Here is a 472,044-nt window from a genome sequence, read left to right as displayed (position 1 = left end):
TGCACTCATCTGACTGCAGTGATGCATCGCCATGTCCAGCCCTGGAATTGAGGGTAGAGTCACACCCTCTAAACTAGTGCTTCTCAAACTATCTGTGGTAAAGGACCATTCTTTTTCTTTTTAATTTCCAAATACAGCCTGATTATCTGACTGTCCTCTGTCCAACAAGATGAGTCCACTGATCATGCTGTTGATTGTTGTGGCTAAAATTGTAGAAAACTTTCTAAACGCTTATCTGAATGTTGTCTGGGATTGGTAGCCAGCACAGTGGACTGTCACCAGGAGACCACATTTTAATAAGTACTTCTCTAAACCACGTGTGCCAAGAAAGAGACGGTTGTTGCTTCCCTGGAGAAAATCCGGGGAAAGTATTACCAGAAGAGGGGCCAGAGAAGGCTGTGTCCCAGAAGGATGCCCAACACTGGTTAATTCTGTAAATCTTTCTTGTGTAAAGACCTCATCTCAGTGTTTAGGAAGTCATTGTGTTCTGGATTGTCGAAATGGCGTAGGATGGGCAAGTGGGATAGGAATTTTCTCCACCCTCCTTTTTATCTTAAGGACTGAAGATTCTTCAGCCTTTTGCTTAGCAGCTGTCCTTGTCCCTTTTTTTTTTTCTAGCCAGACTTGAGTTAGTAAGGACGTCTCAGCCTTCTTAGCTAGCTGTTTACTAGAGAGGCAGAAGCTCATCCAAGGAGACGCAACAGCCAAGGGCTGCAAATGGCACTCAGCAAAGGGAAGTCTGGAAATGATGGTGGGGATGAAAGGAATTCTTCTACTGTGTTTTTAGATACCACTCAGGGCAGGTCTGACATAACACGCTGTCTCTGCAGGCCAACTTTCTGTACTGGCAAAGGCACTTGAGCACATTGGCCATTCAGAACTAGGTGTTTTAAACTGGGTCCAGGGAGACCAGTTCATTGTGAAGGAGATGAGAACACGTTGCCCTACATCACAGCAAGATAGCCAAGGATTTAAACTTCGAGTTCTACCCCCAGGCCACATTGCTCAGAGGTTATTCTGACACAGTCAACAAACAATTCATTTTGCCAGGAAGGCAACTTGGTAGCCTATTCTGTGTGGATGGACAGGCCCACCAGAGAGGGAAAACCAACCGTGTCGTCGGCTGGACTTCAGGACACTGGGATTAGTGAAGCACAGAAACTTAAATGATAGCCATCTGGATGGGTGTTTGTTGTGGTTACTGCCAGGCTCCCGCCATGCAGTGTGCCAGTCAGAGAAACAAGTGTTTATGCTATAATCTCTCATAACTTGAGCAGAAAATATACAACTTAATCTTGCCGGGCCGTCCAGCACTTCCCTCCTCCCTAGAAGTGTGTCATAGCTCGTGTATGTTCTATGGTTAAGAATTTGGTGATGTTACAGTGAATGAAACATGTAAAAACCTCCACCCAAGTGTAAGTTCTTCAGCTGAGCTTTACACCAGTTCATTACGACTGCAGGGTGGGCGTGGGCAGCGTTTGCCTTTCCACTCCCTACACTGCTTTCTCAACCCCCGTGGATGCTGGCGGCAGTTTGTTTTGTGCCTGGCGACCTGCACTGTTGTACTAAATGCAGGTCCTTTGTCCCGTAGGAGAAAAAAACCTGTGCACGACAAGCCCGTTTCCTAGTGAGGGCTGTGATCTGGGAGGTGAGACGAGGTCACTTTGGAGGAACGCAGGTCTTCTGAAGATGTGGCCAGGGCAGGTTATAAAGAAACCAACGCTGTCTGCTGCCCCCTGGGTGTAAAAAGCCCTCCAGGGAGCGTGTAAGACGTCTCGTACAGTAGGGGCCCGTCCTAACGATTGTGTCTTCCTGCAGGATGCCCGTCTGGGGAGGTGGCAACAAGTGCGGGGCATGTGGGAGGACCGTGTACCACGCCGAGGAGGTGCAGTGCGATGGCCGGAGCTTCCACCGCTGCTGCTTCCTGTGCAGTGAGTCTCCCCCGCGCTCGCGTGGACAGAACTCGTGTGTCAGGAGCTTCAGCTCACCGATTTCAGGAAGAAACTGTGGTCTTGTTAACAAAGATGATTTTAGCAGCCCCAGTGGTTTCTGTCTGTCTGTCCCCATGGACAGTGCAAGCGCTCAGCCTCACAGCAAGGACAGCAGGGGCGACCCAGACCCTCGGCCTCTGGGCCCCTGTAGCGCTTCGCCTCCACTTGGCACCCCCTGTACTTCATCTGTTGTCACGTCTGTCTCCCCCGCTTCACCGAGACCTCGGGGTTGTTTATAGTCTGGCACCCAGCACAGTTCCTGGCACATCCCAGGGGCTTGGCTCCGACTCCTGAACGAACGGCTCACTCCCCATCCGCGCCAGCTTTCTCGTTCTGGCGGGGCTCCTTCTCTTTGAAACCTAACTGGCTGGTTTCTCGCCACACTGTTAGTTGAAATTCACATGTCTAGAAGCTCAAATTCTGTCTTCTCTGGTAGTGAATATTCAGAGTTATTTCTTGTTATTGATGTCCTAAATTTGAGGGAAAGGAACGTAGGATATGAAAATCCCATAGAAGTAGATGGGGAATTACTGCTGTTTATAGAGAGAGATATTACCATTGTGGCTGGTACAGACAGGAGGTAGACCACGAACCAGCACGTGGGCGTCTGCTCCAACGATGGTCAGTACCTGATAATGAGAGAAAGGGAACAGGAGAGAAGCCCCCTCTCCCTGGCAGATTCCTTCTCAGGGCAACCAAGTCTTCAGTCTTAAAACAGGAGAGTAGCCGCTTCAGGAAGCTCAACATTAATCATCTTCTGATTCAAATGACAAAATTTTCTCGAACAAAGGATTTGTTATGTGAGGAACCCACCCATCCGTGCAGCTCTCCGCTATATCTAGAGTACTGTGCAGTGAAAATTACTGTTAGAAACTGCCTATGTTAAAAAGAAATCTGGTTACACTAAGGAATAATCTTCAGAAAGAGTTTCCCTCACAAATTTTAGTTGTCCTTCTCCTTCTAGGCACCAGCATTTAAGGCGTCTGGACCTTTTTATACAGCAACTGCTTTGCAGACGACCAGAAACAGACAACAGAGAGTTGCAGTTACGAAGAATACAAATACAACATATGAATGTTTGCTATGTACGCCTCCATAATAGCTAGCATTTCTCAGATTTGGTTTAACCATTTCTTCTCTTAGAAGTTAATTTTTTTTAAAGGAATCCGTATTTTTCAGCAGCTTTGTAACCAAGAGAGTATGTGAACAAAGAGGAAATGTAAATACTTGAGAAATTGTTCTTAGTTTCCTCCTGTAGGTTAAGCCATGATGTCTACACCGTAATCAAGTCAGTGTTTATTAAATGTCAAGGTCTTTACTGGTCCTCTTTATTACTCCTTCCTAATATGTGCCTCTGCTGACTAAAGCCTTTTAAGGAAATAATTCAGAGTAGTTTGCAGACCTTAGGAGAATTTACTGCAGAGAATACGGATAAGGCCTAGGGGGAAAGGGGTGGTTCTCTAGTAAAAATTTCATATATTTAAACTTGCTCTGGTTAATAAACATGTGTTTAAAACCAGTTTTTCTATTTATTCTGTCTGTTAAGGGTGTCTGTTCTTCAGCAGTGTATGATTTTAGGTTAACTCTGTCTTTAAGCAGATATATTTCAGTACTTGAACCTCAACAGCAAGGTTCAAAGTAGATGATGTCATTTCTGTTCTACCAGAGAAAACTTCAGTCTAAGATAATAGAAACTTCATCATTTAACTCTACTCTGAAGCAGCCAGCTAGTCGCCTTTCCCGGCCCTTCTTTCTGTCCTTCCTCTTTTTGCTTCTCCCTCTCTTTTAAATAAGGGGTGGGAGGAATCCCCTTTTCTACTGCACTGATCTCGGGTTTCCTGCTGCCCGACTGTGCTTCCAGTGAGCTCTCTCACAAGTCTTTTTTTTCTCAAGCTTAATTGAAGTCTTAGAAAGTGAAATAACGTCTGGATAAAACATGATGACATTTGGCAGTTTTATGAAGTGGGATACGTGGAAATGTGGTAAGAAATCCATCAAGAAAGAATGTGTGCTCCTTTGGGACTGAAGGGAAAACAAATGCAGACTTTAAACCACTTGACGATTTTCAGACATACTTATCACTGCTGGAGAAGCCGGTGGTGAGATGAAAGAAGACTGCTTTTTCCCTTCTAAACTAGTGATGAAAACTAGAATTCTGGATTTAAAACCGTTTTTATCCCTGGGGGTGCTTTTGGGGGAGGAGGGGCTGCAGAGGCAGCTCGCTCAAGGTGCTCCTACCCTTTTGTTCTTTAATACTTGGATGAAGGGGACGAAAAGATTGAGTGTTGAAGGTTGGGAGCAAGGGTCTTGGGCGCAAAGTGCTAGTTTTGTTCCTTTTGTTCGTGTAATTATAGACATCTTGGAAACTTCTCTCCCCCTTGCCTGGGAGGCAGATCCTACTAAACAGTTTGAGGCTTCAGGATGTTAAAATTCGAATGTATTTCTGAAATGACCATCATATCCATGGAGGAACGCAAATTGTCCTCACACGTAGCGAGCCGTCCAGGTGCTCTCCAGTGGCTTTTGGGAACCAGAGAATAAACTAGGAATGTGAGAGAGCCTCTGCCTTTACCTTTTCTAGGCCCTGTGTCAGCGCCACCATTGTTCTAAGGAAAAAGGCAATCTTTGGCATATTTTTAAAGTCTAACTTTTTCCCCCTCAGTGGTTTGCAGGAAAAATTTAGATAGTACAACAGTGGCAATTCACGATGACGAGATCTACTGCAAATCCTGCTATGGAAAGAAGTATGGGCCGAAAGGCTACGGGTACGGCCAGGGCGCGGGCACACTCAACATGGACCGGGGTGAGAGGCTGGGCATCAAGCCCGAGAGGTGAGTCAAGACCACGTGACCTTCAGGAAGGCATGGTGGCAATTCATGTTGCTTGGTGAACGGGAATCTGGGAGTTTCCAGATTTTTAGCTTGAAAGAATCAAAGACAATGACTCAGATTTTCTAGTATAAACTAATGACTGTTCTTTAAGCTTGAAATAATGGACAGTTTTGGACCTGGCAAAGTTCTTATTGATTATTCCAGTGATTTCCAGCCCCGGTTTATAGCATTATGAGGTGTATCAAGGACTTGTGATGTTCTCAAAAGCAAGTGGTTTAAATTTACTTCCGTTTCACAGCACTTCAAAGACCAGACATCATGAAATCAAATGATGGAGAAATGTAGTATCGGAATCATGAGATGCATTTCTCATGTGCAATTAAGCAGTCAATGAAAATTCCTCAGTCAGTCCTTCCATGTAAGAATGTTTCCTCACCAAGAAATTACTTTTCTCTAGCTTACAATTCTTACTTAAAAATGGAAATTATTTCCTGTATTTGATTCTATGAGAGGTTAGTGTTACTAAATTTTAAAGGTTTCGGTACCAAAGTAAGCAAAGTGCTAAATCTGCTAAACTTCACTTAGTAATTCACGCTGAGACATAATTTCTTCATGTGGAATTTAATCCCTATTCTTGACTCACTAATTCCCTCATTTGAACTTCACATTTTTCACATCCATTTTATACTGAAGAGGCCAAAATTGTGTAATACGCCAGTAAGATGGCCTTTCCTTGGACAAGGCCATTAATTGTGCCCTTATTGTAGACTGGACACCATGCAATAATATATGGTAACTCATGTAATCCTCACAACCCTATAAGGTAGGGTTTCCTATCTTAATCAAGAACAAAGTGAGACAGTGAGAATTAAGTGATTTGCCTTAAGTCACACTGCTAGTTAATTGTAGAGCCTGAAACTTAACCCAGTGTAACTCCAAAGCTTATGATCTTAAGCACAGCGCATTATGGTATGCCTGAAATAACGTCTGCTGAACATTTATGTTCATTCTATATAATCTTCACAGTAACTGAGTTGAGTTACTTTGTCCCTATCTTATAGATAGGACACTAAGGCTCAGCTCACACAGGTAAGTGGCAGAGCCAGGATTTGAACTTTTGTCCTTTTGGCCCGCATACTTGTGCGCTGTCCTGCATCGAGGTCCACCTCTCTGTTGTCCTGTTTCTTCCACACTCACTTTCTGAGCCGTGGTGCCTTGCTGGGCATCGGTTGTATGAGAGCTGACTCATTCATTGCTGCATGCCGTCACTTGCAGGACCCCAGCTTACCTCTTTGTTAAAGTTCATCGTTCTTGTTCTGCTCTCCCTTTCCAACTTGTTAAAAATCTATTCTTGTTTCCCAAGATTTTATTTCAAACACATAAACCTGTACACGTTCCCCCCAAACAAAACTCATCCATGACCCCAAAAGTGAATCAGTAATTGTGGCCATAGTGTTAAAGTCACAAAGACCAGTGGCCCCTCCTCTTTATCTACTCCTGCTTCTCCATATTCCCCAATAATTAGCCAACGTTCTATGCTGGCCTGTGTTGATCTGTGTCCTTGCCTCTTCCCCTTCTTAGCCTGGCCACATGTTACTCATCCTGCAGGACCAGGTGTAGGGATTTCCTTTTCCAGAAGCCCCTCTTAATGACTGTACTCTGGGAGCACCTGCAGTCTTGGCTGCCCTTTTGGCACATGGTCATTGTGAAAGTTATGGGGACCAAACAGCTTCGGGGGGATCTCTTGAAGAGGCAGCACTGAGTGGGCAGAAACATCTTCATTGAGGCAGACCTGCATTTTTTAGTTCAGGCTCACCAATTTACTAATTCTCTAGCCCTTCAGCAAGTTATTTAAATGTAAGCCCCTATTTCCTCATCTGCCATATGAGGTAGCAATTAACCATGGCTTCTGAGGTTGTTGGAAGGGAGGTGGGAGATAATCCATATAAAGTTCTTATTAATATGATTGGCAGATTTGGAAATTTTTCTTAGAAAACTCCTAACTGCAAGTGTTGGATATCATTGTGAATAGCTTTTAAAGATCACTTTTAAAAGTAAGTACAGGTGTCCCTTGGTATCCATAGGGGATTGGTTCCAGGACCCCCACGGACACAAAATCTGAGCATGCAAGTGCTATGTAAATAGTTGCTGGCATGTGGCAAATGCAGGTTTTGCTCTTTGGAACTTTCCAGAATTTTTTTCTCGAATATTTTTGATCCAAGGTTGGGTGAATCTGTGGATGCACAACTTGTGGATAAAGAGGGCTGACTGTATATATACAGTGGGTTGTGGAGATTTTTTAAAAAATATGCCCATATTAGGGACAATGGAAAGTTCAGTCCTGTGAATTAGTACTGGGAATTGGTATTTGTTGCTTAGAATAAGATTTCCAGTGGCCACATCAAACATGATTCAAGAAATGCTGTATATTAAACAACTTAGGTGGAAGTGTAGAAAACCATTAAATGACTAAAAAATGGATATAGTGGAGATGAAGATATTAAAGATACATGTAAAGTTTGAATAAACTTTTATGAAAAGGCAGTATTCCTAAATTAACACTTTATTTTAAATATGTATGTAACCTATTTAATAAAATATAACTAGGATGAAATTGTTCTCCTAGTAGGAAAAATTGACACTTAGCTACCCTTTGCTGAGTGCTAACTCTTGTTGTCACATCTTATCTGCTCAACCTACTTGTAAGGCTTTAGGAAAGCCTTTAAATCTTTTCAGAGCCTAGAATGGTGTTCTGCATGGTAGGTACATCTACATATTGAATGGAAAAAAATTACAGAAAGTGAGAGGAAAACAAGGTTTACCTAGTGACCTGTAAATAGTGACAAAAACAGTACGCTATACAGAGAAAAAGATAAACAGATCACAGAGTAATAGGCAAACTTTCTAAAATATTTTCCCATGAAAAATGTAATTTACTCATACTTTCCCCTAATATATTGGGGAATTAAGTAATCTGTAAAACATACTTAATTTTCCTAGTTACTGCCTAAGTCAGCTGACCTATGTGCAGAACTTAACTGCTTAAGTTACTACTGATTTTTTCTATCTTCTGTGAAGTAAAAAGCTAGCTGATTCCAGTGGTAATATAAATAATAATAATAATGATATGAATGTGGGGTGAAAATATGTGCTATGGTAGGTTTTCATAAAACACAGCATAATTGTTTAGTGGAGAGGTTAGCACTGGAGATTCAATGAATTCTGATGAGTTTAGACTCAGAGGGACAGACATTTAAGTTTGGAGCCTTGTCTGTCTTTTTGTAACAATAATGAGCCCATAAATAGGTCAAAATAATAACTGGCCCGCTCCTGATATTTATTTCTTCTTTCTTCTTTCCCCTGTACTGGCCTGTGGAGGCCTCCAGCCAAGGGACAGTATAGCAATTAAGTCCCAGAGTTCTATTGTGTCTGCCTTGTAAGGCTTATAAGGGCCCTTTGGAAAATCTTGCCTAATTCCTTTTCTCCCCTTTCCACAAGCGTTCAACCTCACAGGCCTACGACAAATCCAAACACTTCTAAATTTGCTCAGAAATACGGAGGTGCTGAGAAGTGTTCCAGATGTGGGGATTCTGTGTACGCTGCCGAGAAGATCATTGGAGCTGGAAAGGTAAAGTGCCGTCTTGAGTTAATAGCAGCGGATGACTACTCTCCACTACCTTTCTCCCCCAGGCCCCTCCGCAGCCCACTCAGGCGTTCTGCCTTATAAATAAATGCCTTGAATTAAACTTTTTCTTAATCGAATTTCCATCTGAATCATTAATTTTTTGAAGTGATGCCCTTATTTGACAAATCACATCTGTGTTTAAAAGAACCTTGTTTTCATAGGGGGCGCTCCTGAAGGTGTTAACTGACAAGGCCAGGCTTAACAAACCTGGACTCTGCAGGTTCTTCAGTGTAGTGAAAGGGAAAAAAACAAAAACAAAAAAGCAGTGACTTAGGGCACCTGATGCTAATTTGGTTTGGAGCAGTCGCTTAACCGCTTCACCTCTTTGAGCTGCAGTGTTCTCAACCGTAAAGGAGGTGGTCTTCAAAGGAGCACACAGGGCTTGCGGCGAGGTTTCAGACAGCTCTCAGGGAAATGGCCCTTCCGTGGCACAGCTCCAGGTCCAGGTCTTCTGTGGATGAAGTCTGAACTCAGCCCTTTTGCAGGCAACCAAGCATGTAGAGGGTCCAGTTTCAGCCTTCTGGTTGGGGCTGCCCCACAGTAGTCAGGAGCCTGTTTTGGGCTGATCTTCCTGAGCCACTGTGCCAGCATCTAAACTTACTCATTCCTCTCTTCCAGCCCTGGCACAAAAACTGCTTCCGATGTGCCAAGTGTGGGAAGAGTCTTGAGTCAACAACTCTGACTGAGAAAGAAGGTGAAATCTATTGTAAAGGTAAAATTAACTTCAGTTATTGGTGTCCATATGGGTATCTCACACTGGCTGTTAGTGAAGGAAATGTCACTAGCAGGGGGAAAAAAAAAAAAAAAGGACAAAAAGCACTCTGAAAATGGGAAAGAGGTGGGATAGTGCCACTGGGTATTTGAAAATAAAAGATCTAGAGATGCTTACAGATGACAGAAAAACCACAGAACATTTTTGATGATACAGTAAGTTAAGTTCCTGGTCATTTAAAACTCGCCTACAAATAAAAACAAACAATAGTCTTCTTTCAGCTTAATGTTTTAAGCAAAGCATATGGATATATGAAGGTAATAGACAAATATAGAACTTGTCTGGCCCGATGTGCATACTTGTAACTCAGTTGGGACCATGAGCTGAACACCAGGGAACCAGAAGACTCGGACTTACCTTTGCAGCTTTAACATAGTTACTACGTGGCACATTCTACACCTTAAATAAGTTGAACTCTTCTTGGCATAGCCAACAGCTTTTTCAATTTACGGATGTTTGTTGATACATCAGTCTTAAGCAATGCTAGCAAAGCTTAATGGACTTGCACTAACTCTTCCCTTTTCTTTTGTAGGATGCTACGCGAAAAACTTTGGGCCCAAGGGATTTGGCTATGGCCAAGGAGCAGGAGCCCTTGTTCATGCTCAGTAGAGGTGCAAACCCAGAACCAAGATCACACACTGAGAAGCTCTACATAATCTAGGCACAGATAATCTAACACTAAACTACTGTGAAATTCTACCAGTACTTAAGTACTGTATGTTGCCCTGTACTTGGATAGGCCAGCTGGCTAGTAGGAAGAGAGCACTATATCTTTTCGCTTTATTCATCAGCATTTCAAGAACCATTTCTTTTACATTTTAAATAAAACTTCAGCTTAATTTAGTGTTCAGTGTCTTTCAATTAACCTTTTGGAGGAGTGCTGTGATGTCGGTTAGTGGTAAATCATCTGGGTCCCCACCTTCATTTTTATTGGTTAAAGAGAGTCCACCCCATTATGCGGTTGACTCACCAGGTTAATGTTTGCATTACAGCTGTTGGAAAAGATGGCTCTCTCTAAGCTGGCAAGTGTGCCTCAAGAGTGAGCGTTGCTAGGCAACAGGCCCCACCATTCCAGCTCTTCAGAGCTGGCAATTAATTCAGCAGTGCAGAACTCCTGCCTGCCTGCCCCACTCTAGCTCAGTGGTTGCTCTTCTCTTGTTGGGAGCAGTTTCCTAAAGCATGGCTCCTGGACAACCTGCACTGGAGTCACCCGGGAGTATTGCAAGGCAGATTCCTAGGCCCCAGAGAAGCAGAATCTCTATGGGTGGAGCCATAGAAGCCCTCCTAACAAGCTTCTCAGAAAGGTATGCTGACCCAGGGTAGGCACACTGTTAAAACACTTAAAAATTCTTTTGATTTATCTCGATCTAAAGATCATTATAAACAGCTACCTACAGACAACTATAGAATCTGAGGCTCAGTGTGACTTTTTAAAGACTCCCCACTCTCATCTGATAGTGAATTACTAATCCTGGAAACTGGGTTGAGGATTTGTGTTTTTCTCACAAATCTCAATTCTGCAAAATTAGCAAAGAACGCTGCATTGTCCTGGCACATTCAGCTGGCTCAGGGAGAAAAGGAGTATCAGACTATATAAGGTATATTTTCATTATTTCTCCAGAAACTTTTAGTTCATTACCAGACTCAATCCAACCCTTTATTTTTCAGTGGCAGGGTGTGATATTAGTCTGTAATGTGTATTTGTTAAATTGAACCAGCCTAATCTGTGAATACATCTTAATCTTATATGACCTCAAAAGAAAAAAAAAAAAAAGCAGAAACATGGTGGGAAAAGGTCAGTTGAGGGTGTACCAGGTGAAAGAATTCATGGTTATTTATATCATAGCCTTGAGTACGTCACATGTTCCGTAAGGCAAGTTTCACTGTGGGAGAGGGGAGGGTCTTTTTGGTAAGCAGGCTGGGGAAGTTAACAATAAAGGAACTGGGCTGAACTGAAGAAGATTTATGGAGTAACTTCTGATTCATTCTGTGGTCATTTTAAACACATGCACAAATTCTTTGACATTCCAACAAAAGATGGAGTCTAATTCCCCTTTCTCTGAATAAGGGTCAACCTTAGTGACTCAGTTTTAACTAACAGAGTATAATGGACCAGGCTAGGTTACAAAAGACAACACAGCTCTTGCCTGCCTCTTTCTCTTGAGATGCTTACTCTTGGAACTCAGCCACCATGTTTTGAGGAAGCCCAGACTACATGGGGAGGCCACATGTAAGTATGAGAGCCATAACCTCAGCTAAGATCTTCCCCATCAGCCAGTATCAACTAACAGACATGTGAGTGAGTAAGCTTTCAGGCTATTCCAGTCCCCAGTTTTTGAACCATCCCAGCTGACACCCAGTGGAGCAAAGTGAGTTATGTTGAGTCCTAAATTGCAAATCTGTGAACAAAAATGCCTTTTTAACCACTAAATTATTCAGTGCTGTAGATAACCAGACTGTTGTAACTGTTCCCACACAGAGCCAACATTTCCCATCCTACCATGTTTCCCAAATTGTACTGGAGATGCTAATAGATATCCGATAGGAAAATACTCTACATGAAGTTGCCAGGTATCCGGTAATTTGAAATTTCTGCCTGATAAAGTTTAGACCCCCCTTTCAGAATTAAATTTATTCTTAAATTGGGAGCCATGGCAAAACAGCTAGTCCAAAACCATAAAATTAGCTTCCAGTGGTTCTAGGAGTGAAAAAGGGAATTTGGCCTTGGGCAGGCTCTGTTCTGGGAGGAATCACTTTCATCCTTTGGAGGTAAGTCAACAGAGTAGCCCCAAAGTAATCCAAATGTGATATTAAAGTGCTGCATGGTAAAGAAGTATTTTTGTTTTAAAAATGACCCGCGGGCTTCCCTGGTGGCGCAGTGGTTGAGAGTCTGCCTGCCAATGCAGGGGACACGGGTTCGTGCCCTGGTCTGGGAAGATCCCACATGCCGCGGAGCAACTAGACCCGTGAGCCACAACTACTGAGCCTGCGCGTCTGGAGCCTGTGCTCCGCAACAAGAGAGGCCGCGATAGTGAGGCCCGTGCACCGCGATGAAGAGTGGCCCCCGCTTGCCGCAACTAGAGAAAGCCTTAGCACAGAAACGAAGACCCAACATAGCAATCAAGCAATCAATCAATCAATAAATAAAACTTTAAAAAAAAAAAAAAAGACCCGCTTGGGATATTTTCGGCCCCTTGTGGTGGTCTGGTATATTTAGGGAGGACTGCTGGCAACTGTAGTTCTAAAAAGTCTTCATGATCAGTTAAGTTCAGGGAGCGTTACAGCTGTCTATCTATGTTCGTGCAGATTCACACTGCATGCTAGCTGATTGAAGGCCTTGAGATCTTGTAGTTGAGGCATCTGTTTTAACTTGAAGAAAGCCTTGCACTGAATTAGTTGTCCATGGAGCCACGAACAACTCAAGGAGCACTGGGAAATGACGGCCTGGACCACTGGTTCTCAAACTTTTTGATCTTGGGAACTCTTTACATTCTTCAAATTACTGAGGACCCCCAAAAAGCTTTTGTTCATGACAGTTACATCTATCATTACTTTCTATATATTAAACAAAATTTTTAAAAAATGTATTAACTCAGACTTCCACTTATAGTCAAGTTGAAATAACAGGAACCAAATTTACCCTCTCACTTGAAACAAGCAAAAACACAGACTAATTACATGAAAAAATATGGTTTTGAGAACTACTGACAATAGGCAACAAAGGAGAGTTACGGAGAAAATGAGGTCAGTCTTGGGATTTTGAGAGTTTCCAGGCTATAGTCTAAGGAGGGAGAATACAGAGGGAGCTGGAAGGCACCCCAAGTTGAGGAGACAGAGCTGAGGGTCCAGAGAAACCAGGGCAGCTAGCGTTGGAGGGACTGGAGAGAGCTGCACAGAGAAAGAACCCCAGGAATTTGTAGAGCACCGGCCAACCGCCCCCACACCTTGCAAGTCTTCAGCTGTGCTCTGATTGCACATGCATGCCGGGTAACTACCCAAGATTACGGAAAAAAACACCTGAAAGATGTAGAGAGAATGGTGTCTGGTGCTCATATGGAGCTGGGGATAGTGCCTATTCTCACCAGTGAGATTGAGAAGTGTGACTCATGGAGCTTTGGATGGAGACCTCAGTACATTACTGAGGTCTTGCCTCAGTAATGGGGAATAATTAACTCTGAACTGAACACTGCTCTGGTCCTGCCTAACAAATCTTGCTTAACAGCAAAACCTGAAAGGATCAAAGTTTCCAAATAATTGCATCCCAGAACAAAGCTCTGGAATTTTTATAAGAATAAAAAAATACCCAGCACTCAATTCATAGTGTCTGGCATCTAATCAAAAATTACCAGGCATGGGGCTTCCCTGGTGGCGCAGTGGTTGAGAATCTGCCTGCCAATGCAGGGGACACGGGTTTGGGCCCTGGTCTGGGAAGATCCCACATGCCGCGGAGCAACTGGGCCCGTGAGCCACAAGTACTGAGCCTGCGCGTCTGGAGCTTGCGCTCTGCAACAAGAGAGGCCGCGACAGTTGAGAGGCCCGCGCACAGCGATGAAGAGCGGCCCCCGCTCGCCGCAACTAGAGAAAGCCCTCGCACAGAAACGAAGACCCAACACAGCCAAAAATAAATAAATAAATAAAAATTTAAAAAAAAATTACCAGGCATGCAAAGAAGCAGGAAAATACAGTCCATAATGATGAAGAAAAATCTATCAAAACCAACCCAGACCTGACATACATATGAAAATTAACAGGTAAGAATATTAAAACAGTTAATTATAACTGTACTCTATTTTCAGAGAGTTAAGTAGCAATACAGAAGATGTAAAAATGGTTCAAATAAAACATTGTAGGTGAAAACTATAATGTGGCAGATAAAAAATACACTGAAGGGCTTCCCTGGTGGCGCAGTGGTTGAGAATCTGCCTGGACACGGGTTCGAGCCCTGGTCTGGGAAGATCCCACATGCCGCGGAGCAACTAGGCCTGTGAGCCACAATTACTGAGCCTGCGCATCTGGAGCCTGTGCTCTGCAACAAGAGAGGCCACGATACCGCAATGAAGAGTGGCCCCCACTTGCCACAACTAGAGAAAGCCCTCGCACAGAAATGAAGACCCAACACTGCCATAAATAAATAATTAAAAAAAAAATACACTGAATAGGGGCTTCCCTGGTGGCGCAGTGGTTGAGAATCTGCCTGCTAATGCAGGGGACACGGGTTCGAGCCCTGGTCTGGGAAGATCCCACATGCCGCGGAGCAACTGGGCCCGTGAGCCACAACTACTGAGCCTGCGCATCTGGAGCTTGTGCTCCGCAACAAGAGAGGCCCGCGCACAGCGATGAAGAGTGGCCCCCGCTCGCCGCAACTAGAGAAAGCCCTCACACAGAAACGAAGACCCAGCACAACCAAAAATAAATTAAAAAAAAAAAAAACACTGGATAGTACTGATGACAGCCTAGACAGTGCAGAAAAAAATTTAATTGAACTTAAAGACATTAAAAACTATCCAAGATAAACACTGGGGAAAAAAAGAGAATTTTAAAAACTGAATTATCACTGAGCTATAGGACAATCTCAAGTGGCCTAATATACGTGTAACTGGAGTTTGCTGAAAGGAGGGAAGAAATATATTTGAAGAAATAATGACTGAAAAATTTCCAAATTTGATGACAACTGTAAACCTACAGATCCAAGAAACAGCAGCAGCAGCAATGAGGCTTTCTAATGCTTTGGATGGAAATAATCCCTCTTTCTTACTTAGTACTAGAAACACTGCTATTACAAAGTATTTTCCAATCCAAGTAAATATCTGATGACAGAGATATTCTGGTAAAATTTATCTGAGCAAAACATTCATACTCCAATTCAAAGGTAAAAAGAGTTTTCTAAGAGGCACATTTGGTATCCTTGAGTTTATGACTTAGCTGACCTAGATCAAGGGACATTCTGAAGTTTCCACTTGGAATTACAGATTTTTCTATTTTAATAGTCACATAAAGATATTTAATAGAAAACTCTAATACCAAGAACTTTATGAAATTGAAGGTTTACTTTCTGACCTGAAGCTAAGATTTCTTGTCCTGGTATGTACCACTTGTTTCCAATTATCTCTATAAACTCTTAGAACCAGACATCTACATCATAGGTACAATCTACCAATCTGGGAAGGACTGGGGAATCCAGACAAGAAGATAAAGAGGAGAAAAGTACCTAACTGGAATGAAAAGGGAGGGCTTACAGTAGAATTTCCTTTATTATTTATATTTGTTCAAAATATTGTTACTTGAGTTCTACACAGCTCTGGAGACATTACTTTCAATACAGTAAAATAATTATGAAATGAAAATTAGTCCAATCTGAAAATATTTGTTTAATACCACTGGGTTCTCAATTAAACCATAAACAATCATGTGAACAACAGGAAAGGGCTCCTCCATAATTTTTGCTTTTTGAAGTCCCAAATAAAGCTTTCTTAGTCATGCAGAGTTTCTCAAGTAACTGAGATCAATGCTTGGTAGGCTTCCTTTTCCACTATTTTACTACAGAGTCTTTAGACATACTTACATTTAAATCTTGGAGATTCATACAGTCCTTGAGGATACTAATTAACTCCATGGAATACAAAATTCTTAAAAAAAAACATATTCTCTTATTTAAAAAAAATTCATTACAAACACAAACATACACACACAGAATTAGAGGTTGCTGGTTTTTGTTTTTTTTTTAAAGAATACTACCACCACCTTCTACTTTTGCCAATTTCTAGTCTTGCCACCTGATTCCTAGTTGACCCAGATATAAACATATAGAATAATCTTTTCATATCACAGGTACCACTACCCGTGTTTCATCAATTTCTTGAAGAGAACGGAGCAAAAAACCAAACACACATTTAAGAGTCAATATTTATTCTGATTAATATTTTACAAAATTTTGACAGATTTAATTTATGTAAGGAGAGCTAATTTATTAAACACTTTACAGGTTTTTCTTTCCACAGAGTAACACGTTAAGTAGCAAAATAATACTTGGCACAGTTATAAATAAAGAAAATATAAAATAAAAATATCCATAGCTTAAGTATAATAATGATGCTGTTTTATGCCTATTAATATTTCAAATAAATTCCTGGGAACAACAAAATAAGGAAAAAATTCCAAAGAAGTAATTCATGTTTAGAGCTGAGAAATAAGTTCCTATTTGCTAAAAGTATGCAATGAAGCTGATATGAACTATTCCCCAAAGGGTCACCTTCATACACAACTTTAGAACGGGGTTAAAGTGGTTCCACACACAAGACCTACAAAATAATTAGATGGTACACACAGGCATGGTTGGCTCCTGACCATCAGACCATTTCTGAGTTATAAATTTCACTGGTACTATGAGATGGCTAGTACTAAAGCATTAACATTGCTAATATTTTCCATGTATACATCTAGAGTTTTGTTTTTTTCTATTTAACTGAAAGACATCTCCTTTGCACTGGAAAGAATATTGTACCATAAAGAAAGAACATGGTAACAACACTCTCATACAAACTCTGAGAAAACCACCATTGTATTTGACTGTTAATAAAAATGTATTCGATAAAAACTGCAACTGAGTCTTCACGTGAAGTGGCTCAAAATACAAAAAATTAAAATGAATTCTAGCCTTTTATAAATAACTTTGAATTTAAAAATTATCTAAAATTTCCCCCAATTAGTAGTCAAAACTAGCAGAGACATTTGTAAAGTTAACCAATTTTGTACATTCTATGACAAAATGGCACAATGCTATTGCCACCCCACACCCATCTCTTCCCTTTTCAAAAATAAAGTACGTATGCCAATTTTCTAATATTAAAACACTCAAGTACACTAAGAGTAATTTTTTTGATGTATGACTTATGCTCAAAGAAACTACTATATAAAAATGGTACTTGGAAATACTGAACATCAACTATATACATTTTCACTGCTCCTCTTACTAAGGCAAGGGGCGGGTATACCACTAGATTGCTTTAATACCTGTAATCTGCATTTTACAGAGAATACTAATTTTACCAAGCATCAGACATGCAGTGAACTTGCAGGGTATAATGCTTATTAACAGCGATATTGAACATCACTAGAAGCTCATTAATTATCTCCCTTTTCTTTTTGGTTGGATAAAATGAAATGAGCAGCTTTAAATACACTAACACATAGAGACACAAAGAGAAAACTATCTGATAAATTATTTATATGCAGATACGCAATCTTTACACTGGTCTAGGATCTGTCATTGGTCTGACTACCCTTTTCCCACCCTCCCCCAGCCCATTCCCTCTCACAGGTTTCCCACAGGTTGCTCGAACCACAGTTTGCTACAGCGCCTAAGAGGACTAAACCTGTAAACAATAGTTATGGAAGCAGTAACCAACAGTTCACCATGAGAATATGGAAATGTTGCAACAAAAATTGATCAGTGCATCATTTTTGACAATTAGAAAATCTTTCTGAAATTGTTTCAGACAGCATTAACAAATTTCAAAACATTCAATATTGGGAAAATTGAAACAATCTTAGAGATAAAATTCTTTCTGATAGGTCATTTTTTAAAAACCAGAATATACTATTAGCTTTTCTTTTATTCACATGTGCTATATGTACAGAGATCATGCTCCATCTTTAGCTAGACTCCATTATTTTGTCTACACTTTATTTTGCAGTATAGCCATTTATCTCTATTACTGAGAATTTTGCATTAACTTATTTGTTCTGCCTTTTCTTGAAAATAGCTCAACTCTTAAAAAATTGGACTATGTGCACATCAAATTAAATTCTAATTTATGCTTTACGGGATAGTGTGTGCCAGTATACATTCTATGAGGTGTATCATGCACTTAGTAGGGCTTTTAAGTTGAACAAAATAACATGACTTACTATACTCATGCAAGTGCTTTATTATCAGACCATAAAACCTTAGAGCAAGGTTACTAAAAAGTATTTCACTGAACTAGAAATATATCAGCATTGCCAACAGCTGATAGCAATAAAATATTGTTAGCACATTTTTTGGTGAACATTATTTTCTTGTGTCTTTGAAGACATATTACAGTAGATCCCTAATAAAACCATATGATTTTCATCACAGTATTTACATGTACATTCTAACACGTACATAATACTAGTCTGAATCAATTTAAGACAACTTTCTTGGAATTAAATGCAATACTAATAGTAGATTGCATCATAAAATTTAGCTGTATACCATAAATTTAGTTTTAGCTAGAATCAAGTATTTCTGATCAGTATACCATGTCTGTCAACAGAATAAGTTCACTCTTTTTTCATGAAAAATGTTATGAGAACAAAACCAAAAAGTTGAGTATTTTGTGAATTCCCACATTAAGAACCATTAACATTCTTTTTAAGACCTTTATTCTTCCCAGAAGTGGCAGTGTGTTCTGTCCATGTTTACCTTTGTTAATAAAAGTGTTGGAAAAAAAGACTGTAAAATTCACTGTTAGCCCTACATATAGCATGCTATTTGTTCAAAGGATGTGGATTCGAGTGTGAGAGAGACACGGACAGACACAATTTTCAGGCACCACTCAGCAATATGCTTCATAGGATAAAGATGCTGCTACACGAGCTGGTACCCAGATCCTGATATTTGGTCATATTCTATGGTATACTGCCTGGTCCAGTCCACAATAACAGGACGAAAGAGGCCACAGCATCGAAATTCAAAGAAGTCTATAATATTCCTTACACATCCATGGCTAAACACCACCCCCACCAAAAAAGAAAAAGGAAAAGAAAAAGAAAAAGAAAAAAGTCTATTAGTACAATAATTTAATATGAGTTTAATATCATTTTAATGTTAAATAAATTTTTTCAAAACTTAAAATCTCAGGTTTCCTGCCAGAAAGAACCTGCTTATAACTCTACAAAATATGTATGCATTCATGTTTCTTCACGGGTCTGATTTTTCTCTTTTGCTAATACAATGGGTTACACAATTATATTTTAAAGTTATTCAAATTTGCATTTCTTTCATTCCTATGTAATACGCAATTTTTGATAAAACCTTTCCTTGACTGGTGGCTCTTTGGCAAGGAGACAAACTATATCCAAAATTGAGAGAGTAAAAGACAAAATAATATCAATAGCATAAACTTGACAGTGTACCTAAGAATAGTAATTTAAAAAAAGAAATATCAAGGAAAGTTCCCAAATTTTAGAACTTCAAGAATACCTTTGGAAAAGCAGTCAGTTTTACACCTTATATAATTATTGTGCCTATGGGAGAATTCTCAAAACTACTCAATCGACTCTATTATTCTTGCTTTTATTTAAAGGTTTACATGCTTTCCACAAACATGCAACAATTAATAGCACCACAAAAGCTTGATGGCAGTAGACAAGCAGCTTGAGTAAAATTCAAAGTTTTAAATATTTCTATTATTAGGAAACTACTGTTTCTTAACTTTGAATTGAATGCAAATTAAAAAATATATATATAAATAAAAGAACAGGACAGTCTCTTCAATAAATGGTGTTGGGAAAACTGGACAGCCGCATGCGAAAGCATTAAACTGGACCACTATCTTACACCATACACGAAAATTAACTCAAAATGGATTAGACTTGAATGTAAGAACTGAAACCAGAAAACACAAGTGGTAAGCTCCTTGACATCAGTCTTGGTGATGAATTTGTGAATCTGACACCAAAAGCAAAGGCAACAAAAGCAAAAATAAATAAATGAGACTACATTAGACTAAAAAGGTTCTGAACAGCAAAGGAAACCATCAACAAAATGAAAAGGCAACCTACTGAATGGGAGAAAATATTTGCAAATCATACATCTGATAAGGGGTTAATATCCAAAATCTATAAAGAACTCACACAACTCAACAGCAAAAAAGCAAACAATCCAACTAAAAAATAGGCAGATGATCTGAATAGACATTTTTCTAAGGAAGCCATACAGATGGCCAACAGACATGAGAAGATGCTCAACATCACTAATTTTTAGGGAAATGCAAATCAAAACCACAATGAGATATCACCTCATACCTATTTGAATGGCTATTATCAAAAAGACAAGAAAAGCAAGTGTTGGTGAGGATGTATAGAAAAGGGAATTCTTGTGCACTGTTGGTGGGAATGTAAATTGGTGCAGCCACTGTGGAAAACAGTATGGAGGTTCCTCAAAAAATTAAAAACAGAACTACCATATGATCCAGCAATTCCACTTCTTGGTATTTATCCAAAGAAAATGAGAACGCTAACTTGAAAAGATATCTGCACCCCATGTTCATTGCAGCGTTATTTACAACAGGCAAGATACGGAAACAACCTAAGTGTCCATCGACAGATGAATAGATTGAAAAAATGCGACACACACACACACACATACACAATGAAATAAAATTCAGCCATTGTAAAGAAGAAGGAAATATAGCCACTTGCGATAACATGGATGGACCGTGAGGGCATTATAAGTGAAATAAGTCAGACAAAGAAAGACAAATACCACATAATATCACTTACATGGAATCTGAACAACCAAACTCGAGCTCACGGATACAGAGAACAGACTGGTGGAGGGCAGAGGCTGGGGGTGGGGCTGGGCGAAATAGGCGAAGGGGGTTCAAAACGTACAAACTTCCAGTTCTAAAATAAGTAAGCCCTGGGGATGCAGTGTACAGCATGGTGACTATAGTTTATATTGTATCACATATTTGAAAATGGCAAAGAGAATAGATCTTAAAAGTTCTCATGACAAGAAAAAAAATTTTGCAACTAAGTATGGTGATAGACGTTAACTAGATTTTAGCGGTGATCATTTTGCAGTGTATACAAGTATCAAACCATTATGCTGTATACCTGAAACTAATATAATGTCATATGTCAATTATACTTCAACTAAAAAAAAAAAAGAAAAGAAAACTAGGTGTGTGGAAATTTTTGTGTCATTCAGAGGGCAAATAAAGTAAGTAATTTGCACCAAAAAGTAGCTGCCCTAGAGTCTGGGAAATTTCCCTAAATAATAAATTTTAATCAACTGTATTTTTTAAAATCTTATTTCAATTTTCTGGATACATTCATTTTTGAATGAAAATTTATAAATTGATGGAAAGGTTAAAGAACAAATACTAAACGTTAGTAGGTCAATAAAGTTTGAATTGTATAATCAAGGAAAAAAACAAATATCACAAATTTATATACAGTTAATGTGATAAATACTAAAGTTATGGTGAACTAACCAATGTTTCATCTGGCAGAAATCTTGGTATTTGGTATGTTTTATAAGCTATTTCACACATTGTTAAGTAAAATAAATATTCCCTGTTTCATATATTATTGCCATTCTTAAAGAAAATACTTCTCTTTGACGTACTCACTAGATATTTGCTAAGTTTAGTTAGTAAGGAACTTTATATGTCAAGAGAAAATATTAAATTCATAGATATGTACGTACTTGAATGGGCTTTCAATAGATGTTGTTGTGACTTTAAAGTGCTTGTATCTTCTGGCATTCATTCTTTCATTTGTAGTAATACCTAAACATGATATCTAAGAGGCAAGAGAAAGCAAACCATTAACTCTCTGAATATTTAATATAAAACAAGTTAATTCTCAAGAGGATGAGGATGGGGAGAAAAATGATGAAGTCTGTTTCCGGCTTTCCATCAGGAGATCATCAAGCTGGTTCACACGGTACCATCTGACTCTGTGAGAAGTAGCTGGTTAAACGGGGAAAATATTTAAAAACAGGTCACCTGGCATTGTGTATGTGGAGGCATGGACATTATGTACATACTACCTCTCCATCAGCCCCTTTAAGAAGGAGCTTTTTTAAAAATCCTAATTAAAAAAAACTCTTGAATAAATACTGATATTTGTAGGTAATAAAATATTAAAACACACACAAAATTAATGGAACCATCAGTCTAAACTCACACTTATATCCAACTGGATGTATGTAAACCAGGAAAGAGAAATAAAAAGTTTTGACGACAGTAGTACTGATAGTTAAAAGTTCATAATATAAGAAGAGGGAGGAGAGGTGGAGAGAAAGAGTGAAGAAAGGAACAGCAAATTGAAAATTTTAACTCTTGAAAAACTTTTAATTACTGAAAAGTAGGAATGGTTATAAAGAGAATACATTGTTATCTTTTAAGCAAGGAGTGAATTTTTAAGAGTTCTCAGCACACTAAAGAACAAATAATGCACTTGCACATACCTGATACATCTGACACATGAGTAATACAGCCACCCACATGAAATGAAAAACACTGTTCAGAAACATCCAAAACATCCAGGGTGAACATGTGGCAATTTGAGTAATATATGTCCAAAATCCATCCTTGGTATAACTGGTCTCACAGTGGAGTCCCCAGTCTAAAATCAGAGCAGAAGAACTCAAATTTACTCAATAATCATCCAAGCACCTCGTGCGGACATTTGTGGTAGGCACCACTTAGAAAACACGATCCAAGAATTTAACCGATGACTTTCAATGCAAGTATTTTTATACTCTTAAATAATCCCCTTGTATATTAGTGAAAAAAGTATCAAAAGCAGAAATAGAAAAAGCAGCAGGCAATCCTAAAAACAAACAAACCTGTACTGTAACGATATACAGTTTTTATTTGATTGGTATTGCATACATATAATACGTAAAAAAACAATTCCTTTATACAAAGATAAGATGATACAGATATGTGAGACTTCTTTGGAGGGGAGGAACATAACACAAGATGACCTTGGTGAGGGGGGCTTTTTCCAAAACAAAATCTACTCTTTGAGAGCTGCTGCCGTAAAGAACTGATGTTATGAGCAGGACTATGCTCTCTCTCAGGTGTCTTGGGCTGCCAGAAATCAGGTAAAGATCTCTGACCAAATCGTTCTCTCTGTTAATCCCTATTTGAGGAAGTAACCTCCTTTTTCATTAGGGCAATAACAGAGATTATTCTTAATATCTGTGGGAGTAGGAGGACTAGGAAATCATCCGAGACTTATTTTTAAGTCAGCATCTAATACATCTTTGTGCTAAATACCACCAAGCCCTGAAGGACAGTAACTAATATTTTCATTTAAATTCTTTCCAAATTATGTTCTCAGTGCAATAAAACTCCATCATTTCTTCTAAGATACTATACCCATATGATCACTGAATGACAACTTATTCTTAACCTTTTAAACATTCTCTAATAGGCAATAATTATACCTTACTCTTCAAAACATTTCAAGTTCTGTGCAAACTTAACTGTATTTTCCCAGCTGTTTGGTAAGAAAGAGCAACTAGCACAATCACAAAATCTATAAACTACTAGAGTAAAGCAAGCATGTGATGTGAAAAATGTTGGTGTTTTTTACCCAGAAGCTTTTCAAAGCCTATTAAAAAGATAATTAACTGATAATTCTGTTTCTTATACTCTATGTTGAACATGTTTGACAGTTCTATATCTATTTTTTCTTTATGCTTCATTGTAGTGAGGTGCCCCAAACCATAATTTTTAGTTAAAAGACATTTGACATTATCGTATTTTTTGTTAATATGGTAAAGCATGAGTATGCAAACACGTGTTTTAAGAAGATAAAAAACTAACTGTACTCACAAGAAATACAACCATAAATCATCCAGCAGATCATAAAAAGCAAGAAGAATAGGTAGCCCATAAAGTATCTATGGTTGCCTGCACCTAAAGAACAAAACAGAAGCAATTTTTTTTAGCTAAGAAAAAACAACTGGAAATACACCTAGGGGTGAGGTAGGGGTGGGGAAATTCCATGAAAAGTGAGGTACACCTTGGACAATAATCACATACATTATTTATTTTACAAAATGTTCTTCAAGAAAATAAATGTTTTAATAAAATTGTTAAAATTAAAATGCTTATAATGACACACAAAGATGTAGTGACTGCAATGATATTCATTCAAAAGAGTCTTAAGGAACCAAATAAATCACAATTTTGAGCTTTAATTCCATTTGCCTTGAGGTTTAAATAACCCTATTTTATCTTTAGTTTTATAAACTTTAAAATCCTACTTTTTAAAGGCTTCTCCCCAACACAGTCATACAATATTTGTAATGTTTCCCTGCTGTCCTCTCATAAAATCTCCAGGGCCACGTCTCAGACCACTTAGTTCATTTCCTCAGACTATGCCATTCTTGAACACTGAGATATGTAGAGTTCTTATCTGTCATTCTTCTCTGCCTCTGTACATAACAACCTTTAAATATTTTTTATTGCCTTACTTTCTTTAGTTTAACTAAAAAACAACACAATCTGCCTCTTTATTGATTTCACTGTTATCCAATGGATAAAATAGGAAAGAGTAGGCACCAGAGAGAATTGATAGAGAAATTATATCAATCTTTTCTAGACACTGATTTTATGATGGCTTTTTCCCTCTCTCTTACAACTGAGTTGATGTTTTGCCACTCAGAAAATAACTGGGGGAACGAGGGGCATTGTAGGGTGCTAGAATGAACCTTCTACACCTACTTTAATATTGTACTTCATTAGTTACCTAGAGTAATTTAAATGAACAATATATTTAGAAATTACTAATAAAACTTACCTACACAGTTGCCCACCCATGGGCAATGATGGTCGAATTTTGCTATACAGCGGTTGCACACACCACAATGTTTGGACCTCACTGGTTTCCGTATCTGTTAACAGGCATGTTAAAAGATTATGAAAGGCACTATACCTAAGAGAGGAAAGCCGAACATTTTATTTTCTCAAAATACAATATGAAAAAAACCCGGTATATTTTGAAAAGGATTATACCAAGGTTTCCAAAGGAATAGAACCAAACAAAAATCACTTTTGTTTAATAAAATTTCAACTGCAACAACAAAGATGAAGAGGATAAGTCTACTCTAAAATATAAATTCCTAAGATGGGGCAGAACCATCAATTCACAAAAATAATTAAGAATCAAAGACCAATTTGCTGTTGCAATGAATGGTACTCTATTTAATTCACAGCCCTCAAATTCCTCAAATATCACTCTTGAGGCTTCTTAATGAAAATGTATTGCAATTAATGGTCATAATACTGGTTGTTGCTTAATAAAATGAAATTGGTTCCTTAGTAAAAGGAAGGTCAATTTAGAAGTGAATAAAAAAGAGCTTTTAAAATTCCCATCACTAATAAAATGTCTTCCCAAAGTTTACAAATCTAGCAAAAAATCCCAGTACGTGTACACGTCTTTCTTTCAGTGAAAGAAATCTGAGATCTCAGATTAAGGTACAGCACTTCCTCTGCTGAACCGCACGACCTTATCTAAGAAAGTACAACATGCTTAAGAAGTTTAGGCAGTCCCTGTTTGTTTCAAAAAACATAAAATACATTCTTCAGGTCTTCACAGGCAATAAAAAACTCATGTTTATGATGTTTTAAGTGTTGTGAAATGTTTTTCTCTACAGTACTCTAAGGCAACCAAGTGAATACAAGAACTCACTAGTGACCTTCAAAGAGCTGCTCGCCCCAATGCTGGACACATGACAAGAGCGAGAGTTATTAACCCTTGCTGGAAACAAATTTTATAATATCCTTTATCGGTGTTTCAATAAAAGCACTAACATTTCCCCAACAGTTTGCATAAATTACACACTATTCTGAGGTACTAAGAAAAAGGCATAGGTGCACTATGCAGTTCTTACATGTATTAAAAAAATCTGTGGACCCAAGAAAAGGTTAAGTTATTCTTCACCACAGATATGAGACTAAATCTATTAGCAGAAAGAAGTAGGATATAGCAAACAAATTTTACCCTTACTTCCAACTCTCAGCTAAGTCTCCCCTTTGGGCAACAGCTGTCAATGAATTCCGCACAAAAACTGACACAGGGCTCCTGAACACAACAGTTGCCTTAGTTCACTTACAGAGCAATTCATTTTTAGAAAATTCTGATCTACATGTGTCTTGTGTATTTTTCAAAGTAAAGGATACCCATATAATGACAAATACCTCTGTCAATTTGAATCATTTTATAATAGGACAAGCTCTTGATTTTACAATAACAAATTATCTATCCAGAATTACGCAGCTTACGATAACATAATATATAATAAAATGTTTATATAATAAAATGTTTATGCTATGATGAGAGAAAGTCTTGTTCTTACCATCAGATATTTACTTAACAATGAAACTGTATTGAGCAACTCTATATAAAGAACCTGTTTGCTGACTGCAAGACTGATGCTCTCACAATGAAAAAAGAAATGGTGGGCTTCCCTGGTGGCGCAGTGGTTGAGAATCTGCCTGCCAATGCATGGGACACGGGTTCGAGCCCTGGTCTGGGAAGATCCCACATGCCGCGGAGCAACTAGGCCTGTGAGCCACAACTACTGAGCCTGAGCGTCTGGAGCCTGTGCTCCGCAACAAGAGAGGCCGTGATAATGAGAGGCCCGTGCACCGCAATGAAGAGTGGCCCCCACTTGCCACAGCTAGAGAAAGCCCTCGCACAGAAACGAAGACCCAACACAGCTATTAATAAATAAATTAAAAAAAAAAAAAAAAAAAAAGAAATAGTTAGAAAATGTGTTTTCCACTTGGGATATTCTTTCTACAATCATAATTTGGCTATATTTGATAAAAATGAGGGTACTTTTAGAGAGAAAAGGTTATGTTTCAATAGATGTTAAATTCTAGTTTTGTTAATTGAGGTCAGTATTTACCGTCTAAAACTCTCTTCCCAAATAGCTCTTTGTTACTATGTTATGTTATTGTAAAGTTTAACTGAGTTATTAAGAAGATATCCTAAGCTTGTTTCTGAAGCTGATCACTGTAATCTATCTTTGGATGAAGATCAGGTGCCCCATGATCTATAACCAAGGGGTTATGCATACTGGAAAAAGCATCATTTAAAGGACTGCCTCCAACCTAGATGAAAGGCTTCTTATCAGGTATTCTCAAGTACCTCATGCACAAGGAAACTGAAGGCAATCAACTCTTAAATTCATATTTCCCAATTAAGAAGGGCCTCTGCATTGAACTGTCTACAGAAAAGACTGCTGACCCCAAATGACAACCACACCAGGATAAGAAGACAACAGCAGTGGTAGGCAGCTGACCCAAGAATCTGTATCAGCCCTGAAGAACCATCCAACTAATTTAATTGAACTGTTTATCAATTATTTGTCTTCCTATCAAAATGGAAAGTTATTGTTTTACTTCTGACCATACTTTTAACCCCAATGTTCAGGATGGAAAGAAAATTCTCTAGTGAAGTTGTCTAACTATTCATGACATGTATCACTGCTTGTTTTGAGTGTACTGCTAAAGGCACATATACAATGTTTGAATGACAATTTGGTATAATTGATTAAATGCATAGCCTATAAAGTGTTAAAAAAAAAAGAACCTGTTTGCTATATGGCAAGGATATCAGCAATGTATACCTGACTTTGCGGAACAGAATAATATTTTCACAGAATAGTAGAGTATAAAAATGTTCTAAATGTTAAGAATACAATTCTGTAAATTATCTATTGTAAAGCACAGAAACAAAAGCCTTTTTAAAGCATGCTTGAAAACACAAAAGAATCAGTCTAAAGTTGTTACCAAGAGTAAAGCAGTATATATTTTGAACATCCAAAATCATAACTGTTAGGTCAAAGAAACAAACAACCAAACAACTGTTTGGTTAAGTGAAACAACGTAAAAGAATCTGTAGAAGTAGAGCTTAGTTTCAAAAACTCATTCCAGAATCCTAAACTAAGTCAATTATTTTTATTATTATTCAACTGTTAAGATATTAGTTCAGTTGTAGTGTATAACTTAAAGGTATAAAAGAGCATTTAGTTTCAAGCATGATTTGGGGATATTTCCATTTCCATGTAGAGAAATATGGTTTAACCACTGCGGCAGTCCATATATTTTCCACAAGAACTAATTATAAAAATTAAGCAGAAAACCATTAAAACACAAAACAGTATTATTCTATAGAAATTAGATGTCTATAGTAATAAAACAATGTCAATATCACTATATCTGATTCCATAAGTAAATGCCATTTAATTTCATATATAGCTTTATCTATGACCTGGTTGAATATGACATTTAATATCAATGATAAAATAGTGCTCTAAGTTGAATAAACACTCTAATACAGATGGATAACTGCTCTAATTGAACCAGTTTAGAGGCCATGTTGTCTTAAAAGTTATGTAATAATTTCCCACTGTGACCTTTAAATATAAGAATAAATTTTCTTAAAATGTAATTAGGATAACAGTGTATTAGGGAATCATAGTAAACTTTTGATTTTATATACTTTTATTAGTTAGCTTTTTATTTGCTGAATTACATTTTAAGAGAGAAAAAGAGAATAAGAATGAATATAAATGAATGGCACCACTGAATCAGAAGTGTAGTTAAGGTCTACCATCGGGGGAATAAGCACATTGGAAAGGAGACATCTTTTCACCATCTTTCCTCTCGTACCATGATCTAAAAGGCATTTTGCGGGGGTGGGTCAAGGAATGTGCTCAGTGAAAGAAACTGTCCTGGTTTCCCAAACTCTCTACACTATGCCACTGGTAGGGGAAGAGGAGAGAGGGAAGAATAAAGAAAAAAATATTACCAAACAGGTACTGCAGAATATACTGAGGTCCAGACTTCCTGTCTCTGCAAGTTCAACTATTGTCTGTGAATTAAAAAAGAAAAAATTATTCAAAACAGAACAATACCAACTATTGTGCCATCAATATGAGTATCAATACACACTACTAAATATAAAATAAATAACCAACAAGGACCTACTGCATAGCACAGGGAACTATACTCAATATTTTGTAATAACCTATAAGGGAAAAGAATATGAAAAAGAAAAAATAGATATATGTATAACTGAATCACTGTGCGGTATACCTGAAACTAACACGACACTGAAAGTCAACTATACTTCAATAAAAATAAATATATGAGTATCAGCAAACGCAATGCTCATTTTTAATTAACCAATGTTTTCAGCTGAAGATAATAAAATCTCTTTGCTTACTTCTGCTATTTCATTATAATATGAATATTGGAATTTTATTTCTTGGATATATGAAAAAGCAACCCTAAATTTAGTTATGGGAATATTTCTCTGAGAATAAAACTAAATGACCTATCCTAAGAACTAGTCTGTATAAAGTTTTGATGATTAAGGGATGAATGTAAACCTACGTCCAGTAAAGAACTGAATCTTCAGAACTGGATTATGACTAAGAAAACCTGGCAAATCAATAACCAGTAATGTCTAAAGAATACTGTTACATAAGGGTAGCACTCTTTATGCAGCCTAGAAAGGGGAAGATTAGACCGTAAGAACCTACTAGTATTTTAATCCATTGTGGATAGGAAATAATTCATCAGGATTTGTTCTGTTTTCAGAGACTGGATTAAACAGCTCTTAAAAATGATCTAATTGCCTCTAATCCAATTCTCTACTTACCGTGACATCTTTGGATTATAAATTCAGTTTCCTACATACCTCAGCTATAGATGAGGGGTGCCCTGGATCATATATACAAACATTTCAGTTATTAGAACAATATATCTACACTATCAACCAGTTTAGTGGCCTTCTAATTTACAGTCATTTAACAAACATTTACTGAATGCATATTTATTTGCTGAAGGTTTACAGAGATGTGTAAACTACTGTATTTGTCCCTCAAAACAATCATAATCCTTATAAAGGAGAGAAACATGAAATTTTAAAATGTCATGGAAGTGTAAGGACGGACATCACAAGAACACCAAAGGTGAGCACCAACTACACAAAATCTCAGTTTGGTTTGAAATCTCTAGTTTCCTTTTTTGTACTCTATTATAATCTGCTAAAAATACTGACAATCTGGCAATAAAACACATGTGACTAGTTAGATTGCATCTTGCTACCTTTTTCTTTTGTTCCTCTGTAGCTTTAATAATCCCTGGATCTGATTTCCAAGATTTTCCAAAATTGTAGAAAAGTGCAATACTATTGACAAGGAATGGAAGATGGATAAATAAAAAGTTGAGATGTACCTAAAGTTAAGGAATCTAAAGAAGCAATGAAAACTAGTTATTATTATAGGTAAACCTATAATCTGTAAAATTTTATCACACACACACACAAAAACCTACAAAAAAATACAAGATGGTTTGTTTATTGCATCAAAATAGATTACATCTATACATGCTAGTCTATCTATTACATCAAAATAAATACATTTCCCATTCTGCTCATAAGTAAGTATAAACAATAAAAATGTGAATTGCTTATAAACTTTAAATCATGTAGGGTTATCTGATACTTTTTAAGTCAGTGAATACATTATTTTTAAATGATCATTATTTCTTTTGACAAAAATGAAGGGACTTCTCATGTTCAAAGTAATTAGCATATTATCAATATTTTATCTATATGCATTAAAATCTACCACTTAGATATCATACCCATCTATTTAAAAGATTGTTTTTACATTCTCTCCATTGCCATTTTTGCCCACATTCAAGGTGACCTTCATTTTAGAAAAGGTACTTATAAACTTGCTTAAAACAGAAATAGTTTCTATGTTCACATTTTTCTACCTAATGAAAATATAAGAAATGTACTAGGCACTTATAAGTGAAGAATCAAAGACTATTTTCAATAACACTGGGAGAAATAAAGCAATGTTGCTAGAGCAACACATTTTTGGGACACAAAACATACCATTTTCAAGATTTTACGTAGGGACAAAAGCTGTCCACAAAATTTCCCACGAGAATGGTGCCTTCCCTGTACCACAGAAGAAAGGAAAGGCCTCATCACCAAAGTGTGGGAAGGACACTGACAGACAGGGACCTGTGTTCACACACTGACTGCACTAACCCTTCTCTTCCACTAGTCTCCCCACACAGTTCCTAGTCACATCCCCATAACTGACTGCCCCTAGCTCAAACCCTTTGTCTTGTCATTTCTTCACAAATGTATCGTTTCTTTGCTAAAAGGCATAAAGATTCCTACTCTGGTCACTTCTTCAGGTCTTCATTATTTATGAAGGCCCCCATGTACATGTAAAAAAACAAAAAACCAAAAGATTTAATAAAATGTTATGCTGGGAATTCCCTGGTGGTCCAGCGGTTAGGACTCCTCACTCTCACTGCCGAGGGCCTGGGTTCGATCCCTGGTCAGGAAACTAAGATCCCACAAGCCACAGAGTGCGGCACCACCCCCCAAAAAAAGATTTTATGTAGTACAAGTATCATACAAACATTCTGTAAGACTTTTGGACATTATCATGTATACACACTCTTTACATTTCTTATGAAGCACAGGTAAGAAAGAACAGCTTCATGAATGAAACAATCTTATATTTGTTTGGTAAATATGAAAACACTAAACCACCACTTAAAATACAAGAGGAAAAAAAGGGAGAAGAAAGAGTAGTTAATATCACCTGCCATATATAAAAGTGATTTCTCTTTCTCCAGTTCCCTATTTACTCCCAACTTTCACCATCCTTATTCCCCAAAATCCATGGGTACAACCAGCAGAGAATAAACAGAAAGTCAAATTTTCAGCTCTTCCAACAGGCAAAATTCGCTTAAGAATAAAGCTGGATAAATGTATGTGCAACGAATGCTGAACCATGGCATTTTTCAGGGTAGTATCTTACTACAACAGTTTCAAAAAGTGCTAACATATAAATATATAGGTCAGGTTCTTACAGCCTGGATTAAATTTGCAGGGAGCTAACTAGCAGCTCAGTAAATGACTACAGATTTGAAAGGGATATTCAGGAATTAAATATCAGATGACCTTAAAGAATTTCTTTGTTTTTTTAAAGGTAAAGAGATTAGGTATCTTCAAATGGTAGTTTAAACTTAGCTTTAGCAATAGATCAGTGCAGTTAATTTAAAGCATTTAACAGAAATTATTTTTTGGTATGGCTGTTTTTTGTAAACCTTTTTTCCTAATGAAAGTTAGAAAACACTAAAAAGCATAAAGACAAAAACAATAACTCCACAACCCAGAGATAACTCCTTTTATTTTTGGTATTCTGCACTTTTAATCATAATTGAGATCGTTGTGTATTTATTAACATTAATAAAATAACACTTATTTATCACTGACTACAAGCCATTTAGGCTGCACAAAAACCCTATGATAAAGCCTGCTGCTATCCCCACGACAAAACTGAGGCAGAGGTTAATTAAGCAGTCTAAGATTAAAGAATGGATTAGAGGTGGAGCTGGTATTACAAGCTAGGCTCTTACTACCTATGCTATTCTGCCTCGCCAAAGTGCTCTGCAGTATATCCTGGGTCATTAAGTACTATGGGAACAATATCTTTGGGTATGAACATTTTTATAGCTTGATATATATTTTTCTACCATCAGATTATTTCCAGAAAGATACACCAATTTATAACCCCACTAGCAATACATATTTGTTGATCACTATGTTTGCATTAGCATTGAGTAAAGGAAAAAAGTTGCGAATTTAGAAGCAAGAGACGCATTATTTTATTCTTAATTTGTATTTGCTTAAACACTCCTCCAATTAGAAATAAAACAAATATTTGTCATCAACGTTTTCATTTAAATGTTTATGGAATCTTCTTTTTCCATTTAACTCTTTAATCTACTTGGATGTTATTTTGATGCCTGCTGTGAACTGCAGCTCTAACTTACCATAATACCCCCAAAATGAACCAAAAACAGTAAATCAAACCAACCAACTGACCCGCAAAATGCCAGCAACAACTTTGGAAAGAGGACAACCACACTATACCATGAAGTTCAAACTGGAGGTCAAGGAAAGAAGATGATTCTGGTGAGACAGGCCGCCTGGGGTACTTCTTAATCCCACCTCCATCTGTATTAGTAGTATGGGAAATGTGGATGAAAAGACAAAGTCAGAATTCTTATCAATCCCACTCTGGACTTCTGCTATGGACTGAATCATGTCTCCCCTCTTCCAAATTCGTATGTTGAAGCCCTAACTTATAATGTGACTGTACCTGGAGATAGGCTCTTTAGGAGATAATTAGGTTAAATGAGGTCATAAGGGTGGGGCCCTAACCCAACAGGACTGTGGCTGTATAAGAAGAGGAAAGGAGAGAGCTCTCTCACTCTCTTCCTGCCATGTGAGGACACAGGGAGAAGGTGACTGTCTGTAAGCTGGGAAGAGAGCCCTCACCTGAACACAACCATGTGGGCATCCTGATCCAGAACTGTGAGAAAATTAATTTTTGTTGTTTAAGCCACACACTCTAGGATATTCTGAAATAGCAAAGATCTAAATATCAGAAAGAAGTCATTTTTCTCTAAATTATTCTATAGCTTAAACAAAATTTCAATCAAAATTGCATTAGGCTTCCCATGGAACTTAAGGAGCTGATTTTTAAAAATTTAAGTAGAAGTGCGAAGGGCTAAAAAGAGGTAAGATACTCCTGAGAAACAAAAAAGTTGGGAAACTTGGCCTACCAGATATCATGAGTTAAGAATAAAGCTACAGTAATATGATAATACAGTACTGGTAAGGCACACAGATCAATAAACCGAATAGACTACAGGAAACTTGATAAACATCGAGGTTGATACTGCAACTGAGTGAGGAAAGAGTGTGTTGGGGCAATGAGTTCTCTAATGAGCAAAAAGGAAGACACTGACCTCTCCCGTCACATCATTCGTTATACACAGTAGTCAAACACATGTGAACTAAGAACTTTTGTAAGAGTATCTTTAATGACTTCACAGAAACCTGCACATGTGCACAAAAAAAGATATACAAGAATATTTATAGCAGTATTGTTGGAATTCATAGGTGATGACTGGATACCTAAAGATAGGGATTAAAAAGCTTAGAAAATATAAGAAGAAAACTAGCAGAGATACATGTAAAACTGAAGAAGCCCTAAGAGTAAACTATAGGAAAAAATGCTCAAGAGGAAAATGCATAGGAAAGAATGGCAAAAATGATAATTCTGCACTGTTTTCATTTTTACATATGTAATGATCCAGGTTCCAGAAGTTCCTCACATCCACCTTTGGTTTAAGAAGCTTAAGATCTGACTGAAAAATAATTATTTTTAGATACAAAATTCCTAATAAGTTATTTCAAAAGTGTTGCCAACACAATAAACAGTAGACTCTACTGTTTATGACAGTGAATTTTAGAGTTGTCTGATTATTATAAAAGAAGTATGGTCAATGAACAAAATTTTCAAATAAATAAAAGCACAAGAAAATCACTCACATATCTCACACCCAGAAATAACCACAGCTAAAATTACATGTACTCACTTCTGGCTCTTATCATTCACACGTTTTAAAATTAGAATCTCTCTGTAAATACAATTTAGTATTTTTTGATTTGTTATATTCTAAGTATGAGCCCATATCACTAAGTCTTAGAAAAGCATTTTAATGGCTATTTTATACTGTACCATATGTCACATAACTGAAAAATCTTTCCTCCTATTCAGGTTGGACATTTAGGTTATTTCCATTTTTTCCCTATTATATTGTAAATGGTACTATGATAAACATCCTTGTAAATAAATCTTTGATCTTATCTCTTATTATTTACTTATGAATAATTAAGAGATCAAAGGCCCTTTCTACAGGTTGCTAAATTGCTTTCTAAGAAGGTTTAGGAACTTATGTTCAGAGTAGAATATAGGGCATTTGAAGACACACTGTATCAGGTCAAAGAACTGGGTTCTATATCAGACTCTCGATAATTACCTAGCTATGTAACTCTGAGCAAGACATACAACTTCTCTGAACCTCAATTTTTCCATCAGTTAGAAAATAGCATTACAATTTGTGTGGTTTATTTTTTTAATCTCAAAGAATTGTTCTGAGAACCAAGTAAAACAACATATCTGAAAGAACTATAAACCAGAAAATCACTAAACAAATATAACGTGTATATGGGGTAATACTTATCTAATGAATAGTAAAAAAGAACAAGAATTTATTATAACAAATGGTTTACATCAATATAATACTCATTACCACCACAAAAACACTTAAGTTGGGTAACATATTATGAGAACTAAAATAACTCTTACACAGTTGATCCTCATGCCTACTAGCTAGAATTTATTTGTAACTCCAAAATCAATATTGACAGTGCTTTTGCAGTCATTTGTATGTGCAAAGCAGCAAGAAATATGACTTGCCCCATGCACACATTCCCCGCTGAGTTACATGAGGCAATACTCTGCCTTCTTGTTTAGCATTTGTGTGTTTTTGGTGATTTTGCTGTTTAAAATGGTCTCCAAGTATAGTGCTTAAGTGCCATCTGATGTTCCTAGGCACAAGTCTTTATACACAGACTATATAAAACTCTCTGGCATAAAGTTTTCATTATTTGCTACTTTACTAATTATCCTGTTTTTCTCTACTTACATCCAAACAGATTAATAAGAGTACAGCAACAGTCTAAAATTATTTTGAGATATGAATCTGACTTTTTTTCTTGAACATAAAATTTACTGTCCAATTTAGGAAGCAAAGTTAGAAAATATGTCTGGAATACTAAAGTCACTTCAGAGGTCAGTGCTTTTTATAAATTTAAAATAGATGAGGTACTGAAAATGAGCAGATATGTTTTACTCATTAAATGTTCCAATAAGACAGTTCTAATGCTTAATAAATCCCTGAAGAACAATTTTTATATCAAAGTGTAATACCAGCCCAGAATGAGCTAGTGAAAACTGCCACATGGAAAAATTTCAGTAGACACTATGCTAAGAAAGTATTTAAAAAGTACTATACTTTCTAAAAGTAATCCTACAATGTTGTGAAAATATAAGAATCAGAAGTGTAGTTACAATTCTGAGGCTCCATTTCACAAAGAAAATTAGCATATTTTGTTTTTGTCTAATACACAAGACAACTTAAAAAGAATGCAATATTAAAACATGTAACACTGTGAAGTAAAACCAGCTATTAATTAATATTGTTCAGAACAGTTAAAAGTCACTGAATAATGCATACCATTTAAAATCTTATATACTTTTTATAGTAATGTTTTGAAAAATGATTAAGACATTTATGAAACATGTACCTTTATTATAATAAAATAGACTGTCTTACTGGTTGATTTTTTTCTATTAAAAATATCAAAAATTGACATTGTCCTTATTTCTTGACATGTGAATCTGACTTCTTGAGATGTGAGATCTGAATCTCACACATACACACACATTTACAACTTCAAATTATATTACTTTTTAAAAGTATAGTGCACATTGAAATAATATGCTGAAGTTAGCAACATTTGAACATACAGCATTACATGCTTTTCATGAAGCAAAAGAGAAAATTAACTGTTACCTATCACAGTAAAATAGTACGTTGTGATAATAAGAAAATATTTAGAGAAAATAATTTGATACTAAAACATGGAAATCACAGTTCAGTAGAAAGGTTCAGAATAAGTGTTATAGAATAAGACAAATATGTGTTTCTACCCTGCTTTATTAGAGACTAAGCTGTGTGACCTTGGGCAAGAATAACAGCTTAACCTATTTAAGCCTAAATTTTCTCATCTATAAAATGGAGATGACAGTACTACTGTATAGGATGTAGACTAAATGGAGCACAAAGTATTTAAGAAAATGCCCTTTAAAAAATCAATAAATGGTCACTATTATTATTATTACTGATGTTGTTATTAAACGCAGCTTTGAAAAGCAATTTATTAAATATGAAACATTTAAAAACAATACATTAGTTCATACTTATTTTTCTAGGAATACTGTTTTACTGTAGCACGTCGTGAGTAGTTCAGCTCTGTTAAATTATTATTAAACATTTGTTTAAATAACAAACAAAAATTCCTTTAGATAAGACCTTTATAACCAAAGGATATCGTTCCAAAACCAGAAGAACCACGTCACATACATCCAGAATTTGGTTGCCAAATATATTCCAAGGGGCAATGCACTATGCATTGAATGATCAAAAAAGGATCTGTAAAACACAAGAAGTTTTATAGAACTTGAACTCTATATTTCATTGTAAAAAAGAATATTTATTTATTTAAATGAAAATTACATATATTCTGTATAGTATACTCTTAACAAAACCCAGAAATCCAGGATGCTTAAATATCAATACTGTTTTCATGGTACGCAATAAGAAATGAGTGCACAGCTGAATGACCCAACAAGAGTCTGAAGCTACTTTTAATTCATCAGAATTAAAATTATATTCTATGTACTTTTCAACTTTAGAATTTCACTGTATTCCTATTCTCTTAAATCAATAACTCACTTTAGTATATATAGTAACTCTATCACCCAGCATATTACTCACCAAAGACATAATTTTAACAAATGAGCGCAAAGCAATCCCCAAGTTTTTCTCTATGTTTCACCATTATTTCTCCTTACCTACACATTCCCACTAAGCTTTCAGCACATCTTCTCAAAGAAAATGAACTGGCTAACTTGGAGGAATTAAAGGTCATTATTTACAGCATTCAGAATTCAGGAAAAATAAATACTGATAAATTTTATTAAACATAAGCAGGATCAACCATCCACGTACACTAAGTAGGGAGTATTGGTGAATTCCTACCTACACTACCCCTTGGAGCGCCTAGAAACACTAAAATGAGATTAATTACCTAGAATTAAGCCTCTTCCTGAGAGTTACCACATTAGTGCATTACCAGTCATTCTCATCTCTCTCTGAATTATTTTCAGAAGTCTCTTTTGAAATTCTGGTGAAAACAAGGTACTAAAGGAATGGAAATTAGGTGGGAAGTTCTGGATCATAAATGCCTGCCTAGTTTGCTGGATGGGCCACCTTAGGGGAATAGGATCTAGGGATAAGAAGAAAAGGGCATGATCACAATGTTTAAATAAAAAAGGAGAAAGAGAAAATTAAAAAACAAAAACAAAAACTGAGCGTTACTTCATATGCTTAGACTTTACCTTGTGCTAAAATCAAACCTCTTTCTTGCACACTGCCTATGATCAAAGAAAATATAATTCCTATGGAAAGGTAAGCTCAAGCATTATAGTTACCCAGAAATAACCAATATATATTACATTTAGAGTTCAACAAACTTGAGTCTACTTCTATTGAAATGTCTTAAAGCTGTATTTTAGCCTTAAAAATTATATGTTAGACTTTGTCACTGAAAGTACCTTTAGAGTCATTTTTAACAACAATGTTAAAAATGTTAAAGATTTCAGATATAAATCTGCCAAAAATTCTTTAACATTAAATTAAGATCAAACATGTTATATAAAGGCAGTGTTCTAAATATACAAAACATTAATTTTATATAGCCAGGTCCAAACTATATTCTTACATGTCCAGTTAAAAATATAGCTAAAAACAACACACTTACTTTGAAAGAAACTGTACTGTAGCCCAAACGCCACCATACATTAGCCCTTTAATGAGCCAAGAATCAATATTTAGGTCTGCTATAAACCCAACCAGCCAAATAACTAGGAAAGGAGTTCCCAGCATTACTTTCTGCCGAAATTCCTGTACAGAAAAAAAAAAGAGAGAAACTTTTGCATGTTTCAAGTAACCTCAATGTGAATCACTGTTACCTTTGTGAAAACATAGAACAGGGGTGAAATTCATTCATTCAAATATATCTACTATGTACAGATACTATTTAAGGTGCTAGTCTCTGTTTTCTAGAAAGAGGTATTAAATAAACAATTTAAAAGTTCTTGGTTAAAACTGTAGAAAATGAGAATAGAAGTTATAGGACTGGGTCTAGATAGTCAGATACAGAAGACAGCAGTACCACCTGCCAACACGTGGACAGGCTAGAAAACAGTTCATGAAAATACCACCCCATTTTAACGAAAGCATTGATAACTAAGGAGACAAGGGCAACCAGAATGACTGAAGTCTAACAGCTATATCAGATAAGGAAACCTGAGTATGCTTAGCCTGGAGAAGATATTTTGAATTTATAATACATATAACAGTATATTATACATATAACATATAACAGTATATTATAATGTTTATAATACATATAAACAGTATATTAAAACCTTAAAGTAAGATTGAGAAGAAAATCAAACAATCTACAGCGTCCCAGAGACCACAGAATGGAGATGATGTGCCTCTGAACACATATCAAAGCAGAGTGCTTAATATTTCAGATGTCGTACCATTTCACTTTTGTACTGGTCTAATTGTTAGAAATACTCATAAGTATAAAACCTGCCTGCTTCCCTGGTATCTTCACAGCAACACAGAGTCTACTGCCGCTCCTACATAACAGCCCTTCACACACTTACAAGCAGCTGTTAAGTCTCTCGAGTTACCTTAAGTGACAAAACTATATAAGATATTCCAGGTGTGATCCAACAAAGTTCAGAGTGTAAATATTACTCTCATCATTGAATATTTACCTTTCTGAAGGCCAAGATTATATTATATTATGCCTCTTTTTGTTTTTTTTTAGCACACCTTTCATACCGTTGGCTTCTAGTGAAATAAATACTTTTTCATATAAATGACCATGTCTTCCCCAATTCAGCCACTGTAATTCATTTTCTGAACTAATTGTGTAATTTTAACTTAGACTTATAATTAAACATATTGACTTGAGAGTTTAATTTTATGCTGTAGTGAAATAACATCCTTCCAGTTTGTTTCTTCATCTCTATATGTGTGAATTTCATATCAAGACATTAGAGAAAGTTTACAACTGGAAGGAGAGAGTGTATGACTAAGGGTGGGTATTGGTGGGAGAGAGGGTGGACATGTGTCATTTGAAAAAGTATTTTCTAAAATTATCTTTAACTTGGCTTGTTTTTAGTCAAGACACTTGTTCTCCCCCAGCAATGGCCACATTTTTTCATTATTAATGGCCACACTTTTTCATTATTAAAAATTAAGACAATTTACATACAGTGAAATTCACCCTTTTTTGTGTACAGTTCTCTGAGTTTTGATGAATATACACAGTTGTGTAACAAGCACGAATATCAAGACACAGAACAGTCCCATCCAGCCCTGAAATACCCTATGCCACCAGGCTCAAGCCCTGGCAACCACTAGTCTGATATCTGTCCTTTTACTTTTTCCTTTGCAGGAATGTCACATAAAAGGAGTCATACTGAATGCAGTCTTTTAAATCTGGCTTCTTTCACTTAGCGAATGCATTTGACATTCATCCATATTGTTACGTGTATTAGTAGTAAGTTCCTTTTTAATGCTGAGTAGTATTCCATTACAGGATGTGTCAAAGTCTGGTTATTCATTCCCCAGCAGAGGGATTAAGCTTGTTGCCAGTTTCTGACTGTAAATAAAGACATCATAAGCATTCACATATAATTTTTTCTGTGAATACAGGCTCATTTCACCTGGTTAAATACCAATGTGTGTGATTTCTGGATTTATTTCAAGCTGTCATTTAATATACACATTATAATATTGTAAAGATGTAATGGTGATGCGCTGCATTTGTAGACATGAAAAATCTATTTTCTCTTATATTTCATTACAGAACGTTTCTAATATATAGTAAATTTAAAAGTATTTTATAGTGAATATCTGTATATCCACCACCCAGATTCTACAATTCAGTAATCTATTTTTTAATTAAACTTTTTATTTTGAAATAATTGTAGATTCACATGCAGTTTTTTAAATCCATTTTTTAAACTGATATACAGTTAATTTACAATGTTGTGCTAGCTTCAGGTGTACAGCAAAGTGACTCAGTCATACATATAAAAGAATATATATATATATTCTTTTACAGATTCTTTTCCATTATAGGTTATTACAAGACATTGAATACAGTTCCCTGTGCTATATAGTAGGTCCTTGTTGTTTACCTATTTTATACATAGTAGTGTGTATATGTTAATCCCAAACTCCTAATTTATCTCCCCCCACGCCCTGTTATCCCTTCTGGTAACCATAAGTTTGTTTTCTATGTCTGTGAGTCTATTTCTGTTTTGTAAATAAGTTCATTTATATCATTTTTTAAGAGCCCACACATAAGTGATATCATATGATATTTGTCTCTGACTTACTTCACTTAATATGATTTCTAGGTCCATCCATGTTGCAGCAAATGGCATTATTTCATTCTTTTTTATGGGTAATATTCCATTGTGTATATATACCACATCTTCTTTAGGTTGCTTCCATGTCTTGGCTATTGTAAACAGTGCTGCTGTGAAAACTGGGGTGCATGTATCTTTTCAGATTAGAGTTTTATCCAGATATATGTCCAGGAGTGGGATTCTTGGATCATATGGTAATTCTATTTTCAGTTTTTTAAGGAACCTCCATACTGTTCTCCACAGTAGTTGCACCAATTTACATTCTTACCAACAGTGTAGGAGGGTTCCTTTTTCTCCATACCCTCTCCAGCATTTATTATTTGTAGACTTTTTATTGATGGCCATTCTGGTGTGACGTGATACCTCATTGTAGTTTTGATTTGCATTTCTCTAATAATTAGCTATGTTGAGCATCTTTTCACGTGCCTGATGGCCATCTGTATGTCTTCTTTGGAGAAATGTCTATTTAGGTCTTCTGCCCATTTTTTGATTGGGTTGTTTGTTTTTCTGATATTAAGCTATATGAGTTGCTTGTATATTTTGGAAATTAATCCCTTGTCGGTAGCATCGTTTGCAAATATTTTCTCCAATTCTGCAAGTTGTCTTTTTGCTTTGTTTATGGTTTCCTTTGCAAAAGCTTTTAAGCTTAATTCGTCTCAATTGTTTATTTTTGTTTTTATTTCCACTACTCTAGGAGACAGAGCCAAAAAAATATTGCTATGATTTATGTCAAAGAGTGTTCGGCTTATGTTTTCCTCTAGGAATACTATAGCATCCAGTTTTACATTTAGGTCTTTAATCCATTTTCAGTTTATTTTTGGATATGGTGTTAGAGAATGTCTGTTCTTTTACCTGTAGGTATCCAGTTTTCCCAGCACCACTTACTGAAGAGACTGTCTTTTCTCCATTGTATATTCTTGCCTCCTTTGTCATAGATTAATTGACCATAAGTGCATGGGTTTATTTCTGAGCTTTCTATCTTGTTCCATTGATCTATACACTCTGCTTTTGTGCCAATACCATACTGTTTTGATTACTGTAGCTGTTTTGTTTTTTTTTATACAGCAGGTTATTAGTTATCCATTTTTACATATTAGTGTATACATGTCAATCCCAATCTCCCAATTCATCACAGCACCACCACCACCCCCCTCCGCCACCTTCCCCCTTGGTGTCCATACCTTTGTTCTCTACATCTGTGTCTCAATTTCTACCCTGCAAACCAGTTCATCTGTACCATTTCTCTAGCTTCCACATATATGCATTAATATGATATTTGTTTTTCTCTTTCTGACTTATTTCACTCTGTAAGACAGTCTCTAGATTCATCCACGTCTCTACAAATGCCCCAATTTCGTTCTTTTTTATGGCTGAGTAATATTCCATTGTATATATGTACCATGTCTTCTTTATCCATTCGTCTGTCGATGGGCATTTAGGTTGCTTCCATGACCTGGCTATTGTAAATAGTGCTGCAATGAACACTGGGGTGCACGTGTCTTTTTGAATTATGGTTTTCTCTGGGTATATGCTCAGTAGTGGGATTGCTGAGTCATATGGTAATTCTATTTTTAGTTTTTAAAGGAACCTCCATACTGTTCTCCACGGTGGCTTATCAATTTACATTCCCACCAACAGTGAAAGAGGGTTCCCTTTTCTCCACACCCTCTCCAGCATTTGTTGTTTGTAGATTTTCTGATGATGCCCATTCCAACTGGGGTGAGGTGATACCTCACTGTACTTTTGATTTGCATTTCTCTAATAATTAGTGATGTTGAGCAGCTTTTCATGTGCTTCTTGGCCATGTGTATGTCTTCTTTGGAGAAATGTCTATTTAGGTCTTCTGCCCTTTTCTGATTGGGCTGTTTTTTTAATATTGAGCTGCATAAGCTGTTTATATATTTTGGAGATGAATCCTTTGTCCGTGGATTTGTTTGCAAATATTTTCTCCCATTCTGAGGGATGTCTTTTCGTCTTGCTTGTAGTCTCCTTTGCTTTGCCAAAGCTTTCAAGTTTCAGTAGGTCCCATTTGTTTATTTTTGTTTTCATTTCCATTACTCTAAGAGGTGGATCAACAAACATCTTGCTGTGATTTATGTCAAAGAGTGTTCTTCCTATGTTTTCCTCTAAGAGTTTTATAGTCTACGGTCTTACATTTAGGTCTCTAATACATTTTGAGTTTATTTTTGTGTATGGTGTTAGGGAGTGTTCTAATTTCATTCTTTTACATGTAGCTGTCCAGTTTTCCAAGCACCACTTATTGAAGAGACTGTCCTCTCTCCATTGTATATCCTTGTCTCCTTTGTCATAGATTAGTTGACCATAGTTGCGTGGGTTTATCTCTGGGCTTTCTATCTTGTTCCATTGATCTATACCTCTGTTTTTGTGCCAGTACCATATTGTCCTGATTACGGTAGCTTTGTAGTATAGTCTGAAGTCAGGGAGTCTGATTCCTCCAGCTCCGTTTTTTTCCCTCAAGACTGCTTTGGCTAATCGGGGTCTCTTGTGTCTCCAAACAAATTTTAAGACTTTTTCTTCTAGTTCTGTAAAAGATGCCATTGGTAATTTGATAGGGATTGCATTGAATCTGTAGATTGCTTTGGGTAATATAGTCATTTTCACAACATTGATTCTTCCAATCCAAGAACATGGTATATCTCTCCATCTGTTGGTATCATCTTTAAATTCTTTCATCAGTGTCTTATGGTTTTCTGCATACAGGTCTTTTGTCTCCCTAGGTAGATTTATTCCTAGGTATTTTATTCTTTTGTTGCAGTGGTAAATGGGAGTGTTTCCATAATTTGTCTTTCACATTTTTCATCATTAGTGTATAGGAATGCAAGAGATTTCTGTGCATTAATTTTGTATCCTGCAACTTTACCAGATTCATTGATTAGCTCTAGTAGTTTTCTGGTGGCATTTTTAGGATTCTCTATGTATAGTATCATGTCATCTGCAAACACTGACAGTTTTACCTCTTCTTTTCCAATCTGGATTCCTTTTATTTCTTTTTCTTCTCTGATTCCCATGGCTAGGACTTCCAAAACTATGTTGGATAATAGTGGTGAGAGTGGACATCCTTGTCTTGTTCCTGATCTCAGAGGAAATGCTTTCAGTTTTTCACCATTGAGACAGATGTTTGCTGTGGGTTTGTCATATATGGCCTTTATTATGTTGAGGTAGGTTCCCTGTATGCCCACTTTCTGGAGAGTTTTTATCATAAATGGGTGTTGAATTTTGTCAAAAGCTTTCTCTGCATCTATTGAGATGATCATATGGTTTTTATTTTTCAATTTGTTAATATGGTGTGTCACACTGATTGATTTGCGCATACTGAAGAATCCTTGCATTCCTGGGATAAACCCCACTTGATCATGGTGTATGATCCTTTTCATGTGTTGTTGGATTCTGTTTGCTAGTATTTTGTTGAGGATTTTTGCATCCATATTCATCAGTGATATTGGTCTGTAATTTTCTTTTTTTGTAGTATCTTTGTCTGGGCTTGGTATCAGGGTGATGGTGGCCTCGTAGAATGAGTTTGGGAATGTTCCTTCCTCTGCAATTTTTTGGAAGAGTTTGGGAAGGATGGGTGTTAGCTCTTCTCTAAATGTTTCATAAAATTCACCTGTGAAGCCATCTGGTCCTGGGCTTTTGTTTGTTGGAAGATTTTTAATCACAGTTTCAATTTCATTACTTGTGATTGGTTTGTTCATATTTTCTATTTCTTCCTAGTTCAGTCTTGGAAGGTTATACCTTTCTAAGAATTTGTCCATTTCTTCCAAGTTGTCCATTTTGTTGGCATAGAGCTGCTTGTAGTAGTCTCTGAGGATGCTTTGTATTTCTGTGGTGTCTGTTGTAACTTCTCCTTTTTCATGTCTAATTTTATTGATTTGAGTCCTCTCCCTCTTTTGCTTGATGAGTCTGGCTAATGGTTTATCAATTTTGCTCATCTTCTCAAAGAACCAGCTTTTAGTTTTATTGATCTTTGCTATTGTTTTCTTTGTTTCTATTCCATTTATTTCTGCTCTGATCTTTATGATTTCTTTCCTTCTACTAACTTTGGGTTTTGTTTGTTCTTCTTTCTCTAGTTCCTTTAGGTGTAAGGTTAGATTGTTTGAGATTTTTCTTGTTTCTTGAGGTAGGCTTGTATTGCTATAAACTTTCCTCTTAGAACTGCTTTTGCTGCATCCCATGGGTTTTGGATCATCGTGTTTTCATTGTCATTTGTCTCTAGGTATTTTTTTGATTTCCTCTTTGATTTCTTCAATGATCTCTTGGTTATTTAGTAATGTATTGTTTAGCCTCCATGTGTTTGTGTTTTTTACGTTTTTTTCCCCTGTAATTGACTTCTAATCTCATAGCACTGTGGTCAGAAAAGATGCTTGATATGATTTCAATTTTCTTAAATTTACTGAGGCTTGATTTGTGACCCAAGATGTGATCTATCCTGGAGAATGTTCCGTGCGCACTTGAGAAGAAAGTGTAATCTGCTGTTTTTGGATGGAATGCCCTATAAATATCAATTAAATCTATCTGGTCTATTGTGTCATTTAAAGCTTGTGTTTCCTTATTAATTTTCTGTTTGGATGATCCGTCCATTGGTGTGAGGTGTTAAAGTTCCCCACTAGTACTGTGTTACTGTCGATTTCCTCTTTTAGAGCTGTTAGCAGTTGCCTTAAGTATTGAGGTGCTCCTATGTTGGATGCATATATATTTATAATTGTTATATCTTCTTCTTGGATTGATCCCTTGATCATTATGTAGTGTCCTTCCTTGTCTCTTGTAACATTCTTTAAAGTCATTTTACCTAATATGAGTATTGCTACTGCAGCTTTCTTTTGATTTCCATTTGCATGGAATATCTTTTTCCATTCCCTCACTTTCAGTCTGTATGTGTCCCTAGGTCTGAAGTGGGTCTCTTGTAGACAGCATATAGATGGGTCTTGTTTTTGTATCCATTCAGTAAGCCTGTGTCTTTTGGTTGGAGCACTTAATCCATTCACGTTAAAGGTAATTATCGATATGTATGTTCCTATGACCATGTTCTTAATTGTTTGGGGTTTCTTTTTGTAGGTCCTTTTCTTCTCTTGTGTTTCCCACTTAGAGAACTTCCTTTAGCATTTGTTGTAGAGCTGGTTTGGTGGTGCTGAATTCTCTTAGCTTGTGCTTGTCTGTAAAGCTTTTGATTTCTCCATCGAATCTGAATGAGATCCTTGCCAGGTAGAGTAATCTCGGTTGTAGGTTCTTCCCTTTCATCACTTTAAATATGTCATGCCACTTCCTTCTGGCTTGTAGAGTTTCTGCTGCGAAATCAGCTGTTAATCTTATGGGAGTTCCCTTGTATGTTATTTGCCATTTTTCCCTTGCTGCTATCGATAATTTTTCTTTGTCTTTAATTTTTGCCAATTTGATTACTATGTGTCTCAGCGTGTTTCTCCTTGGGTTTATCCTGTATGGGACTCTCTGCGCCTCCTGGACCTGGGTGGCTATTTCCTTTCCCATGTCAGGGAAGTTTTCGACTATAATCTCTTCAAACATTTTCTTTGGTCCGTTCTCTCTCTCTTCTCCTTCTGGGACCCCTATAATTCGAATTTGTTACGTTTAATGTTGTCCCAGAGGTCTCTTAGGCTGTCTTCATTTCTTTTCATTCTTTGTTCTTTATTGTCTTCTGCAGCAGTGAATTTCACCATTCTGTCTTCCAGGTCACTTATCTGTTCTTCTGCCTCAGTTATTCTGCTATTGATTCCTTCTAGTGTAGTTTTCATTTCAGTTATTGTATTGTTCATCTGTTTGTTTGTTCTTTAATTCTTCTAGATCTTTGTTAAACATTTCTTGCATCTTCTTGATCTCTGCCTCCATTCTTTTTCCAAGGTCCTGGATCATCTTCACTATCGTTATTCTGAATTCTTTTTCTGGAAGGTTGCCTATCTCCACTTCATTTAGTTGTTTTTCTGGGGTTTTATCTTGTTCCTTCATCTGGTACATAGCCCTCTGCCTTTTCATCTTGTCTATCTTTCTGTGAATGTGGTTTTTGTTCCATGGGCTCCAGGACTGTAGTTCTTCTTGCTTTTGCTGTCTGCCCTCTAAGGCTTCTTGACTGGAATTTTCTTTTGATTGTAATGGTGTAGTCATCAGAGAAAGGCAGAAGGCAGACTGGAACATCTAAGGCAGCAACAATAACATTTTTCTGGACTTTTAAAAGTATTTACAAAGAGGTTTTCAGAAGATGCTTAGAACACATTACTGCAGTGCTGAAAAGATGAAGAAATCGCAAAATTTTCTCTGCTTTTGCATCTCTTTTCTTAACTTCTGGGAATCACGAACGTTTGTCCAGTGTATTTCGGCTGTTATTTACTGAAGTCTCTCACCACAGCAGTGGGTTAACCCCGAACTTTGTCTCAGAAGCTCTCTCTTTTCCCTTGTTGAGGTTCCCAGCTTGGTTGGAATCTCCGATTACTGTAGCTGTGCAGTATAGTCTGAAGTCAGGGAGCATGATTCCTCCAGCTCCGTTTTTCTTTCTTAAGATTGTTTTGGCTATTCTGGGTCTTTCGTGTTTCCATACAAATTTTAAAATCTTTTGTTCTAGTTCTGTGAAAAATGTCATTGGTAATTTGATAGAGATTGTGTTGAAACTGTAGACTGCCTTGGATAGTATGGTCATTTTAACAATATGGATTCTTCCAATCCAAGAACATGGTATACCTTTCCATCTGTTTGTGTCATCTTCAATTTCTTTCATTAGCATCTTGTAGTTTTTAGAGTACAGGTCTTTTGCCTCCTTAGGTAGGTTTACTCCTAGGTATTTTATTCTTTTTTGATGTGATGATAAATGGGATTGTTCCCTTAATTTCTCTTTTTGATATTTTGTTGATAGTGTATAGAAATGAAATAGATTTCTGTATATTAATTTTGTATCCAGGAATCTTATTGAATTCACTGATGAGTGCTAGTAGTTCTCTGCTAGCGTCTTTAGGGTTTTCTATGTATAGCATAATGTCATCTGAAAACAGTGACAATTTTACTTCTTCTTTTCCACTTTGGGTTCATTTTATTTCTTTTTCTTCTCTGATTGCTGTGGCTAGGAATTCCAAAACTATGTTGAATTAAAGTGGCAAGAGTGGGCATCCTTGTCTTGTTCCCTATCTTAGAAGGTATGCTTTCAGCTTTTCACCATTGAGTATGATGTTAGCTGTGGGTCACGCAGTTTTAATGAAAAATGCGGACAGATCCCAAGTACTCGTTACCCAAAGTTCCCAAATGGCTAACATCTTGCAAAAGAGTAGTATAATATCACAACCAGGATATTGACACTGACACAATTAAGATACAGAATATTTCCATCACTACAAGGAATATTTCCATCCTTTTATAGCAACTTCCCTCATACCCTACCCCTCACTGCCATATTAACCTCTGCCAACTACTAATGTGTTCTACATTTCCATAATTTTGTCATTTCAGGAATTTTATATAAATGGAATTATACAGTATGTAACCTTATAGGATTGGCTTTTCACTCATAATAGAATTCTCCAGATATTCATTGGGTTATTGTACATACCATTAGTTCATTCCTCTTTATTGTTGAGGACTACTCCACGGTATGAATGTGTCAGTTTGTTTAATCATTCACCCACTGAAGGACGTTGGAGTAGTTTCCATTTTGGGTTAGTATGAATAAAGCTGCTATAAACATTCACACACAAATTTTTGTGTGAACATAAGGTTTCATTTCTCTGGGATAAATGCTTAAGAGTACAGTTTCTGGGTTGTACGGTATTGCATGTTAAGCTTTTTAAAAGAAAATTCCAAACTGTTCTCCAGGGTGCTGTACTTTTTTACATATCCTTCAGCAACAAATGAGTCTCTCGGCATCCTCATCAGCATTTGGTGTTGTTGCAACTTTTTATTTAGTTATTCTGACAGGTATGTAATAGTAAGTCACTGTGGTTTCAATTTGCATTTCCCTAATGAATAAAATGATGTTGAAGATCTTTTCACGTGCTTATCTGCCATTTTTATATCTTTTTTGGTGAAAATATCTCTTGTATAGCCTATTTTCTAATTGGATTGATTTTGCACTGCTGAGTTTTTAAAGTTCTTAATACATTTTGGAAACTAGTCCTTTGTTGGAAATGTGGCTTGTAAATACTTTCTCCCAGCCTGTAGTATGCCTTTTCATTCTAATCACAGGGTCTTTCATAGAACGAAAGTTTAAAATTTTGATCCAAATCCAAATGATCAATTTTTACCTTTACGGATCATACTTTTTGTGTCAAATCTCTTTGCCTAGCCGTAGATTTTTACAGTTTTACGTTTTACATTTAAGTCTTGAACAATTTTGAGTTAATTTTTTAATACAGTGTGAGGTTAGAGTAGAAGTTTATTTTTTTGCCTATGCATGTCCAAATGCTCCAATATCAATTGGTGAAAAGGCTGTCTTTCCTCCATTGAATTGCTTTTACACATCTGCCAAATGTCATTGGGCATACCTCTGTGGTTCTACTTCTGGGCTCTCTATTCTGTTCCACTGATCACTTTATTCCTCCAGCAATACTACACAGTCTTGATTACTGAAGCTATATAGTAGGTCTTAAAACTGCAGAGAGTGATTCTTCTTTTTCAAAATTGTTTTAGCTATTCTAAGTCTACTGCCTTTCCATATAAATTTTGGAATAATCTTGTTTATACAAATAAAAAATTTTTTGCTGGAATTATTTAATTACATTAAACCTGTATATTAATTTGGGGACATATTTACTAAGTTGAGTCTTCCAATTCATGAACACAGTATGTCTCTCCACTTATTTAGATCATCCTTGATTTCTTTCACTGGCATTTAAAATGTTTCAGCATACAGGTACTTTACAACTATTTACAGAGCAACTCTCTAGGAAAATGACCTGAAGACTAGCAGAAAAGATTTTCCATAACTAAAGAAATAAAGACGGAACCACAATGAGATAGGTAGGAGGGGTGGAGACATGGTATAACCAGGGCTCACACCCCCAGGATCAGTGACCCACAAATGGAAGGAATATCACAATCGTAGAGGCCTTTCCTCTACAAGGGAGAAGGGGTCTGAGCCCCGTGTGGGACTCCTCAGCCAAGGGGTCGTGCACCAGGAAGTAAAGCTCACAAAATTCCTGGCTTTGGAAACCAGCAGGGCCCATGTTCAGGAGAGCTGGAGGGCTATAGGAAACAGAGACTCTGTTCTTAATGGACACTGGCAAAATCTCAGATGCTCCAAGTCCCAGCACAAAGAGACAGCAGTTAGAAGCCTGGAACAGATCCACTTGCTGATCTTGGAGAGTCCTCTGGAGAGGCAGGAGGCAAATGAGAGACCCCTGCTGATACAGAAGCTGATGGCAGCCATTTTCGGGAACTTCTTCTACCCTAATAACACTAGGGTGGGCAAGTATCCTTTTAGAATGCTCCCTCTAGCCTATCAGTACCCAGAAACTGGCCCACCCTCCAGCTGGGTGGCACCAGCTCTGAGCACTGCCCCCACCACCACCTGGGGCCACCCAAACAGCCAATCAATCAGCATGATATACAACATTAACAAACTGAAGAATAAAAACCATATGATTATCTCAGTAGATACATAAAAAGCTTTTGACAAAATTCAACATCCATTTATGATAAAAACTCTCAACAAAGTGGGTATAAAGGGAACATACCTCAACATAAAAAAGGCCATATATGACAAACCCATAGCTAACATCATACTCAGTGGTGAAAAGCTGAAAGCATTTCCTTTAAGATCAGGAACAAGACAAGGATGCGCACTCTTCTACTTTTATTCAACACAGTATTAGAAGTCCTAGCCACAGCAATGAGATAAGAAAAAGAAATAAAGGGAATCCAAATTGGAAAGGAAGAAGTAAAACTGTCACTGTTTGCAGATGGTATGACACTAGATACAGAAAACCCTGAAGACACCACCAAAAAACTATTAGAATAAGTGAATTCAGTACAGTTGCAGGATACAAAATTAATAAACTAAACTCTGTTGTAATAACAAACCATCAGAAAGAGAAATTAAGAAAACAATCCCATTTACAAGTGCATCAAAAAGAATACAATACCTAGGAATAAATCTAACCAAAGAGGTAAAAGATTTGTACTCTGAAAACTATAAGACATAGATGAAAGAAACTGAAGACGACACAACAAATGGTAAAACATACCATTCTCACAGACTGGAAGAATTAATATTGTTAAAATGACCACACTACCCAAGGCAATCTACAGATTCAATGTGGTCCCTATCAAAATACCAACAGCATTTTTCACAGAACTAAAACAAGTAATTCTACAATTTGTATGGAAACACGAAAGACCCTGAATAGCCAAAGCAATCTTGAGAAAGAACAAACCTGAAGTATCACACTCTGATTTCAAACTATACTGCAAAGTTAACAGTAATCAAAACAGTATGGCACTGGCACAAAAACAGACACACAGATCAATGGAACAGAATGGAGAGCCCCAAAATAAACCCATTCTTATATGATCAATTAATCTACAACAAAGGAAGCAAGAATATAAAATGAGGGGAAAAAAACCTTTTCATTAAATGGTGTTGGGAAAACTGGACAGCTACATGTAAAAGAACCACACTGGACTAGTTTCTCACATTACACACAAAAATAAACTCAAAATGGATTAAAGACTTGAACGTAAAACCTGAAACATAAAACTCCTAGAAGAAAACAGGCAACATGCTCTTTGACATCAGTCTTAGCAATATTTTTTTGGCTCTGTCTCTTCAAGCAAGGGAAACAAAACCAAAAGTAAACAAATGGGATGGCATGAAACTAAAAAAGTTTTCCACAGTAAAGGAAACTGACAACAACAACCAAAAAGGGCAGCTCACTGAATGGGAGAAGATAGCTGCATATGATATACCTGATAAGGGGTTAATATCCAAAATATACAAAGAACTCATATAACTCAACATCAAAAAAACAAACAACTCAATTATAAAGTAGGCAGAGGACCTGGAATAGACATTTTTTCAAAGAAGATATACAAATGGCCAACAGACATATGAAAAGATGCTCAACATCACTGATCAGGGAAATGCAAATCAAAACCAAAACAGGATACCACCTCAGACCTGTGGGAATGGCTATCATCAAAAAAGACAAGAAATAACAAATGTTGGCAAGGATGTGGAGAAAAGGGAATCCTTGTGCACTACTGGTAGAATTGTAAATTGGTACAGGCACTCTGGAAAACAGTATGGAGGGTCCTCAAAAAATTAAAAATAGAACTGACACATGACCCAGCAATTTCACTTCTGGGTATTTACCCAAAGAAACAAAAAGACTAATTAGAAAATATATATACACCTCAATGTTCACTGCAGTATCATTTATAATAACCATGATATGGTAGCAACTTAAATGCCCATTGATAGAGATGAATAGATACAGAAAATGTGATTCTATACATACAATGGGATATTACTCAGCCATAAAAAAGAATGAAATCTTGCCATTTGTGACAACATGAATGGATCGAGAGGTATTATGCTAGGAGAAATAAGTCAGAGAAAGACAAATACCATGTGGTCTCACTTATATGGGGAATAAAAAAAACAAACAAACAAACCAAAAACAGACTCAGAGATACAAAGAACAGGTGGTTGCCAGAGGGGAGGGGGTTGGGGGTGAAAGAGATGAAGGGGATTAAGAGGTACAAACCTCCAGTTATAAAATAAATAAGCCATGGGATGTAATATATAGCATAAGGAATATGGTCAATAATATTGTAATAAATTTGCATAGGGACAAATGGTTACTAGACTTAATGTGGTGATCATTTCATAACGTATACAAATGTGAAATCACTATGTAGTACATCTGAAACTGACATAATATTGGACATCAACATTTCAATTTTAAAAAGTTATGTTTACAATATACTGCAGTCTATTAAGCATGAAATAGCATTATGTCTAAAAAAACACTGTACACACTTTAAGTAAAAAATACTTTATTGCTAAAAAATGCTAACCATCATCTGAGCCTTCATCAAGTCATAATCTTTTTGCTAGTGGAGGGTTTGAAATATTGGGAGAATTACCAAAATGTGACATGGAGACACAAAGTAAGCAAATGCTGTTGGAAAGATGGCACCAACAAGACTTACTAGATGCAGATTGCCACAAACCTTCACTTTGCAAAAACAAACAAACAAACAAAAACGAAATATCTGTGAAATGCAATAAAATGAGGTACGCCTATAGTTTTCCTTTCTGTACTGTCTTCGCCTGCTTTTGGTATCATATGTCATTTCCATTCTGCTACTTGCCCATATAAGTAACTTGCCAATATTCTTGTATGTGAAGTGAGTTTCTTACAGACAGCATATAGTTGAGTCACACTTTGTAATCCACACTGCCAATATCTGTCTTTTAATTGGTATATTTAGACCATTTACAGTTACTCTAATTATTGATATGTTAGGGTTTAAATCTATAATTTTATTTTTTGTTTTTTTGTTTGTTCTGTGTCTTTGTTTCTGGTTTCTTTTTCCTAACTTCTTGTGGGTTACTGAAAAGCTTTTTAGAATTTTATTTTATCTATGGTGTTTTTGAGTATATGTCTCTGAATAACTTTTTTAGTGGGTACTCTAAGTATTATATAAATATAACATCACAGTATACTGGTGTCATCATTTTACCAATTCAAGTGAGCTGTGGAACCCTTACCTCCATCAATGTCCCTCTACCCTCCCCTGTTTACATTATAAATAGTCTCAAATATGTTTTCTACATACATTTAGATCCACATCAAACAGTATTATAATTTTGCTTCAACTGTCAAACATAATTTGGAAGACATAGGATAAGAAGGAAAGTCTACTGTATTTACCCATAATTTTGCTTACCATGATCTTATGTTCCAAGATTCTTTCTTTTATCATTTTCCTCCTGTATAAAGAACTTCTCTTAGCCATTTTTTTAGGGCAGGTCTGCTGGCCACAAATTCTCTTAACTTTTCCTTTATCTGAAAATGTGTTGACTTCTCCTTCATTCCTGAAAGATATTTTCACTGGATAAAGGATTCTGGATTGAAAGTTCTTTCCATCCAGCACTTGGAAAATGTGGCAACTCCTTTTGCCTCTACTGTTTCTGATGAGAAATCCAGTGTTCTTGAATAATGTTACCCCTACTGGTAAGGGGACTTCAAGATTTTTATTTCTTAGTCTTTAGTTTCCAGAAGTTTGACTATGATGTGTTTGGTTTGGATTTGAGTTTATTCTGTTTAGGGTTTGCTCCACTTTTAATCTGCAGGTCTGTCTTTTGCCAAATTTGGGGGTTTTTTGGCCATTCTATGTTTGAGTACTTTTTCAGCTCCACCCGCTTTTCTTCTTCTGGTACTCCAATCATATCAGTGTTAGATATTCTGGTATAACCACAGGTCCCTCAAGTTCTGTTCTGTTTTGCTTGTTTTTCTCAGTTTATTTCCTTTTGTTGTTGAAAACAGGTAATTTTTATTGTCTATCTTCAAGGTCATTGATTCTTTCCTCTGTCTCCTCTCTTCTGCTGTTGAGCTCATCCACTGACTCTTTTTTATTTTGGCTATTATAATTTTCCGTTTTAAAATTTCCATTTGGTTCTTCTTTATATTCTATTTCTATAGTTCTATTTCTTCGCTGAGACTCTATTTTTCAGTTGTTTCAAGCATGTTCATAAGTATTCACTAAAGGCTTTTTATGATGATTGTTAAATTCTTCTGTCAGATAATTCCAACATCTCTGTCATCACACTGGCATCTACTGATCGTCTTTTCATTCAGTTAGATCTTCTCGATTCTTGGTTTGATATGTGGTTTTTGTTTGAAACCTAGACATTTTGGGTATTATGAGACACTGGATCTTATTTAAACCTTTTCTTTTATGTGGATTCCTCTGATGTAGGCAGGGGGAGGGAAGTGAGACATCTTCTCATTACTGGCAGGTGAGGTGAAAGTCCAGGATCCCAAGGGGGCCTTCACTGACACCTGAGGAGGGGTTTCCTCATTACGGACAGGCAAAGGTGGGACTTTCAGCTCTCCACTATACCTCTACTGGTATCTCCTTGACTGGGAGGGTTACAAGTGCCTCATTACTGTTTTCTATGTGGTCTCCACTGATAACAGCAGGGGATGGGACCTCATTAACAGCCAGTGGGGATGAAAGTCCCAACTCTCCACTCCACCTTCCCTGACACCACCCCAGTAGAGAAGTTGGGGCACATCATTATAGCCTGGTAAGGGCGGAAGTCTAGGCCTTTGCTGTTGTGAGTCAGGGTGGAGCCATGTTTTTTTCTGTTGTGTTTGGCTGTAGTAGAAAGTTATTTTCTAAAAGTTTCTATCTTGCTAAATAAGCTGCCTCTTTTGTGGTCCTTTGGCTAAAAAGCAGGTTTTTGGGGAGCGTTTTTTGTCTGTACCATTCATGATTCTGGGTTGTTGGCTTTGTCAGTTCCTCTTCTGGGAAATATGAGGCAAAAAAAGAAAACGCAGGGAACTCACCACCATGTCATTCTTTGGATCCTTAGCTCCCTACCTGCTCTGCCACCTTCTCTCCATCTTCAGTCTTCCTATATTTGTTTTGTACATAATGTCCAGGTTTTTTAGTTGTACTTGGCAGGAAGGAATAGGGAAAAAAATACATCTACTCCATCTTCCCACATTTATTCTCACATAATCAATAAACAACATTAAAAAGTAATACCTGTGAGATTTCCACTGTTAACAAAAGGGATCGTGGGTTTTTAAATTCTGAGAGACACTGATTTAGAGATTTCTTTCTAACTCATTAATAAGCAAGTAACACTTATTTAACCATAAATCTGCCTAAAATCTTCTAATCTTAAAAATCAAACAGCTTTTAAAATAGTTTTCTAAAATCAAGACTCCTTTCATATCTGTCTACTATCACTGTCCAAAAATATCTTTTTTTCCCTTTTGGGATGACTTATTTTTAGTAAAAAGCTATTGAGTCCTGGGTGTTTTCTTGTTTAGTTTTAAATACAGAACATACTTCACAGACTAGCAAACCAAGTCATGTTCATAATTTAAATTTTTCTAATGTGAGATGGAAAGAGAACAGTCTACACAAATACTTAATTACACAAAGCCCCAATCCATCATATATTTTTATCTAGTGACCTTTTTAGAATGCATAATATATTTAAAGCTACTAATGCAAAAAAACAAAACCCAAAAAATCAGGAATATGCAATTTCTGAACTGATCACAATAATATACACAAATGTTAATAAAATTGTGCTAAACTTTTAATGAGGCAGCCTTTTAAAAAGAAACCATATCCGAACACATAACCCTGATATAGAGTTCATTACTGCTATAATAAATAACTTTATATATTAATAAACATCTAGAATTTACAAAGTCATTTTCATCTGACAATACATTAAAAAAATACCCTTTAGCATATTTACACTAAGCAAAATGAACATATAAAGACAATGGGGTTTTCCAGAGTAATAAAAGACATTTTTACTAGTAGCCTAGTTATTATGAGAAATTAGCCATTTTTTACTGTGTTGAGCAAAACTGCTCTGAATTCTAGAGGACAGAGCAACATCAAAGTAAATAAATAATTAACTATTTTTAATATCATATCTAATAGTGAAATGAAAAGTTGACATGACATGCAGAAACTGCTCCTTAGTCTCAAATATGGGACTGATAATAGGCAAGTTTATAAACTATAAATCTAATTCTTCTGAAGTCTAAGTAATGGACCAGTGAACTTTTCAGCTCATTAAGGAAGTCTGAACTCCTACAAATAAATGAGGCATGCTCTCAAGTCTACTTCCCTTTACCCAAAACTTATTTTGTTCTAGTAACAGATAGATCAATGTTAACTTTATACAAACAGTATTACCACTAGAGCAGCCTAAATAGGACACATATGATATCCAAGGCTTAATGCCATTCAAGTTGTGATTACTGACAAGTTAGCAAATACCTTGTCAACTATTTTGGTATACAAAAAAACTGTCAGCTAATTTTTCCTTTTACGGAAATAAATTTTTAAGAAATACAGACCTGTCTTTCGGGAAAATGTTCTTAGTTTTGAAATCATACAATTAGGCAACTGAGCCAATAGTCATACAGTTAAAAATTGAAGGTTTTACGGAAGATCTAAAATGAACTTTCTAAAGAGAAGTGAATAATAAGTTTCTCCCTTTCTAATAAAAGTTATGACATATTATAAAAGAATGAAAAGCTTAAATTAACTATAGCTAGAGTTGTGAGTAGTTTTTAAAAAGATATATATATATGACTAAGATTTTTCCCAATTGATTACTACACTAACAAATACACTTAAACAGGAAAAACTTTTATTATCTCTCTATTACTTAACAAAGGCCAGCTGAATTAATGCATTAAAGCTTATGTTAGTAGCCTACGGAAATTTAAACAATTTCACATATACCATCTTTCTTAAACTTTGGTATCTACCTTTATTTACTTGGGTGAAATAAAGTTTTAAAAATTACACTGGCCAATGCCAAGATTAAAGGCTGTAAATGTAAATATTCATGCTAAGAAAATATGCTTATGAATCGTACTTAAAAAGACTACATATTGAAAATCTTCAGTCATGAATTTACCTTATCAGCTTTCAACTTTCTAAGGAAAGATGGATTGTCATATCCCTTTGCTTGCCTTGCCTCTTGCAAATGGTTGATCATCCACACATTTTTTCTCTGCTTTGCCAAATCAAGTGCTGATTCACCCTGATAATATAAGCAGAAGAAATTCACGTTAAAAAAAATGAAAGGAAAAGCAGAATATTTTGTTTACTAACTTTTAAAGCACTTCCACAAAAATAAATTGACTGCAGTATTAGTTCATTAACATTGTTTTTACATTTGGCAAAGTCAATTACTAAAAGACTCTAAATCATATATTACTTATACGTTCCCATTCAAGGTTCAATCAGAAAATGTATTTACACCTCTTATTCTATAGATTCTATATTTGCTTGCATTTTAACTTAGAGAGTAATCAAAAAGTAGGTATTTTAGCACCTGCTGGATCAGAGGCTACCATTAAGTTTATCCAGTTATTTCATATTCTTTAAGGGTTTCATTAGTAATAGTTATTGCTACAAACCATCCTGCTGTAATACCAAACTGCCAGAAACCTCTCAGTTTAATTTCAGTGATGAACAAAGTCTGAAGAAAAGAACAGGGAAGAAAGAGAAAAGTCAACTTCCACTTCTACTGTTATATTGGTATTCTTGATCATGTTAAATTCATTCACCCATCCAGGAATTTCCAAAGAGAACACGGGTAGTAACAAAAAATGGTTAAACTTACATTATAGACTTGTAGCTCCCTTTAACTGCAAGAAAAAGAATTCCAAAGAGTATAACAGAACTAAAATGTTTTAAAGGCAGTAAGAAACAAGAAATGAGTGTCTCCAACTCTAGATCTATGCTTCTTTTTGCCTTTATTAATTTAAAATCTTATTTCTCCTTTTGCAAGTTAGATACCCACATTTTTATTCTATTTAATATTCTCCACTCTTTATCTCCTTCCTTAAACAGAAAAGTAAAATTAATAATTTTGTTCACCAACATTTCAAGAATTCTGGATGAATATTGAAAATTACTTTAAAAAAAGAAAAAACATGTTAAAATTTTATTTTAAAAAACTGGATGAAAATAAAGAAATAAGGAGCCTTGGGTTCCTTACTTATGAGAGATAATTATTAATCAAGTATGGAGTACAGTTTATTTAATTTAAAAAAAAAAACACTGAAAAATAATAAGAACCAAACAACAAAATAAACACACCACTACCACCAAGAGCAACAACAATAACAACACAACAATAAAAACAAAAAGCCTAACCAATTCTTTAATAAAAAGATCAATAGTATTTAATAAGAAATGGGCTAATCTAGGTGAGTCTTCCACAAATAGGGATATTTGTTTTAAAATATCTCCTTACCTATTCCAAAATTCTATGTCACCTAGGTTGTCAGAACCAGCTAATTAATCCAAACTAAAAGATTACCTGAATAAAAGCAATCCCTTGGGTAACAACTCCCAGAGAATATCCTGCAGTTGCCTCGGTCCAGCTGAGCATCCCTTCCACTAGAGGGCCATGTGACACCTAAGGATTGCCTAGATAAAAAGATGGAGGGAGCTTTAAGCAATCTTTCAACTACTCCTCTAGTCATCTGACTACTTTTATACAGTTCTTTTTTTCAGCTGGTAAAATAAACAAGCAATTAATTTAAAGAATTATACTAAAACCAGGGTTCCAAGTCAAGTCTATATTTGAACACTCCATGTGTCGGCCAAAATAGTAAATGATAATAACAACAGCAGTAATAACAAGAATCATGGAGTATTTATAGACTATGTAACTAACTGGTAATAAAAGAAATTCTTCAGGGGTTTTGGTGTGATACACATTATGGAAGGTGGCAGGTGGAAGATCACTTTTTGCCTAAGTGAGGTGGAACTTCATTATTAAAACTAAGGAAAATTCTTCCTTGGAGACCATCTAGGTGGGGTACTTAAGAGGTATTTTCTGAAAATAGTTTCTTACCTCTTTTCAAGAAACCATGTAAGCGTTTTTCAATATATTAATTAACAAAGCTCAGTAATTTTATATTTTGCACAAGCTAAAAATTATGTCCTTTGATAACTTTAGAAAGAAAAATCATAAATGCGTAGGCAGCACTCAGATTAACTGCCCTCCCCAAACTCAATTCATCTAAATTTATCAACCAAAATCATGTGCAAGGGGGTGAAATATTCTTTAAATTCACAAATGAGATGCTACCATGAAAAGGGATTACTGCATAGGTCATTTTTCTTAAAGTCTTAGTGTCCCAAATCACTCCCCCTCCTCACTGTTATTACTTCAGAAGATTTGAATTTATTCTATGTAACCAGTATCTGGGGCCATGGTTTTTGAACTCATTTAAGTCATGTCTGATGAAAAGACATTGACTCTCTCCCCAGAAAAGTGCTGATAGTTTATTTATAACAATTTCAGAAGTCCATGGACCCACCCCTTAACCAAAATCCACTGCTGGGTCCCAGATTGAGAACCTCTAATCAAGGGCTTATGGCCATTCCTAATCCTTCTAAGGATCAAAGTAGTCATTTTAAAGTCACCTATCATTTAATATTTATTGTCTGCAAAATAAGTTCTTATTTTGATAAAAGAATAATTTGTATATTAAAAGAATTGAATCCCTTACTCAAATAACTAATTTACAAGGATATCTAGTTAATATAAAGACAGATTTCTAAGAAACTTAAGCTTAATTTTATTTAGGAAATAGCTATTTTAGAAGAAATAGGGCCAATCAATAAATATTATAACTAAGTATAATTTTTCATATTCTTTGAAGAATGTAACTTTTACTAGCTATTAAAGCCATATCCAGATTTACAGGTTCCATCTTGGTACAATTTATGATTATCAACCAGACTTTCTTTCTCAAGACTTAAAATGAAAAATGGAAAAATACACAGCTATGAATCGACTTTGTCAAATTCTAGGACAAACAATCTAGGTTGGTTTTTTTTTTTATTAATGAATTTTTCACTTTCAAAATTAAGTTTACTTAATTAGCTTGACATTTCACATAGCTAAAACGCACCACCTCAAATTATATATGACTAAAACAGAACCAATTTCTATTGCCTTCATTCCCAAAAAAGTCTGTTTCCTTCTATCTTCACAACTTCAATACATATCACAAGACACTCAGTTATTCAAACCAAAATCTAAGTCATCGATGTTTTTTTCTTTCACCTTCATTTCTAATCTACCTTTTCTTTTCTACTCTAAACTATCATTTCCAAATCCATTCATTTCACTCCATCACTACTTCTACAATCATAGGCTAAACTAACATCATCACTTGCCTGATTTATTATGAAAGCCTAACTGATCTGCATCTATCCCTTCCATTTTCTTAATTCTTCAATACATTCTCCAAATACCAAAGTAATTTTTTAAAAAATATTAAAAACACAAAGATTATATAACCATTCTACATAAATCCTTCCAACTATTTCTCATGACTGAGAATACAATTAAAGTTCCTTATCATGGCCTTGTACCTGTCTCTCTCTCTCAGTGTCTCACTGCTTGGTCAAAGCTGTCATTTCTACACCTCTAACATGGCAAGCTTATTCGTGGCCTTGGGACTTGCATTTGTAGGTTCCTCTACATCAGGGGTCCCCAACTCCCGGGCCAGTACTGGTCTGTGGCCTGTTAGGAACCGGGCCGCACAGCAGGTAGTGAGCGGCTGGCAAGCAAGTGAAGTTTCATCTGTATTTACAGCCGCTCTCCATCGCTTGCATTACCGCCTGAGCTCTGCCTCCTGTCGGCATTATGGTGAATTGTAAAATTATTTCATCATATATTACAATGTAATAATAATAAAAATAAAGTGCACAATAAACGTAATGCACTTGAATTACATTTATTGCCCCCCACCCCAGTCCGTGGAAAAACTGTCTTCCACAAAACTGTTCCCTGGTGCCAAAAAGGTTGGGGACCGCTGTTCTACATGGAAAGGTTTTTCCCATGTATCTTTGCATAACTGATCCCTCATCAGACAAGTCTCAAAGCAAATGTCATCTCAGAGGCATTCACAAATCACTCTCATCTGATGTGACCCCCTTAGCCCTCGTCATGACCACATTTGCCTATGTGTATATGTTTTTAATTTACTTATTGTCCATTTCCTCAATACAGTATAAGTTCTGACAGAATAGGGACTTCATCTATCTTAAACACTGACTCCTCAGCATTAAACAAATATCTGTTGAAAGAATGAATGGTTTCCACTAGAAGGTGATAACTAGACTTCAGTATATTAGGAATCAGCCAGATTCCAGTAGAAAAGGTATTTGATACTTATTTCATCCTTTTAATTACATTAAAAGTACATTTTTAAACAAAAATCTACTTTTTCACCAGTGTGGTTAAAAAAGATTATTTTTACTCTGAAAGTATAAATGTTCCCTGAGCAACTGAAGCAACTCCTTAGACTTTATTTCCTTTAAAAACAATGTCACTCCAAATAAGTCAAACAGAGAAAAACAAATACCATATGATATCACTTATATGTGGAATCTAAACAAAAAAATAAATAACAACAACAACAAAACTCAAGCTCATAAATACAGAGAACAGATTGGTGATTGTCAGAGGTAGGCAGTGCACTGTGGGGGGTGAGGAAGATTAGTGAAGGGGGTCAAAGGTACAAACTTCCAGTTCTAAAAGAAATAAGTCACGAGGATGTAATGTACATAATGGCAACTATAGTTAATAATACTATAGTGCAGGTACTTCCTTGGTGGTCCAGTGGGTAAGACTCCATGCTCCCAATGCAGGGGGCCCCGGTTCGACCCCTGGTCGGGAAACTAGATCCCGCACGCATGCCGTAACTAGGAGTTTGCATGCCACAATTAAGAGTCCGCACACCGCAACTAAGAGTCCATACACCGCAACTAAGAAGCCTGCCTGCCGCAACTAAGAGAGTCCGCATGCCGCAACTAAGAGAGTCCGCGTGCCGCAACAAAGATCCCGCACACTATAAATAAGACCCAGTGCAGCCAAAAAAAAAAAAATTATTAAAAAAAATAATAATAATACTATAGTGCATATTCAGAAGTTGCTAAGAGCAAAGCTTGAGGGTTTGCATCACAAGAAAAAAGAAAATTTTGTGACTGTGTATGGTGATGGATGTTGACTGGACTTGTTGGTCATTTTGCAATGTGTACAGATGTCAAATCATTATGTTGTACACCTGAAAGTTGTATAATGTTATATACCAATTATACCTCATAAAAAGTTAAAAAAAAATGTTACTCCAGAGCTAGCAAGGAATTATATTTAAAATAACTTCTTTTTGTCAATGGCCAACCTTGATGATACAGTCAGATAAAATTAAAACATTAATAAAAAGAAAGTAACCAAAAAAAAAATAGATGTGTTTCAGTAAAAGTTCTACAGGTACAATAAGTAGCTCAATTATTTGACACAATAGACTCTGGAACGTAGTCACATGAACTGTACTAGTTAAGGAAGCTGCATTCCAGTTTATCCCATCTTGGTACCAAATAATTCATGTGCTGAGCCTATAAAACATTAAAAAATACAAGGTTTGAACCATTTAAATCAGTTCAACTATCTCCATTCTTACCATTACCTTTCTGTTGAAATTCATTATAGATTATTTCTTTTACTAAGACTAATCAAAAGTTTATACAATGGTTAATGTGGAGTACAAGTTGAAAAGACATTAAACTTACAAACCACACCTCAAATACTTAAAGTTCATGAATGAAGAGAAGTTATCTAAAATTTTATATGGTAAGAAAAGATATTTTTAAATGTTCTGAAAATATACACTACTAGTTTCAAATTCCAAAACTGTGCAGTAATCTTGTCATAATAATTCTTTGGTACAAATGTAATTTCAATATATTTATATGACTTTTGCGAAGTCTATGGAGACTCACTATTTGCTGTAGTGAAATTGGTTCTATTTTTTCAAAAATATAACACTAAATACTGGAAATGTATTCCTGGGGCATGACTCACTTTAGGAATGGCTATCTAGTAGCTAAGAGATGAAAAAATAACACTCTAAAGCAATTCAGATAATAAAACATAAGGTCATCTCATTAATTTTTTCTCATGGGGATATTGGTCAGGTTTAGTCAAACTCCTCCTTTCTTATACTTTAGGCCATGGGGTCAGCCTAATTTACTAATCACAGTGTTATGAACTTTTCAGAACTTCCTATTTAAAAATGTTTGGAAAAGCAAAAATTTCTCTCTACGATTTCAGAAGTGGCAGAGAGGTATGCTAGCATAGTCATGAAAACTAGCTTAGAGGTAAAGCTCAAGACTACACGGATCTTCAGTCAGTCAACAAATACTTAGAGCGCCCATCACATGTCAGGCACTATGGTAAGTTGACTTTCCTCTTTCCATACATTTACTAGCAGATACTAGACCATTCTGATCACTTTGGGTAAAGACACGAAGACTTGAAATTTAAAAAAAAGAAAAAGAAAATACATGGTTTTCTCAATTTCTTACAGTTTCCAATAAGATATTTGATATTTACTTTTAACTAATTAGACTCATTTCTAAAAATTGGTTATAATCGTAAATAAATTTAAACTATTTTATTTTAGTAGTTTAACCTTCTCTTCTTAGAGTAATCAAATAGAGGAAGAACTATTCATTGCAACATAAAAAGATGCCCTGATCCAGCAGGAGATAACCTACTTTTTGATTGGCATTTTAGATTATTATATGACTCGAACTCCTTTCATATTTAATTAGCACATATTCCTTACAAATTTAAGAAGCATGACTCAGAAAATACTACGGTCTATAGTCAAAATGAAAGAAAATTTGTCAACGGGCACAAAGATATTTATGAATGCACATTATTAAAAGATGATGTTTAAAACTTTTAAGTCATTTCACAGAAAGAGTCTGTTGCTGAAGACATGGTGGATCCTGAAGCTTTAAAAATGAGAATGGTTAACCAAAATTTAAGACTACCAATAGCATTTTCTTGCAGGTATTCATAAAATGTTTATAAATTTCTAAATGCTCAGAGTGTAAATGTTAATTGTGCTTTGCTCTTAGATAATTTTGTATACTTTTTTGGTATACTTTTCCTGGATTAGTCCAGCATTTGGGGGAGAGGAGTTCTCCTATAAACATCATGAAGGTGATTATCAAATTTAAAGGTCTTGACCTTTAAAAAAATGAGACAATCAATGACCAAGTCAAAAAATTACTAAAAGTTATTATGCATACTTGTGATATAAACTTGTGCTTCTCTGCAATGATCTTCTTAAAGAAACCAGAAAACTATTCTACTCAGCTATAAAAACAGATTATGTAATTTAATTTCCAGAAGTCAGTAAGAATTCACTAATGAAAAGGCCACCAAAATCTGAAAATTACTCCAATACTAAAAAGACGAAAGTAAATAAATCAGTCTTTCAAAACAAATTCTTGCATGGAAGCAAAGGGTTGAGCTTAAATGAGAAGTTTCTTCCACCTCTGAAAGTCTGTCAAAAAACCTATGTTTTATTAAGGAATTCCCATCTTGGTAACCACACTTCACAAAGCACAATCAATACAGGCTAGTTTTACCTTGATATTCTGGGCATCGACATTAGCTCCAGCTTCCAGAAGAAGACTAATGACTGTGGTATTCCCTGCTAGTACTGCCCAATGCAGAGCAGTGTTTTTGTGATACTTGTCACCAAGGTTAACTGAAACATTGAATGTTAAAAGCAATCTAGTTGGATCCACACTGAAAAGGAAAAAAAAACACAACAACAACAACAACCCTAATTTCAATTATAGAAATCATTACAGATACTAAACTGATTGTGGCTGCATTCCATCTTGGAACACTTCTATTCTAACCTATTTTCAACAACTTTATAATGAGTAATGAGACAACATTCTTAATATGAAGTATTAAATACATGCAACACCATATAACCTAAACTACTCTGAAGAGAGAGCACACTTCGTCCTGACATTTATTATTTTTCACCTAGGGATTAATGCCATTAATATCTATATAATTAAACAATTAAAAATTTAAATTTAAATCTAGATTGTTCCAAAAATGATTTAAGGCAACTTACTAATTAGTATGTTAAACTTGCCAATATGCAAATCACATAAAAAATGAGTCACTTTTTAAAAAGAAGGTAACATCTTCCATTCTTGGAAATTGTTAAAAGAAGAATACCTTAAGGATACTACAATTACCAACATAAAGGTAAACATAGAAACTCAAAACATCCAAAAAGGTAATTTATGTTATATACTATGTACTCATTATAAGAATTTTAAATATTAGTAAGTATAACATTAATTGCTTTTTCTCATCACTTATTTTACATTTTATTATGCTGAAAATTATCTGAATAAGTATTTTATAAACGGTTACATACCTATGTGTTCTATAAGCTGCCCACATTAAAGGCGTCATCCCATTCTGATCCATCATATCTACATCCTGATATAGTAAAAAGAAAGTCAGACAGTAAAAACTTCTAAGTTCTTACCAAATTTACTGAGAAAAATATAATTTACACATCACAGGAGAAGCCAACATAATAACAGCACTCAATCAAGGGTGATTTATGAAACTTTTTCTTTCTTAACTTTAAAATAAAACTATTATCACTGAATATTTTAATTAATGTGGATATAAGCATCTAATTGACATATATCAAGTATATATTCAATATTTAATTAACTTCTATTTCTCGTTTTCCCTTTTAAGATGCTTCACTCAGCCTTTCAATGTTTTCATTTAAAGATCTTGACATACTCTTGATCTTTCACCCTCAAAGGATCGATTAAATAAATGACTTATGTCTCTGAAAAACTTATTTATACTAATTCATGATAGGAGGGAATAATAATACCCTGTTTATTCCTAGGCATTTTAAAACAAAGAATAAATTCAATAAACTTCAACAGATTCAAAAAAGTTTGTTTGCTTTTTATCACTATGTCACTACACATAAATATTTTTAGAATTAACTAATTCTACAAAGTTTGTGGTGAAAAAGCAAGGTAATAAAGCAATCCTCAGTCTTACTCCCCACCATTTTCACTTTTTTTATTAGCTCATTACTTTGGTCTTTACCTCCACATCTTTAAAATAAGATACCTGAATTGCTACTTTTTGATTTTTCAGCTTTAGGCATTATCCTAAATATGCATATTTTACATATCCTCAATATGTAAAATGGCAAATTCTCTCTTTCTTCTCACTGTCCCATCACAAATATGCACCTTTCCTACTCTTTCCTCTGAAAAGATCTATTGTAATTCTAGTTCTACAAATATTTGATATTTACATTATTATAAATATATATGAATACTATTCCCAACAAGGTATGTAGTAAACCATGATTACTTTCCTCTCCTACCCAACTTTTTTGCTTTCCTTGGTACTGCATTTTTTCTCCCTTTTCCTTAGTTTTCTTTTTCTTTCTTTTTAGCAAATCAGAATTAAAACTACTACCTGTTCAACCAAAACTCTTCTCAAGTTACCTAAATCTCCTTTCAAGACATGCTGATGTATCAGGGATTCTATCAGTTTCACTTTCCTAAAATTCCTTCTCCTGATCCACTCCAATCTGCCTGAGGCACCTGTCTCATTAACTAGAACAGGACTTCTCTGAAGATAGAAATTATTTTAAATTCATCTTTGTATTCTCAGTGCCCAGAAGAGTAGATAATCAAAAAACATTTGTTAAATGAAAAGACATGTTTATCTATCTACTCTTCTAGGCTTGGGAAAGGCATGGGCTTTAGAATAAGACAGACATGATTTTGAATTCCTAGCTCTACCACTTAATAACTATAAAATTGGCAAAAATACTTTAATTCTCTGAACCTCAGCTTTCCCACCTACAAATTTGAATACAAATAATGGCTTCATAAAACCCCTGTGAGGATTAAATGGAATAATATGTGTAAAGCAAACTAATTCCATAGCCTGGAACATAACAGACATTCAATAAATATTAAGTTTCCTCTTCTTCCCTTCCCCATCTCCCATTCCTGGATTACATTAAACCAGCAGATCTTATCCAAATTATGTTATCTAATTTACCAGTCAGTGGAGAGAGGACAGAGTTATAGTGAGTACACTATAAAACACTTCATAACTCTGTGTAGCAGTTCTCTGTAAGCCACTCTTACTGATGGGAGTATGTCTCAAATATCCAAATGTACTGAGGCAGAAAAAATGCTGAGAACCACCACATTGACAAGTGACAACACATATCCTTGGACATCATTAGTTTTAGTCTCTTTCATAAAAACTGTAGTCGAATGTTATGCCTTATCACTACAAATCTATTTCTAAATTTATTTTACGTGTTGTTGGGAACATCTCATGTAACCTCACTCAATATTTACATTATACATGTTGATTTTTTTCCAATAAAAATCTTAAAAAAAAAATCTTCTCTGAAGAAATGACATACTTCCTTATTTCTTATGTGAGAGTTAAGTTCTGTCACTTATTTTACTTCCTTCACTGCCCTAGTTTGAAGAAAGCTCAACTAAATTTGATGTCCAATTAAAACAAACATGTAAATTCTTATGTTTAAGCTTCTTCTTCCTTTTTAGTTGCCTTTTTATATTCTTTTTAAAAAGTGACAGTATTTAAAATATTAATAAGTAAAATAAAAAATGTAAGATTATACCACATCTCTAGAGTACTAAAAGAAAAATGAAATTCAACCTTTTCTTTCTTTGGGTCGGGATTTAAAACTTGGTACTTCTTTTCCAAGTTCAGCCTGGACGTATGAGTATTCTCTATTAGGAAGAATTAACAAGCCCAGATCAAAAGGTTATGGGAATTCCATGATCAACAGGGCTCCATTACTTAGTATTTTCCCCTTTTTTTCCTGAAAACCATCCAAAAGAATTGGTAGTGAGCACTGAATATATTTTACAGTATAACTAACATGAAACAATTGTGAAGAATAGAATGACAAACTGAATGGAAATGTTACAGGCCCTAAGAATGTAAATTTGATAAAATTAACCAAAAATGGGGGGGGGAAATGGAAAAAGGCTGACAAGAAAGTATAATGAGTGCCTAATCTGTAATAGCTATGAGTCAAAGGATATTATTTAAAGCTGAAAAATCAAGTAATAGAAATTTATCAGAACAAGTTAACACTAAGAAAAACAGTATCATTGACTAATGTCAATGTAAGACAGGGAAGAGAACGAAGAAATTAGAAATACACTAATTTTATTACTGCTTATAATTGGGAGCTAATCAGAACTAATAAAAATTGAGCAAACATCTGATTAAAGTGAGAGAGAAAAAGAGAACTGTGTGACTGAGGAAAGAATTACCAAGCAGAAGAAAAGAGCAAGCACAAAGGCCCTAAAACAAAAGCTTACCAGAGCTGTTCAACGAACAGCAAGAAGACGGGTGTGGTTAAAGCAGTAGTGAGGGGGAGATGACAGAAGATGAAATCAGAGGTATCCAGGGCTAGACCACACATGGTTCTATAGGCCAGAGAAGGACTTTGGTATCCATTTCAAGTATAATGTAATGCACATTAGAGTGGTTTTCTTTTACAATATTTTAGCATATAGATTGAAAAAAAGTCTGGAAAAATATATACTAAACTGTTAAAGGAAGTGATCTCAGTGGGGAGAGGAGGTAAAGGAAGAGGTGGGATTTCATTCTCTAAGTCATACTCTTCTATTATGTTTGAATATTTTACAATAAGTATGTGTTACTTTTCTAGGCAGAAAAAAAAAAAAGAAAACTCTTACTCATGAAAAAGAAAACTAATTACTTGTCAGACATTTATTAACCTTATCATGCATTTACTGCACAAAAGGTACTGTGACAAAAATCTCTGCCCTTGAAGAATTTTATAGCCTACATGCTATGCCAGAGTTAAAATGATTACTGAAACATCCAAACTCCAAAATCAATAAGCTAACAAAAATAGTGAAAACTTTACACCACTTTTCCTACCCAGTTAAAAACTGGAAGAAAAAAAGTGAATATGTATTGTAAACTTATATCTGTAATACAGAAGGCCACTGAAGACAATGTCACGTGCAACAGCGCCATCTACTGCTTCAACTGCCAGTCTAGAAGGAACCGTAGGAGAACAAAGATGATCCCCTGTGGTAGCTGGTCTCCAAAGATGGCCCCCAATAAACCTCCCTTCCCAGTATTCACGCCCTTGTGCTCCCTCAATGAACATGCGCTGGCACTGTTACTTGTTTTAACTGACAGAATGGAGCAGAAATGTTGTTATGCCAGTTCAAAACCCTTAGAAAAGTCAGACAGCTTCTGCTCTTGCTCTTTTGGGCGCTCTGAGCCACCATGTAAGAAGTCTGGCTTCCCTGCTAGAGAGACCACATGGAGGGGTATCGTGGAGAAGGAGAAGTTCTAAGACTGCATGGAGAAAAAGAGAGAGGCCTAGCTGTCAACTGAGCCCAGCCTTTTAGCCATTCCTATCAAGATATAAGGTATGCAAGTGAGCCATCCTCCAGCCCAGTTGAGCCCCCAGATGACTGCAGTCCCCTGCCGTTATCACAAGAGGAACCACCCAGCCAAGCCCAGTCAACCCACAGAATTGTGAAATACAATGGTTGGTTGTGTTCTAAAGCCATTATATTTAGGGGGTAGTCTGTTCACACAGTAGTGGATAATAAACTCCTCCTTCCAGCAATTAATTTTACCAGTCTATGCCTCTTCTCCTTAGCAATAGTGTACAACACACAACTGTCACTGACCGGCACTGCCAACAGCAAATACCTTAAAGGATTCATGAAATAAATACTATTCAAATTCTAAATCTAATATTTTAAATTAAAATAACAAATACATGTTAATAGCACTGAATTAAAATCATTTGTCTTTCTCTTATGATAAGATCCTTAGCTATAAAACTAATGTTTAAGTACAACCAGAGAAAACTCATGAAAGAAAAACTGAGTGATATTACTTTTAACAAAAAACATCTGTTATTGAAACAAATGAAAATCATGGTACACAGAAACTGATAATATTTAATATGATTATAGTCACTACATATTCATGAGAAATCAGGAAGAATCACTTAAATCATGAGAATTTTTCTGACATGTAAGAAGCAGTATTTTATATAGCAGAAACAGAGAAAATGACTTAAGGAATCTATCGAGAGGGACTTAATACAGAAAATAACCAGTAATATGTTCAAAAAAGTTTAAATGAATTCAGATGATATATTCAAAAGACGTAATTGAGGGAAAAAAATAGATATTTAAATTTTCTCCCTTACTTTCTGGAATTTATCTCTATCACTACTGGAAATTAAAAAAACCCAACTTAATGGATCATTATCTGGATCATAACTGGTTTTCATATTTTTATGTTAACTACATTAAACAGCTTAATATCAAACTAATTATATATTTATTTATTCTCTTCATCCATCAGAAAGTACTATTTAAATATCACTAGACTGTTATACTTGTTAACACCAATGATATTAGGTATTTAAACCATGAAGAATGTCTCATTAAAATCTACCCCATTGTGACTTTTTTTTACCTGTCCTTTTGCTATGAGATAAGCAACAATTGAGGTATGTCCAAACTGGGCAGCCAAATGAATACAGCTACATCCTTCTCCGTCAATTAACGAAGGATCTGCACCATATTTCATTAGTTGCACGACCATAGATAGATGGCCTTGTCTAAAACGTAAAAGAATAAACACCTAAATATATAAAGTTATTTCAAACAAGAAACTCTGGAAAGATCTTTTTTTAAAAAATAGGGTAATGGTGGAAAAGATTACACAAATCTGATTTTACGTTATTTTAAAATAGGTCTATGTCAAGACACATTTAGGATTTTATGTTCTTAAGTCTTAACTGGTATAAATGGTCTTTGAAAATTTATAGATACTCATAACTTCTTTAAATATGTAATAATTAGTTACTATATTCTATTAATCTTATTCCAATATGTCCTTAATTGTCCCATGAACTAGATACTTCTTTCATTGTAAACATATGTAGGCTGCAAAAGTATTCCAAAGTTTAACTCCATCTTATAATTAACTGGATTAATATCAGCATGGTTAATTCCTTAAGGAGACTTTGGACAATAAACTTTGCTTCCAATGCAGGTAACACTGGACAGCAATACGTTAGCACATTATTGATATTAATTACTGGCATAACAAGTTCTCCCATTCATTTCCGCATATTTTTTTTAAAGTTACTTAGTTATAGAGTGCTAAAGGAACCAAAGGGAAAAAAAAAAAAATCCAGAAGTAAATTTAAACCTTGTGGCCCAGTGCAATGGAGTTGAATTTAGGTCTCCTCCAAGTTGATCCACAATAGCACCTTTCGAAATATAGTATCTATAAGACAAAATTTTAAATAATTAAGACAACTTTCATTTTCAATTTTAAGAAACTGTACAAAAAATAAAGAAATAAATGTTTTTCATTTTAGATCTCATGCTAGTTTATGCCTTTGACAATAAACCATCTTTTGTGAGTTTTTAAAATATATTAGGAGAATTTTACATCAAACTTATCACTCTCTTTTGTTCCAGAAGTAAAAGAAAAGTAATTTTTTAAAATTACAATAAAGAATAGCAAAGCCAAATAACAATCACATAAAAAAGAAGGCAGTCAGAGAACCACAAAGATTTGGATCCCACAGCAGCATCAGGTAGAATTTTGGAATTACAACAGCTGTAGAGCAGGCCAGACACATAGCCTACCATGGGTAGAAGCTCGGCTTTTTAAGCTCAGCTTGACTTTCCTCACAAGATTACTATAGATTAAATCAAACAACATATGTGAAAGAGTTTTATACATTGTAAAGTATAACATAATACCTTATTTGTTATGATGCCTTATTTGTTATGCTTTTAAAGCTGTGTTGCTTTAAAAAGAAAGAGCAACCTCATTTCTTACTATATTAATGTCATAACATCTTGATATTCTCTGAAATGAACAGGACCTAGCTGCTTATATAATGCTTGTTTTGGAACTGATCAATGCAATGAATCTTGAATACAAATGATTTCAAGGCATTTGATGGCAAATGTTTGATATATGTATATATTGAGGTTCTTAAACTGTTCTAAGTGATTACTGCTTTAGATCACTAATGCATTCACTCTTAATGCTCAGAGTTCCAAACATTTAATATATTCAATACTTACAAGCTTGATTCAGATACTTTCTGCTTTATATATTTAAGTTGGTACTTTTAAAGCATTATGCAATGAAGGGCCCAATTCCACTCTATCATACAGCTTGAAGTAACTTAAAATATTTCTAGACTAAAATATTTCCAGTCCAAAATATCAGACAGTCTGAACACAAACATTCAAATGCTCCTAAACTGTTTCTTAAGGTACCCAGTAGACATTAATGCAATAATTGAAAATGATTTTTTGAGCCCAAAGAGAAGTATAGCACAGCCAAAGAACAGCTTTGATAGGAAATATTTTCTTTAAAATTCCAACTAGAAAGTTTTTTTAAGCAATTTTATTACCTTCTCTATAGTTAATATATCTGTGTTCCTGAGACGTATTTTTACTCACATTTCAAATCCTTGCTAGGACTATGGCAATGAGTGATTTCCAAACTAGTTCTAAAGTACAACTTTTTTTTAACAAGGATAGGGGAACTTTTTTTTCTGCATGATAAAGAAGAGTAACTTCTATCACCTTTTCATTGTAAACCTCTGGAAGAAAATTACTATATTTTTATAACATGTTATTTTTTGTAGCTTTAAGACCCTAGTTCAAACTACAAAATTCTGAGAAGATTGTATAATTCTTATTTTTAAACTCAAGCCTCCTTGCAATACTACAAGATGGTTATTATCAAGAAATGTACTTGCGGGTACTAATGATCCCTAGGTTTTGAGAAGAGAATATCAATGAACAAGTGATAGCAACAAATACTTGAAAGATGAAAAGCAAAGAGCTAAAACCCAAATGTCTCCAGAGGAGAACACCAATGAGAAGCAAACCAGAATATATTATAAAACCCTAGAAAGGCTAAGGGATTAAAGGCAATAGTCACCTCAAAAGAAAGTAATAAGAAGCTGGACTGTAAACAGAAACACTGGTTCAAAGTCAATATAAGCTGCTGAAAAACTGTCGTTTTCTAACTTATATTCTCACTGAAAGTGAGTGTTTATTTAGCATCACAATAGGCATTTTAGTGACACGCAAGCAATCAAGCAGCTGACAAAGCTAGACTAGTTTTCTTTGTGCACTGTAATCTTAAAATGTGACTACTCCAAATTTTAATATTATTATAGTGATAATTCAAACTCTTCTATTAAAGTTCAGATTCATTCTAGTGTCTCTAAACTTCTTATGCTCCCGTTGATTTTAACATTCAACCATTCAGTATTTGCCAAAAGGTGTATTCAGTGCATCTTTCCAGAGAAATTTAAGACTCAAGGAATTACATCACAGAAACATATGGGACACTGAAAACGTAGCAATGTAAGTTTACATGCTAAAGGGACATTTGGGAGGTTCCTAAGTCCCACAACTTCCAATCAGCTTTGTTATGTCTCTCCTAAATATGAATGGTCAAACATGACCAGATAGTTGAGGAAAGCTTCAAACATGGAAGGAGACCAAAATAAACAGAAGAAGCCCAAAATAGACAATATATAGAGAAGAACTTAAAAAACTAAAGTTATAATAAATATCCTCCAAAAAATAAGAGAAGATAATATACTCATGACATAAGAACAAAACATTTTTTTTAAGTGGGGTGGGGGGTAGAGATCAAGAGAGAATGCTTCAAATTGAAAATGCCATAGATAAAATTAGAAATTCAAAAGAAGGATTAGAAGATAAATTAAGAACATCTCCCTAAAGTACAACAGCTATAAAAGGACCATATCAATGCACAATAATGTAAACTTTCACAAAGTGGGGAATGAAGAATAAAAACTTATATGTCGCCAGGGAAGAAGAATAAGCCACACACACACTGTGCTCTCAGAAATTATAAGCTACATATTTTTTAACAAAGCTCCATATTCATTAACAACACCTTGACTTGAAATCAAACTGAAATCAGAGACTACAAGCATTATTAGCTGTTGTTAACAAAGAATCTTGAAGTAACAGGAGACTGCTGAAGACCAAAGCCTGCACTAATCCTTTTTATTTCATTATATCAGGGTAAAATCTAAGAAATAGTTAAAAGACTTCCACTTGAAAACACTAGGAATATAAGAAATCCAGGCCAGGTGAAGGTCTCCACTTTTCCAAATTATACTTACTTTACTATCTTACCAGCATGAAAGTGACCCCACTAACTTTGCTTGAAGCAATCTCCTATAATACATCCTGATGGAACATAACTGTTAGAAGAGACACTTCTCCATGGGTCTCTGGTGACTCCCATATGTCTTGCTGAGTATATGAGAAGACTGCGAGGTCCTGACCACTCTTTACACAGGCCATTTCTCAGAGTTCTGTTTGCATCAAGCAACCCTGAGAGATGAGGTAATGTCTCCCTCTGGGACAAAGAGCGACCTTGCTTCCCATGTACTATAAAAGCAATGAATATCCACTGTGTGTGCTGCATCCATCTGGACCATATCAAGCCACTCCCATAGGACCTAGGGAGCTATGCAAATATGATGTTCATGCTATTTGCTGTGCTATGAATAAAAAAGTCCTTGGTCTCTACCTGAGTCATGTATCTTCTGCCAGCATCCATGAAATAGTAATATGCTGTAGCTTCTAAGAAGGGTGTAATTCTAGACTGAAAAGTAAAAAATTAATCTTGAGGCTATAAATACCAGTTACTATAGAAAACTGCATTTACTCACCATTATGTTTGCTTTAGGAAAGTAACTTGCTAAACTATGAATTGCAAGAAATTAAGTTTACCCCCCTGATTGGGAGATTGTGATTGACATATATACACTACTATGTACAAAATAGATAACTAATGAGAACATGCTGTATAGCACAGGGAACTCTACTCAATCCTCTGTGGTGACCTAAATGGGAAGGAAATCCAAAAAAGAGGGGATATATGTATAAATAAGGCTGATTCACTTTGCTGTACTGCAGAAACTAACACAACGTTGTAAAGCAACTATGCCCCAATTAAAAAAAAGAAAGAAATTAAGTTTACCCCTCTGAAGACATAATATACACAGACACTGTTGTTATTAACCCACTCTATAGTTAGTGACTTTATTCTGTAACCTCACTTGCCCATAAGTGGTGGAACAATCCATAAGGCAGGCAACATCAAGACTTTTTGTCTGTATTTCTCATTTTAGAGTTTCTTATTTATTTTTAAACACAAGACAAATGTGAATTTTTTGACCAACAGAATGAGATCAAATATATCTCAACTATAACACTTGAAGCAAAAAAATAATAAAGTAATGCTTTAAAATTCCGAGAAAACTAAGCTTAATCTAGAAGTCTACGCTCAGCCAAACAACCAATAAGGTTTGAGGGCAGAAGAGATAGTAACTTCAAAAGATTTACCTCCCAAGCACTCTCTCTCTCTCAGAAAGTTATCAAAAAACGTGCTCTACTAAAACCAGAGAGTAAACCAACTGAGAGAAAAACCTGAGATCCAGGAAACTGAAACCAACACTGGAGCAAAGGGATTTCCCAGAATGATTGCAAAGGTAAGTCTCAAGACAATTGTTGTGCGTAGCTCTCAAGAGCAAACAGTCTGGGCTGGAACAGAAAGATGGAGAAATTCAGGAATGATTGCATCCTCCCTACTCCACCAAAAAAGGAACCAATAAATTATCTGATACTGTTTGCATACACAGATGGCTTTTACAGTTCTGTCTATGAGTATGGGAACAATTAGTTCCAATATACATAAAGTTAAACAAATGAAAAAAGAAAGCAACTATTACTTCTGACAAAAATAAAAATTCTACAGGAAAAAAACAGATATCATAGAACACTTCTGGGCTTATCAGTGAGAATTTACATACGCACAACGATTTAAACTTTGCATAGTAATTTAACTAAAACTATAATAGAGGACAGAGGAAGAAGTATTAGTGGTGAGGTGTTCTGGGACATCTAGTTATCCCAAAACAGAAAGTCAAAATATAATAACTGATAAATCAAGAAACAGCACAAAAATTGGCAAGATTTATTAAAATTCAAAATTCATCCTCCTTACTTTCCTTCTCCTAAGAATTCTACAGATATATAAGAACAAAAGCAAAATGGTATGTGAACAAGATATTATTTACAACACTGTATAAAATAGTAAAAACACTAGAATCAATCTAAATGTTCACCAATAGGTAAACCATTAAATAAACTAAGTCCATACAATTAAACATTATACAGCTTTTTAAAAAGAGTGATGTAGCTCTAGTTGCACTGATGTGAAAAATTTTGAAGATACATAAATTAAATGAAAAGAGCAGAAAAGCATTTGCTATCATTTGTGTAAAGAAAATAACTTTCTAGATACAAGTAACAACATAAAAATATAATATACAAGAGTAAGTACTGAAAGAAACAGCTAAAGTACTGAAGATAGTTACTTCTGAGGTACAGAACCCAGGGGGTGGGGGGTTACTGCTATTTCCACTGTAAGCCTTTAAGTACTATTTGATTTTTTAAATTGTTTATGTACTATTTTGATTAAAGTAACAGTAATTTAAAAAAATACAGATACTACAGAAGGCTAGATAATTGGAACCAACCCTCCAATTAAAGAAAACTAAAAAAAAGCTCAACAAAATAAAGAAATATTTCCTAAAAGCAAGTATTTCCTAAGAAGATTATGAGCATTTACCTGGCTAAGATTCAGGAGATTAAAACTGGGAGAAATTAGAAAACTGCTTGGGCACCAGCTACCCTGGAGACAATTTGCTGATACAGAAGAGTTGGCCAAGAGGCAAGCTAAGTGGACAAAAGCAAAATAAGGGCTGGGACCCCAAAAAGCTGCACTGTAGGAGTAATTAAGAACCAGAAGTAAACCTGGCTCTAGCATGGTCTTCAGCCACCTGAGTGATCCAGAAAATCTAAAGCCTTAAATCAAAGTTGGGCTTAGCAGAAACAAATGGTATCTTCTCATCTTAGGCCTCAAATTATTCAACAAATAAGTTTTCAAGCATAATGTCTATTATACATTAGAAGATAGTCAGGCACACAAAGGAATAATATAACAGATACAGACCCACACAGACTCCCAATGCTATCTTCTCAGACACAGATTATATAATAACTATATTTTCAAGTATATAAGATGGAAAAGTACAGCAACAAATGAATCAAATAATGCAAGTTTAAAAAAAATTAAAATTCTAGAACTAAAAAGTAAACAAAATTGGAACTCATTGAATAGATTTAACAGCAGATTACACATAGAGAATAAATGAACTGGAAGATAAGTCAGAAGAAGTTTCCAGAATGAAGCAGAGAAAAAAAGGACAGTACACACAGAAGAGAGGGTAAGAGACACAGCATACAATGAAAAGGTCAAACATACATTTAACTGGCGTTCCAGGAGAGCAAAAAGAGAATGGGGCAGAAGCAATGTTTGAAGAAATAATGGCTGAGATTTTCCAGAACTGATGAAAACATTAATCCACAGAATCAAGAATTTCTTGCAATCTTATTCAGGATAAATAAAAGAAATCCACACCTAGAAACATCATCATGAAACTGCAGAAAACTAGAAACAAAGAAAAAAAATCTTAAAAGCAGCCAGAAAAAAGAAAGAAAGAAAAAAAAGCCTTAAGTGTAATACTTAGACTGACTTCTCAATAGTAACAGAAGCGAGAAAACAGTGGGATGATATTCTCAATGGGTAAAAAACAAAAATAAAATTAAAAGAGTGGCCAACCTACATTTCTATACCATGTGAAAATTTCCTTCACAAATGATGATGAAATAAAAACATTTTCTGACAAACAAAAACAGAATTTAGACATCAAGAGACCCATACTGCAGGCAGAGGAAAGGTTAGAAATACAAGAAGGGAAAAATGGAGCAAATAAAATGGAAATACGCTCTCCGGAAGAAAGTGATTCATGGAGTTCAATGCTTTAGTTATTACTTGCTTAATCTTTCTTTAGTACTCTAAGAGCAAATTCTTTTACCTGATATTAACATCCTATTTGTCTCTAGACTCTGTATGCTGTATCTAAAAGGCACACCTGCAAGGAGTTCATTTCAGATTCATGTCTCTATCTAAAAATCTTATATCCAAATTGCCAGAGACTATTTTAGCCAGATTTCCTAAGACTTCCTTACCATCCTGACTCCTGCTTATCTAACCACCTCTTATTATTACTGAACAAGCAGATGAACAGTAAGTAATAAAAATAATCTATACTGAGTATATAAAGTATTCTTCATTTATGCTGGTGTGAAGTTAGTTTATTATTACCTGCTATTATTAACTCCTCTCTTTCCTTTTGTAGCTTTTACCCATAGAATTCACATTTAGAATGTAAGCTACAAGTTAGACTGCCTGAGTTAAGGTCCAGACTCCAACCTTTATCAGTTGTATGTCAATGGTAGCATATTTAACCTCTTTATGCTTCTGTTTCCACATCATTAGGACAGCAGTAAAAATTGTTATTTTTCACACAGGGTTACTTCAAGAATTAAGATTTAAGGAAATATAAATGGAAAAGCACTCAGCATAGTATCTGTCACATAATAAGCATTCGATATATGTTAAAAACAATTTTTTTCAGGGAAAAAGTACACAGAATCTACATTTTAAAAGCTATGAATTTTAGAAATTATATATTTTATAATTATTTCTAATAATTTTATAGTAATAACTAATTACTTAAAAATACAGAAATGCTTACTTGACTAAATCTATTCTGTTATTGATGGCAGCCCAATGCAGGAGTGTAACATTTTCTTTGTCTGGTTGCCGTACATCATAACCTGCTTCCACCAATTCTCGGCAGCGTTCATATATTCCATATCTCGAAAAGAAAGAAAACGTGACATTGTTACCACTATTTGACAAGAAATTTAAAGCTGAAAATAGCATTTCCAGAAGAAACTAATGCTCCATTTTGAAACATGGAAATTAAAATGGATTTCTCAATATAAAATGTTACTTTAAAATATCAATATTCCAACAGCTTTTACTAATCCATTTTATAATTAAAAATTTTTCATCTATAAGTATGCAATAACTCAAAGTGGAAGAGAAAAGGATAACATAAATAAAATGTCTATCAGTTATTTTTCTTAATATCACCACTTATTCTACAAAACACTTAAGGCAGCTTATAAAAATACATACAGCTATGTTAAAAAATATTAAATCATAAAGAAGCAGTAACAAAGAGTTTATCAATGATTTAGAACAGCATCGAGAAAAAAGGATGTCTTACAACCTCAGGATTCTTTATTTACAAATTTAGCCTCAAAATTCCTAAGGCAAATAGAAAAGGAAGTGTGGGGGTGGGAGCAGGGCAGGTGCAGGAGGAGTCCTGTGCGTTCCAGCCAATGAGAATAAGAGAAAGTCTACTGGGAGAATTCGAGGAAAGACATTCACGTTTAATAAAGAAGAAAGGTGCACGCAGAAAGCTTGACCTGTTCCTCCCTTTCTGTTTTTGGTCATTCTGTGGCAGCGTATATATTTTTTAAAACTTTGTATTATGGAAATTTTCAAGCATAAGCAAAAATAAAAAGAACAGTACAACAAACCACCAAAAATCCATCATGGAGCCTCAAAAACCATCAACTTTATCCTAAATAAAATACTTGATCCTTAGAAATATGAGACACAAAAACGAATTAAATGAGCTTTGACTATATTTGTAATTTCTTAATCAAAGTGGTCTCCAAAATGGGGAGGTATACCACAGGGTGAGGTTAGGGGAAAGGTGGCATAACAGAAGAACATTAGAAGCAAATATTAAAACTGTATTCGTGTCTTAGCTAATAGAGAAAGAAATTAAGCTGCATTAATATTTAATACAGCCTTCACTGCTTCAATGCTGCCCTACAATGGCTCTGTACTACATGTGTACACCTACACACACACACACACACACACACACACACACACACACACACGGTAAATCAATCTAAGGGAAGAGCAAGAGTTCCACAATTCACAGGAGATGACAGAAGTTCCTTCAGCTCTTTGTTCTTTTTCAGAAAATTGTTTACATGGGCCCAGTTAAGTGAACTAGGCATATTACCTTAAAGGGCAGAATCTACCTCACACTTTGAATGAGACAAGTGATGATAAAAATCTTTTTAACTATACTGAGAATCGCTGGTTACTTTTCTAACATTTAAAAGTGAGTATGCATTTTCCTTTTAACAAAAAAGACAAGTGTTTCCAATCTGTTGGCTTTTTTGGGGAGCGGGGCACGGGCAGCGATGGCAAAGAACTGTGACTGGTATGCTATCCACCATATACAGTTGACCCTTGGACAACATGGGGGTTACAGGCGCCAACCCTCCCGCAGTCAAAAATCCACATATAACTTTACGGCTGGCCCTCCATATCTGCAGTTCCGCATCTGTGGATTAGACCAACTGCAGACTGTTTAATACTGTAGTATGTATTTGTTGAAAAAAATTCGCATTTAAGTGTATCCAAGCTGTTCAAACTTGTGTTGTTCAGTGGTCCACTGTATTCTTAAGAAAGGTAAAGATAGTGAGTCTGTTCCCCTTCAAGGCAAAGAGGATATTTCAGACACAGTGAGAAACTTAACTACTTTCATTTCAGAAAAACACCTACTATAAAGAGAATATTTTTTAAAAATTGTATGTTTGGAAATGTTTCTATCATTATATAATACAGTTTCTGAAAGGTCTTATACAACAACTGTAAAAACTTTCTTATGTGAGCACACTAAAAAATTTTGAAACAATTTTCTAACATGTGTGAACCCATTTGCTGTAACTACAAAAATGTCAAAACCTGATTAGTTTGCAAGAACCATCATCAGAAAATGTACATTTACAAGGTAAAGTTTAGTAAAATCTTTACTTAGTGAATAGTACTGAAAAGTAATTACTGTAACTTAATAAATGCAGCATATGTTGTAATTATTCCATTAGGGAATCATGTATCTTTGTAAGATTTATCTTTTTTTCAGCCAAAAAATCATGAAAACAAAGTATCTAAATAAAATAAATTTAGGATCAGATTTCCATATCACTGTAACATAAATATTAAACTATCTAAAATAATGAGGAAGCATATTTAATTATACTACTGTCACTGTAAATAAGGTTAATTAATGAAAGACGTTAAAGTAAGACCTAAAGAAATATATACCCCAATTTCCCCCAAAATGATCTGCAAATTTAATGAAATTCTAATTAAAATCCCAAATGAATATCTCATGAATTTCCCAAGTAGAACCCTAAAATTCATTTGTGAGAGTAAAAGACCAAGAATAGCTGAGACAATTTTGAAGACTAAGAAATAATTAAAACAATGTGGTACTATACAAGATTAAACAAATGGAAGAAAACAAGAGTATTTAGAAATGGACCGCAGAGTGACATCAGCATCACGGTGGAAGAAGACATTCATCGTTTTGTCCCCCCTCCAACAATAATAATTCAGCCTCTATCCACGGACCTCTGTGGCCACTATGGGATCCAGCACCATCGGCCAAGAGAGCTGGGAGAGTCTCACCCACCCATGCATTGGGTACCAGGCATACAGACCTATTCCTAGCTGTGGACCCTGCAGCGGCCCACGAACTGGCTCCAGCCCCTCTCAGCCACCATCTGGGAGCCCCAGTCAACACTGTCTTTCACAGTCACCACAGATGACAGAGCCTTTGTGGAAGTGCAGGTTTCCAGAGAAGTTCCAGCACATTGTTACAGGAAAAAAATATGAGTTTGGATACACTGAAGAGGAGTACTGAATCATGAGCTGCATGACTAGGGGTGGGAAGAGGCTGGGAGAGTGGCAGATGGGACTCTTGGAGGACATTAAAGGGACACAGATCTCACTAACTTTTCTGCAGACACCATCAAAATACATAAAGAACTTTTACAAACTAATTATAGAAAGACAAAAGAACTCAAAATAGGTATATTTAAAATGGTTAATTCACGCAGGAAGAAACCCAAATGGCCAATAAACATAGAAAATATATTCAATATCATTCGTAATCAGAGAAAGGCCAATCAAAAGAGAGAAAAACCATTTCACAGCTATCAAACTGACAATGACTAGTAAGTGTGACAAAACTAGAACTGAGCAAAAATGCAGTGGAAAAAGAACTCATTTCCTGCAGATGGGGGTATAAATTGGCACAGCCACTTTGGAAAACCATTTGGCAAGAACTGGTAAAGCTGAAAAAGAACACACTGAACAAGCCAGAAGTTCCACTTGAGTTGTCTACCCTAGAAGAACTTTTGTTTATGTGCGCAGGGGAACAGGTAGTAAGACATTCACTGATGCGATGCTTTGAAATAATGAAACAGTAGAAACGATTTAAAGTATACCTCGATAAGGAATGATAGAATACTACAAAGCAGTTAAACAGGACAGATTAGGCCCTTATTTACCAACACTGATAAATCACAAAAGCTATATCATTTTTTTGTTTGTTTTTAAAAAGCAAACTGCAAAAGGATATATAGAGTAGAATACAACTTATGTCAATTTTAAGCATACATTATAATAGCATATTTTGTTTACAGATGTTTGTAGACATGTACAGGAATGTTCATGAGAATGATTCACAGCAATTTCAGGAGAGGTTTCCTCGAGGAGATAGGAAAAGAGCATACTGAGCAACCTGCAGCAATTACAGCAAAATGTTAGCATCCGCTTAATCTGACAGTTATATTCTTCTCTATACTTATCTGTAGGATTGAAATGTTTTAAAATTTAAATAAATGTTTTAAAAGGTAGAAATTATAGACAGCACACATAGATACTTTTCAAGAAAAAGCGTAGTTAGAAGGGTATTTGAGGAATAAAGAAAGGTGGTTGTTTTTTTTCTTAACATGAAAGATGCTGCAGTGTATTTGCTGATGGAAATCATGCATTAGGGTGAGACAGATTAATGACAAAGGAGAGAAAGAATATAGTAATAGGAACAAAGTCTCAAAAAGAAAAATGAATGTAGAGCAGTATAATTTGTTTGCTAAATACAGCTGGTACAACGTGCTTTGATTTTTGACTACATACAACATTCGGGAAAGTAAGGTGACAGTGGACTAAGGACTTCCAAAAATTTGCCTCTCCACAAAAGTAATGAAAAAACTGGCAGTATCAACTTTTTCAGAACTCTGGAAAAGTTAAGAAAAGGCTTTCAGCAATCCAAGGGATCTTTAGTCAATAAAAACAGCTGTATTTCAGGAAGAACAGAGGACTTTGTGGTGTTTTAAAATACCACAGTCCCATCCTCTGCTCCCCAGCAGCCTTGAAAAATAAGTTGTATTCCTGGTACTGACAGCAGAGTAGGAACAGAGTTCCTTCAAAGCCTCATTCTCAAAGAGGAGTCATTATTTCACCTATATGGTGGTTCCCCTGGAAGAGTCTACTTGAAAGGCTTATCTATTAGACCTCACCCAAACTCATTAAAATCTCCTTTCTGGGATGTTTGTCAAATGTTTTAACATAACAGTTGTTTGAGAGGATGGAAAGCAGTTGGGACAAACAACAGACAAATCAAAAAGCTTAAGCAAAAGCTGAGGAATGAGATATCCACAGGGGCTTGAAAAGCTGAGACATATTCTTGGGAAGCTAGAAGGCCATGCACATGTTCAACAAAGACTGGAGAAGGCCCTAAGCTCTCACTTCTGATTGACCTTGAGGTTCTTTGCAAGCAGAAAGTGAAGGTTAAGGCAGAGCTGTAAGCTGCCTGGCTGAATGCTGAGTGCCCCAACTTGCACTTGCACGAAGAGTTCCTCGACAAAGATCAAGACTTACTGGTTCTAGGGATTTAAGAAGTCTCTGACCACTAACTAACCAAGTAGAGACTTCAGTGGCCACACATGACAAAGATACAGACTTTATAGTATTAGTTCAGAAATGTCACAAACAACAACAAACGCTGGAGAACCTGATACTCAGAACTGCCATGTTACATTATTTGAACAGTCCAGTTTTCAACAAGACATGCAGAAGAGCAAAAAAGTATAACCCATGGGGAGCAGGGGGGAGCAATTAATAGAAACTGTCCCTGAAGAATCCCAGACATTGGACTTACTAGGCAAAGACTTTAAATCAGCTATCTGATTTAAATCTGTACAAAGAACTAAAGGAAAGTATGAAAACAATGTCTCACCAAGTACAGAATTATCAAATAGAGAATATCAAAAAGAGAAAGAAATGTATATTCACTTAAAATACAGATGTCAAAGAAGAAAACAACTGCAACAAAAAACTTACTGTGTAGCCTTAACTATGTCCCACGTGCTGTAATCATCAATATGAGTTTTCCGTCCGAGGGGTTCACCATATCCATGGCTATAATGGCTTTGAGGTTTGATTTCCTGTTGAAGAAAAAAAAATTACACAGAGATAAGAATTGAGAAATGAAGTATGAAAATATTTCAGTATTTTACTATTGCTTTTGTGTTGTGCTGTTTGAAGAATGTTTGTTATTTAAAAGATTAATAAGTTTAACCTTATGCTGAAGTCTGCACTCTTTGGAGAAAAAGCATGTTCAAACAGATCTACCCCTTATACACACTCTCAAAACAGAAAAGCTGCAAAACCGTAAATCAGTGACAAATCAGTAACTGAAATTCATCTTTAGCTCCATAGAACTCTACTTCTTCATCAAATCAACTCTCATTCTCTCAGACCAATTTTTCTACTATTCCAGCATAACTCCCTAGCTCTAACACTCTACTTCAAAACTTTCATCACATGCCAAATAAAAACTAAGGTCCTAAAAAAGGAACCCAGGGATGTTATTCTATTATTTTCAGATATCACCTTTTCTTATACTCCTTCATGCTGAGGGCTTGTTAAGGCATCGACTGTTAGGTGAATAAAGAACAATAGGGCATTCTAATAAAATGTAAATCTGCTTGAGTAGTTCTAAAAATGTCAACACCCTTAAAGAAACTAATTTTTATATAAAAATTTAATCAAACAGCTTTATAGAATATTACATCCATTTAAAACTTATATGCTATGTGCAATTTTCTATTTAAAATACAAACTTTGCTATGCATAGTCAGCTTCCTCAATATGGCACTAAGATACAATTACTTCTTTTATATGAAAACAGAAGAATTGAGCATGTTTGGTTCTACTACCATCCATTCAAATTTCTATGATTCTGATATTTTTCTCTTACAGGCACACACACATAAATGAAAGGATAAGGCGTAACAAGATATTTGGAGAGAATTAAATCCTTAGAACAATTCATTCTCTCTTGGCCACTGATATTTAACAATACAAATTTATGGTATTTCATTGGAGAAAAAAGTCTATTATCTTTAGCTCACTCTAGCCATTTAATCTATGTGGAAAATTCCAATACTGATTTGTTTGAACCATACATTTAGAAGACTATCAACAATATTGCTGAATATTTTCAACAATAGGGAATTTAAAAGTTTCACAAAAGCAAATTCTGCTTAGTATATAACCTTTCCTTATGAAAATGCCACCGCCAATATTAAAATACCACCGTGATAATCATAAATCCACATTTGCAGAAGAAAGAAAATAGACATCAGTCTTAAGCCGAGATTCACAACGTATTACACGTACTGCATATAATTTGCTAAGTGATTTTTTTGAGAGATTGTTCTTGGACTCCATTAAAATAGAACTGGTTAAATATGAACACAAGCAGGTATAGTATTTTGGGTGTACGCAACACTCTGAATAATTGATGAAGCTAACCAATACATAAGACTTACCCAATTTAATTTTTTTAAACTTTTCTATTTAATTTCTCCACTGAATTCCAGTTCTCAACTTCTCTATGCTCTCTATTCAGTGGAGCAAGATAAAAGAAAGACACGTCTCAGATCAGTAGCACTTCCTTTTTTTCTAAATTTTTTCTGATATTATTCTCCCCTACCATAAGGAAAATAACCTTTTAAACTTTCGATTCTGACTTTTTCTATAGGACCATAAGACACCTGAAGGAAAATAAAAACCTGGCCATAGTTTACAAGCAGAATGGAGTAAAATGTCCAACAGAACATGTATTGAAAGTCTGCTATAAACAAAGCCCTCTACAATGTACTGGGACCCCAAGCCAGGACAGCGTAAGGCTAGTGCAAAGTTTAAGAGAGTGCCAAAAAACTCCATAATCAAGTTTTTAAAAATCTTAATGAATTATCTTTTAAAAATCAAAACAAAACAAAACATAAACATAAGCATTTTAAATATAGACAGCACCAGTATTGCTCATTTTTCCTTTTGTGTCAGGCTCCACTGTGGCTTGAAGCAGTACTGCAAACCAATATGCAAATACCAAATATGGTCTCTTGCCCTCAAGGCCGTTACAATCCAAAATGGAAGGACAAAGTAGATAAGAAACGTAAGTCAAAGATTAGAAGCAAGAGCTAAGTTAAAACTTAAATAAAGACAACATAAGGGCCAAAAAGTAAAAATATAACTTTAAAAACTATTTCAATATGAAAATCTGCTAGGGCAAACTGCTATTCTTTTTTACTAAGGACAAATAGGTTGCTTTTACAGGCAAATAACAAACATTCATTAAATAAAAAATAAATCTCTTTTTAAAGCTTACTACTGTAATGCTTTCATGTGATTTTAGTTTCATTTTTATCCCCAGAGACCTGTTATTATATATAATGATTAAATTGTATTCTCAGTTTATCTACCGTCCATTTTGCCCCACTGACAGTGCCAAATGTGATCTTCCAATGTACTAGAAATCAGACTATTTTTCCAGTAACATTTAAAAATTAAATGCATTTGTTTTATCACAATTATATGGTTTTTATTTGTTTACGTCTACTTTTTAGTAAAGGAAATATGATTTTTTTAAAAGATGGTTTTACATATATCCCTAGAGTAATTTTCAAGAGGTAGAGTTATTCCCACTAAAAAGGTAGAGGAAATGGTGTTTAAGCAAATCTCCAACCTGTTGTACTATTTTTTAAAAAATTAATAACACAGAACTTAAATTCTTTTTCTCACTTTTATTCACATTGGAAACTGATTCACCTCTAGAACTAGCACCCTGCCAATCTGACAAATGACAACACTCTCTATCAAGATAACCACCACTATCACTAGGCCTGGGAATAACAGTTGTGATTTTTAAACTTTAAAAACATAAAATAAAAAATACTGTGTTAATGTAAATAAATATATCCTATAAATGTATAGATGATATTAATTTTTTAATTATAAATTTGCTATTATATATAAGATAAATTTTCAACATACAAATATTTAATGACACTAAAATTCTATAATTTTTCCTTGATTTCAATGGTAACCAAGATGCAATTTAATTGATATCTCTGCCAAGGAAAGTAATACTAATTAAAGAATACATATGTAGGTCATTGTAACTTTTAAGAATGCAGTAATTCCATTAGAAGCAGCATGGTATAATAGAAAAAGTCCTTGAATGAGAGGCTACTGAATTGAAAGTCTGCCACTCTCTTACCTAGGCTACAACCCAGCAAGGCAATTAACTATGGTAGGATTCAGGTCCCTTATTTGTAAAAAAGAGGAGGATGAATAAGATCAGCTTAGAGTTCCACCCAGGTGCCTCAAGGACCAACATCAGGGTATCAAAGAGCTTGATGGTTTCAGCTCCACTCAATCCACTCCCTTCTTAAACAAAGCACTTTGTTATTTAGCCTATTTTTTGATACTGGGGCTTTACATAATATTTCTTTAATAAAAAAAAAAAAAAAGATTCAGCTCCTTTTTAAAAGTTTAAAAACCACTAGATTGGAAGTCCTCCAAGATCCCTTCTAAGGCTACCATACAATGATTTTATATATTGGAATAAAGAAATTACAGCCACTAGAAAGATCCTTAAGGTACCTAAATTGACAGCCAAAGGTTTTTATAGCCCTAGGAGTTGCTGAAGAGAACTAGGAGAGAAAGCACCTCCAAAACCTGCTGCTCAAGTAGCAGACAGGAACGAGAAGAGCTGGGACAAGCTCAGCTGCCATACACTGCGGCTAAGAGAAATCAATACGATAAAACTCAAACTTATACAGCAGATACAGGCAAACTCTGGATGGCATATCAAGATGATAGACTCCATAAGACGTGTTTATTCACATGCCTGGAGGGAATTATATAACCAATAAACTAGTTAGCAGGTGTCTGTGTGCTATCTAGTTAACTTTTAAAAAATACTAGACCTATTAATCTTTAGTTTACATTCATTTAAAACAGAGAGGGAGGCAGCACTGATCAAAGAATCCTCTACAGCAGGGGTCCCCAAGCCCCAGGCTGCGGACTGCTACAGAACCGGGCCACACAGGAGGTGGTGAGCCGTGGGCGAGGGAGCGAAGCTTCATCTGCCGCCCCCATCGCTCGCATTACCGCCTGAATCATCCCACCCCACCCCAGGCCATGGAAAAACTGTCTTCCACGAAACCGGTCCCCGGTGCCAAAAAGGTTGGGGACCCCTGCTCTATGGCACAGTACTTTATTACCAACCAAATATAGATGTTTAATAAGTGCTCTATAAGAAAAGGTGCTCCAAGAATCGGTTCTATGGTAGAGTATATCTGAAAGAACAAACATGCAAGAGTAAGTTCAGGAATATTCCGAAAGAAGGGTAAGGGCAGGGACTTGCCCTGCCATTAATTACAATACATCAGACGGCAAACTAAAGAAAAAACAGGAGTACTGCGGTGATAAATAGGGCAGTGGAATAGAGCTTGAAGAATGAGAATTAGAATCAGGAGGGAAAGACATATTATTCAGTAAATGGTATAAATGGACAACTGGCTAGTCATTTGGGATAAAAAAAAAAATTCAACAGGCTCCAACATAGAAGGGTGATGTGCTTGGTAGAAAGACGCTAACAAATACAGCCAAGGATATAGTTTCTTTAATGGCATATGATGCTGAAACTTGTCTGAAAAAGCAGGGCCACACAAAGCAGAATTCAGAGCAGCATGCTCCCAGGTGGAAGCTTCCCAGGTCAGCAACACATCCCATGAGAACATACAGGTAGATGCCTATACCATTCTCCTGGTGAGAGAAGCATGCACCCTCCTGTTCTGGGGAGTCTTTGTGCCACTCTGGACTCTCCTGACTGTTCTGGAGACTCTGACCGTATGTCTGGTGCTCACCAGGTCTAAGTAACTTGTTCAAAACAGCTCTAGGACTTTCCTGAATGTTTAATGAAAGACCAGTTACAGTGCAGATCAATTTCCCAGGCTTCCTAGAGAAGTGACCACCCGGCAGGACCAGGCCTCAGTCAAGGACTCTTCCTATAAGATTCCCATCTCACTCCTTGTATTAGATAACTTCCAGTCAGGTCAAAGATGTAAATATAAGAATATCAGTAATAATAGTCCTAGTGTTTTAAAAAAAAAAAAAGCTCTGAGAAAAGCATGAGTAACAACACATTGTAAAATGGGCAAAGAATATGAAGATAATTCAAAGAGGGCAAAATACAATGGCAAATATAGGCATGAAAAGATGCCGTAATTCTCAATATAAATGCATTTCCAAACAGAGAGAGAGAGAGAGAGCACAAAATCAATTCAATAAAATTCTAGGGCACATACATGTTACCTACAAGACACGTTACCTGCCTGCCTTTGGTGCATTAACCCATAAATATACACAGGTGAATTAGCAAACCAGTAGGGCTTAACCATATGCTTGTAACTTGCACTGTGCAAATGTCTGCTGTCAGGTATCATTCTAACAGGCTGGACTGTGAATCAAGAAGCTAATTGTAGTTAATTATATTAATTTTGAGCTTCTCAAATTTAATTCCATTAAATGTATATGATGAAACTAGAACAATATAAAGCGTTGTTGACAAGAAGAAAGAAAAAAAGTCTCTATACATAATTGATTCATTTTTAAGTCCTAGCCAAAACTGAGGAGCCAAATGTGAGACCTTCTTAAAACCTAGGTAGTAATGAACTAAATTCTAGGAATACCATAAGGATTTTTAAAAAGGAATATATAATGAGAGGACAGCATAAGCATTAAACATATAACCAAATGAACAATGAAAGATAAGGAAAAGCAGTAGCCACTAAAAAATTATAAAATAACTTTCTTTTAAAATGTATTTAATTAATAGTGCCAGCAAATGGCACTACACTCAAGACAGAATTTCTTACTAATCTATTGGATGTACCCTCTTTAAGGGAAGATTGGACAAAAATGATTTGGTAATATAATGGAAAGATTTCAAATCAATTTTTTCAGTAAGTAAGAAGTCTCTGCTATATTATATGCTCTGCTGTGGTCCCCAATCCCTGGCTAACAGTATGTGATTTTTGCTTTTAAAAAAGAGAGGCCAACTTGAGGCATAGGTAGGTTCTCTTTATGCTGTAGGACCACCACTGTCTCAATCCAAACTATCAAATTCACTTTGCTTGCTTCCAACAAATTTTAGACTAGGAAAATGTTCATCACCTTCTAGCTTCACTAAAAACTGGTTTTCACTTCATTTCCTTCTAGTATTAATCTATATGTATATACATACTTGCAAAAATATACATAAATCTGGCACACTTTTTTTTCCTTCCACAAACATTTGAAGAACAAATGCCTATATGTATATTTTTCTCCCTCTCCTTGAAAAAAAAACTTTATTTTTAGGATTATTTTTATTTAGGACAGTTTAAGATTTACAAAACCAGTACACAGTTCCCATATTCCACACACCCAGTTTCCACTATTATTAACATCTAACATTAGTATGGTACATTTGTTGTTATTCAATCAATATTAATACATTACTAACTGAGATCTATACTTTATTCAGATTGCCTTAGTTTTTAGGTAATGTCCTTTTTCTGTTCCAGGATTCCATCCAGGGTATCGCATTACATTTAAGTGGTCATGGCTTCCTAGGCTCTTCTTGGCTATGACAATTCCTCAAACTTTACTTATTTTTGATGACTTTGACAGTTTTGAGAACTAGTCAGGTATTTTGTAGAATGACCTTCAACTGGGATTTGTCAGGGGTTTTTTTTCACTATTAAACGAGAGTATGTGTTTTTAGGAAGAAGTGTTATTTTTTAATTTAACCTAATTTTGCAAATTTCCTTCAATACTGCTATATAATCTTTATTTGCCCAAATATTTATATATGTTTAGTCTGTAATCACAGTATTCATATACTTTATATTCTTCCCTTTTACATTTCCTCTTAGAATGGCTATTATTAAAATGACAAGATATGACAGATGTTGGAGAGGATGTGAAAAAAAGGGAATCCTTGTTCACTCTTGGTGGGACTGTAAATTGGAATAGTCACTATGGAAAATAGTATGCGGATTCCTCAAAAAATTAAGAATAGGACTACCATATGACCTAGCTATTTCACTTCTCGGTATTTATCCAAAGAACACAAAAACACTAATTCAAAAAGATATCTGCACTCTTATGTTCACTGCAGCATTATTTACAATAGCTGAGACATGGAAACAACCTAGGTGTCCATCAATGGATAAAGGGATGAAGAAGATGTGGTATATCCGTACACAATGGAATACTACTCAGCCATAAAAAAAGAATGAAATCCTGACATTTGCGACAACACGGATAGACCTTGAGGGTATTATGCTAAGTAAAATAAGTCAGAAGGAGAAAGACAAATACTGTATGATTTCACTCACATGTGGAATCTAGAAAAATAAAACAAAATAAAACAAAAACAAACTCATAGATACAGAGAACAGATTAGTGTTTATCAGAAGAGAAGGGGATTGCGGGGAGGTGAGCAAGGGGTGAAGGGGGTCAACTGTATGGTGATAGATTATAACTAGACTCCTGGTTTGTAGTGTATACAGATGTTGAATTACAATGCTGTACACCTTAAACTTACATAATAATTTTAAAACACAAACCAAGAAAAAGGATAACTTAAAAAAAAAAAGAATAAATGGATGGATTTTTCCTCACTACAACAAAATACTTCCTTTAACTCATTTAACATTTCTTCTTTTTAACCCATTATTGACCAGGGGATTTTTGTAGAAACTAACGCCTGTGGCCGTAATACATTTCTGGTCAAAAATGTATTAACTGGAGTAAATTCCTAGAGAGAGATTCTTAAAGGGTATGAATATTTTTATGGTTCTTGATACAATATCTAAATTGTTTTTGCAAAGGGATTATATTTATAATCCCATCATCAATATCTGATTAACCATTTCTCCATAAACTCACTGACTCTAGGTGTTATTTTTAAATTATCCCTTAATTTAAATAGAGTAGATAATACTTGAACTCTCAACCTTAAATATATTTTCCTATCCTATATCATCTTTTGAGAATTGCTTGTTCCTATCCTTTGGCCATTTTATGCTATTTCGGTCCTGAAATTTGTTTGTTTAATGTATTTGAATCTGATTTTTATGTATAGAGAAGATTAGATACTAACCTTTTCATACTGATCTAAACACTTCTGTTCCATTTTTAGAGCTGTTATCTACGCTTTTGATATGTTTCAAGGATTATACTTTATAATCACGTACATTTTTTTCCTTGGGCATTTTTGCTCCTGACTTTTATATTTAAATACTACCATAGCACTTGGAGGAAGACAGGGTTACCGCTGCAGCGGAGCCTCGGGCCACCCACTCCTGCTCCTAACTTACCGCTGTTCTCTCTCGCCAAGGAACAAGTCAGTCAGGAAGCCGCACCGCAGCCATGGCTTTTAAAGATAATGGAAAGACTCCCATGGAGCCCGAGGTGGTGATTCACCGCATTAGGATCAGCCTCACCAGCCACAACGTGAAGTCTTTGGAGAAGGTATGTGCTGACCTGATCAGAGGCGTGAAGGAAAAGAATCTCAAAGTGAAAAGGACCAGTTCAGATGCCTACCAAGACTCTGAGAATAACTACAAGGAAAACTCCTTGTGGTGAAGGTTCTAAGACTTGGGATCTTTTCCAGATGAGGATCCACAAGGGACTCATTGACCTGCACAGTCCTGAGATTGTCAAGCAGATCACTTCCATCAGTATTGAGCCAGGAGTCGAGGCTGAAGTCACCAGTGCAGATGCTTAAATCAACATTTTTAATAAATTGATAATCAGTTGTTAAAAAAAAAATACTTCCATAATCATTAGTGCTACCCATCAAATATTTCCAGTTCTTTTCCCAAGCACATGGTAGTTTTGTATGTCCTTGGCCCCTGGAAAATTAAGTAAGCCCAAGTGATTGACTTTTTTCTTTTAACCAAGAGAATATGAATAAAAGAGACATGTTGCTGTCAGAGAATAGGTTTTAAGAGCCAGTATGCAATTCCTCACTCTCACTTCTCGTCGGCCATGGAAACTGGCAATGTTCCAGAGAGCAGATAATCAGTCTGGGTCCCAGAGCAGCCGTAATGCATGTGTAGCAAACTACTGACACGTATGCCACTAAGATTTTAGGGTTGCTACTGCAGCAAAACCTAGCTTATCCTGACTACTATAACTCTGAGAGTTATTCTAGTAAGTAGTATGTAGATGGGTACTTATATAAATCATTTTCATTGCATTTTGGAGCTGGTTATAAGTAGTATATGGGAGTACTACTAATGTACAGATTTACCTTGTATCTAGCCACATTGTTAAAATTATAATCTCTAATTTTTTATGATCTCTTTGAATAGTCTAAGAATACAATCAAATCTGAAAATAAGTGTCGTCTTTCATTTCATGGCATACGGCATTGGCAGAAACATCAAATGCAATTTTAGAAAAAAATAATGACAGTACATCCTTATTTCCTTATTTTTTTTTTCCATTTTAAACAGGCAATGCCCTTACTGTTTCTGCATTATATATAAAGTTGTTAAGTCGTCCTTATTCAAATCCATTCCAGAGAATGAATAACATTGCATTTAGATACAAATGTCTACTTGACCACCTTTTTCTGTCCTTTTCTGTTTTGCCTCTACAATATCCTCTTAAAAGGTCTGTCTACACTGCTGTTCCAATCACTCCCCTGCTTAAAATCCTTAAAATCATGCATATAGAGTAAATGAAGAACATTTCAGCAGTCATACAAAATCCCATGGTCTGGCCCCACCTTACTTTTTCCAGCTTTAATATTCATCATTTCCTTCCAAGCATCATACATGTTTATTTATACCAGCCATTCCAAGAAGTCATGTACTTTAAAAACCTCAGTATCATTTTGCTCATGTTACCTATTCTACTCAGAAGGCACACCCCATCTCAGGTTTGGCAGACTTTTACAAATCCTTCAATTCACACTTCAAAAGTCACCATAGCCTTCCCTGTTTCCTTCAGGCAGAGTCAACTGTCCTGTTATCTGTGTTCTCACTACTACGCAAACAAATTATTATAGTACTGTGTGATGGTATATGTGTCAGTTTCCCATTGATCCTCTAATAGATTTCTACAAGCTTAGTACCTTAAAAGGACACATATTTATTATATTATAGTTCTGGAGATCGGAAGATCAAAATCAAACATCAATATCACAAAGGGTCAGCAGAGCCATGTTCCCTAAAGAGGCTCTAGGGGAGAAGCCATTCTTTGCCTCTTCTAGCTCTGGTGGCTTCTGGCATACCTTGGCTTGTGGTGACATCAGTCCAATATTTGAGGCCAGCATCTTCAAATCTCCCTGGTCTGCTTCATAAGGGCTATTCCTTCTGTATGTGTGTTCAAATCTCTGTCTGCCTCCCTCTTATAAGGATATGTGTAATTGCAATTAGGGTCCACCTGGATATCCAGAATGACCTCCCCCATCACAAGAGCCTTAATTTAATCATCCCTGTAAAGATTCTTTTTCCCTTATAAGGTAACACTTATAGGACAAGTTCCAGGGTTTAAAATTTGATATCTTTGGGAAGCCATTATTCTGCTTACCAGAGATGGGAATAAAGGTGGAAAAGTGAGAAGTAAAGAGGCAGGGCTTCCCTGGTGGCGCAGTGGTTGAGAATCTGCCTGCCAATGCAGGGGACACGGGTTCGAGCCCTGGTCTGGGAGGATCCCACATGCCGCGGAGCAACTGAGCCCGTGAGCCACAATTGCTGAGCCTGCGCGTCTGGAGCCTGTGCTCCGCAACAGGAGAGGCCACGATGGTGAGAGGCCCGCGCACCGCGATGAAGAGTGGCCCCCGCTTGCCACAACTGGAGAAAGCCCTCGCACAGAGACGAAGACCCAACACAGCCAAAAATAAATAAATAAATAAATAAAAACTAGTAAATTGGCCACATAAGATTTAAAAAAAAAAAAAAGAGGCAAAGTTAATATTACATAGGCTAGGTGCTGTTTGTAGTTTTCTCTCAGCTATCAAATATCCTCAGTCATTGGCAGTATCAACTGTTGCCTCTCTCATGTGGGGCATTTTGAGAATTCTGAAATACTCTCTCCTTGACCAAACTGCAGTCAGACTCCTCTGAGCATTCTTCTCAACTAGGCCTTGACCTTGGCTCCCATCCTTACTGGGACTGCATAGTCCAGCTTTAGCAAGAATCCTGCTAAGTCAGTTTAGAGAATTTCCTGTCCTTGCTATCTGATCACCCTGGCTTGCCCTCAGCAAGAATCCTGTTAAGTTGGTTTAGCAAGAATCTCCCTATCCTTGATGTCTCCTCTTAGTATTTTCCCTCCACTGACCACCCCCCCCCTCATTCTGCCTGTTGGCTATAAATCTCCAATTGTCCTTGCTGTATTCAGAACTGAGCCCAGTTTTATACTGAGGGCTCCTTTCCCCCTATTACAATAGTTCCTGGATGAAATCCATTTTTACCATTTTAACTACTGTCAGCTCTGGTTTTCTTTGACAGAACCTCCCTCTGTAACATTCTCTGGTGCAGAAGAGACATTCTTCAGCTTACCTCTAAAATGTCCTCAGCTCCTATGTCACTGGTATAACTTTGGGGTTGCTTCTGCCCAGCAGGCAATTCTCTTTGGTAAGTTTCTTTCAAGATGGCTATAGCCTGTCTAGCCTCTAAAGTGTTTGTTTGGCCCAAAGAAAACACCTTTAATTCAACATCACTGGACACAAAGAGGAAGCTCTCTCTCGTGGCTCTTCCACTGTATGGCTATTTTATATATCGCTTACCTTTACACTTCCCCAGTAAAGCAGCAGCTGCCCCCAGTGTCTGGGCCATCAGTAATTCCAGGGGACCCAAATCACCCTTTTCCAAGAATTCTCTAACACTCCACTCAGACAGCATCCTAGGGAGGCCTAACTATTTTCCACAACCCAGCAGTCATTCAGCCAGAGAAATATTTTTCCTCCTGAAAAGTTCCCCAATCTTTCAGAGGAATTGTTTGCAACCCACATGGAAGACAATATAAACACTACAGCACTCCCTCTTGGGTTGATAATTCTTCCAAGAACCCTTTGCTCCCACTAAAGTCTCTCTTTATCTTGTATAGACTAGAGGTAACAGAGTTCCAGTACAAATCACAGCCACTTTCCAGCAGGTTCAGCACCTCTGTTTATACTGCAGGGCTCCTTTGTCAACTACTGTCCTCAGTTTTGAGCTCCAAGAAAAATGCTTAGATGACAAGAAACAATCCCCCTTTACATCCTATTATACAAAACTATATCTTAAAATACTTAGTATTTCTCACTTAACATTATGTTTTTTGGGATTTACCTGTGCTGAAACATGTAGTTCTGGTTTATTTAATGAAATTATTAGATAGTATTCCATTACATGAATAAACCACATACATTCCCCTATTAAGAGACTTTTTTGCTACTATAAATCATACTGCAATGAACAATCTTATACAGGTCTCATCTGTAAAAGTTTCTCGAGGGTAAGCACCTAGTATTGGAACTTCTGGATTAAGAGATTTTGAGTATCTTCTACTTTACTGTCATTAAAATACTTTCCAAGGTGGCAGTACCAACTTATACTCTCACTAGCAATATATGTGTTTTTCACTATACTTAGATTTACCAGACTTAATTTTGGAGGAATCTGATGGGTCCTAAATTATATCTTGTTTTGACCTGCATTTCCCGGAAGCACATTGAAAAAAGTTAATTTAGGTAGATCAACTATATCAATGCTGCTGAAAAGTCAGCAAGGATGAGGACCACAAGTTAACCACTGGATACAGCAATATAGATTTCGTGTTGCTTTGCCAAGGTAGAAGCACATGCCAGACTAGAACTGATTAAAGAAAAGATGGAATGAAAGAAACTGGGAACAGCAAGTACAGGCAAATCTCTTGAGGAGTTTTGATACAAGGAAGAGCAAAGAAATAGGGCAGTAGGCAGAAAAGAAGTGGAATCAAAGGAAAACATGGTGTGGGTTTTGAGATTTTCTTTTTAGGATGGGAGAAACGATTACTAGTAGAAATGATCTGGTAGAGTCAAAAACTGATGAGGTAGAAGTATGAGTAGAGAACTGCTGGAGAAATGCCTTCAGTGGGCGTGAGAGAATAGAAATTAAGCATAACCAAACATATACAGTATTTTTATGCTAAAAAACACAGAACACTGATGAAAGAAATCAAAGAAGATCTAAATAAATAGACAGACATACCATATTTATGGATTGGAAGACTAAAAATGGTTAAGATGTCAATTCTCCCCACATCGACAGATAAGTTTAATGCAATTCCTATCAAAAGCCCAGCGAGACTTTTTGTGTATATAGACAAGGTTATTCTAAAATACATAATGATCAAGGGATCAATCCAAGAAGAAGATATAACAATGATAAATATTTATGCACCCAACACAGGAGCACCTCAATACATAAAGCAAATGCTAACAACCATAAAAGGGGAAATTGACATTAACATAATAATAGTGGGGGACTTTAACACCCCACTTACACCAATGGACAGATCATCCAAACAGAAAATAAATAAAGAAACACAAGATTTAAATGACACAATAGACCAGATAGATTTGCTTGATATTTATAGGACATTCCACCCGGAAGTGGCAGAATACACTTCCTTCTCAAGTCCACATAGAACATTCTCCAGGATAGATCACATCTGGGGTCACAAATCAAGCCTTGGAAAATTTAAGAAGATTGAAATCATATCAAGCATCTTTTCCGACCACAACGCCATGAGATTAGAAATCAATTACAGGAAAAAAAAAAACTGTAAAAAACACAAATACATTGAGGCTAAACAGGGTGCTACTACATAACCAAGAGATCACTGAAGAAATCAAAGAGGAAATCAAAAAATACATAGAAACAAATGACAAAAAAACAAAATGACCCAAAACCTATCGGATGCAGCAGAAGCAGTTCTAAGAGGGAAGTTTATAGCAATTCAATCTCACCTCAAGAAACAAGAAAAATCTCAAATTAACAATCTAATCTTACACCTAAAGCAACTAGAGAAAGAAGAACAAAGAAAACCCAAAGCCAGTAGTAGGAAAGAAATCATAAAGATCAGAGCAGAAATAAATGAAATAGAAATGAAAAAAACAATAGCAAAGATCAATAAAAGTAAAAGTTGGTTCTTTGAGAAGATAAACAAAATTGATAAACCCTTAGCCAGACTCAACAAGAAAAAAAGAGAGAGGACGCAAATCAATAAATTAGAAATGAAAAAGGAGAGATCACAACTGACACCGCAGAAATACAAAGGATTATAAGAGACTACTACAAGCAACTATATGCCAATAAAATGGACAATCTCAAAGAAATGGGCAAATTCTTGGAAAGGTACAATTTTCCAAGAGTTAGAAAATATAAACAGACCTATCAAAAGGAATGAAATTGAAACCGTGATTAAAAATCTTCCAACAAACAAAAGTCCAGGACCAGATGGCTTCACAGGCAAATTCTATCAAACATTTAGAGAAGAGCTAACACTATCCTCCTCAAACTCTTCCAAAAAATTACAGAGGGAGGAACACTCCCGAATTCATTCTACGAGGTCACCATCACCCTGATACCAAAACCAGACAAAGATATCACAAAAAAAGAAAATTACAGACTAATATCACTGATGAACATAGACGCAAAATTCCTCAACAAAATACTAGCAAACAGAATCCAACAACACATTGAAAAGATCATACACCATGATCAAGTGGGATTTGTCCCAGGAATGGGAGGATTCTTCAATATACACAAATCAATGAATGTGATACACCATGTTAGCAAATTGGAGAATAAAAACCATACGATCATCTCAATAGATGCAGAAAAAGCTTTTGACAAAATTCAACACCCACTTATGATAAAAACTCTCCAGAAAATGAGCACAGAGGAAACCTACCTCAACATAATAAAGGCCATACATGACAAACCCACAGCAAACATCATTCTCAATGGTGAAAAAACTGAAAGCATTTCCTCTAAGATGAGGAACAAGACAAGGATGTCCACTCTCGCCACTCTTATTCAACATAGTTTGGAAGTCCTAGCCATGGCAATCAGAGAAGAAAAAGAAATAAAAGGAATACAAATTGGAAAAGAAGAAGTAAAACTGTCACTGTTTGCAGATGACATGATACTATACACAGAATATCCTAAAGATGCCACCAGAAAACTACTAGAGCTAATCAATGAATTTGGTAAAGTTACAGGATAAAAAATTAATGCACAGAAATCTCCTACATTCCTATACACTAACAATGAAAGATCAGGAAGAGAAATTAAAGAAACAATCCCCTTTACCACTGCAACAAAAAGAGTAAAATACCTAGAATAAGCCTACCTAAGGAGGCAAAAGACCTGTACTCCGAAAACTATAAAACACTGATGAAAGAAATCAGATGACACAAAGAGATGGAGAGATATACCATGTTCTTGGATTGGAAGAATCAATATTGTGAAAATGACTATACTATCCAAAGCAATCTACAGAGTCAATGCAATCCCTATCAAAGCACCAATTGCATTCTTCACAGAATTAGAACAAAAAATTTTACAATTTGTATGGAAACACAAAAGACCCTGAATAGCCAAAGCAATCTTGAGAAAGAAAAACGGAGCTGGAGGAATCAGGCTCCCTGACTTCAAACTATACTAGAAAGCTACAATAATCAAGACAGTATGGTACTGGCACAACAACAGCAATATAGATCAATAGTACAGAATAGAAAGCCCAGAGATAAACCCACGTACACATGGTCACCTAATTTATGACAAAGGAGGCAAGAACATACAATGAAGAAAAGACAGCCTCTTCAATAAGTGGTGCTGGGAAAACTGGACAGCTACATGTGAAAGAATGAAATTAGAACACTCCCTAACACCATACACACAAATAAACTCAAAATGGATTAAAGACCTAAACGTAAGAACGGATACTATAAAACTCTTAGAAGAAGACATAGGAAAAACACTCTCTGACATAAACCACAGCAAGATCTTTTTTGACCCACCTCCTAGAGTAATGAAAATAAAAACAAAAATAAACAAATGGGACCTAATGAAACGTAAAAGCTTTTGCACCGCAAAGGAAACCATAAACAAGATGAAAAGACAGCCCCCAGAATGGGAGAAAATATTTGCAAACGAAGCAACGGACAAAGGATTAATCTCCAAAATATACAAACAGCTCATGGAGCTCAATATCAAAAAAAACAACCCAATCAAAAAAACGGGCGGGGTTTCCCTGGTGGCACAGTGGTTAAGAATACACCTGCCAATGCAGGGGACACAGGTTCAAGCCCTGGTCTGGGAAGATCCCACATGCTGCAGAGCAACTAAGCCCATGTGCCACAACTACTGAGCCTGCGCTGTAGAGCCTGCGAGCCACAACTACTGAGCCTGTTTGCCACAACTACTGAAGCCTGTGCGCCTAGAGCCCGAGCTCCGCAACAAGAGAAGCCATCGCAATGAGAAGCCCGCACACAGCAACGGAGAGTAGCCCCCACTCACCATAACTAGAGAAAGCCCGCGCACAGCAACAAAGACGCAATGCAGCCAAAAATAAATAAATTAAATAAATAAATTTATTTTAAAAAAAAATGGGTGGAAGACCTAAACAGACATCTCTCCAAGGAGGACAGACAAATGGCCAAGGGGCTCATAAAAGGATGCTTAACATCACTAATTATTAGAGAAATGGAAATCAAAACTACCATGAGGTATCACCTCACACCAGTCAGAAGGGCCATCATCATAAGATCTACAAACAATAAATGCTGGTGAGGGTGTGGAGAAAAGAGAACCTTCTTGTACTGTTGGTGGGAATGTAAACTGATATAGCCACTATGGAGAACAGTATGGAGGTTCCTTAAAAAACTAAAAAGAGAACTACCATGTGACCCAGCAATCCCACTCCTGGGCATATACCTTGAGAAAACCATAACTCAAAAGGTCATATGTACCCCAATGTTCACTGCAGCACTATTTACAATAGCCAGGACATGAAAACAACCTAAATGTCCAACGACAGATGAATGGATAAAGAAGATGTGGTACATATATACAACAGAATATTACTCAACCATAAAAAGAAATTAAATTGGGTCATTTGTAGAGATGTGGATGGACCTAGAGTTTGTCATACAGAATGAAGTAAGCCAGAAAGAGAAAAACAAATATCATATATTAACACATATATGTGGACTCTAGAAAAATGGTACAGATGAACCTATTTGCAGGGCAGGAATAGAGACACAGATGTAGAGAACAGACATGTGGACATGGGGAGGAAAGGGAGGGTGGGACGAATTGGGAGATTAGGACTGACATATATACACTACCATGCATAAAACAGATAGCTAGTGGGAACATGCTATAAAGCACAGGAAGCTCAGCTCAGCGCTCTCTGACGACCTAGATGGGTGGGGTGGGGGGTGGGAGGGAGGTCCAAGAGGGAGAGGATATATGTATACATACAGCTGATTCACTTTATTGTACAGCAAAAACTAACACAACATTGTAAAGCAATTATACTCCAATAAAAAAAATTTTTTTAATAAACACTAAAAATAAATAAATAAAATTTATATGCAAAAGCAACTAAAACAGGCAAAATAATTTAAAAAAAAAAGAATTGTAGGAAGAAGGAGTCTACTCAATTTCAAGACCTATTATATAGCTTCAACAATCAAGATTGTGTCATACTGGCTGAGAGATAGACACATAGATCAATGAAACAGAAGACAGAATCCAGAAATAAAAACATACAAACATGCTCACCTGATCTTTGACAACAATGTAAAAGCAATTCAATGGAGGAACGATAAGCTTTTCAACAAGTAGTGCTGGAGTAGTTGGACATTTATAGGGGGAGAAAAAATGAAGCTCAACCTAATTCTCACAATTTATACAAAAAGTAATTCAAAATTGATCCTGAACTTAAATGTTATATGTAAAACCATAAACTGTTTAAAAAAGAAAAAGGCAAAAAACTCTTGGATCTACAGCTAGGCAAAGAGATCTTAAACTTGACATAAAAAGCACAATCCATAAAAGAAAAAATTTATAAACTGAAATTCATCAAAATTTAAATTTATGCTCTGAGAAAGACCCTGTTATGAGGATGAACAGACAAGCTACAGACTGGGAGAAAATATTTGCAACCCACAACAAAAGATTAGTGTCTAGGGTATTAAAAACAAAAATGAAAACACAAACTTCTCAAAACTCAACAGTAAAATAAACAATCAATTTTTTTTTAATTGGCAAAAGATACTGTTATGGGCTGAGTTGTGTCCCCCCAAATCCATCTGTTGAAGCCCTAACTTCTAGTACCTCAGAATGTGAATGTATTTGGAGCGAGGCCCTTTACAGAGGGAATCAAGTTAAAATGAAGTCATCAGGATGGGCCCTAATCCAGTGTGACTGGTGTCCTTAGAGGAAAAGAAAATTTGGACACACAGACACCAGAGATGCATATACACAAAGGAAAAACCATGTTGAGGACACAGCAAGAGAAATGCCATCTGTTAAGCAGAGTAAGACCTCAAAAGACACCAAACCTGCCAACACGTTGTTCTTGGATTCCTAGCCTCCAGAACTGTGAGAAAATAAATTTCCATTATCTAAGCCACTCCATATGTGGTATTTTGTTATGGCAGCCCTGGCAAACTAATACAGACACAAAGAGACATTTAACCCAGGAGGATATATAGATGGCAAATAAACACATGAAAACAAAGTCAGCATCATTAGCCATTAGGGAAATGTAAATTAATAACACAATGACTTATCATCACATACCTATTAAAATGGGCTAAAGAGATGCAGAGAGATCAGATTACTCATATACCGCTGGTTGTAATGTAAAATGTACAGCCACTCCAGAAAACAGCTTGACAGTTTCTTAAAAATATTAACACACAACTATCATATGACCCAGTAATTGCACTCCTGGGCATTTATCCTAGAGAAACGAAAACTTATGTTTACACAAAGACCTTTACACAAATATTTAAAGCAGCTTTATTTATAATAACCAAGAATCGGAAACAACACAGATGTCCATCAATGGGTAAATAGTTAAATAAACTGTGGTACATCCAACATACTACCCAGTAATAAAAAGGAATGAACTACTGATATATGCTAAAACCTGGATGAATCTCCAAAGTATTATGCTGAATGAAAAAAGCCAGTCTCACAGGGATACATACACACAACATGATTCCAGTTAAATAACATTCTTAAAATTACAAAATTATACAAATGGGAGAATAGATTGGTATGGGTATACAAAGGCAATATGAAAGATCTTTGTGGTGACAGAAATATTCTGTACCTTCACTGATTTAATATCAATCTCCTAGATGTGGTATTATAATTTTGCAAGGTGTTACCATTGGGAAAATCTGGGTAAAGGGTACACAGGATCTCTCTGCATTCTTTCTTACAACTACGTGTGAATCTACAATTATCTCCATATAAAAGATTTTAATTCAAAGAAAGTCATCAACTTAAACATTTAAAATATGTGCAACTTATAAATACAATATGCCTCAATAAAAATAGTTATGTAGTAAAAAATATTTTTGAAAGACATAAATTTTTAAAAAACTGTCCAGACCGGTGTTGTCCCACAAAACTTTCTGCAATTACTGATATATTCTATATTTCTGTGCTGTCTAAAACAGTAGTCACTAGCCACACATGGCTAATAAATACTTAAAATGTGACTAATATGACTGAAAAGCTCAATTTTTTATTTTATTCATTTTAATCAATTTAAATTTAAATAGCCACATGTCATTGGTGGCTACCATATTGGACAAGGCAGGTCTAGACATTACAAAGAATGGGAAAGATCATCATACGCTAAGATGAAACTGTGGCCAAAGTGTATGCAGAAAAAATGTAAATTTTATAACATTGTATGATACCATTTATGTAACAAAAACAAGGAAATAAATGTATATAAGCATGTATATGAAATATACATTTATATATGCTTTTATCTTCTATATAGCCTTCTGTACTATTTAAATTTTTTTTGACAATAATCCTGTGCTGCTTTCTTTTAAAAGCCAAAAGCCCATGCTGGAATTTAAATTTCTGATACCTTGAAAATTCATATACTGTTCAACAATACAAAATAAATCCCATGTTAGGATATTTCAGAAAGTTTACGTTTTTATTTGGTCTGCTAGATTCTAGTTTGTCAATTTTTTTCCCCAAGTGTGGCCCTTTTTTGAACTTAGTAACATACAATTACCCACAGGAAAAAGGAGACAAACAAGGAAAAAACCAGTTTAAATAATGGGAAGTTATGAAATCAAGTTAACTAACTTCTTACATAAACAGCTGTAAGATCTGGATATTTATATCAAGTGTTCTATCAGAAAGCAAAATTTCCTTAGAAAATAATGTCTACAGTTTATTCATGATTATAGTTACAGAATTATGAATGAAGATTAATGAGTATTTATAATTACAGTGAAAGGAGATAAAATCTCCAAGGTAAAAACAGATTTAACAATCTGTTACAATTCTCTCTCATAGTCTTGAACGGCAGAAAGAAAGGAAAGATTATAAAACAGATGATAGCTAACTCTATGTGTCAAGTGCCGTTCTAAACTTTATGTAGAGGGAGGATTCCTCAGAATCAAAGATGCTGTTGATTGTAAGATGCACATAGTACTGTAGTAATTACTACTGAAAAAAATCCATGCATAAGTGGATCCACACAGTTCAAACATGCGTTGTTCAAGGATCAACTGTGCATGACATTATGGTAAAGGGAAAACTATGGAGACCGCAAAAAGATCAGTGGTTGCCAGAGTTAGCAGAGAGGGAGGGATGAGTAGGCGGAACACAAAGGATTTTTAGGGTAGTGAAACTATTCTGTATGATACTGTAATAGTGGATACATGTCATTATACATTTGTCAAAACCCATATTAAAACCCAAAAGTGAACCCTAAGGCAAAGTACAGACTTTGGGTGATAATGATGTGTCAACACAGGTTCATCAACTGTAACAAATGTGCCACCTCCAGGGCAAGTTGTTGACACAGGGTACATGGGAATTCTCTGTACTTTCTGCTCAATGTTGCTGTGAACCTCAAACTACTCTAAAAACTAGTCTATTAAAAATAGTTTTTCAAATAAATGAGGACTTTTGTCATCACAGCTAACTATTCAATCAACTCTGTATCATCACTATCACAATACAAAATGGGCAACTGGATTCCAGCAGTTTGAACCTGGATTCTAATTCAGTTCTGCCACTTACCAGCAAGTTACTTACCCTCTCTATGCCTCAATCCTCTCATTTGTAAAAGAGGTATTAAAAAAGGTGTGAGAATTAAACGAATGAATATATAAGCAAAACTGTTTAGGACCGTGGCTAGTTCAGTTATAATTTGGTAACTGTTAGCAATTACCATTGTGATTATCCATCAGATTGAGAAGATAACATGAAAAGCACACAATACAATGCCTCATTCCATAAATGAAAAATTAGATACTTTCCTCCACCTTGTGTAAAAAAAAAAAGTAATAAAACTTTTCCCACACATCAAGTGCATATCAGAGAGGGGAGGATAAAGTATGGGATTATCAGAATCACCTCTGAAAGTTTTTCAAAACGTACATACCACAAACCCAAATACTAAATTAGAAACTGTGAGAGGTGTATATGGAAATATGTGTATTCTAATAAAGTTCTCCATAAGGTTCTAATACACACACACACACACACACACACACACACACACACACACACACATATACATTTTTACTTTACCCAACCCATCTACCAAGCAAATCTAGTTCTGATGAAGTTATTGCACACCAGTGGTTAATGGGATTTAATGCACTGAAATATCATATAGTTTAACATAAATTTCTTGGAGTTCCTATGTATTATCTAGATCAGGGGCTGGCAAATAGAGTCCACAGTTCAAATCTAGCCCAGCACCTGATTTTATATATAAAGTTTTATTGAAACACAGCACACCCATTCATTTCCATATTGTCTACAGCTGCTTTCATACAACCACCACAGAGCTGAGTAGTTGCTACAGAGACTACATGGCCCACAAACTTGAAAATTCTTACTATCTGGCCTTTACAGAGAAAGTTTCCCAACCTTGGTCTAGATTATTCATGCAGCATGCTATTCAGTAGCTCAACTAGAACATTTACTGTTAACAATGAGTGCAGTGTAATTACAGCATCTCTAAGTACGTAAAAAACTAGAAGACTGGAACAAAGCAAACAAACAGTTCTTCACACTAAGAGTACAGAGGACAGAAACAGTTTCCCTGCTAGCATTCCTGCTTTAAGGAAACTGTTCCTCCTCCAACTCCCAGCAAGATAGCTTGGCAAAGTTCAGACCCTCTCCTGTGGTCATATGAGTGGACACACTGCCACTTTCCAATGTGGAATAAGGAAAGACATGCAGTCCCTCTCTAATGGTTAGCTGAGATTTGAGAGATCAACGCTGGCATCCATGTCCCCACTACACAGAATAAAGAAGTTGCTCTGCATTAGGAGAAAATGAAGCTGAAAGGCAGAGATGAGGAGAGAGAGAAGACTGTCTTGGTGACATTCTCAGCTCAGGTTCCAATTATCCTTGAGCCCAACTGCACCCCTGCCATCCTGAGTTTGGGTTATGTGGACCAGTAAATTCCCTTTTTTGCCCAAGTAGATTTTTAAAAGGTTGGTGACATCTGCAATCCAAGAATTCTAACTAACACGACAAGCAACTTCTTCAGCTCACAAAAGGGTTTGTTCATTCGTTCATTTGTTCATTTATTTTAATGAGAATGGAGATAGTTTTGGTCACCAGTTTTGTTCATCCTTCATTAAATCCTTCATAAATTAACAGATATTCATAATACACACACACATACATTTTAAAAAACTGAATGAGGGTACAGTAACATCTCAATCAGTAATTAACAGTATTTTTCACTTGATTTTTCCTAGTATAAAACAACTGATAAAAAACACAAGTTATCTGACATATATACAAAGAAACCCCTTCAGGTACATTTAGCCCTATCACTTCCATCTCCTCAACAATAATTATCAGTAATCAGAAAGATGAGCCTAGGACACTATAATATTCTGATTTATCAAAGAAAGATTCTATCATATTTAGTATGTATTAATCCTAGAAAGTAGAGTAATTCATTTGGTAAATTTTCAACACCAATTGAGACAAAAATGAAAAATATTCTGTTAACCCTCTATAATTCAGGAAGTTAAGTTCTTCATAATATCTCATTTAAAGAAGGCTCAAGTTTCACTCTACTTTCAAATTAGCTACCTGTAGCTCTATTTTAAGGAGAATTTAACAGAAGATATCATCCTACAAATGGATAATTATTGCACTGGGTGAGAATTTTACTTGCATATTTTATAAATATAATATTGCCTTGAATCAACTTTTTAAATTCCAAAGCTTAAACTATTTGATATTTTATTCTTGAATTACCTATCTGTAATAGAATCTAATCATAAAATAATATTAGAAATAGATGATGTTTTGAAAGAGAATTTCACATAACCCTGATATTGAAATAACATCTTTCTGGATTATGTGGCTGTTGGGAGTTCTGTTAAAAGCACACTACATCAAGACACTTTAAATGACTAACCAACCCTAACTACCCTAACACACCCTTAGGATACTCTCTAGAGGAAAGGAGGTCCACAATGCATTTAAAATTTTTAACAAAATACACACACATGCACACACTCACGTTCATCTATCCTGAGGGATCTGAAGGCCTCCAATTCATCTTTTGTTATTTTAAAATGCCTTATTCTGTATTCCTCATTATTCTATGGCCTATCAAAGCATCAAGACCATACTTAGATACTCAATAAACACTCCTCATATCAAAGCACACATCTTTAAGAAAATTAAACAGTGCAAAAAAGGCTTATAATAAAGAGTACTCTGCCTGTCCTCTCCTCAAACCCCAGACAACCAATTTTCGTTATCTTAGCTACCTAGACAGTTGCCTCAATATCTAATATATGTATACTACTATTGCTTGAGATCTTAATAACTAATCATAACATTAATAGCTAACATGTATTGTGTTACTAAGTGCCAGACATAGAACTTTATATACATTCTCTCATTTCATCTTCACGACAGCTTCATGAGGTAGGAGCTATTATATTCCCATTTTAGTCTGGAAAATTGGAACACAGTTCAATAACTTGCCCAGAGTCACAAAGCTAGTAAGTACAAAACTAGGATTTGAACTCAAGCAGCCAAACACCAGCACTCTCACTTTTAACCTACATCCTCTTATATTTACCCACTCCACAGTCCCCTCTTAATAAATACTTTTGGGATAGGTCTCACAAATTAAATAAAAATAGGGATCGAAACAAAACAAAGAGGTCAAAACAGTAAAATGGCATTTCTCTCAATCAAATATAATTTTTTGGTTCTACAGGTCAGTAATTTTCAACTTTGGCTTTGCCACAATCTATGAGGTCACCAATTAGTTGCATTTTCATTTTTATATATTGACTCAGTAATTACTATGCTTAGGGTATAGTATTTTTAAATCTAAATTACAAGTATATGGCCTATAGCATTTTTGCTGAATAAAAAAGGCATCAGATCCTAAAGACTGACAGAAAGACATGTTTTGAAGGGAAAGAGTGTGCCCGCAATCTATCAGAAAAAGAAAAGTAATTTTCAAAGTATCTTTCTATCTACTTTATGAAAACAAATGAGTTTATATATGTGTACACATGTATATCGCTATATGATAGGGCAAAAAAATTTAGTAATGGAAAAAGGCAAAACCACTTTCACTAAAGAAAAGTTTCAAAAAATAGATTTTGTAAAATCTGTAAAGACAGGAGATGTAGTAGTTCTTCAGATTAATATTCTAAACAAAGAAAAAATGAGACATGAATATGGACAAATTTAATGTGAAGCAAAAAAGTTACCATTAAAAAAAAAAAATGAGACACTAGAGAAAAGGCAGTAATAGAAGTTTGAAATTGAGAAAAAAAGGAAGTGAGCAAGAGATGAAAGCCCCAGGTAATCTAGGCAATCCAGTTCAAAGCTCTGAGTCAGATCCTGCTGAGACAGAGAGCCCTTATAATAATACTCTGGCTGAAGGGAGTATTGTGGCCTCACTCTATGAAAGAGCAGAGAAGGCTTACTGAGGACGTACTAGTGAGTGAAACGGAAGGCTGGTGACAGCAAGCCAGCTGGATCTGTAGACCAACATATGGTCTTTATCTCTGCTGAAGTTTTACTTCTAACCATTCTAGATAACAGGAATCCGAACCTACTTACAGCCTACACTTCTCATTTCAGCACTTATTTGTATTCTGATATCTTTCCAACTGGATCATTAACTTCTGGAGAGCATAAGCTATTCTATTTATTCTATTTTCACCCATATAACCTAGTACAGTGTTATGCACCTAGTAGATAGATGCTCAAGCCTATCAATCTTGAAAAATCACAATATACAACAGAGCATTAGAGTCTAAAGAAATCTGAAGAGAGCATCCAGTCTAGCCTCTTTATCTTAAAAGCAAAGAAACTAAGTATAGTTTAAATGTCCACTAGCCTAAAGTGGAAGAGCTGGGATTAGCACCCTAATCCCCTGATAATCAGTTTATCTTTTTCCAAATAGCCTCTAATTTCTTCCGTTAAAATAAAACAATCTTATTTCATCAGAAAACAAAGTCAACAGCATCAGTACTCACTATATGTCAGAGCTCTTTACATTTGCTTGGCAGTCTACATGCCTAGGTCTGTGATGACTGCTTTACAAACATTATTCTAGTTAATACTCACAATGACTCTAAGAGGTACGTACTATTATCCTAATTTCACAAAAATGTAAAATGTAATTTGACCATGATGATAGTAAGTGGCAGAACCTAGATTCTCCATTTGTCACCAGAGTCCTGGCTCTTAACCAGTATCCTATACTGTTTCTCACTGTATTTACCACAAATATACTGAAGTCTCAAGATAAACAAATATTTAAGTGACTGACTAAATGAATGGATTATTTAATTAATTGAAAAGTAAGGTTCTCTCATAGCAAATATCTCTAAAAAGAAGGGTTCGTTGTTAATCTAATTACATAATCCCCTAAGAAAGGTTTTAACAGTGAGCAGTCTGCATACTAACAGGAGATTTAAGGATAGCTAATTTCTTTATCCCACAAATAATTCACCTATTCAACAAATAGTGAGAAACTATTTTTGTGACACAGTGTTAAATTTGAACATAAAAAGTAAAATAAACTTGTTCCTGCAAGATCCTATTCCACTAAATTAAAACCCACACAAACTACAAAGTTACAGTAATCAAGACAGTATGGTACTGGCACAAAAACAGAAATATAGATCAATGGAACAGGATAGAAAGCCCAGAGATAAACCCACGCACATATGGTCACCTTATCTTTGATAAAGGAGGCAAGAATATACAGTGGAGAAAAGACAGCCTCTTCAATAAGTGGTGCTGGGAAAACTGGACAGCTACATGTAAAAGTATGAAATTAGAACACTCCCTAACACCATACACAAAAATAAACTCAAAATGGATTAAAGACCTAAATGTAAGGCCAGACACCATCAAACTCTTAGAGGAAAACATAGGCACAACACTCTATGACATAAATCACAGCAAGATCCTTTTTGACCCACCTCCTAGAGAAATGGAAATAAAAACAAAAAGAAACAAATGGGACCTAATGAAACTTAAAAGCTTTTGCACAGCAAAGGAAACCATAAACAAGACCAAAAGACAACCCTCAGAATGGGAGAAAATATTTGCAAACGAAGCAACTGACAAAGGATTAATCTCCAAAATATACAAGCAACTCATGCAGCTCAATAACAAAAAAACAAACAACCCAATCCAAAAATGGGCAGAAGGCCTAAATAGACATTTCTCCAAAGAAGATATACAGATCGCCAACAAACACATGAAAGAATGTTCAACATCATTAATCATTAGAGAAATGCAAATCAAAACTACAATGAGATATCATCTCACACCGGTCAGAATGGCCATCATCAAAAAATCTAGAAACAATAAATGCTGGAGAGGGTGTGGAGAAAAGGGAACTCTCTTGCACTGTTGGTGGGAATGTAAATTGATACAGCCACTATGGAGAACAGTATGGAGGTTCCTTAAAAAACTAAAAATAGAACTACCATACGACCCAGCAATCCCACTACTGGGCATATACCCTGAGAAAACCATAATTCAAAAAGAGTCATGTACCAAAATGTTCATTGCAGCTCTATTTACAATAGCCAGGCCATGGAAGCAACCTAAGTGTCCATCATCGGATGAATGGATAAAGAAGATGTGGCACATATATACAATGGAATATTACTCAGCCATAAAAAGAAACGAAATGGAGTTATTTGTAGTGAGGTGGATAGAGTTAGAGTCTGTCATACAGAGTGAAGTAAGTCAGAAAGAGAAAAACAAATACAGTATGCTAACACATATATATGGAATCTAAGAAAAAAAAAAAAAAAGGTCATGAAGAACCTAGTGGTAAGATGGGAATAAAGACACAGACCTACTAGAGAATGGACATGAGGATATGAGGAGGGGGAAGTGTAAGCTGTGACAAAGTGAGAGAGTGGCATGGACATATATACACTACCAAACGTAAAATAGATAGCTAGTGGGAAGCAGCTGCATAGCACAGGGAGATCAGCTCGGTGCTTTGTGACCACCTAGAGGGATGGGATAGGGAGGGTGGGAGGGAGGGAGATGCAAGAGGGAAGAGATATGGGAACATATGTATATGTATAACTGATTCACTTTGTTATAGAGCAGAAACTAACACACCATTGTAAAGCAATATACTCCAATAAAGATGTTTAAAAAAAAAAAAAAACCCACACAAGTTTCTACACCAGTCATCAAAATCAAAATAAATGTATAACACCGCCCTCCTTCTGGTGCAGAAAGGAGTAACATTAACTGAGCACCTACAATGTGCCAGTTCTTAAACCTCAACAAAGAGTCTCACCTAATCCCTTAAAGCCAAGTGAACTAGGCAGCATCTCCATTTTCTGATGAACAAACTGAGGCTTTAAGAGATTAAGAACCTGTCTCAGGTTACTTGGCTAATTACTACAAATCCAGAATTGGAACCCAAGTTTGACCAAAAGTCTATGTTCTCTCCAAAAACGACTTAAAGGTACTATTATTTTATTTGCTCACCAAAGCAAAAAAGGTTTGCTAGGTTTCTTTCCAAGGGAGTAGGAAGACACCGCTTACTTTAACAACAAAAAAGAATATATTATCTCACTTAATCCTCAGCTTATTAGTTATTATTATTTCATCCCATTATTATAAATCATGAAGCTAAAACTCAGGGAAGTAGCTTGCCCAAGAATGCACAGCAAGGAAGCAGCAGAACTATACCAGGTCTGTACCAGGTGTGAATGTAAAACTAACCACAGGAAAAATGCAGAAAGACCTTAGGCCTGGTAGGTATGAGCTTAAGACTCAAAACACCTAAACTAAGTGGACCTTGTGTTTGTCAAGCAAAAAGGAATGGTACATATCATCTATTTCAACTTCCACTTCCAATGATGAGGAAGTTGATTTTCTAGTAATAGTCTATTAAATGGCAACTTGAAGACTGGTCTCTAAATTCCAAGCCTACAGGCCATTACATTATACAAAGCAATTTCTGGATTTGTTGCCTGTTGAAATTATTCCTAAAGTACCAAACAATGAACTATTTCACAAAGCAAAGGTTTATGAAGAGAGAAGAGTTATGTTAAAATACATAGAATCAATATTTAAGTATTTAAAATACTTTCACAGGAGTAGATGAATAGAAATATTCCTTAGCAACATTTTCAATGCATCATCTGAAAACTTTGTCTATTTCTTGATATATTTTTAGGGCCTAAAGTGTGAACTAAAAGAGAGATGTCTCCGATGCCAATTCTGAGAATTTTTTTTTACCACTTTGGTCAAAAAAAAAAATGTTTAGTTTTACTGTAGAACTCTGTCAGAAATCCAAAGTAGCCTTTTCATTGAGAGTGGCCCAGGTATATTCCTAAGGAACTGTGCCACTGTTTTTGATAAGTCAAAGTGATGAATGAGGTGATGAGTATTAACATATAACATGGGTAAGTGCTTGTATTTATATTATACTAAGTAATATAAGCATGCTATGATCCCAACTCCAGAAATAAACAGAATCATTCTAATGCAAGATAATCAAGTAGAGACTTCCATGTTTGTTCACCCTACTACAACACAAAGATAGTCTTCATCCCTTAAGCTCATAAAAACTACAGGAGTTCTTCAGGAAGCTTTGCTGCTGCCCTCCGCACAGCACTATGGATTATTAAAAACCGGAATGCATCAAGAATTGCTTCCAGGCCTGAACTAGCACTAGCTCAGCTATAAACTAACAGAATGCTACTGATCTTGGAGAGGGTCACTGTTTACTTACAGGGGAAGATACTCATGTGATGGGAAACGTGTTGCACTGTCCTCCTCTGGCTCCCGCCCCCCCCCCCGAAAAAACACGGTACTGTGACAAGCTAACGTGAGCGTGGGTCTATTCCCAAAAGTTTTGACCTCTCTTTTTAATCGCTTAAGGACAAACGCTCAAAGAAGGACATAAAAGACACAAGGGGCCCCGAGGTGCTGCCTATGGCATCACGGGAAGGACATCACTTTGGCCAAAAAACTGTGTTCGTCCCCTACACTCCCCCACAGTGAGCCAAATGGGAGGAACAGATACCGTCATTCACTCTGGCGAAGGAAAAGAGAAGAAATCAAAACCAGACGCGCTTCCTTCTCGCCCCGAGAGGCTTGGAGCAGGACTAGGGGCTTATCGTGCGGTTCCAAACCAGCACCAGGCCCCCGCCGCCAATGCACCCGCGAGCAGCGCGACGACAGAGTAGAATCTTCAACATCTCCACCTCTGTCCTCCAGGCACAGCCAGGGACGGCGTCCCAGAGACCGCCCCGGCCGGGCCCGCCCCGCTATCTCCTCCCCCGTTATCCGCTCACAGCCGCGCTCGGGCCTGGATTTGCCTCCCCGCCCTCCCCAACTTCCGCGCGTTCCACTACCCCGAACACGCAGGCCACCGCCCCCTACGAGCCCGGGGGAGAAAGGTTGGAGGATCGCAGGGCTAGGAATGCGCTCGGCGCCGTTTCTCACCTCTGGATGGAGAAGGGGCACGCAGCCCGCTTCGGTATCGTACTCATCCGGGCCGTCCGCCATCTTGGTGTTAAATCCCTCCTCCCGCTGCATGCCGGGAGAAAGCGTTTCACCCTCGCGGGGTTCGGGCAAGGCGGAGGGCGAGCGCGAGGGCGAGCTCGAGCCCCGCCGGAGGCAACGCGGCCGCCTCCTCCTCCTCCTCCTTCCCTTCCCCCCGTGACGCCCCCTCTGCCCCCTCCCCCCTCGGGGAGCACTGGTCCCTGCGCGCGTGCGCGCGTGCCGGTCCGGGCCGGTCCGAGCGGGAGCGCGCTCTGCTGCACTGCGCCGGGGCAGGCGGGCGGAAGGCTCTGGGCGTGGGCGCTGCCACTCGCGAGCGGGCCCGCGCCCCAGGCAGCTGTACGCCTCTGGCTACCCTTGGGAGGCGGCTGCTGGGCAACCGAGTAGTTAACGTGGGAAACCAAGAGGCGGCACGGGAACGAAAGCAGGGCTCCGGAGAGGCGCAGCCGAGATTCGGGATCCCCGGCAGTCGGGGCGTCCAAGCCCGCAAACCCCACTGTCCCGATACGATACCCCCGGGACTCCTTCTCAGAGACCCGGAGTGGAACCATCACTTCGCTCCAGGTACTAGGTTTTTGGCTCTCAGGCTTGAATCCAGATGTGCATCGCTCCAGAAGACGAAAGACGCACCCCTTCCTCCGCTTTCAAAAAGGTCATCCCGCAATTTATGCCTCCGGGGGGCGCCCGGTAAAACACGGATAGAGCTTGGGATTTCCTCCTGGAGAAGCCTGTTAAAAATCATCGCAACCTGCCCTCATTGGTCTTGAATTAAGAGTAACCACATTAAGGATGTACGCCCTCAAAGCCCGCACGCCCCCATCTGCTACATTTTAATGTAATCCAGGAATTCAGAACTGAAGTCATTTAAACTAAATTCGCTGAAATGCGAACCAGATAAAATGACTAAAGCCATTATTAAACGGATATTAGGGCTGCATGGGGGGTGGAGGGGATTGCTTTCTAGAAATGTGCTGATGGGACTGTTATAGAAAGCATTTATCTTTGTTTTTAGCTATTAAAAATCGAAAATCCAAACTGCTCAGAGGACGATTTAGCAAAAATCATGGAACATCTAGTAGAGATCCTGATACTAACCTGTCTCGTGTTAAAGCCAAATCGGGAAGAAGCCTGCAATCCGATAACATCAGATTTATTTGTAAATCAAGAGGAAGGGCACTCCAGAGGGAGCTTGGATACCACTGGAAAAGGGAGGAGAAAGCGTCTTTTGTAAAGTTTAGGTTCCCGCCAAAGGAGTCTGTAGGGTCTAGGGAGAGCGGGGATCAGTTCTGGATTGGATGCTGTTTCTGAGGCGGGATTAGGAAAAGAGGATTAACCGGGGATTGGATGCTGTCATGAGGAGAGGGCCCGTTCAGTAACTGGGTAGTCTAGTAATAAACGAAAATAGCAAAGTGGGTCTGGGCATCATTGGCAAGAGAACAGTATCACTCAAAGAGGGGTGGATATGGCATTTGACAGATGCTGCATCGCAGGGGGGGAACAAATAGCTTCCCTGTTAACTTTGTGGCTGGCTATGTCTGTGTCTGTTCCAGCACTGTTGCTTTTTCTCATTTCAGTCTGAGAAAAAGCAACATTTTCATTCTTTTGGTCCTGGCCCAAACCAAGAATTTTGGTTTTGACTCTTCCACTCAGTGTGCAGAACTAGTCAGAATTAGGGTTCTGCCTTTGGAGCTCCAAACTGGTTTTAGACACCTTTTAACATGGACAGAAATAATTTTCACTTCAACAATTCAATCTTCATCTTGCCCCTCCTTACCCTTATGTCACTGGTGTAGATAAAATCAAATTAGAGAATTAAGGGGAATATGTGGAATTTGACATGTGTTTAATTTAGGGATGCGGTGCTGTTACCGACCCGAGTCCTTGGACCCTTTAATCAATAGAAATTGATAAGAGGCCAGATGAGAAATTCAGGTAAGGCTTTACTGGGACTTGTGCTGCAGCACGAGGGAGTGAAACCAAGTAACAGGTGCCCTTGCTTGCTCCAAGGAGGGCAGGCTGGTTCCTTCAATGGGGTGACTGGTAGGGGCCGATTGGTGGGTTGGGCTGGAGGTGGGGTGCTTAGGTGGTCTGCCCAGCCCCTTGGTGCTACTGTGTGCAGGGATTTTGGGAAATACCATGCCTTTGCTCCCCACACCTCCAACATGGCAGCTAGTGTATGACCTTTTTGTATCTTATTGTTGATAATTGCCCTAACTGTGCATGCGTGTAGTTATTTTTAGTCCCTTATAGTTTCTTTGTATTCTGTTGCTTGAGGAGACCTTTGTCCAGGTGCAAATGCAGGCACTCTCATAGGGGATCCCGGTCCCCGCTTATCTCAGTGCTAATAGTGCTCTGATTCACTATTGCTGGACCCCTGCCATGTTCTCTGTTCAGGAGGATATTAAAAGGGTAAACTTATCTGAGGGCTTCATTAGGACAGTATGGATGTATGGTAACTGTTGTAGGCCTAGACTGTTACCAGGCTACTTCCATGATGTTCCCTGGCACTACTGCCCCTGACCTCTTCCCCAAGCTCCTGGTCCGTCATTGGAGGGATATACCCTGATTAGCTTATGTCCCCTAAGGTGTTAGATCAGCAACCAGGGGCTCTTCCCTCATTGGCTTATTTACACCTAAGAATCAAACTGAGAGCTGGAAATCGAACTAAAGTTGGCTCAGCTGCTTTATCCTATTTAAGAAACACTCTTCTATCCACAGTTCCCATGCTAGTCAGACCACCTGGGTTTCAATCCTGTTTCTGTCGTCTTAATTCTATGACCTGAGGAAAGTTGCATCCGTTCTCTGGCTATAGCGTGCTTGCATGGTCGCTGTGCCGTTTCTTCTCCTCTTGCTCAGGCTCCGAAGGCTCTTCAGACATTCCATTTGTTGTGACATGGTGTGGGTAACGTCTTTACTTTCTTTCCTCCGTGTCTGAGTCCAGTTTCATTTCCACTCTTAGTTTCTGTTTGAGGACAGAGTATTTCATCTTCTGTTTACTTTTCCGTTCCTTGAGGAAATGGGGGAGACATAAGCCTTGTTGAGGCGAGATACAGCCTGCATGAGAAAACCTGGGTCATGTTATCTTTAGTGAGTGTTTATTCTAGCTCATATCTCTTAGCTCATTCCCAGAGGGAACTATCCTCAGACATCGGATCATCTCCCCATCTTAGTGAGTAGCCCTGGAGTTTCACTTTCATTGTAAAGGGTCAGCTCCATGGTTCACTTTCTCCACATCACCAGCCTTTCTTGCAGCTATTTCTAATAATGTATAATGAGAAAATGTAAGGAGATGCATTAGTTTTGTTTCTCTGCAAATTTGGGGATATTAGCGTGAATCTCAGATATTTGGTATCTTTATCAGTATAGCTTGAGATGGGTAGGTGGATGAAAGGGCAAAGTTAAGAAGTAAGCTCATTCGTTCTTCTCTGCTCCGTTTCAGAATATTATGTTCCTTTGTGTCCCTGTCTATTTTTTATTTCTCTCTCTCTCTCTCTTTTTCTTTTTTAACTTTGGGATATGACCATTTCATTTTGGGGTTGCTGAATTGGTGGATTTTCTAGACTTTTTTTCATTTTTTAAACAGGTATTAAGGGGGAAAATCTGTGGTGCAGTTTTAGTTGACCACCTGGACATTTCAAAAATCCCCAGCACCTGAGAGTTTTCCTCCATGCCCACTCAGCTTAAAAAATTTTTTTTTGTATGTGTTGGGTCTTCATTTCTGCGCGATGGCTCTCTCCAGTTGCGGCGAGCGGGGGCCACTCTTCATCGCGGTGCGCGGGCCTCTCGCTGTCACGGCCTCTCTTGTTGCGGAGCACAGGCTCCAGACGCGCAGACTCAGTAGTTGTGGCTCACGGGCCCAGTTGCTCCGCGGCATGTGGGATCTTCCCAGACCAGGGCTCGAACCCATGTCCCCTGCATTGGCAGGCAGACTCTCAACCGCTGCACCACCAGGGAAGCCCCCCACTCAGCTTTTAATATGCTGATATACTCAGGTGCTCTAGGGTCTATTCCCAGATTGCTGAACCTGAGAGTCCCCTGGCTCCTCCACCCCTCATTGCTGAGTTTGGGTTCTTTCTATGATTGGTTACCTCATTCATTGCATGATTTTTCCTTATTTCATTCTCTGAGATTAATCTCACTTTCAGCTTTTGGGATACTTGCTGTTAGGTTAGCCCATTATGAGAAAGCACTGGGAGCTACAAATGTCCAACATACATACACACAATTTTGCATAAATATTAGAGGGTCGAGACTTTCTCAGCATAGCCCATGGACCCCAGATGTAAAAAATCCCTGACTGTGATAAATGATGGCTTTAATTCTTGACTAATATCTTTAACCTATAAAGGACTTTGAGAAGTCATCTAGTTTATCCTAGTTGTCTTCAGACCAAATAATTCTCAGTAAGTGTGGTATAGAAGAAGGACTATTATAAGAAACTGAACACTGGTTCCGGCTTTACAGCTGACTAACTGTGTGATCTTTTTCACTTTAATTTCTCAGGCTCAGTTTTGTCATCTGTAAAATGACGGGGCTTGGAATAGGTGCTCTGAAAGTCCCTTTTATCTTTATAATTCTAACTATAATAATACCACCCTAAACAGATGATAATTTCCTTTTAAACTCTCATAATGAAAAATCTGCAATGTCTATAATTAACCTCTGTTCTATCTGTGATAGTTTTTACTGTCAGAAATTTCTTCCTGATTTCTATCCTAAATCCCTCATGCTGTAATTCTTCTTTTATTTTCTTCTCAATTTTCTTAATATTCTTTTATCTTCCTTACCTAAATAATTTCTAGACAGATAGTCTTATTAGTGAAACCGAAGGAAGGATTTCCATTAGTAAGTAGCCTTTTTTCCCACTTCTAAATCATTAATACACATGGTAAATGAGATGAGACACAGTCCTAGCACCCAAAGGCAGTTTATTAGATATTCTGTCTCTCAAATAAAAGGAGCTAAACTGTTGTAGTTGTGATATCTGGTATTCCCTGCTCTTCTGGATTATACCTTCTAGCTTCACTCAGAGAAGATGCCATAGCTAAAGATACCACATTAAGAGAAAAAACTAGAAGTGAAAACATTTATCTGAATCTGGGGCCTCACTCCATTTTAGGCATCAGCATTTAATTACTATGTCTGCTATCCCCAGACTCTTGCAGAATCCTAATGAAAATACCTGCCTATCTAGAAATTAACAATTTTCTCTTTGTTTTTTTAAATAGCTTTTCAATTTTAAAAATAATAATTGTACATCCTTTTAAAAGTTTAAATAATTAGGTAATACCTACAATTAAAATTAAGTCTCTTTTTTTTCTCCCCATTCATCCCAATAAAACTTCACGGAGTTAATCATGGTTAATCATAGTCTTCCCCAAATTTTAAGGTATATACACATATATCCTTAAAAGATGACATCTGAGCTGTACAAATTGTTCTACACTTTGTTTTGTTTTGTTTTGTTCACTTAGGAATTTGTCTTAAAATCCTTTCCATTGCAGCATTTATAATTTTATCTTATTCTATTCAGTGGTTTATGTATTATTCTCCTGGGCCCTTGTATATCAGTTAGAATATTTTGGGGTTTAAGTAACAGAAAACTTGACTAAAAGCGGCTTATATGATAAGAACCCTTACTGTTTCTTTTTTTATACTAAATTAAAACTTTATTGAATAAAGAACACTCTCCAGAACACATGATCAGATGGACTAGGTCTACATTACATGCAATGAAGCTAAACATGACAGTAGTTTAACATGGAATGTCAAACAAATGAGTATTTCTCATTGTACAAAACTGCTTATGTAGTTGACAGGCAAGAAGAAAAGTATGATACTCTGCATTTTTACTAATCATCCATGATGAATTTTAAAAAGGCATTTGCAGAAACTGGTAGATTTCTTTAGGATAGATTTCTAATAAATTAGTTACATGTGTACTACTCAAACCTCTTTCAACCTCTTGCATTCCAAATAAAATCTTAGTGCAAACATCAAAGTTGCTGGTTACTCCAAAAGACTGTCAAACTCATAATACAAGTTCTGAATGTGTATAATGTGTATAAGTAGGACAAAACCAAGAATACCAGTTACTGCAAAATTCATTTAGGCACACTTAATAGTCATTTCTTTTTAAGTCTCTCACATTAATTACTAAAGCCTGTTTACAGTACTAAAATTCTATCATTCAAGCATCAGTGATTATATTTCAGAAAAAGAAAATCATTCATTTCAGCAATAACATTACTGCTATATTCTAAAAAAAGAAAAAAGAAAAAAAATCATAATTAACAAAACCAGTATCCATAATAGGATACTTGGGGAAAAAACATTTTAGGAAAAAAAAAAGTGCTTTACTTGCACAGCAGGAATTATATAATGTAAACACCATGTTGGGCCACACCACAAAATCCATGAGAAAGGTTCAAATATGAACACCATGTGTGCATTATTTTCAAATCTGTGTTTGTGAGTTTATACTGCATCTGCTTGTATGAATACATGACCAATAAAACACACTCTTCCATACACATTCACATACAAGTGATTGTTAAATATTGAGCATGGCTTGCTTCCCTGACTAACTCAAAAAATGTTAAGTGATATCCCAACAGTTTTTAAAATGTTTACAGAAATCATTAAGTGAATGTAAATAGTAGTTATTTCTTACAACAAGTAGTTAGAGTCAGGTTAATTCAACACTTCAAAATTTCGTGAAGATTCAAGTATTTCCCAGGTTAATTCAACACCTCTGAATTGAATATTATGAAGATTCAATCAGATTCTTCTACTCTGCTATTCTCAGTGAAAAGGCAAGAAACCTCATGGTCTCAACATGGCTGCTGCAGCTCACATAGCAATATCTATGGACAATAAAAGGACTGTTCCTTCTCATGTGCCTCTTTTTTAAAAGAAGGAAAGCTTGCAGAATCCCACCCCTCAGGTTGCATTGTTCAGGATTTAACTACCTGTCTATGCTCAAGCTAATCTTTGGCAAAGGAAATGGGACCACCCTGATAAACTTATACAAGGGGTTAAACTATGGCTTATGGGCAAATCTGGCATATGTCCATAAATGGGCATATGTCCTTTTGGAGAACAATTGGGAAAATATGTGGTATATCTACTTGTGCTACATTGCTGGGTCTTTACCCAGCCTCCCATTCAAATGGTGGGCTTTGGGTCAGAGAACTCACTTAGATCTGTAAAGTGAGTTTGAGGGGTTGCAATTTTCCACTGAGACAGCTGTCATCTGCCTTCTTTTAACCAGCTGTTGATTTTTATTTTTTTTTTTTGTGGTTGTACATATAGATCAAGTTAACACCCTGGTGGATGCTCATTTAACTTGCCCTGAGACACACCATGGTCTATTAGTCATTATAACAGAGCCCTGTGGGTGAAGATATTCTGGTTGCCATTCTGGCCTTGCGTTATCACAATTATGTACACTTCCTTCTGTTGGTCAAGTACTACCATCTGGCCTCTGCTATTTTGTGTTCTTATCAATCGAATTAATATTAAGGAGCCCAGTCCCATAGCAGCATCTCTTACTGTCACCTACAGTGGATAACTACCGCTGAGCTTCTCAAAGATGCCAATGGTACCCTTACCACTGTATTTCTTACTGCCTTGGGGATAGGTGTGTCCACTGGGCTCTTAAAAGAAACATAGTCAGATGGTGGGTTCTCAGGTATAATATTATACATTTGTTCTTACATTCTAACCTCCCTGAGCCTTCTGACACCTTCCTCAAGGAAGTCAAGGCACTTCTAGAATCTCTCCTTCATTTGCTATAGGCCTTCATCCTATCTAAGCTTTAAGGAGCCATCCCAGCAATATATTAGAACTAGCTCCATGTGTCCTTGCTATGTCATGAAACTCCAGGTGTTTTTCAATGTCAATTAATTCTCTCCTGTCCACATTTGCCTTCCCTGGTCCAACACTTTCAGGATTCACTCCTCAGTTCCTTCAGATAAATAAATATTAACCAGGTCTTACAGATCTTTGTTTATGTGTCTATTGCTTCATACAGGTTTTTGCAGGGTCTCCAGAAAAGGTAGGCTATTCTTAAGCAAAGCAGAGGAAGCTACTTGTACCAACACAGATTTCAGAAGACATTTTGACATTTCTCAGGCTTGTTCATCTATTTTGTTTGTTTGTTTGGGTTTTTTTGGCTGTGTTGGGTCTTCGTTTCTGTGCAAGGGCTTTCTCTAGTTGCGGCAAGCAGGGGCCACTCTTCATCGCGGTGCGCGGGCCTCTCACTGCCGTGGCCTCTCTTGTTGCGGAGCACAGCCTCCAGACGCGCAGGCTCAGTAATTGTGGCTCACAGGCCCAGTTGCTCCGCAGCATGTGGGATCTTCCCGGACCAAGGCTCGAACCCGTGTCCCCTGCATTGGCAGGCAGACTCTCAACCACTGCGCCACCAGGGAAGGCCCTCAGGCTTGTTCATCTAAATGCTACTGTTGCAAGTCTCAGGTTTCCATTTATTCCCTTTTAGGTCCCTGCCTTTGGCATAGAAGACTTGTCAAGACAGTATTTCAGTCTCCTTTGTAGCTATGCTACCTTACAACTCAATCCTGGGTCCGATTATGAGCACAGTTTGCTCTGTGGATGCAAAAGATAAACATCTCTTTAAATACTGCCTTGGACACTTTCTGGTTTTCACAGCCTGCCTAGAATTGAAAGTTGGTAACTTGAGCCTGTCCCTTCTTTTTTTTTCCTTTCTTTCTTTTTTCTTTTTCTTTTCTTTTTAAGTTTTCATGAGCCCTTAACAAAAATAAGCCAATCCACAGGTCTTATAATTACCATTGCCTTCCAACTGTTCAAGGGCTATCCTTAGTTCATAAGCAAATGCTTGACTTTCTACCTATAATTCATCCCAGTCATCTACCAGTAAAAGTGTTAGTGATGCTAAATCAGGCCAAGGGTTATCACCATCCACACTTTCCACCAAAAGTGCAAGTGTCTGACTGGCGAGGGATTCAGTTCCAGAATCCTTTTCTGGGTGTCTGCTTTCTAGGTCTACTCCTGAGATCAAATGTCTTATCTTGGTTTCCCTCGAAAGGTAGAGTCTGAGACAAGGGTTTAGATGCAGTTGGTTTGCTTTGGAAGTAATTCCAAGAGACAGGAGTGTCAGTATGGAGAAGAATGGTAAATAGAAGGAAAGAAAGCCAATCCAAGCATGCGTTTTTGAGCTGGTCACCACTGTGGGTACCTGGAACTTTGTCCTGATGAGAGCCTTTGAAGAGCTGTGTAAATTGTGCCTCATAATTGTCAGAATTGACTGACACAGAATCAATTGATGCTTGATTCACTGGCTCTACCCCTCAGTGGTTTCTCCGGTGAGTGTCAGCTCCTTCCACTTCCCAGTCTGTGCCTGTGCCAGAATAGCTGGATGGGCTTCTGCAGGCATCCCAGGTGGTGGTGGCAGAGAATTCCTACTGCAAAAGCAGGAGATGCTCCATGCACTTGAGGCAAGGCTGTGGCAGAGCATAGTTGGCTGCAACAGCAATGGCTGGAGCAAAAAAGTAAGCCAAGAAAATATGAAGAATGAATAAAAGATGTCTACGCACATGTACGTCTGACTTGTTGTGATAATCAGACTACATCAAAGTTATTTCTCTGTGTGTCTGTCACCATTCTTAGATGCTAAGTACTTTAAAAATAGGGACATGGAATAAATTGGCATTATGTGCCTCCTGAAATGATGCATTGAGAAGAAGACAATGTCACTTCTGTGATATTCCTACCAAAAGTCATATCCTGAACCTAATTGTGAAGAAACGTCTGACAAACCCAAACTGAGGGACATTCTACAAAATTTATGGCCTGTACTCCTAAAAAAATGCCAATGTCATGAAAGACAAAGGAAGAGTGAGGAATTATTCGAAATTAAATAAAAATTGAATGCAACATATGATCCAGAATTTTGTTTTCCTATAGCAGACACTTATTGGAACAATTGGCAAAATTTGAATACAGTCCATATAGTAGACAATACTTTTGCATCAATGCTAATTTCCTTATTTTAATCATTGTTCTATGGTTATATAAAAGAAAGTTCCTGTTTTTAGGAAATGTATGCTGAAGTATTTAAGGATAATGGAACATCATGGCTGAAAGTCTCCAAGAGAAATGATAATAAAATATAAATATTTGAGGAATCTGAGTGAAGGATATGTAGAAATTCTTTATTCACTTATTGCAACAAAGGTCTGAAATTATGTCAAAATAAAAAATTTTAATTTTAAACAAAATAAATGGATATATATTTATTCACATATATGTATATATGTGTATATATGTGCATGTGTAATTAATTAATTAATTATCAAGCACCTAGCACAATGCCTGCTGTCATATAGTAGGTTTTCAGTAAATGTTGTAGAAATCAGGAGAGGAGTGCTCTGAAACAAACCAAGGACAGGTTTCTAGGTGATCTAGCACTTCCTTTTCCCATGATGATAATTCAAGACACTGTGCTTAGGATTTGAGCTCTTTCACCCTAAGCTATCATAAAATTTCCAAATACAAACTGTACTTTAAAAGTGTACCTTGATCTAACACTTAAGGAGGAAGTTATACTGATTCTCTACAATCTTTTTTAGAGGACAGAATCAGAAAGAATACTTCCTAACTCATTCTAGTGCTAATTCACTAGCATTACTCTAATATCAAAACCAGACAAAAATATTACAAGGAAAGAAAGCTAAAGAGCAATATCTCTCATGAACACAGATGCAAAAATTCTCAATAAAATATTAGCAAATTGAATCCAACAATATATAAAAATAAATATACACTACAACCAAGTGGGACTTATCCCAGCCACACAGGCTGATTCAATGGAAATCAATTAACATAATCCATCACATCAATAGGCTAAAAAAGAAAAATAAAATGATCATATCAATAGATGCAGAAGAAGCATTTGACAAAATCTAATACCCATTCATCATAAAAACTCTCAGTAAATTAGGAATAAATGGGAACATCCTCAACTTGATTTTAAAAACTAAAAAAAATATCTATAGCTAACATCACACTTAATGGTGAGAAACTAGAAGCTTTCCCACTAAAATCAGGCATAAGGCAAGGATATTCCCTCTCATTGCTCCTTTTCAGCACCATACTGGAAGTACTAGCTAATGCCATAAGAGAAGAAAATTTAATAAAAGGTATACAGATTGAGAAGGAAGAAATTAAACTGTCTTTGTTTGCAGATGGTGTGATCATCTATGTAGAAAATCTAAGAGATTTGACAAAAAAAAATCCTGGAGCTAATAATTGATTACAGCAAGTTTGCAGGATACAAGATTAATACACATAAGTCAATTGCTTTCCTGTATACTAGCAGTGAACAAGTGGAATTTGAAATTAAGAACACAATGCAATTTACAAAAATGAAATAACTGGTATAAATCTAACAAAATATGTACAAGATCTGTATAAGGAAAACTGCAAAACTCTTAAGAACCAAATTAAAGAACTAAATAAATGGAGAGGTATTCCGTGTTCATAGATAGGAAGACTCAATATTGTTCTTCCCAGCTTGATATATAAATCCAATGCAATCCCAATCAAAATCCCAGAAAGTTATTTTGTGGATATTGACAAAATGATTCTAAAGTATATATGGAGAGGCAAAAAATAGAATAGTCAACACAATATTGAAAGAAAATAACAAAGGTCAAGGATGACATTACCCAATTTAAGACTAACTATAAAGCTATAGTAATCAAGACAATGTGTTATTGGTGAAAGACTAGACAAATAGATCAATGGAACAAAATAGAAAGCCCAGAAATAGACCCTGATATAGATAGTCAACTTATCTGACAAATGAGATTAAGGCATTATAATAGAGCAAAGATAGTGTTTTCAACAAATGGTGCTGGAACAACTGGACATCCACATGCACAAAAAAAAAAAGTGACTCTAGACATAGACGTTATGCCCTTCACAAAGCTTAACTCAAAATGGATGACAGATCTAAATGCAAACTATAAAAACTTCTAGAAGATACCATAGGAAAAAACCTAGATGACCTTGCTTATGGTGATGACTTTCTAGATACAACACCAAAGGGATGATCCATGAAAGAAATAATGGATAAGCTAGCCTTATTAAAATTTAAAAACTTCTGCTCTGCGAAAAACAATGTCACAAGCATGAGAATACAAGCCACAGACTGGGAGAAAATATTTGCAAAAGACACATCTGTTAAAGGACTGTTATCCAAATTATACAAAGAACGCTTAAAATTCAACAATAAGAATACAAACAACCTGATTAAAAAGAGGCCACAGATCTGAACAGACACATTACCAAAGAAAATATACAGATGACAAATAAGCTTATGAAAAGCTGCTCCACAACATATGTCATCAGGGAAATGCAAATTAAAACAACAATGAGACTCCACTATATACCTACTAAAATGGTCAAAATCTGGAACACTGACAACACCTAATGCTGGCAATGATATGGAGGAGCAGGAACTCTCATGCATTGCTGGTGGGAATGCAAAATGGTACAGCCACTTTGGAAGGCAGTTTGGCAGCTTCTTCCAAAATGAACTATACTCATACCATAAGATCCAGCAATCGTGCTTGTTGGTAGTTACCCAAAGGAGTTGAAAATTTATGTCCACACATAAAAACCTGCACATGGATGTTTATAGAAGCTTTATTCATAACTGCCAAAACTTGGAAGGAACCAAGATGTCCTTCAGTAGGTGAATGGACAAATTGTGGTATATACAGACAATGGAGTATTATTCAGGGTTAAAAAGCAATGAGCCAACAAGCCATTAAATGACATGGAGGAAACTTAAATGCATATTACTCAGTGAAAGAAGCCAGTTTTAGAAGGCTACATATTGGCGACTATACTCCAATAAAAATTAATTTTAAAATAACAAAATAAGATAAAAAATAAAGGCTACATATTGTATGATTCTAAATATATGGCATTCTGGAAAAGGCAAAACTATGGAGACAATAAAAAGATCAGTAGTTGTCCAGGGTTGGGGGGGTGGGTACAGGTGAGGAAAGAGTAGGCAAAGCCCAGGGAATGTTTAGGGCATTGAAAATACTCTATGATACTATAATGGAGGATACATGTCATTAACATTTGTCCAAACCCATAGAATGTACAACATCAAGAATGAACTGTACTGTAAACTATGGACTTTGATTGATAATGATGTGTCAATGTAGGTTCATTAATTGTAACAAATGTACCACTCTAATGGGGAATGTTGGTAATGGGGGAGGCTACGCATGTGTGAAGGCAGGGGGTACATGAGAAATCTGTGTACCTTCCCCTCAATTTTGCTGTGAACCTAAAATTGCTCTTTAAATATGAAAAAAATGTGCATTGAATCAATGAACAATTAGGATTAGGCAGCCATTAATAAAAATATAAAGATTACATTCTTGGGCAAGTACAAATGAAATAAATGAAATGTGAAATGTGACTTTGTGAAAAGGTAAAAAACTACATATATTCTGGAATTTACTGTAGTGGTTATATGTAGAAAGAGAACAAAAATAGTCCAAGAAAAGAAGGAATTAGTTTAAGTAAAGGGGATAAAGATGAATTCTCTGGAAATGACCTTAATAATAAATTTTTATAAAATGAAAAGAATAGGCATGATGTCTTATCCATCTTTATATTCTCAGTACTTTATATTCTCAGCCATCTCTTCTACCTCGTAGGGAGAGCCCGCCTGAGAAGGAGCCCAAGCAGAGAAAAGCAGGCAAGAGCTGGAGGTTAAGGCACAGCCCTTTGGAGTCAGCCGTGAACTCACTGACACTAGAACATTGTTAATCTCTCAACTTTCTTTTACATAAACCGGTGAATTCTCTTTTAGCCTGAACTAGTTTGAGTCAGGCTCTTGCACTTGCAACCAAAAACCACCACCACCAAACAAACTAAAACTAAAGCAGTTCGTTTGTCCTACTCAGGGGCTTCCCTATGTTGGAGATCTACTTACCTTGAATTGAAACAAAGATAAATAGGTACTTTGCTTAATCTTTGTGTGGCAAACAGTATTCGAATTCACACCAGTGCTGGTGATTTTCTCCTTTGCATTTGACTACTGCTCCTGTTTCTTTCCCAGCTGCACTTGAGATCTGGGCCAATCCCAGCTTTTTAATTTCACACATGGCATAATCATGTAGTTTCTTACCTCCTTCTTACATAACCTCTGAAAAGCTGTTTTCTGTGCTATTGGCACTGAGCCAACCCATCCTCTATGACTTTTATATTTTTGAGCCTCATGGTTACAATAAAACATATCATTGTGCAGCTTTTTAAAGAGGATGTGAATGTCTGAGACTATTATTCCCGGGTACGGTGAATGCAAGTAGACACAGATGGACTGGAGAGCTTTTCCCCAAAGCAAAAACCATTATTTCATTATACATGACCCTGGTACCAATATAATTCTAATTTTAATTATAAGCTTTAAAATTTTCAGAGTTTCTTAATATGAAATGCAAAAACATGTACTCTTTCTTGGAAATGATCTGCAATGTAAAATTCCAGTCAAGAAAAGAATATAACTCAGAGAAGAAGAAATACGAATGTTTAATAAATGTATGAGAAGTGTTAGATCTCATCCATGATTAAAGAAATGCATATCAAAATAACAATGCTATATACCATGTTTCACTACCAGATTGGCAAAGATTTAAAACAGACGCTCTCAGACACGTGCTGTTGGTAAGAGCACAGGCTGGCATAACCTTTTTGGATGGCATTTTTGTGGTATCTATGTAAATATCAAGTACATCTAATCTTTGGCCCAGCAATTCCATTTCTAGAAAGTTGCCTTCCAGATACATCACATAAGCATGCAAGAATATACATTACAAAGTAACTTATTGTAACAATGTTTGTAATAGTGAAAATCTAAAATCATTTAAATTGTATTTCAATAGATAAACGGTTAAATGCGTTACAGTACATCTGTACTATGAAATATCTGGATGACATGGACAGATTGTTATGTGGAAAAAGCTAAGTATAAGCGTGTGTGTGCGTGTGTGTGTGTGTGTGTGTGTGTACACAGTCATAAGCTCATTTGTGGGGAACAACTGTACATGCTTAAAAATCTGGAATGACACATATCAAACGGTGTGACTTCTGGGATGTGGAATTTGAGAGCAAAAAATAGGATAATTTCTTTTTATTTCTTAACTCTTTCTATTTGTACAGCAAGCATACACTACTTTTTATAATAAAATATATTCTTAAATCCAGTCACAATTTTGCATTACTACACAATCCAAAAAACAACAAAAAATACAGTTAAACTCTGTTATAAAATTAAACAGTAATTAAAACATGCCTCTGTGCCACTGTCATAGTAGGTGGTATTTTAGGATGATAAGCAATTGAAGTATGAGAGGAAAGTATGTAAAACTGAAATTTAATGGTTAGTCACTTTTTAATCTACATAGATAATATAAGTACTAATACAAATGAACTACTGAATTCAATTTTATGAGAGCAAGTTTATTGCATGGAATTATATTTTCAGCTTGCCCTCAAGTTCATGTGTCCTCCTACTGCCCTGCCATTGCCATCTCTGGTAGGGCAGTAGGAATTATTTTGCAGGATCAGGGTTGTGGAATTTTCCCTACTTCCTATCCCTGCCCTAGAGAAAGCCAAGTGTTTTGGAATTATGGCCAGGGGCTCTGATATTATGGTATGCCTATAGAGGAAGGCACCAAGTGTTATAGTTGGGGGCAGTTGTTCTTCCCCTGCTTTGTAAGCAGAGATGTGAGAAGTTTAGGAGTTGCTAGAATTTGCCTATGACTAGAAGATTGAACTAAGTGTCCCCAGCTACACCCCTGGGAGGGAACTGGGTAGATAACACAGGAAAGAAAAGGCAGGAAACACTGAGATACTGAGACAAGGTTGCTTAGACCAACCATATCATGGCCTTGCTAAATGGGGCTGGATTTAACAATTTTGTATTAAAGTGTTTCCATATCTGTTTTCCTATCAAGCTAAAAGCACCTGGGTACAACTGGAACAATGATTGGCACATAGTAGGTACTTACTAAATATAGATCTGAATAAATAATCAATGAATAAACATCCAAGACAGAAGAAAGACTCATTAGAGAGTGGCTTCATTAGAGAGTGGCTTCATTAGAGAGCTCCCTAAAGGTAAGAGAGGAAAAAACAGGTGACGAATGAGAGGGAATGGCAGATAAGCATGCCAGGAAGAATTAGAAAGGGAATCTTGAGCTCTCTCAATAGTGCAGTATACTTGGGAGGCCTTATTATCCTTGTGTAACCTAAGATAACCCAGAGAAATACACAAGCCAACTTAGATAGCTTAAAGCTAAGATAAAATGCCCAGATTTTCCCCAAATAAGAAGGGTCCCAGTGTTTGCAGTAAAGGAGAACTTTGGAGAGTTCCACCCTTGGTAAAACTCCCTTAGAGTTTGTGTAGAATAGCTCATGTGATTTGTCTGCTCAGATTCTATTATTCCATACCAATTATGGATTCTATATCATCTACTATCCCAAACCACTGAGCCCCACCTCAACTCCAGAGGCAAATCATATCTAGGAAACTTCAGGACATCCAGGCACTTTCTGGCACACCCAGGAGCAGTATTACTGCAGTGCTACTACTACAAATATTAATACTCTTATTACCACCGTACCATCCCCACCATAATCACCATCATTATCTGAGTGAAATCATCCAATAAGAACTCATAACCCTAAAACGTGTCTGGGATCCTGACCAATCAGGGTGGCATCTCTTCCTTTCCTCCTCTAGGTGGGGTACCCAGGAGAGAGGTGGGCAGAGAAAGGCGAAACATTCCCTGTAGTTATATCTCTATCTCTGTAGCTATGTCTGTAAGATAAGAAATATACTAGGAAAACTTTGAGATTTGAGAGAAGACCTTCAGGAACCAGATAGGTTCTGGAGCTTCAGAAATTCAAACTGGGACTCAGTACCTTCAGGATTTTTTTTCTTGTTCACTCTATCTCTCATGTTTACTTACTTCTGCTTGGATTTGTTCTCTCGTTTAACAGATGGGCTATTTCCACTGGCAGAAAAACATGTCTGCCAGCAGTCTTGGGCTAATATCATCCCAGTTATCTTTCCCAGAAGAGGATATATTTTTTCAGCTTCATTTTGAATATTTCCAGGGAAAACTCTGAGTGACTTGAGCCATTTACGTATCCCTGGACCAATCATTTTGGTCAAGAGGACAGTTTACTCTGATTGGTCCTGCCTGTGTTGCATGTACACCTTTAGGCCAGGGAACGGGATCCTGTGATTGGCAGCTTCCCAAAACCATATGGGATACATAGTTGGGGGGTGATGCCTTGTACCTGAAGAAGGGGAAGACGTTATCGAAAGAAGGGAAAAGAGATGCTTCAGAGGTCCACAAAAGATAGATCAAAAATAGCTAGTTAGCTAGATGGGAAACTAGCTAGTTAGATGACTATATAGATGACAGTTACATGTATTAGTGATCATTATAGGATCTAATATTTGTTCTCATTTTTTTCCAAAAGATGTATTTCTTTGCTATTCTCTCCTGTTCAATTATTCAAACGTATTATAAAATCGTTGTCATATACCAAAAAAAGAAAAGAAAAGAAAAACCTGTTGATATCTTAATTAGAACTGATGACACCTAGACATTTTTACATTAGACTTGCCATCCAAGTGTATAGCATAGTCTTCCACTTATTCAATCTTCTAAAAAAAATGTGTAGATCTTTTATGTAATGTAGGTGGGAGATTATTAGCATAATAGCTGACACCAGAACAGTCTTTGATTAGGAAAATACCTTAATAAAGTGAAGGTAGGGCCGCCACGCTGTGTCCCTGAACTGCACATCTCCAGGGAACCCCATTTAAATGAACTACAATGTAAGCAAGGCCCCTGGAGTTATGCAATGAAGCAGATCTGGGATGAATGTGAGAGTGGACAGGAGCCAAAGCAATGAGAAGAGTGGTTAAACTTCTCTGCATGAGAACATTTTGATTTAGCTCAAATTTTGATTGAGAGAGAGAACAGAAAAGAAGAGAAAGAAAGGATGAGAAAGGTGGCAGGACAAAGAGAGAAGCTTATGTGATGGTGGAAGGATGAGTGGTACATGAGTGAGGAAGCCAGTGAGAAAACCTTGACAGCAGGATAAAGAAGGGCCATTTCAGAACAGGAATGGTCTACAAACAATTTTCAGTTGTTTGAAGTGGGATATGCAGGTTTTTATTTATCTTCAGTAAAATTTCTGCTACTTGATACAATCTTTTTCTACAAGATAATTTTGGAATGGGTAAGGGGAACAGAAAGCATGGGTGATGACCCAGCTTGTGTCATTGTCACAGCAGAGATTAAAAAATAGACACAAACATGCAGAGAATAGAGGAATTTAAGGCATGGAAATGGGGGGTTTGAGTAAATCATATCTGGAATTCAGGATTCTAGGGTGAGTGCCCTCCTGCTGACACCTAAATTGCATTCATAATGACTCTGTACCACTCGTTAGCGTTCTCTAAAGTACTCTGTGGTTATTTCTTGCCTTTAGAAATGGGACCCTATATTCCAAAAATATTCCATAATATTTTCTTGCCAGTTTTTGCAGGTTACTATAATCTATCTGTATCTATCTATCTATCTATCTAAGAATATAAGAAATACATGTAACATATATATATATATATATATATATATGAAGTAAAGAAAAATTTTAAAAATATGTTAGGCCTTTCCTGCTAATCTGGCTTTTATCTGATATAATTTCCCTTTAGACCAAAGAATTTCTTTTACAATTTCTTGTAGTTTAGGTCAGCTGTCAACAAATTCTCTCATCTTTTCTCTATCTAAAAATGTCTTTATTTTGTATTTCTTTTTAAGGAATCATTTGGGTATATTGTAGGCTGATTTTTTTCTTCCAGCACTTTAAAGATGTGGTAGTTTGACTATAATATACATATGTGTGTTTTCTTTGTGTTTATCTTGCTTATAGTTTGCTGAGCTTCTTGGTTCTGTGAGTTGATAACTCTAAAAATTTTTGGAAAAGTATTAGAAAATCCCCCACCATCTCATCTCTCCTTCTTGGGCTCCAATTACATGTTTTAGATCATTGGTATTGTTCCAAAGGGCTTGGTTGTTGTAATTTTTTTTTTAACATCTTTATTGGAGTATAATTGCTTTACATTGTTGTGTTAGTGTCTGCTGTATAACAAAGTGAAGCAGCTATGTGCATACATATATCCCCATATCACCTCCCTCTTGTGTCTCCCTCCCACACTCCTTATCCCACCTCTCTAGGTGGTTGTAAAGAACCCAGCTGATCTCCCAGTGCTATGCGGCTGCTTCCCACTAGCTATCTATTTTACATTTGGTACTGTATATATGTCAATGTTACTCTCTCACTTCCTCCCAGCTTACCCCTCCACCTCCCCGTGTCCTCAAGTCCATTCTCTACGTCTGTGTCTTTACTCCTGTCCTGTCCCTAGGTTCATCAGAACCAGAACCATTTTTTTTTTAGATTCCAAATATATGTGTTAGCATACGGTATTTCTTTTTCTTGTTCTGACTTACTTCACTTTGTATGACAGACTCTAGGTCCATACACCTCACTACAAATAACTCAATTTGGTTTCTTTTTATGGCTGAGTAATATCCCATTGTATATATGTGCCACATCGTCTTTATCCATTCATCTGTCAGTGGACACTTAGGTTGCTTCCAAGTCCCGGCTATTGTAAATAGTGCTGCAATGAATATTGTGGTACATGACTCTTTTTGAATTATGGTTTTCTCAGGGTATATGCCCAGGAGTGGGATTGCTAGGTCACATGGTAGTTCTATTTTTAGTTTTTTAAGGAACCTCCATACTGTTCTCCATAGCGGCTGTATCAATTTGCATTCCCACCAACACTGCAAGAGTGTTCCCTTTTCTCCACACCCTCTCCAGCATTTATTGTTTGTGGATTTTTTGATGATGGCCATTCTGACCGGTGTGAGGTGATACCTCATAGTAGTTCTGATTTGCATTTCTCTAATGATTAGTGATGCTGAGCATCTTTTCATATGTTTGTTGGCAATCTGTATATCTCCTTTGGAGAAATGTCTATTTAGGTCTTCTGCCCATTTTTGGATTGGGTTGTTTGTTTTTTTGATATTGAGCTGCATGAGCTGCTTGTATATTTTGGAGATTAATCTTTTGTCAGTTGCTTTGTTTGCAAACATTTTCTCCCATTCTGAGGGTTGTCTGTTCATCTTATTTATGGCTTCCTTTGCTGGGTTAAAGCTTTGAAGTTTCATTAGGTCCCATTTGTTTATTTTTGTTTTTATTTCCATTTCTCTAGGAGGTGGGTCAAAAAGGATCTTGCTGTGATTTATGTCATAGAATGTTCTGCCTGTTTTCCTCTAAGAGTTTTACAGTGTCTGGCCTCACATTTAGGTTTTTAATCCATTTTCAGTTTATTCTTGTGTACGGTGTTAGGAAGCATTCTAAATTCATTCTTTTACATGTAGCTTTCCAGTGTTCCAAGAACCACTTATCGAAGAGGCTGTCTTTTCTCCATTGTGTGTTCTTGCCACCTTTGTCATAGATTAGTTGACCATAGTGTGTGGGTGTATCTCTGGGCTTTCTATCCTGTTCCATTGATCTATATTTCTGTTTTTGTGCCAGTACCATACTGTCTTGATTATTGTAGCTTTGTAGTATAGTCCGAAGTCAGGGAGCCTGATTCCTCCAGCTCCGTTTTTCTTTCTCAAAGTTGTTTTGGCTATTCGGGGTCTTTGTGTTTCCATACAAATTGTAAAATTTTTTGTTCTATTCCTGTTAAAAACGCCATTGGTAGTTTGATAGGGATTGCACTGAATCTGTACATTGCTTTGGGTAGTATAGTCATTTTCTATGATATAGTCAATGTTGATTCTTCCAATCCCAAGAACATGGTATATCTATCCGTCTCTTTGTATCATCTTTAATTTCTTTCATCAGTGTCTTATAGTTTTCTGCATACAGGTCTTTTGTCTCCTTAGGTAGGTTTATTCTTAGGTATTTTATTCTTTTTTTTGCAATGGTAAATGGGAGTGTTTCCTTAATTTCTTTTTCAGATTTTCGTCATTAGTGTATAGGAATGCAAGAGATTTCTGTGCATTAATTTGTATCCTGTTACTTTACCAAACTCATTGATTAGCTCTAGTAGTTTTCTGGTAGCATCTTTAAGATTCTCTATGTATAGTATCATGTTATCTGTAAACAGTGACAGTTTTACTTCTTTTCCGATTTGGATTGCTTTTATTTCTTTTTCTTCTCTGATTGCTGTGCCTAAAACTTCCAAAACTATGTGGAATAATAGTTGTGAGAGTGGGCAACCTTGTCTTGTTCCTGATCTTAGAGGAAATGTTTTCAGTTTTTCAACATTGAGAATGATGTTGGCTGTGGGTTTGTCATACATGGCCTTTATTATGTTGAGGAAGGTTCCCTCTATGCCTATTTTCTGGAGAGTTTTTATCATAAATGGGTGTTGAATATTGTCAGAAGGTTTTTCTGCAGCTATTGAGATTATTGTATGGTTTTTATCCTTCAGTTTGTTAGTACAGTGTATCACATTGATTGATTTGCAAATACTGAAGAATCCTTGCATTCCTGGGATAAACCACACTTGATCATGGTGTGTGACCCTTTTAATGTGCTACTGGATTCTGTTTGCTAGTATTTTGTTGAGGATTTTGCATCTATGTTCATCAGTGATATTGGCCTGTAGTTTTCTTTCTTTGTGACATCTTTGTCTGGTTTTGGTATCAGGGTGATGGTGGCCTCGTACAATGAGTTTGGGAGTGTTCCTCCCTCTGCTATATTCTGGAAGAGTTTGAGAAGGATAGGTTTTAGCTGTTCTCTAAATGTTTGATAGAATTCGCCTGTGAAACCATCTGGTCCTGGGCTTTTGTTTGTTGGAAGATTTTTAATCACAGTCTCAATATCAGTGTTTGTGATTGGTCTGTTTATATTTTCTGTTTCTTCCTGGTTCAGTTTTGGAAGGTTGTGCTTTTCTAAGAATTTGTCCCTTTCTTCCAGGTTGTCCATTTTATTGACATATAGTTGATTTAGTAATCTCCCTTGATCCTTTGTATTTCTGCAGTGCCAGTTGTTACTTCTCCTTTTTCATTTCTAATGCTATTGATTTGAGTCTTCTCCCTTTTTTTCTTGATAAGTCTGTCTAATGGTTTATCAATTTTGTTTATCTTCTCAAAGAACCATCTTTTAGTTTTACTGATCTTTGCTATTGCTTCCTTCATTTCTTTTTCATTTATTTCTGATCTGATCTTTATGATTTCTTTACTTCTGCTAACTTTGGGGGTTTTTTGTTCTTCTTTCTCTAGTTGCTTTAGGTGTAAGGTTAGGTTGTTTATTTGAGATGTTTCTTGTTTCTTGAGGTAGGATTGTATTGCTATAAACTTCCCTCTTAGAACTGCTTTTGCTGCATCCATAGGTTTTGGGTCATCGTGTTTTCATTGTCAGTTGTTTCTATGTATTTTTTGATTTCCTCTTTGATTTCTTCAGTGATCTCTTGGTTATTAAGTAGTGTACTGTTTAGCTTCCATGTGTTTGTATTTTTTACAGTTTTTTTCCTGTAATTGATATCTAGTCTCATGGTGTTGTGGTCGGAAAAGGTACTTGATATGATTTCAATTTTCTTAAATTTACCAAGGCTTGATTTGTGACCCAAGATATGATCTATCCTGGAGAACGTTCCATGAGCACTTGAGAAGAAAGTGTATTCTGTTGTTTTTGGATGGAACGTCCTATAATTATCAGTTAAGTCCATCTTGTTTAATGTGTCATTTAAAGCTTGTGTTTCCTTATTTATTTTCATTTTGGATGATCTGTCCATTAGTGAAAGTGGGGTGTTAAAGTCCCCTACTATGATTGTGTTACTGTCGATTTCCCCTTTTATGGCTGTTAGCATTTGCCTTATGTATTGAGGTGCTCCTATGTTGGGTGCATAAATATTTACAATTGTTATATCTTCTTCTCAGATTGATCCCTTGATCATTATGTAGTGTCCTTCTTTGTCACTTGTAATAGTCTTTATTTTAAAGTCTGTTTTTTCTGATAGGCGAATGGCTACTCCAGCTTTCTTCTGATTTCCATTTGCATGGAATATCTTTTTCCATCCCCTCACTTTCAGTCTGTATGTTTCCCTAGGTCTGAAGTGGGTCCCTTGCAGACAGCATATGTATGGGTCTTGCTTTTGTATCCATTCAGCCAGTCTATTTCTTTTGGTTGGAGCATTTAATCCATTTTCATTTAAGGTAATTATCAATATGTATGTTCCTATTACCATTTTCTTAATTGTTTTGGGTTTGTTTTTGTAGGCCTTTTCCTTCTCTTGTGTTTCCTGCCTAGAGAAGTTCCTTTAGCATTTGTTGTAAAGCTAGTTTGGTGGTGCTGAATTCTCTTAACTTTTGCTTGTCTGTAAAGGTTGTAATTTCTCTGTCAAATCTGAATGAGATCCTTGCTGGGTTGAGTAATCTTGGTTGTAGGTTTTTCTTTTTATCACTTTAAATATGTCCTGCCACTCCCTTCTGGCTTGCAGAGTTTCTGCTGAAAAATCAGCTGTTAACCTATGGGGATTCCTTTGTATGTTATTTATTGCTTTTCCCTTGCTGCTTTTAATATTTTTTCTTTGTCTTTAATTTTTGATAGTTTGATTAATATGTGTCTCTGTGTGTTTCTCTTGGGGTTATCCTGTATAGTACTCTCTGTGCTTCCTGGACTTGATTGACTATTTCCTTTCCCATGTTAGGGAAGTTTTCGACTATAATCTCTTCAAATATTTTCTCAGACCCTTTCTTTTTCTCTTCTTCTTCTGGGACCCCTATAATTTGAATGTTGGTGCATTTAATGTTGTCCCAGAGGTCTCTGAGACTGTCCTCAATTCTTTTCATTCTTTTTTCTTTATTCTGCTCCCTGGCAGTTATTTCCACCATTTTATGTTCCAGCTTACTTATCTGTTGGTCTGCCTCAGTTATTCTGATATTGATTCCTTCTAGAGTATTTTTAATTTCAGTACTTGTGTTGTTCATCACTCTTTGTTTGCACTTTAGTTCTGCTAGATCCTTGTTAAATACTTCTTGTATTTTCTCCATCCTGTTTCCAAGATTTTGGATACCTATACTATCATTACTGTGAATTCTTCTTCAGGTAGGTTGCCTATTTCGTCTTCATTTTTTTTTTTTTTTTTTTGTAGGTTTTTACCTTGCTCCTTTGTCTGTAACATATTTGTTTGTCGTTTTCACCTCTTTGCTGAAATTCTCCTTTTGTTCACACATGCTGTTGACTTTTTCCATTATATATATAATTATGCACACACACTATATGTGTGTGTATAATCTTGTATGTATGTATCTAATCTGTGTGCCAGAGGCCTCTCCTGTTGGCTTATTTTAAGATGACAACCCACTTGCTATCAGGGAGAAAGAATAGCACCTAAGCCTAAAGACATCCAACTGGGTCGCCACATGTCTAGAGAAAGTGCTTCGACTCAAATATGAAGGAAAAATCTTATTTTCAAATAAGAAAAAACAAAGTCTGTTTTCTTTTATTGGTAGATATCACCATGAGATTATAGAGAAGCATTTTGACATAATGTTGTAGAGGAAGAGTTTGAATTCAGGCAAACTGGGGTTAAATTCCTAGCTCTGTTGCTTCTAAGCTCTTCAGTCTTATGCAGGTTAGGATCTCCTCTAAGTCCCCGTTCCTTGTCTGTAAAACGTGGATAATTTAAAAAATTCCTTCTGCATAGAGTTTCTGTGAGGTTTAAATGTGATCAAACATGGACAGTAATCAGTACAGGAGCTAGCACGTAGAGGCCCTCAGTTAACACAGCCATTTTCTTTCCCTTACACATTGCCTCGTCCCCACCTCCTCCCCTCCAGGCTGAAATGCAGAAGAACAGAGAACCAGTTTTGTCCTGGTCATTGATATATCTCTAGCATCCATCCTATCTCCGGCACTCAATAAATATTTGTTGAAAGAACAAATTAATAAAGCTCTTCTCTGAGTTAGGTAATCCAAAACATGGGGCTCACCAGGGATCAGACTTGCCTTAAACAATATTTTCATGAGCCATCCAGAAAAGAGAGTGTTTTGTCAAATCTATTAGGCTTCAGAAGACTCTAAAAATGGTAGTGAAATTCCTGGCTCATACATAGGTGCTTCAGAGAAAATTTTCAAGGCTATTATGGGGGCAAAGGAGTGGCAAAGTAACATTATTGACCCATAGAAGCGGTATTTTTTGAACATTTTCTTCATTCCATGAATGAGGACCGAGAATCACTAAGTTCTTGCTTAAAGATATGAGATCAATGTACTGCTTTAGCCAAAAATGGAAATGAAAATGTCATCAGGAAAATCAACAAAGTGTACATTAGTTTATCTCTGTGCATAGCAAGGTTCATCCTTGTCTGAAAAGCAAGTCTAATTCTGCGATAACAAACGCTAAAGAATCAGGGAGACACTATTTCTTGAAACTAACCCACCAACGTAGAATAATTAGAAGTAAGTCTCTGTTTCATAAGGGTTTCTAGGAAGCATTTGAAGGAATGTAGAGCATATGCTCACTGGTAAAGGAGGAGTTAGTCATTTTATAAAATGCTTAAAAATCACTTTATTTTTAGAATGTTCCCTTTTGTCACTGACATCTTAATGTACTGTAATTTGAAATGTTTGCACGTCGAGTGAGCAGAGCACAAGCACTTCACAGCAGTGAGAATAATTGCTACTTAAATGTGCTATAAATCAATATATAATGCAAGGATGCACAATAATGGCTCACACCATTTACTGTACTTTAAAGGTAATAAAATACAGTTTAAAAAACACTAGAGGTGCTGAATGGAATACTCATTTTAAGTATATTCTCTAGTTCTTGTGTTCATTAATTATTTGCTAATGAATTAACTAATTTTTTAACTCACACCAGTGAAATTCATGATTTTAAAGATGTATATGTATAAACATCACACTTTTTAGAGAATCTCAGGGAGAATATAATTTGCTCTGTAGAAATATGAATCAAAATTTGTGATCAAAAAGGATCAAAAGAAAGACTGAACCATATTGTTTCTAAATTTAAACATCTCTGTATATCTTTAAAAACAACAATTTTACACACAGTTGAAATCTTTCTAATACAATGATCAAGTACAAAAATTCTACAAGTAAAAGAGTTTCTTTAATATCTGAGACCTGATCAGAACAAGAAAGTTCCAAAATTGGAGGAGAAAAGAAGACAGAATGTTAGGTGAGGTGATTTTTCTTGATTTCTAAGTCCAAAGGTTAGTAATTTATAGAAAAGATTTAGAAAATGTTTGAAATAGGGACTTCCATGGTAGCGCAGTGGTTATTACTCTGTGCTCCCAATGCAGGGGGCCTGGGTTCCATCCCTGCCCAAGGAACTATATCCCCCATGCGTGCTGCAACTAAGGAGCCCACCTGCCACAACTAAGATCCAGCGCAACCAAATAAATACATAAATAATAAAAAAACAAAGAAAGAAAATGTTTGAAATAAATAAACCTTTTCTCAGGATGGACTTTTCTTTCTTTTCCCTATATCCTCCTGGAGTCTGGCACATTAGACTGTGAAAAGCTAAAAAGACAAATACCCTTTTATAAATAACGTGGAAGGTGTTAATCTAGATAATGCAGTTTGATTATTCTGCAGATAACTTCTAAAGGCATCCAGCATGCAGTGTTCTCTGGCCTCCATCCAGCACCTTTGGTCCAGCTGCTCAATGATGTCACTAAGGAAGGCTCCAGGCTCTTTTCACCTTTTTGCTCTCATATTTGATATGTCATAATGTTTTCCTCATGGTAACAAAATAGCTGCCTCAGCTGCAAACATCCCAGTCTCAAACAACAAAGTCAAAAAGCAAGCAAGAAAGAAGAGCTGAGAGCTTCTCCTATGTATCTCTCTTTTTATGAAGAAGGAAAATCTTTTCTAGAAGCACCCCAACTAACTTTTCTTTTCTCTTTTTTCTCAATGACCACAACTGTGTCACATGCCTCCCTTAAACCAGTCACAACAAAAAGGAATGGATATTCCCACTGAGTTAGAACACTCACAAGTTGTCCCCTGGGACTAAGGAGGGACCCACTTTACCTGAGTATACTGCTACCAAATCTCTGAACAAAACTGGATTTCTGTTAGGAAGGAATAAAGGCAAGATGGTTGTTTAGTCAGTAACCAATAGTGCCCGTCACACCACAAAGACAGGTATTTACAACTGAATGCTGATTTATTCATTCACACTTAGAAGTATTATTGTCAAGAGAACTGAGTCCTTGACTTCTCTGGCCAACATATTCTTTCCTTATAGAAAATAAAATTTCAAGTGAAGTTAAGTTATAATGAGACAGCTACTAGGTGAGTAGAGAATCAGAGGAATAGTTATTTCTCTGTGCTCAGGTTAACTCCTCTGCCTGCAGTGCCTTTTCCCTTTTTTAACTCCCACATATTTTTAAAAGTTCAACTTAAGCATCATCCCCTTTAGAAAGATTTCTTTGTTACCCCCACCTTCTCCACCTGCACCTCCCACCCCCAAGCTGAAATGCATGCCTCTCTTCTGTATCACCATGGCATACTGTGCATAGCTGTATCATTACTCCTACTCTATTGTATTGTACTTACCAATTTATGTGTCCTCTTCTCTAAATGTGAGTTCCTTAAAAGCAGAAACTGGGCTGGCTTGTTTTTAGAGGTGTAGTGGTTAGCACAGAGCTCAGAATGTGGATATCGAGAGAGATATTTGTGGTAGGCAGAATAATCGCCACCCCACAAAGATGTCCAAATCCTAATCCCTGAAACCTGTTGTGATGGTTAATTTTATGTGTCAAATTGAAGAGTGTTTTTGAATGAGATTAACATTTACATGCATGAATACAGATTGCCTTCCATAATGTGGGTGCGTCTCTTCCAATCAGCTGAAGGTCTGAATAGAGCAAAAAGACTAGCCTTCCCGAGCAAGAGAAAATTCTCCAGCAGACTGCCTTCAGACTTATCTGCACCATCCACTCTCCTGAGTCTTGAGCCTGTTGGCCCATACTGCAGATTTTGGACATGCCAGCCTCCATAATCACATGAGCCAACTCCTTATCATAAGGTATATATCCCTATCTATCTATCTATCTATCTATCTATCTCTATAGATAGATATATAGGTATATATCTCCTATTGGTTCTGTTTCTCTGGAGAACCCTGACTAATACACCTGTGAATATATTATCTTACATGGCAGAAGGGAGTTTGCACATGTGATTAAATGAAGGATCTTGCGATGGGAAGATTATAAGATTATCTGGGATTATCCAGTAGGCCCAATGTAATCACAGGGTCTTTATAAGAAAGAGGCAGAAGTGTTACAGTCAGAGAAGAAGATGTACTGACAGAAGCAGAGGTCCAAGTGATGTAATTGTTAGCTGGAGGCCACAAACCAAGGACAGTATCTAGAAGCTGGGAAAAAAACAATCTTCCCCTAGAGCTTCAGAAGGAATTCAGCTCCGTCAACACCTTGATTTTAGCCCAGTGAGCTCCATTTTGGACTTCTGACCTTCATAACTATAAGATAATAAATTTACATTGTTTTAAGTCAGTGAATTTGTGGTAATTTGTTACAGCAGCATAGGAAACTAATACAGTGGTAAAGAAATTGGGGGGGGGGGCGTTGAAAAAATGACTTAAGTATTTAATGCATTAAGCTATTATAATAATAGCTAGCATTTAATCATTGCTTGCTATAGCCTAGGCATTTTTACACATTCAATATTGATCCAAATAATCAAACCAAGATCAAGATATTATTATACTTATTTACAAATAAGAAAACCAAAGTTCAGAAAGATTGAATAATTTTGTGAAAGTACCATGCCAATAACTGATATAAATGTATTGGAAATCAAGGCACATTCCTCTAAATCCCAGGGCTCCCAAGGTATCCTGAGACATGCAACTGTACAATAGACTAATAGAGCACCAAAGATGGCTTCAGAGCCTTTTAGCCTCCCCCAATCTGCTTCAGAACCCCTAAAGCAACTTAAATAACAGTAAAATTGAAGTGAACACAGTGTGCTTATTTGCAAATGGAGTTTCAAGATAGGTTTCTACCTTGTCACAGTGGAGGGATTACTCTCTATAAGTCTCTCCCATAGGAAACGTTGGAGTTGCTCACAGTCAGTCCACAGTTGAGTCCTGTATGTAGGCTCCCACTCTCCATGGACTGAGACAAACTAAGTACGAGGGACCTGGCTTGCTTTATCACCATATTTTTGTCTGCTTATTAATTCCTCTCTTTTGAAAATATTGATGCAATCAGTTAGACCCTAAACAGGGTTCCCTAGGCAATAAATCTGTCTTTTATGATTTTGCACATCTGTAAGAGCATTCATTTCTTATAGATTTTATAAGTTTATGATTAACTGAAACTCTATTTCCAAGTTTATGAGCTTCACCTCACCATTGCGCCAATGTATTGCCTACATGCTAATAATAGTGAACATTTATGTCAGTGCACATTTATTTAGAAAATCTTTTTAATGAGCAAACACTTATAAAGTCCTTGCATTGTAAAATACCAATTGAAATAATTCATAAACTTTAGAAAATATTCTAAAAATGTAAATAGATTAAACCCCAGGTTTATTTTGAGTTATGTCTTAATATAGAAAAGCCACTGGGAAATATTTAACACAATAATAATGATCACTTTTCTATACTTATGGATAAAATTGAAGACTGTTTCCTTCCTTTGTTTTGTTTTTTAAAGAAAAGTCAAACTTTCATTATTTTTTAATTTTGGAGACTATCAAAATTTTTTATAGCTGACATTTAAAAGAATTGACTGAATGTAATTATTTGTATAATTGATGGGTACTTTTTTGGAACATGTTAATTAGAAAAGATTTCTAATATGGATAGAACATTTCTAATATGGATAATTTGGAGTTTGTCTGTATAAACCAGTGTGCATGGTCTCATTGCTACTACCTATGACTTCACGTTCAGAGCATTTTTTTTAAATTTGAGAATTAAATATAAAACCACACAAAGAGTTTACTTAGTGTACATGCATAAAATATAGGTATCTTTGCCAGTCTTTCTGTAAGTATGTTAATTAATTTACTCCAAAATCTCAAGTAGAATCATAAGGAAGACTGTAATTAAGAAAAGTTCCTTTCTTACTATTTGCTGACTTCTAATCACAAATACAATTTACAGTAGTAATTTTTTGGAAGAAATTAATACAGTCGAGATTTCTTTAAAATGCCCGTTTGGAATAAATATCACATCAAAAACCTACCGTGTGTAAAACTTCAAAAAAAACAAAAGCTGAAATCCTGTTGATGAGCTTTTCATTTTCTCTCTGCCTAGCCAGTCTTCAACCCTGACTCCTCCCTTTCCCTAATTTTGCACTTCCTTTCTTTTTTTTTTATAAATTTATTTATTTTATTTATTTTTGGCTGCATTGGGTCCTCGTTGCTGCACGCGGGCTTTCTCTAGTTGCAGCGAGCAGGGGCTGCTCTTCGTTGTGGTGCGCGGGCTTCTCATTGTGGTGGCTTCTCTTGCTGTGGAGCACAGGCTCTGGGCGCACGGGCTTCAGTAGCTGTGGCACACGGGCTCAATAGTTGTGGCTCACGGGGTCTAGAGCGCAGGCTCAGTAGTTGTGGCGCACGGGCTTAGGTGCTCTGCGGCGTGTGGGATCTTCCCAGACCAGGGCTCGAACCCGTGTCCCCTGCATTGGCAGGCGGATTCTTAACTACTGCGCCACCAGGGAAGCCCTGCACTTCCTTTTATGAAACCATTCACTGGTTCATTTTGTCACCCATCCCAGGCCCTGAGAGCTAAAGGATCCTTGCCTCATTTATCTCCGTGTCTGTTTCAAAAGCACATGGTATCTGACAGAGATGTTCCACAGCTGTGCTTTAAGAGGTATGCAGTGTTCAACCACCCTGAACTGGCTCTGACTTGACCACAGGAACACCTGCAAGGATGAGACCGGGAGGTGTCGAAAGTCACCTTTGCTTCATTACCATGTTAAGATCTCTGCCAAAGGCAAAGATCTTTGTACTCTGGTAGGCGCAGTTCCTGCCGTGTGCAGAGATGCATGGGAGACTGCACACACCCCAGCTGCCCTCGGCTGCCCCTGGAAATCTCTGCCCCTTTCCTAGAGCCCTGATAACTTGTCTGCCTCCTACCTCTTAAAACTCCCTTACTCCCCTCCCCTCGGGGAAAAAGTGTTTTTATAGCATGAGCTCTCTCTTCTTCATTCCTTGTTCAATGAATAAAGTTTCTGCCCTGATATACTGAAACAGTTTCCTTTGATTGGCATTTTCGACTCCGAGCAAAGGACCCATTGAGGGGTCACCGACCCGTTGGCGATCAGTAACACTGTTAATTCCATATCCTTAGTACTGAATGTTTCCACCTATAGGTCTCCATCTCTAGCACAGCTCTCTTACTTTTGGCCACCTTCATCTCTTTGCTTGGTTTACTGCTGCAGCCTCCTAACCACAATCATCCTCTACAATTTCGACAGACCAATTATTCTTTGTAAAATGAAAAGCTAGTTGTGCCACTTTGCTGTATAATCCTTCAACAGCTTTTCGTCGTTCTCAGAATAGAGTTCAAACCTCAAAGGTTGGAACATGAGGCCTTAGGTGACTTGGACCCTGCTTAGGTCTTCATCTCTATAGTCACTTAACAATAAGAACTTGAAGAGCAAAGAATGCAGCTTTTTTTTTTTTTCCTTAATCTTTATGTTCTCATTGCCAGCTCAGTGCCTGGTAGAGAGTAGATGCTCAATTAATATTTGTTAAGGAGTTTCTGGCCTGGTTCTGTAGTTTGAAACATATGCTCTCAATCTATTGACATTTATACGAAGTGGACAAGTTTCCTGAATTCTCCATCAGCTCTTTCAGACCCATCTTTATTCTTGTTTCCCAAACCTTCACTAGCATTTGCTTCCTCACACTATGTCACAATGCTTTCTTGACTTTTGTAACTTAATAATATTAGACCATAATCAAGGGTTACTTCCCAGAGTACTGCCTAAGGAAACCTCTCCCCATCATCAACTGAAAAACCAACTTTCCTTATATTGCATGAGTAGAGTGTATATAAAAATTAGTATACTTTTCTAATAATTAGTGATGTTGAACATTTTTTCATGTGCCTCTTGGCCATCTGTATGTCTTCTTTGGAGAAATGTCTATTTAGATTTTCTGCTCATTTTTTGATTGGGTTGTTTGTTTTGATGATATTAAGCCACACGAGCTGTTTGTAAATTTTGGAGACTAATCCCTTGTCAGTCAAATCATTAGCAAATATTTTCTTCCATTCTGTGAGTTGTCTTTCATTTCGTTTATGGTTTCCTTTGTTGTGCAAAAGCTTTTGAGTTTAATTAGGTCCCATTTATTTTTGTTTTTATTTCCATTACTCTGGGAGATGGATCACTAATTATTAGAGAAATGCCAATCAAAACTACCATGAGATATCACCTCACACCAGTAAGAATGGCTACCATCAAAAAATCCACAAACAATAAAGTGTGGGGGGAGGGATAGTTAGGGAGTTTGGGATTGACATGTACACACTGCTATATTTCAAATGGATAACCAACAAGGACCTACTGTATAGCACAGGGAACTCTGCTCAGTATTCTGTAACAACTTAGTTGGTAAAAGAATCTGAAAAGGGATAGATACATGTACATGTATAACTGAATCACTTTGTTGTACACCTGAAACTAACACAACATCGTTAATCAACTATACTCCAATATACAATAAAAGGTTTAAAAAAATTAGTTTATTTTCAATCAACTTTGCTATTTAATTCAATTTTGCTATTCTGATATAAAGAAATAGCATTTTAAGTATATTTGCAAAACCCCAGAAAGTTATTTCAACATTTAGATTCTGCATAAATAAGCTCATAAATACTATTAAATCAGGGAGGATTTTTAGTTTTAAGTCAAGCTTTCCTAGTGATTTTGGTTTTAGCTCTGAGCTACTTAGTTAACCATTCAGATGTTCCCTAAACCTCTCATCACTAACCATTCTCCTTTTCCTGCTTCTAGAAGTAGTCCAAGAAATATACCAATTATGAATCTGATAGTACTCAATTTTATCATGAAACAAATTTCATTACTTAACATTGGGATTCACTGGATGAAAGGTGGAGATTAACATAATTTAAGTGATGAGATAAACATGTTAAGCCATTAACGTAGAGAAATTATATAATTAGCATCTTTGACTATATTATCATTAAATGATTATTACATTTTAAATAATTAATACATTAATACATACTTCTATCCATGTACTCATCTGTTTTTTGCTGAAAATTTCTTCTTGAATCATTTCAAATTATTTCTTGAGAATCTACTATGTGCCAGGTTCTGTTCAAGGCAGTGGAGATACAGGGCCTGGTTCCTAGTAGGCAGGATCTCTACCCTGATGGAGTTTATATTCAATGGGTAGAGACAGACAGGGAACAAGGAAACAAAGTGTACAAAAATATAGTTTCAGAAATTGCTAGCTACTGTAAAATAAATACAATATGATAATGTGATAGAAAGGTAGAAGGGGAGAGGCCAACTTTAGTTAGGGTGATTCAGGAAATAAAGGCTGTCAATGTTGAGATCTCAACAATGAGAAAGAGCTATGGAAAGATCTGGAGGAACAGTGGTCTGCACAGGAGAGACAAGTACAAGGGCCCTGACATGGGAATAAACATGCATATTTCAGAAAAAGAAAAGAACAGTATGACATTTTATGTAATGAATCTGCGCCTGGGCAAGAGATAATGATGGCTTGAACTAGAGTTTTCACATTGAAGATATCAAGTTGTTGAATTTGGTATGTATTCTGGAGTTCCAACCAACAAGACTTATGTGGTGGTATGAGGACAGGAGAGGTACTTAGGTTTTCGACTTAAATAACCGAGTAAATGGTAATGCCATTTCCTGAAATGGAGAATATCAAGGGGAGTTTTCTTCGGAATTTATTTGTTCTATTTAGAATTCAAGAACTATATAATACATTCAAGAAGAATTCTCAAGTAGGAAGTTGAATATATGAATATGGAACTCAAGAGAGGCCAGGAGTAGAGTTTACACCAAACATTTCTCTGCTGCCAGCTATTTTGTTCTGTATCAACTTAAAGTTCATGAGAACTGTGGCCAACTGCATCAATATGATATAGCTGGAAGGCCTAAGAACTGAGACCACCTGTGTCAACATGACTTAGTTATTTGTTCTAGGAAACTTTGCCCAGAGAAGATAAAACCACAAGTCAATCAACAACTTCACTGTTCGCTTCAGGAAATCACTGCAAATCAGTTTATCTGAGACAACAGTCTCCCTTATCAAACCATGGTTTATTTATCAAGACTCACTTCAAGACCCTCACCTCACTATGTCCACTAACCCTAAAGTGTTATTTCACAAACTTGCCCAATCTCAATCTCTCCCCACTTTGAAATACCTGCCATAATACCCTTGAGCCCAGACCTCCCAAATTCTATATAATTTTTCTCTGATTCCTCCCTCTTGATTCTGCTAAGACACTGTTCTCCCTGACTGAAGTGACTTCAAATGAACTGAGTTTTGTTTTGTTAACAGTTTGATTGTATTTTGGAGTTCAAGATTCTTTACTGTTTTTGCTCTCCTGCCTTTAGAGTAAGTGTTAGTCCTATAAATAATTGTTTACCCACCTGCTCTGAGACTCACAATTAGTAATATAAGATTTTTGAAGTTAGGAGGACCCTTAGACATTTATTCTAATCAATTTATTTTACAAACAGGAAAACTGAAGCCAGAGCAATTGGGACTTATCTAGTGTCACAAAATGTAGCTACTAGATCTAAGACTTATAACTCCCAGCCTGGCAGTCTTTATGGAAGAACACACAAGCTCATGTTGAGCAAGATGAAATAAACTTTTTATTTTTTAAATTTTATTATCTACAAACTTCCTATCAGGGGAGAGAGCAGTTTGGCTGCTTTGTTTTCTTTTCTTATTATTAATTTTTATTGGAGTATGGTTGCTTTACAATGTTGTGTTAGCTTCCATTGCACACCAAAATGAATCAGCCATACACAATGCTTTTGTACCACTTGCCTAGCTGGCTTAGACACCAAGTGCATGCACTCATAAAGATATTAGTAAATCTTAATTTACATTTACTAAAAATTCAGATTTTGAAAGTTTATTAATTAGCAAAAAGATATAGAAACATCAGCTTCCAAATCATACAATTATGGATGTAGCTGCAGTTTTCTTCTAATCTAAATATAGAAGAAAGGAACAAACACAAAAACAAACATACACACACACACACACACACACACACACACAAAAACCCAACTCACCTAGTCAACTATATTTCCTTCTCAAAGGGCAGGATTTGACAGGTAAAACATTCAAGAAATTAGAACCTCTTGGAATACTCAACCTATGGAGTGTCTTTGAAGAAGCTGCAATATACAAATTTGTTATGGGTACACTTTCCCAATTTTGACTGAAATTTGGTAAACACTGTGGAAAATCTCAAACATTTTCCATCATAATATTGTATCAATGCAGTGGATACGGATGGCATTCTCTTCTCCTTATCCCTTTATTTCAGAAATTGTCTCTGCCCACTTCATCCATGTTATGTCAGTAGGAGCTGCCCCATAATGACTCCATGCCTCTATGGCTTCATGACTCCATGTCTTTGCCATAATTGATTGGACACCTGGCCTGTGTGGGGCCAGTGGGCCAATGGACTGGAGACTAAGAGAGTTAAGTTCACCTCTTAGTGCCTGGATTGTAAACGTATAAAACTCAGGAGTTGCTCTTAACTGTGTTCTGCCATTTGCCCCAAAGAGCAAAGGAGGCCACGTTTCTGCTTGGATGTTCTGTAGTGTCTCTGAGCCCAAGTATTAAGTGTGGGTAAAGATATTCAAGCTAATATTCACTTATCCACCCTAATTACCAAGTGAATACCAGACACTTAAAAAGAATAAAAAAAAAAAAAGGAAATGAGACAGAAACACTGCCAAATACCTGCCCCATCCTTCATGCCCTGGAACCAAGGCAGTAAATTATCATTTGTACATTTTCCATGTGCCAGGCACTATTCTAAGCACTTTATATGCATCGTCCTATTTAGTCCTTACTACAAAGCTGTGAGAAAAGTACTTTTACTATCCTCATTTCATAGGTAAGAGAAGGGAGGCACAGAATGCTGAGTGATAGAACCAGTGCTCAAACCTAAGCAGTCTGACTCTAGAACCTGGAATCATTAACATGAGGTTATGCTGCCCTTCCATGAGAAAAACATGGTCAACTTTGTATTGTAAATAGCTTTCCCTGGGGAGATAGATAGACAATAAATAAATAAAGTAAAATACATGGAATGTCAGGTGATGTTGACAAGTACTATGGAGAAATGAAAAGCAAAGGAAAGGAGAGGGAGGGCCAGAGAGTAGGGCTTGGGGGCAGTTGTAATTTACATAAGGGGGTCAGGGAAGGCTTCAATGAGAAATGATGTTTGAACAAAGGCCTGAAAGAAAGCAGAGAGCAAGCCCTGCAGATGTGTGAGCACAGAGCCTCCAGGCAGACAGATCAGGAGTGCAAAGATCTCTAAGTGAGAGTGTGCTTAGTATATTCAAAGGCGATCAAGGAGGTAGGAGTGGTCAGGAAGTGGAAGGTGGGAGAGGAGGTCCAGATTCTGCTGGGTGGTCAGGGGTAGATTACGTATGGTCTGAGAGCCTCTCTAAAGGCTCTGACTTTAACTCTGAAAGAGATGGACAGTCATTGCAAGGTTTTGAGCAAAGGAGTCACAGGATCTGACTTGTGTTTTATAAAGATTGTCCTGGCTGCTGTGTTGAGAATAGACTGTAGGGGGGTAAGTGCAATAGTAAAGAGCTTAGTTGGGAAGACATAATCCAGGCAAGAGACAATGGCAGCTTGAAACAGGGTGGTGGCAGTGGCAGTGTTGAGACGGGTTGGGAGTCTCGACACACTTTGAAATTAGAGCCAATAAGATTGGCTGATGGACTGAGTGTAAGAGAAAGGGGTGGGGGTGGGGATGAAGGATGACTCTAGATTTGACCTGAGCAATGAGAAAGATGAAGTTTCTGAAACGGAGCAGGACCCTGTGGGGCTCTTGGGCATGGACGACTTTCTGTGTCCCCTGTTTCTTGTTTTTAGGGAATAGGCTTCAGCCTCCATGACCTTCCCTGAGTTCCAAAGGGCAGGTTCAAACAGTTGCTAATCAGGGAAGGGAGGGGATGCAGAGACAAAGGAGGGGCAGCCAAGAAACAAGAGTGCACCCTGATCCTTATCAGCAACCCAGCCCTTGAACCATTGCTATAAAACTCCTCGCCAAATCCCCTGGGGTGGGGACACACAGTTTTGAGGGCATGAACTCTCTGTGTCCCTCTTTGCCTGGAAAAGCAATAAAACTATTCTTTTCTACTTCACCCAAAACTCTGTCTCTGAGATCTGATTCAGCACCAGTGCAGAGAGTTTTTGGCATCGTTTCCTTCTGCCAAGATGGGTACATCTGTGGGAGGAATAGGTTTAGAAGGTGGTAGGAGAAGATCAGAATCTCAGTTTTGGACATGTTAAGTTAGATGTGCCATTTAGATTTCCAAGGCGAGATATGGAGGAGGCAGTTAGATATGCAAATCTGGAGCTCAAGGGAGTAGCCTAGGTTGGAGAAATAAGTTTAGGAGTCTTCAGTGAAGGGACCCTACATAAAGCCTTGAGACTAGGTGAAATCACCTAATGTTACCCGAAAACTGGGTTTGCCTCTCGGCGGGTGTTGAGCCAAAAGACACAACCAAGCCAAAGATTGGTAGAAGGAAGGATTTATTACTTGCAGCAAGTAAGAAGAAGGATCCTTCCCAAAGTGTCTCCCTAAACAGCAAAATTTGGGAAGTTTTAAGCCAATATTACATGCATATTCATGAAGGTGCTTGAGCAGAGGAGAATTCAGCATAGAATTGGGGCAAAGGTCAACAGAGCTTTAGTTCATTGACGCCAGGAGAGTCAGAAAAGTTCAATATCATCATCCCTCGGGTTCCAGTTGACCTGGTGGTTGAGTCCCTGAGGGAGTTTAAATTCTGCAAAACAGCTCAAAAAAGTGCTTCAGGCTAATCTTTACCATTGAAACAGAACTGGGAGTTTACAACTGATTTTTTATTTTTGCTATTGTTATTTCTCTTGCCTGATAACAGTAATTTTTTCATTTATTCCCTTAAAATGATTATTATTGAGACCTGTTTAAGGGCAAGCACTGTAGCCAGGCTTAGATCACAAAACGGTTTAGGCCAAAAGTGGCTTCTCTTATGTCAAGAAATCCATGCTAGATTCTCTTTCTTCAGGGACCCCCTACCTTATCTGCTTACACTAAGAGTGAGTATAGATAGAGAAGAAATCTGAGAACTGATGGAATCTGGGATATTCCATCTGAAAGAGGGCATTAAAACTAAGAGAGTTTAAAAAAATTGCAAGAGATTATAGGCAAAGACCACATTATTTTTCAAAGGTATAAAGCTTCAAAGTTGATACCTGCATAGCTGGGGCAGTTCTCCCTACCAGGATGAGGCACTTTTATAAACACAGAAACAGGGACTGCTGTGGTTGTACAGACATCTGCACTGTTTCATTCCAACTTCCTCCTCCAGGATTTAAAAAAAAAAGAAGAAAGAAAGAATTCAATAAAATACTGAAACCATGGTCAGGAACATCTGTGGCTGGAACAGTTTTGGTTGCATAAATAAGACCATGAGATAGAGTCTTTGTCTTTCCTGTAAGTAAATATCACTCGGACTTAACACTCTCAATGAAGCAAATTACAGCAAGATGGGACTGGAAAGCGTTCACTCTGTATGATCTTCAGAATGGTTTCAGTATAGGACTGACATGTGCAAGATACATATATATTGGTGTGGGGTGCAGAAGATGGATTTAAATGGGTAATTAGAAAGTGAGAATGTGGAACTAGAAAATACAGACTTCTTCTTTGCAGCATAGCACAGGGAGATCAGCTCGGTGCTTTGCGATGACCTAGAGGGGTGGGATAGGGAGGATGGGAGGGAGGCTCAAAAGGGAGGGCATATGGGGACATGCGTATGCATATGGCTGATTCGCTTTGTTGTGCAACAGAAACTAACACAGTATTGTGAAGCAATTGTACTCCAATAAAGATCTATTTTAAAAAAAAAGCTTATCTAAGTGTTAAGAATAATTTTCAAAAAAAGGTAAAATCAAGACTCTTAAATAGATGTAAGGTGAAGACATGTCAAAGATTATTATTACATATTTTTAATGAGGAAATTATAAAAATGTTACAACCAATTTGAAATCAGAGAACCACAAATTTATACGGAGTAAAAGAATATTGAAGTGAATTTAACAAACGACTGCAAAACTGGCTTTTTCCATAGGGATGGGGGAGGGTACTTGGGAAGAGAATGGTTGTCTGTCCACCAGAGAGAAGTTATTTGCTGATCTATAGACAAAAATTAGTCACACAGCAAGGTTATACAGAGGCTAGGAAGCGAAGTCAGGAAACTCCCTCAGGGTTCACCTAAAGTACTCATAAATTTGAAGGCCTTCCCCTGAGACTGGAGGATAAGAAGGATGGAAAGTACAGATATAGAAAAGTAGTGGTTTTGGAAAAAACTAGAGGTAGTTGGCATACGATGGCCTCAGTCTTAATAATGAAATAATGATGTCATTGTTATTAAAAATCATAAATCATTTAGAAGGCAGAGAATTTGGTATAAAATAGCAATTGAACTCTTTTAACTCTGAGTTTCCTGGTAGCAAAGGCAAACATGGAAATGTAGCAATAATGTAATTCCGATTGGCACACAAAAGAAGAATGCAAGTTTTTCTGGAAAGATGGGTTTGACTGCTGAGGGTAAGGAGATTGTGAGCTATATGAGGAAAGAGGGGTAAATTTGGAAGTCCCTAAGCAGAATGGGAGACGGAATTCACTAAGGACAAATAAAAGAAGTTTTAAACTGTGTTGTGGGACTGCAGGGGTTAGAGACATCTGTGCACCTGGAGTAACTTTGGAATATAAATCAACTCCTTGGAGAAAACTTCCCTGGTAATTAGAGGCTGGGCTAAGGTGTCCTGAGTCCTTGTGGTATACAGATCTGCCTCTTTGTGGCAGTTAGAATGTTGTTTCACTGTTTCTTCTCTGTTTCTCCCCACAGAGCTCCAGGGAAGCAACAATCCTACCTTCGTGTTTCCAATGTCTAGTACAGTTGCCTGACACTAGCAGATCTCAGGGAAATTGAAAGCATCAGGAAAGAGTGAGTGAAGATGTCTTAGTCCATCATTAGGGCTGCTAGAAAAGAATACCATAGGCTGGGTAGCTTATAAACACAGACATTTTATTTCACAGTTCTAGAGGCTGGGAAGTCCAAGATCAAGGTGCTGGACAGTTTGGTGTCCAGTGAGAGCCCCCTTCCTGGGTCACAGATGGCCATCTTCTCCCTGTGTCTTCACCTGGCAGAAGGAGCAAGGGAGCTGTCTGAAGTCTCTTTTTCAAAAGCACTAATCCCATACATGAAGGCTCCACCCTCTTGACCTAATCACTCCCCAAAGGCCCCACCTCTTAATACTTCACACTGGAGGTTAGTTTTCAACACATGAATTTGGGGGCACCACAAACATTCAATCTAGAGCAGAAGATATGAACACAGATCGTTCAATCGGGTGTACAGGATAAGGAATGTTTCTGTCTGGGGCATGAAGCCGGGAAGAGGCCAGCACTCACTCCACAGGCACTCTTGCCTTTCTCATCTTGCCTTGGACTCGATAATATCAGAAACTAGTTACCTTCTCACAGAAAGATGTGAGGGGAAGCCGTTGCAGTGTGAGCAGGTCTTGGACAGAGCCTGTGAGATGCTCCCACCTGCTGCCTGATACTTCACATCCTATAGTTAAGGATTAAATTAAATCCCTTGAATTTATTTTTTGTTCTGTTTTAAAACTTTTAATTGCAGGTAATTAACAAAATACAGAAAAATACAAAGAAGAAAATAAAATTCCTACAACTCAGGTATAAATGCTGTTAACCTTTTCCTATATTTTTCTATGCAGTATATGTATAGTTTTTTCTTTACAAAATAGGGACCCTAGCATATATATGATATATTATCTATATATAATATGTAATTTATATATAATAGGTATATTGTTATATATAATAAGTATATTTTTATATATTGTTGTTTTTTTAAAATTACAATTCTATTCCAAAATGTTCCAGTGCCATTAAATCATTTCTTCCAAATGATTTTTAATGAACATATACTATTTATCTTAATTATTCTTCTATTATTGAGCATTTAGGATGTTTACAATTCTTTATTTTATTTTTTTCTAAAGTTATTTTTTAATTTTTAAAAATTAAAAAAAATTTTGTCTGTGTTGGGTCTTCGTTGCTTCATGCGGGCTTTTCTCTAGTTGTAGCGAGTGGGAGCTACTCTTCATTGCGGCACGCGGGCTTCTCATTGCAGTGGCTTCTCTTGTTGCAGAGCATGGTCTCTAGGTGCATGGGCTTCAGTAGTAGTGGCACGTGAGCTCAGTAGTTGTGGTGCACGGGCTTAGCTGCTCCGTGGCATGTGGGATCTTCCCGGACCAGGGCTCGAACCCGTGTCCCCTGCATTGGCAGGTGGATTCTTAACCACTGTGCCACCAGGGAAGTCCCTACAATTATTCTTTATTTTAAAGTGACACTTTGATGAATGTCCTTGTTCAAAAATACTTGATCACACCTTGATTATTTTCTTTGAATAGATTCCTATAAGTGGAATTACTGAAATCAAGGATATGGACTTTTCAAGAACTCTCTTAAGTCAAGTGGCTCTCAAGAAGATTGTTTCAATTTATACTTCCATCAGAATGTTTGAGTGCCTATTGCCCTGCACCCTAAAAAGTATCAAGTATTAACAATTAAATATTATTTATGGAAGACACTAAAGTCAGCACAAAACATCAGAATGGTACAGCTCCCAAAACAATGTTATTTTGAGTAACTTCCCTTCATTATGAGAGAAGACAATAGTGAAGCTTTTCAGTCTAAATATAAATGGGCTGTACTAGCACAGTGTTACATGATCCAACTGAACTTCAGACTAAAAAATTCTACCTTATCTTTATAAAAATCTTAGCTTTTAGAAAACTTAGATACAGAAGAAAGTAGAGTATCAACGAAAATCTTATTTAAAAGAAAATATCTTGCAACAGAGACTTGAACAAAAAAAATTTTAAGTGTGTACAATCTCCAGAAGGAAGCATGGACGTTCAGGAAACAAATGGTGCAAATTAATTCCATGTGCAATCCCAGAATAATCATTTCATGTTATTACGCTTTAATGTGGGGGGAAAAAAGAGAAAAATTCTTGCTTTCCTTTGGTAGTTTGGTTATGTTTTATTACTTGCGCCAGGTTCTTTATATGTATTATCTCTAACAATCACAAACCTTGGCAAGAAAAAAAAATTTTTTTGCTCTGATCTTACAGATAAGGAATCAGACTGAGAGGTGAGAGGTAAGAGGTAAGTTCAGTATTTGAGCCTAGATTTGTCTGACTACAGAACTGGAATCATTCCACCAGGCTAGAGAGACTCCCAGAGAGATACAATAAGGTTTCATGTGAGACAAAATGATGGAGACCCTGACCCTGGGCTAGGGACAAAAGGGACTGATGATACAAAACCACCTCTGGTGGCCTGAAGTGGAAAAGTAAACAAGTTAACACTTCTGTTATTTCTAAATTTAAATTAATATGTTATAAAATTAGCACTGGACTGCTTTTGTTTTCTTAAACTGTAAGGAGAGAACAGAAAAGAAAAAAGAGAAAGAAGTAGGACTTCCCTGGCAGTCCAGTGGTTAAGACTCCACGCTTCCAGTGCAGGGGTCGCAGGTTCGATCCCTGGTCAGGGAGCTAAGATCCCACATGCCGTGAAGCGTGGCCAAAAAATAAATAAATAAAAGCACCAAATTCTGAGCCAAGGGACCCGGATTCTGTTTCTAATTCAGCCACTTACTGGTGGTGACTATGGGCTTGTCCATTTGTAAGTTTCACTTTCCCAGTGATGATGATAAAATATACTTTGAAAAAAAAAAAGGAAAAATGAATAAAGAATAGTAACAATCAGCCCTTGTAGGATTAAGAAATCCCACAACAACCGAGAGAATGTCCAGGTGCTGAGCAGGGAGTGGGTAATTTTGAGAGTATTTCATTACATTTGGAGACCGGGAAGCAGAGGGATGGGCTATTTTAGAATCAGGCTGAGCGGGGAATGGTCACAGGCAGGGCACTGAGCCATCTCTCTTTTTCCGTTTTGCCACCTGGTGCCGCCACAGGGATGCATCTGCTTCACAGGCGGGCAGTTGTGTTTGTGGGTCAGGACATTCCTCTCTTGGACAGTCAAACGCTAAAGCATTCTTTTCCCTTTTCTTTTTCAACCTTCATGCTGTACCCATCTCCCATTCCTTTTCTTTCTTCAGACTGAGTCCCTGAGTACTTGATGGGAGGCAAGCTACACTGTGGAGGCAGGGTGGTGTCCTGTTTAAGAGCAAATGCTCCGGGCTTCCCTGGTGGCGCAGTGGTTGAGAGTCTGCTTGCCAAGGCAGGGCACACGGGTTCGAGCCTTGGTCCGGGAAAATCCCACATGCCGCGGAGCAACTGGGCCCGTGAGCCACAGTTACTGAGCCTGCGCGTCTGGAGTCTGTGCTCCGCAACAAGAGAGGCCGCGACAGTGAGAGGCCCGCGCACCGCGATGAAGAGTGGCCCCCGCTTGCCACAACTAGAGAAAGCCCTCGCACAGAAACGAAGACCCAACACAGCCAAAGATAAATAAAATAAATAAATTAAAAAACAAAAACAAAAAAACACAAACTTAAAAAAAAAAAAAGAGCAAATGCTCCCACATCAGGCTGCCACTCTCATGTGAGCTCCGGACAAGTCACTGAGTCAGTCTTTGCCTCGAGTCTCCCCATCTGTAAAATGGGGATCCATTCAAAAAATACCTATGAAGCACCTGCTGTGTGCCACGACTTGTTTGACTCTCTGAGGATAGAAAAATTAACAAAACAGAGAGCTTTTTTGCAATGAGGCAGACACACTTTAACCGAATATATTCTATAATGATAGATATTAAGTATATTGAAGAAACATAAAGGAAGATAAAGGCACCAGAGTGACAGGGAGTAATATTTTAGGTAGGTAGTTAGAGAAGGCCTCTCTGAAGAAGTGGTATTTGAGCAGGGACACTAATAAAAGTGAATGAGTCATGCCATAGATCTAGGGGAATAAGAACAGCAGGTACAAAAGCCGTAAGTAGGAGCGAACTTAGTGTGTTCAAGGAAGAGCACAGTGCACAAGAGCAGTGTGGCCTCAGCAGAGTCAGTGAAAGTAGCTAAGGGCCAGATCGTCCTGGGTTTGCAGGCCTTGTTAAGAACTTTAGATTGATACAAAGTGTGATTAGAAATGTATCAGTCACAGGAAACAGAACAGACTCTCATTATTTAATTTGAAAGAGATTTGGGTGCTTATAAAACCATTGAAAAAGCTACAGGAGCAAGCTCTAAGCTGGTTCTCAGGAATGAGACCCAGAACATCACCCCCAAATCAGCCTGCCAGAAAAGCTGCTACTTCCACCATGGTCAGGAAGATGCAACGAGAAGTTGCAAATGAACTGGTGATGATTTCAAGAGCAGATGTCATGGCCATGACCCAGGGAACAGGAAGCACTCGTCTCTGTGCTTGGTCTCTGTGATCACGCTTACCTGCTACAATATCAGAGCAGCCAGAACGTGGTCTCCACCCCATTTCCTCCTAACCTCTCATATGTATCCAAACCATAGCTACAACAGTCTAAGAAATGCAATTTGTAATTTTCCAGTCTCTGCAGGATGAGAAATCATGTTAGAAGGCTGGAAATGGATGGTGAAGGCCTCTAGGAGGGTAAGCAGGAAGGAAGGGGTGGGATGTGATTTGGTTTACATTTCAGCAGTTTCGCCCTCACTGCTATGTAAAAAAATACACTCTAGAGCGCCAACGGAAGAAGCACTAACTGTTAAAGGGCTATATAAGTAGCTTAGGTAAGAGATAAATAAACAGCCTTAGACTAGAGTGGTGACCATGAAAAAGTAAGAAATAGTGAAATTATATATTTTGTAAGTAGAGCTTACAGGATTTGCTGATGGATTCAAGGTGTAATAAAAGTAAGGAATCTAGGATGTCTTCAGGATTTTGACCTAACACCTGGATCAACAGCAGTGATGTATACAGAGAACACAGAGAAATGCTCCCATTTATCTCAAGCAATAAAGAAAACCTCAAAGTTCTTAGAGCAGTACCTGGCTCACTGTAAATATTCAGCTGGTACTAGCTATTCTTTTTAATTAAAACAACATATTTGTCTTAACTCCTTGAAGTTGAGGTCACCGAGGGTGAAATTGGATATTTCTGAAAGGTAGTCATGTCTTCCAGGTAGAAAGGGACAGCAAGACACCCAAAATCTGGTATCCTGAACCAGCTATTTACCAAAGCCACAGCTACCACTATTAGGTTGCAAGATCATTCAGATCATTCAATATTCCTTTCTGGAGCTGTGGATCTAAACTCCAATGGAACTTGGTGCCTAGGCTGAATTAAGATTATTCCTTTTGCCTGGATTGGAGGAAGGTCTAGAGAGCTTGGGAGATGTCTCTTGGACCAGCAGGAGAGGATGGGCTCACACATGCCCAGTTTTCGGCACTAGCATGTGGAGTTTCATGAGAGACAATTCACAAGGACTCCAATATGGAATCCATAAAAGCATAATCCAAAAGGAGAAATACAAAGAGAAAAGAAGAACCCAAAGGGGAAAAACACACAAATACAAGGACATTTTTCCCCACAGGATCTTAATAATAGCTAACCTAAATATTAAACACCATGGAGGCATTGAGAGATTTTCATATATCACCTCTTAATCTTTACAACAAACTCTGAGGTAGGGGTTATGATCCTCATTTAATGGATGAGGATACTGAGGCTAAAGAGGTTGAATAACATGCCCAAGGCCATGCAGTTAGTAAGCTGCAGAGATGGTATTCAACTCAGACTAACTGACTCAAGACTTCATGGTATTACATATCCTATTCAGTTACACTCTTACCAAAGACTTATATCAATATTGGGGATGGGTTGTATTGGAGGGCTGGATAAAGGTAGGATATGGCAGTGGTTTTTGTGGGGGAGGCAGTAGTCTATTTGATTTACTCTCAAAAGGAAACTGGAACTTTAGTTTGAGGATAACCTTGTTTTCTTTCTCACGTGAAATTTACATTTAGATCAAATAGACTACCTGACTCTTTTCCTTCACATTCGATTTGCTTACAGAGAAGTTCTACATTTATTTCTTGAAGCTTTTAAAATAAATAGCTCTTTTCTGATGATGTTGTCCATATCTTTTCCCATTACTTTCTTTTTTTTCTACTTTAATAGGGCATTACATCTTGCAGAAAGTTGTAAAGCTTTCGTGTTCATAAAGACTCCTTTAAACCTTAATTGATAAAACATTTACAATCTTGTTATGCTTATCTAATTTATTGATGCCTAAAAGTTTATGCCCTGACATGGGCAAATATATCATAATGCCATTTTTGCCTATGAAAATTTACATATTAATGAAGAATATTAGGCGCTAACAAGCCCTAATGATGGTATCCTTATGGAAAACTCATTAGATTTTGCTTGATTTTTCAGCAAAGGCCCTTTATCTTCTCTAAGTTTCGAACAGTCCCCCGTTGTAACACACATTGTAACTTTGATTTTCACTAAGGATTCTGCCTCCCATTCCAATGCATGGGGGTTTTCCCAAAACCATCAACCAATTCTCCAACACCAGCAGGATGTCCTATAATTCAACTCAATTCTGACACTATATACCTGGAGATAGCATCAGATCCCACAGGTTAAGGGCTCAGTCCCACAAGACTGCCCCTCCCCACACTAATTTTTTCTCTGTAGTGTTTTTCATATAGTATGAGCACAATTTTTAAAATACTGATTTAAACTCTTATTTTTTGTTTTAGCTACAGATGTTTCTGTTTCATCAAACTACATGAAAACATTTTCTCTTAGCACTGCCAAAGCATCCATTCATCCAACAACAACTAAAACAGCAATGAAAATTCATAATCTAGTAGATAGCAAGTCATAAACAAACTATTATAGTGCTGTTGACCTAAAAACAAAACAAAACAAAAACAAAAAGAAAAAAACAGACTGCCACTTATTTCTCCAGTGAAAATGAGTTTGGTCAGGATCAACAAAGAATTGCAATTTGGACATGTGCAATCATGGTGAGCCACAGGCAAATTCCCCACAACAAAGAGAGGAGGACTCTTTTTTAGAGGGGAAAGGTAAGTTGGGTGGGCTGTAGTAAACAGTCCATTGGAGGAACTGAGATTCTGAAGAATAGTGGCTTTTCATTGGCTGAGTTGTGACAGTCTTTCATTGGCTGAGCTCTTGCCAGGCAAGAAGAGGAAGACTTTCTTCTTCCTGTTAGGCTCTGCTATCATCATAGGGCATGGGAGCTCCCTCTTCTGGCCCTGAAATCTATTTTAATTGAGGTTTCTACTTATTAATTTTTACAGTGCCAAGAACTGAAGTACATTCATGAATAAAGTATGAAGGTAGGACCAGAGAGACTGACTGCCTCATCTTAGAAAAGTCAAAGACAGCTGGACAAAGGAATTGATATTTAAGATTTTAGATTGAAGAGATAGGGAAAGATTTCCAACTGTAGAAAATAACATAAGAAAAAGCAAATGATTGTGTTTTGGGCAAGTGGCATTAGGAAAAACAAAATCTGAGACTAGTTAGAGGTTTCTCATTTGTCTTCAATACTGCAGCCAATAACCACTGAGTGGTATTTTGCTGGGTAAAATCAAAATGCAGTTAGAAAAGCATTGGGGCTATATTAATAATCTAAAAATCTCCTAAAGGATCTTGAATCCAAATGGGGAATCTGTCATTCCACTAAACCCTCATGTTTCCATACTTGCTGCATACCCACATAATTAATTGGGTATAGGTTCTCTGATGATGAAAGATACTTGACCAGCAGCTGAAGCAATGACCACATCTAGAGCACTTCTTCTCTCTTCTTTTTAGCATGAATTCTTTGGTGTCACAGAAAATATGAACTAGAATCAAGGGTTTTCCCACACTCATTACATTCATAATATTTTACTCTTACCATCTCCGTAATTAAGACCTGATTTTTGACTGAAAGATTTTTCCTTGTAATATGAATGTGGTTACTGCCTAATATGAACTCTTTGATATCTAATTTAAACCAATAGAGAATGAATATAAAAAGAGGCATGTTTGGGGATTATGTTTGCCAGGAGATACATATTGCGATTCAATATGTTTCTTGGTTTCTTTAATGTTTTGTTTGTGGCAATCTGGTCCTGGAACTATTCACTCCTACACAGGAATCTACAGAATCAAGATAATACTAAATTGAAGTCTAATACAGGACTTTGGAGAAGCTTTGGTATCTCTTCTCTCAGCCACTGCAATCCCTCCAGGGCATAGAGCTTGATGACCAGAGCACAGGTTTGATGTCAGCCTCCATTTGCAACCTGCCAGGCCTGGTGCCCTTGTGCAGAGCACAGCCTGTACATTCATCCACTAGGCACTTGCAAGCATATGGAGAAGAAGGCCTTTGAGCATCTTCCACCTCCGCTTACTATAGTCTATCAAATCTTTACTGAACGTGCTCAAAATGAAGGACTTTGCGAAACTCAACCTCTCCCAAGTTAAGAAAAAAAAAAAAAAAAGGTGGACATTGCTGATGCCAATACAGATAGAAACTCATCCAGAGACATTCTAAAATAAGTGCTTTCAGTCCACAATCTTTATTGTCCCTGTAACACTCTGGTCTTCCATGCTAATCCTGCTTCCTAAATCTTAGGCTGTAGGATTTTAAAAACCAAAAGAAAAACGAACAAAAATGACATCTGGGAGTTGACTGAAGATAATGAAGACCTCGAAAATAATTTTGGCACACTAGATGGCTGACTAAACGATGAAAGTGAGATGTTAGATAGTCAATATCACCTTTTTGGACTATGCTGCACTGACGCAAGACACAAAACTCAAACTTCTGATCTTCCTGCAATTGGTCAACGTCTACAAGCCACTTTACTTGTTAGAGCACCGACTGCTGAAATATTCATGGTAGGAGACTCTCCAGCAAGCAGCAGCTTACCACAAAGGCAGTGCTGGAGGCTGATAATTACATGTTTGTGTGCAAAATTAAAAGAATAACGTCTAATACTGACACCTCTTTGGCATATCTCTGATTATAGGATACCATCTCCAGGGAAAATTTTTATCTTAGAAGAACTACCTGATCCATGAATTATTTATAATAACTGATTATCAGAACTTCCCTGGGGGTCCAGTGGTTAAGATTCCGAGCTTCCACTGCAGGGGGTGAGGATTCGATCCCTGGTCAGGGAACTAAGATCCCACATTCTGTGTGGTACAGCCAAAAATAACCAAACCTGATTATCTTACTCATCAAGCTCTTTTAAACAGTGGGGCAAATACACAAAGTAACTTGGTGTGGTGAAAAAAAATCCCTGGGCTAGGAATCAATTAATTTAGTTTTAGTTTCAGTTTTGCTACCAATGGTTAAATAGTTTGACTTTTGTGGGCCTCAATTCCTTTGAGCTTAAACTGGATGATTACTGCAGGGTTTTCTAGCTGTAAAATGACGCTCACAGTTAGATAAAACTTTATTATTGAAGTATTGGCCCTTCTGTCTTTATTACTTATGCACAACTTCCTCTCAGAAAGGACAGTTACAGTAGAAGATACATATATCATAACTTGGAATCTTTCTGTAATTACAGAAATGTGAGATATTTATTTGATATCTCAGCATTAGACATTTTCACCATAAGTATCTGTTGTCCCCGTAAAAACACTTGTCAAATATAAAAGGGACAAGTTACAATATGTCTTTTCTCAAAAAATGACAAAAAACACTGCATTCACTCAAAAGAAAATGCAACCAATTTACCTCCCTGTAAGTAGAAATAAGGAATAAAGAGTAATGAGATCTTCTTAACTTTACCAGAGATACAATTAAATATGAAAGAACTCAGAAAAGTCACGTCTTTGAGTCAGGGAAGTTTTGTGGTAAACTCATTACAATTTTCCATCTCATGTTCCTTAGAGGGCTGGCAATGAGTATTTTCTAACGGGTTTCTTTCTCCCTTTGCATATTTATGGCTATTTCTATTCATAATGAATACATATATGCATATTTGTCTTATTAAAAATGTTCCAAGTCCTTTAACAAGCTTTTCCAACCAGGCTTCATGCAGAACTTGGGTGTAGAAATGGTTCATCTCCAATGTCCTCACTGCCCCTTTTTACATAGAAAAGAGACTTTCCAATCCTTACTTCCTTTTCCTTTCCTCAATCAAAAGCTGATTTCAGAGAATAGGATGGTGGTTGTGAGGGACTGCAGGGAGTGGGAAATGAGGTGACATAGATCAAAACAAATATTCAGTTATAAGAAGAAGCTCTGGGCTTCCCTGGTGGCTCAGTGGTTAAGAATCCGCCTGTTAGTGCAGGGGACACGGGTTTGAGCCCTGGTCCAGAAAGATCCCACATGCCGCGGAGCAACTAAGCCTGTGCGCCACAACTACTGAGCCTGCGCTCTAAAGCCCGCGAGCCACAACTACTGAGCCCGTGTGCCACAACTACTGAAGCCCGTGCACCTAGAGCCCGTGCTCCATAACAAGAGAAGCCACCGTAATGAGAAGCCCGCACACCAAAATGAAGAGCAGCCCTCGCTCGCCAGCAACTAGAGAAAGCCCACGCACAGCAACCAAGACCCAATGCAGTCAAAAATAAAATAAATAAAAATTAAAAAAAAAAAGAAGTTCTGAGGATCTAATGTACTACGTGATGACTATAGTCATTAATATGGTTTTGTACAGTTGAAAGTTACTGAGAGTAGATCTTAAGCAGCTCACCAAACACACACACACACACACACACACACACACACACACACACACACACAGTTAAGTGCTTTAACTCTGTGAGGTGACAGATGTGTTACTTATCTTGATCTTGGTAACCATTCCACAATGTATATGTATATCAAATCATTATATTGTACACTTTACATATATACTATTATATTTGTCTGTTATTTCTCAATAAAATTTAAAAAGCTGTAGAGAAAAGGAAATAATTGTAGTCATTTGTCACTTTGGTGTGAACTTGAGTTAACAGGTTACATTCCCTGAGAGTATCTGTATCTTCTTATCTGTTGTTTTAATATTCATTGCAGAAATAAAAGCTTTGTCTCTTTGATGATGACATCTTCCAGGCATCAAAAAAATCTGTATGGTGAGACTTTTAAAATTTTTGTTCTGACCTTTGTGAGGCTGGGAGGAGGACGATCATCCCAACAAGATGTCACATTGCACATAAAGCTTTATCCATCCTGTGCTTACCATGTGAGCAAAAGCTGAACTGCCCCAACATCTGGGGGGAGTTTACTCTTTTTTCCTCCTTCATATTTGGTGAGGACACTTCCACAGGGAACAAGTCATTAGGACCTTAGAATCTGGCAACTAAAATTCATCAAAACTAGTGGTCAACTTTTTCCTCCTGTCCCATACTATTTATTCATAGACACAAATCACTATCAATAAAATCTCTCAAGGGAGTGGGGATAAGCATCCTCTGGTGGAGACTCTGACCCAAACAAACCTCCTTAGTACACAGATGGCATGGTGGATGGGGGAGTGGGCAAGTTGGACCAGATCTAGGCTTGTGGACAGCCTTATACAATTGGGGGATCTTCTTTAAGAAAAAGAATACACAATTATGAATGAAACATTAGGTATACAAGCAAATATCTACTTACAATGAGAAAAGATATCACAATACATTATAAATTTTAAAAAGCTGATAAATATTGCAAATATTACAAAATACAAAAAAATCATAATATTCTTACTAATCATCTTGATGCACCTGTTATTCTTTCCTACCTGTTTTGACTGCATACTATTTAATCATCTCTTCATATGATATTTCATAATCTTTTAAATTGGGAGAGAATTGAAAAGTAATTTGATCTTTCCTCAAACACAGTTGAGCAAAGTTTATATTTTATTATAGTTTTTAAAGTTTCTTTCAGTTTTATAATTCTTTATAATTCATAAATTTTTAGGACTGTTGTCAAATTTGGGAAAACCTCTATCAAGTTTCTTTCATGTATGAGCTGTAAGCTTCTCACGGCATTTACATTTTGTTGAACAATGACTAATTTTAAATACTCTTAAACTGATGACAGCCATTAACCAGCTTGTGATCAATGTTCTCATTGTAGCTGTGCAAATGAGGTTTGTGTTATTTTCATAGATATCAGTATTTCATGCTATATCAGTCTGGGTCCAATCAGGAGAGAAAATCACACAGTAATTTGATAGGAAAGTTTAATAAAAAGACTTTAAGAGAATAAATAAACATATGCTATTTCTAGATGCCTGGGATCCATTCCACACTATATTTTGACCCCTGTTGTTTGACTAGCCCAGGGGTTGAAAATTCCTCAGAATTCGGAAGCAGATAGGTATTGCAAATGAGAGCAAAAGCTCTGTCAAAAAAGGAGGGCTTATGAAGAAGAAGAGAAACATTGCCCATTGAAAGGAATGCTATTGCCATACAGAAATACCCACCCAGCATAATTATATCTTCTGATTTTTCAGGAGAAGGTAAAAATCTGGTTTTTATGTGAAATCTCCCAAATATGCAAGATTGGCAATTAATTAAAAAATATTTAAGGCACTGTGGGTCAAACAGTTGTTTTCTGGAGTAAATCTGATATTTGACAGACCCCTCAACCAAAAGTGGCCATCCTCTACCCTTTCAAGTCCACCTTCCAATCACATCGTCTTGTTTTATTATTATTATTATTATTTTAATTAATTTATTTAATTTATTTATTTTTGACTGCGTTGGGTCTTCATTGCTGTGCGCGGGCTTTCTCTAATTGCAGCGAGCGGGGGATGCTCTTTGTTGCAGTGCGCGGGCTTCTCATTGCGGTGGCTTCTCTTGTTGCGGAGCATAGGTTCTAGGTGCGCAGGCTTCAGTAGTTGTGGCATGCAGGTTCAGTAGTTGTGGCTCGAGGGCTTCAGTAGTTGTGGCTCACGGGCTCTAGAGCGCAGGCTCAGTAGTTGTGGTGCACTGGCTTAGTTGCTCCGCGGCAAGTGGGATCTTCCCGGACCAGGGATCGAACCCGTGTCCCCTGCAATTGGCAGGCGGATTCTTAACCACTGCGCCACCAGGGAAGCCCTAGTTTTATTATCATAATAGCACGTATTACTACCTGACATTTATTTATTATCACACACACACACACACTCCATGCAAAGAAAGCACCATAATTAAGGACCCTGTGTAAATTGTTCACTACTATATCCCTCTCACCAAGAACAGCACCGGTATACAATACACTCAATATTGGATGAGTTGAATGAATGAATAAAATGAATGAATGAATGATTTGGGATTTAATGCTTTCAAACTTGTCAACTTTATTTCTTGTTGACGTGAGTATAAGAGTATTCCCTCTGGTCCTACAAACATTGTCAGCACTTTCCTCACGTGAACTTCCCTTCTGTTCAGGCCCCAAACTGACAGGAGAGCAGAAGCAAATGTAGTTATCTTCATCTCCACCTCAAAAAGCCATAAGCTTTTTAATATGAAACATAATAAATCAAGGTTTTACATTTTACATTTCAATTGAATTACATTTCATTTAAATTTTAAATTATATTTTAATCAAGATTGTTAGTATGTTGATCAGAACCTAAGATTCAGACAAATATCTTTAGCCAAAAATATAAAGCATAACTGATAGAAAATATGATAAACATAAAAATCCAGAATTGTTGTAGCTCCATGAAAGTGGTTTTTGTTTGGTTTGGTTTGGTTTGTTTTGTTTTGATGTGTTAATGTTTGTGCTTCTCATTATGGGGAATGAGTTTTAAGAAACTGAGGTTTAGTGAAGCATCTTAACACGTCTCCTAATTTGTTCTCTTTTTATTTATTTATTTATTTATTTATTTATTTATTTTATTTTATTTTTGGCTGTGTTGGGTCTTCGTTTCTGTGCGAGGGCTTTCTCTAGTTGCGGCGAGCGGGGGCCACTCTTCATCGCGGTGCACGGGCCTCTCACTGTTGCGGCCTCTCTTGTTGCAGAGCACAGGCTCCAGACGCGCAGGCTCAGTAGTTGTGGCTCACGGGCCCAGTTGCTCCGCGGCGTATGGGATCCTCCCAGACCAGGGCGCAAACCCGCATCCCCTGCATTGGCAGGCAGATTCTCAACCACTGTGCCACCAGGGAAGCCCTTTTTTTTTTTTTTTTTGGTTGTGCTGCACAGCTTGCAGGATCTTAATTCCCCGACTAGGGATTGAACCCGGGCCCCAGCAGTGAAAGTGCCAAGTCCTAACCACTGGACTGCCAGGGAACACCCAACAAACATTTATTATCTGAGAGTTTCAGTAGGCCAGGAACCCAAATACAGTTTAGGTTGTGCCTCTGGTTCAAGGTCTCTCACAAGGCTGCAGTCAAGATGTTAGTCATGACAGCAGCCTCATGTGAAGGCTCAATTCAGGCAGGATTTGCTTCCGGACTCACTCATGCACACCTCTGTTCCTTACCGGCTGTGGGACTGAAGGGCTCAGCTCCTCCTTGTTGGCTGTAGGCCAGAGGCCTCCCTCAGTTCCTTGTCACAAGGACGATGCCACAGGGCAGCTTATGGCAGCTTTCTTCATCAGAGTGAGTGTGTTGGGGATCCTCAAGACCACCCCCGCATTCAGAGATAAGTTAGAAGCACTCATGGGACTCTCACCATGTACAGACGTTCCTCAGAGATATTGTGGACTTCGTTCCAGACCACTGCAATTAAGTGACTATCACAATAAAGTGAGTCACACAAATCTTTTTGTTTCCCAGTGCATATAAAAGTTATGTTTGGGCTTCCCTGGTGGCGCAGTGGTTGAGAATCTGCCTGCTAATGCAGGGGACACGGGTTCGAGCCCTGGTCTGGGAAGATCCCACATGCCGCGGAGCAACTAGGCCCATGAGCCACAACTACTGAGCCTGCGCGTCTGGAGCTTGTGCTCTGCAACAAGAGGGGCTGCGACAGTGAGAGGCCCGCGCACAGCGATGAAGAGTGGCCCCCGCTTGCTGCAACTAGAAAAAGCCCTCGCACAGAAACGAAGACCCAACACCGCCATAAATAAATAAATAAACAAATACTTTAAAAAAAAAAAAGTTATGTTTACACTATGCTGTAGGCCATTAAGTGTGCAATAGCATTATGTCTAAAAAAACAATGCATATACCTTAATTCAAAAATACTTTATTGCTAAAAATTGCTAACCGTCATCTGAACTTTTAGCTAGTCTTGATCTTTTTGCTGGTGGAAGGTCTTGCCTGGATGTTGATGGCTGCTGACTGATCAGAGTGGTGGCCGCTGAAGGGTGAGGAGACGATTTCTTGAAATAAGACAAGTATGAGGTTTGCCACATGGGTTGGCTCTTCCTTTCATGAATGATTTCTCTGTAGCATCAATGCTGTTTGATAGCAGTTTACCCACAGTAGAACTTCTTTCAAAATTAGAGTCAATCCTCTCACACCCTGCCACTGTTTTATCAAATAAGTTTATGTAATATTCTAAATCTTTTGTTGTCATTTCTACAATCATCGCAGTATCTTGACCAGAGTAAATTCTATCTCAGAAAACCACTTTCTTTGCTCATCCATAAGAAGCAACTTCTCACCCATTAAAGTTTTATCATGAGGTTGCAACAATTCAGTCCCATCTTCAGGCTCCACTTCTAATCCTAGTTCTCGTGCTATTTCCACCACATCTACAGTTACTTCCTTCACTGAAGTCTTGAACCCCTCAAAGTCATCCACGAGGGTTGGAATCAACTTCTTGCAAATTCCTGTTAATGTTGATATTTTGACCTCTTCCATGAATCACAATGTTCTTAATGGCTTCTAGAATGGTGAATCCTTTCTGGAAGTTTTTCAGTTTACTTTGCCCCGATCTATCAGAGGAATCACTATCTACGGTAACTAGAGCCTGAGGAAATTCATTTCTTAAAGAATAAGACTTGAAAGTTGGACTTACTCCTTGATTCGTGGGTTGCAAAATGGATGTTGTATTAGTAGTCATGAAAACAACATTAATCTCACTGTATATCTCCATCAGAGCTCTTGGGTGACCAGGTGCATTGTCAGTAAGCAGTAATATTTTGAAAGGAATCTTTATTCTGAGCAATAGGTCTCAAGAGTGGGCTTAAAATATTCAGTAAATCATGTTGTAAACAGATGTGCTATCATCCAGGCTTTGTTGTTCCATTTATGGAGCCCGTTTAGAGTAGATTCAGCATAATTCTTAAGGGCCCTAGAATTTGCGGAATGGTAAATGAGCATTGGCTTCAACTTCAAGTCACCAGCTGCATTAGCCTCAGCCTGTCCTTTGATGCTTTGATGTCAGGCATTGACTTCTCCTTTCTAGCTATGAAAGTCCTAAATGGCATCATCTTCCAATATAAGACTATTTTGTCTACACTGAAAATATATTGTTTAGTGTAACAACCTTCATGAATGATCTTAGCTAGATGTTCTGGATAACTTGCTGCAACTTCTACATCAGCACTTCCTGCTTCACCTTGCACTTTGATGTTGTGGAGATGGTGTCTTTCCTTAAACCTCAAGAATCAACCTCTGCTAGCTTCAAGCTTTTCTTAGGCAGCTTCATCACCTCTCTCAGCCTTCATAGAATTGAAGAGAGTTCGTGACTTGTTCTGAATTAGGCTTTGGCTTAAGGAAATGTGGCTGATTTAACTTTTTTATCCAGACCACTAAAACTTTCTCCATATCAGCAGTAAGACTGTTTCCCTTTCTTATTATTTGTAAGTTCACTGGAGCAGCACTTTTAATTTCTTTCAAGAACTTTTCCTTTGCATTCACAACTCGGTTAACTGTTAGGTGCAAGAGGCTTAGCTTTCAGCCTGTCTTGGCTTTCACCATGCCTTCTTCACTAAGCTTAATCATTTCTAACTTTTGATTTAAAGTGAGAGATGTGTATACCTCTTCCTTTCACTTGAACATTAGAGGTGGTTGTGGGGTTATTATTGGCCTAATTTCAATATTGTTGTGTCTCATGGAAGAGGGAGGCCTGAGGAGAGGGAGACAGAGGAACAGCCAGCTGGTGGAGCAGTCAGAATATACACAACATTTATTAAATTTGCCATGTTATATGGGCACGGTTTTTGGCACTCCCCAAAACAATTACAATAGTAACATCAAAGATCACTGATCACAGATCACTATAACAAATACAATAATAATGAAAAAGTTTGAAATGTTGTGAGATTACCAAAATGTGACACAGAGACAAGAAGTGAGCAAGTGTTGTTGAAAAAAATGGCTTCAATGGACTTGCTTGCCACAAACCTTCAATTTGTAAAAATGCATTATCTGCAAAGTGCAATAAAGTGAAGCACAATAAAAGCAAAGTGCAATAAAATGAGGTATGCCTGTAGTTGTACGGACACCAAGATTTATCAAAGCAATATAGTGAGGATACAGAGCCAGGTCATAAAGGGAAAAGGTACAATCAGAGTCTGGAGGAATTCATTTGTAGGCTCCCTTATGCTCTCACAAGGGATCGCACAGGTCATGCTCTTCTCCCAACAAAGAAAATGCAGCAATGTGTGTGCAATGTTTCTGCCTGGGGAAGCCCATTAAAGATTCAGCACCCAGAGATTTTATGGGGAGCTGGTCACACAGGTACCCTCTGCCTATTGCCTACTAAAATTCCAGTTTCTCTGGAGGAAAGCAGGTGTTCAGCATATGCATATTATGTTTACAAACAGTCTAGGTATAGTGAGCCACTCTTATCAATTAGGGCAAGTTTTATACCAGTGTAGGGAACTGTTTACCACCCAAGTTCCCAGATTCCATCCAAGGGCCAATCTTGCAAGCTGGCCTATATAAGGATAGTTGTCTCAGGCCTGCCATGTTAACTCTTTTCTGCATAGTGAGAAAACAAGAAAGCCGGAAAGAGGTGCCCAAGACAGAAAACACTATTTCTTGCAATCTAACATTGGCAGTGACATTCCATCACCTCTGTTACATTCTGTTTGTTAGAAGCTAGTTACTACATTCAGCCCACACTCAAGGGGAGAGAATTTCATACAGGTATGAATACCAGTAGCTAGAGATCATTGAGAACCATCTTAGAGGCTGCCTACCACACTGGCTTACTTTTTATTCCTTGAACACCTCCAGGATTATTTCTGCCTCAGAGCCTTTAAATGTAATGCTTCCCATTTCTGGTATTTTCTTCATTCAGGTTTCAGTTTAAATGTCCCTTCCTGAGGGACACCTTCCCTTTATCAATTTAAAACAGCACATGCTCCTTCCTAACAATTTTCATCCTTTTATCCTATATTTTCTTTATAACAGTTACCATTATCTGCAATTATGTATTTATTTGTTGATACAGTTGTGCAAATTGCATGACAGTAATAATCTTGTCTATTTTGTTCACTGTTTATACAAAGATATAGGAATACCTGGCATACAATAAATGCTTAAAATTCATTAAATGAATAAATGAGCAGAATTCCAGATTACCCAAAAGTTCTATTTTTTAGTGGAAATAAATATGATTTATACATCAGTCTCTTATGAGTTTGTTTAGTTTGAGTCTACATCCAAGAGCATGATCAATTTCAGCTAAGTGCAATATTATGTTCCTAGAGTTGAGGACCAGTCCTGGACCAAACTACCTCACTGAGACAATGCCACCCTAGAGATCTGTCCAATGCCTGAGTTGGTACCTTTCTTTTATCAATAAGCTCATGATGTACCTCCTCCACAAATATTTACTAAGGGTCCACCTGTGCCCAGCACTATGCCTGAAAATAATCCAGTTGTGAACAAGACAGTCTCTGCCTTCAAGAAGTTTAGAGTCTAGTAAAGAGTCTTGGATTAATCAAGATGTAGTTCAGAATATAAATAGACCATTTCAAAAAGATATATCAATAAAGGCAATATTAAATATAGCTATTAAATGTGAAGCAAAATCACTAAAACTGCATTATAACATTCAATACTTAGATGAAATTAATAACACACTATTGATAACTGCTACTAATAGCCACATTTATTGTGTATTCTCTGCTAGTCACCATGCTGTGAGGATAGGTGTAGAATCTAAATCAACCATAGTTCTTAATAGCTGGTAACCAAAGCTAACTGAATGGGTTACACTATGAAAGAATTTAAATCAAAGGCTATTGGTTGCTCATGGAATTGCCTGAAAACTTGAAGAATCAAGCTTTCAGCTAAATTTCTAGGAGTAATATCACAGAATTGGACTGATGAGAAACTGTTGTCACTGTTTCAGAGCACTAGATGCTGTAGTTTGCACTGAGGCCACTTCCACACTGAAGCCAGTTTTCATGCAGCCCTTGCTGCCCACACCAACGTCACTGCTGTATCAGAACCCTGACTGGTGGCCACTGCTGCAACCACTGCCACTGCTGCTGTGCCTCTAGAGAGATCTCCCACCCCTTCCCGCCTGTGCTGTTAGCTCCTGCACCAAAACTTAACCACAGCTGAATGAAGAAATCCAAGGTTACATGCTTATGCTCTCAGGGCAGGGAAACCCAGGATACCAAGTACCGAGCACTTCCAACACTTAAAGGGTGAGGCCATCTTTGTTCTATCCAAAACTCGTAAACAGGAACGTCTATAACAGAAAGAGTTAAGATGCTGAGAAGCCTGAAAGAATGACAGAATTTCATTCGATCCTCACAACAACTCTGGACATGGGTATTATTTCCCAAATATCAGAGTTGAGGATACACCTTACCCAAGGTCACACAGTTAATGAGTGGCAATGTTGGGGCTAAAACTCAGGTATGTTTGGCTCCAAGGCCATATTCTTAACCAAAACTCTATGCTCCCACTTCTCTGGAGGAGTAGTTATTTCCTGGAAGTGTTCTTTAAAAAAAAAAAATGAGACTGGTTTACTTTATATAAACAGAATATTCCATTGGTAACTCCAAATGTAATCATCTCTTAAGCCTTGTACTTATTAGCAATAAAAATTCCCTAAAGAGGGAGTTCCCTGGTGGGCCAGTGGTAAAGAATCAGCCTTGCAATGCAAGGGATGCGGGTTTGATCCCTGGTCAGGGAACTAAGATCCCACATGCCACAGGGCAACTAAGCCTGCGCACCACAACTACTGAGCTCGAGTGCCTCAACTAGAGCCCACATGCCGCAAACTACAGAGCCCACATGCTCTGGAGGCTGCGCACCACAACTAGAGAGAGAAAAAACCCACACAGCATAATGAGAGAGACGCACGCACCCCAATGACAGATCCCGCATGCCTCAAACTAAGACCCGACACAGCCAAAAATAAATAAAATAAAATAAATAAATAATAAAGAAATCTTTTAAAAAATTCCCTAAACATACGTTATCTTCTTGTACGTGATGGCAATGTCACTGACAAACCACAGTACATATTTCTTCGCAATTAATTTCTAGTAGTGATGACAGGTTCTTACTGGATTATATACATAGAATTATCCACACTCTACTATGGCAAAAGGCATTTGTAAAACCAAGAGTTGATGCTACCACAATTATGATTACAATGTAGCCATGATTTGTGACCTACATTGACCTACATTGTGTTTGAGCTTATAGCTTAATGTTACCCTTTAAGCAACTCAATTTCTCGGTTAAAGCAATCTAATGTAACCTAGTGCCTTTGCATACCAGGCACTGGGCTGCATCAGGGATTCTGCGATGAACAAGCTACAGAAGTTACAGTCTAGGAAGGGGACATGGGTCGGCATGGATAGACACCTCCACCTGAGCTCAGGCCCTTTTCATGTCTTGCCCAATACAGTAGTCTGTAGCACCTGTTTCCTGGACTTTTGCTGCCCATTTTTCAAGGAGCAACAACTCGAATGAACTTTTAAAAACTTAGGCCTTATTATGCTCCCCTCCTCCTGCCTTGGTCCCTAACACGGTTTCCAATTGCCCTTTGAACAGCACCCAAATGCCTTACCATGGCTATAAGGACCTAGGTGGTCCAGCCCCTGCCTACTTCTCCAAACTCAACAAATGCTCTCTCATCAGTAACTTGGGACCAGGCACAGTGGTCCACTTCCTGATCCTTGAAGCGCAAAACATAAGGTTGCCCCTGCCATTCCCTCTAACGGGAATGTTCTGTCCCCCTGACTTGCCTGTGGGTGCCTCCTTCTTGTCATATGCTTGAGGCCTCTGGTCATATGCTGTCTCTTCAGAGAGGCCTTCTCTGGCCTGTCACCACCATAGCATCACCAACAACCTTGTTTCTTTTTTTTTTTTAATATTCATTTATTTATTTGGTTGTGCTGGGTCTTTTTTTTTTTAAGTCTTTATTGAATTTGTTACAATATTGCTTCTGTTTTATGTTTTGGTTTTTTGGCCGTGAGGCATGTGGGATCTTAGCTCCCTGACCAGGGATCGAACCTGCAACCTCTGCATTGGAAGGCGAAGTCTCAACCACTGGACCATCAGGGAAGTCCCTGCACTGGGTCTTAGTTGTGGCAGGCGGGCTCCTTAGTTGCAGCAGGCGGGTTCCTTAGTTGCAGCAGGCAAACTCGTAGCCGTGTCACGCATGTGGGATGTAGTTTCCTGAGCAGGGACCGAACCCGGGCCCCATGCATTGGGAGCACAGAGTCTTAACCGCTGTGCTACCAGAGAAGTCCCAACAACCCTGTTTCTGGTAACTCTGTTCTACTTTCTGTGTAGCACGTTCCACTTATTGAAATTATGTGTTAATTTGTTCACTTATTTATTTTGTTTTAGTCAACTAGAAGATAAGCTCTGTGGTGAGGACCTTACGCATCTTCTTCGCAAATGCAGTCTGTCCTCCGCATCTGTTGGTTTTGCATGGCAGATACAGAGGACCAACTGCATTCGTTATTCCAGGCCATTTTGTACAAGGAACTTGAACATCCACAGATTTTGATATCTGCAGAGGCTCCTGGAGCCAATCCCCCATGGACACCGAAGGACGGCTGTATTTCCTGGGTGTATAGAATGGTGCCTGACTCATCATATGCACTCAAAAAATATTTTTTGAATAGATGAAACATGGACTGCAGTAATCTCTTCTTTCCCTGCCTTCAATATTCCTCATCCTGATCCATCCACCATACTCCACTCAAGTTTTCCTAAAGCATTAAAGTTGATCATATTGCTTCCCCTATGAATGGCCTATAATAACTTAAACAATGAAGTAAAAACTACTGAAAATGGCTTGGGAGATAGTTTTTATATGGTATTATTTATACATATATGAGTGGGCGTGTGTGTGTGTATACTATAGTATTTATTAAACTTATTTACTTTCATGTCCTTCTTACCTCTACTAATCTAGTAAGTATCTCATGGGAAGGAACTTTGTCAGATTTATCTTTGTATCTAGAGAACTCAATGGAATACCCAATACTAATGAATTTATCGATGAAATTCACTCATTCGTTCATCAATTCATTTCAACATTCAAGAAATAGTTGTTAAACTACAGGCTCTACTATGAATTAGCTCTATGCTCTTGTCACTGGAGATATAGCAGTGAATCAAAGTCCCTGTTCTCATGAAGTGTATATTCTGGTAGGGAGACTGGCCGTAAAACAATATATAAGTAAATACATATTACATAATATAATGTTGGGTAGTGCTAAGTGCCTTGAATGAAATGAAATTCACGTATTCTGAGGGAATTTTCCTTTACAAAGCAATCAGATCTCACATGAAAAATGGAACTTGCTGGCTTTACAGGCCATGAGAGGAGGGGAAAGACCATGGACTAAAATAAGATTGACAAGTCCCCAGTATAGGAAGGACAGATATCCTGAAAGCAAATGCCAACCATCACTGCAGTAGAGGAGCCCTGGACTAGCAACAAGGTAGGGATTCTTAAGGTAAACTGAGACCCCCCCCAAAAGGGAACTTGTGTGGTGCCAGGTCAGTAACATCCCTGGATCCCAGCAAAACATCACAAGTCCTCTCTGAAGAAAAGCATCCCCAGTGTATACCCTCATATTAACACACAACAATATGACATGAATATTATGACTCAGCATGAGTAAGAGTCAGCTGAAACTACAAACACATTAGACTCAAGGACTATACATATTGAATATAAGACATAGAACATAAAAGCCATATATGAAATAATGAAGAAATAAGAAAGGAATCACAAAATTAAGCAAGAAATAAGACTATAAAAGTTATTTGAAAAAAGAACCAAGTAGACATGAAACATATAATTGTTGCAATAAAAACTCAATGAATGAGTTAACTAGCAGATTACACATAGCAGGAAAATATTTAGTAAACTGGAAGATAGATTTGAAAAATGCAGCATAGGAGATGTAAAAAGTGAGAGGGCAGGAAATATACAATATAGAATAGGAAAGTCTGATTGAAATTTCAGAAGATGAGAATAAAGAGAATAAAGGAAGTTGATATTTTAAGAGATAATGGCTGAGAAGTTTCCAGAAAATGAAAGATATAATTGTACAGATACAGAATGCACGGTGTAAAGTAAACAGGATAAAGTAAAACTCCATATGTAACAAAACAACAATATCAAGGACAAAAAGAATATCTTAAAAGCACTAAGAGGCAAAAGATAGATAACCTACAAATAAATGACAATTAAACTGACAGCAGATATCTCAACAATAAAACAAAAGCCAAAACACAATAGAATAAGATTTTTGAAATATTGAGAAAATGATTACTACCTTAGAAATATGCACCCAGAAAAACTATCTTTCAAGAATGAGGCTGAAATAAAGCTAAAGATAATAAAAACTGGGAGAGGATTTATTTCCAACAGACCTACACCAAAGGAATTTTTAAAGGATATTCTTTAGAAAGAAGATCCCAGAAGGAAAATCTGGGATGCAAGTTGGAATGGCAAACAAAGAAACTATTAACATCTAGATAAATCCCATATTGTCTGTAAAAAACAAATATTATCAAATAAGTAGAGTTTTTATTTTTAAGGGCAAAAGTGAACCAAAAAATCATGAAAGTCAGAAGGGAGGTGATCAGAGTTATGTTGTTCTAAGATTCTTGCATTTCCCCAAATGTTAACCTTCTATATACTCATGGCACAATGATCAAAACAAAGAAATAAACATTGATACACTACTAAACTGATATACAGACTTTATTCAATTTTCACCAATTATCCTGGTAATGTCCTTTTTCTAGTCCAGGATCACACATTGCGTGGGTGGGCTTGCAACTGCTTCAACCAATAAAATATCACGGAAATGATGCTATGCAACAAGTGGAAGGAACATAGATTCCACCTCTCAATGGAAAGTGTTAAAGAATTTACAGCCATATATATATATACACACACACACACACACACATATATATATACATATATATATATATTTTTGGCCACGCCATGCAGCTCATGGGATCTTAGCTCCCCGACCAGGGATCAAACCCACGCCCTCGGCAGTGGAAGCGTGTAGTCCTAACCACTGGACCACCAGGGAATTCCCACAACCATATTTTTAAACTACCCCAAAGAAGAAGGACCCAAGAATAGCTAAGACACTCCTGAAAAAAAGAATAACCAACTGGGGAAATTTTTATAATCAGATATCAAGATTATTATAAAACCATCAATTAAGACAAAGTGCTATTGGTGTAGGAATAGACAACCAATGGAATAAAATGAAGAATCTGGAATTAGACCCATGCATGTATATGTTCTTGACATATTACAAGGGTGGTATTGTAGTTCAGTGAGAAATGGACAAAATCTTCAATGAGCTGTACTGAGACGATTGGTAATCCAAATGGCAGAAATGTTATGGGATCACAACACATATACAAGTCGACTATAGATTAAAAACTTTGAGGGTGAAGGGCACAACCTTAGAGTGTTTAAGGCATTGGATAAAAATATTCTCATGGCATCTCAGCACCTGTCTCTTCGGCAGAGGGCCGTCTGCATTGTAGTCCTTAAGTTTTCATGAGTCATCTATATATTCTTATAATAAACCCTACTACCTTTTTGTTTTTGCTACACCTGGCTGTACATGGTTTCTGCCACTGACACAAGGTGTTTAAGGTGAACTGGCAAAAAGGAGATGCCAAACATTTATCCAGCACTTATTTCATGCCCTGCATCATCTAAGTGCCTCATGTCCATTAACTCATTTGATTCTCACAAACAAGCCAATGAGATAGTCACTGATTATCCTCTTACAGTTGGACATACGGAGAGGCAAGAGAAGTTAAGGAACTTACTCAAGGTCACAGGGTTAATAAGTAGCAGAGCTAGGATTTTAATCTGGACTTTCTGGCTCCAGATCCTAACAAAGGAACTGGAATTTGAACTCAGGTTTTCTGGTTCCATATTCGTAACCTCCATGTAGTGCTGTGAAGACCAGAATACGTATAACAATCATTTTCTTTGCTCCATTGTTTTATCTGTGGCCAGGCCAGCCCCAGCTCCTGAGGTACTGCAGAGCCTCACAGAGGGACCCTCTTCTGGCACAGACTTGGCAAAGGCAGTTCTGGGACCAGATCCCGCCTCTGCTGTGTGCACATTTGGGCTCATAAGTTCCAGCACCAAACTCGGAAGAGAGACCATTTTTCCCTGCCTCCTTCTCTGCCTCAAACACCCACAGTACAGTTCACTGCAGAGGGCAGGAGACGCAATTTGCTTCCTGTCTGTGTCCGGTCTCTCCCACTGCCAGAGAGACAGATGGCTTTAGGTCTGGAAGTCACAATTAAGTGGCTTTAGGCAGTTTGGTTCAAGGAAATCACTATTGGTTGAGTTCCTGCCACAAGTTAGGCACTCTGCAAGGTGTGGCACACTTGGACTTTTGTACCCTCTGGATTTTGCATAGCCTATAAAAAACAAGATTCTTTTCATCTGCCACTTCGGAGGCTCTATTTTTTTCAGGGGGCCACCTCCCAGGCTTTACTTGTGATCTTGTACCCTGCAGTTGGTGTGGGCTGTCCTAAGAAGATGTCCCTGAGAGAGAGCTACCTGAAGACCAGCTCAGACATTGTTCTGGCTTGTATCTAAGTGAGATATATGGAGTTTCTGAATATAGTAAAAATTCTGAATGTGAACTAACAGTTCCTAGAAATTGTTTAAGATTTCACTTTTGGCGGGGAGGGGGCAGTCAGTGAGTGAGCAGAACTAGAAAAGACCTCCTGCTTCTCGAGTTCTTACAGCGCATAAGCATCTGAAACGTGTTCATGTTCTTTTACTGAAGAAACGGCCATCCACTCCTCTCACCTCCCTACCAGACCAAATGTTGCGGTAACATTTGTTCTGCCTGAGGATAATCTCCAAAAGTGGCTCCTTTCCAAAAAAATTTTAAAGGTAACATGGTAATCTGACAAAGGGGCCACTTCTGTGTCACTCTGGCCTCCTCCACCACACTTAGAACAATACCTTGGCCACAACGGGCCATCTCATGCAGTAGGTCATCACAGCTTTAGAGCAGATGTGTTGAGAAATTAGTTATCATATGCAGTTGAATTGCACAGCCTAGGATGTTTAATCCCTGCACCTGGGCTACTTTAAAATTTAAAAGAGAGGCATTAAGAAAAAAATATCCAAAACTTAGAAATAAGGCAAAGGAAATGCGGCATGTCTTTTCAATGTTAAACATTTTAACAGGGCCATCCAACAGTTATTTAAGTATCTAAGGGAATACAGCTTTGCTCCACTCACCATCTAGTATTGATTAAAATCCCAGATTTTGTGAAGTTGCATCTTAACTTGTAGATTATTTTTCCTCTAGGAGAGATGTAAATGATTTCTGTCTAGTGGAAGGATTATCTCATATTTATGATTTTATTTTATTTATTATCCAGTTTTATATTTAACCTACCAAATCTTATTCCAAAAATTTTTTTCCTAATATCTTTAAATACCCATTTACTCAAATGGTCTTTGAATCAGCTTTACCATCTTACTGATTCCTTCATTAATGATTTGAATAAATCTTTGACACATGTCTACTCTGTGTATGAAAGATGAATTTTTTAATTTGTGAAAATTATACTTTGCCCAGGAAACTAAAGAGATGGAAGGCTTTTTTTCTGACAAGAGTATTGGGTCTGGTTTGGGGAGCACAGCTTGGACTCCCATCATTTCCTATACAAATCACAGGGCTCCAGGTCCAAGCACAATGTGTCATCACTGCGTGAGCTGGCTAAAAAGTCCCACCCAGCTGGGAGAATGCTACCCAGTTCAGTAGTACACCTGGAGGAGAGTGAAGGTGCAGGGGTGAGAGGTAGTGGAAGCAGCAGCAGCCTACAACCCCCAGAGATTAGAGCAGAGGGGAGAGGGAGGGACCAAAAGGGAAAAGGAAGCAGAAAAAGAATGGAGAAGAAGGAGAAAGAAGACAAGGTAGGGAAACAAAGTAAGTTTCCCAGGGCCAACAAAGGCCTAGGGGTGGTACAAATGACTGGAATCCAAGCTCTTTGGAGGGAATTGAGAAACCCTGAAAATGAGCATCATAAGGACTCAATAAGAGGAAATATCCTGTTCTTTTAGGTGAGCCAACCAAGGTGAGGAGAAGCATACAAGAAACGGATTTCAAGTATGACTGATCAAGACTCAGAAGACAGAAGTCATGGTGAAAGGAATATCAGAAATCCGTGAGTAGCTGAACATGAACTCACATGTTTTGTGAATCCAGATATAATTTTATCCACAGCAGGCACATTAATTAGTAATCTCTTTTTGAGCACTCTTTCCCCTCCCCACTACAGCAGTTTGAAATAGCTCAAAAGCTTTAGGGAAAAACTACGTTTACAAAACAAAACAAAACCTGAGTCAGAGTGAACTATACCAGCTATCTAGTCACTAAATCGACACTAAGACAAGAAGAGGCTAAGACAAGAAGAGGTGATGGACATCGGGGATTACTTGCCTCGGGGCAGGGGAGGGAAGAGGGCAGAAGGCATCAGAAGGTGAAGCGAACACTGCACTTGTGTCTCCTGAGCACATTCTCCCAAAGTGACTTATTTTCACCAGTGATTGGGATGCCAAAAATCCCTTTTTAGACTGTGATGGAAAATTGTTGGAAGAAGCATTGTCGACATAAGGAGAAAAAGAGTCCGTGGGAGGAGCCCTCTTTATTATGCTCACCTGTGCTTCCCTGTACTGGAAGCATCAGCTGTGAGGAGGCAGGAATGTCCAGGAAGCACAGCCACGGAAGTGACTGCAGCGTCTTGCAGACCAGTTCTGTCTAGAGAAGGAGGTTGACGTGCTCAGTGGAGAAGGGTTGCGGTAAGAGGACGGAAACAAAATGACCTTTACTGTAGGTTAACTGACCAGCCTTGTTTGAGGAGCATGTGGGAGAGACACCCTGGGGACCTTCATAAATACTTGGGCTGGGGAGGGCCCTTTGCAGATCTCAGAACACTGAGATCCTGTATTAGCAGGCGAGAGCGAGAGCCAGTGAAACCCCAAGTGTCAGCAATTCCTGCTCTCTCTGATGATGGACCTTTATTAAGTCTCTGCTTACTAAAGGGTAAAAAAGGAAAGTGTATATGAAAGAATTGACACCACAAAAGAAACGTTTATTGGCTTAAACAGACCAAGAAAAAGACTAAGGTATCAAACCCACCAAAAAAATCGAACAGTGCTTCAAAGGCATAGTTTTAAGTTAGTAAAAAGATGGAAATCAAACCTGGGCAGAAGGACCTTTGTCTACAGAGGAATGCCCTTGGTATCACTGAATTCAATACCCAGGTAATAAAATTTCCGTCCAGTAAACATTTTTCTACATAGGAAGCAGTTCTAATTCTATTTGAGGAATATAGATTGGTGATGAAATTCAGAGACCAATATCTCTTCTGCCGATTTAAAAGGTTCAGATTCCGCCATCTGGTAAAGCATCCAGCACAGTCCTTCATAATCCTCAGGGGTGGGGGAGGGAGGTGGGGAAGCAAAGCTTCAAAACAGGTAAAGTTGCTTTCATTCATTGTCGCCATGAAGGGAATTACGTATTCAGCTCTAAATGCTGAAATCATCAATACAGTGCTTTTCTTCCTCACCAGGAATAAGACAAACAATTTAAATCATTATTTACTTCTTTTCCAACTAAGGGCCCTCCTTGTCTTGATCAGCTAAGTGAAGCATGGAATATCGCCTTGCAAGGAATATGTGGCAGAAGTGCTAGTGGTTAAATGCCCACAGATGCTGGGCTCTGAGAGCTCACAGCTGATTGCATAGTCACTGTTTGCAATTTACTGCTGGCATCTGTTGCCATTTGGCACAATGCTAATGGGTTACCCTTGGGAGTTAGAGTTGATGCTCTCTGGATAACTCACTTTTCAAATCACCTAAGTAAAGTAATTTTTATTTGCCAGCATGAATTATGCCACCAGTGAAAGTCATGAATTCATGTTGTTAAAACAATGCAGATTACTCTAACTTCTATATCATTCAGATCAGTGTCAGTGTCAGGCTGCTGTCAAGAGCCAGATACCTACAGCTTTGGCTACAAAGACAGCAGGTAATCATCTCAGTGGGGAGCTAAGCAGCACCACCCACCCAAAGGGTCCATTAGCATTAAAAAAAAAGGATTTTGAAATATGCTTGTGTCATGCCTCCCTGGCCTTTATGGGCTCACCTAAGCCAACTATTTGTTTTCTTATTATGCCTGGACACTCCCATTTAATGGTGTAAACTTTGCTTCCTTTTTTTCTTCTCACCCAATACAGGAGAGGCTTTCTATTTCCCTTTCTTATCCGACACGAACTGTCCACATATCACATCCTTCTCTTTTGCCACACGCGCGCACACGCGCTTGCGCTTTCCTATGGTTAGAATGGCAAAGGGGCTGTCCACAGGGAAGGCAACAAGATTACAGAAAAGGGAGAACACATCAGAAGGTATTTCTTAAATCTTTATTGCACTAAGTGTTCCTCTTCTGGACAACCGTTCTGTGCTCAACTAGCAAAGAGATGGGCTTCGGGGTTTCTAATGAAACTTGTAATTTACAGCTAGGTTAGGAGGGAGGAGTTGTGTCTCAGAGGTAATGTCAAAAAATGAGGAGTATAATATAATATGTACCTTGTCCTTCCTTAACTTGGTGTTGGAAGATGTCCCACTTTGAAGCCAAGTGGAACTCAGACATCTCAGGGCTCTTCTGGTGAACCACAGGGGTGCGGCTTCAAGAATTTGCAAGAGTGAAGGGGGAGCCCTCTAGACAGAAGCACTCCCTGAAAAGGGAAGAGACATCAAAGCTGTTGGAGGGGAGGGGCAATTTTGAGTATTACATGGTGTCTTTGTCATCAGATCAGGCCCCACAGACTCACATTCCACCCAGGGTGTGGGAATGGCTAGCAGAGAGTAACTCTTCAGTGAAAACGTCTCGTTCACAAAGATAACGTGAGATAACTGTCCTGTATTGGTAGGCTCCTAAAAGAAGAAAGGGAGAATTCCACACGTTGTTGGCATGGCCAGGGCTTCCCTGTACTGGAAGCATCAGCTGTGAGGAGGCAGGAATGCCCAGGAAGCACAGCCACGGAAGTGACTGCAGCGTCTTGCAGACCAGTTCTGTCTAGAGAAGGAGGTTGACGTGCTCAGTGGAGAAGGGTTGCGGTAAGAGGACGGAAACAAAATGACCTTTACTGTAGGTTAACTGACCAGCCTTGTTTGAGGAGCATGTGGGAGAGACACCCTGGGGACCTTCATAAATACTTGGGCTGGGGAGGGCCCTTTGCAGATCTCAGAACACTGAGATACTGTACAAGCAGGCGAGAGCGAGAGCCAGTGAAACCGGGTGACATTCGATTCTTGTCCTAAGTGCGGTTTTACTTACTGAGGGTCTAACCAAGTGAACAGACACTTAACTATTCCTGCTTCAAAGGACAGAGGAGATCAGTGTTACCCGGGGCCAGCTCCTGAAGCACTGTGGCACCAGGAGTAGCAAAACTGGAATGTGCTGGAGCTTTGGGGGGCTGCTGACCCGCCGAAGATGTCACTGAGAATATTGCCAGGACTACTGGTAATATTATCACTCCACTGAAGGAAGTAAACTACAGTTATTAGTTTACAAACAATTTTTGTTGAAAAATTCTTTTAACATTTAATTTCTGTAGCTCTTTATAGGCTTATTCCTTTGAGACTTGGTTCATTCTTGGTGTTCAGCATGGGCATCTTCAAAGAGCTCATATCTGGATCAGTTCTCCATTCTTGTCTACGCATGGCATTTTGGGTATACTTAATTTAAAATCTTATTTTGGGGACTTCCCTGGTGGCACAGTGGTTAAGAATCCGCCTGCCAATGCAGGGGACATGGGTTCAAGCCCTGGTCTGGGAAGATCCCACATGTCGCGGAGCAACTAAGCCCGTGTGCCACAACTACTGAGCCTGCGCTCTAGAGCCTGCGAGCCACAACTACTGAAGCCCACGCGCCTAAAGCCCATGCTCCGTAACAAACAGAAGCCACCGCAATTAGAAGCCCGCACACCGTAAGGAAAAGTAGCCCCCACTCGCCACACCTAGAGAAAGCCGGCGTGCAGCAACGAAGACCCAATGCAGCCAAAAATAAATAAATTAATTAATTAATTTTAAAAAAAATCTTATTTTGTATTGAAATAATTGGTATATATTCTTGTGTCCCTCCGTGAGGCTATAAGTTCCTCAAGGACAGGGATCACGTCAGATATTTACATTATTTGAACTGAACTCTTCATAGCCTTCATCATTGAAAGAGTAAGCTCTTATCATTGACCTCCCCTTGACAAAAAGATCTCAGGTCAAATTTTTTATGAATATTCTACCATTGCTAAGACTGGCAGTTGTCATCCAAAATGTATTTTTCTCTTCGTCGAGAGTAAGAAAAATCTTAGGTTGGCACAGACAACCCCATAAAAACTACATTTCCCAGATTCCTTTGCAACGAGGCGTGTAGTCATGTGACAAAGTTTTGGCCATTAGGATGTGAGCTAACTGTTGAGCGTGATTCCCAGTTTGTGCCAGGAAAGGGGAGGAGAGAACATTCTTTCCTCCATCTCCTGTATCAGGGATATGGTGATGATGATGAACCATCTCTGCTCTTAAGGACAAAGCTCACCCTCCATATATGGTAGAAAAACCAGCTAAAAGAAGCCTAGGACCTGACAATGCAGTCATCATAACAGCCTTGTACTGCTCATGCCTGAACTATTATGTGAGAGAGAAATAAAGTTCTATATCATTCAAATCATTGAATATACGAGGATACCACTTTATTTGGTGTGTGGTATACATAAAAATATTTATTCCTCCTTTTATTGATCAGATCTTGCAAATGCTCTTGGCACAGAATAATAGGAACAAGTTTAATATCAAACAATAAATAACCACATTATCAGTAGCTGGTATGTGAAATTGGCAGGATCTCTTGTATAAACTATCAAATTTCTAATGTTTTAAATCTTTTCATTTTTTTGTAGTTGTGAAATGAGGGAAGAACCTTCCCTTTCAGCATTCCACAGCCCATGCGTCTACCACTCAGATATCTAACCCCCAGAGAGCTAAAGTCAGATTCTCTTATTTCCTGTCTGATGCCCTGGGGTCACTCAAGTGTGGCTGCCTTCCTACCTCAACACACACTTACTCTGAAATTAACATATTACATGCTGAATCTGATCAACTGTAATGGGAAGCAAACTGTGTGTTCTTTCCTAGTCACCTCTTGCTCTCCTCTCTCATTATTTTATCCTTCTCTCCCGACTCCTTCATCTTCTATCTCCCCCATTACAATTGCTTTCCACCACCAGCCACAACCACTGCCTTAGCCAGAAAGAGTTGCTCACAATATTCATGAGAGACTTTGGTACCCCCAGTGAGTTCTGAGGCCCCTGCTTACCCAAGACACTTTCCATACACTGAGTAGTACTGCTTGGAGGTCCTGATAAGCCTGGCCACTATGCTAGCCAAGTGGGCTGAGGCAGAGTTGTTGGGCCCTTAAAGACCAGAATGACCCTATTCTAAGGTAATAAGAAATTTGTAAAGATGAGGGACACATTTGATAGAAAGTCCTTTAGAGAGAGCAGAAAGTCAAATGACTAGTTCTAAGGGAAGAGGTGACATAGGAAAGAGACAACAGAGCTCAAGGATCAAAAAAAGAATGAAAACAATTCAAGTTGGAGTTGGCATCAGGGTTCACAAGTCTCAGACCACTACAAGTTGTTTGCTGTAATGTGATAAAATCTATATTTTGTTGTTTTTGGTTTTGAACCTAAGGTAGAGAGAATTGATTTACTCGTGGCATGCTGCCAACATCAGTCTGGGCAAGGGTTCCCTCTTATTTGGTTTTGTTTTCTTTTATCTTCTTCATTCTTGATTCCCACCTCCATTTCCCTCTCCATTGTAGGGACCCATTAGAATATATAAGCAATATATATCCTTGGATATAGAACACAGAATTCAAATTGGGAGTTAGGCTCAGGCAAGGCCTGTCACCACAACTTGGTTGGAATTAGTGTTCACACGTCTCAGACCATTTCAGGTTGTTTGCTGGAATGTGGTAAAATGTAATCTATATTGTGTTGTTTTGGGTTTTGGATTTCAGGTGGGGAAAGTTGAGATACTCATGACATGCTACCATCATCAGTCTTTGCAAGGGCCCTCTCTTATTTGCTTTTGTTTAATTTTCCTCCTTCATCCTTGATTCCCACCCTTATTCCCCTCTCCATCATAAGGACCCATCCTACTATATAAGCAAAATACATCCTTCTGCCATTCAGTAGGTGGCCTTTTTGTTTTGTTGATAGTTTCCTTTGCTGTACAAAAGCTTTTTAGTTTGATATAGTCCCATTTGTTTATTTTGCTTTTGTTTCCCTTGCCTGAGGAGACATATCAAAAAAAAAAGAAAATTACCAAGATAGATGTCAAAGAGTGTACTGCTTATGTTTTCTTCTACAAGTTTTATGGTTTCAGGTCTTACATTTAAGTCTTTAAACCATTTCGAACTTATTTTTGTGCATAGTATAAGAAAGTAGTCCAGTTTGGTTCTTTTGCATGTAGCTGTCCAGTTTTCCCAACATGATTCATTGAAGAAGCTGTCTTTTCCCCATTGTATATTCTTGCCTCTTTTGTTGTAGATAATTGCCCATATAAGAGTGGGTTCATTTCTGGGCTCTCTGTTCTGTTCCATTGATCTATGTGTCTGTTTTTGTGTCAGTACCATACTGGTTTGATTACTGTAGCTTTGCAGTAAGTTTGAAATTGGGGAGTGTGATACCTCCGCTTTGTTCTTCTCTCTCAAAATTGTTTTGGTTATTCAAGGTCTTTTGTGGTTTAAAAATGCCATTGAAAGCCCATGCACCGCAATGAAGAGTAGCCCCTGCTCACCGCAACTAGAGAAAGCCCGCGCATAGAAACAATGACCCAATGCAGCCAAAAATAAATAAATAAATTCATTTGAAAAAATGTCATTGATATTTAATAGGGATTGCATTGAATCTGTAGATTGCTTTGGGTAGCATGGTCATTTTAACAATATTAATTCTTCCAATCCATGAGCACATTATATCTTTCCATCTGTTTGTGCCCTTTCAGTTTCTTTCATCAGTACCTTGTAGTTTCCTGAGTATCAGTCTTTACCTCCTCAGATTTATTTCTAGGTATTTTTTTCTTTTTGATGTAATTATAAATGGGATTGTTTTCTTAATTTCTTTTTCTGATAGTTAACTGTTGATGTATAGAAATGCAATGGATTTCTGTATATTAATTTTGTATTCTGCAACTTTACCAAGTTCATTGATGAGTTCTAGTAGGTTTTTGCTGGTTTCTTTAGGATTTTCTATATGTAGTAATATGTCGTCTGCAAACAGTGACAGTTTTACTTCTTCCTTTCCAATCTGGATTCCTTTTATTTCTTTTCTTTATCTGATTGTGGTGGAAGTCCTAGCCACGGTGGAAGTGGAAGTCCTAGCTGATAGCCCTCAGGTTCTCCTGAAAGTAAGCCCCACTGGCCTTCAAATCCAAATGTTCTGGGGGCCCATCTTCCTGGTGCAGGACCCTCCAGAATGGGGAGCCCAATGTGGAACTCAGACCCCTCACTCCTTGGGGAGAACCTCTGCAATTGTAATCAATAGTTGCTCTGTAAAGAGCTGTAATTTTGGTTTGCCCATGGGAGGAAGTGAGCTCAGGTCTTCCTGCTCTGCCATCTTGGCCATTCCTCTGGTTGTTTCAAACATTGTTTTCCAATTTTTGATCTGTATATGAACTTTGCCGATTATATCTTTTAAAAAAGAGTTCTTAATTTTAATGTATTTTCCATCCATTTCTTTTTTTAATCTTAGAGTTTGTGTTTCTTAGTGTTGGTTTAAGAAGTTCTTCCACACCCCAAAGCTAGAAGAATAACCTACATGTTTCTTTCTCCTTTTCCATTAGCCTTTTTAGATTTGCTTTTTCCATTTAAGACTTTAATCCAACTGGATTTCACCCTTGTATATGGTATAAACATGCATTCTCAGTGGGGGTAATGGCACTCCTAAGAAAGTGAAATTGGTTCTTAGGGGGTAAAAAAAAACCTTGGATAATACAATTGTTTATAGCCCTTCAAGGGCCATAAACAGATATATTCTATATCCATGGTATTAAAATTTTATTGGGAAAGGAGGAAAATTAGGAAAAAATTATACCTAAAAATTTTTCTTCAAAGGATAGTAATGAAAAAACTGGTTGAGAAACACTGGTATAGGCTAAGAATCCAGCATTACTTTTCTCCATAAAATGATATTTCCCTAATCTATTAAATAATTTATCAATTCTTTCTCTACATGCATGTATCAGTTGTCTGATACCTAGTGAGGTCCCCCCTTTCATTGCCCTTTTTCAAAATTACTTTAATTATTCATAATATATTTAGTCATCTTACACATGTTAGAATAAATATGTTTAATTCATTTTTTAAAAGTTCTACTGGAATTTTAATTGGGATTGAATTTATTGATTAATTTTAGAGAACTGACATCTTTACACTGTTGCCTTCCATTTCATGAGTGTGGTATAACACTCTATTTATTTAGGCTTTTGTACCCTTAAAACTTTTCTCCATAGAGATCTTGTACATTGTTTATTTGGTTAAATTCAGTTTATAGTTTTGAATGCTATTATGAATGACATCACAGAATCTGTTCTATTTTTAGTTGACTATTGCTGATGCAGAGGAACACTACTGATTTTTGTGAGCGGATCTTGTTGTATCTGGCATTCTTACTGAATTCTCTTATTAGCTCTAAGCCTTTCTGTTGATTCAGTTGGGATTATTTTATCTGGAAAGAAAGAAAGATAGGGGGAAGGAGAGAAGGAAATGCAGAAGGGAGGAAGGAAGAAAGGAAGGAAAAGGATAAAAAAGAAAAAGAAATTGTGTGCTTCCTCTGAAGTAGATAGGGAGAAACCAATAATCCCGTGACTTATCAGTAGCAAGAGAAACAGTGAAGAGAACACTTGTGGATCACACTACAATAATTAGCTAGTCTAGTTTAATGGCACAGGTAAATCTGCTTTGCATTTCAACAATCAGCTTATTCAATTCTGCCTAATAAATACCTATAATTACTGTTAACTTCCTAATTCATATGCTTGGTCCTTTTTTGTCATATAATTATGAATTTCAGGAATGTATTATGTTACAAAAGTGTACAACAACTTGTATGGCTTTATCTCAGCAAGCAGTGCAGTAATCAATACTTTATGGTTTTCTTTGAGTAGTCATACTTAATAACCTCTGAACATTCTTACCAGTACTCACAATGAGAAGAAAATTTATGCACATGAATTAGAAGAGGAAAAAATCTCTTGAATAGTTTTCTAAGTGATGACCTATCAAAAGTGGCTAAGTCAAAGTGATCATTTTTGCCTGATGATCCAAATTTATTGCTTAATAAGAGCTTCAAGAGGTTAGTTGCATCAAAACATACACACCTTTTCCTGAATTGAACAACATGTACAAAATAAAATTATGCTTCGTCATAATAAACGTGGACAAGGTTTCCATGCAAACATACAACTGTAGAAGCTGGAAATTTCCCAAAATAGTCACAAGAAATCTAAATGTCTTTAAAACAAGTTCCTGAAAATGATCAAATCAATTGGACTGAAAATTTCTTTACCACCTAAAAAGCCCAAGGAATCACTTGGCCAATGAGTAATTTCTACCAGAATAAAAGTATGGCATTTGGCAACATATAAGCATATGTACTTTAAATACTACCAAATAGATTTCTACATAAAGCTTTTTGTAAGCTAAATGGATCTCAGAGGTAAGGTATACAGAAGAAATACATTAACTGTATTAAAGAGAACAGATTTCTCTGTATCCATTACATGGGACAGATGGAAGGACAAATTTGTAACAATGGGATAATCTTAGCTGCCCTTACTAAAGTAGGCAGGACTCAAAGTAAAATATGACGGCTTAGCAAGGAGGGAGAAAATCATAACAAAAACATCTTTATGAAGGCTATCCTGTGTAATTCTATTAAAAAATATAAGAAGAACATGAGATTTAAAGGAAACATTTTCAAACAAAGCAATAGAGTAGTGATTTAATGTAGGTCATCATTAAAGACAGCAGAGCTGTCAATACCATTGTTAATTCATTATACTTTGTACATATCTCTATGAAAACACGAATTCACCCTATGTCATAATTATGAGCAATTAGCAGTCAGGAATTCTTTCTTCCTCTCCTGTTTTGTTTTAAATCTCCTGCACCCGGTACAGTGCATAGGTACGTAGCAGGTGTTCAATCTTGGAAATGCTTTGTGTTTTAAAGTCACGTGATTATATGACTGCACTATTTCTAGATGTATTCATTATCATTGGATTTGTCTAATAGGCATATGACTTATTCTGCTTGGGCCACAATGTCACAAATTAGTTCAGTCTAAACCAATTCTTCTAACCCCCAAGTTGGACTTTTAACTCTGCCAGATGCTATTTGACAGTAGATTCCCGAATACTGAAAATCTTGCCAAGCATACATTATGTTGTTGTATAATTACAGCTTTCTAGTACTCAGTATGGTATTATTAGCTCAAGCTGTAGCTCATTTAGTGTACATAATTACAGCACACTCAACAGTGAACACTGACCTACAAAGGGGAGATTTCTGGTGCTATTTTTCATCTACTTCAATTGACAATAAATGTAGTTATCACTAGGACTCCAAATTTTGAGAAAGTTTGATATTCACGCTGCATTTGCAAGTGCCTTTGGAATATCTAACATCACGCTGATATTTTAGAGCTATTATTTCTACTAATGATGATTGAGTATTAGTATTATTTGAACAAAAGTTCAATTTTTTTGTTGTTCTTTCCTCTGGTGGGTGCCTGGGAAAACAACAAGGGGCAAAATAGTACAAAAGTGTGCAAGACTTAAAGAATCATTCTGCTGGAGATCATAGCTTGTTAAGTTTTTATAATGTCTAGGGCATATTCACACCTCAGTAGATTATACTTTCTTGTCATCATTCCACTTATGTATTTTGCAGTTTCAAACACCCCTTTTTAAGAGGCATAGGAGTTAGCCCTTAAGCACCTGGTGGTTGTAGGTGTGTCGTCATAGGGATCAGGATTGTCTTGGATAAGAGGTAGAAAGGTCTTAGGTGAACTTCAGGTGGGAGCGAGGGAGGCTGCAGTTGCCTGAGTATTTCCTGCCCAACTGGCTTCATGTCTTATTGCTCCCTCGTCACTATTACACATCTCAACCAGGCTACGTTCATTGCCTTTGCCTATGTGTTCCTCTAGGATTTACTCGCATTACAAGAAAGGTTAAGGTGTGACCAAAATATATGGCACTTAATTGAAACTCTCAATATCAATGATCAAAGAACTTTATTTTTTTAAAAAGAAAGTATCCTGAAGACTTTTTCTTACCTTTCCTTATAGGATTGTCATAAATAAGAGTTAATGCTCTTGCACATTATTTCACACTTGTAAAGCTCTGCAAACCTCAAGAAGAAATCTCTTTAAGTGTGCAGTATATATTCCATTTTATTCCAAAATACACATTTTAATTCAAAGAAATTACTTTTTAAGAAAGAACCATCAGTTTTCAAACTATTTGTAATTTACATTTGAAGAATGTATTTTAAAATATTATGAAGATGAAAGCTATGGCTGAGTCAGTATTAAGGATCTCTTTTCATCTCTCATGTGGAAAAATATACATGAAAAATTTTCATTTATGTGGTTGAAAGTTCATATGCTAACATAGGCCGGAGAATTAATTTTAATTCAAGAAAAGTCTTTTTGGTACTATGTAAAAAGACACTTACCTGCATAATCAGCTAACAAACTTATAGAGGGCGTTTATTTTTTGTGAGCATTTTTCAGACTTTGGTTCAACCAATGACACATACATACACACATATGTTTCCTAACACTAAGCCATGTTATAATAAGGCTCTACCTAAAACATCTTGACATTTTCCTCACATGGATGTTGCTACCATTATAGAACTGAATGACCATTTTGAACCTGAGTGACTGGCTATATAAACAAAGTGGACCTCTCTTGATAAGTGCCAGTGAAGTTCAGAAATGTTAGAGTTGGTCTCAGTGTTGAGACCCTAGACATCATTTAGCCCAGCAATATCATTTACAAACAAACTAAGGCTCAGAGAACCAACCTGACTTGGAACACTCACACTGTCTCTAAAGGTAAAATCCAAGAGATTGTGCAAAGGAAAACCTTTTAGTTTGAATAAACAAATCAATCAGTAATTTGCAAAACGAATTACTCTCACAGCATTCATGTAGACACATACCATAGGGTGTCTAATAATCAAGGCCTACCATCTTGAAACGTTTAATGAAAATACTTGAGTTCAACATATCCATCTGAAATTTATTAGAAATCGCTTATAGGAAATGTGTATATTAGATGCCATGAGTGGTTTTAAAAGTTAATAAAAGGAAGGATGGGAATTCCCTGGTGGCCCAGTGGGTAGGACTCGGCACTTTCACTGCCGTGGCCTGGGTTCAATCCCTGTTCGCGGAACTAAGATCCCACAAGCCACACCGGTGTGACCAAAAAAAAAAAAAAAAAAAAGCCAATAAAAGGAAGGAGGAAGGAAATGGGGGGGGGGGGGAAGGAAAGAAAAAGACAATGCCTATCCTCCAAAACTTATTTCTAGCTAGAAAGAAGGTATTGTTATTTAACACTGAGCCTCCGTAAGCATTTCTGTATTATGTTTGTCTGTGCCATTAAATGAAAAGCATTTCAAAGGCAGAGCACATATCTGATTGATCTCCCAGAATGAGTACCTTCTGTTAATAGCATTTGCTCAGTAAATGCTTCTTGAATTGAAATGAATTCTGTCACTATTATGGTGCATCCAAACACCAATAATAGGATGAAACCTATCTTTTATATACTCTTTCAGACTCATGGATGTTCATCCAATAAATCTTTTGCATAAAGGATAATTAATATTTTGTTTTTTAAACAATAGCTTGCACAGGTAGGTTTCAAAATACTTGAGGGAAAAGTACCTGATGAAAACATTCATCCTTTTAAAAAACTTCATTGACTATTTAAAATATCAGTATGGCATTTTTCTTGAAATGAATAATGACTGATTTAGAAACACACTCATTGGCACAATTGCTAGTCATATAATTGTGATCTTGAAGGTAAATTGGCAATCTCAGTTGAAGAAGAACGCTTTGATTCTTTATTAAGTTACTCCAGGTTGAGAGGGGAGAATAAGTGAAAGGCAAGAAAGAGTGTTATACGTTGAATGAGGTCCCTGAAGACAGATATCAGTTGACAGGGATGTGGTCTACCTAAGGCAGAAAAGCCTGGAGTTTGGGTGTCACAGAGGAATCAGCCCGAAGGAAGAGCACGAGCAAAGGCACAGAGGAGAAAGGGTCAGTGTACATTTCTCTTTGTTCTAGAAATCCAGGTGCCATTCTGAGTACCAGTTCTGATCAGTGGTTTCTGTTTTGTTTGCTGTGCCTGAGTGCTTCTTGGCACCTCGCCTAATTCCGCAAGTCACTTTAGAACTAAGGTCTTGCTTGGCTCTTGCCAACCCCACTCCCACCCCCAAACAGCTGAAATCCTCCCACCATACCCCAGGACATGCTCACCAGCTAACTGACTTTCCCAAGTCATGTTAATATCCACCATACTGGTTTGCTATGAAAATAAATCCCATAACGTCTGTAAATTGTCCAGCGTGATGCCTGATGAATGTTTTTTCCATTCCCCTCTGAGCAGTGTCCTCTGCTATTGTGTGTTACTACCACCTTCACCCTCCACACGCACCCAGACAGATGAAGTGCTTTCTTGAAATACCAGCCATTTTCCGTTGGCCTTCTCTCTACTGCCTGTGCTCTGCATAGAACAGTATTGGTACCTGCACGGGCAGCTGGCTCTGCTCCTGTGTCGCAGGCTCCGTCTCTCTGGTGGGAGGATCTCATTTCCCATGCTGGCCCCTCCCAGTCTGCAGCTTCCTGAGGACTTGTCCTGAAATAGGATACTAGGAACTTTGAGTGTGGAAAAGAGAAAGCTTGGGGAAACAGAGCTGCTTTTTAATATTTGAAGACCCGACTCATCAACAAGCAATTAGACCAGAGTTTCTAAACATTTTATGCTCTTTGGTGGTCCAGTGAAGCTTATGAATGCTTTCTTAGAATAATACTTTAAAATGCACAAACTATAACACATAGGATTACAAGGAAACCAATTATATTGAAATGCAATCGACAAAATATTTTTTAAAACAAGTTTGTGGGACTTCCCTGGCGGTCCAGTGGTTAAGACTCCATGCTTCCACTGCAGGGGGCACGGGTTCGGGGAACCAAGATCCGCATGCTGTGCGGCATGGCCAAAAAACAAACAAACAAATAAATAAAACAAGTTTGTGATACAGCAATGTATATGATTTTTTTTATTAGCACAGTAAATAACAAGAAGTAGCAACAGGCTTAATAACCTCTGAAATTGCAAAGTTATGCTGTCAATGATATTTCAAGATTTCTGGAACAACTGGAATGTGATATGAAGATATGTGTGATTTCTGTTGTCGACAAAGTCATGTTAAGAAGACTGTTAAGAACTACTGAGGTTTGTTGCCTCCGTACATAACTGAAGGAAATCTAAATTTAGTTACAGATAAATGAAAATAAAGATGTCATTTTTTTTCCCACCTAAGTTCACAGAACCCTGAAATCTATGCAGAGAAATCCTTGGCCCATGCCTTCCCCTCCCCACCCATGTAAGGACTGTGAAGATCCAATACTAGACTCGTTCTGTGCCAACCAAAAGAGCAGAACTAGGCTCAGTGGGTTCATGAAATCTATAGAGACAGATTTCAGTTCAGCACAATAAAGAACCTCCTAACAATTAAAAGTCCTCAAAAAATTATAGGCCGCTTAGTGAAGTAATGAGTTTTTCTTCACTAAAAACTATTCAAAAGAGGTTGAATATGATTAAGTAAGGATTTCTGTATTGGAAATCAAATTGGGATCCCATTTACATAAAATATAATAGGAACAATATTTTCTAGAGATGGGCAATGCAGCAGGCTTGCTAACATTTGCCAGGCATGGTGCAAAGTGCTTTATGTTGGTCAACTCATGCAATTACAGCAGAATACTGGGAGGTAGGCATTATCCCCTGACTATGAGCGGAGTTATTTTTAAATATCTCGACCAGGCCAAACATCTCAGAGGTAGAATTCAAATCAAGGTCTTTCAGACCCCAAAGGTTAGTAGTTTCCATCTGTAAAATGGAGTTCATAATACCTACTTAGAGGGTTGTTATGAAGACTTCAAAAATAATATATGCCAAGTACATATGTCAGATTATCAAAGATCTAATCTATTGTAAGTGCTTTGCATGTATTAATTCATTCCATCTTCACAACAATTCTAAGAGGTAAATAATCTTATCATCCCCATTTTACAGATGAGAAAACAGAGGCACTAAGATGTTGAATAGTTTGCCAAAAGCTATCCAGCCAGTAACTGGATTTGAACCCTGGAAGTCTGACTCTAGAGTCCATGCTGGTAACCACTAGGCTACACTGCACCTCAACATGGTACTTGCTATTTGTTTTATGCATATTTAAGGTTTCTCTCCCCAACATCACAGTTACTGTGAAACTGAGTCTCCCTAAAAACCAGCTCCTCTGCCAATTTTATGATTAACCTCTCTATCCAAAACTTTATTCCCTTTCCTGTCCTGTAACTGTTCCCCCTCAAGATTGAGGAGTATCAAAAAAAAGGGAGGGATTGAAACCGAGCAGGAGCCTGTGGGAACTTCTTGGGTACAAAAGTCCCTCTGGGCCCTCTGTCTCTTATTTGTAGAAAAGAAAAAGGGCTCTAGTATCCTAGGTCTTCCCCGAGTTCCAAAGAGCAGGCTCAAGCAGTTAACGATCAAGACAAGAGTCACAGGACGCCTAGTTCCTCCTAAAGGGATACAGATGACAACCTGATACATATCTTTGAGTTGTTCTACGGAAACTAAGAACCTCTTCTCCCCCCACCTGGTAGAGGACGGTGACTACAAGCTGACCACACGCACGTAGACTCCAGAATCTTTGGAGGTGGAGATTCTCAAAACGTCACCGTATTACCCCACCACCAACCAAGCAGCAGAAGGTCCACGCACAAGCTCATCATGCATCCTATGACCCTTTCTCCTAACGCTGTCTTTAAAATCCTTGCCTGAAAGCCATTGGGGAGTTGGGGTCTTCTGAGGATGAACCACCCATACACGTTGCTTGGTGCCTGCAATAAACGCCATACTTTTCTTCACCACAACTAGGTGTCAGTAAATTGGTTTTGCCGCACAGCGGGCGAGCGGACCCAAGTTTCATTCGGTAACAACGGTTCAAGGTAAAAAATGGAACTGCCTTAGTAAACCTAGGGTTGTTTGGGCATGTAAATTCAAACTAGGCCTGCAGTGTTGTGCATCACTGCACAGCCCATAAATGTGGAAGATCTCTGACTGTCATCCTAACCTACATTTACTCCACATGCTCATATCTAAGCAGGGAAGAGAGAGAGTTTCTCACGTCTTCATTCTTATTCCTTCATTCTGTCAGGGCTGTTGGATGAGTCACAAACAAATGACCTGGAGCCAAAGCAAAAAAATCACAGATAGGCAGGACTCTTCCTATCTGACTCGGTCTTTTGAGGGAGATCAGGGACATATATGTCAGCTTTACCCAAGTCCCTCTGTAAAATAAACAAGAATCATCCCAAAGGGCCTTTCCATTTCATTGGTAGATTTCTCCCCTTTTGTCCTCCTGCCATATATTCCTTGCTCTTTCACCTCCATCTGAGGGGCACAGCAAGGAAGACTAAAAAAGAATGCGAAAATGTAAAAATTTCCAAATAATGAAATGAAAGAACAAGACTTTTGGGGAATCCACTCCTGTCAGTTTGACCCAAACCAACTTGTTCTGCCACTGTTGCCTGCTTTTTTAAATCATTAATACTATTATGTTACATTTTTAAACTCTGAGGACTTTTTCTTCATGGTTGGTCAGTGACAGTGTAATCTGGGGAAGAAACAAGAACCACCCACTCTGAGGGAAGCATTGTAAACCTCCGCTTTGATTCTTGCTAAGCTGGGTTTCTCTGTCCTACAGCTTGGAGTGTCCACAACTTTGGACTCCAGGGTGATTCACAAGCTGAGAGTTATGACTTGTTATTTTCAAAGAGACAAGCAAAAAATATTTATTTCTGTCATTTCTCTCAGGAAGTCATCTGAGTCACTCCCATGTCTCTCTTGGTATTTAAAAGACCATAGTTTTCTATGTCTGTGAGTCTGTTTCTGTTTCTTAAATAGATTCATTTGTATTATTTTTCTGATTCTACATATAAGTGATATCATATAATATTTGTCTTTCTCTGTCTGACTTACTTCACTTAGTATGATATTCTCTAGGCCCATCCATGTCGCTGCAAATGGCATTATTTCATTCTTTTTTATGGTTGAGTAATGGGGAAAGTGGGGTGGGGGAGGGATAAATTAGGAGTATGGGGTTAACAGATACACACTACTATATATGAAATAGATAAGCAACAAAGATTCACTGTATAGCATGGGGAACTATATTCAATATCTTGTAATAACCTATAATGGACAATAAAATAAAATCTGAAAATATATAATATATATAAAACTGAATCACTTTGCTGTACACCTGAAACCAACACAATATTGTAAATCAACTATACTTCAATTTTTAAGAAGACAATAGTTTTGAGTAATCATATAGCAATCTTCATAAATGGATGTAGACTCACAGACATGATTTAGATTTGGCTGAGATAATTGCACCAAACACTTACAGAGCCCAGTACTTGCCAGGCGGTATGTTAAACATTTACATACTTTCTCTCATTTGATCTTAACAAAGGCTCTGTGAGGTATTCATACCTATAGGCCCCATTTTATATGAATGAACAAAATAAACAAAGTGACTGAGCAGTTTACTGAAGAGCCTGCTGCTGGTACGTGGTGGAACTGGAATTCAATCCATGTCTGTCAGATTCCAGAGCTCAAGTTCTTAACCCTCTGTTTTCAATTATCAGGGAACTTTCTCAATAACCCAGGCAGGCCACTGGCAAATACAGCTGAAATACTTGGTTTATAGCAATGCATTGAAGCCCTCTATCCACCTATTTAAAAAATGTAGTCCAAGCTACTTTTCTTGATACTCTCTGTGTCTTGAAATCCTTTCAGAATATGCTGTTTACAATAGCCACGACATGGAACCAACCTAAGTGTTCATCAACAGATGAGTGGATAAAGAAGATGTGGCACATATATACAATGGAATATTACTCAGCCATAAAAAGAAACGAAATTGAGTTATTTGTAGTGAGGTGGATGGACCTAGAGTCTGTCATACAGAGTGAAGTAAGTCAGAAAGAGAAAAACAAATACCGTATGCTAACGCATACATAGGGAATCTAAAAAAAAATGGTACTGATGAACCTAGTTCCAGGGCAGGAATAAAGAGGTAGACGTAGAATGGACTTGAAGACAGGGGGTGGGAGGGCGAACTGGGGTGAAGTGAGAGTCGCATCAACATATATACACTACCGAATGTAAAATAGTTGGCTGGTGGGAAGCAGCAGCATAGCACAGGGAGATCGGCTTGGTGCTTTGCGATGACCTAGAGGGGTGGGATAAGGAGGGTGGGAGGGAGACGCAAGAGGGAGGGGATATGGGGACATGTGTATGTGTATGGCTGATTCGCTTTGTTGTGCAACAGAAACTAACACAGTATTGTGAAGCAATTATACTCCAATAAAGATCTATTTAAAAAAAAAAGAATATGCTGTTTATATTTACTAAGCACCCTCCATGTGCTGATTAGTGCAAGAAAAGTTATTTTTAGCAAGAAGAAAAGTCTTTTCTGGGGGTCAGTTTCATAAATGCAGCCACACCTGCTGCATTTATGAGTCTGGCTGAACTCACCAGGGTGACGAGCTGAATGGGGGCTTTGTCTCGGTGACGCCTAAGACACACTCTACAATACACATCTCCAGGATCTCCTAAGAGGTGGGAGACCACTAGGCCAAGTCACTGATGGGAAATTTGGATCCTACTAACCAGACTCAGATCGCTCACTGTTTGGAAAAGTGGCATTCATCCATGGACAATATTCTCCTTAAGGACCCTCCTTCTGGAAAAATCCTTTTAGTGCCTCCAGCTGTTTCTTGACCTTCTGGTCAGGTCTTCACAATTCAAAAATAACCATTTATGGAACTGCCAGAAGTTACTCAGGTAATTTTTATTCGTTCAATTCAAATACTTGCTCCCTTTTGCTTAAGCCAGCCATGGCTGCTTTGCCAAAGAAGTTTTTTTATCAATAAACACTGGGCTTTACCTAATAAACTATTAGCAGTCAGAAGTCTAGAAATTTTACAGGATACTTGGTAGTAATTATTGTAGTAAGAAACATTTCATGGGAATTTATTCTTTAAAAGAAATATAGACTGTAAACACTGGAACCTGCTAGAAGAAAAAGGGGAAATCTTAGGTTGGCTGAATTGGAGGATTTTTATGTTTTTATATGTCACTGCATTATTTTGACTTCAGTTTGCAAAGCCTTAGAAGTCTTTAGATGAACACAATTGAGGAGAAAGCCTTTTCTGTGAGCCAGAGAAACATTTTAGTATTTGTTCTGGTTTATTTTTAATTTCTTACTTATAAAAACTATGAAAGATATTTTTAAAACAAGAAGTACTAATGACTGGTAAGTGCCAAAAAAGTGCTCTATCTAATTTTTGCAAAATTTGTAAAAGGTAAACTTCGATTTTGCACCTGTGAATTAAAAACAAGAGAGAGAGAGAGAGCGCGCGCGCACACATCAGTGGTTTCAGTGGTGTGGTTCCTATTCCATGGGTGAGTTTAAATTGAAACAATCTTTCTGACAAATTGTTCAGGAAATTGTATAAAATCCTTAAAAATATTATTTCCTCATATCTTTTTAATCCAATAATATAGCTTCTAAAAATCTACTCTAAGAAAACAGTTGCAGACAGAATTGAAGATTTACATACAGATGCATTGATCACAGCCATGTCAGGAGAGCAGGATCCCTAGCAGATGCTCCTGAGGTGTCTAACTGGTCTACTATGAACTTCAGAGCTGACAGCCGTCTTGTGTAGTAATCTGAAGAACATTTTAGACATGGAGTTAAAAAAAAAACAACTTGGGATCAAGGTTTTACTCTGACCCCCTTATCTACTAGCTGACTCTAGAAAATTACTTTTTTCATCTGTTATTTAACACTTTCATCTGCAGCATAACATACTCTTTAAGATCTCCAGACCCTGTTAATTCCCAACTCTACTATATACTAGCTAATTGAACTTGAGTAAATCTTTGTGCCTCAATTGTTCCATCTGTGAAATGGGGATATAATTGGTTCTTACCATTTAGAGTTGTTTTAAGGACTAAATGAGATACTAAAGAGATACTAAAGGAGGTTCTCAAAGCTGAAGAGGGATGATAACATGAGTAACTTAGATCACCAGGAAAGAGAAGAAAGAAAGAAAGAAAGAAAGAAAGAAAGAAAGAAAGAAAGAAAGAAAGAAAGGGAAAGGAAGGAAGGAAGGGAGGAAGGGAGGGAAAGAGAGAGAGAAAGAGGGAGGGAGGGAGGGAGGAAAGAAACAAAGAAAGGAAGAAAGAAAGAAAGGAAGGAAGAAAGAAAGAAAGAAAGAAAGAAAGAAAGAAAGAAAGAAAGAAAGAAAGAAAGGGAGAGAGAAAGAAAAAGAGAGAAAGAGGGAGAAGGGAGGGAGGGAAGAAGGAAGGAAGGAAAGAAAGAAGGAAAAAATAGTATTCACGTGTTATTTCAGATTATCAAGGGATATACTGGATAAAAGAAGTTATCTGTTGGAAATGGTAATCAGGACTCGGGGGGAATAGACGAGGGACTGCTCTTTTTCATATAGGCTTAATCATACTATTAGACTATTTCAATCTGCATGCATGTATTATTTTGATAAAAATTTAAACATTTAATTTGAAAAAACTATATGGCAGACCCATCACATTAAGGGGGAAAAAAGTTTTAAAAACTGGTATGACAGAATAATCCTCATTTTAAAAAGTTCTACACAAATAGTTTTTACTATTATAATCAAGAAAATACTTTAAAAAATAAAAGATGAGGTAGAATCACTGATATGTTGGTTCTACATTGTGCACTTAAGTATTTGAAATTATTTCAATAATTAGTTCTTAAAAGCAACAATGAAAATAAATTTAAGAGCACGAATAGTAGGATTTCCCTGGTAGTCCAGTGGTTAATAATCTGCCTTCTAATGCAGGGGACACAGGTTCGATCCCTGGTCAGGGAACTAAGATCTCACATGCTGTGGGACAACTAAGCCCATGAGCCCCAACTACTGAGCACGCGGGCCACAATTAGACAGCCTGCGTTCCGCAGCTACAGAGCCCACCAGCTCTGGAGCCCGCGTGCCAAAACTAGAGAGAAGCCCGTGCGCCGCAGCAGAGGATCCCGCATGCCCCAACGAAGATCCTGCGTGCCACAACTAAGACCCAACGCGGCCAAAAATAAAATTAATTAATTAATTTTAAAAGAAAGAGCACGAGTAGTTATATTATGCTAGTTCAAATAGAAATGTCTGGGGACCACTGGGATGTAAATAATATGAGTAAGGTACCTATGTAAAATGCAGGAAACTCTGGATTTGGAGTTTAAAAAAAAACTAGATTGGAGTTCTGGCTCTGCCGCTTGCTAACTCGGTAATGTTGGTTAAGTTCTCCAACATCAATGAGCCTTGGTTTCCCCCTGCAAAAAGGGGGAAATAACTGAACTCACAGGATTATTGATGAGATGAAGTGAAATAATAAATGAAAGCCCTATGAACAGCTATATGAATATGTATACATGAATAGGTATATATTTTTAAACTCTTCTTTAAATATTAGGTTTTAAAACAAAAAAGCAAACTATAGACAACCTATTAAAAGAAAAATTATAAGGGAGCACTTTAAATGTGTTTTAGAAAGTATACTTTAACATAAGGTGTAGTTGTAGATAAATTATTATCATCCCTAGCTGCTGGCTAGTACCCTAGCATGCTTGTAACAATCTTGTGTTTTTTAGCTTACAATTTAAAAAATCTGATTATAAAAGGAACACATGTCTATTAATATATATCCTCAAATGTATCTTCCAAAAAATAACTTTTAATGGCCACAAAACATTCCATTAAGCAGCTGCACAGTAATTTAACATCTTATGGTTAAGACAGGTTGTTTCCAACTTTGCAGTATCATAATTAGCCTGGGCTCAATATGTTTCTACATAAATTGTTCAATATGCTCCTGAGTCATAACTGCCTATTTACTCATCTGTTTTCCCCAGTGGACAATAAGCTTTGTGAGAGACTATTCCTTTTTTGCCACTGTTACTTAGTGCCTAGTATTTCACCTGGCACATAGTATCTTACATATATAAATATGTGTTGTGGGAATAAACAAAAGAATTAATTAATGAATACTGGTATTTCCCCACAGAACTCAAGGGGCATTGCAGGGGAGCCCAACAAAATGAGGTAACTGGTATGAAAGTCCTTTGCGTGTTTTGAACTTTAGCATCTTTTAACCTCATTACTTGTACTGTTTTTATTGTTACCATAAACGAGAGCAATAAGAAAGAGATGTTTGAGAGGCAGGTGTGGGCACTGGTGGGGCCTGGTATGGGAGAGAGGGGTGTGACACACCTCTTCCTCTCCTAGACACTGGCAAGCAGGCTCTAGTTAATTCTGCCTTGGCAAGGACAAAGCTTTCATCATAACGGAATCTTCTGGTGGCAGGGCAGTTATGTAGCTGTTTCAAAGCAGGAAGAAAAAGAAAAATGAATGACTGTGGGGGAGGGGAAATTATGGGAGGAAAACATTTTTTCTCATTTTCTACTTAGAGTATGAGTTAGAAACACATAAAGGGAAGTTTATGGAAAGAAATGCAGAATGCAGCATTGACTACCTCTGTATACTTAAGTTCTATGCTTGAGGCCAACAAAAATGTGTAATTGCTAAAGCCTGGATATAGTGTGCTGTTCCAGAGTAGCACATTGAAACCACTCTAGAGGTTAGACAGCCTTAGAGGCAGTGTGTATATCACAGGAGGAGTGCTATATGAGGGTAATTTCTGGTTTGAAAGGGCACAAAGGAACATTTTGGGTGTTGGAAATAGTTCCTACCTATCTTGTTTGGAGTGGTGATTACATGGGTGTATACAATTTTACTGAACAATTCAAACTGAGCACTTAAGATCTCTGTGCATTTTACTGAATGTAAATTATACCTCAGTTTAAAATGTTAAATAAGAAGAGTTTTTCTGGGACTTCCCTGGTGGCACAGTGGTTTAGAATCCACCCGCCAATGCAGGGGACATGGGTTCGATCCCTGGTCCGGGAGATCCCACATGCCGCGGAGCAACTAAGCCCGTGCGCCACAACTACTGAGCCTGTGCTCTAGAGCCCACGAGTCGCAACTACTGAGCCCTCGTGCCACAACTACTGAAGCCCGTGCACCTAGAGCCCTTGCTCTGCAACAAGAGAAGCCACCAAAATGAGAAGCCCATGCACCGCCGCATTGAAGAGTAGCCCCCGCTCGCCACAACTACAGAAAGCCCACGCGCAGCAACAAAGACCCAACACAGCCAAAAATTAATAAATAACTGGATAAATTTATTAAAAAAATTGCAAAGTAGCAAGTATACATAATTTTTTATAAAAAGAGTTTTTCTGGTTGCAAAAATAACATGCATTCATTGCATAAATTTTAGAAAATACAGATAAGCACAAAGAAGGAAATAAAAATTACCTGGACTTTTACTGCCCAGAGATAATCACCCTTAACATCCAGATCATTGTTAGCTGGTTTTCCATTATCCCACCATCCCAGTTATGAGGTTACCGGAGAAAGCAATAGTTATCATGATATGGACATAATCAGCTAATAACCTTGCTGCTTATAAAGTTCATCCTCACCCAAACATCCTCAGCTTTATACTAGCTTCCATCCCCACCCATCCTGTCAAAGAGCTTGTCAGGCAGCTTTTCTCTGAATATTGGATGTAAACATCCACAAATGTAATGGAAATCAAATTGAAAGTGGACTGTGAATTTTTTAAAAACAAGGTATGTTTCATAAAGTCAGTGAACATAATGTTGGAAAACTGCTGGGTCACATAAAAGCCACGGAAAAGGGAGACGTTAGACCTGATATGCATGTACTGAGAGAAAATAAGCAGGGATGATGATAAGCACTTCAAAAGACAATGATTTGATTATCAAAGACTAAAAGAAGCCTTTGGAAAATAATGAAGCCCTCAAATTATTTTTGTTACAAAAGTTATGATAGTACCACAAAAGTCAGACATAAAGTGGGGAACAAGGCTGTATCATACTGTCATACAATTTTTGTCCAAAAGACAAGCCAAAATATCAACATTTTAAAAGTTAATTCCCAAACGTATAAAAAACTATTTCCTGTAGCACAGCGGCTGAAATATTAATGTGCATAGGAATCACCTGAAAGTCTTGTTAAACTGCAGCGTATGATTCAGTTAGATTGGAGGAGGGGCCCAGATTCTGCATTTCTAACGAGCTCCCATGAGTGCTGATACGGTTAGTCTCTGGACCTTACTTTGAACACCAAGACTGTAAAACTGTGATTTAAGTAGATTCACTTTAAGTGGCCTTTATCCAATACTCATTAGCTTTGAGCGTTAAAAAAGGTTTCCCTATCCTTCCAGGTATTTCTAATTTAACTGTTCTAGATACATGCAATACACAGTTCTCAAATTATAAACAAAATCACCTGGACGGCTTGTTTAACCATAGATTGTTGCCACACCCAGAGCTTCTCTCTTGGTGAATCTGGGGTGGGGTCTGAAAATTTGCCTTTCTAACTAGTTCGCGGGTGATGCTAATGCTGGTGGTCCTGGGACCATACTCTGTGAACCACCAGCTTAGAATGATTGCAAATAACTTGTAGGGAGTTGCTTACAATACCTGAATTACACATTGTGTTACACTTGCAAAACAAACAGGACAATAGAAATTGTATGGATCATATGAACAAGCCCCAAACATGTGACTGTCTGAATGTTCCTGGTATTTACTGAACTCAGTCATCCAGCTCATTGCCCAAGGGTTCAGCTTGACTTTGTGTGTGTAGGTCAGTGGTCACCAACCGTTTTGACTCCAAAATTATTTTTATTATTAATGATTTTCTATCATTTTGTATAATATTAATTATATTTCTAGAGAGAGCAATGAGACTACCTATGATAGATCTGCTTAGATTATCAATTGCTTTATCTCACTTCAGCTCACAAAGGATTCCCTCTCACTTTACAAGTAGTGGCCCTGCCATCACCTCATTAATTGATTGAGCTTGCATTATTAGAATATGCAAAATATGCACACATATCTATTAGTATAAACGGCTCAACACACACAGTTTCTTTGTATGGATCCTTTCAGGCAACACTCTTATTTTACTTAGTTAAAATCAGATAATACAGCCTGTAAATCGACTTCCTGCATTTGTAACCTGCAATACAACACGATAGGCAAAAAAGGAACAAACAATTTAAGGCTTCACTACAAATCCCTTTCCTCTGAGGAACTCCCATTCAGGATACTACAAACCTTTAATCACTAATCTTAGTATTGTTATTCTGCAGACAATGTAGTCACCTAACTGCATTTTCATCCAGCGCGCAAGTTTGCTATTGGTCCAGAGTGATATCATAGGAAAGTGTCAGATGCCCCAGGAGGAAATAGAGTGGTGGTTAAGCCCTGTGGCTCTAAAGCCAAATCCTGGCTCTACCACCTACCATACACTGTGGTCTTGAGCAAGTGACTAGATCACTCTATGCCTCAGTTTTCTCATCGATAAAATGGGAGTAGTAATAATAGAACGTATTTCACAGTGTCATTGCAAAACTCAAATAAGTTAATATGGGTAAAGTATTTAGAGCAGTTCCCGGCACAAATTAAGAATGCAGTAAGCATTAGCTATTTTATTATGTCCTGAACACTGAACTGGACGTCAGAAGACCTGGGTTCAAGCCCTAGCTCTGACACTGATTACTTTTATGACTTTAGACAAGCCATTTAACCTTTCTGAGCTTCATCTGCAAAATGGGGCTCGCAATCACTGCCTTGCTAAACTGACAGAGTTGTGGTCTCAAATAAAATAGTACATGTAAAGGTGCTTCAAAAAACTGTAAAGCAGTATGCAAAAATAAGAACCTTTCTTTATAATTTGATTTCTCTTATACCTTAATACATAAATATTATCTGAAATGTTTTATAGTAAAGAAATATGATCAAAGCAGGAATGTATTCTCAGTGAATATTTTCTTTTCCTTTTATAGTCACTCTTTTAGCAATTTATTTAAATATTTTCTGAAATTTAAAATGAAACTCACTAGAACACAATTTCTGGAGTACTCTTTTCTCCACTAAAAAAAAAAAAAAAGTGAAACATCTGGCCATCTTCCTAGTCTTCTAGCTCTATGGTGTGGTATAAAAAGTGTGGGCTATGTGCAACCCAATTGAAAAACGGGCAGAAGACCTTAATAGACATTTCTCCAAAGAAGACATACAGATGGCCAGTAGGCACATGAAAAGATGCTCAACATCACTAATTATTAGAGAAATGCAAATCAAAACTACAATGAGGTACCACCTCACACTGGTCAGAATGGCCATCATTAAAAAGTCTACAAATAACAAATGCTGGAGAGGATGTGGAGGAAAGGGAACCCTCCTATGCTGTTGGTGGGAATGTAAGCTGGTACAGCCACTATGGAAAGCAGTTTGGAGGTTCTTCAGAAAACTAAAAATAGAATTACCATATGATCCAGCAATCCCACTCCTGGTCATATATCCAGACAAAACTATAATTCAAAAAGATACATGCACCCCTATGTTCATAGCAACATTATTCACAATACCCAAAACATGGAAACAACCTAAATGTCCATCAACAGATAAATGGATAAAGAAGATGTGGTACATATATACAATGGAATACTACTCAGCCATAAAAAAGAATGAATTAATGCCATTTGCAGTAACATGGATGCAACTAGAGATTATCATACTAAGTGAAGTAAGTCAGAAAGAGAAAAACAAATACCATATGATATCACTTATATGTGGAATCTAAAATATGGCACAGGAATTCCCTGGTGGCACAGTGGTTAAGAACCCGCCTGCCAATGCAGGGGACACAGGTTTGATCCCTGGTCCGGGAAGATTCCACATGCCGCAGAGCAACTAAGCCCGTGCGCCACAACTACTGAGCCTGTGCTCTAGAGCCTGGGAGCCACAACTACTGAGCCCGCATGCCACAACTACTGAAGCCCGTGTGCCTAGAGCCTATGCTCCACAACAAAAGAAGCCACTGAAATGAGAAGCCCACGTGCTGCAACGAAGAGTAGCCCCTGCTCGCTGCAACTAGAGAAAGCCCACACGCAGCAACAAAGACCCAATGCAGCCAAAAATAAATAAATAGAATAAAAAAATAAAATAAAATAAATAAAATAAAATATAGCACAAATGCACCTATCTACAAAACAGAAACAGACTCACAGACATAGAGAACAGATTTGCCAAGGAGGGAGGGCAGGACTGGGAGTGTGGGATTAGCAGATGTAAACTATTATATACAGAATGAATAAACAACAAGGTCCTACTGTAGAGCACAGGGAGCTGTATTCAATATCCTGTGATAAACCATAATGGAAAAGAATATAAAAAAGAATGTCCATATGTGTATAACTGAGTCACTTTGCTGTACAGCAGAGACTGGCACAACATTGTAAATCAACTCTACTTCAATTTAAAAAATTAAATTAAAAAAATTAAATTTAAAAAAAGTGTGGGCTTTGTGAACAGAAGACCAACATAAGTCCCACAGGAGCTGTGTAACCTTGCACAAGTCACTTAAGTGTTCTAAGCTTCCATTTTATCACGGAGATAATAGTGGTTACCCAGCCCACCTCTCTGGGAAGGACCTGGAGAGTAAAGAAATACAAATGCTCATGGATGCCATGGATTAGAGATAACACCAGGTAACATCTGTTATACATCTAGCCTAGGAATTGGTGATTTTTTCTTTTTTTTTTGTAAAAGACTAAATAGTAAATATTTTAGGCTTTGCAGGTCATAAGCCTCTGTCACAAGTACCCAACTCTGCCACTGTTGAATGAAAGCAACCATAAACAATATATAAACAAATGGGTGTGGATGTGTTTTAATAAAACTTTATTTATGGACACTGAAGTTTGATTTTCACATAAATTTTACATGACATGAAATCTTCTTTTGATTTTTTTCAAACCATTAAATTTACCATTCTTAGCACAAAAACAAGCAGTGAGCTAAAACTGGCCTGCGGGCCATAGTTTGCCAACCCCGGTCTAGCACAATGCCTAGCATGTAGCAGGTAATAGTAGGTAATATTAGGCATATACAGTTGCTTTATAAACTAAAAATAATTAGATATAATCTATTGGCAACTTTGCTTGTTCTCACGCCTTAAGGACCATCAGCTCTTGCCCCATCATCACATCTGTGCTCTCTCAGGACCTAAGGATATAATTCATCTGGAATTGTGGACCTGGCATTATCTAAAGCATTGATTTGAACTCTAAGTCTTTTATGTATGCCTAATTTTAATTCCTTGTTTTCAATAAAATGTTAAGAATCTTTTGCTAAGTAAAAAAAAGTAATACTTATTCTAAAATTTTCAGAAAATAGAAAAGTAGGAATAATGAGGAGGATCTCTCATAGTCATACCATCCAATCAGTTCCTGCTTAGTTATGTTTTCCACCTCTCCCTTTGAGGGCCATTTTCTTTATTAAAAAAAAAAGAAGAAGAAGAAGTAAAGCAACAGTTAAGTAGTTATACTTTCTCTGCCATCTGTCAGCATTACATCATTTTCTTACTCCAAACATAATGTTGTTGTTTTTTTAACTGAATTGTTTTTGTTATCCTCACCTTCAGCTGGTTCTGGGCTCTCTCCTTCCTGAGTCTTTTCCTTCATATGTGTGGTGGTTGTGCATGCCTCTTTCTATCATCAGCATATATCTCAACAGAGCCCATTCTCTTTAGACACACGTGTTTGGTTTTTTTTCTTCCTCATCAGCTTTATATGTGATTGTAATTTCTTGTAACCTATGTTTCCCTAGGCACACCAACCTATGGATAAAATGAAACCATATTAACAATAATAAACAGTATTTTTTCTGATTTCACCCTACCTCTCTATTGTGGGACTTCTAGCTACTCTCAAAGTATCAACCAGTTGCCTTTAGGAAGCTCATCGGTAGGACACATGCGCTCATAAACAAGTCATGTCAGTTACCACCTGTGTCTGCCATGATTCTCTCCTACCCTGGCCCCCTTTGGTGACACCTGCTGCCAAAGCCTCTGCTTCCCATGAAGTTGCTTGATAGTGCCCAACCACTGCCACAGTGGCAGGTGATATCCACGCTAGAGGTATTGTTTTCCAAAGCTACAAACTATTAAAATCTCTCCCGCTCTTAAGACTGGTTCCCACTGTTGCAGAGTGAAGAGGCCTCTGTTGTTACCACAGCCGTCAGGGCTGGTCTCCACTGCAGGCTCACTGAATATTAAAGTTGGGGGGCGGGGCAGTTTTTAGAGTCCTTAAATCACTGAGGCCAGGCTGCACCAGAGCAGGATCAAGGCTTCTCTCCTTTGCGTGTTAACATCAACAGAGGAGCCACAGAATAGGCTTGTCTTGTGATCCTAGTATCTTACATAATTTATTGAAACAGAGCTTTCATTTCTTGTATTCCCCTCTCCCTAGGACTCTAACATGGCTTTATAGAGGCTGGGTCAGAAGCTAAAATCAGAGAGACAGACATCATGCTGTACTGATCTTCCCCCCCATCTGGCCAGTTTTTGGTCCAAACTTAAGAGCCCTACTTTCTCTTCCTTTAGAATGAATTCTTCCCCAGGAGACTCCTTTTCCCCTCATGCACAATAATGGAGGACTTGGGCCCTGATACTACACATGTAAGCATGTCTGAATGCCAGCAGTTATCAAAATTTAGATTCAAGCCAGAATTCTCCATTCCTTCAGAATTCCACCCCTCAGGCATTCTCATTCTTCTTAATCTGTTGTCCATTTTAAATGATGTTGGTCATAAAATCATAGTTATCTTTACTCTGAGCTTTTAGAAATCTGTTTTTCTGAAATCTCCCATATGTTTTTGTAGTAGACATCTGTTGTTTTTGCAAGTCTCCTCAAGAACATTGCTCCATCAATTCTGCCTTCACTCTCCTACATCATCGGTTTCCTCTCCCCACTGGATCATTCTATGAACATATAAATTTCTCTCATAAAAAAAAAAAAACCTCAATATCTTCTTCTAGCTACTACCCCATTCCTCCGCTCCTTCTTATTGCAAAACACATAGAAATAAACTGTGTTGTTGTTTTTAATATTTGTAGTCTCCAAATTCCTTTCTTCTCATTCTCTCTTGAACAGACTCCAGTAGGGTTTTTTCACCTTTACACCATTTAAACTGCTCATGTCAAGGCCTCCATGTAGTTAAATCCAAAGGTCAATCCTTATTTTCACTTGACCTCCCTTCATTTGACAGAGTGATCTCTTTCTCCTTGAAGCATTTTATTCCCTTCGCTTCCAGGATATCTCATTCTCTTAGATTGCCTCTTATCTAGACTGGCTGCTTCTTCTCAGCCTCAGTCTCCTTTGCTGATTCCTTATCATTACCCTGACATCTAAACACTGAAGTAGCACCTGATTCTTGGAACTCTTATCTTCATACTCTCTCTCCTTAAGTGGTCTCATCCAGTCTCATGGTGTTAAATACCATCTATATACTAATAACTCTGCAGCCAGGGATTCTCACTTGAATCCCACACTCATACATTCAACTGCCTATCAACATCTCCACTTTGAATCATAAAAGTATCTCAAATTTAATATGTCTACAATGGAACTCCTGTTCTCCTACAAACCTATTGCTCCCACAGTTTTCTGCATTTCAGTTAATGGCAATTCCAGCCTTCCAATCACTCTAGTCAAAAATCTCAGTTATCCTTGATACTTTCTCTCACGTCTCCCTCCCCCCAGTTCACTGCCATCAAAATATTTCCAGCATCTGACCTCTTTAAACCAGGTCCACTGTTATCATTTTGTTCTAAACCATTAATATCTCTAATCTGAATTATTGCACTAATCTCTTACCTAATCTCCAGCTCTCTCCCTTTGATCAACATTTTTAAATGTCAACTAGATCATGTCACTACCCTACTCAAGCTCTCCAGTGGCTTCACAACTCGCGACTCGGGGTAAAATCAGAGTCAATAGCCTACAAGATATTTTACAATCTTTGACCTCATCTACCCTCCCCTGGCTCACTGTGCCAGGTACAAACCCACACATACACTGCTCTTCCCTCTCCCTCTCTACGCAGATATCCACAGAGCTCATTCCCTCATCTGCTTTGGCTCAAATGAGGCCTTCTCTGATAATCCTACATAAAATTGCAGCACCCTTTCTTCCCAGCAATCTCTATTCCGCTTCCCTGATATTTTCCTTCACAGCACATATAACCACCTGAAATATGACATAGTGTATTAATGTAGCTGTTTATTGTTTCTCTCCCTCACCCCAACTGGAATGCAAGGTCCAATAGAGCAAGAATTTTTGTCTATATTATTCACTGGAATATATACCTGGAATCTAAAATAGGCATACACATATTAGGCACTCAGCAAATAGTTGTTGAATGAATGAATGAATGAATCCCCAGAACCTCCAATTCTTAGAGTGGACCCTTAATTTTCCTTCATGGAACTGTTCCTTTTCAGTCTATTTGCGCTGACTTTACCTCCTCAGTTTCAGACCTAGTATATTCCTGGTATATACTTATTCCCAGCCCCTATACAGGTCACATAATTGGTTTAAGGATGGGCCCATAACACAAGCCTGTCTAATGATTCTCAAATTGACTTTTTGGAAACTATTGGGGAAGAGAGGCTCTCTTTCATGAGGTTGCTAGCCTTGTAGGACATAAGCTCAGAGCTATTAGAGGTCATCTTGCCACTACGAGAGGTGACCCTGTCTTTAGAATGAAGTCAGCACACAAGGAAAGCAATTAATACCAAAAGAGAAATACTGGTTCCTGATGACTTCATTTGAAAACCTTCATCCAACTGTGCCTGAGTCAATTTCAGTTGGATTCCTGCCACTTACAACTAAAAGAATGCTAATAAATTCAAACTCTACTCCCAGTGTCCAACTCTAATACGACACTACTTCTTTTTCTTGATATCCTTGTAGCTTTTACATACTTCACTAACCAGTTTTTCCTTATTAGTAATAAGTAATTAACTTATTAGAGTATAAGTTCCCCTAATTGCTTCCTCAGTCTTCTGAGGAATAAAATTATCATGGAGGTAAGTAAAGAATTTTTCAAGTTCTCTGGTTTTGGTAAAATGGAACCTTGGAATAGTGTTAGTTCGTCCTCTGTAACTAGCCTCTGTACCAGTTTTATAGCTAGAATTTAAAAAGCACCATCTAGAACATCTGTCTGGTTAGGTGGCATGCAGCATACACCTGTAAAAATATCACTTGCCGTTTCCCGTTTTTATACCAAACAAAATTATTTTCATTATTTCTATCCTTGGGTTTCTTGATCTCCTTATAGGTGAACTTTATTTATGAAGTCAGGAGACATTTATTAAATCCAAACTCCATGCCTGGTACTTTTCTAGGTGGTAGAATGTAATGGTAAATTTTCTTTTGATATCTAGCATTATCTTGTCACATGGTAGGTGTTCAGTAGACCTTTGTTAAGTTAGTAAATAAGTGGATACATTGATAAGTAGAACTACTTGAATATTCATTGGATCTATTACCTTCCTATTGATATATGTTAGTCCACTCTAACAAGTCTTGGCACTGATGATAATAATGACTTCAATTTACAAAGTAGTAACTGAAAATATATGTAATGTCTTCTTTATATTATCACTATTCCAGTCAGTAATCTTTAGGTGGATAGGAACAAAGACTGATTCAAGTTAAATTAAAGGGGCTTATTATAAATAACAATGAAAAGGTTGTCCTATCAATTCAAAAATACCCATAAGTAATTGCTATAATAGGAGGTACCAGAGAGGAGTTCTGGATTTGAGACATTTGTGGGGACCTCAACAGCAGGAATTCATGAACTTGACTCTTTTGCATTATTGTTCACTATCATGACTCAGTGGTATTCCACATGCCTCTCCTTTTTCTTGTACTCTGGTCAACTGGCCACTCTTGGTTTAAGCAGCCCATAGCCAGAGTCACAAAAGCATGGCATTAAATGGCAATTGGCACTCAGTTGTAGGAAAGACTATTGACAGTGGTGAAGACTGGGGTTAATTTAAACCTTATTTAAAGGGGAGTAACAATTATTGCCATGTGGGCATATGGATCTATTCTTACCACAATATCTGACTTTTCACAAGAAGTTGGAAATCCTGAGTAAAATTTCTTAACTTTTGAAGGATGGCAAGGAAGAAAGGAAGGAAGGGAGGGAGGGAGGGGGAGAGAGAAAGAGAGAGAGAGAAAGAAAGAGAGAAAGAAAGAAAGAATACCGCATGGGCAAACCCTGTGCAGGCTTGTGCAAAAAAAAGAGTTAGCATAGCAGGACTAACTGTTTTTCCTTAGAAAGGCCTCCTACCTACACGGTTGGCCCTTGGCTGGCATCTGGGAACTTGAATTTGGTTCCCAGCATTCTCAGAACTGATAAGAAGGACTCACTGGGCTAAACTGTTTGTACAAACAATATGGCTTATGCCGAGCACCTGCTTTCATTCTGGGAGTCTGGAATTTTGGTATGTGCCTGGCAGAGGCTGCCTACATGACCTGTCCCGAATTAGAACTTGGGCACCGAGTCTCCAGTGAGCTTCTTGGTTAGCAGCATTTCACATGTGTTGTCATCACTTATTGCTGGGGCAGTTGAGCATGTCCTGTATGACTCCATGGGAGAGGACCCTTCAAAGCTTGTGCCTGGTTTACCTGGACTTTGCCCCATGTGATTTTTTTTTTCTTTTTTTGGCTGCATTGTGTCTTCGCTTGCACGCAGGTTTTCTCTAGTTACTGAGAGTGGGGGTTACTCTTTGTTGCGGTGAGTGGGCTTCTCAATTGTGGTGGCTTCTCTCGTTGCACAGCACAGGCTCTAGGCGCACGGGCTTCAGTAGTTGTGACACAAGGGCTTCAGTAGTTGTGGCTTGCGGACTCTAGAGCACAGGCTCAGTAGTTGTGGCACACGGGCTTAGTTGCTCCGCGGCATGTGGGATCTTCCCGGACCAGGGCTCGAACCCGTGTCCCCTGCATTGACAGGGGGATTCTTAACTACTGTGCCACCAGGGAAGCCTGCCCCATGTGATTTTTCCTTTGCTGATTTGGCTGTGTATCCTTTGCCATAAAAAGTCATAGCCATGAGTATGACTATATGCTTAGTCCTATAAGTCCTAGTGAATCCTCCTGGGGGTGGTCTTGAGGACCCCCGATACAAGGCCAAACAAAACATCTTTAAGCCAAATCCAGCCCACAGGGTATTACTTTACAACCTCTAATCTAAGAATGGTCATGGGCAGTACAGCTATCTCCCCAAAACAGAGTATTTTTGCATGGTTTATGTCATTTAATCCTTACAACACTAAGAAATAAACATTTTTATAACCTCGATTTATACATGAGGAAACTGAGACTCAGAGAACTTAAGCTTGCACAAAGTCATTTAACCTGTAAGTGGAAGAGGCAGGATTCAAGCATAGCTAAATCCCATTTAATTTCCATAGTGCCTCTATGAAATTATATTTCCCCCCTCATGCTAAACTTTCAGAATCACTTTATTTTCCATTTCCTATGCATAGCATTTGCAACTCCAGGGCTAAAGTATTCTTATCACTCATCTTCTTATAATATCTGCTTTTCTCTTATTCCATGCCAATCTTCTCTTCCTGTCAGCCATGAACGAGGCTTTCTGAGCCAGGAGGAAAAGAAGGAAAGGAAGGTGGAAATAAGCAAGGGAAGGGAAGGATAACCCAGCAGTTTGGCCAGATTTTGCTGGCCTGGTCAGTAGTCCCAATAACAGGGTCTGAAGTGATGTGGGGAATGCAGGGTTAATCTAGGCTGGGGTCTGCATTAAAGAACAAATGTGACAATTATTACTGCCTTCCTGACTGTAGCGGTATTTGTCAGAGGGCCACTGATAGTTGTTCCAGAAGGATCTATTGTTGGTCCAGGGGTTTAAAGCAGAATCTCATCAACATCTGAGAGACAGTGGCATAGTTTGGGTATCAGGATAAGAGGGGAGAAATGTATGGGCAGGTCGTAAAGCAATGGCTGGGGTCCAGGACTGAGCTACAGTCTCAGGAAAAATTGACATGAAAACCAGGAAGCCAGGTAGAAGCTGCCTCCTAGGATCTGAACTCAGAGTCAAAGTTAAGAAGGGAAAATGCAGCTTGAGGTCTGAGCAAGTATTCCAGAGTTCCCCGTTGGTCTCCTGAATATCAAGCTTAGAACAGCAAGACTAATCCCAGCCTCTTTCTCTATGTGGCCTTGTAGGTAATGATGGAACTGAGTTCATAAAGCAACACACCTGTGTCTGGGCAGAGCTGAACATGGTAGGGACTGACAATTCTTACCTAAGGAATAAGTCAAAAGAAGTTTGTCTGGCTTTGTAATATTTATACACCTCTCTGGAAAGACTCAACAACATATATATAAACTCTAAATGATACTCAGAGAGATACCATTTCAATGAACTCCTGAGGCTATACACTTTTTAAAGTAAAGCATCCCATTACCAGTGTCAATGATTATTCCCTTACCAATCTGTACTATGCACATTTTAGTGCTAGACAGTCTCTGAGTTATAAATATCAGGCTTGTGAGCATCCTGTGCAATTGTGTATCCACTAATACCTGTTGATATTACATGCCTCATGATCACTGTGCAGAGTCCTAATCACTGACCTATAAGGAGCATTTACCCTATAATAGGCATGGTTACATTTACATGATCAACCTATCATTGCTCACAATAACACTATGAAGTAGGCATCACTTTTCTTTTTCTTTTTTTTTTTATACAGCAGGTCCTTATTAGTCATCAATTTTATACACATCAGTGTATACATGTCAACCCCAATCGCCCAATTCAGCACACCGCCATCCCCACCCCACCGCTGTTTTCCTCCCTTGGTGTCCATACGTTTGTTCTATACATCTGTGTCTCAACTTTTGCCCTGCAAGCCGGTTCATCTGTACCATATTTCTAGGTTCCACATACATGCGTTAATATACAATATTTGTTTTTCTCTTTCTGACTTACATCACTCTGTATGACAGTCTCTAGATCCATCCACGTCTCAACAAATAACTCGATTTCATTCCTTTTTATGGCTGAGTAATATTCCATTGTATATATGTACCACAACTTCTTTATCCATTCGTCTGTCGATGGGCATTTAGGTTGCTTCCATGACCTGGCTATTGTAAATAGTGCTGCAATGAACATTGGGGTGCGTGTGTCTTTTTGAATTATGGTTTCCTCTGGGTATATGCCCAGTAGTGGGATTGCTGGATCATATGGTAATTCTATTTTTAGTTTCGTAAAGAACCTCCATACTGTTCTCCATAGTGGCTATATCAATTTACATTCCCACCAACAGTGCAAGAGGGTTCCCTTTTCTCCACACCCTCTCCAGCATTTGTTGTTTGTAGATTTTCTGATGAAGCCCATTCTAACTGGTGTGAGGTGGTACCTCATTGTAGTTTTCATTTGCATTTCTCTAATTATTAGTGATGTTGAGCAGCTTTTCATGTGCTTCTTGGCCATCTGTATGTCTTCTTTGGAGAAATGTCTATTAAGGTCTTCTGCCCATTTTTCAATTGGGTTGTTTGTTTTTTTAATATTGAGCTGCATGAGCTGCTTTTGTGTCTCCATACAAATTTTAAGATTTTTTGTTCTAGTTCTGTAAAAAATGCCATTGGTAATTTGATTGGGATTGCATTGAATCTGCAGATTGCTTTGGGTAGCATTGTCATTTTCACAATGTTGATTCTTCCAATCCAAGAACATGGTATATTGCTCCATCTGTTGGTATCATCTTTAATTTCTTTCATCCGTGTCTTATAGTTTTCTGCATACAGGTCTTTTGTCTCCCTAGGTAGGTTTATTCCTAGGTATTTTATTCTTTTTGTTGCAGTGGTAAATGGGAGGGTTTCCTTAATTTCTCTTTCAGATTTTTCATCATTAGTGTATAGGAATGCAAGAGATTTCTGTGCATTAATTTTGTATCCTGCAACTTTACCAAATTCACTGATTAGCTCTAGTAGTTTTCTGGTGGCATTTTTAGGATTCTCTATGTATAGTATCATGTCATCTGCAAACAGTGACAGTTTTACTTCTTCTTTTCCAATTTGGATTCCTTTTATTTCTTTTTCTTCCCTGATTGCTGTGGCTAGGACTTCCAAGACTATGTTGAATAATAGTGGTGAGAGTGGACATCCTTGTCTTGTTCCTGATCTTAGAGGAAATGCTTTCAGTTTTTCACCATTGAGAATGATGTTTGCTGTGGGTTTGTCATATATGGCCTTTATTATGTTGAGGTAGGTTCCCTGTATGCCCACTATCTGGAGAGTTTTTATCATAAATGGGTGTTGAATTTTGTCAAAAGCTTTTTCTGCATCTATTGAGATGATCATATGGTTTTTGTTCTTCAATTTGTTAATATGGTGTATCACATTGATTGATTTGCGTATCTTGAAGAATCCTTGCATCCCTGGGATAAATCCCACTTGATCATGGTGTATGATCCTTTTAATGTGTTGCTGGATTCTGTTTGCTAGTATTTTGTTGAGGATTTTTGCATCTACTTTCATCAGTGATATTGGTCTGTAATTTTCTTTTTTTTGTAGTATCTTTGTCTGGTTTTGGTATCAGGGTGATGGTGGTCTCATAGAATGAGTTTGGGAGTGTTCCTTCCTCTGCAATTTTTTGGAAGAGTTTGAGAAGGATGGGTGTTAGCTCTTCTCTAAATGTTTCATAGAATTCACCTGTGAAGCCATCTGGTCCTGGACTTTTGTTTGTTGGAAAATTTTTAATCACAGTTTCAATTTCATTACTTGTGATCGGTCTGTTCATATTTTCTATTTCTTCCTGGTTCAGTCTTGGAAGGTTATACCTTTCTAAGAATTTGTCCATTTCTTCCAAGTTGTCCATTTTGTTGGCATAGAGCTGCTTGTAGTAGTCTCTTAGGATGCTTTGTATTTCTATGGTGTCTGTTGTAAGTTCTCCTTTTTCATGTCTAATTTTATTGATTTGAGTCCTCTTCCTCTTTTTCTTGATGAGTGTGGCTAATGGTTTATCAATTTTGCTTATCTTCTCAAAGAACCAACTTTTAGTTTTATTGATCTTTGCTATTGTTTTCTTTGTTTCTATTCCATTTATTTCTGCTCTGATCTTTATGATTTCTTTCCTTCTACTAACTTTGGGCTTTGATTTGATTACTATATGTCTCAGTGTGTTTCTCCTTGGGTTTATCCTGTATGGGACTCGTTGCGCTTCCTGGGCTTGGGTGGCTATTTCCTTTCCCATGTTATGGAAGTTTTCAACTATAATCTCTTCAAATATTTTCTCTGGTCCTTTCTCTCTCTCTTCTCCTTCTGGGACCCCTATAATGCAAATGTTGTTGCGTTTAATGTTGTCCCAGAAGTCTCTTAGGCTGTCTTCATTTCTTTTCATTCTTTTTTCTTTATTCTGTTCCGCAGCAGTGAATTCCACCATTCTGTCTTCCAGGTCACTTATCCGTTCTTCTGCCTCAGTTATTATGCTATTGATTCCTTCTAGTGTAGTTTTCATTTCAGTTATTGTTTTGTTCATCTCTGTTTGTTTGTTCTTTAATTCTTCTAGGTCTTTGTTAAACATTTCTTGCATCTTCTCGATCTTTGCCTCCATTCTTTTTCCGAGGTCCTGGATCATCTTCACTATCATTATTCTGAATTCTTTTTCTGGAAGGTTGCCTATCTCCACTTCATTTAGTTGTTTATCTGGGGTTTTATCTTGTTCCCTCATCTGGTACATAGCCCTCTGCCTTTTCATCTTGTCTATCTTTCTGTGAATGTGGTTTTTGTTCCACGGGCTGCTGGATTGTAGTTCTTCTTGCTCCTGCTGTGTGCCCTCTCAGGCATCACTTTTATATCCATTTTACAGGGAGAAAACCAAGGCACAAAAAGGTTCAGTACAACTTTTAGTTGTACTTCAAGCAATGAATAGTTTAGAGAGATAAGACATATTCAGATATAAACAACCAGTCACACTCTTTCCTCACACATTCACCCAAAGACTGCCTTTATTCTGAAGATTTATTTCGCCTTTTGTTTCAGTTGGCATCCAAGCTACTCTAATGCCACCTGTTGACCAGCAGAGGGAACCGTCTGACTCAGTACCTTCCCTATAATCTTATTCTCCTTCTAGGAGTCCTTCTATGTCAGTGGAATTCTATCCTACATTCCATTTTTTCCTAGTTTTTTTTTTTTTTTTTTTTTTTTTAATTTATTTGCCTGCACCAGGCCTTAGTTGCGGCATGTGGGATCTAGTTCTCTAACCAGGGATCAAACCCAGGCCCCCTGCATTAAGAGTGCAGTCTCAGCCACTGGACCAGCAGGGAAGTCCCCTCCTAGTTTTAAAATGTCCATTTTATTCTATATAACACTTAACGCTGTCATTTACATCTGAAGAAGATATGGTTATGAGATTGATCCATGTAAGTAAAACACTTACTCTAAGAAATGTAGTCCATGCATTGTAAAATTTCAAACTGTTGATTCTATACACTGAACGGGTTTCTTTGCTACAGAGAATCCAAGTGGAATGAGGAATGGAGATGGGTAAAAAGTTTTCTTGAAGGAAAAAAGGATGACACTCTGTATACATTTAGCTTTCTGCCCCTCTGCACCTCGCTCTCTTCTCCTGCATTGTCTGATGTCCATAGTGTTAGGTTGTCTCTATGCATGATAAGGATATTTTTGTATGAGTCTTCATTCAGTGCATCAAGTTCTATGATGGCTTCATCAAAAGTGGTTTTAGGCAGTGTGTAGGCAAGCTCTGGGTTATTTAGGATCTCAGACTAAAGTATAGAAAAGCTAAGAGCCAGTCCAAGGTGGATTGGGTGTGTAGGTTGCATCTCTTTCATGTTTATATCTAATGCCTTTTGGGAAGCTCCTTGGGAATTGTCTATAGTTTGTTTTTGATCGTCAACTTAGGCAACAGAGGTACTGGAAGTAGTCTCCATTTTCAGATAAAAGACTACTTTCTGGATTAGCTGCACTGGCTATTATGTACTTATCCAACAATTTCAGGTCAGTGGTGCAGATGGATCTCAGTTCAGACTCTACTTTTTCCCGATAGTTCTTAATCAGCTTCAATTTCTTGTCAGAGGTGTTGGTTTTCTGCTCAAAGCTCAAGATGACTCTCCAGGTGGACCTGGGGCCTCAAGGATGTTCATGTAGACCCCCCAGAGTAGGTTACATTCTCATTGGTTAGCTCTAGTGGGTCTTCATCTTTGTTTTCAGTCAGAGCTGTGGTTTCGTCAGAGTAACCAAAGTTTCAGCTGGGTGTCCAGAGGTCTCACGCACTTCCATCCACTGCACAGAAAGAGAGTAACAGCTGTGCTATTGCTCATACCAGTTGCCAAAGTGGTAACCATGATGGGGCTGGAACTCTGGCTTCACTCTGCCTGCACCAGTAAGAATTATTTTGTTGAGCCCTGTCAAAACCTGCAAAACTCTCCGTCCAGTCATTAGACAAGAATAAACTACAAGATAGGTTAACTTTGAGACTTCCGTGGTCCTAATTCCCCGCTCTTGTCACTCTAGGGACACCAAGTGAGACAGAAAGGATGGCACAGCTGTCAGTTGCTCTGAGCTTGGGTCTTCAATGTTTTCCCTCTATAACCCTCCTTAGTACCTAACTACCTTAGTAGTTTCTAAGAAGAAAAAATAATAATAAATTTCTCCTTTATTCAAGCTTTCCTCCTCCTGTCCCATTATTTTTGGCAACGGCAGAGCTGAAGTACCCTGGTCCCATAATTTCATCAGTGTCCCCCTCCCCAAGTCTTTGATATTGACCTTTGACATTCCCTCAGTCTGATTGATATACAGTGCTTTGCAAAATCAGCTTTAAGGCTTCTCTTCTAACCAGTCTGCAGCCTCTAACTTACCCTAAATAGAATTTCTGGACATGCCATTACTTCCTGGAGACCTTTAGCAGGGAAATGACTCAAAGCAGGAAGTCTGCTATCTTTTCTGAACCCCACTCATCCTTTGAAGCCCTCATTCCCCTAAACTGGGTAGGATTAGAGGTGCCTCAATCTCATCTCCATAGTTTGCATGTGTCCAGGAGCATCAGAACCTGGCTTCTCAGCTAGCTTACTTCTAGTGATGCTCTTTGTGGATAAAGTTCTTTACAGTCTGTGTATGAGGTTAGGGCCTTTCTTAGTCTCAGTGTAGATAGAGTCTCCTTCTCTAATTAGCTTCTTTCAGTTCCTTTTAGAGGATATAGGAATGGGAAGAACACTTTTTTTTTTAAATTTATATTTATTTTTGGCTGTGTTGGGTCTTCGTTTCTGTGCGAGGGCTTTCTCCAGTTGTGGAGAGCGGGGGCCACTCTTCATCGCAGTGCGCGGGCCTCTCACCGTCGCGGCCTCTCCCGTTGCGGAGCACAGGATGCAGACGCGCAGGCTCAGCAATTGTGGCTCACGGGCCTAGTTGCTCCGCGGCATGTGGGATCCTCCCAGACCAGGGCTCGAACCCGTGTCCCCTTCACTGGCAGGCAGACTCCCAACCACTGCGCCACCAGGGAAGCCCGAACACTTTTTAAAGTATGCTTTTATTGCAACCTCCTTTACTCTTTAATTTTACAAAATGAAGAAATTGAGGGCTGGAGAGGTAAAATGACCTGGTTAGATTCACGTAGCCAGACAGTAGAGAGCAGAAGACTGAATCCCCGGCTCCTGATCCACAGACTAATGCCTATTTTTCCTGTTTTGTTGAAAACCAATATTCCAACAGTTTTTAAAACATTGCCTTTTCATTTAAAAATATTTGCTATTTCAACTACATTACAAATTCAGTTAGTGGCCTCCCCTCAGAAGTGAATTATTATTTAAATCAAGTTTTCTATGGGAAAATGCATTTCTAAATCTAAATATTTAATTTCCTTATTGTCTTAGTCAATTTGGGCAGTTAAAATACCATAGACTAGATGGCTTAAACAACAGACATTTATTTTTCACAGTTCTAGAGGCTGGGAAGTTCAAGATCAAGGTGCTGGCAGATTTGGTATCTAGAAAGGTCCCTCTTCTTGATTTTCAGATGGTTGCCTTCTTGCTGTATCCTCATACGGGGAGGCTAGTAGCTCTCTGCTCTCTTCTTATAAGGGCACTAATCCCATCATGAGAACCCCACCTCATGACCTCATCTAAACCTAATTACCTCCCAAAGGCCCCATCTCCAATGCCATCACATTGGGGGTTAGGGCTTAAACATATGGATTTTGGAGGGAACACAAACATTCAGTCAATAGCACTTATAAATCTTTGAGACAGCATGTAATACCTTGTAAAGATTTAAAGACACTAGACGAATATTGTAAAATTCTTAGGTGGAAACGAAGCAATTCCAGGCCTTCTCTGAAGGGATATCCATGTACAACAGGTGAGGGAATGTCATGGTAGCCAGTAAGGCTGGAAGAAGAATATCTCCCTCCACCATCAGCCCACGGATTTAGTTCAGTGTTCAGATTCATAATTTGAGTAATTCAAATTACTTGTATCTTTAATATGCTCTTTTAATTATGCTCTCCTTATTTCTGCATTGTTGTAGCACCTACCTTCTGTCAGGAGTGGTATTAAACTTACAAATAAATTATTGTCAGGCCATTAAGAGCATTAAGTTATATGAATGCTAATTAATAATGACAAAAACAAAAGTTCACAAGCTGGGTAACATTTCCCCAATGATTTTCTGTGGAGATAGAAAAAAATCCCATCTTCAAACACTTTGGGGGGACTTCCCTGGTGGTCCAGTGGTTGAGAATCTGCCTTCCAATGCAGGGGATGCAGGTTCAATCCCTGGTCGGGGAACTAAGGTCCCACATGCCGCGGGGCAAATAAGCCTGTGCGCCACAACAAAAGATCCCGCATGCTGCAACGAAGTTCCCACATGCTGCAACTAAGACCCAGTGCAACCAAATAAGTAAATAAATAAATATTTCTTAAAAACCACTTTGGGTTTTTCCATGGAGCTAATAATTTTCAGAGCTACCATTTACTGAACACTTGCTTGTGGCAGCCACTGCCCTGAGACTACTTGAAGAGGGAGAGATGCCCATCCAGCTCCCAGGTGCTTCAGTCCACCTTGCTCCCTGCCCCGATCTGCTGCTGCAGCTTCAGTCACTGTCTGATGTCACTAGCATGAGAGTCCTTCAGGCTGACTCACAGAAACCATAAGAAATAATAAAATGATTGTTGTTTTACCCCCCTAAGTTGGTGTGGTTTTTTACAGAGCAATTGTAACTGAAACAGGTATGTAAGTATTACTGGAAGAAATAAGCAAGAACTGGGAAGACCTGGGAGGGAAAGAACTGACAATGACAGAAGTTTGCACATTGGAAGTTTTTAAAGCGCTAATTACATATAGAGAATTGACTGTGTGTGTGTGTGTGTGCGTGTGCACGCACACACATGTTCTTGAGTGTGTTTGCTGGGTTGGGAGGTGGGTATCAATCTGCATGCCTTACTTTTGGAACTTTGGAAAAATAGGTTACCTAAAAATTCTATTTTCATGAGGACCCAAATGTGTACAAGAAGAAAGTATAGAGATTTGGAATTGATATGCCTATGGTACCCTACCCGCTCCATGAGGAGCCTTGGACTGGTGTTTGGAACAAGTGTACTGGAACCTCTCTCCTATCCTCAGTCCTATGCTTCATTCCCATCCCATTTCCATTCTTCAGTAAATATACTACACTGACTGATTCCAGGCTCAAGAAAGAGACAGCCTGGTTTTGAATTCTGGCTTTCTCATCTACTAGCAACATGGCCTTGAGAATCCAACAATTGGAAAATTGTTTTTAAAAAGGAAAAACTCAAGGAAATTGTCCAGACCCTACGTGCCCAGGTAAATGAGGGACTGGTTATGAGACGCTTCAAGGAGTGAAAGACTAAAAGAATATAAATATATAGGAGGTTACAAGCTGCCGTAAAATAAACTTCATTCTGAACTCAAAAGTTAACTTAGAAAAACAATGAAGGAAAGAAATCTCACTTCCTAAGAAATCAGGAAAAGTAAAGAGAGTTCTCTATATGGATTGGAAGACAATGAAGAAATTAGAGCCTGTGAATCAGATTACCTTTGTGTATATAATGTGTATACCAAGATTTCCCCACATATATTACAATATTTTGTGCTTTAATTGCCTGGCAGAAATGTGATAGGTAGGTGACTCAGTATGGACCAAGAGTAATGAAGAAGAGAGAAAGGAAAGCCCATTTTTTTGCACAAACATGGCAAAAAAACAAACATTTGAGGAAACCCTAGGCATCTTTAGTTTAAGGGATACCCTGGCGTAATTTCATCAAAGATACAAGGTTCCAATTCACCAGCAACTTGTTAGTCCCCTTTCTCACTTTGTGTTGCCCAGACCTGGGCTATGTATCAAACAACCCTGGAACCAAGCAGATCTCTAAAATCCAGGAGACACCACTCAAGCACACCAGATAAGATAAATATTATTTGGACATGCAACAAAAAGTGGGTTTGTTTTCCTCACAAAATGATTCTACAGAGCGTTTTCTGCTTCCCTAAGAGACCTCAAATATCAAATTATTTTTTCTTCAAGTAGCACTCATGCTCAGCCCCTAGGATCCTGATAAGCAGTAAGTTTACACTACAGAAATGAAAACCCTCATCTTTTAATATTGTTTGGGAAATAATAGGAAATAAAGACCCATGAGATTCAAATATTTTCCCCAGTATTAAAATAAATTGGATGTTAGTGATAAGAATGGGTTTAAAATAGGAAGTAGTTGCAACCCTGACTAGTCCCAGTTAATGAGACAAAAGCTCTCACCTATTTGTTTGAGTGAGAAAAGTCAGAGGTGTGCTATTCATTTGTGCACAAAGGGAGAAAAAAGGACATTCTAAAACTCTTCTCCTGGCTTAACAAAGAAACATCATAAATATTTAATTACCTTTTAAAAAGTAGAGATGTCAGTTTTAAAATAATTACTAGGGAGCAAATTATTAAGATAACCAATTAGAACTGCAGGCTGGTGAAGGTCGTAGGGAACTTTTCAAAGGACACAGCAGCAATTTCTCCTCAAGTCTGGCTGTCTTTAAAAGATTCCTTTGTATAAATATTTTGCAAAGACAGTTTTATAATAACAGAAAACAGCACAAGTTTATATATTTTTACAGGTGTCTCCAGACTGAACAGGAAAGTAAGACTGGTACTTTTGTGAACATCCTAGATTCAACCCTTTATCAGAAATACCTTGGGAATTCCCTGGCGGTCCAGTGGTTAGAATTCCATGCTTTCACTGCTGAGAACGCAGGTTCAATCCTTGGTCAGGGAACTAAGATTCCGCAAGCCACATGGAGTGGCCAAACAAACAAACATACAAACAGAAACCCTAACCCTAACCTTCATGTTATTGAACAGTGGCTGCTTCTCTGTAAGAGAAGGAAGAACCTCTTTTCCTCTTTGTTTTTCTGAAAAATCAGGGGCAGTTAGAGAGAAAAAGGCAAGGCCTAAAACTTACTTTTAAAAAGCATGTTTGTTAGAATCTTTGGTGGCAGTTGATAGAGACCCAACTGAGCTACACAAAGGGGGAAGAAAGGAACTTGCTGTGAGGAATGAAATTGTCTCACAGAACCCAAGGGCAGAGATGTAGCAGGACCCTGATAGTCAACTGGAACCAGGGCTCAAGCACCACTGGGAAATCAGGAGAGGCTCTCCATCCTAGGTCTCTGCTTCCCCTTCAGATCTCCATTTTTCTTTGCTCCTGCATACTGGCTATCTCTGTTCTCCAGACCATGGGCAGAAAATATCACCATCAACAACTCCCTCCCTAGAATTTAAGACAGTTGAAATCTTCGGTCTGAATTCCAAATCTCCAGGGAATAAGTCTCATTGGCTTACTTTGGTCCCCAGGATGAGAGAGGGGAAGAGTGTTCAAGTTTAGGAAGAATATATCTTTATATGGATTGAGAATGTAAGCCCCAAATTTCCATAATATGGAGAAAGAGGGCAGTTACCAGGACTCTGGAGGATGCCTCTCCAACTCATAAGCAAATTCTTGAAAAATGATTCTATCCCAGGTGATTGCATTTATATATTTCATAGGTAAAGTCACCCTATTATATTGGAAATATAATGTACTCTGTATCAATACATTTCAGGCTCATTATCAGCACCTGTTTGTGACAGTTGGTGTTTTCAGGACAGCACTGAAATGTTCCCATTTCAACTAATTTATTTGGAAGAAACAAGTTCATATGCTAAATGTAATTCTGAGTCGAATGAAATCTCCACTAAAAAGTTAAAAGTGTGTGGGCTTCCCTGGTGGCGCAGTGGTTGAGAATCTGCCTGCCAATGCAGGGGACACGGGTTCGAGCCCTGGTCTGGGAAGATCCCACATGCCGCGGAGCAACTGGGCCCGTGAGCCACAACTACTGAGCCTGCGCGTCTGGAGCCTGTGCTCCACAACAAGAGAGGCCGCGATAGTGAGAGGCCCGCGCACCGCCATGAAGAGCCGGCCCCCACTTGCCGCAACTAGAGAAAGCCCTCGCACAGAAACGAAGATCCAACACAGCCAAAAAGAAAAAAAGAAAAAAAAAAGTTAAAAGTGTGTTTTCGAGCTTATAAGCACTAAGAAGCTATGAACTTATCTTGTTTTATGAGAAGAGCCAAGGAGAGAACCAGAGGAGAAGAAGCACTTTTCAATTTACCCAAGGATGAGTATGGATATTTGGTTTTTACCAGAATGATCTATTTTCTTCTACCTATTTTATCATAGTACTCTCTTTTCTTAAGTTCGCAAATATGAAATAAAAGTCATTTAGGAAACATTCAGTAAAAAGTTGCTGTTGCCTATGCTTTCCATCTCTGGGGGAGTTTGGAATTTCTACCAGAAGATAGAGAATTGGAGAAACTTTGATTACTCAAGAAAATGCCCATTTATTCTTTCAATCAACAAATACCTATTAAGTTCTTGCTATTGTCTGGTTCTTGGTATACAGTAATCAACAAAATAGACAAATTCTTTCCCCTTCTAGAGACTATATTCTAGTGAGAAAGATAGTCAATAAATAAGTAAATGCATAAATTTGTGTCAGGTGGTCATAAGCAACATAAAGGAAAATAAAAGCAGTATAAAGGGAGAGAGTGATAGAAGTGCTAGTTTAAATAGAGTGAATGGTCAAGGAAGCCTCTTTGAAAAGGTGACACTTGACAAAAATCTAAAAAAAAAAAAAAAAAGAAGGGAGTAAGCCATGCTAATATTTGGGAGATAATGGGTTTTGAAGCTCTGAGTTTTGGTTGATTCCCAAACAGTCTCCAACAAGCTTCTTAAAGTGATCGAGTGAATCTTCCTACTGGACGGTCCTAGTTTAATCAGTGAGTGCACTGATTCCTGTGCCCTCCACCAGCCCTGACACTGCAGGCTCTGGTTCTTCACCATAACGAGTCTCTTGCTCTTCTTTGGCCACAAAACACCAACAACAATGCTAAGCGCCTCAGCTCTTTACAAGACTTTCCGGAGAATGTCTCAACTCTTTCAGCCAAACTTGGGTGGTCATCCTAAGAGTAGCTGGGGTGGGGGCATGTGTATGTGCATGCAGGGACTTTTCTTCTCATCCCCACATCTCCATCAGCTGCCCAGATAAGCCCCACAAATAAATATACAATCTAAGTCATAGTATACTTTTACTTTTTTTTTTTTAATTTATTTATTTTTGGCTGTGTTGGGTCTTCGTTGCTGTGTGTGGGCTTTCTTTTTAGTTGCAGTGAGCAGGGGCTACTCTTCACTGCCGTGCGCGGGCCTCTCATTGTGGTGGCCTCTCTCGTCTTGGAGCACCGGCTCTAGGTGTGCGGGCTCTAGAGCGCAGGCTCAGTAGTTGTGGCGCACGGGCCTAGCTGCTCTGCAGCATGTGGGATCTTCCTGAACCAGGGCTCGAACCCGTGTCCCCTGCATTAGCAGGCGGATTCCTAACCACTGCACCACCAGGGAAGCCCCCATAGTATACTTTTAGATAAGCAACTTCGAAATAAGTCCCCAAAGTGAAATCCCTTCTCCCCCAACCCCCCATATATTCAAACACACACACGTACACAAAAGACAATACTGCTCCCGATGCCCCCAGATGGAAGCTCTGGCACCAACATTGACTGCCGCCATATGGTTACAGCTCATTTAGCTCTCACTAGCTAGCCTTCCTTACTGCGTTACTGTCCCAGTGTTGTTGCAAGCTGGGTTCCCCAGGAACTGACTTGAAGACTGAGTGAGTGTGCATGATGTTCGTTAAGGAGTACCTTGGGATTAGCACCTGTGGAATGGAAGAGAAGGGAAGGGAAGCAAGCCGGAGTGGACAGAGGGAGAAGTCGAATTGTGATGCAGTCCTGATGATAGCCTTGGCTGATACCACAGGGAGCTCTGGAGCTGGAATGACTCTCCAGAGCTGTCCCAGGTTGGGCCAAGATGGCTAGACCTTTATGTTCCCACATCAGTCAGTTATTTTGAGGAAGCCCAGGCCACAAAGAAAGGCCATGCATACATGTTCCAGCCAAAAGCCTCTGCTGAGGTCCCAGCCAACAGCCCACATCCTTCTACACACATGTGGATGAGGACGCCTCAAGATGACTCCAGCCCCAGCCAGTCTGACTGCAACCCCAGGAGACAAGGCTTAGCCGGACCCAATCAGCCCCCAACACTATGAGAGATAATAATAAAATATAAACAATTATTCCATGCTACTGAGTTGAGGCACGTTTGTTACGTAGCTGTAGATAGCCAAAACATTGAAGAATCCTCCCAAGGGGCTGAAGCAGATTTATCTCAACATTTTCTAGTCAGAGCACTTAATATTATTGTCTTCAGATCTAACCATCATATCAAATTTCCTATCACAGTTTCTCTCAAGAGATTTTATATCCTTCAAAATCAGATCTTAAGATCTGCCTTTCATCTCCCTGAGGTAGACAAGCAGATAATTTTCCTGTAGTAGGTGGCATGTAGATTATGACCCTGAGGACAATGAAGTAACAACTTATTTTCTGTTGAGAGCATCTGCACTACACCACAGAACCAAGTAGCTGTATCCCAAGTAGTGGGATTTTGTAGTTTATTGCTTTGCCTTTTATCTGCTCACATTTACTAGTTCATTCTGAGACTTTACTACAATAAGTAAAAAGTAAATTACTTTAAAGGAAAATAAGTCAATAGTTAAAGAAAAAATTATTATTTAAGCCATTGAAGGATTTAAAAAGGAGAATAACATGTTCTGATTTACATATTTAAAACAATGCTGTTTCTGTTGTGTGGAGGATATAAGAAAGAAGATGAGTTAGGAGGCTATAGATAGATAAGATAAATAGATAAGATACATAAGAATCAGTAGGATTTGATGCCAGATTAGATATGGAAGATAACAAAAGTGAAATTATCAAGGATGATTTCCAGGTTTCTGGAATGAGCAGCTGGAAGAAAAGGCTGAAAGAGAAGTGGAATTGGAGGCGAGGCAAAGATCAAAAGTTCAGTTTTAGCCAAGTTCAGAGGTTTCCATGAATGAAAATATCAGGAAAGATCAGTTGGATAATACCCTCTGGAACCTCAAAGAGAGGTGTGGGCTGGAAGGGGAAAAATAAGAGTATAATCCAAATGAGCTCCTGCATGTATTGTTGTTTATCCAAATGTGCTCGTTATTTCCTTTAGCATCTTCAAAAATTGTTGTTCAGCCTTGCAGAAATGCAGATGTGCCTTATTTGTAAAGTTGCTGTGAAATGTCTGCCATCTGGTGGACAGTCATGGAGAGCGCTATAAATTTACTTCAACCAAAGGAATAGAAATGCTTTTACTGCCAAGTAGCACAAATCTTTTTAATGTCATTGTCTTACTAATAAACATTCACATCTTTATCTATATTTCTCATTAGGGAAAATTGGTTGCTATGTTTAAACCTAAAACACATCAAAGTGTGCAGCATTGAAAAGGTTTATAAAAGGAATCTTTAGTTTTGTAAAGTATTAGAACCAACATTAAGTATAATTCCCCAAATTGGATTTTCTAGGAACTACATCAGAAAAGATGTAGTCTTTGGCCTCTTTGACAGAAAATAAATTAATATTTATTTTTTCCCTCAGGTAACAGCCAGTGGGTGCTGGAGTTGGCTTACCCAGGCTCTTGAGAGCTGATTGTGCACATCTCTCCCCAACTGTATGTTCTGTGATTTCAGGTTGGTAGCTTGAAGTTGGCCATGGTGGGAGTACTCATACTAAAAAAGTCAACAAAGACTTCAAATCAGAATTTCGTCTTTGTTTTTGTTTTCAGAAAGCCAGTTTATTGGCACACTATGCATATATCACTTTTCTCTCTTGATTCCACCAATTTTTAACAAAAGCATTCCATGGAACATTTGTTTAAAATTTTTTATTTTATTTAAATACACATTTCCAAATTTGGGAGACCATGGAATCTTTTAGGAAATATTATTTGAGTTTTATACTTTTCTTTTAATTGGAGGAGCCCAGAGTGAATTTTTAGGTTATTTATGATTAAAATTATTACATAAAAATATTATATCTCACATCATTGCAGTCCTAGTAGGACCATTACCAGTTCTGGCGTTTGAATTTCTTGAAATGATGACTGTCAGATAATAGGTGCAATGAATGACCATATAGTTCCAAAATTGGGACCAGAAATCTAAAAGTTCTAAGTATATATCAATGGAGGAATATGTGCTTTGAGACTGTCCTGGTCTATTTTTAGAGAGATGGACTTGAGAGGGATATGTTCTTATTGTATTTGTCTGATGACTCAGAAATAGTCCCTCTGATGTTGTCTGAGGGCAGTATGATCAGTTTACCTTTGCCTCTAGTTACATTGCCTTAAAGAGGCTTAAACCATAATGCAAAGGAATTCTTTTTTTAAAATCCAGATCTCATGTTAACACATAAGGACAAGTCCTAGACATAGAGCTATTGGATCAGGGTCTTTATGTTCAGTCCTTCACCATGCCATATTCTAAAATGGGATTTTCAGATCTTATGGGCTCTATAAACTTCCTTGTAGACAGCTATCTTTGTATCTCTTACACCCAGCATAAAACTTCAAAAAATATTTGTTCATTTTTTGCAAAGTTATAAAGGTAAAAATAAATGCAATTATTTATTTAATGCCTGTTTTCCCCAGGGGACTGCGAGTTCCATGGGGTCAGGGATCATACCTGTCTTGTAAATACGGTATCCTCAGTGTCTGGAATATGATAGGGAATTCATAAATATTTATTGAATGAACAAATAGAATATAGATATTAGCAATGATATTAGGTACTGGATCTAATATAGGTGTATTTAAATTTGTGTTGCAGGTATTCTGGCTTACCCAAAATGCCATTCTGTTTTTTATAGGTGATTATATAAAGGAGATTAGGGGGCTTTACTCAACCATCTCATGATACTCAGGTTAATTATTCTGATTGTTAAGGGTCTGAATTTAATACAGTAAGGAAATTTTCCTGGTTTCTAGGATTCTTGTCAAACACTAGTCAAGGGAAGAATAATTCACTTCTACTGTTTTGGGGGTCACTCTTCCTACTTTGCTTTAGAGAATATGAGGTCTGTGATTCTCCCGAGTTACTTAGTCATTATGCTTTCCTCCCCTTGAGACAGGAATGGGGCAAGGGCACAACCTTTGAAAGAATGACATAGCCTGAGGACAAGACATAAACTGATTAGAACCAAATAGGTCCCAGATGGGTCGACTTCCACTAGACCTTGAGCCTCAGTATACGCTCAATGTAACACATCAACAAGCTAAATGACACAGTTACAGGCACCATGACAGTTCCAAGGCCAACCACAAAAGGTCAAAAGTGGGCGGTGGCCCAATTCCTGGAAATCCCCACCCCTTCCCCCAAATAGCTGGAATACTCCTCCCACTCATTAGCCTATGAAATTACCCACCCCTATAAAAACTGACAACCCCATATCCTGGTGCCTTTCTCACCTTCTGAGTTGGCCCACATTCTGTCTGTGGAGTGTGTTTCTCCCTGAATGAACCTTCTTTCTCTTTACTGTGGCTCATTCTTGAATTCTTTCTTGCGCGAAGCCAAGAACCCACACTTAGCGACCATCCCGGGACTCACCTGAGACCTGGGACATGGCCATCCTCTCGTGCCCCACTCTCTTTCTTGCAACACCCTTTCCTTTTTGCAAAATGAAGGAACCTAAAGTAAAGGCACAAAACCATGTCTTAGGCAAGATTATGTTGGTTTTACTTGTAAATAGTTTCTCCCTTCTTAAGAACCAAATGCTTCTTAAATAGGTTATAGTCAAAATTTATAATCTTCCTGGTCAACATCCCCTACCATCTGAACTTTGAAAATCTAGTTAAATTCGTCTCCTTCCAGTTTCTCTTCATGCTGTTGGCAGACCCATCTCCTTTGTGCGACATGGTCGTGTCATGCTTTTGCTTCCTTCATATCTTCAAAGCTCTTTTTCACTTACATTAATACAATGATGTCAGGTCTAGAAACTCCACCTCATGTCTGAGACTTTCCATGAGACTTTCTTTGAAACTCTCTCAAATTAAGCACCGGTATGTATATATTTGTAATACAAAATGTCACCCACTCAACCCTGGGATAAAGGGATTAACAGTCAGTAGGGTCCTCAGCTCAGTTCAATGGCAAAAAGTGTCATGGGGGGTTCCCTGGTGGTCCAGTGGTTAGGACTCTGTGCTTCCATTGCAGCTGGCACGAATTTGATCCCTGGTCAGGGAACTAAGATCCCACAAGCCATGTGGCGTGGCCAAAAACAAACAAACAAACAAAACCAACCAAATAAAAAAAGTGTCATGGGTCTTTATTTATGTGGGATCCATGCTCAGTTTGGACTCCAAGCAGGAAAATCTTTCTTATCACAGCTCAATGGCCTGAGGAACACATGATCAATTCCTACAGGGAGAGTGCAAACCCAGAACATTCAGGCTAGAGAGACAAAACTGCAGAATCGTCTAGTCATTTTCAGCTTCAACATGTAAAGATTCTTACATACCAGTACAATGAGAATGATAACAGTTTATTCCTTGGGATTTTCTTTTCAATATATAGAGTAAACAAAATAAGATGTGTGGAAATATTTTGTAAAATGCAAAAGGGAAAGGGACTTACATTCATCAAACACTCATCAAGTGCCAGGCTGTGCATGTAACAGATGTAGCATAGTCATGTATTTCTTGGTTCTCTGCTCATTACACTCTGGGGGAGCATTCAACCATCACATTAATTTCCAAGACTAATCATCCTCTACCTTCCCTTATGTAGAGAAATACCTCCATACTTGAATGCTCAGACTTGCTGTTAAGGTCATTCTCTGCTATTTGTCTAAATTTAAAGTGGTTTCACATAATTCGAAAAAATACATGCACCCCCGTGTTCAGTGCAGCACTATTTACAATAGCCAGAACATGGAAGCAACCTAAATGTCCATCAACAGAGGAATGGATAAAGATGTGGTACATATATACATGGAATATTACTCAGCCATAAAAAAGGACAAAATAATGCCATTTGCAGCAACATGGATGGAACTAGAGATTGTCATACTGAGTGAAATAAGTCAGACAGAGAAAGACAAATATCATATGATATCGCTTATATGTGGAATCTAAAAAAATGGTACAAATGAAACAATCCCCCCCAAAAACAAATGTTTTGTTATTTACAAAACAGAAATAGAGTCACAGATGTAAAAAACAAACTTATGGTTATCAGGGGGAAAGAGAGGGGCGATAATCTGAGAGATTGGGATTGACATATACACACTACTATATACAAAACAGATAACTAATAAGGACCTACTGTATAGCACAGGGAACTCTACTCAATACCCTGTAATACCTATATGGGAAAAGAATCTAAAAAAGAGTGGATATATGTTTATGTATAACTGATTCATTTTGCTGTACAGCAGAAACTAACACAACATAGTAAATCAACTATACTCCAATAAAAATTAAAGAAAAATAATAAAGTGGTTTCAGAGGAACTTACCTGGCTCTTTATTATTTTTTAATGACAGTATTTACTATAGCTACATTTAAAAGTATTATATCTGCTCTTATTAAGTTGTGGTATTTCAGTTAAATTAATTTTGTTACTTAATAGTGCTCTCAGTCTTAAGTAAGGGACAGGAATTATCATTCTAATGGGGAAAGTAGTTGCCCATTATAGTAGTTGAAAGAGAGTGCCTCAGTGGAGAAAAGACAGTCTGTTTGATAAATGGTGTTGGTAAAATTGGATATTCACATGTAAAATAATGAAAATAGACTCCTATCTTACACCACTTACAAAAATTAACTGAATATGAATTGAAGACTTAAACATGGGACCTGAACCATGAAACTCCTAGAAGAAAACATAGGAAAAAAGTTCCTTGACATGGGTCTTGGCAATGATTTTTTGGATATGTCACCAAAAGCAAAAATAAACAAGTTGGATGACATAAAACTAAAAAGCTTCTTCATAGTAAAAGAAAAAATCAGCAAAGTAAAAAGGCAACCATGGAATGGGAAAAAAATATTTGCAAACCAGATATCTGATAAGGGGTTATTATCCAAAATATATGAAGAACTCATACAACTCAATAGCCAAAAATCCCCCCCAAAACAAAAATCCATAATGAAAAAACCAAATAATTCAATTAAAAGATGGGCAAAAGACCTGAATAGACATTTTTCCAAAAAAAGATATACAAAAGGCCAATAGGTACATGAAAAGATGTTCAACATCACTAGTCATTAGGGAAATGCAAATTAAAACCACAATGTGATATCACCTTATGCCTATTAAAGTAGCCATCATCCAAAAGATAAGAGGTAAAAATGCTGGTGAGGATGTGGAGAAAAGGGAACCCTTGTGCACTGTTGGTGAGATAGTAAACAGGTACAGACACAAGGAAAACAGTATGGAGGCTCCTCAAAAAATTAAAAATAGAACTACGATACGATCCAGCTATTCCATTTCTGGGAATATATCCAAAGGAAACAAAAGCACTAACTCAGGAAGATATCTGCATCCTCATGTTCATAGCAGCATTATTTACAATAGCTGAGACATGGAAAAAAACCTAAGTGTCTGTCCATAAGTGCATGGATAAAGAAGTTGCAGTATATACATACAAAAGAATATTATTCAGCCATTAAAAAATGAGGGAACCCTGCCATCTACAACAGCATGGATGGACCTTGAGGGCATTATGCTAAGTGAAATAAGTCAGACAAAGACAAATACTATATGATCTCACTTAAATGAAGAATCTTGAAAAACAAAACACTAAACTCATAGAAAAAGAGATCAGATTTGCGGTTACTGGGGGTGGGGGGGTGGTTCAGGGGAGGAGGAATTGGAGGAAGGTTGTCAAAAGGTACAAACTTCTACACCCTAAATGTCCATCGATAGATGAATGGTTAAAGAAGATGTGGTATATATACATACAATGGAATATTAGCCACAAAAAGGATGAAATAATGCCATTTTCAGCAACATGGATGCATCTAGAGATTATCATACTAAGTGAAGTAAGTCAGACAAAGACAAATATCATATGATATCACTTATATGTGGACTCTAAAAAAATGATACAAATGAACTTATTTACAAAACAGAAACAGACATAGAATAACAAACTTACAGTTACCAAAGGGGAAAGGGGGAAGAGAAGGATAAATCAGGAATTTAGGAGTAACATATACACACTACTATATACAAAGTAGATAAAAAACAAGGACCTACTGTATAGCACAGGGAACTATCCTCAATATTTTGTAATAACCTATATGGGAGAATAATCTGAAAAAGAAAAGTTTTGTATATATATAAAAACTGAATATATATATATAACTGAATAACTTTGCTGTACACCTAAAACTAACACAACATTGTAAATCAACTATACTTCAATTAAAAAAATAAATAAAAATTTTTAAAAAGGTACAAACTTCCAGTTACAAGATAAATAAGTACTAGGGCTATAATGTACAGCATGATAACTATAGTTAACACTGCTGTATGATATATAGAAAAGTTGTTGAGAGTAAATCTTAAAAGTTCTCATCACAAGGAAAATTTTTTTTTCTTTTTTTTCTTTCTTTTTTAATTTTATCTATATGAGATAATGGACGCTAACTAAACATTACCACAATATATGTAAGTCAAACCATTTTTCTGTATACCTTAACCTTATTCAGTGATGTACGTCAATTATATCTCAATAAAACTGGAAGGAAAATAAAAAGGGAGAGCCCCCTGAGCAGTAGCCTTTCCTAAGACAGATCTCCTAAGACGGCATTAATGAATCTCTGGATACAATCTTAAAGACCAATAGTCCATGCTAAAAGGCACTATTCCCTTTTCATTCTGTGAAAAGGAAAAGGGAGGAAAGGCACATAAATACTTTAGTTATATAGAGTAGATGAAACAAGGACTTTGAAACCGCACAGAACCTGGTTTCAAATGTCATTCCATCACTTCCTGTTTGAACTTGGAAAAGTTACTTAACTTCTTTGTACCTTGATTTCTCTTATGAAAATCCAGGTAATAATATCTAAGTGCTGTTGCCAGGATTAACTGACATACAATTTAGCATAATAAATAACACAAATCGTTTAATAAATATATATCACTTTATAAGAGCTATCTTTGTGATATATGGACCACAGAAAAGCTACAGATTCCTGCTAGATTGGTCTAGAGAGAAACTACAGCGAATTAAAATACTGACTGCATTTTTCATTTTCCCCTTTACGTTTATATTGCAAAGAGACAGTATAAAGCCAGTCTAGCTATAACCACAATCTTTTAAGATTTGTTAGGCTCCAGTTCTTGTAAGGGCTATAAAATTAGTTAGTTCCCCCTTGAGTATAGCCACTTATATGCCTAAAAGGTAAAGAACTGAGCTCATCGTCTTGCCTCACACAAACCGTTCCTTTTTTTGACTTCCTGATTTCTTTAAATAGCATCACCATTCTCCCAATAACTCATGCTTGAAACTCTAGTCATTTTTGACAACCACTTCTCCCTCACCACCACCTATTGAACTTACTTCCTCATTGTTCTCAAAATCTATCTCCACTCATCTCCATTTCTACGGCCACCACCCTAGTTCAGGTCTCCAACCTGTTTTTCTGGCCTCAAGTGTCTTTTCGCCACCAAATTCTTTTCATCTATAGTTGCCAAACAAATCTTAAGCAAATAATGCTTTACTGAGACTGTTTCACCCCATTACCTCTGCCTCTGCTGAAACATCTCTGGCAGTTCCCCATTGCTTACCAAATGAACTTCAGGCAGTCAGTACCTCCATGAGATGACCCTATACTAAATTTTTGGCCTTGTCTTTAATTACTCTACTATCTGCATCCTCCTTGCCTTTCCCCAAACAAGGAGGAAGACTTTTTTACCTCCATAAAGCTATTATTATTTATTATACTTTGAAAAACCTACACTTTCACTTCATCTGTTCAAATTATGTCACCCTGGGCTTCCCTGGTGGCGCAGTGGTTGAGACTCTGCCTACCAATGCAGGGGACACGGGTTCGAGCCCTGGTCTGGGAAGATCCCACATGCCGCGGAGCAACTGGGCCCGTGAGCCACAATTACTGAGCCTGCGCTTCTGGAGCCTGTGCTCCGCGACAAGAGAGGCCGCGATAATGAGAGGCCCGCGCACTGCGATGAAGAGTGGCCCCCACTTGCCACAACTAGAGAAAGCCCTCGCACAGAAACGAAGACCCAACACAGCCATAAATAAATAAATAAAACCCAAAAGTTAAAAAAAAAAAAAAAAAATTATGTCACCCTTTAAGGCCAAAAGCAAATGTCATTTCTCTAACAAATGAAATAGTAGATTTGCAGAAAATTCATTTTAAAATTAATGAACTTATTTAATTCACTGATTAAATGAATTAATCAATGAATGTATAAATGAAATAAAAGATGAATGAATAAAATTCTACCCTGAAGGGCTAGGTTGATTCCTGGAATGAGATCAAGAATTAAAATGGAATCATTAGAAGATTAGTGTAGGGTTTGCTTAGGCAGATAAAAATAGAGGCAAGAAATCTTTACTTTGGCAAGAAGAATGGAGGGTTAGAAATGGGGAATTGAGCTGGAACCAAGAACTGAATATGATGGGTCATGCTTATCAGCAAGCAGAAAAAGTTGATGAGAGAACAGTTAGGTCAGGAGGATTGGTTATAACAGCACAGACTCTACTCAGAAGGGCAAATTGTGTGAAAAATGGATTGCCACCACTTAGAGTATAGATTTGTTCTTGATCAGTGGTTCTCAAAATGTGATCTGCAGACTGCATGGAGTCCCTGGGAAGCTATCTGCAAGGTCAAAAATATTTTCACAGTAACACTAAGACATAATTTGCCTCCCTCACTGTGTTGATATTTGTACTATGATACAAAGGCAATGGTGGGTAAAATTGCTAGTTCCTTAACAGATATCAAAGCAGTGATACCAAACTGTACTAGTAGTCATTGTATTCTTCATTGCTATATACAGTCGGCCCTCTGTATTCCCGCAGATTCAACCAACCATGAACTGAAATTATTTTTTTAATTTTTTCTTTTGAAAAGTTCCAAAAAAGCAAAACTTGAATTTGCTGCTCCAGCAAATATTTACATAGCATTTATGAACTATTTACATTGCATTTACATTGTATTAGGTGTTATAAGTAATCTAGAGATGATTTAAATTATACAGGAGAATATTCCATAGATTGTATGCAAATACTGTGCCATTTAGTATGAGACATGAGCACCGTAGTGTTTTGGCAACTGCAGGGGATCCTGAAACCAATCCCCCGTGGATACCAAGGGATGACTGTACTCACAGGAAAAAAAAGAGAGAATTTAAGATTATGTTTGATAAAATAGTAATAATTATTAATTTTATCAAATCTGAACCCTTGATCATGTCTTTTAAAAGTTATGTGAGGCAAAATGCATAAAGCATTTCTGCTGCATACCAAAGAACAATGGTTGTCTCGAGGAAAAGGATTTATGTGATTGAGTTGTGAGCTGAACAAGCCACTCTTTATATGGAACACCATTTTTGCTTGAAAGACTGACAGACAGACAACCTATAGTCATTCAGACTTGGGTATTTGGCAGACATTGTCTCAAAATTTAATGAAGTAAGTCTGTAATTTCAATGAAAACAACTTACAGCTTTTCTTGTTAAGAATAAAATTTGAGCTTTCAAAAATTAGAATTTTGGAAAACTTATATCCACCCGGTGAGTTTGACAATTTCCTAATTCTTAAGGACTTTTCTGATGAGTAGTTATATTAATGAATGTTGAGTTTTTGATATTTCAAAATGATACGTGTCAGGATTTGGAAGATATGCATAACTCAGTGAACCACTATTTTCCAAATGACCAATGAATGACATTACAAAACAATGTGGGACTAAAAGATCAATTCAAAGTTCAAGACACTCCATAATACACCAATGGATTTTAATGTTATGGTATACAAATGTTCATTCATATAGTTTCAGATTCCACATTGCTACTAACCTTTAAGAAACTATCACTTTTAAGGTTTTGGTGGTGTGAAAGCAAAGAATTATACTCACAATTAACTTTAAAAAAAACTATTAAATACTTTTCCAATTACATATGTGTGCGAGGCTGGATTTTCTTCATTTATTTCAACCAAAAAAAACATATCAGAACATATGGAATACAGAAGTAGACATAAGAATTGAACAGTCTTCTATTAAGCCAGACATTAAAGAGATCTGCAAAAAATGTAAAACCAATACCACTTTTATCACTAAATTATTTTGGAAAATACAGTTAATTTTCATGAAATATATGTTATTTATCTTAAAATATAATGGGCTTATTACTGTCTTTTTTAAAGGAATCACTAAACCTTAAAAATTACTAGTTTTAATATCTAATATGGTAAATATCAACAGATATAAACAAAAGCTCTTTGGAATTCTCCATAATTTTTAAAGGTGTAAATGGGTTTTGAGACCAAATGCTTAAGAACTGCTGTCCTCAGCAGCCCCACCCCAGGACAACCTTTTTAGGTCTATTGGAAAACAGAAGTTAGGGAACGGTAGCTCCTCTATGTAAATGGCTATATTTCCTTGGTCCAGAAATTGTTCAAATCTATCTTGAGTTGAAGTAGCAGAAAATCTGAGAGTCTGATGAAGTTAAGACTACGCATCCCCTGGTTTACTGATGTCTGATCTAAACTTTAGCTTTATTTGGTTAGAATTCTGATGTCTCCATCCCAAGGTAGCCTCTAGAAGACAGTCTAGAGCATGGGCTTAATGGCACTAGAATCCCCAGTCTAGTTGCAATCAGAAAAAGTTAACAAAGGAAGGTACCCTGACCTTTTGATCGCTTTGTGGTTTTAACAAAAGGTTGTAGTGTTACTCCCTGGGCATTTTTCTCTAGAGCAGGCTTTCCAGACAGTGTTCAGAAGCCATCTCCTAACATTAATATTTTTTACCATCTGGGGAAGATGAAGATTTTCAAAATCATCACGTCCTGATCCCTTTTTAAAAAATTAATTAATTAATTTTTATTTTTAGCTGAGTTGGGTCTTTGTTGCTACGTGCGGGCTGCGGGTGGGCTTTCTCTAGTTGCGGAGAGCGGAGGCTACTGTTTGTTGCGGTGCGCGGGCTTCTCATTGCCGTGGCTTCTCTTGTTGCGGAGCACGGGCTCCAGGCGCGCGGTCTCAGTAGTTGTGGCTCGCGGGCTCTAGAACACAGGCTCAGTAGTTGTGGCGCATGGGCTTAGTTGCTCCGCGGCATGTGAGATCTTCCCAGACCAGGGCTCGAACCCGTGTCGCCTGCATTGGCAGGCAGATTCTTAACCACTGCGCCACCAGGGAAGCCCGTCCTGATCCCTTTTTATTTAACCGTATTGCCCCTAAATTCTCTCTCTCCCTCTTTGACATTTTGCATTTTGCTATATGTATCAAGAATAACAGTGGCACCTTCAACATTTTGCTTAGAAATCACTGTAACTACATAACAAAGTTCCATCACTTACAAGTTTTGGTTTCAACATAACTGCAGCAATTTCACTAAGCTTTTTTGTCACTACATCACAAGGATTCTCCTTCCTCTAGTTTCCAATAACATGTTCCTCACTTCCTTCTGAGACCTTCATAGCAGTGTCCTCAGTGTCCATATTTCTACTGATAGTCATGGTGATTCTAGTCACGGTGCTTAAATTTCTCTTTTATGCTCTTCAGCATTTTTCCAGCCTCCACCCATCACTCAGTTCCAAAACCACAGACATATTTTCAGGTACCTGTTAAAACAGCACTCCACTTCTAGGTACCAAAATATGTATTAGTTTTCTATTTCTGTGTAACGAATCCCATAAACTTATCAGCTTAAAACAACACATATTTATTATCTCTGTTTCTGTGGGTCAGGAGTTCAGGCACAGCTTAGTTGGAGTTTCCACTGTTGGGTCTCCCACTGAACGTGTTGACTGTGTCGTGTTCCCATCTGGAAGCTCAAATGAAGAAGAATCTTCTTTCAAACTCTCAGGTTGTTGGCAGAATTCATTTCCTTGCAGTTGTAGGACTGAGAGCTTCAGACGTTTTTGCTGGCTGTCAGCCAGAGGCTGTCCTCCACTTCTAGAGGCCATCTGAGCTCCTTGCCACATGGTTCTCTCCATAGGCAGTTCATAACATAGCAGCTTGCTTCTTCAAAGACAGCAGCGAAGTGGCAAAGGGCAATTCTGCTAATAAGATGGATTCTTACATAACGTAACATAATGATGGGAGTGATGTATCCCATCACATCTGCCATACAATGTAATTATGGGAGTAACACCCTATAACTTTTGCCATATTCTATTGGTTGGAAGCAATTCACAGGCTCCACCTACATTCAGGGATAGGAGCTTAAAGAAGGGCATTAAAAGGCAGGGATCACTGGTAGTTACCTTAGGGTCTATCTGCCACAATGAACAATGAGGGGTGGAAACTAGTAGATAAATGCTTCCCTCTTCTTCACTCAGGGAGACAATTCTAGATGAATTCTAGACAACTATTCAAAGATCTAGAAAAATGAACCCTAGTTGCCTACAGAAATGTCTAGACTGATCATCTAGTCTTGAATTGGCTTTCCTTCCTTCCATGTTTTAGTTTCCCAGTTTTTCACTCATTTGCTGGGATCTCTTTCCAAAATCAACTACCTGCACATAAGTCATTGTCATAGACTAATTTCTGGGAGGAAGCTAGGTTAAGGTAGAAGGAGTAAATAAACCTGTATAGATGGTACATTACAAAATAGGAGGGATGGTAAGCAGGAGATTCTCCTTCCCACAGAAGAATTATCAACCTCCTCCCACAACCCCATATAATTTCTCTGGACTACCTTTAATAAAGCAATGCTAAAACTTCACGAACGAAAGCACAAGATACAGTCTCTAAACTCTCTTCTCCACAAAGCCAGAACTTACCCTGGATGCTAGACTGGGCTAGGCTAGCAAGTGGAGCTTAATTAGTTTCTGCTGTAGAGAGAGAGTTTTATCAAGTATGGACCTGGCAAAGCTTAATGGCACAAAAAGAATGACAGAAGTATTTAAATATAGAGAAGAAAACTATTAAAGAACATTTATCACCAAAAAAGGACTAGTTTTCTTTAGTTATCTCTATTTTCATGGTGCCTGTCTTCTGAAGTGGTGACTACCATTCACTCTACTTTGGCCAAGTCATTCGTCAAATCAATGACTGTCGGTCATATGTTTGGGGAGGGTATGGATAGAATTACAAAAAGGGGACCCATGATACTCGGGGTAAGAGTTATGAGGAAGAAAAACCAATGAGGTACTTACAAAAAGGACTTGAGTCAGAATCATACGGACACCATGTCTAGCACAGTGAATTACTGTAATCTTCACATAAAACTTTGAAAATAGTTGCCTTAAGATTATACTGTCTGCATGATCAGAGTTCTCATTTCCTTTTCTTAAAATATGGATTAGGACTCTTGAAATGTCTAAAGATAGATGACTACCGTTGGTTGAGTATATTGTATGAACAGGCCCAGCACTGAGCTAATTGCTTTGCATGCAATTTCACAACATCTTTTTGAGTATAGAAGCTATTATTATTCTTTCCCCTAAGTATGGGGAAACTGTGAACCTCAGGATATTGAGTAATTTTCCCAAGGTCATAACAGCTAGTGAATGACAAAGCCAAGACCCAAAACTCATGTCCGCTTACTCTAAAGTAAGGGCTTTAACCACTGCATCACACTGCTGCCTCAGGTTTCAAGATAGGAAATCTCAATTTTTAAAAAATATTTTTAAAGAATTTAAGTTTTTCCATATCTCATTTTAGTCACTTAAACTAATGAGCTTAAAATTTCTGTTTTTCTCTGAAAAATGCAAAATAATCTATGGTGACAGAAAACACACATCAGCACTTGAGGATAGGAGAAGGCTGGGAGGGGCAGGAGGAAGGAGGAAGGAAATACAAAGTGGCACGAAAAAACTTTTGGGAGTGATAAATATGTTCGTTATCTTGATTATAATGATAGTTCCATGTCTGTATACATATGTCAAAACTTATCAAATTATACTTTAAATATGTACAGTTTACTGCATGTCAATTATACTTCAAATTGCAGATGAGGAAGTCAGTATCCAGAAGTTAAAGTGTCTTGTCCAAGATTAGCCAGAGAGATGGTAGTAGAGACAATAAAAATACAGCTTCTAAGATTCTTGAACAAGTGCTTTTTGCATCTCAATTCGATGTTATTCCCATCTGGTTTCAAAAAGGATCTGAAGAGACATAAAATATGACATGAAAGAAAGAAGAGGATCATGCTTAAGAAGAACTATGGGCTAACTTACTTATCTCAATTGAGACTGGAAATCCACTGTGAATTCATTTGATGAAAAAGTTCAATGCATCTCTTTAGAAGTTTGTCATCATATGCAACTTACTGAGAAATACATATTTTTAGGAAGTCTGAAGTTTGCGTGACCAGTAGGAAGCAACTAAATACTTCAGAAACAGCATCTTGTACAGGAGAACAAATTAAAATTGGAGACTGTTAGCATTCTCAGCTGTGTAGGAGAACTAAATTCCTTTTAAAATGATAATTAACACCTAGCCACATATTCTCACAACACTGAATTTGTGAAGATAGTTAGAACACTCCCCTAAGTAGACAGACTATAAAACCACATACTAAGGCCTATATGTGGCAGATTGTTTTGGCTGTTTTTTTCCATCTAAAAGGTTCTTTGCAAAAATCTATGTATTTTATAATAGAGTTTTTAAAAACTTCTTGTATTATAGAAAATATAGGGAATTCCCTGGCTGTCCAGTGGTTAGGACTTGGCGCTTTCACTGCTGGGGCCCAGGTTCAATCCTTGGTTGGGGAACTAAGATCCCAAAAGCGGCATGGTGTGGCCAAAAAAAGAAAAGAAAAGAAAAGAAAATATAATAAACATTGACTTATTTCTGTAAGTTATTCTAGAATTCTGCTATTTTACTTGACATTTTTTTTTGCAGTATTATCTCACTGTAGTTTTTTTTTTAATTTTTATTGGAGTATAGTTGCTTTATAATGTTGTGTTAGTTTCCACTGTACAGCAAAGTGAATCAACTATATGTGTACATATATCCCCTCTTTTTTGGATTTCCTTCCCATTTAGGTCATCACAGAGCACTGAGTAGAGTTCCCTGTGCTATACAGTAGGTTCTCATTAGTTATCTATTTTATACATAGTATCAATAGTGTATATATGTCAATCCCAATCTCCCAATTCATCCCACCCCCCCTTTCCCCCTTGGTATACATACGTTTGGTCTCTATGTTTGTGTCTCTATTTCTGCTTTGTGAATAAGATCGTCTATACCAATTTTTTCAGATTCCACATATATGTGTTAATATACGATATTTGTTTTCTCTTTCTGACTTAACTTCACTCTATATGAATCTCTATGTTGAATCACATCTCTACAAATGACCCAATTTCATTCCTTTTTATGGCTGAGTAATATTCCATTGTATATATGTACCACATCTTCTTTTTCCATTCCTCTATTGATGGACATTTAAGTTGCTTCCATGTCCTGGCTGTCGAAAAAAGTGCTGCAATGAACATTGTGGTATATGTCTCTTTTTGAATTATGGTTTTCTCAGGGCATATGCCCAGGAGTGGAATTGCTCCATATGGTATGACCATGGTCATATGGTCAAAAAATTCTATTTTTAGTTTTTTAAGGAACCTCCATACTGTTCTCCATAGTGGCTGTATCAATTTACATGCCCACCAACAATGCAAGAGGGTTCCCTTTTCTCCACACGCTCTCCAGCATTTATTGTTTGTAGATTTTGTGATGGTGGCCATTCTGACTGGTGTGAGGTGATACCTCACTGTAGTTTTGATTTGCGTTTCTCTAATAATTAGTGATGTTGAACATTTTTTCACGTGTTTGCATTGGCCATCTGTATGTCTTCTTTGGAGGAATGTCTACTTAGGTCTTCTGCCCATTTTTTTGATTGGGTTGTTTGCTTTTTTGATGTTGAGCTGCATGAGCTGCTTGTATATTTTAGAGATAAATCCTTTGTCAGTTACTTCATTTGCAAATATTGTCTCCCATTTTGAGGGATGTCTTTTCATCTTGTTTGTGGTTTCCTTTGCTGTGCAAAAGCTTTTAAGTTTAATTAGGTCCCATTTGTTTATTTTTGTTTTTATTCTCATTAATCTAGGAGGTGGGTCAAAAGAGATCTTGCTGTGATTTATGTCAAAGAGTGTTCTGCCCATGTTTTCCTCTAAGAGTTTTATAGTGTCTGGCCTTACATTTAGGTCTTTAATCCATTTTGAGTTTATTTTTGTGTATGGTGTTAGGGAGTGTTCTAATTTCATTCTTTTACATGCAGCTGTCCATTTTTCCCAGCACCACTTATTGAAGAGGCTGTCTTTGCTCCATTGTATATTCTGGCCTCCTTTGTCATAGATTAGGTGACCATAGGTACATGGGTTTGTCTCTGGGCTTTCTTGTTTTTGTGCCAGTACCATAATGTCTTGATTACTGTAGCCCTGAAGTATAGCACAGATGCAAAACTCCTCATCAAAATACTAGCAAACCGAGTCTAACAACACATTAAAAGGATTATACACCATGGTCAAGTGGGATTTATCCCAGGGATGCAAGGATTCTTCAATATACGTAAATCAATCAATGTGATACACCATATTAACAAACTGAAGAATGAAAACCATGCGATCATCTCAATAGATGCAGAAAAAGTTTCCAACAAAATTCAACACCCATTTATGATAAAAACTCTCCAGAAAGTGGGCATAGAGGGAACCCACCTCAACATAATAAAAGCCATATATGACAAACCCACAGCAAACATTATTCTCAATGGTAAAAAACTGAAAGCATTTCCTCTAAAATCAGGAACAAGACAAGGGTGCCCACTCTCACCACTATTATTCAACATAGTTTTGGAAGTCCTAGCCACGGCAATCAGAGAAGAAAAAGAAATAAAAGGAATCCAAATTGGAAAAGAAGAAGTAAAGCTGTCACTGTTTGCAGATGACATGATACTATACATAGAGAATCCTAAAGATGCCACCAGAAAACTACTAGAGAAGAATTTAGTAAAGTCGCAGGATACAAAATTAATACACAGCAGTCTCTTGCATTCCTATACACTAACAATGAAAGATCACAAAAAAAATTAAGGAAACAATCCCATTTACCATTGCAACAAAAAGAATAAAATACCTAGGAATAAACCTACCTAAGGAGGCAAAAGACCTGTATGCAGAAAACTTTAAGATACTGATGAAAGACACCAAAGACGACACAAACAGATGGTGAGATATACCATGTTCTTGGATTGGAAGAATCAATATTGTGAAAATGACTATATTACCCAAAGCAATCTACAGATTCAATGCAATCCCTATCAAATTACCAATGGCATTTTTCACAGAACTAGAACAAAAAATTTTACAATTTGTATGGAAACACAAAAGACCTCAAATAGCCAAAGCAATCTTGAGAGAAAAAAAAACAATGAAACGGAGCTGGAGGAATCAGGCTCCCTGCCTTCAGACTATACTATAGGGCTACAGTAATCAGGACAGTGCCTGACATTCTAAAATCAAAATAAATAAAGTTTGCACAGGATCTTGTTTTATATATATGTGTATATATATATATAGAGAGAGAGAGAGACAGAGAGAGAGATTTTAAGAAATTGGTTCATGCAGTTGTGAAGACTCAGAGAAGAGTTGCAGTTCAAGTCCAAAAACAGTCTGCTGGCAGAATTCCTTCTCACTTGGAGAAGGTCAGTCTTTGTTCTATTAAGGCCTTCAACTGATTGGATGAGGCCCACCCACGTTATGGAGGGCAATATGCTTTCCTCAAAGTCCACCAATTTAAATGTTAATCTCATCCAAAAACACCTTCATAGAAACATCCAGAATTAAGTTTGACAAAATATCTGGGCACGGTGGCCCAGCCAAGTTGACATATAATATTAAGGATCACAGTTGTCCTATTTGTTTATATCTATAGGAATAGATCTATACAGTCAAATCCAAACCTTCTCCAGATGGAACAGCAATGCCTGACACAAAGAGAGCATTCAGTAAATGTATGCTGATTTGAATTTAACTGAATTTCAGTGAATCGAATTAAATATCCCTAGTGATGGCTAGGTTCTGCCAGGCTGCCAGTGTGATGTTAGGGGATCATATAGGATAGAGGTTAGGCACAAGCTCTGGAGTCAGATTGTCCAGGTTCACATAATGGTGCCTCTGCTTACTTTCTGTGTAACCTTGGATGAGTTAGTTAACTTTGCTAAGTCTCCATTTCCTCATCTATACAAAGGGAATGGGAATAATAGCTATTAATGGTATACATTGCTAGTGTTAATCAACATTCAGTTCTCTTTCCCTTCTGGGTACTCAGTGGATTGACTATTTCTCAGCAACCCTGCAACTGCATGGGGCCATGTAACTCAGTCTGGCCAATGAAATATTGTGGAATTGAAATGTATCAATTTCAGAATGAGGGCATGAAAGGCCCATATGAAATTCCCCAGTCTTTCTTCCCTGACTGGGGCAACCACAGAAGAAGACTCATGTTAAGATGGTGACACCACAAGGTTGAAAGAGCCTGGGTTATTGTGTCACCATGTGGAGGACAGTTGTCTGCAGCCAGAGCCAACTTTTTGGAACAAGAAATAAATCTGCATTCAGTTAAACCATTGACTTTTTTTTTCAACTGCATTGTAACCTAGACTATTCTATTCTGTCTCACAGATGTGTTTTGATGATTCAATCAGATATTGTATGGGAATTGCTTGATTGATAAGTAATTAGCACTCAAATGTTATCATTATTATATTGAATGAATCATATTGGCTTTGAATATAAAACACTGCTCTTCTGTTGATCATTGTAACAATTCAAAACTCGAACAAATTCGAGTACCTGGGAACTTTTATTTAAAGTATTCCAACTCTTTAAACTTTTACTTAGAACACTGCCTAATACACAATAGGCATTCATGAATAAAGAACAAGTTCCTATTTCAGTGAACCTCTAATAAATGTTATCATTCTTTTCTGGGATCTTTTATTCCCTTATTGTCAGGCTGCTAAAATTTCATTTTACATTTCTTTTATGAAACCATAGTTCTTATTAAACAACCATTTTTGGATAGAGTTGTCCTATCAATAATGGGAATTAGGCAGTGATAGCTGCTTACATGTCTTAACTCTCTTCTGAATTCAGAACCAATTCACAGGGATCCAGACAGAGAAAACAAAACAAAGCAAAACAAAACACCTTACTGATAAAGCTGCTTGGACAATATGACTTCAACATACAGCCACAACAAGGATTTTCAATACGCCTTCCCAAGTCCAAATGGGAGATGACATACCAAAGGAAAATTTAGGTTTGCAGGACAGATAAACTAAGGTAGAGTCACTGTTTTACACTCAGTGAGGTCAACAGTAGGAAGAAGGAGAATTAGGCCTCAGATCTGCTCTAGAAGGTAAGCCTGGACCCTGATTCATGTGAGTTTAGTTTATTACACAGAATGAGGAACAGATCAGAACATAATCTGTTGTGGGTAGGTAGATTTGAAAAATATGGCAAGAAAGGGAGTGGATCTTATTTTCATCTCCCCAAATCACCAATTAAATAAAACACTCTTTCTACTTATAGAAGGTGGCAGAAATAAAAATGGAAGTTACTCTTCACTAAAGTTCTAAAAGAAGCATGTTATTATTTTAAGAGCCAGGTAAGGGAGCACCTAAACATATAAAACAAATATTGACAAATCTAAAGGGAGAAATAGAAAGCAATACAATAATAGTAGTGGACTTTAATAGCCTACTTTCATCAATGAATAGATGATCCAGACAGAAAATCAATAAGGAGACACTGGCCTTAAATGACATGTTATATTAGATTGAGCTAATAGACATATATAGAACATTCCATCCAAAAGCAACAGAATGCCATTCTCCTCAAGCACACCTGGAACATTCTCCAGGACAGATCACATGCCAGACCACAAATAATAAATTTAAGAAGACTGAAATCATATCAAACATCTTTTCTAATCACAATGGTATGAAACTAGAAATCAATTACAGGTAGAAAACTGGAAAATTCACAAATATAAGGGGATTAAACAACATGCTACTGAACAACCAATGGGTCAAAGAAGAAATCAAAAGAGAAATTAAAATATATCTTGAGAAAAATGGAAGTAGAAATAGAACATACTGAAACTTATGGAATGCAGGAAAAGCAGTTCTAAGAGGGAAGTTCATAGCAACAAATGTCTACATTAAGAAACAAGAAAGATCTAAAATATATATATGTATATTTTTTGGTTGCACTGCATGTGGAATCTTAGTTCCCTGACCAGGGATCGAACCTGCACCCTTGCATTGGAAGCATGGAGTCTTAACCACTAGACTGCCAGGGAAGTCCTGAAAGATCTCAAATAAATAACCTAACTTTACACCTCAAGGAACTGGAAAAAGAAAAACAAACTAAGCCCAAAATTAGTAGAAGGAAGGAAATAACAAAGATCAGAGTCGAAATAAATGATATAGAGACTAAAAAGACAATAGAAAAGATCAATGAAACTAAGAGGTGTTTTTTTTAATAGAGATATAATTTACATATAACATTATATTAGTTTCAGGTGTACAACATAATGATTCGACATTTGGATATATTGCAAAATAACCACAATAACATCCATCACCACACACAGTTTCAATTTTTTTTCTTGTGATGAGAACTTTTAAGATCTACTCTCTTAGCAACTTCCAAATATACAATACAGTATGGTTAACTATAGTCACCATGCTGTACATTACATCCCCAGGACTTATTTTATAACTAGAAGTTTGTACCTTTTGACCAACACCACACATTTTGCCCATCCCCATCCCCTGCGTCTGGCAACTACCAATGTGCTCTATTTATGAGTTTGGGGGTTTTTTGTTTGTTGTTTTTGGTTTTGTTTTTAATTTAATTTAATTTTATTTTATTTTTTAAATTTTTATTTATTTTTGGCTTCATTGGGTCTTCATTGCTGTGCATGGGCTTTCCCTAGTTGCAGTGAGAGGGGGCTTCTCTTGTTGCAGGGAATGGACTCTAGGTGTGTGGGCTTCGGTAATTGTGGCATGCAAGCTTCAGTAGTTGTGGCGCATGGGCTTAGTTGCTCCGCAGCATGTGGGATCTTCCCAGACCAGGGCTCAAACCTGTGTCCCCTGCATTGGCAGGTGGATCCTTAACCACTACGCCACCAGGGAAGTCCCTGTTTTTGTTTTTTAGATTCTACATGTAAGTGAGATCATATGGTATTTATCTTTCTCCACCTGACTTATTTCACTTAGCATAATGTCCTCAAGATCCATCCATGTTGTTGCAAATGTCAGAATTTCCTTCTTTTTCATGGCTGAATAATACATATATATTACATTTTCTTGATCTAGTCATCCATCAGTGGGCACTTAGGTTGCTTCCATGTCTTGGCTATGGTAAATAATGCTGCAATGAACATTGAAATTCTTATTGAAATTATTGGCTCATGTAAGGGTTTTTAATGGGTGTTAAAGGATGAGCTCCATGTTTGAAGGGGAAGTGGACATCTCTATACTATCAAAGTAATGTCATACAAATTACTTCCTAGTCAAAAGTTTATAAAGTAGGGATAAGACTGCCATATCATTAATTCAGTTATCAGTCTAAGCATCAATAATTGTCGTCAAATAGCATGAAAGATGCTGTATAAAAATATACTACATCACCTACAAGTATTCTAGCCCAAAATGTTTATCTCGAATTGATCAAGTCTTCACATTTAATATCTTTTAAAGAAAGAGTTCAAAAAGCCATTTTTACAACTATCAAAAATCATGTTCTCATTTGCTAAGTGACTGGGAAGGCAGAAAAATAAGGAAATGTATGCATTGTGCTTAGAGATAAATTTTGTTTTACTATGATTCACTGTACTTAAGAAATAAGCTTGGCAAGAGGTGACTGGCTTAGAGTGTTGACTCCATGTATGGTAAGAAGAGGTCTGGTTGGAAGTCTTACTTGAATGGAAAACACAACTCTGAAATTGAGTCAACCTCCTGGTTGCTAACGAAGTGGCTTTCATTCTTACATTATATGTGAGATCCTGATATTTGAATTGGGGATTGTCCAGATTCTTAAATAAACCTGCTCGCATGGCCTGAGGTTATGCTCGTCTATGTATTTTTTGTAATTCTCAGAATTAGGCCAGTTGATGGAAAAGGTTTGGTATCAACAGAAAGTCGGTAGCGTGTGTAGTCTGTGTATTATTTTCTTCCAACTGAGTAGAGTGAAAATACAGTTAGAAATATTGTGTAGAATGCAGTATTTCCAAAAGGTAGTAATCATAACAGTTTATATTTCTTGAGTTCTATAATTCCTATAACAATATGGTAAAATAGATTTTTTTTTTTAAACTCCACATTAGAGATGAGGAAAAGAGCCTTGGTGAGGTCACACAGCTAATAAATGATATGGTTGGGATTAAAACCGAGATCTGTCTGACTTTATATAGAGTTGGAGCTCAACCCCTCTACACTACACTACTTCAGTGAGTCAAATTTATATTAATAAACTTTGTAATATTGATTGAAGTGATTTTTGAGACTTTTCTGGACCTAATAGTAATACTAACTCATAACAGTTTCTAAATTAAAACTACTAACCTAATGGGAACATTTATGCGTGAAATGAAAGTATCAATACTTAGTTCTTGTCAAATATTAGCACTAAAGAAATAAAACATTAACAGAATACTTTTGATTTTTTTTTCAGATGTCAGTGTTATTCAAGGCAAAGCCTAAACTTTTACTTGACATTTTTTGCTACTTTTTATGAATTTGACAGTTGTGCATTTGGAATCCGTTCAAATTCTATTTGTAGTTAAATCATGTGAATGCCAAGATCAGTACATCTGCTTCTTAGCATCTCTAGAGTAATCTGTATTTGAAAAATGCCTTATATAAATTTAAACATGTTAACATGCTCAATCAGATTTATTTACCACAGGTTATATGATGTTAGGCTTTTCACAGTAGTTTAAAAAAGGTTTGGAGCAAATAATAGGTAGAATGAGTTGCTTTTGATTTGAATACTTTTACTCAAAATAATCATAGACATGATAAGGAGGAAATGATTACTATATTTGGTTAAGGGTAGAAAATAAGTAATAATTGTAGAGTACATTTCCATTAGCCTGACCTATAGGTAGAGAAAAGAAAGTAACATGTTTTGAAGGTCTTTTTTTTTTTTTTTAATCAGGGGCACAGTTATAGTTGAGAGTTATAGTTGAGAGTATGTGTCCTTAAGAAATGAGACATTTAAAAAAACATAATCACATATCATTATTATAAACAATCAATAATTCCTTAATATCATGTAACATGCAGTAGTAAAATTTCCGGTATCTCACTAATTTTTTTTATAAAAGTGGTTTGTTTGAATCAGAATCTAAAAAAGGACCATACATTGCATTTGGTTGATATGTCTGATGAGTCTATTTTAATCCATAACAGTGCCCGCCTTTTATTTCTTGCCTTTATTTGTGAATAAAGGTCATTATCTTCTAGAATTTTCCCTGTTCTTAGTTTAGATTCTTGTATTTATATAGTGTACTACTTTTGTAATAAGTTAAGGAAGGTGGGGAGAGTTAGAATGCAAATGATGTCAGGTCCAAGACTATTGGCTGACAGCAATAGGAAGTTAGGGGGAAGTAATCAACAATGGGGGACCACCAGGGGTGAAGTCTTTGGCCATCTCTGGAAAGGAGCTGACATTCAAAGACAAAGTCTTAAATGGAGCTGTGCCAACTCCAGTCCATTTTCAGGAGGGGGTTACAGAGATTAGTGGTTAAAGGAAAGGACTGGGGGAATGGGAGTGGGAGCCTGGTCTTAGCTGTACATGTAAGAATACTAGGCAAAAGTAAAGCTCGCACAGGAATTGACTGAAAACAACTAGGGAAGAATATCAACAAGGCCCAGAACAGAGGGGTAAACCTGACCAGAACGCACTAGGTGGATGTTATTGGAACGCAGAGTAGGTGCCTTTTTTCTCCCCCTTGTCACCTCTGGGTACCAAGGTTCTAGGAGGGTAGGAGAGACACCCAATACCTAGGGTATCTGGTAGCAGGCATCTAGATAAGTAGGACCTGTCCTTGTTGGGAGGGGTAGGTAGATGGCTGCTACCTGATAATGCTGGAGTATGGCACCTTCACTGCCAGCAGAGACCAGCAGAAAGGACAGTTTTGAAACACTGTTCGTTAATAGGGCGGGGCCTCTTGCTAGCTTCGCATTCATTTCAGGAAAGAGGTGGAGTAACCTACAGATTCTTAATAATTTTTTTTTCTTTGTAAATAGGATAGGCCTCGGTCCCAGTAAAACTGATAACTTATTAAATTGAAGAATTAAGGTACAATTTGGTTTAAACAAATTGAATTACTTGTGACCTCTCAGAAAGTTTATAGATATATAAATACAGGTTGAACAAAGTTAACTGGAATAATCTATACTAGTAATATATAATCTTTTATATGTTAAAAGATACAAAGAAATAAAAGTCATTTGAACATTCTGTAGTGAAATAATAGTTTTATCAAGAAAGCATTATAGAAGTAAGTATATTTTGAATATTATCATGAGGTTGAGGGAAAGATAGTAAAGTTTTGGTTAAAAAAAGTTATAATTTCTTTGCATTATAGTTACCACAATTTTAGAAATTTAAGGGATTATGTGTTCTATGTTTCCCAGGTTTACATAATTGTAATAACAGCCTTTTATACACTCTCCTAAAATTGAAATGAAAAACATATTTACAACCTGGAAAGCATAGTCTAGGTAGCCATCAGAAAGAAATGGCTTCTTTTAAAAATTTATTTGGAATTTAGGGTGCCCTCTGAGCTGAATTAAAACTCAGGAGTCAATCCTTACACCTGAGCATAAATTTATAACTATTTCCGGAGATGATGTTAAAAGTCAGCATGCACCTAACTTTGAATAGGCAATGTGGGTGGAAAGAGTAGGCAGAGCTTTTCACTAAGACTTAATTGTCCTTAACCTGTGAATATATAATTACATAATTCATTATGATGAACTTTCATTTTTAGACTTCTGTGGTGGGAATCATTAATTCTTCATAGTTATGTGAAAAAAGTATATAACTCTTTTATTATTCTAAATCATGATCTTCTAAATATACGTTAATTTCTTAGTCTGATTATTAATGAAATATCTTCATTGGTACATTATGCAAATTTGAACTAAGAATGTCATTATGAAGAAAAACACTTAAAATGCTGCACCAGTACAGTTATTTAAAAAGAGAATACCAACAAAATATTAATACAGTTTTGCCTATATGGATGAGAACAGAGGAAAATAATGGAAATGTTTAGTGTTTTTGCTTTTAAGGGCATATATTAGATGGAGATAATAATACAAATGGGTGACATACTTGGTCTGATGAGGTCTGTTTAATAGTAGGTGTAAAGTGAGAATTTGGTTGGACTTATTCTGCTGTTAGGCATCTGAATGATTATTTTTTTCTTTTAAAAATATTGAAATAGGACTTCCCCGGTGATGCAGTGGTTAAGAATCTGCCTGCCAATGCAGGGGACATGGGTTCGAGCCCTGGTCCGGGAAGATCCCACATGCCGTGGAGCAACTAAGCCCGTGCACCACAACTACTGAGCCTGTGCTTTAGAACCTGCGAGCCACAACTACTGAGCCCATGTGCGACAACTACTGAAGCCCGCGCGCCTAGAGCCTGTGCTCCGCAACAAGAGAAGCCACTGCAATGAGAAGCCCGTGCACTGCAACAAAGACCCAATGCAGCCAAAAATAAATAAATAAATAAATTTATTTAAAAAAAATATTGGAATAATTTTAACAATTCTTATTGTTTTGCATAGTCAATAGTTTTTAGATTTATGTAAATATTTGCCACTTTCGATGCTTTTCCTTTAGTCTCAGCACTCAGACCTCCCATTTAGGATCATTTTATTTTTGTCTGAAGAAAGAAATTTCTTTAGACTTTGTTAGTGAGAATCTATTAGCAGGGAACTCTGCTCTTGCTTGCTTGAAAATGCCTTTATTTTTGCCTCATTCTTGAAAGATCTTTTCACTGGGTATTGAATTCTAGGCTGACAGTCATTTTCTTTTAGCCCATTAAATATATTATTCCATTGTCTTTTGGTTTCTATTGTTACTGATGAAAAGTCAGTTATCACTTTTGAGGATAATCTGTGGTTTTTTTCCTCTGCTACTTCTAAGGTTTTCTCTTTTGTTTTTGTTTTTCTAGACTTTCACTATAATGTATCTAAGTGTGGATTTATTATTCTTTAACTTGCTTGGGATTTGAGAGACTTCCTAAGTCTGTGGATTGGAGTCTTTCATAAGTTCTGTAAAGTATTCATCCACTATCTTGTCAAATATTGCCTCTGGCCCATTTTCTCTTTCCTATTCTTCTGAAGCTATAATTAGAATTATTTTAGATCTTCTCACAATGTCTTCCATGTCACTTAAAGTCTCTTTTATATTTTTCATTTATTTTTCTTTTTCTGTTGCATTTGGGATAATTTTTTCATCTCTATCTCCCAGTTCACTAGATTGTACTTCTGCTGTGTCAGATAGACTAGCTGTGTCAAATAGACTATTAAACTTGACCACTGAATTTTAAATATTAATAGTTTATTTTTTTAATTCATTAAGTTCAATTTTTTCAAATATCTTCAGTCATTCTTGTTTTCTGTACGTATTTTCAAGCTTGTTTTTTATTCCTTTATTCATATTTTATATATTTTATAGTCTGTGGCTGGTAATTTCAGTATCTGAAGCCCTTTTTAATATGTTTGTGCTGTCTTATATTTCTACTGTTTCTCACTAATGGTGTTTTTCTTCTGTGCTTGTTATTCTTTAAAATGTGAGCTGCTAATTTTCCTCAGAATTTTATTTATAATCATTCTTTAAGGCTTAAGATGAAGGTGGATTCTTTCAGATAGGATTGGCATTTGCTTCTGCCAGGTGTCTGAGAGCACAATAATTCAGAATTATTCTTAATTAACTTATCAGCTTAAGGCGGTTTGGGATCACCCAGATAGTATGAATTCAAGTTATGTTTTTGTGTGAGAGCTGGATTGGGTCCAAATTCTGAGATAAGATTTTGCTTTTCCCTTGATCATAGGTGCTAACATTTAAGACAGTAAATTTTCTTTGTAGACTTGGGGATGGGTGTGTATGCTAGCAAGGGGCAAGTTTATTTCTAACGCCTTTATTCTGAATGAATAATCCTTGGAACCAAAGCTTTCTCCCCCCACGCCCCACTCTTGTGTAGGCAGGTCATGGGTTTTGTCTCTTATAAGACCACGAAAATGTCATGTTAACTGGGTTTGGCAAATGCCCACGGGGTAAAGGCTGGCTTTAGGATCTGCTCAGCTCTCTAGGTTTCTGACTTCATTTAATTTTCTTGACCTAATAATTTCTTACTTTATTGCCAGTTAATCAATATATTTAATAAGGTTAAAAAATATTTTTCCAGGTATTTATTTGTTTTCAGTGTGATCACTGACTGAGGTACCTAGTCCATGATATTGTCAGAAACAAAGCCTATATTCTTCTTTAAAGTTTATTATCCAAATTTTCCTGGAGGGATATTTGGTTAAGATAAATAATAGTAAACAAAAATGCTTAAAATCAATATGCAAATATTTTGCAAGCAAATCTGTAGATTTTATAAATAGAGTTTCTTTTTAATATAAATTTTAGTTGAATGTTTATCAAATATCTGGTTGACTGTTTTGTAGATGTGTATTATTTTGTTTTATTAAATAGAAGTTTGAATACTGTTCTATAGTGCATTTAGTCTTTGAACCACTAATCTGCTGGCTCATATTCACTTTAGGTGATCTGCCAGGTTATACTATATAACAATTTCAAAAATCTCTGTGATTTAAAACAACAAATATTTATGTTTTACTCTTGTTTCGTGTTAGTAGCTGCAGGTCAGTTGCTGCAGTACTGCTCCAGGGTAAAGGTCTGCTCCACATATCTTCTTATTCTGAGACCCTATTTGGAACATGCTTTTCTCATGGCAGGCAGCACAAGACTAACAGATTGCCCTGAATGTTGCACTAAAACGTAAAGATGTTAGCATGTGTCACATCTGCTCACAAACAATTGGCTAGAGCAAGTCGTATGACCAAGAATAATAAAACAATCTACCATAGTCTTCAAAATTATGTTAAATACCTTATTTATGTCTGAGGTTGCTCTCAATCTCACTCTTCTTAGAACAAATGAGGATTTTAACCTAAAATCCTCATCAGCAATCTTTGGCAATGTAAGTGTTTAAACAGAAGGCTAAAGGAATAAAACCAAAAACCAAAAAACAAAAAACCCTTAAGCCAAACTTCTTACATTCTAGGTCAGAGTTTTCTGTGGGAAAGATTATCACGCCTGTCAGTGCTTAAACTGATTTGGAAAAAAGAACTTTTCATTCTTAGAAATGCATAATTAATTAAACATCAGGCAAAGAGATGAATTTTCACTGGAGTTTAAATTGGATAGTTATAATAAAAAGTTTTAGTTTAAAATGCTATTCTTAAAATCATTTAAGAGTAGCAAACTTGCAGGGCCTCTCTTCACATAACAAATGGAAGTTATTGAATATTTTTCATTTACAGTGCAAGATCACATATTACAATTTCTGCTTATGTTGTGATTACACTGAAAATGCTAGACTGAATGATTATTTCCTGGAATCATAGAATACCAGATTTGAAAGGATCTGAAAAGCATATATTTTTCAACTGTAGTGTATTGATATGCCATTTTGCTGCAATCAATTGTGAGGTATGTTAAAATCATTAGTTATTCATGACAAGTAACTATTACTGGCAACAGTTAAAATACAGAATATTATTAAAGATATACTTGAAACCCAGCAGAGCCCTGTGGGGCCTTCCCAGGGACAGACCCCCGAGTCCCCTCCCCCACTCTTGTTTATAGAAAAGCTTCTGCCTCCTAGGCCTTCCCCAAGTTCCAAAGAGCAAATTTAATCAGAGAAGTGAGAAAATGCAGAAACAAAGGAAAACAGTCAAGCAAGACAAAATAATAATAGTTTAGACATAAAACAAAGTCAAGGGCCTTTAGTTCCTCCTCAAGGGCTATAGATAATATCCTGAGCCATATCCTTGAGTTGTTTTGCAGAAACTAAAGCATGTACCAGGTGGAAGAAGTTAACTGCTGACCACCAGCACACAGACTCCAGACTGGTTGGAACCAAAAGGATGATGTGTTGACTCCCAAAATACCACCCTGTTACCTCACCACCAACCAATCAGAAGGATGTCCACAAGCTGATCAGGCACTCTGAGACCCTCTCCCTCACCTTGCCTTTAAAAACCCTTCCTTGAAAGCCACTGTGAAAGGTATACTTGGGTCTTTTCAGCATGAGCTCCTCCTTCTCTTTGCTTGGTCCCATATTGGGCATCTTGCAGTAAACTCTGTACTTTCCTTCACCACAACTTGGTGTTAACGAGTGGCTTTACTGTGAGCAGGCTAGGGCACCCAAGTTTGATTCTGCAATATAGTTATATTTGTCTTCCTATAATATCTTCACTTTCACTTACTTGCATTCTGATTTTGTGTGTGTGTGTGTGTGTGTGTGTCTGAAAGGAGTTATAGTTAGTTTGAAAAGAATTTGCATAATCCTGGGTACACCATGGCTACTTGCTTCAAATGTGAACATCATCCCCTGGAAAAAAAGATTGAGCATCATTCCTTAAAGAGCATGTAGTCAACTTCCTACTTTTATTAGAACTTGAAATGCAGAGAGTAATTTATCTAGCCACATATCTAGTTAGCTAAGTCTATAACCTAGGCCTCCTTGATTCCAGTACAGTGCTTTCCATTTCAATAAATGACCATTTGTTTTCGTCAGACAGTATAAGAAAGTGGGGTTGAGGCATTAGAGGATTAGGCAAGGCAATTCACCTACTTCTAATCTTTAGTCTTAGTTCCCAAAGTAAAGGAAAAGCACCAGAGAAACGGAGCCCAGATTGTATACTTTGCATGTTATCTATGCTCTAGAAACATTTTTTGAAATCTATTTGATCGCAACTCACAATAAGAAATACAGTTTAAATCACAACACAGGACATATGCACCCTCCCCCATAACTGAAACAGAAGTTTCACAAAGAATTCTTCCCCTTATTATATATGCACTCTGATCTTTTATTTTTGATTCCAGTCTAGCCTATTTCATTAAAAAAAAAATTGACTTTTGAGCCAGTTTGAAAACCCCTGCTCTAGAAAATAGAAGGCAGGCTTCAATCTGCTGACAAACTCCAAAATTACTAGCTTTGCTGAAATTGTGTCATTCACAGAATACTAAACTTCCCTCATATGTATTTGAACTACAAGTACAATCTCTCAGACTTCAGAACAGAGCCTATAGAATCTTTTCCTCATTGGAACACCAGTTCATTACAATATCTCATAGATTCTAAGACTCATTGTTTTTCATATTTTAACATCTCTGAGTTCAAGATGTGCCTTTAAAAAATCAGTGGCATGGCATAGTTTAATTGGCAGTATTTCTTTTCTTTCTTGGGTAACATGAAATAACGGTAAGACTTAAAGTCCATGATTTCTTACAGTTTCTATGAAATAGCTTAGTTCATAAGGATTATATAGGCCAAACTCTGTTGCTTATTCATTTCAAAGTATCCAGCTGATCAGAATGCTTTTTGCCATCTTAAGAAAATGTAATGAGGAGATGACAATCACTTAAGAAAAAAACTTAGTTCTGGGTTAGAAGGAAAAATGAGTTACAAACTGAGTTTGGTTATTACATAAAGCTTTTTCATGTGACTTCATTGTTAGCAGAATTTGATTATGATCTTTCTGCTTTTCTACCGCCCTTATCTTTGTACTGTTACTGTCTTTCTTTTGGTCACTTGCATTTTACTCTTCCTCTCAATAACAGGGTTGGGGGGAGCGTTCCTTGGACTACGGTTAAAAAGGAGGGCAAAAGGTTATGTCCAAAGTTAAGTACTACCTGAAAAAAAATCAAGAATTAGTCTTTATTTTTTAAATGGAACGAACTGTCAAATTCCTGTGTAGCTGTTTAAACTGCCACCAACCTAACACATTGTAAAACTTAATGACTGTAAAACTGGCACGAAGGATCCTGAACAGGACTAGGAACCAAAATAAATTTTCTAGGCTATTTGCATCCCAGCGTGAAGGAAATGCACCATCCTCTCCTCAAAAATAAAAAGCTCTCATGAAGAAACCAGTACATTAAATGCCACAATTAACGTGCTACTAGAAATAGGAACAAGTAGTTACTGCTTTCCAAGCCAGACACCACGATGCCTTCTGCTTTTCTTTGTTTGACTAAAACTTTAGTCCAGCCCCAGGCTGGGGAGGCGGGGGCCCCTGAGCCCTACCCGGGAGCTCTCCGGTGCAGCCTCCTCAGATGAGGCAGGGCCCTGCACGACCGGTCCCGAAGATCTCGCCTCAACAGGCGCGGGGCGGGCGGCGGTAGGTTCGCCTCCCGAGACCGCCCCAGGGTGTGCAGAGGCGGTTCGGCGGCGATCAGACTCTGCCGGAACCAGGTGTTGACAGTTGCTCCAGCCCGCCTGTCGCCGGCCAGGCAGAGGAGGTTTCTCCATAGCCGCCTCCGCGCGTCGTCACGTGACGGGAAGGGGGTGCGACAGAGCCCGCTAGTCGGGGGGCGGGGCCGGGGGCGGGGCCTCGAATGTGAAGGATCTCGGAGGCTCTGGATGCCCAAAGAGGTGGTGGCTCGGCCGATGACAGCATTAGGCCGCGACGCGTTCCCGGCCGGGGGGTGGTGGTAGCGGCAGCCCGAGCGGCTGCAGCGTTAGCTTTCGCCGGGGGGGTAGCCGCCGCCGGTAGCCCGCAGACGGAGGGTAAGTGGGGGCCCGCCCTGGCTGGTAGACCGCAGGGCCGGAGTTCCCGCCCTCCTAGCGGGCCGAACGGGCAGTGCCTCCGTGGCGGCCAGGCAGCGCTCTTGGTCTGGGCTCGCGCCCCAGCTGCCGCCGGCGACAGCGGCCGAGAGAAGTTGGGGTCCGATTGGACGCGTGCAGGGCCCCAGAGGAACCGGCCGCCTGCGCCCCGCCTCTCCGGGGGCTCCACACCGGTGAGTGTCGAGCCGGTCCCTGAGTTGGGGGGCGGCGGGTTCGCACCCCTACGGGCGACTGCACACCCTGACTTCCACGTTCTGAGCTGGGGCGGGCGGGCACTCCGGGCCCCCGCGCCGGGGAGTTTTTCTTTGGCTCCTTTGTCCCCTTTTGGAGTGGGAAATTCCAAAGGCTGGCGGGGATGGAGTGTTTTGGGGCCCACGGTAAGTGCGTTTGCAACCTTCCAAAGCCGTGACAGGGGCAGGGGCCGGTACGAGCTTTCTGTTGGCCCTGTCTGCCTCCTCCCGAAGTTTGGGCGGACAGCGGGGTCTCGCCGGAAGCCCCGGCGGCCTGGAGAGCTGGCGCTTTGTCCCTTGGTGCAGTTAAGGCGAGGCTCCCGTTTTCCTGTGACAGCCCCAGAGGAGGCTGTGCCGCGCATCGCAGACCTCACCCGCCCTTGCAGAGCCGAGGGCCATGGTGGTGTTCCTCTAAACCTCAGTTCCTGTGGCCTTCTTGTAGCGTAGGAGGAAGGCGAAGCCTTTGCTGTACTTTTAAATGTAATGTTTGTTTCTGAGCCCCTTCTCAAGAATGGAATCAGGTTCCAAGGAGCGTCACAAAGAGCGTGCATTTGGTTCTTTGAGCCATCCTCTCAAGACCGGCCGAGGCGAAGCAACAGTATATGCAGATTTTCCACTCACAAAAGTCATTTAACACCCTTCTTTATGAGAGACGTGCGGTTGGGGAACATACCTAATTTCATTTTATCTAAATGCTGCCTGAAATAATAGGTAACTTGGGCTCCTACTTGAACAGATGGGGAAATTTACCCAACTGATGATATACGCATATTTACTTTAGATAATTTAGTGAAGTTTTTGCCTTTCTGATGCTGGAAGACGTAAATGACTTCTAAGTAGTATTAGAATGCACTGTGTATGGTAGGGTTATTCGTTTTTAATTAACTTCCCCTGAAAGTTAGCCTCAAATTAGTGCTACTTTAGGTCTTTTCAAATAATCATTTAAAAAGTTTTGTTTTGTTTTTTTTTGTCCCTCCCTTAGGATTCCAAGGATTGTGGAGGAACATGGGTGGAATGCTTGTTAGGTTTCCTCCTTCCATCCCATCAAGTGTCATCTAAACTTGATCATGCTGAGAGACTAGGATCAATTTCTGTGCTTGCTAGATAGAACCTGTTTTGCAGTGAGATTATTAAGATCATGCTAGTTTTATGAAACAGGTTGGGGAAGGAAGAGTAAAGGCATGCATTTTGTCCTCTGTTAAAAGTACAGAGAATTTCAAATATTTGTTACCGCTTTTTTAATAGTAACTATGTATAGAATGACTACAATATGCCTGTTCAAAGTAATGGGAAAGGGAATAGATGAAACATAAGAACTACCTTTTAGGTCTTTAATTATGGAGCTTAAGTTGTTGTGGTCAAATTCCATGTGAACCATTTGAGCTACAATACATTGTACACAGGTGCTTAGAAGTGCCTGTTTAATTAAAAATGGTCATGGTTTATTTCTCTTTCATTGAATCATAATATTTGTTGTAGCTGTGATCTATGAAAAGGTGCTGCTACATTTTTTTCAGTTAGAATATTATTACATTTTAGAGTCAATCAAATATGTTTCTTACAAAACATTTATGGCACCTATAAATTTGGCAATATCTAGTTTTTAGGTTTCTTTTGAATTGAAAAGCTTTAAAATATACTTTGGAGTAAGTACACATACTGTTTGTAATGAAATTATGTTTTAGTTTTGATTTAAGAAAAAAGTGGTAAAATTAACAATTTGCGTTATAAAAAAATCTTTCTTTTTAAAGGACTAATTGCATAATTTAACTAGTGAGAGCCCTTAGTACATTTAAACGTGGTTTATAAATAATCCTTCAAGAGCATGTTACTTGAATTGAAGCATGAATGACAAAATAAAGAATTGATACTTAGATGTAGTTTTCTAACATTATTTTGGAAAATCCTTATCCTAATAATACTTGAAGTTTTATATTTTAATATCTATGTTATCCAAAGCTGAACACATTTATAGCTATGATTTTGGAGCATTGGGGGATTTAAAAGTAGAAGACATAGGTGCTATCTTATTCTTATGAATATGACCTACAAATAATACATAAATACAACTTGAATTAAAAAGTCTGTGCATACTTCATTAATAAAGGTGCCTACGTGCAAGGAGATTGAAGTATAGTTTCCTTGTGGTTGGGATACAGGAAGAGATGTCTGGACTAATGTGTGAAGATTTCAAGTCAATATTTTCTTTCAGGAAATCCCTGAAAGATTTTAGATCTTCCTTCCACCTTGGTCCCCACCCTCTCATATATCTTCTCAAAGGCATGAAGTTGAAGGTCTCATCTGGAACACATGATAGAAGGGATTTTTCCTCCCTGAAAAATGTTACCAAGTTTGCAAGGAGAGAGCTTTCTTCAGAGACCTTGTAGGAAAGGAGCTCTTGTCCGGAAACATCAAATTCTTCTACCCTATGTTATTCTTACTTTTATTAAAATTGGAAACAACGTAAGCTCTCCATGATAGCAAGGACCATTGACTTTCCAAATGCTTAATAGTTATCGAATGAAAAAATGTAGTTCCAGATGTAAGACTGGAGAACAAAGAGGAGTATGGGATAATGTAGTTCAAATTAGATACAAGCAGTGAGGTGACAAAGAAATGATGTTGGCTTGGCAGAGGGAAGCAGGTCATTTAATCTGGGGAACTTTCTTGGAGGAGGTGATTCTTCATTTAAGTCTGGCTGAGAGCTGTATATCTGATGATAAGCAGGTGTTCTAAGAGGGATAGACAGCATGAACCAAAGCATTTTAATTGGACTGGGTAGTCATGTCAGATTAAACACAGTGAGTCTTTTTTGGTAACATTATGTAGAATTTTTCTTTTTCCCTCATAACTGTTACCTCTCCCAGATAAAAAGATTGGCACACTTTGTAAGAGCTAAAATTTGGAGTACTTGAGTTTTGGAAGTTGACAATGGTACGGTGAAAGCAAGAGCCTTGATCTGGGGGTTAGAAAATTTGAATTGGATTTCTGATTGCATTTTATACAAGCAGGTATCCTTAGGCAAATCACTGGGCCTTAGTTTTCTCATTTGTAAAGGGAGGATAATAATCCTTATCCCACAAGGTTGTTGGGGGAATGAGATTACATAATGTATATGAAAGTGCATATTTCAATATTAACACATAGGAGAAATCAACAAACATCAAATTATTTAAAAACATTTCTTTGTCTTTAGATCTTTAAAAAATATTTTGGTGTATTTATCACGAACTCTAATATCTACTTGACCTTTGCATTGATCTATGGTGTTAACCTTTAAATTTATCAGTATCAAAATTCTAGATGCTTAGTTTTCTTTCAATCAGGCATAATGCTTTGTGATATAAATGAGGCTTAATTGTGTTACTTCTTAATGTTACAAACCACAAGGAATGCTAGATACTTCGAATTTGTAAAGCTTTAAGGGATATGTGTCACTGAAAAATCTGAGCCTTTAGGCTTTGTTCTCTACAGAATTTGCTTTTGAAGAAATTGCCCTTGCCTATCATGCAATCTGTGTATTCATTGTTGTGAAAACACAGAGCATTTTCCTGCTATTAAGGAAAAAAGTTACCAAAAATATCCTTTATATGTTTTTAGTGGTCTGAGTGACTGTAAACCATGAGGAATCTCTATCCGCTGTGCTTACGTTAGAATTCAGTATTTTGTGAGCAGGCTAATAGACTTCTGCATCAACCTATCTAAGCTTTTTGCTCCAGTAGCTGTTTGTTCTTTTATGAATCTCAAAATTTCATTATGCTTTGTGAACTCCTAGCAGTGTTTAAATCCATGGAGCAGGCTGTCCTTTGTGTAATATTTGGAAGGGAATTGTACTATAAAAAGGCTAAAAAAGAGTCTTGAATCTTCAAACGATAAGCTAGTTACCCGCCGCCTTCCATATTCACAAAGGCCTGAAAAAAAAGAGGAAATGTTTTTTGAGCTTCAAGACTCTTTTCAGATAAAAAGGAGAAACTGTTTGATTCAGGGTTGCTTAAAAACATGATAGATTCAGAGGGAGATTGATAGCTCCTGAAGGTGTTTTAGTAGGAGTGGTTGGTCATAATAATAATAATAGCTTATATGTGTTGACTGCTAACTATGTTTCAGGTACTTGACATATGTACTTGACAGTGACCCCCCCAAATCAGACTATTTTCTTGTCCTTTTTAAAACCTCAAGCACTGAGAGATTAAGTAGTAGGCCGCAGAGCCAGGATTTGAGCTAAACCTGAGTCACGGGGAGGCTAAGCAGCAGGTGGTGGAGCTTACCAAAAGGATTTGAATTTGAGCTTTAACCTGACCTTTGACATCAGAACCTGTCCTTTTAACCGTCACATTATAATGCCTTGTAGAGTTTATTTGCAGTTGCCCCTTGTGACAGGTCTTGACCTTTATGATATTTCTCAGTTGATTTTGACTTTATGATTTGATGAAAATACAGTTTGTAATAAGATGGCCTCAGTTTTTTTCCTTTCGTGTGTTTTGACTGACATCCTATGTTTTACTTGGAGTAAAGCAAATAATTCTTTATTGTTCATTCAGTTGCCATTTTCTCACTAGGAAATTCCAGACTAAACTGGAACTATAAGGACATATAGTACAATAGATACAGTATTTTAAGGTGACTTGTTACAATTTTTAAAATTCATGCTTTTTTTTTTAAAGAGTAAAACTGATGCACAGGATTGGTATGGATGATTTTTATGAGTGATATTTGAGGGACACAAATCTGTATAATTAAAATCTATCCTTTTGAAATGTCCACCATTAAAGTAACTTGTTTTTTTGGCTGCCGGATGCCACTATTAGCAGGAGTAGTTTATCAGATTACATAGCTTCTTACAAAGAAGGCTCAGGCCCCTGTGAAAATTACGAAGTCTGTTTAAGTACTTTTTTTTTTCCAAAATTAAAAAAATTTTTAATTTAATGAATTTAATTTGTCTGCGTTGGGTCTTAGTTGCGGCGCACGGGCTTCTCTCTAGTTGTGGCAGGCAGTCTCCAGAGTGCACCGGCTCAGTAGTTGCAGCGCAGCGGCTTAGTTGCCCCGAGACATGTGGGATTTTAGTTCCCCGACTAGGGATCGAACCTGCGTCCCCTGCATTGAAAGGCAGATTCTTAACCACTGGACCACCAGGGAAGTCCTGTGTAAGTACTTTTTGATGGGGTTAGAGTATGGTAGATTTGGGGAGACAGCAGTTCAGTCTAAGTAACACTATTATTGGGTAAGAATAATGAGGTGGGATTCCTTGGACATGAGGGCGCAGGTACATTGTTCAAGTAGAGAGTAGGGTGAGGGACTTCTGAAGACAAGTTTTGCTTACTGTATAATTTTACCTGTTGTTTTGACTATAGTAACATTTAAGATCAGCAATCCAGAGGTAAAGAAAAACAGTGCTGTGTGTCATAGTGGGGAGTTTGTAATAGTTCCCTAGGCTCTTTTGCCAGATGTGGATGCTGTATAAATACTCACTGATGATCAGGGAAGGACTCTCTTACTACCTATTATTTTAGAAATCTAGGGAGGCAGACTAGCACAGGCTCTGGAGCCAGGCTGCTGACGTTCAGAACCTGCACAGCCACTAAAGTAGCTCATTGCCCTGTACTGGCCCTATGCTGACATGAGATGGCTTCAGGGGAAGAATATGGTGTATTTAGGCAAAACGAGGCCCAGAGCTGCACCCTGTGATTTTCCTGTTCTTATGTGGTATGAAGGAGATCTGGAAGTTCTCACATAATCCTAGTGAAGGAAATAGAAGTTAACAGAGTGAGAGCTAGCAAGCCTGTCATGAGGGTACTGTTGTGAGGGGAAGAACCAGGTTATAGACGTTGTGGAGAGGGCGGCTGTGGCAGATTCAGCTCAATGCCCACCAGAATTTGTTCTCTCTCTTGCCTTAGTTCAGTTAACACTGGGAGGTGTCTGCCCAGACAGGAACACATTTCTCAGTCATTCTCTCCTCTATCCCCATCCTCCTTCCCTGCATCTAGGTGGGACCATAAGACGGGTTTTCACCAGGGGAATGTGAATGGAAGTGATGCACTGTCCCTTCTGAACTGAGGTGGGAGAAAAACAGCTGTGTTTCTCCACCTTCTCTTTTCCAATCCAAGGGCCAGATGGAGAGGCTGGGCCTCTTCAGGTGTGATAATAAGATTGGGAAGATCTCAAGTCCCTCAGATTACCATGTGGAAGAAAGCTGTGCACCAAACAGGAGCACTCATGATGGACTGTATAATTTTAAGGAGACATTTTAGTTGTGTGAAGTTACTGATGTTTATTTGTTAAGCAGCTAGTATGGCCTTAACCCAAGCGTGGGCTGCTTAGAAGAGGTAGTTGAGGCCCTAAGAATATCCGTGCCAACAGGAGCTGAGGGGCCAGGTTAGGAGGTCAATGGACGCTGCTGCAGCATCAGTATATGCCATTACGGCTCTATCAAACCTCAGAGGCCCGTGAGGACCCAGAGGGCAGTCCATGGGTCCACATTCAGACCACCCGTAACATTCCCTGTGCCCGTGAAAGCTTTCCTCTACATCCAGATACCATGATAAGAATAAGGAACAGAGAAACTATAAATGTTTTTCTGTAAAAGTCTGAAGAGTTCCCATAAAGCAGGGTTTCTCTAACTTGGCTTTATTGCCATTTTGGCCTGGATAACTCTTTGTTGAGGTGAGGGCTGTCCCGTGTATTGTAGACTGTAGAGCAGCTTCCCTGTCCTCTACCCGTTAGATGCCAGTAGCACCTCCACTAAAGTACAACCAAGTATGTCTCTAGACATTGCCAAATGTCCCTTGGGGGACAAATCACCCCCAGCAGAGAACCTCTGCCTTAAAAATGGAGTTAACCTGAAAGAAATTATTTTAAACTGAAAGAAGCTTACCTTTAATTAATGGACTTTTTCTCGCCTTAGGAGGTGGGTGCAGTTCATGGGGGAGGTTGGTTTATGAATATGCAACAAAGGAAGCTGTGTTGTTTTTATAAAACATACTAGTTTCTATTGAATGTCGATCTACACTTTCGCTAATTTATCAGTTTAGACATTGTCTGGATTTTCCACTTTTTCTTTCTTCTTTCCTTTTCTTTCTAGACTGGTGGCTCTACTTCTTATTGCCTAGATAAACACATTTCCGCCATCCCCCCCAACCCCAGCTGTCACATCCATATGTCCATCACTAAATGACAAAAACCAAGATATGGTTTTGATACTATGACTGTGTAAATATCGTTTAATCCTAGGCCAGGTAGTATGCTCAGATTATGATTTCTTTTCTACAGATCCTATTAAGCAGCCCTTGGGCCACTTGAAGAAAAATACCTTGATACCATCAAGGTCCAGTGTATTTTATTTTATTTTATCAGTTGCTCAAAATCTAGCCATTGAATTAAAAACAATGGACATGACTTCCTATTTTCTTGGTGTTTCTAATTGCCCCCTTTTCTGGTATTGTATGCTTTTATCATAGTCTCCACCAACTCTTCATCATACTACCTGTTGTATTGTGTCCCCTATTTATCTGGCGTAATTGTAATTCTGCTTCAATTTGGACTAGTTGCCTTTTAGGTCTCTTTCTGGAACTTCCTTTCACTGTCCTCTTGAATTGGGTCCATTCTATTATAGATCTTCCTTTTTCACTAAATTTACTTGATCTTTTTTTTGGAGTACAACTTCCAAAAAAAGTGTGTTTGAGAGGCAAGTTTTCTGAATTATTCTATGTATAAAAATATCTTCATTCTGTTCTCATATTTGGCTGATAGTTTGGGTACAATATTGTAGGTTGCAAATAATTTTCCTTTGGAACTCTGAAAGCATTGCTTGGTTGTCTTCCAGTGCCAGGGATGCTGATTTGAAATCATGTGTCATCTAATTTACTACCCTTTTACGGTGATTTGTTCTTTATTCTGTCTGAAAACTTTTAGTATCATCTCTGTTTTATCTTTCTGCTGCAAACTCATAATGAGCTGTACGTGTTGTTTTGTTTTGTTTTTGTTATATTTGTTTTAGGCACTCAGTTGCCCTTATTATTTGAGTCAGATTCTTCAGCTCTAAGAAATTCTCTCCTGTCTTTGATATTTTCTTCCCTTCATTTTCTTGTTTGCTTGTTTGTTCTTCAGTAGGCAGATGTTTTCTCTCTTGGACTGATCCTCATCTCATTTTTACTTTCATGTTTTGTGATTCTCTTTGCTCTGTGTTCAGGGGATTTTTTTCCCTAGTTTTTTGGCTGATTTGTTGAGGGGAGGGTAATCCGTGAATTTTCTTCTTCTCTTTTTCTGCCATTCTTTTCTTGTTTTATGTTGTAGTACTCTCTTTAGTCTCAGAATATGCAAAGTAGATTTTTAGAAGACATTTCGTGTTTCCTCAATTATTTCCTTTTCCCGTCTGGCCAGCTTTTATGTTTGTTTTTGTAATCTTTTTTTTTTTTTTCTTTTTTTCCATACTTAGTTTTCCTTATATGCCTGGATTGGTTGTCTCTTCATGTTTCAGAAAGAAGGACCGGCTTCCTGGTCTGGATGTTCCCCTCCCACCCTGTTCCTTGGACTGTTTTCCCTATTAGGTGTTTTTTTTTGAGTAGGAATTCTGGGCACAGCACTTTAGGGCAGAACAGTATAGGGTGGGGCCTATATATTGACAAGCATTTTAGGTTAAGAGGGAGGGGAGCCAGCTTCCCGGCTGTGGGCCCTCCAAATGCCAGATTAGAAGGGTTTATTACTCTGTGCCAGCATCCCCTAGACAGTTATTCACTTTCTTTAGAGAAAAGCTGACTGTGCTTTTGCCAGCGAGTAAATGTCAGTTGTTTAGGTGCTGCTTGGAGATGGGGGATGGGAAATGTAGTCCCTTATGCAGTCAGTCAGGTAATATATAATTCTCCTATTTTTAGCCCCACTATTTATTCCCACCCTTTGCTGAACCGCTTACTTTGCAATCATGCTTCCCTGGGGGTTCTGTCAGATGTATTGGTTCCCAACCTTTTGCATCACTCTTTTTTTTTTTTTTTTTTTTAAACATCTTTATTGAAGTATAATTGCCTTACAATGGTGTGTTAGCTTCTGCTTTATAACAAAGTTAATCAGTTATACATATACAATATGTTCCCATATCTCTTCCCTCTTGCATCTCCCTCCCTCCCACCCTCCCCATCCCACCCCTCTAGGTGGTCACAAAGCACCAAGCTGATCTCCCTGTGCTATGCGGCTGCTTCCCACTAGCTATCTATTTTATATTTGGTAGTGTATATATGTCCATGACACTCTCTCACCCTGTCACATCTCACCCCTACCCTTCCCCATATCCTCAAGTCCATTCTCTAGTAGGTCTGTGTCTTTATTCCCGTCTTGCCACTAGGTTCTTCATGGCCTTTTTTTTTTTTTTTTTCCTTAGATTCCATATATATGTGTTAGCATACTGTATTTGTTTTCCTCTTTCGGACTTACTTCACTCTGTATGACAGACTCTAACTCCATCCACCTCATTACAAATACCTCCATTTCATTTCTTTTTATGGCTGAGTAATATTCCATCGTGTATATGTGCCACATCTTCTTTATCCATTCATCTGTCGATGGACATTTAGGTTGCTTCCATGTCCTGGCTATTGTAAATAGAGCTGCAATGAACATTTTGGTACATGACTCTTTTTGAACTATGGTTTTCTCAGGGTATATGGCCAGTAGTGGGATTGCTGGGTCGTATGGTAGTTCTATTTGTAGTTTTTTAAGGAACCTCCATACTGTTCTCCATAGTGGCTGTATCAATTTACATTCCCACCAACAGTGCAAGAGAGTTCCCTTTCCTCCACACCCTCTCCAGCATTTATTGTTTCTAGATTTTTTGATGATGGCCATTCTGACCGGTGTGAGATGATATCTCATTGTAGTTTTGATTTGCATTTCTCTAATGATTAATGATGTTGAGCATTCTTTCATGTGTCTGTAGGCCATCTGTATATCTTCTTTGGAGAAATGTCTATTTAGGTCTTCTGCCCATTTTTGGATTGGGTTGTTCGTTTTTTTGTTATTGAGCTGCATGAGCTGCTTGTAAATCTTGGAGATTAATCCTTTGTCAGTTACTTCATTTGCAAATATTTTCTCCCATTCTGATGGTTGTCTTTTGGTCTTGTTTATGGTTTCCTTTGCTGTGCAAAAGCTTTTAAGTTTCATTAGGTCCCATTTGTTTATTTGTGTTCTTATTTCCATTTCTCTGGGAGCTGGGTCAAAAAGAATCTTGCTGTGATGTATGTCATAGAGTGTTCTGCCTATGTTTTCCTCTAAGAGTTTGATAGTGTCTGGTCTTACACTTAGGTCTTTAATCCATTTGGAGTTTATTTTTGTGCATGGTGTCAGGGAGTGTTCTAATTTCATACTTTTACATGTACCTGTCCAATTTTCCCAGCACCACTTATTGAAGAGGCTGTCTTTTCTCCACTGTATATGCTTGCCTCCTTTATCAAAGATAAGGTGACCATATGTGCGTGGGTTTATCTCTGGGCTTTCTATCCTGTTCCATTGATCTATATTTCTGTTTTTGTGCCAGTACCAAACTGTCTTGATTACTGTAGCTTTTGCATCACTCTTAAAGGGTATGATGAGGCTGTGGCTCCCTCTGCTTGTGATATCAATCAATTTCACATCTACTTTCATCTTTCAGAAATTTATGGACTTCCCTCTCTACTCTGTCTGTCCCCACTTTTTGTGTGTGTCTTATTTTTAATTTAATTTTTTATTTTATTATAGTTAAAATTTTTAATTTATTATATAAAGGTTACTTTCCATTTACAGTTATTACAAAATATTGGCTGTATTCCCCGTGTTGTACAGTACATCCTAGAGCCTATCTTACACCCAATAGTTTGTACCTCCCATCCCCCCACCCCTATGTTACCCCATCCCCACTTTTAATTTCTTTGCTCTTATGGTTTTATTTTTTTTCTGTAAGAATTGTTTTTGTTTCAATGGGAGATCTGAAGTAACTGGAGGGAAAATTTATATTCAGTCCATCATCTTTTATTGGAGATCTTTTCTATTTTTTTTTGTTAATGCAATGATCATAAAAATTGTGATCATGATACTGTGTTGAAATACAGTGATACTTCTTCACTATTGATTTGAATAGGTATTTTGTATCTTTATGCCAGTTGGTCCTAAAATTTGTATGCTTTTTGAATTCTTGTTTGCTTCTTAGTTTTTCTGTTTCCTCTTCTGTTGTCATCTGCCCTAACTTGTACATGTCATTATGATCCTCTTGCCATTTCTAGTTTGTTCCTTGGAAGCTGAATGAGACCATTTAGAATTGTGCATAAAATAGTGACTTTTCTCCAGAGAATGGCATGTCAGCTGTAAGCCCATGACTCTTGTGACATTTTGATTATTCATTACTTATTTTCTGTTTCTCAACTGTGTCCAGGCAGGTGAGGTGTTATTCTTTTTCATTTACTTCTCTGCCTTAATTGTGATATCTGCTTTGGTTCCTTAGTTATTGATCTTTTTCTCTATAACTTTTCTGTTTCTTCTACCTAATTATCTTTGGTACTTTAAATGTTGAGCTTAGATTGCCTCGCTGGTTCATGAAGGCCGTAATTTTCATCTCCTCCTTTCATTTTATACTCAAAAAAATTTCCCAGCACTGTTCTAAATTTTTTATACCTTATTCTCTTTTTTATTTCCCAGTCTACTTTCCTGAATCTTTAGGAAAATTGATTGATTATAATTTATCCTGGGCAAATAAATTTAAATTTGTCTGTTTACTTCCCTCTCTTCCATGATATTGCTGCATTTCTCTGTTAATCTTGTTCAGGCCTTCTCTCATGAGACTTTGTAGTTTTTTCTTCTACAGCTATGGTTTTGACTGCTGGAAAGTGTGTCTTTTATGATTGGAGTTATAATTCTCTTGCAATCAGAAGTTTATGTAATCCAGATTTTTTAAATGCTGACTACTTTGAAGGAAGTTGAGATCCTGTCAGAAGGGCTGTGATTTGGAAGGCTTAAACCCCTAGAATTGGCCTGATTATGTAAGATACTGTGGAACCTACATAGTACATGCTTATTTGAAATTTAAAGTAGCTTAGAAAAGAAATTGGCTCTTGTGTAGTTTCTTTATTTGCCCACTGTAGGGGAAGTCAAAGTTGTAAATATTCCCTAATGTTGATGTCTATTTACTGATTCTTTTGTGAACTTTCTCTTATTCTGTGGAACTCTTGGTTTTACAATCCAGAGGTTTGATTAGATCATGGTTATATGTCTTTTGCTTTGCCTTTTTCATGTATTCTAAGCATTTTTCCTTTTAGATACCTGTCATAATTACTATCCTTTTTGTCTGCCTCATTACGGTATCCTTTATTGCTTCTCTTAGGTTTATAGTTTTGGTACTTTTTCTCACTGTTCCTGAAATTTTAAAATAGAACCTTCAGCATTATATGGATAGTACTGTGACTGTTTTTCAAAGGTTTGATTACTTGGGAAATTATGGTTTTTACGTCTTTATTTTCCCAGGAATTTATGATTAGGGTGTAGGAATTTAAAAAAATAATACTCTGTCATTACTGAGGAAAAATTCCTCTGTGAAAACAGAGACTCATTTAAGAGGTTGATTGCTTGACATATTTAGTGTTTTAACTAGCAAGGTCTTATTTGGTTATTTTGGGGCTTCTTCTTAATTTACAGTAGTAGTAATTAGCCTCTTCAAACTTATAAGTTGAAATTAACCGGTGATACATTTTGTGGCTATGAGACAAATAATGATTTTAATTAAATTCAGCAAATATATGCTTTTTTTTGGATTCTCCAAGAATTTTTTCATTGTCACCATATTGATCAGTTTTCTTTTAGGAACAGTCTTTGAATATGAGTTACTTCCATAGTTTCTCATTTTTGGTAGTCATTTTTAATTGAAGTATTAAAAATTGTGTTGGTTCTCATAGATCCTTTTTGAATTGGCATGTGGAAGTGTAATTATGTGTCTTGGTTACTTACATGATAAATTAAAGATGATCAGTACTTTGGTTGTGGTAATTTATACCTTGGATTCAAAACCCAGAAGCATCTAGGCCAGAGTTAGGCACTCAGACACTCATTTTTCTTTCATGCCCAAAATAAAAAGCCATCCTTAGCTGTATCAAAATATGAAGAAATTGCTTTTGGGATTGAATAAGAAAATCGGTAATAAAATTCCTTGAGATTATCTTGAATTAACTTTAGATCTTGCATTTTAAGCTTTGATCCTTAATAAAGAACCATCACCTTAAGTATGGGTATGAATTTACTTGTAGGAAACTGGGGTAAGTCTCTTGGTTGATTATAACCAGTTACCATAATTAATGAGAAACACATTCACTTTTTTCTAGTATCTTGATTTAAAACTAGGTTAATATTTTCCTTAGAAAAGAACCTTTTAAGAAAACAGTGAAAATTTACGCAGAATGAGGTAGTTTTAGCTGTAATTTAAAATATCTAAGTTTAAAAACAAAGACTTAAAATCCAAGGGAGACATTTAATATATAGGACTAAATTATTAATACTTGATTGCCAGGGAAATATTTCCAAATACTGTCCTTAAGAGGCCTTGATTTATTACTGTCTCAGAAACCCTCTTTGAGACCCTATGTCACAGGCTTGTGCAACCTAGCATTACAAACACCAACTGATTTAGTAAACAGATGCACTGGGAAAACAAGAAGCTTGCCAGAAGTATTGTCTTTCCTGCTAAATAACTTTGTGACCTTGGCAAACCACTTAGTCTCTGTGGGTCTTAGTAAAATGGAGAGTTGGAACAGATAGCCTGTTAGGTTCTTTTGAGGATTTCTTGACGATGCTAGGGGGTAGAATTACAATCAGATGATATATTATGTAATACAGTCCTTATAATAGCTCTGCAATAGATGGTATTATTCCCATTTTACAGATAGAATTATTGATGTTGTACAGACTCCATGTTCAAGTAACATGATCAGTCATGTAGGTACTAAGGGGCCAAGCAAGAAGTTGAACCTTGGCCTATGTCGTTCTGTAGCCGTGTTCTTTTTGGTATATAGCACTGCCTTTCCAAGCCATGTTGTTAGAGTAGACCACCAGATTTTAGTGTTAGAATTTGTTCCGTTTCTTAATCTGTACTTCATAGTAAATGTGCTTTTGCATTATGTCATTTGTTATTCAGGAGAACCAGAAGTCAGGGATCAGGCCTGTCTGTGAGTTGTGCCCAAAGTAGAAATGTGTGACCAGCTTTTAAATAAGCATATTAAAACTTATATGTCTAAGAGATGATTGATGTGTTCAAAGTTATCTTAAATTTATTTCAGTAATGTCACTGTTTTTCAGAAACACTTTTGAAACTATTCTTTCGGCATTTCTTTAGTGCCTTCAGCCTCATTCTTTTACGTATATTCTGTGGTGGCGAATAACATCTCTTGAGAATGGATTTGATATTTGGAAAAAGTGGGAAGTGATTCTGAACAGGGTCTCATACATAAAATTAGGGATCAAAATGAGAGATGTCATTTTTCGTTAAAAATAATCAGTGACCAAAAGGATGAAACCTATTATCCTTGTGTCATTTATATGGTAGCTAAGAAAGTGATTAGAAGAGAGGAGTTCGAGAATTGTTTTGTATGATGGCAAGTTGAAATGGTCTCTAAAAATGACTACTCTGAATGGAGATAACCTTTATTTGGATGTAAATTCTTCTATATTAGTTGAAGTTACATCTTAAGATAGTTACACTTGTTCTCTGTTTGCGACTTAGGCCAGTGCTATGCTGATTTAGCATGTGCTTCAGAGAAAGAGTTGGTGAATGAATTATACATGGCAGATATTCTTTCTATTTAAAGGAGATCAGAATCTATATAACAAAAAAAACAGAGAATCTATATAACGTTTGTTTGCATAATAATTTAATCCTCAGTTATATTCATACTTATTATATAATTTGTGGTTATCCATATTTAGGTTTATTTCCAGGCAGCTACCCCATCCCATTTCCTAGCATGAACTAAAACCACTTCTGTTGCTAAGCCTGAGTGTACTCTCTGATGCAGGTTTACACGTAAAATAACTTTTTTGCAAAAATTATACTAGGCTGCATTATAAACGTATTTATATTACTGAATGGTTTTGTATATCAGTGCTGTACTCTACTGGTACAGATACTAAGCAATAATATACCTATATATCTTGTTGCAGAAGAACTTGTGATAGGAAGATTTCATTTTATCTTTTGAAGGCATTATTTTTCTTAATTTAAACTCCCAGATGGTAGAGTTTAATGAAGCTTCCTCATTTGTGAGTATTAAAGGATACTAAAAAATGCCTCTAGTCCCTTTTTAATAATACTTTTCCTTTTGAGGTTTCAAAATAATTTAATGTTACAAGACCTTTAATTCAACAGATATTTGAGGGTAAGTCACTATGCAGGGGCGGAAAATTTAGTGGGAACTAGATAGACATGCGACTTCTTTGAGTTTGTGTGTGTGGGAAGGGTGGGGAACGGACAGTAAACTACTAATTGCACAATTCACTGTGTAATCACCATTGTGGACAGTGCTAAGAGGAGGAAATAGAGGGTGATAGAAGATTTTGCTGACCTAGTGGGTGGGGAGGGGAGCCAAGGAAGGTGACTTAAGCTGAGGGGAAAAAGAAGAATATTTCTGTCAGAACATCTTGTTTAAATACCCTGGAACAGCAAGGAACTTGGCTTTTGCTACGAATTGATTGAAAGAGTCCCCTGTGACTGGAGTGTTTAAAAAAAAAAAAAAGTGATAGCAACATGGCACAGTAGGCAAGGGCCAGGTCATGCGAGGCTTGATAGACCCTGTTAAGGATTTTGATTTTTGTCTTAAGGCGCCTTGGAAACCATTAGAATATTTTAAACAAAGAGTCATGAAATGATCAAGTTTAGAATGATCACTCTGGGTGCTGTGTAAGAATGGTTTGGAGGGAACCAGGGTAGATGCTGGGAGACTCATTAGGTCGTGTTGAAATTAAGGTACCTATGGCTTATCCAAGGGAGAGTCCTGAAGGCCTGTGGGTCTCAAAGTGTGTCACCTGGGAACTTATTAGAAATGCAGATTCTTGGATTCTACTGAGACCTATTAAATCAGAAGCTTTGGGGGTGGAGCTTAGAAATCTCTTTTTGAACAAGCCGTCCAGGTGATTCTGATGCTTCCTAAAGTTTTTGAACCTCTGCTGCAGGTCATTAGATACGTGGTTTTGGTGTAGGAGAAAGTTCTAGGTTGGTGATATGAATAGGGAATAACTGCAAGAAGATGGTAGTTGCAAATGAGAGGAGGAGAAGAGGCTCTAATAGAATGAAACCTTGAGACACTTTACTGTCCAAGTCCTGTACAGAGTGAGACGAGCTGGTGAAAGAATCAGAAAAGGATTGGTTAGAGGAACTAGAAAATCAGGAGCGTCTTTGCATAATGGCATTGGCGAAGGAAGCATTAAACTTGGCAATAAAGGGTCTTTGTGTGAATAACTGTAGTGGGAATACAGAGGTAGGCACCAGATTTCAACGGGTTGAGAAGGAAGTGGAGAGAGGAGTGAAGAAAATACAATTTACTCATTTAAGACATCCCTTACTCTTTGGACAGATATTTAAAATTCCAAAATATGGGAGAAGTAAACTAAATAACCTTGATGGGCAGCTAACCAGCATAAGATTCTATTGAGAACTGTATGATAAACTCTCATTGTTTGGACCTATTGATTTTGAAACTCATAATCTACATAGAGGACTGAGCTCAAGTTTATCATTGTCTTTACCGTTTTGCAAGGAATGCTGTAGTATAATAATAAACTTATGGGAGGGATGTTTAGCCTACCAAGAATGCTGGGTCTTTTTTTAACATGATTGAAACCACTTTAGCAGTATGCATTTATATGAAAGTAATTTTTAAATTATACATACTCTTATTCATTACAAAAGTATTAATTCATTTTCTATTACTATTATGTATCTAAAGGAAAACTTCTTAATTAAAAATTTTTTTTAAATTGAAGTATAGTTGATTTACAATGTTGTGTTAGTTTCAGATATATAAAGGAAAATTCTTTAAATGCATTTTATAATTCAAATTCCAACTTTTAATTTCTTTAATTACCTCAACTTGTTAGAATTATTTTAACGTGTTAATGTTATGCTGTTCTTAAGGAAGACCACATTTAATGTGAAGCCAAATTAAGATAATTTCAAGGTCAACCCCCATTACAAAGTAATGTCTTTCAAGTTGTGTGTGTGCGCGCGCGCGCACGCACACGGTGTGCATACACACAAGGGGGGGGGGGACAAGCCATTTTGAGATGCATTTTCTCAGTGAAAAATTTTTGTTTAAATTTTTTAAAATGCAAAAACATGATTATTCCATCAACATATGCTGTCTGTAAAATTCAACAGTACAGAAACTCATAAAGTTAGTTTCTGTTGCCACTAGACCCCACTTTATGTCCCAGAGACTCCACATATTACCGATTTGGTATTATTCTTCCAGACGTTCTTCCCTTTCTCCCTCCCACCGCCCACCCTCTCTCCCTCCCTCCGCCCACCCTCTCTCCCTTTCTCTCTCTCTCTCTCTGTATATATATATATATATATATATATATATATATATATATATGTAAGTGTATGTATAATTTTTTGAAAAATAGAACTGGGATTATAATGTAATGCTGTTTTGCAGTTTTTCCGCCAATCAATACATATTACATCTAAAAGGCTGAATCCTAGTAATTCCTCCCATTGAATTTATATTTTGTTTTTTGAACATTGAACTGAGACTTAAAGAGACTTGGGTTCTGGTCTCTTTTTGCTCTATGATCTTGGGCAAGTCACTTAATCCCTCTGTGTTTAGTTTCTTCATCTGTAAAATTTAGAGACAGTGAGTTATTGATTTGAAGATTTCTAATAGCTCTAAAGTTTATTTAGGAATGCTAGGATTTCAAAGGGCAGACATTTCCTGGAATTTTATATAGAAAGTGATTATCTTAACCCACCTGTGAATACTTAAAGGGTTAAGTTCTTGCCAAATTAAAAACACAATAGTGGGGGGAAGAAGCATGTTAGAAACAAGATTCAAAAAGATGATTTCCTGTCATTTACTCCTGTCCTTAGTAGGCATACCTGCTGCTTTTAGGATAAGCACTGACCCCTAAAAAAAAAAGAGCTTTCTTAGAGAGCTGATTAAATTTTTTACTGCAAATTCACACCACTTTTTTTGCGGGGTGTGGGATATGGGTGGGTCTGTTGGGTCTGTGTTTGGTTTTACCCATCGATTGTTCATGGGAGATAAGACAACTGGGACTGCTCAGCATTCTTTAAGGAATTGTGTCATCTTCTCACATAAGTGGCTTAGAAAAGCCAGGGCACTAGGGATAGGAGCCATTGGTATGAGGCCAGGAGCTGTGCTTTCTGTTCTTTAGCTTTCTACTTTGCAATTATTTGCTAAGTAAAATTTTCACCAAAAACTTGAGAAGGCAAAGCAGTCTTAGTTTGAAGAATCTCTGAGTGAAGGTGTTTGGCTTTTGAATTAGCATTGCTCTGTTCTTATTATTAATATTATGTTTATTAAAAGATGGTTTTTATTTTCCTGCTTTCAATGTCCCTGGTTGCTGATTTTATTTCCTTTTCGTTATCTTTTTTTAATTGTTTTCATCTTTTTTTATCCATAGTGTTCTTTGTCCATTAAACTTTTAGGGCCTCTTTTCTTATTCCTAATCTTTAGCTTGTATTTTTCTAATATTTTCTTGTCACCTTTATAGATTTTGAATTTCTCTGCCCTTTTCATTTGATTTTTGTGCTTAAACTCTTTTTAAAAATTTAGCTATATTTTTCCAAATAGGATTTTATTAAGGTAGAGACACAAATAAGTATAAAGGAGAATAATTGAGAAAACTAATGACTCCAACAGTGGCTTGCCCAGGGAGAGCTTTAGTTTATTTTTATTGATACATGTGTTCTTTTTTCTATATACCTGGCTGCTGGGTGGTATGGTTCTAATGTGGATAGCCCCAAATATACTTCACACTCTAAGCAAGAGATTCAGGATAACTTTTTTCCCCTCTACTTATCCAATAGTAGCTCTTAGGGCTTCTCATAAGAGACTTTCTTATTCCTTTAAATTTTGAACCACTTCCTCGTAGCTTTAATCTGAGTAATGCAGATGCACCATGAGCAAATTTCCCACCTCTAAATAAAATAAGTTTATTTACAGTGATAAAGCCTTTGAACTATACTTAAAAGGACTGCTCTCATGTTTCCTGTCATCCCTTTAATTATGTTGAAGGTGTTTGATTTTAAAAGTTTCACATGAAATTGAACTATTTGTAGTGAGGTGGATGGACCTAGACTCTGTCAAACAAAGTGAAGTAAGTCAGAAAGAGAAAAACAAATACTGTATGCTAACACATATATATGGAATCTAAAAAAGAAATGGTTCTGAAGAACCTAGGGGCAGGACAGGAATAAAGATGCAGATGTAGAGAATGGACTTGAGGACACGGGGAGGGGAAGGGTAAGCTGGGACGAAGTGAGAGAGTAGCAATGACATATATACACTACCAAATGTAAAATAGATAGCTAGTGGGAAGCAGCCACATAGCACAGGGAGATCAGCTCGGTGCTTTGTGATCACCTAGAGGGGTGGGATAGGGAGGATGGGAGGGAGATGCAAGAGGGAGGGGATATGGGGATATATGTATACGTATAGCTGATTCACTTTGTTATACAGCAGAAACTAACATAACACTGTAAAGCAATTATACTCTAATAAAGATGTTAAAAAAAAGAAAAATAAAGTTTCACAATCCTCATTTTAAAAACAATAAACAATCTTTAACAGTGTCAGCCTCCCAGAATCTGCTTTTCAATAATAAACACAAACAAAAAAAAACTAAAAATAGAACAACCATATGGCCCAGCAATCCCACTACTGGGCATATACCCAAAAAATAAATAAATAAACACAAACAAACAAAAAGCAGTGGTGGATTTTAACTAATATTTCATTGCTAATTTTATTATTAAAAACTTTGTTTTCTAATTTGTATTTCTTAAAATAGGAACTTTCTTTTTTAGTGTACATATAGGAAATGCTTTGAAACGTATTTTATAGTATAAAATACTATTATCATGAAAAGTAACTTTTAAAGAAAAAAGCATTTGTGATTCTGAATGATATAACATACCAATAATTTTTTTGTGTCTTCATAGATACTTCAGCTATTACTTTGATGTATAACCTATGGGCTCAAGAAAGCAAAGGTAGATAAGGTCATTCTTTATTCTCTATATGTTCTACTCTGGGCCAAGGCCTCTATTTGGATATTGCTCTGTTGTAAGTGGAGCAGATAAAACCTTGTTTGCTAGCTGACTGTCACTATATAACATCCTTTCTCAGTAGGAGACTTCGGTTGGTTCAATCCTGTAGCTTTGTTGTCCTCACCATAGCTACATTGCTGCTACTTTGTTTAAAGGTCAGCACTGTTGCCCTTTAATATTACCTTTCTCATTGTGCACCTCATTCTCGTTCAGCATTTCTGAACGTTTCTCTCATTCTGGCAACTAAATTAGCTCAAATTATTACTATTTTGGCTGTGTCTTTCCAGATACAAGGCACTGAAAAAAACACTTTAATGTATATGAAATATAGAAAGGAATTATTCTGTCACATATGTAAAATCTTAATAAATATTTTAGTTTAAATGCCATAAGAATGCAAACCCTGCATTCTTCTGTTAAACACTTTAAAATGTATACATGTAAAAATACTTCAAAATTATAAATACCCAAGAATCTTAATCTTGGTCACCTTAGGCCTCTTAAAATATAATTATAGGGGCTTCCCGGGTGGCGCAGTGGTTGAGAATCTGCCTGCCAATGCAGGGGACACGGGTTCGAGCCCTGGTCTGGGAAGATCCCGCATGCCGCGGAGCGACTGGGCCTGTGAGCCACAATTGCTGAGCCTGTGCGTCTGGAGCCTGTGCTCCGCAACAAGGGAGGCCGCGATAGTGAGAGGCCCGCGCACCGCGATGAAGAGTGGCCCCCACTTGCCGCAACTAGAGAAAGCCCTCGCACAGAAACGAAGACCCAACACAGCCATAAATAAATAAATAAAAATTAAAAAAAATAATAATAATTATAGCATTCTGATACCTTTTAAGTAGTATGCCGTGAAATAATTCTTGTAGTTGATAGTTCTTTGGGGAGATTTTTTTGTATTGTTTTCCAAAATAACAGTCACTTACAGAATTCAGAGTCTGGAAAATGTGAAGGCATTCATTATTTCAGGAGCACAATGACAGCGACACAGCAAGTCCATATGTTGCTTAGCTATAATTACATTTTAATAATTACTTTTTCTTTGGAGGAAGAACTATGGCTAACCTCCAAGAGAATGAAGCTGATGATTGTAAGTATTCATATTTTCTCAACTGAAAGAACTTTGTCTGTTTTATCCTATTTTAAATAGTTGAATATATTTATTTTGTATCATAGCATCAAGTGGATGAAGTTTCTATTCTGGGTCCTACTGTAAAATTTAAATGAATATTTGCATCAGATGGGAAGATTACCCTGGTTTTTTTGTTACTCCCGTATATGGACTTGCTGCCACAGGCATGCTAATTTTGCCATCTCCTACACGCGACTTCTCCTTTCCGCCTCCATTCTTTTGCACATTACCATTCCCTCCACCTGCATCCTTTCATCCACTTCCTTTTCTGCTTTGAAAACTGGCATCTAAAATTATTTCGTCTAGAGACTCTTTACTCCATGTAACTATCACTTATTTTCTTGGTTTCACCTTAACACATAACATGGGTAGATATAGATTCAACTATTCTGAGCTGTGTTTCTGTGATGTACCAGGTATATAGTGTTATCTATCTCATTTAATTTTCATAGCTATCCTGTGAGTTATTCCCATTTTACAGGTAAAATTAAATATTTCCCTGTTATATTCCTAGTTTTAGCTATGCCATAATTTGAACTGTTTTTGTGATTTTTAAAAATATAGCGTTTTACAATGTCATTCTGCCTTTCTTTCTTCCTGTAGTCTTTCCTTTCCTGCTCTCTACAATTTAACTCACCAACAGCACTTAAATTTTTTTAAAATTCAGGTATAATTTACATAGAATAAAATACACCCATTTAAAGAATATAGTCTGCATTTTGACAAATGTATACACCCATGTAACATCCACATTTTCATCAGTCCCCCAAATCCCTTCTGCCCTCTCCCACTGATGTCTCTTATTCCCCACTCTCCCCCAGGCAATAACTGATCTGGGTTCTGTCCACTATAGATTTTTTGTTTGTTCTAGAATTTCACATAAATGGAATCATAGAATATATACTCTTGTCTGACTTCTTTTGCTCAGCGTGTCTTTAAAATTGTTTCTTTTTATTGCTAGATAGTGTTCAGTTGTATAGAATGGAATATACCACAATTTTGTTTAACCATTCACCTGTTGATAGACAATTTGACCTGTTTCTAGATTTTGGCTATTAAAAATAAGGCTGCTATGAAAAATCCATGTATAGGTCTTTGAGTGGACATATTTCCATTTTTCCTCTGTAAATGTCTAGGAGTGGCTGTACCATTTTGCATTCCCACCAACAATATATGAGCGTTGCAGTTGCCCTCCATCCTCATCAACACTTATATTGTCAGTTTAAAGTTTTTTAGCCATTCTAGTTATTGTGTCGTAGTGTCTCATAGTATTTCATTTGTATTTCACTGGTGACTAGTGGTATTGAACACCTTTTCATAGGTTTATTGGTCATTTTATCTTTTTTTGGTAAATTAAAATTTTTTGTGTATTTAAATATTGGTGTTTTCTTCTTCTTACTGACTTTTAAGACTTTTTTATATAGTCAGGATCTTAGTTCTTTGTCAGTTATATGTATTGTGCATATTTTTTCCCAGTCTGTGCCTTGCCTTTTCATTTTCTTAACTGTTTTTGGAGAGGGGAAGCTTTTAATTTTTATGAAGATCAGCATATCAATTTTTTCTTTCATGGTTTGTGCTTTAGGTCTCCTAAGAAATTTTTGCCTACCCCAAAGTTGTGAAGATTTTCTCTTGTGTTTTATTCTAGAAGTTTTATAGTGTTGGTTTCTATATTTAAATCTGTGTTTCATTTTGAGTTAATTTTTGTGTTTAATGTAAGAGCCAAGGTTTTTCCCTTTTACTTAATATCTAGTTTTTATTGAAAATATTTTTTATTTTTCCATTGGATTTTCTCAGCACCTTTGTTGAAAAGTAATTGAACATGTACATGTGATCCATTTCTGGACTTCTTATTCTGTTCCATTGATATATATGTGGTATTCCAATATCATACTCTTTTACTTTATTTTTATAATTTTTAGAGGTAATGTAAATCCCCCAACCCAACATCATTTTGAAAATAAAAAAAAATCTTTGCCTAATTTTTTTTTTTTTTTTTTTGGCTGCATTGAGTCTTTGTTGCTGCGCGTGGTCTTTCTCTAGTTGTGGCGAGCCGGGGCTACTGTTCGTTGGGGGGCGCGGGCTTCTTATTGCGGTGGCTTCTCTTGTTGCGGAGCATGGGCTCCAGGTGCACGGGCTTCAGTAGTTGTAGTTCACAGGCTCTAGAGCGTAGGCTCAGTAGTTGTGGTGCGTGGGCTTAGTTGCTCCTCGGCATGTGGGATCTTCCCGGGCCAGGGCTCAAACCCATGTCCCCCGCACTGGCAGGCGGATTCTTTTTTATCTTCACTTTTATTATTTATTTATTTTTAACATCTTTATTGGAGTATAATTGCTCTACAATGGTGTGTTAGTTTCTGCTTTATAACAAAGTGAATCAGCTATACATATACATATATCCCCATATCTCCTCCCTCTTGCGTCTCCCTCCCATCCTCCCTATCCCACCCCTCTAGGTGATCACAAAGCACCGAGCTGATCTCCCTGTGCTATGCTTCTGCTTCCCACTAGCTATCTATTTTACATTTCGTAGTGTATATATGTCCATGCCACTTTCTCACTTCATCCCAGCTTACCCTTCCCCCTCCTCGTGTCCTCAAGTCCATTCTCTATGTCTCTGTCTTTATTCCTGTCCTGCCCCTAGGTTCTTCAGAACCTTTTTTTTTTTTTTAGATTCCATATATATGTGTTAGCATACTGTATTTGTTTTTCTCTTTCTGACTTACTTCACTCTGTATGACAGACTCTAGGTCCATCCGCCTCACTACAAATAACTCAATTTCGTTCCTTTTTATGGCTGAGTAATATTCCATTGTATATTATGTGCCACATCTTCTTTATCCACTCATCTGTCGATGGACACTTAGGTCGCTTCCATGTCCTGGCTATTGTAAGTAGAGCGGTAGGCGGGTTCTTAACCACTGTGCCACCAGGGAAGTCCATCCTTGCATAATTTACTCCCTTGCCCTCACTGCTTGTGTTTGTGTATGTGTTGTTGATTTTTGTTTTTCATTTGTTTTTGTTAGTTTCTGCTTTCAAAGATATTGCCATCAGTAGGGGCTATGTGCTTGGTATTTTCCAGGGCAGATACTGTTTGTATTACAGAAGATGTTAACTACTTTCAGCTGGCTGGAAGTAATTAGCAGTTGGGGTTCTTCCTTTGTCTCACTATCATTGACAGCAAGCAATTCTACATTCCATACGTACATCTGTATGATTTTTGAGAAGGTCAGCAAATTGGGGCTGCAGTAGCAGAAGTGTGTATCAGAAGCCAAGTGTTTAAATAGCAAATCGGACACTTGACAGGGAATGAAATTGTAACACTTTTTTTAATTACTTTAAGATCATATATTTCTTTTCCTTCTTCTCCTGTCTCTTTTTAACAGAAACGTCCCAGCCTTGCCTAAAGCAGTCTTTTGCATGAATATTTGAAGAACTCTGATGACAGTTGCCAGAACTATAGCGTGTGCTTAATGGAAACATGTTGAATTGAAGAAAATTGTTAGATACAGATTGCATTTAATTTAGTTTCTGACTACATGTAAAAAATGCTGGGTTAGTGAACATTGTTCTTGGTTTCCGAATGGTGCGCAGATGCTTTCATTTTTCTTTTCTTAAACCACCTTGCCTCACTTAAGAGTAAAAATAATAGGAGAAAAGGTAAATGTAACACATATTCAATTATGTACTGATTTTTATTTGTCAAATCAATAATACATGTTACATGTGTATATTTGGTTCTTCCAATTATATTGTGTACTTCACCAGACAGAGATTTTGTCTTCTGTTTATTTTGTATCCATTTTCTTCCATTCTCACATAGTGGAAATATTGATGGATCTCATTTATGATTATTTTATTTTATTTTATTTGGCCATGCCACACGATTTGTGGAATCTTAGTTCCCCGACCAGTGATAGAACCCGGCCCTCTGCAGTGAAAGCGCCGAATCCTAACCACTGGACCACCAGGGAATTCCTTGGATTATGCATTTTAATTAACTTCTAGTGAATAATTAGTCCTAGGCTACAGTAGAAGTATGTGTGTATTTTTTCTTCCTACTGAAATCACATTTCTCCTCTGAAAGATGTTTCTTAGCTTTGCACTTGACACAAATTAGAATTTTAGAAACCAGGTAGGTGATGAGGTAGAGGTATGTTAATAGCTTTCCCTTTTTAAGTTGTTGTTATAGGTTGATTGCAGTCCAGGGCCTTAGAAGGGTTTGTCATCACTTTGTTTGTTTCATAAAGACTGCAGTAGATTACAAGATCAGTCAGACAAATGGAAATGTCAGTCAGCTGCTTGAATAGATATTTTTAGATATGTTTCTCCTCTTAGTACTAATCATGCAGTTGACCACAAATCTTTCATTTGATAGTGGGTGAGAAAATTTGAAGCGGGAGCTCCAGAGGAAGCACCTTGGGTAGTAAGATGCAAACTAAAATTGAGGTAGAGATCACATTTCTGATTAAACACAATCTTTTCTCCTTATGATTCTGATAAAAGCCTGATCTTGCATGATGTTTTTATGATAGATCTTATTTAATGAAGTTAAAGCACCTAACCAGAAACAGATAGGTGAATATTACGCTATTGTATTGCATATATGGTGTTTTATGTTCTAGGTCTGACATTGATTTCACTTCTATAAATACATTTTAAAATACTTTGAAGTTAACTTTCATTTTGTTTTATTATTCAAAGGTCGCTTATTTTGGTTACAAGTGGCTGAAGTAGTATCTATGTCCATTTAGGGTTCTTTGGCTAACAAATAAATCACTAGAATGATAAGCTTGTACTCTTGAAGTAAAAGCTGAAAAACTGAGTTTTAGAAAGCACAGACACTTGAGCAGCTCCAGAGATCTAGAGAGCAGGAAGCAATGGATAATCTTTATGGAGCTTCCATTAAGATAGTTCTTCTTTGCTTTTCCATGAGGGATGTTTTCCTCAAAGGAAGATCAAGGTGCATTATCACAGGAAGGGGAAGTAGATATGGAAAGGTTAAAAAAACCCAAAACAATATTATTACAGTTTCTAGGTTGATATAATATTTCTTTAATCTTATCATACAGTATTAACTGTTTCTTGGCTGAACTTGGGTTTGGGACCTTTCAGTGTTTATAGGTTTGCTATGATCATAAAACAGCACTTATTAAGACTGGTCTGCTTTGTACTTCAGTTGCTTTTCCTCTGTCTTTAGTTCATACCCTTATTTGTATAAGTGATTTAAATTATCGAGTCAATTACTTAAAAAATGTTTTTTTCCTTTATTCATTTAATGAATTCTTTTTTTTTCAGTGTTCGCTATGTACAGGTACTATCATGATGCCAAGGTTTCAAAAATAAATAAGAGCTAACATGCTCCCCTCCACCCCCAAGCTTTATCGAGATATAATTGACATATATTGTATAAGTTTAAGGTGTACAATGTGATGATTTGATACATGTATATATTATGAAATATTTACCACAGAAAGGTTAGTTAATAAACATCCCTTACCTCACATAATTACCATTTTTTCGTTATTGTTATGGTAAGAACGTTAAAGCTCTACTATCATAGCAACTTTCAAGTATACAATAAAGTGTCATTAACTATAGTCACCATGCTGTACATTACATCCTCAGAACTTACTTGTCTTATATCTGAAGTTTGTACATTCTCATCAACATCTTCCCATTTCTCCCTTCCTTCAGCCCCTGGCTACCACCATTCTACTCTCTGTTTCTATGAGTTCATTGTTTTTAGGTTCCACATATAAGTGAGATCACACAGGATTTGTCTTTTCTTGTCTGACTTATTTTACTTAGCCCTCAAGGTCCATCCATATTGTTGCAAATGGCAGGATTTCCTTCTTTTTTTTTATGGGCAGAATAATACTCCATTGTACATATATACCACATTTTCTTTAACCATTCATCTGTTGATGGACTTTTAGATTGTTTCCATGTCTTACCTATTATGAATAATGCCACAGATGAACATGAGAGAGCAGATATCTCTTCAAGATAATGATTTCATCTTCTTCAGATATATATCCAGAAGTGGAATTGCTGGATAATATGGTCTCTCTGTTTTAATTTTGGGGGAAACTACACCAGAGTTCCCTTTTCTCCATATCCTCGCCAGCATTTGTTATCTCTTGTCTTTTTGATAATAGCCATTTTAACTGGTGTGAGACAATATCTCATTGTGGTTTTGATTTGCATTTCCCTGACGATTAGTGATGTTGAGCACCTTTTCATGTACCTGTTGGCCATCTGTATGTCTTATTTAGAAAAATTGTTATGCAAGTCCTCTGCCTATTTTAAAATCAGATTGTTTTTCTGCTGTTGAGTTGTTTGAGTATCTTATGTATTTTGGATATTAACCCCTGATCAGACATATGGTTTGCAAGTATTTTTCCCCATTCCGTAGGTTGCCTTTTCACATTGTTGTTTCTTTTGCAGTGCAGAAGCTTTTTAGTTTTATGTAGTCCAACTTGTTTATTTTTGCTTTTGTTGCTTGTTCTTTTGGTGCCATATCAAAAATATCATTGGCAAAACTGATGTCAAGGAGCTTTTTCCTTTTGTTTTCTTCTAGGAGTTTTACAGTTTCAGATCTTATGTTAAGTTTAATCCATTTTGAGTTGTTTTTTGTGTATGGTGTAAGATAGGGGTCCAGTTTCACTCTTTTGCATTTTTGGCTCCCTTGTCAAATATTATTAGTTGACCATACATGTGTAGGTTTATTTCTGGGCTCTTGATTCTGTTCCATAGATCTATGCCTGTTTTTTTTTATGCCAGTACCATATTGTTTTGATTACTATAGCTTTGTAGTATAGTTTGGAATGAAGTGTGATGCCTCTAGCTTTGTTCTTCTTTCTGAAGATTGTTCTGGCTATTTGGGCTCTTTAGTGGTTCCATGTGAATTTTAGTATTGCTTTTTCTATTTCTGTGAAAAATGCCATTGGAATTTTGATTAGGATTGCATTGAATCTATAGATGGCGTTGTATACTAGGGACATTTTAACAATATTAACTCTTCATGAACAGGGGATATCTTTCCATTTATTTGTGTCTTCAATTTCTTTCCTCAGTGTCTTACAGTTTTGTTTATAGATCTTTCATCTCCTTGGTTAAATTTATTCCTAAGTGTTTTTATTCTTTTTGATGCTGTTGTAAATAAGATTTTCTTTATTTCTTTTTTAGGTCATTCATTGTTAGCATATAGAAATGCAGCTGATTTTTGTATAGCAATTTTGTATCCTACAACTTTACTGAATTAATTTATTACGTCTAATGGTTTTTTTGGTGGTCTTTTGGATTTTCCATATACAAAATCATGTCATCAGCAAACAGAGACACTTCTGCTTTTTATTTTCCAATTTGGATGCCTTTTATTTCTTACCTGATTGCTCTATGACTTCTAGTACTATGTTGAATAGGAGTGGTGGGAGTGGGCACCCTTGTCTTTTACTGATCTTAGAGGGAAAGTTATCAATCTTTCATTGTTGAGTATGATGTTAGCTGTGGGTTTGTCATATATGACCTTTATGTTGAGATATGTTCCTTCCATACCCAGTTTGTTGAGAGTTTTTTTTTTTAATGATGAGAGGATGTTGAATTTTGTTAAATGCTTTTTCTGCATCTTTTGAGATGATCATATGATTTTTAACTCTCATTCTTTTAATGGGGTGTGTGACATTTATTGATTTGCATATGTTGAACTATCCTTGCATCCCAGGGATAAATCCCACTTGATCATGGTATGTGATCTTTTAATGTGCTTTTAAATTCTGTTTGCTACTATTTTGCTAAAAAGTTTTGCATCTTTAATCATCAATGATATTGGCTTATAGTTTTCTTTTTTTTGTAGAATCCTTATCTGCCTTTGGTATCAGGGTAGTGCTAACCTCTTAAATTGTGTTCCCTCCTTTCTAATTTTTGATAAGAGTTTGAGAAGAATTGGTATTAATTCTTTAAAAAAAAGATTTATTTATTATTTATTCTATTAATTTTTGGCTGCGTCAGGTCTTAGTTGCAGCATGCGGGATCTTGGTTGAGGCATGCGTTATCTTTTGTTGTGGCATGTGGGCTCTTCGTTGTGGTGCGCTGACTTCTCTCTAGTTGTGGCGTGCGGGTTTTCTCTTCTCTAGTTGTGGTGCGCAGGCTCCAGAATGTGTGGGCTCTGTAGTTGTGGTGCACGGGCTTTAGTTGAGGCACTCGAGCTCAGTAGTTGCGGCGTGTGGGCTTAGTTGCCCTGCGGCACGTGGGATCTTAGTTCCCCAACCAGTGATCGAATCTGCTTCCCCTGCATTTTAAGGTGGAGTATTTACCACTGGACCACCAGGGAAGTCCCAGTGTTAATTCTTTAAATGTTTTGTAGAATTAACCTGTGAAGGCATCTGGGGTTAGGCTTTTCTTTGTTGGGAGGTTTTTGATTATTGATTCACTCTCCTTTCTTGTTATTGTTCTGTTCAGATTTTCTGTTTCTTCATGATACAGACTTGGTAGGTTGTATGTTTCTAAGAATTTATTAATTTCTTCTGGATTGTTCAATATGTTGTCATCTAATTGTTCACTGTAGTCCCTTATTGAGCCTTTGTATTTCTGTGGTATCAGTTGTATTGTCTCCTTTTTTATTTATAATTTTATTTGTCTTCTTTTTTCTTGGTAAGTCCAGCTAAAGGTTTGTCAATTTTGTTTATTTTTTTCAAAAAACCAACTCTTAGTTTCACTGTTTCTTTTGTACTGTTTTTCTATTCTCTATTTGATCTCTTTTTTCTCTGATCTTTAGTATCTTCTTTCTGCTAACTTTGGGCTTAGTTTTTGTTTTTTCTAGTTTCCTTGATGTGTAAAGTTAGGTTGTTTGAGATCTTTCTTGTTTCTTATCCGTATAAACTTTTCTCTTAGCACTGCTTTTGCTGCATCCTATAGTTTGGTATGTTGTATTTCCATTTTCATTTATTTCAAGATACTTTTTAAATTTCCCTTTTGATTTCTTCTTTAACCCATTGATTCTTCAGGAGTCTGTTGTTTAATTTCCACATATTTGTGATTTTTCCAGTTTTCCTCCTGTTATTGATTTCTAGTTTCATCCATTGTGGTTGGAAAATATACTTGGTATGATTTCAGTCTTTTAAAATTTGCTAAGATGACCTAATATAAGATTGATTCTGTAGAATGTTCCATAAGTGCTTGAGAAAAATGTGTATTCTGCTGCTGTTGGATGGAGTGTTCTATATTTGTCTGTTAGGTTCATTTAGTCTAAAGTTTAGTTCAAATCCAGTATTTCCTTATTGATTTTCTGTCTGGATGATTTATCCATTGTTGGGGGATTGAAGTCCTCTAATATTGTTGTACTGCTGTCTATTTCTTGCTTCAGATCATTTGTTTTTGCTTAATGTATTTAGTTGCTCTAATGTTGGGGGCATATATACTTACAGATGTTATATTCTCTTGATGAATTGACCCCTTTATCATTACATAATGACCTTCTTTGTCTCTTGTTACAGTTTTTAACTTAAAGTCTGTTTTGTCTGATGTAAGTATAGTTACCCCTGATCTCTTGGTTTTTATTTGTGTGGAATATCTTTTTCCATCCCTTCACTATCATCGTCTGTGTCTCTAAAGCTAAAGGGAGTCTCTTGTAGACAATATGTAGTTGGGTCTTTTTTTAAAATCCATTCAACCACTCTATGCCTTTTGATTGGAGCATTTAATCCATTTACATTTACAGTAATTATTGATAGGTAAGGACTTACTCTTGCCATCTTATTAATTGTTTTTAGGCTGTTATGTAGTTGCTTTGTTCCTTTGTTTCTCTCTTGTTGTCTTCCTTTGTGAATTGATCCTTTTCCATAGTGGTATACTTTGAGTCCCTTCTCTTTATTTTGTGTGTATCTTCTATAGGTTTTTGTGTTGTGGTTACTTTGAGGCTTGCTTGAAACATTGTATAGATATAACAGTCAATTTTAAGCTGATAACAACTTAACTTTGATTTCATACAAAAACTGCTTTTTTATTCCCCTCTGCCACGTGTTATGTTTTTGATGTCATACTTTATATCTTTTAATATTGTGTATTCATTTAAAATTGTTGTAGCTGTATCTATTTTCAACACTTTTGTCCTTTAACCTTTATACTAACGTTAAGTGGTTAACACAGCACCATATTACAGTATTAGAATATTCTGAATCTAACTGTATACTTGCCTTTACCAGTGTGTTAATTTCATGTTACTATATCCTGCCATTTGCCTTGTGTAGGTATCTGTGCATTTGAAGAAGCAGTTACCCTTCATGACTTCATGGACTGACTTCAGTAAGGGAAGATTTTCACCTGCAGTTGGGGGTATGCTGGAGCATGCTGTGAACCCCAAGTCTAGTGGTCTATGGCACCAAGGGTGGGGTCATGTGGAAGCACTGGGGCCTGAGGGGACATGGTGGCTGATTGGCTCAGGCTCTTGGGATCCACAGCCTCAAGAACTGTGTGGTCCTTGGTTAGCACTGCAAGGATCTGCTGAGGCTTCAAGGGCTTTTTGGGGTCCTCAGCAGTGCCTTCAGGCCCAGTGTCTAGGGTCTAGGGCAAGTAGTGGCAGTGGCTATAACTGATGGTATGCACATGCTCAGTTGCAGGGATCACCTAACTGCAAGTACCTGTGTCATGGCAGGTGAGGTTGCTGACACATATGTAGGTGGGGGCCAGGGTAGGCAGTAAGGGTGGGGATCATCTGTGGGTACACCAACACCTGGGGAGACCTCGGCTGTCAGTAGACACTACCATGGCGGCAGGGTCTTGCCACAGGTGCATGACAGTGGCGACCAGTGATGGGGGTTGGGCTAGGAAGTACAGGTGCACAGCTGGAGGGGCTAGCTGCAGGTGAGCACAGTGATGCAGGTCAGTGACAGAAAATAAAGTGTGATCTAGACCCATAAGCAGCTGCGGTGGCCCTGGCTGTTGGTGTGACTTTCCGTGGCTGCACGGTCTTCCCCAGGTATGCTCATGACAGTGGAAGATGATGACAGGCATCAGTGGCATGCAAGTGCACAGCTGGTGGGCTAGCCTGGAGCGTGCACGTGGCGGTGGAGGTCAGCCATGGGAGTCTAGGCAGCATCTTGCAGTCGTGCAGCCACAGAAGCTTGGGGTGGTATTTGGTGTGGGTCCTGGGCTCCTGTGGGGCAGGTGAGGGGAGGGAACGAGGAGGGACTCAGGCAACTGGTGTTGGTGAACACAAATAACTATGGGACAAAAGCTGGTGAAATCTGCAGGTGATCTGTGGTGGCTGTGCTGGCCGTTTGTTTTTTCAGTTGAGAAAGCTTCAAAATTCAGGTCCCCTGAAGAACAGGTGAGACTGTGGTTATACCCACTTTGTGGCTGATCTTGGTAACCCCTGCTAATACTTCCTGGTTCCTAGCCATCTCTACATATCTCAGCTTTGCTGGTCTTTGGGTGGGGTGAAATCAAAGCAGGTCCTTTGTGCACTGCCCGAAAAGGCTGGGGAAGCTTGTTGCTTACTCTGATCTCCCTTTCCTGGCATGGGAACTCTTCCTAGCTGGGGAGTTTCCCGTTGGTGCTAAACAGTGCCAGCCTAGGAGATGGATGATAAAAACAAAATGAAGCTGTTTTCTTTCCCTTTTTGTGTGGTTGTTCCATTATGTTGTTGAAGTTTCTTACGTGGACTCCAGATCTTTCCCAGAGCTGTTTTTGTTCATGAATAGCTGTCTAATTGTTGATCTTTGTGGGAGGACAGAGGCTGGGGGTCCTATGTTACCATTTTGATCCCTGAATCTTTTTTGGGTGGTAGTTGACTTCAGTGCAGGAGGCATTCTTTCAGTAATTAAGACTGGACTTGATGAGGTGTGATTTATATATTAAAAGATTCTTCAAATTGTTTAAAATCAGAAAAAATTCTGCCAATCACTCCTCTCAGTAGACATTTGCCAAAGTGCTCTTAGGAGTGGCTTGTGAATCACTAGTGATTTGACCTATCAATAATAACACATATAATACAAGGTGAAATGTTACAGGGTGTTGTATTGGATAAGATAGGGATGAAAAAACTGTTGGAAGACAATCCCTCATGGTGTCTTGCAGTTCTGTGTATCTTTCAAGTAAAGCACTGACTGCCTTTTGTTCTGGACTATCTTTTCAAGGATGTTTGTATAGTGAATAGCCTAGGAACACAGAGATGGTGTCTTCCTCTGGAGCAAAGGGCGCACATGCTAACTGCCCATTATGCAGCCCATAAGAAATATGGGCTTCCCAAGCTCAGAGTTCTTCTTCTGTGTTGTAACCCACTACTTCTGAGGGCATCCATCTGGGCCCATCCACATTGCTCCCTTGGGATTTGGTGTGCATTAGATAACTAGATAACTGGAAAACATAGGAAAACTAATTGTAAACATTTAGGAGGCGTCTCTAAACTGATGAATTTGTAAGTACGTTTAAGTTTTGTTTCATTTTAAAGAACTGACCCTAGTGATCTCAGACAATGTATTATAGCTGTGGTTTATGCAAGGAAGGTGATGGTCAATTCTAATCTGCAGATCCATACTCAGTGAAGATGCCTTTCCATTAAAGGTTTGGAGAGAGACAGACAGAGAGAATGTATTTCAGTTGTAATAAAATATGTAAGATAGATAAATATTGCTTTGATTACCTACTTGACCTGATTTTTTTTTTTTTTCTTGAGGAGCTATTTGTACTGATCATGTAGGGTAAAAGATTTCAGGTGAATTTGAAAAAACTTAGAAAACTGTAATGTACTTCATTGATTTGTTGTAATTATTGTAAGTTACCTCACGTTCTTTTTTCCCCTTAATATATTACTCTGAAGGAAGGTCTAGTATGGCCCTTAAAGTTGAGATGGTACCTTACAATTTATATTCTTTTACATTGCAGTGATTACGTCAGCAGTAGTTACGCAAGTGGTAAAACTGCTGGCTGTTAAATTGTAGAATATTAGAGTTGCAAGAAGTCTTAGTAATGGCCATTTTAGTTTCATAATCTTACTTATGAGGAAATTGAGGTCCAGAGATATAAAATAGTTTGTCTAAAGGTCCACAGCTAGTTCTCAAGAGAGGTGTGGACTTGAAATGAGGTTTACTAATATTCTGTATACCTCATCATGCTACATCAGAATAGGGAAAGTGCATGCCTTGATAATGAACATAAGGATGAAACAGTTTGTGGCAATGTCTACCAATATTTGGTATGGTGGTATGAGATGTGCCAGTACACTGATGAACAGTTTTAATTTTTAGAGATACATTGTATGTTTTAAAAAAAATATTGATAGTAATTTGGAGCCTGGTTAACTTAGTTATGCCTGTTGCATTTGTATAGGGAGCATTTATATTGTGCCCAACACAGTTCTGAGGACTTTCTATGTCAACTCACTTAGTTCTTTTATAATCCTATGACGTAGGTACTATTATTATCATCACCTCTAATTTGCAGATGAAGAAACTGATGCAGAATAATTTGCCTGTGGTAAAACAACTATTTAGTAGAGCTGAATTTTGAATCCAGAAAGTCTGACTCCAGAGTCTGTACTTGAAATCTGGAGTTCCCAAGTTTTAATGTGAAGTGTGTTAAAATGCGGAATCCCAGGCTGCACTCTTGGAGATTCTGATTTAATATGTCCAGGAGGGGCCTGGGTATTTGCGTATTTAACAAGTGCTCCGTATACTTATGATGGGGGTGCTCCTCAGACCATCCTTAGAGAAACACCGCTCTAAATCAAACATTAGCCTGTCTCCTGCTGCTGTTGTTGAGACTCTGCTTGTCCCCTGATGTTTCCCACTATCCCAATATACTATTAAATGCAAAGAAGAAAATATTGTGAAAATAATGACATATTGAGGATTATCTATGTATCCATCCATCCATAATTTATCTATCTATATCTCTTACAACATTGGTTCTGTCTACATATATAAATCAGTTTGAATGAAACTAGTTTTTAATCAAGTTTTAAAAATTCTGTATGATACCTTTTTGGACTAAATTTTTAGCCATTTGTTTCTATGCCCCATAGTCCCATTCAGAAATAAATTTGTGATGACTCCAAGGGGAGAAAATCCTCTGTACTTTTTTAACCGGATGCTTCTGTGATCAAAAGGTGTCATTCTTTTATAGTTCCAGTGTTGCAGTCAGAACTAATGTTTGTTGTGTGTTAGTCATTTTATTATGGCCTTTTAATGTGTGGAGCTGTGTTTTGAGAATGTGATCTGACCTATGGCATCTTTCCATTAATTCAAGAATGTCTCGTGTTTCTTCTGAGTTTTACTCTACTTCTGTTAACTCTCTGTCATAAGTTTTACACAATTGTGATAAAAGACGTGGTGTCAGAGTAGAGTGAATATTGAAGTCAGTGCAAAAATGATCAGTTGAAAGACACTATTTGGAATCTCATTTTTCTACCTGACATAAGTACGGTATTATCTGTTTTTCAGTCTTACCTTTATCTAAATGTGGGTAGGGTACTTAGAAGGCACATGTTTTTATTTTTTTATATTCTTTAAAAATTTTTATATTGGAATATAGTTGACTTACAATGTTGTGTTAGTTTCAGGTGTACAGCAAAGTGATTTAGTTATACATGTACATGTATCTATTCTTTTCAGATTCTTTTCCCATATAGGTTATTACAGAATATTGAGTAGAGTTCCCTGTGCTATAGTAGGTCCTTATTGATTATCTATCTTATATATAGTAGTGTGTCTGTGTTAATCCCAAACTCCTAATTTATCTCTCCCAGAAGGCACATGTTTTTAGGTTAAAACTAAAATTCACATCCACTTGACAAAAAAAAAAAAAAAAAACAGTAAAAAATTATTTAATCAGAAAATCGTTGCCAGTTACAACTGAGCCCTCTAGATTGATAAAGGTCCTGGACAGTCTTGTCCTCTCCCTTAAGGTTGATGCCCTTTGACCTATAATGGAGGGCAGCTTTCCTGGAACAACTCCTGCCCACCTCTTTAACTGAGTAAGAGAAATGATGTAAGAGACAAGAGGTTTGGCTTGGGAAAAAATGGGAGAAGGGCATGAGATTAGCTAGAGACTAGAGCAAAGGCACATTAACAAGGGCAGGAGAGGCTCAGACTGCTCAGTGCACCAAAGGAAGCTGCAGTTAGAGAGTGAGAAGAAAAAGGAGGAGCTTTAAATGAATGAAACGTGAATTCCTTTCCACATTCTCCTTTTATTCTCCAGTGGACTCACAATCCCATGTTGTAGTCCGTCTCTCCTCAGAAGACTTCAGTAGCACATGGCAAAAACTGTGACGTTGGTACACCAATGACTGTTGAGAAACACTGATGTAGAGAAAAATAGTTAAGTTCATATCTGGTAGCAAATTATGTAGCTGATGGAGAAATAAACATTTGAAAAAAAATCAGTTGATACTTTTTTGCTATATATTGATGAATAGAGCCCAGTGATTGGAGTATTTGCCTATGAAAGTAATATTCTTTTTAGTGAATACACCTATTTTCTTCTCTTGAATTACTTAAAACATCTGTCATCACAGTGAGACATGTAGTAGTACTCTGGTTATGCCAGAAATTTGTTTGAAGGTTCTTTGAATTCAAATTGAAATAGTATAAATAAGAACAGTTAGCAACAATGGAAGGCAACACGAATAAGCTTTCACAAAAAAATTGATATACAACTTAACATACACTAAAGTGCACAAATCATAAGTGTACAGCTCAATGAATGTTTATTTATGTAAATGTATGTATACACGCATGTCACCACAACTCAAGATAAAGAATATTTCCAGCCCCCAGTAGGCTCTTTCATTCCCCCTGCTGGTCAATAACTCCCCTCCAAGGGTAATCACTTATTCTAATTCTTCTTAAGCCTTTAGAACAGTGGTTGGACATAAGTGCTCAAAAATATTGACCAAATGAATGAGGTCTTAAGATCTTATATGCTTGAAGGGATTCTTTGTACATTGTAATCATTAACTTTGTAGTTTGTTTTCCCTTTATAATTTGTATTTTTTAAAATGTATAAAATGTTATTACATTTGACCGTTTTTCTTTATTTCTTATGCTCCTTCAAAGATAAATTATTTCTTCATGCATTAGGTAAATATTCAACTTTTTTTTGAAATATTCAACTTTTAATCCCCCTCTCATAATTTGAACTAAAATATTTAATTCATAGTTGATCTGCAATTAATTTTATTGTGGTCTTAAATTATTTTTTTCCAATTTGAAAGTAGATATTTTAAAGTTCAAATAAATCAATTTTCAGTTGTTTAGAGCATATCTATTTAAAGTGCTGCCATTTGTACAGAATGATTATTGCTTTCCCAGTAAAATTATTTATACTGTGTGATATGTACAGCAGTAAATAACCTTAAATTTAGATTTTGAACTTTCTTTGACTATTAACTAATGGTTGTGTTGAATAAATGTGTTGATAAAAATAGTGAATGCATATTCTTTTTCTTCACTTTTTTAAAAGATTTCCAGAGATTGTATTACTTTATATATTTTTTTCTTTTCTCTTTACTCTTTTTTAGAAACATATTTTTAAAAATCATATTTTCACACCTGTAAAATAGCAAGAAAAATTTCTTGATAACATCAAATGTCCAGCCAGTGTTCAGTTAATTCTTATTGAGAAATTTTTTTACAGTTTATTTATATCAGGATTCAAATAAGCTTCATACACTGCAATGTTTCATATGCCTCTTTCTGCCTTTCTTTTTTATTTTTTGGGTGTGCTACGTTGCTTGCAGGATCTTAGTTCCCCGACCAGGGATTGAACACTGGTCCTGGCAATGAAAGCACCGAGTCCTAACCACTGGACCGCCAGGGAATTCCCTGCAATGGCTTATATGCTTCTGGAGTATCTATTAATCCATAGGTTTTTCCTACATTTTTTTTCCTTTGTCAGTTTATTTGTTGAAGAAGCCTGGTTGTTTTGTAGTTTATCACAGTCTGGAGTTTGCAGATTGAATCTCCATGGTATCGTTTAATGTGTTCTTCTGTTAGCTTCAGTTCCCATAAATTGTAGTTAGATCCAGAGGCTTGATATGAATGAGGTTTGATTTTTCTTTTTTTTTTTTTTTTTTGGTCAGGAGTACTCCACAGTAGTGTATATGTCTACCAGGAGGCATTAATACCTGGTTGTCCTTTCTCTGTTTTTAAAACAAAAACATGACTTTCTTATTATACCCATTTTTCAGGATTTGTGTGAAGATTAGTGATGATTTACGGAAGCATACAGAAAAATCCCTGTTATTTCTTTTGTATTTAATAAATGATTTTTCTTACAACTCTTATTTGGCTTTCCAGATTAAATTTGTAGTTGTACCAGCAATAGTTATGAGATGCTAAAAGACCAACAGAGCTGAACCTATCAACTCCTAACAAATATTTACAATCCTTTACAGATTGTTTAAATTATTTTGTGCTTAGTTTATCCATTGAAATTTTTGTGCCTGCTATTGTATTGCTTTCATAGCCAGTTTTTAATTGGGTCCATGGTTTGGTGTTTATGGACATTTTCATTCTTCTATAACTTATTTATCTCCAGTTTTATTTATCTTAAGAACAGTCTGTTAACAACATTAAAGGGTTCATTCACCTCAGAGGCCATTTTATTCTCTTTTCTCTCAGTCCTTTATTGTTTACATATATACTTCAAGTGGTTGTAATTCACTGTAGTACCTAAATATTGTATTTTGTGTTCTAAAAGAAGTTAGTATATCATAGTCTCTATTCCATATTAATTTATAGTCGTCATAACCTTTTTTTAAAAAATGGAGTCATCATGCTTTTCCATTGAGAAAATTGCCATATTCATAACTGTTCTTCTGTTTTTGAGTTGAATGAAGAGGTATACTATGTTGACCTTTTAAGTATGCTACTTCGAATTTTCTTTTTCTTAGAGATGAGTGGGTGGGGAATCAGCTTTTTAGAAAATACATGTTGTTTAAATGCCCTAAATATTCCTCTTGACTCTGTAAAGAGCCGCTACATTCTCTATGAACTCTGCCCTTATTCTTTCAGCAGCTTTTTTTGGGGGAAGGAGGAGATACTTTAGAAATTTGGGAGGAAGAACAAAACAGTAAGCTCTCTCCTGCTTCTTAAGTTTTTTTTCCTCTAAGGAAAGAGAAAAATAAGTTTATGGTTAATTTTTGAGCAGATAGTACATATTGATTGACACAGTGGGAATGACAGAATTTCTTACTGGAAACTCAAGATAGGAACCTGCTGCATTTCAGTGTTATAACTGTTATTGGCTTAGGACCTTGTTCATGTTCTTTAACCATAACACATTTTTTCAGGTGTTATAATTTGTTTTTATTTAAGCTTTTTTTTTTCTTTTAAAACTTTAAGCGTTCTAGAACTACTTAATTTATGGGCAGTCCTTAAGAAGCAGCAAACTTACAGCACAGTTTACTTGAAAGATTTAAGACAACCTGTTAATGGGAAAGGCATGGTCATTTGCTCACAAATGAGACAAGAGATCATCAGGTTTAAATGATTCACTGTGAATAACTAGTGCATGATGGAAAGGGATCACAATGCCACCATGATTGATTTATTTCTAAACAGAACCAGACAAATTCATCTTTGAGGAAGGTTGATATGTCTTAAATCTGATCTCTAATTATGGTATTTCTAAATAGGAAAACTGCACACCACTTTTTCCCCTCAATTAAAAAAATTGTGGTAAAATATGCATAACAAAATTTACCATCTTAACCATTTTTAAGTATACAGTTAAGTGCATTCATATTGTTGTGCAACCATACGACTGTTCACCTCCAGAACTCTCTTCATCTTGCAAAATAGAAATTCTATACTCATTAAACAATAACTCCCTATTTCCCCTTCCCCCAGCTCCTGGCAACCACCATTCTACTTTGTCTCTATGATTTTGACTGCTCTAAGTACCTCATATAAGTGAAATCATACAGTTTTTGTTTGTTTTTGTGACTGGCTTATTTTACTTAGCATAATGTCCTCAAAGTTCATCTATGTCGTAGCATGTGTCAGAAATTTCTTCTTTTTTAAGACTGAATAATATTCCTTTGTATGTCCATTCATATATCAATGGACACTTCTGTGTTTTAGCTATTGTGAATAATGATGCTATGAACATGGGTGTATAAATATCTGTTCAAAACCCTACTTTAAGTTGTTTTGGCTATATACCCAGAAGTGGAATTGCTAAATCAGATGGTAATTCTATTTTTAATTTTTTTGATGATCCACCAACTGTTTTCTATAATGTTTGTACCATTTTACATTCCCACCAACAATGCACAAAGACTGCAGTTTCTCCACATTTGCCACACACCACTTTTTAACGTACTTCTTTTAGTAGGCAGAAACATTAGTCTTGTTATTTACACTCCTTTACAGTCGTACATGTTTGCATAATTAGGAATTGAGTTTTGGCTACTGTGAAAACCCAAGGTGTGTGTTATGAACAGTTACAGATATTATCATTCACTCTATGTTAAGTGCTGATTTAGTGGGTGTAAGAAAGATTTGGACCTTGCTGGATTCTTAGAGTACAAGAAAAGCTTTTAAGAAGAGAATGGCAGTTAAGTAAGGTGATGGAAAGAAATATTTTGCTCTTTCTATCTAACACATTATTCTTTTGAGAGCTTTCTTCTGGAGGAGAGGAACGTCAAAATGTTTCCTGCTCCAGTTGCTTCTCTTCCACATTATCTTATAGTGACTAGGAGAAGCAACTACTGAATGGACCCAGGTTCACCAGTAGTTTATTTTAATTTCTTAAAAAGGCCTAGTTAAATAGCATGTTTAAATGTGAGTTGTCAAATCCAAAGTACACAAACTTGAATGAAATAGGGCTGTTCTTACATTGACTTAAATTTTTTCTTCCATCCTTTCACACTTCCTCCTCAGTCATCTGATTATCACGAATGTAATATATCTACTATGCAATATGTAGTGCTACTGGAAATGTTGAAAAATATATGACTGGTCTCCTGCCTTAGGGCTTATGCATATTCTCTTCTGGGAATTTGTTTCTTGCCATTCTTTGTGTAGCTAACTGCCACTCATCCTTTAGGTCTCAGCTTAAAGCATCATTTCCCATGAGAAGATTCACATGACCTCAGGTGGTCATGGACCATGTGTGTTTGGTGCACCTTGATTCTCCAGAAGGTAGCATATGCCTGACACCTATCAGGCAACTCATTAATTTGTATAAATTGAATATCATCATGGAGCTTTGGATCTAAATGGGAGAGGCAGGTGGGTAAACAAATATTTAGAAATACAGTGTGATCAGTTCTGTGCTAGAAGCACTTTGAGTGCACAGAGGAGGAAACAACTCTGCACTAGAGGAGAAATGGAGTCTATTTGCTGTTGTCTGTTCCTTTTTAGAACTAGTGTGAGAATGTATTTTTCAAGTTCATTCATTCATTTTCAAACATTTGCCATGTCTGTTTATGCCAGGAAGTTCATAACAAAGCTTTCCAAAACAAATGTCCCATATTTGGGGTCTTGCAGCCTTTTGTTTAAAGTTGTTGTCTCTGAGATGTTTTGTAGGAAGGTGTGTGGGAGGTAGAGAGGGGAAACTGTCATTCTTGTTTCTGGTGGGTATTAGACTCATAAGCTCCTTGTATGTCATTTTGATTTTTTAGGTTCTTGAAGCCAAATATTTGAAATTTACCATTGTCATCTATCTCAGCAAATATAATCTGTTTGTATGGTACATAGAACTATAATAGGTATTAATTACCATTCTTCAAAGTACCAGATGATAGAAAAATACAAATGAATGAATACATTAATAAATAGATAATATTTCTTTTTTGGAAAGTTTTTTTTTTTATTATGGTTTCAATAGGACTATTTTGATTTTCTGTTTCTTCTTGCAGAAGTTTCAGTAAGTTGGATTTTTCTGGGAATTTGTCCATTATAAATTTTCAAATTTACTGGTATAGAGGTATTTATAATTTCCTTTTAGGATGTTTTTAATATTTGGAGGATTTGTTGTTTTGTCTTCTTTATCATTATATTGATTATTTCTACTCTTTTTCCTTGTTTAGTCTCACCTAGCATTCATTAATTTTATTCTTTTCAAAGAACTAATTTTTAGCTTTGTTGATTTCCTTTTTTGTATTTTAGTTTTCTGTCATTTATTTCTGCTTTTTTGTTTCCTTCCTTTACTTTCTTAGGTTTAATTTGCTCCTCTTTCACATTTTTTGAAATGATGATTATTAGTTCTTTAGTTTTCAGATTGCCTTTTACAGCTATAAATTTTCTCTGCATACCTCAAGTTTTGATAAATAGTGTTTTTATTATCATTTAGTTAAAAACTTAATTTTCCTTGTTGCTTCCTAATTGCCACTGTGATTACTTTTTTAATCCATAGCTTATTTAGAGGTATATTTAATTAATTTCAAAATACATGGAGATTTTCTAGTTAAGTTTTTGTTAGTGATTTCTAGCTTAATTGCATTGTGGTCAGAGATCAGTCTGCATGTTTTCAACATTTTGCAAGTTATTTGAGACTTCCATTTTGGCCCAGCATGTAGTCAAATTTGGAAATATGTATATTTGAAAAGAATATATTGCGGTTGTTGGGTGCAGTGAAATTGATAGGTCAGTTAATCAAATTTTAAATCCACTGTTCAAAGCTTCTATATCCCTTTAGTTTATTTCATTTTTTTCAGTACTTAACTTTTCCCTTCCTTGGCTATTGGTAGCCCCTTCAAGTTGGCTCCTGAGTCTTCATTATGTGACTCCAATAGTCTTTGATAGCTTTCTTGCTCTCTGGAATACAAGATACTCTAGGCTCATCTCATACATTTGTTGTCTTAGATCTGGAATATGCCATTTCTTCAAGAAGCCCTGGTGTCTTTTAATGAGAAATGTTGTTTAGAGACCACAGACTGGGTGTCTTGGTCTGGTTGCTACTGGGTTGGTTACTGTTTCTATGGGCTAATTTGCTATTATTATTTTTTTTTAATTGAAGTATAGTTAATTTACAATGTTGTGATAGTTTCAAGTGTACAGCAAAGTGATTCAGTTATATATATATATATATTCTTTTTCAGATTCTTTTCCATTATAGGTTATTACAAGATATTGAGTATAGTTCCCTGTGCTATAGGATAGGCCCTTGTTGTTTACCTATTTTATATATGGTACTGTGTATATGTTAATCCCAATCTCCTAATTTATCTCCCCCTCACTCCGCTATCCCCTTTGGTAACCACAAGTTTGTTTTCTGTGTCTGTGAGTCTATTTCTGTTTTGTAAATAAGTTCATTTGTATTTTGCTATTTCTTTTAAAACACATGGAGCTCCATAGTTTACTTTGGTATGATTTTTTCTTCTCTTGAGGTTTTAAAAGCGGAAGTATGAATGTATAGTAAGAGGAGTCTTAATGCAGCTTTCTGAAGGTTGGGTTGATTGATATCTTTAGAGAAGCTTATATGACTTTAAGTGAGTTATGTTCTGTAATTCATAAATAATTTCTTCTCTGTATCCAACTCCACAAAATGTCCAGTGTTTTATACATATGATAGAATCTTGATGTAACTAAAGTTTATTTTCAAACTAGGAAATTAATTTTCTAATCTATCCCTTTTCCACACCCATTTTTAAGAAAAATAAACTGTGTAGTAATTTGATATTACTTCAGTTGTTTTTTTACTTTTTTTTGAGTTTTTAAATTTTATTTTATTTATTTTTTTTTACAGCAGGTTCTTATTAGTTATCCATTTTATACATATTAGTGTATATATGTCAATCCCAATCTCCCAATTCATCACACCACCAACCCCCGCTGCCACTTTCCCCCCTTGGTTTCCATACGTTTGTTCTCTACATCTATGTCTTAATTTCTGCCCTGCAAACCGGTTCATCTGTACCATTTTTCTAGGTTCCACATATATGCGTTAATATAAGATATTTGTTTTTCTCTTTCTGACTTACTTCACTCTGTATGACAGCCTCTAGATTCATCCACGTCTCTACAAATGACCCAATTTCGTTCCTTTTTATGCTTGAGTAATATTCCATTGTATAAATGTACCACATCTTCTTTATCCATTCGTCTGTCGATGGGCATTTAGGTTGCTTCCATGACCTGGCTATTGTAAATAGTGCTGCAATGAACACTGGGATGCATGTGTCTTTTTGAATTATGGTTTTCGCTGGGTGTATGCCCAGTAGTGGGATTGCAGGATCATATGGTAATTCTATTTTTAGTTTTTTAAGGAACCTCCATACTGTTCTCCATAGTGGCTGTATCAATTTACATTCCTACCAACAGTGCAAGAGGGTTCCCTTTTCTCCACACCCTCTCCAGCATTTGTTGTTTGTAGATTTTCAGATGATGCTCATTCTAACTGGTGTGAGGTGATACCTCATTGTAGTTTTGATTTGCATTTCTCTAATAATTAGTGATGTTGAGCAGCTTTTCATGTGCTTCTTGGCCATCTGTATGTCTTTGGAGAAATGTCTATTTAGGTCTTCTGCCCATTTTTGGATTGGGTTGTTTATTTTTTTAATATTGAGCTGCATGAGCTGTTTATGTATTTTGGAGATTAATCCTTTGTCCGTTGATTTGTTTGCAAATATTTTCTCCCATTCTGAGAAAATATTTCTTCTTGTTTGTAGTTTCCTTTGCTTTGCAAAAGCTTTTAAGTTTCATTAAGTCCCATTTGCTTATTTTTGTTTTTATTTCCATTACTCTAGGAGGTGGATCAAAAAAGATCTTGCTGTGATTTATGTCAAAGAGTGTTCTTCCTATGTTTTCCTCTAAGAGTTTTATAATGTCCGGTCTTACATTTAGGTCTCTAATCCATTTTGAGTTTATTTTTGTGTGTGGTGTTAGGGAGTGTTCTGATTTCATTCTTTTAGATGTAGCTGTTCAGTTTTCCCAGCACCACTTATTGAAGAGACTGTCTTTTCTCCATTGTATATCCTTGCTCCTTTGTCATAGATTAGTTGACCATAGGTGCGTGGGTTTATCTCTGGGCTTTCTATCCTGTTACATTGATCTATATTTCTGTTTTTATGCCAGTACCATATTGTCTTGATTACGGTAGCTTTGTAGTATAGTTTGAAGTCAGGGAGTCTGATTCCTCCAGCTCTGCTTTTTTCCCTCAAGACTGCTTTGGCTATTCGGGATCTTTTGTGTCTCCATACAAATTTTAAGATTTTTTTGTTCTAGTTCTGTAAAAAATGCCATTGGTAATTTGATAGGGATTGCATTGAATCTGTAGATTGCTTTGGGTAGTATAGTCATTTTCACAATATTGATTCTTCCAATCCAAGAACATGGTATATCTCTCCATCTATTTGTATCATCTTTAATTTCTTTCATCAGTGTCTTATAGTTTTCTGCATACAGGTCTTTTGTCTCCCTAGGTAGGTTTATTCCTAGGTATTTTATTCTTTTTGTTGCAGTGGTAAATGGGAGGGTTTCCGTAATTTCTCTTTCAGATTTTTCATCATTAGTGTATAGGAATGCAAGAGATTTCTGTGCATTAATTTTGTATCCTGCAACTTTACCAAATTCATTGATTAGCTCAAGTAGTTTTCTGGTGGCATCTTTAGGATTCTCTATGTATAGTATCATGTCATCTGCAAACAGTGACAGTTTTACTTCTTCTTTTCCAATTTGTATTCCTTTTATTTCTTTTTCTTCCCTGATTGCCATGGCTAGGCCTTCCAAAACTATGTTGAATAATAGTGGTGAGAGTGGACCTCTCCTGATCTTAGAGGGAATGGTTTCAGTTTTTCACCACTTAGAATGATGTTTGCTGTGGGTTTGTCATATATGGCCTTTATTATGTTGAGGTAGGTTCCCTGTGTGCCCACTTTCTGGAGAGTTTTTATGATAAATGGGTGTTGAGTTTTGTCAAAAGCTTTTTCTGCATCTATGGAGATGATTATATGGTTTTTCTTCTTCAATTTGTTAATATGGTGTATCACATTGATTGATTTGCATATATTGAAGACTCCTTGCATCCCTGGGATAAATCCCACTTGATCATGGTGTATGATCCTTTTAATGTGTTGTTGGATTCTGTTTGCTAGTATTTTCTTGAGGATTTTTGCATCTAAATTCATCAGTGATATTGGTCTGTAATTTTCTTTTTTTTGTAGTATCTTTGTATGGTTTGGTATCAGGGTGATGGTGGTCTCATAGAATGAGTTTGGGAGTGTTCCTTCCTCTGCAAATTTTTGGAAGAGTTTGAGAAGGATGGGTGTTAGCTCTTCTCTAAATGTTTCATAGAATTCACCTGTGAAGCCATCTGGTCCTGGGCTTGTTTGTTGGAAGATTTTAAATCACAGTTTCAATTTCATTACTTGTGATTGGTCTGTGCATATTTTCTATTTCTTCCTGGTTCAGTCTTGGAAGGTTATACCTTTCTAAGAATTTGTCCATTTCTTCCAGGTTGTCCATTTTATTGGCATAGAGTTGCTTGTAATAGTCTCTTAGGATGCTTTGTATTTCTGCAGTGTGTGTTGTAACTTCTCCTTTTTCTTTCTAATTTTATTGATTTGAGTCCTCTCCCTCATTTTCTTGATGAGTCTGGTTAATGGTTTATCAATTTTGTTTATCTTCTCAAAGAACCAGCTTTTAGTTTTATTGATCTTTGCTATTGTTTTCTTTCTTTCTGCTCTGACCTTTATGATTGCTTTCCTTCTACTAACTTGAGTTTTGTTTGTTCTTCTTTCTGTAGTTCCTTTAGGTGTAAAGTTAGATTGTTTATTTGAGATGTTTGTTGTTTCTTGAGGTAGGATTGTATTGCTATAAACTTCCCTCTTAGAACTGCTTTTGCTGCATCCCATAGGTTGTGGATCATTGTGTTTTCATTGTCATTTGTCTCTAGGTATTTTTGGATTTTCTCTTTGATTTCTTCAGTGATCTCGGTTATTTAGTAATGTATTGTTTAGCCTCCATGTGCTTGTGTTTTTTACATTTTTTTCCCTGTAATTGATTTCTAATCTCATAGCGCTGTGGTCAGAAAACATGCTTGATATGACTTCAATTTTCTTAAATTTACTGAGGCTTGATTTGTGACCCAAGATGTGATCTATCCTGGAGAATGTTCTGTGTGCACTTGAGAAGAAAGTGTAATCTGCTGTTTTTGGATGGAATGTCGTATAAATATCAACTAAATCTATCTGGTCTATTGTGTCATTTAAGCTTGAGTTTCCTTTTTAATTTTCTGTTTGGATGATCTGTCCATTGGTGTAAGTGAGGTGTTAAAGTCCTCTACTATTATTGTGTTCCTGTCGATTTCCTCTTTTATAGCTGTTAGCAGTTGCCTTGTGTATTGGGGTGCTCCTATTTTGGGTGCATATATATTTATAATTGTTACATCTTCTTGGATTGATCCCTTGTTCATTGTGTAGTGTCCTTCCTTGTCTCTTGTAACATTCTTTATTTTAAAGTCTATTTTATCTGATATGAGTATTGCTACTCCAGCTTTCTTTTGATTTCCATTTGCATGGAGTATCTTACTTTCAGTCTGTATGTGTCCCTAGGTCTGAAGTGGGTCTCTTGTAGACAGCATATATATGGGTTTGTTTTTGTATCCATTCAGCAAGCCTGTGTCTTTTGGTTGGAGCATTTAATCCATTCACGTTTAAGGTAATTATCGATATGTATGTTCCTATGACCATGTTCTTAATTGTTTTGGGTTTGTTTTTGTAGGTCCTTTTCTTCTCTTGTGTTTCCCACTTAGAGAAGTTCTTTTAGCATTTGTTGTAGAGCTGGTTTGGTGGTGCTGAATTCTCTTAGCTTTTGCTTGTCTGTCAAGGTTTTGACTTCTTTGTCGAATCTGAATGAGATCCTTGCCGGGTAGAGTAATCTTGGTTGTAGGTTCTTCCCTTTCATCACTTTAAGTATATCATGCCACTCCCTTCTGGCTTGTAGAGTTTCTGCTGAGAAATCAGCTGTTAACCTTATGGGAGTTCCCTTGTATGTTATTTGATTTTCCCTTGCTGCTTTCAGTAATTTTTCTTTGTCTTTAATTTTTGCCAATTTGATTACTGTGTGTCTCAGCGTGTTTCTCCTTGGGTTTATCCTGTATGGGACTCGTTGCTCTTCCTGGGCTTGGGTGGCTATTTCCTTTCCCATGTTAGGGAAGTTTTCGACTATAATCTCTTCAAATATTTTCTCTGGTCCTTTCTCTCTCTTCTCCTTCTGGAACCCATATAATGCGAATGTTGTTGCATTTAATGTTGTCCCAGAGGTCTCTTAGGCTGTCTTCATTTCTTTTCATTCTTTTTTCTTTATTCTGTTCCACAGCAGTGAATTCCACCATTCTGTCTTCCAGGTCACTTATCCGTTCTTCTGCCTCAGTTATTCTGCTATTGATTCCTTCTAGTGTATTTTTCATTTCAGTTATTGTATTGTTCATCTCTGTTTGTTTGTTCTTTAATTCTTCTAGGTGTTTGTTAAACATTTCTTGCATCTTCTTGATCTTTGCCTCCATTCTTTTTCCGAGGTCCTGGATCATCTTCACTATCATTATTCTGAATTCTTTTTCTGGAAGGTTGCCAATCTGCACTTCATTTAGTTGTCTTTCTGGGGTTTTATCTTGTTCCTTCATCTGGTACATAGCCCTCTGCATTTTCATCTTGTCTATCTTTCTGTGAATGTGGTTTTTGTTCCATAGGCTGCAGGATTGTAGTTCTTGCTTCTGTTGTCTGCCCTCTGGTGGATGAGGTTATCTAAGAGGCTTGTGCACGTTTCCTGATGGGAGGGACTGGTGGTGGGTAGAGCTGGCTGTTGCTCTGGTGGGCAGAGCTCAGTAAAACTTTAATCCGCTTGTCTGCTGATTGATGGGGCTGGGTTCCCTCCCTGTTGGTTGTTTGGCCTGAGGCGACCCAGCACTGGAGCCTACAGGCTGTTTGGTGGGGTTAATGTTGGACTCTGGGAGTGCTCATGCCAAGGAGTACTTCCCAGAACTTCTTCTGCCAGTGTCCTTGTCCTCACGGTGAGACACAGCCTCCCCTCACCTCTGCAGGAGACCCTCCAATACTAGCAGGTAGGTCTGGTTCAGTCTCTTATGGGGTCACTGCTCCTTCCCCTGGGTCCCAATGCGCACACTACTTTGTGTGTGCCCTCCAAGTGTGGAGTCTCTGTTTCCCCCAGTCCTGTCAAAGTCCTGCAATCAAATCCTGCTAGCCTTCAAAGTCTGATTCTCTAAGAATTCCTCCTCCCATTGCCGGGCCCCCAGGTTGGGAAGCCTGACGTGGGGCTCAGAACCGTCACTCTAGTGGGTGGACTTCTGTGGTATAAGTGTTCTCCAGTTTGTGAGTCACCCACCCAGCAGTTATGGTATTTGATTTTATTGTGATTGCGCGCCCCTCCTACCATCTCATTGTGGCTTCTCCTTTGTCTTTGGATGTGGGGTATCTTTTTTGGTGAGTTCTAGTGTCTTCCTGTCGATGATTGTTTAGCAGTTAGTTGTGATTCCGGTGCTCTCGCAAGCGGGAGTGAAAGCACGTCCTTCTACTTCGCCATCTTGAACCAATCTCCTCTGATGCCCCTCTTTTTTACTTTGTTCTTCTGTAGAATTATATATCAATTGGAAAATAATGTAAACTAGTTTTGTTTGTGACTAACCATAAAAGCAAACAAATGAACCTAAAAAAAATAAACCTAAGTTCAAAATAGGCTGTATATGAAAACGCTTTAGATTGTAAATATTTATGAAAGGTTCTTCATTAATTAATACAACTTAGGTTCATTTATATATTTTACTTCTGGTAGTTAATTTTTTTGCTTTTAATATAAAGGGGTTTGCAAGGGTTTTTGGGGGAGGGCAGGGGGTACTCTCACTCTACCACATCCAGAAGTCTGATTTTAATATCCTCATGTGCTGCTGAAGGTAACAGCATGCACATTCCTTTGTCATAGGCTCATTACGTAGTAGTATACTAGTTTATTTTTCTCTCTTTCAGCTAGGACAGGATATGTATTCTTTATATGTCCAGAATCTAGAACAGTGCCTCCTATGGGACAAGACGTAGATAAATATTTGATGAATGTGTTTTGAGCCCTACAAAGGAAATATAACTGATGATGAAGCAACAGTAGATATTAAGGGTTTATAAACCATAAATTTTATGAATTATGTATATTAGTGGTTGGTCCAGAGATAATGGGAAATGGAATTTGTTTTGTACCTTGCCAGAAATTTGGTAGTAGTGATTTCCTCGTTTTCATTGAACTTAGACTAACACTGGTTTTCCTCTGGGCAAAGTGCTTACAGTATCCTTTTGGCTGGACTCTACATAAACAGTGTGTATTTTGTAAAGCAACAGATCAAGAAAATCTTTAGTACATTTTTCTTTGTGCTTTTTATAAGTAACCCTTGTCACTTGTATGGATGATTAAAATTGAAAAGGGCTCCCAGACCTGATGCCGTTTTGTGTGTGTGTGGGTGTGGGTGTAGGCTTCCCCGCTACAACAAGCAATTTTTTGACACCAGCAGGATGTCTGAGAATTCTCCTGATTTCTTTTTTTTTTTTTTTTTTATAGGCCTTCATTTATTTCTCTCAACAAAGTTTTGTAGGTTTAAGTGAACAGGGCTTGCACATATTTTGTTAAAATTATTCATAAGTATTTTTATACTATTTAAATGTTATTTTAAAATTTGATTTTCCAATATTTTCATTGCTAGTATACAGCATATATAGAAATACATGAATAATTGTATGATCAAGCCACCCAAGATGGCTCTTCTCTTGCTCGCTGTACAACCCCTGCCCGACCAGTCCTCCTTCATCTACACACTACTCACATCACCAACCTTCCCTCCTAATACATACTTGCCTCCGGCCCCAGCTAGTGATTGTTCTAATCTTTAGATCAGAGCATCTCCACCGTGATAGCTTATCAAAGGGACGGTGAGGGACGTGCCCCTCTGCTTGTTTCTCTGGTAACCGATGAGCCAAGCTGATGTCAATTCCCCCTTATAACCGGTAACCTCCCCGAGCCCTGGGAGCAAAGACTACTACCATGTCCTGCCCGCTGTCTGCTGCACACCGTGGAGTGTTGCTCCAGGACATGTAAGCTCCTCCATCCATTAAACCATTGATGTCTATGTCACTGACTCCAGGCTCTTTCTTCGGTCTCGAGGCTGGGCAAGTGCAGGGCTTGCAGGCCTAATGCTTTCGTTGATTTTTGCTGAACTCTTGCATCACCAGCCAAACTGTGCTTGCAATTCCGGCATGATTTGAGAGTATCAGACTCAGGGTTCCTAGAATTGACTCTCGAGGCCGCCATGACAGAACCTACCCCCACCGGACGGCCTTTCTCTCCTGATTTCTGATACTGTATACCTGGAGATAGAATCAGATTCCACAGGTAGAGGGCTCAGTCCCACAGGACCATTCTCCACTTCAGATGCCAGTTGCAAGTCTGAGGTGTTACCTGGACTTCTGACTGTCTGGCTATAAATCAGAGGTTCCCATGACCCCATTCTTGGGTTTGGTTAATTTGCCAGAATGGCTCATAGAACTCAGAAAAATCTGTTTACTTACTAGATTATTGATGTTTTATAAATAGATATTAAAGGATACGAATCAACAGCCAGATAAAGATATACATAGCACAAGGTCCTGAGCGAAGCAGTTTGTCCTTGTGGAGCTTGGAGCCCAGCGTGGTAGCACCGGGAAGAGTCTGGTTCCCAGATATAGAAGCTCTCGGGGGGGAAAAATGGGGACCAAAAAGCTGCCCTTTTGGGTTTTTATGGTAGCTTCGTTACATAGTCATGATTGACTAAATCATTGGCCAGTGGATATTGATTCAATCTCAAGCCCTTCTCTCCTCCCTGGAAATCAAAGGGTGGGACTGAGAGTTCCAACTCTCTAATCACATGATTGGGCCTCCTAGCAACTAGCCCCCACCCTTGGGTGGGATCCACAAGTCACCTTCCCTGAAGAGTTTTCAGTAACTGAGGACAAGAGATCAAATATTATCCCATTATTCTTATTGTTCAGAAGATTCCAAGGGTTTTGGGAGCTGTGAGCCAGGAACTGTGGATGAAGACCAAATATATCTGAAATATATATATTTGGTCATCTGAATGACCAAATACATACATTTCTTACAAATCACAGTATTACAGCTATATACACATATATCTATCTAAAACAGTGCATCTAGTTGAACTGTTTAATGAATTTGCCAAATCAGAGATAGAAAAAGTATTTGGACACCCTTCTAGTTCAGAATTTAAGTAATTGATTGGGCTTTAATATGTTGTCAGGCAGTCATTAGATAAATGCAAACTAGATTATAATGAGTGTGAAATAGACATACATATAGGCATAGTATATTTGTGAAATAAGGTAATTTTAATGGCGGTTTTTTAGGAGGGGCAGTGCTTTGAGAATACCTACATACCTACATACTCCAGGGAAATCCAGATAGGAGGAGTCATCCAGATATTTTCCTTCCTTTCATCTTTATATCCTTAGGTAATTTAATGCCTTTCCCTCTTCCAAGACTTGGTCTGACTCATTCAGTCTGTTTCTTTTCTCTGTCTCCCTGACACATGTCTTCCTCATCTGTCTCCCTGGGGTTGTACAGCCACAGTAGGATAATTTGCCCTGCACACTCCTATCCCGCTTCCCCCTTGCCCATTCCAGCTTTTTGCTTGCCTCCCAGTCTTATTACCATCATTATCATTGTTGTTGTTATATTTTAGAATGGAAGAAATCTTAACTTAATTCATAGGTGCCAAAATATTAATATACTTTATGAAAAATATGTACTACACTGTTTTACAATAATTTTGATGAAAGCCACTTGAATAGACAGCCTACTTTAATAAAGCAGTCCGTGTGTGTGTGTGTGTGTGTGTGCGCGTGCGTGCATATATATATATATATATATATATATATATATATATATATATACTTTTTAAACTGCTTATGAATAAGATGTTGGTGCTAGCTTGCTTTCGGGGACCTGTCACATTTGTATAATTAATTTCTCATTATATTAGACTTTCCTTTAGGATTTAACCTAGTGTAAATACTGTAGATTAGTTCACACTAGCTAGACCAAATTACTCTTATTTGCAATCTAATTTTTTAATCAAATTGACAATGAATGAGATTAAGATTGGTGAATTTAGTCCTAATTTCCAGTGATAAGAAGGTAGTGCTATTCTTTAGAAGTGTGGTGTATTCATTGATACGCATTCTACCTTTAGAGAATATTTGTTTTTATAACTTAAGCATTTAAGAAAACAAAACAAAAAACTTCTGGGGCATCCTGTGAGATAGTAAGCCACAGCCTAATTGTATACAACTTGTAACTGAGACAGCCATCATTCAATATAGCGTCATGAGGTTGTTATGGTTAAACGACATATGTTAAAGCCATTAGCCTTACTTAGTAGATTCTCCTTCGTTCTTTCTGTGACTGAAATAACAATTCAAGCCCAAAATAGAGAAGATTTTTATAAAAATTCTTTCTCTAGGAACTTTGTTAAAGTGTAAATAGACAGTGAGGCGCCAGTTCCCTAAACAATGTCTAGAGTACTGATAACAAAGGAACACAAGAGAGAACAGAGTCTTCTTTAAACTTTGAATTTAGCTAGTAATTATGTTCAAATTGGGATGCAGGCCTAGCTCTAGCGTGGCAATTTGGAGAAAGGAGTCTTCAGGATTGTGATGCACTGTACTCTTTTACAAAAAACTTAGACATTCTTTTTGGTTATAGAAGCAACATACACTGTTTAAAAGGAGTTAAAGTAGGAGACTGCCTTTCTTCTCTTCAAGCCTACTCCCTAGGGCCTACCACCATTAGGTCTGTGTTTAATTACTGTTTTACCTTTAAAAAATATACGTTTTTATTCCCAGATCTATTACCATTTAAACGTCTCTAGCTTTAAACTCTGAAAGATGGGGAAATTAGTATGCTTATACCTTAAGCTTCCAGTCAATCACCTTCTCCCTCTAGTATTTTTTGTTAGACGTTTTTAGTTCTAGTGTTTGATTTCAAAGAAATACTAAAAACTTCTTTCTTGATATGTTAGTAGTGTCTCTTATCTTAACTCCCTTTTTTCAACAGTGAGGAATTTAGGGCACTTATCTTTCTTTTCCTGCTCCCTTTTTAATTTTTAATTTATTACTATTATTTTTTGAAGTATAGTTGATTTATAATATTATGTTCAGGTATACAGCATAGTGATTCAGTATTTTTACAGATTGTATTCCATTATAGGTTATTACAAGATAACGGCTGTAATTCCCTATGTTATACAGTATATCCTGTTGCGTATCTACATAGTAGTTTGTATCTGTTAATCCCATACCCATAATTTGTCCCTTCTCCCTTCTCTTTCCCCTTTGGTAACCACAAGTTTGTTTTCTATATCTGTGAGTCTGCTTCTGTTTTGGATAAACATTTACTTGTATTCTTTTTCAGATTCCACACGTAAGTGATATCACACACTATATGTCTCTTTCTGACATTTCAATAAGCATGATATTCTCTAGGTCCATCCATGTTGCTGCAAAGAGCAGAATTTCATCCTTTTTATGGCTGAGTAATATTCCATTGCATGTAAACACACACACACATATATATACACACACCACCATTGTATATATATGTGTATATATATATATATATATATATATATATACACACACACCACACACATATTCTTAATCTAGTCATCTGTTGATGGGCACTTGGGTTGCTCCCAAGTGCAGTATCTTGGCTATTGTAAATAGTGGTGCTGTGAACATTTGGGTGCATGTATCTTTTTGAATTAGCATTTTTATTTTTTTCCAGATATTTTCCCAGGAGTGGAATTGCTAGATCATATGGTTGTTCTATTTTTTTTAAACAAATTTTTATTTATTTATTTATTTATGGCTGCGTTGGGTCTTCGTTGCTGTGTGTGGCTTCTCTAGTTGTGGCGAGTGGGGGCTACTCTTCGTTGCACAGGCTTCTCATTGCGGTGGCTTCTCTTGCTGCAGAGCACGGGCTTTAGGCATGCGGGCTTCAGTAGTTATGGCACATGGGCTCAGTAGTTGTGGCTTGCAGGCTCTAGAGCGCCGGCTTCAGTAGTTGTGGTGCACAGGCTTAGTTGCTCTGTGGCATGTGGGATCTTCCTGGACCAGGGCTTGAACCCATGTCTCCTGCATTGGCAGGTGGATTCTTAACCACTGCACCACCAGGGAATCCCTGGTTGTTCTATTTTGAGTTTTTTGAGGACTGCTCCCTTTTTTCAGTCATGTTATGATTTGATTTTTACTGTGTGTATTATGAGTGAGTCTTGTTTGCTTTTTTCTTCCATGTTCCAGTGTGATTTATTCCAGAAATGCAAGAAAGGCTTAATATTCAATAAATCAAGCAATATAATCACATAAAGATAGCAAAGGAAAAAATACATGCATTCATTTCAATAGAGTCGTAAATGTACTTAACAAAAACTAGTGCCCAGTCATTAAAAATATAAATTAGACTTTTCACGAAAATTATAATAGAAGGGAAGTTTCTTAATTTGATGAAGATAACTACAGAAAAACTACAGTTATCATATTCAGTGCTGAATTTTTTTTTAGGGTGTTTGGACTTTTTTTAATACTTGAAATTTCCTTTTTTGTCATTGTATATTTTATTTAAAATTTTTTTCATTGAAATGTAGTTGATTTACAATATTATATTAGTTTCAGGGGTACAACATAGTGATTCAAAACTTTTAAGCTTATGCTCCATTTAAAGTCGTTATAATATATTGGCTATATTCCCTGTGCTGTGCAATATATCCTTGTAGCTTATTTTATGCATAGTAGTTTGTACCTCTTAATTCCCTATCCCTATCTTACCCCGCCCATTTCCATCTCTCTACTGGTAACCACTAGTTTGTTCTCTATATCTGTGAGTCTGTTTCTGTTTTGTTGTGTTCATTTGTTTGTTTTATTTTTTAGATTCCACAATAAGTGATAACATAGAGTATTTGTCTTTCTCTGTCTACTTATTTCACTGAGCATAATACCCTCCAGGTCCATCCATGTTGCTGCAAAGGGCAAAATTTCATTCTTTTTTTGTGGCTGAGTAGTATTCCATTGTATGTATATATACCATATCCATTCATCTGTTGACGGATACTTAGGTTGCTTCCATATCTTGGCTATTGTAAATAATGCTGCCGTGAACATGGGGGTGCATGTATCTTTTCAAATTAGTGTTTTTGTTTTCTTTGGATGTATACCCAGGAGTGGAATTGCTGGATCATATGGTAGTTCTATTTTTAGTTTTTTGAGGAACCTGCATACTGTTTTACTTAGTGGCTGCACCAATTTACATTCCCACCATTAGTTGGAATTCTTTTACATGTAGTGTAAAAGAATTCCCTTTTCTCCACATTCTCACCAGCATTTGTTACTTGTGGTCTTTTTGATAATAGCCATTCTGACAGATTGTGAGGTGATATCTTGTGGTTTTGATTTGCATTTCTCTGATGATTTGCAATGTTGAGCATATTTTCATGTGCCAGTTGGCCATCTGTATGTCTTCTTTAGAAAAATGTCTATTCAGGTCTTCTGCTCAGTTTTTAATTGGGTGGTATTATTTTACTTTTTGTGACATTGAGTTGTATGAGCTTATTAACCCCTTACTGATTAACCCCATTTGCAAATATTTTCTCCCATTCAGTAGGTTGTCTTTTCATTTTGTCAATGGTTTCCTTTGCTGTGCAAAAGCCTTTTAAGTTTAATTAGGTCCCATTTGTTTATTTTTGCTTTTGTTTTCTTTGCCTTAGGAGACAGGTCCAAAAAATATTGCTATGATTTATGTCAAAGAGTGTTCTGCTTGTGTTTTCTTCTAGGAGTTTTATGTTTTCTGGTCTAACATTTAGGTCTTTAATACATTTTGGTTTTAATTATTTTTGTATATGGTGTGAGGAAATGTTCTGATTTTATTCCTTTACATGTAGCTGTCATGTTCCCAGCACCACTTACTGAAGAGATTTTCTTTTCCCCATTGTATATTCTCGCCTCCTTTGTTGATTAATTGACCATAGTTGAGTGGGTTTATTTATGGGCTCCCTGTTCTGTTCCATTGATCTATGTGTCTGTTTTTGTGCCAGTACCATACTGTTTTGACTACTGTAGATTTGCAGTATGGTCTGAAGTCAGGGAGCATGATACCTTCAGCTTTGTTCTTCTTTCTCAAGATTGCTTTTTATATAGAGTAATTTTGTCTTTACATAAGGTAATTATGTTGAATAGACCTGAAAATTGAAAAGCAAAAATTGGGATTTATTCATTTATTCTATAAATATCGATTCTTTGATATTGAATACCCCAGGGCTCTGAACTCAGTCCTCTTTTCTGTCTACACTGATTCCCAAGGAGATCTCATCGAGTCTTATGGTTTTAAATTGCATCTATATGCTGACTCTCAGTTTACATTTCTAGCCTGACTGCTCCTCCTCCTCACATCCATAGGTCCAACTCTCTACTTGATATCTCTATGCAGATGTCTAACTGGCATCTCAAAGTGAATATATCCAAAAGGAGCTCCTGATATTCATCTCTTTCCTCTTCAAGTCTTTCCATAATGTACTCCATATCTTTTATTGGCAGTTTCATTCTTCCAGTTGCTCAGGGCACAGACCTCCTAAGCCCTACCCCCCCTTCTCTTTAAATTCACACCCTACATCTGGTTCATCAACAAATCCTTTTGACTCTATATTCAAAGTATTTAAAGAATTTGATACTATTCACCACATCTCTTGCTACTGTTCTGGTACAAGCCACCATGGTCTCTTGCCTGGATTATAGCAATGGTCTTCCAATTTGTAATCTATTCTCAGCCAGCAGCCAGAGTGGTCCTGCATAAGTTAGATTCTGTTATTTCTTTGCTCTCCTTTCTGCAGATAGCTTCCCATCTCATTCAGAGTGTAAGTCAAAGTCCTTCTGTCCTATTAGGCTCTCTATGATTTGGAACATAGTTATCTCCCTGTTCTCATTGCTAACTGCTCTCTTCCTTATTCCACTTGCCATATTACTCTCCTTGCTGTTCTTTAAACATGCCGCATACTCCTGCCTTAGGGTCTTTGTGCTTGCTGTTTCCTGTTCTGCCTGGGAAGGTCTTCTAGATACTTGAGCAACTCACCCCCTCATGTTACTGAGATCTTGACTCAGTCATTCCTATCTAAAATTCTCCCTACTACTGTGACATATATAATTGCTCGCTTCCTAATTTTTTCTTCTCAGCACTGATTACTGTCTAATGTACAATATATTTTAAATAATTAGTTTTTAAAAAATTTGTCAGGCCAGGTTCATTGAGGAAAACAAATCACTATAGGTACTTACAGCAAAAGGGAAATTAGTAAGGGGAATTAGATTCTTAAAATTTTTTGGAAAAGCTGGAGTTATAGAGCCTGGAAGGCTGTTCTCAGCTTTCAGATTAGTCATTGCTGCTGCTGATTATGGCTGCCTGGTAGTACCAACATAGGGAACTGGCAGGGGAGCATTTGGTGATTACTGTAAAACCTCATGTCTGTTAAAGTCCAGGTGTCTACTGCATTCAGAAGAAAAATGACCTTGTTTCTGTCTCTCTTCTGCCTTCCAAATATTGTGCAGATGCATTGCATTTGCTGAATGTAAATCACATACAGAATTCCGGGGCAAAGATATTTGCAAAATGGAGTTCTCATACTTTTAGCTTTTGTGATAAAGAAGATACAAAGGAGAGCACAGAAGGTGGTGAGAATGAACGATGAGATAAATATATCTATATTTATATGGATAAGATATGAATGCACACATACATATTGTATTTGTCAGGGTTCTCCAGAGAAACAGAACCAATAGGATATACGTGTATACAGAAAGAGAGAGGGGAAGAAAGAGTGGCTTTATTTTAAAGAATTGGCTCCCGTGATTGTGGGGGCTGACAAGCCTGAAATTGCAGGGCAGGCTGCAAAGTCCTTGGGTGATGTTCACTCTCCTTGATATCCTATAACTTAAATATTTAACAGTACTTAAATACTATAATGTAAAGTCAGTGTATCTTATGTTATATGACAAGGAGATAAGAGAGGGAAGAAAACAGTTATTTGATGCATACACACAGAAACATATTCATAACAAAATTAGGAAAAAAATACTCATAACTAATTATAATTCTCATTTCTGTAACTGGTCATGTAGTGGTAGCTGGTATTTATAAATGCCTTCTTCCACTACCCATTTTGTATTCCCTTTAACGTCAGCAAGCACCTCAGATAGCCATAGTTCTTTCTTTACCTGGTGGAGTGACCCAAACTTTTGTTTCTGAAGGGTTTGAGTCAGTAGTAGTCCTGCCTTGGTTGGGCTATTGTAGTTTTCCATCGAATATAATCATAAGGCATGGTAGTCCTAAGAGATGCTCTTAGGGATCTCCGATAACCAGACATTTTCTTTCTTACCACCATTGTGGAATAGTAGTCCAATTTCCCCTTGGTAATTAGAATCAATTACCTAAGCCAGCACAGTAAGTTCTTTCTTTACCTACTGATCCTGAGGCATGGGGAGCTTAAAGTGGCCAGGTGGCAGGCTTAACTTCCAGTTCAGTGGAATCACTGTTGTGTCTCCTGGTGGAAGCATTCCTTCCTTTGGAACTAAGACCTCTAGACCAGCAAAGCATAAGGTCATGGGGACAGGAAACAAAAATTTTTGCTAGTAGTGGTGTTGGGAAAGCTGGATTGCTGCATGTAAATCAATGAGGTTAGAACACATTCTCACACCATACACAAAAATAAACTCAAAATAGCTTAAAGACTTCAATGTAAGACATGACACCATAAAACTCCCAGAAGAGAACACAGGCAAAACATTCTCTGACATAAATTGTACCAATGTTTTCTTAGGTCACTCTCCCAAGACAATAGAAATAAAAGCAAAAATAAACAACTGGCACCTAATCAAACTTGTAAGCTTTTGCACAGCAAAGGAAACCATAACCAAAATGAAAAGACAACATATGGACTGGGAGAAAATATTTGTGAACAATGTGACCAACAAGGGCTTACTTTCCAAAATATACAAACAGCTCATGACAACTCAATAACAAAAAACCAACCAAATCAAAAAATGGACAGAAGACCTAAATAGACATTTCTCCAAAGAAGGCATACAGATGGCCAATAGGCACATGAGAAGATGCTCAACATCGCTAAGTATGAGAAATGCAAATCAAAACTACAATGAGGTACCACTTCACACTGGTCAGAATGGCCATCATTTAAAAGTCTACAAATAACAAATGCTGGAGTGTGTGTGGAGAAAAGGGAACCCTCCTGCACAGTTGATGGGAATGTAAATTGGTGCAGCCACTATGGAAAACAGTATGGAGGTTCCTTAAAAAACTAAAAATAGAGTTGCTGTATGATCCAGCAATCCCATTCCTGGGCACATATCCAGAGAAAACTCTAATTACAATTTACAACAGCCAAGACATGGAAGCAGTCTAAATGTCCATTGACGGATGAATGGGTAAAGAAGATGTGGTATATATACACAATGGAACACTACTTAGCCGTAAAAAAAATGAAATAATGCCATTTGCAGCAACATGGATGGACCTAGAAATTATCATATTAAGTGAAGTAAGTCAGAAAAAGAAACACAAATACTTTATGATACCACCTATATGTGGAATCTAAAATATGACACAAATGAACTTATTTATGAAACAGAAACAGACTCGCAGATATAGAAAACAAATTTACGGTTACCAAAGGGAAAAGGGGGTGGGGGAGGGATAAATTAGGAGTTTGGAGTTAGCAGATACAAACTACTATATATAACATAGATAAACAACAAGGTCCTACTGTATAGCACAGGGAACTATATTCAATATCCTGTAATAAACCATAAGGGAAAAGAATATGTATATATATATATGTATAACTGAATCACTTTGCTGTACACCAGAAACTAACACAACATTGTAAATCAACTATACTTCAATAAAAATAAATAAACAAAAATATTTGCTTGGGTTCAATAAATAGTCAGTGGTACCACTTCCATTTCCTTCCTCTGAGTCCTAACCTGTGAATCTTGGCTATGCAAGAAATAGCACCATATATCGGACATTCAGAGCATATACAGCCTTTTGGAGATCCTCGCTCAAGGTATTGCCACCTGGCTGGTGCTCTCACTGAGTCCTCAAAAGGCCATTCCACGGTTCTATCAAGCCAGCTGTTTCAGGATGATAGGGATTATGGTAAGACTAGCGAATTCACTAGCCCATTGCCACACTTTTTTTTTTTTTTTTTTGCTGTGAAATAAGTTCCTTGATCAGCAGCAGTGCTTTGTAGAACAATAGTAGGGATAGAGAAGGCATTCTGTAAGTCCACGGATAGTAGTTTTGGCAGAAGCATTTTGTGCAGGGAAGGCAAATCTGTATACAGACTAAGTATCTATTTCAGTAAGAATCAAGTACTACCTCTTCCATGATAGAAGCAGTCCAGTGTGATCAACCTGTCACCAGGTAGCTGGCTGATCACCTCAGGGAATAGTGTCCTACTGGGGACTCAGTGTTGGTCTCTGCTGCTGGCAGATTTGGCACTCAGCAGTGGCAGTAGCCAGGTTGGTCTTGGTGAGTGGAGGTCCATGTTGCTGAACCCATGCATAACCTGCATCCCTACCATGGTGGCTACTTTGTTCATGAGCCCATGGACAGTGGCAGGATTGGCTGGGGAAAGAGGCTGACTCGTATCCACAGGATGGGTCATCCTGTATTTATATTTCAGTGCAGCCTTTTACACTTGCAAAAACAAGAAAATGATTTGGAACTCCAGGAAATGACTAGAAGTCTACCTATTTCTTGGTTTTAATTTTGTTAGCTGTTGTAAGGAAGAATTATTAGAGAGATTATTAGAGACTTCTGAATATATATAATTACTGTAGGAGTTCATCTTGGAGGCTTTGTTAGTTAAAAAGCTCAAAAGAAAAGTGATGAACACCTACTTCTAAGACTTTTCAAAATAAAAAGAAGTATAAAAGTAATACATGTTCATTGTAAAAATGAAAAATTCAGAAACAAAAAGAGTATTTTATATATTATGTTCTATCATTTTGTTTTTTCCACCTAATGTGTTGTGGTCTTCTTTCTAGTTTAGTATATACAGATATTAACTCATTTTTAAAAATTGCAGCGTGCTATTCAATTGTATGTATGTAGTATAATTTAAGCAAGCTCCTAATGATTGACATTAAGGCTGGTTCCAGTTTTTCTCACCTATTACTTTGTTGGATGTGTTTATTTATGTCTTTATGCATTTGTATAATATATTTGTGGAATAATTCCTAGCCTTGCAATTGCTGGATTAAAGCATATATATTTTAAATTGTCCTCTCCCCAATTGTTCTGATTTATATTCTTATCACAAAAGTACATGAGAACATCTATTTTCCTATGTTCTCACCAACACTGGATGGTAGCACACTTTTTAGTTTTTGCCAATGTAATAATGAAAAAATATATAATTTTATTTCCTTAGTTATAAGTAGATTCAGTCATTCTTCAAGGTGCATGGCAAAATCTGTTTGGTTTTTTTTCCCATTATTGGATTTCCCAATAACCTTAGCCTAAAATGATTTCTCTCTCCTTATATACTTAATGCTTTATTTCCCACTTATCACAGTTTTATACCAGAACTAATACATATGATTTTCTTCTTCTAGGATTTACAGAATGACTAAATATTAATGGAAAGAGAAGTGTAAACCTCTCTTCTTTCACTATGGAGGCTGGTTTGGCAGATGGAGAACCTGACCGAACTTTGGTGAGTGGTTCAAATACAGCATAATAAGGTACTACCATCTACAGCTGGAAAGTGTTTGATGTAAGCCATCATTTTATTTTAAAAATGTATTTAAAACAAACTTTTAAAAAAGTATTTTAAAATAATACTTTAATTCCTCTGTTGATATGAAAATTACAGATAGTTTAAAGCTTGTTAGGGCATAACCCAGTTTTCTGCTATATCTGCCTTATCTCCTACCTCTTTTCCCTTGCTTTCCCAGCCATATGGTGTAAGACATACTGATGTAAGTTTGTGTTTGTTTTCCTCAAGAAACTTTTTGCCTTACTGAAATCAAGAGGTTGTTAACAGTTAAGGAAATTAAATGCCTGTAAATCTCACATCATGTGCAGCTGTAGATAGAATGAAACAGTTAAAATAATTCAGAATTAAGAGCAGTTGCCACATATATTCTTTATATAAAAGTATAACAATTTAATAAATATTGCTGCCTTGTGTTGTGATTGAATTGTATTCTGAAATTAAAACAAATAGGTGGGGGGGGGGGTACTGGTTAAGTGTACCTTATCCAATAAGTTAAAAAAATAAATAAAAATTCACCAGTAGGGTGTGGATTAAATGATGATTTGTCACTGTACAAAAACATTTTGCTCTAGGATCATTTCATTTTCAATTCTCCTTTTTTAAAGATTCCATTAAATATTGATTTATAGACTATTAGGGATGTTTGTATTACCTAAAGTAAAGGTGCCAGTGAGTAAAATGTAGCCAGGTGATAGCTCTATGATTTGTTAGGTGGTAGATTATTTGACAAATTTACATTATTGGAATAATGCAGAGGACAACTTTTCTGTCTTTCATACTGCTATGAAGTTGAGAGTCACTACTAAATTGAGGTGTTTGTGAATTTTAATTTAGTGAATGTCCTTTGTTCAGGCTCAAATGTAGAATCAGTCTAATGATTGATAGCAAAATGCAGTTTTGTTTACTTGTGTTAACTTGGTCCCAACCTTTTTTGAATTTCTGGTTCAAACTTGTTTCTTTAATGGTCAAAGAAAAGTTAAACTTTAAAATGATAACTTGTTAATAGAGAATAAAATGGACATGGACGTAAATTGGTTTATGAAGAAGGTTATCGTAACAGCGATTTTAAATGGAAAACCGATGGTAGGTTATTTTGTTTTCACTATATCTTCAGAAAAAAAAGTTCAGATTAAGCCTTGTGTTGGAACATGATATTTACTTTACCGTAAATATTTTCTTATTTAATGCTATTGGACTTTCTTAAGTTTTTTTTAGCTAAAATATTTAAAATCTTTTGGTGGTAGTAAAAATACCAGTAATAACAACTGCTGTTTTCTAAGTGTATACTTTTTCAGACTGTCCTCACAACAGCCATTAAAGGTAGATGTTTGTTTATCCTCACTTTTAAAGATAGGGAAATAGGCTCACGGAGGTTAATTATCTTCTCTAAAAGCTCACAGTGTAAGTGATGGAACTGAGGTTGGTCTCTCTGTCTCTGAATACTTTCCTTTGCTACTAACATGTTGACTATGTATCTGTCTTTCTGAATAGAATTGCTTAAAATTTATTGGTATCTTTTAGAGTAAATATCTAAGTAGATAGTGTTAAATTCTGTATCAGAATATCTATATGGATAAAGTTTTAATCATTTTTTATTCTAAATTCTGTTGATATTGAGAGATTAGAGCAAGTTATTTAAAAAGCAGCGAGACCATAGCACAGGGAGATCAGCTCGGTGCTTTGTGACCACCTAGAGGGGTGGGATAGGGAGGATGGGAGGGAGATGCAAGAGGGAGGGGATATGGGGATATATGTATACGTATAGCTGACTCACTTTGTTATAAAGCAGAAACTAACACACCATTGTAAAGCAATTATACTCCAATAAAGATGTTAAAAAAAAAAAAGCAGCAAGAGCAGTTTTCTTCTTGTTGTTCATTAAGCTTCTTCTGTGAAATATTGTAGCTCATTTTAGAGACAATAATACCAAAAATTGAACTACTGAAATAGTCTGTATTTGAAACTAATCTTGAGGTCCACCTTTGAGTTATCTATTTATAAAATATCACCTTTGAACGGCATGGCCTAAGCTAGTTACTGTTTAGATCTAGGAGAGGTGGATAAGAACATGGGCTCCATAGACATTTGGCTGTGTGTTCAAATCTGAGCTCCGTCACTTAGTCGTATGACCTGCATAATTAATTAAATTCTCAGGGTTTCCAGTTTTCCTCATCTATTAAATAAAGATAATAGTAATATCTACCTCCCAGAGTTGTTGAGTTTTATTTTAGATAATATATCTATAAAATGCCTCTTGCACATCTGTGCACATTGTAAATATCCAATAAATAAAAGCCACTATTGTTATTGTTAATATAATTATTAATATTCAGCCTTCTCTCCAAAAAGATAAAGTTAAGAGGCAGGAGAAGCAATAAAACACATTAAAAAAAGCCCAACACTGTTGGGTAATTTTTGCTTTACACTTTCTCTGAATCTCATTTTTGCTACCTAAAATATTGAGGCAAATATTCTACTTCAATAAAAAATATATAAGCAAGAATACTCATCCTTCCTGCTTGAGAGGGACAATATGATCTAGTGAAACCAGAAAGTTCTTTGAAAATATAAAGCAGTATGTCAGTATGAGGTAGCAGTATTGTAAAAAATCTGATTGCATGCACTAGTTTTCAGAATATTATTAGTAAGCTTTTTTTGAATGCAGTCTTTGTGCAAAGTGCTGTGCCCAGTGAAGGGGATGCTAAGACATATACAATGTGGTTTGTCTGAATTATGTTTATTTTTGAGAAGACTAAATAGAGGGATGGATAGATAAGGCAATAATAGCACTTACTAAGTGTTAAATGAGGAACATGAACAAGGCATAGTTATACAAGTTGTGACAATTGGGCGGTTGCTATACACTGGGGTAGTTAGAGAAGCTTTCTTAAGAGAACACAAACTCTGAATAGCATAGGTAATAGGGATCATAGGATTGAGAGTGAGCAAGGAGAGCATTGTAGGAAGGGAGGATGGCAAGAGGCAAGGTTAAACAGGGAATTAATTGTTCAGGGTTTATTCAGGGGAAAATGAGTAGAAAAATTGATGAAGGTAGATTGGAAGGGAATGTTGTTTACAAGAATAATGATCAACATGGCAGATAGAGACCGAACTTAGGGAAGGCTTTGAGTGCCAGACCAGGGATTTTGAACTTGATTCTGTAGACAGTGGTATGTCATTGAATATTTTTATAAAAGTGGACAAGATGAATCTGGAAGCAGGATATAAGGTGATTTAGAGGAGTGAGAGAGAAAGATATTCATTAAGAGACTACTATGGTAGTCTTGGTGTGAGGTAGTGGAAGCTTGGACTCAATTTGACTTTCGTGTCCATTTATTCAGTTTTCTTCTTTTATATGAGATTATGCTTTCTATTTTTTAAAAAATTCATTTGCTCATTTATTATTCCAGTTGTGTTTAGTTCTGTTTTTGTGGTAGTGTTGTTTGTCTTAGGTAGTAAATACTGAAAAATATGAATTGAATTTTTATACTGTACTAATATACTTCAGAACACAAGTGTACATTTAATATATGTCTTAAAGAACTTTGTAAAAGTCCAGAACTCATATCACTTTGGAAATTAACTACTTAAGAAATCCTTTAAGTGTAGGGGTCAAATTTTTATTGATAGATTGAGGTAAACTAAATAAGTGAAATATACCTTTAGATTAAAAAAAAAAATTGAATATGTTCCTTACCTTAAGGAAAGTCATATCTTTTGAATATCTTATAAATTATTTCTGTTACCAGAGGAAACTACTTTATGAAGTCTATTAGAGGTCAAAATCTTCTGTTGTATTAAAAATTGATTATATAACTGACTTTTTAGAAGAGAATAAAAATTTTAAAAATATGTATAAAACTTTTTAGTATTATAAGGAACTCTTAATTGAGGAACTCTTGCTTAAGATTCTAATTTAAATTGGGTACTTTGAATCAGATGCCTTGTGAAATGGAAGGAACTGCAAAGGTGATTTAGTTCAGTAATTCTCAGAATGTAGTAAATGAGTATCTTCTTGATGGGCCTAGAGATGACCCGACTTCCTGAAACTTTGATTTTTACATACTTACTAGGTGAATTTTTCATGATTACTGTGATTTAGTGCTCGTCAAGTAAAATTGATATGTTATTAGAGTTTACTGAGAGCTTTAAATCATATTTATTATTTATAATAAATATTATTTATTATTTAAATCATATTCTAAGAAGTATGGCTACTATATATAGCATTTGACAACATCATACAGCTTGTGTATATAGGCATGTAAATTAATGGAATTGCCTAATTTTTGGTAACATCAAGTATTATTTTTTCAGCGGGTCACAGATTTTAAATGTTGCTCTTTTTATTCTCTTGTTTAAATATAGTTGACCATTGAATGATTAGTGGGAGTGGGGTGGGGTAGAGTCTCTGACCCTCGATGCAGAGCTGTGGTTCCTCGGTATGCGCAATTCAACCAACCACTGATCTGTATATAGCACTGTAGTATTTACTATTGAAAAAAATCCACCTATAAGTGAACCTGTGCAGTTCAGACCCTCATTGTTCAAGGGTTAACTGTACTATTAGTTTAGTTTCATCATTATCATTATTGACTTAGTATATTGTATGTTTTTAGTGATAGCATATTTATAAGGACAGTATTTTTGGTGTACGGTTTCTCAATAACTGACCTTTAAGACATTTATGCATTCAAGTTCAATGATAAATTATCTATATGCCAATTACTAATCCTCTTAAAGTATTCTTGCACAATGGCACTTGGTTGTTCTTATTAGATACCCCTTCCCCACCCTAAAGTGGGAATGGATGGAGAAGGGCTGTGAAGTTTCTTATCTCATCTATTATAAATGGGTCAACAAATTTGGTACATATGCTCATCTAATATTTGAATATCCTTTGAGACCTGCCTGCTAAGTGTTTGGCTAATGCTGTATACTTCAGGATTGCCTAGTAGAGGCCTTTTCCTCTTTAACAAAGATTATGCTACCAGCAGAGCCTTTTGCAAACCTCTGAGTCCTGTGGCTACTTTTTCCCCTAGTCTTTGTGGGAAACTTAGAGATCATTTAGTCTAGCAATCTGACTAATGTAAGAATTCTACCTACAGTATCCCCTGACAGCAGGTCATCCAGCCTCAGCATGAACACATGTAGTTTATAGGTAACTCAGTTTCTCAAAAGGCAGCTCAAGTCATTATACTTGAACTAAGGTAGACTTTTCTATTAAATTTTACCATTGGTCATTATGCTAGTTTCCTTGTTGCTACAAGTTACCACAAATTTAGTGGCTTAAAACAACAGAAATTTATTATCTTACAGTTCTGGATATCAGAAGTCTAAAAGCAAGGTGTTGTGTTCATTCTGGAGGCTCTTATGGGAGAATTCATTCCTTTTTATCAGTGTCTAGAGGTTGCAATCTTTCATTGGCTCATGGCTACTTCCTCCTATTACTTCAACCTCTGGCTTTTGTTGTCACATCTACTGCTCACTCACCTTCTTGTTTCCTTCTTATAAGGACCCTTGTGATTACTTTGGGCCCACTCAGATAATCCAGAATAACTGCCCTGTCTCAAGATTTTTAACTTAATCACTTCTGCAGAGTCCCTTGTATCAAGTAAGGTAACATTCACAGGTTGCAGGGATTGGGATGTGGACATCTTTGGGAGGCCATTATTCCACCTGCCACAGTCATTGTACTAACCTCTGGTGCATCCCAGTCTAGAGAAGTGGGTCCTGTTGCCAAATAATCCAAAATTGGGTAGTCTTCTGGGGCAACTCACCTGGGGAGTTGCCAGTTAGATTAAGGTCCTAAATTATGTAAATTCTTAGGTTGCAGAGATCTTCTTATGTAAAATAATAAAATAATTAGAAATTTTAGTTACCAATTTATTACCTACATACTTATTGTCTTTTATATTAAAATAACTTCATCTTCCTAATAGCTGCTTGCTAACTGTAACAGTTTACATTAATTACACATTCAAGAATGTTAATAGATATCTTTATTGAAGTCTTTATTATATAAAATTTCAAATATGTTTTTATAAATAAGATGAACTAGTATAATGAATTCTCATGTACCCATCACCCATCTTCAGCATTATCAACTCAGGTCAGTCTTGTTTCATGTATACTCCTGCCTTCCCACCCCATATTTTTTTTTTTTTAATAAATTTATTCATTTTATTTATTTATTTTTGGCTGCATTGGGTCTTCATTGCTGCACGCGGGCTTTCTCTAGTTGCAGCGAGCGGGGGCCAGTCTTCGTTGCGGTGTGCAGGCTTGTCATTGCAGTGGCTTCTCTTGTTGCCGAGCAGGGGCTCCAGGTGTGCGGGCTTCAGTAGTTGTGGCATGTGGGCTCTAGAGCGCAGGCTCAGCAGCTGTGATGCACAGGCCCAGTTGCTCCGCGGCATGTGGGATCATCCCAGACCAGGGCTCGAACCCGTGCCCCCTGCACCGGCAGGCGGATTCTCAACCACTGCGCCACCAGGGAAGCCCCGACCCCATATTTTTTTTAGAAAATCCCATATACATCATTTTATTCATAAGTATTTCAGTATATATCTCTAAAATATAAAGACTTTTCTTTAAAACTTTAACCATAAATATCATTATTACTCTAAAAATGAGTAATTCGTTAATATAGTCAAATAACTAGTCATTGCTTAAACGTCCCTAATTGTCTTGTAAATTTCTTTTTATTGTCTTTGTGTTGGACTTGGTTTGTAAGTCACTTAAGTCTTTTTTAATCTTTTAAGTCTCTCCTGTATCTTCTTTTGATTTTTCCTTTTCAATTTTTAATTTTCCTTTTCAATTTATTGAGGAAATAAGGTTAATTTGTCCTGTAGCGTTTCCCACAATCTGGATTTGCCCCCATGGTGATTGTTTAATGTGTTCTTCAGTTACTTATATTTCTTGCAAATTGGTCAGTAGACAGTTCTAATCTGAGGCTTGCTCAGATTCAGGTTCAATTTTTTATGACAAGAATACTTCATTGATGGTGTTCTGTATTACCATCAGGAGGCACATAATGTCTGATTTTCTCTCTTCTTGTGGTAATAGTGGCCATTGATGATTGTTGCTTAGATCTGTTAATTCAATAGGAGTATAAATTAACAGCAGTACTTAAATATTTGTAATGTTTGAACTTCCCAAGTGGGAAAATATCACTCAGTATTTCCTATTGTTTGAGCACTTAGATTCTTATTGTACTTTCTTTTTTTTTTTTTGTACTTGTTAAAAGTTGTTCTTGATTCTATTAGAGGCTTGAATAATATAATGTAAACATTTTGCAGGTATATAATGGGACTCTTTAATAAGTTTGGGGAGCTAAATTAGAGAAAGGGTTAGCTTTGAAAAAGTAAAAGAAATAGCCAGTGGTCTACACAGTATATCAGTAGAATTCCAAGCCAGAAATCTTTTGTATTTCCATTATGCTTGGAGATTTTCGGAGTGTGTTCCTAGGACTATGGAACTCAAGATCTTTTCAGAGAATCTGTGAGGTCGAAATTATTTTTGTAGTAATGCTGTGGTACTTGATGTTATTTGCTTTGTTTCTCATTCTCTCGTGAACATACAGTGCACTTTTCCCAAGACTGTATGAGGTGTGATTATGCCATTGCTCTGCTGGCTAATGGAGTGTATGCTGTGTATTCTTGTGTTTTCAAATTTTCTTAGTTTAATTTTTTCCTAAGCAGTGTTTTTTTTTTTAATTTAAATAAACTTCTTTTTTTAGAAGAGTTTTACAGAAATATTGTGAACAATTTTTAGGTTTACAGAAAAATTCTGAACATAGTACAGAGTTCTGTGTAGCTTGTACCCACTTTCCCCTATTATTAACGTAATAGTATGGTACATTTGATACAATTAATGAATCCATATTGATACATTATTAACTGAAGTCCATACTTTGTCTCAGATTTCCTTAGTTTTTACCTAATGTCCTTTTTCTATTCCAGAATCCCATCAGGGTAGCACTTTACATTTAGTCATCACATCTCCTTAAGGCCCTCTTGGCAGTTACAATTTCTTTCTTTCTTTTTTTTTTTTAAATGATAAAATTCAACATTTATTCACAACAGAAATTCTTGGAAAAATAGGAATAGAGGTGAACTTCCTCACATGATAATCTACAAAAAAACCTACTATTAACGTTATTTTATTTTTTTTAATTAATTTTTATTGGAGTATAGTTGCTGTACAATGTTATGTTAGTTTCTACTGTACAGCAAAGTGAATCAGCTATACATATACATACATCTCCTCTTTTTTTGGATTTTCTTCCCATTTAGGTCACGACAGTGCATTAAGTAGAGTTCCCTGTGCTATACAATATGTTCTCATTAGTTGTCTATTTTATACATAGTATCAATAGTGTATATGTGTCAATCCCAATCTCCCAATTCCTCCCACCACCCCCTTCCCCCTTGGTATCCATATATTTGTTCTCCACGTCTGTGTCTCTATTTTTGCTTTGCAAATAAGATCATCTATACCATTTTTCTAGATTCCACATATATGCACTAATATACGATATATTTTTTTCTCTTTCTGACTTACTTCACTCTGTGTGACACTCACTAGGTCCATCTGCATCTCTACAAATGACCCAATTTCGTTCCTTTTTATGGCTGAGTAATATTCCATTGTATATATGTATCACATGTTCTTTATCCATTCCTCTGTTGATGGACATTTAGGTTGCTTCCATGTCCTGGCTATTGTAAATAGTGCTGCTGTGAACATTGGGGTGCGTGTGTCTTTTTGAATTATGGTTTTCTTTGGGTATATGCCCAGTAGAGGGATTGCTGGGTCATATGGTAGTTCTATTTTTAGTTTTTTAAGGAACCTCCATACTGTTTTCATAGTGGCTGTATCAATTTACATTCCCACCAACAGTGCATGAGGGTTCCCTTTTCTCCACACCCTCTCCAGCATTTATTGTTTGTAGATTTTTTGATGATGGCCATTCTGACTGGTGTGAGGTGATACCTCATTGTAGTTTTGATTTGCATTTCTCTAATAATTAGTGAGCATCTTTTTATGTATTTGTTGGCCATCTGTATGTCTTCTTTGGAGAAATGTCTATTTAGGTCTTCTGTCCATTTTTGGATTGGGTTGTTTGTTTTTTGATATTGAGCTGCATGAGCTGCTTGTATATTTTGGAGATTAATCCTTTGTCAGTTGCTTTGTTGCAAATGTTATCTCCCACTCTGAGGGTTGTCTTTGCGTCATGGTTTCCTTTGCTGTGCAAAAGCTTCTGTGGTTCATTACGTCCCATTTGTTTATGTTTGTTTTCATTACTCTAGTAGGTGGGTCAAAAAAGAGCTTGCTGCGATTTATGTCAAAGAGTGTTCTGCCTATGTTTTTCATCTAAGAGTTTTATGGCAGTTATAATTTCTTAAGACTTTACTTGTTTTTGATGACCCTGACAGTGTTGAGGAGTTCTGGTCAGATATTTTGCAGTGTCCCTCAATTGGAATTTGTCTGATGTTTTTCTCATGATTAGACTGGGTTTTGGGGAGGAGACCACAAAGGTAAAATGCCATTTCATCACATCATTATGGAAAAGTATACACTATCAACATGACTTATCACTTTTGATGTTGACTGTGATCACCTGGCAAAGATAGTGAATGTCTCACTTTTAATTTCTAATTCAGCAAATATCAATAAATATAATCCACATAAACAACAACTCTTTGGAGTCTTTGGTAATTTCTAGGAGTGGAAAGGGATCTGGAGACCCAAAAGTTTGAGAATTGCTCATTTAAACATTCAGTAGCTAACACTTTAGGGACAAATAATTGGCAGCTTACATGATGTGAAAAGAGGGACCCAGTAGTTGATTGGGTGTGTTGGAGGTGCAGGGGGAGTTGAGGTTGGAAAGAAGAATTATGATAGAGCCTTTAGGAATGAGAGAGTGATGATCGAGATAAAATTTGCCTATTTCATAATTGTACCTAGCATTCAGACATGATCTATATCAAGGAGTTTTTTTGTTTGTTTTTGTTTCTTTTTTCATTTTTATATTTAACAAATATTGGTTGAATGCTTATGCATTTTGTTTTATTAGATTTATTATTTTATCTGATTTATATCATCTGCAAATAATAGTTATTTTTTTCTTTTCAATCTTTATACAACTGAGCCTGTGGTTTTGTGTAGGTATGTCTAGGGGTGAGAGGTGGAGGAGTCTTTAAAGCCTTTCATATTTTTCCAGAAATTTATCCATTTTGTGGAGGTTTCAAAATTATTTAAGATTTAATATTTTTTATTTAAAAAATTCTCTGTTTGGGTCTCCTATTTTGTGAATATAGCACTTTTGCTTCTTTCAGCTCTCTTAACTTCTATATTTTCCATCTTTTCCTTTCTTTGTGCCTTTTTGTTGAATTCCTGTACCACTCTTCTGACTCACTAATTTATTGTTGTATCATATTTGTTTTGCTGTTCAAATCTGCTGTATACTTTATTTCACCGTAATATTTTTATACCCAGTATTACTAGCTGTTTTTTTGTGATTGCTTGGTCATGCTTCATTTTTTTACAATATCCTCCAGTATCATTTTGAACGTATTTATTGTGGTTATTTTAAGTTTTTGATGGCTTTTGTTTACTAATTTTCTTTCCTTCTACTGAGATTGTTCAGTTTTCCTTCTCAGCACTTGGGCTTCTTAGGATATTAATTATTTTTGTTTGTGAGCTTGTGCTTTCTTGGAAATAATATTCTCCTAGGAATATTAATTGCCTTATCTGATACTGTCCTAGATAGAAAGGTAAGAACCCAGGGACTTTTTGGTCTGTCTAGGGAATACATGTCTTAGGGTGAAGAATCTCTTGTTAAAATCATTGTTTCATTATTCCTCATTTGCTCCTTCCACTCATATGTTCTGTTTCTTAGGGAATTTTTCCATATTTCTGCTTTGGGCATAATTCTTTTCAACAAGCTGCCTCCCTAGTTGTAATCAGTTAGCTTGTTTGGGGGAAAGAACAGTGGAAGGTAGTGGTCAGCGTCTTTGCCTGCACTTGTTGTGTGCATACTGCAACTGATTTAAAAACCATTTAAAAACAAAAGTGTTTAAAACTTTGTTTAATGCCTCTGGTTGGTATTAAATCGTGTTCTGCCGTGGTAGTAAGGACAGAGTGGGCAGTGATCTGTCCAGTATTATAGAGAGAAAAAGGCCCAGAAAGATGGCTCCCAGGTCTTCCTCCTACTCTGGCCCCCTGGCCTTTCCTCCATCTGTGGTACTGTACTCTCTTGTCTGCTTGAAGCTTGCTCCCCATCCATCCATCTCTAGTGATGGGTTCAGGGAGGGTGTTAGTTACTTCACTGGTAAGTAACTCAGTTCCCATTTGCAAAAAAAGTTGGTTACTTTCTTTTTGGCTTTGTGTTCCCTGTGTGAAGGTTGGCTGAGGTGGTGGCTGAAAGGGGACCAAAAACATCAAAAGAACAGCAGCCGTGTTGGACAGTTCATTTATATTAAGATCTTTGTCAGCTGTGACATGCCCACAGTTTAAAAATCAGAAATCTGTTAAGGTAGCTAACTCCCAAGTAAATAGATTATGTCATTTACCCAATAGAAAGTTATTTGTTTTGCTAAATTAGACTTAAGGTGGAAACATGGCTTTAAAGATTTATTATTTCTTTCAATATCCATAACATTGCAGTCATTCAGATTTTAAAAGTATGGTTTGAAGATTTTTCATAAGCATTATCATTTGCTGTTTCTACTAAGTTTTAAGACATGCAGGTGCTTCTTATAAGCAGGAGACAGTAAAAGCCAAGACATCCACAGCTCTACCTTTAACTCTTAATTAAAATTATGTGCATTAAGAATCTTAAATTTCTTCCTGCTTTTTAAAAAAATAAAATGAGAGTCCCACAAAACCTCAGAAAGACATATGAAGGATTAGAATTTCAGCATGTCGGAGATACATAAAGATAAAATTTGATTAAAAGTTCAAGAAAATCTCTACCTGTCCAACTGTCTAGTGAGAATAGAGCAATGAAGGGATATTTATCCAGACCTCACCTTAGTAGGTTTTCATTAACTTGTGACTACTTCAGAAGTCACCTTAAGTTTAATATGGTGAAAACAACAGCAATGGAGCAAGAAAGAGCTTGAGAGAGGGAATGAATTTACATATATGTATATGAATTTATATTTGTATGTGTGTATGTACATGTATACACACACACACACGTGAAATTTAATTTTAGCCGAACATATATTGAGCCTAGAAAAACAGCCTACCATCGTTGAACATATCTATACACATAGTACCTCGCCAGGTTTATGACTACACCATGTTTGGAGCATATTTTAGGTCTCAGAGGCAATATCGCTTGCTGCTTTAGGGGAATTAGTAGAAAATAAAGCTAGAGGAAATGAATAACAGCTAACATTTGTTAAATTTCTATAATGTGCCAGAGCTGTTCTAAGTACTTTGTAGATAAACTCATGTAATCTTCACATAACCCTATGAGATAATATAATTTACTATCTCAGTAGTAAATAGATGAGGACACAGAGAGTTAAGAAAGTAGCTCAGGGTCACACAACTAGTAAGTGGCAGATCTGGGATACATTTTGTCTCCAGAGGGTAAGCTTTAATCTTTTTCCTGTATTGCATCTCACCTATGATGTTAGAATCAGATTATACAGAACCTTGAATACTACTTTTACAGTTTGGGATTTTTGTTTTTAATGTAATGTCAAACCATTGAATTTTTTTTTTCTTTTTTTTTGAGTAGGGAAACAACCTGTTCAGAGTGTGGCTTAGGAAAATTATCTTGACAGAATTATGGATATTGGAGGGAGGGGCAACCAACTGAACATTAGAGTTATCTGGGGTGTTCTGAAAAATCCCAGTGCTCAGGCTGTTCAGTTGAATTAGAATCTTAGAGGGTGAGACACAGACATCAGTACTTTTTAAAGTCTCCTAGGTGATTTCAATGCCCAACTAAGGTTGAGAACCATAGAAATAGAGATGGTTAGCCCATGGAACAAGTTAGCATACAGTTTTGTAAACTAGGTAAAAGACAGTTAAAACGTGTCGGGTCATAGTAGCAAAACAGACAATATGTCCCTTCTGGATTTTCCTTTTCCCCCTAGATTTCTAAAATCTTCACTTTCCCTATTTGGGTTACTGTATTTGTGTAGAGAAAAAACATTATTTTTTGCAGTCTTACTATGTGCCCTCACCGGGGCTTGATGTCTCACACACTTTCTCATTTAATTCCCTCCATAGTACTGTGAAGTAGATATTACTCTGTTTTTAGAGATGAAGAAACTGAGGCTCTAAAGGGGTTAGTAGTTTTTCTAAGTCACATAAGCTTGTCAGTGGACCATGTTAGGATTCAAATACAGATACTCTGTTATTCATGTCATTGAACGTAAGGCTAATGTTTTTATGTTGTAAACTGATCTGTATTACACCTAGCCTTTTTTTAATTAATTAATTAATTTATTTATATTTGGCTGTGTTGGGTCTTCGTTTCTGTGCGAGGGCTTTCTCCAGTTGCGGCAAGCGGGGGCCACTCTTCATCGCGGTGCGCGGGCCTCTCACTATCGCGGCCTCTCTTGTTGCGGAGCACAGGCTCCAGACGCGCAGGCTCAGTAGTTGTGGCTCACACTAGTAGCTGCTCCGCGGCATGTGGGATCTTCCCAGACCAGGGCTCGAACCCGTGTCCCCTGCATTAGCAGGCAGATTCTCAACCACTGCGCCACCAGGGAAGCCCTACACCTAGCCTTTTAAACATCCCTTTAAAGTTTTTCCATACATTACCTAAAATAATGTATACTTTGAAAAATGTGCAATCCATGATGTATTTTATTTAACCCAAAGTTTTGTTCTCCTGTAACTAATTTTGACTTTTCTATCCAGGGTGAATTTTTTGACATTTTGGCACCACATAGTAGCTGACACATGGAGAGGAGTTGCTGACTGCATTTTTATATGTGGTAGATATTATGAGTCACGGAGGGTGACATTTCCATATTATCATTAGCAGTCTTGCCTGTGGCTTGATCAACATAATTTACTAATGAATGATTTGTTAGAATAGAACTTCAGAAGGAAAGAAGGTATTTGTTGTACAGTTCTTATGTCTTAATTCAATTCCTGGTCATGATTCATTATAGAATGTAGGCTCATGTATCTGTGTAAAGAATTGGTCAAAACGGAATTGCAGGTAATGTAAGCTCTTATTTCAAACTGAAACTCGAAATTATGTAAACAGGTCATAAGATTAAGCTTCATACACTGAAATATTTATGTATGTGAGCTGCCTCATATAACCAGCTGTCATACCTAGCCTGGCATGATAGTGATGTGATAACATGGTTTCTTTTGAGCTGTTATTTCATAACCTTTTCAGGTAACTGTGGAGGGTTAGGTCAGATATAGAGGAACATGTTAATGAGGTCAAATGCCAAGGTCATCGGTTTAATTCTTTTAGTGGACAGTTAACTTTTTTCTTATTTTATAAATACAGACTTCACCAGCAGTCTCACATTAGTTAACAACTGACATCACATTGATTGATTTTGAACTTCCTTTGTATGTGAAGATCTTGATGAAGGAGGTTGGTTTAAACCTGGCAAGAGACCGCTAGTACCAGAAGAAATATAATTTATGCTCCATTACCAAAAACCGGTGGTGAATCTGTAACAGTGTCACTTATGAAGGACAGAATTATTTAAGAAAAAGCATGGGAGAATTTCTAGCAATGGACTTCGGGCATATGATGGCCAAAGACTAATAGTGGAAGAAAATACAAATATACTTTAAATTACAGCTAAGGATGCTCTTAGGACTGAGGTAATTTTCTATGTTGAATTGTTAGTATAACAGAATTTTAGTACTGTAACAGACGTCATGAGCAAATAAGAAAGCTAAATTCAAAATATTTATTCAAGTATACCTAGGAAATACTGATCGACTTAGGTTTAGAACTCAGATTTCGTGTTTCTAGCCCATATTATTTCTTTGCATATCTATTTTAAGCATGTAGAATGTTAAATTTTGGAAAATACAAAGATGAGCAAGACTTGTTTTTTGTCTTAGGAGAATTGAAACTAATTCCTTTAATAAACAGAGGAACTCAACGAACTACATATGTATAATAAATTCTTTGCTAGGTATTAGGGTTATAATACTGACTGAGCCTTTTTTCCATTCATTCAGTGTTTGTTGAGTGTCTACCATGTGCCAGGCTCTGTTCTAATCTTAAAGGATTCGACAGTGAACAGAATAGACAAAGTTCCTACTCTAGGGGAGTTAACATTCCATTGGAGAAGGACAAAGAATATACATAAATATACACTGTGCTGTGTGATGATTGTTGTGATGAAAAATAAAGCAGGGTAAGGAAGATAAAGAGTACCAGAATTGGAGATAGGTGTTGCTATTTTCTAGGAATATCATGGAAGTCTTCTGATGAAGTGACTTTTAAACAGAGTCCTAAAAGTAGCTTTCTAGGCAGAGGTAAGACCCAAGTGTGAAGCTCACAAATCTTTTATGCAGACTGGTGGTTGGGCTGTAAGTGTTGAGGTTTAGGGGAAAGGTGAGTGAGGGGTCTTTCTACCTCCTGACTCAGGAAGATGGAAGTGCAGGTCCTTAGGAGCACATGGAGCTCTATGGCTGCCCGCTGCACTTCTGCCTGATAGAAGGATGCAGTGACAAAACAGATGGAGTGAGTATCCCTTTGTTATGCCTGGCGTAGAAAGTCAGGAATACCCTTACCAAGGATGTGCTATTTTTTCTGGATAATAAGAATGAGTGTACCAGGAGAGTGATTGGGATGGCCCTAAGGGGCTGGAGTTCAGGAGAGGTTAAGGTGGGAAACTAATTTGGGGAGTTGTCAGTGAATAGAATGCATAAAAATCAAGTCAGTGGAATCATTCATGGAAAGCATGTTGCATGGGGACAAAAGAGATTCTAGGCTGCAACCTTGGGAAATAACTATCTTAAGGGAGAAGAAGGGGAAGGTGGCCAGGCAGAAAGAGGAAAGAAGAGAAAGGAGAGAAAATAGCTTGGAAATTAAGGAAGGAGGGAGAGTTTTGAGAAAAGGAGTGGTGACAATGACAAATGCTAGGGAGTGGTCAGTGGGTTGAGTTGGGGAGAGGTAAGGGTTGTGCTAGACTTGAATTGTCCAATAGTTCTATTTGACAACACTGTAACTAGACCATTGTAATATTAGGAAAAAAGTTAAATAACAAATTAATTTTTACCTATTTATGGTAGCAGTAGAGGAAATACTATGAGATAACTATGCATTGTTAAAGAACTGGTATTAGAAAGTCAGTGTTGGGGAAAGATAAACTTCAGCTTGAACTTTGGTAGCAGAATTGGCAATTTAAGTTGAGCCTTCAAGGCAGGGAACTTTTGAGCTATTGAACAGGGAAGCAAAAACAATGTAGGGAGAATATTGCAGATTGCTCTGAGCAATCAGTTTTACTAGACAGATAATTTAGATGAGTGAAATTTTGGAGTTGCAAGGCTATCGCATAGGAGATCAAAACATTTCTGTGGAATGAATAATTGGGTCAAATTGTAGACGATTTAAATATCAGGGTTGGGGCTTTTTTTCCTAAAGAATGGGTGCTATCAAATATTTTTAAGTGGAGAAGCAACATGGCTCAAGCGATAGGTTAGGGAAGTAACTTGGTAAATTATTCATTCCCTTCTTGGTCCTTTCTTAGTCTTTGTCATTTATTGTACCACTCAGTAATTCTGCCTTATGTCTGTATAATGCTTTAACAAAAATTTATAAAGTACACTCATGTAAACTATTATTAAGCCTCACAACAACTTTGGAAAGTTCTAAGGTTTAATAATTGTGTATTCACAGAGGAGAAAATAAACTTCAGAACAGCTAAATGACTTGCTAATGATAGGTCTGGCTTGAATAATGAGTAATATTGGGTAGATTGGGTGGAGATAACTTACCTTAAAGTCAAATGAGTTACTGTACCACAGTATATACAGTTTTCAGTATATGGTGATATTCTTAGCAATAGGGACCATGTCTTTCTTGTGTGTTTGAACTTCAGTATTTAGTGTAGTAGGTAAATGAGTAAGGTAAGACTGAGTGCAGGGACATCTATTAGAAGGAAGATGCAAAAGTTGAGAAATGTGGTGATGTGGGTCTGGCCTGGTTAGTATTAATGGGAATTGAAAGAAAGGACTAGATGTGAGATAGATATTGTCTAGGTAAAATTAATTAGAATTTAATGACTTAATCAGATGTTGGGGGGAAAACAGAGTCTCAGTGACTCAAGGGTTTAGGTCTGAGTGATTGAAAGAAAGATGGTACCATTGAAAGAATTGAGCAAGTTGGCATGCAAGTTGGTTTCTGAGGGAAGCTACTGAGTATGATTTTTGACATAAAGATGCTTCTAAAACAAGCTTAAAGCCTTTTCTTTGTGAACATAATTTTTTTTCTTTTTTACTTTTTAAATTTTATTTTATTTAGTTTTTTATACAGCAGGTTCTTATTAGTCATCAATTTTATACACATCAGTGTATACATGTCAATCCCAATCGCCCAGTTCATCACACCACCATCCCCACCCCCCCACGGCTTTCCCCGCTTGGTGTCCATATGTTTGTTCTATACATCTGTGTCTCAACTTCTGCCCTGCAAACCGATTCATCTGTACCATTTTTCTAGATTCCACATATATGCCTTAATATATTTCTTTTTCTCTTTCTGACTTTCTTCACTCTGTATGACAGTCTCTAGGTCCATCCACATCTCTACAAATGACCCAATTTCGTTCCTTTTTATGCTTGAGTAATATTCCATTGTATAAGTGTACCACATCTTCTTTATCCATTCATCTGTCGATGAGCATTTAGGTTGCTTCCATGACCTGGCTATTGTCAGTAGTGCTACAATGAACATTGGGGTGCATGTGTCTTTTTGAATTATGGTTTTCTCTGGGTATATGCCCAGTAGTGGGATTGCAGGATCATATGGTAATTCTATTTTTAGTTTTTTAAGGAACCTCCATACTGTTCTCCATAGTGGCTGTATCAATTTACATTCCCACCAACAGTGCAAGAGGGTTCCCTTTTCTCCACACTCTCTCCAGCATTTGTTGTTTGTAGATTCTCTGATGATGCCCATTCTAACTGGTATGAGGTGATACTTCATTGTAGTTTTGATTTGCATTTCTCTAATAATTAGTGATGTTGAGCAGCTTTTCATAAGCTTCTTGGCCATCTGTATGTCTTCTTTGGAGAAATGTCTATTTAGGTCTTCTGCCCATTTTTGGATTGGGTTGTTTATTTTTTTAATATTGAGCTGCATGAGCTGTTTGTATATTTTGGAGATTAATCCTTTGTCCATTGATTCGTTTGCAAATATTTTCTCCCATTCTGAGGGTTGTCTTTTTGTCTTGTTTATGGTTTCCTTTGCTGTGCAAAAGCTTTTAAGTTTCATTAGGTCACATTTGTTTATTTTTGTTTTTATTTCCAGTACTCTAGGAGGTGGATCAAAAAAGCTCTTGCTGTGATTTATGTCAAAGAGTGTTCTTCCTATGTTTTCCTCTAAGAGTTTTATAGTGTCTGGTCTTACATTTAGGTCTCTAATCCATTTTGAGTTTATTTTTGTGTATGGTGTTAAGGAGTGTTCTGATTTCATTCTTTTACATGTAGCTGTCCAGTTTTCCCAGCATGACTTATTGAAGAGACTGTCTTTTCTCCATTGTATATCCTTGCCTCCTCTGTCATAGATTAGTTGACCATAGGTGTGTGGGTTTATCTCTGGGCTTTCTATCTTGTTCCATTGATCTATGTTTCTGTTTTTGTGCCAGTACCATATTGTCTTGATTACTCTAGCTTTGTAGTATAGTCTGAAGTCAGGGGGTCTGATTCCTCCAGCTCCGTTTTTTTCCCTCAAGACTGCTTTGGCTATTCGGGGTCTTTTGTGTCTCCATACAGATTTTAAGACTTTTTGTTCTAGTTCCATAAAAAGTGCCATTGGTAATTTGATAGGGATTGCATTGAATCTGTAGATTGCTTTGGGTAGTATACTCATTTTCACAATATTGATTCTTCCAATCCAAGAACATGGTATATCTCTCCATCTGTTTGTATCATCTTTAATTTCTTTCATCAGTGTCTTATAGTTTTCTGCATATAGGTCTTTTGTCTCCCTAGGTAGGTTTATTCCTAGGTATTTTATTCTTTTTGTGGCAAAGGTAAATGGGAGTGTTTCCTTAATTTCTCTTTCAGATTTTTCATCATTAGTGTATAGGAATGCAAGAGATTTCTGTGCATTAATTTTGTACCCTGCAACTTTACCAAATTCACTGATTAGCTCTAGTAGTTTTCTGGTGGCATCTTTAGGATTCTCTATGTATAGTTTCATGTCATCTGCACACAATGACAGTTTTACTTCTTCTTTTCCAATTTGGGTTCCTTTTATTTCTTTTTCTTCTCTGATTGCCATGGCTAGGACTTCCAAAGCTATGTTGAATAATAGTGGTGAGAGTGGACATCCTTGTCTTGTTCCTGATCTTCCTCCTTTTTCATTTCTAATTTTATTGATTTGAGTCCTCTCCCTCTTTTTCTTGATGAGTCTGGCTAGTGGTATATCAATTTTGTTTATCTTCTCAAAGAACCAGCTTTTAGTTTTGTTGATCTTTGCTATTGTTTTCTTTGTTTCTATTTCATTTATTTCTGCTCTGATATTTATGATTTCTTTCCTTCTGCTAACTTTGGGTTTTGTATGTTCTTCTTTCTCTAGTTCCTTTAGGTGTAAGGTTAGATTGTTTATTTGAGATTTTTCTTGTTTCTTGAGGTAGGCTTGTATAGCTATAAACTTCCCTCTTAGAACTGCTTTTGCTGCATCCCATAGGTTTTGGATTGTCGTGTTTTCATTGTTATTTGTCTCTAGGTATTTTTTGATTTCCTCTTTGATTTCTTCAGTGATCTCTTGGCTATTTAGTAGTGTATTGTTTAGCCTCCATGTATTTGTCTTTTTTACGTTTTTTTCCCTGTAATTCATTTCTAATTTCATAGCATTGTGGTCAGAAAACATGCTTGATATGATTTCAATTTTCTTAAATTTACTGAGGCTTGATTTGTGACCCACGGTGTGATCTATCCTGGAGAATGTTCTGTGTGCACTTGAGAAGAAAGTGTAATCTGCTGTTTTTGGATGGAATGTCCTATAAATATCAATTAAATCTATCTGGTCTATTGTGTCAGTTAAAGCATGTGTTTCCTTATTTATTTTCATTTTGGATGATCTGTTCATTGGTGTAAGTGAGGTGTTAAAGTCCCCCACTCTTACTGTGTTCCTGTCGATTTCCTCTTTTATAGCTGTTAGCAGTTGCCTTATGTATTGGGGTGCTCCTATTTTGGGTGCATATATATTTATAATTGTTACATCTTCCTCTTGGATTGATCCCTTGTTCGTTGTGTAGTGTCCTTCCTTGTCTCTTGTAACATTCTTTATTTTAAAGTCTATTTTATCTGATATGAGTATAGCTACTCCAGCTTTCTTTTGATTTCCATTTGCATGGAGTATATTACTTTCAGTCTGTATGTGTCCCTAGGTCTGAAATGGGTCTCTTGTAGACAGCATATATATGGGTTTGTTTTTGTATCCATTCAGCAAGCCTGTGTCTTTTGGTTGGAGCATTTAATCCATTCATGTTTAAGGTAATTATCGATATGTATGTTCCTATGACCATTTTCTTAATTGTTCTGGGTTTGTTTTTGTAGGTCCTTTTCTTCTCTTGTGTTTCCCACTTAGAGAAGTTCCTTTAGCATTTGTTGTAGAGCTGGTTTGGTGGTGCTGAATTCTCTTAGCTTTTGCTTGTCTGTCAAGGTTTTGACTTCTTTGTCGAATCTGAATGAGATCCTTGCCGGGTAGAGTAATCTTGGTTGTAGGTTCTTCCCTTTCATCACTTTAAGTATATCATGTATATCATGATATACTTAAGTATATCACTCCCTTCTGGCTTGTAGAGTTTCTGCTGAGAAATCAGCTGTTAACCTTATGGGAGTTCCCTTGTATGTTATTTGTCGTTTTTCCCTTGCTGCTTTCAATAATTTTTCTTTGTCTTTAATTTTTGCCAATTTGATTACTGTGTGTCTCGGCATGTTTCTCCTTGGGTTTATCCTGTATGGGACTCGCTGCGATTCCTGGACTTGGGTGGCTATTTCCTTTCCCATGTTAGGGAGTCTTCAACTATAACCTCTTCAAATATTTTCTCTGGTCCTTCCTCTCTCTCTTCTCCTTCTGGGACCCCTATAATGCGAATGTTGTTGCATTTAATGTTGTCCCAGAGGTCTCTTAGGCTGTCTTCATTTCTTTTCATTCTTTTTTCTTTATTCTGTTCCACAGCAGTGAATTCCACCATTCTGTCTTCCAGGTCACTTATCCGTTCTTCTGCCTCAGTTATTCTGCTATTGATTCCTTCTAGTGTATTTTTCATTTCAGTTATTGTATTGTTCATCTCTGTTTGTTTGTTCTTTAATTCTTCTAGGTCTTTGTTAAACATTTCTTGCATCTTCTCAATCTTTGCCTCCATTCTTTTTCCGAGGTCCTGGATCATCTTCACTATCATTATTCTGAATTCTTTTTCTGGAAGGTTGCCTATCTGCACTTCATTTAGTTGTTTTCCTGGGGTTTTATCCTTTTCCTTCATCTGGTACATAGCCCTCTGCCTTTTCATCTTGTCTGTCTTTCTGTGAATGTGGTTTTTGTTCCACAGGCTGCAGGATTGTAGTTCTTCTTGCTTCTGTTGTCTGCCCTCTGGTGGATGAGGCTATCTAAGAGGCTTGTGCATGTTTCCTGATGGGAGGGACTGGTGGTGGGTAGAGTTGACTGTTGCTCTGGTGGGCAGAGCTCAGTAAAACTTTAATCCGCTTGACTGCTGATGGGCGGGGCTGGGTTCCCTCCCTTTTGGTTGTTTTGCCTGAGGCAACCCAACCCTGGAGCCTACCTGGGCTCTTTGGTGGGGCTAATGGCAGACTCTGGGAGGGCTCACGCCAAGGAGTACTTCCCAGAACCTCTGCTGCCAGTGTTCTTGTCCCCACAGTGAGCCACAGCCACCACCCGCCCCGCCTCTGCAGGAGACCCTCCAACACAAGCAGGTAGGTCTGGTTCAGTCTCCCCTGGGGTCACTGCTCCTTCCCCTGGGTCCCAATGGGCACACTACTTTGTGTGTGCCCTCCAGAGTGGAGTCTCTGTTTCCCCCAGTCCTGTCAAAGTCCTGCAATCAAATCCCACTAGACTTCAAAGTCTGATTCTCTAGGAATTCCTCCTCTCACTGCCGGACCCCCAGTTTGGGAAGCCTGACGTGCAGCTCAGAACCTTCACTCTAGTGGGTGGACTTCTGTGGTATAAGTGTTCTCCAGTCTGTGAGTCACCCACCCAGCAGTTATGGGATTTGATTTTACTGTGATTGCACCCCTCCTACCATCTCATTGTGGCTTCTCCTTTGTCTTTGGATGTGGGGTATCTTTTTTGGTGAGTTCCAGTGTCTTCCTGTCGATGATTGTCCAGCAGCTAGTTGTGATTCTGGTGTTCTCACAAGAGGGAGTGAGAGCACATCCTTCTACTCCGCCATCTTGGTTCAGGGCCTGTTAACAGAATTTTAGAACCAGAAGTTAATTTGCAATAATGTCCAAACATACAGGTAAGAATATGTTGGGATGAAGTTTTGGAGATAGGCTAGGTCTGAAGAAGAAACTTGAAAGTTGTCTGAGTAAAGGTAGCAAATGAGCCTTGATTAAGAATGGAATCTGCAGGAAGAGAGCAGGTAGAGAGAAAACAACCAATAGTTGAGGATTGAGCATTGGTTAAGACTCACTTATTGAATTGGAGGACCAAGTGGAGGTAGGAAATTAGGGGAAAGGAAGCCAGAGCAGTGGAGTATTTTAGAAACTAAAGGAGGAGAGGGCTTGCGTGGAAAGGAGGAGAGGGCTTGCATGGTGGAAGGGCTGATGTAATTAAATATATGCAAGGAGGATAAGAACTGTGAAAAAGCCCCAGAACATGTCTGAGAAGACTTCGTGGGTTGGCAGATTGATTGTAATTTCCTGAAGCCTCGGGATTTTTTTTTTAAGGATTTAGTTTCCAGTGTACACATACTGGTAAACATACCATTGCACTTTTTTTTTTGCTACTTTTAAAAAGATTAATGCACCACTTAATTCATTTGATAAAGTGTGTGTGCTCTCTAGATTCAGATTCAGGTATACGAAATTAAATCACTCCTGAGAAAATTTGTCTTTTTTTAGATCTTGCCATTTACAGAAGTTGCTGAAGTTCAAGAGACAGAGAGTAATATATGGTATGGTATTATGTTCAAAATGTTAACATTTTTGTATTTTTTTTCAGGATTTCAAGTTAGATTCTTAAAATATACTTTCCACTATGTTTAATCATAGATGATTATGCCATTATAAAACATAGCTAATATAGATCGAAAAGACCACTTTGAAAATTGCGTTTTCATTTTTCCAATATATAAATAGATTTAATCTTTTTTGACTATAAAAATAATGCATACCAATGTGGCATATTTAAACAATAAAGAAAAATATAATAAATAAAATTCTACCTTCTAGAGGTAACCACTGTTTTTATTTTGGTGGCATATGTGTGTTCATAGTGTATATCTTACATATGAAATTTCATAAAAGTGGAGTCATATCATACAAACTTCTTTATAACCTAATTTAAAAAAAATTTATTTTACTGAAGTATAGTTGATTTACAATGTTGTGTTAATTTCTGCTGTATAACAAAGTGATTCAGTATAACCTACTTTTAAAAGCCAATATATAATGAATGTTTTTCAGTCCCTGAGAAAAAAAACCAAACTATAATGACTACATAGTATTTTATTATGTGAATGTATTATTATTTATTTAATTCCCTGTTTTAAGTAGATTACTATAAATGATGTTATAAGTATCCTTGAACACATCTTTTAGTATACATTTGTAGTGGTGGAATTGCTGTATCAAAAATGTAACTGCTTGGCAGATCAGATCATATTCTCTAACAGCGATAAACTCTAGTCCCAGAAAAATATTCCCTTAAAATCTCTCCTGTAAAACTCAGGGATAAAATGTGCACATGTGTGTTTTGCAAACGATTGCAGGAATATGAAAAAATTCATTTAAGTGTGGAGTGATGACTCCTGTTTAAAGAACAAACAGATCTCAGCTGCGTTGTATATCCCTCATTGAAGTTTCTTACTCGAAGAGCCAAAGATAGCACTAAGTGGAACATTCTTTTTTTTTTTTTTTTTTAATTTTCTGTTTTTTAAAAAATTTATTCTACTTATTTTTTTTAAGTTTTGGCTGCACTGGGTCTGTGCTGCTGTTTGCTGGCTTTCTCTAGTTGCAGCGAGCGGGGGCTACTCTTCGTGTTGGTGTGCGGGCTTCTCACTGCGGTGGCTTCTCTTGTTGCGGAGCATGGGCTCTAGGTGTGTGGGCTTCAGTAGTTGTGGCACATGGGCTTAGTTGCTCCGCAGCATGTGGGATCTTCCTGGACCAGGGCTCAAACCCGTGTCCCCTGCATTGGCAGGTGGATTCTTAACCACTTCACCACCAGGGAAGTCCAAGCACTCTTTAGATGTTTTATATAATTCTTCTTCAGAATTGTGGCTTCCGAGAGCCCACTGAAGTAGGATTGCTTCTCTGAGTACAACTTGATCAACTGTATTGGGGGAAGAGGTGCCATCTGCTTGAAATTTTATTTTTAAGCTCTACTCATATCAGTGCTTGATAAGCTATTTGTACTTTCTCTTAAGCTCAACAGGTAAGTCAAATCAATAAAACAGGGAGGTGCCGTGCTAAAGGCAGTGAAATCAAGCTATAGACCTCATGGTTTTGTTTCTATATTATATATATAGGGTGGCCATCTGTCCTGGATTGCTCAGGACTGAGGGATTTCTCAGGTTGAAGGGTGTGATTATGAACTTCTACCTCTTCCTTTACATTTCTTAAAGATCACAAGTTTTATGCTAATTATAGATGGCATGGCAAATATTTAGAAGTACATTAAAGTAAAATCACATTTTTTGTATTATGCTCTTTTCCTGATATTTGTAGACTAAAATCAGTAAAGATTTAGATAATGGCTATAGTTCATGCTTTTATTTAGAGTACTGGTAGTATGCTATTGAATACTAAGTAGAAAAATTCTAAGCATGTTACTATTTTATTATTTTTCAGCTCATGCTTTCTGCCAAAGTAGAGAATTTATTTATATGATAAAAAATTTGAGATGACTGTATGGACATTGTTCAAGGGATAATTGTAAACATGATAAGTTGCTCAGAGAGAGAAAATGTTTCTGTCATATCTTAAATGCTCTTTTTCTGAACAAGCTGAGGAGAAAGTTCCTGGATTCTTTGAAATTCTAGTAGTATTTTGGTTCTCTAACAAAAGCCAAGAAGAGCGGCTAGCTTTTTATTTTTTTAAATATCTTAAAAGGTACTTGTATAGAGCATTTCCACATCAGTACTTCCACATCGTCTTTATTCATGGGTCATACTACATGGAACTGCACAAATTAGACCCAGTCCTACAAGCAGTAAGAATAAGAAGTGTAGTGTGCAGTTCAGCAGTGTGTCGGAGACTTCAGTGATGTCAGTTACTTGGTAAAATTGATATGGAATCTTCAATTACTTATATCTTGTTTCCCAGTTAGCATCACTTGCAAATAATTCTGGGAGGATGATTTCACTTGCATCTCAACTTAATGCCTTTTTATCCACATCCTTCTGGGAAAGGTTTCTGAAGTGAAGCTTATTTTTCATTGTGTTTCTGCTTCTATTTGTAGTGTTTCAGCTTAATTCTTAGTTCTGTTGTTCCATTATAATATATGTTATCTGGAGGCTGTTCTTTTATCCTGTGGCATTTTTCAGTCTCCTGTGATGAAGCCATTCAGATCATATACCCTAACTATCACACATACCGTAATTTATACTATTTTCTTACCAACCTAAACCTTTCCCTGTACAGGTCTGTGTGTCTAGCTTCCTACTTGACATTTTTACTTAGATGTCTGACAGGCATTTCATACTTAACCTATTCCAAACTGAGCTACAGTTGGCCCTCCATATCCGAGGGTTCTGCATCCACAGATTTAGCCAACTGCAGATGGAAAATATTTGGGGGAAAAAAATTCCAGAAAGTTCCAAAAAGCAAAACTTGGATTTGCCACATGCTATAAGCTATTTATATAGCATTTTCATTGTATTTACAACTATTTACATAGCATTTACTTTGAATTAGATATTATAAGTAATCTAGAGATGATATAAAGTATATATAGGAGGATATACATGGGTTATATACAGATACTACACCATTTTATATAAGGGACTTGAGCATCCACAGATTTTGGTATTGTGGTGGGGTGGGTGTGGGAGGTGTCTTGGAACCAGTTCTCTCTGGATACCAAGGGGTGATTGTACCTATATTTCTCCCTGTAAACTAACTTGTCTCACTGTCTTTTCCATCTCAGATTATGGCAGTTCATCCTTCCAGGTGCTCAGACTCCAACACTTGACATCATTTTGATTCCTTTTTTTCTTTTACCTCATGCTTGGCCTGTTTGGAAATCCTGTTGACCTTACCTTCAAAATATATTTAGAACTTAACTACTTCTCATCACTCTCACTGCCCCCATCTTGGTCCAAGTTTCCTTCATCTCTCCCCTAGATTATTGCAGTAACCTCTGAACTGATAATACCCTTGTCCCTCTGGTCTATTCTCAACATAGCAGTCAGAGCAGTCCTGTTAAAACATAATCATGTATGTTAGTCCTTTTCTCAGAACTATCCAGTGGCCCCCTATTTCATCCAGAATAAAACAGAAGCCTTGACTAGGTCCTATAAAGTCCTGCAGTTGTTTGCTGCTTTGACTTCATCTGCTACTCTCCTACTTGCCTTGTTTCCAGCCCTCTGGCCTATTCTCCAAACACTCCAGTCTTGCTCTCCAAGTACTCTACTCTGTACTTGATCCTCCCCTCTCCCTGGAGTACTCTTCCCCTTTAAGTCCTTATGGTAAGTTTCCTCATTTTGTTCAGTCAGCTTGGTAGTGAAGCCTTCTTAGGCCACCCTATCTAAAACTTTAACTCCATCTTCCCTAACATTTTATGTCTTCATTTTCTGCTTATTTTTCCTTAGTATTTATACTATATAATATACATCAAAATTTTACTTGTTTATTATGTTATTGTTTATCTTCCCTACTAGAACATAACTACCACAAGGACAGGATTTTTGTCTGTTGTGTTCACTACTATATTTCTCAGTGCCTAAAATGGTACCTGTCTATATAGTAGGTACTCAGTGAATATTTGGATGGATGGATGGATGATGGATCAATGATAAGAATAGACAGTGTTTACTTGGATTATTCTCCAGTGCCTCAGTCTGAGAAAAATATTGGATTAATACAATACATTCAGGTTTATATGACACCAGTATGCCTGAGGATATAATGTTGAAAGCATAATTTGAAATAAATGTTCAGAAGCTGTTGTATATGCTAGGGATTATTTTCTGGGAGTAAATATATAAGGAGTACAGCTGCACAGAAGATGACATAGTGCTTTTAATCAACAAAATCTGAGAATTATATCATACAGAACTGTACAATGAAAGTGAACTTGATCTTTTATCCTAAGTAGAAGACCAGCTCAAAAGCTTCAAATGTGACTGGCCCTTGTGAAATTAAATACTCTTAACTATGTAAATATGGTTAGAATCATTGCTTTCCTTTAGGAAGTTACAGGTAAATCTAGGGAAACTGGTAATTATTCATATCAGTACAGGAAGATTTTTCTAAAAGATGTCTATGAAGGATTTGTAAAGTTTGCAATAGTTGTCTCTGTCAGGTTCCGAACTTCCTTCAGTTTTCCAATATTGTATTAGTTATTTATTGGTATATAACAAATCATCCCAAAATTAAATGGTAGAAAACAAGCATTTATTATCTTACAATTTCAGTGAGTCAGGAATTTAAGAGCAGCTTTGCTAGGTGTCTCTAGCTCAAAATCTTTCATATGGTTGCAATCAAGCTACTGGAGAGTGGGAGCTGCTGCTGAGGGGGTCAGGGGAGGCGGGAGAGTCATTTCCAAGGTCACTTAGGGTTTGTGGACAGACCTCAGTTCCTTTGCCTCATGGGCCTTTTTACAGGGTTGCCTCATGATGCAGCAGCTGGCTTTCCCCAGGATGATCTATCTAGGAGAGAGCAAGAGACCGCAAACAAGATTGAAGTCATAGTCTTATTACAGTCTAATTTTGGAAATGACATCCTTTCACCTCTGCCATTTTCTGTTCATTAGAAGTGATTCAGCAAGTCCAGTATATGCTCAAAGAGAGGCGATTATACACCAAAAAGTGGGGATCACTGGGGCCATTTTAGAGGCTGCCTGCCACAAATACTTTAATCTCTTCCCACATGCTTGCTAGCTGTAATGGATTTGAGCACAATTATTTCGTTGTCACTAAAGCTGTATTTTTTTTTAGTTTATCTGTGAAACTGAAATCAGTTTATAGAAGAATGAATTAAAATGGACAACTAGAAAAAATGAATAGAGCAAATGCCTTTAAAGGCATTAGAACATAATTTTAAGCGTTGTGAAATAACCATACTTTAGGGAAGTAACAGGGCCGAGATATTTTTTTTTCCCTAGGAGACAACAGAAGCCCCAAAGCAAACAACTGCTACTTTTTTTTTTTTTTTTTTTTTTTGGTCAAAACCAGTTAGGATTCCCCATTCCCTTTAAATAAGACCAAACAACAATGTCGTTAGTGGCGGGAACTTTTTGTTTGTTTCTTTCTTCACTTCTGATACGTTTCCATGTTTGGTATTTGAAATGAAGGCGAGAACTAAGGACTCTGTTCCTGCCAAGGGAGACCAAAGCACTTGTCTATAGGTGACATTTAGTGTAATGCTGTTTATTAAAATAGTTAGTATACAAAGGTCAGCAGTCTTTTTCCTGTTTCTTTTAGTTGATTGCAAGTTAATCATTTAAGAATTGGGTCTTCTGACTTCCTAGAGACTAGTAGCTCTAGATTATATGCTTGATATTAGTGGGTCCTAAGAAAGTTTTGTCTAACTTAATAAAATTTATTGTTCTTCTAATCAATACTCCTCTTTGTTTTTTTGCCATTTGAGAAAAAAATTTGTTCCACTTTGTTGATGTCTCTGTAAAAGCTCTTTGCACATGCTTGGCATAATATAAGCACTCAGTAAACTCCTTTCTTTATGTAGAAGAAGCAGCCTGAATTTCTATGTAGTGTTAAGTGCTTTCATGGCATGCAGAACTAATATTTAATAGTGCATGGGTGTTATATATTTTTAAGCCACTTGAATTTAAAGAATGAATAATTTTCTGGCTGTCCTTTACATTTCTAAATAATTTTTTGTCACTCCTAACCCATATCTCGAATTATAGTTGAAAGTAATTTTTCACTTGAGTAATTTTCAAAACAAAATACTTGAGTGATTTCATTTTTCTCTTTCCACCTTCATTTTCCAAAATTAAAGCAAACAGTGCCTAATCCAAGGTCTTTTTATGTGTGGAAAAGAAAATCCCTTGCGAATTATGATTATTAGAATTGATATGCATGTGCTTTCTACTTATAAACTAATGCTGTTTTCCTTGTCCTTTTGTTTCACTGCTGCTTCAATCCTGATACATTTTGCTTCTTCCTGGTTTGGATTGTATTTGTTTGCTGCTCAATTACCCTGCATTAAAAGCTTCTTGGTGATAGCAAAGATGTCCTTGGGCCATCAAGTAAGTAGCTAAAGTTTGAATGGCATGTTTGGAGACATGATAATATTTTGATGTGTACTTAGAAAAGGCATATGGTATTTCCATTTTGGTTATTGAGTCTTCTGCTTTTCTTTCCAGGCATTGAAATATAAAGTAAAGAATATAAATGATCATTCAGTACGCCTCTGTTGTCAGTGTCCATCTGAGATTGTTAGTGTTTGTATATTTACATCTTGATTATCTGAAGATGGATTATTTATTTAGCCAGTTATCTAATTCATAATTTATAAATTCAAAATTCCTAAGTTATGAATTAATACTTCTTTATAGTATCCTTTCTACAATCATCACAAAGCATAGATCAGAGTACTTTGAGGCTGGATATAGTACAACAAATTCACTGTCATATGAAAGTGAGAAATACTGTCTTATTTTGTCAGAATTTTTACATAATAGATAATTTGGTTATGAAAAGTTTTTATGTATACTTTGGCGATTTCATAAGTGACCTGTTTTATCTAGGGATTTAGAAGATACACCCTTTAAATTTATGTCCAAAAAAAATTTTTTGACCAGATGCTGTGCTAGCTTCAGGGGATACACGATGAATAAAACATGTGCCATGCCCTTAAGATCATTATATACTAGTAGGGGAGTTAGACCCATGAATACATAATTTCAAAGCTTTGTGACATATTAAAAGTCATAGAATTACTGAGGTGAATGAAACTTCAGAGATAATTTAATAAAGCATTAATTTTGTAGATGAAGAGCCTGAAGCTAAGAACTTAAATATCTAAGGAGTTAGAATTGGTTGCTAGTTCAATGTGTCATCTTCTGGTTTTCAGAAATCAGAATGAAACTATCATTTTACTGAATTCAAGTCTAACCAAATAATTAAGATATTACTGCATCATAAATCAGACAAAGATTTTAACTTTATTCAAGACCAATGTGGAAATTATATCAATTTAGGATGTTTTAGTATTTATTCCTAAATAATTGACTGTTGTAAGTCAGTTCACCACTTTGGGGCTCATTTTTTTTTATTGGCTAAAGAAGGGGACTGAGCAAGATAATGGCCAAGTTTCTTCTACTTGTAAAATACTTTGGTCTAGATCAGTTGCTGTTTGTCTCTAATAATGGTTATAGTATGTTTGTGATTTTGTTTTCTGAGAAGAGAGGTAATTTAAAGTAATATGCTAAAATTCCTTTTTTATTCTAATTGCAACAATTCATAGTATTTTAAATATATTGTTTATTATACATCTAGCATTATTAGAATAGTAAAATTTAAAAGTAGAAAAAGTATACAAATCCCAAAACATCTTTATGCTTTCTTGTTCAGCCTTACTTGTGATACCTGGTAGATATTTTCAATGCATTTTTCTGTTACTTTAATTACCTCATATATTTAGATGTTGGCTCAGGTGAACTGATTGGCACTGCTGAACTTTACAAATAGAATTGCATTTTTAGAAATTTATTGTGGTTATATATTTCAAGCATATGTAAATTAAAATATACAACATATAGTAGAGATGAGATTATACTGTATTCTGCCAACTGTTAAAAGACCGAGGCTGTATAATTATTTACTGCAGACCATATATCTTTTTGAGTGAAAAGTAATTTCACATGGTACTTCATTAGGATCTGTACAATTGAATGAAAAAACTATGAAGATCATATTCAAATTACTTATGTATTTGAGAAAAGGTATACCATCTGTAAGGGGATATTTAGGATTTTCATAGAGATTTGTATGACTTTAAACAATTGCTTTACTTCTTAGTTTTCACTTAGATTAAAAGCAAACACCAGACTTTGAGGCTTGTAATATTCTTCAGATTTTGTATTGATGAGTTGAATTCAGAAAGAATGGTAGTTATAGAATCATATTCTCTTAGAAGTTACAGTATGTTAATTATATTACTATTAATTATTCCAGTGTGATTAGTTTTTACCATATTTAAAAGTAATATGAATAGCAAAGTAGGTTGCTTTGCTTTACTTTGACTACAAAGTAGAACCAGGAGAGGGCACTATAATGCTAATATCTTTAGAAGGTGAGGCAGTTGATTGAATTACCAGAAACTATTTTGGAATCCTGCAGTGATTCATTGGTCAAATATCGATCCAGGCATTTAGTAAGTACTTATTGTCAGTTTTATGCCAAAGGATACAAATGAAAATAAAGTCACTGCCCTTCTTGAGTTTATATGTGAATAGTCTACTATTGTGCAAATGATATAGGACATCAAAATGATTTTTATATTATGCAGATTTTCTGTATAGTTAATGTTTGTGAATGGGGTGAGAGAAAAATTAAAAAATGCTTTCTGTTTTTTTTAAGGTAATATACTCTGTGTATTGCTATATCTACAAACCCTCTCATTTCAAGGTTATCAAAATAATAAACAGTAATACCTCAATCAATAAGGAGTTAGAAAGGGGTGAATAGAACTAAGTTTACACTTTTCCTTTTTTATATAGTGAAGTTATTCAAGACTTAGATATGTATGTCTTTCTGATGGAATACTAAAGCATACTTTAATTCTATTAGCTGTTCTTATAATGTATTTAAATTAGCCCTAAATGTACTAATACTACAAAAGAATATATGAAGCATATGTAAATTATAAAGCATAATCATACAGTGAGTACATATTGAACCTACCACTCAACTAAAGAACTTGAATCCTACAAATGCCTCATGTCTATCTATGTGCTTCTTCTCTTTCCTCTCCCTGTGCCTACCTGCCCAGGGGTGATGACTAATTTGTATTTTTTTGTTTATTATTCTTTGCTTTTTCAAAAACAGATTTTTTGGGTTATTTTTAAGTTACATATGTATCACTAAGGTTTGCTAGGTTTTTAATTTTATAAGAATGGTATCATGCTGTATGTCATCTTCTCAGACATGTTTTTTGTAGTTAACATTGGATTTCCAAGATTCAGCCATGTTACTGGGTATAGATAAAGACCATCTGTTTTTAGTGCTATATACTATTCCATTATATGCCTATACCACAATATCCATATTGTTTTCAATTGATGAGTATTTAAGTTGTTTTGATTTTTGCTATTATGAACAGCGTTGCTATGAACATTCTTATTTTTGTCTCTTGGTACACACATATAAGAGTATTTCTAGGTATAAAGCTAAGAGTGGAATTTTTGGACCCATAGGATATGCTGAAATTCACTTTTATAAGATCTAAATGGTTTTCCAAAGTGCTTATATCAGTTTATATTCTGCCAGCAATGCTTAAGATGGCTCACTGATCCCATCCTTACCAGTATTTGGCATTATCAGACTTACTAATTTTTTTCAGTTTTACTGAGTGTAAAATATTTATTTCATTGTGATCTTGATTTGTTTTATCCTGACTGCTAAAGAGGATGAAAATCTTTTTGTACATTTATTGGCCATTTGCATTTCTTCTTCCATGAACTAACTGTTCACGTTTTCCCACCATTTTTCTTTTTTTTTTAGTTAAAAATTTTTTTAATTGAGGTATAATTGACATACAACATTGTATTAGTTTCAAGTGTGCAACATAATTCCATATTTGTATATATTTTGAAGTGATAACCACAATAAATCCACTTAACATCCATCACCATACATTGTTACAGAATTTTTTTTCTTATGATGACAACTTTAAGATTTACTCTTGTGATAACCTATAATGGAGAAGAATCTGAAAAAGAATATAGATAGGTAGGTAAATATCTATATACATATAGATATATAATTGAATCACTTTGCTGTACACCTGAAACATTGTAAATCAACTGTACTTCAATTTTAAAAAAGATTTACTCTCAGCAAATTTCAAATATGCAATACAGTATTATTAACTCTAGTTGCCATGCTGTACATTACATCCACATGACTTATTTATTTTATAACTGGAAGTTTGTACCTTTTGACCCATTTTGCACAACCACAACCCCATCCCCCTCTCTGGCAAACCGCCAATTTGTTATCTGTATCTGTGAGTTCAGTTTTTGTTGTTGTCCTTGGTTATTTGTTTAGCTGCCACATATAAAGGAGATCATATGGTATTTGTCTTTCTCTGACTTAATCTCACTTAGCATAATGCTCTGAAGGGACATCCATGTTGTCACAAATGAAAAGATTTCATTCTTCCATTGATGGACACTTAGGTTGTTTCCATATCTTGGCTATTGTAAATAATGCTGCAGTGAACATGGAATGTGTATATCTTTTCAAATTAGGGTTTTCATTTTCTTTGGATAAATACCCAGAAGTGGAATTGCTGGATCATATGGTAGTTCTACATAGGTTTACTTTTTGAGGAACCTACATACTGTTTTCCATAATGGCTGCACCAATTTACATTCCCACCAACAGTGCACAAGGGTTCCCTTTTCTCCACATCCTCACCAATACTTGTTTTTTCTTGTCTTTTTGATAATAGCAATTCTAACAGGTGTGAGGTGATACCTCATTGTGGTTTTGATTTGCATTTACCTGATGATTAGTGATGTTGAGCATCTTTTCATGTACCTTTTGGCTATTGAGCTATATGAGTTCTTTATATATTTTGGATATTAACCCCTTATCAGATATGTGATTTGCAAGCATTTTATTCCATTCATTGTGTTGATGGTTTCCTTTGCTGTGCAGAAGCTTTTTAGTTTGATGTCGTTTCACTTGTTTATTTTTGCTTTTATTGCCTTTACTTTTGGTGTCAAATCTAAAAAATCATTGCCAAGACTGATGTCAGGAAGCTCACTTCTAGGGACTTCCCTGGTGGTGCAGTGGCTAAGAATCCACCTGCCAATGCAGGGGACAAGGGTTCAAGCCCTGGTCCGGGAGGATCCCACATGCCAAGGACAACTAAGCCTGTGCACCACAACTAATGAGCCTATGCTCTCGAGCCCGCGAGCCACAACTACTGAGCCCGTGTGCTGCAACTGCTGAAACCCGCGCACCTAGAGCCTGTGCTCTGCAACAAGAGAAGCCACTGCAATGAAAAACCCATGCACCGCAATGAGAAGCCCACGCACCGCAGCGAAGAGCAGCCCCCGCTTGCCGCAACTAGAGAAAGCCTGCGTGCAGCAATGAAGGCCCAACACAGCCAAAAATAAATAAATTAAATAAATAAATAAAAGAAAAAAAAGAAGGTCACTTCCAGTTTTCTTCTAGGAGTTTTATAGCTTCAGGTCTTAAATTTGAGTCTTTAATCCATTTTGAGTTAATTTTTTTGTCAGAAAGTAAGTGGTCCAGTTTCATCCTTTTGCATGTGGCTGTCTAGTTTTCCCAACACCATTTATTAAAGAGACTGGCCTTTTCCCCATTGTATATTCTTGGCTTCTTTGTCATAAATTAATTGACCATATATGTGTAGGTTTATTTCTGGGCTCTCTATTCTGTGCCGTTGATCTATGTGTCCCTCTATATGCCAATACCACAGTGTTTTGATTACTGTAGCTTTGTAATATAATTTGAGATCAGGGAGTGTGATGCCTCCAGCTTTGTTCTTCTTTCTCAAGATGGCTACTTGGGGTCTTGTGTGGTTCCACACAAATTCCATTGGAATTGTGAGAGGGATTGCATTGTCTGTAGATTGCTTTGGGTAGGATGGACATTTTAATACTATCCCTCCAATCCATAGCATGGTATATCTCTCCATTTGTGTGTGTCTTCTTCAATTTCTTTCCTCAGTGTTTTACAGTTTTCAGTGTACTGGTCTTTCACCTCCTTGGTTAAGTTTATTCTCAGGCATTCTTTTCGATGCATCTTCCCATTTTTCTTTTGCATTTTTGGCCTTTTTCTAATTGATTTATAGGATTTTTTTTTTAACATATTCTGGATACCAACTCTTTGTTAATTATATGTGTTGCAAATATTTTCTCTTGTTTTTTGTTGATTTCTTTATATCTTTTGGTTAGATTAATTCTTAATTTTTTTTCCTTTCTTTTTTGGTTAGTGCTTTGTTGTGTCTTTTTTTTAATTTTTGAATTTAATTTTATTTATTTTTTTATACAGCAGGTTCTTATTAGTCACCAATTTTATACGCATCAGTGTATACATGTCAATCCCAATCGCCCAGTTCATCACACCACCATCCCCACCCCCTCACGGCTTTCCCCCCTTGGTGTCCATACGTTTGTCCTCTACATCTGTGTCTCAATTTCTGCCCTGCAAACCATTTCATCTGTACCATTTTTCTAGGTTCCACATATATGTGTTAATATAAGATATTTGTTTTTCTCTTTCTGACTTACTTCACTCTGTATGACAGTCTCTAGATCCATCCACATCTCAACAAATGACCCAATTTCATTCCTTTTTATGGCTGAGTAATATTCCATTGTATATATGTACCACATCTTCTTTATCCATTCATCTGTTGATGGGCATTTAGGTTGCTTCCATGACCTGGCTGTTGTAAATAGTGCTGCAATGAACATTGGGGTGCATGTGTCTTTTTGAATTATGGTTTTCTCTGGGTATATGCCCAGTAGTGGGATTGCTGGATCATATGGTAATTCTATTTTTAGTTTTTTAAGGAACCTCCATACTGTTCTCCATAGTGGCTGTATCAATTTACATTCCCACCAACAGTGCAAGAGGGTTCCCTTTTCTCCACACCCTCTCCAGCATTTGTTGTTTGTAGATTTTCTGATGAAGCCCATTCTAACTGATGTGAGGTGATACCTCATTGTAGTTTTGATTTGCATTTCTCTAATAATTAGTGATGTTGAGCAGCTTTTCATATGCTTCTTGGCCGTCTGTATGTCTTCTTTGGAGAAATGTCTATTTAGGTCTTCTGCCCATTTTTGGATTGGGTTTTTGTTTGTTTAATATTGAGCTGCATGAGCTGTTTATATATTTTGGAGATTAATCCTTTGTCCGTTGATTCGTTTGCAAATATTTTCTCCCATTCTGAGGGTTGTCTTTTGGTCTTGTTTATGGTTTCCTTTGCTGTGCAAAAGCTTTTAAGTTTAATTAGGTTCCATTTGTTTATTTTTGTTTTTATTTCCATTACCCTAGGAGGTGGATCAACAAAGATCTTGCTGTGATTTATGTCAAAGAGTGTTCTTCCTCTGTTTTCCTCTAAGAGTTTTACAGTGTCCGGTCTTAGATTTAGGTCTCTAATCCATTTTGAGTTTATTTTTGTGTATGGTTTTAGGGAGTGTTCTAATTTCATTGTTTTACATGTAGCTGTCCAGTTTTCCCAACACGACTTATTGAAGAGACTGTCTTTTCTCCATTGTATATCCTTGCCTCCTTTGTCATAGATTATTTGACCATAGGTGCATGGGTTTTAAAGGAATCATTTCCTACCCCAAATTTATAAAGATATTCTCTTAAATTTTCTTTAAAAAGTTTTCAAGTTTTGCTTTTTGCATTTATGTTTTTAATTTCATAAAAAATTTTCTTTGTGTGTGGTATGAGAGTGGGACCTATTTTTCCAACATGGGTGACCAATTTTCCTAGTATCAATATTATTAATTGCATAGTCTTCCTACCTCTAGCATATATACACACTCCACATATGCATGGGTTTGTCTCAGAGAGCTCTCTGTTAAGGTCTTTAGATCAATTTGTCTCTCTCTATATCAGTACCATACATTTTAAATTTCAGTATTAATTTTTAGGTATTAAATGGATATTGGATTTAGTAACTGAATAAGTCACCATATACTTTATGATAATGAAGTTTCATAAAAATATAAAATTTGTTGATTTGATTCCTTCAACAAAATTCTTTTGAACACCTTCAGTATGCCAGAATCGCACTGGGACTTGAGGATTTATGGAAAAATAAGGCAGACAAAACTCCCTTCTCATGGAATTTATGGTCTCATGTAGAAGGCAGGTAATAGACAAATAAATGATATAATTTCAGGTACTGATAAGAGCTACAGTGAAAATCAGGTAGGGTAACGTGACAGAATATAATTGTGGTAGAATGGGCACTAACCAAAACAAAAAAAACTCAAAACCAGAATTGATAAATTGTATTCTATTAAAATTAGGAACTGACTTATCAAAAAACACAATGAGGGGCTTTTCTAAAGAGATGACATTGGAACACAGACAACAAATGATGAGAGTGGTCAATAATATGAAGATCTGGGGTAGAAGTATTCCAGGTAGAAGGGAAAAAAGATATAAGGGCTGCGACTGGGGCAAGATGGCATGTTTGAGGAATACCAAGAAGGCCATTATGGCTGGAACCAAGTGAATAAAGAGGAGAATAGTAGAGAATGAGGTTGGAAAGATAAGCAAGGGCCAGACTGTTGAATCTTTAGGCCATGGAATTTATTGCAAATATAATGGAAAGCCATTGTGGATATTTCTGCTTAATACAAATCTGATCTATGGTTTACAAAGATTACTCAGGCTTCTGTATAGAGAATGAACTCTACACAAGGCAGGGAGCAAGATGCTAAGTCTGGAGACTAAGTAGAAATCTGCTGCTGTGATAATGGTGGTAATGGTGGCTTGGAACAGGGTGGTAGTTGTGGAAGTGAGGAGAAGTAGGAGGATTCCAGATAAATTTTGAAGATAGAGTATAAAGATCTCACAGATGAATTGGATATGAAATGTGAAAGAAAGAGAAAAATCGAAGAATACATCTAAGGTTTTTGGCCTAAGAAAGTGGGGGAGGGGAATAGTGATTCCATTAACAGATGGGAGAGAGGCAGGTTTGGAGGATAAGGAAAGGCAAGAATGGTTCTGGATAAATTTGAGATGTCTGTAAAATAATAGAGGTGATTATAAGGCAGGTAGTTGGATATGTGAGTTCTTGAGTTTAAGAGGAGGTAAAAATTAGTAGTCATCAGTGTAAGGATTCTTTTTTATGGACTTGATGGGAAAATAAATTTTTTATATCTTTACTTGGATGATAAGTGAAAGTATTTTTGAATTTTTACTTTAAAATTTAAGGAGCTAAAATGTAATTTTGATAACTTTAGCACAATTTGAAAACATGTTAAAGCAATTCGATTTAAAAGATAAGGTGGGGGCTTCCCAGGTGGCGCAGTGGTTGAGAATCCGCCTGCCAATGCAGGGGACACAGGTTCGAGCCCTGGTCTGGGAAGATCCCACATGCCGCGGAGCAACTGGGCCCGTGAGCCAGAATTACTGAGCCTGCGCGTCTGGAGCCTGTGCTCCACAACAAGAGAGGCCACGATAGTGAGAGGCCCGCGCACCGCGATGAAGAGTGGCCCCCGCTTGCCGCAACTAGAGAAAGCCCTCGCACAGAAACAAAGACCCAACACAGCCATAAATAAATAAATAAATAAAATTAAAAAAAAAAAAAAAGATAAGGTGATTAAAAATGTGAATATTAAGTTCTCATTAAGTTTAAAATTACATCTAGACTGAAGACAGAATCATCCTCTCTCAAGATAAAACTAAAGTTTTCATAGACTGAAAAGCACAGTTATATAAAATGAAAGGATGGAGATCCTGGGGCACTGTGGACTTGCTCACGATTTGCCCTACTCCTTCAATGAGTATTTTTCTCTTTTCTGTCCTCTCTGGAACTGGGCATTGCTCTCCTCTATTAGTAGCTTGGTCAAATGGGTGAACAGCAGCCTTAAACACTAGATTGATTGTTGGGGCAGCAAGCTTTCGAGACCAGACTTTAAACCAAATGGTCCTAAGTTAGAATCTTACCTTTATTACTTAGTCTTAGGCAAGACAATCTCTGAACCTAAAGTTTCTCCATCTCTAAAATAAGAATCACATCTACTTTCCATGAAAATTAGAAATTAGAGTAGAAATTCTAACCATTTTATACTGCTATTAATTTGTATTTTTTTCTCATTACTAATGAGGTTGACTATCTTTTCATGTGTTTACTGACCATTTGTATTTCTTCTGTGAAATGACGTTGTCTATTGCTTACTGCTCTATTGGCAAATATATAGAGTTAATAACACAATGAAAGGTTGACAGTAAACCTTGGAGTACTTTCATTATCAGAATATGTACTTTCATTTTTATGAGGTCTATAATTTGTATAATTTGACTCATACCTATAAATTCATCTTGAATTGATAACAAACTAAAAATAAAACAATTACATTAATTTATTAAAGTATTGAGTTGGTAAAATGAATATAACCACCTAGGCCATTTCAATCATAGTTCTATTCCATGTTATTAACTATGCCTTTACGTAAATCTATGACTTAAGTACTAATTCTTTTTCCCTTCTTTCCTTGAGCTGTGGTAGCAAACAGTGACGATACTCAACACCTGACACCAGGAAAGATGAGTCAGCGCCAAGGGAAAGAAGCTTTTCCAACGCCAACCAAAGATTTGTATCAGCCATCTTTTAGTCCAGCAAGTCCTCATAGCCAGGGTAAGGAGTTGTACTTTCAATGTTTTTTGTTGTTGTTAATGGTGTGGTGTGTGTTTGTGTGTGTGTGTGTTTAAGGAGAAAATGACATTTGGGGGTCTGTCATGACTTTTCTTTTGGACTGTTTGGTTTTATAAAGGTTTATGTTTGTTTTGATCGTTCATAATACTCTTGAAATGAGTGCATTTTCCTTTAGAGTCCTTTAATTCCCCTTATGTTCTCCAACATATTTGGTTAGTTGTATCATTCTTCTAATTCAGTGATTCTCAAACTTTTTGGTCTCAGGGCTCCTTTGTACTGTCAAAGATTACTGAGGCCCCCAAAGAACTTTCGTTTATGTGGGTTAGGTAACCTCTTGATACTTACTGTATTGTAAATTAAAACTAAAACCTTAAAAAAATGTTTACTCTATTTTTTTAATTGAAGTATAGTTGATGTACGTACAATATTATGCACATTACAGGTGTACAATATAGTGATTCACAATTTTTAAAGGTTATACTCCATTTATATTTATTATAAAATATTGGCTATATTCCCTGTGTCATATAATAAATCCTGTAGCTTATTTTATATGTAATAGTTTGTTTAAAATGTTTACTCTTAATTCATTTAAAATTAAATAATAAACCTATCACAGGTTAATATGATTAAAATATTTTTATGAAAAGTAACTGTCCCCCTCTCCCCCACCAATAAAAAGTTGAGTGAGAATGAGAAGAGTAGTATTCTTTTCCCTCAGGGTCCCTCAACCTTGGCCCTATTGTCATTTGGGGCTGGATAGTTCTTTGTTGAGGGGAGATATCCCGTGCATTGTAGGATATTTAGCAGCATCCTTGGCCACTACACAGTAGATGCCAATAGCATTTTTCCTGATTGTGACAACTAGAAATAGCTCTAGATCTTGACAAATGTCCCTTGCAGGATAATTGTCTCTGGCTGAGAACTACTGTTATACAGTTTTTGCAAATCTCTTTAATTTATGTCTAGCTTTATCAAGGACATTTGTAAGTGAAACTGGCCTTCTTTTACTGCAAGTGCATGGCAGTGAAGAAATCAGTGACTACTACTGCAATCTGGTGCCTCTGCTTTGATATGTGCTGAAGTGCCAGTGGTCTTACCCAGCATTGCTTTTGCACTATCAGTGAAAATGTCAACATAGTGAAAAAGTATTATGAAACTAGTTTTGACCTTGCAGACCCTTTAAAAGAGTCTTAGGGACTTCCAGGGATTATGAAATTCCTAATTCATAATTGATACCTTTTGTATATTGGATTCTGCTTCTTAGCTAAAGTTTATTTGATCAAATGCTTTGAACTCTCCTGTGGTACTACTGGTAACTGTGGTGGAAAGACTTCTGCTTTTAAAACTAAGAACTTAAATTTGGTGTTTGAAAGCTAATATGTACTTAGGTTATCAAGTATTTTTGAAAATTTAGTCTTAACAATTATGTTATACTGTCTGCATAGTTAGACAGGTTTTAGTGTTGTTACTTTATGAATTATTCCTTGAAGTAGGCTTTAGTTATTTCTTTTTAAATGAATATTAACTGGTTAATAGTAAGCTACATGATCATTTTCTAATTTATTCCAGTGGAAAATGTTTTTCTAGTCGTGTTAGATGGAGACATTTTTACATAGCATTGCAGGAATTGGAAAAACTTTAACAAGATAAAAACAATTACTACTATGCTAAAATTTATTGCTTGGTTGTTGAATATATTTTGGAAAATTGGTATTTTTGTTTCTAAATGCTTTTTTGAAAATGGATATATGGTACACAATGGTATAAATAAGCTTCATTAAGATAAAATTCTGAAAGGATGCAGCTTACGTGATTTTTTTGTTCTGTGCACCAGAATTTTGACTGTAATAAATATGATTCATCTGATTCATATATCTGTGTACTAGAATATTTAGAGGAATTCTTTAACTTGGAATTTAATGAAGCAACAAAAAGGTTAGTTACTAATCATTAAAACTACTATCATATGTGTCACGAACATTTTCAGGCAAACAGGGAATTTGAGAGAATAGTACAATGAACACTAATAAATCCATCAGGTAGATGTAAGAAATTATTAACCTTTTTTTGGATTTATTTTATTTATTTGGGGGTGGGGCTGGAATATTTGGAGTAAATCATAGACCTCATGATGTTGTACCCCCAAATACTTAATCCATCTCTAAAAATTAAGAACATTTTCTTATATAACCATAAAACCTTTATTAGATCTAACAAAGTTAATGATAATTATTTAATATAAGCTAAGACCTAGCTCAAATTTAAATTTCCCCAATTGTCCCCAAGTTTTTTGCAATAAGCTTCTTGAAACCAGGATCCAAGAAAAGTTCATGCATTGCATTTGGTTGTTATATCTCCTTTAATCCCAAAGAGCCTCCTTGTTTACTCTTATTTTCTCTTGTGCCTTTGACTTTTTTAAGAAACTAGGTCAATGTCCCTACAGAGTGTTTGACCTTTTGGATTTGATTGCCTCCTTGCAGTATTGTTTTATTTGTTTCCCCGTGTCTTTTGTATTTTCTGTGAACTGGAAGTTAAATGCAAAGGCTTGATTACATTCAGGTTGAACATTTTTGGCAAGATTGTTTTCTAGGGGATGTGTACCACTTCATGCTGCCTTGCATGAGAATTCACTCAACATACGATTGTCCCACTATTAGTGATGTGAGATTGATCAGTAAGTTCAGGTGGTGACAGCCTGATCCTCTTCAATTGAAAGTTGCATATTTTCTCCCCTTATAACCTGAAAGTAAAAGACAGTTGGCACCTAGTAAATATTCTGTTCCCCATCAACTTTTCACCTAAAGGTGTAAGCACTCTTTGATGATCAAGATCAATTACAACATTAGGGTGGAAAAATGGTGATTTTCTAATTCTGTCATTCTTTTTACACTTGAAGTTTTTCTGTAAGAAAGAGATCTTAATTATCTTAAGGCTACCTAGTAAACACTGAAATACAGTACCTATAGGAAAGTCAGGATAAATGGTTATTGCCTCCTAAGTACCAGTTTTTTAGATTAAAAAGAAGACATAAAGTCTACTTCTGGTGGTGACACATTTTTTTGGCTTAAAAATTTTTTAATGTAAAGAACTCATGCATTGAAGATAATAATAGTATCTATCCAGCACATAAGATTTTTATAAGGCTTAAAATGCGTTAATACATATAAAAAGCTTAGAACATAGTCTGGTAAATGATAACCACTCATGATAGCTGATTAATAATAACCACAACAACAATATTATTACTATTATTATTATTTTAAATAAATGATTCTATTTGAGTTGAAAGCTGATATTTCGACTTTTGCTGTACTTCACCATCTTATAGAGGCTCATTTGGAAATTCTTTTAGTATGAATGGCCATGTACAACCTCTAACTTTTGCATTTACAGTGGCCGTAGTGTTAGTTATATCTTGATTTACACCTAAATGTTCCTGGGTAAGTTATGGGTAAATTAATATTTGTAGAATGAATTACATACTGAACGTACTTCTTTGTTAAAGTCAACCTATTGGGTTTTTGTAATGTATAATATCTCCCTCTGGTTTACCTACTGAAATTCCACATCATAGTTTTCAGGCGTCAGAGGTGTGTTTGAAATAAGATAAACCCATTAACTCTTGGTTATGGTGAAGATAAATTATTGGAGATTAACAAATAGCTAGAAAACCTCTTTGATAGGTCTGCCTTAACTGAAGTACTCTAGATCAGTATTTCAACTTCTGAATGGAAAGAATTCTAAAACCTTATTGATAGTAATAATGACTAACATTTAAAGTTCCCTGTGTCTCTTAAGTGCTTTTTACATGCATTATTAGCTCCTGGAATTCATATAAGAACCTTATGGTATATAAATCATTCTCCCTGTTTCACAAATGAAGAAACTGAGCAGTTGGTAAGGGTAATTTCCTTAATGTAGTTTACACAGTTAATATGTGATAGAGCTAAAATTTGAACCTAGATATGACTCCAGACGTTTATATTTTTTAAGTTTTGATCAATTTAGTCATTAGATTTTTGAGGCTCAAATTTTCCAAACCTTAACTCTGGCTCCTGTGTCTTTCGATATAACCCCATTATGTGTACAATGCTTTATGTGGAGTCTTCTTTTTCTTTCTTTCTTTGAGTACTATCTAGGAGTACAGTTGTGAAATCATATGATGAGTGTATGTTTTACTTTATAAGAAATGGCCAAAACTGTTTTCCAAAGTAGTTACCATTTTACATTTGTCAGCAGTGTATGAACATTTCAGTTGATCTGTAACCTTGATTTCTTTTAGTTTAGCCATTCTAGTGGGTGTATAGTAATATCACATTGTGGTTTTAATTTGCATTTCCCTGATGACTAATAATGTTGAGCATCTTTTCATATGCTCATTGGCCACTTGTATATCTGAAGTGTCAGTTCAGATGTTTTTGCCCATTTAAAAATTTGGCTTGTATTATTGAGTTTTAAGAATTTTAAAATATATTTCAGTATCATCCTTTGCTAGCTGTATATGTTGTATTTTCTTCCAGTCTTGGCATGCCTTTTCATTGTCTAAATGATTTCTTTCAAAGAACAGATGTTTTTAATTTTGATGAAATCCAATTTATCAATTTTTCCCTATGACTCGAGCTTTCCCCCCCCATTAAAGAAATCTTTGTCTACCCTAAAGTTGCAAAGAACATTTTTTGTGATTTCTTCTAGAAGTTTAAAGTGTCGCAGCTCTGGTGTTTATCTTCATTTTCCTTCTTAACTATCATCGTCTTAGGTCAGGTCCTTATTATTCCATACCTACATTACTTAGTACCATAGTATCCTAACTCCTCTTAGGACCTTGCCTTCCAATATACCAGGCTCATCTTTCTTAACAAGACAACCAAACAGAAAATCATTGTTACATGTTAAGGTGAGACTGTGATGGGACTAGGGTTCTTATAGATGTATATGGTCAGAGAAAACATGGATCCTATGAAGTAGGTCTCTTAGGGAAATTATATGAATAAAGAGAAATAGAAAATTATAAATGAAAATACAGATTTTTATTATTCAAGCTTATAACTGAAAACTTCATTAGGTATCTGCATTTACGACACTCCCATTCTCAAAAAGCCAGTGGTTGACTGTTGCCTAGAGCAGTGGCTCCTAAGTCTGGCTGTATCTGAGAATCACCTGGGAGCTTTCTTTGCTTAGATGTAGCTTTTTCTCCAACCTTTCAAAATCTCTAGGGTGAGTCTGTGTATTTATGTAGCTCTCCAAGTGTATCTGATATAGCAACATTTGGATCAGCAAGCAGAAACCAGGAATAAAGAGCGTAAATTACAGATTTCATAATCTTGTAGTTAGAGCTGTTAGTATTTCTGACTTTATTCTTCCCTTCCAATTTCATTTTATATTTTCCCCCATCATGAACCTAGCTAGATGACTTTCTTCCCTGTTCCCCATAAGACTGTGCTTATATTTATTCTCATTCTCCATTGTGGAACATTCTCTCCCTTCCCTCTGCTTATCTAATTCTTCTCAAATCCCAGGGTGCAAAAAGATGACCTCAAAATAAGGATCAAATCAAGAGTTCTTCTGTAAGATTTTTTTGGTTGAGACCTCAGAAAGATTTAAGACAATGCCTCTTAGAGCCTTTCAGCTAGAAAAAAGCACTGAAAAGAGTCTTAAAGGCATACCTGATAAGACTGTCTCACCTAGTCCAAAGAGCTTCAAGGCTCTTAAGTCTGCTGTCCTACAGTACCATGACAGACAGCCCAAAGAAGAGAGTGGCCTATCTCAAAGAGATTAGTGGGTGTGACGTCTGTTTAATGGAGTTATTTCCAATAAAATTCATAGGAAACCCACAAAGTTGTTACAAGGATGGTACTAATCAAAGCACCAGCAGCCTAGACATAAAAGGATAGACAAAGTTCAACTAAAAAGAACCTTTGTATGTGTGGGGAATCCCAGTCTTTTTTTTTTTATATATTTTTTAAATTAATTTATTTTATTTATGGCTGTGTTGGGTCTTCGTTTCTGTGCGAGGGCTTTCTCTAGTTGCGGCAAGTGGGGGTCACTCTTCATCGCAGTGCGCAGGCCTCTCATTATCGTGGCCTCTCTTGTTGTGGAGCACAGGCTCCAGATGCGCAGGCTCAGTAGTTGTGGCTCACGGGCCTCGTTGCTCCGCGGCATGTGGGATCTTCCCAGACCAGGGCTCAAACCCGTGTCCCCTGCATTGGCAGGCAGATTCTCAACCACTGCACCACCAGGGAAGCCCGGAATCCCAGTCTTATATGGGCAGGAAGCAAGCTGAGAAAGCTACACTGTTGCAAACGTGAACCATTTCTTATGAAACAGGAAGAGTGACCTGGAGGATGGAGCTGGAGCCCAGAGGGTAGAGTCAACAGTGACAGAGGACTGTTTTCAGGGAGCAGAACTGTTGTTCTAGTCAAGTTGCTGATGACATGTCCCTAGCAGATTTCACAATTGCTATGGTACTGATATGTGCCTTCTGTGTAACTCCCTATTCCCTACAGCTTTTGAACTCAAGTGTCTATTGCAATTCTATCCCTGGCTTACTGCAGTGGGGCAGATAAGTTATCTTTTGAGGCAATGGGATTTTGATTTAAGAGGAGCTGTATCAAAGGAACCGTATGGGGACTTCCCTGGTGGTCCAGTGGTTAAGACTCCACCCTTCCACTGCAGTGGACATGGGTTTGATCCCTGGTCAGGGAACTAAGATCCTGCATGCTGCATGGCCAGAAATTTTTAAAAAAAATTTAATTTAAAAAAAAAAAAAAAAAGGAACCATATATGCCTAACTAAACCCAAGGAGTACATGTGCATTTGAACCTAATTTAGATAACAAGATCCTGGCCTTACAGCCAGTGCTGTAATAGGATGACATTTTGATTAGGGAAAGGGCATTGAGTATATTTGGCATGTGGAAGGAATGTAAATTAGGTGGACAGTGGTATATTTCATTTTCAAAGGTGACTGCACCAGTGTCTTTCATCTCACATGCTCTTTTTCTATGTGTCCTTACAACTTGCCCATCAAGAAATGGAGTCTATTCCTCTTCCACCCCTACCTCTGTTTAGTTCTAGGCTGGCCATGTCTGTTGGCCAGTCTATTGGCTATGACCAATAGAATGTAGTAGAAGTGATATTCTAGGACTTTTGAGACCAGGCATTAAAAAGATCTGGTAACTTCTATTTTTGTATATTGGAGGAAGTCAGCGTCCATGTAAAAGTCTCACCATCCACATACTACCAGCTATATGAAAGCCCAAATTGGCCACCCCCTAGCTGTTCTAGTCACCTAGCTAAAGGACCAGACATGTGAGTGAGGAAAGCATATTGGGATTTCCAGCAGATGCTATGTGGATTAGAGACAAGCCGTCCCCATCTGCCCCCCTCCCCCAGTTTGCCAAAATTGTAGGATTATGAGCAAATAATTTTAGTGTTTTAAACCAATAAGTGTTGAGTGGTTTATTGTACAACAATAGATAACTGTAAGAGTAGGCAACACAAAATGATTAGAATTGCATTTATAAATTTGGAAGAATACAGTATATGAGAGAAGACTCATTACTAGACTGTACCACCCAGGCGAGGTGAATACAGCCTGGATGAGAGTGACAGTTGTGTGAGTTTTAAAAAAAAAGTGGAGAAATATATAGAGGAAAATTTGTCAGGGATTAGTGATTGATTGGGTTGGGGGGTGACAGAGGAAAAAGAGAGAGAGGACTCAGCAATGACTCCTTGATATTTTGCTTGGGAAACTAGTTCAGCAGTTTACCAAGATAGGGGACTATGGAGGAAGACTGTGTTTGGGGGAAAGATGCTGAGAACTCCAATTTTGGACATGGTGAGTTTGAAGGACTTTATCCATGTGGAGCTGTTGAGGAGGAAATTGGCTTTATGGGTTTAGAATTTAACAGACACTTACACACTAGATATGTAGATTTGGAAGTCATCAGCTTAAATATAGTAATTGACGACAGAGTTAAAACAATTGTGTAGATCAGTTTAGTGATTCTCAGACAGTACAGTTTTGGTTTTTTTTTTTAATGAAATAGAATAGGATCAAAAGATCAGAGCTTACGTAATCTGATCTGTGAAATTGTTATCTGATACTCATATGTGTACACACACACACTTGATGTAAAATATAGTTCTCATTGTGAGCTGTGAAAAGTTTGGAAAGAATTGTAGTTTGAGAAAATAAAGGAGTTGGAACACAGTCCTAAGAAGTGTCAGCATTTAAAGATCTGTTGGAGAAGGGATTGGCAAAGAAGATTTGTAAAGGAATGTTATATCCCAGGAGAATGAAACAGGGTTTTATGAAGGAAGGGGAGTGACCTACAGTTTTATATATAACTCAAAAGTAAAGCCAATTAAGACAACTGAAAAATTATCCATTGACAAGATATCTTTGATAACTTTTGTGAAATCAGTTTTGGAAACAGTGATGAAGCTAGATGGCAATAGGATGAGGAATAAGAAAGATAAGAAATTGAGGACAGTTAAGATAGCAAACTCTTAGGAATTGTGCCTTTGAAGGGGAGGAATGTGTAGGGTAGATAGAAAAAGAACATGGGACAAAAAGGAGATTTGTTTTAAGATGAGATATTTGAGCATGTTCAGACATTGACAGGGGAAAGTCAGTAGAGAGAAATACTATAGTAGAAAGGAGAATTAATAGGGCAGGTTCTCAGAGAAGGCATCAGGGATGGGATCCATTGTGAAGATTAAGGGATCGACTGGACTAGGAATACAGCTAGAAAGTGGAGGAACCATGATAGTGGGATTGCCAAGTAGCGTTTAGGTTGGTATCAATCTGACCTAGTATGGGATTTTCTTCTGTAACGTTAGGCTTTGCTTGGTGTATGCAACAAAAGAATGGTGGCAGAGTGAGTGTGGGATGCTGGCAAGGGAGTGGAGTTTGGTGGATGAGCTTGGTGGACTGCTTTGGTGGAGGGGTAGGATCTGTAGGAGGCAATGCCAGGATCAGTAGACGGCTTGGAAGCATTGTGTTAAGTGGCTGTAGGGGCAAGGGCTCTCTTACAGACAAATACTGAACTGATAAAATAATTGCGGGTTAGTGTAAAAGGAAGAGAGTTGTTGAGCGTAAATAAATGTCTGTTTGTCATATATATATATATATATATATATATTTATATATTATAAGTATATATTCCCCCATGCCTTGCATAGTACCCGCAACATAGTAGGTACTTTTATGTTTATAATAAGTGAATATGTGAATAAATATCTTTATTGAGTACCTGTTATGTGCTGGTTCCTGCCACTGTGAAGCTTATAGGCTCATTTTTTAATGAATAAATGCAATTTTGGAGGTGATCTTCATGTGCTGGTAGCCCCTTCTCTGACATGAACCTCATGTGTCATATTGTTCCTGTGTTTGCTAACGAGAGAGAGTGGATGACCAGGCAGACAGACAGATTGATTGATTCATTCATTCATTCACTCATTCATTCATTTAAAATGACATTCGTTTTGCTGACATTTGCTGGACTCATACTAATAGCTACCATTTATTGAGCACTTTCTGAGTTTGGCTATTATACTAAAAGGTTTATATGCCGAATTATATTTAACTTTTGAAACAACCCCACAAGATATAGGCACAGTTACTATGTCTGCTTTACAAGTGAGGCAGTTGAGGATTAGGGATGTTAAGAAATTTGTTCCAATTCACAAAACTAGTAAGTGTCAGAGGCAGGTTTCAAATTCAGGACTGTCAAAGCCCATAGTCTTCAACTATTCAACTATACTGGAGTGAATTACAGATCAGCTATTTTCTTTTTCTGTTTTATACATGGTATGGTGATAGAAATTTATGTTTTGCGAGTGCTTTAGAATGGCAGAGATTCTTACTGTTCCTGTTTTCTGGCTGAGTCTCCTTTATACATATTGATTCATACCAATTTAATGTGGGTCACTTTCCCTTAAAAACAACTTAAGTTTATTTTTTTGCACTGTGGTTTCCTTACATCATTTTAGGATTTTTTTTCTCTTTTTTTGGAGGAACTAGGGAGACTCTGGCTCTCCTCAGTAAAGCCCACCCACACACGTCAAGATAATCTTTCATTTGTTATCTGTTTAGATTATGATGATGAATTATTTGGATTATTCCAAAAATTGTATTTTCCAGATTTTTTTCCCTGTTTGAAGACTAAGTACCAGTTTACTTCAAAGTAGTTTTAACTTAAGTATGATAACAATCTCTTAAGTAGGATGGTATTTGTTTTAGGCTGACTTGTTTGAATGTAATGTATTTCAGTTGTTTATCAAGAAAAAAAGACTTGTAGATTAATTAGGCTTGTTGTCTCCCTTTTCCCTGTACTTTTGAATAAGGACAATGCTAAGGCAGCCTAGAGACTAAATTATAGCTCATCTCACAGACAGATGCTCTGTTCCCCCTGGATCACGTTTGAGATTATTATCAAAGCTTGATGAGTTACTGAATTTTATCTTGTATCTACCCTTTCTTTCTCTGGTCATAAAAAGCTATTTTCACAGTTCTATTTTTAAAAAACCATCTTTCAATTGTAGTGCTTTGTGAAAGAATGTAAAATGTTGCTGTGCCAAAACTTATATGAATCCATTTCAAACTAACTTTTGTGTTTAAAATTTAAAAACTTTGAAAACTAAAAGTTTTACCTGTTCAGTCAGTTTTATCAAAGTTAATTTAGGCCATGTTTGGTTTATCTAGGCTTGAATTAAAATGTCTACACTTAGTATTGTGTTTCTCTTATCCTTTAGTAAATTCTGTTAAACCTGTGAAGTCCCTTCACCTTGAATGCTCTGGCAGCATTAAACGTGGAGTGATGGGTCTATATCTAATATTTCTAACTTAATAGAAAACTTTAAAGGGGGATTTTCTTTAACAGAGAGTGTAGTGTTGTGAAGATGTCGTACCAGATTCCCCAGGGTGACAATTTTAGACATTGTTAACAAAATCTCAGGTGACTAATGCTGAGTACCTTCAGTAGAGTGGCTCACAGACCAAAGGAGACCTAGAAGTCAGTTTCCTCCCTGAACCGAAGCAATTCCTCCTTCCTTGGCAAGACATTTCTAGGGTCAATTCTGAACATATATGAGACCATACACACACTAACAAGTGTGTTCTTGAATACATGTGTTATATTTCATGAAAATTGTTTTACCTAAAAGAAAACTTGAATTTATTCCCCACCCCCACTATCTTTTTTCCCCTAGATGTTGTGCTTTGGTAGATTGTTTTCTTTAGAAATAGTATAAATTAGAGGTTATGTTGATTTTCTTCTAAGTTTCTGAGCCCTCAATAAGTTAGATTTCTGAAGTTATTTCTTAAGACACGGTTGTTTTCTGTTTTGAAATTCCTTGTGTTTGGGGAGTTGCTTCATAGAGCTATGAAAGTACCTATTAAGTAATGAAAGAGAATATAATATTTGGCAAGTTAAGAAAATAAGAATAAAATATTTTTCTAAATCTCTCTTGTGAAATGTTGCAATATCTGTGTTCTTCGGCTGTTCCTACAGGGGAAACTGAAATACTTTGAAATCATTTATTGAAAAGTGAGAATGAATAATTCAGCTTTGTTTTAAGCATCTTTACAAAGGTGAGAGAGTCTGTCTTATCCTTGCCAGTCCTTACTAATTGCTTCTTTAACAAAGCAGTAAGTTGAACATTAAGAACGCTAAAGGATGCTTTTCTCCCCATAAGCATATACATTCATATATTCCTTCCCCCCCCAATTTATTTATTTATTAAGATAACAGTGAAGGATTGTCACAGAATACCTGCACTAGTTTCTCAGCTCTTTTCTGGTGGGATTTCCCCCCCCCCCCAATTGTTTTCACAGTCTGAGAGGTTGAGATCTCCCTCTTAGCAAGAATGGTAAAAGAGTTTCATTTGTAGAGTTAGCTGCTACAATTTTCCTTTCCATATTTGAGGCATGTGGAGGCAAGCTTTCTGTATTTTTAATGAATATATAGCAAGATAATATCAATTTAATTTACCAAGTAATATTTGTATAATTTCTGAGAGAAGATAAACAGTAATTTCATAGAAATTTTTCTGTTTCCATTTCTTTGTGGTAACTTTGAACATATATTAAATTTTATTTAAGGATGAAACACTGAAAGTTTAGCAAACTCATCTTTTTCCAGGTGGAGGAAGTATGTTTGTAACAGAAGGACAAATACCACCTGGGGAGTACAGGATTTTCCAAGGGTCTCCTCTATCAAGCCAGCCTTTATTTAGCCTGCTTGGTACCTAGTTCTGTACTAGAGAGCAAGAACAAACAAAAAATGATATTCGTAGCCTCTGCCTTCAGGAGTTTAATTTGTGATTGCGAAGTTTAGGGACAAGAAGTAGGGAAACATAAGAAAACATGAAGACATGTAGCTGAACTTTCACTTCCAGTAACATGGCAAACTAAATGTTCAGAGAAAACCTTCCTAGTAAGAACATCAGAATGCTGGACATGGTGTTTTAAAAATTTATTTTTAGAGTGTGACTGACCTGTCGGTAGAGTAAGGGAATTAGTAAGAGTTACTGAGAGAAGGGAGCCAATTTAAAAAATAACCACTTAAAATAACAGAAAATAAGGTACATAGCAATAAATCTAACAAGAGGTGTGAAATACCTTTAAGTAGAAAAGTATAATACTAAGAGTATGTATTCTCAATAAATGGAGAGACATACCATGTTTCTGATAGGAAAATTCAGTGTTATTAGCATGTCACTTCTCAGATTGATTTTGTGTGTTCAATGTGTTTTGAATTCATATCTCAACAGAATTTTTTTCATGGTACTTGATAAGGTAATCTGTAACTCTCTAGAGAGAGCAAAGGGCAAAGAAGAGTCAAGACATTCCTGAAGAGGCAGAGCCAGACAAGGGTCAGGGCTTACTTAGTACTTAACATAATGCTCTAGTAAATAAGATAGGTGGTATTCATGCTGATAGAGACAATGAGATGAATGAAACACAATAGAGACTTAGAAACAGACTCAAGCATGTATGGAAACTCAGTTTATGACATATTACTCAAACTGTTTTGGGGAAATTAGTTATCTGTATGAGAAAAAATGAAAATAGATCTCTTCCACTATATTCAAAATCAATCCCAGATTAAATGTGAAAGATAAAGCTATTAAACTTTACAAAACATAGAAAAATATTTTGATATCCTTGAGGTAAAGAAGGGTTTAACAAGACACACACACACACACACACACACACACACCTCTCAAACTGAAGATTGACCCATTCTACCTTGTTGAGGTTAAGAATATCTGTTTATCTAAAGATACCACAAAAATAGTGAAGAAACAAATTGCTATGCATACAACTGACGATGAATTAATATCTAGGAAAAATAAAATACTCCGATGTATCAACCCAAAAGACCAAAACCCACTAGAAAAATATACAAAAGACATGAATAGCTAGTTACAGAAGAGGTAACACAAAAGGCCAGTAAGTGTGAAAGTAAGTTTAACATTAGGAAACTGGCAAAAGTGAATTACTACTACAGTGGATTTCCATTTTATACCCACTAGATTTAAAGTCCAACAAGTACAGGTGTCAATGGGGATGTGAAACAACAGGAACTCTCATTTACTAGTAGTGAATGCATATGTTGGTGATTTTGGAAAACAGTTTGGCATATTACATAGTAAAGTTGAAGATGAGCATACTCCTTAGTGTATCCTAGACCTAGTGAAACTCTCACAAATGTGTACCAGCAAATTGTCTGTAATAGAAAAAAAAGAAATGGGGAAAACCCAAATGTCTATCATCAGTAGAATGAATAAATATCATAGTTATATTCATACAGTAGAATACTATGCAACAATGAAATGAATGATTTAAAGCTACAGGCATCAGTGTGGAAGCATATACAAAACAAATTAAAGTTCATGCAGTATGATGACATTTATGTAAAGTTTAAAAATAAGTAAAATGAGTGAATGCATGGGACCTCCCTGGCAGGTAAGTGGTCCCACTGTAGGGGGCACGGGTTCTGGTTGGGGAACTCAGATTCTGCATGCCGCATGGTGTAGCCAAAAAAAAAAAAAAAAAAAGAGCGAGAGAGAGAGAGAGAAAGAAAAGAAAGAAAGAAAAAGAAAAAAAAATGAATCAAGGGACTTCCCTAGCAGTCCAGTGGTTAAGACTGCACGCTTCCACTGCAGGAAGCATGCGTTCGATCCCTGGTTGGGGAAATAATATCCCGCAAGCCGCGCCACGCGGCCAAAAAAGAGAATCAACGCATTGTGTAGGGATAGATACATGATAGAACAACAGAAGGAATAAAATAGAATTTGGGTTAATGGTTAACTCTGATTAGAAGGGAGGTGTGTACAATCAAGCATACATGGGAGCCATCAAAGGCACTTGAAATGCTCTCTTTCTCAAGTTGGTGGTCATTACCTATGTTTTCATTTTTATTAATAATGTTTAAAATGTACACATGTTATATTCACTCTTGTGTATACGTCCTTAGAATAAATGCATCTCTCTTTTTTTAATGGTATAGTCTGTGGGCTAGTGCTGGTGCATGTGGTGCTTTCCTAGTTCTGTAAGTAGATGAGAAAAATAAATACACTATTATGATTTTTCACTAAGTGAGATCCCTTCAGTGTAAAGGACCGTCCTTTATTATGAGATTATAGTCTTCCTGCTGTATGATATTTAATATCCCTTTGTGAATTGATGAAGACTGTGAATTATAGGTTTAAAAAAATATTATGTCTTATCAAGATGAGAACCCTGATAGCAGTGCTACAGTTTTGGGGGGAGATTTTACTGGTTCCCAAATTCACATTCTGTGAACCATAGGTTTATATCATTTGCCTATGTGAGGAGATTGTGGGTATAGGGTAAAAAGATAAGGAAATCCTTGTATTTGGGATGGAGTAATGGACCATAAAGTTAGTTAGATATGTGGTTACAACTGTGGAATCAAAATAGCTTCTTCAGGACCTTGTTAGGCTCATCATTAGGAAATTTCTGGAGTGTGCCAGCCTATTTAATTTATATCCAACTCCAAAGCTTGCATAGAGTTGGATAGAGTCTCTGGTGGGTAAGTAAAAAGATGTGAGCATTGGCACCAATATTTGAACATCAGCTAAGAGGGGAATGGAGAGATCAGTATCCATTCCTGCCATCCTAAAGCAAGCAATATTGTCTTACAACTTGGTTCCCATGCTTGGAGAGAAGGGCTGGAAGACTAGTTACTTGTGGAACACTAACATATTTAAATGGGTACAGTGGGGAGTGGGATTTTCTTTGTCTGTTACGTTTTGAGAACTCACTTGTATGGAAGGAAAGAGTGTAGTAGCTTTTTTCTAACATGATACTTGCACAGCTTTCTAGTGGAAGAATTTTTGAAACAGATTTTTTTTAAGTTTTTAATTGAATCCCTGATTTACAAACTGTCCCTATATGTGAAAGATGATCTAGTTGAGTGGTCTCTGTCCTATAGGCTCCCCTTTCTTCTTCACTATCATTAAGATTTTTCTCATTTTACCCCTTCCCACCACAGACCCTATTGTAGTCTGGGATCATGTTTTTTATCCCCCATCTTTGAGTCTCGCCTTACCACAAAATGGTTAGATGCTGGCATCTGTGTTGGCAGGCTTGGGGAAAGCAGAAAGAGGAGACGGGGGAAAGTAAACACTACTCCCACAGCTGGATTCTAATATTGGCTCTATTGCTCATTTACTGTGTGACTTTGAGCCTATGTGCCTCAGAGCTTGATTACCTGTAAAACCAGGATACTCCTCCTTTTGTATGTCATATTGTTGTTCTTTGAATCTATTGAGAACATATGTGAAAACACTTTTGAAAGCTTATTACTATATAATTATTAGGTAATATTATGATGGTTACATTCATAGGTACTCTTAGTACATTTTCAGTTAGATTCTTGTGAACAGTCTTAGAAAGAAACCTAAGCACTTCATTTAACATTTACTTTGTGGAAATAGACTCTCCGAGTTTCAATCAACTTTTAATGAACATGTACTCACATATGTTGAAAGCTCAGTAAGAGCAGAAATTAGGGACTGTTATGTTCATAACTCTCTTGTGCTTAACATAATTCCTAACACAAAGTAGGTGCTTATTAAATTTTTATTGAATGAATGAATGATTATCTAATATACAAATATAATTACAGAGAACTTTTCATCCAAAGGAAAGTACTGTCTTACACTTATTGCTGTGAATATGGATATATAGACAAGAATGCTATCCAGTCTAAAATTACATTAAGCCATCCTTTTAATTTTGTATGTGCATTTGCATGTGCTGTTAAGTTGAGAACGTATTTAATGCTGAGAAGCTACAGTTATTTTCTGAGGTAATGTGGGATAATAAGATTGCTTTGTATAATTTTCAAGCCATATAATCATCAATGAAATTTTACTAATTACAGCTAAGAAATTAATTGTCATATTGGAGGATGGAAATTGACTGAGAACTTTATTGTTATGTTTTATATTTTAAAGCAAAGGTCATTATCAACCATCTTAATTTGTATGTTCTTTGAAAGGTTATTAATAGACCTTTTTGCTAAGCCTGTGCTGCTTAAATAGTAGTAAATAACTATATTATTTTTAAAATTTCATGCTCTATAAGGAAACTTACTGCTGAATTTGTATAGTGCCACCTTCAGATATTTAGTTCATTTTTTAAGGCAGTGGTTCTCTTCATGTTTGGACATAATACTTCCTTAAATTCTTATTGGTTGATTTTTGTTTTCAGTATTTTGATCTTTTTCCAACTCTTCTTGCTGCTTTAAGGATTTTAAAATCTCTTAAAGCCTAAGTTTATTATCTTGGGATTCAAGATAAAGTATATAGCTCTTATAATACTTTCATCATAATTTAAATCAATATATTTTGTCATGAGTGTGCATATGGAACTTTATAGAGTTTGGATGGATTTTCCAACTACCAAATTAGATTATTTCAGAATATCAGCTGTTTGCTTCATCTGTTTTTTAAATAAAGATGGTCTGGAATTTTTCCAGGGAACTCATTGGAGTTCTATTATTACAGTGAGATGCCTTCTCCAGTCCTAATCTTTTGGCTCTATAGAAAGAAGTTGAAGCTGGGCATTTTCTTTGGACATATAGCAGGAACATATAAAGATCTTCTTATTATGACCTTTTGTGGTTTTTTCCTCTGCTCAAACGTCTGCCATTTTAATATGGAAAGAGTCCCTAGACCAAAGATAATATATGTAGTTGGTCTCTAGTGGCAAGGAGGTATTAGTTCTTTTTAGTGTTAGGGAATTTCAAAAGGAATAATATCATTTATGTCAGTGTTTTCCTATTTTGACAATGATCCATGTAAGAAATACATTTTATGTCACTACCCAAAACATAACGTATGTGTGTGTAGTTAATATAAAAAGTCTTAAACAAATGATTGATGAAACAACTTGCCTTTTAATATCAGAGTATGATGTACTCTAATATTTCCTATCTTGGCTTTTTCTGTTTCATTTTTTTAAATGCTATTTGTGAATCACTAAATTGATTTTCAACTTACCAATGAGTGGTAACTTGAATTTTGAGAAGCATTTTCAAAACAAGTAAGTTTATCCATAGGTCAAAATCTATTTCTAATATAAGTGTTTCACATGACTTTCAAAGCTATTTTGATGATCTTACAACATTCTTTTTTTGTAATTTTTTTTGTTTTCATACATAGATAATGTAGTGTAAAATGAGAGAGATGATAAATTCAAATGTTAACCCAGATATGTTTGAAGAATGTTCAGCTTTGCTATAAGTTTTACAGTAGTTGAAACTAGCCAGCAAGACACAGTAAATGTGATTATGCTGCAAGTCTTTAAAAAAATTTTTTTTTAATTAATTTTTTTTTTTTTGGCTGCATTTGGGTCCTTCGTTGCTGCGTGGCTTTCTCTCTAGTTGTGGCGAGTGGGGGCTACTCTTTGCTGCAGTGCGCGGGCTTCTCATTTTGGTGGCTTCTCTTGTTGAGGAGCATGGGCTCTGGGTTTGCGGGCTTCAGTAGTTGCAGCTTGCAGCCTCAGTAGTTTTGGCGTGTGGGCTTCGACAGTTGTGGCGCGTGGGCCCAGTAGTTGTGGCTCACGGGCTTAATTGCTCTGCGGCATGTGGGATCTTCCCGGACCAGGGATCAAACCCATGTCCCCTGCATTGGCAGGCGGATTCTTAACCACTGTGCCACCCGGGAAGTCCTAAAGATTTTTTATTGAAGTATAGTTGATTTGCAATGCTGTGTTAGTTTTTGTATACTACAGCAAAGTGATTCAGCTATATATATATATACACACATATATATATATATATACACACATATATATATACATATATACATATACATATATATATATACACATATATATACACATATATATATATATACATATATATATATACACATATATATTGGTTTGTATCTGCTAATCCCAAACTCCTAATTTACCCCTTTCCCACCCCCTTTCCCATTCGGTAACCATAAGTTTGTTTTCTATGTCTGTAAGTCTATTTCTGTTTTTGTAAATAAGTTCATTTGTGTCATATTTCTATAAGTGATATCATATGAATTTTGTCTTTCTTTGTCTAACTTACTTAGTATGATAATCTCTAGGTCCATCCATGTTGCTGCAAATGGCATTATTTCATTCTTTTTTATGGCTAAGTAGTGTTCCATTGTGTATATATACCACATCTTCTTTATCCATTCGTCTGTCGATGGACATTTAGCTTGCTTCCATGTCTTGGCTGTTGTAAATAGTGCTGCTATGAACATAGGGGTGTGTGTATCTTTTCAAATTAGTGTTTTCTCTGGATATATGCCTACAAGTGGGATTGCTGGATCATATGGCAACTCTCTTTTTAGTTTTTTAAGGAACCTCCATACTGTTCTCCATAGTGGCTGCACCAATTTACATTCTCAGCAACAGTGTAGGAGGGTTCCCTTTTCTCCACACCCTCTCCAGCATTTGTTATTTGTAGACTTTTTAATGATGGCCATTCTGGCCAGTGTGAGGTGATACCTCATTGTAGTTTTGATTTGCATTTCTTTAATAATTAGTAATGTTGAGCATCTTTTCATGTGCCTATTGGCCATTTGTATGTCTTCTTTGCTCTTCTACCTATTTTTTGATTGGGTTTTTGTTGTTGTTGTTATTGAGTTGTATGAGCTGTTTGTATGTTTTGGAAATTAGGCCCTTGTCAGTCATAACGATTCCCAGGAAAAGATAAGCTTAACAGAGTCTCTGGGTTATAGTTTGGCTTTGATTTCTTTGAGAGTTTAACAGGAATCTCTTCTTTGGAAAGCACTGTGCAAGTGAGCCCTGGGATACATAGGGTTCATCATAGCTTGCCGTTTAGGTACTAGATACCTGACAGTAATATGGTCATGAAAGGTATTTTCTGCCTTTTAGTTCACCATGTCCTACCAAGAATAGGTAGAAAATAGAACATTTAAATTAAAAACCTTTGCTTTGTGAAAGAAAGTAACAAGAGAATGAGCTCACAAGCCAAAGACTGGGAGAAAATATTTTCAAAAGGCACACCTAGAAAGGACTTATCCAATGATATACAAAGAGTTCTTAAAACTCAACAATAAGAAAACAAACAACTCGATTAAAAAATGGGCCAAAGACCTTAACAGACACATCACCAAAGAAGATATACAGATAGCAAGTAAGCATATGAAAAGATGTTCCATGTCATATGTCATCAGGGAAATGCAAATTAAAACAACAAGATAACCACTGCACACCTATTAGGATGGCCAAAATCTGGAACATTGACATCATGAAATGCTGGCAAGGATGTGGAACAGCAGGAACTCTCATTCATTGTTGGTGGGACTGCACAATGGTACAATCATTTCAGAGGATAGTTTGGAGGTTTCTTACAAAACTAAATCATATTCTTACCATATGGTCAAGCAGTCACACTGCTTGATATTTATCCACAGGGGTTGAGAACTTATGTCCTCACAAGACCTACACAAAGATGTTTATAACAACTTTATTTTATAATTGCCAAAACTTGGAAGCAACCAAGTTTTGTCCTTCTGTAGGTGAAAGGATAAATAAACTGTGATACATCCAGACAGTGGAGTATTGTTTAGAGCTAAAAAGAAATGAGATATCGGGACTTCCCTGGTGGTCCAGTGGTTAAGAATCCACCTTCCAATGCAGGGGACGTGGGTTTGATCCCTGGTGGGGGTACTAAGATCCCATATGCCGCGGGGCAACTGGGCTCTCACGATGCAACTACTGAGCCTGCGCGCCACAAGTAGAGAGCCCACGTGCTCTGGAGCCCACGTGCCACAACTGGAGAGCCCAAGTGCCACGACTGCTGAGCCCGTGCACTCTGGAGCCCGCGTGCCACAACTAGAGAGAAGCCTGCACGCACCACAGCAAAGAGCCCACACGCTACAATGAAAGATCCTGCGTGCACAACTAAGACCTGACACAGCCAAAAAATTAATAAAAAAATTAACAAAAACAAAAAGGAAATGAGATATCAAGCCATAGAGGAACTTAAAATGCATATTGCTAAGTGAAGGAAGCCGACCTGAAAAGGCTTCAGACTGTATGATACCAGTTACCTGACATTATGGTAGAGGCAAAATTATGGACACCGTAAAGATTAGTGGTTTCCAGGAGTTAAGAGAGGAGGGAGGAATGAATAGTTGAAGCACAGAAGATTTTTAGGGCAATGAAAATACTCCATTTTCACTGTTAGGAACCGGGCCGCACAGCAGGAGGTGAGCAGCGGGCGAGCAAGCGAAGCTTCATCTGCTGCTCCCCATCGCTTGTGTTACCGCCTGAACCATCGCTCGCATTACCGCCTGAACCATCCCCCCCGCCCCCCGCCCCGGTCTGTGGAAAAATTGTCTTCCACAAAACCGGTCCCTGTTGCCAAAAAGGTTGGGTACTGCTGCCCTAAAGTATGCTGTGGACTTTGGGTGATTATGATGTGTTAATACAGATTCATCAGTTGTAACAAATGTTCTACTCTGGTGCGGGAAATTGATAATGGGAGAGGCCATGCATGTGTGGAGGCAGGGGGTATATGGGAAATATCTGTGCCTTCCTCTTAATGTTGCTTTGAATCTAAAACTGCTCTAAAAATAAAGTCTTTAAGAAAAAACAGTTCAACGTATTTGAAGTAGCCTCAGTGTATCCAGACATCAAGGGATGAGAGAAAGAGAAAAAGCTTCATCAGCATACTGTCAAGACAAGCCAAGGTCAAAAAAGAATTTGGGCAAAGCTCACCCACAGAATTTGTCTTTTGGGTCAAAAAGAGATAGTAGGAGACGTTTGGTGATGACAGATTTTTAAGTTCAGTATCCTGTTTCCTGTATTCCATGCATTCTTAATTTGCCATCACTTTTTGGTAGAGCATATATATTTTTTTAATTTATTTATTTTATTTTTGGCTGCATTGGGTCTTCGTTGCTGCGCGGGCTTTCTCTAGTTGCGGCGAGCACGGGCTGCTCTTCATTGCGGTGCGCGGACTTCTCATTGCGGTGGCTTCTCTTGTTGCAGAGCACGGGCTCTAGGAGCATGGGCTTCAGTAGTTGAGGCTCTCGGGCCCTAGAGTGCAGGCTCAGTAGTTGTGGCGCCTGGGCTTAGTTGCTCCGCGGCATGTGGGATCTTCCTGGACCAGGGCTCGAACCTGTGTCTCCTGCATTGGCAGGCGAATTCTTAACCACTGCGCCACCAGGGAAGCCCTGGAGCATATATTTTTGTATAGCCTTTCTCAAGGAAGTTTCTTAGAGGGAAGTAAGGAAGGCCTGTGGAAAATAATATAGGTGAATATTTTCTCAGTTCTCCCAAGTATATGGTACATGATTAGAGCCATTATAGATGCATGGGAGAAGAAAGTTAATTCATTCTGAAGAGTGGATGTTTTAGTGCATTAGGCCTAATTCTACAGTAGAACCCCAGGTGAGAATGGCTACTCTAGTAAATTCTTTAAAAACATTCATGGAAAGTAAATTTTTAAGACCTTGTATATCTAAAAATATCTTCATTTTACCCTAATATGTAATTGATAATTTGACTGGGTATGGAATTCTAAATTGGAAGTCATTTCCTTCTAAGTTTGAAGTCCTTGCCTGTATTTTTGTCTTGATTTCAGTATTGTTGATGTCAGTAACTTGTCTGATTCCTGATCTTGGTGCTGTAAATTATATGCACAAGGATTCTTTGCCATAAGTAAGATTAGTTCTCAGTTTTTACCACTGCTGGTTTGTGGTTGAGCTTTCCTGAATCTGCAGGACAGTGATTACAAGTTCATTTCATGCTCTCCACCGTCAAACTTGTGTTGTTGTTGTATCTTCTCCTGTGTACATACTTGTGGGATACATACTCATACCTGCTTATATTTTTTAAAAAATACTCGTTTCCTGTAATTTTTGTCAAGTTTTAGGAGGGAATACATTAGGTCAGCATCTTTTTTAACCTGGAACCTTTCTTGATTTTACATATATATTATCCAATTTGATCCTTACAACAATCCTGTAATATAGGTAATATTATTAGCATTTTATAGATGAGGAAACAGAGACCCAGAGAAATTAAGTCAATTGCTCAAATGCATCCAGCTAGGATAGAACTAGGATTTGAACCCAGGCAGTTTTAATTTCAAATCCTGTTTAGCCATTATACTATAACTGCCTTTTGTGATGTTATATTCTTCATGTCTTGAGAGCCAAGTACCATTGCATGAATTAATTATAATTATTTCTCTTTTGCCTATATTAAATGGTAATCTATGTTTCATGACGTGGAGAAAACAGAAAAAAGAAAACCCCAAAACAAACACACAAAACCTGTTATAGTTGTAGGTATCAACCATAAACTGTTTTTACTACTAATTGATTTTGAAATACCTTTGTCAAAGAAATAATATGTTATGTATATATTGAGTTTGTTTATCTTTAAGTGTCCTTTCTTGTGAAGGGAAACAGTCTTAGATTATATGGGGTGCTGTTGTACATGAGTGGAGAACCAGCCTTGAAGTGTATGCATAGTAAGGAAGGAAACTGAGATCTTATACTAAGGTCTATAAAATGAACAACCAAATCAGTTGTAATTGAATTGTTGTTGTTGAGCTAAGGAGGTGTATTTCCAGGTCAAAAGAACTGTGATCGGAAAAAGCAGTCTAGAGTATATAGAGAAAGTAATTGACTTAGAGCTTTTTAACTTTAGTTAAGGTGTGGCTGAGGTAAATGGATTTTAATATAAGTAGGAAAGAATTCTCTGGAGTTTTAAAGATTAGGAATAAAGAGACGACATAGTGTATCATTTTGGCTATGGATCTTTCCTGTTAGATTTAATGATGTGGGATCATACTAGTCACTTAGTTTTAACCTAGAAAAGAAAGATATTTCCATTTGTTACTGTGATAATAAAGTTACATTTTTTTAATAAGAGAGTTTTAAGTGGAAAATACTTGTTGGTAGATTATATATTTTGAAAAGTTTAAATGTAATGAAGAGGAACTACAGCAGCTGTTTCAAAGAAACATATATTGGGGCATGCAGCATTATTAATGGTGTCCTTTTAATCTTTTCTGTTGATTGGTTTGCATTAACACTGTCTTAATGATGCATATATCCCTACTAGAGGTAAAACTTAAATGTTTGTTCTCTGCTTTAGCTGCTGGAATCCATCAGAACTGAATGTGAAAGAATATCTTTCCTTATGAATTCTTAATCATGGCTGAAGCAAGCAGTAGATTAGATATAAATCTAGAAGCTTCAGGAAAGATAAAGTGTTATGTTTATATCCATTTTTAAAGTAAGCAAAAACTGGAAAGGAAAGAATTGGAAGAGGTGGGAAGTGTGGCGGATACTATAAAAATGTAATGGATACGAGAAGAGGATTGCGTTTTTTGGGAAAAGAGAAACTGATCTTATTACTTCAGCCTGAATCTCTAAGTATTGATCTTGCTTTGTTTTCCTAAAGCAGCAATTCAACGCAGGGCATTACTGGTTTGATAAAAAGGTGAAACGGTGGAATAACCTTTCTTGTTTATCAGTTCATTTTTTTAAAAAAACCCAGCAGCATGACTTAGTGCCTTTTCTGTCAGTCTCTTTCTCTATCTGTTTATTGCTGATTTGACAGTCTCTGGTCCTTCTCCTTTGCTGCTAAATGTGTGTGTCCTTTGTTTGTGCTGGTGGGTTTTGCTATATTTGGATGTGAGAGAAAAGCCTGTCATTGCCATACTCGTCTAATTAGGCTTCTGGGTGAGCATATACATTAAATAGACTTTCTAAGCCATGAAGGAAGGGAGCTCACAACAACGTAGATTTTCTTCCTGTACTGTGGTTTCGCCTGTTTTATTTCCTCCACGAATTGATGGCCGAAAGCTGGTCCGGAATGCTTCATTTGGAGGATACAATGAACTTTCTCCTTCGTTGCCAGGTTTGTTTGTTTAATCTTACATTCTTTTCTTAATTTCTTATAGATTTTTTATTAAAATAAACTAGACGTTTTAACATCTTAAAACTGCTTTTGTTTAAACAAAACAATTCTGTAGTGAAAGGTTAGATTTTAGTAACTGCTGCTATATGGCTTGGCTTTTCCATATTTTCTTTTACAGTCTCTTTAAGCTTGAACTTGAAAACTAATGATTCAGTGAAGTATGAATCTTGAGTGCTGATAGCATAAATTTTTGCTTTAATTATTGAAATAAATACTATAACCCTTTGATAAAAATAAAGCCCTTTCTAGACTTCAGATAAAATTCTATAGATAAACCAATTGCAAATGAAACCCATATGTTTAATATTGATACTTGTTAGACTATTTCAAGCAAAATAATAACTATGTGAAAATTGATGTTTAGTTTAAACTTTAATGGCTTAAATCCTGACTAACGTGAAGTTTTCTGCCTAAATATAATTTTTGAAATGCCTTACTCTGTGTTGTTAGATGTATTTGGGTATGATAAGTTTTTGCTTAAAAAATGTTATTTTTAGGATAGTATTTATTAAATGAAAGTAGGCATTGACAGCTATGATTCAGACATTAAACAGTTGGTCGATGAGATGTAGATGTAAGCTGATCTTTTATTGCTTGAAAAAGATTTATTGTAGCAAATATTTGGTTATAGATTTTAAAATATAAATAATCTCTGTTTTGTTTTCAAAATATTAAGCTGCTACATAATCATCTACTCTTTTAAGGTTGTATTTTTCTTTTAAAATGAAAATATTCTTTTAATACTCATGGCAAAGAAGTATTGACTGAAACTGGTGCTTGTTTTAATTGTTTATATATTTTTCTGACACACATTTTGTGAAATTTGAATTATATTTTCATTTTTCACACTAACCTTTATTCTTAGCTTTTTGTGAATATTCATGCCACTAGGCAGTATATGCATTCTTTTGAGATAGTGCAACAACTTATAGAAAGTGTTACTTGGGCAATTAAGTAAATTATTGTAAATTCACTGATTTCATTTTATTTTCTAACAGGGTTTCCGAAAAGAATTGGAAACCATAGTCCTGAACTGTTGCCTAAGTAGCATAAGCTTTAAACAACATTCATAGTCCATATTTAGTCTTCTTAGTGTAGCATGATTACTATCATGCTTCTTTCTTAATGTCCTCAAACTGGTGTAAATTTTACTATTTGTCTATGTTCAGAAGTGGCTCTGAAAATACAACACACAGAAATTTTTTTAATGTTGTTAAATACTGTACTTATTTGCTTTGACAGTGACTTAGTTCCATTTTTGTATTTGCCTTTGTCTTCTTGTTTTTCTTTTTTTAAGCCAGCAAGCTTGCTAGTACATGTTTGCTGACCTTCATGCCATGAGTCTACTTAATATAAAGAATAATCAGTTTACCTTACTAAACAATAGAAAACTTCACTGTTTAGAAGTTTGGTTTTTACTTCATTAGGTAATTGAAGACAGAATTGTCAGTTTCTCTTGTCAAAGAAAATATTGAAGGTCATTCTAGATAGATTTGTTTGAATGGAAAAGTAAATGGTTGGCTTTGTTTTCTAATTCTTGAAATAGAGAAAAATCATATTCATAGGGATGCTTCCATATTCCTCTTAATACAACCAACAGTTTTATTACAACCAGCCATAATAAAAAGCTTTTTAAAATATGTTTTATTTTATCAGCTAAGAAGTAGAATTAGGTACTTCAAAGAAGTGGCTTTTTATGTATTTCTTTTAAGTTAAAAGTAAAATATATAATTTTTTTCTGGGACATTTTATTGATTTATCTGACATCATTAGAGAAAGAGAGGTTCTACATTAGTGATATTTAAAGATAACTTCGTTTTACCACTATGACCACAACCCTTTTATCATTTTAGTTTTCCTTAGGAAAATCTCCCTCCCCCCCACCTTTTTTTTTTTTTTTTGTTACTTCTACCTTAAGGAATATATTGGTATGGCCTTTTTCTTTATGATGAGTTATAAAATAGAAATGATACCCTTTGTCCAGGTACCTAGAAATTGGAATAAATAAACTTTGAACAAAGATGTTTATAGACACTCTGTGTAAGCTTTAGTACATAGATAGATCTGTTTAGTATGTTTTGACTTCTCGGAGATTTTTTTCTTATACAATTTCTTGATTCTTGGCTGTATTCAGTATAGTTTATGTAGCAATTCTATATTTTGTAAATACTTATTCAATCTGCATTTGTAGATATGTGTATATAATCTCATTTAAACAAGATTAAAGCAGCATAAAACTTGCTTTATTATATCTAAACATTAATGAACCAAATTTTACTGAAGTATATAAAAAGGTTATACCTTATCAATGCTGATAACATTCGTATTCTGTTAACAAATTAGAATTAGGGACAGAGTGCTAATTTATTCAGGAATCATAGTCCATTGAATTAGTAGGAGAAAGTAAACTCTGTTTACTACTACATTATTTGAAAATATCTTCATGACCACAGATTTAGGGGAGACTTTCTTAAGACCGAAAAGCACTAACTTAAAAGAATGAGATTGCTAAATTTGACAACATTAAAATCAAGAGCTATTCATCAAGGAGACCATGCAGAGAATTAAAAGACAAGCCATAGAATGGGGAGATATTTGTAATAAATCTAATTGGCAAAGAACCAATAATTGGAAAACATTAAGAATTCCTATATAAATTAAGAAAAAGATAGACAAGGAGGTTTTTTTTAATGTAGATAGACAATGAGTTTTTTTTTTTTTTAATGTGCAAAAGATCTGGGTTCTTCACAAAGAGAAAATTAAAATGGTAATTAACAGATGAGATAGTGTTCAATATCATTAGTAATCAGGGACACGCAAACTAAAATCTCATTGATTTACCATTGATACACACACCCAACAGATTGGCAAAGATATTAAAAATCTGTCAATATTGATGTGTTACCATGGATATGGAGAAAGGAGAACTCACACACAGTGCTAGTGGAAAAATAAGCAAATTGGTAAACAATATGGTATTCTTAAAGTTGAAGACCCACATATACTCTGACCTAGGAGTTCTGCTTCTAGGTTTAAACCCTAGAGATATTCATGGATATATATGTCTACTAGGATACATTTCCAAGAATGTTCGTATCACCAGTGTTTGTAAGAGGGACAAACTAGAAACAGCCCAAACAATAGATGGATAATTAGTGATATAGTCATGCAGTAGGATTCTAATCAGCAATGATAATGAATGAAATACCTGCTGTGACATGCTGGTAAATAATAATCGCAAAAGTCAAGGTAGTTACCTTTGAGGAAAAGAAGAGTAGATAGATTTTGATCAAGAATGTCATGAGGCAGGTGGGGAGTAGTTCTTATGGGATGTTGACAATTCTGTATTTCTTGATTTGGGTGGCGGTTATGCAGATAGTCACTGTATACATTAAATTATTCCTTTACATTTTATGCATTTTTCTGAAGGTGTGCTATATTTCACCTATTTTAAAAAGCCGCTACAAGTAAAAGTAGAGTCCATTTTTATTAATTTTTGGATCAGTTTATCAAACTTCGTATTTGAAAGGATGAATAAGAATTAGACCCTTCTTTTAAGGAACTCACAGTCAAGTATGTGACATGAACATGAAAACAAATAATTGAAGTACCTTGTGATAAATATGGTAGTACAAATGTACCAAGTGCTGTCTCTCAGAGGAGATAGCTAACTCTATGCCTACACAATCTAAGCAAGGCTCCCAGAAGAAGTTGGCCTTGGATCTTGAGACACACCCTGGCATTCTAGAAACAGCATGAATTTTAAAGTTAGACCGAAGTTTGAATTAGTTCTGATACTGTCACTTATTGACATTTGTCAAGTTACTTAATTCCTGTGAGCCTCAATTTTTTCAGTTATATAGAATATTCCTAATATTTAGCGGGGGGCATTGTTTTAAAGATTAGAAGTAGTAAACCATCTAGCATAGTGTCTTAAAATCACAAGTGTTCCTACAAGTGGATATTGGTTGCTTTATTGTTGTTTTCATAAATATTATTATGTTAATTATCCCCATAATTATCATCATTGTTGATGAATGAATCAGAATTAGCCCAGAGCAGGATATGTTAAAGGCATGTAGACTAAGTAAGAAAGGATGTCATAGCAGGAGAGGTCTCATAAACTAGAAGAATAGGGAAGGATATCTGAATTAAAAAAATTTTTTTATTGAGGCATAACTTACACATAGTTAAGTGCACAACTTTTTGAATTTTTAGTTATGTATCAATATGTGTAACCATTTCCCAGTTCCCCAGAAGACCCTCTCATGCCCACCCCAGTCAGTTCCTCCTACAACAAAGATAAACCACTGTTCCAACCTCTAGCACCATAGATTAGGTTTGCTAGTTCCTGATCTTTATATAATGGAATCATATGGTATATGATATGTGCTTTTTTTTTTGATGGGGAGAGGTGGCTTTTTCTACTCATTATTCTGTTTGTTGTTTTGTGTATTGGTAATTGGTTCTTTTTCATTGCTGTGTATCATTCCATTGTGTGAATATAATGTATTCATTTATTCTACTATTAATAGTCATTTGAGTTGGCTCCAGATTTTGCTGTTATGAATAAAACTGCTGTGAACATTTTTGTACCTGTCTTTTAACGGACATGAACATATTCATCTCTGTTGGGTATATCTGGGATCAGAAGTGCTCTGTCTTAGAATATGAGCACTTTCAGCTTTAGGAGATACTGTCAAATAGTTTCCCAAAGTGATTATGCTATTTGTAGTCCCACCAGTAGTGAATAGAGTTCTGGTTGCTCTATATTCTAACCTGTATTTGGATGGTCTTAGTCCTTTTGATCTTAGCCATTTGGGTGGGGATGTAGGTTTCTATCTCATGGTAGCAGGGAGGAGGATAGTAGGAAGAGAATTTACTACCTAATATCACTAATAAGCAAACTTGGTAAAAAGTCATGATCTGAAACTGTTCTGCATTATTGACAATGGTCAATAATGTAGGCCTCAGGATTTTATCTATAATATCACATTTTTAAGAAATAAGGGAGTAATTTTAAAGTAATTTTAAATCCCTATACATGGAAAACAAATAAAAGTCTAAGAAGTATTTTGGTTGAGCCCTTTTTGGCTTCTAACAAATATAATACTTTCTCTGACATTTTAAGATAACGATTATTTTTCATGTTTTTAGGAAGCCACCTTTATCCAGTCTAAAGAAAGAGTCCTTCATGTGTTGCTTTTTGCTTTGCTTACCTTGGAATTACCCTTGAAAACTTAGTGTACAGTATGGCAATATTTTCTGTTTAAGGCTTTTGAACACTTTTATATGGTCATTGCACTTTAAGCTACTCATCTGCTTATTTGCACTTAGCTGAAACTCAAAAGTATTGGACCAGACTTAGCCTTTTGCTTTATCCGCTGTAATTGTAAATAACTTGGAAGTCATCAGGGCCAGCTTTTAAAATAATGATTTGAGTTGCTAGTTTGAGGTATAGAAAATCTTGTAAAATGGGATTCATTTATTGGTCTGACATAATATACAACCTATGTTTATGAGTGCCTTTTTTTTTGTTTTTTTGTTTAGTTTCATCTTGCTTTTGTATGTATCCTTTTCCAACATTTGAAACTTTCTGCAAGACATATTTGCATGTTCAAAAAAAGTCTATTCAGATTTGTAACTTCCACTTTGTTTTAATTTACTGTTCTGTTTTTAAAATAATATGTGAATGTAGACACAGTGAAGTGGGCGTTTTTCTTAGTCTAATAAATGGATTGACCTAGATTGAGCTGAAACCAAAACCAAACTAGAGAAATTAAAGTAAAATTCAGTTCGTATGAGAATAAAGGAAAACATCATCTTTTTTCCATTCGTAATATATACTTTTAGAAAATCTTTGTTCTCTTGTACATGTATTTACAAGATCTTTGAAATAATTTGTGTTAATGCATTAGAATTAAGAATTACTTATTACAAAATGTTTATTACTCTGAATAAATAGTTTAGAATTTTTAAACTGAATTATGTAACTTTGGTTTGCTATACACTAAAGTTTCAAATCCCGGTAAGTTTTCATTTAAAATTCCATGTTAGATTTATGAAACAGGTTTTTTTTTTCGCTCCTTGGTTTTAGGATTGCCTGATCTTTCTCCTTACCAGAGATGGAAAAGAAAATAAAAAGATTCCTTCTTCATATTACAAAAATAATAATAATAATCAGCAAAATCTCTGAATTAAGAAAATGGAATGGATTTGTTTTAGCTAATATAAATCAAATACAGAATAAATGCATAAATCAATGAGACTATCTCATTGATATGCTAGAAATGATTTTTAAATGCTTCAGGCACTGATACTACTGATAACTTTTTAAACGCTGCTTTATGAATGATTATATATATATTTTTATATAGGCTTTTATTGGACTCAGAACAAATAGTTGTAGGGAAGAGTTAATATTACTTAATATTACTCCTCAAAAGTAGAAAGAACTTCATTAAAATGAGCACTGGCCGGCCCTCTTATGCCTGCCACACAAATCTCAGCATTAACGTTACTCTAATTGTACCCTTACAACATTAACTTGTTAATTGCTTTTGATAGTGCTATATTAATGTGTTACATGATAGGAAAGATGTGTGCATATATCCCAATGCACTCATATTTTAGATTTATCCTTTTAGAATTTATATAACAATAGTCAGTGACAAAGATAATATTAAGGGTCAATGTTAATTGAATACATACTGTGTGCAAATACTATGCTAATTGCTTTCTATGCATGCTCATTTAATTCTCACAATAAACACATTATTAGATTTTTTTTTTAAAGTCTGTCCCTCAATTCAGATTTATTTCCCCAGTATTCTTTTATCACCAATTCTGGAGTTGTTTTCCAGTTTGGCAAGAGGTGTGAAAAGTATGTTGGGTTGGTTCTTTGTTAGAAAACAGCTAACTGAAATAAAAGTTCCATGAGTCCTGAATTCATGCCAAGTGAATGAGCAGAGAAGAGGTATTTAGCTTATGTTGATGGGTTCAGGGAAAGACACCAGTGCCTCTGTAAACCTTGATTTATTCTAAAGAATTACTATACTAGACATGATCCCTTAGTAGTCTTTAAACTATAATAGTTTAAAACTGTATGTTGAGTCTAGGCTTCTTGCACTGATGTATATCAAATATTGTATAGTATATATTTGAAATTGAATAACTTATTTGCATTTGCTTTTTAATGCCTATATGTGTTCAAATGTGGTAATACTGAAATAATGACTATGGTTTTATAGGTTTTGAAAGAGGAAAGGAAGACATTTCTCAACACAAAGATGAATCTTCCCTTTCTATGTCAAAGAGCAAGGTAAGCATACTGTTGTCCTCAAATATATGATCACAACATTTTTCTAATATTTAAGACGAGTGAACTAACACTGAAATCCTATCAGATTTTTATGGGATGTTTTTATGTTGGTATATCTAAACCATGTAGTATATATGAAGAAAGGAAAGTTCCCCTGGGGCTGATTTAGGTTCTGTTGGTTACTTGGAAATACAGCCTATTGGTAACCAGGGTTCTCTCCTGAGTGATATTGTTCTGGTGTGTCTGCTATAGCAGTATATCTCAGACTGAAGTTCCATGTAGAGAACTAGAGATAGTCAGGGTTCATTGGTTTGTTTTGTTTTGTTTTGTTTTTTAATTTCTAAGTGTTGTGGGTTCATTCAAATGACAATCAAAACATGTACATTTTACCAGTTAAAGGCCAAGCATCTCTTGCTATGATAGTGTGCAATTGAAAGGCACTTTCTTAGAATAAGACATAGTTCCCTAAATTAGTAATTTTCAAATGAGATACTTGTACATATTCTTAAGTGTGTTGAGAATTTTGTCTTTAAGAGTACTGTTCAAATTTTAAAAGTATTGTATGATGCATTGACTTTCCTATGGATTTGTAATTCACTAGATTTTCTATAATTCGTCAATGGATTTGACTTTTGACTGTTATTTCTGGTCAGGTTTAGTAGCAGGAGAAGCTTATGTTTGTGGAATCAAACTTCAGTGACTGTAAGAAAATCTATTTCTTTTTTTTAAAAATAAATTTATTTATTTATTTATGGCTGCATTGGGTCTTTTTTTTTCCCCCTTTGGCGGTTTTTTGTTTTTGTTTTTTTAAAATTTTATTTATTTATTTATTTATGGCTGTGTTGGGTCTTCGTTTCTGTGCGAGGGCTTTCTCTAGTTGCGGCAAGTGGGGGTCACTCTTCATTGCGGTGCACGGGCCTCTAACTATCGCGGCCTCTCCTGTTGCGGAGCACAGGCTCCAGACGCGCAGGCTCAGTAATTGTGGCTCACGGGCCTAGTTGCTCCGCGGCATGTGGGATCTTCCCAGACCAGGGCTCGAACCCGTGTCCCCTTTATTGGCAGGCAGATTCTCAATCACTGCGCCACCAGGGAAGCCCTGCATTGGGTCTTTGTTGCTGTGCGCAGGCTTTCTCTAGTTGCGGTGAGCGGGGGCTGCTCTTCGTTGCGGTGCGTGGGCTTCTCCTTGTGGTGGCTTCTCTTGTTGCAGAGCACGGGCTCTAGGCACACGGGCTTAGTTGTTCCACGACATGTGGGATCTTCCCGGACCAGGGCTTGAACCCGTGTCCCCTGCACTGGCAGGCAGATTCTTAACCACTGTGCCACCAGGGAAGTCCGAAAATCTATTTCTTAAGCTAGTAAATTCTCTGCTATTCTCAGCAGTAGGCTTGGCTTGTAAAACCCTACATGTTTTGTTCCTGTTCTTGTGAGTGGTTGAGAGGATTCCATGATATATTTTTTATCATATTCCATGATATGCTTTACACAGATTTTATTCACACTTAACTTTTCAAGTATTCATTACATAAAGGTCCATCCTGTACTTATATGTATATAAGTACATAAGGTGAAAATTTAGTAGGCCTTTGTATGTATATAACATATGCATGAGAAATACCTTTATCGTTTTATATGAGATGCATAATTAACGAGGAGATGATTTATCTTGGTTCTGCCATGGTTAGAAATACAGTGAAATTTATGGAATTTTAAAAACCTATTTTCAAGCAGTTAATACCAGAATTGGTGAATGTATGGAATAGTGGTATTCCTACTCAGAACCCTAAACTCCAGATCTACCTACCACAGCCATCTACATGTAGTCTCTAAATGGGAGGGTGAAGGAGGGGCAGGAGGAGTGGGGAGGGCAGGGAGCCTGAAAAGCAAGTTTACATACCTTAATGAAGCAGTGTGCATTAATAAAAAAAAAGGAAACACAGGCTGCACCTTGAGTACAATAGCACCTAGTTGTGTATGAACCTTAAATTAAAATTAATTAAAATTAAATAAAATTAGAAATTTGGTTCCTCATTTACACTAGCCATCTCAATAGCTCACTAGCCACATATAGCTAGTGGCTACCATATTGGACTACTCAGATATAGAATATTTCTGTTATTCAGAAGGTTCTACCGCACAGCAAGCATTCACTGCTTTAGGGTCAAAAAAGTGAGTTTGAATCTTGACTGTCATATAATACCTATGACTTCTTAGATGCTAATTATAATGACATTAATAGCTACTTTGTACTAAGAGCTTGCTAAGTGTCTTTTTAACTCTCTTAAGGATACTAGAAGACAGGTATTATTGGCCCCATTTTATTAGTGAACAAACCGAAGCTTAGAGAAGTTAAATAACTCTCAAGGGTCAAAATGGTAGAGCTAGAATTCAAAGTGGCTTCAGTTTTCTTATCTGTACAAAAGAGGTAAGATCTAACTCTCAGATTGTGATGCTGTAAGTGCCTCATGAAGTACTTGATTAATAATAGGTGTTTGAGAATTCGTTTTTCTTACTTTGAATAAAGAACTACAATGAATGAATAGGCTTCTTGACATGGTAACTATTTGGTGTAAGTAAAATTGTACTCATTCTGTTATTTTCCAAGAGCTGAATCTTATTGATTCTATCTTAACTTAGATTTAATCTTGGTTTATTCTGTTAGCTTAAGAGATACGTAGTCACTAGTTTGTCCTTATATATTTTAACATATATTCCACTCTGTTGTTTTTCAGAACAATCCTAAAATTTATACATTTATCATCAAACCTTATTCTCATGGTATTCTGAAGATTTTGTTCTTACCTAAGTAACTTTGGGAAGCAAAATCTTATTATTCCTTCTATGATCGATCTGCATAACTGAGACCATTAAATAATTTTAACCTTATACTTTTATGAATTTGATGCAAAAAGTATCAGTACTGTCATTTTGGTAACTGAATTTGCGGTATCCTTCTTCCCCCCAACCCCCGCCATTTTAAAAATAAAGGCAGTTCCTGTTTCTCATGCATCCTGTAAATGAGTGAATTGGAGAAATCAGTTAATCAGATCATCCCATGTTCCTTTTAGCATTTTTTTAAATTTATTTATTTATTTATTTTAGCTGTGTTGGGTCTTCATTTCTGTGCGAGGGCTTTCTCTAGTTGCGGCAAGCGGGGGCCACTCTTCATTGCGGTGCGCGGGCCTCTCACTATCGCGGCCTCTCCTGTTGCGGAGCACAGGCTCCAGACGCGCAGGCTCAGTAGTTGTGGCTCACGGGCCCAGTTGCTCCGCGGCATGTGGGATCTTCCCAGACCAGGGCTCGAACCCGTGTCCCCTGCATTGGCAGGCAGATTCTCAACCACTGCGCCACCAGGGAAGCCCCCTTTTAGCATTTTTAAATAAATTTTTAATTGTCCATCTCAATGAAAGGAATTGCCAGCATGAATAATATTTCTAGTGGGATAAAAGGAATGCTATTACAAGAATAAGGGGTTTCTGAGCCGAGATCTTGACTTGATTCTCCAGCCATCAGTCTGCTTACCTGTAGGTTTGCTAAATCATCTATCTCTTGCTGTAAAAAATATATTTCCTTGGACATTAAAAAAAAAAAAAAAACAACTTTCCAAATCAAAATATCTGATAGAGTCATAGTAACTTATTATTATTGTTATTATTCCTTATATCTGCAGTATTTTATAGTTTTCAAAGCAAGTCGAAAGTATTCTCATATGTTAATGTTCCATTTATCTAAAGGTCATATTTTTGTCAGCACTTGTAATCTAGAGGATAGTCACAAACCTGAAACACAGTGTACCAAGTACTGTGTTAAACACATCATGCACACTACCTCATTTACCCCTCAAAGCAACCCTATGACTTGGTAGGAATATCCTTATTTTATAAATGAGCAACTAAGACTGGAAGAGATTGAATAAATTCCCATAGTTGCACAGCCCATAAGGTATCATCATTAAAATAGTGGTCAGTAAGTTTATAAAAGGAGGAAACTTAGTTTAGTGAAATATTTCCAACACAAAAACAGTTTATGATTCTTGGTATTTAAAAGGTAACTTGTTGATTCAGAAAACTTTGGTAGTATTTCATTAAAAAGACTATAGAACTTGGTCACTGGATCCTTTTTTTTTTTTTTTCAGAGCTAGCTACACAGTATGGCAAGGATTCCTTGAAGTATGTGTGCTGTAATTTACCAAGCTCATGTGACAGCCATCTGGCCTGCTGGTCCCTTATATACTAGAATCGTTTAGAAATCTCCAAGCCAGATCTTGTCATGTCTAGGGAAATAGATTTCCTGTTGTTCATAAAGATAAGTCTTAAATTTGAGTCTAAGATTCTATATGAACAGTTTTAAAAGGTGAGAAATAAATGTGGTGAGATGGCTAAGAGCATGAGACTGAGAATTAGGCACACCAGAGTACAAATCCCAGATCGTCTACTTATGACTCTGTGACTTTGGGAAGTTATTTAATCTGTTAGTCTTAGTTTCTTTATTAGCAAAAGGAGGAACTACACCTATCTCATAAGGTTGCTTTGAGGATTAAATGAAGCAGAACATATACAGTATTTACATAGTACTTGGTAAAGAGTTAAACAGCCATTCATTTTCATTAACTTTTAAGCTAACATTATTAGTATTCTTCACTTAATAGTATCTAATAAAAAGTACATTATAATACACATTTTCCTATTAAGCTGTGGGAAATAGAAACCATTACATTCCTCTGACAGTAGCCATGTCATCTTTGAGTTTCCAGTGGCAAGGAGAGGACAGAGACCTGTTTGGCCTGAGGGCTTTTGTGGAATGGTTTTAGTATCACAATATATCCTATCATCATGGGAGTAAGCAATATGATGTTTCAAGTCCAGTTCTCAAAGGAGTAACTTTAACAAAAATTTAATTAGGTTAATCCCCACCTTCTACCTTGAGTGTAGTGTGCAGTTCCCTTCCAGTTCAGCCAGTTATTACCATCAACATAATAATTCGTATTTTGTACTAAGTAGCGGAGGCATTTTTAGGAGAGATGAGCTGCAAATGCTAGTTTCATTTTCATTTTCATTTTATTAATTCCAAAGGTATTTATTGAGCCCTTCCTTTTCCCCAGGTGATAGCTGGCTACAATTGGTAAATAAACATGGTCCCTGTCCTCATGGATATTAAAATTGAGTGAGGGAGTTTGTACCCAAAGTTCTTCATCCTTGATCACATCTAGTGATATTATGTAGATCTGGCCATTAAACAGTTGAAAGCTACCATTTGGATCAAGCCCCATATACTTTCCTGGCACTGGGAGTAATGCTACAAACTTTAAGTACCTTCTCCCATGTCTAATAATAGGTAAAAATGAAAATCATAGAACAGTGAAGGAATATGTTTAATTTTATTGTTCCAGAATTTATAGAAGCAGCTTTTAGTTCTATATTCGTCTACTCTGGTGGAAGAAAGTAGTCTCCTTGAAAGAGTACTGGATTAGGAGACCCAGGTTCTGATTCCTGCTGTTGATTGATTGTTTAGAAAATCAACGTCCCTGAGCCTCCCTTTCATGATTTGTAAAATGGAGATAAAACCACTTGTTACGCCTATTTTTCAAGGTTCTTATGAGGATCAAATTGAAATATCAAGTATAAACAAAGTCTGGAAACAAGTTTAAGACATTAATAATAATTTAGGGGCACTGGATAGTTAGGAAGAAGTAGGTGCTAGGAATATTGATTTTTAAACACTGTACAAATTAGGGTGTTTCAGTACTAGTTTCTGAAGATGTTTGTACTTATTCCCTTTGGAGAAGGAGTAGCAACAGGGCAATGTGTGCAGCAACTTGCTAGAAGTTTTTTGTTTTTTAGAATACTTCAACTTAAAAAATTACACTGCTTTGGATACATTTGTCCTAAGAATAACTAAATAATTGTATAAAATAATTGTATTTTTCAGAAATACTCTGAAAAATAGAATGCAGAGATTTACAAATGATCTTATTTAACCTCACATTGTAAATTAATTTATTGATAAGTTTTTATTTTTGTGTTTTTGTGGCTTTAATGTGGATTAGTTTTCAAACCCAAATACTGTAAAGGGAAAATCGGTATTTGAAAATTGACATTTGCCTAAATCACAGCAGTGAATGGGAAGAATGTCACAAACATAGTTTTAACATTAGTTTTTATGTGCCATATGTGTGTGTAGGATAAGTGGCGGTTTAAATTATTATTTCTCTTTTCTTCATTTCCATGTGATTTCAGTCTGAATCTAAACTTTATAATGGCTCGGAGAAGGATAGTTCAGCTTCAAGCAAGCTTACAAAAAAAGAATCTCTCAAGGTTAGTTTCCACAGTTATGAAATAAGATAAAGAAATAAATATTTGTATTCCTAAAGGAAGAAAAAAAATGTTAATGTTTGTATGACATGCTGGAGTCAACTGAAAGGACTCTTTGAGGACTGTCCCAGTGCTACTCTGGCCCTCAGCTGGGGTGCGGGTACTGAGGACTGGATATCTCTGCACAGCTGTACTTGAGTCACGCACGCCGCTGCGTTATGGAACACCTGATGGGAAGCTCGGCTGCCCTTTGAAATTTGAGTTTACTAACTGCTAGGTCATGGGCTGAATTTGGCCCACAGGTAGATATATTTTGTTTGACCTACACAGTGTTTTAAAAATTTGAGCCAACAATAATTACAAGTCCAGATTTCCAGCTTCTCCTAAGAAATAGGTAATACTGGGCCTGCCTTCCAGAATGGCCACAGATCCTGGAGTTTAAGGAACACATGCTTTCCAATTGATTCTTGATTCCCATATAGTCTGTTTTGCCCCTCTTTTTTTCCATATCTGATCCTATACGTATTTGCATTTACAATCCTATGTGAAATCTGTTAATTCAGATATGCATATTAACAAAGACCAAAGTCAAAACTTTTTGACTGTATAATTATTAAAATTTCTTGTGTGTATGTAGTCTCTTTACCATTAAATGCAACTAGGAAAATTTTGTGTTTTAGTTTAAAAAAAGTCACTGATTGATAGGTTATCTTCTCCCCTTCGTGAACAACAACAAAGCAATAAATAATAAGATTGCTTCACTGCTGCTTTCCCAAATTATCTCAGGAGTGACTTATGAAGGGTAAAACTTTGATAATTTGAATGAATTAGTTTCAATGTTGTGGTTTCTTAGTTATTTATATCTTATATATTAGTGTCAGAAAAGAGAGAAAAATTGCCAGTCCTAAATAACTACAGCATTGTTTGTGATATGAAAAACTGACAACAGAGTAGATTTCCATCAGTAAGAGAATATATTAAGAAAAATTATAGAAGCAGTATAGCATGGTGCTTAAAAGCATGTCTTTTAGAGCCAGGCTGCCTCTATTTGAATTCTGCCTCCATGAATTACTAACTATGTGATTCTGGGCAATTTACTCTCTGTGCCTCAGTTTTCTCATCTGTAAAATAAGGATAATGATAGTCCTACTTCCCAAGGTTATTGTGAGTATTAAATGAGGTAATACATGTAAAGTGCTTACAACAGTGACTGGTACACAGAGTGTGTCCCGTAAATGTTACCTCTTATTATTTTATTCATACTAGGAATCCTATGTAGCAGTTAAAAGAATGAGGTAGACATGGAATGGAAAGAGAATTGAAATGCTCCAAAAAATATTGAATAGGAGAACCTTTTTTATGTGTTCAAAAAAACAAAAACAAACACAAAAGCTGTATATTTCTATAGGTTGTGTACATAGAAGAGGCCTGAAAGGATAGTGTTTTCCTGAAGGTTAACAGTGATCAATTCTGGGAGTCAGAATAGGAGAGGGTATAATAAAAACGGCTTTTAGCTTTGTGCTGTTTGAAATTTTTACCATGAGTTTGTATTCATGTACTGTGTAATTTTAAAAACATAAAATTCTTTAAAAATATACAGAGAATTGGACTAGTGATCAGAAAAACTAGATTCTAACCTTGCTTTTCTAAAAATTTCTACCAGCTCTTTAAAAAAAAAAAGTTCTGTCCTAAGATGCTAGAATTCTAAAAGAGGCTTAGAATTTTATTTTAGAGTGTAAAATTTTTTACATTCTATGGAGCTAAAAACAGAAATTGCCTATTTCTAATGAATTTTTAATTTTTCCATTATTTCTGTAAAATAGGTACAAAAGAAAAATTACCGAGAAGAAAAGAAAAGAGCCACAAAGGAGTTACTCAGTACAATCACAGATCCCTCTGTTATTGTTATGGCTGATTGGTTGAAGGTCAGTTTGTATTGACTCTTGAATTCAAATGCTGGATATTTACCAACTGGAATAGGAAAGCCCAGAGTGCACCTAAAAGCCTGTAAGACAAAAACATCTCCTAGGTTAATTGTTTTTCACTGATGAAGAAACTATTAATTGTATCCCAGAGGATCTATGTTCCAGTCTTAATGGAGAGAAGAAACCTTAATGTTGTCTCTCTTGACAATAACATCAAATATGGATAGCAGTTCTTTTAAAAAGGCTTTTTGATTTGTGTGACATGATATAGTCTAATCCAGGGGTCCCCAACCCCCGGACCACGGACCAGTACCAGTCCGCGGCCTGTTAGGAATCGGGCCAAACATCAGGAGGTGAGCAGCAGGCGAGCAAGCGAAGCTTCATCTGCCGCCCCCCATCGCTTGTGTTACCGCCTGAACCATCACTTGCATTACCGCCTGAACCATCCCCCCTCCTTGAGGAAAAATTGTCTTCCACGAAACCGGTCCCTGGTGCCAGAAAGGTTGGGGACCGCTGGTCTAATTGATGTGCTGTAAAGAAATATTTTGTTTGCTGTTCAAATTATCATTTAGTATTATTGTAGACTTGGTATATTTGCATTTTGGAGAAGATATGAGACAAAGTTAGTGTAAAAGTTACCATTTGAAAAGCATTGATTTGCAGAACAACATACAGATTGCTATTCCTATTCCTTATTCTTTTAGCCTCTGGTTATTTCCACTTATTTTTATTTTCTGTCATCTTAGTCACTCTATCCTCTTTATCATTCTTATCTGTAGGATATTTGGTAGGAGTATTTTAGACTAATGCTAACTTTGAGAATGGTCTTGTAAGACCCTGACTCCCAGGAAGTTTTAGTACCTGGCTTTCACCTAAAAATAACCCCAGCACTGAAAGCTTTCCACCTTCCCCAAGGGTAGGTACAACCTCCAACCTAAAATCCTTATGGGATCTGTCATGGAAGTTCTCTTACTAAAATAGAAGTCTAGTGATAGTTTCCTTGATAGTTCAAGTAATATGGGGGTCTTCTTCGATCTTATTCTGAAAACACCTTCTGACTTATATTGGCTCTACTTACTAAGTCTTTAAGCTCCAGCTCTTGGTACTAGGAAAGTATATTTTAATGGCCCCTGACCTGGCCAGGAAGGTTAGGAAAACCATTCTACTTGGTACATTATTTTGAAATTGTTGATGCAGTCTCCCACTAGAATTTAAGTTCCTCAGAAGCAGGAGTCATGCTGTTTTCACATTTATTTCCAGTGCTTGCTATTTAGTAGCTTAACAAACATACATCTAGTGAATTTAAAGTGTACACTTCATGGAAATTTTAGATTAAAATACCCTATTTGCCTCTATTTGGTTAGTATCTTGTGGAGCAGAGAAACAAAGGTTTATTTCTTAAATAAACTTATATTTTTGTAGATTCGTGGTACTCTAAAGAGCTGGACCAAATTGTGGTGTGTGTTGAAACCTGGTGTGCTACTGATCTATAAAACCCAAAAAAATGGTCAATGGGTAGGAACAGTCCTTCTGAATGCCTGTGAGATCATTGAGCGTCCATCAAAAAAGGATGGCTTTTGTTTTAAACTTTTCCATCCTTTGGAGCAGTCCATTTGGGCAGTGAAGGTAAGTAAGCACTTGTTACATAGGTGTGAGAGGTAAAGATGACAATCTATAAGTAGAACTGAGATAAATCAATGAATGATTAATGATTGCTGTACTCTGCCAGAACTTATAAATTTGTTTTTGTCTTCAATCACATTATTCCTCTTTCTGTTTCTACCCACAATGAAATGTGCACCAAAATGCTTAGTTTACCTTTAAGATCTAACTTAAAAATTTCTCCAGAAAATGCTTCCCAAATTTATATCGTACCTTATTATCTCTTGTCTGTAGGGATTGTTTGTACTGTTCTTTTACTTTGCAATTACCAGCTTTGCTTTGCAATATTGTATCCTGTTTACTGTGAGTGTTTTTCTCTTTATCAAATTGTCAGACTCCCTAGAACGGAAGCTGCCATTTATTTTGGTGGTCTTTCCTGTAGTGATGTAAATACGTGATAGGAAGCCTATAAGCAGAAGCAGTCCTACGTATTTTTGAGAGGCAGCTTTCTTTGAAGATGGAGCTCTAATGCTTTTATAACTAAAAAGCATTACCGTGGTCACTCCTTGTTTTAAAAACAATCAAGAAAATAGAAATGCTCTATTTGATAAACTATTATACTAAGGAATTCTACAAACAGTAGACAGGCAGTACATGCTAACTGAATAAATGAGTCTAGCTTAAGTTTTTACAAAGCAATCATTGTTTTAGTTTCTAAAGTCAATTACACTTGAATAAAGGTTTTAGGACTCCTCCTTTAGGTAAACAACCTAAATGAGATTAGAACTAAAAGTAGCTTCACCTTTTTAATTTGTTGGGTATTGCTTAATTAGGCAATATACATACACCTAGGAAAAGACCTGGACTTTTAACCTTTATTTCAGTAGTCTGGAATCATAGCAGGAATAAATTTAGGATTACAGAGTTAGTTTTATTCGGAGATTATATACTTCCCACAGGGGAAAGAATTTAACCCATGAAACCTCTGGTATTTCTGTATCATGTCATTCTGAAGTGAAAAAAAATTACATTCAAAATCTTTTATATGTATATTATTTATTCTTTACTACTATTTTTAGGCATTGTAAGAATTATAATGAATTTTTAAATCGTTAAAAAATACTTTAAATGTCAAGTTATTTCATTCCAAATATTGGCGGGAGGGAAATTTGTACAATTATATGAACATCAGAATATTCTTCACAAGCAAAGCCTACTTAGGACATTGTTTAAGCAGCTTAAAAGTCAATGTCTATGATCAGGAAAGAGTAATGTTTATAAATTTTTACTTTGTGACAGGGACTCTCTTCAGCATGTTATATGGAATCTTTTTTTAATTCTCGTACCTATAAGGAGGATACAAATTTCCCCCATTACCCAGATAAAGAGATTGAGGCCTAAAGAGGTTACTTAAGTAATTTTTCTAGTATGGAATCAAGATTGAAACCCAGGCAGTCTGACTCAAGGTCCTACTCTACTGGTTCTAGGAACTAGACCATAAATTATAAAGCCATTTGAAAATACCCAAGGGATATTATAGGATTTGTTAAAATCGTATTGATTTGTTTCTACTTTTTTCACTTTAAATGTCCATCTTTACTTCCTAATGTTTATGCTTCTTAAAATCCATTTTATTCTTTGATCTGACAACTTAAAAAATTATTTTCCCCTGGACCTAGTAAAAATTCATTTCTCTTTTTCTTGTAAGTTTCCAGCTGTTTCTTTAGGTTTCCAGACATTTAGTATTTCTTATCTAATAGTTTCTGTGGTATGGAAATTCTGTTAAATTAAAATTTGGTCTCGTATGGGAAATTTTAGGTTTCTCTTTAATATGTGAACAATATGCAGAGATAATGCTTAATGTTAACTATAAGTTCAGTTTTCTGGTAAGGAGGTAAATTTTGTGAAAGAGGAAAGCTTTCCTCAGTACTTAACATTTGCTTTCTCAAGAAGCATGAAATTAAAGCTTGTTTGTTTTTAAAAATTATAATCCATGCCTCACTTAGATTATTACAGATAATAATGAATAATATAAAGTTGAGATCTCATAATACTGTACACCATTTATTTTGTTTATTCTGCTTTTAAGGGTCCAAAAGGTGAAGCAGTTGGATCCATAACTCAGCCCTTACCTAGCAGTTATTTGATCATCCGAGCTACTTCAGAGTCAGATGGTAAATACAAATGATGGATTGGATTTTGGTCCTTATTTTTAAGGTTCACTTAAAAATATACTATATACTTTTATAGATCTATACTCTCATAGATCACTGCATTTTCCTTTGGGAAATCTGTGTTTAGTATGGAATTTGCAGCAGAGGTATTATAATCATAAATTGCCTAGAACACTAAATATATCATCAACTTGGTTCACAAATAGGGAAATCTAATAGGAAGGAAGCATTATATAATTAAGTGATAAATTAGCAGCCTGGAGTTTTCTTCTTCATCCTTTATTGACATATTAACACCTTTTTGACTTCATTAGTATTCTCTGTGGTAACTCATTAAGTTTTGTCATTTTAGAAGTGCATTTAATACTATTTATATTTTATCATTAAATATTAACATAACACTGTATACACTATTTTGTTTTTGTTTTTTTGCATAAGACATTCAAACACAAACTTCTATTCTGTACTTTATTACTGAATACTTAATTCCTGAAACAAATATAGGGAGGGTATAATTTGTATGAAAGCAAGGTAACTTTAAAACTTTAATAATTGATAATGGATTTTTTCTTCACTTTTATGTTTTATAGTGTAGACTAGCTTAGTCTAGGGAATCATGTAACCTTCTAAACTTTACTTTCACTAGATGGTTATTTTTTAAATTAAAATATCATAGGCATGAGCTTTCATTATGAAAATGATTTATTTGGCTGATATTGCCACCATATCTTGAAACAAATGTATATGACTTTTAAAGAGCAATTAACATTTTTTTTCTGCTAGTACTGTTCTAACTTTTAATTTAAAAAAATAAAGTTATTGGGGGAGAAGGATAAATTGGGAGTTTGTGGATTGACACATACACACTATTATATTTACAATAGATAACCAACAAGGACATACTGTTGAGCACTGTTGAGCACAGGGAACTCTGCTCAATATTCTGTAATAACCTAAATGGGAAAAAAATTTTCAGAAAGAATAGATATATGTATATGTATAACTGGATCACTTTGCTGTGCACCTGAAACACAACATTGTAAATCAACTATAGTCGAATATAAATAAAAATTAAAATATATATAGTCAACCACACACACAAAAAATTAAGTTATTAATGCTTCCACTAACTAATATGGCAGTTAATAACAGTATTAGACAGGCATTTTTTTGACTTAAAATTTGTGTGCTAAACCTGGGATAGATATCCTGTCAACAACAAAATATTATTTTAGATAGTTTGTTTATAGTAGAAACATAATCCCTTAGGTATATTTCATGTACCTTTTTGGTACCTTCAGTTATTCTACATGTTAATGTTTGAAGCTTTTAAAAATAAAGTACACTTATTTTAGATTAGATGTATTTTCTAATGCACGTTAATGCTATTTATTTACCAGTGGTTTCTAGATATTTAGAATGTAAAAAGCACTTATTAAACTGAAAAATTGCATTAAGACATCCTGGCAGGATTTTATATTCTAATTAACTTTTACAGTGCATGTTTCTGAGAGAAATAATAGTATGTTTAAAAGTTAACAGTGTTAAATTAAGATGGATGCTAGTTTTTCTAGTTTCTTGAATTATACTATTTATGAATCTGTCTTCTTCTAGGAAGGTGCTGGATGGATGCTTTGGAGTTGGCTTTGAAATGTTCTAGTCTTCTGAAACGTACAATGATCAGGGAAGGAAAGGAACATGACCTGAGCATCTCATCAGAGAGCACACATGTGACTTTGTATGGCTTATTACGTGCTAACAGTCTCCACAGTGGTGATAACTTCCAGTAAGTAGATATTGCCACTAATTTGGTGATTATTTTCGAGACTATGTTATTCACTAGATTAGTTGGCAGGCCTAGAATTTTTGTATTGTATCTAGGATTGAAACTTAGCTGTCTTTAAACCCCTATGGCCTGGTTTAAAATTTGTTGAGTTGCTATGGTGAGGTGTAGAAAGTTATTTCCTTGATTCCAGCTAATATGAATTACTTGTTCTTTCCTAAATACAACCATGCTAACTACCTTGTCTTTGTGCCTGGTGTTCCCTCAATTAAGAATGACCTCTAGTCCTCCTTGCTCTTTTCTTCCGTCATACTCCTGTGTTTTCTTCAAGGCCAATCTCAATCTCAAATATCATATGCGAAGCCTTTCTTTGCCTCATAAAAATGAGATGTAATCTGTCCTTCTACTGTTGTTCTATAGCACTTTTTTGTTTTTTCTATAATGGACTTGACTTATTCTACCTGGTATTTGTGGAGTTCTCCTATTATATTGTGTTTCAAATTGGAACTGTATCCTATTTGTGGGGGATTTTTTTCCCCTGAAGCATTCATTGTAGTTAGTACTAAAAAAAATTTTCTTCAAGGAAACGAAGGTTGAGGTTCAGATCTCTTCTGTTGCTTTGCAGGAAAAATAGACTTTCCCTTTCCTCCCTGGCCTCAACCCTCAGCTTCTCTGCAGCCACTTATTTCTGTCAGCATTGAGGTTACCTTCCTCAAAGTTAGACTGCTTCTCTCCTCGCTTCCCTGTAAGCTGAGATGAACTTTTTTTTTTTTCCCTATCCTTTTGTTTGACTCTTTTTCTTTACTCGCTTTTAAAACTGCCAAAAATAAATAAACAAATAAAACCACCATTACCTTATCTTTTACATCCTTTCTTTGCAGATCTATAATCTGGAGCTTTATTTTATCCTAGTGTAGGAGTCTGAATGGGATAGGATGAGCAGGAGGGAGGTGCACCTGATATAGGAATGGGTTTTTGTTGGGGCCTTTTCCCCTGGTGTTATAGAATACCAGGTAATCCTTAAATGCTCTTATTTGGGGATCTTAAAATTCATCTGCTTCACATATTTATTCATTAAAAAATTTTGAGTCTCTTTTCTGTGTAAGATACCATACACTTTTCTTTGTAATTCACCACATTGTGAATAGGAGAATGAATCAGATATGATCCTAAATTTGAATCCAGTATAACAGTTTACTAGCTATGTAATCCTAGGGAGATGTTTTGTTTTGTTTTGCTTGAAAGTGATAAAATGCCAGGCACCTATAAATAGTAGGAGGAAAAGAATGACATAAACAACCAAAGGAGAGATGTCTTAGGGTAATATAGGATCAGGATAATTTAGAGGATGAAAACATAATATCCAGCTAGGGAATCAGGGAGAGGATCAATATAACAGATTTTACCATTAAGTAGAATCAACATATCAACACGTTCATGTGGATATATGACAGAAAATGAGCTAGGAACTGATGATGCAGAGATGAGGAAGGATGGGAGCCTACCTTCGAGACTTAGAATCTCCTTGGATGTAAGAGACAGGAAATGGGTAAAGTTAAAAAAAGATTACCAAGTTTTAAGCCTGAGTGACTGGGAAGATGATAAAAATTTTAAAAAAAAATTTTTTTAAAGGACCATATTTGGGAGATAGTATATTAAATATTGGACATGTTGAGGATGCAGTGGTCCCAGTATATATAGATGTGGTCAACCAAGCATTTAAAAACATGAATCTGAAGCTTATTCTTGCATGCGTGGGAAATCATCAAACAGAAATCATCAAATAGAAATGATGAAGTCTTGCAACTGGACTGGTTGCCAAAGGGGAGAGAGAGGATAAAACAAAATAAAAGAGAAAATAAAAACCAGATTGTGAGGGATTAAGGAGAGACTAGATGGTAAGAAAGCAAAGACAGCAATTTTAGACTACGTTTTTAAAAATATACGATTGTAAAGGAAAAAAAAGAAAAGTATTCTAAAAAATGTATTTCTGTTAGAAGTTCTCTGATTAAAATCCAAACATAAGAAGATTTTGGAAAAATAGAGACTAAAAGAGAATCAAATAGGACTACTCTGCTCTGTTAAACTTATCTCAGCATTGTTAAAATGTCAGTTATTATATATAACGGCACCAAGTATTCATTTGTAAAGTACTTTACAAATTTTTTATACCAAACGAAACCCACAGATACTTTCTTAAATGAGAAATTTCTAAAAAAATTTTTGATTCTGGAAGTGAATTTTTAAAAAGAATTGTTTCCTTTTTGTGCAGATTAGTAACCCTTGTCTTGTAAGTAAGAATAAGGTTGGGTATGGCAGCTTAACAATTTTAGGCCATAGGTTCATTTCCTTAAGCTGAAATTTCCATTTCCAGTTCTCCATGGATTTTTTTTTTCAAGGTTAAGCCTATCCAGTTTTAGTTTTTTTTTTTTTTTTTTTTCTTTTGGCTGCGTTGGGTCTTTGTTGCTGCGCGCGGGCCTTCTCTAGTTGTGGTGAGTGGGGGCTGGCTACTCTTGGTTGTGGTGCACGGGCTTCTCATTGTGGTGGCCTCTCTTGTTGCGGAGCACGGGCTCTAGACGCACAGTCTTCAGTAGTTGCAGAGCGCGGGCTCTAGGGTGCAGGCTCAGTAGTTGTGGCAGGGGCTCAGTAGTTGTGGCTCACGGGCTCTAGAATGCAGGCTCAGTAGTTGTGGCGCATAGGCTTCACTGCTCTGCAGCATGTGGGATCTTCTCGAACCAGGGATCAAACCCATGTCCCCTGCATTGACAGGCAGATTTCTAACCACTGTGCCACCAGGGAAGTCCTCAGTCCAGTATTAAATCGATATAATTACCTTATACATTTCTCCTTTTATTTTTGGACTTATTATGAGTGACTTTGGAGATCTTTACAGGTAGAAAATCATAATTAATTTGTGTTCACTTGAGAATCTAGTGGTCTTGGCTTGAAGTTTTTCTTTAGACCAGAAGTGATAGGTTGATTCAAGTGATGATGTTTGTAAAACTAAGAAAAAAATCTAGCAAGAAATAGTCTAAAATTTTGCTTTTGGAAAATTTTAGACCTAAAGGATAGAGAAGCAAAGAGCTCAGAGTGTCATCTTTTAACATTTTCCAGGTTTTAGTTTAATTTCTCTGTGCCTCCATTTATTCATCTGTGAAGTGAGAGTAATAATTTTACTTATAGGGCTATTATATGATTAAATGAGTTAAATTATATAAAACACTTAGAATGGTACCCTGCACATAGTAAATTCTCAGTAAGTGTTACGTATCCTTCTTATTTATAAATTAAATATTCTTAACCTCCTTTATCCTTCCTCCTAATAATTCTTTCTCTTAAGGTTAAATGATAGTGAAATTGAACGACAGCATTTTAAGGACCAAGATATGTATTCTGATAAATCTGATAAAGAAAATGATCAAGAGCATGATGAGTCTGACAATGAGGTGATGGGGAAAAGTGAAGAAAGTGACACAGATACATCAGAAAGGCAAGATGACTCATACATTGAACCTGAGCCGGTTGAGCCTTTAAAGGAGACTACCTACACTGAACAGAGCCATGAAGAACTCGGAGAGGTAACAGTCTGTGATTTTCAGAGATTTTGGTTTTCTAATTCTTGGAAATTTACAGATGAAATTGAAGATATTTGTATGACCTATTGCTTATTTTCCTGAAAGAGAATAGTATTTATATAATACCTATTTTATTTTAAAAGTTGCATACATATGAATATATCAAGATTTGTAAACAATTAAACACATATACTCGCACAAATACCAATATATTCTATTAAATTTAGAGTTTACATCTTCTTCAGGTTTGCTTTTGAAATAAGATACTCCTTGATGTTATTGCCAGGTACAAAGTAAATTGTAGGGAAACATGAATTTATAACTTTCTTGTTATTGCTAATGCATAGAAGTAAACATAGTATAAAATAATAGAGTATAATGTTTTTTGTAATGGATTCTTTGTATATATCATTCACTTTAGTGTCTCTTGTGACAACCCTTTTACTAAATTTTATAGGTGTTGACTTATTACCTAATGGGTTATTTTCACATTTTAAGATTGCTTGGAATAGTCTTAGAGAAAATTCATATTTTCAGTATTAGCTGTCTTATCTACATATTTATGTGTCTGAAATAAATATAGTATTTCAGTATTTTTTGTTAATTGCTAAAGGCAGGTGAGGCTTCTCAAACAGAAACTGTGTCAGAAGAAAACAAAAGCCTTATCTGGACACTACTGAAACAAGTCCGTCCTGGCATGGACCTATCCAGGGTGGTTCTGCCTACATTTATTTTGGAACCCCGTTCTTTCCTGGATAAACTTTCAGATTACTACTATCATGCAGATTTCCTATCTGAGTAAGTAAATTCTCATTTCTTAAAATAAAAGATACTTCATGGTTTTTGAGTTTTTCAGAGAGTGATTTCAGTGGTAATGCTGTACCAAAATCAGGCTCAAATGAGATACCACTCTCTCTTCTCCACCATTTCTATAGTTGACCTTAATAAGAAGCAGGTTTAATACCTTGCTGTAATGTTTCCGTTTATGAGGTCAGATGGAGAAATCACAAGCTTGAGGAAGACAGGAATTCTGCCCCTGCCTTGACAGCACTGCCATCACAGGCTCCCTGACCTGTGCGTTGACCTAACGCAGGGAGAGCTGGTTGGCATTCTTTGTTCTCCCCCCACCTAAGTGCTCCTTCAGGTCCCGTCCTGGGGCTTCTGCTTTCGTTTGTGCTTATCCTCTCTGCATGCAGTGAGGCGTGTGCAGCTTATCACAACTGGAACATCCTACTAATTGCTGGCACATGGCATAAATCCCCACTCTCATCTTTGCTTTTCTTCCTGCCAGCTGATCCTGGGAGTAATTCTGAAGAAGGCAGGCATAAAGGAGGTGGAGGAGGAGCTGCCTACCTCTTTCCCAGCAGTTTCTTGGAGAATCATACTTTTCCAGGTTTCACTTGCTGCCCCCATTCCAGCAGCAGTTTCAAGGCGCTGTGTTTTCTAAGATACTAGGTTCTGGCCCTGTGACCTGATTTTTAGATTCTGCATTCATACCTGTATTCAGTTTATTAGTTGCATTATTAGTCTACTAGTTGCATTAATGAACATTGCAAAAAAAACAAAAACAAAAAAAACAAGCTGATTCAAAGGATAATTTGTAAACTGTGGGAGAGTTTTACAAATTAAGTCATAAATGAAGTGTTAAGCTCCCTAAAATAAAAAGGGCTCTTTTTATTTTAGTGAATGAAAATAAATTCTTAGTGAATGAAAATGATCAATAACCTAATAGAAAAAGGAGTGGAGGAAATGACCAAGCAGTTTAAAAATGAAGTAATAAAAATAGTCCTTAAACGTGTAAACTTCACTTAAAATAAGAAAAGTGCAAATTCAAACCATAATAAGATCTATTTTCCATCCATCACTTTGACCAAAAATCTAAACGCTTTTATACCCCAGTTCTGTTTTATACCCCAGTTCTGCTTTCTTTTATCTATCTAGAAATTTATTTCCCTCAGAATATGAGGCAGGTTCCTATGAATCACAGTAAGATCTTGAGAGATGACCATTTTCCCAAATTGAAAGGTTACACTTCTGGCAACACACACTGTTGCCAAGGTTGTGTGGCACTCATAGACTGCTGCTGGGTCACACAAACTAGCACAGTGCATTAGAAAGGCATCTGGCAGTATCTACCAAAATTATAAATGCATTCAATCCTTTGATCCAGTAATCCTGCTTCTGGGAATATCTCCTACAGATACAACTCCACATGTACAAAATGACATATATACAAAATTGTTGCAGCAGGGTTTGGAATAGCAAAAGGTTAGATAACTCAAGTGTCCAGCCACAGTTGACTGGTTAAGTAATGTATGGTACATCCACACTAAGGAAGAACTCTATAAACTGATTTGGAGGGATCTTCAGGACTATGTGTGTGTGTGTGTGTGTAAAAAAGCAAGGTACAGAAGAATGCATTTAGTTTGTTCCCCTTTTTTTTAAGAAAAAGACTACATATTTGGGACTTCCCTGGTGGCACAGTGGTTAAGAATCCGCCTGCCAGTGCAGAGGATATGGGTTCGATCCCTGGTCCAGGAAGATCCCACATGCCCCAGAGCAACTAAGCCTGTGAGCCACAACTACTGAGCCTGCGCTCAAGAGCTCACGAGCCACAACTACTGAGCCCCCGTGCTGCAGCTACTGAAGTCCGTGTGCTTAAAGCCCGTGCTCCGCAACAAGAGAAGCCATCGCACTGAGAAGCCCACGCACCACAATGAAGACCCAACACAGCCAAAGAAAAATAAGAAAAAAAAAAGACTACATATTTATATTTGCTTCTTTATACTTCAAGAAAACTATATAAAAAGAAGCAGCTAGGGACTTCCCTGGCAGTCCAGTGGTTAATACTCTGCGCTTCCACTGCAGGGGGCGCGGGTTAGATCCCTGGTTGATCCCTGGTCGGGGCACTAAGATCCCATATGCCGCGTGGTGCGGCCAAAAAAAAAAAAAGCAGCTAAAAAAAAAAGTTACCTATGGGAGGTTAAGTAGGAAGAGTATGGAGAGATGGGGCAATAGCAAGACTGTATACTTCTTTATATTGCTTTGAGTTTTGAACTGTGCATTCTACAGACATGTAAAACTGTAAATAAATTGTGTAGTAAGAGAATTTAAACCAAGAAGAGAGCAATCAGAGGAATGTTAACTCCCGAAAAGTTCAGTATTTTCAACTTGGCACAGTTGTCAGCAAGCCTAGGCCTAGCCTCTTCCGTCTCACACTTCATCTTCAAAAATCACCACATTGGACCTTCAGACGTGCTTGAAGAGAGTAATATAAATAAATTGCCATATATACATATATATATATATATATATATATATATATATACATACATACATATATATATACACATATATACATATATATATATATATATAAACTTCTCAGAATTCACCTGAAAAACACAATCAGTGTTTTGCAATGTTCATAGCATTAGCAGAAGGGCAAGGGGACAGGTGAGTCATGGCTTTTGAAAATGCCTCTTTTCAAATGAAAATTATTCTTTGATTATCTGTTATATTGGTACAATTCACTCTGGAAAATCAGTTGGTAGCACATAGGGGAGGTTGAAGGCTAAAGGTGGGGTTAAAAATGGGGAGAAAAGTAACCAGATTATGAAAAATGATTCTTGCAAACTGATTTATATGGTTGTTTTTGCCATCTGTTTTGAAAATGAATTATGCTTTCCAATCATATCTCATATTCAATTGTTGACTTGATTAATATGAGGGAGAATTTGTGATATATTCTGTAAAATTTTTGCATATATCATTTTGTTTTTTAGGGCTGCTCTTGAAGAAAATCCTTATTTCCGTTTGAAGAAAGTAGTAAAATGGTATTTGTCAGGATTCTATAAAAAGCCAAAGGTAATGTTTGTTTTACTTTCTATAGCCTTACATGTGTTCTTTATTCTTTATGTTATCTTTAGATTATTTATTAATAATTGCATTGCAGGGCCTCTTTCAGTTAGCAGAATTGCAAAATACTTGGTTATTTAGACCTGTATTATGATTGAAGTCATTTAATTTTATTTCATGTCACTACTGGGAAATTTTATAAGGATAGTTCGCAGATGATACAGTTAAGCCTATCTTGACTGGTTTAAGTTAGTACTTTGAATCTTCCATATTTATAATTTGAAACTTGTATGTTTTTTACTAGGGACTGAAGAAACCTTATAATCCTATACTTGGTGAGACTTTCCGTTGTTTGTGGATTCATCCCAGAACAAACAGCAAAACTTTTTATATTGCTGAACAGGTATTAGAAATGCATGTTATAGAAATAAAACTGATTTGGAAGTTATTCAGATTTTTTTATAGAAAATATTAACTCAGTAAACTCACTGTTGATTATAACCTTTCTTATTAGTGAACATTTGGTAAGATTTTAACCTCTTAGTACTGACTACTACTAAACACCATACTCTTAAGTTACATACTCTCTTACAGTCATGGAATCCTACGATAAAAAATAAATCTTTATTTTTCTTGCTCTGCCCCCGCTCCTTTTTTTGGACCAGATACTTCAGTGGTTCCCCAGTTCCTAAATCAAATTTACACCCATTTCTCTGACATTCAGGGTCCTCCATATCTTTCTAAATTTATCTCAAATTACATGCCTTTTTAAGCCCTCCACAGTCGTCAAATCTGTGCATTCACGATTAGATAACCTGATATTGCACTTTTTGCCTCATTATTTTTAAATTTAATTCTCCCACCCTATTATTTCTTCCCAGCTATTCTTCATCTAAACAAATCCTGACCTGCTTACCTTTCATATACAGAGTGTAAGGAGGATGAGAAGACTATGTGTTATTTGAAAAACCTTCCTCTTCCCAAGAGATTTTGATATACTCCTCAGATTGAAACCACTTATCTGTATTAATTTTTTTTAATTAATGATTATCTGTCTTGTATTTTAGTTCACTATAATTCTTCACTAAGTTGAGAAGCTTGAGAAGCGTTTGATTTTAGTTTTGTCTCATTTCAGAAAACACGATGTATACATTTTGCAATATTAATTATTAAAATATTTGTTAAAGCTTTTGTTAGTTTCCTACAGTCTATTCAGTAATCTACATGAAGAATAGCCACTGTATTAGTTATTCATTGCTATATAACAAATTCAAAACTTAATGGCTTAAGACAAAAACATTTATTACCTCATGCAGTGATGTTCAGGAATCTGAGAACTGTTTAGCTGGGTGGTCTGGCTCGGGATCTCTCCTGAGGTTGAGGTCAAGATGTCAGCCAGCTTTGCAATCATCTGAAGGCTTACCTGGGCTGGAGGATTCTGCTTCCAAGCTCATCACATGACTTTTGACAAGAGAACTCAGTTCCTTGTCACATGGGCCTCTCCATAGAGTTGTTCGTAACATGGAAGCTGGCCTTTCAGAGCTAATGATCTTTGAGAGAGAGACACACACACACCAAGGTACATGCTGCATTATAACCTAATTTCAGAAGTGATATACTATTACTTCCACACAAACTAACTTTGGTACAGTGTAAGAGAAGCTCACCTTACGGTGTGAATACCAGGAGGTAGGTTTCCTTGAGATACATCTTGGAGATTGGTTACTACAATCATCAATATTTAATTTTACTACTTACCATATGTTTCTTTTAATTCATTATTAGAGTATGCTTTTAAGACTTGAACTTTTGATAATATCACAATAATATGCTTATATTATTATATTTTAATGTATTTTTCCTGTATTCAATAGGTGTCCCATCATCCACCAATATCTGCCTTTTATGTTAGTAACCGAAAAGATGGATTTTGCCTTAGTGGTAGTATCCTGGCTAAGTCCAAGTTCTATGGTGAGTTTACCCATGTCTCAATCTATATGCTTTTCTGGGAGGTAATATTTCCTGGTGAGCTTTTATACAGACAATGTCTTGGGCTGTTTTCAGCAAGGAATTTATATGTAATTTTATCATTTTTACTTGGATAATGACCTTCCTTTTCCTTTTGTTTTTCTTTGCTCATTCATAAATAGAGGTATGACTCATGTTATGTAAGTGTTCATCACGTATGTGTAAATTTACCACAAACACCACTTATCAAAATACAGAATAATGATTGCCCACTACAGCTAACCATTTTAGGCCGTAATTTTTTTTTTTTTTTTTTTTTTGCCTTTAGCTCTTCTAAGGTTTTTAGTTTCATCTCAAAGTACCTAAGGGCTTGATCTTTTTATTTAGTCTTTGAAAAGAGGAGAAAGAATCCAAATACAGTTAGAATACTTAGTCCAGGGTCAATCAGTAATGATATTTAACCTTGGATCAAGTAACATACTAACAAAAACTTTTTTAAGTACAAGGGAAAATAAATATGTACAGTAGGAAACCTTAATCTAAAATCTGTGACAATTCAAACAAACAAATCATCCCTTGATGCTTGCTTTGTTTGGGTTTTGGTTTTGATTTTTTTGCCTAGTTTTATATTTTGCTTGTTTCAGAGGGTGATCATTTTCTTCTGAAGGTTACGTATATTTGGGTTATTCCCTCTCTACTGAACCCTCCATCCCTCCATGCCCCTACCCTCACTATAGTTTAAATGGCTTTTGTGAATGTGTGTTCTACCCTTGTAGAATTTTTATTGAATACCAGGTACATAGCTCACTTTCTGCGATTACTTCAGCAGCTGGCCTTCTTTTTTCTATGTTATAGTACATACAGTTGTGTATATCAGAACTATCTGTTCCTTTATAATTTGAAAGAATTTACTAAATTCAAACTTTGTAGGGACAATTTTTTGGTAACTTCCTCATTTCTTCTTTGGTTATTGACTTGCCCATATAGAAACTTCTTGCTAGGAGAGTTTGATAGTTTATATTGTTTTAGGAATTAGTTCATTTTCTTGAATCTAAATTAAGTTAAATTTAATGACATCTGGGTAGAGTATATTCCTCTTAAGTAGTCTCTTGACATTTTTTTGATGTACTAAATTATCAGCTTTTCCTTTGATGGTTTTTACTTTTGATGTCACGATTAGAAAACCCTTTCTCACTTCAGCTTATATAATAATTCGCTTACATGTTCTCATATTTTTATGCTTTCACTGCTCTTTAGTTTGCCTGAAATTTATTTCTTTGTATATAGTGTGTATGAAGTGAAGCAAGATCACAACTTTCTCTTCCCAAAAGCCAATAAATTTTCTCAGTATTTGGTTTATTTATCACTGGTTTTTAATGCCATTATTTTCTATCTCAAGGGCTATCTTCTCAGATCTATGGATCTGTTTTTTCTTGTACCACTAGTCTTTGCCCTAAGAACCATTCATTTTTAAATGGCTTTCTGATATTCTGCAAAGCAAATAAAATATAGGTACTTAGTCACTTTGCTATGGGTTGAATAAGTTATCATCATTTGGGAGAACTGCTCTTGTTTTTCAAACAGTATGCATAAACCATCAATTTCATAATCAGAGTATCAGTTAAAATTTTGGAATCCTGAATCCCAATATTGACTTACCAAATCAAAATCACTGGGCTCAAGTATATACTTTTTTTATATAAATTTATTTATATTATTTATTTTATTTTTGGTTGCGTTGGGTCTTTGCTGCTGCGCGTGGGCTTTTCTCTAGTTGTGGCGAGCGGGGGCTACCCTTTGTTGTGGCGCGTGGGCTTCTCACTGTGGTGGCCTCTCTTGTTGCATAGCACAGACTCTAGGCACACGGGCTTCAGTAGTTGTGGCATACGGGCTCAGTAGTTGTGGCTCGTGGGCTCTAGAGCGCAGGCTCAGTAGTTGTGGTGCATGGGCTTAGTTGCTCTGCGGTATGTGGGATCTTCCCGGACCAGGGCTTGAACCCCTGTCCCCTGCATTGGCAGGCAGATTCTTAACCACTGCGCCACCAGAGAAGCCCAAGAATATACATTTTTACGATCTCCTCAGGTAATTCTAATGTGCACTAAAATTTGAAATGGCTTATGATATAATGTTAAGTGAAAAGCAGAGTACATATATGCTCTGAGTCTACTCTGCTTTAAAACATGTATACATCCATATATAGGAAAAAAAGATGCAAGGAATTATATCAAGATTTCATGATTAACCTGAATGATGGAATTATGGGTAATTATCGTTGGATTTTTCAACTTTCCCACAAAGAGCAAGTATTTCCTTTAAAATAAGAGAACATTCAGTTATTTTAAGATATAGTATGGTTATGAATACTATATAATAAGAGAGAAATGATTTTATGGTATACCAATACATGTATAAAGTTGGATACAAAAATCTATGTGGTTTTATGTTAAAAATGTATGTGGACAACAATGTCTGAATAAGGTCCTACTAGACCAGTCCTTCTCCTCTAGACATCTGGCCCTAATACAGAAAGCAGCTATTAATACGTGAAAACATTAAAGAGAGAACAATTGCAGGCCAATTCAGTGGGAAGTCCACAGTCATAGAACAGAAATTACAGAATGAATCCTCGTTTCCATGACTTTCAGCCTCAGGTCAGGTACAGTTAGCAGGGTAAACTGGTAGAAACATTGCAGCCTTTCTGACCTGGGGAACCAAACACTAAATTTGGAGAAACTGTGGCCACTAGACAGAGAACAGGAACCTGAAAAGGAAAAGAGCCAGAGAGGGGATCCCAAATTCTCTCTGCCTACCTCTCTGGCTAAATCCAGAACAAAACTGCCACCCAAAAAAACCCCAAAGTTCGTAATTTGAGTCCAACTGAATAATTGCATGGTAAGACAAAAGAACAACTTTCATTGGAGAAAAATAATAGAATTCAGAGTCTCTACAACTCAACATTTATAATGTCCAGAATCAAATCCAAAATTACCTAACTTAAAGACCCAGGAAAATGGAACATATTCTCAAAGGAAAAGAAAATCAACTGAGACAAACCCCAGGATATACTGTTGGAAGTAGCACACAAGGATTTTTAAGTGGCTAAAATAAGTGCCCTTAAATAAGTAAAAGAAAATACGGTCACAGTGAATGAAAAAATTGTACAGCTTAGAAGAAAAGTAGAAATAGATATATTTCAAAAATTAAATAGAAATTCTAGAACTGAAAAATTCAGTATTTTAAATTAAAAATTCATAGAGTGAACTTTACAGCAGAATGGAGATGATAGAGAAGAAAATAAGTGAACTTGTAAATAGATAAATAGAAATCCAATGTGGAAAACACAGAGAAAAATGATTTTAAAAGATGAACAGAGCCTCAGATATCTGTTGTATAATATCACATGGTCTAACACATGTGTTACTGGAGTCCCAGAAGGGGAGAGAACATGGAACAGGAAAAAAATGAGTTGATGATGCTCAACATCACTAATCGTTAGAGAAATGCAAATCAAAACTACAATGAGGTATCACCTCACACCGGTCAGAATAGCCATCATCAAAAAATCTACAGACAATAAATGCTGGAGAGGGTGTGGAGAAAGGGAACCCTCTTGCACTGTTGGTGGGAATGTAAATTGATACAGCCACTATGGAGAACAGTATGGAGGTTCCTTAAAAAACTAAAAACAGAACTACCGTACAACCCAGCAATCCCACTACTGATCATATACCCTGAGAAAACCGTAATTCAAAAAGAGTCATGTACCACAATGTTCATTGCAGCTCTATTTACAATAGCCAGGACATGGAACAACCTAAGTGTCCATCGACAGATGAATGGATAAAGAAGATGTGGCACATGTATACAATGGAATATTACTCCACCATAAAAAGAAATGAAATTGAGTTATTTGTAATGAGATGGATGGACCTAGAGTCTGTCATACAGAGTGAAGTAAGTCAGAAAGAGAACAACAAATACCGTATGGTAACACACACATATGGAATCTAAACTAGGGGCAGAACAGGAATAAAGACGCAGACGTAGAGAATGGACTTGAGGACACGGGGAGGGGGAAGGGTAAGCTGGGACGAAGTGAGAGAGTGGCATGGACATATATACACTACCAAATGTAAAATAGATAGCTAGTGGGAAGCAGCCGCATAGCACAGGGAGATCAGCTCTGTGCTTTGTGACCACCTAGAGGGGTGGGATAAGGAGGGTGGGAAGGAGATGCAACAGGGAGGAGATATGGGGATATATGTATATGTATAGCTGATTCACTTTGTTATAAAGCAGACACTAACACTCCATTGTAAAGCAATTATACTCCAATAAAGATGTTAAAAAAAAAAATGAGTTGATGCAAAAGTTTTCCAAATTTAACGAAAGGTATAAATTTACACATTCAAGATGCTCAAAGAATACCAAGCAGAATAAACATTAAGATGGCTAAACCAATGCATGCAGGATCTTGGTTCCCCAACCAGGGATCGAGCCCATGCCCCCTGTAGTGGAAGTGCAGTGTTAACCACTGGACCACCAGGGAAGTTCCCAACTCCCACTTCTTTAACTTCAAGTTCTAGAAAACTGGTGGTGTGGGAATCCACCAATGTCCTACAGAAGGCAATACAGGGAATTTCCTGGCAGTCTAGTGGTTAGGAAAAAAAAAATGGCTAAGCCAAGACACAATGTACTCAAACTATTTAAAGCCAAAGATCAAAGACAAATCTTGAAAACAAAAAGAGAAAAGCAATATAATACATTCAGGGAAATAATGATTCTGTAATGGCCAACTTCTTATTAGAATCTGTGAAGAACTCAGGAAAATGGAACATCTCTATAGTGTTGAAAGAAAATATTCTTCAAGAATAAAGTCATTTTCAGATAAAATAAAACTAAAAGAATTTGTTGCCGGAAGAGTCATACCACAAGAAAAGCTAAAGTTCTTCAAGCTAAAGGTAAATGATACTAGATAAAAACTCAGATCCTCAGAATGGACAGAAGATTGTAAGAAATGATAAGTATCTAGTAAATACAAAAGACATTTTTTCTTACCTTTTCCTCTCAATTTGTTTATAATATATATTACTGTTCAAAACAAAAAATGTTAACATTGTCTTGTGAATTTTATAGCATATGCAGATATAACTATAGCATAAAGGCTTAAAGGAGAGTGGACATACAGATTGCACAGTTTCTACATTTTATAAAAGTGGTTAATTTAATTGTAAGTGGCATGTGAAATTTTAAAGATAAATATTTGTAATCCCTAAAGCACTGGTCCTCAACTCTGGGGCCCAGGAGACATTTGGCAATGGCCAGAGACATTTTGGTTTTCCAATTGGTATATCCAGTAGGTTGAGGCCAGGGATGCTGCTAAATATCCTACAATGCACAGGACAACCCACCACAACAAAGAACTATCCAGCCCAAAATAGCAGTAGTGCCACTGTTGAGAAGCGCTATTTTAGAGCATGTGCGTGTGCACATGAGCATACACACATCCACACAATAATGACAAGGATAAGTAAAAAGCCAATAAGATTATTGAAATGAAATTCTAAAAAAAAAATTCAAATTATTTTTTAAAGTAGCAGGAAAGCTTGATCACGGAATAAAAATCAGAGAGGAACAATAGAAAATACACAGTAACATGGCAGATAAAAAACCCGTCGTAATTATATCAGTGTTAATGGTCAAAATAATCCAATTTAAAGACAGATTGTCAGATTGAATAAAGCAGCAAGGATAGATCCACTTTAAGTGTAAAGACACAAATAGGTTGAAAGTAAATGGATAGAAAAAATTAAAAGCTAAACTGTGCGAACATTAAGTTCAAGTATGATTGAGTGGCTATATTAATAAAATTTTAAGACAAAAAGTATTAACAGAGATAAAAAAAGGAGTTATTTCATAATGATAAAAGGTTTAGTACATCAAGAAAGCATAATAATCACAAATGTATATCTAATCATAGAACCTCAAAACACATGAAGCAAAAACAGAATTAAGGGGAGAAATAGGCAATTCTAAAATCATATTTAGATTAACACTGTCTCCTCAGCAGATGGTAAGACAACTAGATGAAATATAAGCAAAGACATATAGACCTGAAAAACACTATCTACACCTTACCTTAATTGTTATTTCTAGAACATTACAGGCAACAGTTACAGAATACACATTGTATTCAAGTACACATATGGTTTTTCACTGGTATAGATAACATGTTTGACCATAAAACAATTCTCCATAAATTTAAAAAGATGGAAATCATACAGAATATGTTCTGCAACCTTAATGAAATAGAATTAGAAATAAATAAGATATCGAGGTAAACTCCAAATATTTAGAAATTAAATAACACACTTCTAAATAATTCATGGGCCAAAGAAGAAATCACAAGAGAAATTAGGAAATATTTAAGACTAGATGATATGAAAATACAGCATATCAAAATTTGTGGGATACAGCAGAAGGGGTGCTTAGAGAGAGATTTATAACTTTAAATTAGAAAAAAAGAAAGAACCAAATCAGTGATCTAACTTTTTACCCTATGAAGTTAGAAGAAGCTAATTAAATTTCAAGTAGGTAGAAGGAAGGAAATAATAATGAGCAGACATCAGTGTAGAAAGTGGACAAACAATTGAGAAAATCAGGGAACCCAAGAGTTGATTTTAGACTGATCAGAATAAAGAATACAAATCAGGAATAAAATGAGCAGAATCACTACGGATCCTACAGACACTGAAAGGATGATAAAGAAATATTATGGATAATTTTATGACAATAAATTTGACAGCTTGGATGAAACGGGCAAATCCCTTAAAAATCACAAATTACCAAAACCGACCCAAGAAGAAATGTAACATTATAATAGCCTTAAATCAGTGAAAGAAATTGAATTAGTAATTTTAAGTCTTCCTTCAAAGATATAGTCCAGGGCTTCCCTGGTGGCACAGTGGTTAAGAATCCGCCTGCCAATGCAGGGGACACGGTTCGAGCCCTGGTCCGGGAGGATCCCACATGCCGCAGAGCAACTAAGCCCATGCATCACAACTACTGAGCCTGCGCTCTAGAGCCCGCGAGCCACAACTACTGAGCCCGCATGCCACAACTACTGAAGCCCACACGCCTAGAGCCCGTGCTCCGCAACAAGAGAAGCCACCGCGATGAGAAGCAGGCGCACTGCAACAAAGAGTAGTCCCCGCTCACTGCAACCAGAGGAAGCCCACACACAGCAACAAAGACCTAATGCAGCCAAAAATAAATAAATTAATTTTTAAAAAAATTATAAAAATGATGTAGTCCAGGCCCAGATATTTTGAGTTCTTGTAAATATTTAAGGAAGAAATAATACCAATTCTGTACAGCTTCTTACAGAAGATAGAAGAGGAGGAAACACTTTTCAGCTATTTTATGAGGCCAGCATTACACTAATCCCCAAACCAGACATTATCAGAAAACTGTAGATCAATATCTTTCTTGAATATACCTGCAAAAATCCTTAACAAATTAGTAACAAATCAATATATATAAACGGTAATACACACACATAATTGGATATCTAAAAATGATATATGTCATGATCAATATATTTAAAAGATAATATATCATGATCAAGTGAGGTGTATCTCAAATACAAGGTTGGCATGTCATCTGAAAATCAATCAGTGTAATTCATATTAATAGAATAAAGGAAAATCATATCATTTTAATAGGTTCAGAAAAAGCATTTGACAACATTCAATACCCATTCATGATAAAAGCTCTCAACAAACTAGGACTAGATTAAAGGTATCTATGAAAAATAAATAGCCAACTTAATACTCTTATGTTGAAAATAGAATAATTTTTACTTAAGATCAGGTACAAGGCAAGCATATTCACTCTCACCACTTCTGTATGAAATTCTGTTAGAAGTCCTAGCCAATGCAGTAGGCAAGTTAAAGGACAAGCATACAGATTAGAAAGGAAGAAGTTAAACCACATACATACCTGATCTATATAGAAAATCCTCAAAAATATACCACCATACTACTAGAACTAATGAGTGAATTTCATAAGGTTGTAGGATACATGATCAAAATACAAAAGTCAATTGTATTTCTATATACTAGAAATGAACACTTGCAGAATGAAATTTAAAAAACAACTCTGATTACAATAGTATCTTAAAAATAAAATATTTAAGAGTAAATTTAATGAAAGATATATAAGACCTGTAGACTGAGAACTACAAAACATTGCTGAGGAAAATTAAAGAAGACAAGTAAATGGAGAGATATACTATGTTCATACATTAGATTTTTCAGTATTGTTAAAGTGGTATGAAATGATACAATAACATGGATGAATCTGAAAAATATTTTGCTAAATGAAAGAAGTCAGACACAATAAACTACATATTCTATGATGCCATCTATACAAAATTCTAAAATAGGCCAAACTATAGTGATAGAAACCAGACCAGTGGTTTCCTTGGGCTGGAGGAAAGGATTGACTGCCAAGGAGCAAGGATTGTGGTGGTGGAGGTTACATGACTGGATACAATTGCTAAGACTATCAAAATGCACCATTAAAATGGGTCACTTACTGTATGTAAATTATACTTCAATAAAACTGTCAATGGGGGAAATATATATATTTATATATATATATATATATATATATATATGAAAAGCTAGAAGAAAATACCATGAAATTTTATCATCAATTGCATTTTGGTGGGTTATGCATATTTTAAATTTTTTCTAAATTAGCCATAGTATTATTATATCAATTATATGTACTTAAAGCTTGGGACTTAACGACGTAATGTGTCTTACAGATAAGACATAATGTTTTTATTCAAAAAAGGGCATATTAAGCTATACAGTGAAACAGTGTTTTACTGCATGTTCTACATGTTTAAGATTTTTTTTAAGAGCCTCATGTAAAATAACACAACAAACATATAATGAGTACCTTTTAAAAGTACTCATTTTGTAAGAATAGGAACATGGATCGAATATGTTTTGGGTATAAGACAACAAATACATGTTTGGACACATTGAGACTGAGACATTTTTAAGACATTCCACTGTAGATATCTGATAGGTGTCCTAAATATGTTTTGTTTGTTTTGAATTGGCTGGATTATTTTTGTGAAACTTAATAAACAATATTTATTTCAGGAAACTCATTATCTGCAATATTAGAAGGAGAAGCACGGTTAACTTTCTTGAATAGAGGCGAAGATTATGTAATGACAATGCCATATGCTCATTGTAAAGGTAAATATTTTCCATACTTGAGTTAGGTTTTTTTTTAAGTAAGTGTATTTGACTGTAATTTATGTTTTGAGATTGATGGAGTCAGCCTTTTGTTTGAAAGTGTCCTTGGTTTACAGATACTTGAGATCATTGTTATCATCTGCTGAATATTTCTATGATGAATTAATTCACCACAGTGGATTTTTTTGTGACACATACTTTATTTGGAAGAGTCTGATTTATAATAATGGAATTTCATTCTCCTTGTCTGCAAGTTGTAAAATTTGATGAAACTGCCCGTTATTTCAGAATCCTCAAAAGTGATTTTTATCTTCTTGCACCACCACCCCTTTTAAAAATTTTAATGTACTGCTTTTCATTGTAACAAGTTCTTTAAAATTTTTTCTCATCCTTGTTTGGCAGTTTGTTAAAAATTAACGTATTATGCTTTTTCCCCATTATTTAGTACACAGATAAAGGTATTAAATAATAACTATCACTTAAAACAGGCCAGGCACCCAACTATTCTGTGCACTTTACATTTATAAACTCATTTAATCATTCCAGCAGCCCTATAAAGTAGGTAATATTATCCCTGTTTTATGAACGAGGAAAATAAGGCAGAAAGAGGTTAATTTGCCTGAGATCACACAGCTCTGCAATCTGCACTGCTATGCTATATGGCATCACCTTAAACACTCAGCTTGGTCATTATCTTCATCCTCCTTTCCAACCCATTTCTTAAAAATAACTTTTTAGAGTAATTATCCTATATTTTAGGAACTGATTCATGAAAACATGGAAATTATTTAATATGACCTCATTTCACAGATGAAAAAACCAAGAGGGTTAAGAATCTTATCTAAAGCCAGACCAGCTAGTTAGTAAGAATGCTGAGACTAAACTCTAGGCTTGTTGTCTCCCATCCACTGTGCAAGACTGCCAACTTGTGGCCTCAGGCTAGGTAATTCTTTGAGCTTCATTTGTGGTTCTTGAAATAGACATGAAGTGAAATATCTGAAATCATGAAATGAATTGATAAGAAGTATATTTTTAAATTTTAAATAATTTAGAATAAATAAAATGATATTTCATGTAGAGAGACACCTAATGCCATACCCAAATAGCAACAGGGAAAGATTTTTTTCATAGCAATGTTTTTATTGCACGGAAAAAAGGAGAGATCATAACCCCTTGTGAATGAGGAAATGATTATTTTCTACCTTCGTGTATTTTCTAAGATGTGTTCTCCAAATCACTAGTCTCAAATTGTTTTATAAAATAAGAATTCCATAGCCAAATAAATATGAGAAGCATTGCATAGTCTTTTCCTCTCTTGAAAATTAACATTTTGCATTTGCATATTAAAGGCTGCCTTAAGAGTTTAGTCCAGCTTGGAGGGCATTATGCTAAGTGAAATAAGTCAGAGAAAGACAAATACTGTATGATATCATTTATATTCAATACATGGAATCTAAAAAATACAACAAACTAATGAATATAACAAAAAAAGAAGCAGATTCACAGATATAGAGAACACACTAGTGGTTACCAGTGGGGAGGGGGGTGCATTATAGGTGTGGAGGACTAGGAGGTACAAACTATTGGTAAGATAGGCTCAAGGCTCAAGGATGTACTGTACAACACGGGGAATATAGCCAAGATTTTATAATAACTGTAAATGGAAAGTAACCTTTAAATATTATATTAAAAATTTTGAAAAAACTTAAAATCCTATCTAAAATGTTGAGTTTAAAAATCAAATTGGAGAAAGATATGTATAGTATGATTGTGTGTAAAATGAGCTTATATGGTTTCTATGTATACATAGTAAACATATACAAACTATGGGAATGATGAACATTGGGGGAAAAAAAGTTTAGTCCAAGAACAGATACACACACACACACACACACACACACACACACAAAGCCTGTTTAACTTGTCAAACTCAGAATTTCCCCAACTGTTTTTAGTCAAGAACCAAAATATGGAGACTTTAAAATTTATCTTACTTATACAGTTGATTCTTGTTATTTGTAGTACTTATGTTCTATAAAGTCACCACAGACACTGAATTAATGAATACTAAACTATTGCTCCTTGAGGAAACACATGGTTAGGTTCCTGTGAGCCTCTTGTCACAGCATTTTCATCAACCAGTCAAAGCATAACTTTGTTTCTTTTTAAAGACACCGTATTACATATATACTTTTGATTCATTAGCATTGAACTAACAGCCAACAGCACTGTAACTCATGCCTGAACCAAGCTTTAACATACATATTTTCTCCATAAAGTACATCACAACCTTCTGTGCTTAGGAACACCAGATAGCACTTATTTGGGGGCCATTGTAAATAGTAAAATCACCAACAAAAAGCACAAAAATGCGGCACTAAATATACTGCAGAAAAGACACTTGTTTACTATATGAGTAATGAAGCCAGAAGTCAAGAGTCTCACCTTGTTTGACTTCAGCTTCAGTGTGCACATTGGACAACTCTGCACACGTCCACGAATGACTGCAGAAATGCTGTGGGTATTGATTTTGGGATTACTAATATATTTTAGTGAGAATATTAATTTGTAAATATAGACTGGAAAGAATGTGGATCAACTGTTATCTATTCAAATCCTACAGAACCAACTTTATGTGTATATTATAGATTGTTATTGAGTAAGACAGAATCCTCTTGAATTATTCGTTTCTCCTAGAAGATTAGATTATAAAGTTCTACTTGTTATTAGCCAGTCTCTCTCTCTCTCTCTTTAACCTTTTGTCAAAATTGTTTTTTTTCTTTAGGAATTCTTTATGGCACAATGACACTGGAGCTTGGTGGAACAGTCAATATTACATGTCAAAAAACTGGATACAGTGCAATACTTGAATTCAAACTAAAGGTTAGTAGAGAATGATAGGAGGTATCATAACATAAACAAGAGCTATACAATGTATATTGAACAAAAAGCACGATTTAGTTTCTAATTAAAAACTAAATATAAGAGCATAGAATTCATGAAAGGGCAGCCTTGGAAGATCCAAATCAACAGAAAGCCATGATTTGTTGTTTTTAATTTTAATTAATAAAACTGTTGGCACTATAATAGGAGATTTAAGAAGAGGATGAATGGAAATTTCTTAGTAAATTGAAACATTGCTTTATAGACTACCAAACAGTATGTACCCCCCAAGAAAAGTATGTATCAGCTTGAGCTATGCTGTGTACACTAACAGAGTTTTATTATTTACTATTTCTGCCTAACAATTTACTCTAAAACTCACGAGCTTAGAAACAGCTATGTTCTGTTCCTTAGGAGTTCTGTGGGCCAGGAATTTGGACAGGGCATATTGGGGATGGCTTATCTCTGCTACATAATGGCTGGGGCAACAGGAAGACTTTCAGGCTATGAGAGACTCAACAGTTGGGGCCTGGAAACATCTGAAGGATCATCACTTACATGTCTGATGACATGTAAGTCATCACTTACATTACATGACTGATGACATGTAAGTCATCATATGTCTGATGACATGTAAGTCATCACTTACATGACTGATGACATGTAAGTCATCATATGACTGATGACATGTAAGTCATATGTCTGATGACATGTAAGTCATCACTTACATTACATGACTGATGACATGTAAGTCATCATATGTCTGATGACATGTCTGATGACATGTAAGTCACCACATGTTGGGATGACTGAAAGTCTAGGACTGCAGATCTGAGCACCTGTAAACATGACTTTTTCATGTGGTTTGTCTTCCTCACATCATGGGAACTTTAAGGTAGTCAGACTTCTTACTTGGCAGCTTAGGGTTCCAAGGACAAGTGTCCTTGTGAGCAAGGCAGAAGCTGCATTGCTGTCCATGACCTAGACTCAGAAATCAAATTACATCATTTCCACCATTCTCTACTAGTTGAAGAGTTACAAACCCACCTAAATTCAAAGGGGAGGGATGTAGATCCCACTTCTCAGTGAGAGGGTGACAAGATCTCATTGAGGAAAAACATGTGGGCTGAAGGAGGAAGGGTAGCTATAATTGAGGCCATCTTTGGAAAATTCTGTCTGCCTCAGCGTAAAAGGGAAATTTAAGACCTTTTCACAGTGTCATTGTTGGTGTAGGATAGTACATTACGTTTAGATAAAAATATTTCTATGAATTATTTAATACTTATGACTAAATTGCTCCTATGTTGATATCCAGCTAATCAGCAACTTTGCTCTAATAAAAAGGATCTCTTTAAGTATTATTTGATTCAATGCCCTTTGATTTTTTTTTTCTTCTTAGCAGATTTTTTGCTTGTATGGTGATAATGATATTTGAAAATCATGACTGAAGAGGTCTTAAGTAATTTATGACACCTTTAAAGATTAGATTGGAGCATCAAACTTTTGTCAGTGAGGAGAAACATCAGTAAGGCAATATAGTAACTCAAAATATATTTCTTCTAATTTAATTTTCGGAAGTTTTTGTTGATTGGGTATTGTTTTATTGTTTTGTTTTTAAAGGAGGGGTTGCTGTTCAATAGATGAGTTAAGTCCCTTATGTTTACTGAGTTGTTACTGCTTAAAATATTGCAACATTGATAGAGTGCAGTCTTGAATCAGGAGAGAGCACAGGACACCAGTCAGTTACTTCAGTGTGATCTTTCTTAATATGTTTATTTGGGCTTCACTTAGTCTGTTTTTATCTATTTTTTCCACAGCAACAAATTTAAATTTCTTTTTATTGAACATTTCTGACTAAAATTTGAGTCAGCATTTCACCATTTGTGCCTTTAACAGCACTGTAACTATACAGTTACATTTTTGGTTATTTTTTTGTCTATATTATATGTAAATATAAGTTAAAAGTAAAATGTTTCTTCAACATTTTTTCTTTTAAAAGCCATTTCTAGGTAGTAGTGACTGTGTTAATCAAATATCAGGGAAACTAAAATTGGGAAAAGAAGTCCTAGCTACTTTGGAAGGACATTGGGTAAGTATTTTTATATTGTAGCTTTACAAAAAGAATTCTATTCTATGGGAAAAAAATTAAAAATCAAATTTTATAAGTTCACTTATCCCATTTCTAAAAGCATTCAACATAACTTATTCAACATAAGTTTCAATTTAACAAATATTTTGGTATTGCTCTGTATCAGCAGTATTTAGTTTAATGTAATATTTGCTCTTTCCAAAACTTTAAATCAGTAAAAGTAGCTAACACTTATATATCACTTACTATGTACTGCATTGTTTAAAAATGTTACTCATATTAACTCATTTAATATTTAGTATAATAACCCTATGAGATGAGTATTATTATTGTCCCCATTTTACAGAGGAGGACACTGAGGCACAGAGAGTTTAAATAATTTGTTCAAAGTAGTGAAGTAAGATTTCCGCCCAGGCACTCTGGCTCCAATGCCGTGCTTTTACACACAACAGTATACTGCCTCTCACCAGAAGAGGCATTTCCAATTAGGGTTATATTTCCTTTGGAGGACCATGGAAAAGATAGTGTTTTTTGAGAGCAGTGGCTTTTATTTACTTCTCTGCTGACCTAAATTCACATTTATGTAATTTTGTTAAGAGGAGCTTATTATATTAATAAAAAGGATCATATCATGCTACTGCCAAATGCACTCTCACTGTAAACACCAGTATATGCTTTTTTCTGCATTATAATCAGAAAATGATGAGAAATATGATGAGAAAATGAAGACGGACCTAGAGACTCAACTAAGAGGCTACAATGCTCTGTTATTTTTAAAATTTACTTCTATCTGAATATCATTTGGAAAAAAAGATAAAACTATTTTTTTAAAAATGAAATTTTATAAGATTGTGCTAAGATTTTTAATGCTAAGAAAGGCTCTTAGGTTTTTCTACATATTTTGAATACGTAGATGGTCTACAGCATCTCATTGTAGCTATAGCAAACACTATGCTCTACTTTGACAATTCAGAGACAGCTGTTGAGGCTTTGCATGTAATTGTCTAAAATTTGTTTATTAAGTGAAACTTGTGAAATCTCACAAACTTCCTGTGCAGTCAACCAAGTTTTTAAATGAAAAGTATTAGATATTTAATCTTAATGTTTTTATAAGAATGAGAAGAGATTTGGGGCTTTTAGAAAAGTGCTAGTTATATTTGTTTTAAAAATGTGTTTCACTGTGGGATTGTCAGGAAGAAATTATTATTATATTACTAAACTACAAAATTCCCTTTTAAATAAAGATAATTCTCTACATTAATTTTTAATTTCCTTAAATATAGGATAGTGAAGTTTTTATTACTGACAAAAAGACTGATAATTCAGAGGTTTTCTGGAATCCAACACCAGACATTAAGCAGTGGAGATTAATAAGGCACACTGTAAAATTTGAAGAGCAAGGAGATTTTGAATCAGAGAAGTAAGTATACCACTTTTCAGCTCACTTCATGAAAATCAAAGAGTATTTTTTTGTAATCGCTCAACAGTATGGTCACTTTTCTCTGTTTTAATTCAGCAAAATAGTTCAGCATTTGTGGGATGATACAAGATACAAGTTTTGGTGTATGTGAATGTCAAATAGTTATAACACAAATCATGCTGCTCTTCTGCAGCTCTAAACTAAAACTTCCTATTTTTTCCTTTCTCTTCTTATCTGCTCCAGGGCTTATTTAAAAAAAAAAAAAAGAAGAAGAAGAAGAAGAAACTTTTTTGTTTGCATAAAATGGTGGGACTAATGATTCTTGGTTTTTATCTGGCAGCTGTTTTCTAACCTGGGTTAGGCATGTAGAACTTTAGGCGAAGTGGTACAAAATCTACTTCTGTTTTATTTTCTAAAATACAAAAATCACGCCACTGGATGTGCAGGCTTCTAGAGGACTTATATTAGTTGGGGACTAATTAAGGCCATAATTTATGTTCTTAAATCATGAAATTCTTCCTGGATCTCCTATACTTTTACACCAAAAATATTGTATACATATTACCCAATCGTATTCTTCTATTTCTTTCCTTGTGTTAGGAGAAGGGGACTGCTGTGTAAAAGACACTCTACTAGGTACTTTATACACATTATGCAGTTTAGTTCTCACTACATGTTTCCACATGCATATCATTCTCTTCTCATGAGGATTCAAGTCCACGTGCACTTTCCTTCTGTACTCAAAATTGAGGTTTTCAAAGATGGAAGATTACGTACGCACCAGTTCTAAAAATTCTATTTCAGCTATAACCACATGATGCTCTCCATCCAGAGTGAAACTTTGCGAAGGCATATGACAATTTTTGAGATGTGGGTATAATTTAATGTATTTTAAAGATGAGGAAAATGAGTCTTAGACAAGATAAGTAACTTTAAGTTCACCAGCCAAGAAGTGGCAGATCTAGGATTAAACCCAAGTCTATCTGATTCCCTAGCCTTTATTCTTTGAGCCCAACATGCTATCTTCCCAGATGGGTAGAATACAGATATATTTTTAAGTATCTAATAAAAAACTAAACTTTAGTAGGGGAAAAGATTTTACCTCAGTATTTTTTTCTGCTAAATCAATGGTTCTCAACACTGGCTGCACATTAAAATCACCTGGGAAACATTAAAAAAAAAAAAAAAAGCCATACTTGGGCCCACTCCTAGAGATTCTGATTTTTTTTAATTCCCTGACAAATCCTACACCCAAGGTTGAGAAACATGGCAGTATACTTCTGGATCTTTGAGGCCAGTGGGTCCTAAACAGTAGATACAAGAATCATCTGGGGAGCTTGTTAAAAATGTAGATTCTTGAGCCTTCATTACATTTCTACCATTGTGGATCAGAACCATTCATTTCCGTATGTTTAAGAACCCATGTAATAAATTTCTCTGGCCAAGAAAAAAAATTGGTCTCCACTGTCTCACTCTATTCAAGGCATCACTTTTTATATCTTGACTTGTTTCTAAGCATCCGAGCATAAGCTTTGTCAAAAGCTTACATGGCATCATTTTCTCTCAAGGGGACTCAAGCCTATTCTATGCAGATTTGATTTTCTGTTGTTTTTTTCAATATTATTTTTGCACATGTATTAGACTCTGGCAGCGGGTAACTCGAGCCATAAATGCCAAAGACCAAACAGAAGCTACTCAAGAAAAGTATGTTTTAGAAGAAGCTCAAAGACAAGCTGCGAGAGATCGGAAAACAAAAAATGAAGAGTGGACTTGCAAGTTATTTGAACTTGACTCACTCACAGGAGAATGGCATTACAAGTTTGCAGAGTAAGTAATTAAAAATTATATTACAAACAGTATCTCATAGTTTTTTGCCTTCATTTCTAGTTTTTTTTATTGTTAGTATGTTAGTTTTTAAATTAAGCAGTATGTGTGAGATTTTTACCCTTGATGTTCCATTCATTATAAATTTGACTCCATGATAGTAGTTAGCCTATAAAATAAGCCGAGAATCAGATTAGATATGACATATCTTAATCTTACAGCTAAGTTTATAATTACCACTGAAAATCTAATCATAGAGTAGAAAGTTTTTTAAAAAGTTTCTGAGCATTTTGCTTAGTCATTAAACAAGTGGTGTTTTTTCATTTATGTAGTACTCGACCTTGGGATCCACTTAACGATATGATACAGTACGAAAAAGATGGTGTTATCCAGACCAAAGTGAAACATCGCACTCCAATGGTATGTAATAAAAAAGTAACTAGACCCTGCTCTGCATACAAATTTTTAAAATTCTTAGTATCTTTGGTTACCAACCTTTAAAATTTGGCTCCACAGTTTAAAATTTCAGGTCAGAAAAATGATACAGTAGGCAGCTCCAAGCTCTTGTGCCCCCAAAGAAACATAAAAAATCAAGCAGAAACTGTCATAACCAAATTTGCCTGAACTCTGGAAAACAGTCAGAGGTTTGCAGCAACTAAGTGAGAGCTGAATCAAGAATCAGGTGACTTCAAAGCAGCGAGAAGGCTTTATGGCATTTTTACTTGCTCTTGTCCTAATGCCTCCCTGGTGCAGTGGCAGTCTTGAAGGGTCCCCACATTCCCAGTGTGAGCCCTGGTTCCAGAGGGAGTAGAGTAGACCTTGTTAACAAATTGCTGTGTATGTCTTTTTTTTTTTTTTTAAACATCTTCATTGGAGTATAATTGCTTTACAATGGAGTGTTCGTTTCTGCTGTATAACACTGAATCAGCTATACATATACATATATCCCCATATCTCCTTCCTCTTGCATCTCCCTCCCACCCTCCCTATCCCACCCCTCTAGGTGGTCACAAAGCACCCAGCTGATCTCCCTGTGCTATGCAGCTGCTTCCCACTAGCTATCTATATTACATTTGGTAGTGTATATATGTCCATGCCACTCTCTCACTTTGTCCCAGCTTACCCTTCCCCCTCCCCGTGTCCTCAAGTCCATTCTCTATGTCTATATCTTTATTCCTGTCCTGCCCCTAGGTTTTTCAGAACCTTTTTTTTTTTTTCTTAGATTCCATATAGATGTGTTAGCACACGGTTTTTGTTTTTCTCTTTGTGACTTACTTCCCTCTGTATGACAGTCTCTAGGTCCATCGACCTCACTACAAATAACTCAATTTCGTTTCTTTTTATGGCTGAGTAATATTCCATTGTATATATCTGCCACATCTTCTTTATCCATTCATCTGTCGATGGACATTTAGGTTGCTTCTGTGTCCTGGCTATTGTAAATAGAGCTGCAATGAACATTGTGGTACATGACTCTTTGAATTATGGTTTTCTCAGGGTATATGACCAGTAGTGGGATTGCTGGGTTGTATGGTAGTTCTATTCTTAGTTTTTAAGTAACCTCCATACTGTTCTCCATAGTGGTTGTATCAATTTACATTCCCACCAACAGTGCAAGAGGGTTCCCTTTTCTCCACACCCTCTCCAGCATTTATTGTTTGTAGATTTTTTGATGATGGCCATTCTGACTGCTGTGAGGTGATACCTCACTGTAGTTCTGATTTGCATTTCTCTAATAATTAGTGATGTTGAGCATCCTTTCATGTGTTTGTTGGCAATCTGTATATCTTCTTTGGAGAAATGTCTATTTAGGTCTTCTGCCCATTTTTGGATTGGGTTGTTTGTTTTTTGATATTGAGATGCATGAGCTGCTTGTATATTTTGGAGATTAATCCTTTGTCAGTTGCTTCGTTTGTAAATATTTTTTCCCATTCTGAGGGTTATCTGTTTGTCTTGTTTATGGTTTCCTTTGCTGTGCAAAAGCTTTTAAGTTTCATTAGGTCCTATTTGTTTATTTTTGCTTTTATTCCCATTTCTCTAGGAGGTGGGTCAAAAAGGATCTTGCTGTGATTTATGTCATGGAGTGTTCTGCCTATGTTTTCCACTAGAGTTTTATAGTGGTTTGCCTTACATTTAGGTCTTTAATCCATTTTGAGTTTATTTTTGTGTATGGTGTTAGGGAGTGTTCTAATTTCATTCTATTACATTTAGCTGTTCAGTTTTCCCAGCACCACTTATTGAAGAGGCTGTCTTTTCTCCATTGTATACCCTTGCCTCCTTTATCAAAGATAAGGTGACCATATGTGCATGGGTTTATCTCTGGGCTTTCTATCCTGTTCCATTGATCTATATTTCTGTTTTTGTGCCATTACCATACTGTCTTGATTACTGTAGCTTTGTAGTATAGTCTGAAGGGAGGGAGCCTGATTCCTCCAGCTGCGTTTTTCTTTCTCAAGATTGCTTTGGCTCTTCGGGGTCTTTTGTGTTTCCACACAAATTGTGAAATTTTTTCTTTTAGTTCTGTGAAAAATGCCATTGGTAGTTTGATAGGGGTTGCCTTGAATCTGTAGATGGCTTTTGGTAGTATAGTTATTTTCACAATGTTGATTCTTCCAATCCAAGAACAAGGTATATCTCTCCATCTGTTTGTATCATCTTTAATTTCTTTCATCAGTGTCTTATAGTTTCTACATACAGGTCTTTTGTCTCCTTAGGTAGGTTTATTCCTAGGTATTTTATTATTTTTGTTGCAATGGTAAATGGGAGTGTTTCCTTAATTTCTCTTTCAGATTTTTCATCATTAGTGTATAGGAATGTAAGAGATTTCTGTGCATTAATTTGGTATCCTGCTACTTTACCAAATTCATTGATTAGCTCTAGTAGTTTTCTGGTAGCATCTTTAGGATTCTCTATGTATAGTATCATGTCATTTGCAAACAGTGACAGTTTTACTTCTTCTTTTCCTGTTGGATTCCTTTTATTTCTTTTTCTTCTCTGATTGCTGTGGCTAAAACTTCCAAAACTATGTTGAATAATAGTGGTGAGAGTGGAAAACCTTGTCTTGTTCCTTATCTTAGTGGAAATGGTTTCAGTTTTTCACCATTGAGAACGATGCTGGCTGTGGGTTTGTCATATATGGCCTTTATTATGTTGAGGTAGGTTCCCTCTATGCCTACTTTCTGGAGGGTTTTTATCATAAATGGGTGTTGAATTTTGTCGAAAGCTTTTTCTGCATCTATTGAGATGATCATATGGTATTTCTCCTTCAATTTGTTAGTATGGTGTATCACATTGATTGATTTGCATATATTGAAGAATCCTTGCATTCCTGGGATAAACCCCACTTGATCATTGTGTATGATCCTTTTAATGGGCTGTTGGATTCTGTTTGCTAGTATTTTGTTGAGGAGTTTTGCATCTATGTTCATCAGTGATATTGGCCTGTAGTTTTCCTTTTTTGTGGCATCGTTGTCTGGTTTTGGTATCAGGGTGATGGTGGCCTCATAGAATAAGTTTGGGAGTGTTCCTCCCTCTGCTATATTTTGGAAGAGTTTGAGAAGGATGGGTGTTAGGTCTTCTCTAAATGTTTGATAGAATTCGCCTGTGAAGCCGTTTGGTCCTGGGCTTTTGTTTGTTGGAAGATTTTTAATCACAGCCTCAATTTCAGTGCTTGTGATTGGTCTGTTTATATTTTCTGTTTCTTCCTGGTTCAATCTTGGATGGTTGTGCTTTTCTAAGAATTTGTCCATTTCTTCCAGTTTGTCCATTTTATTGGCATATAGTTGCTTGTAGTAATCTCTCAGGATCCTTTGTGTTTCTGCAGTGTCAGTTGTTACTTCTCCTTTTTCATTTCTAATTCTATTGATTTGAGTCTTCTCCCTTTTTTCCTTGATGTGTCTGGCTAATGGTTTATCAATTTTGTTTATCTTCTCAAAGAACCAGCTTTTAGTTTTATTGATCTTTGCTATCATTTCCTTCATTTCTTTTTCATTTATTTCTGATCTGATCTTTATGATTTCTTTCCTTCTGCTAACTTTGGGGTTTTGTTGTTCTTCTTTCTCTAATTGCTTTAAGTGTAAGGTTAGGTTGTTTATTTGAGATGTTTCTTGTTTCTTGAGGTAGCGTTGTGTTGCTATAAACTTCCATCTTAGAACTGCTTTTGCTGCATCCTGTAGGTTTTGGGTCATCGTGTTTTTATTGTCATTTGTTTCTAGGTATTTTTTGATTTCCTCTTTGATTTCTTAAGTGATCTCTTGTTTATTTAGTAGTGTATTGTTTAGCCTGAATGTCTTTGTATTTTTTACGGATGTTTTCCTGTAATTGATATCTAGTGTCACAGCGTTGTGGTCGGAAAAGATACTTGATACGATTTCAATTTTCTTAAATTTACCAAGGCTTGATTTGTGACCCAAGATATGATCTATCCTGGTGAATGTTCCATGAGCATTTGAGAGGAAAGTGTAATCTGCTGTTTTTGGATGGAATGTCCTATAAATATCAATTAAGTCCATCTTGTTTAATGTATCATTTAAAGCTTCTGTTTCCTTATTTATTTTCATTTTGGATGATCTGTCCATTGGTGAAAGTGGGGTGTTAAAGTCCCCTAGTATGATTGTGTTACTGTCGATTTCCCCTTTTATGGCTGTTAGCATTTGCCTTATGTATTGAAGTGCTCCTATGTTGGGTGCATAAATATTTACAGTTGTTATATCTTCTTCTTGGATTGATCCCTTGATCATTATTATGTAGTGTCCTTCTTTGTCTCTTGTAGTAGTCTTTATTTTAAAGTCTATTTTGCCTGATAAGAGAATGGCTACTCCAGCTTTCTTTTGATTTCCATTTGCATGGAATATCTTTTTCCATCCCCTCACTTTCAGTCTGTATGTGTCCCTAGGTCTGAAGTGGGTCTTTTGTAGGCAGCATATATATGGGTCTTGTTTTTGTATCCATTCATCCAGTCTATGTCTTTTGGTTGGAGCATTTAATCCATTTACATTTAAGGTAGTAATCGATATGTATGTTCCTATTACCATTTTCTTAATTGTTTTGGGTCTGTTATTGTAAGTCTTTTCCTTCTCTTGTGTTTCCTGCCTAGAGAAGTTCCTTTAGCATTTGTTATAGAGCTGGTTTGGTGGTGCTGAATTCTCTTAGCTTTTGCTTGTCTGTAAAGGTTTTAATTTCTCCGTCAAATCTGAATGAGATCCTTGCTGGGTAAAGTAATCTTGGTTGTAGGTTTTTCCCTTTCATCACTTTAAATATGTCCTGCCACTCCCTTTTGGCTTGCAGAGTTTCTGCTAAAAGATCACCTGTTAATCTTATGGGGATTCCCTTGTTATTTGTTGCTTTTCCCTTGCTGCTTTCAATATTTTTTCTTTGTATTTAATTTTTGATAGTTTCATTATTATGTGTCTTGGCCTGTTTCTCCTTGGATTTATCCTGTATGGGACTCTCTGTGCTTTCTGGACTTGAATGATTATTTCCTTACCCATATTAGAGAAGTTTTCAACTATAATCTCTTCAAATATTTTCTCAGTCCCTTTTTTTTTCTCTTCTCCTGAGACCCCTATAATTCGAATGTTGGTGCGTTTAATGTTGTCCCAGAGGTCTCTGTGATTGTCCTCAATTCTTTTCATTCTTTTTTCTTTATTCTGCTCTGTGGTAGTTATTTCCACTGTTTTATGTTCCAGGTCACTTATGCATTCTTCTGCCTCAGTTATTCTGCTACTGATTCCTTCTAGAGAATTTTAAATTTCATTTATTGTGTTATTCATCATTGTTTATTTGCTCTTTAGTTCTTCTAGGTCCTTGTTAAATGTTCTTTTATTTTCTCCATTCTATTTCCAAGATTTTGGATCATCTTTACTATCATTACTCTGAATTCTTTTTCAGGTAGACTGCCTATTTCCTCTTCAGTTTTTTGGTCTGGTGGGTTTTTACCTTGCTCCTTCATGTACTGTGTGTTTCTCTGTCTTTTCAGTTTGCTTAGCTTACTGTGCTTGGGGTCTCCGTTTTGCAGGCTGCAGGTTCATAGTCCCGTTGTTTTTGGTGTCTGCGCCCAGTAGGTAAGGTTGGTTCAGTGGGTTGTGTATGCTTCCTGGTGGAGGGGACTGGTGCCTGTGTTCTGGTGGATGAGGCTGGATCTTGTCTTTCTGGTGGGCAGGACCACGTCCGGTGGTGTGTTGTAGGGTGTCTGTGAACTTATGATTTTAGGCAGCCTCTCTACTAATGAATGTGTTTGTGTTCCTGTCTTGCTAGTTGTTTGGCATAGAGTGTCCAGCACTGTACCTTGCTGGTCGTTGAGTGGAGCTGGGTCTTAGCGTTGATATGGCGATCTCTGGGAGAAGTTTCACTGCTTGATATTACGTGGGGCCTGTAGGTCTCTGGGGGACCAATGTCCTGAACTCGGCTCTCCCACCTCAGAGGCTCAGCCCTGACACCTGGCCAGAGCACCAAGACCCTATCAGCCACACGGCTCAGAAGAAAAAGGAGAAAAAGAAAGAAACAAAGAAAAAATAAATAAATAAAATAAAGTTATTAAAATAGAAAAACTTATTAAATATTTAAAAGTAATATAAAAAAGAGAGCTTAAGAAAGAAGAGACCAACCAAACCAAAAAACAAATCCTCCAATGATAACAAGTGCTAAAGACTATACTAAAAAACAAACAAACAAACAAAAACAGACATCAGAACCCTAGGACACATGGCAAAAGAAAGCTATACAGATGGTATCACACAATGAAGCATACACATACACACTCACAAAAAGAGAAAAAGGAAAAAATATATATATAAAAAAAATAAAACAAGGAAGAGAGCAACCAAATCAGTAAACAGATCTACCAATGATAATAAGCTCTAAACACTAAACTAAGGTAAACATAAAACCAGAAACAAATTAGATGCAGAAAGCAAACCCCAAGTCTACAGTTGCTCCCAAAGTCCACCGCCTCAATTTTGGGAGGATTCGTTGTCTATTCAGGTATTCCAGAGATGCAGGGTACATCAAGTTGATTGTGGAGATTTAATCCGCTGCTCCTGAGGCTCCTGGGAGAAATTTCCCTTTCTCTTCTTTGTTCGCTCAGCTCCTGGGGTTCAGCTTTGGATTGGCCCCACCTCTGCGTGTAGTTAGCCTGAGGGCATCTTTTGGGAAGTCTGAGGTCTCCTGCCAGCGTTCAGTAGGTGTTCTATAAGAGTTGTTCCACATGTAGATGTAGTTTTGATTTATTTGTGGGGAGGAAGGTGATCTCCAAGTCTTACTCCTTCACCATCTTGAAGGTGCCCCAGCTTCAGTCTACTTGAAAGCAGTGGCCTATAACATCTCAGTGATGGCAGCAAGAGAAGAATCCTCTGAACTCTCCTCTCTGAAAAGGAGGACACCATGCCATGTGTCAGTGCAGCATACGGGGAAATCCATGGGCGGCATCAAAGTGTCCTTTGTGACTCAGGGGTCTGCCTTTCAAGCCAAACAGCCGTCATGCACAGCACCATGCTCTTCTGAAAATTCCTGCATCCAGGCTTCAAATGCAGAGCTCCATCAGAAGGCTTCTGAGTGTTCCCAAAATCCTGCCTGGCTTCAGCGCCAATGACCTCTCCAGAAGTGGGAAGTACCGGGAGCCGACCTCTCCATAAGGGGGGTGCACTGGGGTCGACCACTCCAGAAAGTTGCACGCAGGGCTCTGTATGTCTTTTGTAACCTGTCTGGGGGCTACCTGAAGGATTTATGCAGGGCATGCATCTTTTTTTTTTTCTAACTCAGAGCTGAGCCAGAAAGGCTGCAGGCATTGCTTGAAAGTACTACAAGCCAAACTAACAACCTGCAGATACCTGGGGCAAAAGATTACCAATAAAACACACAATAGGCCATGTAAGGCCCAGGAGAAAAAGCTAGGGAGAGGTTCTTTGGGAAATTAGGGCATTGAATAGCCCCATGTATACAGGAGAATCTAGAAAGCCATGAAAATGCCCAAGGCAAGATGCTTATGCTCAGAGAAGACCTGCAAAAACCCTCAGCTTTCACCTTAAGCTAATTTCTAGGCTTGAAATGTTGAAGGAGTGCCCCTACACAGAGCCTGTCTGCTAAGACTAGGAGGGTTTGGGTTTTGGGGGTTTTTTTTGTTTTTGTGTCTTATTTGTTTAGCTATTGGTGTTCAAGGAAATCTATGTCAAAATACTAGCTAAACACAAGCTGAGGAACTCAGACTTCAGTGACCATGCACAACAAGGAGAAAAGTCTTTGCAAATATAGTTTGGGAAATTCACTAAACAGATGGAGTACAATAGCCTTCAACAATACAGAAAGCAGCAAACCCTGGAGAAAGTGGAAAATATGATTTCCAGAGTTACCACCTTATAATATTTAGATGTGTAGTTTTCAACAAAGAATTAAAAAGCATACGTAGAGACAGGAAAATACGAACCCATTAAAAGGAACAAAGTAAGTTGACAGAAACCATTTCCGATAAAAGTCCAGACACCAGACTTAGCAAAGTTTTTTTTTTTTTTAAATAAATTTATTTATTTATTTTTAGCTGTGTTGGGTCTTTGTTTCTGTGTGAGGGCTTTCTCTAGTTGCGGCAAGCGGGGGCCACTCTTCATTGCGGTGTGCAGGCCTCTCGCTATCGCGGCCTCTCTTGTTGCGGAGCACAGGCTCCAGACGCGCAGGCTCAGTAGTTGTGGCTCATGGGCCCAGTTGCTCCACGGCATGTGGCATCTTCCCAGACTAGGGCTCGAACCCGTGTCCCCTGCATTGGCAGGCAGATTCTCAACCACTGTGCCGCCAGGGAAGCCCCCAAAGATTTTAAAACAATTATCTTAAGTATGTTCAAAGAGTTAAAGGAAACAGGGACAAAGAACTACAGGAAATCAAGAAAAAGGTATATAGACAAAATCAGAATATCAATAAAGAGAAATTATACAATGAAACCAAAGAAATTCTGGAGCTCAAAAATACAATAACTGAAGTGAAATATTCACTAAGATATTCAACAGCAGATTTGGAGAATGTGGAACGCAAGAATCAGCTAACTCAGAGATTGGACAATTGAAATTATCTAGTCTGAGGAACAGAAAGAAAAGAATGAAGAAAGTGAACAGAGCCTAAGGGACCTATAGGGCACCATCAAGTGGGTCATCATGTACATTAAGGGAGTCCCAGAAAGAGAAGAAGAATAGAAAGAGGCAAAATAATATTTAAATAAAAAAGTTCACCAAATCCCCAAATTTAATGAGAGATATAAGTCTATAAATCCAAGAAGTTCAACAAACTTTTAAATAGGATAAACTCAAAGAGACCCCCACACCAAGACATTATAAGCAAACTGTCAAAAGTCAAAGACAAAAAGAATCTTGAAAGCAGCAAGAGAGAAGCAACTTGTCACATATAAGCGATCCTTGATAGGAATAATAGCCAATTTCTCACTAGAAACCATGGAAGCCAGAAGGCATGAGATGACATATTTAAAGTGCTGGAAGAAAAAACTTGTCAAACAAGAATTGTATATATGGCAAAACTGTCCTTCAAAAATGGGGGAGAAATGAAGACATTTCCAGATGAGTGAGTTCATTACCACTAGACCTTCCATATAAGAAATGCTAAAATAGTCCTTCAGGTTGAAATGAAACTCAAAGCTGTATGAAGAAATAAAGATTTTCAGTAGAGATAAATGGATGGGCAAATATAAAAGCCAGTGTTACTGTAGTTTTAGTTTACAACTACACTTCTTATTTTTTACAGAATTTGAAAGATTAAATGAATGAAAAATAATTACAAATCTATGTTATTGAGCATACAGTGCATAAAGGTGTAATTTGTGACAACAGAGACATACAGGGAGGGACAATGGAGCTGTTTAGCAACCAAGTTTTTGTGTGCTATTGAAATTAAGTTGGTATCCATTCAAGCTAGACTGTAATAAATTTAGGTATAAATGTCATTCTCATGATAACCACAAAGAAAATATCTAAAACACATATACAAGAGGAAATGAGAAAGGAATCAAAACAATTCATTCCAAAAAAAATCAATTAAACACGAAAGTAGTAATGAAAAAAATGAAGGTCAAAAAAAGGTATAGGACATACAGAAAACAGCAAAAGGGCAGAATTTCTTCCTTATCAGTAATTACCTTAAGTGTAAATTGATTAAACTCTATTCAAAAGACAGATTGGCAGAATGGATTAATACAAACATGATCCAATTATATGCTGTCTACAAGAGACTCACTTTAGATCCAAAGACACAAATAGAGTAAAATGGAAGGATAGAAAAAGTTATTCCATGCAAATAGTAACCAAAAGAGAGCTGGGATGGCTATACTAATATTGGACAAAATAGACTTCAAGTCAGAAACTATTACAAGAGATAGAAAAAGACATTATGTATTGATAAAAGAGTCAGTTTATCACCATATGTGTACTAATCAATGAAGCCCCAAAATGTATGATGCAAACATTGACCAAATGAAGAAAAAAATAGACCATTCTACAACAATAGATGAACACTTGAGTGTCACTCTCAATAATGAATAGAACATCTAGATAGAAGATCAATAAGGAAACAGAAGTCTTGACCCACACAATAAACCAACTAATCCTAACAGATACATATAGAATATTCTACCCAACAACAACAAATATACAGTCTTCTCAAGTAAACGTGGAACATTCTTCAGGATAGAACATATGTTAAGCCATATAACATATCTAAATAAATTTTTTAAAAATTAAAATCATGCAAAGTATCTTTTCCAGGTGCACTGGAATGAAGCTAGAAATCAATAACAGAAAGAAACGGGAAACTTACAAATATGTGGAAATTAAACAAGACACTCTAAACAACCAATGAATCAAAGAAGAAATAAGGGGAATTAGAAAACACTTAGATGAATGAAAAAAAAACAAAAACAAAAACCACAACATACCAAATCTTATAAGATGCAGCAAAGGCAGCGCTCAAAGGGAAATATACAGCTGTGAATACCTACATTAAAAAAGAAGAAAGATGCCCAGTCAATAACCTAACTTGACAATGACGATCTAGAAATAGAAGGGAAAAACTAAACCCAAAGCCAGCAGAAGGAAATTTGGAATGGAAATAAACAAAATAGAGAATAGAAAAACAATAGAATCAATGAAACTAAAAGTTAGTTCTTTGAAAAGGTCAGCAAAGTTGACAAACATTTAGCTAGACTAAGAAAGAAAAAAAGCAAGAAGACGAAAATAACTAAAAGCAGAAATGAAAGTGAGGACATTACTACTGACCTTACAGAAATAAAAAGGATTATAAGAGAATATTATGAATATTTGTATGCCAAAAAATTAGGTAACCTAGATGAAATGGACAAATTTCTAGAAACACATATGTTACATAACCTGACTCAAAAAGAAATAGAAAATTTCAACAGACCTGTAACAAGTTAAGAGATTGGACCAGTAATCAAAAACCTCCAAACAAAACAGATACATGGATAAAGAAGATATGGTATATATACACAATGGACTATTACTTAGCCATAAAAAGAATGAAATAATGCCATTTGCAGCAACATGGATGGACCTAGAGATAATCATATTAAGTGAAGTAAGTCAGACAGAGAAAGACAAATATCATATGATATCACTTACATGTGGAATCTAAAAAAATGATACCCTTGACAGAGTTGTCAAGTCCACTCAATGGGAAAAGAAAAGCTTCTTTAACAAATGGTGCTGGATTTCCACATGTAAAAGAATGAAGTTGGATCCCCTTCCTCAAACCATATACAAAAATTAACTCCCAAGTGGACCCACAACCTGAAATAAGAGCTAAAACCATAAAACTCTTAGAAGAAAACAGGGATAAATCTTCATGACCCTTTATTTAGCACCGTATTCTTAGATATGACACTAAAGGCATGTGGAACAAGAAGAAATAGGTAAGTTGAACTTCATCAAAATTAAACACTTTTGTGTATCAAAGGACATTATCAAAGTGAAAGACAACATGAGAGAATATTTGCAATCATTTATCTGGTAAGGGTTTAATATCCAGAATATATACAGAACTCCTTACTTAACAACCAAAGACAAACATTGCAAGTAAAAAATGAACAAAGGGCTTGAATAGACATTTCTTCAAAGAAGATATACACATGTCCAACAAACACATGAAAAGATGCTCAACATCGTTAGTCATAAGGGAAATGCAAATCAAAACCACAAGGAGGTCAGGTACTACTTCACACCTACTAGAATGATAATAATTTTAAAAATAGAAAATAAGTGTTGGTGAGGATGTGGAGAAATTGAAACCCTCGTATATTGCTGGTGGGAATATAAAATGGTGCAGCTGCTGTGGAGAATGATTTGGTGGTTCCTCAAAAAGCTAAACACAGAATTGCCATATGATCCAGCAATTCCACTACAGAAGAATTGAAAACAGAGTCAGACGTATACTTGTACACCAGTGATCATTGCAGCATTATTCTCAGTAGCCAAAATGTAGAAACAATTCAAGTGTCCATCAACAGATGGATAAACAAAATGTGGTATATATTTACAGTGGACTATTATTCAGCCATAAAAAGGAATGAAGTTCTGCTACATGCTACAACATGGATTAACTTTGAAAATATTATGCTAAGTGAAATAAGTGGAACACAAAAGGATAAATACTGTTTGATTCTACTTATATAAAATATCTAGAATAAGCAAATTCATAGAAAGATTAGAGGTTAATAGGGACTGAGGGGAGAAGAGAATAAGGAGTTATTGCTTAATTGTTACAGAGTCTGTCTTTGGGATAATGGATATGTTTTGGAAGTAGTGGTGATGGTTGCAAAATATTATGAATGTACTTAATACAACTGAATTGTACACTTAAAATGGTTAAAATGGCAAAATTTATCTTTGTGTGTATATATGTGTGTGTTTATACATATACACACGTTATCACAATTTAGAAACTTTAAAAAATTTTTAAATTTTGTTTCTTCCTTTAACAACACTATCATGATAGAGACACACAGGGCATCCAAATTTCCTCCTAACAGTAGAGTTTACTGATCACATTAAATCTTTGTATACTGACAGTTAGATTACTGACTCCCCTTCTCATTTTAACTAACTTCTCACCAGGCTTTATCAATCTCCAATCTGAACCTATTCTAAGAATGTGGATTTGGATTCTAAATGTTATAAAATCTTAAGTTTCCATGACTTAAAGTAGGAGGGCACAGTGTAGGCTGAATCTAGAACCTGCCTTGTTATTTACTTTCTGTAATAAAATTATACAAATTTTAATTTTAAGCCCATGAGTAAGATTTTGCAAAATTATTTCAAGGAATAGTTAACTGGGGATAATTCCTATTTAGAACAATAAACAGGTAAGAACAGAGTTAAAGACTTAGGACCACTGGTTCCCTGTTTTTCTAAGCATGTAAATTACCTTGCCCTTCTGTTTCTAGTTTCTTCTCTTGCATTTGGTTTTTTTATCCTAAGGAAAATTTAATCCTAATTGATGGTTAAACATACTCTTGAATTTTGTACATTTACTCAAATGTTTTCAGTAAGTTTAAATTATGCTCTGAAAAGATAATAATATAATTTCCATTTATTATAAGATACTTTCTACATTATCCAGATATTATTAAAAGTAAGCAATCTAAATAATTTTATTGGAAACCCAACATCATTCACTGAGAATGTTTCTTATGTTGGGAACAAGATAAGTATGATCTTAAAAGAGCACTATTTTTAACATTCAACTAGATGTACTAACTGGTGCAGTTAGAAAAGCGAGGTATCTATATTCTTATTTTTGTGTGCATAAAAATGTCTGTTGAAGGATATACAAACTAATAGCATTGAGTATCTTTTTAATGAGGGAGAGACTGGGTGGATATGGGTCAGGAGTGGGAAGGAAACTCTTCATTGTATATTTTCTTATACTCTTTGATGTTTGTGCCAAATTAATGTTTCTTATTAAAATTAAACAATTTGTGTAAGTGTATCATATTTGTTAAGTCTTAATTAGACTATTTCATCTTTGTTTTTATTTCTAAGTACTGTGCCCATGAACAGTTTTGACGGTTGTACAACATTGGTCTTTAATTACAAAATTCAGTGCAAATTCACTTAATAGCATGATTTTTTTTTTTTTCAGGTTAGTGTCCCAAAAATGAAACATAAGCCAACCAGGCAACAGAAGAAAGTGGCAAAAGGCTATTCCTCCCCAGAACCTGATATCCAGGACTCATCTGGAAGTGAAGGTAAAAATATTTATTGTAGACTATTGACAATACGAGTCAACGTTTTTAAAAGTATATTACTATGTTTGATATAAGAAAATGGTTTTTCATATTAACTCAAGGAGATTTGTAAGTTTTGGTGGGGGCAAGGATGATGTACAAGAAAAGCTATTTCAGATTATAAATTTCAAGACCAGGCCACAGGGTAAAGGCATGGGAAATGAAAAAAGGGGAAACATGCAAATCAAGAACCACACTGTAGTGCTAGCTCTTATGCCTTGTTAGCTTCTGAAAAATTGTTGATGGTTTCCTAGATTCAACGCAGGCAGCATTTCTTGAGTTTTGTTCTCGGTTCCATGCTTCAGAAAAGTTTTTTATTCTCATAATAAATTATTGTGGTGTTTAGAGGTCACAGAGAAGTAAAAATATAACTATCAAATTATGAACTAAATTTACTAGTGTGCCATTCTTGTTTAAGTCAGATAATGTATAAACTGTCTTGAACTGCACTGAGATATAATCAAGGATTAAGGTAATGTCTGAGACATTATGAGAAAATAAAGTTTTCTTAAAACTGTAGTCTTTACTAAGCTCACACTAAGCTGGGGAACTCAATTTTACAGAGATAATACTAGAGGTGAATAAATGGTAAATGCTAAGAAACTAGTAGATGACAAATAGTAAAGAGTTTAAAGGAAAGGGGGCTGAATTCAGCTTGAGGGAAGGTCCTTAGAGGAAAGGAACCCTGATCAATTATGAGGATTTCTAATGGTTTATAGCAATCTAGGCTTGAGGGATGCCGGTGAGTGGACAAGATACTGGAATAAAAGAGGAATAAAATGAATAAAGTTCTAAAAGCAGGAGTCACATGGTACTGTTGTGCTCAAAAGGAGTATTAGTTATACTGTTGTTCCCATTTCACAGAAGAGGAAAGTGAGACGCGGGTTAACCTGCCCAAGGTTGTATACCCCATAAGGCAGTGTATGTATATACATATATATATATATATGTTATATATGCAGATATTTTGGCTCCTTAATTCATTCTCTTATCCACTCCACTATATAACCTATAATGTATCAGCTGACATTTACTGAGTATTTAATGTGGGCCAAACTGGAGGTTAAACATACCTTCCTACAACCATGTGAACTTTGAGTATTATTATTATCCCAAGTTTACAAATGAGAAAGCTGAGATCTGGAGAGAGGTTAAGCTCTGAACAAAAATGGAAAGGAAGGAATGGATATGAGAAGGGATTTTAAAAAATACCATACACTTTGTTGGTTGACAATAAAAATTTGTAGAAGAGATATTAAAACCAATTGAAAAGGTTTAAAGTTTGGGTGACTAAAGGAATAAAGATAACATTAACAATTAATAAAAAAACTGAAAAGGGAGCTTAAAAAGCTGACTTCTTCAGATATAGGCAAATAGGCAAGAGACAGAAGAGAGTAATACCTCCCCCAAGTTAATATATGTATTTTTAAAGAAATATTTTTGTCTATTTTAATTGGTTAAAAAATAAAGCTGATTCAATCCAAAATTTAACTAATTCTTGGTTACTTTAAATATATCTATAGTGTTCTAGTTTTGAAATATGATTGAAACTTCAAAAATGCCAAGTATTAGGAGTAGTATGTTAGTCTCTAAGCCATAAAAATAATGCCTAGGAAAATTATTACATGAGAATCATTAATCTGAAATTTAGATTGTTTATAATTAAATATGTTCACTGTTTTCACCAAGTTTATTCTAAATGTCTTTTTAGCTCAATCAGTAAAACCAAGTGCAAGAAGAAAGAAAGGGATAGAACTGGGAGACATTCAAACTTCCATTGAATCTATAAAACAAACACAGGAAGAAATTAAAAGGTAATATATACGACAGTGACTATTCATTTGAGTCTAGAGGAGTTAAGAATCCTGTTATGTAGGAAATCATATGCAAACTTTACATTTTTATAACATTGCTAAGCTAAAATAGAACCTTGGCATCTGTCACCTGATTACTGAAACTTAGGAAATTCCTTCAGCACTAAAATATTTGGGAGAGATGGGAGGTTGTTTTGTCTCATCTGTGAGACTAGACTTGGGATCTCTTCATCTTACTGCTGTAGCATACTAGGAATGTAGCTGGGTTGAATGCGGAAGTGGGGTGGTTCCTGAGAAAGTTAACAAAGGCTTCCACAGTCTCCTTTGTACATGGCTGATTTTAATTGGAATGCACCAGTTGTTAAAATACTGAAATACTTCCCGTAACAGTGGGCAAATAGCCACTACCCTGAGACCTTCAAGTGTTCCCTGTGTGCTCCCAGACCCATCCCCTCACTCACCTCTCCAAGATCCAGCAACTAAAGGTCATAACACCTAGGGAAGTTCCTTGGAAGGGAAGGGGTCGTGATCCTGCTCCACTGGTAAGGCTAGCATGAGTTCAGATTGGTTGTCTCCCATTGCTATATCAGATGTTAAGTTTTTTTAATATTAGCCAACCTTCTTTTGTGTATTCAGCACAGTGCTAGATGTTCTGGAGGATTTTTTTTTTTAAGATATTTTTTTCTGTTCTTGGTGATCTATGGCTTACATTTAATTGCTGTTTTCATCTACAGCCTCATTTCCTGCCATTCCTCTACACTTACCCATGCTCTAGTCCTATGAAACTCCTCACATCTCCAGAATATACTGTGCTCTCTCGTCTTTGGATCTTTACCCACACTGAATCCACTTTTTAGATTGCCCTTCCTCCCACCTTGCCCCTCAAGAAAATCCCTGTTTATCCTTCAGAATATAACTCAAATGTCACCCTTTTTGTACCATTTCTAATCACTCTGCCCTGTAGTTATTAATCCTTCCACTTGGCTTGTACGGTTCCCTATACATAGGCTTTTTGAGTGCTTACTGCGCTACAGAGTTGCTAATTGTGTGTGTCTGTTTACCTCACTGCACCCTGCCCCAGTTGGACCATGAGCTTCTTCAGAGCAGGGAGCGTGTCTTCTGCATCTTGGTATCATCAGCCCTTATATAAAGTGCTCGAGTTTCCTAAATTATATTTATAAATTAACGAGCCTACTTGTTCATACATGCCTCCTTTCTTTCACTATACTCGTAAAACACTTTAATAGAAGTCAGAAAAAGAAAAACGTCTTCACTAATCAGCTCTTTTTAGCCAAAAGCATTTAGAGTGGCATGAGGATAATGTAAGCTCATTTTATGACTAAATTAACATTTTACTTTTATTAGCATATGAAATGCCTACAGAGCATTCTTCAAGTTAGGAATGTCACAAAATTTGTCGTATTAATTATTTTTTTCCTGGTGAATTAAGGATTTTTCTCCAACTCTGCCTTTGTCTCCTAAAGAAAGATAAAAGAACCTTAGTGGGCCAACTAAGAAGCAAAATTTTTGTTTTAAAACCACTGTGATAACAAAGAAAGTGATATATTTTAAAGTCATCGAACTTTAAAAATTATGTTTAACACACATCATTAAGTAATATATTTGGTACAGTGTAGAGTATAGATTAGGCAAGACCTAATAGTGGTTCCACATAGCATAATCAGTCCCTGTTCAGGTGGTAGTAATTGATTGAACTTTATACAATTGAATTTTATACAATGAATTCTGTGACCATATATCAAATTGTGATTTCTTTGCTAACATTTTTGGTAAATAATTATTAAATTTATTGTTGCTTATTTTTGTAGAAATATTATGGCTCTTCGAAATCATTTAATTTCAAGCACACCTGCCACGGATTATTTTCTGCAACAAAAAGACTACTTCATCATTTTTCTCCTGATTTTGCTTCAAGTTATAATAAACTTCATGTTTAAGTAGAAGTCCTTTACCGTTGAATCAATGAACTGGAATGATCATATTTGGCCTGGGACCAATGTTGAAGTTGCTTTGGTCTTTATTAAAACATCACAATATTTCTAAAACAGAAAACCTTAGAAATATATGTAGAACTGTTGACTTTTCCTACCTTCTATCCTTAACCCTGAAGTAAGAGCTATTCTATTTGGTTATTAAAGTGAACTATGTGTTAAGTGCCAGAACATTTCTAGCTTTTGTGAGACTGTGTCTACATGTGAGTATAACAAATCCACATGTATACACAATTGTGTCTTATGTATACCTTACAGTATAGTCTTTGTAGTCTATGGTATGTTCGTGTTATGAAATATATAGCATTAATGTCGTTCATAACAAAAATGCTATCAATCTTATAAATATATGTGTAGCAATCTATTTTCTTCATAAAACCGGCACAAAACTTTTATCAGTAAGGAATTACAGAATGGGAAATGATGGGATAATAGACATAAATAGTTCAGTGCACTGTACTGTTAAAAAAAAATCATTTCTAAAGCATTCAGCTCAATTGTCTTCTTAGAAACAGCAAAAAAAAAAAAAAAATTGTGGTCAAAATTGATTTATTGAGAGACAAGGTGGCAAACTGCTTTTATCAAAAGTTTACACAAGATTTTTTTTTAACCCCTAGAATTTAATATTTATAGATACAGGTATAAATATATGTATGTGTATATCAACAAAAAAAACTCTGGTTCTCAGATCTACTGATTATATCTTTCCTATCATACCTGTATAACACCCCCTTAAGCACTTGCTGAAAAAAGTGTGGTCAAACTTGATTGCTGTCCTTCTTTCTTTTTTTTTTTAAAAACTCAGTTGGTCCAATAACACAGGCCAAATTTTAGAGATGGAATTATAGGGTGTATGAAATGCTGATAGTCATGATTTTTCATTATGAAAAACTTATTTTAGCTTTCATTTAGATTCTAGTGTGTTCAGTGAAACAGTTGAATAGAAAATATATATATAACCAATATTTTACTTCAAAAGCCAAAAAGAGAAGGACGATGAGAAAAGACACTTTGTGTGGTGGTATTTATGTGTACGTTAAAATTGGTTTCTTTAAAATGTGCAATAAGTTGAGCATCTAAGAAGAGCATCAAGTTCTCAAGTTTAATTCTCTGTTATCCTCCTCTGGTCTCAGTAACTGCAGTCTGTGGCAAAACCACAATTCCTCAAGATTCCTTTTGTTCAGGCTCAGGCAAACATTTTTCCTAAATATTTTTTTCAGTTTAATGTTTTTCCTTTATGTATCTTAGAATTCGGAAAGTAGATTTTGAAATGAAAATGAAGGTCAGAGAGAATAATTGCTCTGGCTACACTTGCCTTCGACTAAGAAGAGACTGTGAGACACTAGTAAAAATATAATCAAATGTTTATGCCATGCTAAGTATAAAATCAAGGAATGATTGCTAAATTATGAAAACTGAAAATGATTAAAAGGGCCTGCTTTTTTCCACCTAACCAATATAGCTATCTTAAATATCCTTAGATTTTATGAAGAGCTATTTCCCCTGTATTTTTGGCAAAACAATGCTGTATTCCATATGTACGTGTGAAAACATTTTTTAAATAGATTATACGTAAATAACATATACCTACACCCAGTATAAGTATAGGTATAATATGACTACACTAGAATAGGTGGGTTTTTGTTTGTATTTCATACTTGTTGATATAATTTTTATACTCACTTTCTGTTACCAATGTTATGCTCTACTGCCTATTCATTGATATATATTTTGTAAATACTGTACGACTTGATCCTTTTTTTATGGTTTAAATTAGTATTAATTTATATAAGTTGATTGGCTGATCACAAAATAATTTCATTATTAAACCCTGAAAACTTATATTTTTTGTTGGCAACTCCCCTTTGGGACTTTAGTCTTATCCACTTGTATGTTCCTTTCATTTGGTCTAAACAGTGTTTTATTTGTATGGTTACCTTCTAAGACTGGAGAGGTAGTTATTTACTTTTGTGTATTTTCTTGTTAGGGCAAATGTGTTATGGGCTCTTATTACTCAAGGAGTCAAAAACTATTTCATGAGAAAGAGCAGGGTTACTCATGACTGTTTCTTATACACTAAAAGCATATATCTAATCTAATAGTCTTCTTATGCTTTTAGTTGTGTGAGTTCCTTTCTGTGAATTGAACACAAAACTCAGGAATTGGTGGCTTAGTTTTAGATCAGTGCTTATACTAGGCTTAGTATGTGAATACTTTAAAACACATAATTAACTTTGTATTTAGCCATATATGTAGTTGACTTTGAATGTTCTCCACCTGAGATTAATCTTCCTTCACAATGGATTCATAAAAATTGTGATTTACAGTTCCCAATTGTCTGAGAGCCTCATGGTGGTTTTTAGGATTTAAGACCTATGACCAGTTTTTTCTTCATTTGATCAAAAATTTTATTTTTTCACTTGAAAATTTAAATGAGTAATAATTATTGATGTGTGCATTTCTGTTTTAGTTGTTAAATATACTATGCCTTCAGTTACCTACCATTTAGTGAGACATAGATGGCCCAGGAAAAGATAATAAATAGGGCATGTGAAATAAGTTTCAGCAATAGATATTTTACTTATATTTCATGTCAGTATTTTCTTGTACTACTTATACAGTGTAATCTTTGTTACCATTCCATTGAAACAATTGGCCTTGTAAAATAAAACCCTCATTTAGTATTCACGCTTTTGTGCCTTTAAGAAAATACTTTTTGTCATTTTTGTGTTACAGAACAATAATATGATTCAAAGTGTTTATAGTCTTAATTATCACAAAAGGGTCATTTCTCTGTCACTTTATTTCCTTTTATATAGTTATAGCATATTTAAACAGTAATGCTGTACTTTTTAACCCTTATTATAAGGGTTTGTCTATTTACCTATCTCAAATATATCCTTCACTTTCAGACATCATTGAAGTAGACTTGTCAGATTATTCTGCGTATTGTAAACAGTGCCTTTTCAATGGGATTCACACTGTTTTAGGGGTCAACTCGTGCCATATACACACAAAATTATGTGGAGAAGGCAGTTTTAACTTTCTGAAGAATATCTTAGTCAAATATTTAAGAAAAAAATGTATAAAATTCCATTTTTTCCAGTATTTAGCATTTCTAGTGAGCAATGAATATATTTGGGTTTTTGTTTGTTTGTTTGATATACAGTGATAATGAGCCATACATGATGCTGCAGATTATTTTGAATTATATTAAATGTATAGAAATAAAATATTAAAATTAGCATTTATACCAAATTTTCCAAATTGAACCATAGCGGGGTCGGGGGGAACCCCACACAAATCACTAAGTTTACATTTCAACCTCTATCTTATTTGACTACATGGAAAAAGAGATTCTTGGGCTTCCCTGGTGGCGCAGTGGTTAAGAATCCGCCTGCCAATGCAGGGAACACGGTTCGAGCCCTGGTCCGGGAAGATCCCACATGCCGCTGAGCAAGTAAGCCCGCGTGCCTAGAGCCCGTGCTCCGCAACAAGAGAAGCCACCGCAATGAGAAGCCCGCGCACCGCAACGAAGAGTAGCCCCCGCTCTCTGCAACTAGAGAAAGCCTGCGCACAGCAACAAAGACCTAATGCAGCCAAAAAGAAATAAAAATAAATAAATTTATGAAAAAAAAAAAAGATTCTTTAAAATGTATATAAACTGCCACTATTATGTAATTTGCTTTCATTCTGTTTACCTGTAGTGTGAATTTAGTATATTTAATTTGCTTTTTGTTACTCTTAACGTACTGTTTGTTTCGTTACAGTTTTTAATTGAAGATGGACTGTTAAAATTGTATAGGACCAGTGTCTCCTTAATATGATTAACATATTTAGAAGAACCACAAGAAACCCATGACAAAATGAATGTGAATATACTTTCTAAAATATTTAGAAAATTTTATCTTTCTGCATTATGTAAAATTATTTTAGTATTACAATATTGAAATTTATTTAAAGAAAAAATGCCATGAAACATTTGAACTGATGAGCCACAGAACTTCAGTTGAAAATTTTCACTTTTTAGCATGCTAACTATTCATTTAAGTTAAATATCCTGTTTAATGGCCATTTATAAATTCAAACACTACCACTGGTCAGTTTTGTGAAACAGAATAAAAGGATGTTATCTGCAGAGTTAAGTACAGCACACTGTCAAATTCTTTTCCTTAAGGTGCATAGTAAATGTACAGATAGTCATAGGCAACTGTTTTGTAATGTATTACATTTCTAATCTGTTATTCCTAACCTATTATAAACGTTTGCAGAGACAAAAGAATTGAATTTTTCTAATCTGTAAAATGATGCTAACTTCGACAAGTAGGCATTCTAAATAAAATTTTTAAAAAGCAAACTGATCAAACGACTGAATATAACATACGGTGACTAGATTATTTAGTCTTAATTTTTTAATTAAAAATCATTTTGGGGGGGTAGTTGTGAAGGATGGTGAAGGGCTTGGAAGGGATTTAACAGCTAGAATCCTTAATGTATGCTTTACGTGATGCTTCATATTCATTCTTCTTGAATACTCATAACCTTCAGATAAGTGGAAGTTACATTTTATAGATGAAGATTCTGAGGCTCAGAGAAGTTAAATGATTCTAAAAGCTACATAGTAAGAGTGACAGCGAGCCCAAGTTTGAATCCATGTCTGACTTCAATGTCCATTATCTTTCCACTGTACACTTAAATAGAACTCTGACTTGACTTCTAAATGTTTGTAATAATCCACTGCTCGAATCGAGTAACCCCTTTGTGATGGGTAAGAACAAAAGAAACTTGGGAATTCCCTGGTGTCCAGTGGTTAGGACTCGGTGCTTTCACTGCTCGGGCCTGGGTTCAATCCCTGGCGGGGGAACTAAGATCCCACAAGCTGCCTGGTGCGGCCTAAAAAAAGAAAAAGAAACTTGCCATTACACAAGCATATATACAAAACCCACATGAAAAAGTTTTCCCCCCCGCAAATCACCTGTTAGTCCATACTGAGTCAACATCACATATGTTCCAAGAAATCATTCCTCTTTAGTTTTCCTCTTTTCCTCCATCATCCTCCCCTCCCATATTTGCACCCCTCAGGATCCAGTTCCTTCTGGTTAATAGTGAGTTGGTTCTGTCTTACTGGGGGGAAGGGGAGGGCTGACAGGCTTCTCCTGTCCTATGCATAGGAATAAGGGGTAGGGAAAACAGGCCCTCACTGTTCAACCTCAATGAAACATCTGCAAGGTAAATAATTTTCTTACTAGTGTTGACCACACTCTAATAGGTGTCCTGTATTGTGTTATAACTCTTTTGCACCTTACAAAATATCCCTTTCTTGTGGAGATAGTGGGTCCCTACAGTGGTGACACGTCACAGTAATTTGTTGAGTATGTTGTACTTGTTGAGTGCTTAGTACCTACGAGGCACCATGCAAAAACAAACCAAAAAAACCGCTTTAGGGCTTCCCTGGTGGCGCAGTGGTTGAGAATCTGCCTGCTAATGCAGGGGACACGGGTTCGAGCCCTGGTCTGGGAAGATCCCACATGCCGCGGAGCAACTAGGCCCATGAGCCACAACTACTGAGCCTGCGCGTCTGGAGCCTGTGCTCCGCAACAAGAGACGCCGCGATAGTGAGAGGCCCGCGCACCGTGATGAGTGGACACCGCACGCCGCAACTAGAGAAAGCCCTCGCACAGAAACGAAGACCCAACACAGCAAAAATAAATAAATAAATAAATTTATTAAAAAAAAAAATTACTATTCAATTTTTTTTAAAAAACCGCTTTGTAAACATTCTCACCCTCCTTAAAACCTTTTTTTTTTTTTTTTTTACATATCTATTATCACCATTTTTTTTTAAGATGAGAAAAGCGGAGACAAAAGAATGTCACAGATAAGTACATGGCACAGCAAACCCAGGTCTAAATATTAAGCCTATGCTCTTAACCGTTTCATCCTTAAGAGAGAGGGTATGTGTGTGTCAATATACGAAACAGTATGTTGTTTCTGCTTAACAGTATGTTTTTTTCTGCCGTCGGATTGTGTCCAATAATCTTGGGTCACTGTGTTTTTAAAGCATCCTATTGATTTACCAATGTGGCTAAGTGTTCACATCTATCACCTCTGCTAAAGAAAAATTAAACCGTGGTGGGTTTCATAGTGATACCTAAGCCCAGGAAACGTGGCAAAGCCCCCAGCAGAAAGCACGAAGCCTGCAGCTCGTGACCGTGGCCAGGGCCTCCTCATCTGTCCTACATCCCAAAAGAGAACCGCTGATGCAGAGTGTGGACAGGACATGCACGAGTCCAAGGCAGAGATTTTTGTTACGGAACGGTGAACTTTTGACGGCGGTCGGGAACGAACCGAGCTCTAGCCGCGGTGCCCAGTCCCTCCGCTCTCGTGCCGAGTTCCTGGGAGACGGAGGGATCTGGTGGCAGCTAAAGCCTCCAAGAGAGAGGAATGAATTCACCTAGGAGGGGGAGAAGGGCTTGCGGTTTCCTGTCCGGGGACAACTCCCGAGAAGCCCCGACCTCTTTCCCATCTCCGCGGGCTTTTGGACCGCTAGCTCCTACTGGCAGAACAGCGCGGCTCTCCCGCTGAGCGGGCGGGAAGACGGACGCTCGCCCAACCAAGAAACCGAGCAGCACCGGCTTCCGGCCTCCTCCCCGCCTCTTCCGCTTCCGCCTGCGCCTCGCTCCTGCTCGTTCTGGGCTTCTACAGGCGGCGACCCGAAGCCGTCAGAAGCTAAAGGGCTATGGCCGCTCCGGGATCTGTGAGGGCGGCGTTGCAGGTGGCGGAAGTGCTAGAAACCGTCGTGAGCTGCTGCTTGGGGCCCGAAGGGCGGCAGGTTCTGTGTACCAAGCCCACTGGCGAGGTGCTGCTCAGCCGGGATGGAGGCCGCCTCCTGAAGGCGCTACACTTAGAGCATCCCATAGCCAGGTACTTGCGTGTCACGCTCCAGACCGTTAGAGCATCCTATAACCAGGTACTCAGGTCCCGCACTCCAGCCCTCAGGCCATCTCCCTGAACTTCTTGTCCCTGAGGTTATGCTCCTGGAAGAACTGACCTTGGACGAGACCCGTGTACGCTCAGAGTTAGAGCGCTACCCGCTGCCCGCTGCCCGAGGGAACATTCCCAGACATCGAATCATTAACAACTGCCGAGAGCATTTCTCACTCCTTTCCTTCCTGCTCGACCCAACCCCTAGAATCTTGAAGTAGAACAAAGTAACTTAAAAAAGGAAAAAACTAAAACTAGGGATATCACAGAGACAGTATTCTCGTTATATGCCTGTAGCTGTAAAAACATGGTTTCAACTTGATTTAGGCAGCCCTCTGAGAATCTGAGTTGCTTTATTTCTTTCTTGTACAGGATGATGGTGGCATGTGTTTCCAGTCATATAAGAAAAACAGGAGATGGTGCTAAAACATTTATTATCTTTCTTTGCCATTTACTCAGAGAACTTCATGCAATCACAGACAAGGAAAAGGATTCTTTCTTTTCTGAAAATATTCAAACCCATGGAAGGCACTGGAAAAATTGTTGTCAGTGGAAATTTATTTCCCAAGCTCTTCTAACATTTCAGACACAAATATTAGACTACGTTATGGACCATTATTTAAGTAGACACTTTTTGTCCATCTTTTCTTCATCCACCAAAGAGAGACCATTGTGTAGGAGCTCTTTAGAGATGCTCTTAGGAGCATACTTTTGTGGAAGAGTGGGAAGAAATAATCACAACTTTGTATCACAGTTGATGTGTGACTACTTTTTCAAGTGTACAGCTTGTGAAAGTGGGTTTGAAGAAGTACTTGAGTTGGTGGATGACTGTTTTGTCGAGTTGAAAGTTGGTGTCACCGGCCTTCCTGTTTCCGATTCCAGGATCATAGCTGGGCTTGTGCTTCCCAGAGACTTTTCTGTGTACTGTCCAGCAGACGGTGACATAAGAATAGTGATAGTAATGGAAACCATTCAGCCTCCTTTTTCAACTTTTGGATCAGAGTTTATTCTAAATTCAGAAGCACAGTTTCGGACATCTCAATTTTGGATTACAGAAAGGACAAAAGCAATAATGAAATATTTACAGAAGCAGAATGTAAAATTGCTCCTATCTACTGTGAAACAACCAGACTTAGTAATTTATTGTGCAGGACTGAATGGCATATCTGTGGTGGAGTGTTTATCATCTGAAGAACTTTCTCTTATCCAGAGAGTCACTGGTCTCTCTCCCTTTGTACTACCACAGGCCTCTTCTCAGTATGAACTCTCTAACACTGCTATGGTGAAATTTTGTAAGCCCTTTATTCTTAGATCCAAAAGGTATGTTCATCTTGGCTTGATTAGCACATGTTCGTTTACACCACACTGTATAGTTCTTTGTGGTCCAGTGCAGGGTCTTGTTGAACAACACCAGGATGCTTTACATGGAGCATTTAAAATGCTTCGGCAGTTATTTAAAGATCTTCATCTAAATTATGTGACACAAGCCAGTGACCAAAATTGTACTTCAAGTCCTCTTATTTATAAGAATAGTAGAGAAAGTAATGACTTACCAGAAATTGTTAATGGCTCAATACAAAGGCCATATCAGGACACAGTTGTAAAGAACAAGGATGAACTGGCAAAAACTCAAACATATTTAAAAGCATATTCAAATTTGATAGTTCCAAGTGTAGAATTAGAAACAAATATATTGTGTTCAACACCAACAGTGACACTAACAGCTACATACCAGACAGATGCAACACTGAGATGTTTCTCTCCAAACAAAGCCAGGATAATGGATGACCATGAACCGTTTATTGAGAGTAATTCTGCTAACTCAACAACAGAAAATACTAGAAGAGAAATTTCTTATGAAAATTTACAGGTCACAAAAAATGCTAGAAAGGGGAGCATATTACCAGTGAGAGATAAGTCACTAGAGATGTGTACTTTCCAGAGTTACTGTTTCTCATCTGTACCAGCTGGTTGTGTTTTGCCAGTGGGTGGTAATTTTGAGATCTTGTTGCATTACTATCTTCTCAACTATGCCAAAAAGTGCCGGCAATCAGAAGAAACCATGGTTAGTATGATAATAGCTAATGCACTTTTAGGCGTTCCCAAAATCTTGTATAAGTCTAAGAAAGGAAATTACAGCTTTCCACAGATATATATAAGAGCTCTCCATGCACTGCAAACCAATCAACCCATGATAAGCAACCAGACAGGTTTGGAATCAGTTGCTGGTAAATACCGGTTACTAACTTCAGTTCTTCAGTGTTTGACAAACATTTTAACCATTGACTTGGTAATCAATATTAAGAGACAGCCTCAGGAAATTTATGATCAAGATTCAGAAGAAGAACTATAAAGTTGGAAGCTTTTTATTAACCAAAGTTTTAATCCAACTCAAGCCATAAAGCAAGGCAGGCATGTGACCACTGATTTTCAAGTTAATTCAGTGTAGTTAGGAAAACAGCATAACTTAAAAAGTCTTTAGAAGTACACAAGGCCAGCACACATTCAGACACAAATATTAGAGACTACATTATGGCACAGTTCTGAGGAGGAATCCTTCTGGATGGGTGAAGCCAAGATCTGAGTAAGCGTATCGTTTTTCCCCCTCAGTATCCCTGTGTCTGCTGTGTGTTAGTCTGTGTGTTTGGGGGAAGGTATTTCCTTATAGCTCCTTTTTACTTTTCTGTATCTTTTTTCACTCTTCATCCCTTCTCCCTTGCCTTTCTGTATCTAGTTAATAGAGTAATTTAATCTCAGATTTGGATGTGGTCTTCAAATGCCATCCTACTTTAATTGTTTATAATATAAAATATATTTGCTTTATTTAAAATGATTTATTTTCCCTACTCATAATTTCTATAGAAATGAGTAAAAGGCTCATTTTCTTTTTCTCAAACAGTGTGTGAGTAAAATTAGTTTTTACTTTTTTGTGGCCCCTTGTTTAGAGCCTGGATAGATTTTTTTCCCCATTCATACACCAATGAGTATGTCACCATAAATATGGCTTTGTGCATTGTAAACTTATTTTCATTTCTTTAGTTGAAAGTTAATTCCAGAAAGGATATGAAATTCATACTATCATTTTCTCCTGTCCTCTAAGAGCTTGCAAAACTAATTCATGTATTTGCTGAGTTTTCTTGTATTTGGTGCATAGCCAGAGTTCAGTAGTAATGCAAGAGGGAGGGGATATAGGGATATACATATGCATGTAGCTGATTCACTTTGTTATACAGCAGAAACTAACACAACACTGTAAAGCAGTTATACACCAATAAAGACGTTAAAAAAATAATAATAATAATAATTTAAGAATTACAGTTGGCTCTCCAATCCTTGGGTTCTCCATCTGTGGATTCAACCAACTGTGGATTGAATATATTCAGGAAAAAAAATTCCAGAAAGTTCCAAAAAGCAAAACTTTAATTTGCCAGGTGCACTGGCAACTATTTATATAGCATTTACATTGTATTAGGTATTATAAGTAATCTAGAGATGATTTAAAGTACACAAGACAATGTACACAGGTTACATGCAAACACTGTGCCATTTTATACAAGGGACTTGAGCACCCACAGATTTTGGTATCCTCGGGGGGGGGGGAATGTTCTGGAACCAATCCCCCTTGGATCCCAAGAGACGACTGTATTTATTTCTAATATGAATTTTTTAATGTTTATATTTTATCTTAAAGGTTTATAAATGCAAATAATACTGTGCACCTAGCTGTGAATAAGGACAGTGTTTTCTACTTTTAGTAGTTCTCTGTAACACCCCAGGCAGTGCTATGTTCATACCAAGTATTCAGAAGTGCTTGTTGAATAAAACTGTTATCTTTAATCTGATCTAATTTTGTGTTTCCAGTTTACTAATTCAGCAGATTCTTATTGAGTGCCTACTATGTGCCAGATGCTGAATATACCATGGTAAACAAATAGATATGGTTCCTACCTTCATGCACCTTTCCTCAAAGGTTAATGGGTAGTAGATAATGACACCACTTGGATCGAGATTAAATTTAGGAAAACTGATGAAAATTTCATTACAGTTAAACTTGAAAAAGCGATGACTAATGTATTTAAGAACTATAATATTCCATCATGCAGATCTCATGATCTTTTATATTAAATATAATTTCATTTTTGTAAGGTTTATGCCATATATGATAACATTATTTCACTTCTGTGACTATGGAGAGAATGTATTAGCTCTGCTTCTTATACGGATTTCATAGATATATAAACGTACTGTAAAATTGTTGTATAATTTTTTCCATTCACTTTTTTAAATTGCCTGTCAGGTCACTTGATAGCTTTGCTTTATTTTGTTGTTGTTTTAAATACTTCATCATTGAAGGCATTCAAAGACTTTTCAATGTATGCCTGTGCCTTGCATATGGTAGGCATTTTATAACTATAAATAATCACTAGCCCAGGAGCCACTTTGTAATCTGGGAGTGGGTCTTTTTGTGTGTGGCACCTCATCTAATATCTGGCACACAGTAGTAGTCAATAAATGTCTGTTGAGAAACTCTGGTCCTCATGGATGAGGTCCTAATTATTTCTATCAAATTTTCATGGAAAAGGATCTGTTTGCGGGGGAAAGAAGCAAAAAATGTAGAACAAATCTGCACAAAGCAATCGTTTTTCTTTTAATTAAAAAAATCCTCAAAAATGGTGATAAAGCTTTCATGGGTCATCCTTGTCATTTACAGAATAACACTAGAGAGTTTATATTACTTGGTTAGATAAAAGAGCACTTCAAAAATGTAATTACGTTATACTTAAACCCACTTACACAAAGGATTTGAGGTGACCTGCAACAAAAAATAGATGAAATTAAAGTAAAATCTAAATAAAAATTAAAGAATCAAGAGCAAAGAAAATGTAAAAATGATTAAAAGTCAAGACCATGTTCCTGTTTTTATTCTGCATAATGAATAACCTCAAAATTTACTTGATTGGAATCGCTGTATTATTACCTCTCATGGTTCTGAGAGTTGCCTGGATTTAGCTGGACAACCTTCCCTGTATTCTGTTGGGTGAGGCAGTCATGCAGGTCAGCTGAAGTTCAAGGGGAGGGAACACAGGCCCCACCACTCAATGGAAAGTGTCAGTGACACATTATAAGAAGAGCGTGTGGGATGAGATATATTGAGTCAGCTATCTTTGGAAAACAATCTGCAACACCATGGGAGAGAAAAGAGGACAACTTCTCAGCTGAGGTTTTTATTATTGTTTTCTGAAGTTACATGTCAGTCCACCTCCCACAAACACATTTTCCCCAATAACTTCTATGAACTCCTTATTTTTTTCTCACTGGGCCAGCACAAGCCATTTTTATTCC

General features: G+C 36.7%; 5 protein-coding genes, 1 long non-coding RNA gene and 2 pseudogenes across 30 annotated transcripts in view; 5 read left to right on the top strand and 3 right to left on the bottom strand.

The window, feature by feature from the left end:
* Nucleotides 1-10,118, top strand: part of CSRP2 (cysteine and glycine rich protein 2) — a 15,487-nt gene extending 5,369 nt beyond the window's left edge. For 2 of the 5 annotated variants that reach the window (XM_082351756.1, XM_082351755.1), the window contains exons 2-7: nucleotides 1,819-1,931; nucleotides 2,956-3,076; nucleotides 4,654-4,822; nucleotides 8,321-8,450; nucleotides 9,126-9,219; nucleotides 9,812-10,118. In XM_082351756.1, the coding sequence (XP_082207882.1) occupies nucleotides 1,896-1,931; nucleotides 2,956-3,076; nucleotides 4,654-4,822; nucleotides 8,321-8,450; nucleotides 9,126-9,219; nucleotides 9,812-9,888 (627 nt within the window). In that variant the 5' untranslated portion in view covers nucleotides 1,819-1,895 and the 3' untranslated portion in view covers nucleotides 9,889-10,118. Of the gene's footprint in view, nucleotides 1-1,818; nucleotides 1,932-2,955; nucleotides 3,077-3,113; nucleotides 3,974-4,653; nucleotides 4,823-8,320; nucleotides 8,451-9,125; nucleotides 9,220-9,811 lie in introns of those variants that run through there. The other 3 variants (XM_082351758.1, XM_082351757.1, XM_082351759.1) reach the window with 2 other exon arrangements.
* A 5,516-nt stretch (nucleotides 10,119-15,634) lies between these two features.
* Nucleotides 15,635-115,808, bottom strand: ZDHHC17 (zDHHC palmitoyltransferase 17). Its single transcript, XM_082351640.1, has 17 exons — nucleotides 115,583-115,808; nucleotides 85,305-85,408; nucleotides 79,774-79,896; nucleotides 72,234-72,311; nucleotides 71,493-71,637; nucleotides 66,343-66,407; nucleotides 65,525-65,687; nucleotides 57,966-58,091; nucleotides 38,623-38,765; nucleotides 37,132-37,232; nucleotides 30,174-30,298; nucleotides 28,870-28,932; nucleotides 24,850-24,943; nucleotides 23,880-23,963; nucleotides 22,502-22,659; nucleotides 21,737-21,831; nucleotides 15,635-19,028 (listed from the first exon to the last, which is right to left on the bottom strand). Exons 1-17 carry the CDS (start codon nucleotides 115,673-115,675, stop codon nucleotides 18,890-18,892), a joined length of 1,899 nt encoding a protein of 632 aa, XP_082207766.1. The 5' UTR covers nucleotides 115,676-115,808; the 3' UTR covers nucleotides 15,635-18,889.
* Nucleotides 91,664-95,930, top strand: LOC309609791 (small ribosomal subunit protein uS10 pseudogene; annotated as a pseudogene). Its single transcript has one exon. The product of its transcript is annotated as a small ribosomal subunit protein uS10 pseudogene (transcript).
* A 1,378-nt stretch (nucleotides 115,809-117,186) lies between the features above and the next one.
* Nucleotides 117,187-158,872, top strand: LOC309609821. Its single transcript, XR_014233605.1, has 2 exons — nucleotides 117,187-117,571; nucleotides 146,548-158,872. It is a non-coding gene; the product is annotated as an uncharacterized lncRNA (long non-coding RNA).
* Nucleotides 158,873-197,475: 38,603 nt separating this feature from the next.
* LOC309609788 (uncharacterized protein) lies at nucleotides 197,476-265,146 on the bottom strand. 5 transcript variants are annotated; one of them, XR_014233573.1, is made up of 5 exons: nucleotides 264,920-265,146; nucleotides 235,837-236,056; nucleotides 234,002-234,100; nucleotides 212,491-212,691; nucleotides 197,476-203,605 (listed from the first exon to the last, which is right to left on the bottom strand). XR_014233573.1 is itself a non-coding variant. In XM_082351761.1 (4 exons), exons 1-4 carry the CDS (start codon nucleotides 265,142-265,144, stop codon nucleotides 203,576-203,578), a joined length of 435 nt encoding a protein of 144 aa, XP_082207887.1. In that variant the 5' UTR covers nucleotides 265,145-265,146; the 3' UTR covers nucleotides 197,476-203,575. The 5 variants fall into 5 exon arrangements, 3 of the variants coding, with proteins under 3 accessions (XP_082207887.1, XP_082207886.1, XP_082207888.1); XR_014233574.1 differs by having other exon boundaries at nucleotides 235,976-236,056; XM_082351761.1 differs by lacking the exon at nucleotides 212,491-212,691 and having other exon boundaries at nucleotides 235,976-236,056.
* Nucleotides 221,191-232,008, bottom strand: LOC309609645 (14-3-3 protein theta pseudogene; annotated as a pseudogene). Its single transcript has 2 exons — nucleotides 231,942-232,008; nucleotides 221,191-224,040 (listed from the first exon to the last, which is right to left on the bottom strand). The product of its transcript is annotated as a 14-3-3 protein theta pseudogene (transcript).
* A 115-nt stretch (nucleotides 265,147-265,261) lies between the features above and the next one.
* On the top strand, nucleotides 265,262-462,405 carry OSBPL8 (oxysterol binding protein like 8). 15 transcript variants are annotated; one of them, XM_082351586.1, is made up of 26 exons: nucleotides 265,262-265,632; nucleotides 285,869-285,919; nucleotides 287,025-287,066; nucleotides 328,783-328,883; nucleotides 358,707-358,743; nucleotides 368,955-369,083; nucleotides 400,847-400,917; nucleotides 407,151-407,228; nucleotides 409,049-409,150; nucleotides 410,573-410,776; nucleotides 412,842-412,926; nucleotides 414,541-414,712; nucleotides 418,050-418,287; nucleotides 418,898-419,082; nucleotides 422,070-422,151; nucleotides 422,447-422,545; nucleotides 424,017-424,113; nucleotides 433,290-433,388; nucleotides 436,174-436,271; nucleotides 438,271-438,360; nucleotides 439,644-439,780; nucleotides 441,422-441,607; nucleotides 441,937-442,024; nucleotides 455,747-455,852; nucleotides 457,603-457,705; nucleotides 459,535-462,405. In XM_082351586.1, the coding sequence occupies exons 4-26, from the start codon at nucleotides 328,842-328,844 to the stop codon at nucleotides 459,665-459,667; spliced, it is 2,661 nt and encodes an 886-aa protein (XP_082207712.1). In that variant the 5' UTR covers nucleotides 265,262-265,632; nucleotides 285,869-285,919; nucleotides 287,025-287,066; nucleotides 328,783-328,841; the 3' UTR covers nucleotides 459,668-462,405. The 15 variants fall into 15 exon arrangements, with proteins under 15 accessions (XP_082207712.1, XP_082207710.1, XP_082207702.1 ...); XM_082351584.1 differs by having other exon boundaries at nucleotides 265,263-265,632; nucleotides 287,029-287,066; nucleotides 368,946-369,083; XM_082351576.1 differs by having other exon boundaries at nucleotides 265,263-265,632; nucleotides 368,946-369,083.
* A 1,772-nt stretch (nucleotides 462,406-464,177) lies between these two features.
* On the top strand, nucleotides 464,178-470,543 carry BBS10 (Bardet-Biedl syndrome 10). Its single transcript, XM_082351613.1, has 2 exons — nucleotides 464,178-466,641; nucleotides 467,074-470,543. The coding sequence occupies exons 1-2, from the start codon at nucleotides 466,457-466,459 to the stop codon at nucleotides 469,052-469,054; spliced, it is 2,166 nt and encodes a 721-aa protein (XP_082207739.1). The 5' UTR covers nucleotides 464,178-466,456; the 3' UTR covers nucleotides 469,055-470,543.
* The last annotated feature ends 1,501 nt before the right edge of the window (nucleotides 470,544-472,044 follow it).

This window comes from Balaenoptera borealis, assembly GCF_965194805.1.
Source record: "Balaenoptera borealis genome assembly, chromosome: 13".
NCBI classification, from domain to species: Eukaryota; Metazoa; Chordata; class Mammalia; order Artiodactyla; family Balaenopteridae; genus Balaenoptera; species Balaenoptera borealis.
The sequence above is the reverse complement of the archived record's forward strand: the minus strand, read 5'-3'. Positions and strand labels throughout refer to the sequence as shown.

Bases quoted from the DNA above. Each gene is read 5' to 3' on its own strand.
- ZDHHC17 (XM_082351640.1), bottom strand. From the start codon at position 115,675: ATGCAGCGGGAGGAGGGATTTAACACCAAGATGGCGGACGGCCCGGAT. The intron at 37,233-38,622 runs GTAAGTGTGTTG...TGTGTTTTACAG, and splicing joins ACAGTACAGTTTCTTTCAAA to ATCCTTTTTTGATCATTCAA. The intron at 19,029-21,736 runs GTACGTACATAT...GGTGGTGTTTAG, and splicing joins TCTATTGAAAGCCCATTCAA to CCATGGATGTGTAAGGAATA.
- LOC309609788 (XM_082351760.1), bottom strand. From the start codon at position 265,144: ATGGAGAAACCTCCTCTGCCTGGCCGGCGACAGGCGGGCTGGAGCAAC. The intron at 236,057-264,919 runs GTAGGGCTCAGG...CCTTTACTTTAG, and splicing joins CTGCACCGGAGAGCTCCCGG to GTTCCTTCATTTTGCAAAAA. The intron at 234,101-235,975 runs GTGAGTCCCGGG...TGACTTTTTTAG, and splicing joins GGCCATGTCCCAGGTCTCAG to TATGAGTACTCCCACCATGG.
- OSBPL8 (XM_082351581.1), top strand. From the start codon at position 328,842: ATGGAGGCTGGTTTGGCAGATGGAGAACCTGACCGAACTTTG. The intron at 419,083-422,069 runs GTAAGTAAATTC...TTTGTTTTTTAG, and splicing joins CATGCAGATTTCCTATCTGA to GGCTGCTCTTGAAGAAAATC. The intron at 439,781-441,421 runs GTAAGTATACCA...CACATGTATTAG, and splicing joins GGAGATTTTGAATCAGAGAA to ACTCTGGCAGCGGGTAACTC.
- BBS10 (XM_082351613.1), top strand. From the start codon at position 466,457: ATGGCCGCTCCGGGATCTGTGAGGGCGGCGTTGCAGGTGGCGGAAGTG. The intron at 466,642-467,073 runs GTACTTGCGTGT...TTTCTTGTACAG, and splicing joins TTAGAGCATCCCATAGCCAG to GATGATGGTGGCATGTGTTT.